The sequence below is a fragment of the Coregonus clupeaformis genome, chromosome 26 (genome assembly GCF_020615455.1).
Source record: "Coregonus clupeaformis isolate EN_2021a chromosome 26, ASM2061545v1, whole genome shotgun sequence".
Classification (NCBI taxonomy): Eukaryota; Metazoa; Chordata; class Actinopteri; order Salmoniformes; family Salmonidae; genus Coregonus; species Coregonus clupeaformis.
This window is the reverse complement of record NC_059217.1, coordinates 25,694,355-26,271,070: the sequence shown is the minus strand read 5'-3', so window position 1 is coordinate 26,271,070 and position 576,716 is coordinate 25,694,355. Positions and strand designations below refer to the sequence as shown.

At 43.0% G+C, this 576,716-nt stretch overlaps 1 protein-coding gene and 1 non-coding gene across 4 annotated transcripts; one reads left to right on the top strand and one right to left on the bottom strand.

Moving 5' to 3' along the window:
* Positions 1–198,870: 198,870 nt before the first annotated feature.
* Positions 198,871–524,718, bottom strand: LOC121540224 (neuroligin-1-like). Of its 3 annotated transcripts, none has more exons than XM_041848913.2 (7): positions 524,185–524,718; positions 445,912–446,770; positions 383,284–383,343; positions 379,474–379,626; positions 210,297–210,509; positions 204,687–205,476; positions 198,871–204,178 (listed from the first exon to the last, which is right to left on the bottom strand). In XM_041848913.2, exons 2-7 carry the CDS (start codon positions 446,417–446,419, stop codon positions 203,350–203,352), a joined length of 2,553 nt encoding a protein of 850 aa, XP_041704847.1. In that variant the 5' UTR covers positions 446,420–446,770; positions 524,185–524,718; the 3' UTR covers positions 198,871–203,349. The 3 variants fall into 3 exon arrangements, with proteins under 3 accessions (XP_041704847.1, XP_041704846.1, XP_041704848.1); XM_041848912.2 differs by lacking the exon at positions 524,185–524,718 and adding an exon at positions 467,038–467,446; XM_041848914.2 differs by lacking the exons at positions 383,284–383,343; positions 524,185–524,718 and adding an exon at positions 467,038–467,446.
* On the top strand, positions 426,449–426,503 carry LOC121540987. The gene has a single exon (XR_005995632.1). It is a non-coding gene; the product is annotated as a U7 small nuclear RNA (small nuclear RNA).
* Positions 524,719–576,716: the final 51,998 nt, after the last annotated feature.

The window sequence follows — 576,716 nt, the reverse complement described above, 5'->3', positions numbered from 1 at the left end:
AATTTAGCGCTATCCATATAGTCCAATTCCCACGAGTGTAAAGGCTTAAATAACTTGACTTATTCTGTGAAGTGAACATGAAGACTGACGACAATAGACTGTTAAGAACAGCAAAATAAACAAACTTAGATCAGAAAAATCTAATGTAGTACAATAAGTGAAGCTCTTAATATTTATTTTTCAAATTGTAGATGCAATCATGATAATATGAGGTTTGGCGGCTGCTCCACCTGTTAGAGAATTGACGTAATCATCTCAAAATGCTGCACTTACTCACTGTCGCGTCTCTGATTGGCACCCTACCAGTCAGGTTAATATGGCTCCAGCTGATGATTAATGGAAGATTGTGTATATAAATTCAATTTGGCACCAACCCAAAACAGACTACATTTGCACAGAGAAACAGTCTGGCTTCATCCACAGGTCTTCTCATTCTGTCTCCATGGGGAAAATAAGAAGAACTGACAATGTTATGAGCAATCGCGACGCAGCGAAGCACCGCCGCAATGCATAATATTTTACAGCGAAGGCTGCAGCAGAAGCAAACTCCTTTGTTGGCGACTCTTTCGTCCGCTCGCGCGCCCACGTGTGCACGATTCGCTGGGGAATAACACCTGTGCGCTGGTGGCTCTGTGGTGCAAGTCGTGAAGGCTCTCATATCTCTTCAACCTTGTAATAATATATAATTCATGTTCTTTCAATTTGCTCTATAGAATCTAATTATCAATATAATAAAACTAGGCATTTTATATTTATTGAATAGGCTAGATGTGAAGATTCTAAAAGCTTAATCATCTGAATACGAAACCCATCGACCCCTTATGGACCATCAGCGGGACAAAAGTCTTGCTGAGTTTATGAGATGGTGAGCTATTAATGGCAGCACAGCTTTATCAAATGTTCATATTGATATTTTATGCTATGCTGTAAAAACAGTTTTTATGGGCACACAAATCCAACATGATGTAGGCCCTATGCAATTGCAAAATCGAATGCTTCTAACCGAAAGAGACACCTACAGTGAGGGAAAAAAAGTATTTGATCCCCTGCTGATTTTGTACGTTTGCCCACTGACAAAGAAATGATCAGTCTATAATTGTAATGGTAGGTTTATTTGAACAGTGAGAGACAGAATAACAACAACAAAATCCAGAAAAAGCATGTCAAAAATGTAATAAATTGATTTGCATTTTAATGAGGGAAATAAGTATTTGACCCCCTCTCAATCAGAAAGATTTCTGGCTCCCAGGTGTCTTTTATACAGGTAACGAGCTGAGATTAGGAGTGCTCCTAATCTCAGTTTGTTACCTGTATAAAAGACACCTGTCCACAGAAGCAATCAATCAATCAGATTCTAAACTCTCCACCATGGCCAAGACCAAAGAGCTCTCCAAGGATGTCAGGGACAAGATTGTAGACCTACACAAGGCTGGAATGGGCTACAAGACCATCGCCAACCAGCTTGGTGAGAAGGTGACAACAGTTGGTGCGATTATTCGCAAATGGAAGAAACACAAAATAACTGTCAATCTCCCTTGGCCTGGGGCTCCATGCAAGATCTCACCTCGTGGAGTTGCAATGATCATGATAACGGTGAGGAATCAGCCCAGAACTACACGGGAGGATAATAATATCCACTGCAGGATCTTGTCAGTCACCAAGAAAACAATTGGTAACACACTACGCCGTGAAGGACTAAAATCCTGCAGCGCCCGCAAGGTCCCCCTGCTCAAGAAAGCACATATACAGGGCCGTCTGAAGTTTGCCAATGAACATCTGAATGATTCAGAGGAGAACTGGATGAAAGTGTTGTGGTCAGATGAGACCAAAATCGAGCTCTTTGGCATCAACTCAACTCGCCATGTTTGGAGGAGGAGGAATGCTGCCTATGACCCCAAGAACACCATCCCCACCGTCAAACATGGAGGTGGAAACATTATGCTTTGGGGGTGTTTTTCTGCTAAGAGGACAGGACAACTTCACCGCATCAAAGGGACGATGGACGGGGCCATGTACCGTCAAATCTTGGGTGAGAACCTCCTTCCCTCAGCCAGGGCATTGAAAATGGGTCGTGGGTGGGTATTCCAGCATTACAATGACCCAAAACACACGGCCAAGGCAACAAAGGAGTGGCTCAAGAAGAAGCACATTAAGGTCCTGGAGTGGCCTAGCCAGTCTCCAGACCTTAATCCAATAGGAAATCTGTGGAGGGAGCTGAAGGTTCGAGTTGCCAAACGTCAGCCTCGAAACCTTAATGACTTGGAGAAGATCTGCGAAGAGGAGTGGGACAAAATCCCTCCTGAGATGTGTGCAAACCTGGTGGCCAACTACAAGAAACGTCTGACCTCTTTGATTGCCAACAAGGGTTTTGCCACCAAGTACTAAGTCATGTTTTGCAGAGGGGTCAAATACTTATTTTCCTCATTAAAATGTAAATCAATTTATAACATTTTTGACATGTGTTTTTCTGGATTTTTTTGTTGTTATTCTGTCTCTCACTGTTCAAAATAAACCTACCATTAAAATTATAGACTGATCATGTCTTTGTCAGTGGGCAAACGTACAAAATCAGCAGGGGATCAAATACTTTTTTCCCTCACTGTAGGTGTAGAATTGCAGGAAATTAGCTTTAAAACAGCAACACTTTCTCTCATCCTCATAGCAAAATGTGTAGAATAGCATTAGATTAGCTATAAAACTGCACATTTTTCCTAATTCAGTTGCCGGAGAGGACGGAATCCTCTCAGGGATTTCACCATGAGGCCAATGGTGACATGAAAACAGATCGTTTAATGGCTGTGATAGGAGAAAATTGAGGATGGATCAACAAAATAGATGTTACTCCACAATACTAACCTAAATGAAAGAGTGAAAATAAATAAGCCTGAACAGAATACAAATATTCCAAAGCATGAATCCGGTTTTCAATAAGGCACTAAAGTAAAACTGCAAAAAACGTGGCAAAGAAATTTACTTTACTTTTCCTGAATACAAAGTGTTATGTTTGGGGCAAATCCAACACAACACATCACTGAGTACCACTCTTCATATTTTAAAGTATGGTGGTGGCTGCATCATGTTATGGGTATGCTTGTCATTGGCAAGGACTAGGGAGTTTTTTAGGATAAAAAGAAACGGAATAGAGCTAAGCACAGGCAAAATTCCAAAGGAAAACCTGGTTCAGTCTGATTTCCAACAGACACTGGGAGTCAAATTCACCTTTCAGCATGACAATAACCTAAAACACAAGGCCAAATATACACGAGTTGTTTACCAAGACTACATTGAATGTTCCTGACTGGCCTAGTAACAGTTTTGACTTAAATCTGCTTGAAAATCTAAGGCAAGACTTGAAAATGTCTGTCTAGCAATGATTAATAACCAACTTGACAGAGGTTGAAGAATTTTAATAATAATGTGCAAATATTGTACAATCTCTGTGTGCAAAGCTCTTAGAGTGCTTCTAACATGTATTAACTCATGAGTGTGAATACATATGTAAATGAGATATTTCTTTATTTCATTAGCAATACATTTGCAAAAAATTCTAAAAAAAAAATTCACTTTGTCATTATGGGGCATTTTGTGTAGATGGGTGAGAAAAAAATCTATTTAATCAATTTTGAAGTTTGGTGGACAGGGAATAATCGTCTAGGGCTGTTTTTCATGGTTCGGGCTAGGTCTCTAAGTTCCAGTTTGGGGGAGGCCCTTTCCTGTTTCAGCATGACAATGCCCCCGTGCACAAATAGAGTGTCACATTGTATAATGATTAGAAGACAGGCGCAGGAATACGTATTAGGTGTATTAGGGGTTTTAGTTACTCCACCCAACACAAACACGTATATACACTGCTCATAAAAATAAAGGGAACACTTAAACAACACAATGTAACTCCAAGACAATCACACTTCTGTGAAGTCAAACTGTCCACTTAGGAAGCAACACTGATTGACAATACATTTCACATGCTGTTGTGCAAATGGAATAGACAACAGGTGGAAATTATAGGCAATTAGCAAGACACCCCCAATAAAGGACTGGTTTTGCAGGTGGTGACCACAGACCACTTCTCAGTTCCTATGCTTCCAGGCTGATGTTTTGGTCACTTTTGAATGCTGGCGGTGCTTTCCCTCTAGTGGTAGCATGAGACGGAGTCTACAACCCACAGAAGTGGCTCAGGTAGTGCAGCTCATCCAGGATGGCACATCAATGCGAGCTGTGGCAAGAAGGTTTGCTGTGTCTGTCAGCATAGTGTCCAGAGCATGGAGGCGCTACCAGGAGACAGGCCAGTACATCAAGAGACGTGGAAGAGGTCGTAGGAGGGCAACAACCCAGCAGCAGGACTGCTACCTCCGCCTTTGTGCAAGGAGGAGCAGGAGGAGCACTGCCAGAGCCCTGCAAAATGACCTCCAGCAGGCCACAAATGTGCATGTGTCTGCTCAAACGGTCAGAAACAGACTCCATGAGGGCCCGACGTCCACAGGTGGGGGTTGTGCTTACAGCCCAACACCGTGCAGGGCGTTTGGCATTTGCCAGAGAACACCAAGATTGGCAAATTCGCCACTGGCGCCCTGTGCTCTTCACAGATGAAAGCAGGTTCACACTGAGCACATGTGACAGACGTGACAGAGTCTGGAGACACCGTGGAGAACGTTCTGCTGCCTGCAACATCCTCCAGCATGACCGGTTTGGCGGTGGGTCAGTCATGGTGTGGGGTGGCATTTCTTTGGGGGGCCGCACAGCCCTCCATGTGCTCGCCAGAGGTAACCTGACTGCCATTAGGTACCGAGATGAGATCCTCAGACCCCTTGTGAGACCATATGCTGGTGCGGTTGGCCCTGGGTTCCTCCTAATGCAAGACAATGCTGACCTCATGTGGCTGGAGTGTGTCAGTAGTTCCTGCAAGAGGAAGGCATTTATGCTATGGACTGGACCGCCCGTTCCCCAGACCTGAATCCAATTGAGCACATCTGGGACATCATGTCTCGCTCCATCCACCAACGCCACGTTGCACCACAGACTGTCCAGGAGTTGGCGGATGCTTTAGTTCAGGTCTGGGAGGAGATCCCTCAGGAGACCATCCGCCACCTCATCAGGAGCATGCCCAGGCGTTGTAGGGTGGTCATACAGGCACGTGGAGGCCACACACACAACTGAGCCTCATTTTGACTTGTTTTAAGGACATTACATCAAAGTTGGATCAGCCTGCAGTGTGGTTTTCCACTTTAATTTTGAGGGTGACTCCAAATCCAGACCTTCATGGGTTGATAAATTTGATTTCCATTGATAATTTTTGTGTGATTTTGTTGTCAGCACATTCAACTATGTAAAGAAAAAAGTATTTAATAAGATTATTTCATTCATTCAGATCTAGGATGTGTTATTTTAGTGTTCCCTTAATTTTTTTGAGCAGTGTATATACCAAAGGACTGTAACCCAAACAAAGAGCGAGGTGTAACCTCTACACAATACACGGGACGAGACCCGTAAACAACAAGATCACAATACACGGTACTCACGAGACCAACGGACATGGAACATCAATCGACCAGGACAATGGGGAACAGAGGGCACATATATACACATACTAATCAGGGGGAATGGGAACCAGATGTGCGTAATGAGACAAGACAGTCCGGGGTTGGTGGTAATGATCCATGTCAGTGACGCCTAGAAAGCGGGTGACGTAGACCTCCGGAACTGGTGAACGGAATGAGCAGCAGTACTGGGGGGATCCGTGACATCGAGGTCCATACAGAAATGGTTTGTCAAGATCGGTGTGAAAGAACTTGACTGGCCTGCACAGAGCCCTGACCTCAACCCCATCGAACACCTTTGGGACGAATGTCAAGGCTGAGGTGTATGTGGTGTGGGAGTCAGGCGCAGGACACCGAAGCTTAGTCCAACAAAGTTTACTTGTGAAACCACAAGGCAAAGATACAATGATCGGCCTCAAAACAAAACAGAGGCGAGCAATTACGCAACTATGCGTAAAACAATAAAACAACAAAACAGAGACAAACACGCAGCACTACGGACAGGCGAAAACAACACACAACCTAACAAATACAAAACAGGCAACTTATAGAACACGTAATCAGACACAAACGGACACAGGTGTAATAGACAGACAAAAGCAATCAAACATAGAAACATTCAACGGTGGGAACTAGTACTCCGGGGACGACGAACGCCGAAGCCTGCCCGAACTAGGAGGAGGAGCAGCCTCGGCAGAATCCGTGACAACGAATTGGAACGCCGACTGCAAGCCAGGCCTAAACTTCCAACATCAGTACCCGACCTCACTAATGCTCGTGGCTGAATGGAAGCAAGTCCCCTCAGCAATGTTCCAACATCTAGTGGAAAGTAATCCCAGAAGAGTGAAGGCTTTCATAGCAGCAAAGGGGGGACCAAAGGGGCGACCAACTACGATCCCTTATTGATGTAACTTGTTAAATCCACTTCAATCACTGTAGATGAAGGGGAGGAGACAGATCTATCCCTCTTTTCCTCCCATCCCGGAGGACCTGAGCCCTAGGAACATGCTTCAGGACTACCTGGCCTGATGACTCTTTGCTGTCCCCAGTCCACCTGGTCGTGCTGCTGCTCCACTCTTCTGCCTGTGGCTATGGAACCCTGACCTGTTCACCGGACGTACTACCTTGTCCCAGACCTGTTGTTTTCAACTCTCTCTCTACCGCACCTGCTATTTCAACATCTAAATGCCCGGCTATGAAAAGTCATGTGACATTTACTCCTGATGTACTGACCTGTTGCAACCTCTACAGCCACTGTGATTATTATTTGACCCTGCTGGTCATCTAAGAACGTTTGAACATCTTGGAGAAAAATCTGGCCTTAATGTACTGTTATAATCTCCACCCGGCACAGCAACCCCTCAGAGCCTGGTTCCTCTCTAGGTTTCTTCCTAGGTTTCAGCCCTTCTAGGGAGTTGTTCCTAGCCACCGTGCTTCTACATCTGCATTGCTTGCTGTTTGAGGTTTTAGGCTGGCTTTCTGTATAGCACTTTGTGACATCTGCTGATGTAAAAAGGGCTTTATAAATAACATTTGATTGATTGATTGGTTAAAGAAGGATCTTTAAGCCTTGAGACAAATTTGATATGGATTGTGTATGTATGCCATTCACAGGGTGAATGAGCAAGACAAAATATTTAAGTGCCTTTGAACGGGTATGGTAGTAGGTGCCAGGCGCACCGGTTTGTGTCAAGTACTGAAACACTGCTTGGTTTTTCAAGCTCAACATTTTCTCATGTGTATCAAGAATGGTCCACCACCCAAAGGACATCAAGCCAAATTGACAGAAATGTGGGAAGCATTGGAGTACCCATGGACCAGCATCCCTGTGTAACACTTTTGACACCTTGTGGAGTCCATGCCCTGATTAATTGAGGCTGTTCTGAGGGCAAAAACTAAATATTAGGAAGATGTTGTTAAAGTTTTGTACACTCAGACCTTGCAGGAGTGTGTTTGAATTAAAAGTAAACCCTTTAGGAATATACAGTGTGGTCCTCTGTAGCTCAATTGGTAGAGCATTGCGCTTGTAACGCCAGGGTAGTGGGTTTGATCCCCGGGACCACCCATACGTAAAAATGTATGCACACATGACCGTAAGTCGCTTTGGATAAAAGCATCTGCTAAATGGCATATTATATTATTATTCAGACCCATTTACTTTTTCCACATTTAGTAACGTTACAGCCTTATTCTAAAATTGAATTACATTGTTTTTTTTCTCTCATTAATCTACACACAATACCCCGTAATGACAAAGCAAAAACAGGTTTTTAGAAATGTTTGAAAATGTATTTAAAATATAAAACGGAAATATTACATTTACATAAGTATACAGACCCTTTACTCCGTACTTTGTTGAAGCACCTTTGGCAGCGATTACAGCCTCAAGTCTTCTTGGGTATGATGCTACAAGCTTGGCACACCTGTATTTGGGGAGTTTTCCCATTCTTCTCTGCAGATCCTCTCAAACTCTGTCAGGTTGGATGGAGAGCGTCGCTGCACAGCATTTTCAGGTCTCTCCAGAGATGTTCGATTGGGTTCAAGTCCGGGCTCTGGCTTGGCCACTCAAGGACTCAGAGACATGTCCCGAAGACACTCCTGCGTTGTCTTGCCTGTGTGCTTAGGGTTGTTGTCCTGTTGGAAGGTGAACCTTTGCCCCAGTCTGAAGTCCTGAGTGCTCTGGAGCAGGTTTTCATCAAGGATCTCCCTGTACTTTGCTCTGTTCATCTTTCCCTCTATCCTGACTAGTCTCCCAGTCCCTGCCGCTGAATAACAACCCCACAGCATGATGATGCCACCACCATGCTTCTCTGTTGGGATGGTGCCAGGTTTCCTCCAGACGTGACGTTTGGAATTCAGGCCAAAGAGTTCAATCTTGGTTTCATCAGACCAGATAATCTTGTTTCTCATTTACATTTACATTTACGTAATTTAGCAGACACTCTTATCCAGAGCGACTTACAAATTGGTGCATTCACCATATAGCCAGTGGGATAACCACTTAACAATGTTTTTTTTTTTTTTTTTTGGGGGTAAGGGGGTGGTAGAAGGATTACTTTATCCTATCCCAGGTATTCCTTAAAGAGGTGGGGTTTCAAATGTCTCCGGAAGGTGGTGAGTGACTCCGCTGTCCTGGCGTCGTGAGGGAGCTTGTTCCACCATTGGGGTGCCAGAGCAGCGAACAGTTTTGACTGGGCTGAGCGGGAACTGTGCTTCCGCAGTGGTAGGTGAGCCAGCAGGCCAGAGGTGGATGAACGCAATGCCCTCGTTTGGGTGTAGGGACTGATCAGAGCCTGAAGGTACGGAGGTGCCGTTCCCCTCACAGCTCCGTAGGCAAGCACCATGGTCTTGTAGCAGATGCGAGCTTCAACTGGAAGCCAGTAGAGTGTGCGGAGGAGCGGGGTGACGTGAGAGAACTTGGGAAGGTTAAAAACCAGACGGGCTGCGGCATTCTGGATGAGTTGTAGGAGTTTATTGGCACAGGCAGGGAGCCCAGCCAACAGCGAGTTGCAGTAATCCAGACGGGAGATGACAAGTGCCTGGATTAGGACCTGTGCCGCTTCCTGTGTAAGGCAGGGTCGTACTCTCCGAATGTTGTAGAGCATGAACCTACAGGATCGGGTCACTGCCTTGATGTTAGCGGAGAACGACAGGGTGTTGTCCAGGGTCACGCCAAGGCTCTTCGCACTCTGGGAGGAGGACACAACGGAGTTGTCAACCGTGATGGCGAGATCATGGAACGGGCAGTCCTTCCCGGGAGGAAGAGCAGCTCCGTCTTGCCAAGGTTCAGCTTGAGGTTGTGATCCGTCATCCATACTGATATGTCTGCCAGACATGCAGAGATGCGATTCGCCACCTGGTTATCAGAAGGGGGAAAGGAGAAGATTAGTTGTGTGTCGTCTGCGTAGCAATGATAGGAGAGGCCATGTGAGGATATGACAGAGCCAAGTGACTTGGTGTATAGCGAGAATAGGAGAGGGCCTAGAACTGAGCCCTGGGGGACACCAGTGGTGAGAGCACGTGGTGCGGAGACAGCTTCTCGCCACGCCACTTGGTAGGAGCGACCGGTCAGGTAGGACGCAATCCAAGAGTGAGCCGCGCCGGAGATGCCCAGCTCAGAGAGGGTGGAGAGGAGGATCTGATGGTTTACAGTATCAAAGGCAGCAGACAGGTCTAGAAGGACAAGAGCAGAGGAGAGAGAGTTAGCTTTAGCAGTGATAAGAGCAGTCTCAGTTGAATGACCAGTCTTGAAACCTGACTGGTTTGGATCAAGAAGGTCATTCTGAGAGAGATAGCAAGAGAGTTGGCTAAAGACGGCATGCTCAATAGTTTTGGAGAGAAAAGAAAGAAGGGATACTGGTCTGTAGTTGTTGACATCAGAGGGATCGAGTGTTGGTTTTTTGAGAAGGGGTGCAACTCTCGCTCTCTTGAAGACGGAAGGGACATAGCCAGCGGTCAAGGATGAGTTGATGAGCGAGGTGAGGTAAGGGAGAAAGTCTGGAGAAGAGAGGAGGGGATAGGGTCAAGCGGGCAGGTTGTTGGGCTGCCGGCCGTCACAAGTCGCAAGATTTTATCTGGAGAGAGAGGGGAGAAATAAGTCAAAGCATAGGGTAGGACAGTGTGAGCAGGACCAGCAGTGTCATTTGACTTAACAAACGAGGATCGGATGTCGTCAACCTTCTTTTCAAAATGGTTGACAAAGTCATCCACAGAGAGGGAGGAGGGGAGGAGGGGGAGGAGGATTTAGCAGGGAGGAGAAGGTGGCAAAGAGCTTCCTAGGGTTAGAGGCAGATGCTTGGAATTTAGAGTGGTAGAAAGTGGCCTTAGCAGCAGAAACAGATGAAGAAAATGTAGAGAGGAGGGAGTGAAAAGATGCCAGGTCCGCAGGGAGTCTAGTTTTCCTCCATTTCCGCTCGGCTGCCCGGAGCCCTGTTCTGTGAGCTCGCAATGAGTCGTCAAGCCACGGAGCTGGAGGGGAGGACCGAGCCGGCCGGGAGGATAGGGGACATAGAGAGTCAAAGGATGCAGAAAGGGAGGAGAGGAGGGTTGAGGAGGCAGAATCAGGAGATTGGAGGGAGAAGGATTGAGCAGAGGGAAGAGATGATAGGATGGAAGAGGAGAGAGTAGCGGGAGAGAGAGAGCGAAGGTTGCGACGGCGCATTACCATCTGAGTAGGGGCAGAGTGAGTAGTGTTGGAGGAGAGCGAGAGAGAAAAGGATACAAAGTAGTGGTCGGAGACATGGAGGGAGTTGCAGTGAGATTAGTAGAAGAACAGCATCTAGTAAAGATGAGGTCAAGCGTATTGCCTGCCTTGTGAGTAGGGGGGAGACGGTGAGAGGGTGAGGTCAAAAGAGGAGAGGAGTGGAAAGAACCCCAGAACTGTGAGGGGTGAGCCATCCTCAGGAAAGGAACTTATCAAGGCGTCAACCTCATTGATGAACTCTCCAAGGGAACCTGGAGGGCGATAAATGACAAGGATATTAAGCTTAAATGGGCTAGTGACTGTGACAGCATGAAATTCAAATGAGGAGATAGACAGATGGGTCAGGGGAAAATAGAGAATGTCCACTTGGGAGAGATGAGGATTCCTGTGCCACCACCCCGCTGACCAGATGCTGTCGGGGTATGCAAGAACACATGGTCAGATGAGGAGAGAGCAGTAGGAGTAGCAGTGTTTTCAGTGGTAATCCATGTTTCCGTCAGCGCCAAGAAGTCGAGGGACTGGAGGGTAGCATAGGCTGAGATGAACTCTGCCTTGTTGGCAGCAGAACGGCAGCTCCAGAGGCTGCCTGAGACCTGGAACTCGGCGTGGGTGGTGCGTGCAGGGACCACCAGGTTAGATAGGCAGCAGCCACGCGGTGTGAGGCGTTTGTATAGCCTGTGCATAGAGGAGAGAACAGGGATAGACAGAGGCATAGTTGACAGGCTGCAGAAAATGGCTACAATAATGCAAAGGAGATCGGAATGAAATGAACTAAACATCTGGGAAAGGAGAGAGCGGGGCCTCCCTCACCCCAACACCCAAATATGACTCTCCCAACTTCCACCTCAGAAACTATAATTGTTGTAAACTACAGCGGTTCAATGTTTTCTAGGAATAGACTAACTTAGTTCATACAGCTAGCTAACTTGGTACAGTATTCTTCCGTGAAAATCGTCCAGGGCACCTAGTCATAAGACGCCACAGCCAGCTAGCATGCCGGACCCCAACAACACGGTTTAGCACCAATACTCGGCCACAACAAACCACCAGTGTGTCAACACGCCAAGCAGATCGTTCGTGTCCATGTCTAACGTTGTGGGTTAGTCCCGACAGCTTGAGCGAGTCCGTCGTCAATTTATTCAGCCAGTTAGTTAGCTAGAATAGTTAGCATACTAGCTAGCCATTGCTTTCAGACAAAGAAGAAACCCCTCCTTTCACGGCACGAATACACAGAGAGAGCCAAGCTAACGTTAACTAGTCACCCATGTCCCGAATTCCTTGAACGACTCCGGCTAACAATATGTAAAAACAAAACACAAATGTAGGTTATGACTTACCCCTAGCAGCTACTGTTAGCTAGCCAAGTGCAAAGCTAGCCACTGAATTGACTCAGCCAGTTCGCGTCCGGTTCGCTAGGTCGTTCCAGCTATTGTTTACTAGTAGCTATCCAGGTAGCAACAAGCTAGCTAAATTTCAAGCACAGTAGCAACTTACTACCTAACGTTAACGGTTCAGACAATGCTCACCTGAGGTAGAGGATCTCATGATAAGATGTAGACCACACTATCTACCAAGAGAGTTTTCATCTATATTCTTCGTAGCTGTCTATTAACCACCACAAACCGATGCTGGCGCTAAGACCGCTCTCAATGAACAGGTATACGGCCATAAGCAAACAGGAAAATGCTCATCCAGAGGCGGCGCTCCTAGTGCCCGGGGAATTTAATGCAGGGAAACTTAAATCCGTTTTACCTAATTTCTACCAGCATGTTAAATGTGCAACCAGAGGGAAAATAACTCTAGACCACCTTTACTCCACACACAGAGACGTGTACAAAGCTCTCCCTCGCCCTCCATTTGGCAAATCTGACCATAATTATATCCTCCTGATTCCTGCTTACAAGCAAAAACTAAAGCAGGAAGCACCAGTGACACGGTCAATAAAAAGTGGTCAGATGAAGCAGATGCTAAGCTACCGGACTGTTTTGCTAGCACAGACTGGAAATGTTCCGGGATTCTTCCATTGGCATTGAGGAGTACACCACATCAGTCACTAGCTTTATCAATAAGTGCATTGATGACGTCGTCCCCACAGTGACTGTATGTACATACCCCAACCAGAAGCCATGGATTACAGGCAACATCCGCACTGAGCTAAAGGGTAGAGCTGCCACTCTCAAGGAGCGGGACTAACCCGGAAGCTTATAAGAAATCCCGCTATGCCCACCGACGAACCATCAAACATGCAAAGCATCAATACAGGACTAAGATCTAATCGTACTATACCGGCTCCGACGCTCTTCGGATGTGGCAGGGCTTGCAAACTATTACAGACTACAAAGGGAAGCACAGCCGCGAGCTATATTACTTCTATGCTCGCTTCGAGGCAAGTAACACTGAAACATGCATGAGAGCATCAGCTGTTCCGGACGACTGTGTGATCACGCTCTCCGTAGCCGATGTGAGTAAGACCTTTCAACAGGTCAACATTCACAAGGCCACAGGGCCAGACAGATTACCAGGACGTGTACTCCGATCATGCGCTGACCAACTGGCAAGTGTCTTCACTGACATTTTCAACCTCTCCCTGTCTGAGTCTGTAATACCAACATGTTTCAAGCAGACCACCATAATCCCTGTGCCCTAGAACACTAAGGTAACCTGCCTAAATGACTACCGACCCGTAGCACTCACGTCTGTAGCCATGAAGTGCTTTGGAAGGCTGGTCATGGCTCACATCAACACCATTATCCCAGAAACTCTAGACCCACTCCAATGATAGATGATGCAATCTCTATTGCGCTCCATACTGCCCCTGGACAAAAGGAACACCTATGTGAGAATGCTATTCATTGACTACACCTCAGTGTTCAACACCATAGTGCCCTCAAAGCTCATCACTAAGCTAAGGACCCTGGGACTAAACACCTCCCTCTGCAACTGGATCCTGGACTTCCTGATGGGCCGCCCCCAGGTGGTAAGGGTAGGTAACAACCCATCCGCCACACTGATCCTCAACACGGGGGCCCCTCAGGGGTGCGTGCTCAGTCCCCTCCTGTACTCCCTGTTCACTCATGACTGCATGGCCAGGCACGACTCCAACACCATCATTAAGTTTGCCGATGACACAACAGTGGTAGGCCTGATCAACGACAACGACCAGACATCCTATAGGGAGGAGGTCAGAGACCTGGCCGTGTGGTGCCAGGACAACAACCTCTCCCTCAATGTGATCAAGACAAAGGAGATGATTGTGGACTACAGGAAAAAGAAGAGGACCGAGCACACCCCCATTCTCATCGACGGGGCTGTAGTGAAAAAGGTTGAGAGCTACAAGTTCCTTGGTGTCCACATTACCAACAAACTAACATGGTCCAAGCACACCAAGACAGTCGTGAAGAGGGCACGACAAAACCTATTCCCCCTAAGGAGACTGAAAAGATTTGGCATGGGTCCTCAGATCCTCAAAAGGTTCTACAGCTGCACCATCGAGAGCATCCTGACTGGTTGCATCACTGCCTGGTATGGCAGCTGCTCGACCTCCGACCGCAAGGTACTACAGAGGGTAGTGCGTACGGCCCAGTACATCACTGGGGCCAAGCTTCCTGCCATCCAGGACCTCTATACCAGGCGGTGTCAGAGGAAGGCCCTAAAAATGGTCAAAGACTCCAGCCACCCTAGTCATAGACTGTTCTCTCTGCTACCGCATGGCAAGCGGTACCGGAGCGCCAAGTCTAGGTCCAAGAGTCTTCTGAACAGCTTCTACCCCCAAGCCATAAGACTGCTGAACATCTATTGAAATGGCTACCCAGACTATTTGCAAATAATTGAATCCATTTCAGAATAAGGCTGTAATGTAACAAAATATGGAAACAGGGAAGGGGTCTGAATACTTTCCGAATGCACTGTATATTACACATTTCATAAGGCATTTAGTTATGGTCTAGTTATCCTCAACATTGTGGTCTGAAAATCTTGGCTTATGGGCCTGTGGCGGTCATGACATTTTGTCAGATGGTTATTGTCATGCAAATTACTGCCGGTCGCACGGTAATTGACCTTTAATTAACATAAATACATTTAGTATCTCCAGGCCTCCAGGCCTCCACGCATACAAGCCGCTGATGCACGCTTTTGGAACATGTACATTTTAAAAGTCGAATAAATCCATTTAATATACACCATCAGTCATTATTTATTTTAGTCAGGTCTAAAGAAATATTATCATATGAAAAACATGTATTTCAGAAGAATAGAATATGAGTTGGTCTACATTATGTTATCTGGCTATGGGCCAGGCTAGTTACATTTGCAGACAAGATATGGTTATAAGTCCCATGCCAATATTTAATTTTATATGATTTTATAGTAATTCTTTTCCCATTCTGGAGCGAGTGCGCATATGAAGTGGCTATGTTGAGCATAAAAGGGATAATTTGAAACAGGTCCTATATGCTGGATTTAGTTATTTGGCAACTTTAGTTGTGAATGATACAAACCTTAGAATGTCTTAGAAATCAAAACATATATGGGCTGCATGATGCGACTATAGGATATTGATGATTGGAAAAAGTTGCTAAAAAACCTTGCACTCTGTTCCTTCCCTCAGGCTGCACATGCTGTTCTCTCATCAAGTGATTATATTTTCACCCATCAAACTATTCTCAATTTAATCTTGTCTTTACTAATATGTGAAATTATTTTTTATTTAGAATTGCCCAATATGAAATGGCCAGGAACAGGGGCAAAAATACATCTTTATGCACTCGAATAGTGAACGGAGGCCGCTTTCCTGGCAGTTTGTTTTTCAATCAGATTACTCTGGTTTTATTAAGCAGCTAAGAAATAAATATAGTAGCTGCTTTCACACGGGATTGCATACAGAAATGTCTGAGCTTATAAGAACACAGCCTATTTCACTCCACACATCAACCACTGATATTCAGCCGAAATTCTGTATGCAAGTGGCTCTCCAACCCTGTTCCTGTAACTACCCAGTGATTAATTTGGGAAACCAAGTGAAATCTGTTCGGGAACATCGATAGTAACATGTTTTCACAACAAAACTTATTTCCTTAAACTGTTGACAGCCCCTCTCTCTGCACGCCCAAGAAAGGAATGAAAGAGAGAGAGGAGATGGAAAAGCACGGTGGTGAGATATTTTGTAGCTAAAGGTAACGTGTCAGCCTATTAATTATGAAAATATAAAAAATGCCCTATTACTAGGCTATTCAAAATCAAATACAAATTCACTATAATTGTAGGCTAACTCTGTAAGCACGTCCTCTCCCAGACTCTATAGAAAATTTGGAGCATAGCATAAGGTAACCATTCCATCCAGTATGCATAATAATACAGTCCAAACTCAAAGGCGATTACTAGAATTTGTTTAGTTTTGGAGTATAGGCTAGACCAATTATGTTTTTTATATATGCATAAATCGGAGAGCACACATTACAACGGTTTTAAGGTCTCTGCACTGGCTGCCTGTGAGTTTTAGAATTCATTTTAAGATTCTTCTATTGGTTTTTAAATCAATCCATGATTGTGGACCCCAACACATGTCAGACATGCTTTTAAGTTAGGTACCCAGTAGGTCCCTCAGGTCCTCCAGCACTGGCATTTTAACTATCCCAAAGCCTAGGACCAAGAGGCATGGAGAGGCAGCCTTTAGTTATTATGCCCACAGCCTCTGGAATAGTCTGCCAGAGAATCTGAGGGGGGCCAAAACTGTGGACATATTTAAAAGAGATCTTAAAACACATATTTTTTGCCTTGCTTTTCCTTAGGGTGCTTTTTTGTTGTTCAGTTTGTGTTATTCTTTTGTTTTTATCGTATGTTTGTTGTGTAGTAAATATTTCAGCTTTTATTTTCATTGTTTTTAATTTGTTTTTTCCTGTAAATCACATTGCGTTGCATTCCATGTCTGAAATGTGCTGCATAAATAAAGCTTGATTTGATTTGACTAAAACAAACTATTCTAAAAATCAACCTGCAACAAAGCATTCTGGGAATAATGATGAGGCCACTCCCATGTCTTTTCACTCTGAGTTGAAATTAACTCAACCCAGTCGAGTAACAACAACACCACAACAACACCACACAGTTGATTCCACTGTGATACAAATAACACTTCATTTATTCACTGCATGTGGTGTCAGTTTCAATCCCACTGGTGTCAACCCCACTAGAAACAACACTCAGATATAACACTCACAACACTGAGATTTTACACTTCAAATTTGCTGTGAAACTTGGTTCTTCAATTGGCTATGCGTAGGCTAATAAAACTACTTGTTGGGTGCGCATTTGGTATCCAGCTGTTTAGTTAGGCCTAGTGATATTGCCAACCATCATCAGCTGATCCAGGAAATATTTTTCTGCATGACAGTGAAGTGACAAACAGCTGTTGTGACAGGCCTATAACATGCAATGCAGAAACAGCCAGTGTGGAAAAACTGTGTTCGGAAAGAATGTCCAGAATATTTTGATGTCTTGTTCGTTGCGCCAGTGAAGACAGTTGGATCCAATGCAATATCCCTACATTTATGTAATTATCTGCTATTGTCTGCTGGATTTACAACAGGGTCTAGAAGATTTAACAGAGTAAGCATGAAGGTAATGTGCTAATGTTTTCATATGTTTCTGTGTGTCAGATTTGACACTGAGTCTAGGCTACTTTGCGCGATTGTGTAGGATAGCCTAGGCGCCTCAAACTGATTGATAATTGATAATAAGAAGATGGTGGGAGCTGTACTGTTATATTTCAGTGCAACCTTTGATATTAATGACCATAACCTGTTGTTGAAAAAAACATACGCGTTATGGCTTTTCAACCTCTGCCATCCAGGCTCTGTCGTAGTCGGCCGCGACCGGGAGACCCATGGGGCGGCGCACAATTGGCCCAGCGTCGTCAAGGGTATGGGAGGGAATGGCCGGCAGGGATGTAGCTCAGTTGGTAGAGCATGGTGTTTGCAACGCCAGGGTTGTGGGTTCGATTCCCACGGGGGGTCAGTATGAAAAATAAAAAATAAAAATAATGTATGCACTCACTAACTGTAAGTCACTCTGGATAAGAGCGTCTGCTGAATGACTAAAATGTCAAATGTAAAATATTGAGGATTCAGAGCTATCTATCTAATAGATCTCAAAGGGTTTTCTTTAATGGAAGCTTCTCTAATGTCAAACATGTAAAGTGTGGTGTACCACAGGGCAGCTCTCTAGGCCCTCTACTCTTTTCTATTTTTACCAATGACCTGCCATTGGCATTAAACAAAGCATGTGTGCCCATGCATGTGTGCCCATCCATATACAGTGGGGAAAAAAAGTATTTAGTCAGCCACCAATTGTGCAAGTTCTAAAACTTAAAAAGATGAGAGAGGCCTGTAATTTTCATCATAGGTACACGTCAACTATGACAGACAAATTGAGTGAAAAAAATCCAGAAAATCACATTGTAGGATTTTTTATTAATTTATTTGCAAATTATGGTGGAAAATAAGTATTTGGTCACCTACAAACAAGCAAGATTTCTGGCTCTCACAGACCTGTAACTTCTTCTTTAAGAGGCTCCTCTGTCCTCCACTCGTTACATGTATTAATGGCACCTGTTTGAACTTGTTATCAGTATAAAAGACACCTGTCCACAACCTCAAACAGTCACACTCCAAATTCCACTATGGCCAAGACCAAAGAGCTGTCAAAGGACAACAGAAACAAAATTGTAGACCTGCACCAGGCTGGGAAGACTGAATCTGCAATAGGTAAGCAGCTTGGTTTGAATAAATCAACTGTGGGAGCAATTATTAGGAAATGGAAGACATACAAGACCACTGATAATCTCCCTCGATCTGGGGCTCCACGCAAGATCTCACCCCGTGGGGTCAAAATGATCACAAGAACGGTGAGCAAAAATCCCAGAACCACACGGGGGGACCTAGTGAATGACCTGCAGAGAGCTGGGACCAAAGTAACAAAGCCTACCATCAGTAACACACTACGCCGCCAGGGACTCAAAACCTGCAGTGCAGACGTGTCCCCCTGCTTAAGCCAATACATGTCCAGGCCCGTCTGAAGTTTGCTAGAGTGCATTTGGATGATCCAGAAGAGGATTGGGAGAATGTCATATGGTCAGATGAAACCAAAATAGAACTTTTTGGTAAAAACTCAACTCGTCGTGTTTGGAGGACAAAGAATGCTGAGTTGCACCCAAAGAACACCATACCTACTGTGACGCATGGGGGTGGAAACATCATGCTTTGGGGCTGTTTTTTCTGCAAAGGGACCAGGACGACTGATCCGTGTAAAGGAAAGAATGAATGGGGCCATGTATCGTGAGATTTTGAGTGAAAACCTTCTTCCATCAGCAAGGGCATTGAAGATGAAACATGGCTGGGTCTTTCAGCATGACAATGATCCCAAACACACCGCCCGGGCAACGAAGGAGTGGCTTCGTAAGAAGCATTTCAAGGTCCTGGAGTGGCCTAGCCAGTCTCCAGATCTCAACCCCATAGAAAATCTTTGGAGGGAGTTGAAAGTCCGTGTTGCCCAGCGACAGCCCCAAAACATCACTGCTCTAGAGGAGATCTGCATGGAGGAATGGGCCAAAATACCTTGTGAATTCTTACAGAAAACGTTTGACCTGCGTCATTGCCAACAAAGGGTATATAACAAATTTTTGAGAAACTTTTGTTATTGACCAAATACTTATTTTCCACCATAATTTGCAAATAAATTCATTAAAAATCCTACAATGTGATTTTCTGGATTTTTTTTCTCAATTTGTCTGTCATAGTTAACGTGTACCTATGATGAAAATTACAGGCCTCTCTCATCTTTTTAAGTGGGAGAACTTGCACAATTGGTGGCTGACTAAATACTTTTTTTCCCCACTGTACGCATCAGCAACCACAGCTAATGAAGTCACTGAAACCCTTAACAAAGAGTTGCAGTCTGTTTTGGAATGGGTGGCCACTAATAAACTGGTCCTGAACATCTCTAAAACTAAGAGCATTGTATTTGGTACAAATCATTCCATAAATTCTAGACCTCAGCTGAATCTGGTAATGAATGGTGTGGCTGTTGAACAAGTTGAGGAGACTAAATTCCTTGGCGTTACCTTAGATTGATGGTCAAAACATATATATTCAATGGTTGTAAAGATGGGGAGAGGTCTGTCCGTAATAAAGAGATGCTCTGCTTTTTTGACACCACACTCCAAAAAGCAAGTTCTGCAGGCTTTAGTTTTGTCTAATGCTGCAAGGAAAGACCTAGTTAAGATGCAGCTGGCCCAAAAGAGAGCAGCACGTCTTGCTCTTCATTGTAATCAGAGGGCTGATATAAATACTATGCATGCCAGTCTCTCTTGGCTAAGAGTTGAGGAGAGACTGACTGCATCACTTCTTCTTTTTATAAGAAACATGAATGTGTTGAAAATCCCAAATTGTTCGCATAGTCAACTTACACACAGCTCTGACACACACAATTACCCCACCAGACATGCCACCAGGGGTCTTTTCACAGTCCCCAAATCCAGAACAAGTTCAAAAAAGCGTACAGTATTATATAGAGCCATTATTTCATGGAACTCCGTTCCATCTCATATTGCTCAAATAAACAGCAAACCTGGTTTCAAGAAACAGATGAAGCAACACCTCACGGCACAACACCTCTCCCCTATTTCACCTAGATAGTTTGTGTGTATATATTGATATGTAGGCTACGTGTGCCTTTTAAAAAAATGTATGTAGTTCTGTCCTTGAGCTGTTCTTGTCTATTAATGTTCTGTATTATGTCATGTTTCATGTTTTGTGTGGACCCCAGGAAGAGTAGCTGCTGCTTTTGCAACAGCTAATGGGGATCCTAATAAAATACCAAATACCAAATCTCAATTTAGGACCTCGAAGCCAGTTCCACTGCATTTTGTGCTCTAATCAGGGAATGATTTAGACCTGGGACACCAGGTGGGTGTAATTAATTATCAGGTTGAACAGAAAACCAGGGTAAGAGTTGGGTGTTCACGCAATAGCCTAGGCCAGGGGTATTCAAGGTATTTTCCTTTCTATTATTCAGGACATTTAATGACAACACTAAGCCCACTAAGCCTAGTGGGCTTATAAACAAAATGATTTGGTGAATGATGTAAATAATGATAATGATGATGGTGAAAGCCCAGTAACAGATGGACTCCGATCCATTTAATCATAGAGGCTATTGTTACTTTGTGTCTCTAAAATTACAATGTTTCCATTTCTATTGTCATGTGACAGTCTTTTTAAAATTGAAATGACCAAATGTCGCTTTTACCAGATCCTGAAAATGTTCGCATTAACTGTTTATTTTCATAAATTCGGTAGCCTATACTACAAAATATAGTATTCTGCCAATATTAACAGATTTATTTTAGGCCATAGCCTAAAGAACAGCTACATACTGCATGTGTTTTGTGTATGGTGTCCACATTAGGATGCTTTCAGTCTCAGTAAGATTTTAGTAATTCTCACAAGGAGTTGAGTCATTCTCACAAGGATTTGAGTCAGTCTCAGTAAGAGTTGAGTCCACAGGAGTTGAGTCTGTCTCAGTAAGATTTGAATCATTCTCACAAGTAGTTGAGTCATTCTCACAAGGGGTTTAGTCATTCTAGCATGGAGTTGAGTCATTATCGCATGGAGTTAAGTCAGTCTCAATAAGAGTTGAGTCAGCAAGAGTTGAATCAATCTCACAAGGATTTGAGTCACTCACAAAGAGTTGAGTCATTCTCGCAAGGATTTGAGTATTTCTCACAAGGAGTTGAGTCAGTCTCAGTAAGAGTTGAGTCAGCAGGAGTTGAGTCAGTCGCACAAGGAGTTGAGTCAGTCTCAGTAGGAGTTTAGTCAGTCTCACAAGGAGTTGAGTCAGCCGGAGTTGAGTTAGTCTCACAAGGAGCTGAGTCAATCTCAGTCAGAATTGAGTCAGCCTAAGTAAGCACAAGCACCCCTTTCTTCTTCCTTATCCCTCTGGAGACATTACCCTTAATCTGATTTTGGGATTATTTATTTAAATTGGTGGGGATGAGAAATGCTCCCAATATGCTGGACTATATCAATTACTGGGAATAATAAGTGAGTGAGTGTCTCAGGGAGGTAAAGAATAGCATTAGAGTGGCACAAACAGAGGAAAAATACAATTTCTGCCCAAACATCAGTTTGACTATGATATACTGTAGTTCATAATAACACAAACAATTCACCCCTTTTGTTTATTAATTGCCAATCACCAAACACACAATACTGTACACTGACTAAATAAAGTTAATTGTAGCCTACTAGCATCATGCACAAATCCATTGCCACAAATAAGGTGGAAAGTGAGGAGCCATCCAAGCAGCACAGTAAGCCTATGCCGTTAGTTAATGTGGGAGATATACTGAGGATAAAACCATTTCATTTACCAGTTTTATTATCTTCATCTAAACATTCTGAGTTGCCATAATATCCCCTCTCCCCATAGAGCATCACTTCGTGAGAGAGATTGCAGGATTCCCTCTGTGCCCCAAAAGTAAATAATGCAATTATCTTGGAAAACAACATCCAAGGTATGAATACTGAGAAGTTTCAGTTGGTGGCTGAATGAATGATCATACTGTTACTTGAGGTTACAATATTGTGTCTTTTTCTCCAAGAGAATCTGAGCTCTGCTGTTGGCACTGCCGCCTGGAAAATAAATGTGACTAAATAAATAATAAATACACATAACCCCAAAACCTGTTTGAGAGTCAGATTGTCTCAGTTCAGTGGAAACTAAGTTATCTTTCTGACAAAAATATACATGTATTCCATGATCCTTGGCACCAAAACAATATCATGCCGCCAGAAGTTTGTCGGCATTTAATTTAACATTAATACCTGCTTGGGCCCTCTCCCTTGCCTGTCAGCTATACACAGCTGGGCTTGGAGTGAACAAGGCTGCTTGTCACTAGTGGGGATGCAGTGTGCTACAATGTTTGGCTGGAAGACTGTCTTTGCTAGAAGGATGCAGGTCCCTAAGGGGCTGTTCCAGGAAAGCCCACATCTGTTTCCTAAGAATGTCAAACTTCCACTCAGAGGAAGACTTTCCGAGGGGCCACAGGTTTTTTGGCTGAGCGATCGGCAGCAATCAATGTGCTCAAATTCACCCTTGCATGACCTGGGAGAGCCTCCTTCTCAGAGAAACTCTTCCAAATGAATGTCATTTTAATGCAAATCCCTGACTCTCACCACCTCGTCTACTTAGTGTTCTGCTGCTGCTGTGCATAATGCCTCTACACTAACAAGATGCATTACCTGTAATATTATACACTCTCTCTCTAAACGATTTGCAGGCATTGAGGCAAAACAGGGAGTAATGGGGTAATTGGTGTATGTGTGAGAGCCTGGATCTTCTTAGCCGTGATGTCCCTCAGCAGCTCCTCCAGGAGGTCTGTGTGCCTGGGGGGTTCAGGAGTGGGCTGGTCTGTGCTGTGGGTGTAGTGGCCTATCAGCAACCCCAGGATAAAGAGCCCTACACCAGCCAGCAGGTACCTGACCAGGCTGTAGCTGCTCCTCCGCTGGCCCTTGGGTGGAACCCTGGTGAAGTGGGAGATGTAGTTGGGGTCCTACTGCAGCCGCTCAAACCTTCCATGGGGTGACACTGACTCAGAGGGCTGGATGGGCTCCAGGTCCAGGTCTGGATTAGCACAGTTGGAGCTGTCCACGGTCCGATTCTCCACACACTCCAACTGGAAGCGATCCAAGCCTAGGCCAGAGTCCTGTAGCTCAGGGAAAACAACTAGCTCTCACAGTCTCACGTCAGAATAAGAAGTTCATCCATGTTTCTCAAACATCAAATTTCAAAGTTGTTGCAAACGTCAAATTTCAAAGTGTTTAAGGTAAAGATTTTGTCACTAACTCCAAATTTTTTTATTTTTGACTTTTATTATGGGTGACCTGGCTGTGGGAAACTCTGCTGTAGCTCCTTCTCCAGGTCCCACTCCAGGTCCAGGGCTGAGGCCTGCAGCGCCTCCCTCTCCAGAGACACTGCGTGGGCCGCACGCACCTTCCTGTATGCCATACCTTCACCTGGACACACACAGATTACACAGAGGTTTCAAGTCAAATCAAATTTGATAAACAATAGGTGAGGACTGACATCGAATTGCTTATTTGCACGTCCTTTTCAACATTTCAGAGTTAAAACATAAAGATACAAAATAAAGATAGAAATAGTGACACAAGGAATAAATACACAGTGAATAACAAGTAACAATAACAAATAAGAATCACATGGATATATAGGGAGTACCAGTACCGAGTCGATGTGCAGGAGTACGAGGTAATTGAGGTAGCTATGTACATAAACAGTGGGGGAAAAAAGTATTTAGTCAGCCACCAATTGTGCAAGTTCTCCCACTTAAAAAGATGAGAGAGGCCTGTAATTTTCATCATAGGTACACGTCAACTATGACAGACAAAATGAGAAAAAAAATCCAGAAAATCACATTGTGGGATTTTTAATTAATTTATTTGCAAATTATGGTGGAAAATAAGTATTTGGTCAATAACAAAAGTTTCTCAATACTTTGTTATATACCCTTTGTTGGCAATGACACAGGTCAAACGTTTTCTGTAAGTCTTCACAAGGTTTTCACACACTGTTGCTGGTATTTTGGCCCATTCCTCCATGCAGATCTCCTCTAGAGCAGTGATGTTTTGGGGCTGTCGCTGGGCAACACGGACTTTCAACTCCCCTCCCAAGATTTTCTATGGGGTTGAGATCTGGAGACTGGCTAGGCCACTCCAGGACCTTGAAATGCTTCTTACGAAAGCCACTCCTTCGTTGCCCAGGCGGTGTGTTTGGGATCATTGTCATGCTGAAAGACCCAGCCACGTTTCATCTTCAATGCCCTTGCTGATGGAAGGGAGGTTTTCACTCAAAATCTCACGATACATGGCCCCATTCATTCTTTCCTTTACACGGATCAGTCGTCCTGGTCCCTTTGCAGAAAAACAGCCCCAAAGCATGATGTTTCCACCCCCATGCTTCACAGTAGGTATGGTGTTCTTTGGGTGCAACTCAGCATTCTTTGTCCTCCAAACACGACGAGTTGAGTTTTTACCAAAAAGTTATATTTTGGTTTCATCTGACCATATGACATTCTCCTAATCCTCTTCTGGATCATCCAAATGCACTCTAGCAAACTTCAGACGGGCCTGGACATGTTCTGGCTTAAGCAGGGGGACACGTCTGTCACTGCAGGATTTGAGTCCCTGGCGGCATAGTGTGTTACTGATGGTAGGCTTTGTTACTTTGGTCCCAGCTCTCTGCAGGTCATTCACTAGGTCCCCCCTTGTGGTTCTGGGATTTTTGCTCACCGTTCTTGTGATCTTGTGGGAGAACTTGCACAATTGGTGGCTGACTAAATACTTTTTTCCCCCACTGTAGGTAGGAGTAAAGTGACTAGGCAACAGGATAGATAATAGTATAAGCAGCATATGTGGTGAGTGTGAAAGTGTGTGTGTGTGTGTATGTGTGCGTGTGTGTGTGTGGCGTCAGTATGCATGTGTGCGTGTGCTATGTGTGTGTGGGCGTATGTAGTGTGTGTGTGTTGGGGTGTCAGTGTAAGTATGTGTGAGTGTGTGGGTAGAGTCCAGTGTGTTTGCATAGAGTCAGTGCAAGAGAGTTAGTGCAAAAAAGGGTCAATGCAAGTAGTCCGTGTAGCCATTTGATCAGCAATTTAGCAGTCTTGTTTAAGAGTCTTATGTCTTGGGGGTAGAAGCTGTTCAGGGTCCTGTGTGTTCCAGACTTGCTGCACTGGTACTGCTTGCCATGCGATAGCAGAGAGAACAGTCTATGGCTTGGGTGGCTGGACTCTTTGACAATTTTTGGGGCCTTCCTCTGACACCGTCCGGTATAGAGGTCCTGGATGGCAGGGAGCTTGGCCCCAGTCCTACCACCGTTGTGTCATCAGCAAGTCTTGCGCAGTGTTGGAGTTGTGCGTGGCCACGCAGTCGTGGGTGAACAGGGAGTACAGGAGGGGACTAAGCACACACACCTGAGAGGCCCCCCGTGTCGTCAGCATGGTGGATGATTTGTTGCCTATCCTCACCGCCTTAGAGGGCGACCCATCAGGAAGTCCAGGATCCAGTTGCAGAGGGAAGTGTTCAGTCCCAGGGTCCAGAGCTTGGAGGGGACTATGGTGTTGAATGCTGAGCTGTAGTCAATGAACAGCATTCTTACATAGGTATTCCTTTTGTCCAGGTGGGTGAGGGCAGTGTGGAGTGCAATAGTGATTACGTCATCTGATGGTGTTAATGTGAGACATGACCAGCCTTTCAAAGCATTTCATGGCTATAGATGTGAGTACTACGGCGTGATAGTCATTTAGATAGTATTGGCTCCTGAGTGGCGCAGCGGTCTAAGGCACTGCATCTCAGTGCTTGAGGTGTCACTACAGACTCCCTGGTTTGATTCCAGGCTGTATCACAACTGGCCGTGATTGGGAGTCCCATAGGGCGGTGCACAATTGGCCCAGTGTCGTCCGGGTTTGGCCGATGTAGGCCATCATTGTAAATAAGAATTTGTTCTTAAATGACTTGCCTAGTTAAATAAAGGTCAAATAAAATAAATAAATAAATAAAATAAATTACAGACCAGGAATAGTTTGAAAATGTCAGTGAAGACACTTGCCAGCTGGTCAGCGCATGATCTGAGTATGCGTCATGGTATTCTGTCCGGCCCCACGGCCTTTGCGAATGTTAACCTGTTTAAAGCTCTTACCCACATCGGCAATGCAGAGCGAGATCACACAGTCAACCAGGAGAGCTGGTGTGCTCATGCATGGTTCAGTTTTGCTTGCCTCGAAGTGAGCATGGACGGCATTTAGCTTGTCTGGTTGGCTCGCGTCGCTGGGCAGCTCACGGCTGGGTTTCCCTTTGTAATCCATGATAGTTTGCAAGCCCTGCCACATCCGTCAAGTGCCAGAGCTGGCACAGTAGGATTCGATCTTAGTCCTTTATTGACACTTTGCCTCTTTGATGGCTCGTCGGAGGTCGTATCGGGATTTCTTATAAGCATCCGGATCAGTATTCCGCTCTTTGAAAGCGGCAGCTCTACCCTTTAGCTCAGTGCGGATGTTGCATGTAATCTATGGCTTCTGGGTGAGGTATGTACAGTTGAAGTCGGATGTTTACATACACCTTAGCCAAATACATTTAAACTCAGTTTTTCACAATTCCTGACATTTAATCCTAGTAAAAATGCCCTGTCTTAGGTCAGTTAGGATCACCACTTTAATTTAAGAATGTGAAACGTCAGAATATCAGTAGAGAAAATGATTTATTTCAGCTTTTATTACTTTCATCACATTCCCAGTGGGTCAGAAGTTTACATACACTCAATTAGTATTTGATAGCATTGCCATTCATTTTTTTAACTTGGGTCAAACAAATTGGGTAGCCTTCCACAAGCTTCCCATAAAAAGTTGGGTGAATTTTGGCCAATTCCTCCCGACAGAGCTGGTGTAACTGAGTCAGGTTTGTAGGCCTCCTTGCTCGCACACGCTTTTTCAGTTCTGCCCACAAATGTTCTATAGGATTGAGGTCAGGGCTTTGTGATGGCCACCCCAATACCTTGACTGTCCTTAAGCCATTTTGCCACAACTTTGGAAGTATGCTTGGGGTCATTGTCCATTTGGAAGACCCATTCGCGACCAAGCTTTAACTTCCTGACTGATGTCTTGAGATGTTGCTTCAATATATCCACATAATTTCCTTCCTTATGATGCCATCTATTTTGTGAAGTGCACCAGTCCCTCCTGCAGCAAAGCACCCCCATAGCATGATGCTGCCACCCCGTGCTTCATGGTTGGGATGGTGTTCTTCGGCTTGCAAGTGTCCCCCTTTTTCCTCCAAACATAACGATGTTCATTATGGCCAAACAGTTCTATTTTTGGTTCATCAGGCCAGAGGACATTTCTCCAAAAAGTACGATCTTTGTCCCAATGTGCAGTTGCAAACCGTAGTCTGGCTTTTTTATGGCGGTTTTGGAGCAGTGGCTTCTTCCTTGCTGAGCGGCCTTTCAGGTTATGTCGATATAGGACTCGTTTTACTGTGGATATAGATACTTTTGTACCTGTTTCCTCCAGCATCTTCACAAGGTCCTTTGCTGTTGTTCTGGGATTGATTTGCACTTTTCGCACCAATGTACGTTCATCTCTAGGAGACAGAACGCGTCTCCTTCCATGGTGTTTATACTTGCGTATTATTGTTTGTACAGATGAACGTGGTACGTTCAGGCGTTTGGAAATTGCTTCCAAGGATGAACCAGACTTGTAGAGGTCTACAATCTTTTTTTCTGAGGTCTTGGCTGATTTCTTTTGATTTTCCCATGATATCAAGCAAAGAGGCATTGAGTTTGAAGGTAGGCATTGAAATACATCCACAGGTACATCTCCAATTGACTTAAATGATGTAAATTAGCCTATCAGAAGCTTCTAAAGCAATTACATCATTTTCTGGAATTTTCCAAGCTTTTTAAAGGCAGTCAACTTAGTGTATGCAAACTTCTGACCCACTGGAATTGTGATACAGTGAATCATAAGTGAAATAATCTGTCTGTAAACAACTGTTGGAAAAATTACTTGTGTCATGCACAAAGTAGATGTCGTAACCGACTTGCCAAAACTATAGTTTGTTAACAAGACATTTGTGGAGTGGTTGAAAAACAAGTTTTAATGACTCCAACCTAAGTGTATGTAAACTTCTGACTTCAACTGTACGTACGGTCTCCTTGGGGAAGACTTTGTCAATGCACTTATTAATGAAGCCGGTGACTGATGTGGTAATCTCCTAAATGTTACTGGATGAATCCCGGAACATATTCCAGTCTGTGCTAGTGCAACAGTCCTGTAGCTTAGAATCCGCTTCATCGGATAACTTCCGTATTGAGCTGGTACTTCCTGTTTGAGGTTTTGCTTGTAAGCAGAAGGATATAGTTATGGTCTGATTTGCCAGAGGGAGGGTGAGGGAAGACCTTGTATACATTTCTGTGTGATCTAGAGTTGTGTCGCCTCTGGTTGCACAGGTGACATGCTGGTAAAAATGAGGTAAAACAGATTTCAGTTTCGCTGCATTAAGGCCAGACAGTTTATCATATCACAATCAACTTTTACCAGTTTAATGTAGACAAAAATATCAGACTTTTTTTGTCAAAAAATATATAAACAATCTGAAATATGTTATTAAAATATGCAAATGAGGCGATATCTCATTAAATGTGTGCATATTTGCATACCATGCAAATACATTTTACTGGACATTGGATGAAGTCAGCCTAAATATTTTTGTTTTATTTTATTAAGACACTCTAGAACCGGACTTTGTGGATGAATAAATGTTTAATCTTTCTATTTGTAAAATATTAAAGCGATTTTTTTTGTCCAAATAAAATGTTATCTTGAATAAGAAATTGACAACATATCAACAATTCCCTCTGGTCAAGTCTGGAGAATATATCTAAAGATAACCACACACAATTTGATGAATGTAGATGCTTCTGAAGCTGAGATTTTTTTTTTTTTGCCGTGTGGGAAGAGTCTGACTTTCGGGAAATGACAGTTAAAGACAAATACACTGAATAAGACTATTAAACGCCAAAAGCCTATTTAGACCCTATCACCTTCTCTTCAAAGTAAGTTACCTTCTCTTCAAAGTAAGTTCATTCTCTATGAAATGGGTCTTGAAATTGTGTAATTCAGTGTAGTGAAATAACAAAGTGAAAATAAGTTTTTATAATTTTGGGGAAATGTATTACAAATAAAAAACAGAAATACCTTATTTACATAAGTATTCAGACCCTTTGCTATGAGACTCGAAATTGAGCTCAAATACATCCTGTTTCCATTGATCATCCTTGAGATGTTTCTTCAACTTCATCAAATTAAATCAAATCAAATTTTATTGGCCACATGCGCCGAATACAACAGGTGCAGACATTACAGTGAAATGCATACTTACAGCCCTTAACCAACAGTGCATTTATTTTTTAATAAAAAGTAAAATAAAACAATAACAAAAAAGTGTTGAGAAAAAAAGAGCAGAAGTAAAATAAAATAACAGTAGGGATGCTATATATACAGGGGGGTACCGGTGCAGAGTCAATGTGCGGGGGCACCGGCTAGTTGAGGTAGTTCAAGTAATATGTACATGTGGGTAGAGTTAAAGTGACTATGCATAAATAATTAACAGAGTAGCAGCAGCGTAAAAAGATGGGGTGGGGGGGCAGTGAAAATAGTCTGGGTAGCCATGATTAGCTGTTCAGGAGTCTTATGGCTTTGGGGTAGAAGCTGTTGAGAAGTCTTTTGGCACTCTGACTTGGCACTCCGGTACCGTTTGCCGTGCGGTAGCAGAGAGAACAGTCTATGACTAGGGTGGCTGGAGTCTTTGACAATTTTGAGGGCCTTCCTCTGACACTGCCTGGTATAGAGGTCCTGGATGGCAAGAAGATTGGGGACGACTTCATTGGAGTCAACCTGTGGTAAATTCAACTGATTGGACAAGATTTGGAAAGGCACACACCTATCTATATAAGGTCCCACAGTTCACAGTGCATGTCAGAGCAAAAACCAAGCCATGGGGTCGACGGAATTGTCCTTAGAGCTCCGAGACAGGATTGTGTCGAGGCACAGATCTGGGGAAGGACACCAAAACATTTCTGCAGCATTGAAGGTCCCCAAGAACACAGTGGCCTCCATCATTCTTAAATGGAAGAAGTTTGGAACCACCAAGACGCTTCCTAGAGCTGGCCGCCCTGCCAAACTGAGTAATCGGGGGAGAAGAGCCTTGGTCAGGGAGGTGACCAAGAACCCAAAGGTCACTCTGACAGAGCTCCAGAATTCTTCTGTGGACATGGAAGAATCTTCCAGAAAGACAACCATTTCTGCAGCACTCCAACAATCAGGCCTTTATGGTAGAGTGGCTAGACGGAAGCCACTCCTCTGTAAAAGGCACATGACAGCCCGCTTGGAGTTTGCCAAAAGGCACCTAAAGACTCTCAGACAATGAGAAACAAGATTCTCTGGTCTGATGAAACCAAGATTGAACTCTTTGGCCTGAATGCCAAGCGTAACGTCTGGAGGAAACCTGGCACCATCCCTACGGTGAAGCATGGTGGTGGCAGCCTCATGCTGTGGGGATGTTTTTCAGTGGCAGGGACTGGGAGACTAGTCAGGATCGAGGGAAAGATGAACGGAAAAAAGTACATAGAGATCCTTGATGAAAACCTACTCCAGAGCGCTCAGGACCTCAGACTGGCGTGAAGGTTCACCTTCCAACAGGACAACGACCCTAAGCAACACAGCCAAGACAACGCAGGAGTGGCTTCGGGACAAGTCTGTGAATGTCCTTGAGTGGCCCAGCCAGATCCCGCACTTGAACCCGATCGAACATCTCTGGAGAGACCTGATCCAACCTGACAGAGCTTGAGAGGATCTGCAGAGAAGAATGGGAGAAACTTCCGAAATACAGGTGTGCCAAGCGTGTAGCGTCATACCCAAGAAGACTCAAGGCTGTAATCGCTGTCAAAGGCGCTCCAACAAAGTACTGAGTAAATTTGCAAAATATTCTAAAAATCTGTTTTTGCTTTGTCATTATGGGGTATTGTGTGTAGATTGATGAGGGGAAAAAACGATTTATTCAATTTTAGAATATGGCAAGTAAAGTAACAAAATGTGGAAAAAGTCAAGGGTTCTGAATACTTTCCGAATGCACGGTATGTCCATTTTAAAGTGCTTACAATTCATAAAAAAATGTATGACGGTAGCATGATAAACTAAAGAAAATATACATAATACCGATAACTCCCTTGTACAGTACTTCCAATCAGTTAATTTTTTATTTTTCAAGACCTGGGATACTTTTTCAGTCACATTCCTGAAGCCCAAGAAACAAACACTTAGCTTCCTAGTGCATATGGAAATTAAAAAGGTTTATGAATGAATTACTTTTTGGAGGGTTACTGTCAAAATGAATGATTACATTTTTTTTAAAATTGACAGGTACGAAAAACATCGATGAAAACTCTCTTGGTAAATAGTATGGTCTGCAGCTTATCATGAGGTATTCTAACTCAGGGGAGCAAAACTCAAGACTTCCTTAACATTAGCGATCGTGCAGCAGCTGTTGTTAACAAAGAGACCCAACCCTCCTCCCTTCATCTTACCCGAGTCTTCCGTCTGGTCTTGACGATGCATAGAAAGACCAGCGAGGTGTATATTACCAATGTCCTTATTCAGCCTTGACTCTGAGAAACATAGGATATTACATATTTTTAGGTCCCGTTGATAGGATAGTCTCGAACTGAGATCATACAGTTTTTTCTCCAGTGACTGCACATTCGTCAATAGAACAGAGGGCAATAGCTGTCTATTTGCTTGCTGTCTCTGTTATTATCCCAGGTTAACAAGAGACCTGAATAAGGGGTTGGCTAAAAGCTAATCAACCAAATTGATTAACTAAACCTTTCAGTAGGCCTATATCATATATAATGAAAATAACTTTGCAGTTGAACCAATGCAATGCATTACCACTGACGCATACACACACTGGGCTTTCATCGCCATAACAATTAAAAGGCAGTGTATCTATGTTGCTGCTAACCCAGGGGTTGAACTCCAGTACCCTAACTAAATAGTAAAGAGCATTCTAAGTTCACTGCAGCTGCTAAAGCAGATCAATAAGGGAGATGGCTAGGTTGGGATCAAATTCATAAAATGGAGCCCAGTGTCTTAGTATACCATCACATTTAACTGTCCCTTTTACTGACACTGCTATCAAACTCAAAACAGCAGCCCAATCGATTACAAAAATTCAAAACTGGACTGAAACTCAAAGACATTGCTTTAAAGACTTTGTTTAAATATCACACATTAGCGTGAAATCTGTTGCTATGAAAGCTTATACTGCACCACCCTGAGCAGCAAGGGAGCATTACTTTCTGAACAACACTTTTCTTCAGAGAAAGGTTTATTTAAAAGAGAAAATAATATCTCACTTCAAATAATAAAATGACTGGGAGTTGTAAATCCATTAGTTCTAATAGTACTCTGTCTCTCTTCACACACACCAAAACACACACTCACACAAGCAGCAAATGTATTTCATTTGAATATGGTACCTTTCATGTTGAATAGTGTAGTCAGAATGGTCATTTTGCTTTGTGTGGCTGTTTCTGGGAGAGGAGGAAGAAAAAACTAATTTATTGCTTAAAATGAACATGCCTAGATCAGACATCATGTGGTAGGAATGAAGGGTAACGATTTACTTTGGCTACATATCCATAACGCATTTATTACACATCTATAAGCATTTCATGAACATGTTTTAACAGGTCCCAACCGCATTATTGAAGGTTAATGAAATATATCCATAGCATATCTATACCGTATTCATGTCATGCTCTGCAAGAGCTCATATTTAAGTATATTAATAGATGCATCATTACAATGCCAGCATAGTGTAATGATTATGGCTGTTCTCAAAAGTGTGCTTCTGCCATATAGTGAATATGCCAAAAGGCCAATCCACGTTTTCAAAATTATGCTAATATCCTGTACAGCCGGTATCAGCCCCATTTCCCCCATCGTCCTGTACAGGCCCGTGACTTTCTACTTCCTCTTCTCACTGAGGTCAGTGGTGCATGAAATCCCTACAGGGTTGAATCCTTAGGGTACATTTTACGGATCAAATCGTGTAGTTGAAGGTCATACCCAGTGGTGTAAAGTACTTAAGTAAAAATAATTTAAACTACTACTTAAGTAGCTTTCTGGGGTATCTGTACTTTACTTTACTATTTATTTTTTTGACTACTTTTACTTTTACTTCACTACATTCCTAAAGAAAATATTGTACTTTTTACTCCATACATTTTCCCTGACAACCAAAATGACTCGTTACATTTTGAATGCTTAGCAGGACAGGAAAATAGTCAAATTCACGCACTTATCAAGAGAACACGTGGTCATCAATCAGGGTATCTATACTTTTACTGAAGTATGACAATTGGGTACTTTTTCCACCACTTGTCATAACATAACTATTTTGTAACTCATCAACAGCCCTCCTCCACATCACAATTATGTTGATCATACTGTTCCATAACGCACATATGAAGTGTGTATGTATGAATTATATGCAGTCAAAGTAAAGTCAAATCAATTTTCCCATTCAGAAAGCATTTATAGCTGAGCACTTCATGGTAATTAACTGTGCAGTTTGCTACTCTGATCTATAACAGCAACATTAAATGTCTATGTATGAATTGTATGCAGTCAATGTACTGGCATTTTTATTTTCACATGCATAATGCATTTTTAAAGCTTTTATAAACATGCCTCACTTATCAAAAATAACACAGACACAATACAGAATGTTAAAGGAAATATGATCATTTTATTTCCATTTTCCAGATGTAACGTTAGCTAGCTAGTTAGCACAGAAAACAATTGCTGAGGGCATCGCCAAAGAATCCTACTACTGATATTTTTCAGTTGTACTTTTCTTGAATAGATTTAACAAAGACTCATATTCAAAGTTTCTTGAAAATATTTAAAGGGACACTTCAGCATTTTGGCAATGAAGCCATTATTCTACTTCCCCAAAGTCAGATGAACTTTTATGTCTGCGTGCAGTTTGAAGGAAGTTGCCAACGGGTGTTACCGCAATAGGCCTATTTGGTCGTCATTTTCTCAGGTTAAGCCTAACATTTCATAAAGCTATACACTTTAGACTGCTGGCTGGTAGCAATAATGTAATTACTTTTTCACTAATTCAAGTTGGAAATTCAAACATGGCATGTTGTCAAATACATTTTCGATACAACAGAATACGAATCAGCTACCAATAGATTTTTTTGAATATACAGCTGTCCTGTATAGGCTACCTGAACCTGCATGATATGAGCCATCCTAGCACTCTCTCCCAGCTTGGATAGAAAGTTGTTGTGCATAAAACCAGTCTATTAATGCCAGATAATACAGTCAGTTTACCCTAAAAAAAACTAGCTTATTAGGGATTGTTTCATTGAGCAGTGTACTACCTATAGCTATATACCATCTGTAGCTGCAATTTAGGCGCTATTTATAAACTTTTAAATAAAAATTACACATAAAATAGCCTAACAATGAAGAAAAAAGTAGTCTACTTGAGGATAAATTTAACCACTATTTATTTTTGAACTCAGCATGTTTTGTCTGGCTAATAGCCTACACAAATGGGCTGCAATATTCAAGGTCAATTAAATTAGGCCTAAATCAAATTAAATCCAACTTGAGAGACTCCCCTGGTCTCCTGAAGTCCTCCTTTTTTGTGTGCAAATGTTTTCACCACGGCCTGTAGGTCCAGGTTGCGGCCCGACTGTTTTCTATAGTGAGTATTGCCAACCCAGACAGTCTTTCATGAGACATTGTGCATTATATGTCCATTGCATCGCAAACCGCTTTTTTGTTCAAGCCCTCAAGGACTATTGTCCGCTAAATATGAAAGTCTGTTTGCATCTGACAATTTATTGGCTGTCCAGTATCCAGACGACCTGTCCAGAGCTTCCTATACAGTTAATCTCTTTCCGTAATGTGTTGAGGCCAGCAATTAAGGAGAATGAGAGGCTCAATTAAAGATGTTGCAGAACTGCTGTATTTGAAGCACTCCTCTCTTCAGCCTGTAATCAAGCTGTTTTTAACATCCCTGTAACTGTCACTTCTGCGGAGAGAGTCTTTTCTAAACTAAAACTCATAAAGAACTACATAAGAAGCATTAGGCTCTCGGTCTGATACAAGCTTTTTAACACCTGAGTAAGCTCCACTCATTGCAATGGCGCCGTCATAGTGTTGACCGATATCTCCCTTGTACAGTACTTCCAATCAGTTTATTTTTTATTTTTCAAGACCTGGGGCACTTTTTCAGTCACATTCCTGAAGCCCAAGAAACAAACACTTAGCTTCCTAGTGCATATGGAAATTAAAAAGGTTTATGAATGAATGACTTTTTGGAGGGTTACTGTCAAAATGAATGATTACATTAAACAAAATAGACATCGATGACAGGAGCTTTGCGGGGGCTGCGGGAGTGTCCAGTACGCCAGTGTACCTTTCATGTAAACTGTGTAGCTCAGTTGGTAGAGAATGGCGCTTGCAACATCAGGGTTGTGGGTTCGATTCCCACAGGGGGCCAGTATGAAAAAATATATATATGCACTCACTAACTGTAAGTCGCTAAATGACTAAAATGTAAAATGTGTGCGTTATAGAACAGTATGACCAACTTAATTGTGATGTGGAGGAGGGCTGTTAATGAGTTACAAAATACTTATGATATGACCCTGAACTACATGATTTGATCAATTTGCCATGAGGATTCAACCCTGCGGGGATGTTCATGCACCATTGATGTCAGTGAGAAGAAGAAGCAGAAGATAAGTCAATGCGGCTGGTACAGGCTATATATCAGCATAATTTCTAAAACGTGGTTTGGCCTTTTGCCGTATTCACTAACATTGGTATGGCTGAAGCACACTTTTGACAATAGCCATAATGATGACACTACTACGTCATTGTAATAATGTATCTATTAAGATACAATACTAAATATGAGCTCTTGCATAGCATGACATGAATGCGCTAGAGATATGCTATGGATTAATTTACCTTTAATAATGCGGTTGGGACCTGTTTTAAGACGTTCATAAAATGCTTATAGATGTTTAATAAATGTGTTATGGATCTGTAGTCAAAGTAAATCGTTACCGAATGGAGCATAGACATCGCCTGAGAGGTTCCCCAGATCAATCTTGAATGCTCCACAAAACTTCCATTATTTCTGCACGGATGCAGATAAAAGATTCCCACTCTACCAACGGACAAAGTTCATTTTAATACTGACCCTCATTTCCCAGTAGTTCAGAGCACACGTGCGCACGCACGCAAACACACACACACACACACACACACACACACACACACACACACACACACACACACACACACACACACACTCTCTCTCTCTCTCTCTCTCTCCTTACCCCATGTGGACTGGCATAGCCTCCTGTAGGTGGTGAAGGGAACCAGCATCTCTCCCATGCAGAGTGACAGCTGACATTTAATCACAGAAACACCCACGATTTAACGCCTTTCAACTCTCAGGCAAAGCCATCCATTCTAATACTGTCTTGACTTTTCCATGACGGATGCCAGACTGACACCTCACATTGTAAGGGTCCCTATACGAATGAATGTTTAGCATTTAATATAGTATCAGTCAAAAAAATAAAGCCACATTCTTCATCATGAATATTTTATTCACCGTTTTGGTGCCATAGTAAGAATTTCTGGTTCTTGTTTGAATGTCAAGACACCGACATTACCTACATAAATCCACTTAATGCTGCCAAGCAAGTTGGTGTTGCTATTTTCCATTCATATGTATGAGCTATGCATTGCAGTCGTTAGTCATTTTGATTTAAATCAAATGAGACAACCGCTATGGTGAATGTAGCTGTCAACACGTGATCACCTGATTGCCCAAGGCAGGCATGAAGACAGCATATCAAGGACACCACAACTAACTTTGTCTGTCAGTCTTCTGCCAACACTTTCCAATGGCATCACACTGGCCTTACCATGTCATTTCTAGCATTAATCATTATCATAATTCCTGCAGAAGTTACACAACAAGGAACAAATCTAAGAGCATACAGAATATACACTGCATGTACAAAACATTCGTAATATTGAGCTGCACCCCCTTTTGCCCTCAGAACAGCCTCAATTTGTTGGGGCATGGACTCTACAAGGTGTTGAAGGTGTTCCACAGGAATGCTGGCCCATGTTGACTCCAATGCTTCCCACAGCTGTGTCAAGTTGGCTGGATGTTCTTTGGGTGGTGGACCATTCTTGATACACATGGAAACCATTGAGCATGAAAAACCCAGCAGCGTTGCAGTTCTTGACACACTCAAACTGGTGCACCTGGCACCTACTACCATACCCTGTTCAAAGGCACTTCAATATGTTGTCTTGCCCATTCACCCTCTGAATGACACACATACACAATCCATGTCTCAGTTGTCTCAAGGCTTAAAAGTCCTTATTTAACCTGTCTCCTCCCCTTAATTGAAGTGAATTTAACAAGTGACATCAATAAGGGATCATAGCTTTCACCTGGATTCACCTGGTCAGTCTAGGTCATGGAAAAAGCAGGTGTTCCTAATGTTTTGTACACTCGGTGTACAGTATATGTGTAGTAGCCTTAGCATTTAAGTTCTTATATTGCATAAGGCCCCGATAGCACTCTATGGTTGACGTTCATGGCACACCATAGAATAAAAATCGATTTGTCTGTCAGTGTTTGAGAGGGAAGAATAACATTGGGATGCTGAGAGTAACACTCTTCTTCAGCTTTTTTTTCTGACATCAAACGCCCCCCCAAGGAACTTAGATGCCAGTGACAGAGATGGAAAGAAAAGCCCATGTTCTTTCTTCTGCAGCCTTCGTCATTCAATAGACAACTGAAGTGTGTGAGTGCGTGTGTGCGTGTGTGCGGTAGGGCGTTGTGTTTAGGCGTGTAACGCGGGTGAGAGAGGGAGGTATAGAGAGAGAGAGGACAAAAAGAGAAAAGAGATAAATATTTCCCAGCACAGTCCTGCCTACCCATCATCTCATCTGACACAACCTTGTCAGATGCCGTAGTTACAGAACATGAAGCCAGCTGTCAATCAGTTCAGCTGTTGCACGTTTCACAGAAGGGCAAAGAAACTGGAAAATGTGAGGAGGAACACATTAGCAAATTATTCCCATTGAGCACCTACAACTCTCTGCACAGCATGGTAAGCAATTAGCACTGCCAATGCTGTTGCAAATACATTGTAAAACGGTGGTAGACAAATAAAACAGTAGCATGCTATATTTCATTGACAGACACAAATGCCAATTGTAAGTATAGTAAGTATATGTTTGGTCATGAACTACCGTGGGCCAACAGTGGATGGAACTAACCCTGCACCAGCCTGGAGGAATGGCTGGAAGCATGGCTGCTGTGCTGTGTTGCTAGAACCAGCATCTGGCCTAGCTCTAAGAATATGTTACTGGCCCCGGGTTTATCAGCGCAAACCTTTATTTTGATAGTGCTCATGAATAAAATATGCCATCCCCAGGGTGTTAAGGAATGAATTCTGCTTTATGGATCTCTCCTGAATTAAATCTCAATGTACATGGGGCCATGTCCAGACAAGGAAACAACAACAGGCACCTTGCCCATTTCCTCTCTCTCACATCTGGGTACGTTTTTCTGCTCTAAACTCAGGAGCCTATTTAAAACACGTTACCTTCAAATCAACAGGTCACACCCCTCTCATTGGTTGGTCTTTCTCTTATGGGTATCGAGCATTTCATTTGATTTCTAACGAGCCTAGAGCAGTTTCTTGTACACACTGAATACATGCATAGAGAAATACCATCATGATATGATTATAGAAAATGATTAGATGTTATGTGCATTATTTTTGCATTCACAGAGACATGGAGGTTTGTAATGAAGGTAAAAATAATGATATTATCAACGAGGTATAGCCTGCAGGAATGAGTTGCCTTGAAAAGTACATTTCACTCAATAGGAGTGGGAGGCATTTCTTGCCCATAGGAAGGCCTAATGCTAAGTCCATTCAAGATCCCATTCTATTTGTATTGTATTTATTATGGATCCCCATTAGCTGCTGCCAAGGCAGCAGCCACCCCTCCTTGGGGTCCAGCAAAATTAAGGCAGTTATACATTTTAAAAACATTACAATACATTCATAACAGATTTCACATATTAAGTGTGTGCCCTCAGGCCTCTACTCTACTACCACATATCTATAACATAAAATCCATGTATAACATATAACATAAAATTACATGTGTGTATAGTGCGTATGTTATCGTGTGTTTGTATGCATGTGTCTATGTTTGTGTTGCTTCACAGTTCTATGATTCTACTGTACCTCAATATGGCAGTGGTTTGTTGAGCGTTTTACTCCTCATTGCAGAATGGATACAGGCTGCTGTGTGTGCTTTGTGCATCAAGGCTCCTACAATGAGCGATGCTTCATTTGTGTATCCGGATCAATAAACAGAGGTGGAAGTGATGCTATAGCTCAGAGATATACATATGATCAGCGAGATAAATACTGTGTTTCTGAGAACAACAGCAGCAGCAGCATTACATGGAAATCAGATCAATGAATCGCCTCCATTACATTCTGATTGGAGAGAGAACAACTTTGAGTCAACAGAAACATCCGTTTGAGCTGTCCTAATGTGAGGTAAGGGTTATTAAGTCCATCTATCAGGCTGCAAACCACAATAACCGTTATTGTGCACATTTGTATATCGAGTCAATTCTGGGATGAGACGTGTCTGTTATAAAAGCAGGAAGCACAATTGAGCCTGGCTTTTACCATCCACAACAAATTACCATTGGCACTCAGATCATTTAGACCTGAATTAGACTAACAAGCTTTCATAACATATCTATAACATCACGTGATGAGGGGGAGTGTTTCTTTCCAATAATTTTGTGACTAATGGCTGTAAGTGTAAAACAAGACTGTGTTGTAAGATTGATTAAGACCTCTAACACTTGCTTTTCATGTCGCTATTTGAATTTAACACACCAACCACATCCATTTGCATTAGCATATTTTACATTGTGAGCAGCATGCACAAATCATTTTCCCTGTGTAGTAGCGTTATTTTTCTGGTAGGCTGTTATGATTAAGTCAAATAACTATATGAAGCTACTGACAGTGAACCTCCCCCTCAGTTCAGTCAGTCCTCTATGTAAGAGGAAATGGGCTTTACTGTATATCAAACTGCACCTGGAACTGGTACGCTTAGGGTTGCAAAGGGAGGGTATATTACTGGTAACATTCTAAGTTTACCAGTAAACTACCAGAACATTCTAAGTTTACCAGTAAACTACCAGAATTTTGGTAACTTTCAAGGTTTTGGGAAATGTATCACAAGACAACTAGTGGCCTTTTTGGGTACTTCAGATTATCACAGGTGTCTGTAATTATCTCTGGCATTCTGTGTGGCCTTATCACATGTAAAATATATCAAATAATTCAAGAAGATAAACCATCAAATTAGTGAATACCATTGGTGTTTAATATAAGGGTTTCAGCATGAAATATTATTTATTTATTTTACTATGTCAATATGTCTTTGTTGTCAATAGTTGAAAGAGTTGCAGTTAATTTAAAATAATGCCATTGTTGATTAGATGCTTTTTTAATCAAATTGGGCTATTTTCTGTTGAACCATATCGTCTATCCGCTATAAACTCATGGACAATATGGACACAGATATCAAAAAATGAATAGTATATATGCATTTTTTTTTTTTTATTCAAGTATAAATTACCAAAGTTACAATAGATTGCCACATGTTAATGACCAAAATTACTGAATGTTCCGGTAACTTTTCGGTAGCTTTACAACCCTATGTATGCTGCTGTCTATACTGTTCATCTTTTACAAACCTACATTTTACACACTGAATGCTCCTTTAATGGGCTAAGGTGACATGAGAGGAAGATAAAATAATGTAACATTAAATAGATATAGCCTAACTCGTGATGAGTGACCTTTCCTATGACCTGAGGACTTGCACAACAACAAGCTTTCGTTCCTTGTTCCACAGGCTTTTTCATTTAGCCGGCATTTAGCCCCCTCTACTCCACACCGAGGCTCTCTGGCTGACATTGTGACACATGCAATACATCCTCCACCACAACCTCCCTCTCCACCCCATCCGTTCACCTGACACAAGCTCCATGCCTGGCCAGGGGATCTATCCATGCAGGAACATGTGACACGCAGCATCCCTCTTTCAAATCGTCACACTGCCTGTCAAAAAAGTATCTCTAAAAGCACAAGGAAATAATGAAGGTTATGTTTGATGCTACAGGTGTGCCCTTCTCTTTTCACTTTCTTTTCACAGGTAACTGCCAAAATAAAGGAAACCCCATCATAAAGTGTCTTAATAGGGCGTTGGGCTACCACGAGCAACCAGAACAGATTCAATGCGCCATGGCATAGATTCTAAAAGTGTCCAGAACTCTATTGGAGGGATGCAACACCATTCTTCCACGAGAAATTGCATAATTTGATGTTTTGTTGATGGTGGTGGAAAATGCTGTATCAGGCGCCACTCCAGAATCTCCCATAAGTGTTCAATTGGGTTGAGATCTGGTGACTGAGACACACACACACCATTTAAACCCCCTATGCTCCTTTGAGACCCCTCTTTCAAAGTCACTGAGATCTCTTCTTCTAGCCATGGTAGCCAAAATAATTGGCAAATGGGCATTTTTATACATGACCCTAAGCATGATGGGATGTTAATTGTTTAATTCACTCAGGAACCAAACCTGTGTGGAAGCACCTGTGTTCAATATACTTTGTATCCCTCATTTACTCACATGTTTCCTTTATTTTGGCAGTTACTTGTATATTCCTTTGATTTCCTTAGTGGACATGAGGACCTGAGCTGTGTGTGTGGGGTTGACGTGTAAACTAGATATGTAATTGGTCATCACCTGTAGTGTCTCAGACGTGGAGGTGACATGAGTCCTTGTGGTGTTATACAGACCAAAGGTCAGCTCATTTTGAGTGCATCACAGCTCCCTGAAGTCACATACATCAGACACTGTTCTATGTCTGCACTGGTCCCATCAGCTGGATGTCACTCATTATAACCTAGGCTACACTGAACAGCCTGCATGCCCTTCATGTTAGATGTCACACATACTGTATGTATGATGCACTGTGAAAGGTAGATATCATAATGCTTTGAATGTTATTACTTTTATTATATTCATATGAAGACCAAATAAACTACTCCAATTCTTTCTAAGAAGCATGTTTCACTTATTACAATGGCTTATCCAAATGTCCAATTACTTGCTATTTCAATTATGCATCATATAAACAAACTTGCATACAGTATAATTATTGCAAGCCAAGAGAGCGCTATAACATATGCCTCACAATAAGTCTGCGGTATAGTTCATCACAGTTAGTATGAGAGCAAGTTCTCAAGCTGCCCCTTCATTAAGTTGATGCTGAGAGTAATTATATTTAGTCCTGGTACTCTTAAATATGCCTGGGCCCATTAGGCTGTGTGAAGAGGCTGGTGTAGCTGACCATCTGGCAGTACCACCTCTCTCCCATCCCTCCATCCACTCAACCCAGTGCTACATACCTCCAGATTGCAATGCACTCCAACACGTGAGCTACCTGGCACAGGCCTCAGTCTGACTTGGCTAACAGATGGCTCTGCAGCAGGTAATAATGACCAAAGACAAACTCTTCAATTGATTATGCGTTCGCGAGGGCATACATACAAAGTATCAGGCACGTGCAAAAATAGGAGTAAACCTGTGCCCAGCACATGCCCCTTTGCCCTACCACTCACGAAGTGCCCTTTTAGGTGGTGGTATAATTAGTTTTTTGTTCTGAAGCCATTGCCTGCAAGTCGTCATCAAGTATGTCACCCCCCACCCCCACCCTGTCCATTGGTTGCGCCTGTTGGTCTACCCTGTACAGAACTTTTACTAGTCTGCCCTACACTCCCAGTATCCAAATATGCATGGCTTGAGATGCAGCCACCAGTCAAATGGGTAGCTAGCTACCTAGTTTAAATATCAACAGCACTGCCACAGCAGCATAACATTTGATTAACACTTGATAACACTTGATTTATATCATCATCAATATTCGCTCTGGTTGGCTGATACACACAGCAGAGAAAAGCCGAAAGACAGAGCGGAGCGGCTGCATCAACGACCCTAGCTCCGACCCAACTCCATCCCTTCCTCAGTCGGTAGCAGCATCACAGCTAACCACTATATACTAAAATATCCACACAAGCCACTAGCCAGCCAGCCATATATCTTGAGTTAGAAGATTATGAATATGATATTATGAAGTTATTATTTAAGAGCATTGAAGATAAATCACAATCAGTAAAAACAAATCAAGCTAGATAACTAGTAGATTTACATCAATCATCAATATGGTCAGCTGATAGCCCACCCTCTTTTCCTGATGTCAGTCATGTCTTTAGGAGGCACTGTAACTAGCTTGTTTACAATTTGTGATGAGTGAGTGTGTTGTTGCAGAAATAAATAGGCCTATGCTCAAACATTTTAAAAATGTAGCTACAGAAGCAGTTGGTATGTTATCAATTTTGAGATATGAATTATGAAAGTATTTTTGTTTTCTATCGGGGGGCACTTTTTTCAGTTTGAGCTCCTGCCCCCTGAAATGTCTGTGCACGACCCTGCAAAGTATCACCGCTACAGTGGGGGGAGATCACAATCCACTGAACCCTGAGGCAATGGCCAATTCAGAAATGAAAACACACACATATGCACACATATACGTACGCACACACAAACACACATAACACACTAAGACTAATATGTCAGATAATCTGCATTCAGAGTGAAAGTGAGCACACTGCGGTGTTATTCCACCGTAGAGTATAATTAGAGATATTCACACACTGTTTTTGATTTACATTTCTAAAAAAGTCTCAAATTGCATCTGATGGCAGATTATGTTTATTGGGCCAGTGGAGTATCCAGGCAGGCTGCTCAACCTGCAGGGCCAATTACCTCTGGCCTCATATTCCACATAATGCATATTGCAACCCTACAGCTATCTGGAGCAGCCATTTTCATGCATCCACACTGAGATGGCTCATTTCTGCCACAGAGTGAGCTGGGTAGTCAGTCAACAAGGGATCATGGTCCTGCTACAGTACAGCTGACGTGGTGGATGAATTCCCTTTGGTTTGCTCATAGGGAGCATCCATAATGGTCTGAATATGCATTACAACTGTACATCAGCCACCTGCAAGACATAAAGTACCAGTAGATGATCCTATGGGGACATGCACCTGCTGTCTCTTTCCTCTTCCTCACTGTCCTGGTCTCCCGCTGACACCTTTCCAGAGCATCGTGAAAGCCTGTGTGATACCCAAGGCAGCCATATTTTACCCATTAAAATGGGGCTTTAATCTTTGGTGTGAGTCTTTGGGCTTGCTGGGCCATAATTCAAGACCCCCGTGTCAGCAGCAGCAAGGGTTGACAGCTCCCCTTGGAGTAAGAGGTCTGGATCATTTAGAAAAATCTATATTCTCCAGCCATTAGTTTTGTTGGAGGAATGAGGCGCTTCCCGTCACTCATTCATTTTAGAGCGGGAGTGTAAAAACATTGGGAAGAGCAGTAAGGTGGGCTTTTTTTCTACTCCTTTGTATTCCTATAGGAACTACTCAGGAAGTTGGTGTATGTCAGCTGATCCTCTTCATGCAGAGAGAGATAAATAAATAATCTCAGAATCATGTCCTTGGAAGAGATGGAAATAATCTGAGGACCTCCGAATTGGAAAACATGAAAAAGCATTGATTATAAAGCTCTATGGCAGTTGGCTGAATTTCCCTGTTGGAGGATTTGTTGTGTATTCATCATGCGAGGGTTACGCAGGGTGAAAGTCTGTCTGAACCTGGCCATTTCTCAACCACTCGCCTATTCTTCCACCAAAACAACTTCCTTCCACCTCGCTGAAGCAGTCACATTAACACTACACACAAAGAAAAAAACACTCTCTAACCGCGCCATTATTTATTCTATTAATTAATAGTGACACAAAGTGAATCGATATTTTCCAGTGAATTCCCAGAGGGGCCAGATGATATGATGGGGAAGCAGCAGCAACGCTGCATAGTGGAAAATTCAAAGCGACAGTGGGGATAAACAGTGAAGCGGTGGCTGCAATGACCAAGCCTTTATTTAGTGGTTCATAATGAAATAATCACCTCTCTATGTGTGATAGTTTTTAGCTGCGCTGGGCAATTAATCATCCACTTTGTAACCAAAGAAATTCAATTATGATTGGAGAAAAGTTCACTTCCGCTTCAACCGCTAGTGATAACAAAGCATTAGCATAGTTAAAACCGGTGTAAATCCATTTGAATTGATTAACAAATCATGAAATGAGCAAACGGTGGTGTTTCATTTCATGTAGGAACATGGTTGTTCTGTAATTAGTGTCTAGACATTAATTAATGAGGGAACGATAAACAATGAGCCACTTACATTATCCTTATATCCAATTATGATGTAATTACAGCCAACGGCTCTTAGTGTAATGCATTGTCACAAACGACTGAGTTATGAAAACCTGTCAAACCTATCTCTGACCTTTTGTTACTGTGTTCCTTCCTTACAGTAACTGGAATCCTATGTATAGCTTTAAAGGGAGGTAATACCCTACAGATAGTTCAAATTTTTACCTAAATTTTAATTCTACAATACATTTCCTACAGTTACATATCTACAGGTAACTGCCAAAATAAAGGAAACATTGAGTAAATGAGGGATACAAAGTATATTGAAAGCAGGTGCTTCCAAACAGGTGTGGTTCCTTACTTAATTAACCTTACTTTGAAAGAGGGGCCTCAAAGGAGCATGTGTGTGTGTGTGTGTGTATGTATGTGTGTGTGTGTGTGTGTGTGTGTGTGTGTGTGTGTGTGTGTGTGTGTGTGTGTGTGTGTGTGTGTGTGTATGTGTGCATGTGTATATGTGTGTGTGTGTGTCAGTCACCAGTTCTCAACCCAATTGAATACTTATGGGAGATTCTGGAGCAGCGCCTGAGACAGCATTTTCCACCACCATCAACAAAACACCAAATGATGGATTTTCTCATGGAAGAATGGTGTCGCATCCCTCCAATAGAGTTCCAGACACTTGTAGAATCTATGCCAAGGTGCACTGTTCTGGCGGCTTGTGGTGGCCTACCGCCCTATTAAGACACTTCATGTTAGTGTTTCCTTTATTTTAGCAGTTACCTGTATATCCCAAGAGTGTTTTTGGTATTTTATTAGGATCCACATTAGCTGTTGCGACAGCAGCAGCTACTCTTCCTATTTCTGTTCTATAACAATAGCTAAATACTGTCACTATACAGTATTCACTTTCTATTCACCCTCATAGGCCAGCACCCAACATATTGCTTACAGGGATTTGTCAATACAAATGAAAGATGGAAGAATAAATAGCCTAATGACTGTTCATAACTCCTGAATACCAAAAGCCTGTAAAATAGCAATGAAACAGAGCTTCTGTAATGATTGGGATGAATATGAGCATAAAAAGTTTGCCTAATCACATTAGGTAATCAAAACAACTGGAATGTTGACTTGAATTGTATGTTGTTAAGTGCTATTTTTCCCACAATGCATCCCCCCTGATTACTCAAAGCCAGTGTGTGTGTGTGGGTGTGTGTGTGTGTGTGTGTGTGTGTGTGTGTGTGTGTGTGTGTGTGTGTGTGTTTTGCGTTTGTGTGTGTGTTTCTCTATTTCTCCAATCCTATTTGTTATCTCAGACTGAAACCCTGGCATTGTTATTACACTGCTACTGTAAAGTATAACCCTGAGGGGGCACTTCTGGCAGTGAACAAGAGGATCAAACAGGTCATGACCCAACCATGGAGACCATTAATACAGTTTAATACAGTTCACATGAAGAGTGGACTATTTCTACTGGAAAGGGAGCCTGCCTCCTCTTTCGAGTCCCGGGGATTAGGGCCTTGTCCGGAGTAAGCAGAACGCCCAAAGCTGCCAACTCGTTGAAGTAGAAATATTCATCCAAATCGAGGTTAGTGATCGCTGTTCTGATATCCAGAAGCTGTTTTTCGGTCATAGGAAATGATGGCGGAAACATTATATACAAAAAAAGTTAAAAAGCATAAACAAACACAAAATAGCAGACTTGGTCAGAAGCCCATAAGACGACTGCTATCCACTGCGGCGCCATCTTGTTAGTAATGATTCATCATGTTACTAATGGAGGTGAGTACGGCCCAGTTCATCACTGAGGCCGAGCTCCCTGCCACGCAGGACCTCTATGTGTCAGAGGAAGGCCCAAGAGGAAGGACCAAAGGGAATGCGAAAGGTCCCAAAAATTGTCAACGACTCCAGCCACCCTAGCCATAGACTACCGCATGGCAAGTGGTACCAGTGCACCAAGTCTAGAATGAACAGGACCCTGAACAGCTTCTACCCCCAAGCCATAACACTGCTAAACAAGACTGCTAAATAGCTAATCAAATGACTACCTGTATTGACCCTTTTTTGCACTAACTCTCTTGCACTGACTCTATGCACACACACTGGACTCCACCCACACACTCACACATACAGTACCAGTCAAAAGTTTGGACACACCTACTCATTCAAGGGTTTTTCTTTATTTTTACTATTTTCTACATTGTAGAATAATAGTGAAGACATCAAAACTGGAATGTCACCTGGAATGCATTTCAATTAACAGGTGGGCCTTGTTAAAAGTTAATTTGCGGAATTTCTTTCCTTCTTAATGCGTTTGAGCCAATCAGTTGTGTTGTGACAAGGTATAGGTGGTAAAAGACCAAGTCCATATTATGTCAAGAACAGCTCAAATAAGCAAAGAGAAATGACAGTCCATCATTACTTTAAGACATGAAGGTCAGTCAATACGGAACATTTCAAGAACTTTGAAAGTTTCTTCAAGTGCAGTCGCAAAAACCATCAAGCGCTATGATGAAACTGGCTCTCATAAGGACCGCCACAGGAAAGGAAGACCCAGAGTTACCCCTGCTGCAGAGGATAAAATCATTACAGTTAACCGCACCGCAGCCCAAATAAATGCTTCATAGAGTTCAAGTAACAGACACATCTCAACATCAACTGTTCAGAGAAAACTGCGTGAATCAGGACTTCATGGTCGAATTGCTGCAAAGAAACCACTACTAAAGGACACCAATAAGAAGAATAGACTTGCATGGGCCAAGAAACACGAGCAATGGACATTAGACCGGTGGAAATTTGTCCTTTGGTCTGATGAGTCCAAATTTGAGATTTTTGGTTCCAATCGGTGTGACTTTGTGAGACGCAGAGTAGGTGAACGGATGATCTCTGCATGTGTGGTTCCCACCGTGAAGCATGGAGGAGGAGGTGTGATGGTGTGGGGGGTGCTTTGCTGGTGACACTGTCTGTTATTTATTTAGAATTCAATGCACACTTAGCCAGCATGGCTACCACAGCATTCTGCAGCGATACGCCATCCCATATGGTTTGAGCTTAGTGGGACTATCATTTGTTTTTCAACAGGACAATGACCCAAAACATACCTCCAGGCTGTGTAAGGGCTATTTGATGGAGTGCTGCATCAGATGACCTGGCCTCTACAATCACCCGACCTCAACCCAATTGAGATGGTTTGGGATGAGTTGGACCGCAAAGTGAAGGAAAAGTGCCCAGCATATGTGGGAACTCCTTCAAGACTGTTGGAAAAGCATTCCTCATGAAGCTGGTTGAGAGAATGCCAAGAGTGTGCAAAGCTGTCATCAAGGCAAAGGGTGGCTACTTTGAAGAATCTAAAATCTAAAAAGTCAAAAAGTGCAGCCAGAATAACAGCAAAGTAGGTGCATTTGCATTTGTTTAAGCTGTTTTCTACTGACATTTATTTGGATACATCCAGAACAATGAGCTAATGAGGCGCAATTTCGCCTGGCATAGAAAATGTGCTCACTTGTCAAGACCATTTTGTTCAGAGGAGCTAGCCAACAACACAACTAACACAATCACACAAACTAGCTGCATTTCGTTTTGTTTGACATTTTTTCAACTGACATTTCTTTGTACAGTTGAAGTCGGAGGTTTACATACACTTAGGTTGGATTAAAACTCATTTTGCAACCACTCCACAAATGTCTTGTTAACAAACTATAGTTTTGGCTATTGTTATTTTTCTAACAATTGTTTACAGACAGATTATTTCACTTATAATTCACTGTATCACAATTCCAGTGGGTCAGAAGTTTACATGCACTAAATTGACTGTGCCTTTAAACAGCTTGGAAAGTTCCAGAAAATGATGTCATGGCTTTAGAAGCTTCTGATAGGCTAATTGACATAATTTGAGTCTATTGGAGGTGTACCTGTGGATGTATTTCAAGGCCTACCTTCAACCTCAGTGCCTATTTGCTTGACATCATGGGGAAATGAAAAGATATCAGCCAAGACCTCAGAAAAAAAATTGTAGACCTCCACAAGTCTGGTTCATCCAAATGCCTGAAGGTACCACGTTCATCTGTACAAACAATAGTATGCAAGTATAAACACCATGGGACCACGCAGCCGTCATACCACTCAGGAGGGAGACGCGTTCTGTCTCCTAGAGATGAACGTACTTTGGTGCGAAAAGTGCAAATCAATCCCAGAACAACAGCAAAGGACCTTGTGAAGATGCTGGAGGAAACAGCTACAAAAGTATCTATATCCACAGTAAAACAAGTCCTATATCGACATAACCTGAAAGGCCACACAGCAAGGAAGAAGCCACTGCTCCAAGACCGCCATAAAAAAGCCAGACTATGGTTTGCAACTGCACATGGGGACAAAGATCGTACCTTTTGAAGAAATGACCTCTGGTCTGATGAAACAAAAATAGAACTGTTTGGCCATAATGTCCATTGTTATGTTTGGAGGAAAAAGGGGGACTCTTGCAGGCCGAAAAACACCATCCCAACCGTGAAGCACGGGGGTGGCAGCATCATGCTATGGGGGTACTTTGCTGCAGGAAGGACTGGTGCACTTCACAAAATAGATGGCATCATGAGGAAGGAAAATGATGTGGATATATTGAAGCAACATCTCAAGACATCAGTCAGGAAGTTAAAGCTTGGTCACAGATTGGTCTTCCAAATGGACAATGACCCCAAGCATACTTCCAAAGTTGTGGCAAAATGGCTTAAGGACAACAAAGTCAAGGAATTGGAGTGGCCATCACAAATCTCTGACGTCAATCCTATAGAACATTTGTGGGCAGAACTGAAAAAGCGTGTGCAAGCAAGGAGGCCTACAAACCTGACTCAGCTACACCAGCTCTGTCAGGAGGAATGGGCCAAAATTCACCCAACTTATTGTGGAAAGCTTGTGGAAGGCTACCCAAAAAGTTTGACCGAAGTTAAACAATTTAAAGGCAATGTTACCAAATACTAATCAAGTGTATGTAAACTTCTGACCCACTGGGAATGTGATGAATGAAATAAAAGCTGAAATAAATCATTCTCTCAACTATTATTCTGACATTTCACATTCTTAAAATAAAGTGGTGATCCTAACTGACCCAAGACAGGAATGTCAGGAATTGTGAAAAACTGAGTTTAAATGTATTTGGCTAAGGTGTATGTAAACTTCTGACTTCAGCTGTATACTGATATCATGTGACACTTAGATTGCACACAGGTGGACTTTAGTTAACTAATTATGTGACTTCTGAAGGTAATTGGTTGCACCAGATCTTATTTAGGGGCTTCATAGCAAAGGGGGTGAATACATATGCACGCACCACTTTTCCGTTATTTATTTTTTTGAATTTTTTGAAACAAGGTATTTTTTTCATTCCACTTCACCAATTTGGACTATTTTGTGTATGTCCATTACATGAAATCCAAATAAAAATCCATTGAAATTACAGGTTGTAATGCAACAAAATAGGAAAAATGCCAAGGGGGATGAATACTTTTGCAAGGCACTGAATAATCCAATAAACAGTTTGAGGTTGTCATGACATGGTCAATAGTTAAAATCTCAGAGTACTACAACTTAATCTGCCCCCAACTGTATTATCGTGATTCTGATAACATTTTCTTATAACAATGAATGTGAGAGGGCTGTATCCGTACTTGAGATCCAGGGTTCTACCCAAAGAATGTAAAAGAGACGCTTCGCCACCTTGTGGAAAGGCTGTGCAACTATGTAAAAAAAAGTATTAAAAAAGTATTATTTTTTAAAGTTTTTTTTTTTTTTTTACTTAATTTGTTATCATAAAAGGCATTTTTTGCTCTAGATGACAGGAAATGGCAGTTACAGGTGTTAAAAACAAAAACATCTCTGAGTCTAAAGTGGGGTGCTGCCCCCTCCATGCCTCCCCCCGGCCATAATCAGAAGCAGCACCTTGTTAAAAAATCCTGGGGAGAACCCTGGGATCCATGTATGTACTTCACATTTGGCAAAAATCCATATTACACATGCATACAGTAGCTCAAGGTAGGATTCTGCCCACAAGTTAGAGATTCTCAGGAAATAGACAGGGAATGTCTATTCTATATCCAGTGTGTAATAGTGATCACAGCATGGAGCTTATTCCAATGACTGTATATATGAATGGACAAAGCCATCAATCACATGACACCATTCATTTCTATGTGAAGAATCAATAGTGCATTGAAGCCAAATCAAGTCAGTTAAGATGGCATCTCATGGAGACATAACATGTGCAGTTTGTGCTACTCCAGGAAGTGACATTGCAGACCAGCTCAGTGCTGCCCACTATTATTGAGTAACTCAAGTTGAAGGCCGACTGGAGTACTACATTAGCAAGAGATTGACCACAAAAATTGTAATTTGTCCATTCACTATAATTGGGGGATTCTGTTTTCCTCTAACAATGCCTGCAGTATCGTGGTCGGCCTTCAACTTCCATGGCTTCAATGAGAGGGGGCAGTTGTTCTCGCCTGAGCATATTCCCTCCAGCCAGGAAAGTGCTCTGGGGTATTTGCATTATGTTCTAATTAACCTTTTGCAATGATGAGTGCCGGGGCCCCTACTGAGTGCTCTGTGGTAAATGCAGGGAGCAGGCTCAAAACTGAGCCTTCAATCTCATGTGGCCTCTGACAGCTGCCCTGAGAGACTGCCTCAGGGCATTATCTCTGGTCAGCTACCCTGATACACCAGAGACCCCCCACATGCAGCTGCCTGCCCCCAGTGGTAACATATTTCATACACTACTCGTTCATATGGGAAATCTTTATTACTCCTCTTCTTTTCACAGCACTAGGGACTTGACCTTGATTGAGACTGTTTAATAGTGTGCAGTTATTTTCTAACACCCTGGAATCCATTTGTTAATTTCACGGAATGTAATTATTGCAGAATCTTGTGAAAATCAATTATCTTCACCACTAGGCTACCAAACCTCAATGTGCTGATGGGGAAAGTTCTCGGAATTGTGCTATGGGCAATTGTGCTAAGGGCGATGGTTGTCAAGGTTAACTAAATAAATGCAGAAATACAGATTCATACATTTTTCCTAGCTTTTTCCTACACCCACACACTGCCAAATAACCCATGATTTACAGATTTATATTTACTGACTAGAGTAAAAAATTTAATAATAAACATTTTATTTGTGATTCATGCAGTGCATTTTGATTCTTCACAAAACAATTTCACGAGACAAGTAGATGATATGTTGAATTGATCAAAGCCCACTGGGCAAATACTGGTTGAATCAATGTTGTTTCCACATCATTTCAATAAAAAAAAAATCTATGTGATGACGTTGAATCAACGTGGAAAACTGATTGGATTTGCAAAAACGTTTAACCTAAATCAAACTTGTTGGATGCATTTGCAGTTCGTTTTGGTTGTATTTTATATTATTTTGTGCCCACTAGAAAGGAATGGTAAATAATGTATTGTGTCATTTTGGAGTCACTTTTAATGTAAATAAGAATATAATATGTTTCTAAACATTTCTACATTAAATGTGGATGCTACCATGATTATAATCCTGAATGAATCGTGGATAATGATGAGTGAGAAAGAGGGTCAAAGATCATCCCCCAAGACATGTCAACCTCCCCCGTTATTGGTAATGGTGAGAGGTTAGCATGTCTGGGGGGTATGATGCATCCAACAAGTTTGTAGACTCACAAGCTTGATGTAGTCATTGCGTGCTAGGAATATGGGACAAAATACAAAACTTTTTACTACATTATTTATAAGAATCGTTAGGGGTGTCAAACATTATGACCCCTACATTTTTTGAGAAAAAAAGTATTACTTCTAATCAATTGTATTAGTATAAAATAATATAATTTACAAACATTTTTGACCATACAATATAGTTCAGTATTTTAATTGTTTATTTTATATAGTCATTATTGCTTATCTTTATCAAGGGTGACAATAATTTCAGACCTCAATGTACAGTGCCTTGCAAAAGTATTCATCCCCCTTAGCGTTTTTCCTATTTTGTTGCTTTACAACCTGTAATTTAAATTGATTTTTTGGGAGGATTTCATTTAATGGACATACACAAAATAGTCCACATTTGTGAAGTGAAATTAAAAAAATAACTTGTTTCAAAAAATTCTATGAAATAAATAACGGAAAAGTGGTGCGTGCATATGTATTCACCCCCTTTGCTATGAAGCCCCTAAATAAGATCTGGTGCAATGAATTCCCTTCAGAAGTCAAATAATTAGTTAAATAAAGTCCACCTGTGTGCAATCTAAGTGTCACATGATCTCAGTATATATATTCACCTGTTCTGAAAGGTCCCAGAGTCTGCAACACCACTAAGCAAGGGGCACCACCAAGCAAGCGGCACCATGAAGACCAAGGAGCTCTCCAAACAGGTCAGGGACAAAGTTGCGAGAAGTACAGATCAGGGTTGGGTTATAAAAAAATATCCAAAACTTTGAACATCCTAAGGAGCACCATTAAATCCATTATTAAAAAATGGAAAGAATATGGCACCACAACAAACCTGCCAAGAGAGGGCCGCCCACCAAAACTCACGGACCAGGCAAGGAGGGCATTAATCAGAGAGGCAACAAAGAGACCAAAGATAACCCTGAAGGAGCTCCACAGCGGAGATTGGAGTATCTGTCCATAGGACCACTTTAAGCCGTACACTCCACAGAGCTGGGCTTTACGGAAGAGTGGCCAGAAAAAAGCCATTGCTTAAAGTAAAAAATAAGCCAACACATTTGGTGATCGCCAAAAGCCATGTTGGAGACTCCCCAAACATATGGACGAAGGTACTCTGGTCAGATGAGACTAAAATTGAGCTTTTTGGCCATCAAGGAAAACGCTATGTCTGGCGCAAACGCAACACCTCTCATCACCACGAGAACACCATCCCCACAGTGAAGCATGGTGGTGGCAGCATCATGATGTGGGGATGTTTTTCATCGGCAGGGACTGGGAAACTGTTCAGAATTGAAGGAATGATGGATGGCACTAAATACAGGGAAATTCTTGAGGGAAACCTGTTTCAGTATTCCAGAGATTTGAGACTGGGGCGAAGGTTCACCTTCCAGCAGGACAATGACCCTAAGCATACTGCAAAAGCAACACTCGAGTGTTTTAAGGGGAAACATTTAAATGTCTTGGAATGGCCTAGTCAAAGCCCAGACCTCAATCCAATTGAGAATCTGTGGTATGACTTAAAGATTGGTGTACACCAGCAGAACCCATCCAACTTGAAGGAGCTGGAGCAGTTTTGCCATGAAGAATGGGCAAAAATCCCAGTGACTAGATGTGCCAAGCTTGTAGAGACATACCCCAAGAGACTTGCAGCTGTAATTGCTGCAAAAGGTGGCTCTACAAAGTATTGACTTTGGGGGGGGGTGAATAGTTATGCACGCTCAAGTCTTCAGTTTTTTTTGTCTTATTTCTTGTTTGTATCATAAGAAAAAATATTTTGCATCTTCAAAGTGGTAGGCATGTTGTGTAAAGGAAATTATACAACCCCCCCCCAAATTCCATTTTAATTCCAGCTTGTAAGGCAACAAAATTTGGGGATGAATGCTTTTGCAAGCCACTGTACACAATCCATGTCTCAATTGTCTCAATTGTCTTAACAGGTGACATCAATAAGGGGTCATAGCTTTCACCTGGTCAGTCTATGTCATGGAAAAAGCAGGTGTTCCTAATGTTTTGTACAGTGTAGAATCAATACATTGTGTTGATTCTGTTAAAAAACATTAATTAAACACTACACAAGGAAGTGATGAATTATGTTAGGCTGACCACACACAAAGTGAATACAAAGCTGGGTTGGTTTACACAGCGATTCAGAATACATTTTCATCTAAACTGTGCTCCCTCATCCTGTCGTTGCATCCCACATCTCACTCCCCGTCTTGTATGTGTGTATCTTCAATTGTATCAGTCATTATAATTCCATTGTGAAATGTGACAGCCTCATTTTCTGATTGACATTCAAAAGCAAGTGCAAGCACATATTGCTTATAATGTTATTATTAACATTATGGCCATATCTAATTAAGAACATTTAGTTATTTTTTCAGTTTCAATATTAGTGTGGCATGTTGGCATTATGTACATTATATACTGTGCCTTCAGAAAATATTTACACCCCTTGACTTTTTCCACATTTTGTTGTGTTACAGTCTGAATTTCAAATTGATTAAATTGAGATTTTTTGTCACTGGCCTACACACAATACCCCATAATGTCAAAGTGGAATTATATTTTTAGAAAATTGTACAATTTAATTAAAAATGAAAAGCTGAAATGTCTTGAGTCAATAAGTATTCAACCCCTTTGTTATAGCAAGGCTACACAAGTTCAGGAGTAAACATTTGCTAAACAAGTCGCATAATAAGTTGCATGGAATCACTCTGTGTGCAATAATAGTGTTTAACATGATTTTTTAATGGCTACCTCATCAATGCTGCAGACATTTTTTGGTACTCTTCCCCAGATCTATGCCTCGACACAATACTGTCTCGGAGCTCTACGGACAATTCCTTCGACCTCATGGCTTGGTTTTTGCTCTGACATGCACTGTGGGACCATATATAGACAGGTGTGTGCCTTTTGAAATGATGTCCAATCAATTGAATTTACCACAGGTGGACTCCAATCAAGTTGTAGAAACATCTCAAGGATGATCAATGGAAACAGGATGTACCTGAGCTCAATTTCGAGTCTCATAGCAATGGGTCTGAATAGTTATGTAAATGTAATACAGTGGCTGCATCATGTTATGGGTATGCTTGTAATCATTAAGGACTGGGGAGTTTTTCCACGATATAAAAGTAATGGAATGGAGCTAAGCACAGGCATAATACTAGAGGAAAACCTGGTTCGGTCTGCTTTCCACCAGACACTGGGAGATAAGGCCAAATCTACACTGGAATTGCTTACTAAGAAGACAGTGAATGTTCAATTTCACAGAGCTTGAAGAATTTTGAAAATAATAATGGGAAAATGTTGCACTTTCCAGGTGTCTCACAGCTGTAATAGCTGCCAAAGGTGATTCTACAAAGTATTGACTCAGGGGTGTGAATACTTATGTAAATGAAATGCTGCATTTCTGTATTTCATTCTCAATACATTAGCAAACATTTCTAAAAACATGTTTTCACTTTGTCATTATGGGGTATTGTGTGTAGATAGGTAAGAAACAATATATTTAATCCATTTTGAATTCAGGTTGTAACACAACAAAATATGTAATAAGTCAAGGTGTATGATTACTTTCTGAAGGCACTGTTTCAATGAAAACATTGCTCAGAGTGATTTTTTTTGGCTCCAAAACACTATCACTATTATCATTGTCTTTTGTGCTTAATCAACAGGATACATAACAAGTAATATAGTATATGCATGTAAAGTGTATTGATAGTAAATTACACAGACCACCCGTTCCTGAGTCTTACACTATGCCCATAAAAGCATTGCTATTGTTAAACCTTCTGTGCAGTACATTGCCGGTAAAGAGAATTAAACAATCTACATAAATGTGGATTAATTAGTGGAATAACTGTTTGAAGAACACCAAACCATTAATATGCTAATTTGATCGTGCCAAGAATATGGGCTAAATCTTCATAGAGCACCTCTCTTCAGCTAAAAACCCAATTATGTGTTATATGCCATGTCTGTCTATCCAAAGATATTTTAATAAACTCTGATCTAGTTGAGGGCATGTCTTTGAAATGACTACTAGATTCAAACGAATTATGATACAGTCAATGTGTCAATGGTGTAGTGACAGTCATGACAGTATTTCACTAGTGCACAGTATGTTGCATTTTGATTTTGAGGGATTCACATACTATACTGATATACTCTGATATACTCTGATGTTTGTCACATTGGTAAATGTATGCTCTCTGTGTCAAACACTTAACGAAATAAGCTTCTGTAAAAACAAAGAGCTAATCCCAACATCAACGTAAGAGTGGCATGATGTAGACCTACAGGTAATATATTCATATTAAAGTATATACTTGTATACCTAATGAGATAATACAGTTGAAGTCAGATGTTTACATACACCTTAGCCAAATACATTTAAACTCAGTTTTTCACAATTCCTGACATTTAATCCTAGTAAAAATGTCCTGTCTTAGGTCAGTTAGGATCACCACTTTATTTTAAGAATGTGAAATGTCAGGATAATAGTAGAGAGAATGACTGATTTCAGCTTTTATTTCTTTCATCACATTCCCAGTGGGTCAGAAGTTTACATACACTCAATTAGTATTTGGTAGCATTGCCTTTAAATTGTTTAACTTGGGTCAAACATTTCGGGTAGCCTTCCACAAGCTTCCCACAATAAATTGGGTGAATTTTGGTCCATTCCTTCTGACAGAGCTGATATAACTGAGTCAGATTTGTAGGCCTCCTTGCTTGCACACACATTTTCAGTTCTGCCCACAAATCTTTTATAGGATTGAGGTCAGGGCTTTGTGATGGCCACTCCAATACCTTGACTTTGTTGTCCTTAAGCCATTTTGCCACAACATTGGAAGTATGCTTGGGGTCATTGTCCATTTGGAAGACCCATTTGCGACCAAGCTTTAACTTCCTGACTGATGTCTTGAGATGTTGCTTCGATATATCCACATAATTTTCCTTCCTCATGATGCCCTCTATTTTGTGAAGTGCACCAGTCCCTCCTGTAGCAAAGCACCTCCACAGCATGATGCTGCCACCCTCGTGCTTCACGCTTGGGATGGTGTTCTTCGGCTTGCAAGCCACCCCCTTTTCCTCCAAACATAACGATGGTCATTATGGCCAAACAGTTCTATTTTTGTTTCATCAGACCAGAGGACATTTCTCCAAAAAGTAGATGAGGATGTGTTCCTGAGTTAAATCCCTTATTATCCAGCCTCCCATATGGTACTACCTCAGGTTAAGATTCTGCCGTACTGGATAGGCGCCATTTTGCGAGCGCCGACCCAGCTTATTTTTACTTTACTTCATGAAATGTATCCGCTATCATTCTTATAACCGACGATAACTTTTGAACATCAGATCAGCAGTTACTTACCCAAATTCCGGATTCAACTTGGACTTCGACTCATCTGCCCTGGTCTCTTTCTGTAATTCCTACCCAATTTTCGAGGTACCGAAGAGGAAATGCTGGAGTTACAGAGGCAAGAGAGGGGGAATCGTGACGAGATTAAGGCGAAGGGAAAACCGGCCACGTCTTCCCTCAATTCTATTGGCCAGTCACTTGATAATAAGATTGACGACCTCCGATCGTGGATTTTCTACGAACGGGACTCTCGTAACTGCAATATTCTCAGCATTTCTGAAACATGGCTTTTGGACAAGATACCCCCCTGGCTATCCAACTCAATGACTTTTCCATTCACCGAGCGGACAGGACAGTAGTCAGGGATATCGAGAGAGGGAGGGGTGTGCCTCTTCATCAACAATACAAATGGTGTTCTGACTCGAGCACAGTGGTAGTCTTGACCCATTGTTCACCTGCCTTGGAATACCTGATGGTCAAATACTGACCCTTCTACCACCCGAGGGAGTTTTCAGCTGTTGTAGTGACTGTTGTATACGTTCCACCTCAGGACAAGAAATATAACAAGCTGACACTTAACGAACTGTACGAGGCTAAAAACAAGCAGGAAAACTTACATCCGGAGGCTGCCTTCCTTGTCGCTGGGGATTTTAATTCAGAGTCATTAAGACACGTGATGCCCAACTTCCGTCGACACGTCTCCTTCGCCACTAGGGGCGATAGAGTCCTAGACCACTGTTACTCTACCCACAATCAAGCATATAAGGCCTTCCCTTGTCTGTCATTCGGCAAATCAGATCATGACTCCGTACTCTGTTTCCTGTTTACAAGCAGAAGCTGAAACAGGAAGTACCCGTGATTCGCGCCATTGAGAAATGGTAATCAGAATCAGAGATTATGCTACAAGACTGCTTTGCTTGCACTGATTGGAATATGTTCGAGACTCTGGCGATTACTTCAATGAGCTAACAACTTCTTTCACCGGTTCATAAGGAAATGCATTGGCACCGTTGTCCCCACAGTCAAATCCCCTGGATTAACACAGAGGTTGGCGCTAAACTAAAGGACAAGTCTACCACACACAGGGCCATCGCAGACAACCCTGAGGCTTCGGCTGTGGACAGGAACAAGTACAAGAAGTCCAGCTACGACTTCCGCAGAGTCATCAAACAAGCAAAAGGACAATATAGGAATAAAGTGGAATCATATTACACAGGCTCCAATGCCCATCGCATGTGGCAGGGGCTACAGTCTATTGCGGATTACAAAGGAAGACCCAGCCATGATCTGCCCAACGATGCCTCTCTAACAGACGAACTCAATGCATTTTATGCACGCTTCGACAATAACAACACCATACCATGCATGTGGGCCCCTACCGAACCAGAGGACTGGGTGATCTCTCGCTCAGAGGCCAACGTGTGTAAGGTCTTTAATCAGGTCAACAATTTCAAGGCCATGGGGTCGGATGGTATTCCAGGGCGCTTTCACAGAGCATGCACAGATCAGCTGGCAGGCATATTCATGGTAATTTTCAACCTCTCCTTGTCCCAGTCTGTAAGCTCCACATATTTTAAGATGACTACCATCATTCCTGTTCCCAAGAACTCTAAGGCATTATGCCACAATGACTACCGCCCTGTAGCACTCACATCTGTAATCATGAAGTGCTTTGAAAGGCTGGTTATGGCACAAATCAACTCCATCATCCCAGACACCCTAGACCCACTCCAATTTGCATACCGCCCCAACAGATCCATAGACAACGCAATCTCAATTGCAGTCCACAATGCCCTCGCCCACCTAGAAAGAGGATTACCTACGTGAGAATGCTGTTCATTGACTACAGTTCAGCGTTCAACACCATTGTCCCCTCTAAGCTCGTCACCAAGTTTAGGACCCAAGGACTGAACACCTCCCTCTGAACTGGATCCTGGACTTCCTGATATTCCGACCCCAGGTAGTGAGGGTAGGCAACATCACAGCCACACTGACTCTCAACAAGGGGGCCCCACAGGGGTGTGTGCTTAGTCCCTTCCTGTATGCTCTGTTCACTCCCGTCTGTAACTTTTTCACTCATCATTATTCATGATTCCTTCAGGATTATCCATAATCGTGGTAAACATCCTGACCGGTTGCATCACCGCCTGGTATGGCAACCAGTCAGCATCTGACCGTAAGGCGCTACAGAGGGTACTGCGTACGGCCCAGTACATCACTGGGGCCAAGCTTCCTGACATCCAGGACCTCTATACTAGGCGGTGTCAGAGGAAGGCCCAAACAATTGTCAAAGACTCCAGTCACCCAAGTCATAAGACTGCTATTTACATTGACCCCCCACCCCACCTTTGTTTTTACATTGCTGCTACTCGCTGCTTATTATCTATGCATAGTCACTTTAAAAATTACCTCGACTAACCTGTACCCCTGCACATTGACTCTGTACCGGTACCCCCTGTATATAGCCTCGTTATTGTTATGTAATTTTCTTGTGTTAATTTAGGATTATTTATATATTTTTTATTTATTTTTTATTTAGTAAATATTTTCTTAACTCTATTTATTGAACTGCATTGTTGGTTAAGGGCTTGTAAGTAAGCATTTCACGGTAAGGTCTACACCTGTTGTATTCGACAAATACAATTTGATACACATTAATGTAGAAGTGTTTATAAACATGTTCTATTCTTATTTACAATTAAAGTGACTCCAAAATGACTTAATACATTATTTACTCTTCATTTTTATCGGGCACAAAATAATCTGAAACACAACCAAAACAAACAGCAAATGCATCCAACCAATTTGTAAAGTCACAAGTTGTCACGCCCTGACTCAGGGGACTCGTATATGTTGAGTCAGGGTGTGTATGTTCTGTGTGTGTATATTCTATGGTTGTCATTCTAGTATGTATAGTTCTATGTTGGCCGGTGTGGTTCCCAATCAGAGGCAGCTGTCGCTCGTTGTCTCTGATTGGGGATCATACTTAGGCAGCCTATTGGCACTGTTGTGTTGTGGGATCTTGTTCCGGTTAAGGTTATTTGTGTGTCTACCTTAGGACTTCACGTTTCGTTTCGTTTCTTGTTTTGTCATGTGTTTATTAAGTTGAATAAACATGTACGCATATCACGCTGCGCCTTGGTCTGACCCGTCATTGAACGAACGTGACACAAGTTTGATGTAGTCATTGTGTACTATGAATATTCTGACCATCTGAGTACACTGTCTCTATGCACATTCACAGGACTCCACACACTCGCACACACCGACACTCCAACACACACATACATGCACACACATTTATACTGACACTACACGCACACACACACACACTCAAATACAATGTTCATTTTTACGCTGCTTCTACTGTCACGGTTCAGACAGACGACAAGAGGACCACAATTGCGCCACACCAGAAAGTTTATTTAAACTTAAGGGGAAAGGGATGTAGGGAGTGAGTGAAGGCTCCAGGGGTTATCCCGTCCGATGTGCTGGGTCTGTGCCTCCCCCAGTGGCAGCGATGCGTCCGATGACGCCGGTGGTTGGTGGTCCAGAAGTCCTGGGGGGAGGAAACACAGACACAACGGGGCGGAATGAAACCAGGCAGCAGTACAGTTCAAGGGAAATCCAAAATACGTAGTAGCAAGGCAGAAGGCTGGTCAGAGTTACCGGGATTGAAGAGTAGTCAGGAGTCGTAATGGCAGAAGCAGGTCTGGATCTCCTGAGGCAGAAGAGTATCCAAAAACAGGCAGGTCCGGGGTCACAAAACCAGGGTGAGCCAGAAGCGCGAGCAAACAGGTTCCGGGTGTGAGCTTTGCAGACGATCTGACACCGGAGAGCTGAAAGACAGGGCCTTAAATACTGGGAGAGGTTAGTGGGTAATGCAGCGCAGCTGGCAGAGTAATTAGAGCCGAGCAGAGCAGGGACAGGTGGAGCTAGTTAGGCTGAGTAGAGAGAGGGAGGTGAGCAGAGTGGAAGATAGTGGAAACAAATTAAGGTGGTAACCCGGGTGGAGTGAGAGGGCTCATGACAGAACCCCCCCAAGGGACGGCCCCAGAAGTCCCAAGAGCAACACCACGCCGGGCGGGAGGAGGGGAGCCGGAGGAGGGCTAGAACTCCTCCGAACGGTCCGAGTGAACGTCCTCATCCTCGGAGGAAGCCGGAGGGCCGTGGTCGGGAGATGGGACAGGTCCCGAGACAGGATCAGGCACAGGACAGGAAGCCGAGCGGGCCGGACGGTTAGGGACCCCTCTGGGGCGGCCCCCTACGGATTGCAGGTTGATCAGGATGCCGTTGGTGGAAAGCGGTGATGAGAGTCCTATCCACAATCCGACTAGCTGGCACCCAGGTCCTTTCCTCAGGTCCATAGCCCTCCCAGTCAATGAGGTACTGGAGACCCCTACCCCTCCGTCTGGACCGAAGCAGGCGGCGGACGGTGTAAACCAGACCACCATCGACGAGCCGTGGAGGAGGAGGACAAGGCGCAGCAGGGACCAGCGGACTCCTGGGCACAGGCAGGGGCTGCAGCAATCCGGCTGGGGGCTGGCAGGACGACTTGTGTTGGTTGCAGATGGGGCAGGCTTGGACGAATTCCCGTACATCCTTCCTCAGAGAGGGCCACCAGAACCTCTGGGCGAGCAGGTTGTAAGTGCGGGTGGAGCCAGGGTGACAAGCTAGGCGGGAGTCATGTCCCCACTGAACGACCTGGGACCTCAGGTCTTCGGGGACAAAAAGGCGGTCAGCTGGGCAAGTGCTGGGACCTGGCTGGTTACGGAGAGCCTCCAGCACCTGTTCCTCAACAGCCCAGGTCAGAGCTGCAACGATGCAGGGACTTGGCAGAATCGACACAGGGTCCTTGGAGGGGTCAGGAGCGGAGTTAGTAGGTACTGGCCGAGGGGGCAGTGCGGCGGCAAGCAGGCAGGTTCGGTGGCAGTCCTCTCCCCACTCCCTGATCACCCGGGTCACCCAGTCGAGCTGAGGGTTGTGCCGGGCGGAGCCATGGGTAACCCAGGATGAGGGGTTGGCCTGGAGAGGGGAGCAGGTGAAACTGGATAGTTTCTTGATGGTTTCGGACAGACCCATCGAGACCGGGGCCGTGACATGAGTGACCGATCCGAGTAAGTGTCCGTCCAGTGCCCGGGCAGGAATAGGAGGTGTCAAACGGAGGTTCTCCAGTCCCAGTTGGCGTGCCAGCTTGATGTCCATTATGTTGGCTTCGGCGCCAGAATCCACCAGAGCAGCCAGGGTGTGAGTTGAGTCAGGGAGGCGGAGGTGAACTTGCAGCAGGGGTTTGCGGTCGGAGGACTGGATGGTCATTGAACTCAACCGGACTCCCCCTATGCCCGGTGAGCTTCGGCCCTTTAAAGGGCAGGTTACCACACGATGTCCATCACCTCCACAATAGAGGCAGAGGTTTGAGGTGAAGCGTCGCTGGCGCTCTGCAGGAGTGAGAGAGGCTCGCCCAATCTCCATAGGCTCAGACTGATCAAGCTGAACTGGGTGAGTGGCAGTAGATGACAGGAGCCCAGTCGGATCTCTCCGAATGCCGGTAGTAGGTGGACCTTGGCGCCCCCTCTCACGACGACGGGTCTGTATCCCTCTGTCGATCCTGACAGTCAGTGCGATGGCTTCATCAAGAGTGGAAGGCAGTTCATGGGAGACCAACTCGTTCCTGATATAGTCAGCCAAACTATGGAAGAACGCGTCCACCAACGATGGTGTGTTCCAAGAACTTCGTCTAGCCAGGGTTCGGAAGTCGATGGAATGGTCTGCGACTGTACGTCTGCCTTGTCGAATACTGAACAGTTCACGAGACGCCTCTGCGGTTGGTGAATCCAGGTCAAACACCTTCAGCATCTCCTCGGCAAACCGGTCGAAGGTTGCACATGCGGGGGTTTGACGTTCGAACTCTGCTGTTCCCCAGAGTCGAGCTCGGCCCGTCAGGTGAGTGATGGCATACCCAACTTTAGCCCCCTCCGTGGCGAAGGTCCTTGGCTGCAAGGAGAACTGAAGTCGGCAGCTAGTCAGGAATGGCCGGACCTGGGTTGAATCGCCGTTGAACCGCTCGGGGTTTCCAATCTTGGGTTCGGAGCAGCGGCTGCAATGACCGGGGCAGGTAACTCGGGGGCAGGGCTGGTGGGCAGACTGGCTGGGGTCAGGTTGGTGAGGAGTTGAATGATCATGGTGAGTTGTTGTTGCTGCTGCTGGGACTGCTGCTGGTGCTGCTGGAACTGCTGATGCTGTTGGTGGCCGACCTGAAGCAGAGAGGTGATGTCGCCGCTCATGCGGCCTAGCTCTCTCTCAGTGTGTTCCAGGCGTAGCATGGCGGTGGGTTGCTCAGGTTCTTCGGTTTCCATGTCGGGGGAAGTGTGCGCTGAGTCCATGATGGTCAGATCGTACTGTCACGGTTCAGACAGACGACAAGAGGACCACAATTGCGTCACACCAGAAAGTTTATTTAAACTTAAGGGGAAAGGGATGTAGGGAGTGAGTGAAGGCTCCAGGGGTTATCCCGTCCGATGTGCTGGGTCTGTGCCTCCCCCAGTGGCAGCGATGCGTCCGATGACGCCGGTGGTTGGTGGTCCAGAAGTCCTGGGGGGAGGAAACACAGACACAACGGGGCGGAATGAAACCAGGCAGCAGTACAGTTCAAGGGAAATCCAAAATACGTAGTAGCAAGGCAGAAGGCTGGTCAGAGTTACCGGGATTGAAGAGTAGTCAGGAGTCGTAATGGCAGAAGCAGGTCTGGATCTCCTGAGGCAGAAGAGTATCCAAAAAACAGGCAGGTCCGGGGTCACAAAACCAGGGTGAGCCAGAAGCGCGAGCAAACAGGTTCCGGGGTGTGAGCTTTGCAGACGATCTGACACCGGAGAGCTGAAAGACAGGGCCTTAAATACTGGGAGAGGTTAGTGGGTAATGCAGCGCAGCTGGCAGAGTAATTAGAGCCGAGCAGAGCAGGGACAGGTGGAGCTAGTTAGGCTGAGTAGAGAGAGGGAGGTGAGCAGAGTGGAAGATAGTGGAAACAAATTAAGGTGGTAACCCGGTGGAGTGAGAGGGCTCATGACATCTACTCTGTTTATCATACATCCTGATGCCCAGTCACCTTACCCCTATACTGTACATATCTCTATAACTCCAGTATCCCTGCACATTGTAAATATGGTATTGGAACTGACCCTGTATAAGCTTCTTACTTTCTTGCGTTCTTCTTAGTTCTTATTTTTTGTTCGACCTTATGTTATTTTTAGTACTACATTGATATTGATCCCTGCATTGTTGGGTTTAGAGCTTGCAAAAAATGGCATTTCACTGTACTTGTGCACTTAACTTGAAAACTTGAAACTTGAAAACTTGAATTCAGGGTTGGATGACATGCAGCTCTTGCCCCTTAAGGCTGTCTTTCTTGATCAGGCCCTTCTTAAGCCAGAGGATTCTCTGATTAATGTTTTTGACTGCCAGAAGTAAAGTAGATGTTGTGTTTGTCGATCTGTTTCCCCCTAGGATGCAAAAGCAAAGCTCATTTAGCAAGATGATGGCGTGTAATTAAGACAAACTCGGGGATAGCATTACTGTGTTTCATTTTTTGGTCCATTTTCTAATGGTACTATCTTAATGACTCAATTAGTCTCCTATGAGGGACATGGATAAGTATATGCCAGATGTTCCTTGACACATAACTAAGCAACATCTGCTGTGCTTTAATAGGCAATTCTGCAACTTTTTAACCTCATATTCATTATCTCCAGCACCAAACCAGTGCCTACATATGTGAAAAAAGCACATTTCTATGATCTGTGGTTAAAAAGATAAGAAGAAAGGTCCTAAAACGTGCTTCTAAATAGCTAGGTAGGTTTCCATCCAATTGGCGACAGATTTTCATACAAATATTCTAAAATCTGCATAATGAAAGAAGCACATTTTCCACCAAACAGACTTGTTGCAGATAATAAGTCAGTATAAAAGTGAATGCGTGATGATGTAGTGCACACAAAATGTACTTGTTCGCTCAAGTTTTCATGTACTGAATAAAAATATTTTAAAAAATCTAAAGTTCAATGTGTTTCCATCACATTTTCACAAAAACTGTTGCGTTAAATAGCAAATGTACCTACTCTGGTCTTGGCACATGCACTCTAACCAACAGCTTACAGATACAGTGCAGGTAGGCTAGTCTACATGATGAGATTATTATGGATAAGAGCAAGAATATTTTGTATTTGTCAAATGGCAGTCAAGTATCGATCATTATCTCACTAGAATAAGACCCTCAATATTTATTGGAAAGGAGCTTCAAGATCACTGTGCACTTTCACCACCCTGTGAAGTTCATCATAGCTTATTTCATCTGCATAGTTTCCAGAGTGTCACGTCTCCTCCCGTTGCTCCCCTCCGGCGCTCTGATTCGCCGGTCTACTGAGCCACCGGTCTGAGCGCACCACCTCTGCAACACCGGAATGGAAACCCAACGCACCCTAATCACCTCCAGTGCACCTGCACCTCATCATCTCATCACCACCCCTATTTAGCCCTGGACTGTTCTGGATGATGTTGTGTGTGATTGTTAAACTTCGTGTCGTTTACTCTATCTTTGTTATTTCTCTTTCTCATTGTTTAGTAAACCTTGACCTTGTTAATTCCTGCGTCTGCATCCTGCCTCTTCGTGTACTCAGTACTCGTCACACCGCGTCATAGTGGGAGGACCACACACCATATCATCGCATGACTCCAAGTTTACTTCGATATTATGGTTATTATATGAATATTTGTGCATAAAGGCATTTCCACCACCATTTCTTGCGTAATTAATTTTACTGACACAAAAAGATCCCATCATGTCGAAAGAACAAATTATTTGTCAGCATTTATTTTAAAAAAAAATTATACGGTATGATTTTGCTCGCTTAAAAACTGTGGCTGGAAACGTGATTTGTGACATCACAGGGTAGGATTAAAAGTACAAAAAATTTAAATGATTTTCAAACAAGTTTCTAGCCAAAGGGAGGGTCTACATGCTCCCATGTAACCGCGAATCTCATAGTGTTTGAAAATCACTGTTTTCAATTAAAATGTTTTAACTTTTGATTATGCCATCGGGTATGTTTTTCCACAAAGTGTAGAAATGTGCAGTTTTCACATATGTACACACTGGTATTGTGCTGGATATAATGAAAAAGAGGTTGAAAAGTAGTGAAATTGCCCTTTAAGCCTATGGATTTCAGGGCAGAAGCTGGAATGGTTTAAACAGACCCCTGAACTCAGATGGCAGATTGAAACAAGACATGCCAAAAGGCTTCTCAATTCTGCAATATAGAGGGAAAACAAACCATGAAGCAAAGCATCACAAATACAGTGAGGGAAATAAGTATTTGATCCCCTGCTGATTTTGTATGTTTGCCCACTGACAAAGACATGATCAGTCTATAATTGTAATGGTAGGTTTATTTGAACAGTGAGAGACAGAATAACAACAACAAAAATCCAGAAAAAAGCATATCAAAAATGTTATAAATTGATTTGCATTTTAATGAGGGAAATAAGTATTTGACCCCCTCTCAATCAGAAAGATTTCTGGCTCCCAGGTGTCTTTTATACCTGTAACGAGCTGAGATTAGGAGCACACTATTAAAGGGAGTGCTCCTAATCTCAGCTTGTTACCTGTATAAAAGACACCTGTCCACAGAAGCAATCAATCAATCAGATACCAAACTCTCCACCATGGCCAAGACCAAAGAGTTCTCCAAGGATGTCAGGGACAAGATTGTAGACCTACACGAGGCTGGAATGGGCTACAAGACCATCGCCAAGCAGCTTGGTGAGAAGGTGAAAACAGTTGGTGCGATTATTCGCAAATGGAAGAAACACAAAATAACTGTCAATCTCCCTCGGCCTGGGGCTCTATGCAAGATCTCACCTCGTGGAGTTGCAATGATCATGAGAACGGTGAGGAATCAGCCCAGAACTACACGGGAGGATCTTGTCAATGATCTCAAGGCAGCTGGGACCATAGCCACCAAGAAAACAATTGGTAACACACTACACCGTGAAGGACTGAAATCCTGCAGCGCCCGCAAGGTCCCCCTGCTCAAGAAAGCACATATACAGGCCCGTCTGAAGTTTGCCAATGAACATCTGAATGATTCAGAGGAGAACTGGGTGAAAGTGTTGTGGTCAGATGAGACCAAAATCGAGCTCTTTGGCATCAACTCAACTCGCCGTGTTTGGAGGAGGAGGAATGCTGCCTATGACCCCAGGAACACCATCCCCACCATCAAACATGGAGGTGGAAACGTTATGCTTTGGGGGTGTTTTTCTGCTAAGGGGACAGGACAACGTCACAGCATCAAAGGAATGATGGATGGGGCCATGTACCGTCAAATCTTGGGTGAGAACCTCCTTCCCTCAGCCAGGGCATTGAAAATGGGTCGTGGATGGGTATTCCAGCATGACAATGACCCAAAACACATGGCCAAGGCAACAAAGGAGTGGCTCAAGAAGAAGCACATTAAGGTCCTGGAGTGGCCTAGCCAGTCTCCAGACCTTAATCCCATAGAAAATCTGTGGAGGGAGCTGAAGGTTTGAGTTGCCAAACGTCAGGCTCAAAACCTTAATGACTTGGAGAAGATCTGCAAAGAGGAGTGGGACAAAATCCCTCCTGAGATGTGTGCAAACCTGTTGGCCAACTACAAGAAACGTCTTTGTCAGTGGGCAAACGTACAAAATCAGCAGGGGATCAAATACTTTTTTCCCTCACTGTATGTGAGCTACTAGAATTCATCAAAACTAAAAAGTAAAAAAATATACACCATTTATAAATAAATAGGCTACCAACAACTTTCCCCCACGATTTCCCTAAGACAGTTAAGAGTGCCATCACATTTCCATCGCAGCCAGCTGTCCAGAGACACATGTTCCTCAAATGTGATATAAAAGCTGTTGCGTGTTATGGGAATTACACTACATTGTATACTGTTCACACACTTGTTGTCCCCATTGTTGTGATGTGCATTGATATCTGAAAAGCCTCTCCCATTATTCAAAGCCATCCAACACTCAATTAACACCCCATTTGTATTATGGCACCACGTTTCTCCTGGCACTTGATTAAAATGGCTTTTCCTTCTGTGCCAGTCAATCATAAATCATCCTCTCATCTGCAACATGGCAGAGTGATCCCCACTGGGAGAGGGAGCTGAGTTACTTCCTACAACAGCGTCCTTGTAAAACCACCTTCAGACTGGGAATGACTCAACTGTCTCATCAACCTCGACTACGCCACAACAACACACAATGGATATGTGCTGCAAAGATGAACAATGGAGAGTTTTCAGAGGGAACAATATGAGCTCAATTATCTAGTTTTCCGATGTATGTTCATCTGTATCTTTATGTACACTACCAGTCAAAAGTTGGGACACACCTACTCATTCAAGGGTTTTTCCTTATTTTTACTATTTTCTAAATTGTAGCATAATAGTGAAGACATCAAAACTATGAAATAACACATATGGAATCATGTAGTAACCAACATTTCTTTAAACAAATCAAAATATATTTCATATTTGAGATTCTTCAAAGTAGTCACCCTTTGCCTTGATGACAGCTTTGCACACTCTTGGAATTATCTCAACCAGCTTCATGAGTGAGTCACCTGGAATGCATATCAATTAACAGGTGTTCCTTCTTAAAACAATCCCCCGACCTCAACCAAATTGAGATGGTTTGGGATGAGTCGGACAGCAGAGTGATGTAAAAGCAGCCAACTAGTGCTCAGCATATGTGGGAACTCCTTCAAGACTGTTGGAAAAGCATTCCAGGTGAAGCTGGTTGAGAGAATGCCAACAGTGTGCACCGCTGTCATCAAGGGTGAAGTAGGCAAGGATCTTCTTTATTTAAATTTTTCCAGAGTGATCTGTTCTTGAAATTTCGAGTCTATGACATTTCAGATTAAGATATTATAATTTACTTATTTACTTATTACAAAGTAGTTTGGATGTAGTGAACTGCTTTTTCAAAGTGGTCCTCTGTAGCTCAGCTGGTAGAGCACGGCGCTTGTAACGCCAAGGTAGTGGGTTCGATCCCCGGGACCACCCATACACAAAAATGTATGCACGCATGACTGTAAGTCGCTTTGGATAAAAGCGTCTGCTAAATGGCATATTAAAGTAACTTCAGTTGAGTAAAGTATAGCTTCACTGTAGCTAAAATTCTTCCAGTGTAAAGTAATTGGTAGCTTGGTAAACTATATTTTCATAGTAGCTTCCCCAACACTGCCAGTTAGTTGGCAAGAGAACCAAATAAGTTTAACATAGACAACATTAGTCGAGACAAGCTCTTGCCCGTGTTAAATTAAACAAAAAATGTGGTCTCCAAAATGGTTAAGGTGTAGCTTAGTGCTTATGGGAAACGTTCTTGACAATTAACTAATGAAAGTGTCCCAGGCTTATTTCTCCATCTTTGAATTTCATAAATGGTTGGCTGCCCATATTAACATACAACACTTATTTTATTTTTTCTCTAAGCTCACTCACATATTTGCTTAAGAGCAGATAAAACCCTTTTAAAACATAAATATTATTTTCTATATCTTGACATAATGTGCCTCTGACACCGTGAAGCATGGGGTAATGGGTTAATAGAGGCCATGAAAACTACGTCTGTTGTAGTCTGAAAAACAAGTCCATGGTAAAGGGAGAAATACTCAGAGATAGACATCTAAGTCCAGTGAAATCCCTGGTTATTTAAACCTGTACATTTACTGCATTTGCTGGGTCACAAAAACCTCCACCAGATGACAAACATTAGCCTGTATGCATTCAGGTGAAAACCACCAAAGATCCTAAAACAACTGTGATTGTCTGAGACAATGGCTTCCCCCAACCCAACCATGGATGTGCTATAGAAAAATCTCTGTTTCAAATACAGGCGGCCCAAGACAGAAAGAGCAGAGCATGTCATTAAATTAAAAACCACATCACTACATACCATGTGTCTGCATAGAAAGCTGCCCTTGATCCGCTCTGTCCTTAAGAGCTTCCTCAAAAAGCCTTAAGCGCTTCCTCAAAAAGTGCCTCAGTATGGTTAATGGATTTATATAGCATATAGCCGGCTATAGCTTCCCTGAGAGCCTTCAGAATGTAACATTTTTATCAGCTCAAAAACCCATGTCTGCAGGTCTGTTAATTGCTTTGAGCACTTGGCCCGCCGACTATTCCACTTGTTGGAAATTTCCAATTTAGAGCTATTTCTTGTCGCACAGTGAGGCAGTTTGTTCATGCCACAGGCAAATTACTAGCATTAATCATTTGGAATCATTATCAGGTTTTTAGAGGTGAAATTAAAACAAATGTTTACTTCGATACGACCAATTTAAAACGGAATGTTTTCTACAAATTGCTGCTGAGATGCATTTGTATAAACGATACACACATGCATTTAGTGATATTATGAATCTATTTCTCATTTCAAAGTTAGTAATTGTACTAGTAAAATATTACAGAAATTAAGGATGTACCCACAACAAACAAATAAATCTCACATTTCCACAGTAAAAATGGCAAATGGCAGAAGCAGACCAAACTTGACACGGTCAACAGATAGTAAGCTATGGTATATGAACCCCATCCTCCTCCCTTTTGGTTGTGGTCTGTAACAGTTTGTTGAACATTTCCTAAACATTGAACTACTAATGTACCAATCTACGAAAACATTTTGCAGGCCTCTCTGTCTCCATTTGTGGACACAGTCCAGACGCCAACGTAGAGTGGAATTGATTCTGTGCTACTGTGAGCCACACAGAGTGGAACTGACAATGATTGCAACTGAGTGGGATCGTGCCACCAACCCGCTATTGACTCCCTGAAATAGCTTAACAGGCTAACATGTTAAACGTTAATCCTGGTTGTACATATCTTTCCATGAAAATTGCTATGTCAGGAACACCGTTATGCAGCTAAATCTATACAAATGTTTCTAAACAGATGACATTTCTATCCAACGGTCAAACATGGCAGCTATTACTCTCTCTTACCACTTGCTAGAGTCTAATGTGAAGTTTCAGGAACCAAACATGTCTGGGACATCAGAACATCAATTTCTTCCATTGCACCATTTTTGGTTACACTTTATTTTAACGGTCTGTAATAAACCATAATTATACAAACAGAGTATCTTTTAAAGTCAAATAATTCCAAGTTGTCAAATTGCTTCCTTCCTGCTCCTGTCTTGCCTGTGCTGCATATAATTACATCACTGATGCCACTCCATTTCAGGCATCTCTTACCAGCACACGCAAGGGGTGGCTTCAGTCTAGTGCTTGTGGGGAAATAGTTGTGGGGTTATGGCGCCACATGCTTCAAACACTTGTCTGCTGTCAACACTGAAGAAGGCACTACAGCAATGGGACAGGATTAGGGATAAGCCCGCCAGAAGTTGTAAGACTGATGTAGTTTTATGTAGCGCCATAACATGTAGGCTTAGAGCGGAGCAGAGGAAAAGAGTTTGGGAGGGGTAGTGGAGGGATCAATCCAGCGACAAGAATCCATGACCAACTGAAGCCTTGACGAAGAGGCTGCACAGATATCAGCTTCTGTGTTGAAATTGAATCTGTCATCCTGGTATGGGTGTAATTGTAGAAAAACCATACAGCCCAACAACTAAACAGGAGAAAATGCTCCTCTCAACAAAAACACCTGCCCTCTGTCTGTTTCAGGGTGCGGAAGCAGAGTATATCCTTTACAGCATACTTTATTAAGTGTAGCCAACACTTAAGGGCATCTGTAATAATTTCATATTTTTTACAAGGAGTAAGCATATTCCTCATGCTCCACCAGCCCCTTGGTTTAGCATATCTCCTTGCACAAAGCGACCTCAGATGACATGGAAGAAACACACTGATCACTGATGGTTGGTGTGTTCTATATGTAATGTGGTGGGGGAATCAACACAACTCTTCCCCCCTTCATATCCTAACTCACCACAGAGACATACAGACACTTTGCCAGGGTAGGTGGAGTAAAAAACTACTAAAAGTAGAGATGCATAGTGTATTCTTTGCAGTTAAATAAAATCAACATGACATGTTTTTCTTCCACAAATGTTTTAATTTGAATATCTTCCTCAAGTCAAAATGAGATGCAAATCTTAACTGTAAGGCCTGTTTTTAGAGTACCACGAGAGAGTCAAGCTGAAGAGCTAAGGGGGGACCAACTACATATTAATGACCATGATTTTGGAATGAGATGTTCGACGAGCAGGTGTCCACATACTTTTGGTAATGTAGACTAAATAATGTACTCAGCAGAGGTCACAGGCAGGTCCCCCAATATCGATAATATCAACATGATGACCACATCAACATGATGACCACATCACATTTGTGTTTTTTAATTAGAAATGATTGCTTATTGGTACCATAATGTGTGTGTAAAATATTACTGTTCTCAACATTTTAATTCATAGATTTTAGATGTGTATGAAAATGTTTTGTTTTTTCCAAAACACTATATATATCCATTGTTTAGCTGGAATGGAATGCTCATATCCTGTATATTTGACTGTGATACACTATATACAGTGAGGGAAAAAAGTATTTGATCCCCTGCTGATTTTGTACGTTTGCCAGCTGACAAAGACATGATCAGTCTGTAATTTTAATGGTAGGTTTATTTGAACAGTGAGAGACAGAATAACAACAAAAAAATCCAGAAAAACGCATGTCAAAAATGTTGATTTTGATTTGCATTTTAATGAGGGAAATAAATATTTGACACCTCTGCAAAACATGACTTAGTACTTGGTGGCAAAACCCTTATTGGCAATCACAGAGGTCAGATGTCTCTTGTAGTTGGCCACCAGGTTTGCACACATCTCAGGAGGGATTTTGTCCCACTCCTCTTTGCAGATCTTCTCCAAGTCAATAAGGTTTCGAGGCTGACGTTTGGCAACTCGAACCTTCAGCTCTCTCCACAGATATTCTATGGGATTAAGGTCTGGAGACTGGCTAGGCCACTCCAGGACCTTAATGTGCTTCTTCTTGAGCCACTCCTTTGTTGACTTGGCCGTGTGTTTTGGGTCATTGTCATGCTGGAATACCCATCCACGACCCATTTTCAATGCCCTGGCTGAGGGAAGGAGGTTCTCACCCAAGATTTGACGGTACATGGCCCCGTCCATCGTCCCTTTGATGCAGTGAAGTTGTCCTGTCCCCTTAGCAGAAAAACACCCCCAAAGCATAATGTTTCCACCTCCATGTTTGACGGTGGGTATGGTGTTCTTGGGGTCATAGGCAGCATTCCTCCTCCTCCAAACATGGCGAGTTGAGTTGATGCCAAAGAGCTCGATTTTGGTCTCATCTGACCACAACACTTTCACCCAGTTCTCCTCTGAATCATTCAGATGTTCATTGGCAAACTTCAGACAGGCCTGTATATGTGCTTTCTTGAGCAGGGGGACCTTGCGGGCGCTGCTGGATTTCAGTCCTTCACGTCGTAGTGTGTTACCAATTGTTTTCTTGGTGACTATGGTCCCAGCTGCCTTGAGATCATTGACAAGATCCTCCCGTGTAGTTCTGGGCTGATTCCTCACCGTTCACATGATCATTGCAACTCCACGAGGTGAGCTCTTGCATGGAGCACCAGGCCGAGGGAGATTGACAGTTATTTTGTGTTTCTTCCATTTGCGAATAAACGCACCAACTGTTGTCACCTTCTCACCAAGCTGCTTGGCGATAGTCTTGTAGCCCATTCCAGCCTTGTGTAGGTCTACAATCTTGACCCTGACATCCTTGGAGAGCTCTTTGGTCTTGGCCATGGTGGAGAGTTTGGAATCTGATTGAGTGTGCTCCTTATCTCAGCTCGTTACCTGTATAAAAGACACCTGGGAACCAGAAATCTTTCTGATTGAGAGGGGGTCAAATACTTATTTCCCTCATTAAAATGCATATCAATTTATAACATTTTCAACATGCGTTTTTCTGGATTTTATAATAATATAATATGCCATTTAGCAGACGCTTTTATCCAAAGCGACTTACATTCATGCGTGCATACATTTTTACGTATGGGTGGTCCCGGGGATCGAACCCACTACCCTTGCATTACAATCTCCATGCTCTACCAATTGAGCTACAGAGGACCATGTTGTTATTGTTATTCTGTCTCTCACTGTTCAAATAAACCTACCATTAAAATTATAGACTGATCATTTCTTTGTCAGTGGGCAAACATACAAAATCAGCAGGGGATCAAATACTTTTTTCCCTCACTGTACAAAAAAGTATGTGGACACCCCTTCAAATTTGTGGATTTGGCTATTTCAGCCACACCCGTTGCTGACAGGTGTATAACATCAAGCACACAGCCATGCAATCTCCATAGACAAATATTGGCAGTAGAATGGCCTTATTGAAGAGCTCAGTGACTTTCAACGTGGCGCCATCATAGGATGCCACCTTTCCAACAAGTCACTTCGTCAAATTTCTGCCCTGCTAGAGGTCAACTGTAAGTGGTGTTATTGTGAAGTGGAAACGTCTAGGCGCAACAAAGGCTCTGCCATGAAGTGGTAGGCCACACAAGCTCACAGAATGGGACCACCGAGTGCTGAAGCGCGTAGCGCATACAAATCGTCTGTCCTTGATTGCAACACTCACTGCCGAGTTCCAAACTGCCTCTGGAAGCAATGTCAGCACAATAACTGTTCATCGGGAGCTTCATGAAATGGGTTTCCATGGCCGAGCAGCCGCACACAAGCCTAAGATCACCATGCGCAATGCCAAACGTCGGCTAGAGTGGTGTAAAGCTAGCCGCTATTGGACTCCGGAGCAGTGGAAACGTTCTCTGGAGTGATGAATCACGCTTCACCATCTGGCAGTCCGACGGATGAATCTGGGTTTGGCGGATGCCAGGAGAACGCTACTTGCCCCAATGCATAGTGCCAACTGTTAAGTTTGGTGGAGGAGGAATAATGGTCTGGGGCTGTTTTTCATGGTTCGGGCTAGGCCCCTTAGTTCCAGTGAAGGGAAATCTTAACGCTACAGCATACAATGACATTCTAGACGATTCTGTTCTTCCAACTTTGTGGCAACAGCTTGGGGAAGGCCCTTTCCTGTTTCAGCATGACAATGCCCCCATGCACAAAGTGAGGTCCATACAGAAATGGTTGGTCGAGATCGGTGTGGAAGAACTTGTCTGGCCTGCACAGAGCCCTGACCTAAACCCCATCAAATACCTTTGGGATGAATTGGATTGCCGACTGCGAGACAGGCCTAATTGGCTAACATCGGTGCCCGACCTCACTAATGCTCTTGTGGCTGAATGGAAGCAAGTCCCCGCAGCAATGTTCCAACATATAGTGGAAAGCCTTCCCAGAAGAGTGGAGGCTGTTATAGCAGCAAAGGGGGGACCAACTCCATATTAATGACCATGATTTTGGAATGAGATGTTCGACGAGCAGGTGTCCACATACTTTTGGTCATGTAGTGTATGTGGTTGTCTAACCTAGCTATCTTAAGATGAATGCATTGACTGTAAGTAGCTTTGGATACAAGCATCTGCTAAACAAGATATGAAGCTTGTGGCAGAAGTATACTTTTTGTAATTAAATATTGATGTCACAAATGTATCATTTGTACATTTCTATATTAAAAATGTAGTTATTTGTTACTTGTTACTACTTATTTCTCACAAAGTAAGACGGATATATAGCATTTAGCAAAAAAACATGATTATTTGTATCTCTAAAATGAAACCATCAAGTGATAGATTTGAAACAAATACAAGTCTGTCATTGAACCACCTCGTGCAGTGATTAGATAATGTTAAAACACACCAATCTATTTCATAATTTTTAGAATGAAACTCTTCAATTACAGCCCACTCAAGTCAGGGTGATTAGGTGATCACACTTGGCAAGGGGCTGAAAAGATCACAGATACAGTGGGGGAAAAAGTATTTAGTCAGCCACCAATTGTGCAAGTTCTCCCACTTAAAAAGATGAGAGAGGCCTGTAATTTTCATCATACGTACACGTCAACTATGACAGACAAAATGAGAATTTTCTTTCCAGAAAATCACATTGTAGGATTTTTAATGAATTTATTTGCAAATTATGGTGGAAAATAAGTATTTGGTCAATAACAAAAGTTTCTCAATACTTTGTTATATACCCTTTGTTGGCAATGACACAGGTCAAACGTTTTCTGTAAGTCTTCACAAGGTTTTCACACACTGTTGCTGGTATTTTGGCCCATTCCTCCATGCAGATCTCCTCTAGAGCAGTGATGTTTTGGGGCTGTCGCTGGGCAACATGGACTTTCAAATCCCTCCAAAGATTTTCTATGGGGTTGAGATCTGGAGACTGGCTAGGCCACTCCAGGACCTTGAAATGCTTCTTACGAAGCCACTCCTTCGTTGCCCGGGCGGTGTGTTTGGGATCATTGTCATGCTGAAAGACCTAGCCACGTTTCATCTTCAATGCCCTTGCTGATGGAAGGAGGTTTTCACTCAAAATCTCACGATACATGGCCCCATTCATTCTTTCCTTTACACGGATCAGTCGTCCTGGTCCCTTTGCAGAAAAACAGCCCCAAAGCATGATGTTTCCACCCCCATGCTTCACAGTAGGTATGGTGTTCTTTGGATGCAACTCAGCATTCTTTGTCCTCCAAACACGACAAGTTGAGTTTTGACCAAAAAGTTCCATTTTGGTTTCATCTGACCATATGACATTCTCCCAATCCTCTTCTAGATCATCCAAATGCACTCTAGCAAACTTCATACAGGCCTGGACATGTACTGGCTTAAGCAGGGGGACACGTCTGGCACTGCAGGATTTGAGTCCCTGGCGGCGTAGTGTGTTACTGATGGTAGGCTTTGTGACTTTGGTCCCAGCTCTCTGCAGGTCATTCACTAGGTCCCCCCGTGTGGTTCTGGGATTTTTGCTCACCGTTCTTGTGATCATTTTGACCCCACGGGGTGAGATCTTGCGTGGAGCCCCAGATCGAGGGAGATTAACAGTGGTCTTGTATGTCTTCCATTTCCTAATAATTGCTCCCACAGTTGATTTCTTCAAACCAAGCTGCTTACCTATTGCAGATTCAGTCTTCCCAGCCTGGTGCAGGTCTACAATTTTGTTTCTGGTGTCCTTTGACAGCTCTTTGGTCTTGGCCATAGTGGAGTTTGGAGTGTGACTGTTTGAGGTTGTGGACAGGTGTCTTTTATACTGATAACAAGTTCAAACAGGTGCCATTAATACAGGTAACGAGTGGAGGACAGAGGAGCCTCTTAAAGAAGAAGTTACAGGTCTGTGAGAGCCAGAAATCTTGCTTGTTTGTAGGTGACCAAATACTTATTTTCCACCATAATTTGCAAATAAATTCATTAAAAATCATACAATGTGATTTTCTGGATTTTTTTTCTCAATTTGTCTGTCATAGTTGACGTGTACCTATGATGAAAATTACAGGCCTCTCTCATCTTTTTAAGTGGTAGAACTTGCACAATTGGTGGCTGACTAAATACTTTTTTTCCCCACTGTAAGTCATTCCACTCACTCTATTTTTCCTAGTGTCAGACTGAACTCTCACTGCCAATGAAGCAGGCTGAAGTTCAAGGCAATAGAGCGCATCGGTAATGACGTCTTTTTTTAGGCACTAACTCCGCCATGGTTCGTTTGGCAAAGCCTATGGGCAAATTAATGGAGTTTCGTAGGGTTTTTGGATAAACGCCGAAAATAAGGTTTGTAATAAACACAGGCTTAGGAGATCTTATATGTTTTGTTCTATGAGATAATCTTCATCAGCTAACGTCACTTGTTTTTGTGTGTGTTTTTTTTGCCTTTATGTAATAAAAAAAGCACAGAAAGCACATAAAAGTCTTCATAAACCATAAAGGTCATGCTAACTGACTGATATTATCTCATAGAACAAAAAATATAAGATCTCCTAAGCCTGTGCTAACCTCAGACCTTATTTTTGGTGTTTATCCCGAAACCCTATTCTTTCCCCATTAATTTTCCCCATAGGAATGGCTGAACGAACCAGCGGTAACTAATTTCTGTTTTTTAGGACTACAAGCTGGCTAGCTCTATAATGTCAGATGGAGTGTTTTCACTGACTCCAGGCTTAAAGCAATTAAACAACCTGCCTCCAAATAAGAATAGACTAATATCTGTTAACAAAGCACTTTTGATTTATTTGGAGTTTAATCCTCAATATTGTCAACAGTGTGTACTTACTATAATTATGCATAGCCTAGGTAGACTACATTTCCCAGTATTATGACTACAAGTCTTTAGAGATCTTATGTTCAACATTTTCTTTAGATCACTTCACTTTTAAGAGTAAAGATCAAGTACATTGGCTCTTCAAATTTGCATGGCTCCATACATACATTTGACTTAGACAATCATTAGTGAAGGTGATATCACCTCAAGTAAGAGGCTACAAGATAAAAAAAGAAATGCTTCAAGTGAAAATTGTTTAATAGCTTCCTGTTCATACTTCAGTGATGATGACAAAAGCTGTATTCAAAACTACACTACAATTAATCTAACACTGAATTATTTCATTTAGGGAGAGAACGTTATTAATAAAATAAGGGTTACATGGAGAAAATCGGATCTCTCTGAAATGGAAATGGATGGCCCTCCCTTCAGCAAAATATATTTGACCTAAACCCTCCATGAGCGAAAACCCTCCCCTATACCCAAAATAATAACTAAAACAAAGTAGATAGCAGAGAACATGTCTACCGTTTATCCTCACTTCTTAGACAGACTAGAGCCTTTAGATTTTGCACAGGGCTGCGGGCCATAAGATGGTGGGTTCGCAGACTACTGTGGACAACAGTAGGGGTGGAAAGATCTCCTTTATAGTAAAAGCATTGCATGTATCAATCATCGTATTTGCAGATCTGAGAAAAAGTGGCCTTTTATAAACATTTCATGCAATTCTACATAATTTTACATATTAGCTGAATCATTTTATAATACCACAAAAATTACCGAAATTACAGGCTAAGAATGGACAGAGAGATAGGCCTATGTGTTCATTTTATCATATTTCTCCAATGCCAAATCAGTGTGTCTTGTTTGCAATGAAACTGTCCCTGTTTGCAAATAATTACATCTGATCCGACCCTTACAAACGCAGATAACTCAAGTATTCGGAGAGTACGACCCTGCCTTACACAGGAAGCGGCACAGGTCCCAATCCAGGCACTTGTCATCTCCCGTCTGGATTACTGCAACTCGCTGTTGGCTGGGCTCCCTGCCGCAGCCCGTCTGGTGTTCAACCTTCCCAAGTTCTCTCACGTCACCCCGCTCCTCCGCACACTCCACTGGCTTCCAGTTGAAGCTCGCATCTGCTACAAGACCATGGTGCTTGCCTACGGAGCTGTGAGGGGAACGGCACCTCCGTACCTTCAGGCTCTGATCAGTCCCTACACCCAAACGAGGGCACTGCGTTCATCCACCTCTGGCCTGCTGGCTCCCCTATCTCTGCGGAAGCATAGTTCCCGCTCAGCCCAGTAAAAACTGTTCGCTGCTCTGGCACCCCAATGGTGGAACAAGCTCCCTCACGACGCCAGGACAGCGGAGTCACTCACCACCTTCCGGAGACATTTGAAACCCCACCTCTTTAAGGAATACCTGGGATAGGATAAAGTAATCCTTCTACCCCCCCTTTACTCCAACCCCGCCCCCCCAAAAAAAAATAACATTGTAAAGTGGTTATCCCACCGGCTATAAGGTGAATGCACCTATTTGTAAGTCGCTCTGGATAAGAGCGTCTGCTAAATGACGTAAATGTAAATGTAAGTAAAACCTGCTCACCTCAGCTCTTGACACACTTCTCTTGCTATACATTTACATTTATGTCATTTAGCAGACGCTCTTATCCAGAACGACTTACAAATTGGATACTATTCCAAGAATCTGGCAATGGCCATCCAAAGCACAATTTGTCTTAGATGCTTCTAGTTCCTTTTGCAGGAGCAGGAGCCAAGCTATTGTATAAATGTGCATAATCAAAATATTGCAAATGTCATGGCAATACCTGCTTTTACTTTTCAGAGTTCAAGACAGAATATCATAGCCTATGAATGGATGGAGCTCATGAACACATGATACACACCACACATACACAAATATATGTGAGAGGCGAACGCTTCTAATAAGCAAACCACTACCAATCAAATTATCCACCTAACAACTAGGGGAAACACTGCAATGTAAGGGATAAGGCAACACAAAATAATGCAAATATGGTTTACAAAGCTCTCTCATCCATTCATGTTCTCTCTGGCTGTGTCCGAAATTTGTCTAGCCTACTACTTACTAAAACTGCATACTGTGTACTAATCGTACTACATACTATTTAGAACATACTGTTTAGTAAAATCTAATGCAGTAAGCAACAAATATCAACATACTAGGCTTATCCATTCTGAGAATGTGTTATCTAATGCGCAATTGCGTTGGTTCCCGCCATTCGTTGATTTTGGAACAGCGCGCCACCATATCTGACTATCAGCTGTTGTCAAACATGTGTGGGTCTGGAAAAACCATTATCTTCCTCAATATTGTGCAGCGATTTCTACTAGATAAAAAGCTGAAATTAGGATGACAACCTGGCATTCAAAGCATACTGAGTTTTTGAAAAGTAACATACTACCAAATTTTTTATTTTCGCATTCCCAAAATGTCTAATATTAAGTATGGGTATAAAGACACGGCCTCTCTCTCTGATTGAGCACTAGGTCAACATTTTAACCAATTGACCATTGTTTTATATGAAAACATGGCATATATTGTTCTCAAAGTTGCTATTTTATGTCCTGACATAAAGTAACAACTTAAAGTGGCTTGCGAAAGTATTCACCCCCCTTGGCATTTTTCCTATTTTGTTTCCTTACAACCTGGAATTAAAATGGATTTTTGGGGGGGTTGTATCATTTGATTTGGGTGAAACAAACAAGAAATAAGACAAAAAAACAGAAAACTTGAGCATGCATAACTATTCACCCCCCCCCCCCAAAGTCAATACTTTGTAGAGCCACCTTTTGCAGCAAATACAGCTGCAAGTCTCTTGGGGTATGTCTCTATAAGCTTGGCACATCTAGCCACTGGGATTTTTGCCCATTCTTCAAGGCAAAACTGCTCCAGCTCCTACAAGTTGGATGGGTTCCACTGGTGTACAGCAATCTTTAAGTCATACCACATATTCTCAATTGGATTGAGGTCTGGGCTTTGACTAGGCCATTCCAAGACATTTCAATGTTTCCCCTTAAACGACTCGAGTGTTGCTTTAGCAGTATGCTAAGGGTCATTGTCCTGCTGGAAGGTGAAGCTCCATCCCAGTCTCAAATCTCTGGAAGACTGAAACAGGTTTGCCTCAAGAATTTCCCTGTATTTAGCACCATCCATCATTCCTTCAATTCTGACCAGTTTCCCAGTCCCTGCCGATGAAAAATATCCCCACAGCATGATGCTGCCACCGCCATGTTTCACTGGTGTTCTCGGGGTGATGAGAGGTGTTGGGTTTACGCCAGACATAGCGTTTTCCTTGATGGCCAAAAAGCTCAATTTTAGTCTCATCTGACCAGAGTACCTTCTTCCATATGTTTGGGGAGTCTCCCACATGCCTTTTGGCGAACACCAAACATGTTTGCTTATATTTTTCTTTAAGCAATGGCTTTTTTCTGGTCACTCTTCCGTAAAGCCCAGCTCTGTGTAGTGTACGGCTTAAAGTGGTCCTATGGACAGATACCCCAATCTCCGCTCTGGAGCTTTGCAGCTCCTTCAGGGTTATCTTTGGTCTCTTTGTTGCCTCTCTGATTAATGCCCTCCTTGCCTGGAACGTGAGTTTTGGTGCGTAGCCTTCTCTTGGGCTACGCACTAATTATGTGACTTCTGAAGGTAATTGGTTGCACCAGATCTTATTTAGGGGCTTCATAGTAAAGGCGGTGAATACATATGCACGCACCACTTTCCGTCATTTATTTTTTAGAATTTTCTGAAACAAGTTATTTGTTTCATTTCACTTCACCAATTTGGACTATTTTGTGTATGTCCATTACATGAAATCCAAATAAATATCCATTTAAATTACAGGTTGTACTGCTACAAAATAGGAAAAACACCAACGGGGATGAATAGTTTTGCAAGGCACTGTAGTTTATTGGCAAACAAAAGTCAGTGGAGCGAGGCGGAGCATTAGAATTGTTCTGTGCTGCACAGAGGTCTTATTAAACACTAGTTTCAATTAAAGGATGGCAAAGTCCTTACCGAGCATGATTTTACTGCCTGCCACAGAGCCCCCACCTGACGCAGTGAATCGATTAGCAAGAAAATCGGTAGCACTTTATAAATACTCCACATAATAAAGCACTTATAATGGATTAGTAAATCGTTTACTCATCATTTCGAGAGCTTGGGACTAGAAGGTTCTATCTGCAAAAATATGATTCTGAAATAATTGGCTTTAAAGTTCCAAACCCTCATTGGTTTAAATGGTGTCAGCAATTTTTATCTTGTATTCTTTTGAACTTAACAACATGAATTGGGGTACTATACAGGTAGAGAAAATAGAACAGAACAAGGCTATGTCAATAACTACATTTGGAAAAAAAATGCAGATAGAGCGTTATAGTCCCAAGCTCTCGATTTATTAATCATTTTTCCCACATTTGTAAATGTTAGTAACCTAGTTATTCACACATACAACTTTTAAAGTATTTAAAGGCCCAGTGCAGTCAAAATTCTGACTCAATATGGATTTTAAATGAAAATATCTCTGCTATTTTTTATGTCATGTCCCCATCCGTCCTTGAATTTTCCTAAATAAGTCTATTTAACACACATATTGTTGTAAGAATAGAATTTGTCTTATAAGCAGTTTTAATAGGACATGTCATTCTTTCCCCCGGAGCACCAAAAAGTTACTTTTTTAAATCCTCCGAAAGAGTCACATGCAGACGTTTTGATCTCTATTTAGTACCAGAAAGAGCAGATTCTGACATTTCCAAAACCCTTACCATTGCCAAATTACCATTGCCTCCTAACTCTCAAAACATTTTACAAGAACAGCCACTGCTAGATAGCCTACAGTCACATAAACTCATGAAAATGCAATTGTATTCTTTGAAATATTATTTTCTTCATATTCTGACATTACCAAAGAGCTTCATAAACACAACCTAATTATTATTTTCCCAATATCATATACACTATCGGTCAAAGGTTTAAGAACACCTACTCATTCAAGGGTTTTTCTTTCTTTTTACTATTATCTACATTGTTGAATAATAGTGAAGACATCAAAACTATGAAATAACACATATGGAATCATGTAGTAACCAAAGAAGTGTTAAACAAATCAAAATATATTTTATATTTGAGATTCTTGTTGACAGTTTTGCACACTCTTGGCATTCTCTCAACTAGCTTCACCTGGAATGCTTTTCCAACAGTCTTGAAGGAGTTCCCACATATGCTGAGCACTGGCTGCTTTTCCTTCACTCTGCGGTCCGACTCATCCCAAACCATCTCAATTTGGTTGAGGTCGGGGGATTGTGGAGGCCAGGTCATCTGATGCAGCATTCCATCACTCCTTCTTGGTAAAATAGCCCTTACACAGCCTGGAGGTGTGTTGGGTCATTGTCCTGTTGAAAAACACTCTTATTTATTAGACTGTTAGAATGTTTGAATCCAAATTACTGCTCATTGGCTCAAAAGGGGTCCCTCGAGGCCCTGCTTTTCTAGTGTTAAAATCTCAAAATGGCCCCTGGAAGATATCAATGCTTAAACAATAAGATGTTGAGGAAAATATATTGAAAATGTTATTCCAAAACAGTCACATAGTTGTAATAGTGTGATGTGCAAATTCAGACACACTCAATGCTGAGAAAAGTAACGTTTTAAGTCTGAAAATGCTAACATAAGTGTTTCTGCCAAAGCCTATGTGTGGATTACAGTCACTCCTTAGAACAGAGAACTAAAATCTTCCATAATTTGGTCGGCTGTAGGATTGAAGTTCTGGGTCCATATGTGTTAGAAATTGGGAGTTCTGGTTTGCGAAGTCTCCTCCCTAGCAAAAGGAAACTCTCAGCCAAAAATCCACTTGAGAAAAACTGGTCGGTCTGGCCAGCTGTTGTGTGTAGGCTACATCTCCCTGTTTTATGATTAGTTTGCATTTGCAGGTTTGACAACATTAGCAAAACATTCACATTAAAACTCTTCCTCAAGTCCTTGCAACAGTTTTTGTAAATAAAATGTTCAATATATTTCCTTTAACATCCTGTGTTGTGTTCTTAATCTTTTACCATTGATTTGTTCTAGGCTATTTTGAGACCTTAAGGAGCATCAGGTAATGCTGGAATGTCTACCAATGGCGTGTCCATCTTCTTTTATAAATTACACTGGTCACTCAAAACATTTATAAAGTATAAATAGCCCACGCAAAAATACTTAACTAATGATTTGTAAATGGTTTATAAGGACCTATATTAAAAATCGTATGAATGGAGTAATGATTAATAAATGAGCAATAAACGATTTACTAATCCAATAAAAATGCTTTATTATGTGGAGCTATTATAAAGTGCTACCAGAAAGTCCTCATAGGAGAGAGCGCATAAACAAAGAGACGCCAAGCGGTGTCCATGTAAGGTGTTGACACTTCCTAATGAAGAAACCTAAATGCAAGGCCCAGCTTTGTAATCTTGGTGAGCTTTGCATCTGGGCCGAGGCTGTTATTGACTGTAAAGGGGGCCATAAATCATGGGAGCAGCACAGTGTGAACAGCCCGCTGCCTCAGTTGATGTGTGCACTTGCAATCTGCTTTCAGGTCACCAGTGCAGTGGAGCACACTGACTCAGATGCAACAGTAACCACAACATACCGGTTCCCACTTCCTCAGGTGGTGAATTAGCACCAATTGAATTAGGCCTATGTAATATTAGTGCACATAAAGATAAAGGCAACTTCATCTATATTGAAAAATTTGAGCCCTATTTTGACTGAAAAATATAACAATAATAGCCTAATTGTCAACCCAAAATTCATGACAATCACTGGATTAGGTTGCATATCAACGTACTGTATCTCGAATCGTGCAGTCCTGTTTGGAAATGTTAGATGTAGTAACTTATTTATTGAATACCATCTCTATTACACTTCTTAATAAAGCATTGTGAATGACTTTATAAGATGATTACTCATTTTCATTAACACTGTATTTGGATAGTCCATCTGTAGATGCTCTACAGATTATCTACAGACTATCAGTAACATTTCATCTAACTACAGTATCTACTAACCCTAACCCTAGCCATAGCCCTAACCTTAACCCTTATCCTAACCCTAAACTTAACCTTTACCCTAGCCCTAACCCTAACCCCTAACCCTTATTCTATCCCTAACCGTAACCTTAGCAAGCAGTTGCTTATCAACAGATAGTTTTTTGATAGTATGACCATCCGTAGAGCATCTACAGATGGACTATCCGGACTATCCAAATGAAGTGTGACGTTAGTCTGGAGCCATCTATACACTTGTGAGGGACATAGCACACAGGAAGGCATGCACACACACTCTTCATCCACAAACACACATTCACTCTCTCTCCCCACTCCCTACATACTCATTTAACCACTCTGTCCATCACAGTTCACTTGGAGGTGGACTGAAGGTGCCGTTTACTGGCAGGCATTGACATTTCATCACGTGTGGCCACAACAGAAAATGAGGGGTTTAAATACTTTACCCATAATGCAACAGCCAATGAGAAGCAGACAGGTCATACAATAATCAATTAACCTTAACAATGCATGAATTCAGTCAACACATCTTTAGATGATAACCATACATTAATTCCTACAAGCACACATATCAATAAAGATCCTACACATGTTTAGGCATAAATAGAACTTAGGCTTCAAACATGAACTTCCCCCCGGGAATTAGCCGGAGACTTTTTCCATACTGCTCAAATCACCAGGCGCTCTCGAACGCACCCTCATTTGCTTGTCAAAACTCTGACCAGGACATGGAAAGACAACCCTCTACAATAAACGAGGATAACGAGGATAACATTTGACCCTTAACCTTCACATTTCAATTGTTTAACTTGATCACATTTTAGTTGTACATTTTGATCAGTGTATACATGATTAGAACGAGCATTATACTGGGTGCCGCACAACAAGAGGTTTTGTGCGCACAAACCAGTTACGACCATAAACTGTAACATGTTCCTTTCCTTTCACAGATGATCAACCATCGAGACAACGAAATAACATCACTAGCCAAACATACATACAATTAATACATGTGTTTTTCTTAATAAACGGTGTTCATACATAATGTCGTCCTTCATTGAAAGGCATGGCTTTAGATCAAGTGACGGAAGACAGAGGATGATCGTCACAGGGTGCGACCAAATAATGGGCTGGTGCCACCAGCTAAAAAAGTGGAAAACATTAGTCTGGAGCCATGCATATACTTGAGGGACATATCACACATGAAGGCATACACTTCATGCGCAAACACACATTCACTCTCTCTCTCCAGTCCCTGCACACTCATTTAACCACTCTGTCCATCACGGTCCTACTGAATGGAGTTCACTTGGAGGTGGACTGAAGGTGCCATTTACTGGCAGGCATTGACATTCCATCACATGTGCTGGCATTGCAATCAAATGGAGCACTCAACCAAATTCATTGGTTCGACATCAGCGCAGTTTGCCCCCCCGCTCCACTAGGAAACAAGCAGTGTCGACATTTTATACATCCAACTCCTCTCTGTTAATTTGGCTCTGCAGAATGTGCTAATCTACTGCATTTAGGGGCTTTACACCATCTCCTGCCATTACATTGAGGTTAAAGGATTGGTAGGAGACATACATGAACAGCATCTGTCTGAGGTCACTGATGATGATGACCGAGTTCCTGTCGGGTAACATCACTGTCTCAGTCACTGCTCCAATATGCCCTGATTAAAAAACTGACCACAAGTACCTGTCTTTATAAGAGGGCAGTGCATCACCTCTCCACAGATCAACTCTTCATCCTAACAACCCCCCCCAAAAAAAGATAGGCCTACATACATTTCAAAATGCTCAACAATACATACATATATTCTCAAAGTTCAATATTTGATCAAAGTCTAATCATTTTAGTACAAAATACTGATAAATACTGCTAATGATCACGCAGTCTGTTCATATTGCGATGGGAACTGTTCATCATAGACAGGCTCCAGAAGTTGTGATCAATTTTCAAGTTCCCACAGAAAAAGGACAGATTTGAGAGAGAATTGAGGAGACTTCTATTATCATACCATCTGAACTGGACTCTCAAGTGGCTTGAAAAGCGAGTTAAATGGGAGAAAGTATCTTTTAAATCTCTCGCTATATCCCCCAATGCATGCTAGGCTAGCTTTGTGTCACAGCCGGTAATAGTCGACTCACATTCTTCTAAAAAACGAAGATAATTCTTTGAGATAGAGTTCGGAGAAATGAACTAATATCTGTGTCAGCTGCAGTCTGATGTGAAAATAGGATGTTTTGGTTGTTTTAGATTAGACTGTGTTTGGAAACTATTGACTCCTCAGTATTCTCAGGCAGTCTCTCACCTGAATGAACTGTAAAAGTACAGGACAACCTGTTAGACACAACTTAGAGAAAGTTTCAGGCACTGGTACAGTCTTTGGCCGGCCCCACAGGAGAACCCTTTGAATAACAATTTTTGGTTCTAGGTAGAACACTTTTCGGTTCCATGTACTCCCGAGTGGCGCAGTGGTCTAAGGCACTGCATCGCAGTGCTAGCTGTGCCACTAGAGATCCTGGTTCGAATCCAGGCTCTGTCGTAGCCGGCCGCGACCGGGAGACCAATCGGGCGGCACAAAATTGGCCCAGCGTCGTCCAGGGTAGGGGAGGGAATGGCCGGCAGGGTTGTAGCTCAGTTGGTAGAGCATGGCATTTGCAACGCCAGGGTTGTGGGTTCGATTCCCACGGGGGGCCAGTATTATTAATAATGTATGCACTCACTAACTGTAAGTTGCTCTGGATAAGAGTGTCTGCTAAATGACTAAAATCTAAATGTAGAAACCTTTCCACAGAGGGTTCTACATGGAACCCAAAAGGATTCTATATGTAACCAAAAAGCCAATCAGAGTATCAGTTGATAATGTTATCATGTAGGCTGGCTCTGGCCCAACCTGAGACCAATCAGAATGTCAGAATGTGGAGTGATGTGGATGAGTAGCAAGACAAATCCTCTACCTGGGAGAGTACATGTTTCTGTCTATAGCTACAGTAGCTATGTCCATAACTGTGTGATGGATTGCTTCCCTCTCTCTGGCAAAAAACACACACAGCTCTGTCTGAGAGTATGGTTAAACTCCAGAGACATAAAATTGATCTATTAAACAAAAATAAGCATTTGCTATCCTCTAAGCAAGCAAACCTGTTAGGCTATGGTTCAACCCAGCACTCAGAGAAACAAACACGACAAAGGGAGTGGAAGAAACAAAAATATTTAATAAAAGTAAAAATGGTCTTAGTCCAAAAACAACTGAAGTAAAGGAACAGAGTGGGCTAGTCGGCTCCGGAGGAAGGAGAGGCTGAGGCAGGCAGGCAGGCAGGCAGACCGACAGGCAGGAAGGCAGGCAGGTTGGGAGGTATGTCCGAAACTAAAGACAAAACAAACGACAGGTTAAGGAGAGTGGAGAGCCAGGCTGAAGACAAAGACAAAATAACTTTACTGGTGAGCCAAGTTACCGCTCTGGTAAGAACAACGATCTGGCGCCGGTGGAGAGCCATGCCCCGGAATAAGTAGTGCAGGTTGATTAGAGAATAGGATGCAGCTGCGTAGGCAGGAATCACTGGAAACAACCCGCAGCTGCACAGGAGAGGCAGATCCTGAGCACGCCCCCTGATCCACTCCAGACACACCCACATAAAGGGGACAAATACAACAGACACAGAGGGGACAAAACAAGGAGGAAGGGACACAGAAAAGGGAGAGACAAGCTGCCCACATAACAGTACCCCCCCCTCAATGGTCGCCACCTGGCGACCCACCAGGCCTGTCAGGGTTGTCGTGATGGAAGTCCGTGATCAACTGAGGATCCAACACAAAACGCTTCGGGACCCAAGACCTCTCCTCTGGTCCATAACCTTCCCAATCGACTAGGTATTGGAGACCCCTACCCCGCCTCCGAGAGTCCAGTAGCCTACTGACGGTGTAGGCCGGATGGTCGTCAATGAGACGAACAGGTGGAGGTGGAACAGCCGGCGGACACAAAAGGCTGGAGGACACAGGTTTCAGTTGGGAGACGTGGAAAGTAGGGTGTATCTTCATGGCTGAAGGCAACTTCAAACGAACCGCAGCGGGGTTAATGATGGACTCCACCACAAACGGACCCAGGTACCGAGGAGACAGCTTGCGTGATTTGGTACGAAGAGGTACGTTCTTAGACGACAGCCAAACCTCTTGACCAGGATGAAACACAGGTGCGGGAGTCCTGCTCCTATCCGCTGTCATCTTGTTCCTGTCAGTGGTCCGAAGCAACGCTTCCCGAGCGTCGCGCCACACTCTCTGGCAGCGGCGGAGGTTCTCCTGAACCGAAGGAACAGCCAATTCCTTCTCCTGAGCAGGAAACAGAGGGGGTTGATAACCCATGGTAACCTCGAAGGGTGAAAGACCAGTGGCAGAGGTGGTGAGGGAGTTGTGGGCGTACTCTATCCAAGGCAGATGTTTGGCCCAGGATGATGGATGTTGAGCAGCCACACAACGAAGGGTTGCTTCGAGGTCTTGATTGGCTCTTTCTGTTTGACCGTTGGTCTGGGGATGAAACCCTGAGGACAGACTAACGGAAGCACCCAAAGCAGAACAGAAAACCTTCCAAACACGGGAAGTAAACTGTGGGCCTCTATCAGATACGATGTCCACAGGTATTCCATGGGGACGGAATACATGTTGGACTAGGAGGTCCGCTGTCTCACTGGCAGACGGTAATTTTGGTAATGCTATATAGTGAACAGATTTAGAGAATCTGTCCACAATGGTAAGTATAGTATCATTACCTTCAGACTTGGGTAGGCCGGTGACAAAATCCAAGGCTATGTGGGACCAGGGACGGCTGGGAACTGGGAGGGGTAGCAGCAGCCCCGAAGGGGACTGATGGGAGGCTTTGCCCCGAGCACAGGTTGAACAGGCTGCCACAAAAGCCCGAACGTCAGTTTCCATTGAAGGCCACCAAAAATGTCTCCTAAGCAGCGTCAACGTGCGTCTCATCCCAGGGTGACCAGCAAAACGGGAGGTGTGAATCCACTGCAACACCTGAGACCGGACCGTCTCGGGAACAAAGAGTAGGTTGGGAGGTCCATCACCCGGTCCCGGGTCCGTGGCAAGTGCAGTCTTCACAAGAGACTCGATCTCCCACTGAACAGCCGCCACGACGCATGAGGAAGGCAGGACTGCCTCAGGCTCGCTGGTCTCCGAAGGGTCAGCAAACTGGCGGGACAAAGCATCTGGTTTAACATTTCTTGACCCCGGTCTGTATGTAAGAATAAAGTTAAACCTACTAAAAACAGGGCCCATCTGGCTTGGCGTGAGTTGAGTCTCTTAGTGGCTTGGATGTAAGCCAAGTTCTTGTGGTCAGTCCAGACCACAAACGGCAGTTCAGCTCCATCCAGCCAGTGCCGCCATTCTTCCAGTGCTAGCTTGACCGCCAGCAGCTCTCGGTTTCCAACGTCGTAATTCCGTTCTGTGGGTGACAATTTTTTGGAGAAAAAAGCACAGGGGTGAAGCTTTTGGTCAGTGGGGGGAGCGCTGGGAGAGGACGGCTCCCACACCTGAGTCCGACGCGTCCACCTCCACAACAAACTGCAGAGAGGTATTGGGGTGTATCAACACAGGGGAGGTGGAAAACAGTTCCTTCAAAACCCCCTACCGCCTGCTCCGCCTCAGGGGACCACAGAAAAGGGACCTTTGGGGATGTGAGTCTAGTAAGGGGTGCCACCACTTTACTAAAACCCTTAATGAACCTACGGTAGAAGTTAGCAAAGCCCAAAAATCGTTGAAGTTGCTTACGGGTGGTGGGTATGGACCATTCCGTCACTGCCCGGATCTTCTCGGGGTCCGCCTTCACCTGCCCGCTCTCAATGATGAACCCCAGGAACGATGTAGACTGTTTGTGGAACTCACACTTCTCTGCTTTGACGTACAGCTTGTTTTCCAAGAGCCGTTGAAGGACTTGACGGACGTGTGACTCATGCTCCTCGGGTGACTTGGAAAAAACAAGAATATCATCCAGGTATACAAAGACAAAACGGTTCAAAAAATCCCTAAGAACATCGTTCACCATGGCTTGGAAAACAGCAGGGGCGTTTGAGAGCCCAAAGGGCATGACCAAATACTCAAAATGTCCCAGTGGAGTGTTGAAAGCGGTTTTCCACTCATCTCCCTTACGGATCCGGACAAGGTGATAAGCGTTCCTGAGGTCGAGCTTGAGAAAACCGTGGCGCCATGCAGAGGTTCAAAAGCAGAGTTGATGAGTGGAAGGGGATACTTGTTTTTAACAGTTATGTTGTTTAAACCCCTGAAATCGATACAGGGGCGTAACGACTTGTCCTTCTTTTCCACGAAAAAGAAACCTGCACCCAAAGGAGACGACGAGGGACGGATTATGCCCGAGACCAGAGAATCACCAATGTACTGCTCCATTGCCTCTCTTTCCGGTCGGGACAGATTGTATAAGCGACTAGAGGGCAAGGGAGCACCAGGAAGCAGTTCAATAGGGCAATCATAAGGCCTATGTGGTGGTAGAGACAGAGCCTTGTCCTTACTGAAAACCTCCGCTAAGTCATGGTATTCTTTGGGGACAGATGACAGATCAAGAGGAGCTGAGGGATGAGTTGGGTTACACTTAGTGGGGGGTACCGCTGACCTAAGGCACTCTGAATGGCAGTTAGTGCTCCAACTGAGAATGGTGTGACGTGTCCAATCAATTTGTGGGTTGTGAAGAGCCAACCAGGGGAAGCCAAGGATTAGTGAGGTAGCTGAGCCAGACATAACTCTTAGCTGAATGCTTTCACAATGATTGCCAGAAATCACTAGGGAAACGGGGGTGGTTTGATGAGTTATCTCCGCGAGGAGGCGCCCATCAAGGGCTGTGACCCGAATGGGGGTAGGTAGTGGCTCCATGGGGATACGAGCTTGTGTAACGAACTGGTGGCTAATAAAGTTATCTTCTGCACCTGAGTCTATGAGAGCTGAGAGTGGCAGGGAATGACTCTGGAAACGTAAGGTTACAGGTACTTGTAATCGGGGAATGATGGGTTCAGGATCTAACTCTGGGCTCGCAAGTAGACCCACCGTTACGAGCGAGCCTTGTCTTTGGCCGCTTAGGGCATGTAGCCAGAATGTGTGTGGCGTCTCCACAGTACAGGCACTCACCCGCCTGGAGGCGCCGTTGCCGCTCTGCTGGAGGTAGTCGAGCTCGACCCACTTGCATAGGTTCCTCCTCTGTGCTCGGGATGGAATCAGGAACAAGAAGCTGCCGGCTCCGGGGAGGCGAGACTCGAGTGGTTGACGGCTGGGGAACTCGTCCTCCTAGATGCGGCCGACCGCCTCTCTCCCGACGCCTCTCCCGCAACCGGTTGTCTAGCTTAATGGACAGGGAAACGAGAGAATGTAAATCATGTGGCTCGTCACGAGCAGCCAGTTCATCCTTAATGGCTTCATTCAAACCGTTTAGAAATGCTCCTTGAAGTGCCACATTGTTCCACTTGGAGTCCGCTGCCAAAGTCCAGAACTCAATAGAGTACTCAGCCACACTGTTAGAACCCTGTCTCAAATTAAAAAGTATCTTGGAGGAATTACCCACATGGTCAGGATGGTCAAAAACAGTCTTCAATTTAGCAGAAAAATCAGCAAAAGTCAATCCAGTCAAAGTTTGATCTGAGCACACAGCCTCAGCCCAAACCAGAGCTCTCCCCTCTTAACAGCCCCAGAACATAATGTACCTTAGAGGAATCAGTAGAAAACGACAGTGGTCTCTGCCGAAAAATCAAGTCACACTGAAGCAAAAATCCCCGGCACTTTTCCAATTCTCCATTGAACGGTTCAGGCGACGTGACAGGGGGTTCCCGACGGAACGACGCCTGCATAATGTCAGAGGAAACAACTTGGGGTGCATCAAACTGGGGGTCAGAGAGAGATGGAGAACTGATAACAGACAATTTAGAGACTTGTGTAGTTAACTGAGTCACCTGGTTCAGCAATTGATGATTATCTTCCACAAGAGTCCGAATCAATTGGTCATGCTGTCCTAGCAACGTTCCTTGAGCCTGGATAGCTTGTTGGAAGCTGTCTTCGTTTGCCCCGTGCTGTTTCTCTGTTGGGTCCATGGCCAGATCGTTCTGTTAGGCTATGGTTCAACCCAGCACTCAGAGAAACAAACACGACAAAGGGAGTGGAAGAAACAAAAATATTTAATAAAAGTTAAAATTGTCTTAGTCCAAAAAACAACTGAAGTAAAGGAACAGAGTGGGCTAGTCGGCTCCGGAGGAAGGAGAGGCTGAGGCAGGCAGGCAGGCAGGCAGGCAGGCAGACCGACCGACAGGCAGGAAGGCAGGCAGGTTGGGAGGTATGTCCGAAACTAAAGACAAAACAAACGACAGGTTAAGGAGAGTGGAGAGCCAGGCTGAAGACAAAGACAAAATAACTTTACTGGTGAGCCAAGTTACCGCTCTGGTAAGAACAACGATCTGGCGCCGGTGGAGAGCCATGCCCCGGAATAAGTAGTGCAGGTTGATTAGAGAATAGGATGCAGCTGCGTAGGCAGGAATCACTGGAAACAACCCGCAGCTGCACAGGAGAGGCAGATCCTGAGCACGCCCCTGATCCACTCCAGACACACCCACATAAAGGGGACAAATACAACAGACACAGAGGGGACAAAACAAGGAGGAAGGGACACAGAAAAGGGAGAGACAAGCTGCCCACATAACAAAACCACATTGTTCACTAAAAGAGCATTGTTCTTACATACTGTATATCCTGTATGTTCTTACATACTGGAGAGAAGCAACCATTTAGAAATAAGGGATTGTTATTTATTGAACATAAAAGAAAAAAATAACATGGTCAACTGCACTGCGATTCTTCTTTAAGTGTGGGTTGATATCCTTGAAGTACAGAAGCCCTGAAACCCAAGCCCCGTTCGAACGAGATACTAAGTTGTTTGAATGACTTATTATCTTGTTCAAACGACTCAATAGTTATTTTGCCTAATTAGGCCTAATTTGTTATGCAGTGCCAGTTGTGCTTGTCAGACCATTGCTGCAGCCAAATTTATTCACTGATTCCATCCATTACATTTACATTTACATTTTAGTCATTTAGCAGACGCTCTTATCCAGAGCGACTTACAGGAGCAATTAGGGTTAAGTGCCTTGCTCAAGGGCACATTTACGTCATTTAGCAGACGCTCTAGTCCAGAGCGACTCGCAAATTGATGCATTCACCCTATAGCCAGTGGGATAACCACTTTACAATTATTGGGGGGGTAGAAGGATTACTTTATCCTATCCCAGGTATTCCTTAAAGAGGTGGGGTTTCAAATGTCTCCGGAAGGTGGTGAGTGACTCCGCTGTGGGGGGGGTAGAAGGATTACTTTATCCTATCCCTAGGTCACTCACCACCTTCCGAAGGGATTACTTTATCCTATCCCAGGTATTCCTTAAAGAGGTGGGGTTTCAAATGTCTCCGGAAGGTGGTGAGCGACTCCGCTGTGTGTGGGGGGGTGGTAGAAGGATTACTTTATCTCTTTCAAATGTCTCCGGAAGGTGGTGAGTGACTCCGCTGTGGGGGGGGGGTAGAAGGATTACTTTATCCTATCCCAGGTCACTCACCACCTTCCGAAGGATTACTTTATCCTATCCCAGGTATTCCTTAAAGAGGTGGGGTTTCAAATGTCTCCGGAAGGTGGTGAGCGACTCCGCTGTGTGTGTGGGGGGGTTGAAGGATTACTTTATCCTATCCCAGATATTCCTTAAAGAGGTGGGGTTTCAAATGTCTCCGGAAGGTGGTGAGCGACTCCGCTGTGTGTGTGGGGGGGGTAGAAGGATTGCTTTATCCTATCCCAGGTATTCCTTAAAGAGGTGGGGTTTCAAATGTCTCCGGAAGGTGGTGAGTGACTCCGCTGTGGGGGGGTAGAAGGATTACTTTATCCTATCCCAGGTCACTCACCACCTTCCGAAGGATTACTTTATCCTATCCCAGGTATTCCTTAAAGAGGTGGGGTTTCAAATGTCTCCGGAAGGTGGTGAGTGACTCCGCTGTGGGGGGGGTAGAAGGATTACTTTATCCTATCCCAGGTATTCCTTAAAGAGGTGGGGTTTCAAATGTCTCCGGAAGGTGGTGAGTGACTCCGCTGTGGGGGGGTAGAAGGATTACTTTATCCTATCCCAGGTCACTCACCACCTTCTGAAGGATTACTTTATCCTATCCCAGGTATTCCTTAAAGAGGTGGGGTTTCAAATGTCTCCGGAAGGTGGTGAGTGACTCCGCTGTGGGGGGGTAGAAGGATTACTTTATCCTATCCCAGGTATTCCTTAAAGAGGTGGGGTTTCAAATGTCTCCGGAAGGTGGTGAGCGACTCCGCTGTGTGTGTGGGGGGGTAGAAGGATTGCTTTATCCTATCCCAGGTATTCCTTAAAGAGGTGGGGTTTCAAATGTCTCCGGAAGGTGGTGAGTGACTCCGCTGTGGGGGGGGTAGAAGGATTGCTTTATCCTATCCCAGGTATTCCTTAAAGAGGTGGGGTTTCAAATGTCTCCGGAAGGTGGTGAGTGACTCCGCTGTGGGGGGTAGAAGGATTACTTTATCCTATCCCAGGTCACTCACCACCTTCCGAAGGATTACTTTATCCTATCCCAGGTATTCCTTAAAGAGGTGGGGTTTCAAATGTCTCCGGAAGGTGGTGAGTGACTCCGCTGTGGGGGGGGTAGAAGGATTACTTTATCCTATCCCAGGTATTCCTTAAAGAGGTGGGGTTTCAAATGTCTCCGGAAGGTGGTGAGTGACTCCGCTGTGGGGGGGGGTAGAAGGATTACTTTATCCTATCCCAGGTCACTCACCACCTTCCGAAGGATTACTTTATCCTATCCCAGGTATTCCTTAAAGAGGTGGGGTTTCAAATGTCTCCGGAAGGTGGTGAGCGACTCCGCTGTGTGTGTGGGGGGTAGAAGGATTGCTTTATCCTATCCCAGGTATTCCTTAAAGAGGTGGGGTTTCAAATGTCTCCGGAAGGTGGTGAGTGACTCCGCTGTGGGGGGGGTAGAAGGATTACTTTATCCTATCCCAGGTCACTCACCACCTTCCGAAGGATTACTTTATCCTATCCCAGGTATTCCTTAAAGAGGTGGGGTTTCAAATGTCTCCGGAAGGTGGTGAGTGACTCCGCTGTGGGGGGGTAGAAGGATTGCTTTATCCTATCCCAGGTATTCCTTAAAGAGGTGGGGTTTCAAATGTCTCCGGAAGGTGGTGAGTGACTCCGCTGTGGGGGGGGTAGAAGGATTACTTTATCCTATCCCAGGTATTCCTTAAAGAGGTGGGGTTTCAAATGTCTCCGGAAGGTGGTGAGTGACTCCGCTGTGGGGGGGGTAGAAGGATTACTTTATCCTATCCCAGGTCACTCACCACCTTCCGAAGGATTACTTTATCCTATCCCAGGTATTCCTTAAAGAGGTGGGGTTTCAAATGTCTCCGGAAGGTGGTGAGTGACTCCGCTGTGGGGGGGGTAGAAGGATTACTTTATCCTATCCCAGGTATTCCTTAAAGAGGTGGGGTTTCAAATGTCTCCGGAAGGTGGTGAGCGACTCCGCTGTGTGTGTGGGGGGTAGAAGGATTGCTTTATCCTATCCCAGGTATTCCTTAAAGAGGTGGGGTTTCAAATGTCTCCGGAAGGTGGTGAGTGACTCCGCTGTGGGGGGGGTAGAAGGATTACTTTATCCTATCCCAGGTCACTCACCACCTTCCGAAGGATTACTTTATCCTATCCCAGGTATTCCTTAAAGAGGTGGGGTTTCAAATGTCTCCGGAAGGTGGTGAGTGACTCCGCTGTGGGGGGGTAGAAGGATTACTTTATCCTATCCCAGGTATTCCTTAAAGAGGTGGGGTTTCAAATGTCTCCGGAAGGTGGTGAGTGACTCCGCTGTGGGGGGTAGAAGGATTACTTTATCCTATCCCAGGTCACTCACCACCTTCCGAAGGATTACTTTATCCTATCCCAGGTATTCCTTAAAGAGGTGGGGTTTCAAATGTCTCCGGAAGGTGGTGAGTGACTCCGCTGTGGGGGGGTAGAAGGATTACTTTATCCTATCCCAGGTATTCCTTAAAGAGGTGGGGTTTCAAATGTCTCCGGAAGGTGGTGAGCGACTCCGCTGTGTGTGTGGGGGGTAGAAGGATTGCTTTATCCTATCCCAGGTATTCCTTAAAGAGGTGGGGTTTCAAATGTCTCCGGAAGGTGGTGAGTGACTCCGCTGTCCTGGCGTCGTGAGGGAGCTTGTTCCACCATTGGGGTGCCAGAGCAGCGAACAGTTTTGACTGGGCTGAGCGGGAACTATGCTTCCGCAGAGGAAGGGGAGCCAGCAGGCCAGAGGTGGATGAACGCAATGCCCTCGTTTGGGTGTAGGGACTGATCAGAGCCCGAAGGTACAGAGGTGCCGTTCCCCTCGCTGCTCCAAAGGCAAGCACCATGGTCTTGTAACGGATGCGAGCTTCAACTGGAAGCCAGTGGAGTGTGCGGAGGAGGGGGGTGACGTGAGAGAACTTGGGAAGGTTGAACACCAGACGGGCTGCGGCATTCTGGATGAGTTGTAGGGGTTTAATGGCACATGCAGGGAGGCCAGCCAACAGCGAGTTGCAGTAATCCAGACGGGAGATGACAAGTGCCTGGATTAGGACCTGTGCCGCTTCCTGTGTAAGGCAGGGTCGTACTCTCCGAATGTTGTAGAGCATGAACCTGCAGGAGCGGGTCACCGCCTTGATGTTAGCGGAGAACGACAGGGTGTTGTCCAGGGTCACGCCAAGGCTCTTCGCACTCTGGGAGGAGGACACAACGGAGTTGTCAACCGTGATGGCGAGATCATGGAACGGGCAGTCCTTCCCCGGGAGGAAGAGCAGCTCCGTCTTGCCAGGGTTCAGCTTGAGGTGGTGATCCGTCATCCATACTGATATGTCTGCCAGACATGCAGAGATGCGATTCGCCACCTGGTTATCAGAAGGGGGAAAGGAGAAGATTAGTTGTGTATCGTCAGCGTAGCAATGATAGGAGAGGCCGTGTGAGGATATGACAGAGCCAAGTGACTTGGTGTATAGGGAGAAAAGGAGAGGGCCTAGAACTGAGCCCTGGGGACACCAGTGGTGAGAGCACGTGGTGCGGAGACAGCTTCTCGCCACGCCACTTGGTAGGAGCGACCGGTCAGGTAGGACGCAATCCAGGAGTGAGCCGCGCCGGAGATGCCCAGCTCGGAGAGGGTGGAGAGGAGGATCTGATGGTTCACAGTATCAAAGGCAGCAGACAGGTCTAGAAGGACAAGAGCAGAGGAGAGAGAGTTAGCTTTAGCAGTGCGGAGAGCCTCCGTGACACAGAGAAGAGCAGTCTCAGTTGAATGACCAGTCCTGGAACCTGATTGGTTTGGATCAAGAAGGTCATTCTGAGAGAGATAGCAAGAGAGTTGGCTAAAGACGGCACGCTCAATAGTTTTGGAAAGAAAAGAAAGAAGGGATACTGGTCTCTCGCTCTCTTGAAGACGGAAGGGACATGGCCAGCGGTCAAGGATGAGTTGATCAGCGAGGTGAGGTAGGGGAGAAGGTCACCGGAGATGGTCTGGAGAAGAGAGGAGGGGATGGGGTCAAGCGGGCAGGTTGTTGGGTGGCCTGCAGTCACAAGTCGCAGGATTTTATCTGGAGAGAGAGGGGAGAAAGAAGTCAAAGCATAGGGTAGGGCAGTGTGAGCAGGACCAGCAGTGTCATTAGACTTAACAAACGAGGATCGGATGTCGTCAACCTTCTTTTCAAAGTGGTTGACGAAGTCATCCACAGAGAGAGAGGAGGGGGGATTCAGGAGGGAGGAAAATGTGGCAAAGAGCTTCCTAGGGTTAGAGGCAGATGCTTGGAATTTAGAGTGGTAGAAGGAGGCCTTAGCAGCAGAAACAGATGAAGAAAATGTAGAGAGGAGGGAGTGAAAAGATGCCAGGTCGGCAGGGAGTTTAGTTTTCTTCCATTTCCGCTCCGCTGCCCGGAGCTCTGTTCTGTGAGCTCGCAATGAGTCATCAAGCCACGGAGCTGGAGGGGAGGACCGAGCCGGCCGGGAGGATAGGGGACACAGAGAGTCAAAGGATGCAGAAAGGGAGGAGAGGAGGGTTGAGGAGGCAGAATCAGGAGATTGGAGGGAGAAGGATTGAGCAGAGGGAAGAGATGATAGGATGGAAGAGGAGAGAGTAGTGGGAGAGAGAGAGCGAAGGTTGCGGCGGCGCATTACCATCTGTGTAGGGGCAGAGTGAGTAGTGTGGGAGGAGAGCGAGAGAGAAAAGGAAACAAAGTAGTGGTCGGAGACATGGAGGGGAGTTGCAGTGAGATTAGTAGAGGAGCAGCATCTAGTGAAGATGAGGTCAAGCGTATTGCCTGCCTTGTGAGTAGGGGGGACGGTGAGAGGGTGAGGTCAAAAGAGGAGAGGAGTGGAAAGAAGGAGGCAGAGAGAAATGAGTCGAATGTGGACATAGGGAGGTTGAAATCCCCCAAAACTGTGAGGGGTGAGCCATCCTCAGGAAAGGAACTTATCAAGGCGTCAAGCTCATTGATGAACTCTCCAAGGGAACCTGGAGGGCGATAGATGACAAGGATATTAAGCTTAAATGGGCTAGTGACTGTGACAGCATGGAATTCAAATGAGGAGATAGACAGATGGGTTAGGGGAAAAATTGAGAATGTCCACTTGGGAGAGATGAGGATTCCTGTACCACCACCCCTCTGACCAGATGCTCTCGGGGTATGCGAGAACACATGGTCAGACGAGGAGAGAGCAGTAGGAGTAGCAGTGTTCTCAGTGGTAATCCATGTTTCCGTCAGCGCCAGGAAGTCGAGGGACTGGAGGTTGGCATAGGCTGGGATGAAGTCAGCTTTGTTGGCAGCAGAACGGCAGTTCCAGAGGCTGCCTGAGACCTGGAACTCCAGGTGTGGGGTGCGTGCAGGGACCACCAGGTTAGAGAGGCAGCAGCCACGCGGTGTGGTGCGTTTGTGTAGCCTGTGCAGAGAGGAGAGAACAGGGATAGGCAGAGGCATAGTTGACAGGCTGTAGCAAATGGCTACAAAAATGCAGAGGAGATCGGAATGAAATGAGCTAAGCATCTGGGAGAGGAGAGAGCAGGGCCTCCCTCACCAAAAACTTCTACCTCAGAAACTAAAATTGTTTCACTGAACCACCCGAACAAAAACTCTCCCAACTTCCACCTTTAGAAATCAGAATTGTTGTGAACCACAGCGGTTCAATGTTTAAAGGAATAGACTCAACCCACTTTATTCAGCTAGCTAACTTGATAAGGAGTTAGCTAACTTGAATAGTATCCATTGATACTATTATTAATTGACAGTTCTTTGATAGGGATTCTTTTGAATGCAAGAGCAACAAGATCTCACGGTTTTACGAATTTGACTTAAATTAAGGGTTAAGGATGGGTTAAAACTAAAACAACTACACTGTTAAGTTTAGGCATTCACTCCGAATGGTTAAGGTAAGGGTTAAGGTTTGGGATAGGGCTAAAGCAAAAAAATAAAAAGCAACCCTCTTCCAAATGTTATGTTTGGAGCAATTTCGAATTTTGACATTTGGAGAAACGTGGATAATGTATATATATATATATATATATATATATATATATATATATATATATATATATATATATATATTATTATTATTATTATTTTTGTCATTTTAGCAGCCGCTCTTATCCAGAGTGCATAAAAAAAATTTTGTTCATACTTTTTTGTATTGAAAAATCTGTCGATGTGTCCTTGAGCAAGGCACTTAACCCTAATTGCTCCTGTTAGTCGCTCTGGATAAGAGCATCTGCTAAATGACTAAAATGTAAATGTAAAAATGTAATGTATTGAAGCCTTACTTCAGAAAACCTTTTTGCTTAGAGTTCTAACACAAGGGTCTCCTTAACCAAGTCTCCAATGACGAGAAAGATGCAAGAGAAAGAAAGGGCCCAAAAAATCTAGGCTTAGAATAACTTGCTTCTTTGATGTGAAATATATGCCTGTCCCCATGTCGGTTTGCCATGTCAGTTTTGCTAAATTAAATGGGAGAGAATGGTAATGTCCTTACCATTTCTTTATTAAAAAATAATAACAGCATGTGCAGTTTAAACCCAGACTTTCCATTGAAATGCAGAATCAGCTAGGAGTTTTGTGGGAGTGTGTTGGAGAATCTAATCTGTCTCCCTACAGGCCATTGTACACCAGTAATGGCACAGACCATCACAAAATTCGAGCATTATAATTATGCAAGGGGTAAAATAAATTGACAGAAAAATATATCATTATAGCAGACAAAGAGCTCTCTTAATGCTTTCAAGTCAGAGATGAGACGATGTACCAAATGAAGCCGTCTGTGGTGGCATAACCTGTGTCTAGCTTTTTCTATGGCAGTCTGTTCTTGTATTAGTTCTAACTCTTAAACTCTCGACATTTCAGTAATAACTTTATTTCAAAGCTTCCAGAAATACATTTCAAAGTGTCTGGGAGAAGAGAGGAGGAAATAATTGATTTTGCACTGATCAAGCGATGTAGCTCCAGAAAGTGGTAACACACAGTCATCTTTTTTAAAAGAACATGGAAAGAGATGATTCATACAGGAGGAAAGGTGACCAGTCGGAGCTCAGAAATGACACGTTTGATCATGTCAGACAAGCATATGAGGAGAATAACTCGTAGTTTCTTTGGAGAGTAATAGCTTACTCTAATAATGTACAGTATACGGACATCACCATTTCTGGAATACAACTTCTGAAACTTCAATGTGTTATTCAAGTTCAGATGGGAGGGAGACAACCAGTAATTATGCGGTAGGCCCATAGTACAGTACAATCACTTGCAGTTCAGAACTCTGCAGGGTTTTAAACTGTACCATATCCTGGGCACTTAAGCCTATTTGTGGCACCTCTTACATTCAGCCAATTAATACAGCTTGCTTTATGCTGCAGACATAAAGGTATTCTAGTGCATATTGTACCATTACAATTTCACTGTTGAAGCAAAAACAGAACATTGATATTTACACTGAGCCTTTTGAAAACTTTATTGAATTTAAATTACTGGGTGTTCTTGAACTCACCTTACATGTTTACTTTGATTATATAAATTACACTGAACAGAGAAAGGTGATGGAGATGGTAGGAGAAAGGCCTAAATGTGGGTAAATTGCGCATGGGTTGGAAATTACTTTTGTTAAAAACACCTGAGTGAAACACTAAAACTATCCAATAATCAGTAACACTGGCCCCTTATCACCTTACCTTAATTTACCTAATTCTACCTTGCTGTGTACCTTGCTTGCTTGATACAGTTTGTACATAACGTAAAACAATCAAACAATGCTAACATAAAATTACTCTTGAACCAATGCTTGCAACATTGGAGGGGACATTTTTTTCCTCCAGTTTTACAAGCCTTGGTCCCACTTGTAAATGTTAAATCAAAGCAACAACCCCAGTGTTTTGTTTTCAGAACATAAATTACTACCAAGAATCTCCTTCTTAATCAACCTAAACACACACTATTAATAAAACATGATAGTATTGCAGTAAAGCAAGCCTGGAGAGCACTTTGCATGTCATATAAAATGTCATACTGTGGTGAAATAAATATATAACTCAGCCAATAAAGTCATTCATTCACTCACAATGGAACACAGTGTGCCCTATAACACCACTGGATTGATGTTCCAATAATTTCCCAGCCCAAATATATGGCACAGTAAGCATAAAGATTAAAACAGCATCTCCCTCTACCTGTCTGATGGACTAACAGCACACAAACCTGTGCCCAAGCAAATACATATGCACATTTAACATACTGTACCTATACACTGCATACACACAGTCCCATAAAACATTAATATACAGAGTCAGCCAAATATTGCCTGTTAGAAGTGTCAGGGAGAGGAGGCAGTTGGATTTTCGGATTTTCTCCTAGCCTGTCACCACAGCTTTCCCCAGGCCCAGTTTGATGGGTCTTTGAAAGCAGCTTTGCCGGCCCCTTGAGTTCCCTAAAAAGTAAGTGACCTAAGCCAAGCAGCAGTAATTACCTCCACCGTTCACCAGAGACGTCTAATTTCCGTAGCACCTGACTATTCCTGGAGTCGCCAAGACTCTGTGATTGATGGTTTCTAAAACCTTTTTTACAGTTCTGACATTTGTGTGAAACAAGCAGGTCTGAACTTTCCATCTGGTGTACCTGCCACCTTGGCCCCCCTCCCCAAAGTCCTCCACCATTCTTGAGCTGTGGTGCGTTGCTTTGATCATGGCTCTTTAGGGAAAGGGCAGGAACCTGAAAGATTAATGCTTTCTCAGGGCACATCACAGGCAACTCCTCGCCGCTTTAATCACTATCAACAGCACATTGTAAATGCAGAGAGCATACCAAGCTGCTTACAAGCACAACTGTCACCAATGTCATATCTACCCACTGTGCTTCCTGCAAGGGTACTTAGTCCCTTCTCTGGGTGAGGCATAGAGCAGTGCTACTTTCAAATAGCTCTCACAGCTCTCACAGTTTTCTCATAACGTCAAATTTCTAAGTTGTTGCAAACATCAAATTTAGAAGTGATTAATGGTAAGCATTACCTCTACATTTTAGGTTAGGGTTAAGTTCATGTATTATCTCCGAAATCTTAATGTTACATTTTAGTAGACACTCTTATCCAGAGTGACTTACAGTAGTGAGTGCATACATTTTCATACTGGTCACCAGTGGGAATTGAACCTACAACCCAGGCATTGCAAGCACCATGCTCTACCAACTGAGATACAAGGGACCTTAGGTTAGGCATTAACTCTGAATGGTTAAGGTAAGGATTAAGGTTTTGGATAGGCTTAAAACAAAATCTAAAAAAACAACTTTCGATTGGTGGATTTGAACTTGCAACTTTTGGAATCAGAGGCAGATGCCTATCTGCCATCCCCGTCCACAACATCTTAGAAAAGCTCAAACCTACTTGAAGGTAACAGCGCTCACTTTTGCCCCTATTGGCTGATTTACACATCATTTCCCGACGTCCTCAGACAAGGATGGACATCGAATACTGACTTGTATCACAGTTGACCTGGCTGGCTACTTTACCTCTGATGAAAGAGGGAGGAAGATGCTAAATATGTATCTCTTTATCAGAACGCTTGTTGTGGATGTTTCCTTTTAAGAAAATAAAGCAAAGGTCAGGGCTTTTCACCTTGAACACAAATTAATTGATTGTTGTGTTTACACCAAGATATAGGGTGACAATCTCAGCTAGTGTTTAGTATCACACTGATAAAGACAGCACATTATTGATTTGTCCAGTAAACTGTGCAAAACACACTATGTGAAAATAAACACTGGTTTAGCCTACACTTTCCTATGTATGATGGTTATTTTGCATACAACCTTCCCACAATGTTCTGGGAATGGTGCAAGATAGTTGCTTGGCTTTGGAACATTCTCAGCATATTTAAGGAACTTGTTATTGTTATGTTATTTACTTTGTATTTCAATACTTTAACAAAACGTTTGCTAAAAGTTTAAACATGGTTACATTTAATTTCAATTTTAGTAATTTTCTCGGAACATTCTCCAACTGGTTTGACATTGGGAATGTTCAGAGAATTTTAAGAAACAACGTTCTTCTGTGGGAATTTCACTACCTCCGCATAACGTTTCCTACAGGTTTCCTCATGGATCTATTTAAAGTCATGTTCTCAAACTGTTCTGAGATAGTTAAGAAAACTTTCCATAAAAATGTGGTCCTCTGTAGCTCAATTGGTAGAGCATGGCGCTTGTAACGCCAGGGTAGTGGGTTTGATCCCCGGGACCACCCATACGTAAAAATTTATGCGCACATGACTGTAAGTATCTTTGGATAAAAGCATCTGCTAAATGGCATATTATTATTATTACCACAATAAACTTTAGTAACGTTCAGATAACGTTCTAAGAATGTTATTTAAAAACATACATTCTGTTCTCAGAACATGAAAAAACCTTTTCATAAAAACACAAGAAAACTTTTGTAACATTCAGAGAATGTTCTAAGAATGTTATATAAAAACATATACATTCTGTTCTCAGCATCAATAAAACATCTCTCTATCCTCTACCTTGTTAAGTTTGTTCAGGTGTGTTGACCACGCCCATTAATTGGCCCCACCTGTTCTTAATGAGTGCTTGTTTCCTTTGAAATGGAGTCTGTTATAATAGACAAAAATGAACAGCTTTGTATGCGTAAGAAAACATAGAACGCTAGCTCCATCTTGGTGGTGCAGTTGACTAATGCCATGCAACAGCTGATTATACAGTGAGGGAAAAAAGTATTTGATCCCCTGCTGATTTTGTAGGTTTGCCCACTGACAAAGACATGATCAGTCTATAATTTTAATGGTAGGTTTATTTGAACAGTGAGAGACAGAATAACAACAACAAAATTCCAGAAAAACGCATGTCAAAAATGTTATAAATTGATTTGCATTTTAATGAGGGAAATAAGTATTTGACCCCTCTGCAAAACATGACTTAGTACTTGGTGGCAAAACCCTTAACACACAACAGCTTTTATATCACATTTGTGGAACATGTGTCTCTGGACAGCTGGCTGCGATGGAAATGTGATGGCACTCTTAACTGTCTTAGGGAAATCGTGTGGGAAAGTTGTTGGTAGCCTATTTATTTATAAATGGTGTATATTTTTTTACTTTTTAGTTTTGATGAATTCTAGTAGCTCACATACAGACAAAGACGTTTCTTGTAGTTGGCCACCAGGTTTGCACACATCTCAGGAGGGATTTTGTCCCACTCCTCTTTGCAGATCTTCTCCAAGTCATTAAGGTTTCGAGCCTTACGTTTGGCAACTCGAACCTTCAGCTCCCTCCACAGATTTTCTATGGGATTAAGGTCTGGAGACTGGCTAGGCCACTCCAGGACCTTAATGTGCTTCTTCTTGAGCCACTCCTTTGTTGCCTTGGCCGTGTGTTTTGGGTCATTGTAATGATGGAATACCCATCCACGACCTATTTTTAATGCCCTGGCTGAGGGAAGGAGGTTCTCACCCAAGATTTGACGGTACATGGCCCAGTCCATCATCCCTTTGATGCTGTGAAGTTGTCTTGTCCCCTTAGCAGAAAAACACCCCCAAAGCATAACGTTTCCACCTCCATGTTTGATGGTGGGGATGGTGTTCTTGGGGTCATAGGCTGGCAGCATTCCTCCTCCTCCAAACACGGCGAGTTGAGTTGATGCCAAAGAGCTCGATTTTGGTCTCATCTGACCACAACTTTTTCACCCAGTGCTCCGATGAATCATTCAGATGTTCATTGGCAAACTTCAGACGGCCCTGTATATGTGCTTTCTTGAGCAGGGGGACCTTGCGGGCGCTGCAGGATTTTAGTCCTTCACGGCGTAGTGTGTTACCAATTGTTTTCTTGGTGACTATGGTCCCAGCTGCCTTAAGATCAATGACAAGATTCCTCACCGTTCTCATGATCATTGCAACTCCACGAGGTGAGATCTTGCATGGAGCCCCAGACCGAGGGAGATTGACAGTTATTTTGTGTTTCTTCCATTTGCGAATAATCGCACCAACTGTTGTCACCTTCTCACCAAGCTGCTTGGCGATGGTCTTGTAGCCCATTCCAGCCTTGTGTAGGTCTACAATCTTGTCCCTGACATCCTTGGAGAGCTCTTTGGTCTTGGCCATGGTGGAGAGTTTGGAATCTGATTGATTGATTGCTTCTGTGGACAGGTGTCTTTTATACAGGTAACAAGCTGAGATTAGGAGCACTCCCTTTAAGAGTGTGCTCCTAATCTCAGCTCGTTACCTGTATAAAAGACACCTGGGAGCCAGAAATCTTTCTGATTGAGAAGGGGTCAAATATTTATTTCCCTCATTAAAATGCAAATCAATTTATAATATTTTTGACATGCGTTTTTCTGGATTTTGTTGTTTTTATTCTGTATCTCACTGTTCAAATAAACCTACCATTAAAATTATAGACTGATCATTTCTTTGTCAGTGGGCAAACGTACAAAATCAGCAGGGGATCAAGTACTTTTTCCCTCACTGTATCAATCAACACGTAATTACTGTAGCTCTGATTGCATATCAGTTTCTTTCACTGTAAATTCAGCCACATGAAAGACATTTAAATAAATAAATAAAAACATCCTGTAATGATGACCCATCCAAAACCCACCTCTTGTAATTCCATTTCACCATCATCATTAGCCAGGTGCAGAGAGAGTGGTATTTGGTCTAAACCACCATGATAGAAAGCAGCAGGGCTGTTTAGCTTTCAGTGCACCTCCCAAGTTTCCTTGGAAACCTGGGAGTCGAGCAGAACACAAATGTATATGTCACTGTCATGCATCTGCCACCACGGTTGTAAATTCAGGATTAGAGCTATCCGTATTCAAAAGAAGAGCAACATATCATATATCACGCCACGTAATTGCATGTAGGGCTATGGAGAGGTCACTGGGTTCAACACAAACAGAGAGTTCTGGAGAGGATGAAGAAGAAGGCCTACTTACACACTCCCTCCCTTACAGAAAAAACACATTCTTTCACAAAATGTTATTATTTGGAAAACATCACATGTGATCACATGTTTTCACATGTGTAGTTTCATGTTATCACATGTTGATTTACATGTTGTCACATTCACTTCACATAAGATCCCATGTGATCACATGAAAATATGTTTTGGAACACTTCACATGTGATCACATATGACATTGTTGTGGGTTTTCCATAAGAGCTGAGATGTAATCAAGAGAAAGTATAAACAAAGCAAAAGAAACAACAGCAAAAGCAGTCAAGGAGAACACCATCTGTGTTGTCTCAAGAGCACTTTATATGTAGCCTTAGACCAACTAGAGTGCATACCAATAATGTTGGATCTGTGACATCCACTTGTATTGATCCTATCTTCACTATTGCTGCAGAGCTTTGCTCTAAAGCAATATCAGCTCCCATTGGCTGTAGTGACCATGACATTGTGGCAATAACAAGGAAAGACAAAGTTTGGGCCTAAAATAATTTATAAGAGATCATACAAAATGTTTTTTCAGGACTTTTTTGTTGAAGAAAAATTTATGTGGATCTGATGCAGCACTGAAAGTATTTGTAAAATTATTCATGTCAACTGTTGACAAGCATGGACCTGTTCAGAAATTAACTGTGAGAACTGAACTTTTTGTGACTAAACTTAACAATACAAGATAAATTACATAAAACACAATGAAAACCTGATTCATCTCCATCGTTCATTGATGGGTCATTTATAACAAAACCTTTCGATAATGGCAATAATTTCAATGACAATTTCACTAGTAAAGTAGAAAAACATTGAACCGTGTACATTTTTGTTTAAAAGATCTAATAATGAAAGAGAAGGATTGCCATTTTGAATTTGGTCAAGTACGTGTGGGAGAGGTGGACTAACTATTGTTATCCATCAATAATGATAAGCCACTGGTTATAAACAACCTTTATGGGAAAATATTGTTATCCATCAATAATGATAAGCCACTGGTTAAAGACGACCTTTATGGGAAACTATTGCGAATGGTAGCATTGCCATCCCTATTTGCCATGTCTTTAACCAAAGCCAAAAGGAGTGTGTGTGTGTGTGTGTGTGTGTGTGTGTGTGTGTGTGTGTGTGTGTGTGTGTGTGTGTGTGTGTGTGTGTGTGTGTGTGTGTGTGTGTGTGTGTGTGTGTGTGCAGGCGTGGAAGGAACCTAAAGTTATTCCACTGCCTAAAAATAATAAAGCCCCTTTGCTGGCTCTAATAGCCAGCAAAGGGGCTGCCTGTTCTTAGTAAACTGATTGAGATAATTGTATTTGGGAAAATACAAATCTATTTTTCAGAGAGCAAGTTAATTACTGACTTTCAGCATGCATATAGAGAAGGGCACTCAACTTGTATTGCACTGACTCAGATGATATATGATTGGTTAAAATAAATGAATAATAAGAGGATAGTTGGAGCAGTATTGTTAGATTTCAGTGCAGCCTTTGATGTTATTGATCATACATTGTTATTGAAGAAACTCACTTGCTATGGCTTTATATCACCTGCCATCACCTGTTTGGAGAGTTATTTATCCAATAGAACTCACAGTGTTCAATGGAAGCTGCTCTAACATCAGATATGTACACTGTGGTATCCCTCAGGGCAGTTGCCTTAGGCCGTTACGCTTCTCTATTTTTACAAATGACTTGCCACTGGTCTTAAACGAAGCTAGAATGACTATGTATGTGGATGATTCCACACTCTACATTTTCAGCACCCAAAACCAGTGAGCTCACTGAAATTCTAAATAAGGAGTTACAGTCAGTATCAGAATGGGTGATTAATAATCAATTGGTCTTACATACATCTAAAACTAAAAGCAATGTATTTGGTTCAAAACATTCTCTAAGACCTAAACCTCAATTGGAGTTGTGTATAAAGGGTGTGACCACTATGCAAGTTGAGGAAGCTAAACTCCTAGGTATAACATTGGATGGTCAATTATCATGGTCATATTGACAAAGTTGTTGTGAAGATGGGGAGGGGTATGTCTGTTATTAAAAGATGTTATGCGTTTTTGACACAAATCAACTGTACTAGTTGTTCAGGCTCTGGTCTAGTCCCATCTTGATTACTGTCCGACAATATGGTCAAGTGCAGCAAAGAAAGACCTAGCGAAGCTGCTGTGGGCTCAAAACAGAGCAGCACACCTTGCCCTTAACTGCACATACAGAACTAACATCAACCACATGCATGCCAGTCTTTCCTGGTTGAGTGTTGACGAGAGATTAACTGCTTCTCTTCTAGTTTTTATGAGAAGTATTACAGTAAAACAAATTCTAGATTGTCTGCATAATCAAATAACATTCAGCTCAGACACCCATACATACCCCACAAGACATGCCACCAGGGGTTCCCAAGTCCAAAACGGATTCACGGCAACGCACAGTATTATACAGAGCCATGATCACTTGGAACTCCTTTCCATCTCCAATTACACAAGCAAACTGCAAAATGACCTTTAGAAAAAGATTCAACAACATCTCATGGAACAGCAGGGACTATGAGGACACACAAACACACTCCAACACACACATCATTTTGTTGTTGTATTGTTTGTATTATTATTATACATTTTTTAGTTGTATTGTTTGTATATCGTTGTATTTAACATTTGTATGACTGTCCTTGTCTATCAGTGTATCAGTGTTTTGTTACTTGTCATGTTTTGTGTTTTTTGTGCAAAAGCTAATGGGGATCCAAATAAATAAATAAGCAGGTGATACGCTGACAAAGGTGAATATTTACATCGCAGATAAATAATCGCAGATTGCCAAGAGTTGCCAAGAGTTGTTAATTTCATACAAAGTCCCATAAATACACCATCTTGCCATTATCGTCAACTGGATTTTATTCTATTGTTCCATCAAGCATTTTAAGAGTGGGAATCTGGATGTGTTTTCAACCCGTTGTAAGCTACAGTAGTTACATCCATTATACCTGCAAAAAAAACACACAAGGCAACCCCATAAGACAGGGAAATAGCTTGCATGTCTGACAATCACCTGGCTAGCCATGTGTCTGCTTTGAATCCTGGAGACCCAGGATTTGACATGGTGCCTATCATTTTGATGACAGAGGAAGAGAGGGAGAGAGAGGGAGGGATGGAGAGAAAGCGAGAGAGAGATAGACGATAACAACGGTGAAGACTTGTCTCTTCTTTCCCCCACTGTAAACTCTCTGGCGATAAAGTGAATTAAATTTAGATTATCCCTCACGCTTGACCTGGCCGCTTTGAAAAGCCACAAAAACAGATTGTGGCTGATTGATAAGGGATGGGCTGCAGTGACAGATTGCAGATGAGGGATGGGGAGCCTGAGAGGCAGATAGGAAGAGGAAGAGGCGGCTGAGTTGAGCTGCACTCTTTCCACAGGTTGACTCCTGGGACTCATATTATCCTATTGCCAGGGTGGCAGAGGTGCCAGGCAGAGACAGGAGGCCGGGCCTTCAATTCTGTCACACTGGAGAACACATAGATTTGTTTGCTTTCCGCTCAGCTGGGTCAGACTCTATGTAATCTTCCTGCCTGTGCCCGAACTGGGTTTGGGGCACAAACATACACACTCTCACACACACACACAGAGACACATCCCAACAGCAAGTGAGAGAAAGACAGACGTGGAAGTGCTAATACTGCAGGCTGTGAACACAGCCAAGTGACTGTCAGATGTTTGCACTGTTACACAAAGATCACACTTCCCTCCTCAAAAACATTTTGATTCTGGCTATATTTGCATTTCGGGTCCCCACGATTACAATTGTGCACTGAAAGGAAAGACAACCAGACACTGAGAGAGAGGGGATCTAGGCTATAGGCCTAGTTATAGGATCAGTATTCAGTAATGCTACTGTCCTTCTCACTCTCATAAATAGAGAGATAATAACTGGACATTTTACAGACAGCTTTAAAAAGATACATCCAGTTACATTTTCCTAAATGTATAATGTACAAGGAACGCTCATAAAATATCACCTAAGACAACTTGTTAATGGTAAACAATTAGCATTCATAATAACCATGTAATGGTCCCTAAACATGCGTTCCATATGGATGTTTCTTGTCTGATCATAAGGGGTTTTGGCAGGGCTCCTAAATAGCGATGATGTCTTGGTCCTTTGGGGCAGGGAGATACTTCATTGAGTGTCAGAGTGGTTTGTACTGGTGGAACATTTTAAACCAAACCCCATAGCCTGGCTAATTGTTTCTCAAATAATCACTTTTCTTTAGATTATGAACATTTGTCTGTGAGTGTTGCAGTTTTTGACACATAAACCGGTGTGCCTGTCACCTACTACCATACCCCGTTCACAGGCACTTAAATATTTTGTCTTGCCCATTCATCCTCTCTGAATGGCACACATACACAATCCATGTCTCAATTGTCTCGAGGCTTAAAAATCCTTCTTTAACCTGTCCCCTCCCCTTCATCTACACTGATTGAAGTGGATTTAACAAGTGACATCAATAAGGGATCATAGCTTTCACCTGGTCAGTCTTTGTCATGGAAAGAGGTGTTCCTACTGTTTTGTACACTCAGTGTATTTATGCGTCGTAAACCCTTGAATGCCACAGTAGGGCATGCACAGGTGTTTGGGGAGGATAAGACCCCCTGTCCCACTTTTTTAAAGGGGTTCCAGCTTTAAAAAAGGTTAAACATATTCCTCAGTGCTAGGATGCCAAACATTTCCATTTCACATAGACCCATAGACTCAAGGCTTGCCTCATCTGGGAGAGGTGCTTGTCACTTCAGAGTCAGTAAAAGAGACGAGACAGACAGATGCTCCTGACAGACAGCAACCTGAGGATTAAATCTAAAGCTTCTAAAACTCACTGGGGATAGTACAACATCAGCCTATAAATGCATGGATGTCACCCAACCGATGAATGTATGGGTAAGCCTATTTTTGGGTTTCTTTGTGTACTCTCTCATGGTAATGTTAAAAGAGCAATTCGTTATTTGTGGCAATGATATATTCATTGAGTTTGAAGTGAAGTGAATATGATCTACTTCCCTCTCTGCCCATTGGAAAAATGACTGAGTTTTAAATTAAAAGAACTGGAGAAGACACAGTGACAGTCTGTCCATTGGGTTAAATGCTGCAGTTACAGTTAGTGCTGGTTACAACCATTCTTCAGAAGAACACTTGTAAATCAGAAAAGCTGTCACAAATAATTAATAATAGTAGAGCATGGCGCTTGCAACGCCAGGGTTGTGGGTTCGATTCCCACGGGGGGCCAGTATGAAAATGTATGCACTCACTATCTGTAAGTCGTTCTGGATAAGAGCGTCTGCTAAATGACTAAAATGTCAATGTAAATGATAGTGCATCCCGCAGGAAGTTTACTTTTTGTCCGATACTTCGCTAAACAGTTGCAAAAGCATAAATTAGTGCAGCTTCCATGGAGAATGCTTAAACCGTCAACATGCTGCACATTGCAACAAAAATCTTACTGCGTTTCCATGCAATGGGATGCAGATAACGCAGCTGGCCTAGGCGCAGAATAGTGCTCCATACAGTACCTTGTGACAAAGCAGTAGTGACCTGCTATAATGGAGGACAGGCGCATGCCAAAGAGATGAGTTTCACAACACACCATGATGATATGCTTGAGAAACAAACTGCATCAGAGTCAAAACAATCATAACTGTGATAAAAAAATATATACAGTGAGGGAAAAAAGTATTTGATCCCCTGCTGATTTTGTACGTTTGCCCACTGACAAAGACATGATAAGTCTATAATTTTAATGGTAGGTTTATTTGAACAGTGAGAGACAGAATAACAACAAAAAAATCCAGAAAAACGCATGTAAAAATTTTTATAAATTGATTTGCATTTTAATGAGGGAAATAAGTATTTGACCCCTCTGCAAAACATGACTTAGTACTTGGTGGCAAAACCCTTGTTGGCAATCACAGAGGTCAGACGTTTCTTGTAGTTGGCCACCAGGTTTGCACACATCTCAGGAGGGATTTTGTTCCACTCCTCTTTGCAGATCTTCTCCAAGTCATTAAGGTTTCGAGGCTGATGTTTGGCAACTCGAACATTCAGCTCCCTCCACAGATTTTCTATGGGATTAAGGTCTGGAGACTGGCTAGGCCACTCCAGGACCTTAATGTGCTTCTTCTTGAGCTACTCATTTGTTGCCTTGGTCGTTTGTTTTGGGTCATTGTCATGCTGGAATACCCATCCACGACCTATTTTCAATTCCCTGGCTGAGGGAAGGAGGTTCTCACCCAAGATTTGACAGTATATGGCCCCGTCCATCGTCCCTTTGATGCGGTGAAGTTGTCCTGTCCCCTTAGCAGAAAAATACCCCCTTAGCATAATGTTTCCACCTCCATGTTTGATGGTGGGGATGGTGTTCTTGGGGTCATAGGCAGCATTCCTCCTCCTCCAAACACGGCGAGTTGAGTTGATGCCAAAGAGCTCGATTTTGGTCTCATCTGACCACAACACTTTGACCCAGTTCTCCTCTGAATTATTCAGATGTTCATTGGCAAACTTCAGACGGCCCTGTATATGTGCTTTCTTGAGCAGGGGGACCTTGCGGGCGCTGCAGGATTTCAGTCCTTCACGGTGCAGTGTGTTACCAATTGTTTTCTTGGTGACTATGGTCCCAGCTGCCTTGAGATCATTGACAAGATCCTCTCATATATTTCTGGACTGATTCCTCACCGTTCTCATGGTCATTGCAACTCCACGAGGTGAGATCTTGCATGGAGCCCCAGGCCGAGGGAGATTGACAGTTCTTTTGTGTTTCTTCCATTTGCGAATAGTCGCACCAAATGTTGTCACCTTCTCACCAAGCTGCTTGGCGATGGTCTTGTAGCCCATTCCAGCCTTGTGTAGGTCTACAATCTTGTCCCTGACATCCTTGGAGAGCACTTTGGTCTTGGCCATGGTGGAGAATTTGGAATCTGATTGATTGATTGCTTCTGTGGACAGGTGTCTTTTATACAGGTAACAAGCTGAGATTAGGAGAACTCCCTTTAAGAGTGTGCTCCTAATCTCAGCTCGTTACCTGTAGAAAAGACACCTGGGAGCCAGAAATCTTTCTGATTGAGAGGGGGTCAAATACTTATTTCCCTCATTAAAATGAAAATAAATGTTATAACATTTTTGACATGCGTTTTTCTTGATTTTTTTGTTGTTATTCTGCCTCTCACTGTTCAAATAAACCTACCATTAAAATTATAGACTGATCATTTCTTTGTCAGTGGGCAAACGTACAAAATCAGCAGGGGATCAAATACTTTTTTCCCTCACTGTAAATAATTGTAATCTGAGCATGTACTTTTGTGTCACAGGCTTAAAGGTATTGTGGTGTAGCTAAAACATTCTATACAGAAGATCCCAAATCTCATTGTGGCCTATATAGATTGACACAGAATACGCATTGTGTGCTGTCTAGGAATCTCCTGACATTGAGGTGAGCTTGTTAAACAATGTGGTCAGAATACCACACAGACACATGTCGAACCATAATATACAGTAAATCACCAAACAAAATGAATTCCAAAAAAACACGAAAGTACAGCAGGTGTCACTTGCTAAAAAGAGCAAGCATGTCAGTCACTGCTCCATCCTCTAATAACGAGCAAGAGGACAGTACAGAAGCAGCAGCCTCTGCTACAGGGCTTTCTCCTCCTGTTTCTATGAGACAGAGGGAGCCTGGGTGGTCCTACACTCCCCCCTCACTCTCTCTCCCTCTCTCTCAAAAGGCACAGCCACTGAAGACAGAGGAAATGAACAGCCTATTCTGGAACATACTGTATGACATATCTGTGCAGCATATCCCCATGTCCTTCAAGAGTGATGGGGGAAATGTGTCACAGTAGGAATCGGTCAGATACCAGAGGAAATTGAGTGAAATGACCCAGGTTCCCATTAAATAGGGTGATTTACAAGTGAATGAGAAATATCTCTCAAACAGTCACCTTCATCTACTGATGCCGTTCTACTGTTCTCCTCTACATTTAAATCACTGCTCTGTTTCGTGTTGGCACACTGTGACTCTAAAGTATAAAGGGTTTGGGTGTGAAGGTATTGTTCACTCAAGCAAAAAGCTTCCTGCCACAACTGAAGTCCACAAGCAGTAAATAATTCATATTAGCTCTTAATATCAGTTTGCCAGTGGAGAAGCACACGTTTGAAAGCATTGTGTTGCATTTCTCAGAAAAGCACACGAACAAACATACTTTAACCTTCTCTCTCTGAATAGCAGATGAAGTGTCAATAACACATTGCTTTTTTGTTGTTTAATCCCTTGTTGATACAGAACTACTCACAGGGAGCAAAAGCACTAACCTACACGAACGTTGGCCACTTTTTAATGCCGGGGCTCATAAAAAAAAAAAAATGTTACATGTTTGAAAGGAAATACATGAGATGAAAATGTGTTTTCTCTTGACCGATTTGCCAACAAATGCTAATTAATAACTACAATCACCTGAAGCCGTGTTATTTCTTTCAATTATATGTGTTAGGGTTGTTACATCCAGAATCAGTGGTTCAAAACACCAGGTCCACATTCCAAATGCACATGTAATTATGGAGGTGGTGATAACAGCAGACAGGGGAGGTAATTAAACAGAGAGATAAAGACCCAACTCAGAGGCCTTGATCAGCACATACACTCAGTGTCTGACATGTTGCCCTTCAAGTTAATTCTATCCCCATTAAATTCACCAGGCAAAGAATGGTCACTTCTATAGATGATGAGGGCCCTGCAGATCACGACAAAATCTCTAACTTGAACTACAAGTAAATAGGCCTAAAAGCGATATGGGTTGTCTGAGTAATTTGTGAGTTTAAGTGCAAGATGCTTCAGACTCATGGGCCCATGCCTTAGCCTTAGTGGTGGTTCCAGTCCCATTAGATCACCCAGTACTTAGGATGACTGAGAAAGGGCTTTGACCCTCAAGTAATCTGGGCCCTACTGTGTGTATGGCTGCGTTAAAACCAGTGGAATGGCGCCGGAGGAGATGGCTGCCGTTTTACGGGCTCCTAACCAATTGTGCTATTGTGTGTGTTTTTTCACGTTATTTGTAACTTATTTTGTACATAATGTTTCTGCCACCGTCTCTTATGACCAAAAATACCTTCTGGATATCAGGACAGCGATTATTCACCTCGTACTGGACGAACTTTAACAAGTCGGACGCGAAGGATTTATTTCAGACACCGACAAGGCCCAAATCCCCGTCATTCGCATGAAGAAGAGACGGAGATATCAGGGACGTATCGGGGTGCCTTGTAAGGATCCGACGGCGAGTGGGTAACCTGCCTCTACCATCAGTCCTATTAGCCAATGTACAATCATTGGATAATAAAATGGATGCGCGCCGATCAAAAATATCCTACCAAGGGGACATTAAAAACTGTAATATCTTATCTTTCATCAAGTCATGGCTGAACGACGACATGCAGCTGGCGGGGTTTTTGGTGCATCGGCAAGATAGAACAGCTGCCTCCGGTAAGACAAGGGTTGGCGGTCTGTGTATATTTGTAAATAACAGCTGGTGCACAAAATCTAATATTAAGGAAGTATCGAGGTTTTGCTCGCCTGAGGTAGAGTATCTCAGCTGTAGATCACACTATTTACCAAGAAAGTTTTCATCTATATTTTTTTGTAGCTGTCTATTTACCACCACAAACTGTAAGGTACCTGTTGTATTCGGCGCATGTGGCAAAAACAATTTGATTTGATTTGATGTACATATTACCTCAATTACCTCCACTAACCTGTGCCCCCGCACATTGACTCTGTACCGGTACCCCCTGTATATAGCCTCGCTACTGTTATTTTACTGCTGCTCTTTAATTATTTGTAATTGTTCTATTTTTCTTCTTTTTTTATTTTTACTTATCTATTTTTTACTTAACACTTATTTTTCTTAAAACTGTATTGTTGGTTAAGAGCTTGTAAGTAAGCATTTCACTGTAAGGTCTACTGTTGTATTCGGCGTATGTGACAAATACAATTTGATTTGATTTGATTTGTGTCCTGCTGTATTATGCAGGCATTGGCTGAAAAACATTCCATATCTGCATGTTTGTACCTCAAACAATAAAGGATATGAGGCACATAACCCTTTGGCATTTTTCTGAAATGCATCATTCATTGTTTTGCATGGTGTTTAACTAGGCTCTCTCCACAGAATGATGGAGAATGGTGTTAAGAAACACTGTAGCGCAGAGGGAGTTGGGTGGGGGGGTTTCTACATATTTAGACACTGTTGCTTTCTTCTTTTGTCATTTGATCATAGGAGGTAATCAATTAGCCAACATCTTGTAGTGCCTGCTTAATTAGAGAGCCTGAGCATGGGACTTCAGTTGTTTGCATAATTAAAATCTCAAAGTCGTTGTGCGCCATGTGTTAAGGGGGAGCTGTCATAATTAGGGATGAACAGCTAATTGATTAATCGAATATCCAAACGGACGTTAGTATTCGATTACTTTATTGTATTAATTTTGGGAGAAAATAATTTGTAGGCCTATTTTAACAATGAAAAAGCTTTATCTAAATTCAATTTAAATTATCCTTGTGACATAGTTACCTACAAGGATATACCATGACATTTGAAATTCTTAATTTAATAAAACAACAAACTTTTGAATGCAGTTTTTATAATGGCGCATTCAGCTACTGCTGGCAATTTAGCCCTCCAGTCTGCCCTGACATCGGTATGCTATTTCCCCCACTTCAAATAACAATTACAGGTGCGCACCTAACGGAGTTTCCACAAGACCTGACACAGATCAATGCAAAATACTCACCAGAGAACCGTTTTGTATCAGAATCAGTTCTATCATGGAGAAAATAAGACTTCTCTTTCACTGTTGCTGTTAGCCAAAACTAGCGAAGACAAACAGTTTGTCCGCTGTTTACTTCTGCCATGTGCATTTGTATCATTTTGATTGGTCAAGAGAGTCAAGATAATTTTTTTGGGCATTTCGAATATCCAGATATCTGAAATTATTTGAATAGTAAAATCATTTCAAATGCCCATCCCTAGTCATTATGGAGATACTGTATGTGTGCTCAAGTGATAATCAATGTTGTTCACTGTTGGGCCTTTTTAACAATGTAGTTGACAAAATCAGATAGGTTGTTCTTGTTCTTTCTTTGGGAGATTTCTCTTGTACTCAGTGAAGCTCTCATTTGAGGCTTGCCAGGGTATGAAAATTTCATAACATGAAAATATTGTGTTTTGTTTTGTTTCCAGTTGTAAATTATTTGTAAAGCATAGCTCAATCCAACCAACCCTGTACCACATAAACAGTAAGTGACAGAGGAGAACAGATGTAACCAAATGTGATTAAGTAAAGTAATATCTTAATTGTTATGTAAAATTCTGTCATCAACACGCATCCCTCTCATCTCTACCCAAGGGTATTCTGACTAGGCTGACTAGTGCTACGCCACTGCATTTGGTTTTCTAACTCGCTAGCTAAGTGGATTTGCAAGATCAAACTTCTTGGTTGCAGCAGAGACAATCAATCCCCTCCTTGATCAAGATCCCTGCTGCTTAAATTTGTTTTGTGTAAGAAAGGTTTGGAAAGAAATAGCACCCCTTGTGCGGTAATACCGTATACCCCAGTATGGTACAGGAACGGTATGAAGATATGACAATCTGGATACCGCCCAACCCAAATTCTGTCACAACAATCTACATTCTTATGGAGGATGAGGTCAACTCTTATAATTTTTTTGTCATTTTAGCAGACGCTCTTATCCAGAGCGACTTACAGTTAGTGAGTGCATACATTTTTCATACTATATAAACACATACAGTGCGTTTCAACCAAAAAACGTAAACGTACACCCTTTTTGTGGAAATGCCAACAATATTCTTTCTATAGCTTACTCTGCTACAAAAGTTAGTTATGAATGAATAGTACAGCATAAAGTCTATAAACATGATGACAAGAGCCGGTAAGCTCATGTACTGTAAATACAGCGCATTTCCATAGCCACACATTAAGCATGTTCCTCCTCTAGCAGCAGTCCTGATGTGTGAGTGGCTGAGTGCCAGTTAAGCCAAAATTCCTGACCCCTTGACCTCAGCTCTGGCTGGGGGCTGGATGGCTCCTTCCACCTGTCCAGCAGCAATGAGCCATGTCAAAGTGGGCACCGCTGACCCTGTCCACACACCAATAAATCTGCCTGAGGAGGACTGTACTGCAGGAAAACCAAGAAAAACCAGGAGAAACCAGGGTGTGGCAGGCTACATCACATTAACAACTGACAGAAATTACACTGACAAAATACATGAATAAAGAAGCAGACATCTGTCTATGTCATCCGTCAATCCTGTGTTCTATATCTTGACTGTGCTGAGAGATATGGTCTTAGAACAGCGGCTGCTGTGTTTGAAAAGACTCAGTAGTCTGCCGTGACATTTAAGCGGTGCATTGGTGATGCATGTGACCATCCGATTGGTTTGACTGAGAGCCAAGGTCATGTTTACAGACACTGGGTTAACCAGGTCACGTAAGGCCAGGGAGGATTTGGAAATTAAATAAACTAAAGCAGATGTACACCTCTCTCTTGTAGAGAGAAAATTGCTACCCTTAACATACTTTGGCACTGTGGAGTAGAGAAAACGCAAACGAGGGCAAAATGTACTGTCGTCTCAATAAAATAATCTTCACTTTACTTTTCTTTAGCTGACAAATTGAGAAGGGCCAGATCAGTCTTTCCCCCTCACCATTTGAGTGAACACAGGCAGCAGAATATATGTGTTTTAACATCTTGGAGCAACTCCACACATCCAGTCAGCCAATGACCTTTCTCATTGAGCATGAAAACATTCTCAGTGATTAGTGTGTACGGATGAGTCAGATTAGGCTTCAATATGAACATGCTCTGAGTTGAAGGAACTAGGCCCATTGGAAGGGCCTGGGAGATGAAACACATTAGGAACTCCTGCACAGCTTTATCTGTTTAAATTGACATATTTAAATACTCGCTGCTGAGGGGGATAAAGAAGAGACAGACTAAAAGAGGCTTAGCACTTATTTTATGGACCGGGAAAGGAAGGACAGGGCCTAACATACACATGTTGTTCAAATATCCATTCCATGTTTCTGAGCAACTTTTATTTTCCTGGTTCAGGCTCCACTACAAACTTGACAATTCCATTATAGCCTGTGGATTTTCTCCTTCAAAGAGTAGATACATTATATTTCCTCCTGTCTGCTGGGGGATATCATAAATAAACCAGGTGTTCAAACTGACGGTCGTAAAGAGCAGAAATACTACCACTTCTTTTGCACATAACTGAGATTAGCAGTAATACAATGCCAGAATTGACTACACCACCATCTACTATTAAACAAATAGGCCGCATCACATCCAGCTACTTGTTTCTTCCTGCCTCGGTATATCTAGCCTTAAATGGCACTTCTCTACCACGTTTGATCCTTGGCGGCACGGTGGCTCAGGAAATGCGAGGTGACACGTTGTGAATTGAGTCTTGGTGTTTCATGCAGGTCTGCCTCAGTGCTCTGGTGCACTGCATTATGACATCAAAATATGATCTGAGATGAGGAGTGGCATCTGGTGAGGTGCAGAGCACTGGAGTTACGTATACCCATCTCCAAGAAAATTGCAGGAAAGATGGTGAAATTTTTTTTGCAGCCATTTACAATTCATTTTCTCTCGCATTTAAAAAGTAATTCCTTGCAATATTTAGTTTTGCGATCAATGTTTTGGGGTTTATGTTTTGCTTTCAATATCATTCTTTTTGTTTGCAATGTTAAGAATGTTGTTCTCGACTTCAGAAGTTTTGCTTCATATTAATGCCACAAACGTAACTCGCACTAGAGGATTGCAAGATATAATAACACTATTACTCTATTAAAGGTGTTTAAAGCAGCAATCCTCAATTGAAACATTAACAAAGTGTTTCCCTGCCATAGTTTCATAAAAAGCTGAGGGATGGGGCTGGAGAAATGCAACCACTCTCAAATCCATAGACTACGCTATGGATGCAAGACTGACCATACATGATATCAAAATTATAGTTTTAACCATGTTTTTATGCTATATAGTCTTTGTTTACATTTATTTTGTTTACCAACATTGGAGTAAATTTGGAGTTTCCTTACATGTGAAACTGCAAATTAGATTTTCACTTTCACATGTGGACTTGCAAGTTCACATGTGAAAACCAATCACAAAAACTGAACATTTAGATTTTTACACGACTGTTTTTCACATGTGAACTTGCAAGTCCACATGTGAAAGTGAGATTTTCACATGTGGAGCTTTTTTTTACATGTGAAACAGCAAATGTGATTTTTACATCTGAATGTTTTTCACATATGAAAATGCAATTCTACATGTGAAAGTGAGATTTTCACGTGAAAGTTTTTGACATGTGAAACCGAAAATTTCACATGTGAAACTGCAATTCACATGTGAGGTGAAAACATGTGAACTCAAAATGTGATACATGTGAAAATATGGTTTCACGTGAAATTTAGCCTCAACATGTGAAAACAGCTATTTCACATGTGAAACTACAAAATGTACATATTTTTTTTTGTACGGGTAAATAAGGGAGTGGCAAGGTAGAAAATAAAGAACAGCCTGGCTCCTGATTCTCTTTAGCTGCAGATATGGATGGCGCTGTCCTTCTGATCTCTGTCAGGAGTTTTTGACAAGCCCAAATGTAGGTACCAAAGAGACATGTAGCTCAGAGCGGACACACGGTGAGGCCTGTCCTTATCAATGTCTGATGATAATAAAGAGTGTTCTCTCTGCTGGGCAGATAACAAAGAGGTGTCCCAAGCTGGCTAAGATACCAGGCTGTAGAATAGCTAGCCTCCCTGCTCCATTGTTTCTGAAAAGACACATCTGATTACATTTCAAAAGAAAAGGTGAACACCAGTGAGCTGTATGATACTGTATGAGCTCTCTGGAAAGTTGACAAAAAATCATGCCAAAGATAAGACTAAACTTCCAACCCAGTGCTACTTCTAATGCATGGGGCAGAGTGTGTGAAACGTATAATTGAGTCCTATCACATTGATATTATACAAACACAATACCATACCGAACAACCAGCTACAAATTGGAGCATTCTGCCAGGGGAGTATAATAACACTATTCTTTCATTGTAATGTGACCCTCGTCCGCAACCTTTATTTCACAAGCACACACACCATACCTACTACAACCCAAACTGAAATTTACCTCACAGCTCCCAGCCTTCATGTGAAATATTATAAGTGGTTTAGTTATGATAGAGGAAAGTGAATTTGCAGTCGGAATCTAATCAAGTATCCACCTTTGACCCCGGTGGTCGAGGAGAAAATAGCACAATGTGTTTTGTCAATCTAACATGTGTAGACAAGGTGACCTGTGTTCTAAATAGAAACCCAGTGAGACGTGCTCTCCTCTCCCCTCAGCCTCACCACTGACTGTCTACCTAGGTGATTAAACTAGCTGAATTAATGAGCTACCTGGGTGGAAATCCAATGCTGGCAAAGAGGCTGAAGTACAGCTTACTGTACTGGGACCTCCACATAACGAAATTATGACAGACAGGACATCAGCCACTATCAGGAAATAGACTTACAATAGATTACAAATCACACAATTACAGGACAGCTATATTATGCAACATGGTAGGTAAAACATTGACTAGAAAAAGGATGGAACAAGTGCAGAAAAACAATGGGTCCTTCATAGACAAGTGTGCCTATTGACAAGATCACAGAATTTAATGTATACTGTAAATGAAACTGTGAGTCAAGCATCCTGAACCACTCAGGACATCTCCAAGATAAGAGGAAATATAGTGACAGAAAGAGAAGCTCAGTTTGCTGAGTATGATTAATAAAAACAGCAAGAATAACAAGGCCAACTCATAGAGGTTTATTCAGACAGGTCGTACTGTTACTAAAACATGCACCCTTAAAAAATGTTTAAAAAAAATAGGTACACTTCATATGTGAAATAGCTGTTTTTACATGTTGAGCTTAAATTTCACATGTTAAACCATATTTTCAAAAGTATTACAATTGAGTTCACATGTTAACAACACCTTTTCACATGTGAGAAGAATAACATGGTTTCACCTCACATGTGAATTGCAGTTTCACATGGAAAATGTGCTGTTTCACTTGTTAGACACTTTCACATTTACCGTTCCACATTTGAAAAACAAGTAGTAAAAATCTAATTTGCAGTTTCATGTGATTGATTTTCACATGTGATCTTGCAATTCCACATGTGAAAGTGAAAATCTAATTTGTAGTTTCACATGTAAGAAAACTCAACATTTACTCAAGTGTTTGTAAACAAAGTAAATGTAAACAAAGACTGTATAGCCTAAAAACATTGTAAAAACTATCATGTTGATATCATGGAAGGTCAGTCCATGCATCTTTAGAGTTGTCTAAGAATTTGAGAGTGGTTGCATTTCTCCAGCCCCATCCCTCAGCTTTTTACCAAAACTATGGCGGGGAATACACTTTGTTAATCTTTCAATTAAGGATTGCCTATTTAAACACCTTTAATAGAGTAACAGTGTTATTATGTGGTGCAATCCTCTAATGAGTGGCATTAATAACAAGCAAAACTTCTGAAGTCAAGAACAACATTATTAGTATTGCAAACACAAATAATGATATTGAAAGCAAAACATGAACCCAAAAGTATTGATAGCAAAACAAAATATTGCAAGGAAATTGTTTTTAAATGCGAGAGCAAATACATTTTAAATGGATCCCTATCTTTGGTTATGCTACCCTGGCCTTTACTTTCGCTGCCTTTTTTCCAATTGGAAGTTTTGACACATTCATTCCAGCAACATAGCACCCTGCATCCCACTGCTGGTTTATCTCTGAAGCTTAGAAGGGTCGGTCCCTGGATGGGAGACCAGATGTAGCTGAAAATGTCACATGTGCGGAAAAATTTACATGTGAAACTTCACATGTGTCTTACTCGTGAAAATTTCACATGTAATTTTTTTTTTTATGCTAATTTGTTCACACGTGTTTACTATGTAGCCTAATTTCAAAGTAAATACAAGTTAAATAAATAACGGATTGTAAAATGTATCTTCACCGCTGTATAATTTAATTGTCTCAAACTATTTCAAATGACTGGTGCTCAGATTGGTTCAAGACCAGGCTCTGGCTGGGCCACTCAAGGACATTCCCGAAGCCACTCCTGCGTTGTCTTGGCTGTGTGCTTAGGGTCATTGTCCTGTTGGAAGGTGAACCTTCGCCCCAGTCTGAGGTCCTGAGCACTCTGGAGCAGGTTTTCATCAAGGATCTCTCTGTACTTTGTTCCATTAATCTTTCCCTCGATCCTGACTAGTCTCCCAGTCCCTGCCGCTGAAAAACATCCCCACAGCATGATGCTACCACCACCATGCTTCACCTTAGGGATGGTGCCAGGTTTCCTCCAGACGTGAGGCCAAAGAGTTCAATCTTGGTTTCGTCAGACCAGAGAATGTTGTTTCTCGTGGTCTGAGAGTCCTTTAGGTGCCTTTTGGCAAACTCCAAGCGGACTGTCATGTGCATTTTACTGAGGAGTGGCTTCCGTCTGGCCACTCTACCATAAAGGCCTGATTGGTGGAGTGCTGCAGAGATTGTTGTCCTTCTGGAAGGTTCTCCCATCTCCACAGAGGAACGCAGGAGCTCTGTCAGAGTGACCATTGGGTTCTTGGTCTCCTCCCTGACCAAGGCCCTTGTCCCCCGATTGCTCAGTTTGGCTGGGTTGCCAGCTCCAGGAAGTGTCTTGGTGTTCCAAACTTCTTCCATTTCAGAATGATGGAGGCCGCTGTGTTCTTGGGGACCTTCAGTGCTGCAGACCTTTTTTGGGACCCTTCCCCAGATCTGTGCCTCGACACAATCCGGTCTCGGAGCTCTATGGACAATTCCTTCGACCTCATGCACTGTCAACTGTGGGACCTTATATAGACAGGTGTGTGCCTTTCGAAATCATGTCCAATCAATTGAATTTACCACAGGTGGACTCCAATCAAGTTGTAGAAACTTCTCAAGGATGATCAATGGAAACAGGATGTACCTGAGCTCAATTTCCAGTCTCATAGCAAAGGGTCTGAATACTTATAAATATATACTAAATAATGTATTGAAGTTTTTTTATTTTTTTAAATACATTTGAATAAAAATTAAAAAAGACTTTTCGCTTTGTTATTATGGGGTATTGTGTGTTCAGTTTACTTGTGTGGCCTGCGCATTCCCCAGACCTCAACCCAATAGAGCATCTTCCAATCTGCAGCAACTGCGTGATGCCATCGCGTCAGCATGGACCAATATCCCAGTGGAATGTTTCCGACATCTTGTAGAATGCCCCCCCAAATTCTGGGTGTTCTGGAGGAAAATGGGGGTCTGACCCAGTACCAGATGGGTGTACTTAATAAACTGGCCAGTGACTGTATATTTCCACGCTATGAGGTTGGAATAATACTGTGAAATTGTGAAAATTATGATAATGCCCTTTTAGTGTAAGAGCTATTTGAAAAGACCGCCTGAAATTTCAGCCTGTTGTGGTGGGATGGAGTTTTGGCCTTCCATGGTGACATCACCATGCAGTAAATTAGTTCAAAGACAAATAAGAAAGAGAGTTCCAAACCTCTCTGCCAATAACAGTCCTGGCAAAATTCTTGCATGAGAAATTGCCCTTTGCTAACAAGCTATTTGTTATTGAAAACAATCATTAATATTTACCCAGAAATAATTTGATATTGAGATAAAAATGGTGCATTGGACCTTAAATGAAATATGTATAATGGAATAGCAAACCTTATACCTTGTTGCAGCCAGCCAACCAGCAGCTGCACCTGTTCTTTCTATCCTACTGCCATCCTGTGGGTTGCTTCTCCCCTCCAGCAGAGATTGCCAGCAAGAGGGGATACAAAATAACACTAGCGCTCTGCTCGTCTTTTTCATACCTCCTACCTATCTCTAATGGAAGTTATTAAGCACAAAAAGGAGCTATTTTCTCCTCAAAGCCAGCCAGCCAGTCACAAACATCTTTGCATTCAGCTGGCTGACAAACAGACCCAGGCAATAGAGGAGCCGCTGTTGCTCCAGCAAACTTCCCCTATTCAGGGAAGTGGTACACAAATGAGGGCACTGCATTCAATGCATCAAACAGAATCGTGGAACAAACAGTGTGAAAATATAAACATTTACCTTGCAGGGCTGGGCTATTGTGTGTGTGTGTGTGTGTGTGTGTGTGTGTGTGTGTGTGTGTGTGTGTCGCGTGTCCAGGGACAGTGAAATGCTGTAACACTAAAATACTTTCTCATGTACAGACATTGGTTTACAGTGCCTTCAGAAAATATGCATAACCCTTGACTTATTCCACATTTTGTTGTGTTACAGCCTGAATTCTAAATTGATTTTGAATTTTTTTTCTCTCACCCATCTACACACAATACCGCATAATGACTAAGAGAAAACACGTTATTAGAAACATTTTCTTATTTCTTGAAAATGAAATACAGAAATATCTAATTCACGTAAGTACTCATACCTTTGGGTCAAAACTTTGTAGAAGCACCTTTTTAAGTCTCTAAGAGATTTCCACCCCTGGATTGTGCAACATTTGCCCATTATTCTTTTCAAAATTCTTCAAGCTCTGTCAAATTGGTTGTTAATTGCTAGACAACCATTTTCATGTAAATTTAAGTAAAAAATGTGACTCGGCCACTCATGAACATTCACTGTCTTCTTGGTAAGCAACTCCAGTGTAGATTTGGCCTTGTGTTTTAGGTTATTATCCTGCTGAAAGGTGAATTCATCTCCCAGTGTGTGATGCGTGTGATAGAAGGAGTCAGGCGCAGGAGAGTAATATGCATCCAAAGAGTTTATTCCGTCGATAAACAGTTGCGCAAGCATGCGGCAACAAAACTCAGGCACAGGGGGAAAATACTACCCTGCAACAACAAGGTAAGGGTAGCTCAACCGAGCTACACACAGCTCACTACAAACAATCACCCACACAGACAAGGAAGCAGAGGGAACACTTATACAATGACTAATTGGGGATAAGGACCAGGTGTGTGTGATTAATTAGACAAGACAAGTGAAGTGATGATAAATGGATCGGCAGCAGCTAGTAAGCCGGTGACGACGAACGCCGAAACCTGCCCGAACAAGGAAGGGAGGCAGCCTCGGCGGAAGTCGTGACAGTACCCCCACTTGACGCACGGCACCAGCAGCGCGCCGACCCCGGCCTCGGGGACGGCCAGGAGGACGCGGAGCAGGGCGAGCCGGATGGCAACAGTGGAAATCCTGTAACATGGAGGGATCGAGGATATCCCTCACCGGGACCCAGCACCGTTCCTCCGGACCGTACCCCTCCCACTCCACGAAGTACTGAAGGCCCCCCACCCAACGACTCGAATCCAGAGATTACAGTTGGGTCTGTTAATGTAGGAATCCATTGAGAGAAGTACGTAAAGAGACAATTTCTGTAGTGCTAAGAGTTGGCAGGGGAGCTCACAAGCCTCTACATATGGTAATAATATTGTCAACAAAGCTCTTTGGTTCAATAATTGTCACTTAATATGCATTTAATTAGCAACTGATCAATACCCACAGGGTGAAGAGCATTGACTATAGTGGCTCAGCCAAAATGGTGGTAATGAATAGAAAAGATGAGACAAAGTAACATTTCCACCCCATCTTTTTACGCTGCTGCTACTCTGTTAATTATTTATGCATAGTCTCTTTAACTCTACCCACATGTACGTATTACCTCAACTACCTCAACTAGCCAGTGCCCCCGCACATTGACTCTGCACTGGTACCCCCCCGTATATAGCCTCCCTACTGTTATTTTATTTTACTTCTGCTCTTTTTTTTCAACACTTTTTTGTTGTTGTTGTTTTATTTTACTTTTTTAGTAAGAAATAAATGCATTGTTGGTTAAGGGCTGTAAGTAAGCATTTCACAGTAATGTCTACACCTGTTGTATTCGGCGCATGTGGCAAATAAAATTTGATTTGATTTGTCATACTCTGGGCTAACTTTGTGGATCAACGAGAGATCAGTGACACTGTGTGGGCATGTGTTTGAAGGCCATATATTATTGGCGGCTGTTAAAATCCCCTTATTCAATCCAGGAGTCTAAGGCATGCCAATTGTGGTCCATTACACTGGTAGACTTTCCATTTACCACACACAGGCCTTAAATGTTAAACCTGCTGAGCAAACATTTAAGTCGAACAAGATTTAAAGTCCAACAAAATAAAGAGAAAAAAGCAAGCCACAATGCAGACATCTATGGACATATGCTTTGCTGCTTTACCATTATAGACATCAACTGCTATCTGATTAAATTGAATGAACATAATCCCACAATTCAAACCAAAATGCAATATTCTCAGCTATGGTTATGGTAGGCTATATGTCTAAGGTGGTCTACTGTTTATTTTGTAGTTTATTCTAATACCCATGAACCCATATGCGCCTTCATGTCTTCATGACTTGGTGCCATACAGTGTATACAGTATATAAGACTACAAGCATTTCGCTACACCAGCAATAATATCTGCTAAATATGTGTATGTGTATGTGACCAATACACTTTGATTTGATTTGATTTGATTTGAAGATGTGACTGGCTAGCAGGAATTTAACAGGATCTCTAAACACTGTAATATTTGTTGTTCTCTGAGTGGATTACATTTGCTCCAGGAGTTTATGTAGATCGTTTTTTTGTATGGAATGGGTATAGCTGATTAGGCCAGCATAATCCACAGATAATGAGAGAAGAATTTCACCTTTACAACTCAACTGTACTAATAGGAGACTAGACTCTTCTCTGAATGCAATATATATTTCTTCTGATATGGGGTATGGAACTGCCACACAAATAAACAGCCATTCATGGATGGATTTAACAAGCAAGCCTTGAGATCTGTCAATTAATGTGCATGTCATGAATGCAGTCTGCCTCTCTCTTCCTCAATTACCTCCAATCTTTCATTAATTCTCTACCCTCTTCCCCTCTCTCACTTCTATGTGAGGACAACTGTATGGGAAAAAGAGGTGCCATTGTACTTTGATAAGCACCCAGTGAATTTCTGAAGGCTAGATGTGGCAAATCCTAAACTCTTATTCTCCCTGAATATGTCTCTAATAGGCAACAAACAGAATAATCTGACAGCTCAATGACAAGGGCAACCTCATCTTTGCGGCTCAGAATCATCATTAGCATTAGTTTATCAAAACTGAAAAGCACTGGAAAATGTAAACAACAATGGTGAATTATGATACAACTTTTTGATATATATATTTTTTAACTTAAACTGCTGTTTTTAAACAATGACATCTGAGTGTGAGAGGACACGCTGTATGCAATTCAACTTAATTGGATATTCTATTTTTCATGTCATGTTACAGTAAGAGTCATCTGCTAAAATAATGTGTCATATTTGGCAACAGCACAATAAACAGTCACTAGGTGTATGAAGGAGGGGGCCCAAGGAGCCAAGGCCTTTGTTCAAATCCCCTGATGGGATTCTTGAGGGAAGGTGAATGGGGATGCTACTGTCTTCTACTGTGGTCTCTGGTGACTGCCAATGGTTTCTAAGTGACAGGGTCTTGGCACCGGCTCATTGGCTGTTTCTTAATATTGAGATCCACCTGATAACAGTGTCGTCCCCCCCCCTCTTTATCCACAGGCCCGCACTGTGTAATATGCATTAATTTGAGGCAAATCAATAGTAGCTAACAGCCTAAGACTGAGTTCACTGACAGTACTTGTACTACAGTAAAAGAGGGCACACAAGCAAACTCACCAGAGCATGTTTATCACCATTAACTGCTTACATTAGAAAATACATTAGCAAGAAGAGAAAATGGCAGGTTTTGTGTTATATCATTTTGGGAGGATAAAAGTTTAAATAGGCTGGCTGTTTGAACAGTGGCCTTTCTGGCAGGGCAGAGACAACAGAGCTAGCAAATACTGAGGGAGACAGACATCTACTGAAGGCCTCTAATTTTTTATCAGTTCATTCTAAACAGTTGTTCTTTGTCAAACTTTCTCTGTTTTGTTTTGAACTTTAAACTTTATTCCAACAGTCTTTATTGGCAATTCTGTCCAAAGCAAAAGAGCCTTGGAAACGGAACTCACCAATCGACATCAATAAGGTTCTATAACTCTACCATACGACAATATACTGTAGCTCATTTGAAGGATTACTTTATCCTATCCCAGGTGTTCCTTAAAGAGGTGGGGTTTCAAATGTCTCCAGAAGGTGGTGAGTGACTCCGCTGTCCTGGCGTCGTGAGGGAGCTTGTTCCACCATTGGGGTGCCAGAGCAGCGAACAGTTTTGACTGGGCTGAGCGGGAACTGTGCTTCAGCAGAGGTAGGGGAGCCAGCAGGCCAGAGGTGGATGAACGCAATGCCCTCGTTTGGGTGTAGGGACTGATCAGAGCCTGAAGGTACAGAGGTGCCGTTCACCTCACAGCTCCGTAGGCAAGCACCATGGTCTTGTAGCAGATGCGAGCTTCAACTGGAAGCCAGTGTAGTGTACGGAGGAGCGGGGTGACATGAGAGAACTTGGGAAGGTTGAACACCAGACGGGCTGCGGCATTCTGGATGAGTTGTAGGGGTTTAATGGCACAGGCAGGGAGCCCAGCCAACAGTGAGTTGCAGTAATCCAGACGGGAGATGACAAGTGCCTGGATTAGGACCTGTGCCACTTCCTGTGTAAGGCAGAGTCGTACTCTCCGAATGTTGTAGAGCATGAACCTACAGGATCGGGTCACCGCCTTGATGTTAGCGGAGAACGACAGGGTGTTGTCCAGGGTCACGCCAAGGCTCTTCGCACTCTGGGAGGAGGACACAACGGAGTTGTCAACCGTGATGGCGAGATCATGGAACGGGCAGTCCTTCCCCGGGAGGAAGAGCAGCTCCGTCTTGCCAAGGTTCAGCTTGAGGTGGTGATCCGTCATCCATACTGATATGTCTGCCAGACATGCAGAGATGCGATTCACCACCTGGTTATCAGAAGGGGGAGAGGAGAAGATTAGTTGTGTGTCGTCTGCGTAGCAATGATAGGAGTGGCCATGTGAGGATATGACAGAGCCAAGTGACTTGGTGTATAGCGAGAATAGGAGAGGGCCTAGAACTGAGCCCTGGGGGACACCAGTGGTGAGAGCACGTGGTGCGGAGACAGCTTCTCGCCATGCCACCGAGTGTTGCTTTTTTGAGAAGGGGTGCAACTCTCGCTCTCTTGAAGAAGGAAGGGACATAGCCAGCGGTCAAGGATGAGTTGATCAGCGAGGTGAGGTAAGAGAGAAGGTCACCGGAGATGGTCTGGAGAAGAGAGGAGGGGATAGGTTCAAGCGGGCAGGTTGTTGGGCGTCCGGCTGTCACAAGTCGCAGGATTTTATCTGGAGAGAGAGGGGAGAAAGAAGTCAAAGCATAGGGTAGGGCAGTGTGAGCAGGACCAGCAGTGTCATTTGACGTAACAAACGAGGATCGGATGTCGTCAACCTTCTTTTCAAAATGGTTAACGAAGTCATCCACAGAGAGGGAGGAGGGGGGGAGGAGGATTCAGCAGGGAGGAGAAGGTGGCAAAGAGCTTCCTAGAGTTAGAGTGGTAGAAAGTGGCCTTAGCAGCAGAAACAGATGAAGAAAATGTAGAGAGGGGGGAGTGAAAAGATGCCAGGTCCACAGGGAGTCTAGTTTTCCTCCATTTCCACTCGGCTGCCCGGAGCCCTGTTCTGTGAGCTCGCAATGAGTCATCAAGCCACGGAGCTGGAGGGGAGGACCGAGCCTGCCGGGAGGATAGGGGACATAGAGAGTCAAAGGATGCAGAAAGGGAGGAGAGGAGGGTTGAGGAGGCAGAATCAGGAGAATGGAGGGAGAAGGATTGAGCAGAGGGAAGAGATGATAGGATGGAAGAGGAGAGAGTAGCGGGAGAGAGAGAGCGAAGGTTGCGACGGCGCATTACCATCTGAGTAGGGGCAGAGTGAGTAGTGTTGGAGGAGAGCGAGAGAGAAAAGGATACAAAGTAGTGGTCAGAGGGTGAGGTCAAAAGAGGAGAGGAGTGGAAAGATGGAGGCAGAGAGAAATGAGTCAAAGGTAGACGTAGGGAGGTTGAAGTCCCCCAGAACTGTGAGGGGTGAGCCATCCTCAGGAAAGGAAATTATCAAGGCATCAAGCTCATTGATGAACTCTCCAAGGGAACCTGGAGGGCGATAGATGACAAGGATATTAAGCTTAAATGGGCTAGTGACTGTGACAGCATGGAATTCAAATGAGGATATAGACAGATGGGTCAGGGGAAAAATAGAGAATGTCCACTTGGGAGAGATGAGGATTCCTGTGCCACCACCCCGCTGACCAGATGCTCTCAGGGTATGCGAGAACACATGGTCAGACGAGGAGAGAGCAGTAGGAGTAGCAGTGTTTTCAGTGGTAATCCATGTTTCCGTCAGCGCCAAGAAGTCGAGGGACTGGAGGGTAGCATAGGCTGAGATGAACTCTGCCTTGTTGGCAGCAGAACGGCAGTTCCAGAGGCTGCCTGAGACCTGGAACTCCACGTGGGTGGTGCGTGCAGGGACCACCAGGTTAGAGAGGCAGCAGCCATGCGGTGTGAGGCATTTGTATAGCCTGTGCGGAGAGGATAGAACAGGGATAGACAGAGGCATAGTTGACAGGCTAAATGGCTACAATAATGCAAAGGAGATCGGAATGAAATGAACTAAACATCTGGGAAAGGAGAGAGCGGGGCCTCCCTCACCACAACACCCAAATATAAATCTCCCAACTTCCACCTCAGAAACTATAATTGTTGTAAACTACAGCGGTTCAATGTTTTCTAGGAATAGACTAATTTAGTTTATTCAGCTAGCTAACTAGGTACAGTATTCTTCCGTGAAAATCGTCCAGGGCACCTAGTCATAAGAGGCCACAGCCAGCTAGCATGGCGGACTCCAACAACACGGTTTAGCACCAATACTCGGCCACAACAAACCACCAGTATGTCAACACGCCAAGCAGATCGTTCGTATCCGTGTCTATTGTTGTGGGTTAGTCCCGACAGCTTGAGCGAGTCCGTCGTCAACTTATTCAGCCAGTTAGTTAGCTAGAATAGTTAGCATACTAGCTAGCCATTGCTTTCAGACAAAGAAGAAACCCCTCCTTTCACGGCACGAACACACAGAGAGAGCCAAACTAACGTTAACTAGTCACCCATGTCCCGAATTCCTTGAACGACTCTGGCTACCAATATGTAAAAAATAAAACACAAATGTAGGTTATGACTTACCCCTAGCAGCTACTGTTAGCTAGCCAAGTGCAAAGCTAGCCACTGAATTGACTCAGCCAGTTCGCGTCTGTTTGCTAGGTCGTTCTAGCTATTGTTTACTAGTTGCTATCCAGGTAGCAACAAGCTAGCTAAATTTCAAGCACAGTAGCCACTTACTACCTAACGTTAACGGTTCAGACAATGAGGTTAGAAAACGACCAGCTAAGACCGTCTGAGCACAGGTATTATTCAGAGAATGGTATAGCACCTGCTGTGACTACTAGGCTGTAATGGATTTGATAATAGTGAGTCCAGGGTGTGATAGATCTTTATAAGATCTCAAAAGTGTGTATGTGCACCTCTTCTAACTGAACTGAGCCTCTGTCCTACATTATATGGCGGTACCTGTACACGATGGGGACGGAGAAGTTCTGTGGAAGTATATAAAGTGTGTCATTTACATTCAGGCCAGCTCACTGATAACAGTGTGAGGTGTTGGTGTTCGAGACTGATAGGAAATGCGTAGGAAATGAAAACAGAGCATTATTCAAAAAAGTCAAACATTCACAGTTTACATCAAAATAGATCTGCAGTGGAAGTCGAACTCAAATAAATCTTTATTTCCAGGGTGCATAAAAAAAAAAAAAACTTTAGTCTAAACCAACTAAATGTTGGCTAAGTGGTGAAAAAGAAACACAAGAGATAAAAGTAAACTGATTAGGTTTGCCAATGAACAGCAGCCCTGGTATGAGTTACAATGTTTTCATGAATAATTACCTTAAATTACCTCAAAACAATCATTTAACTGACATCCTTTACCATTCATTATCCTTTGTTCAAACTTTTCTATTGTCTCCTAACAGATGAGCTTATTATAGAAGTGTCAGCACTATACTACAACAAATCTTTGATTCATTTCTGGTGTAGCCGCTTATTCTGTCCTCATTTGCATTGTAAAGAAGCATCCTGCTTTGACAAGAGACGGCTAATGCAGAGACGCTTGTTGGAGGAGGAGATGAAAGTTCCAGACTGGAGTTTCAATACTGAAAACAGCATAACAGGTTCTCCTCCGCTCTCCTGAGCTTCCCCACAGCACATCTATTCAAAGTATTTTTGTTTCAATGATTACCTTAGAAAGCAGACAGCACAAACCGTCATTCTGTTACCAAAACCTTTCATCTGCACTGTTCTTCAATTAAATGTGTTTTTGTACAATTTTCAGTGGAAATTGAGTTGTATGGTTTGTTTAACTTTACAATCATTGTTTTTTGTTTGACATATATTTTAAAGTGAAAAATCTGAGTCTGTGTCACTCTGTTATTGTGGAATTGCCCCTATAGCTCGCATGTTGTCAGATTCACTGCTTGCAGCAAGTAGTGTACTGTAACTGTATCCTGTGGTGCTCTCCAATTAAGCTGATGATATCCTATGATATGATGGCCTACATAAACGCCTCAGAGGGTTTTCACAGTGAGATAACACGTTCATATCCCCTTTCATATTTGTACAGAGGCCAAAAAATGTCTCACGATAAGGTGAAAAACCAGCCTCAAAGACTAGACGTAACATAGTAAATGTAAATCTCTGACACTCAAATTAGTAAGATATGTTACGTTTGGTATGGTTACATAAGACAGAAGGTTACTTAAGTCAAAAATGAAAGGAGGGAGGTTTGTGGGGGAGGATGGATGGCTGGATGGCTGGATGGGTGGGCGTTTAACGCAAACGTCTAGCAACCCAAAGGTTGTATGAATTTTGTATTTATTATAGATCCCCATTAGCTCCTGCCAAGGCAGCAGCTACTCTTCCTGGGGTTCAGCAAAATTAAGGCAGTTCATACAATTTGAAAAACATGACAATACATTCACAGATTTCACAACACACTGTGTGCCCTCAGGCCCCTACTCCACCACTACCACATATCTACAGTAATAAATCCATGTGACGTGTGTGTATAGTGCGTAAGTTATCGTGTGTGTGTGTATGCATGTGTCTGTGCCTATGTTTGTGTTGCTTCACATTCCCCGCTGTTCCATAAGGTGTTTTCTTATCTGTTTTTTAAATCTAATTTTACTACTTGCATCAGTTACTTGATGTGGAATAGAGTTCCATGTAGTCATGGCTCTATGTAGTACTGTGTGCCTCACATAGTCTGTTCTGGACTTGGGGACTGTGAAGAGACCTCTGGTGGCATGTCTTGTGGGGTATGCATCGGTGTCCGAGCTGTCCGCCAGTAGTTCAAACAGACAGCTCGGTACATTCAACAAGTCAAAACCTCTCATAAATACAACTAGTGATGAAGTCAATCTCTCCTCCACTTTGAGCCAGGAGAGATTGACATGCATATTATTAATATTAGCTCTCTGTGTACATCCAAGGGCCAACCGTGCTGCCTTGTTCTGAGCCAATTGCAATTTTCCTAAGTCCTTTTTTGAGGCATCTGACCACACGACTGAACAGTAGTCCAGGTGTGACAAAACTAGGGCCTGTAGGACCTGCCTTGTTGATAGTGCTGTTAAGAAGGTAGAGGAGCGCTTTATTATGGACATACTTCTCCCCATCTTAGCTACTGTTGTATCAATATGTTTTGACCATGACAGTTTACAATCCAGGGTTACTCCAAGCAGTTTAGTCACCTCAACTTGCTCAATTTCAACATGATTTATTAAAAGATTTAGTTGAGGTTTAGGGTTTAGTGAATGATTTGTCCCAAATACAATGCTTTTAATTTTAGAAATATTTAGGACTAACTTATTCCTTGCCACCCACTCTGAAACTAACTGCAACTCTTTGTTACGTGTTGCAGTCATTTCAGTTGCTGTAGTAGCTGACATGTATAGTGTTGAGTCATCCGCATACATAGACACTCAGGCTTTACTCAAAGCCAGTGGCATGTCATTAGTAAATATTGAAAAAAGTAATGGGCCTAGACAGCTGCCCTGGGGAATTCCTGATTCTACCTGGAATATGTTGGAGAGGCTTCCATTTAAGAACACCCTCTGTGTTCTGTTAGACAGGTAACTCTGTATCCACAATATAGCAGGTGGAGTAAAGCCATAACAAATTTTTCCAGCAGCAGACTATGATCGATAATGTCAAAAGCCGCACTGAAGTCTAACAAAACAGCCCCCACAATCTTTTTATCATCAATTTCTCTCAACCAATCATCAGTCATCTGTGTAAGTGCTGTGCTTGTTGAATGTCCTTCTCTATTATCATGCTAAAAGTTTGCTGTCAATTTGTTTACTGTAAAATTGCATTGTATCCGGTCAAACACCATTTTTTCCAATAGTTTTCTAACACACTTTTCCAATAGTGTGTCCAAATCACATCACGGACAAATTTAGCATTCACGGACAAATCTAGCATTTTAGCTAATTAGCAACTACTTATTATGTTAGCTAACCCTTCCCTTAACCCTAACCTTAACCCCTAACCCTAACTCCTAACCCTAACCTTAACCCCCCCTAACCTTAACCCTAACATTAACCCCAAACCCCTAGCCTAGCTAACGTTAGCCACAAGAAATTGGAATTGGTAACATATCATACGTATTGCAAATTCGTAACATATTGGACGAATTGCAATTCGTAACATATCATACTAATTGTACTTCAGAACATATAATCCGAAAATGATTATTGACATCCACAAATTAACATATCAGACTAATTTCACTGTCACTGTTTATGGTGTTATGTCTACCCCTGAGTCCAGGTTGGAAAACAAGGACATGTAGGCTTTATGACACCATATACATTAGAATGATTAGATAGTATCTGGGGACGCTTGTAGAGCTAGGCCTTATATGCAAGTCTGTGGATAGCCTCAGGCCCTGCTACTGTAGATGCAAATACTTTCCTCATATTGAAATTGTAAAGTTACTGTACCTGGCAGGTTTAGGAAATATGCATGAAGTTCCAAAGTTCAAGAGTATACCGTATTGTTTCTCATAAAATGGAGAATAATGTCTTGAATGTGATATGTCACATGCCTGAAACAATGACTCTCCTCCTCTCACTGACATTGTGTCTCTTGCTATCACTATGCCACGGCCAATTCCCTCTACTTAAACAGTACATGGCCCAGTCAGAGCCAGGTTTCCATGGGTTCTGTCATACAGAACAGTGGCTGCCTGGCGCCCGCTGATCAGATTCACAACAGCAGGTTTGAGTGTGTTAAAAGCAGCAGCCACTGCATTAATAATGGAGGGACTGGGCAGACAGGTGAGGGCGGCTGGGGGCTTGTCTGAATGTCAGCGCTGGTGAGCTGAAATGGTCGCCTCTGGCATGGTTTACTGCGTAATCCTTGCTAGAGAGCCGCAAAGCCACTCAGAGGAGGAGACAGGGCAAGGACTCAAGACTCGGTTTGCATCGTATCATGTGTTGTGCTGTCATACATAGCTAAGAACACAGCAAGACGGAATTCAGAATATCAGTGAGGCAACAACCTCAATGTGTATTCTAAAGTCAAACTGTTCAAATTTCATGATACAGTTGGGGTCTGCATAAATGTGGAATCAAGGATTGTCCTGGAGATCTTCAAAAGCGTGGACAAAAAGACACATTGGTTAAGTATTCATCTATTCAAGGTCATCAAAAAAATCCAGAACCTTATGTGGAAGTGTGAGAGGTGAATAAAGAAAATGAAAAGATATAGTTCCATTGTACATCAAAGAAGATAATCCAACTGAATGGTCTGGGTATCAAATTGTCTAGAATACAATGCACGGGGCTCTTCAATATCTTCAAAAGCAATGAATTCAAACAACGGCCCCATCTGCATCCTCTGGGTACTATTTGCAGCACCAAATGACAAATACTATTTTTCATCAGATGGTAGCCCTCTCTCACCCCCGTCCCTCTCCTGGCTGTTCCCTCAGGACCCCTGGCGTATAGCATGCTTCTATTTGAGGCAATGGACCTAATTTTTCTAGTATCTTAGATGCACATTTAAAACGAAGATAATTTTTCAAGAAATAATTTAAAAGCTGAGCAGAAATTGTCTCAGAGAAGTTAGAAATTCTACTAGGTCCTCTGAGAACAAAGGTCATGGTCATGTTGGGCCCCCAAATACATTCAATCTTAATATCCATTTTATCATTAATTTTACATACTGTACATGTGGTAGGGAACATACTGCACCTCTCTATAGTGGTTCTTTAGAGATCCAACAATTTAAACATGAATGTGAGGCAGTGGAAGATGGCACACACACACACACACACACACACACACAAATATGAGTTTGATAAGGGAGGAACTAAGGCAGGAAACAGAAAAGCATAAATATGCAGCGCTATCGACTTTCTTTGTAGTTCAGCTTTGACTCTGGCAACAAGGCAAAAAGCAGCCTGTCCTGTCACCTCTCAGACCCCTTTCTCTCAGTCTTCAGCTCACAACCTTTCATTTTACCCACCAACAGGCCGCCTGCCAGTCTCTGGTGCATCAAAACCAATATTTTAAAAACTGTAGAATTAATTACTTCCCTGAGACTTGGCTTTATAATGAGTCTCTGAGGGAATTGAGGGATTAAAAGTGAAACGGTATCAGGTCTTCAATGCAACTGACAGCAATTTTCTTCAGCCATGCTCCTTCACATGAAAAGTCAAGGGTAAAACTGAGAAGCTATCATCTGTGAACTTTCTTAAAATATTGTGATTTATCATGCAATGGGACCTCTGATATAGGCCTATTGATTTAAATATGACAATATCATATGATATGAAAAATCAAACCCACATGTGTGGTTATTAATTAAAGACCCACGGCAGCGATTCTTTAACTTTTCCCGTTGAAAAAACTATATTCCAAGTATACATACAGTAGAGTGCAGAAAAAATAGTGTAAGCAATTCAAGGAGTTGGTCTGTTGGGTGCACTCTGATGTCATCGGCCTCCCCCCTTGCTTGCGGGAACAATAGAGGAGCAGTAGAGAACAAAATAGTAATCATCTCTGGACAGTGACGTATAAGCAACACTATCCATCATGAGGAAACAGCTTGTGATTCATAGTTATGTGTTTCCATTTAAAAGCTCCAGGGGGACATCTGAGCAGGAGTCCTTCAGCATCAAATCCCCCATAATCAATAAATGCAGCTCAATGTGTATAAAAAATAACAAGGCATCTTGCTTCAAGAATCCATTGAGATCCAACTGTCTACATAAATATACACTGTAATGTATAAGACAGCATAGATAAATCAACTCAATTCAAAGGTGATAAATAAATGTGTTAACAAGTGCCTCCAACATGTTTGGAACAATATAGAATTAAAGATATCAGGCATACTGGTGTATGCATTTATGAAAATCACATTTGTTTATGAAATCATGGCGGAGAAAATTAATTAATGCCAAGCTGAAAGACATGTGAGCAAAGAGCTTCAATTGAATGTCAACATGTTTTCACATCACACTTATCTATATAGGTCTGTCGAGCGGCTGATGTGGATGTGGTGTAGGAATCAAGCGCAGGACACAGAAGCTTCGTCCAACAGACTTTACTAGACGACAAAAATAACGAAATGGGCCTCAACAAACCCGGAGGCGAACGATTACGCAGCAGTGCGTAAAACACCAAAATACTAACAGCGCACGAAAACAGTGCGACGGTCCTAAACATACAATAGGCAAAAGGGCAGCACCAAAAGACAGGCGGAACAATTACACACAACTCACGACTAACAAAACGAGAAACTTATAGGAGACATAATTAACACTAAAAGGAAACAGGTGTACAAGGAAGACAAAACCAAACAAACATCGATAACATACAACGGTGGCAGCTAGTACTCCGGGGACGACGAACGCCGAAGCCTGCCCGAGCAAGGAGGAGGAGCAGCCTCGGCCGAAACCGTGACAGTACCCCCCCCTTGACGCGCGGCTCCAGCCGTGCGCCGACCCCGGCCTCGGGGACGACCAGGAGGACGCGGAGCAGGGCGCGTGGGATGACCACGGTGGAACTCAGTCAGGAGAGACGGGTCTAAGATGTCCCTCCTCGGCACCCAGCACCGTTCCTCCGGGCCGTACCCCTCCCACTCCACGAGATATTGGAGACCCCCCATCCGACGTCTCGAATCCAAGATGGACCGAACTGTGTACGCCGGAGCCCCCTCGATGTCCAGTGGGGGCGGAGGAGTCTCTCCTATCTCACAGTCCTGGACCAGCTACCACCGGCCTGAGAAGAGACACATGGAACGAGGGGTTAACGTGATAATCAATAGGCAGTTGTAACCTGTAACACACCTCGTTCAGTCTCCTCAGGACTTTAAAAGGCCCCACAAACCGCCGACCCAGCTTCCGGCAGGGCAGGCGGAGGGGCAGGTTTCGAGTCGAGAGCCAGACTCGATCTCCAGGTGCGTACACCGGACCCTCACTGCGGTGGAGATCGGCGCTCGCCTTTTGTCGACAGATGGCCCGCTGCAGATGGACGTGTGCAGCGTTCCACGTCTCCTCCGAGCGCCGCACTCACTCATCCACCGCAGGAGCCTCGATCTGGCTCTGATGCCATGGTGCCAGAACCGGCTGGTACCCTAACACACATTGGAAAGGGGTTAGGTTGGTGGAGGAGTGGTGGAGAGAGTTCTGTGCCATCTCTGCCCAGGGGATATACCTCGCCCACTCCTCCGGCCGGCCCTGGCAATACGATCTCAGAAACCTACCCACATCCTGGTTCACTCTTTCTACCTGCCCATTGCTCTCCGGGTGGTACCCCGAGGTAAAGCTCACCGAGACCCCCAAGCGCTCCATGAACGCCCTCCAGACTCTGGAGGTGAACTGGGGACCTCGATCAGACACTATATCCTCAGGTACCCCGTAGTGCCGAAAGACGTGGGTGAATAGTGCCTCAGCGGTCTGTAGGGCAGTAGGGAGACCCGGCATTGGGAGGAGACGACAGGCCTTAGAGAACCGATCCACAACGACCAGTATAGTGGTATTACCCTGAGAGGGGGGAAGGTCTGTAACGAAATCCACCGAGAGGTGAGACCAGGGTCGTTGTGGAACGGGCAGGGGTTGTAACTTCCCCCTGGGCAGGTGTCTAGGCGCCTTACACTGGGCGCACACCGAGCAGGAGGAGACATAAACCCTCACATCCCTGGCTAACGTTGGCCACCAGTACCTAGCGCTAAGGCAGTGCACTGTCCGGCCAATACCTGGATGTCCAGAGGAGGGGGACGTGTGATCCCAATAAATCAGTCGATCCCGAACCTCGAGCGGAACGTACGTCCGACCCACAGGACACTGTGGGGGACTAGGGTCGGTACGCAACGCCCGCTCGATTTCCGCATCGACCACCCACACTACCGGTGCCACCAGACAAGACTCCGGCAGTATGGGAGTGGGCTCAATGGACCTCTCCTCTGTGTCATACCACCGGGACAGGGCGTCTGCCTTACTGTTCTGGGACCCAGGGATGTACGTGATTTTAAATACGAACCGGGCTAGAAACATGTTCCACCGGGCCTGACGAGGGTTCAATTTCCTAGCTGCCCGGATGTACTCCAGGTTACGGTGGTCAGTCAAAATGAGAAAAGGGTGTTGAGCCCCCTCAAGCCAAAGCCTCCACACCTTTAGGGCCTGTACCACGGCTAACAGCTCCCTGTCCCCTACGTCATAATTTCGCTCCGCTGGGCTGAGCTTCTTGGAGTAAAAAGCACAGGGGCGGAGTTTAGGTGGCGTGCCGGACCGTTACGATAGTACGGCCCCAATACCGGCCTCTGACGCGTCCACCTCTACCTGAAATGGTAAAGCGGGGTCCGGATGCGCCAGCACCGGAGCCGAAGTAAACAGGGCCTTCAGTCTCCCAAATGCCCTGTCCGCCTCAGCTGACCACTGCAAACGCACCGGGCCCCCCTTCAGAAGGGACGTTATGGCAGCTGCCACCTGTCCAAAACCCCGGATAAACCTCCGGTAGTAATTTGCAAAACCCAAGAACTGCTGCACCTCTTTAACCGTGGTTGGGATTTGCCAATTACGCACGGCTGACACACGGTCAACCTCCATCTTCACCCCTGACGCGGACAACCGATAACCCAAAAAGGAGACAGACTCCTGGAAAAACAGACATTTCTCTGCCTTGACATACAAGTCGTGCTCCAACAGCCTCCTCAACACTCGGCGCACCAGGGCTACATGCTCGGCTCGGGTAGAAGAGTACACTAGAATGTCGTCAATGTACACGACCACACCTTGCCCCTGCATGTCCCGGAAGATCTCGTCCACAAAGGATTGGAAGACTGAAGGAGCATTCATCAACCCGTATGGCATGACGAGATACTCGTAATGACCCGAGGTGGTACTAAATGCTGTCTTCCATTCATCACCCTCCCTAATGCGCACCAAGTTGTAGGCGCTCCTGAGATCCAGTTTTGTGAAGAAACGCGCTCCGTGTAATGATTCCGTCATAGTCGCAATCAGAGGGAGTGGATAACTGTATTTCACAGTGATCTGATTGAGACTACGGTAATCAATACACGGGCGCAACCCTCCATCCTTCTTCTTCACAAAAAAGAAGCTCGAGGACGCAGGGGAAGTGGAGGGCCGTATGTATCCTTGTCTCAGAGACTCGGCTATGTATGTCTCCATAGCCCCCTTCTCCTCTTGAGACAGAGGATACACATGGCTCCGCGGAAGCGCTGCTCCTGCCTGGAGGTCTATCGCACAATCCCCCTGTCTATGAGGAGGCAACCGCATCGCTCTCGTCTTGCTAAACACGAGTGCTACCTCCTCATACTCAGGGGGAATGTGCATTGCGGGCACCTGGTTCGGACTCTCCACCGAGGTCGCCCCCACGGAAACACCTAGACATCGCCCCACACACTGGGCAGACCACTCCTTGAGAGCCCTCTGTTGCCACGAAATGGAGGGATTATGGGTAATCAACCAGGGAAGCCCCAGCACCACTGGATACGCAGGAGAGTCGATCAGATATAACTAAATAGTTTCCTCATGACCCCCCTGCATACTCATCCTAAGTGGTGCTGTGACCTCTCTAATCAACCCCGATCCCAACGGGCGGCTGTCTAGTGCATGGACAGGGAAGGGAGCATCAACAGGAAGGAGGGGAATCCCTAACTCTACACAAAAATTCCAATCAACAAAATTCCCAGCTGCGCCTGAATCTACTAGCGCCTTATGCTGGGAATGAGGTGCAACCTGTGGAAATCTTACAGGTATACATAAGTGCACAACAGAGAGCTCTGGGTAAGTGGGGCGCCTACTCACCTGGAAGGACTCCCCAGTGCGTGGCCTGTTGTCCCGTCCCCCTGGAGACCCTCCCCAGCACCTAGCCGCAGTGTGCCCTCCACGGCCACAGTTGGTGCAGGGGACGGCCCCCCTCGGGCTCCTTCTCCTCCTCTCTCTAGCGCCAGCACCCCCGAGCTCCATAGGGCTCGGCTCGGAGGTGCTGGAGGATCGAATGGACGGCCCCCACTCGGGACGTCCGCGGGTGGCCAGCAGGGTGTCGAGACGGATGGACATGTCCACCAACTGGTCGAACGAGAGGTTGGTGTCCCTGCAGGCCAGCTCTCGGCGAACGTCCTCCCGTAGACTGCATCGATAGTGGTCGATGAGGGCCCGCTCATTCCACCCTGCATCCGCCGCTAGAGTCCGGAATTCCAGGGCGAACTCCTGTGCGCTCCTCTTCCCCTGTCGGAGGTGGAATAGACGCTCCCCCGCCGCTTTCCCCTCAGGTGGATGGTCGAACACTGCCCTGAAGCGGCGGGAGAACTCCGCGTAGGTGATGGTGGTGGCGTCTATTCCCCTCCATTCGGCGTTGGCCCACTCCAACGCCTTGCCGGTGAGACAGGAGATGAGGGCGGAAACGCTCTCGTGTCCCGAGGGCGCCGGGTGTACGGTGGCCAGGTAGAGTTCCACCTGCAGGAGGAACCCCTGACACCCGGCAGCGGTGCCATCATACGCCCTCGGGAGCGAGAGCCGAATCCCACTGGATTCCGGAGCTTGGATGGGAGGACTGACCGATGGTGGTGGTAAGGTAGGTGGAGGTGTGGGTACCCCTCTGGTCTCCCATCGGTGCAGAGTATTGATCACGTCCTGCAGGGCGGTCCCGAGTTGTAGGATCCTGTCGTCCTGCCCGCGGACGCGCTCCTCCAATGACTCAGGTGCTGCTGCTGCTCCTGCTGACTCCATTAGTTGGTGTGTAATTCTGCCGAGCGTCTGATGTGGATGTGGTGTAGGAATCAAGCGCAGGACACAGAAGCTTCGTCCAACAGACTTTACTAGACGACAAAAATAACTAAATGGGCCTCAACAAACCCGGAGGCGAACGATTATGCAGCAGTGCGTAAAACACCAAAATACTAACAGCGCACGAAAACAGTGCGATGGTCCTAAACATACAATAGGCAAAAGGGCAGCACCAAAAGACAGGCGGAACAATTACACACAACTCACGACTAACAAAACGAGAAACTTATAGGAGACATAATTAACACTAAAAGGAAACAGGTGTACAAGGAAGACAAAACCAAACAAACATCGATAACATACAACGGTGGCAGCTAGTACTCCGGGGACGACGAACGCCGAAGCCTGCCAAGACCCCCAGCTCCACTAAACCATTGACAACTACGTGCCGTTTTCAAGGAATTGTTAAATAAATGTTATAACTATTTGGATTAATATAATCACCTCTTGAAGAGCATAGTCAGAACTATACATTTCCGATTATTCCACATTTAGCTCTATCGTCAGAGTTATACAGCAAGTAACTGCATGCTTTTCATGATCAGTAAATGTATCAATTCATCATGTAATTTCAGATAGCTAGCGAAGCAAACAGCATCTGTCATTTAGCTTGCTTCATCAGAGATTAAGGTGTCAGCATGCTTCGGTTCGGCTGGCTAGGGGATCCGAATGCGTGTGCTCGCATAACCTTAAAAGACATTCGCTTAAAAAAATTGAAAAAGCGGCCATATTACTATTTGTCCATCTTGAGACTGCCACTAAATAGTCAGAATTAATCTTAGATAACTCAAGAAATCTGTCATTAAGTTCTTGCAGAGGAGATCATAGTCGCGCAATTTAACATAAGATGTTTGGTGCAGTATTTCTCAAGTGACAAAATTTGCATTCAAACAATTTGCCTCTCATTGAATGACAACAAAAATGTAATTGTAGAATCCCTACTGTTGACTAATCACTGACGAGGTACAGCCGAAAAAAACCTGGCCAAAGACCAAAATTAACAAAAACGTCCCAAAATGTTGTCATAATAAATGTACAAACTGTTCCAAACTTTTTTGGATAGAAAACATGCGGACGCCTTTAGGCTTTTGGAAAGAGCTTGACATCGGCAAATCTTCGTCCTGGTAAAGTTGTCATCGGACTACTGTCATCACCACTATATATGGCAAGCAAATCAAACAATATTTGGATATAGCCATCAAGTTAATCCCCTGAAAGCTAGCTTTTTAACTAGCCATATTGACGTGATCTGTTGTTAGCTAGCTAGCCAATTTGACATGGTCCATCAATCAATGTAGCCTATCATGTCTGTAAACATAATCAGCTAACAGTACATCGGCAAATGTGCCCTTCTGCTGCTTGACAGTCAGAGCCCACAAAGGATGTGAAATTAACCTAAACCACACATACTTGTCAGGTACAGTTGAAGCCGGAAGTTTACATACACCTTAGCCAAATACATTTAAACTCAGTTTTTCACAATTCCTGACATTTAATCCTAGTAAAAATTCCTGTCTTAGATCAGTTAGCATCACCACTTTCTTTTAAGAATCTGAAATGTCAGAATAATAGTAGAGAGAATAATTTATTTCAGCTTTTATTTCTTTCATCACATTCCCAGTGGGTCAGAAGTTTACATACACTCAATTAGTATTTGATAGCATTGCCTTTAAATTGTTTAACTTGGGTCAAACGTTTCGGGTAGCCTTCCACAAGCTTCCCACAATAAATTGGGTGAATTTTGGCCCATTCCTCCTGACAGAGCTGGTGTAACTGAGTCAGGTTTCTAGGCCTCCTTGCTCGCACACACTTTTTCAGTTCTGCCCTCAAATGTTCTATAGGATTGAGGTCAGGGCTTTGTGATGGCCACTCCAATACCTTGACTTTGTTGTCCTTAAGCCATTTTGCCACAACTTTGGAAGTATGCTTGGGGTCATTGTTCATTTGTAAGACCCATTTGCGACCAAGCATTAACTTCCTGACTGATGTCTTGAGATGTTGCTCCAACATATCCTCATTGTTTTCCTTCCTCATGATGCCATCTATTTTGTGAAGTGCACCAGTCCCTCCTGCAGCAAAGCACCCCCACAGCATGATGCTGCCACCCCCGTGCTTCACAGTTGGGATGTTGTTCTTCGGCTTGCAAGCCGTCCCCCCTTTTCCTCCAAACATAACGATGGTCATAATGGCCAAACAGTTCTATTTTTGTTTCATCAGACCAGAGGACATTTCTCCAAAAAGTATGATCTTTGTCCCCATGTGCAGTTGCAAACCGTAGTCTGTCTTTTTTATGTCGGTTTTGGAGCAGTGACTTCTTCCTTGCTGAGCGGCCTTTCAGTTATGTCGATATAGAACTTGTTTTACTGTGGATATAGATACTTTTGTATCCGTTTCCTCCAGCATCTTCACAAGGTCCTTTGCTGTCGTTCTGGGATTGATTTGCACTTTTCGCACCAAAGTTTGTTCATCTCTAGGAGACAGAACGCGTCTCCTTCCTGAGCGGTACGACGGCTGCGTGGTCCCATGGTGTTTATACTTGCGTACTATTGTTTGTACAGATTAACGTGGTACCTTCAGGCATTTGGAAATTGCTCCCAAGGATGAACCAGACTTGTGGAGGTCTACAAAATATTTTCTGAGGTCTTGGCTGAATTCTTTTGATTTTCCCATGATGTCAAGCAAAGAGGCACTGAGTTTGACGGTAGGCCTTGAAATACATCCACAGGTACACCTCCAATTGACTCAAATGATGTCAATTAGCCTATCAGAAGATTCTAAAGCCATGACATCATTTTCTGGAATTTTCAAGCTGTTTAAAGGCACAGTCAACTTAGTGTATGTAAACTTCTGACCAACAGGAATTGTGATACAGTGAATTATACGTGAAATAATCTGTCTGTAAAAATGACTTGTGACATGCACAAAGTAGATGTCCTAACCGACTTTCCAAAACTATAGTTTGTTAACAAGAAATTTGTGGAGAGGTTGAAAAACGAGTTTTAATGATTCCAACCTAAGTTTATGTAAACTTCCGACTTCAACTGTATAGTTCACTTTTATTTTATATCACTCAAATATCCAATTAGTGGTGGCCAATATTGAGCGATATTGTGAGGCTACCCTCACGTATCTGAAATTACATGATAAATTGATGTTTACTGATCATGAAAAGCATGCAGTTACTTGCTGTATAACTCTGATTACAGAGCTAAATGTGTGCGATTGTTTTGCATGGAATAATCTGACATTTGTAGTTCTGGCTATGCTCTTCAAGAGGTGATGATATTACAACCAAAGTGTTAACATTTATTTAACAATCCCTTGAAAACAGCACAGTTGTCAATGGGTTTAGCGGAGCTAGGGGTCTACTTGCACTCCAGCAGGCAAATCAAACACTCTGCACCTTATTGTGACGTATTATTGATAACGACCTATGGACACAGATCATATTCCAGATATTGTGTGATGTGCATGTTTCCAAGTAAGATCCTTCACGGTAATATCAGTGTCCCTGTATCAATGGTAATGTTTACTTCAACAAGAGCCCACTAGTGTAATAACACTTTTGTCAAGGATTTAATATGCATATTGAGAGTATTGTTCTATTCTATATGTAAATGCATGCGGAAGGCAGGTCAGAAATGTTCTAATTGGAGGGAAACTGTTAGAACAAATGTCCTGTCTTGACTCACACTCAGTCCTTCAGGGAACTCAACATTTCCTCAATGCAAAAACAAGCTTCGATACTGTGATCATTTTTATATGGAAAACTCCTCTTCCCTAAAAATGGCACTCTAACGATCCTTTTGTTCCTGTCAGAGATGTCAAGTCTGCTATTTGAACCACACACAACACCCGTAAAGCTGTAAAGTAGGGGGATGTTTCCGTTCTTGATTGACATTCAAGTGGGTTTAAACAAGTGTCACTGCCACGGATAAGTAACAATAATGCATCCTGACAGGAGAAAAGCAGCACAAATCTAGGGCACTCCTAAGAATTAGCTATCCATTACATATTCCCATTTCCCATTAAACTGAAGAAAGACAAACCAGTGTGTCAAAGAATGATACGTGCACAAATGAGACTGGGACGGATTTCATTTGAGACCCATTCTTTGATAATGGCCTCCAGACATGTTGAGCATGGTGATTGAGTGATACTAACCTTATCATTTATAGAAAAGCCCTTTTTGTGAGAATGGTCTCATGTCCTTGATGTAAACATGTCATATTGTGATGCTGTGTACAAACGGAGCCAAGTAATTCTCTAGCTTTGTGCACAGGTCATTATGAAAGTATCAGATTTAAAAACATAGACCTATTAATGTGTTCCCAAAAGTCATTTCTAAATGTTGTTCAATCTATGCAGTCATGCATTTCATAATCAAACCTTCACTCCACCTACAGATAATTGTATATCTGGTTGCAGGAAAGTACATTACAGAACAAATTCTGATCAACTATCATCAGATTGTGTTGACTTCTTGCACTCAGACAATTAAAGTCTAATTCCACAGCAACTGCAATTAAAAGCAATCTGATTGAGACAGGCAGTGTCCAATCATTCAAGTCATTTTAGGGCAAATGTCTCATTAATTCTGCACAGTCTCTATGGAAGCTCTAGTCTAGAGCACCAGGTTAAATTGTGTTTAGGAGCATTTTTTAACTCTCTCCATGATCAAAGTAGTAAGTAATATATGTAATTGTTGTAAAGTGTGCTTCATTGTTGAGTGTGTTTCATTTACCATCATCCTAAATCGAAATATTGAATTAATTTGATATAATATTACGCTAATTTCCCTATGGTGGACAGAACGTGTTACTACATTACTCAGACTAACGTTTTCACCACACAATATTTACAGGAAATACACATCCTTTTTACCTCAGATTGGTGATGATAGTATAAAAGTTTATAGTCATCACGATTACACAAAATCGATTGCTTAAAAGAGATCAATATCTTTGTTTTTGTCATATGCAGGACTACTGTCGGTGCCAGGACTACTGTCATTTTTGCTCTTTAAAAATCGATGTGAGAATATGATTAGCTGAAGTTAACTAGTAGAAAACTGTTGTATTTCCTTCAGTAAGACATTTTCTACTAGTTAACTTCAGCGAATCATATTCTCACATCGATTTTTAAAGATCGAAAATGACAGTACTATTACTAAATAGCGACAGGGGTTAGCTTTTAGTTGAGTGATAATTTGACCCTCAAATCCGTGTGTGTTATTGAGGTCAGAGACATTTGTTCTTGTCAGTTCCATTGATTTCAATACAAATATCGATGTGAGTGATTAATTTGCTAGCGCAATGGATTACAGTAGAACTATCTAATATATTCCAGTCTAGAGTGACTGCTTGGTAAATACTGCTGTGTGAGCAGTTTATAAGGTACTAATCTAGCAAAATACAAGTTATCTGAACACAAGTGTGACACGTGTCTGTAGGGAGTAATATTTGTCTTGGTCTTATATCACGTTTTATTCAGCATATTGATTATGCATTTGGACATTTAAAACCTGTGTTTTGACACTCGGCTATCAATAAAGCATGTATGACAACAGGAAGCAGCGACAGTATCATATTCAACTTATGTTTAAGGAATATGAATGGTACTGTTAACATTGTTTTTCAAAAGGATTCTACTTAATCAGGTTAAAACTACTGAATGTGCCCCACCCAAAAAAAAGTGCTATAATGTATTGATTTTGATGCTAAGTGATATTGTCCTGCCTAATTTACGACAAAGACAAATGGCAGAGGGAGTATATATACAGTGATAGAGTGGGGATTGGAACCAGGTGTGTGTAATGAAAAAAAGTATTTAGTCAGCCACCAATTGTGCAAGTTCTCCCACTTAAAAAGATGAGAGAGGCCTGTAATTTTCATCATAGGTACAAGTCAACTATGACAGACAAATTGAGAGAAAAAAATTCCAGAAAATCACATTGTAGGATTTTTTATGAATTTATTTGCAAATTATTGTGGAAAATAAGTATTTGGTCAATAACAAAAGTTTCTCAATACTTTGTTATATACCCTTTGTAGGCAATGACACAGGTCAAACGTTTTCTGTAAGTCTTCACAAGGTTTTCACACACTGTTGCTGGTATTTTGGCCCATTCCTCCATGCAGATCTCCTCTAGAGCAGTGATGTTTTGGGGCTGTCGCTGGGCAACACAGACTTTCAACTCCCTCCAAAGATTTTCTATGGGGTTGAGATCTGGAGACTGGCTAGGCCACTCCAGGACCTTGAAATGCTTCTTACAAAGCCACTCCTTCGTTGCCCGGGCGGTGTGTTTGGGATCATTGTCATGCTGAAAGACCCAGCCACGTTTCATCTTCAATGCCCTTGCTGATGGAAGGAGGTTTTCACTCAAAATCTCACGATACATGGCCCCATTCATTCTTTCCTTTACACGGATCAGTCGTCCTGGTCACTTTGCAGAAAAACAGCCCCAAAGCATGATGTTTCCACCCCTATGCTTCACAGTAGGTATGGTGTTCTTTGTATGCAACTCAGCATTCTTTGTCCTCCGAACACGACGAGTTGAGTTTTTACCAAAAAGTTATATTTTGGTTTCATCTGACCATATGACATTCTCCCAATCCTCTTCTGGATCATCCAAATGCACTCTAGCAAACTTCAGACGGGCCTGGACATGTACTGGCTTAAGCAGGGGGACACGTCTGGCACTGCAGGATTTGAGTCCCTGGCGGCGTAGTGTGTTACTGATGGTAGGCTTTGTTACTTTGGTCCAAGCTCTCTGCAGGTCATTCACTAGGTCCCCCCGTGTGGTTCTGGGATTTTTGCTCACCGTTCTTGTGATCATTTTGACCCCACGGGGTGAGATCTTGCGTGGAGCCCCAGATCGAGGGAGATTAACAGTGGTCTTGTATGTCTTCCATTTCCTAATAATTGCTCCCACAGTTGATTTCTTCAAACCAAGCTGCTTACCTATTGCAGATTCAGTCTTCCCAGCCTGGTGCAGGTCTACAATTTTGTTTCTGGTGTCCTTTGACAGCTCTTTGGTCTTGGCCATAGTGGAGTTTGGAGTGTGACTGTTTGAGGTTGTGGACAGGTGTCTTTTATACTGATAACAAGTTCAAACAGGTGCCATTAATACAGGTAACGAGTGGAGGACAGAGGAGCCTCTTAAAGAAGAAGTTACAGGTCTGTGAGAGCCAGAAATCTTGCTTGTTTGTAGGTGACCAAATACTTATTTTCCACCATAATTTGCAAATAAATTCATTAATAATCCTACAATGTGATTTTCTGGAAAAAAAAATCTCAATTTGTCTGTCATAGTTGACGTGTACCTATGATGAAAAGTACAGGCCTCTCTCATCTTTTTAAGTGGGAGAACTTGCACAATTGGTGGCTGACTAAATACTTTTTTCCCCCACTGTAAGTCTGGGGTTGATGAGTGAATGGCATTTGCCAGCAGTAGGTTCGGCAGCAGCTAGAAGGCCAGCGACGCCGAACGCCTGAGCTGGACAGGAGAGGGAGCCAAAGCGAAGAATGGTGTGACATCTTTGGCAGCGATTACAGCCTTGAGTCTTCTTTGGTATGAGGCTAAAACTTGGCACACCTGTATTTGGAGAGTTTCTCCCATTCTTCTTTGCAGATCCTCTCAAGCTCTGTCAGGTTGGATGGGGAACACCACTGCACAGCTATTTTCAGGTCTCTCCAGAGATGTTCGATCGGGTTCAAGTCCGGGCTCTGGCTGGGCCACTCAAGGACATTCAGAGACTTGTCCCGAAGCCACTCCTGCGTTGTCTTCACTTTGTGCTTAGGGTCGTTGTCCTGTTTGAAGGTGAACCTTTGCCCCAGTCTGAGGTCCTGATCGCTCTGGAGCAGGTTTTCATCAAGGATCTCTCTGTACTTTGCTCCGTTCATCTTTCCCTCGATCCTGACTATTTTCACAGTCCCTGCCGCTGAAAGACATCACCACAGCATGATGCTGTGCACCGTTGGGATGGTGCCAGGTTTCCTCCAGACGTGACGCTTGGCATTCAGGCCAACGAGTTCAATCTTGGTTTCATCAGACCAGAGAATCTTGTTTCTCATTGTCTGAGAGTCTTTAGGTGCCTTTTGGCAGACTCCAAGGGGGCTTTCATGTGCCTTTTACTCAGGAGTGGCTTCCGTCTGGCCACTCCACCATAAAGGCCTGATTGGTGGAGTGCTGCAGAGATGGTTGTCCTTCTGGAAGATTCTCCCATCTCCACACAGGAACGACCTCATGGCTTGGTTTTTGCTCTGACATGCACTGTCAACTGTGGGACCTTATATCGACAGGTTCCTTTCCAAATCATGTCCAGTCTATTGAATTTACCACAGGTGGACTCCAATCAAGTTGTAGAAACATCTCAAGGATGATCAATGGAAACAGGATGCACCTGAGCTCAATTTCGAGTCTCAATTCAAAGGGTATGAATACTTATGTAAATAAGATATTTATGTTTTTTAAATTTGCTAACATTTCTAAAAACCTGTTTTCTCTTTGTCATTATGGGGTATTGTGTGTAGATTAAAAATATGTTATCTATTTTAGAATAAGGCTGTAACGTAACAAAATGTGGAAAAAGTCAAGGGGTCTGAATACTTTCCGAATGCACTGTATCACTGGCATTGCGGAGAAACAATAAACCAGACAGTCCAACATTCATCAAAATAGTCCATAAGCCTTTTAATCTGAGACCAGCCTTTCTCTTCTTTAAATGTTTGTCGACATCACTTAACAATATGTGTCACACTATTGTTGGACATCTCCAGGATCTACCAGGCACTTCCTAAGGGGGGTAAAAGCAAAGATGACCCGTAGAGTGTACTGATGCTATCAGTGTTGTGACGCTCGAACAACTGCCCCTGGTGTAACAAAAAGAATGCACTTTTATTATTAAAGAACACATAACCAAGAGATAACCACAAAGTACTGCAGGGCAGGAACAAGCAGCTTAGCCTTTCTCTGGAGAATTATATGTGGTTACATACATAGCAGTGTTTAAAATAACTGTTAATCTGTCTAAGGTGTATTGAAAGGAAACCAGGGTAGCCAGAGCAAAGACTTGTCCTATATTATAGTACTCCTGGCCAGCAAATCCTTTGAGCATCTAATAATCCCATTCATTCCAAAAGTAGGATCAGGCAGTTGCCATTATGGCACAGAATGGTTCAGTCTACTAGACTGCTCTTGAGTCCGAGCACAAGCCGTCTTCTGAATCGATGACAAATGCACATCTAAATTGAAGTTCTTAGAATCACAGCTTGAACAAGTAGACAACTAACAGTATGAGCAACATCATCTATACCATTCCATCAACATGTTTCTAAGTAAGTGAGTTGCCATAAGGTTTCTGGGTAGGATGCTTTCCTAACCCTAACCACCCACCTCTTCTATCCTCAACCCCAGTCACATCCTATCACATGGCTATGGGGCATTCCATTCACACATGGACCATGTGACACATGGAGCTTAGGCAGAGCTCGCATTGGTTCCCTTCCATTGGTTGCCTATCATTGGTTCCCTTCCAGTGGTTGCCTATCATTGGTTCCCTTCCATTGGTCCCCTAAGCTCCCATTGATCCCCTCCCAGTTGTCCTCCACGCCCCACCGCTGCCACCGTCAGCCATAACAGCAAGTCGTTAGACAGTTCATTTTACACAAACTTAATGGAGCAGATGCCCCTTGCTGTTTAATACGAGCACTGTCAGGGTATCTAAGCAAAAAGTCTCAGCTGTCAGGTGCAGCTGAATTATTTGTCATGCTAGGTGTGATAAGGGCCTGGTGGAATGACGTCTAGTGATTCCACCTGTAGACTCAGCACTACCTGCTCTTCAACTGAAATGTCACATGAATTATAATGCAAAGCTAACCTTTGTTACAAAGGTTATTGTGCCGATATTTTGGCTTGTCATACAGTTCAAAATATGTTTTCCTGACAACCTTTCCTCTTAAACACAAAATTGCTTACAAATGTCTGCAACCAGGAGTTTCCCAGGTAATCCAGTAACGAGGCACACAGTGCAGTTACTAGTGTGTCTAGTATGTGTTCCAATGACATATAACTTGGTAAGACTGGGGACTTTTAACAGTTCATGCCATCCCCTGAGAAATTGTGAGGCAAAAATGTGTGAATGATACAGTCGTGATGGAGACATTTCATTTTTCATACTAGCCACTTTCAAAAGTCAGCAGAATCTTTCCACACACTTCCATCTTTCAGAGGGACCCATAGGATGTCATTAAACTGCCAGTTTAAGCAAGTGGAGCATGGAAAACATGTCCTTCTCATCAAAACATCAAAGGATAATACTTGCTGGTCTCTCTATCAAAGTATATCGTGATGGCACAGCAATACTCCCCTAGGGAGACTTAACTCCTTTTATTATTCATAACGTGTTCAGAAGAAAAATACCTGTACAAAAATGATGAAAATAGCTTGGTTAAAAAGCCAAACAAGGCAAGTTTCTGAATATGAAAGAAGCACATAACTAGAAGTTGTAATACACTATTTATGTTTAAAGGCAAATGCATTCCAGAATAAATAACCTCTGCTGTCCCCGAAAAGGTAACAACTAATTCATACTGTATATAGGGGACAATGGCATGTTGCTTTCTTCTCATTTTGAGGCAGTTAAGTGATTTCCATGGAAACAGCACCACGAAAGATCTAATGTACTACATTTGATTGATTGATTTAAATAAAGGTGTGAAAAATGTATGTAATTACAGCCTATGTTAAAAGGGCTTATATCGCCTTATTGCAGAGAAATACTTCTCAGCTCGAGCTTTTCGCAAAACTTGAATTCCGGCCAGTTTGCTAAAACTCACACCCACAAAAGGTGGACAATGTCATCTGTACATTAATGGAGCACTCCAGCTTTTGAGTGCATAACTTTGGAGATTGGCTGCTTACGAATAAAAAATGCATGGTTCTGTGGTCCTCTGTAGCTCAGCTGGTAGAGCACGGCGATTGTAACGCCAAGGTAGTGGGTTCGATCCCCGGGACCACCCATACACAAAAATGTATGCACGCACGACTGTAAGTCGCTTTGGATAAAAGTGTCTGCTAAATGGCATATTATTATTATTATTATTTTTACACACAAATATATAATCTTTCCAGTATTTGTCTGCTGCATGGCCCCAATGTTGCTGTTTGAAGTGCCTGGAGTTACAGTCAGCACAAAGTCACATGAAATCTCCTCATCCTCCATGGTAATATGTGGTGACAATGGAGTTAAACTCGATCTGTGCTAAGGCCTGAAAAACGTCCAATGTTATTTACAGTAGTGATTTAAATCTAGACACACTTATCTGACAATGAATCAGTTATTCAGGATTGCTGTGTCTTTGAAGAACATTAGCAATTATGTCCCTTTGATAAGATATGACTGGTGGCTATGGTGATCCTACAGTAACTGGTCAGTAACAACAACCACCAACCAAATAGATATGGAAATGGAGGATAAATCAGAGCTTTGTAACTACTGGATCAGTAGAGAAGTAGCATTACAGGGAAAATGTCTATGCAAATCAGTTCACATTTGATAGTCTGACCTCTGAATAACCTCAGTGTTATTGAATAAATCTGAAAGCATTAAAGGAAAAGGAAAGTTAGAGAGCAACATGTCTTTCCATACAGCTGTTAACCTTCGACCTTTAATTACACATTTCATATATTAAAATAGTCCTCCTGACTAACCTGCTTGCTTGTTAGCGCTGACGAAAATGACTACCCGAGTGGCACACAGCTTACCGCTGTGGGTGGAAATGAATGTCACATTAACGCTGGACGGTCAGACTCTTAACAATTACAAGCATACCCATAACATGATGCAGCCACCACTATGCTCAAAAATATGGTGAGTGGTACACAGTAATGTGTTGTATTGGATTTGCCCCAAACGTAACACTTTGTATTCAGGACAAAAAGTTCATTGCTTTGCCACACATACCACACATTTTTTGCAGTATTACTTTAGTGCCTTGTTGCAAACAGGATGCATCATTTGGAATATTTCTAGTCAGCAGGCTTCCTTCTTTTCCCTCTGTCAATTAGGTTAGCACTGTGGAGTAACTACAATGTTGTTGATCCATCCTCAGTTTTCTCCTATCACAGCCATTAAACTCTGTAACTGTTTTAAAGTCACCAATGGACTCATCTACCAATAGGTGCCCTTCTTTGTGAGGCATTGAAAAACCTCCCTGGTCTTTGTGGTTGAATCTGTGTTTGAAATTCACTACTCGACTGAGGGACCTTACAGATAATTGTATGTGTGGGGTACAGTGATGAGGTAGTAATTCAAAAATCATGTTAAACTCTATTATTGCACATAGAGTGAGTCCATGCAACTTATTATGTGAGTTGTTAAGCAGATTTTTACTCCTGAACTTATTTAGGCTTGCAATAAAAAGGGGTTGAATACTTAATGACTCAAAACATTTCAGCTTTTTATTTGTAATTAATTAATAACAATTTTGAAAAACGTAATTCCACTTTGGCATTATGGGGTATTGAGTGTAGGCCAGTGACAAAAAAGTCTCAATTTAATACATTTTAAATTCAGGCTGTAACAATGCAAAGTGTGGAGAAAGTCAAGAGGTGTGAATACTTTCTGAAGGTATACAGTGCATTCGGAAAGTATTCAGACCCCTTGACTTTTTCCACATTTTGTTACGTTGCAGCCTTATTCTAAAATGGATTAAATAATTTTCCCCCCTCATCAATCTACACACAATACCCCATAATGACAAGGCAAAAATAAGTATAAATAAAAATTGAAATATCACATTTACATAAGTATTCAGACCCTTTACTCAGTACTTTGTTGAAGCACCGTTGGCAGCGATTACAGCATTGAGTCTTCTTGGGTATGACGCTACAAGCTTGGCACACCTGTATTTGGACAGTTTCTCCCATTCTTCTCTGCAGATCCTCTCAAGCTATGTCAGGTTGAATGGGGAGAGTTGCTGCACAGCTATCTTCAGGTCTCTCAAGAGATGTTCGATCAGGTTCAAGTCCGGGCTCTGGCTGGGACACTCAAGGACATTCAGAGACTTGTCCCAAAGCCACTCCTGCATTGTCTTGGCTGTGTGCTTAGGGTCGTTGTCCTGTTGGAAGGTAAACCTTCGCCCCAGTCTGAGGTCCCGAGCGCTCTGGAGAAGGTTTTCATCAAGGACCTCTCTGTACTTTGCTCAGTTCATCTTTGCCTCGATTCTGACTAGTCTCCCAATCCCTGCCACTGAAAAACATCCCCACAGCATGATGCTGCCACCACCATGCTTCACCACAAGAATGGTACCAGGTTTCCTCCATACGTGACGCTAGGCATTCCGGCCAAAGAGTTCAATATTGGTTTCATCAGACCAGAGAATCGTGTTTATCATGGTCTAAGAGTCCTTTAGGTGCCTTTGGCAAACTCCAAGTGGCTGTCATGTGCCTTTTACTGAGGAGTGGCTTCCGTCTGGCCACTCTAACATAAAGGCCTGATTGGTGGAGTGCTGCAGAGAAGGTTGTCCTTCTGGAAGATTCTCCCATCTCCAAAGAGGAACTCAGGAGCTCTGTCAGAGTGACCATCGGGTTCATGGTCACCTCCCTAACCAAGGCCTTTCTCCCACAATTGCTCAGTGTGGCTTGGCGGCCAGCTCTAGGAAGTGTCTTGGTGGTTCCAAACTTATTCCATTTAAGAATGATGGAGGCCACTGTGTTCTTGGGGACCTTCAATGCTGCAGACATTTTTTGGTACCCTTCCCCAGATCTGTGCCTCGACACAATCCTGTCTCGGAGCGCTACGGACAATTTCTTCGACCTCATGGCTTGGTTTTTGCTCTGACATGCACTGTCAACTGTGGGACCTTATATAGACAGGTGCCTTTCCAAATCATGTCCAGTCTATTGAATTTACCACAGGTGGACTCCAATCAAGTTGTAGAAACATCTCAAGGATGATCAATGGAAACAGGATGCACCTGAGCTCTATTTCGAGTCTCATAGCAAAGGGTCTGAATACTTATGTAAATAAGGTATTTCTGTTTTTTATTTTTAATACAATTGCAAAAATGTCTAAAAACCTGTTTTTGCTTTGCCATTATGCGGTATTGTGTGTAGATTGATGAGGATTTTGTTTTGTTTAATCCATTTTAGAATAAGGCTGTAATGTAACAAAATGTGGAAAAAGTCAAGGGGTCTGAATACTTTCTGAATGCAAAATACTTCCATTCATTTTTTTAACTGGTCCCGGTCTACATTAATATGAGTCTTGTACGCTTGTGAGCGTCCTAGAGCAAAACAACTGACATGTACGTGTTCGTGAGAGTCTCACCCTTCCACAGGGGTCATATTAGTGTGTAGCCCAAACTGTTCAGATGCTACAGACAGAAGTTGGCAGATTGGAGATACTGACTTCAGACGAGTCCCGTGACGCTTGTGGGGGTTGTTCAGACACTACATATGTTTTAGTGAAAATTCTCCTGGTCAGAAAAACACCTCTTTAGCTCTGCCCTTTTCCACCACAGATGCATAAGGCTGACGTCGGGAGATGCAAAAGACCACATACAGTGGGGGAAAAAAGTATTTAGTCAGCCACCAATTGTGCAAGTTCTCCCACTTAAAAAGATGAGAGAGGCCTGTAATTTTCATCATAGGTACACGTCAACTATGACGGACAAATTGAGGAAAAAAAATAAGGAAAATCACATTGTAGGATTTTTTATGAATTTATTTGCAAATTATGGTGGAAAATAAGTATTTGGTCACCTACAAACAAGCAAGATTTCTGGCTCTCACAGACCTGTAACTTCTTCTTTAAGAGGCTCCTCTGTCCTCCACTCGTTACCTGTATTAATGGCACCTGTTTGAACTTGTTATCAGTATAAAAGACACCTGTCCACAACCTCAAACAGTCACACTCCAAACTCCACTATGGCCAAGACCAAAGAGCTGTCAAAGGAAACCAGAAACAAAATTGTAGACCTGCACCAGGCTGGGAAGACTGAATCTGCAATAGGTAAGCAGCTTGGTTTGAATAAATCAACTGTGGGAGCAATTATTAGGAAATGGAAGACACTGATAATCTCCCTCGATCTGGGGCTCCACGCAAGATCTCACCCCGTGGGGTCACAAGAACGGTGAGCAAAAATCCCAGAACCACACAGGGGGACCTAGTGTATGACCTGCAGAGACTGGGACCAAAGTAACAAAGCCTACCATCAGTAACACACTACGCTGCCAGGGACTCAAATCCTGCAGTGCCAGACGTGTCCCCCTGCTTAAGCCAGTACATGTCCAGGCCCATCTGAAGTTTGCTAGAGTGCATTTGGATGATCCAGAAGAGGATTGGGAGAATGTCATATGGTCAAATGAAACCAAAATATAACTTTTTGGTAAAAACTCAACTCGTCGTGTTTGGAGGACAAAGAATGATGAGTTGCATCCAAAGAACACAATACCTACTGTGAAGCATGGGGGTGGAAACATCATGCTTTGGGGCTGTTTTTCAGCAAAGGGACCAGGACGACTGATCCGTGTAAAAGAAAGAATGAATGGGGCATGTATCGTGAGATTTTGAGTCAAAACCTCCTTCCATCAGCAAGGGCATTGAAGATGAAACGTGGCTGGGTCTTTCAGCATGACAATGATCCCAAACACATCGCCCGGGCAACGAAGGAGTGGCTTCGTAAGAAGCATTTCAAGGTCCTGGAGTGGCCTAGCCAGTCTACAGATCTCAACCCCATAGAAAATCTTTGGAGGGAGTTGAAAGTCCGTATTGCCCAGCGACAGCCCCAAAACATCACTGCTCTAGAGGAGATCTGCATGGAGGAATGGGCCAAAATACCAGCAACAGTGTGTGAAAACCTTGTGAAGACTTACAGAAAACGTTTGACCTGTGTCATTGCTAACAAAGGGTATATAACAAAGTATTGAGAAACTTTTATTATTGACCAAATACTTATTTTCCACCATAATTTGCAAATAAATTCATAAAAAATCCTACAATGTGATTTTCTGGAAAAAAAAATATCATTTTGTCTGTCATAGTTGACGTGTACCTATGATTAAAATTACAGGCCTCTCTCATCTTTTTAAGTGGGAGAACTTGCACAATTGGTGGCTGACTAAATACTTTTTTCCCCCACTGTATCTCTAGCTTAAGATTTTTTTAATTATGGTAATTCGATTTCTGTGGGGTCACGGACATCAAATCTAGGGGTTTTTAAGTAATGTCTGACATCTCAGAAGTGACCTTGAATAAATAAAGCTAATCTGTCACACACCTCACATATCGCTTCTCTACAGGTGGCCGAGATGCTTGGCGACACCAAATTCTTGTACACCTGACTGGGCTTGTCTTTACTTGCGAGCTGTACTGACTGGCCTTGTTTGAGAGAATTCTTCAATGCTTATCTCAACATGGGGTTCCTGAGATGTGTGATCCATGTGACAGGCATAGGAGCAGTCAGTTGCATATGTACAGCAAGAAAAGCAGCGCCTTCTTTCTGTTTTCTCAACAATGTCTGGAGTCAGAAAAGCTAGTTCAGAAGGCTCCATTCAGCCTTCAGCCATCTGCCCATCAGACAGGAGTGGTCTCAAAAGGTGTCCCACACTCTCCCTATCAGGAGCACTTGGCTCACATCCATGGTTTCCTTAGAGAAGGCTATACATCAATTCCACACTTTAAATGTAGAAACATCCAAGAGGCTGAATCTTCAAACCATGTCCATTTCCCAGACATATCTCCCACACTGCAGATTGTAAACCTATTCTCTTCGGTCAGAGACTTTGTTTTGTGTCCTTTTTAAAAGGTTACCAGAGACTTACAGTCCATACAAAGACCTGTATAGAGCAAACTGGTTGGAGTAGTAAACATTTTAAAGTGATTCTTGTATCCTGTTGGAAATATACTAGCTACGACAAGTTTCATTTACTTTTTTCTTCATTTACCAGTAGCTTTTGGAGGAAGATCATAATTTGCTGCATGCATTACCATGACTATATATAATCTCAAAGAAAAACTTCAAAGACATTGTTGTCCATTAGTTTACTCCAATTAGGGGAGGGATGGTAGGGTTAGGGGAAAATAATAAATACAAATATATTTAAAAAATATATATAGAATTTATATATTTACAAAAATAATATGGGTATTGGAAATGATGCAGACAATTACATTGATGGAGGCCACGTTCTATCTGCAATATTAAAGCTGATCTACCCCCCCCCCCCCCCCCCCCCCCCAAAAAAAAATGTTTTGTAGCTTAGACTCTGTGTTTGTGTTGTGCCTGGAATCAGTTGAGACAAAGCACGCGTTAAATACAGGGTGGATGTCATGTTTTGGCTGATAAATGTATTAAAATAGAAATGTAAACTTTCAAATGGTACCACAGAGATGTTTGGAGGCCCACACATCAGAGAATGTTGACTTACATTTACATTTGAGTCATTTAGCAGACGCTCTTATCCAGAGCGACTAGGGTTAAGTGCCTTGCTTAAGAGCACATCAACAGATTTTTCACATAGTTGGCTCGGGGATTAGAACCAGCGACCTTTCGGTTACTGGCACAATGCTCTTACCCACTAAGCTACCTGCTGAAGGGAGTATCAGTTGTTTTAAATTACACTGTAAATCTTCCATAGGAAATGTATTGAAATCGTAAAAATATATGTATAGATAATAGAATAGACATTCCCATTTAAGTTGACATTCAATGGTGGGTGGACCGGCGGCCATCTTTGTGGTAGTAATAGGAAGTTAAAATGTCAATTCAATTTAAAATTCAATGGCGTACCAGCTAAATTGCAGTGGTCTGAAGGAATAGGTCCATTCTATGAATTATATTTCTATGATTGAAATTATACCCAGCCTGTATTCAAGAGTTTGCTGTGTCTAAACGGATGGGGGGCAGAACACATACACCTCAGATGATGTAAATTAGGGTTTAAGCTACAACAATTGCAAAAGAAATCAACAAAATTGGAGTTTACATATTTTAGGTAATTGACGTTAAAGGTTAAAAGATTTGATAATTTTTTACTAAAAAATATATTTTTAAATAAATTATTAAAGTGTTTGACAACGCTGTTTGTAAGCTTTTAAATGATATCAAACTCAACCGTTAATCTTTTCCAATGAAAAGACATGGATGTCTGCAAAGTTGGTCAACTTGGAGCATCTCTATCACCTGAATGTTTTGGCATTCAGGTTCAAAAAGGTTTTTCAAACCACTTCTACCATGGGCAAATATGTATGGAAAGTTTAGTTCAAAATGAAAAGGGGTGCAGTCAAAAAGTGATTGAAATCAAATAGAACAAGCCTACAGTATATGTAAAATTCACATTTCAACCGGATGCAAATGTTGCACTATATAAAGTACTACGGTGGCAGATACAGAGAATATAATTGCAAAATGTATGAACTATTGACTAAAATTGTATACTTGAAGTGTAGAATGGCCATGGTAAGGCAAACAAACTGGTAGACATACAGTGCCTTGCAAAAGTATTCATCCCCCTTGGCGTTTCTCCTATTTTGTTGCATTACAACCTGTAATTTAAATTTATTTTTATTTTTATTTCTTGTAATGGACATGAAAAAAAGTGAAATTAAAAAAATAACTTGTTTCAAAAAATTACACTCCACAGAGCTGGGCTTTACGGAAGAGTGGCCAGAAAAAAGCCATTGCTTAAAGAAAAAAATAAGCAAACACGTTTGGTGTTCGCCAAAAGGCATGTGGGAGACTCCCCAAAAATATGGAAGAAGGTACTCTGGTCAGATTAAAATTGAGCTTTTTGTCCATCAAGCAAAACGCTATGTCTGGCACCAACCCAACACCTCTCATCACCACGAGAACACCATCCCCACAGCGAAGCATGATGGTGGCAGCATCATGCTGTGGGGATGTTTTTATTGGCAGGGACTGGGAAACTGGTCAGAATTTAAGGAATGATGGATGGAGCTAAACAAAGGGAAATTCTTGAGGGAAACCTGTTTCAGTCTTCCAGAGATTTGAGACTGGGACGGATGTTCACCTTCCGGCAGGACAATGACCCTAAGCATACTGCTAAAGCAACACGCAAGTGGTTTAACGGGAAACATTTAAATGTCTTGGAATGGCCTAGTCAAAGCCCAGACCTCAATCCAATTGAGAATCTGTGGTATGACTTAAAGATTGCTGTACACCAGCGGAACCTATCCAACTTGAAGGAGATGGAGCAGTTTTGCCTTGAAGAATGGGCAAAAATCCCAGTGGCTAGATGTGCCAAGCTTATAGAGACATACCCCAAGAGACTTGCAGCTGTAATTGCTGCAAAAGGTGGCTCAATTTGTTTGCTTATTTTTTCCTTTAAGCAATGGCTTTTTTCTGGCCACTCTTCCGTAAAGCCCAGCTCTGTGGAGTGTACGGCTTAAAGTGGTCCTATTGACAGATACTCCAATCTCCGCTGTGGAGCTTTGCAGCTCCTTCAGGGTTATCTTTGGTCTCTTTGTTGCCTCTCTGATTAATGCCCTCCTTGTCTGGTCCATGAGTTTTGGTGGGCGGCCCTCTCTTGGCAGGTTTGTTGTGGTGCCATATTCTTTACATTTTGTAATAATGGATTTAATGGTGCTCCGTGGGATGTTCAAAGTTTCTGATATTTTTTTATAACCCAAACCTGATCTGTACTTCTCCACAACTTGGTCCCTGACCTGTTTGGAGAGCTCCTTGGTCTTCATGGTGCCGCTTGCTTGGTGGTGCCTCTTGCTTAGTGGTGTTGCAGACTCTGGGGCCTTTCAGAACAGGTGTATATATACTGAGATCATGTGACACTTAGATTGCACACAGGTGGACTTTATTTAACTAATTATGTGACTTCTGAAGGTAATTGGTTGCACCAGATCTTATTTAGGGGCTTCATAGCAAAGGGGGTGAATACATATGTACGCACCATTTTTCCGTTATTTATTTTTTAGAATTTTTTGAAACAAGTAATTTTTTTCATTTCACTTCACCAATTTGGACTATTTTTTGTATGTCCATTACATGAAATCCAAATAAAAATCTATTTAAGTTACAGGTTGTAATGCAACAAAATAGGAAAAACACCAAGGGGGATGAATACTTTTGCAAGGCACTGTAACTGCGAAATCTCAAACATTAATGTTAAGCAATATATTTTAAAGGTATCATATTGGGCAAAATCAGCCTACATTGATATAATATTTTGAGGAATGGAAAAAGCGATATGCTTAGAAATCAGAACGCAACCTGCTAACATGTGCCAAGTAGATACCGATATAGCCATTCAAAAGGTTTTGTCATCGGAACTATGACAGCAATGCACCAAGTTCCATTGTGTCATCAAAATCACAACTCTCTTCGATCCTTTGTAAACCAACAAGAAAAAGGAGCGATGTTTCTTAAATGTTCTGTCTTTGTTGCCAGCTGTGCATCTCAGGCAAACGACAAGACAAGGGTCAACAACTATACCATGCTCTCTCTACTATCAGCATGCCACGCCATTTTACCAGCGCTTTATTTTCCTGCCTAGCTTTTTTACCTTCACCAGCAGCTTTTTTACCCTCACCAGCAGCAACTTCCTGTTTGCTAGAAAAGGCATTCGCAGAGAGTTAAAGAAACAGAGAAAAACGTTACAACAACATTAATGAAAGGTCATTGTCTGGGGGCTTAACCTGGGTGAAACGGAAAGGGCCCTGAACCCATCAAAAACTATCGACCACATCCGGGAGCAGGACCTGCAAGAAAGGAGAACAACAAAGACAGTTTGTGACAAAGCTGAGATGCTGCAGTCTTGGAGGAGTGAAATCAACTGTGACATTTTTCATTTATTTGTAAATGCCTCTTTGGCGGCACACTCACTCGAAAAGACAGTTTAGCTCTTACGGAATAAGCGAGGCAATGGTAAAATAAAACAATCCTGACAGTTGCTTTAATGAGAGGCTGCATTAGGGCCGCTCTCTTACACTTTACCCTCTCCCAGAAGCACGCCCTTCACTTTCAATCTCACACCCAAGTCATTTGGAAATTGTTAACCCTGTAAAATATTACACTAATCCTCTTTTATACCACATCCCTAAGACATTCTTTGGGGGTTTATATTGTCAGAATTACATTTGGTCATTCAAAGTTGGTTTATATGATAATGTTTTTCCAACCTGAATACAAATTGCGTTATACTGTCTCTCCAAATAATGTTTTCAATTCCTTTTTCCAGGTGTGATGGCCAGTTGCATTGTAGGTGACTCATGTTTGTGTGGTATTACCTTGTTTTACATTATCCAAGGGTTGCCCTCACTACTTATCTATGATTAAATGGCAGTGTCCTTCTCTAGTGCAAACTAAGACAATCCAGTTAGACAAGGTAATGAACTGGAAACAAACTTAAAGTAATGAAGTGAAGGACATTATGTTTTCATGTTATCAAGATTCAGGGATTTCCATACTTGGTGCTTATAGTTATTGATTATCACTTATTATAAACCGGGTAGTTTGGGTTCTGGATGCTGATTAGCTGAAGCAGCATTTCAGCCGCGTGTATATGAGACAATATACCACGGGTATGATGCAAAACTTCTTGTTAACTGTTCTATTTATTTTGGTAACCAGTTTATAGTAGCAATAAGGCACCTTGGGGGTTTGTGGTATATGGCCAATATACCATGGCTAAGGGCTGAATCCCGGCACTCTGCTTTGCGCTGTGCCTAAGAACAGCCCTTAGTCGTGGTATATTGGCCAATATAGCACACCGCCTTGAGCCTTATTGCTTAATTATAAACTGGGTGGTTCGAGCCCTGAATGCTGCTTGGCTGACAGCCATCGTACATCAGACCGTATATATCACGAGTATAACAAAAAATATTGTGGTATATGGCCAATATACCAAGGCTAAGGGCTGTGGTAAATATATGTTTTAATTAAGTGTAGTTTAAGGGAAGTTTATTATAGAGAGCAAACATAAAATGAAAATCTAAAGCTGTGTGTAGCAGTTAATCTATACTGTTTTACTTGACAAAACCAACATTTTTGTCAAAACTTGACGATTGTTTTTATTTATTTAAAAATACATATTTGAATACAATTTCAAATCAGCAATTCTCCTGTCAACATTTGTGAGTCTAGAGTTTGGAGACATGCCCTAATAGGGTAAGGCAAGTATGATATTCTATCTCCTTCACTCGCTGATTCACTGGCTGTTGATAAGACATGTTTTGACATTAATGTTATCAATATTTCAAATCATTTCTGGTATAAGAGAATAGAGGAGAAGAAAATAAGAGAATATATAATTGTGATCAATGTTTTGAAGTGATTTGATTTGTAGGATCTTTCAATTTGTAATCATTCAAAATAGGTCAGACAAGCTACAGGAATTGTAATATCACCTTGTGTATGGTGCCCTCTATACTATCAAAAAAAACGCACACTCTAAATATGCTCCCAATAACTTCATGGATACACCTAACCAGCATTTCGGCATGCAGTGCCTTCTTCATGGTTTAATAATGAATCTATACTATCCTCTTAGATTGATAGACTGCACTATATAGTAGGCAGTACATGAGCAATGAGTTATGTGCTTGATTAAGCCAAAGTAATTTCCCTCCCAGATATCATGTCTCTTTCAAGCGCTCTATAATCGACCATACCCAGCCATAATCTATATTTAGCTCTAAGGAGTAGAGTACTAGAGATGTTCATACAAATCTAGGTAGAGGTGTTATTCTCTGGCACTAGAGCACAGATTACATTTCTCTTTAATATGTTTGATTTAAAAAAACTTTGTAATCTGTGATTAGTAATTAACTTCATTAAAATCAGTGTGAAACTTCAACAATCAAACTTTTGGTGGTAACACGAAGGCAACTTAAAATCCCTCCGCATTAAATTGGTGTTCCTCATTCATGTCTCAATTACTTAGCACTGATTAATATCTCATTGCTGTCTGGTACTAGACTTACATATCATAACTTCCCATGAGTTGGAAAGCTAGCATTCTGGGCATCGTTTCACAGCCTTCAAATCAAATCAAATCAAATGGTATTGGTCACATACACATGTTTAGCAGATGTTATTGCGGGTGTAGTGAAATGCTTGTGTTTCTAGTGCAGTAATATCTAACAAGTCATATCTAACAATTTCACAACATATACCCAATACACACAAATCTAAGTAAAGCAATGGAATTAAGAATATATAAATAAATATATGGATGAGCAATGTCAGAGTGGCATAGACTAAGATACAGTAGAATAGTGCTGGTGAGTTACCGCCGCTCTGATATCCAATAGTTCTTCCCGGCTGTATGTAATAACACAAACAATTTTCTGGGCTATTACCGTAAGAAATAATACATTAAAAAAACTAAATACTGCAAAGTTTCCTAAGAGCTAGAAGGAAGGCAGCCCTCTCTGTCGGCCTTCGTAGCATTACTATGTACTTTAGAGACCATGTATGGTGCATTGTTAATAATAAATGTTGAAATAAAACCCAAATGACTAACATTTATGTTATAAGCTTCATATACAGTATTAATGAGTACTCCAGACTGCTCACAGAGCAACAAGGTGTATCATTGGGCACATTTTGTCCTCTGAATCAAAGAAAAAAAGAGTAATAATCACAATTTTTTTTGTATTTTAGGAACAATGAACTATTTACATAGACTAAAGTAAAGTACTGTAGTACAGCATTATATTTAGAGTTAAGATGGTTATCCTGAGAGCCTAATTACTCAAGATTACACCCAAGTAATGTGATTGACAAATCAGGCTGTAGTTTCAGGCAACATGCTAATTAAGATGTTAAGGTCTGATGAACTGAACATATTTCCACACAACACAGCATCAGTGGGAAGCCCTTCAATGTGGTAAGTAGTAACAGTATCCATTATCCATCTAAATATGTTTTGATCACACCAAGTCAAGCGACATATGCTTTACAAATGCAAGAGAAACTGCACCGTACTACATCCATGTTAATCTGGTCAGAACTTGTATGATGCACTGGCTAAGAAGCGTTACCCAGATCTGAGGCTCCATAATTATCAGTGAACATAACCAGGTATTCCATCCACCTACTGTACAGCCACCTTGACTTGTGGTATCTTAGTAAAAAAAAGTTTAATTTGCACATAGCAGAAAACATCAGTCAGAAGGAGTGACCTTGGCTGCAGCAGTATTAAATGGGCAGACAATTATTATTTTTGCTATTGTGTGTGCGATATTGCTGTTATTAGACCATCATTTTCCCACTTCTCTTTGTCATTGATGCTTGGCAGGCTATCATTTTAATTATCTCACTTGGATGATGTTCAGTCAAGTAAAGATTATTGAGGATAGTGGTTAAGATTTTTTTAACTGCCCTCTTCACTCTTTCAAATCTTTATAATGTGCAGGCATAAATAAAAACAGATGCCTTTTACAAACCAGCTAAGTAGTGAAGCTGAAAGATGTTGTGCTTCAGTGCCCTCACATTTATTACAGTCTCCATCAAATACGCATTTCTATTTCCTAGTCAAAGTCACTAGAGTTGTCAATGTGATCAATGTGATATTGTGTTACCGTTTATGTTTCAGGGACCTCTGAACTTTCTACAGGTCTTCATCGCAACAACATCTACTCTAAGTCTGTATTTAGAGCATAAATCACTAAATGTGGAGTCACACAATGTTGGAAATAACCTCTATATTAAAATCTATATGAAAGAGTCAAGATGTCAACACATACAGTAAGGACAGAGTTTGAAGGGTCTCGCTGAGCCCTTGGCGTGAGTTAAGTAAAGGACTTGAATCATCTGCTTGTCTCCTTGAAGATTCGGGTCCTGGATTCTGAGGCCACAGGGGCGCTCTCACTCATTTCCCTCAGGCAAGGTCAGGGCAGCCTCACCCCCAGCTGTTTGACCACCTCTCAGCTTAATGGTATGTTCAAGACAACTCTGAACTCAGAATAATGAACTCTCCGACCTCCGACTTCAGTGCGTTCAAGACAACTGGGAACAAAAAAGAGCTCCGACTAGGATATACAGCATATATATATTTTTAAGTCATCCAACTCGGAAACTCTGGCATCATCCTTGAGCTCTGACTTTTCCGACCTGAAGCTCACTGACGTCACGATTTTTCCCAGTCGGAGTTCATTTTTTTCCAGAGTTCCCAATTGTCTTGCCTTTGCCTGCTATTCACTGTGCCAACATAATGGCAGTATCCAATTAAATGTCCCACAGAAGAACCTTTAAGGCCCTGTACACACTTACAGTATGTAGGCCTTATCATCCACATGTAGTTCCTGTGCAGATGTTATGCTTATAATGCTAAGATGACTTAACAAAGGGCAGATCTAATGGAGAAGGAGGTGCATATTGTCAGACCCGGCGCCAGGATAAATTAACTAAGGGGGCAGTTTAAATTGTATAAGGAGCACCTTTTTGGGGGGGTTCTTGCATTGAAATTATATTGAATTCTGCTTATATCACGCTTTACCACAATAAAAATAAAGTTAAAATGCCGAAACCCCAAGACCATTGATTGAGTGCTTTTGAAGTGACAGGTTGGCGCGTTAATCTGTAGCCTATATCCACTGCGCTGTATCAGCACAATGGACAACGCCGTACACACTAAAGTGAGGCCGTTTTGGTAATGAATATACAGTTCCTTCAGAAAGTATTCAAACCCCTTGACTTAATCCACATTTATTTTGTTACAGCCTGAATTCAAGACATTTCAGCTTTTCATTTTTTATTAATTTGTAAAAAATTCTAAAAACATAATTAAACTTTGACATTATGGGGTATTGTGTGTACGCCAGTGACAAAAATCTAAATGTAATCCATTTTAAATTCAGGCTGTAACACAACAAAATGTGGAAAAAAATCAAGAGGTGTGAATACTTTCTGAAGGGTCTCGCTGAGCCCTTGGCGTGAGTTAAGTAAAGGACTTGAATCATCTGCTTGTCTCCTTGAAGATTCGGGTCCTGGATTCTGAGGCCACAGGGGCACTCTCACTAATTTCCCTCAGGCAAGGTCAGGGCAGCCTCACCCCCAGCTGTTATGACCACCTCTCAGCTTAATGCAAGATAGATAGGTTAATTCAAAGTTTTGCATCAAATGATGCATTTTGCATCATCATCATCATGATGTGGCAAGGACACTTTGCTTCTTGAAAGTTCAATATTTTGAAAGCCTGACTGCTGCCATGCTGCCATGAAATATGTATATATACAGTTGAAGTTGGAAGTTTACATACACTTAGGTTGGAGTCATTAAAACTCGTTTTTCAACCACTCCACACATTTCTTGTTAACAAACTATAGTTTTGGCATGTCGGTTAGGACATCTACTTTGTGCATGACACAAGTAATTCTTCCAACAATTGTTTACAGACAGATTATAATTCACTGCAACACAATTCCAGTGGATCAGCAGTTTACATACATTAAGCTGACTGTGTCTTTAAACCGCTTGGAAAATTCCAGAAAATGATGTCATGGCTTTAGAAGCTTCTGATAGGCTAATTGACATCATTTGAGTCAATTGGAGGTGTACCTGTGGATGTATTTCAAGGCCTACCTTCAAACTCAGTGCCTCTTTGCTTGACATCATGGGAAAATCAAAAGAAATCAGCCAAGACCTCAGAAAAAAAATGTGTAGACCTCCACAAGTCTAGTTCATCCTTGGGAGCAATTTCCAAACGCCTGAAGGTACCACGTTCATCTATGCAAACAATAGTACGCAAGTATAAACACCATGGGACCATGCAGCCGTCATACCGCTCAGGAAGGAGACGCGTTCTGTCTCCTAGAAATGAACGTACTTTGGTGCGAAAAGTGCAAATCAATCCCAGAACAACAGCAAAGGACCTTGTGAAGATGCTGGAGGAAACAGGTACAAAAGTATCTATATACACAGTAAAAGGAGTCCTATATCGACATAACCTGAAAGGCCGCTCAGCAAGGAAGAAGCCACTGCTCCAAAACCACCATAAAAAAGCCAGACTATGGTTTGCAACTGCACATGGGACAAAGATCGTACTTTTTTGAGAAATGTCCTCTGGTCTGATGAAACAAAAATATAACTGTTTGGCCATAATGACCATCGTTATGTTTGGAGGAAAAAGGGGAATGCTTGCAAGCCGAAGAACACCATCCCAACCGTGACGCACGGGGGGTGGCAGCATCATGCTGTGCAGGTGCTTTGCTGCAGGAGGGACTGGTGCACTTCACAAAATAGATGGCATCATTATGAAGGAAAATTATGTGGATATATTGAAGCAACATCTCAAGACATCAGTCAGGAAGTTAAAGCTTGGTCGCCAGGGTTGTGGGTTTGTTTCCCACGGGGGGCCAGTATGAAAAATGTATGCACTCTAAATGTAAGTCGCTCTGGATAAGAGCGTCTGCTAAATGACTAAAATGTAAAAATGTAAATGTAAATGGGTCTTCCAAATGGACAGTGACCCCAAGCATACTTCCAAAGTTGTGTCAAAATGGCTTAAGGACAACAAAGTCAAAGTATTGGAGTGGCCATCACAAAGCCCTGACCTCAAGCCTATAGAAAATGTGTGGGCAGAACTGAAAAAGCGTGTGCGAGCAAGGAGGCCAAGAAACCTGACTCAGTTACACCAGCTCTGTCAGGAGGAATGGGCCAAAATTCACCCAACTCACTGTGGGAAGCTTGTGGAAGGCTACCCGAAACGTTTGACCCAAGTTAAACAATTTAAAGGCAATGCTAGCAAATACTAATTGAGTGTATGTACATTTCTGACCCACTGGGAATGTGATGAAAGAAATAAAAGCTGAAATAAATCATTCTCTCTACTATTATTCTGACATTTCACAATCTTAAACTAAAGTGGTGATCCTAACTGACCTAAGACAGGGACTTTTTACTAGGATGATTAAATGTCAGGAATTGTGAAAAACTGAGTTTAAATGTATTTGGCTAAGGTGTATGTAAACCTCCGACTTCAACTGTAGTTTTTGAGTGGATATTTCCTTTAAGGATGTTATTGCTGATGGGCTTGTTGCACTCAATACACATTGCATATTGATCGAAACGGTATCATTGAAATGGCCAAGCAAGATAACATCAGAAAGTATTCAACCCCTTGACTTTTTACACATTTTGTTGCGTTACAGCCTGCATTTAAAAAATTATTAAATGTCGATTTTTTTTGTCACTGGCCTACATACAATACCCATATTGTGCCACTAATCTACACACAATATCCCATAATGTCAAAGTAGAATTTAGTTTTTAGAAATGTTTACAAATTAATTAAAAATGAAAAGCTGAAATGTATTCAACCCCTTTGTTATGACAAGCTTAAACAGGAGTAAAAAAATCGCTTTACAAATCACCTAATAAGTGTTCTCACTGTGTGCAATAATAGTGGTTAACATGATTTTTGAATGACTACCACATCTCTGTACCCCACACATACAATTATCTGTAAGGTCCTTCAGTAAAGTAGTGAATTTCAAGCACTTATTCAAACAGAAGGACCAGGGAGCTTTTCCAATGCCTCGCAAAGAAGGTCACCGGTTGGTAGATGGGTAAAAATAAAAAAAAGCAGACACTTAATATCCCTTTGATCATGGTGAAGTTATTAATTAGGCTTTGGATGGTGTATCCATACACCGAGTTACTACAAAGATACAGGCGTCCTTCCTAACTCAGTTGCCGGAGAGGAAGGGAACCAGTCAGGAATTTCACCATGAAGCCAATATTAATTTTAAAACAGTCAGAGTTTAATGGCTGTGATAGGAGAAAATGGAGGATGGATCGACAACATTGTAGTTACTCCACAATAATAACATAAATTATAGAGTGAAAAGAAGGAAGCCTGTACATTATACAAATATTCCAAAACATGCATCCTGTTTGCAACAAGGCACTAAAGTAATACTGCAAAGAATGTGGCAAATACATTCATTTTTTGCCCTGAATATAAAGCATACAGTGTATTTGATCCCCTGCTGATTTTGTACGTTTGCCCACTGACAAAGAAATGATCAGTCTATAATTTTAATGGTAGGTTTATTTGAACAGTGAGAGACAGAATAACAACAAAAAAATCCAGAAAAACGCATGTAAAAAATGTTATAAATTGATTTGCATTTTAATGAGGGAAATAAGTATTTGACCCCTCTGCAAAACAGGGAGCTGAAGGTTCGAGTTGCCAAACGTCAGCCTCGAAACCTTAATTACTTGGAGAAGATCTGCAAAGAGGTGTGGCAAAACCCTTGTTGGCAATCACAGAGGTCAGACGTTTCTTGTAGTTGGCCACCAGGTTTGCACACATCTCAGGAGGGATTTTGTCCCACACCTCTTTGCAGATCTTCTCCAAGTCATTAAGGTTTCGAGGCTGACGTTTGGCAACTCGAACCTTCAGCTCCCTCCACAGATTTTCTATGGGATTAAGGTCTGGAGACTGGCTAGGCCACTCCAGGACCTTAATGTGCTCTTCTTGAGCCACTCCATTGTTGCCTTGGCCGTGTGTTTTGGGTCATTGTCATGCTGGAATACCTATCCACGACCCATTTTCAATGCCCTGGCTGAGGGAAGGAGGTTCTCACTCAAGATTTGACGGTACATGGCCCCGTCCATCGTCCCTTTGATGCGGTGAAGTTGTCCTGTCCCCTTAGCAGAAAAACACCCCCAAAGCATAATGTTTCCACCTCCATGTTTGAAGGTGGGGATGGTGTTCTTGGGGTCATAGGCAGCATTCCTCCTCCTCCAAACACGGCGAGTTGAGTTGATGCCAAAGAGCTCCATTTTGGTCTTATCTGACCACAATACTTTCACCCAGTTCTCCTCTGAATCATTCAGATGTTCATTAGCAAACTTCAGACGGGCCTGTGTATGTGCTTTCTTGAGCAGGGGGACCTTGTGGGCACTGCAGGATTTCAGTCCTTCACGGCGTAGTGTGTTACCAATTGTTTTCTTGGTGACTATGGTCCCAGCTGCCTTGAGATCATTGACAAGATCCTCCCGTGTAGTTCTGGGCTGATTCCTCACCGTTCTCATGATCATTGCAACTCCACAAGGTGAGATCTTGCATGGAGCCCCAGGCCGAGGGAGATTGACAGTTATTTTGTGTTTCTTCCATTTGCAAATAATCGCACCAACTGTTGTCACCTTATCACAGAGCTGCTTGGCGATGGTCTTGTAGCCCATTCCAGCCTTGTGTAGGTCTACAATCGTGTCCCTGACATCCTTGGAGAGCTCTTTGGTCTTGGCCATGGTGGAGAGTTTGGAATCTGATTGATTGATTGCTTCTGTGGACAGGTGTCTTTTATACAGGTAACATGCTGAGATTAGGAGTACTCCCTTTAAGAGTGTGCTCCTAATCTCAGCTCGTTACCTGTATAAAAGACACCTGGGAGCCAGAAATCTTTCTGATTGAGAGGGGGTCAAATACTTATTTCCCTCATTAAAATGCAAATCAATTTATAACATTTTTTACATGTGTTTTTCTGGATTTTTTGTTGTTACTCTGTCTCGCACTGTTCAAATAAACCTACCGTTGAAATTATAGACTGATCATTTCTTTGTCAGTGGGCAAATGTACAAAATCAGCAGGGGATCAAATACTTTTTTCCCTCACTGTATATCACAAGTACCACTCTTCATATTTTCAAGCATGGTGATGGCTGCATCATGTTATGGGTATGCTTGTTATCGGCAAGTCTAGGGAGTTTTTTGGGGGATGAAAAGAAACGGGATAGAGCTAAGCACAGGCAAAATCCTAGAGGAAAATCTGGTTCTGTGTGCTTTCCAACAGACACTGGAAGACGAATTCACCTTTTAGCAGGACAAGGACATAAAAAACAAGGCCAAATCTACAATGGAATTGCTTACCTTGACGACATTGAATGTTCCTGAGTGGCCTAGTTCCAGTTTTGACTTAAAGTGGCTTAAAAATCTATGGCAGGGGTATCCAACATACAACTCGCAGGTCCAATCCGACCCTGAGTGGTTTGAGTAAAAAAGATACTGGCACCCTTGCACTTTTCATAATAATTCACTAATTCTTCTCAAATAAGCTGAACTGAAGGGGGGGAAAAATGTCTCCATGCCTTGTTATTGAATTTTGAACATTGCAGAACCAATGTTATTTTTGTAAACTTAAGTTTACAATTTTCCTTGAGATAATAAAGACAAATGATATGGACAAATGTATTGGCACCCGGAGCTAATACTTGGTTGCATGAGATAACTGCAGACAAGATGGCGAAGATAGCTGCAGACAAACACTTTGTATGCTCGGCCCTAATTTATGTGTTCTCTGACACCTGGAGCTGCATGGCAAATGGTCCAGGAACAAAGGACAATGCCCAAGGACTAGACAGCCCATCCCCCTCTGAGGGGCCAAAATGTAAATCTCTCTGTTACAGTATCCAGAGGACTGACTAGTGTGAAAGAATAATGCTATAGTACCCATGTTTGGTATCTATCTGAAACTTCTTCATGGAGGATAACACTGATGCTATATATATGGATGTATTATTTACATTTACATTTACGTCATTTAGCAGACGCTCTTATCCAGAGCGACTTACAAATAGGTGCATTCACCCTATATCCAGTGGGATAACCACTTTACAATATATATATTATTATTTTTTTAGGGGGGTAGAAGGATTACTTTATCCTATCCCAGGTATTCCTTAAAGAGGTGGGGTTTCAAATGTCTCCGGAAGGTGGTGAGTGACTCCGCTGTCCTGGCGTCGTGAGGGAGCTTGTTCCACCATTGGGGTGCCAGAGCAGCAAACAGTTTTGACTGGGCTGAGCGGGAACTATGCTTCCGCAGAGGAAGGGGAGCCAGCAGGCCAGAGGTGGATGAACGCAATGCCCTCGTTTGGATGTAGGGACTGATCAGAGCCTGAAGGTACAGAGGTGCCGATCCCCTCACAGCTCCATAGGCAAGCACCATGGTCTTGTAACAGATGCGAGCTTCAACTGGAAGCCAGTGGAGTGTGCGGAGGAGCGGGGTGACGTGAGAGAACTTGGGAAGGTTGAACACCAGACGGGCTGCGGCATTCTGGATGAGTTGTAGGGGTTTAATGGCACAGGCAGGGAGCCCAGCCAACAGCGAGTTGCAGTAATCCAGACGGGAGATGACAAGTGCCTGGATTAGGACCTGTGCCGCTTCCTGTGTAAGGCAGGGTCGTACTCTCCGAATGTTGTAGAGCATGAACCTGCAGGATCGGGTCACCGCCTTGATGTTAGCGGAGAACGACAGGGTGTTGTCCAGGGTCACACCAAGGCTCTTCGCACTCTGGGAGGAGGACACAATGGAGTTGTCAACCGTGATGGCGAGATCATGGAACGGGCAATCCTTCCCCGGGAGGAAGAGCAGCTCCGTCTTGCCAAGGTTCAGCTTGAGGTGGTGATCCGTCATCCATACTGATATGTCTGCCAGACATGCAGAGATGCGATTCGCCACCTGGTTATCAGAAGGGGGAAAGGAGAAGATTAGTTGTGTATCGTCAGCGTAGCAATGATAGGAGAGGCCATGTGAGGATATGACAGAGCCAAGTGACTTGGTGTATAAGGAGAGGGCCTAGAACTGAGCCCTGGGGGACACCAGTGGTGAGAGCACGTGGTGCGGAGACAGCTTCTCGCCACGCCACTTGGTAGGAGCGACCGGTCAGGTAGGACGCGATCCAGGAGTGAGCCGCGCCGGAGATGCCCAGCTTGGAGAGGGTGGAGAGGAGGATCTGATGGTTCACAGTATCAAAGGCAGCAGACAGGTCTAGAAGGACAAGAGCAGAGGAGAGAGAGTTAGCTTTAGCAGTGCGGTTACCATTATCTCTGTGGTAACAGTACCATTATCTCTGTGGTAACTTGTATCTGTACAGGGTGAACTCTGAATTATTATATGCAAGTGGGTTTTATGGTCCTCCCTGACTGAGTCTGTAATACCAACATGTTTCAAGCAGACCACCATAGTCCCTGTGCCCAAGAACACTAAGATAACCTGCCTAAATGACTACCAACCCGTAGCACTCACCTCTGTAGCCATGAAGTGCTTTGAAAGGCTGGTCATGGCTCACATCAACACCATTATCTCAAAAACCCTAGACCCACTCCAATTTGCATACTGCCCGAACAGATCCACAGATTATGCAATCTCTATTGCACTCCACACTGCCCTTTCCCACCTGGACAAGAGGAACACCTACGTGAGAATGCTATTCATTGACTATAGCTCAGCATTGAACACCATAATGCCCTCAAAGCTCATCACTAAGCTAAGGACCCTGGGACGAAACACCTCCCTCTGCAACTGGATCCTGGACTTCCTGACGGGCCGCCCCCAGGTGGTAAGGGCCTCCTGTAGCTCAGTTGGTAGAGCATGGCGCTTGCAACGCCAGGGTTGTGGGTTCGATTCCCACGGGGGACCAGTATGAAAAATGTATGCACTCACTAATTGTAAGTCGCTCTAGATAAGTGCGTCTGCTAAATGACTAAAATGTAACAACACATCTGCCACGCTGATCCTCAACACGGGGGCCCCTCAGGGGTGCGTGCTCAGTCCCCTTCCGTACTCCCTGTTCACCCTTGACTGCATGGCCAAGCACGACTCCAACACCATCATTAAGTTTGCCGACGACACAACAGTGGTAGGCCTGATCACCGACAATGATAAGACAGCCTATAGGGAGGAGGTCAGAGACCTGGCCGTGTGGTGCCAGGATAACAACCTCTCCCTCAACGTGATCAAGACAAAGGAGATGATTGTGGACTACAGACTGAGCACGCCCCCATTCTCATCGATGGGGATGTAGTGGAACAGGTTGAGAGCTTCAAGTTCCTTGGTGTCCACATCACCAACAAACTATCATGGTCCAAACACACCAAGACAGTCGTGAAGAGGGCACGACAAAGCCTATTCCCCCTCAGGAGACTGAAAATATTTGGAATGACACCGCCTATACCGGTATAGGCAGTGTCAGAGGAAGGCCCTAAAAATTATCAAAGACTACTGCACCCTAGTCATAGACTGTTCTCTCTGATACCGCATGGCAAGCGGTATCGGAGCGCCAAGTCTAGGTCCAAAAGGCTTCTTAACAGCTTCTACCACCAAGCCATAAGACTCCTGAACAGCTAATCATGGCTACCCCACCCCATCCCCCTCTTGTACGCTGCTGCTACTCTGTTTTTTATTTATGCATAGTCACTTTAACTCTACCCACATTTACATTTTTAGTCATTTAGCAGACACTCTTATCCAGAGCAACCTACAGTTTTAGTGAGTGCATACATTTTTCATACTGGCCCCTGGTGGGAATCGAACCCACAACCCTGACGTTGCAAGCACCATGCTCTACCAACTGAGCTACAGGAGGCCAACTGAGCTACAGGACACATGTACATATTACCTCAACAAACCGGTGCCCCCGCACATTGACTCTGTACCGGTACCCCCTGTATAGCCTCCCTACTGTTATCTTATTTTACTGCTGCTCTTTAATTAATTGCTATTTTTTATTTTTAACTTATCTTTTTTAACTTATTTTTTAAAACTGCATTGTTGGTTAAGGGCTATCAGTAAGCATTTCACTGTAATGTCTACACCTGTTGTATTCGGCACAAGTGGCAAATACAATTTGATTTGATTTGATTTGAATTATGTCTCATTTAAATTGGTCTCATCCCCCACACAAGCATTTAAATGCTGTGACAACCTGTGGAGATTGGGCCTGGGTGGTCAGGTTACTCTGTAAACTTGGTATCGTTTGATTGGTCAATCAATGGTGGTTGGTTTTGGGTTGAAAGAGTTACACCTTCAGATGTTATAAATTGAATTAAATGCCTTTGTTCTCTCTCTTATCCTGTATCCAGTCCATGAGGAAAGTTGTATGATACATTCTTATTTCTTAGGATTCTAGGCCTCCGGCCTAGTAAGAATCTCTTTGTTCATGCTTTGTCCTGTAACTTAACCTTAGTATATATATGCTTGGAATAATGCTTTGTAATGCTTGTAAATGCTTCTAACTTAAGCATTATGCCCTGTATGTGAATCCATTCATTGTACAATGTTAATTAAATATCTGCCCTTGATATAGACAATTATCAGACCAATTCTTACAAGTCAACGTCAACTCATTGCCTAATGCAACTCATTGCCTAATGCCTGCGTGTATATTTTAATTATCTTTATGGAGCAAGATAAGCATTTTAATAGGCTAATTGCTTAGTCTTATTAAAAGTCACATAAGGTATTTATAATATCATACACAGTACATTCGGAAAGTATTCAGACCCCTTGACTTTTTCCATATTTTGTTATGTTACAGCCTTATTCTATCACGATCGTTGATTGAAGGCTTGGACCAAGGTGCAGCATGGTAGGCGAACATATTAATTTATTAAATGAAACACAGACAAAATAACAAAATACACACAAATGTAAAGTTCTGCAGGCTACAAAGCAACCATACAAAAACAAGATCCGACAAACTAAGATGGGAAAAAGGCTGCCTAAGTATGATCCCCAATCAGAGACAACGATAGACAGCTGCCTCTGATTGGGAACCATACCCGGCCAACAAAGAAATAGAAAAACTAGAATGCCCACCCAAATCACACCCTGACATAACCAAATAGAGAATAAAAGGGATATCTAAGGTCAGGGCGTGACATATTCTAAAATAGATTAAATTAAAAATGTTCCTCATCAATCTACACACGAAACACCATAATGACAAAGTGAAAACAGGTTTTTAGAAATGTTTGCAAATGTATTACAAATAAAAAACAGATACCTTATTTACATAGGTATTCAAACCCTTTGCTATGAGACTCAAAATTGAGCTCAGGTGCATCCTGTTTCCATTGATCATCCTTGAGATGTATCTACAACTTGATTGGAGTCCACCTGTGGTAAATTCAATTGATTGGACCTGATTTGGAAAGGCACACACCTGTCTACATAAGGTCCCACAGTTGATAATGCATTTCAGAGCAAAAACCAAGCCATGAGGTCGAAGGAATTGTCCGTAGAGCTCCGGGATAGGATTGTGTCGAGGCACAGATCTGGGGAAAGGTACCAAAACGTTTATGCAGCATTGAAGGTCCCCAAGAACACAGTGGCCTCCATCATTCTTAAATGGAAGAAGTTTGGAACCACCAAGACTCTTCCTAGAGCTGGCCACCAACTCTGACAGAGCTCCAGAGTTCCTCTGTGGAGATGGGAGAAACTTCCAGAAGAACAACCATCTCTGTAGCACTCCACCAATCAGTCCTTTATGGTAGAGTGGCCAGACGAAAGCCACTCCTCAGTAAAAGGCACACGGCAGCCTGCTTGGAGTTTGACAAAAGGCACCTAAAGACTCTCAGATGATGAGAAACAAGATTCTCTTGTCTGATGAAACCAAGATTGAACTCTTTGGCCTGAATGCCAAGCGTCACGTCTGGAGGAAACCTGGCACCATCCCTACGGTGAAGCATGGTGGTGGCAGCATCATGCTGTGGGAATGTTTTGTCAGCGGCAGGGACTGGGAGACTAGTCAGGATCGAGGGAAAGATGAACGGAGCAAAGTACAGAGAGATCCTTGATGAAAACCAGCTCCAGAGCACTCAGGACCTCAGACTGGGGCGAAGGTTCACCTTCCAACAGGACAACAACCCTAAGCACACAGCCAAGGCAACACAGGAGTATCAGAACTCAGATGCAGACAGTTCGAATCACAGATGTTTATTAACAGAACAGGGGGCAGGCAGACGACAGGTCAAGGGCAGGCAGAGGTCGGTTATCCAGGGCAAAGTCAGTAAGGTACCGAACGGCAGGCAGGCTGAGGGTCAGGGCAGGCAGAATGGTCAAAACCGGAAAAACTAGAAAAACAGGGGATAGGGTGAAACAGGGGTACTGGAAAAACACGCTAGTAGGCTTGACGAGACAAGACGAACTGGCAACAGACAAACAGAAAAAACAGGAATAAATGCACAGGGGATAATGAGGAAAATGGGCAACACCTAGAGGGGGGTGGAGACAAGCACAAGACAGGTGAAACAGATAAGGGTGTGACAAGGAGTGGCTTCAGGACAAGTCTCTGAATGTCCTTGAGTGGCCCAGCCAGAGCCCGGACTTGAACCCGATCGAACATCTCTGGAGAGACCTGAAAATAGCTGTGAAGCGACGCTCCCCATCCAACCTGACAAAGCTTGAGAGGATCTGCAGAGAAGAATGGGAGAAACTCCGCAAATACAGGTGTGCCAAGCTTGTAGCGTCATGCCCAAGAAGACTTGAGGCTGTAATCGCTGCCAAAGTTGCTTCAAGAAAGTACTGAGTAAAGGGTCTGAATACTTATGTAAATGTGATATTTCCATCTAAAAACCTGTTTTTGCTTTGTCATTATGATGTATTGTGTGTAGATTGATGAGGGGAAAAAACTATTTAATCCATTTAAAAATAAGGCTATACTGTAAAACAAAGTTGAAAAAGTAAAGGGATTTGAATACTTTCTGAATGCACTGTACATGCTATGTTGTAATACTTCAACGGAATAGGACATGCTATACATTGTTGGAAAGGTCAACGGCTGTAGAAACCGAATGTGCATAGGTGCTGCCCAGAATATTTGTCAATTTTTCCCAGAAATCGATTTACACGTAGCCAAAATTTCAATACATTAGCATTAGCCATTTTGGACTTTGAATGGATTAATTACATAAAAACCAAAGCTTCAATAAAAGGTAAGTCATTATGTTTTTGAACCAATGGCTTATTGGTAGTTTATTGGAAAATGTGTTGTTGTGATCAAACCGGATGTGCATGGTTTTTGATGGCTGACATGTGAGAAGGGAAAATATATAGTATGTTTTTTTTTGTATTCCACTTTTAAAGTTGTCAATTTTGTTTTTGTATTGGAAAAGGAGTTCTCAGAGTTGAGTTTATCAGTTTTGGTGAGCTTTTGAAATGTAGGTGTCAGGGAGACTGGGGAGTAGTGGGCAGCTGGTGATTTATGGCCCTGCTGACAGCTGGTGATTTATGACCTTGTGTTAGAGGGGAGAGAGGCTGATAAAGATCTCAACTGGTAATTTGGCTGGCTGAGGGCCATTTCAAATCAAATCAAATCAAATTTTATTTGCCACATGCGCAGAATACAACAGGTGTAGACATTACAGTGAAATGCTTACTTACAAGCCCTTAACCAACAATGCAATTGTTAAAGAATTTTTTTTGTGTGTTAACAACAAACAACTAAAGAGCAGCAGTAAAATAACAGTAGTGAGGCTATATACAGGGGGGTACCGGTGCACAGTCAATGTGCGGGGGCACAGGCTAGTCGAGGTAATTTTGGTAATATGTACATGTGGGTAGAGTTAAAGTGACTATGCATAAATAATAGACAGAGTAGCAGCAGCGTAAAAGAGGGGGTTGGGGGTGGGGGGGCAGTGCAAATAGTCCAGGTAGCAATGATTAGCTGTTCAGGAGTCTTATGGCTTGGGGGTAGAAGCTGTTGAGAAGCCTTTTGGACCTAGACTTGGTGCTCCGGTACCGCTTGCCGTGCGGTAGCAGAGAGAACAGTCTATGACTATGGTGGCTGGAGTCTTTGACAATTTTGAGGGCCTTCCTCTGACACCGCCTGGTATAGTGGTCCTGGATGGCAGGAAGCTTGGCCCCAGTGATGTACTGGGCCGTACGCACTACCCTCTGTAGTGCCTTGCGGTCGGAGGCTGAGCAGTTGCCATACCAGGCGGTGACGCAACCAGTCAGGATACTCTCGATGGTGCAGCTGTATAACTTTTTAAAGATCTGAGGACCCATACCAAATCTTTTCAGTCTCCTGAGGGGGAATAGGTTTTGTCGTGCCCTCTTCATGACTGTCTGTGTTTGGATCATGATAGCTTGTTGGTGATGTGGACACCAAGGAACTTGAAGCTCTCAACCTGTTCCACTTCAGCCCCATCGATGAGAATGGGGGCGTGCTCAGTCCTCTTTTTTTTCCTGTAGTCCACAATCATCTCCTTTGTCTTGATCACATTGAGGGAGAGATTGTTATCCTGGCACCACACGGCCAGGTCTCGGACCTCCTCCCTATAGGCTGTCTCATCATTGTTGGTGATCAGGCCTACCACTGTTGTGTCGTCAGCAAACTTAATGATGGTGTTGGAGTCGTGCCTGGCCATGCAGTCATGGGTGAACAGGGAGTACAGGAGGGGACTGAGCATGCACCCCTGAGGGGCCCCCGTGTTGAGGATCAGCGTGGCAGATGTGTTTTTACCTACCCTTACCACCTGGGGGTGGCCCGTCAGGAAGTCCAGGATCCAGTTGCAGAGGGAGGTGTTTAGTCCCAGGATCCTTAGCTTAGTGATGAGCTTTGAGGGCACTATGGTGTTCAACGCTGAGCTGTAGCCAATGAACAGCATTCTCACATAGGTGTTCCTCTTGTCCAGGTGGGAAAGGGCAGTGTGGAGTGCAATAGAGATTGCATCATCTGTGGATCTGTTTGGGGTGGTATGCAAATTGGAGTGGGTCTAGGATTTCTGGGATAATGGTGTTGATGTGAGCCATGACCAGCCTTTCAAAGCACTTCATGGCTACAGATGTGAGCGCTACGGGTTGGTAGTCATTTAGGCAGGTTATCTTAGTGTCCTTGGGCACAGGGACTATGGTGGTCTGCTTGAAACATGTTGGTATTACAGACTCAGTCTGGGACATGTTGAAAATGTCAGTGAAGACACTTGCCAGTTGGTCAGCACATGCTCGGAGTACACGTCCTGGTAATCCGTCTGGCCCTGCGGCCTTGTAAATGTTGGCCTACTTAAAAGTCTTGCTCACATCGGCTACAGAGAGCGTGATCACATAGTCATCCGGAACAGCTGGTACTCTCATGCATGTTTCAGTGTTGCTTGCCTCGAAGCGAGCATAGAAGTGATTTAGCTCGTCTGGTAGGCTTGTGTCACTGGGCAGCTCGCAGCTGTGCTTCCTTTTGTAGTCTGTAATAGTTTTCAAGCCCTGCCACATCCGACGAGTGTCTGAGCCGGTGTAGTATGATTCAATCTTAGTCCGGTATTGACTCTTTGCCTGTTTGATGGTTCGTTGGAGGGCATAGCGGGATTTCTTATAAGCGTCCGGGTTAGAGTCCCGCTCTTTGAAAGCGGAAGCTCTACCCTTTAGCTCAGTGCGGATGTTGTCTGTAATCCATGGCTTCTGGTTGGGGTATGTACGTACGGTCACTGTGGGGACGACGTCATCGATGCACTTATTGATGAAGCCAGTAACTGATGTGGTGTACTCCTCAATGCTATCTGAAGAATGCCGGAACATATTCCAGTCTGTGCTAGCAAAACAGTCCTGTAGCTTAGCATCTGCATCATCTGACCACTTTTTTATTAACTGAGTCACTGGTGCTTCCTGCTTTAGTTTTTGCTTATAAGCAGGAATCAGGAGGATAGAGTTATGGTTATATTTGCCAAATGGAGGGTGAGGGAGAGCTTTGTATGCGTCTCTCTGTGTGGAGTAAAGGTGGTCTAGAGTTTTTTTCCCCTCTGGTTGCACATTTAACATGCTGGTAGAAATTAGGTAGAACGGATTTAAGTTTCCCTGCGTTAAAGTCCCCGGCCACTAGTTTTCCTGTTTGCTTATGGCCTTATACAGCTCATTGAGTGCAATCTTAATGCCAGCATCGGTTTGTGGTGGTAGATAGACAGCTACGAAAAATATAGATGAAAAGTTTATTGGTAAATAGTGTGGTCTACAGCTTATCATGAGATTCTCTACCTCAGGCGAGCAAAACCTCGAGACTTCCTTAGTATTAGATTTTGTGCACCAACTGTTGTTTACAAATATACACAGACCGCCACCCCTTGTCTTAACGGAGTCAGCCGTTCTATCCTGCCGATGTAGCGTATATCCCATCAGCTGTATGTTGTCCATGTCGTCGTTCAGCCACGACTAGTTGAAACATAAGATATTACAGTTTTTTATGTCCCGTTGGTAGGATAACCGTAATCTTATGTCGTCCAATTTGTTCTCAAATGATTGAACATTGGCTAATAGGATTGATGGAAGAGGCACTTTACTCGCTCGATCTACGTCCACGATATCTCCGTCTCTTTCTCATGCGAATGACAGGGATTTGGGCCTTGTCGGGTGTCTGTAGGATATCCTTCGCGTCTGGCTCGTTGAAGAAAAAATCTTTGTCCAATACGAGGTGAGTAATCGCTGTCCTGATATCCAGAAGCTCTTTTTGGCCATAAGAGACGGTGGCAGAAACATTATGTACAGAATAAATTACAAATAACGCGAAAAAACACACATAATAGTACAATTGGTTAGAGGGCTGTAAAACAGCAGCCATCTTCTCCGGCGACACTTAATCTAGCCTCACATAGAAACACTGGATTTTTGGCAGATTTTTTGAAATAATGTTTATTAACCCTCTAGAATCTAAGCCCTGTCTAAGCTGGCGGGAAGGAGGGATCATTTAGCTATTTGATTTGGAATATTAAGACCCCTTAAGGTATCAAAAAAATAAATGCACAAATTATTTGGGGGCCTCCTAGAGCAAAACAACCGACATGTACGTGTTTGTGAGAGACTCACCTTTCCACATAGGGGTCATATTAGTGTGTAGCCCAAACTGTGCAGACGCTACAGACAGAAGTTATCAGAAGAGGCTTTACCGACTTCAGACGAGTCCTGTGATGCTTGTGGGGGTCCTTCAGGCAAGTCTTGTGAGGCTTTTGGGTGTCCTTTCCACAGAGGGGTCATAATAGTTTGTAGACCAAACCATTCGGATGCTACAGACTATATCTGGCTATATCAATAAATATTAGTGTTTATTTTTCATTCATATTTTATTTAAAAATAAATAAAATCCACTTTGATATTACACAGTATTTTGTGTAGATCGTTGACAAAAAATAACAATTTAATCCATTTGAATCCCAATTGTAACACAACAAAACATGTCAAGGGGGTTGAATACTTTGTGAAGGAGCTGTATTTAGAACTATTACATGTTTACATGCATTATTTGAAACATTTCACAGTAATCATATATCATTCATACTAATGTCCTTCCCATTCTTTTTTCTTTCTCAGGTTTCATCAGATCTCCTTGAGCTAGCAACACACCTTCCCCTGAATGACAGCCTATGGCCCATCAGGCAGCCTGGGCCCCCCTGCCATTTTCTATCCATCTCCCAAGGAATCACTTTCATGACCCTCTTCCCCCCACACCAATAACCTTACTTTCATAACTGAGAGTTCCATCTTTGCACTGTCTCAGCAAGGAAAACTGTGACACCAATGCTGGCGGATTATTCATTTCCAGCAGCACCTGAAGAGAGTCCCCATATCTCACCGATGGAGATAGGCTACGCCCACAACACCGACTCCTCCATTCCGGTCTCCATAGTCTGACTGGACACTGTGACCATGTCCTGGCAGGAAAATGTCATATCTAAATGGATGACTGGACCCTTTCACCATTCAAAGCTCGTTCAATGGTTGCAGTTACCCACCTATCACTCCACTATGTCTCTGGGGACCTGGCCAACAGACCATAGCCTACTCTAGTAAAAGCCACTGGAAATGTTGCTGAGAAATCTCAACTCTTCACGTACAAGTACACAGTGGTGGAAAAAGTACCCAATTGTCATACTTGAGTAAAAGTAAAGATACGTTAATAGAAAATGACTCAAGTAAAAGTGAAAGTCACCCAGTAAAATACTACTTCAGTAAAAGTCTAAAAGTATTTGGTTTTAAATACACTTAAGTATCAAAAGTAAAAGCTCAGTTGGTAGAGCATGGCGCTTGCAATGCCAGGGTTGTGGGTTCGATTCCCACGGGGGGCCAGTATGAAAAATGTATGCACTCACTAACTGTAAGTCGCTCTGGATAAGAGCGTCTGCTAACAAAAATAATAATAATAAAATAATAATAATAATCATTTCAAATTCCTTATCAGACGGCACAATTTAATTTTTTATTTTTTATTTACGGATAGCCAGGGGCACACTCCAACACTCAGACATAAGAAGCATTTGTGTTTAGTGAATCCGCCAGATCAGGCAGTAGGGATGACCAGGGATGTTCTCTTGATAAGTGTCTGAATTGGACCATTTTCCTGTCCTGCTAAGCATTCAAAATGTAACAAGTACTTTTGGGGGGTCAGAGAAAATGTATGGAGCAAAAAGTACATAATTATCTTTAGGAATGTAGTGAAGTAAAAGTAAAAGTTGTCAAAAATAAAAATAGTAAAGTAAAGTACAGATACCCCCAAAAAATACTTAAGTAGTACTTTTAAGTATTTTTACTTAAGTACTTTACACCACTGAAGTACAAGGGAGTTGAGTGGTGACGAGTGTATAAATAAAATATGCACATTTTCCCACCAGTGGTGTGTTTCCACCAAACTGGCTTGTTGCGGATAAAAATCAGTGTGTGATGACATATTGCACTCAAAATGGACTTTCGCTTAAGTTTTCATATACCTAAAAAATATATATAAAAAAACTTAAATAGCAAATATGCCTACTCTGGTTTTGGCACATGCGTTCTACCCAACAGCTCACAGATACAGTGCGGGTAGGCTAGTTTACATGATGAGATTATTATGGATAAGAGCGAGAATATTTGTTTTTGTCAAACGGCAGTCAAGCATCGATCATCATGTCACCAGAATAAGACCCTTGATATTTATTGGAAAGTAGCATCAAGCTCATCAACGTGCACTTTCTCCAGCCTATGAAGTTCATCATAACTTATTTAATCTGTAGACTAATAAACTGCATGGTTTCCATAGTGTCATAGTGGGAGGACCACACACCATATCATCGCTTGACTCCAAGTTTGCTTCAATATGATGGTTATTTTATCAATATTTGCACATAAAGGCATTTCCACCGCCATTTCTCGCAAAATTAATTTAACTGACACAAAAAGATCCCACCATGTCAAACGAACAATGATCTGTCACCATTTATACCATTTTACAGAAACTTTCCATCATAGCTGTTGTAATTTTATTTTATACAGTATGACTTTACTCACATACAAACTATGGATGGAAACATGGTTAGTGATGTAATTTATATTGTGATGGTGAGTAACTTTTGATTTCATGTCATTTTAAAATTCTGTCATAAAGAGCACATGTTCAACTTCTGAAAAAACAAGGTTTGCCATCTCAAGATATTTTTGTTTTTACTATAGTAAGTGTCTCTCTTCAGCTTAATTAATTAATGAAAAAAATCTAGTGCCCGAGATCGGGCATTAGCTGTTTTTATCATTTTTTTTATTTTTAATATCGATTTAAACGATTAAAACTGTACATCGTACAACGCTCCACAATATATCAAAGTGTAGGTCTAGGTCTTGTGCTTCCAATAAGTGGTATTATGCGGCTCTACAATACAATGTATGGTTAGTGGTGTTATGCTGCATTTGTAACCAAGTGGGAAGTGGGAATTTACCACATCTGGGAAAAATCCACTTGAACGGCCCTCTAGCTGGTAATTACTAATATTCACAAAAATTGTTAAATTGTTAAAACATTTCTAGCCTGTCTATCTATGGGTAACAGGGTTGACGTATTATGCTTGACCCGTTCAGTTTTTTACCACTAAACACCAGAAAATTGCTAAACATAGTAAAACCAGCTCACATGTTTTTACACTAGGATTTGACTATTAGATGTTCAGTGTTGCTTTTCAAATAAATATTTAAAAGCTCACTAGGATTTGACTATTAGATGTTCAGTGTTACTTTTGAAATAAATATTTAAAAGCTAACATATGGAATTGTTTTTTTACCAAGGATCATTTAGCTATTTGATTTTGAAATGTAAGACCCCTTCAGGTATCAAAAAAATATACACAAAAATGATTTGTTGTAACATTGAATTTGGCATTACTGCTATTAGCCAATAGAAACACATTGAATAATCAAAATGAGGTTTGTTCTGAATAGTCTATGTCCAATATCTGAGAGAAATAAGAAAGATCAGGAAAAAAGTGTTAAACAAATGAAAATGAACATCCTTATGGAAGACCTACCTGTAGCAACTGGCTGTTGTTTGATGGGCAGAGGATGGGAAATTATGCAATTACAATTCCAGGGATATGCAGTGGTCAAGTTCAAACCATGACCGTCTGTGACAGATGATAGGTTGTCTTTCATTTTTTCAGAGAACAGCGCCGGAGAAGATGGCTGCCGTTTTACAGCCCTCTAACCAATTTTACTATTATGTGTGTTTTTCCGCGTTATTTGTAATTTATTTTGTACATAATGTTTCTGCCATCGTCTCTTATGGCCAAAAAGAGCTTCTGGATATCAGGACAGCGATTACTCACCTCGTATTGGACGAAGATTTTTTCTTCAACGAGGCGGCCGCGAAGGATATCCTACAGACACCCGACAAGGCCCAAATCCCCGTAATTCGCATGAGGAAGAGACGGAGATATCGTGGACGTAGGTCGGGGTGCCTTGTAAGGATCCGACGGCGAGCGAGTAAACTGCCGCTCCCATCAATCCTATTAGCCAATCTTCAATCATTGGAGAACAAATTGGATGACCTAAGATTACGGTTATCCTACCAACGGGACATTAAAAACTGTAATATCTTATGTTTCACGAGTCGTGGCTGAACGACGACATGGACAACATACAGCTAGCGGGCTATACGCTACATCGGCAGGATAGAACGACTGACTCCGGTAAGACAAGGGGTGGCGGTCTGTGTAAATTTGTGAACAACAGCTGGTGCACAAAATCAAATACTAAGGAAGTCTCGAGGTTTTGCTCGCCTGAGGTAGAGTATCTTATGATAAGCTGTAGACCACACTATTTACCAAGAGAGTTTTCATCTATATTTTTCATAGCTGTCTATTTACCACCACAAACCAATGCTGGCATTAAGATTGCACTGAATGAGCTGTATAAGGCCATAAATCAACAGGAAAACGCTCATCCAGATGCAGCGCTGCTAGTGGCCGGGGACTTTAATGCAGGGAAACTTAAATCCGTTCTACCTAATTTCTACCAGCATGTTAAATGTGCAACCAGAGGAAAAAAAACTCTAGACCATCTTTACTCCACACACAGAGAGACGCATACAAAGCTCTCCCTCGCCCTCCATTTGGAAAATCTGACCATAACTCTATCCTCCTGATTCCTGCTTATAAGCAAAAACTAAAGCAGGAAGCACCAGTGACTCGGTTAATAAAAAAGTGGTCAGATGACACAGATGCTAAGCTACAGGACTGTTTTGCTAGCACAGACTGGAACATGTTCCGGGATTCTTCAGATAGCATTGAGGAGTACACCACATCAGTCACTGGCTTCATCAATAAGTGCATCGATGATGTCGTCTCCACAGTGACCGTACGTACATACCCCAACCAGAAGCCATGGATTACAGGAAACATCCGCACTGAGCTAAAGGGTAGAGCTGCCGCTTTCAAGGAGCGGGACTCTAACCCGGACGCTTATAAGAAATCCCGCTATGCCCTCCGACGAACCATCAAACAGGCAAATAGTCAGTACAGGACTAAGATTGAATCGTACTACACTGGCTCTGACGCTCGTCGGATGTGGCAGGGCTTGAAAACTATTACAGACTACAAAGGGAAGCACAGCCGCGAGCTGCCCAGTGACACAAGACTTCCAGACGAGCTAAACCACTTCTATGCTCGCTTCGAGGCAAGCAACACTGAAGCATGCATGAGAGCACCAGCTGTTCCGGATGACTATGTGATCACGCTCTCCGTAGCCGATGTGAATAAGACTTTTAAGCAGGTCAACATTCACAAGGCCGCAGGGCCAGACGGATTACCAGGACGTGTACTCCGAGCATGTGCTGACCAACTGGCAAGTGTCTTCACTGACATTTTCAACATGTCCCTGACTGAGTCTGTAATACCAACATGTTTCAAGCAGACCACCATAGTCCCCGTGCCCAAGGACTCTAAGATAACCTGCCTAAATGACTACCGACCCGTAGCACTGACGTCTGTAGCCATGAAGTGCTTTGAAAGGCTGGTCATGGCTCACATCAACAGCATTATCCCAGAAACCCTAGACCCACTCCAATTTGCATACCGCCCCAACAGATCCACAGATGATGCAATCTCTATTGCACTCCACACTGCCCTTTCCCACCTGGACAAGAGGAACACCTATGTGAGAATGCTATTCATTGACTACAGCTCAGCATTCAACACCATAGTGTCCTCAAAGCTCATCACTAAGCTAAGGATCCTGGGACTAAACACCTCCCTCTGCAACTGGATCCTGGACTTCCTGACGGGCCGCCCCCAAGTGGTAAGGGTAGGTAACAACACATCTGCCACACTGATCCTCAACACGGGGGCCCCTCAGGGGTGCGTGCTCAGTCCCCTCCTGTACTCCCTGTTCACCCATGACTGCATGGCCAGGCACGACTCCAACACCATCATTAAGTTTGCCGACGACACAACAGTGGTAGGCCTGATCACCGACAACGATGAGACAGCCTATAGGGAGGAGGTCAGAGACCTGCCCGTGTGGTGCCAGGACAACAACCTCTCCCTCAACGTGACCAAGACAAAGGAGATGATTGTGGACTACAGGAAAAAAAAAGAGGACTGAGCACGCCCCCATTCTCATCGATGGGGCTGTAGTGGAACAGGTTGAGAGCTTCAAGTTCCTTGGTGTCCACATCACCAACGAACTATCATGGTCCAAACACACCAAGACAGTCGTGAAGAGGGCACGACAAAGCCTATTCCACCTCAGGAGACTGAAAAGATTTGGCAGGGGTCCTCAGATACTCAAAAAATTATACAGCTGCACCATCGAGAGCATCCTGACTGGTTGCATCACCGCCTGGTATGGCAACTGCTTGGCCTCCGATCGCAAGGCACTACAGAGGGTAGTGCGTACGGCCCAGTACATCACTGGGGCCAAGCTTCCTGCCATCCAGGACCTCTATACCAGGCGGTGTCAGAGGAAAACCCTCAAAATTGTCAAAGACTCCAGCCACCCTAGTCATAGACTGTTCTCTCTGCTACCGCACGGCAAGCGGTACCGGAGTGCCAAGTCTAGGTCCAAAATACTTCTCAACAGCTTCTACCCCCAAGCCATAAGACTCCTGAACAGCTAATCATGGCCCTGTGTATATAGCCTCCTTACTGTTATTTTATTTTACTTCTGCTCATTTTTTCTCAACACTTTTTTTGTTGTTGTTTTATTGTTACTTTTTTGTTAAAAATAAATGCACTGTTGATTAAGGGCTGTAAGTAAGCATTTCACTGTAATGTCTGCACCTGTTGTATTCGGCGCATGTGGCCAATAAAATTTGATTTGATTTGATTTGATTACAAACAAGCAAAGTGGACTAACTATTAAAATAAATGTCCATTCTAAATATATGTAGGCCATCTGTGATGTTTAATTTGATATACGGTGCTTTGCTTGTTGAGGGGGAGGATGTGGGATAAGGACGCGGGAACTAGAGTAGTCTATAGCTAAAAGTAAAACAAAAAGGTAACATTTATTTACAGTGAAGAGGCGACTCCGGGATGTTGACCTTCTAGGCAGAGTTGCAAAGAAAAAGCCATATCTCAGACTGCCCATCTTTAATCTTTTCTTTTTATTGGCCAGTCTGAGATATGGCTTTTTCTTTGCAACTCTGCCTAGAAGGTCAGCATCCCGGAGTCGCCTCTTCACTCTGGACATTGAGACTGGTGTTTTGCAGGTACTATTTAATGAAGCTGCCAGTTGAGGACCTGTGAGGCGTCTGTTTCTCAAACTAGACACTCTAATGTATTTGTCCTCTTGCTCAGTTGTGCACCGGGGCCTCCCACTTCTCTTTCTATTCTGGTTAGAGCCAGTTTGCACTGTTCTGTGAAGGGAGTAGTACACAGCGTTGTACAAGATCTTCAGTTTCTTGGCAATTTCTCGCATGGAATAGCCTTCATTTATCAGAACAAGAATAGACTGACGAGTATCAGAAGAAAGTTATTTGTTTCTGGCCAATTTGAACCTGTAATCGAACCCACAATTGCTGATGCTCCAGATACTCAACTATTCTCAAGAAGGCCAGTTTTATTGCTTCTTTAATCAGCACAACATTCAGCTGTGCTAACATAATTGCAAAAGGTTTTTCTAATGATCAATTAGCCTTTTAAATTGATAAACTTGGATTAGCAAACACAACGTGCCATTGGAACACAGGACCGATGGTTGCTGATAATGGGCCTCTGTAAGCCTATGTAGATATTCCATTACAAATCAGCCGTTTCCAGCTACAATAGCCAATTACAACATTAACAATGTCTACACTGTATTTCTGATCAATTTAATGTTATTTTAATGGACAAAAAAATTGCTTTTCTTTTCTAAAACAAGGACATTTCTAAGTGACCCGAACGGTTGTGTATATATTTCCATCCTAGGGTCAAGCACTACTCATAACACATATTTAGAACTTAAAATATCGTCATACTGCCAAAAATGAGAAAAATGTTCTGATATGATAATTTGGCCATATCGCCCAGCCCTAGTAATATTTGACCTCAACTTTTTCTGTGTAAGGTTACCCAAGTTAAAAATAGAAGGACTCTTCAGCACAAGTCAGAGTTGCTGTGTTGGAATAATGAACAGTGGCTTGTGAAAGTATTCACCCCCCTTTTTCCTATTTTGTTGCCTTAAAATTGATGTTTTGGGGATTTGTATCATTTTACATTTACATTTTCGTCATTTAGCAGACACTCTTATCCAGAGCGACTTACAAATTGGTGCATTCACCTTATGATAGCCAGTGGGACAACCACTTTACTTATTTTTTTTTGGGGGGGGGGGGGAAGAGGGGGTAGAAGGATCACTTTATCCTATCCCAGGTATTCATTAAAGACGTGGGGTTTCAAGTGTCTCCGGAAGGTGGTGAGTGACTCCGCTGTCCTGGCGTCGTGAGGGAGCTTGTTCCACCATTGGGGTGCCAGAGCAGCGAACAGTTCTGACTGGGCTGAGCGGGAACTGTGCTTCCGCAGAGGTAGGGGGGCCAGCAGGCCAGAGGTGGATGAACGCAATGCCCTCGTTTGGGTGTAGGGACTGATCAGAGCCTGAAGGTACGGAGGTGCCGTTCCCCTCACAGCTCCGTAGGCAAGCACCATGGTCTTGTAGCAGATGCGAGCTTCAACTGGAAGCCAGTGGAGTGTGCGGAAGAGCGGGGTGACGTGAGAGAACTTTGGAAGGTTGAACACCAGACGGGCTGCGGCGTTCTGGATGAGTTGTAGGGGTTTAATGGCACAGGCAGGGAGCCCAGCCAACAGCGAGTTGCAGTAATTCAGACGGGAGATGTCAAGTGTCTGGATTAGGACCTGTGCCGCTTCCTATCATTTGATTTACACAATATGCCTACCTCTTTGAAAATGCAAAATATATTTTTTATTGTGAAACAAACAAGAAATAAGACAATAAAAAAGGAAACTTGAGCGTGCATAACTATTCATAATTTCCCTGTATTTAACGCCATCCATCATTCCTTCAATTCTGACCAGTTTCCCAGTCCCTGCTGATGAAAAACATCCCCACAGCATGATGCTGCCACCACCATGCTTCACTGTGGGGATGGTGTTCTCGGGGTGATGAGAGGTGTTGGGTTTGCGTCAGACATAGCGTTTTCCTTGATGGCCAAAAGCTCAATTTTAGTCTCATCTGACCAGAGCACCTTCTTCCATATGTTTGGGGAGTCTCCCACATGCCTTTTGGCGAACACCAAACGTGTTTGCTTATTTATTTCTTTAAGCAATGGCTTTCTTCTGGCCACTCTTCCGTAAAGCCCAGCTCTGTGGAGTGTACGGCTTAAAGTGGTCCTATGGACCAATACTCCAATCTCCGCTGTGGAGCTTCGCAGGTCCCTCAGGGTTATCTTTGGTCTCTTTGTTGCCTCTGATTAATGCCCTCCTTGCCTGGTCCGTGAGTTTTGGTGGGCAGCCCTCTCTTGGCAGGGTTGTTGTGGTGCCATATTATTTCAATTTTTTTTATAATGGATTTAATGGTGCTCCGTGGGATGTTGAAAGTTTCTGATATTTTTTTATAACCCAACCCTGATCTGTCCTTCTCCACAACTTTGTCCCTGACCTGTTTGGAGAGCTCCTTGGTCTTACATGGTGCCGCTTGCTTGGTGGTATCCCTTGCTTAGTGGTGTTGCAGACTCTGGTGCTTTGAGAACAAGTGTATATATACTGAGATCATGTGACACTTAGATTGCACACAGGTGGACTTTATTTAACTAATTATGTGACTTCTGAAGGTAATTGGTTGCACCAGATCTTATTTAGGGGCTTCATAGTAAAGGGGGTGTATACATATGCACGCACCACATTTCCGTTCTTTATTTAAAAAACATTTTTTAAACAAGTTATTTTTTCATTTCACTTCACCAATTTGGACTATTTTGTGTATGTCCATTACATGAAATCCAAATAAAAAATCAATTTAAATTACAGGTTGTAATGCAACAAAATAGGAAAAACGCCAAGGGGGATGAATACTTTTGCAAGGCACTGTATAAGGTGGTTACATCAGAACACAGGAGGACAATAGTCTGAGCAAGTTAAAAAATAAGATAATATTTATTAATGATATTGAAAATGCTCATGAAAGCCATGGATGTCCACACACAAACTTAAGTCACTGAAGGCAAACAGAAGCCTTACCGTTACAGATAAAATGGGTTGGGTTGGAGGAGGCTATTAACTTTATTTTGAAGGTTCCAAAGAAATCAAACCACAAATAATGCAAAGTACATTGTCTATTTGCAGAGTCAGTTGCACAGGCTCACATAGAAGTGTATGTTTATTTGTAGTGACTCCCTTGTACTCGAAAAAGGGGGGTGACATGATCGAGGTGTAGCTGATTTGCTGTTGAACATCCATTTGTAACCAACAATTCAAACTTAAATATGATGCTAGTTAGCCCCCCACAGTCATTCAAATCTGGATTAGTATAGGTCAACTCTTCTGTCTTGTTTTGCCAACTCTCAGAGCATATTGCTTTGCACTTTTGACAGGATATTCAATCTATTTCACAAAATATGCTGCTAGGTAGAACAAAGTTATGCAACGGTTTTATAAAACATTGCTTAAGTACATAGCAATTATCTAATGTTATAAAAGGCTTGCAAGAAATGGCCCAGGGATAAGAAAGTAGATAGATCAAACAGTGCATGTAAATGAAAGACTGGTTATCAGAGGAAAAAGTGTTTGATGTTGTGAAATACTCCATAATGGGAAATTGCGAACCCTTATCAAACAGGATTTCAGCTGCTCTTTGGTCAAAACCACGCACGGTAAACAGCTCTATGCTTATTCCCCTCAGTCTCAAGGCCGAATCTCTTGCCTGCTCTCAAATGTCGAAGTCAGGCGGTGACATAATTGGTTTTTAATCGTTGCCAACAAGTAGAAATGTCACCAAGTCTAGATTGATTTCTGATTAGCATGAAAGGAAATGCCAAATATGCTTGCGATTTTTACAGATAAGAGGAAATATATACCATTGACACCTCCATGACACACAGCCCCAACAGACCACAGAAAGCACAGCAGTAAAAATCCATTAAATTACTTATCTTTCATCTCTGTCACTTAAAAACAACAACTGAAACGGTCAAAACCTGCGAGTCAAATTTCTGAAATTCTGTTTTAAGTCTAGGACACATCAACACAAAGTCCTATATAGCCCTAGCAAAGGAACCCAACAGTGTGTGACAGACCACCTGACAAGTGAGTGAGTACAGGGTTGCTTGAAGTTCAGTTCAGTCAAGCATTCTTTAACTGTGTGTCTACTCTACAAGTTCATCAAATCAGACTATTGACCAAACATAACGGGTAAATAAAGAGTTGCAGCAATGCTAATTAATCTTATTAAAATAATGTATTGTGCTCCAGAAAAGTAATGACTATTTAACCAGAAAGAAAGACAAGTGACAAATCTACAATATAACTGCCATACCCACTCACATAGCGCCCTTTTCACAGACATTTTGAAAGAGCGATCACCCTTTTACAGATCTTAAAGATCTTCATAGATCTCAAAGATGTTGTGTAGCATTTTTTTTTGAGGAAATGGCACTCTTTGCATTACATTCATTCACAATGCTTGACCCTCCTCTGTCGAGGCCTGGGTAACACAGGTCAGGCCTGAGCCACATCGTCACATTATAGTTTCAGGTATACCTTTTCTTTCTCTCGCCTTCTGAAAGTCCTGCATGCAAATCTGGAGGGAGAGCCCTTAAAGCTCTCCTTCACCACTGGCTCATAAAATTTTAAAGGTCCAATGCAGCCATTTTTATCTCAAAATCAAATAATTTATGGGTAACAATTAAGTACCTTACTGTGATTGTTTTCAATTAAAATGGACAAAAAAAACAAAAATAGCTTCTTAGCAAAGAGCAATTTCATCCAGCATGGGATGGGAACATCCTGTTGAGGACTGGCTCTGTGTCAGAGGTTTTCTGTTATTCAGAAGCAGAACACAGTTCTCTCCCTGCACCTCTTAATCCCCAATCATTCACCACTGGCTATAGGGTGAATGCACCAATTTGTAAGTCGCTCTGGATAAGAGCGTCTGCTAAATGACTTAAATGTATGTAAATGTAAATCATGCGTGCTAGAGTAAGTGCTTCTTTAGCATTCGCCTCTCCTGCCAACTCTCCAATGTTGTTCTCCAATTCCTTGATCATTTGTCCGTAGTGCAATTACATGTTTAATTCGCTGGGCGGTTTTCTCCCACTGTGTCATTTCTCCAGTGAGGAGCCTTGTTTAGAGGTCACACCACTGCAATACAGGCTGGTGAAATTGCTTGCGTTTTAGTTTTGGGCCATGTGGACTTTAATTTTCCTTCACCTCCCCCAGAAAAGCTATACCTTGTCTACATCCCATTGTTTGGCAGGGTATGTTCTTACTTTGAATGACTGTAGAGCAACTGTCTCCTCTCAGCAGACACATTATGTCCAGGCTTTATTGACAGGAAATTGGGAGGACAAATGTTTTTCTTACTACTTTATGTCTTACTTATGTGTCGTCTCTTACTACTGTATGTGTCGTCTTCACTCTCTGCTTGAGTACAGTTGGCCTTTTGACTGTTTAGAGAACTATTTTCCCCATCAGCGGCTTCCTCCTTTAAGCTATTCACTCTGGTATGTATTTGTATGACACATTGTTACTCTCCTGGCCTGCGCTAGCTGGCAGAGTGAAGTTGCACTCTGGCATTGTGAGGGCAGGAACATTCACTATGGGCTGCCTAGGGGTTAGCGGGACAGTCATGGTAACACGCTGACAGGCTTGTACAATGTGACACCAAGGCGTGTGTTCATGAATAAACCATGCTACGGAACAACAACAACTAAAAGTCCAGAAAATCTGAGACAATACAGTACAGCATCTTCAGTAGAAAATAAAAAAAGAACAGAACAGAAGCAAATGGAAATTACTCTGTGAGAGACAAGGGTGCTGGCTAGACGGTTCTAAGCGGTTCTATTGCAGTGAATCTGCCTGATCACCGTTTCCTCCCTGGGAGAGGTGTACCATGGGAGTTCCTGGAGCCCCTGCTCTCTCTCTCTCTCTCCACCCCGCCTTTCCTCCAAATGCTGTTGGGTTGCAGGCACATCCAACATGTCAGCGGAGGGCCTCCTCGCTTCAATTACAAATTTATACGCATTAATCTTTAAACAGCGCTACGGAACATACTCTATGAAAGGATAATAGAAGGAAAGAAAATGTATGCAGCCAAAAGGTTCTACTATTCCCTAGCCTTCACTTTCCCTTCTTCATAGCCCTGGGCCCTCTTTGTGTTTAGGAATCATTCATACGGAAAACAAAAACAATAAACAGTGCAGGTAATTACTTTTCTACGTTAAAGTTTCCTTGAACTAGTCAAGAGCAGTGATAAGAAACCCAATATGTAATAGCAAATAACATTGATCAAAAGGGTACAATGAAACGTCCCTCCATTGGGATCCCAAACAGCGAGTGATTCACCACTATCAAAAAGTTGTACCAACACACATTGTACAAAACTAGTCCTTATACCCATGTTCACTCAAGCTATTGTGTATGTACTGTAGTTACCATAAGCCCACCCTCCCCTGCTGTCCCCAATTATGACCCATGACCTTAACCCATGAGGGTTTGTGGGTTTGTAAGCCAACCGGAAGTGTTCCTTCAAACTAATCCAACGGGGCTGACATTTTTTCTTAATTATGACTTAATCAGCAGAACAGCCATCAAGCAGATAAATTGTCATGCGCTTCGTGCTAAAAATCTCCAGTGTTCTTTGTCCTCCAGCTCTCGGTATAGACAGCACTTGTGTGATGAAGCTGTATCTGCCAGAAAGCCAGTGGATCCCTCCGTTTTTGTTCTGCTGGCAGATTTGCGGTATTGACGCCCAAGAACGACTTAAACAGCATTGGTGCTTTGTGTACATATCTAGATATGTAAAAAGGTTCTATACAATAAAACTGTTCCCCAAAAATAAATTGCTGAAAAGAATTCAAGACATTTTGAAAATGTCTACATTGTGCATAATCTTTAAGAGTTTTTCCCCTCTCTAGATTGTTTTTATCATATCTTACATTGCCTCTACTTGTAGAGTAACACATGCCTAAATTGGTTGAGCGGCATCTCCCCTTGACTCCAGAAAGAGTACTCTACAGTTTGATGCCTCAGGAAAACAATGTGTTTTCTTTAATTTACAAAGCGGTCCGCTACTCCTTTGAGACTCCACTGAGGTTTTTTCTCTTTTCCAAGATAACAGGATCAAGCAATCGTTTATAAAATTCCAAAGTTGATATCTGTAGCTGGAGAAGTTTACCTTGTTCTGTTTCAATACCAGAAATACAATTATCCTCGTTTATTTTTTCATTTCAAATATTTTTTTACTTTCTTCTCATTTCTTCTTTTATATAAAATGAAATTATTCTCCCGTCCCAGCAAAATCCCAATTTCCTTCATATATTCACAGGAGTAGAGGTTATTCCACATGGGTGTGAGCTCTGGCATGTGCTGTGTGTGTCAGCGTCCGTCCTTCCGGCTATACCCTGGTGGTGGAGTGTGAGTGTGGGTGGGGCAGGGTGTGAGGCAGGGTGTTGTTCTGTCCACTACTGGGGAAGGTGTTGAAGTTGTGCAAGGATTGGAGGCCCTGCATGGTGTTGGGGATCATGGTGATGGTATTGGGGGTCATGAGGGGGATGTCGTCGGGGGAGCGGCGCATGGCTAGCGTGTAGTCTGGCGGGCAGGCAGTTCTCAGAACTACCTCGTGTGGGTGCATGGCGTCGCACTCATGGTCCAGGTCTGTGTGCTTCATCTGCAGGGACATGATCTCCTCCTCCTGTGTGTGCGCCAGGTCGTTGGTCGTGTTGCGCTGGGGGCTGCAACGCCGGTGGACGTCGTGCCGCCGCTTGTCCTTCTTGTAGTAGAGGGCGGCGAAGGCCAGGATGTTGAGGAAGAGCAGCGAGGCACCCACAGCAATGGTGACGCTTAGTTCAGTGGAGTAGTCCCTCTGGTCCACCAGGAAGGGCTGATTCTGACTGTCCTGAGACTCGGTGGGGAATGGCGTAGGGTTAGGCCTCTTGGTGTTGACAGGGATCTTCTTTGGTGTCCTGGGAGTGACCTCCGGTGGGGGGACCTTGGTGGTGGTGGAGATGATCTGGGTGACCTCGTTCAGGCTGTGGAGGTGGGGTACCAGCTCCAGCCACAGGTTGACCTTGTTGGCCCGGTAGTGCTCCTTGATGCGGGGTTTCAGGCCGATGTGGAGGTACAGCTGGTCTTTCTGATTGTAGCGCGTCCACGCCACCTCCTCGAAACGGTTAGGCTTGGTGTGGATGAACTTGGTATCCTGGGGGACCGGCTGGTTGGGGTCACTGCAAGGGAAAGAGGGAACTTAGTATGAGCAAAGCACCACTACACAGCATGAGGAATGGAGGCTCATTCCAGCAGAACGAGCACCATTGTCTGGGAATGGCATATGGAGCTGGCTTAACCATGCAAAGTGGAGGCATAAATCTCATAGGTGCCCTGTTTTATATGTCAATTTACTGTTATATATGTAGATCATTAGTATCCCGATGGTCCCTTTGGGCTCTTTGGCTGCAGAGGGAAAAAGCCATTGTCCCCCATTATGCTCCAAAAAACAATTACTTCCATGACTACATGCTTAAAGGCAAATCAAAAAAGAAATTTCATTTTTTTTCCTATGCTGTCCAATCTTTAAAAACTTTTTTTTTAAATACAAAATGGTATTCAATTATTTAACTAGACAAAAATGTAACACACACACACACACAAGCTTGCTCGCACACACACACACACACACATGCACGCATGCATAAACACATTACAGCTTAAAATAGGTCTCAGTACTGCACTTACCCAGTTTTGGCAAAATTTGTCCAGTAGGTCATCACCACAGCGCTGAGCATGACGTCGTTCTTGGAGAAGTTACAGGGGAACAGTTCTGTGGGACCGATCATGGGCAGGCCAAACACATAGGGGATCTCATCACCGTGGGCTGCGTCTGCCCAGGGGGGCACCTGCTCTGTCTGGCAGTGGTGGTAGAAGGCGTAGAAGTACGTTGGCGACCCAAAGCTGGAGTGGAGGTCTGCTGTGGCCACTGCTGGAGCCACCCACTGGTGATCAGTGAACAGGGCTAGTAGGGTCTTCCTCCTGGTCTCTGGGTTGTGTTTATCAGCCCAGTCCGTGTACATGAACTTTATGGTCTCCCGCAGAATGTCCTTTCCCTCCGGGTAACCGTACAGGTCGTCCACGAAGCTGGACACGGCGTAGTCAAAATCATTGGCCTGGACGCCGTTGTCATTGTCTACGATGAGCTCCACGAACTTCAGGCCCTCGCCCTGGTTGACGCCCAGCATGATGTCATAGTTGAGGAACTCGCCCTGCTCCATGAGGATCTGGGGGTCATCTGGGATCACATCTCCGTCTATGACAGGCCCGAAGGCGATGTGGTACCTGGCTGGCTGGATGTCCTGGTCCACCAGCTCCTTGTAGTGCTTCTTCTGCAGACACTCCACCAGGTCCACTGTGTCTTTCAGGTTACAGCCCACCTTCTTGGCCAACATGCGAGCGTACTTAGCAGGCTGGAAGCTGACGGCCCAGCTGGACAACGCAGTGCCACTCTGTGCTATAGCTCTCTGGAAAAGTCCTGCCGAGAGACAAGATACAAGCCAACCAGAGTCAGACAACGCCTCATAGAATCACAATGCATCACACTCACTCACATTGGAAAATGTTGTTGCCTGTTTCCCCCCAGAGTATGATAGAAAACTATGGTTGGTGCATGTGCCTTTATGTGTCTTAATATGTTTGTTTTTTCTTTTTATCATGTGTTGGTCATTGTTGCGTGTCCTGTCATTGTAGGTCATTGATGATGCATGCTGTGATAAAACAATTTCCCAAGTTGGGATTAATAAAGTAATACTCTACTCTCTACTCTCTCTCTACATGACCTGCCTCTCAGGAGGAAATACCACTGAAACTATGTCATTACTAAACATATCCAAACACAGCGTGATGTGTACTCACACTAAAATCTAAATGTGCACTTGTAGAGTTATGTGCACTTGAAGAGCGATTACATATGCTGGCAATAGACGTAACTCTTCTCACAACCTTGAAAATGTAAAAGTCCATTTGTCTAGCTTAGTTTATTGTGCAATTCCTGGAAGAGCAGAGGGATACATTGTCTCTTGTCTTGACAGACATCTGCATTGTTAACAGAGATTAGTGCTTTACAAACTGACAGACTGCTATTTCAGGGTTTGTTTGCCAAGGTTTGTAGACAAACATGTTACACAATATCATAGGAATTATCATGATATTACATACTATTATATACTATAGAGTATAATACTGCTTTTATGATTAACTACCCATGTCACTACACATGACACACACTACACCTCACACATGCCAGGTAGGAAGACACCATGTATTGCAGAAAGATCAGCAATGGGATGGAGAAAGAGAGGGAGGTAAAGAGAGATAAATAGTCTGTGTTACCATGACAACCCATGGGCTCAATATTGAGGAAACTGCAATAGGTGCAATGCTTTTTATTAATTCTGATGAAGTTTTATAAACAAGAAATCACGTCTTTTAATGTACATGTATTTTTATCTTTCTAACAACAAAGAAAACTTGGTTTAATTATCAAATTTTCAAACATGTTGATATGAAATCTTTCTTTCGATCCAACCCACACATTGAGAAAAAGATGGAAATGACAAAGTTGTAGGAGCAGGATTTATCGTACTGTGTCTGAATAGCGTTTCATGCTGTAGTATGAATATTAATAATTTTGCATTTAATTAATCTCTGAAGACAATAAGATTAGAGGGAGCAATACACTGACATGATAACATTTATTGGGGCTCCCCTAAGAATGTGGATTAGGTGGTGAGAGAGTGATGCACTCCAAATAAAGTGGATCTGGGTGTGGTATTCTGGTATGGAATACCATCAGAGCCTATATATGGTCAGTGCTTTAGTCAACTTTAACCTTCTCCCTGGGTTAGTAATCCTTCAAGAGTTTTACACAATATAAGGTCCTAGAAAAACAGGGCAAAAAACAAATGCCAACTGAGCCTGGTATCACAGTATACAGTTGAAGTCGGAGGTTTACATACACATTAGCCAAATTCATTTAAACTCAGTTTTTCACAATTCCTGACATTTAATCCTAGTAAAAATTCCCTGTTTTAGGTCAGTTAGGATCACTACTTTATTTTAAGAATGTGAAATGTCAGAATAAAAGTAGAGAGAATTATTTATTTCAGCTTTTATTTATTTCATCACATTCCCAGTGGGTCAGAAGTTTACATACACTCAATTAGTATTTGGTAGCATTATCTTTAAATTGTTTAACTTGGGTCAAACGTTTCGGGTAGCCTTCCACAGGCTTCCCACAATAAGTTGGGTGAATGTTGGCCCTTTCCTCCTGACAGAGATGGTGTAACTGAGTCAGGTTTGTAGGCTTCCTTGCTCGCACACGCTTTTTCAGTTCTGCCCACAAACGTTCTATAGGATTGAGGTCAGGGCATTGTGATGGCCACTCCAATACCTTGACTTTGTTGTCCTTAAGCCATTTTGCCACAACTTTGGAAGTATGCTTGGGGTCATTGTCCATTTGGAAGACCCATTTGCGACCAAGCTTTAACTTCCTGACTGATGTCTTGAGATGTTGCTTCAATATATCCACATAATTTTCCTTCCTCATGATGCTATCTATTTTGTGAAGTGCACCAGTCCCTCCTGCAGCAAAGTACCCCCACAGCATGATGCTGCCACCCCCGTGCTTCACGCTTGGGATGGTGTTCTTCAGCTTGCAAGCAACCCCATTTTTCCTCCAAACATAACGATGGTCATTATGGCCAAACAGTTCTATTTTTGTTTCATCAGACCAGAGGACATTGCTCCAAAAAGTATGATATTTGTCCCCATGTGCAGTTGCAAACCGTAGTCTGGCTTTTTTATGGTGGTTTTGGAGCAGTGGCTTCTTCCTTGCTGAGCGGCCTTTCAGGTTATGTCGATATAGGACTTGTTCTACTGTGGATATAGATACTTTTGTACCTGTTTCCTCCAGCATCTTCACAAGGTCCTTTGCTGTTGTTCTGGGATTCATTTGCACTTTTCGCACCAAAGTACGTTAATCTCTAGGAGACAGAACGCGTCTCCTTCCTGAGCGGTATGATGGCTGCGTGGTCCCATGGTGTTTATACTTGTGAACTATTGTTTGTACAGATGAACGTGGTACCTTCAGGTGTTTGGAATTGGTCCCAAGGATGAACCAGACTTGTGGAGTTCTACAAAAAAAAAATCTGAGGTCTTGGCTGATTTCTTTTGATTTTCCCATGATGTCAAGCAAAGAGGCACTGAGTTTGAAGGTAGGCCTTGAAATACATCCACAGCTACACCTCCAATTGACTCAAATTTTGAATTTTCAATTGAAACTCATTTTCTGGAAATTTCCAAGCTGTTTAAAGGCACAGTCAACTTAGTGTATGTAAACTTCTGACCCACTGGAATTGTGATACAGTGAATTATAAGTGAAATAATCTGTCTGTAAACAATTGTTGGAAAACTTACTTGTGTCATGCACAAAGTAGATGTCCTAACCGACTTGCCAAAACTATAGTTTGTTAACAAGAAATTTGTGGAGTGGTTGAAAAACAAGTTTTAATGACTCCAACCTAAGTGTATGTAAACTTCCTACTTCAACTGTATATCCATCCAGCCGCTAGGAAGGAAGGGAAAAGTAAGGTAGCAGCAGCATCCATAGTTCTTCGTGGTTGTGAGGCAGAGGCATATGAAAGGTGTGGACTATGGCAACTAAAATGTATGCATTTGAGAGAGAGAGAGAGAGAGAGTGAGAGAGAGAGAGAGAGAGAGAGAGAGAGAGAGAGAATAAAAAGCACCTTATACAGCAATAGCCATGGGAAGATGTTTGTGGGTGGGGGTGCTGCGATTCTTTCGCCGACGGGGGGGTGCAGATGGCTATATCGGTCCACTAATACAGGACTAGTAAAGGCCCAGTGCACTACTTTTATAAAAAATATATACAGTACCAGTCAAAAGTTTGGACACACCTACTCACTCAAGGGTTTTTCTTTATTTTTACTATTTCTACATTGGAGAATAATAGTGAAGACATCAAAACTATGAAAAAACACATATGGAATCATGTAGTAACCATAAAACTGTTAAACAAATATATTTTATATTTTATATTCTTAAAAGTAGCCACCCTTTGCCTTGATGACAGCTTTGCACACTCTTGTCATTCTCTCAACCAGCTTCACCTGGAATGCTTTTCCAACAGTCTTGAAGGAGTACCCACATATGCTGAGCACTTGTTGGCTGCTTTTCCTTCACTCTGAGGTCCAACTCATCCCAAACCATCTCAATTGGGTTGAGGTCAGGTGATTGTGGAGGCCAGGTCATCTGATGCAGCACTCCATCATTCTCCTTCTTGGTCAAATAGCACTTACACAGCCTGGAGGTGTGTTGGGTCATTGTCCTGTTGAAAAACAAATGATAGTCCCACTAAGCGCAAACCAGATGGGATGGCATATCGCTGCAGAATGTTGTTATAGCCATGCTGTTTAAGTGTGCCTTGAATTCTAAATAAATCACAGACAGTGTCACCAGCAAAGCACTCCCCACACCATCACACCTCCTCCTCCATGCTTCACGGTGGGAACCACACATGCAGAGATCATCTGTTCACCTACTATGCGTCTCACAAAGACACAGCGGTTGGAACCAAAAATCTAAAATTTTGACTCATCAGACCAAAGGACAGATTTCCAACGGTCTAATGTCCATTTTTTCTTGGCCCAAGCAAGTCTCTTCTTGTCTTGGTGTCCTTTAGTAGAGGTTTCTTTGCAGCAATTTGACCACGAATGCCTGATTCACGCAGACTCCTCTGAACAGTTGATGTTGAGATGTGTCTGTTACTTGAACTCTGTGAAGCATTTGTTTGGGCTACAATTTCTGAGGCTAACTCTAATGAACTTATCCTCTGGTGCAGAGGTAACTCTGGGTCTTCCTTTCCTGTGGCGGTCCTCATGAGAGCCAGTTTCATCACAGCACTTGATGGTTTTTGCGACTGCACTGGAAGAAACTTAAAAGTTCTTGAAATGTTCCGTATTGACTGACCTTCATGTCTTAAAGTAATGATGGACTGTCATTTCTCTTTGCTTATTTGAGCTGTTCTTGCCATAATATGGACTTGGTCCATATTTGGACTGGTAGTGTATATATATATATATATATATATATATTTTTTAAAATTATTATTATTTTTATTATTATGTTTCAAGGGGTGCTGCAGCACCCTCAGCACTCCTACTTCCCGCGGCTATGTATACAGCCATTCCAGAACAAAATACTCTCATAAACTCAAATCACACAGGTGGCATGCGACACCTAAAATTGTAAAAAGTTGCAACCTCTGCATTATACCTTTGGTTGAATTGCTCCAACGGTTACCTTCAGAATAATGGGACAGGGTCAGGAGGTTGACACAGGAGGCGCCAGCCCCTGATCCAAAAACTGTTATTCGTAAAGGGTCACCACCAAAGAAAGCAATATTCTCGCTAGTCCAGCGCAGGGCTTGGATCAGATCAAGGAGTCCGTAGTTTCCCTTGGAAGCTTGGTCCCCTGTGCTTAAGAAACCTGGAAGACAGAGAGTACAAAACAGAGAACAGATGAATAACCTGGGTTGTCAATAAGGTATGAACACAGAGCTATTGTACATTTATATTTGAGTCATTTAGCAGACGCTCTTATCCAGAACAACTTACAGTTAGTGAGTGCATACATTTTTCATACTGGCCACCCGTGGGAATCGAACCCACAACCCTGGCATTGCAAGCGCCACGCTCTACCAATTGAGCTACAGGAGGCTATGGTACATTCATATGCAAACATTGATTCTATCTCTGCAGATTTACTCTGATTGTAAATACCCTATTTTACAGAAGTTTAGAATGTAGTTAAAACTTTGCAAGAAAATCCATGTGAAGTTCATGAGAGAGTAAGATCCATTTGATTTGTATTTTTCAGGTATTTTATAGTGTTTGATGATTAAACATCTTCTTGAGTCTACCTGGAAATGACTCACAGCACTCACAGCAGACTATTTAGGCACAGCAGAGTTTTACATGCAAAACCAACAAGCTTGTGCATTTAATACTTTTAGCAATAAAACAGGAGTTATTACTCCAAAGAGTAAATTTAGGGAAGCTACGGTAAATATAATTCTGAAAATCCAATTTTGCGGCAGACAGATTTAAATCCATACAACATGAAAAATGCTCTTGGGATAAAGATAATAAAATGAAGTCATGTATAGATAACATAATATGCAGGCTGTCTCAGCTGCAGACCTGCAAAGGGATATTCTTTAAGAATGCATCATTTTGGAGTCAGAACATGTCATATAGGCCTACATCATTTATAGCTAGGTTGATAACAAGATATCTAGCCAATTAGCCTAGTCAACAAAAACAAAGTATGCACCGTATATACCATAGAAACATATCAAAGTTGTAGATAATCATCAAAGTGTTGCAGAAAATATTGTGTATTATATTTCTGAAGAAATAGTTAAATAAAGTATAATGTATGATGCTTTAGCTTATTAAAGAATTCAGCCAATTGCTTGCTGTTACATCAAGATCCTAAACTATTACCCCTACACTGTTAAATTACTTAATAACCTATTCAAGGTGTTATATATGCTATATGAATGCAAGATATGGTTCTGGGTGCCGAGATTGCAGTAGTATTGAAATAAACACAGAAGCTTATTACCAGTTTAGTAACTTCTTTCAACATTATCAGAGGCATTGTTGGCGAATAGTTATGTTGTATCACTTCAACAAGTCCTCTGAGTGTTGTGCAAGCAGCAAGGCCCGGTTCAATTAAAGGGAGAATCATCATTCTTCTCTGCTGTTTCATTCTGGGCCTATCCCACATAGTTCTGTCCAATTAGGGTTTTGTAACACTGCAGATTAATGTGTACCCATATATAAAAGATGGCATCTGTGAAATATAACTGATTAAGTCCATGCATCCCAAAGGAACAACAGTGAAGCCGTTTAATGGCAGTCCCTATTCCCCATCTCTCTGATTTTCATGCTAAAAGGTCCATTACCTGGGAAATCACCTTGGGAGCGCTTTCCCCTATAGCCCTGAGACATACTATATTTCCTCTTATGGCTCCTTTTCAATTTGCTACTTTCTCTTTGTTACAGCGCTTTATGTTGCTCACCATCTCCTATAGAACTATGCAGATATACAGAGTCAATCTAGGTTGTTATGAGAAAATAGACCAATTCAGCAGACACATAAAATGGATGCGCGCATCACTGTAAGTCGCTTTGAATAAAAGTGTCTGCTAAATGGCACATATTATTATATTACACAACGTATCAAAATACGATCTCTAGCTCAGAACCTTTCTGTCCTGCAAAATGCACATCCAAACATTGAGACCTGCAGTCTGACAGTCTTTTAATTGACTTTTTCCATTCCATTCAAAGTTTTTTATTTTTTTATTTTTGTTTCTACATCAAGGCTATCTCCTGGAAGCAACAGCAATCTACAAGACATTTAGCTGGGCTGGGCTGGGCTGGGATGGGGTGAGAATCAAAAAGACTAGGCTTGAAAATTGTTCAGTATTTGTATATATTTTATACAGTCTTTTTTGCTAATCTTTATCAAGGCTGCCAATAATGATGGACCTTACCATATATGCATCTACATTGCCTTCAGAAAGTATTTTGTTGCGTTACAAAGTTGGATTAAAATGGATTTAATTTGTCTTTTTTTTTCAACGATCTATACAAAATACTCTGTAATGTCAAAGTGGAAGAAAAATCAGAACATTTGTAAAAATAAATATATCTATAAAAATATATATATAAAAAAATATCTTGATTAGATAAGTATTCAGCCCCCTGAGTCAATACATGTTAGAATCACCTTTGGCAGCGATTACAGCTGTGAGTCTTTCTGGGTAAGTCTCTAAGAGCTTTCCACACATGGATTGTGCAACATTTGCCCAATTTTCTTTTAAAAATTCTTCAAGCTTTTTCAAATTGGTTGTTGAAACTGTAATTCGGCCACTCAGGAGCATTCACTGTCTTCTTGGTAATCAACTCAAGTCTAGATTTGGCCTTATGTTTTAGGTTATTGGTGGAAAGCAGACTGAACCAGGTTTTCCTCTAGGATTCTGCCTATGCTTAGCTCCATTCTGGGTTTATTTTTATCCTGAAAAACTCCCCAGTCCTTAACGATTACAAGCAAACCGATAATATGATGCAGCCACCATTATGCTTGAAAATATGGAGAGTGGTACTCAGTAATGTGTTGAATTGGATTTGCCCCAAACATACCCCTTGCTTTGCCACATTCTTTGCAGTATTACTTTAGTGACTTGTTGCAAACAGGATGCATGTTTTGAAATATTGTTATTCTGTACAGGCTTCCTTCTTTTCATGCTGTCATTAGGTTAGTAGAGTACAATGTTGTTGATCCATCCTTAGTTTTCTCCTATCACAGCCATTAAACTCTGTAATTGTTTTAAAGACACCATTGGCCCCATAGTGAAATCCCTGAGCGGTTTCTTTCCTTTCTGGCAACTGAGTTAGGATAGACGCCTGTATCATTGTAGTGACTGGGTGTATTGAAACACCATCCAAAGTGTAATTAATAACTTCACCATGCTAAAAGGGATATTCAATGTCTGCCCTTCTTTACAAGGCATTGGAAAACCTCCCTGGTCTTTGTGGTTGAACCTGTGTTTGAAATTCACTGCTCGACTGAGGGACCTTACAGATAATTGTATGTGTGGGGTACAGAGATGAGGTAGTCATTCAAAAATAATGTTAAACACTATTATTGCACATAGAGTTAGTCCATGCAAGTTATTATGTGACTTGTTAAGCACATTCTTACTCCTGAACTTATTTAGGCTTGCCATAACAAAGGGGTTGAATACTTATTGACTCAAGACATTTCAGCTTTTCATTATTCATTAATTTGGAAAACTTTTGAAAAACATAATTCCACTTTGACATTATGGGTTATTGTGTGTAGGCCAGTGACACAAATCTCAATGTAATTAATGTTAAATTCAGGCTGTAACACAACAAAAAGTGGAAAAAGTAAAGGGGTGTGAATACTTTCTGTACATGCTCACTGTGAAGAGGGAACCCAACACAGTCAATGAAAAAGAGAGTGGTCCCCAGTTAAGTGAACAGTACAGACTGGTGTATGAAGATGTCCAACATCAGCTCACTCCAGACATATGGTGTACATACTGTTGTCTAAGATCAAGGAACAAGCTGTATCTAGGGGCACTTATTGGGGTAGAAACATACAGTGACAGTGCAGATAAAGCAAATCACTGCTCAGATAAGATAGTGGGCTAAAGCAGCAATAACATATCCTCTCAGAGGTGAAATCATGAAGAAAGCATGTGTCATGGAACATTTTTCAAGGTGAGGCGAACACAAGTACTCACTAATCTTGCGGCTATGGTACAATGATGGATATCTGAAGGCTCAAGGAGTGATACAGATGGTTTGCGTGTCCACCTTGTGTTTATGTTGCTCTCTGGTCTAACATTAGGTTAGAACTGTGCTTTGTGAACGAATAAGCTAAGGTAAACAGATCAGAGAGAGAGGCAGTCTCAATTGAATGATCCATGTTTGAATCACTAACTAGGTTTCCATCTAATTGGCGACAGATCTTCATACGAATATTCAAAAATCAGCATAAAGAAAATATGCAAATGTTTTCAGCAGTGGTGTGTTTCCACCAAAATGATTTGTTGCGGATAAAAGTCACTGGGTGATGATGTAGTGCACACAAAATTTACTTTTTCGCTTACGTTTTCCTGTACTGAATATAAATCAAAGGTTAAATGTGTTACCATAGCATTTTCAACTCTACCGATAGTTTTGTCACAAAAACTGTTGCCTTAAATAGAAAATGTGCCTACTCTGGTCTTGGCACGTGCACTCTAGCCAACAGCTCGCAGATACAGTGCGGGTAGGGTGGTCTACATGATGAAATTATTATGGATAAGAGTGAGATTAATTTTATTTGTCAAACGGCAGTCAAGCATCAATAATCATGTCACCAGAATAATACACTCAATATTTATTGAAAAGGAGCATCAAGATCAAAATGCACTTTCACCACCCTGTGAAGTTCATCATAATTTATTTAATCTGTAGCCTAATAAACTGTATGGTTTCCTGTGTCATAGTGGGAGGACCAAATAAAATAAAATAAAATAATATTTTATTGGCCACATGCACCGAATACAACAAGTGCAGACATTACAGTGAAATGCTTACTTACAGCCTGTTACGTTCCCCAGTTTCTGTGTTGTAGGTTGTGTATTTTCATGTATGTATTTCAGGAAATGGGTTCCTGAAATTCCCCAACAAGCAGCTGATTGGTCAAAACATTGATGATTGGAGAGCTGACCCTGCGCCCTCGTCAGGACGCAGCTGTCTCCAATTACCAACTCCTTCTGAAGCTATATAAGCCCCAGTTCTGTTGCTCAGAAGAAGAGAAAGGGGAACCAGAATTGCTGAGAGTTACAGCATGTTGGTTGTATGCTAAGAGTTTTGGTATGTACTGTGTTGTTGTTGCTCTGATAACCAATTGTAATGTTTTGTGTTAGTTTGTGGCTCAGAGTTTCTTTAATGTCCTGAGTTAGTTTTTCTCAGGTTTTTGTTGTGAACCACAAACAAAAAACCAAGGTTTTTGTTTGTGCTATTTTTGTTTCATTTGTTCCCAAGGGGGGAAGGGGAAGGCACCTAGGGAGTGCTTAGGCAAGAGGCCCGCGGGCATACATTACCCGTAGAAGTGGACTGTCTATGCACACTAGGACAGACCTGGGCGGACCATCCCTTGTATTTTGGTTAGTGCACCAGGTGGTGCTAGTTCAGTAAGTAGTGGGTAGGCAGGTAAGGTAGGAGAGGGGGCTTTGATATTTACTTTCTTTGCTTTGGTTCCGTCCAGCCCCTTTTCCCCAAACTTACCGTGCGAAGGAATAAATTCCCTGTTAACGGTATTCTTTGCCTTTTGTCATCCTTACTCACACCTACAGTCCCATACCTCTTTCACACCACGGAGAGTTGAGTTGTAGCAGGGTGTTGCGTTCCCTCTTCCGAGGCGTGCGTAACACAGCCCTTAACCAACAGTGCATTATTTTTAAAAATAAAACAACAGTAGGGAGGCTATATATACAGGGGGGTACCGGCTAGTTGAGGTAGTTGAAGTAATATGTACATGTGGGTAGAGTTAAAGTGACTATGCATAAATAATTAACAGAGTAGCAGCAGCGTAAAAGGATGGGGTGGTGGGGTAGTGCAAATAGTCCGGGTAGCCATGATTAGCTGTTCAGGATTCTTATGGCTTGCGAGTAGAAGCTGTTGAGAAGTATTTTGGACCTAGACTTGGCACTCCGGTACCGCTTGCCGTGCGGTAGCAGAGAGAACAGTCTATGACCAGGGTGGCAGGAGTCTTTGACAATTTTGAGGGCCTTCCTCTGACACCGCCTGGTATAGAGGTCCTGGATGGCAGGAAGCTTGGCCCCAGTGATGTACTGGGCCGTACGCACTACCCTCTGTGCCTTGCGGTCGGAGGCCAAGCAGTTGCCATACCAGGCGGTGATGCAACCAGTCAGGATGCTCTCGATGGTGCATCTGTAGAATTTTGAGGATCTGAGGACCCATGCCAAATCTTTTCAGTCTCCTGAGGGGGAATAGGCTTTGTCGTGCCCTCTTCACGACTGTCTTGGTGTGTTTGGTCCATGATAGTTCGTTGGTGATGTGGACACCAAGGAACTTGAAGCACAGCATATCATCGCGTGACTCCAAGTTTAATACGATATGATGGTTATTATATTAATAGTTGCGCATAAAGGCATTTCCACCACTATTTCTCGCATAATTAATATTACCGAAACAAAAAGATCCCACCATGTTGAACAAACAAGTTTTCTTTTGGCATATATACAATTGTACCGAAACTACCTGTTTCCATTACAGCTGTCGAGGTTTTATTTTTATACGGTATGACTTTACTCGCCTAAAATGGACTGTTGAATGGTGTGTTTGTCATTTTACTGTACGATATATATTTTTACAAACATGGAGTATAGGATTCAGTGTCATCCTTTTTGTTCCCTATATGGTGTGTTTTCCTTTGCTAGATGGGATACAGTGAGGGAATTAAGTATTTGATCCCCTGCTGATTTTGTATGTTTGCCCACTGACAAAGACATGATCAGTCTATAATTTTAATGGTAGGTTTATTTGAAAAGTGAGAGACAGAATAACAACAAAATAATCCAGAAAAACGCATGTCAAAAATGTTATTAATTGATTTGCATTTTAATGAGGGAAATAAGTATTTGACCCCTCTGCAAAACATGACTTAGTACTTAGTGGCAAAACCCTTGTTGGCAATCACAGAGGTCAGACGTTTCTTGTAGTTGGCCACCAGGTTTGCACACATCTCAGGAGGGATTTTGTCCCACTCCTCTTTGCAGATCTTCTCCAAGTCATTAAGGTTTTGAGGCTGACGTTTGGCAACTCGAACCTTCAGCTCCCTCCACAGATTTTCTATGGGATTAAGGTCTGGAGACTGGCTAGGCCACTAAAGGACCTTAAGGTGCTTCTTCTTGAGCCACTCCTTTGTTGCCTTGGCCATGTGTTTTGGGTCATTGTCATGCTGGAATACCCATCCACAACCCATTTTCAATGCCCTGGCTGAGGGAAGGAGGCTCTCACCCAAGATTTGACAGTACATGGCCCTGTCCATCGTCCCTTTGATGCGGTGAAGTTGTCCTGTCCCCTTAGCAGAAAAACACCCCCAAAGCATAATGTTTCCACCTCCATGTTTGACGGTGGTGATGGTGTTCTCAGGGTCATAGGCAGCATTCCTCCTCCTCCAAACACGGCGAGTTGAGTTGATGCCAAAGAGCTCGATTTTGGTCTCATCTGACCACAACACTTTCATCCAGTTCTCCTCTGAATCATTCAGATTTTCATTGGCAAACTTCAGACGGGCCTGTATATGTGCTTTCTTGAGCAGGGGGACCTTGCGGGCGCTGCAGGATTTCAGTCCTTCACGCCGTAGTGTGTTACCAATTGTTTTCTTGGTGACTATGGTCCCAGCTGCCTTGAGATCATTGACAAGATCCTCCCGTGTAGTTCTGGGCTGATTCCTCACCGTTCTCATGATCATTCCAACTCCACGAGGTCAGATCTTGCATGGAGCCCCAGGCCCAGGGAGATTGACAGTTATTTTGTGTTTCTTCCATTTGCGAATAATCACACCAACTGTTGTCACCTTCTCACCAAGCTGCTTGGCGATGGTCTTGTAGCCCATTCCAGCCTTGTGTAGGTCTACAATCTTGTCCCTGACATCCTTGGAGAGCTCTTTGGTCTTGGCCATGGTGGAGTGTTTGGAATCTGATTGATTGATTGCTTCTGTGGACAGGTGTCTTTAATACAGGTAAACAAGCTGAGATTAGGAGCACTCCCTTTAAGAGTGTGCTCCTAATCTCAGCTTGTTACCTGTATAAAAGACACCTGGGAGCCAGAAATCTTTCTGATTGAGAGGGGTTCAAATCCTTATTTCCCTCATTAAAATGCAAATCAATTTATAAAAAAATTTACATGCGTTTTTCTGGATTTCTGGTTGTTATTCTGTCTCTCACTGTTCAAATAAACCTACCATTAAAATGATAGACTGATCATTTCTTTGTCAGTGGGCAAACATACAAAATCAGCAGGGGATCAAATACTTTTTTCCCACACTGCATGTCACAGTGTGTCTGGGGTCGGCTTAAATCATATAATCGCAACCGAACCAAGAGAAAAGGCAGATGGAAAAATGGTTTACTTGAAATTCAGCTTTCTGCACAGTCTTGCTGTGTAGCCTCTAATCCTCTTCCACTGTCTTATGACTGCCAAACGAGAAAAATAAATCAGTCCATCTGTGTCACACAAAAGACCACTTAACATGTATTACATTCACAGCCCATGGCAGAGAGTACCAAAAACCGCCGGGAAAGGGCCATTACCTGAAGGAAAAAAAATAGAGTTCACAGGTCCATCTCTTGGCAAGGAGTGTCTGCAGTCCCTCTAATTGCCATTTCTGGAGTTTGTGTAAAATACTAGAGGCTTTTATTATGAAACCTGCAGAGTTTTGACAAAGCCACATCAGGCCAAGCAAAATCCTGATTGAGGGAAGATACCTCTATCCATCTAATAAAACATTGCACACCTCAATAAAAGATCCACAGAAAGGCATACTTTAATAATTTCCTCTAAAGGTAAAGACGTTGAATTCATCTCCATTTTGGCTTGAGAGTCATAGGGAAATAGAGAGGGAAGAAAAGGCGTAGAAGAGAAAGAGGGAGTAAAGCAAAATAGGATTCCCGATGCGATGAAAAAATTGTCTGAGACATTATTCCCAAGTCCTTTCAAGGTGAGGAGACAGAGTAAGGCAACCATGCTTGGCAGGAGCTTGGAATTATTCACTACATGACCAAAAGTATGTGCACACCTGCTCGTCGATCATCTCATTCCAAAATCATGGGCATTAATATGGAGTTGGTCCTCCCTTTGCTGCTATAACAGCCTCCACTCTTCATTCAGCCACAAGAGCATTAGTGAGGTCGGGCACTGATGTTGGGCAATTAGGCCTCGCTCGCAGTCGGCGTTCCAATTCATCCCAAAGGTGTTCGATGGGGTTGAGGTCATGGCTCTGTGCAGGCCAGTCAAGTTCTTCCACACCGATCTCGACAAACCATTTCTATATGGACCTCACTTTGTGAATTATTTTTTGGGGACGAACTGACTTGTTGGAAAGGTGGCATCCTATGACGGTGCCACATTGAAAGTCACTGAGCTTTTCAGTAAGGCCATTCTACTGCCAATGTTTGTCTATGGAGATTGCATGGCTGTGTGCTTGATTTTATACACCTGTCAGCAACGGGTGTGGCTGAAATAGCCAAATCCACTAATTTGAAGGGGTGTCGACATACTTTTGTATATATAGTGTATATTCGGATGTTTGTCACCCTTGGCATTACGAAAAGAAACATTGCCCAAATGTGTTGGTGCTCTTTTTCACACAATGCATGGACAAATAAACCTCTATGAAAAATTTGCTACAAAATATGTACAGTGCTAGAACAGCAACACATTCATACCTGCACTCTCCATACGCTAGTACTGGCATGGAGGTAACAATGGAGCATACTAATAAAACACAATGCATTCTTTAATTTAAAGATGCACACAGGGGTTGGAATTCTGTAGGTGAATTCTCCACCACATTGGTTACTTTTCCATGATTATGTTTTTTTATGACCAGTAATTTATTCAAATGCCACAGTATGCTGATGCTCCTCCTTAGGTGTTCATAAAAACTAACCTAACGTAGCAGGCGTAAAATAAACGCCTGAGTGAAGTCCCCACATCTGTTTTTCAGGGGAAACGGAAGCTAGGTTGAAGATACTGTATCCCTGAAAACTGCGATGTTAGTGGTTTCTGCCGACCCTGCATAGTCTACATAAAAACAGTCGCTAATCTTGAAGGAGATTCTCAACTTTTGAAGACAGATGAGATCATAGTGCTTCATTTGGATGGTGGTTGAACTACGCTGAGATATCCCCAGTATCTAGCCCAAGGAATCCCCCGCTTCCCTCCCTCAGTCCTCTCTATCTCCCCAGGTACCTGGCCAGTCTGACTGCTGGCTATTGAACAGGTTATCAAAAGCAATCCTTCTCATTATCCTGCCGAGATGTGACTTGACAGTCCTATTTATGACTTGAAATTAATAAATGTAAGACTGAAACTGCTGCTCTATGCGAAATACACACACACGCTATAATTCCCATCTCCTCAATGCACCTTAAAGAAGAGAAAACAACAACATTTCAAAACAATTGTGAGAAAATATTTGATCTTCTTATTATACAAAAATAATATTCTGTCTGAATGCCTGTTGGGAAGATATTGGGGCTCGTGTGAGAAAGGGGTTGATTTTCACAGGCAAAATGGATGCACATTCAGTATGTGGATATAGCATAATAACATATGCAAAGCCATTCCAAATGAAATCCAAACACAGGGAGCAGCGGAATTATCCTTCTAAGGTAAATGAGAGAGATGAAAGTTAAATGTACATTTCACTAAAGGGGAAGATAACAATCCTCCTACAGTCAGGATGCTGCATTATTCTGCAAACATTAGCCATTTCAGATTTGTATCATCCTAATGTCCCTGTCATATCCCATTTCAGTAGACAGTGAAATTAACTTGGGCGAAGCCACTGTTTGCTAATGTGAATGAACACATCACATAAGTCCATGCTGAGACTCTGCTGTATCGTTCTAAAAGCTCCATATTTCAACAAATGGGTCTGGAAAAAAACCTTCTAGAAAGGTTCAGATGTTTGAAGAAAAATGTGTTCCACATAGTATCTGAGTTCTATTCTCCCAGCTAGTAATTGTGTGTGTGTGTGTGTGTGTGGTTGCTGTTGGTGGGGTTTCGGTGGATCAGAGATACTTTAATATATTCAGTTCCAGTTGAGGTGCACAGGGGAGGCTAATGAAAGCTAACACAAACACTTGCACTTATTCCACTTGGCTAACTTTGCTTAATGGATGCACAGGATCCACCTGAACAGAAAATTGAAAACAGAGGCGCTTGGGTAATCCTGCATAGACTTTAGTTGTACAGAATCCATGTGTTCTTCTACCTTAGAAAATGATCAACTGAGGGACTAATGGACTAACACAACAAAGGATCAATATTTCACTCTATCAGTCTAGTTTTTCAGCACTAACAGAATCATCAATGGATTGGTATTTTATACTGCATTCTGGGCTTTGTGAAAATGTGTACAGAAAGCCCAGTTACTGTAACACATTGCAGCATGACATAATGTACCTCTACTCAGCGCAAAATATTTTTCAATTACTGTAAATATTTTACGGTAAATGCTGTATGTTTGTCCTGCGAGAGAGAACATATTTCAAATGCAAATATTCTATCTGACATCCATTTACAGTGTACCTTCAGCTAAAGGATAGAAAACACCCATGCTGTACTAACATGGCAATTTATCTCTTCCCGTGTTAGTCGCTAGTGCAATCAAATTACTCTGTCAAAATCACATGAAATAATGTACAAATGTCTTGCTATGCATACACATGTTTTAATTTGTGTTCAGCCCCCTCCCATCCATAAACAAATCCCTCACCAAGGCCATCAACTCAGTCTTGTTACTGGGTGTTTCGAGCTGCTGAACTGAATCCATGGGATGGTAAGTAGTGCAGTGTGTTAGCCAGCTAGGGCCCAGCACAGCAGAGTTGATGGGAGATGTAATTACAGCTTTGAACAGTGTGTGACTAAGCTGTTTCACAGGCCACAGAGGCATTGTTTATTTTCCTTATAATAAGTAGGTCTAGACTCGATTCTAATTCATGACTAGAGAGTGGAAATAAAATATGCCCCACTTTATAGGGCCTAAAGAGGAAGTTATCATTTCAAAACTGTTCCTATTTCTGTTGTATTGTTATAGCTCCTGTGTCACGACCTCCTACGAAGCTGCCTCCTCTCCTTGTTCAGGCAGGCTTCGGCATTCTTCATCACCGGCCTTCTAGCCACTGCCGCTCCTCTTTTCATCATTCCATTTGTTTTGTCTTATTTTTCACACACACCTGGTTTATATTCCCTCATCAGTCGCTATATAAGTATTCACTCTGCTCCCCATGTCTTTGTGTGTTATTTTTTCCATGTGGAGGTGTCGCTAGCTCGGTTGAGCATTATGTACCTTTGTCGCCGGGATATTCACCTGTGTGTTTTTGTTTTCCCAGTACCCACATTAGGCGCACTGTATTTGATTTACGCATTGTGATTCACACCTCCTGCGCCTGACTCCGTCTGAATCATCCGCTACAGAATAACACACCCAACAGCATGGAGTCAGCAGGAGTGAGGAATATGACTGGAGTCTTTGAGCAGGTCCGGGAGCATTCCAACATGCTGTCTCTCAGGGAAAGCCCTGGAGTGGGCCAATGTGGTCTTGAGTGAAGGAGGAGACGCGTTGGACAACTACGGAGAGTTCGCTCGCCTCTTCCGGGCAGTCTTTGATCATCCCCCCCAAGGAAGAGAGCGGGCGAGCGTCTGTTCCATCTGAGGCAGGGGACGAGGACCGCGCAATACTTTGCCGTGGAGTTCAGAACCCTAGCAGCTGTGTCCGGGTGGAACGAGCGGTGCCTCATTGACCAATTCCGATGCAGCCTGCGTGAGGACATCCGAAGGGAGCTAGCCTGCCGGGATACCACGCTGACCTTCGACCAACTGGTCCTCGTCCCCTGCCTCAGATGGAACAGACGCTCGCCCGCTCTCTTCCTTGGGGGGGAGTGTTAGCCAGCTAGGGCCCAGCACAGCAGAGTTGATAGGAGATGTAATTACAGCTTTGAACAGTGTGTGACTGTTCCGATGGAACTGGGTGGTGCAGCGGTCCAGAAGAACTGAGAATGTCAGATCCAGTGTCACTCTTGTGGCAGAAGAGGACATTCTGCTGCACGCTGTCGTCAGAGTTCTTCTGGTTCTGGAGGCGGCAGGCAGGAAACTCTCGCGTCACCCCAGGGAGCGCAAATCCACACTCGTTCAGAGCCCTCTGCTGCGCATTTAACCATCCATGTCCACATCCCTGATTACATGGTATTTCCACAGTGTAAGGCGCTGGTAGATTCAGGCGCAGCTGGGAACTTTATGGACAGGTCTTTAGCTCTTAGTCTACGTATTACATTGGTTCCCCTGTCCATTCCATTGCCCATCAAACACTTGACACTCGGTTTTGTTAGGGAGGTTACAGCACCAGTCTACATCGATGACATCCTGGTGTATTCCGCTACACGCGCCGAGCATGTGTCCCTGGTTCGCAGAGTGCTTGGCCGACTGTTGGTGCATGACCTGTATGCCAAGACTGAAAAATGTCTGTTCTTCCAACAATCCGTCTCCTTCCTCGGATACCACATCACCACCTTAGGTGTGGAAATGGAGGGAGACCGCATTTCAGCCGTGCGTAAAGGAGGTGCAGCGCTTCATTGGCTTTGCCAATTACTATCAGAGGTTTATCCGGGGCTTTGGCAAGGTCGCAGCCCCCATCACCTCTCTGTTGAAGGGTGGGCCGTCACGGCTGTACGACACAGAGGAGAGGCCCATTGACAACACCCCCATACTCCCGGCCTCCTGCATTGTGGCGCCGGTGGTGTGGGCGGTGGACGTGGACATAGAGCGGGCGTTACGCAAAGAGCCATTTCCACCTCAGTGCACCGCTGGGCTTCGGTACGTGCCGTCTAGTGTCCGTGATTGTCTTATCTATTGGGCACACACGTTCCCCTCCTCTGGTCACCCAGGCATCGGCCGTACAGTGCGCTGCCTGACCGGGAAGTACTGGTGGCCTACCTTGGCTAAGGACGTGATGGTGTTTGTCTCCTCCTGCTCGGTGTGCGCCCAGAGTAAGGCAACTAGGCACCTTCCAGCAGGTAAGTTACATCCCTTACCAGTTCCACAACGGCCATGGTACCACTTATCCATTGATTTCCTAACTGATCTTCCCCTCTCTCAGGGTAACACCACCATCCTGGTCGTTGTGGACCGCTTCTCTAAAGCCTGCTGCCTCCTTCCTCTGCCCGGTCTCCCCACGGCCCTGCAAACTGCGGAAGCCCTGTTTATTCACGTCTTCCGGCACTACGGGGTGCCAGAGGACATAGTGTCTGACTGGGGTCCCCAGTTTACATCCAGGGTCTGGAAGGCGTTCATGGAACGTCTAGGGGTCTCGGTCAGCCTGACCTCTGGGTTTCACCCCAAATCTAATGGGCAGGTGGAACGGGTGAATCAGGATGTGGGTAGGTTCCTTCGGTCCTACTGCCAGGCCCGGCCGGGGGAGTGGTCGGTGTTCTTGCCATGGGCCGAATATACCTAGAACTCTCTCCGCCACTCCTCTACTAACATGTCACCACCTGGAACCTGCCCCTCCACCTGCCCTGCCGGAAGCTGAGCCCGCGGTTTGTGGGGCCGTTCAAAGTCCTGAGGAGAGTAAACGAGGTTACGTATAGGTTGCTACTCCCTCCTGATTACCGTATTAACCCCTCGTTTCACATGCCTCTCCTCAGGCCGGTGGTGGCTGGTCCGCTCCAGTAGTCTGGGGTGTGGGAGGTCCCTCCGCCCCCTATTTATCAGTCATTGTATGATACAAATGAAATGGAATACATACTTGAATTTTCAAACTTCAAACTGTATCGACACACAGTAAGACTCAATATTAGGAAGGTGTTCAAAACATAGCACTGTCAAGGAGACGGTTCCTGAAAATGACATTAATTTGAAGCCCAGAGAGAAACTAGAAACATGTCGTATGATGGTCTGCAGATTCCTTTCCCATCTCAATGGTGTGCTGCATATTTGTGGAAGCACTAGTGTACAACATGTACAACAAGCACTAGTGTACTGTACAACATGCATGCTTCCCCCCAGACTGGATCCCTGCTTTCTTTGAAATGTGCCTCTCAACAGAGCCACGGATTCTGAGGCTGATCAGATTTGTTAACCAGCTCCCTTTCTTAGGAGAAGAATATTTGCATACAGATAACAGGTCTCTGCAGACTAACACACAGAGAGGAAGAAGAGGAAGGAGGGAGGAGGGAGAGACAGAGGGAGGGCGAATCGGTGAAGAAGGGGAAAGAGAGTGAGAGATGACAATGAGAGAAACAAAAATAGTGGGAGGCAGTTGGAAGCAAGAAGTGAGAGAGAGAGAGAGAGAGAGAGAGAGAGAGAGAGAGAGAGAGAGAGAGAGAGAGAGAGAGAGAGAGAGAGAGAGAGAGAGAGAGCGAGAGCGGAGAAAACAGAAAACTGCATAGTAAGTGAACTTCGCATTAGCATACAGTACATTTTCCTGGGTCCACACTGAAACATATTCCAAGGTCTGGGTAAAATGTAAGTAGACCAGTTGTGGTTAAGATGGTGGTTGACTCATGACAACTGGGAAGGGAAGATAATGGATGCTGACCTGGAAACAGATCTTAAGTCAACAGAGCACAGACTGATATTAGAGACTTCACATGGGTAATGATCCCAGGGCTGTCTGGGCATCACAGACATCACAGTGTCCGTCCCTAAGGAGTGCACAGAGCCACTCAAAAACCCTGAGACTGCATGGTAGGAACCTGCAAGGTCTTCCTAATGAGCCAAGGCAGAGCAGGAAATGACGTCGCAGCACCTGCTCCCTCCAGTCATAAACAGCATGGCTGAAAATGTCACCAGGACTCTACATTCTTAGAAAAAAGGGTTCCAAACGAGTTCTGTGGCTGTCCACATAGGATAATTCTTTTTGGTTCCATGTAGAACCTTTTTTGGTTCCATGTAGAAACCTCTGTGGACAGGGTTCTACATGGAACCTAAACGTTTTTTTACCTGGAACCAAAAGGGTTCTAGGTGGAACCAAATGGGTTCTTCAAAGGGTAATCCTATGATTACAGCTAAAGAACAGTTTTAGGTTCTATATAGATAGCACTTATTTTCTAAGAGCACTGAGAGGCTTTGGAGTCAAACTATGGTGAGGTTGGTGGGTTGGACTATTAAGACATTTCAGAGATCTGTTTGAAAGGATTTACATACAATGATTTCTTCCTTTCTAAACAGACTTTTCACTTGGAAGTAAAATCTGGGATTATTAATGCCATATGTCATTTTGTTTGGTCTCCTGCACTGTTGATTTACATGGTCACTTGAGGTATTACCCACAATGCCCTTTTCTGGCAAGAGACTTATTGCTGTGACTAAAGTGTCTGTGACATGTTTATCATGTTGGAATACCAGATACTGTCATGTGTAGATCATGGACGCCATATTTCCTGACAAGTGGCCAAATAGCAGGGAGGAGATGGGTCTCTGCCAAATAAGGAATTATCTCTGCAACAGAGTCTGAGGAAGAATTAGGGGAAAACCAGCAACAATAATGGATTGTTTGTACAATACAAGTGGTACAAATGTCTTCTTCGGAATAATACAAACAGATTTGTTTTGTATTTAAAAAGCTCACATTTCTATCTGAAATCAAATACTATGAAAGGAAACGTTTGTTGCATCAGCCATGTAAACTATACAACACAACATAACTGCCGAACAGGGATGGTAGCAGTCTCGTTACAGTAATAATATCACTTTTTCCGGTAATGAGTAATATAACGGAGTACGGTTCCAATTTGTGTAATAGTATTACAGTTCTGATCAAAGATAAGTCGTTGTTACTTTTGTTATCATTTCCTTCCTATTACAGTTATACAAATAAATATTTGTGATGATTATTATTCCCTCTCTGTTGGTGCAATATAAAAAAATCCCCCCGCCCCAGATTCTAACTGTTTTCGTCCTGAGTCTGACATCCTCCACCAAGTTCCTGTTTACGCATGGACGTACTACTACTAACTGCTTTAGTGAGGGAGATGAAAAATGGCTAAAACATTGGGCTTTCCCATTGCAGAGTTGAGCGCACTCTGCACTCAACTGGGGGTAAAATGCATGACTGACCGGGAGTATCAATTCCTGAGGGAATATTGCACGGTCATGAAGCCACCCACTGTGGCATTGGACATCTTGCGAGGGGAGGATAACTGTTTCTATTGCACTCTACTACCAACCCTGGGAATGACCAAGACACTGGCACTGAAGGACGGTGTCTCTTGGATGACAGCTGGTCCAGGTAGGCCTAGACAGTGTTTATATCCTTGCCCTCAATGCCCTGTGATTTGATATCTGCAGGCTTAATGCACATGGGCTACTGTAAAAAAAAACTTGTGTTGGTCTATAGGCCTACGTAACGTAGACATTGTTTACATTGAGTGAGGATGTGCAACGCTTTGGGGTGTAACGCAAAAGTAATATAACGAGTAGTTTAACTAACTACTTTCTCCAGGGAGTAATAAGTCAAGTAAAATGACCCCAACACTGGATGGTAGTGAATTTCAACAAAAGAAAATTCACATGACAACAGACTTGAAATGTGTGCCTTCTGCAATTCCCTGAGCGACATCTGAAAATATCCTATTGTGCTATAGCCTAGTGCTCCATGTCATTTCCCCAAGACCGGAGATGACTAACAATGGAGGCTCAAAAAAAGGATGTATCCCACTTGGCATGACTGAGACCATCTCTGCAGTTAGCCACCCCCTCATATTAGTGGAAAGATGCCAAAACAGAACCAGCTTTCAACTGTTTGTCAGCACAGAGAGCCTACATGACCCTGCTGTCTGCAACAAAACTATGGAGCTTATCATCACAACTTCTACCACTGCTGGACTCACATGCAAGAGAAAACTTTAATAAATAGTTATTCTTGTCTGTCTGGCAGAAAAGTTATTGGACCAAGCAGAGAGAGAGAGAGCGAAGAGAGAGAGAGAGAGAGAGAGAGAGAGAGAGAGAGAGAGAGAGAGAGAGAGAGAGAGAGAGAGAGAGAGAGAGAGAGAGAGAGAGAGAGAGAGAGAGAGAGAGAGAGAGAGAGAGAGAGAGAGAGAGAGAGAGAGAGAGAGAGAGAGAGAGAGAGAGAGGGGGCACTTCTTGTACGTTTGTCTCCAAGTTAGCTAAAGGAGCTGCTAAACTTCAAATAAATGTCAGACTCTAACATCAGCAATCTTACTCAGACACACCAAATGCAGTTTATTGTATTCTGAAGTCAGAGGACTAGTCATTGCGTAGCTACCGTTTCCTGCAGTCAAATGACCTAGTGGCCTCATGGGTGTAATGTTATTAATATTTTTCATAATTTAATATTTAATTTAAAAAAAATCCAAAGACCCAATGAAAATCTGGTGTTTCTCTGTCAAACTGTTTTGTTATATCTCAGTTTTATGTGATGTATACAAACTGTAATATTGGGATGCAAACTCTTTTTGTTAAGCCCATAACCATGTGTGTGAGGTGTATACTTTTGTGTGACCCTGATTTAGCCCACTGCAGTAAAAGCTTAACACCTTTGGTGTAACAGTATGTCATTTACAGTATGTGTTTCATAGCTTCATTTGTCTTCGTCAATGCTATTAGCTGTGGTCAACAGAAAGGGTCACACTTTATTTGGATAGTCTGAATAGATGCTCTACAGATGGTCATACTATCAACAAACTATCTGTTGATAAGCAACTGCTTTCTAAGGTTATGGTTAGGGTTAGAGTTAGGATTAGGGTTATAATAAGGGTTAAGTTTAGGGTTAGGATAGGTTAGGGTTAAAGTTAGGGTTAGGGTTAAGGTTGGTAGATAGTTAGTTGAAATGTTATTGATAGTCTGTAGAGCGACTATCCAAGTAAAGTGTTACCACAGAAAGTTTTCTGTCTGCCTGCCTGCCTGCCTGCCTGCCTGCCTGCCTGCCTGTCTGTCTGTCTGTCTGTCTGTCTGTCTGTCTGTCTGTCTGTCTGTCTGTCTGTCTGTCTGTCTGTCTGTCTGTCTGTCTGTCTGTCTGTTTGTTTGTGTGAGATGGCAGAAGTCTGTTGTGGAGAAAATGAGAGAAGGAGAAATAAGATGTCAGAGAGAGGGCAACAAGAAGGAAGGGAGGTGAGCTAACAGTATTGAATAGGCTGTCAAGGATCTGTGTTTGACCGCTGTGACGACTGCGGCCTACACCTGATATGGCACCTCCTATAGGAAGGGAAACTGCAGTCTGTAATGTAGCAAGCCGCATGAATCACGGAAGCACCACCAAATACCCTTTGGTGTATTCAGTAAACTCACCTTCTCACTCCCCTTTACCCCCTCCCCCCCTCTCTCACCCCCCTCCCACCAAGATGAAATGTCACTGCTTCACATTACTTGTTTTCTCCGATTTGCACACAAAGACAGACGTATTCATCAATCTGTTCCCCCACCACGAAAGGAAACTAATAATGCTCTTCATTATTCAACACTCTTGCTAAGCCCCTGGCTTCTGCTGCCTTACTGGCTCCCACTGCCTGTCCTACCCAGGATGCACTACTTTCAACTTGTTTATTTTGTCACCAGAGGCACTAATGAACACAAGTGTTAAAAGATACAGCTATTTCCAGCTTTGTCTGCTATGCTTGATCAAGCATTTATCACATCCCTCAGAAAGGAAAGTTATTGCATATTAAGCAACAAAATGCATTAATTAAGCACGCTCCACATAGCTTCTGTTTTAAGTTTGCATCATTAATTAATTTACTTATGGTGCTCGTGAAACATACATGAATTAAACTGAGCGGATGACTTTATTAGTAGAGTGCAGCTGCGGTCGATCCTCATGGCCATGGATCTACCCTCAAAGACGAGGGGGCTCATTGTAGAATTCCTAAATATTGCAGCCTATTAAAGATTTAAACTAAGAGTGAGCCTCTCTTTGGAGACTGGCTGTCAAACCTGTCTTGGTATGTGAGATGCACTGCAGTAGCACATGGTGAATGAAGGCTCACAAACCCACATGAATAGCAGGTCTCTGCTTTACGATTTCTCTTCAAGTATTCACAAACAGTGAGTGCCTAAAAAATAACTAATTCCGGTAAAACATGTCCTTATCCACTGTTAAGGGCAGACATCACCTGCATCATCCAGGTATCATTATGTACAATAAAATACAAGATGTGAAATAGCTTTCAGTAGGAAATTATTGCTGAGAAGAGTCAAATACCTATAGCTGTCATCACAGAGATTTTTTTTCTTCCGAAACTGATGCAGTGCCTGGCTGTTTCTGTGTAGCAGCTGCAGTAAGTCATAATGGCATACTCCCTGCTGTGTGCTTGCTTAGAGACCTGGGTGGAGGTTGTTAATAACTTCCCCCTAGCCTGCTCTAGTATTGTTACCCTCGTCCATGGCTGTTAATGCAGACGTTAACCTGAGAAGATTCCTTAGACAAAATGTCTCAATAGTAGCCTTGATCCCAAAGGATCCACATATGTGTACGATCTGGGTGAGCCTAGGGGACAGCAGAATGATATTATGAAAAATGACTTTCAATTGATCTCTTCAAAAGTCAGATATCAATAATCATCAGGGCTAGGCAGCTAGGGGGTTACTGCTAGACAGACAGACAGAGTCAATATTCAACCACAACCACAAACTCTATGAACTTCTAGGGACAGAGAAATAGCATTGAGTTTCCACTGGGTGTATGTAAATCCTCCTCCAAAGGACTGTCTTTAAACGGTTTAACCTTCACCAGCTCTGAATCAATTACACTGAAAAGATACATAATAATACCACAATAAGATGCCCCATAAAGTTTCCCCCCTTATCCAATGGCTCTGTGAGTAAAACCAGTGGAGTCGACAAAGACAACATGGAATGGGTAGAGAAGGGCAGGCCTGTGGCAGCTAATATTACCGGGGAGGGTCGTAAGAGAGCCATTGGCCTAGCTGTTAGATTCAGCTCATGGTTTTCATTGAGTGTGACAGGATCTTTGTTTGGATCAGAATGCTGACAGCCAGACAGCTGCCCAACCAAGCTGCTGTGTGGCTACAGGCCTAGCTGGTGTAAAACTTATTTTTTTCAATCATAAAGCTTTGTACCATGTATCAATGATGCAATTGCTTTAAGGGCCCACTGGGGACTCTTAATCAAACCACAACTGCTGAGTGTGGACTGTGTGTGTGTGTGTGTGTGTGTGTGTGTGTGTGTGTGTGTGTGTGTGTGTGTGTGTGTGTGTGTGTGTGTGTGTGTGTGCATATGTCTTTGGATTGATGCGGCTGGATTGGGGTTGGGTGGGGTGGGTTGGACTGGGCTGGACTGTGGATGGGCTGGGCTGGGCTGTGGATGGACTTGGTGTGGGGTTGCCAGGATGCCGAGTTTTAGGAAGTCTATTGGTTGAGCTCTTCCTCCCACTCTCTCTCAGTTGTTTCTTACCCTCTCTTTGCCTTATATATCATCTCTATTTTTCTTCTCTTTGTCTTTCTCAGTCTTCTCCCCTCCCACACTCCCCTCTCTCTTCTCCCCTATAGATGAACTCTCACATCCCCCATGAGTCAGTGAAAGGCATCCTGGGAAAAATGCAATGGAATATGTGCTTCTGGGTGTACCCAGTTTAATTGGCCCCCAAAATGTCTTGGTGAATTTACATTATTACCTGAGGATGTGTATGACTGGTAGCTAAGACGAATTCGTCCAGTGTTTGATTCTCATGGAAGTAGGGCCATTACAGTCTAATGTCCACACACAGTGAGTAAACACCTGGCGCTGTATCTAGCCAAACATCCCTAACCAGCTCCTAGAAACGATGCAACATGGCACATGGCAGATATACGGCCGTCAAGCCCAGCCTCTGAATAAGGCACGAACCAGGCCATATTTCTCACAGTTACAAAGAACTGGCTTTAACTGAGTCTCTCCCCGAGCCCATTCCCCCATCCCCATTCGAGGGTGGGAGGAATATTGTGACACTTTCTGGGCGAGGCTGAGAGGGTGCTGATGGGTAATGATGTGTTTCAGAAGATCAACCCTGGGGTCCAGTGCCAGGTCTGCAATGTGGCACAGGGTGGCAGGACACACCTCACACAGGGTCAAAAAAACACTTGGCAGATCCCATTCCTGGGTGCCCTCGTCTAAACCCTCCACTAATTATCACTGTGATTTAAGAGACAAAGAAAGGCAGGACTTCACAGTTTTAACTCACTTCCCTGGTTAAGCCCTCTAGGATCCCATCTCTGCGTGTATGGAGAATTAAGCAGAAATAAAAGCACACATCTGCACCGTAATGGGTGAATAGGCTTTTGGATAGTTTACATTCGTATTCATATGAAATAGGACTGGGAATGACGACTCCCTATTCCCCTTCACAACAAGACCATTTTCGTTTAGTACAAGAATAAGACACATCAAGAGAACGTCCCAATTGCATTATCTGTTGGATCATTAAGAGAAAATGGCATTTTCTCTATTGGCCTTTGAAAAGAGGGAAGCGTACACCTGTCTAATAAACTGAAGAATTAATCAGTTGAATCCAAGGGTTTTTTCACTAATCTGCTCCGGTAATATCATTCCTGGTTGCGTCCTGTGCTTGGAGGAGCTGAAACTATTTAATTAATGGTAGGAAACAATGGGATGGGTAGAAAGGAAAAAATTAAAATGTTATGATTTGTGCAAGGTCAGGTTAATGACAACATCTGTAGAGGTAGGGCTGTGCTCCTTCTGTCTGTATTGCCCCGTGTAGCTCAGTTGGTAGAGCATGGCGTTTGCAACACCAGGGTTGTGGGTTCGATTCCCATGGGGGGCCAGTATGAAAAATGTATGAACTCACTAACTGTAAGAGCGTCTGCTAAATGACAAAAATGTATTGGTGCATTAAAGCTAAGATCCGTGATAGGCTAAACAGGTGCATTTGTTTTTGTTTTGAGGAAATGAGCATCCAGCATCCTGGTAAAATAGAAAATTGTAGTACATACTCTGCTATTCTACATGCGTGCAAAAGGTCAAGTTAAGCCTGATACAGTGGCTATTTCTTTTGGGCTATTTCCTGTGTATATTTGGTAAATCTACTTTTATATTTTGCATGATATTACCCTTTCACCATTGGATCACCAAGACCTGTAAATAAATCTACACTCTGAGCACGTCAACTTGCCTTGCCTTCTGCTGATTTCATGCCCTTATAACTGCTACAAGGTCCCTATTTTACATAGGCTAATCAAAATATGTTGTAGAAAAAATAATAAAATGGGCTGTCTGGTAGCCTCAATAAATAGACAAAGATTTGTAGCTGAACAAGTATACATTTTTATTTACTTGACTTGAGACTTGACTTGAAAACTTGTGACTCGGTTCGACTTGACTTGCTCTTAGAATGCACGACTTGGACTTGCCTCGAGTCTTGACACGTTCTACTTGGGACTCGACTTGAGACTCGGACCTTGTGACTTGAGACTTGCTTGTGACTCGATTAATAGTGACTTGGTCCTACCTCTGGTACCTTGTTCATTTCTTGCTGCCTGTTTGTACTTTCTGTATGCTCCATTGTTGCTTCATCTCACTAGGTTATTACAGTGATATATTTTGCTCTGCTCTAATACACTTTGCATCACTCCTAATCAGGGTTGGGTAGGTTGCTTTCTAAATGTAATCCGTTACAGTTACTAGTTACCTGTCCACATTTTTTATCAGTAACGTAACTTTTGGATTACCCAAACTCAGTAACGTAGTCTGATTACTTTTGGATTACTTTCCCCTTAAGAGGCATTACAAGAAGACAAAATGGATCCATCAAACGCATTTGGTGCGCGTCATCATAGTGGTCTCTGACTTGTGGTCAGCCTCGCTCAGGTGGAACAGTCTTAAATTCGCGCCTTTTTTCAATGCTGAATTGAATGTCATTGAGAAAACAGAAAGGTGTCATAAGATATTTTTTCACAAACATCCTTTCTGAATTGAAAAGTAATTCAATAAGTAATCATCTAGTTTTTAAAAGGTCTCAGTAATCGGATTAAAATATTGTAGCTGGTAACGTAACTGATTACAGTTCGTTTTTTTGTAATCAGTTACTCCCCAATCCTGCTCCAGGGCAGATATAGATAATATAATCCTCTCCATTAGGAGCAACTCCTATTGGTTTTACTGTTGGTATGGTTACCAGTCAGACCATGTGCTATTGTTCAATTCAAGAAATGCCGCTTGAAAACATGTGCCTCTCAAACATGTGCCTCTGCAAATGTGTCCTGTCTGTATGCCACCTTAATAACCCTGTACCCCACACAGATGAAAGGTTTTATTCTACATCGGACAGTGTTTTCTCCATCAAAAGCTTTTAGAATGCAACAAAAGGGCCAATGGCTCCTGCAAATTCAGATAAAAGGCCAGAAATGGCTAAATGGAAACAAAATTGTGATTTAAAACAGGCTGTTGCTCAGTGGCATAGACCGCTGTTTCAGGAAACATGATAATTCACAGAGTATTAATTTTCTTGTTCATTCTACAGACTGAGCATGCACACACACACACACTAAAATAAATATATTTTCAATCCAAATGAAGTGAAAACCAGATAATGGAGTCTAGTTGGCAAGGACATTTTCCTGATCTGAAATTCTGTGACGCAAAAGCTGTCTCTAATCTCCTTTTCGGGGTTAGGCATAAAAAAGGAAAGGGAGGCAAAGAGGCATAATACTATTTGACAGGTTTGAGCTTTAAAGGCACTGATTTGTCATGGTGAAAGCGGAAAAAAATTGCATACCCTTCGTGGGCGTGCTTAAATGTGAACATTGCTTTCTAAAGAGTTAACTCCCCCTCACCCCCTCCCTAAAATCAAAAACTTATTTGGACTTTTTCCCTCATATGGCATCTCAATTCCTTTAAGACATTTAAAAGGACAGATTTGCCATTAGATGTGCAGTTGAAAAGGCCTCCATCTGAGCAGCTGTATCGTGTAAGAAGCCCAGTGCCATGCAGGTAATCGTGACTACTCCTTCCCTGGAGATGCCTTTCCCTCCCATCCCGTAATGCAATTAAATCTCCCCAAAGTGGCTTCACACTGTCTGTTTGTGATGAGGCTGACATGCTAGTAATCTAATCACAGCCCAAACATCTGGAGAGAACAGACATGCACAGTGCACCTAGAGGATGACAGCTTTCTGACAGATGCCTTCAGTTATGCCACACATATACATACAACCAGTGCCGCCTCTGCCTATACGCAGACTACGCGGGCTGCGCGTAAGGCCCCGTAGCCGCTAGGGGGCCCCAGACGAAATGTGGTTGTGTATCAGCAGTTTTCCACTTGTTATGTCAGTCACTGACAGTCACTCAATTAGCCAATGTCAGCTAAACATTTTTAGATGGCTAGGTATGGTAGTCTAGCCAGCTATCTATACCTTGTAGTGATCATCACCAAATTACCGACCGGGCACATAAGACATGAGGCCAGGGGCCCAAACCAAATCTTGTTTAGGGCCCCCAAAAGGCTAGAGGAGCCACTGCATACACACTCATGTACGTGCTCATGCATGCTCACTCACACACTCACACACACACACACACACACACATGCACACATGGACATAGACATGTCACCCTGTGTAGACATTCTAAGGCACAAGTACAGACAAACAAACAATTCAGTTAAATAGAGACACCCTCAAGCAGGCAGGCACACAAATACACCAAGACCAACTCTCGTAGGTGTGCTTGGTCGAGTGTTGACATTTTAAATGCCCCTCCTTTCCTCCCACATCCATTTCACTAGAAAATATGACCAGATCTTCCCTGACAGCTTAATGTCATTGTTGAAATTTGCTCAATTTTACATCTCCACCATAATATGCAGCTTTCCAGTTCTGGTCCCTGACCTTTTGTCCCTGTTTGTGCTGTGAATGTCCTTGTAGTACACACAAACTGTCCTCTTAGTACACAAACGTTTACAGTCTGTAACACTGTCCTCTATCTGACAGGGGTGTCAAAACACATTGTCCCACACAATTCTCTAGCAACACTACCCTTGAGTGAAAAACTGGTTTCAAATCCTCTCAGGACCAGCCAGATAGGCTAGAGGACATAGAAAGCAACAACACAGGCTCACCATGCGACAGCACCACTGAAATAATCACTGAGATAATATACTATGTAGGTCTATTGAACTGCTCTACATTACAGTAAAGGGTTGTTCCATTTGATTTCAATCACTTTTTGACCGCACCCCTTTTGATTTAACCAAAACAACTCATTCAGTGAGGGAAAAAAGTATTTGATCCCCTGCTGATTTTGTACGTTTGCCCACTGACAAAGAAATGATCAGTCTATAATTTTAATGGTAGGTTTATTTGAACAGTGAGAGACAATATAACAACAAAAAAATCCAGAAAAACAAATGTCAAAAAAGTTATAAATTGATTTGCATTTTAATGAGGGAAATAAGTATTTGACCCCCTCTCAATCAGAAAGATTTCTGGCTCCCAGGTGTCTTTTATACAGGTAACGAGCTGAGATTAGGAGCACACTCTTAAAGGGAGTGCTCCTAATCTCAGTTTGTTACCTGTATAAAATACACCTGTCCACAGAAGCAATCAATCAATCAGATTCCAAACACTCCAGCATGGCCAAGACCAAAGAGCTCTCCAAGGATGTCAGGGACAAGATTGTAGACCTACACAAGGCTGGAATGGGCTACAAGACCATCGCCAAGCAGCTTGGTGAGAAGGTGACAACAGTTGGTGCGATTATTTGCAAATGGAAGAAACACAAAAGAACTGTCAATCTCCCTGGGCCTGGGGCTCCATGCAAGATCTCACCTCGTGGAGTTGCAATGATCATGAGAACGGTGAGGAATCAGCCCAGAACTACACGGGAGGATCTTGTCAATGATCTCAAGGCAGCTGGGACCATAGTCACCAAGAAAACAATTGGTAACACACTACGCCGTGAAGGACTGAAATCCTGTAGCGCCCGCAAGGTCCCCCTGCTAAAAAAAGCACATATACATGCCCGTCTGAAGTTTGCCAATGAACATCTGAATGATTCAGATGAGAACTGGGTGTTGTGATCAGATGAGACCAAAATTGAGCTCTTTGGCATCAACTCAACTCGCCGTGTTTGGAGGAGGAGGAATGCTGCCTATGACCCCAAGAACACCATCCCCACCGTCAAACATGGAGGTGGAAACATTATGCTTTGGGGGTGTTTTTCTGCTAAGGGGACAGGACAACTTCACCGCATCAAAGGGACGATGGACGGGGCCATGTACCGTCAAATCTCGGGTGAGGACCTCCTTCCCTCAGCCAGGGCATTGAAAATGTGTCGTGGATGGGTATTCCAGCATGACAATGACCCAAAACAGACGGCCAAGGCAACAAAGGAGTGGCTCAAGAAGAAGCACATTAAGGTCCTGGAGTGGCCTAGCCAGTCTCCAGACCTTAATCCCATAGAAAATCTGTGGAGGGAGCTGAAGTTTCGAGTTGCCAAACGTCAGCCTCGAAACCTTAATGACTTGAAGAAGATCTGCAAAGGAGAGTGGGACAAAATCCCTCCTGAGATGTGTGCAAATCTGGTGGCCAACTACAAGAAACTTCTGACCTCTGTGATTGCCAACAAGGGTTTTGTCACCAAGTACTAAGTCATGTTTTGCAGAGGGGTCAAATACTTATTTCCCTCAATAAAATACAAATCAATTTATAACATTTTTGACATTTTCTTGTTGTTATTCTGTCTCTCACTGTTCAAATAAACCTACCATTAAAATTATAGACTGATCATGTCTTTGTCAGTGGGCAAACTTACAAAATCAGCAGGGGATCAAATACTTTTCTCGCTCACTGTACATATTTGCCCATGGTAAAAGTGGTCAGAAAGTTACTTTTTGGACCTGATTGCCAAAACATTCAGGAGATAAAGGTGCTCAAAGTTGACCCATTTTGCATACCCCACCTTACCATGAGACATCCATGTCTTCATCACTAGAAAAGATTAACGGTTGAGTTTGCTATAATTTAAAAGCTTAGAAACAGGGTTGTCAAACTATTTAATAACTTCTAATAAAATTGACATTTTTTAACCTTTAACGTCAATTAAACGCGTAAACTCACATAACTCACGCATATGTTGTAGCTTAAACCCTAATTTACATCATCGGAGGTGTATGTGTAGTGGCTGTCATCGGTTGAGACACAGCATACTCTTGAATACAGGACACACTCTTTTCACGGTGGGCGTAGATTTCAGCTCGCATACAGGTGCACACAGTGTAGAGAATGAGCCAAGCACTCGCTCAAGTCTGTATCATGGAATCTATCCAACACACCGCTAAGCCATGGAGTACAGGTTGGCTATAAGCCTTACTACAGTAATGGATGTTACTGTTTCACAAGGGCCCCACAAGATGAAGTAAACAAATGCAATCTCTGAATTCATGTTATTTTAGCTATTTCATGCAGCCACAGAATACAAAAAAGCTAAACAAATGATTTTGTATTCGAATTTCGCATAGTTTAAATTTGAGAGATAGATAGGCTATCATTAACACAAAGTAATGTAAAGCATGTACTTAGACATGATTATTGATCATATTGATCTGAAGTATTTTTTGTTGTTGTTCACATCACAGTCACTGAAAAGGGAGGGGGAAAGTGCAGGAAAGTGCAGGCTAGGCTAAGTTAATCTGATCTTGTTAATCTAAACGCAAATAATTAATTGACAGTATACAGGTTTACAGGTATTATTGCATGTTGACTAACCAATCGCAGTGAAATTAGATTCAATCTAGTCATGATCAGTTTCATATATTTTATTCAGGAAAGCTTAGTAGATTGGCTTGATATCGGCATTGACGTTGTTGGTTGGCTAGAAACTTGACCTTACACATCGTTCACTTTTGGGGAAACTGGTCCAGCCACCTAGTAGCTAGCTATCGTTAGTTCAATTAAAGCAAAAGTATAAACCCACCATAGTGATGTCTGTAATGAGGTTATGAATGAGGTACCAGGCAGAGGGTTCTCGGTTGAACGTGGACACGCATCGGACAGTCCTTGCACTTTGAAACCCATGCCCACAGTGATGTATAGCACCGCCCACCGGGTGAAATGGCTGAAAAGAGTGTGTCCCCTTGAATACAAGATGGTTGTCATTTCAATCATAGAAATATAATTCATAAAACTGACCTATTCCTTCAGACCGCTGCAATTTAGCTGGTACACCATCAAAATTGGAATTTAATTGAAATTTTAACTTCCAATTACTACCACAAAGATGGCCGCCAGTCCACCCACCGTCAAATGTCAACTTAAATGGGAATGTCTATTCTAGTATCTATATTTCTATGATTTCAATAGGTTTCCTATGGCATACTGACAGTGTAATTTAAAACAACTGATATTCTCATTCAAGTCAACATTCTCTGATGTGTGGACCTCCAATCATCATTGTGGTACAATTTGAAAGTTGACATTTCTATTTTATTTCCATTTTAGTACATTTATCAGCCAAAATATGACACCCACCCTGCGTCGCAACCGATTACAGGCACAACACAAGCACCTCAGATTATGTAAAATAGGGTCTAAACTACAACATAGGCAAAAAAAATCAAAAGGGGTGCGGTCAAAAAGTGATTGTAATCAAATGGAACGACCCCAAAGGCTTTCAAGTCACATTCAGTATAACACTGGCTGAGAGAGAAGATCTGACCCTCACAGTGACCCTCCATCTTGTGAAATATGGGAAGTCAGAAAAGGATAGATGACAACATCAGTACAGTATGCTTAATCACACAATCACAGCAATTGATCATAGCAAGATAGAGCCATTCAAGACTTGTCTGATGTCGGTACCGCAGATCTGCCAACTTCTGTAGCGTCCGAACAGTTTGGGTTACACACTAATTTGACCCCTTTATGGAAAGGTGAGACTCTAACGAACACGTAAATGTCAGTTTTGGTCTAGGTCGCCCACAAGCCTCACAAGACTTGTCTGAAGGTAGCCTGGTCCCAGTTAAAATCATTAATGGAAGTATATATAGAAGCAGTTTAGTGCCCAGAAAAGGGGTTAAATACAGTATGTATAAAACATGAAATAAAATATATTCCTGCGAGCTAATACATTTTGTCTGTAAGTTAGCAAATAATTGTTGAAATTTGCTCAAATCAACAGCATGCTGAGTAAGGGAGATGCTACAATTATATATGCAAGGGTGCCAATTATATATTAGCAACCTTGCACTGTTCCTGAATAATTCCATATTTCTTCTTAAATAAGTTGAAATTGAAAAAAATACAAATAATGTTTGTTCTCCACACCTTGTTGGATTTTCAACATTGCAGAACCAATTGTATTTTTGAAAGAAAAGACAAATGACACTGACAAAATGATTGTCACCGTGGAGCTAGTACTTGGTTGCTGTCACGATCGTTATAGGAACCGGACCAAGGCGCAGCGTGATAGGCGTACATCTTTTAATGAGTACTTTACACAAACAACAAAACAACAAAACGATACGTGAAGTCTAAAGGTTCACCAACACAAACCTATACAGAACAAGATCCCACAATACTAAAGTGCCAAAAGGCTGTCTAAGTATGGTCCCCAATCAGAGACAACGAGCTACAGCTGTCTCTGATTGGGAACCACCCTGGCCAACATAGATATGAACGATCTAGAACAGACCCAATGAAAACTAAACATAACAAGTCCACACCCTGGCTCAACATTTAAGAGTCCCCAGAGCCAGGGCGTGACAGTTGCACAGCCTTTGGCCAAGATAACTGCCATAAATGAGCTTGCTGCACCTTTCTACTGGCAATTTGTCCCACTCTTCAGCAGCAAACTGCTCTAATCCATAAATGCTCTCACCATAGGTTATGGATGTGATTCAGGTCTGGACTATTCGCTGGCCACTCCAGACGAGTTCAGCATTTCTTCTTGAACCATTCCAGGGTGAAAGTGCAAGGGTGTCAATATATTTGGCCGTAAATGTATGTCTCATTGACTCACTGCAATACTGGAGTTGGGGTTAAGATAGAAGAACAGTGATTATGTCTTTGGACAAGGGAAATTGTTTACCCTTGTTGGAATGGGGTCTCACAACTTGATCTGTGTTGGCTTTGATAAAGGTTCTCAACGGCACACATCTGAATATAATATTAACCAATAATTACTTCAATTGAGCCAAGCAAAAACAACAGAGACCTGGAGTGCAGCAAAGTGACCTGTGAGTGAGAGCCTAAAACCCATCCAACCTCTCCAACCTAACCAGGTCAACGAGTTCCACTGCAGTGAAGACTATCATAACTCACTGTACTCCCCCTCTGTACAAAACACAGGAGATTAGAAAAAGTGCATGTCATTATCATGTGTTATGAGAGCTTTTCATTTGGGCTGTGTGTGCAGGAGTTTGAAACCATGTCTGGCCATACAGGGGCGTCCAAGGGTCTCAACATGCCTCCTGTTCACTGTAGGCTTAGCCTCATCCATCACAACCACACAGAGCAGAATCAGAGGCACCAAGGGAAATGGAGCCATAGGACCTTAGCACATCCCCTTTAAGGTAATGGTATCTAGAATGTTATTTACAATTTACGTGCTGATAATTCTATGCTATCATACAGTATGTCACATAAATAGCACTGTAGCCACTGAAAAAAGAGTGGACCAGCAGTGACATGACTGGACCGTTAATAAAACATCCCCACAGCCCAGCAGAATCACTGAACATTACTGCTAGGCATGATGTGGATCACCAGCCCACACTAGCTCAAACAGGAACAAATCCCTAATGGTGATGATGGGATTCTTTCATGTTTTATTAAAACCCCAGAAGTGTTTGCTCATTTCTGGGTATATTTATGGTCAATTGGGCTCCAAAATAACCCCTCATAGGCTCTTGCAGTGAAAAATGTACACAAACAAAGATATCAAGACTATACATTTTAGTCGACTGATATAGATTACTGTTATTCCTTCCCCCAACCTAAATGATGGTGTAGGTTCAGAGAGAAAAGGCTTGGAACTGTAGATTATGTGGCGCCTACAGCACTTTGACCCAAGCATATGAAAAGATACTTTGCCACTGATTCATTATAAATTGTCTTGGCAGAGAACAGAAACAAATGAATAGATCATTGTTGGCTGTGTCTAGCGCATTTGCAGGGCTTCCTCTACAGAAAGGTTAATTGGGTGGGATACAGTCAGCTCTGAGTCACACAAGATGGGTGATTTCTAATGGCTGTGACATTCGCTGCCTGTTCCTCGGGAGCCGTATGTGTGCCTACGACGTCAGCGCAGTGAGGGGGAGGCAGGGAGGGAGGGATGGGGGGGAAAGAGGTGGAGGAGAGAGAGATGGTAGAACACAAGGAGGGAGAATAGAGAGAGGGAATGGAGTGGTAGAGGATGTGAGAGGGAGGCAGAGAGAGATATGGAGCAAAGCATAATTTCCCAAGGAGAGACGTGAGATGAGTTGTAGGGAGGGAGGAGGAGGTTTGGTGAGGGAGGGTGGCAAGCAAAGGCAGCCAGCAGTTGCTACAGAGTCAGTCCAAATCAAATCAAATCCAATTTTTTTTGTCACACACACGTGTTTAGCAGATGTTATTGCGGGTGTAGCGAAATGCTTGTACGTCTAGCTCCGACAGTATAGTAATATCTAACAAGTAATATCTAACAATTTCATAACAAGAACCCAATACACACAAATCTAAGTAAGGAATGGAATTAAGAATATACAGTTGAAATCGGAAGTTTACATACACTTAGGTTGGAGTCATTAAAACTCGTTTTCAACCACTCCACAAATGTCTTGTTAACAAACTATAGTTTTGGCAAGTCGGTTAGGACATCTACTTTGTGCATGACACAAGTAATTTTTCCAACAATTGTTTACAGACAGATTATTTCACTTAAAATTCACTGTATCACAATTCCAGTGGGTCAGAAGTTTACATACACTAAGTTGACAGTGCCTTTAAACAGCTTGGAAAATTACAGAAAATGATGTCATGGCTTTAGAAGTTTCTGATAGGCTAATTGACATCATTTGAGTCAATTGGAGGTGTACCTGTGGATGTATTTCAAGGCCTACCTTCAAACTCAGTGCCTCTTTGCTTGACATCATGGGAAAATCAAAAGAAATCAGCCAAGACCTCAGAAAAAAAACTGTAGACCTCCACAAGTCTGGTTCATCCTTGGGAGCAATTTCCAAACGCCTGAAGGTACCACGTTAATCTGTACAAACAATAGTACACAAGTATAAACACCATGGGACCACGCAGCCGTCATACCGCTCATGAAGGAGACGCGTTCTGTCTCCTAGAGAGGAACATACTTTGGTGCGAAAAGTGCAAATCAATCCCAGAACAACAGCAAAGGACCTTGTGAAGATGCTGGAGGAAACAGGTACAAAAGTATCTATATCCACAGTAAAACGAGTCCTATATCGACATAACCTGAAAAGCCGCTCAGCAAGGAAGAAGCCACTGCTCCAAAACCGCCATAGAAAAGCCAGACTACGGTTTGCAACTGCACATGGGGACAAAGATCGTACTTTTTGGAGAAATGTCCTCTGGTCTGATGAAACAAAAATAGAACTGTTTGGCCATAATGACCATTGTTATGTTTGGAGGAAAAAGGTGGTACCTTGCAAGCCGAAGAACACCATCCCAACCGTGAAGCACGGGGGTGGCAGCATCATGCTGTGGGGGTGCTTTGCTGATGGCATCAAGAGGAAGGAAAATGATGTGGATATATTGAAGCAACATCTCATGACATCAGTCAGGAAGTTAAAGCTTGGTCGCAAATGGGTCTTCCAAATGGACAATGACCCCAAGCATACTTCCAAAGTTGTGGCAAAATGGCTTAAGGACAACAAAGTCAAGGTATTGGAGTGGCCATCACAAAGCCCTGACATCAATCCTATAGAAAATATGTGGGCAGAACTGGAAATGCGTGTGCGAGCAAGGAGGCCTACAAACCTGACTCTGTTACACCAGCTCTGTCAGGAGGAATGGGCCAAAATTCACTCAACTTATTGTGGGAAGCTTGTGGAAGGCTACCCGAAATGTTTGACCCAAGTTAAACAATTTAAAGGCAATGCTACCAAATACTAATTGAGTGTATGTAAACTTCTGACCCACTGGGAATATGATGAAAGAAATAAAAGCTGAAATAAATCATTTCTCTACTATTATTCTGACATTTCAAATTCTTAAAATAAAGTGGTGATCCTAACTGACCTAAGACAGGGACTTTTTACTAGGATTAAATGTCAGGAATTGTGAAAAACTGAGTTTAAATGTATTTGGCTAAGGTGTATGTAAACTTCCGACTTCAACTGTATATGGACGAGCAATGACAGAGCGGCATGGACTAAGATCCAGAGTCCAGTCTGGGGTTGAGGTTAACATGATCGAAATACTATCCAGCCAGGACCCAGTCCATCAAACCGCTAGCTCAGCGATGTGGAATCAAAATGACACAAGCTGGGAGGGATAGGGTTGACATCCTGCAACCAAAGCTATTGGATCACACTGTGACAATGTTATGGAACGTTACGGTTACCTTCACATGTTCCAGGATTCTATAACATTATATTGACGTACTATAATACAGTGGGGGAAAAAAGTATTTAGTCAGCCACCAATTGTGCAAGTTCTCCCACTTAAAAATATGAGAGAGGCCTGTAATTTTCATCATAGGTACACGTCAACTATGACAGACAAAATGAGAAAAAAAAATCCAGAAAATCACATTGTATGATTTTTAATGAATTTATTTGCAAATTATGGTGGAAAATAAGTATTTGTCAATAACAAAAGTTTCTCAATACTTTGTTATATACCCTTTGTTGGCAATGACACAGGTCAAACGTTTTCTGTAAGTCTTCACAAGGTTTTCACACACTGTTGCTGGTATTTTGGCCCATTCCTCCATGCAGATCTCCTCTAGAGCAGTGATGTTTTGGGGCTGTCGCTGGGCAACACAGACTTTCAACTCCCTCCAAAGATTTTCTATGGGGTTGAGATCTGGAGACTGGCTAGGCCACTCCAGGACCTTGAAATGCTTCTTACGAAGCCACTCCTTCGTTGCCCGGGCGGTGTGTTTGGGATCATTGTCATGCTGAAAGACCCAGCCACGTTTCATCTTCAATGCCCTTGCTGATGGAAGGAGGTTTTCACTTAAAATCTCACGATACATGGCCCCATTCATTCTTTCCTTTACACGGATCAGTCGTCCTGGTCCCTTTGCAGAAAAACAGCCCCAAAGCATGATGTTTCCACCCCCATGCTTCACAGTAGGTATGGTGTTCTTTGGATGCAACTCAGCATTCTTTGTCCTCCAAACACGACGAGTTGAGTTTTTACCAAAAAGTTATATTTTGGTTTCATCTGACCATATGACATTCTCCCAATCCTCTTCTGAATCATCCAAATGCACTCTAGCAAACTTCAGACGGGCCTGGACATGTACTGGCTTAAGCAGGGGGGACACGTCTGGCACTGCAGGATTTGAGTCCCTGGCGGCGTAGTGTGTTACTGATGGTAGGCTTTGTTACTTTGGTCCCAGCTCTCTGCAGGTCATTCACTAGGTCCCCCCGTGTGGTTCTGGGATTTTTGCTCACCGTTCTTGTGATCATTTTGACCCCCACGGGGTGAGATCTTGCGTGGAGCCCCAGATCGAGGGAGATTATCAGTGGTCTTGTATGTCTTCCATTTCCTAATAATTGCTCCCACAGTTGATTTCTTCAAACCAAGCTGCTTACCTATTGCAGATTCAGTCTTCCCAGCCTGGTGCAGGTCTACAATTTTGTTTCTGGTGTCCTTTGACAGCTCTTTGGTCTTGGCCATAGTGGAGTTTGGAGTGTGACTGTTTGAGGTTGTGGACAGGTGTCTTTTATACTGATAACAAGTTCAAACAGGTGCCATTAATGCAGGTAATGAGTGGCGGACAGAGGAGCCTCTTAAAGAAGAAGTTACAGGTCTGTGAGAGCCAGAAATCTTGCTTGTTTGTAGGTGACCAAATACTTATTTTCCACCATAATTTGCAAATAAATTCATAAAAAATCCTACAATGTGATTTTCTGGAGAAAAAAAATCTCAATTTGTCTGTCATAGTTGACGTACCTATGATGAAAATTACAGGCCTCTCTCATCTTTTTAAGTGGGAGAACTTGCACAATTGGTGGCTGACTAAATACTTTTTTCCCCCACTGTATATGGGAGGGAATTTCTGGCTAATTTTAAAGGTAGAGGCAGCGAAATGACGTTGCACGAGCAGCACCGCAGATATTACAATGAGCAAGATGTAAGACTTCACTCTCACACAGTCACACACAATATCTGCGGATGTGCATGGGTTCGCATCACACTCTTACAACGTGTTAGCCACGGGACCAAAACAGTGGAGAAGTTTGCACGTACGCGCCAGCGCTCTTAGTGTTGCTGAAATTGACCCATTATGCTGTTTACTTTGTTAATCGACGTCATATCGCTGACTCTACCTTTAAGAGAGACAGTACTCTGCACAAGTGACCATCTGTCTGTGAGTGTTTAGCCAATTGCTGAGGCTTTTAACTTTCCAAAGAAAGAGCTGTCTCAAGAGTTGTCCTGTTTGACGTTAAACAAATTGTCAGGAAACACACCCTCCCACTGTTAAAGCCCAGTGCACACCCACACCTCCCAAATAATACCACCACCTTTATTTGAGAAGGTCAAGTGCACTCTCCACAGTCACACACATATACAGGCGGAGTCATAAATTACAGCCATGGAGAGAGCTCCACAATCAGCCAATTAACTCAGCCTCCAGAAAGGCCAATACAATTTCATCTCTGCAGTGCTGCACTGGCAGCGGCCGCAGAGTCATTACTGCAGCGCCTGCCTGCCTTCTCTTCCCAGGCTGCCTCTAGTCTGCACACACACACACACACACACACACACGCACACGCACACGCACACATACATAGCTCCGACAGAGCAGCGAGTACAGTGTGTCTCTTAATGCCCACGCCATTTCTATTTCTCTCTCTCTCTCTCCCTCCCTGTTTAATTCCTCTCTCTTCGCTCTCTCTCCCTCCCTGTTTAATACCTCTCTCTCCCTCTCTGTTTAATACCTCTCTCTCCCTCCCTGTTTAATACCTCTCTCTCCCTCCCTGTTTATTACCTCTCTCTCTTCGCTCTCTCTCCCTCCCTGATTAATACCTCTCTCTCCCTCCCTGTTTAATACCTCTCTCTCCCTCCCTGTTTAATACCTCTCTCTCCCTCCCTGTTTAATACCTCTCTCTCCCTCCCTGTTTAATACCTCTCTCTCTTCGCTCTCTCTCCCTCCCTGTTTAATACCTCTCTCTTCGCTCTCTCTCCCTCCCTGTTTAATACCTCTATCTCCCTCCCTGTTTAATACCTCTCTCTCCCTCCCTGTTTAATACCTCTCTCTCCCTCCCTGTTTAATACCTCTCTCTCTTCGCTCTCTCTCCCTCCCTGTTTAATACCTCTCTCTTCGCTCTCTCTCCCTCCCTGTTTAATACCTCTCTCTCCCTCCCTGTTTAATACCTCTCCCTCCCTGTTTAATACCTCTCTCTTTGCTCTCTCTCCCTCCCTGTTTAATACCTCTCTCCCTCCCTCCCTGTTTAATACCTCTCTCCCTCCCTGTTTAATACCTCTCTCTCCCTCCCTGTTTAATACCTCTCTCTCCCTCCCTGTTTAATACCTCTCTCTTCCTCTAATCATACTGAGTATGGGCTTAAAGAAGAAGAGAAGGAGAAGACTGGGATCATTTGTGAGAAGGAGGCAGTGAGACTTTAAAGAAAGTATCACTGCCTCCTTCTCACAAATGATCCAAAAAATATAAAAATTAAATAAAGTTGGTTCAACACAGTGGCGGGTCATTTTGACCCTAGGACAACGGGAGGGTTAAATACAGTAGAAGAAGAAATTGAAGACTATACACAAGGCTTTCTATGTTCGCAGAGCCTCTCTTCCACTTTTTCCTCCTAATTGCCATTTCTATTGTGTAAGTGTACCTACCATAACCGCATAAGGAACAGCAAATGCAGACGTTCCATTCTGAGAGAATTGTCAAATTAGAGTGCAGAAAATGAAAGGGAATTAAGTTGTAGCTGGGTCATCTTTGTCTAGAACCTTGTCATCATTTTCCAATAGTCATTCTACATTCTAGACTACAGAATGTACTATTTTCAAGCTAGGTTGGTGGGAATATTTTTTGTTTTTCACTTTCAAGGTGCTCAATCCCACATTTACCGCATTGGGAAAAAAAATGCAAAGGATGATGATTACTTAATTATACATACAGTGGGGAGAACAAGTATTTGATACACTGCCGATTTTGCAGGTTTTCCTACTTACAAAGCATGTAGAGGTCTGTAATTTTTATCATAGGTACACTTCAACTGTGAGAGACGGAATCTAAAACAAAAATCCAGAAAATCACATTGTATGATTTTTAAGTAATTAATTTGCATTTTATTGCATGACATAAGTATTTGATCCATCAGAAAAGCAGAACTTAATATTTGGTACAGAAACCTTTGTTTGCAATTACAGAGATCATACGTTTCCTGTAGGTCTTGACCAGGTTTGCACACACTGCAGCAGGGATTTTGGCCCACTCCTCCTTACAGACCTTCTCCAGATCCTTCAGGTTTCCGGGCTGTTGCTGGACAATACGGACTTTCAGCTCCCTCCAAAGATTTTCTATTGGGTTCAGGTCTGGAGACTGGCTAGGCCAATCCAGGACCTTGAGATGCTTCTTACGGAGCCACTCCTTAGTTGCCCTGGCTGTGTGTTTCGGGTCGTTGTCATGCTGGAAGACCCAGCCACGACCCATCTTCAATGCTCTTACTGAGGGAAGGAGGTTGTTGGCCAAGATCTCGCGATACATGGCCCCATCCATCCTCCCCTCAATACGGTGCAGTCGTCCTGTCCCCTTTGCAGAAAAGCATCCCCAAAGAATGATGTTTCCATTTCCATGCTTCACGGTTGGGATGGTGTTCTTGGGGTCGTACTCATCCTTCTTCTTCCTCCAAACACGGCGAGTGGAGTTTAGACCAAAAAGCTCTATTTTTGTCTCATCAGACCACATGACCTTCTCCCATTCCTTCTCTGGATCATCCAGATGGTCATTGGCAAACTTCAGACGGGCCTGGACATGCGCTGGCTAGAGCAGGGGGACCTTGCGTGCGCTGCAGGATTTTAATCCATGACGGCGTAGTGTGTTACTAATGGTTTTCTTTGAGACTGTGGTCCCAGCTCTCTTCAGGTCATTGACCAGGTCCTGCCGTGTAGTTCTGGGCTGATCCCTCACCTTCCTCATGATCACTGATGCCCCACGAGGTGAGATCTTGCATGGAGCCCCAGACTGAGGGTGATTGACCGTCATCTTGAACTTCTTCCATTTTCTAATAATTGTGCCAAAAGTTGTTGCCTTCTCACCAAGCTACTTGCCTATGGTCCTGTAGCCCATCCCAGCCTTGTGCAGGTCTACAATTTATATCCCTGATGTCCTTACACAGCTCTCTGGTCTTGGCCATTGTGGAGAGGTTGGAGTCTGTTTGATTGAGTGTGTGGACAGGTGTCTTTTATACAGGTAACGAGTTCAAACAGGTGCAGTTAATACAGGTAATGAGTGGAAAACAGGAGGGCTTCTTAAAGAAAAACTAACAGGTCTGTGAGAGCCGGAATTCTTACTGGTTGGTAGGTGATCAAATACTTATGTCATGCAATAAAATGCCAATTAATTACTTAAAAATCATACAATGTGATTTTCTGGATTTTTGTTTTAGATTCCGTCTCTCACAGTTGAAGTGTACCTATGATAAAAATTACAGACCTCTACATGCTTTGTAAGTAGGAAAACCTGCAAAATCGGCAGTGTATCAAATACTTGTTCTCCCCACTGTAGATAATGCAGATGAATGCAAGAGATTACAAGAAAGATGTAGTAGACTGACATGCAAGTATATTAGACAAATCTTCCTTTGGACTGCTTGATTACGGGGATTACATTCAATAAGCAATGTGTCTGTTCTCTTGCACAGTTGTCCCTCAGCATTGAGGAACCAACTTTTGTGCTCCACAAATCATTCCATCCTAAGCGTGTGTGGAGAAATCCTTTCCATTGACTGGTGTCACTATGGATGAGACCTCTTGACCCTGGATACGTTCCCAGTGTATCATGGTGCATTTAGTCTTCTGTCTATAATTGTATTTCAATACATCAAATGCGACTGTGAATAACTAACACACTGTTGTTCACTTATCCTCCTTTTCCAAAGCTCGTGTGCTTTCTGAAAACTCACCACAAGTCATATGATTTCCACTTGGTTGTTACATCCTGACACTTCTAGGAAGGCAGTGTGGCTCAGAAAGACATGTCAACATTTTTACATTTGCATTTTATCCAGAGCGACTTACAGGAGAAGTTGACAGATTTTGACAGATGTTTCACCTAGTCTGCTCAGGAATTCGACCCAGCAACCTTACAGTTACTGGCCCAACGCTCTTAACCGCTAAAGCTACCTGCCACCCTACACAATGGAGAACAAAGAAACCAATGGCTTTTGAAGATTTTATCAAACCCTCGAGCTCAAGGTTAACCTTACATAAAGCACACACAGTTGAAGTCGGAAGTTTACATACACCTTAGCCAAATACATTTAAACTCAGTTTTTCATAATTCCTGATATTTAATCCTAGTAAAAATGTCCTGTCTTAGATCAGTTAGGATCACCACTTTATTTTAAGAATGTGAAATGTCAGAATAATAGTAGAGAGAATGATTTATTTCAGCTTTTATTTCTTTCATCACATTCCCAGTGTGTCAGAAGTTTTAATACACTCAATTAGTATTTGGTAGCATTGCCGTTAAATTGTTTAACTTGGGTCAAACGTTTTGGGTAGCCTTCCACAAGCTTCCCACAATAAGTTGGGTGAATTTTGGCCCATTCCTCCTGACAGAGCTGGTGTAACTGAGTCAGGTTTGTAGGCCTCCTTGCTCGCACACACTTTTTCAGTTCTGCCCACACACTTAGCGGCCTTTCAGGTTATGTCGATATAGGACTCGTTTTACTGTGGATATAGATACTTTTGTATCTGTTTCCTCCAGCATCTTCACAAGGTCCTTTGCTGTTGTTCTGGGATTGATTTACACTTTTCGCACCAAAGTACATTCATCTCTAGGAGACAGAACGCGTCTCCTTCCTGAGCAGTATGACGGCTGCATGGTCCCATGGTGTTTATACTTGCGTACTATTGTTTGTAGAGATGAACATGGTACCTTCAGGTGTTTGGAAATTGCTCCCAAGGATGAACCAGACTTGTGGAGGTCTACAATTATTTTTCGGAGGTCTTGGCTGATTTCTTTTGATTTTCCCATGATGTCAAGCAAACCGGCACTGAGTTTGAAGGTAGGCCTTGAAATACATCCACAGCTACACCTCCAATTGACTCAAATGATGTCAATTAGCCTACCAGAAGCTTCTAAAGCCATGACATCATTTTCTGGAAATTTCCAAGCTGTTTAAAGGCACATTCAACTTAGTGTATGTAAACTTCTGACACACTGGAATTGTGATACAGTGAATTATAAGTGAAATATTCTGTCTCTAAACAATTGTTGGAAAAATTACTTGTGTCATGCACAAAGTAGATGTCCTAACCGACTTGCCAAAACTATAGTTTGATAACAACAAATATGTGGAGTGGTTGAAAAACAAGTTTTAATGACTCCAACCTAAGTGTATGTAAACTTCTGACTTCAACTGTACATACTGTATTACAATGTACAGAAGGCGGTATTGACTTCTACATGGAAAAAGATAGATAAACTACACACACAGCTCCCTTCTCACAGAGAACTAGAAAAATGGTACACAATCTAAAAACAGGTAAGCTTCAATAGCTGAGATGCTTTTTGCTGTGTCAAGGATTCCTTATGAAAGTGAAAGATATTACTAATCAACACTAGAAAGTGTTTTGCCAGCCCCTGCCAGTTTGTATCTCTCATCTCCATGTACACTACAGTACATCCATTAGGCTGGATAGTTCATTGTTTCAAATCTCCTCATGCACCTCTGGTGGAGCAGCCCAGCGTACTGTATGTTTGGGCTGTATTTACTCTTCAGCACTGCCCGCATCTGGCCATCAATAATTCAGTAAAAAGCCTCTACGAGAGGGCCTCTCATTCTCCTGTTTTATTTCCTTTTAGTCTCTGGTTGGTTTCTCTGTACGAGACTCATGTTAGATTAATTACCCGTGTGACATTTCTTTAAAGGCAGCATGACCACACTGGTAGTTTTTGGGGGGGTAAGTTGTATCATGAATCAAACATTAAGGCATTGCTCACAAAGCTGAAAATTAATATCATCGTATTTGACGGGTCAGAGAAGAAATTGACTTTTTCAAAATAATTTCATGTTATTCTACAGCATTTTACACGATTGGAGACATTAGGAGAAGAATATGTGTTAATACCACACAAATGACTGAAATGACAGGTTACTCTGACACTGACATACTGACTTCAAAATAATGAACAACCCTGTCTTAAATGCAACCAATAGCATAGGCCAATGAAATGAGTGGAGACACAGATTGTACAATATGAGGAGGAAATTATAGTCCACCAACCTTCCAGTGGCACTGACTCATTCCCGTTGTATTTAGAAAGTCCTTTTAGCTGCTGCCTGATAACAACTCAACAGTCAGCTGTTTGTATTTGATACACCTGCTACCCAATTGCGGGCTTCCCGACTGTAGGCGTACATGTGCTCGTGATGTGATAAAACACAATCCACAGCAATTTTTTAAAATAAGCTATTGATCCTCTGTGGCTAAACTATGCTCGCTCTCTGGTGTAGTATTTTTATGATTTAATTAATTTCTGTACAGACAGGAGTAATTAAATATAATTTTGCAAATGTATTGGAATGTATCTGTAGCACCTCCAGCAACCCCTCAAGCACCCCCTCCTATGTTTTCTTCCATGCCCTGTGCTCTCCCCAGTGCTCTCCCCAATTCCATGCCCTGTGCTCTCCTCCTCCTTGCTCGGGCAGGCTTCGGCGTTCGTCGTCCCCGGAGTACTAGCTACTGCCGTTCGATGTTATCGGTGTTTGTTTAGTTTTGTCTGTATTGTTTACACCTGTTCGTCATTATGTTAATTGTTTCCCTTATAATTACCCCTGTCTCTCATCTGTACTTTGTGTGTGATTGTTTTCCCCTTCACGGTTGTCTATTTTGTGAGTGGGTTATTTCCTCCCTGCGTGGAGTTATTTTCTGTGTCCTTTTGGATCCTTTTCGTATTAAAAGTACGTATCCGAGAGTTCTGTGTCCTGCGCCTGACTTCGTTTACCGCATCTCACAGACAGTCGTGACAAATCAACACTTATTCATAATAACTCAATGGATTGTGGTCAGTAACCCCATATGAGGTTATTGCGTAGGTAGGCCAACTGTTACAATAATATCTAAAATAATCTATCAGCAAGTAGCCTACGAGTTAATAAAGTCAGTATAGTAAGTCAATGAAAAAGTGTTTATATCTAATCACTTATTTTCCCTGTTTAGTGGATTTCGCTATATTGTTATAGAAAATATGTAAGCCTAATGGCCTTTTCAACCATTGTAGCACAGAAATTGCACCAAGTTTCTATGTTCATAAGGCTAATAAGAAAATAACACTTTTAAATGAGTAAAACATTTAAACGTGTTAACCCTCGCAAGGCTGCCGGCCCAGACGGCATCCCTAGCCGCGTCCTCAGACCATGCGCAGACCAGCTGGCTGGTGTGTTTACGGACATATTAAATCTCTCCCTATCCCAGTCTGCTGTTCCCACATGCTTCAATATGGCCACTATTGTTCCTGTACCCAAGAAAGCAAAGGTAAATTAACTAAACGACTATCGCCCTGTAGCACTCACCTCTGTCATCATGAAGTGCTTTGAGAGACTAGTCAAGGATCATATCACCTCTACCTTACCTGCCACCCTAGACCCACTTCAATTTGCTTACCGCCCCAATAGATCCACAGACGATGCAATCGCCATCACTGCACACTGCCCTATCCCATCTGGACAAGAGGAATACCTATGTAAGAATGCTGTTCATTGACTATAGCTCAGCCTTCAACACCATAGTACCCTCCAAGCCCTGGGTCTGAACCCCACCCTGTGCAACTGGGTCCTGGACTTCTTGACGGGCCGACCCCAGGTGGTGAAGGTAGAAAACAACACCTCCACTTCGCTGATCCTCAACGCTGGGGCCCCACAAGGGTGCGTGCTCAGCCCACTCCTGTACTCCCTATTCACCCATGACGGCGTGGCCAAGCACCTCTCCAACTCAATCATCAAGTTTGCAGACGACACAACAGTAATAGGCTTGATTACCAACAATAACGAGACAGCCTACAGGGAGCAGGTGAGGGCTCTGGGAGTGTGGTGCCAGGAAAATAACCTCTCACTCAACGTCAACAAAACAAAGGAGATGATCGTGGACTTCAGGAAACAGCAGAGGGTGCCTCCCCCTATCCACATTGACGGGACAGCAGTGGAGAAGGTGGAAAGCTTCAAGTTCCTTGGCGTACACATCACTGACAAACTGAAATGGACCTCCCACACAGACAGTGTGGTGAAGAAGACGCAACAGAGTCTCTTCAACCTCAGCAGGCTAAATTTTTTTGGCTTGGCACCTAAAACCCTCACAAACTTTTACAGATGCACAAATGAGAGCATCCTGTCAGGCTGTATCACCGCCTGGTACGGCAACTGCACCTCCCGCAACCGTAAGGCTCTCCAGAGGGTGGTGTGGTCTGCCGAACGCATTACCGGGGGCAAACAACACGCCCTCCAGGACACCTACAGTACCCGATGTCACAGGAAGGCCAAAAAGATAATCAAGGACATCAACCACCCGAGCCACTGCCTGTTCACCACGCTATCATCCAGAAGGCGAGGTCAGTACAGGTGCATCAAAGCTGGGGCCGAGAGACTGAAAAACTGCTTCTATCTCAAGGCCATCAGACTGTTAAACAGCCATCACTAGCCCATTAGAGGCTGCTGCCTATAGACATAGACTAGAAATCCCTGGCCACTTTAAGAAATTGAACACTAGCCACTTTAATAATGTTTACGTATCTTTCATTACTCATCTCATATGTATATACTGTATTCTATACTATTCTACGGTATCTTAGTCACTTTAATAATGTTTACACATTATTACGCTGTTGGCTGGGCTCCCTGCCTGTGCCATTAAACCCCTACAACTCATCCAGAATGGCGCACCCCATCTGGTGTTCAACCTTCCCAAGTTCTCTCACGTCACCCCGCTCCTCCGCACACTCCACTGGCTTCCAGTTGAAGCTCGCATCTGCTACAAGACCATGGTGCTTGCCTACGGAGCTGTGAGGGGAACGGCACCTCCGTACCTTCAGGCTCTGATCAGTCCCTACACCCAAACAAGGGCATTGCGTTCATCCACCTCTGGCCTGCTGGCCCCCCTACCTCTGCGGAAGCACAGTTCCCGCTCAGCCCAGTCAAAACTGTTCGCTGCTCTGGCACCCCAATGGTGGAACAAGCTCCCTCATGACACCAGGACAGCGGAGTCACTCACCACCTTCCGGAGACACTTGAAACCCCACCTCTTTAAGGAATACCTGGGATAGGATAAAGTAATCCTTCTACACCCCCTTACCCCACCCCACCCAAAAAAACAAAAACAAAAAAAACATATTGTAAAGTGGTTATCCCACTGGCTATAAGGTGAATGCACCAATTTGTAAGTCACTCTGGATAAGAGCGTCTGCTAAATGACGTAAATGTAAATGTAAATGTACATATCTGCATTACTCATCTCATATGTATATACTGTATTCTATACTATTCTACGGTATCTTAGTCCATGCCTCTCTGACATCGCTCGTCAATATATGTAAATATTCTTAATTCATTCCTTACTTAGATTTGTGTGTATTGGGTATATGTTGTGAAATGGTTAGATATTACTTGTTAGATATTCCTGCACTGTCAGAGCTAGAAGCAAAAGCATTTCGCTACACCCGCAATAACATCTGCTAAACACGTGTATGTGACCAATAACATTTGATTTGATTTGATTTGATTAGCCTATGGGAAAGGTGTAAACAATTGTGTTTTGCATCAGAACATTATTGGAAAGTACAGGAAAACATCAGAGAAACTCATCAGGTAATAGGCCTAATTGTGTGTGTGTAGAAAATATCTACTTGTGGTTTTGTCACAGTCCCTTTCTAACGTCTCCTATGCGGCTGGTGAGCATTGTAGAGGGAAACAGAAAACCCTTATGTGTTCATGAGAAAATACCTTTCAGGAATGGGGTCATGGCTCCTACGGGAGTGAAGAGCAAAATAATCTACCACTACTAGGCTACACATAACATGCTAGCAACATTTTCTGTTCAGTCCTGCTAATAGATGATCAAACTAGACTAATGATGATGAACAATCCTTAGCTAACATTTCCACAGCCGAATTGTAACCAAATATCCAAACGCAGATTCAGTGAAAACAAAAATCTGAGTCCCCACACTCTTAGAAAAAAAAGGTGCTATCTAGAACCTAAAAGGGTTCTTCCCCATAGGAGAAACCTTTGAAGAAACCTTTTTGGTTCGACGTAGAGCCCTTTTGGTTCCAGGTAGAACCCTATTGGGTTCCATGTATAACCCTATGGGGAAAGGTCCTAGTGAGGTCCCTGGTTCTCATTAGCCACAGTTGTTGGAGGAGAGGGGGTTTTCTGTAGTTCAACACAATCTGTCACCACACATGTCCAACAGCTCCTCTCCTCTCTCTCTCCCCAACATGACATCGCTCTTCACAGTTGGATGATCATTATACTGTACAGTATGATCTACTACAGAAACCACAGTCATGGAATCATTGATCGTTCTCTGTATGTTTTTCAAACAGGGAATATCCCTCCGTACAAGACTCCTAACGGATGATGCAAAGCTGCTACAGAAGCTGTAAACCCCACATGAACCTGCTCCTCCAGCTCCTCATACTGAGCTTGAAGTAAGACAAGAGGGAGTGCTGCATCCTCGTAGTTCTGGCTGGCTAAGACATTAAGCACACTGCTCATGTGGATGTAGAGAGGGTTGTGGCCAATTGGGTGTGTTGTGATAGTGGGAAAGCTCTTTAAGGCCACTGAGCAATATCCCATGCTGGGAAAGGTGGCTCCAGGGAACAACACTGTGAAGGAAGAGGATTATGGTGCTGAAAAGCAGTTGTAACAGAGAGAAATTCACCGTAAATAGAGCGGCCAGCGTTTGGCTGGAAGCAACCAACTACACTGCAGATTTCTCCATTAAAGCAGCATTTTCTCATGGCCGGAGGTGAAACAGAAGTGTGTAATAGGGGGGTGGTAAACAGTGTATTGAGCTTTGGTTGTATTATACAATAAATTACTCCGATTTCCCTTCAGAGTCTAAACAACTTGAAACATGCTGTATCTGTTCGGCTGGCTGGCAAATAAACAGAAGCTTCCCTGTGGTGTCTTACAGCTTGATGCATAATTCTTAATTTCATGTGCATTCTCCGACTCCTATAAACTTTACACACACATGTTTAGAATGCATGATTACATAATCAACCGAAGCTGCAGTGCATGGAATTGGGAGATTAAAGTAACTGCACAGTGAAAATCTCACTTTTAAAAGTTCATATTCTGTTAACTCATATCCAAATAATGCTGTTGACTCGTCTTATACTCGTATTTGTGGCCAAAACATACTATGGAGAAACACTTCAAAAGCCCCACCTCAAACTTGTATCTCAAACAAAATGCTTGCTATTTCCTCATACTGTAGGACATGATGTCATCTCCCTAAGGAGAATGAGCTGGCCAATCAGCAGTCTAGAGGTGGATGAGATGGCCAGTCATTAATACATTTAATGACACTATTCTGTTGTTGGGGTACGCCCCACCATTCCAACACAGAAAGCTGCTTTTTACCATACTTAATTACCATTTTCTGGAAGGAAAACTATTTAACTCATCTTGTAAGTAATTATAGGTCATATTTCATTGAAATCTGGGCAGTTACTTTAAGTTATGTTGACAATTTTGAAGTTAGTAAGAAAACCTTCAAAAGTGCTCTCAAGTTAACTTTTCTTCAAAGAAATTCCTGATGTTTGAGTTTGCAGAAATGAAAGAGAGTCATAGGCTGAATAGTCATGATTACCATAATATTCCTGATGGAGCCATGAAAACAGAGAATCCATAATGCTGTATGAAATTGTCAGAAGGTTAACAAAGTAACAAAAGTAATAGAAAAAGTAAATAGTACATAGTGTATTACTGAAGTGATTTGCATCAATATGTAATTGGGTATCAATTAGTATTGAATTTCCGTGCCGGTAGGCCTATTGAGAATAGTTGTGTGCCATTGGAGTTTCTAACTTCAAAACATCATATATCTATCTGCTGATGTCTCTAAGCTAACAGAGGGCAGAACACACTGAAAACTGACACGACTCTGAGGGCATTTAATGGGTAAAATAATGACATTAGCACCTGTGAGAGTGCTCCAAAAAAAGATTCAGAAAGTGGCCGATGAAAAGCACAGGTGTTGGCAGCGCAGCCATCAGAATTTGACTGGAGCACGGCCAGAAATATCCATTGAAAGTGCATTGGCACAAAGTGTAGCAGTTAAAGACAAGCAAAAAGTCCTCGCAGGCCTGGCCTGTGCTCATTTAATAATGATGCTCAATGGAAAACACTGGTGATATAAGATTTTACTCCATCTATTAATCATGCATAAGAGTAGCAGCAGCCACACCACTGCTGCCTGAGCCACAGCCACAGCCACATACACATGCATTCCCCCTCTAGCAGAAATGTCACCTCATGCAGCTTTTGGTATTTGGGGTGAATTAAGCATTCTCAGGGGAAGGAAATGCATTCATATTGTAAATATCAGCATTTCTTTAGATGTGTAGGAGCTGCTGAGCCTTGTAACCAAATACAGAAGTCCAATCTCACCATGGAAATATGATTTTTTTTTTCTCTCTCTCTCTCTCTCTCTGAGTTGTACACTGCCTTGCCCTATGCCTTGCCCAATATGCTTAACTTGAGAGAGCAAGAGAAAACTTCAAAAGAAAGGCCTATTCTATTCTAGAAGGCTACAGGGATTACTCTTAGTCATAGAAGAGTAGGGATTCATCTTGTTTTAAAAAGTCCTGCAGTATATCCTGTAGTGTTTCTTACACCAACTGACTCAACCTGGACTCAGGAGTAGACGTAGCATAGTAAATGTAAATCCGGGATGGTATGTATTACATTTGTGGATGTCCATCATCCATTTCATATGATATGTTACGAATTGCAATTCATACAATATGTTAACAATTCCTATTTGTCCAATATGTTACGAATTTGTAAAACTTACAATATGTTACGAATTCCAATTTGTTACGAATTCCAATTTCTTGTGCTAACGTTAGCTAGGTGGCTAATGCTAACGTTAGCTAGGTGGCTAACGTTAGCTAGGTTAGGGGTTAAAATTAGGGTTAAGGTTAGAAGTTAGGTTAAAGTTTTAAGGTTAGGGTTAGGGGAAAAGTTAGCTAACATGCTAAGTTGTTTCAAAGTAGCTAAAAGGTAATAAGTAGTTGCAAAGTTGCTGAAGTTGTCGATGATGAGATTCGAACACGCAATTTTTGGGTTGCTAGACGTTTGCGTTATAAGCATACCCATCCACCACGACCAACCACTCTAGTTTCATTTTTGCCTTAAGTAACCTTCTGTCTTATGTAACCATACCAAACGTAACATATCATACTAATTTGAGCGTCCCGGATTTACATTTACTATGTTATGTCTAGTAACATGACCCCACACCAAACAGCGAAATGACTCAATATGAGCATTAATTAATTATCTAAAACAATCTATAAAAAAAAAACTGTAAAACCCCACCGTAATTGCATGACTAACACCAAATAAATAATGAATAGTGGAATATAGTGATCACAACATAAAGCGTCATGTACGTTAGGTTTGATCAGATATTTCACCACGCTATGTTTATTTTTTCTGAGGTTAAACTAGGTCTGGCCGTGTTATATAACAGTAGTATGAGTCCTCAGGTTGTTGCACACTCACCAATCCCACACAGCATTTGTGGTCCCTTCCCTTCCCTGCCAGGCTCATGCTCTGTGGCTCCGTGGAGGAGTGAGCGCCATGTGGAGACATTTCCAGGTCAATACCTCCCTTCCCTGGAACAAACTCCCATCCCCCCACCAAGCTTCTGTCTATATACTGTATTTCCTCTTTTCCTTTTGTGTGTAAAATCAGCACAGAGTCTCACGAGGTGAGGGATCACGTTGCCCGGGGGACGGATCATGCTGATACACCAAAGCCGTTGTGACACCACATGCCACAGCCACAGCAAGGCAAAGCAGTCCCCATGATGTAGTGAGCGGCAATAGGTGGCTCTTTGTAATGTCCTCTGCCTCGCCAATGGGACCTCATTTCATCCCCACATGTGAGATGTGTGTACAAGTGGCTGAGACGATGAGGGTATGTTAGCCAGTGAGGAGGACATTTTTTTCATTTTTATTTCAGTTTTTGTCTCACTAGTTTATCAGTGTTCAGAAGTGGTCCTCTTGGGAGGTCTGGGAGCTACTCTATGAGAAACAGACAGTCACAAATGCACCATCCCCTGTCGTGTCACTCCTAACCTTATCTGAACTTAATGCCCTCCCCCTCTACCTGTCATGAGAAAACTGACAGAACTAAAGTCTGACAGATGCCTGACAGAAAAGTGAGAAAAGTGAAGGAGCTTAAGTGACTTCAAGCTCCCACACATATGGCTTCAAACTGCATCACATGCCAGGCACACCAGCCAAGGAGGCAGGCAGGCCGTCGTCTCAGACCAGATGTTTATTCTCAATATGGAGGCTATATTTGTCTTGACAAACTCCCCCCCTGGATACCCTTCAAGAGGAGTGGAGCGACATCTTCAGAATCATGGAAGTGGACTAGGGGCAGTGAACCTCCAGCTAGTAGCAGATGTCCGTGCCAAGACGCTGCCAGGGTGCTCAGAGTTGCGCGCCTGTCTTGGAATAGTTGTTTTGTATTCATCTGAGGGGAAAGAGGGCCGCATTGATAAAGAGGTTTAATTGTCTGTCAGCATACCTTATGGTGTAGCAGCTTCATCCACTGCTGGCCCTCTCTGGCTTCTCATTACCATTTAAATCCTGTGGTCCTCGCCGGCCCGGGTCTGGCGGCGCAGCACGGCGGCGCATTCATTAGCGGTTAGCGGGGCTGACTGGCAGAGTGTGAGGCTGAGGCCTGGGCTAGGGAAGCAGCGATACGCTAGGCTTCCTCTTCCCCTCTCCTCTCCACTGTGTCCCCTGCCCTGTCGACTCTAATAGACTATTGATTTTCCATCCACCGACGGATCAGACTCCACTTTTACCATTCACTCATGATATTAGCTGTCCATTAACTCCAGCTCCAAGGCCTAACAGCTTGTCAGCACATCCCCCTTCCCCATCCTTCCACACCACATTTTCCATACTCTAATCAACTGATTACTGTAGGACTCAAGACCCCCGAAAGCATTAGGCCCCCACCGCATCCTTAAAGCCTTCATTAAAAAAATAAGACAGAAGGCCATAGCCTCACCCACAATGAATGGCATTACTTTTTTAAAGGGGGTAAAACCGAAGAGAAAGAAAATCAGCCTGCTAGAGGCAAATAGGAATATTTGAGAAAAAAGGCTATCAAAATGGCAATACCTCTCAGTAGTTAAGAGTTCATTACATTGTATTTAGAAGATCAAAATCTGACAACTATTGTGCCTTCTTCCTCTGCTTCCCTTGGCAATGACTCAGAGAACAATAGAGGGAAAATCCTCCGTACTGGTTCATAGAACTGCAGTTCAAGCTCTTTACCATTTAATTAAAGATTGAGCATTTAACTGTATTCCTGTATATTCCTATTGTCATAATATCATATCCGCAGGAACTAGGGGTGCTGAGGGTGCTGCAGCACCCCCTGAAAAATCGGAATTAAAAAACAATATTTATATACAGTAAAAAAATAACAAAATAAAAATCCACAAAAGTAGTGCACTGAACTAGTCCTTTATTAGCGGACCGATATAGCCGTCTGTAGGGCGGGCAAACGATTTGTGTGTCAGGGCATTCAATTACCAAGAAACCCACATCAGCCATCGCCACTGCCGCCCAGTGCCTGGCTAACACTAGGAAGTGTCTCTAGGCTTTATTGATTACTAACGCCGCCATAATTAAACCAGGGCCCATTTTGCCAACTCCAGCATCCAACATCCCTCATAGCCCTCTACAGTATGATCACTTATTAGCACTGGGATTCACAATTGTTTATCTCTTCTACTGTTAGAGCTCTGAAGATAATCCATTTTGAGAAATGATATACTGTAGACAGAACACAGGCTACAGATGACTGTATATGCCAGTGCAGAGAGGGAAAAAGCGGAGAGCTGCTGAAAGGATTTTCTGCCTGATGCCACCTTGCTAACACAAGGGAGCTGTCATGTCTGTGCAACGTCTCTAATGTGTTGTTGATAACACCTCAGCACAACACTCTCTGCTCCCAATCCAGAATAGAGTATGGAATAAGTGCTTGAAATAGGTGCTTTTAGCTGGAGTGACTTAGAATTCAGCCACTTCAGTCCAGCTTTAGGAAATGCTCACATCTGACTCACATCCGATGGTTGTAATCATGCAGTTTTAGGATGGGTGGATCTGGAAATGTACTAGCGGTCAGGAGGCACTTAGTGTGAATACTCATGCTCGGAAATTACTAGCAGTGATCATTATACCTGGTTGAGTCTCACTTATTTCATCCATAAGTTCTCACACTTGGTGTAAGTAATAATGTTCTTTGGCAAGACTAAAATAAAGAGGCGTCTAATTGTATGCATGCGACATTTCCACTTGATCTTAACTTGAATGTGAAGTCGGAACTGATTTCCCTTCAGATAAGACACTGCACCACCACACTAGGGGAGACAGGGATTGGTTGTCTCAGTGCTTATTATTCCCAATTGATAGGGTGCTGCATAATAATGTTATTATTAAAATGTGTGAAATCTTTGAAAGAACTCATCTTGGACAATTCATGTCAGCATGACAAAACATAGGTGTTTTCTTGATAAATGTTTGAATTATGGGAGTATACATGAAAAAGTTGGGATTGTTGTCACATGGAATGTAGGATTGGTTGTCCCTATCAACTCCCCTATTAACAGAATGCCTAGCCGACATATAAACAATGTAGAACTGTATAATTTAGAATGTAGGTATTCTAAATACATCTGTGAGTAATCTTTGCAAACGATGTCTAAACTGCATCATGTATATACTGAGTGTACAAAACATTAAGAACACCTGCTCTTTCCATGACATAGACTGACCAGGTGAATCCAATTAAAAGCTATGTTCCCTTATTGATGTCACTCGTTAAATGCACTTCAAAACAGTGTAGATGAAGGGGAGGAGACAGGTTAAAGAATGATTTTTAAGCCTTGAGACAATTGAGACATGGATTGTGTACACTACTGGTCAAAAGTTTTAGAACACCTACTCATTCAAAGGTAAAATTTTTTACATTGTAGAATAATAGTGAAGACATCAAAATTATGAAATAATACATATGGAATCATATAGTAACCAAAAAAGTGTTAAACAAATCAAAATATATTTTATATTTGAGATTCTTCAAATAGCCACCCTTTGCTTTGATGACAGCTTTGCACACTCTTGGCATTCTCTCAACCAGCTTTATGAGGTAGTCACCTGGAATGCATTTCAATTAACGGGTGTGCCTTCTTTAAAGTTAAATTGTGAAATGTCTTTCCTTGTTAATGCGTTTGAGCCAATCAGTTGTGTTGTGACAAGGTAAGGGGGGTATACAGAAGATCGCCCTATTTGGTAAAAGACCAAGTCCATATTATGGCAAGAACAGCTCAAATAAGCAAAGAGAAACGACAGTCCATAATTACTTAAAGACATGAAGGTCAGTCAATATGGACAATTTCAAGAACTTTGAAAGTTTCTTGAAGTGCAGTTGCAAAAACCATCAACCGCTATGATGAAACTGGCTCTCAAGAGGATCGCCACAGGAATGGAAGACCCAGAGTTACCTCTGCTGCAGAGGATAAGTTCATTAGAGTTACCAGCCTCAGAAATTGCAGCCCAAATAAATGCTTCACATAGTTCAAGTAACAGACACATCTCAACAACAACTGTTCAGAGGAGACTGTGTGAATCAGGCCTTCATGGTCGAATTGCTGCAAAGAAACCACTACTAAAGGACACCAATAAGAAGAAGAGACTTGCTTGGGCCAAGAAACACGAGCAATGGACATTAGACCGATGGAAATGTGTCCTTTGGTCTGGAGTCCAAATTTTAGATTTCTGGTTACAACCGCTGTGTCTTTGTGAGACGTGGCGTGGGTGAACGGATGATCTCAGCATTTGCATTTCCCACCATAAAGCATGGAGGAGGAGGTGTTATGGTGTGGGGGTGCTTTGCTGGTGACACTGTATGTGATTTATTTAGAATTCAAGGCACACTTAACCAGCATGGCTACCACAGCATTCTGCGGCGATATGCCATCCCATCTGGTTTGGGCTTAGTAGGACTATCATTTGTATTTCAACAGGACAATGACCCAACACACCTCCAGGCTGTGTAAGGGCTATTTTACCAAGAAGGAGAGTGATGGAGTGCTGCATCAGATGACCTGGCCTCCACAATCCCCCAACCTCAACAAAATTGAGATGGTTTGGGATGAGTCGGACTGCAGAGTGAAGGAAAAGCAGCCAACAAGTGCTCAGCATTTGTGGGAACTCCTTCAAGACTGTTGGAAAAGCATTCCAGGTGAAGCTGGTTGAGAGAATGCCAAGAGTGTGCAAAGCTGTCAACAAGGAAAAGGGTGGCTATTTGTTTAACACTTTTTTGGCCTATAGTGTATGTGCGCCATTTAGAGGGTGAATTGGCAAGACAAAAGATTTAAGTGCCTTTAAAAAGGGTGTGGTAATAGGTGCCAGCTGCACCGGTTTGTGTCAACAACTGCAACGCTGCTGGGTTTTTCATGCTTAAGAGTTTCCCGTGTGTATCAAGAATGGTCCACCACCTAAAGGACATCCAGCCAACTTGACACAACTGCGGGAAGCATTGGAGTCAACATGGGCCAGCATCCCTCTGGAACACTTTTGAGTCCATGCCCCAACGAATTGAGGCTGTTCTTAATGTTTTATACACTCAGTGTACATCGTTTGGGCAGAGGTATCTGTGCTATCTGGGTTTGTTGCCTCTCTCTCACACACATATGTTTTCTGTCACACACCCACACATGTACACAACAAACACGCATACACAATGTGCAAACACGCATACACACACACATTTACTCTAAATGTCATATGTTGTTCTCAAGGTATAAAATGCTGGGGGAAAAATGCTGAATATCTTTCGATCAAAGAAAGGCTTGGCTGTTTCTAAGGCTGTATGCTATATTGCTTCATTTCCTGTTACAAAAGGAATAAGCAATCATTGTGACAACCAACTCCATACGGTGTGACAACCAACCCTGCGATGGGGCTGGTTGTCACAAGTGGACAGAGTGTGTTTGATGACTTTTAACTCCATGTTGGAATATGATAGGAGGATAAAAAGGGTCCCTATTTCCACCCAATACTTTGGTCTTGCTATTAGTGTAGAAAATTGTCTTGTAAGATATACTGGTGCTGAGAAACACACACGAGAGTAAAAAGTGTCTCCCCTAGCAATGAAACTCAACAATACCAGGAGCTACTAAAAATCTGTCTTTTTTTTATCTGAGAGAGCAATTGATGTCACTCTTGCTTTTCAGAGAGGTATCTCAGTCAGACCTGCAGCTGTTGTGTACAAGGCTGAGGAGCGTTATCGATTTCTCTAGGTGCCTTTCAGGGCCCAGACTTATCCTGACCACAGCTGTCACATAGAATGACCCCAATCCAACTGCACTTTTTGGCACAGCTTAACCTCATCCAATAGCATGACAGCGACGTAGAGCATCTCCTGTGTTTGTCTGTGGCAGGCATAAAAACGCATAATGTGCAACAGCTCCATACACCTGTGTAATATGGGCAATTAAATAAATATGTTTGAAAACAACAAACAGCAGGCAACAACTATGGATCTGTCACAGAGTAGAATCTGCCAGGAGAATATGTTTTGTTTAATCATCTTGATCAAACGACACATCAAAACAATTTAGTTTGGATCTATTTGGATGAACAAACAACATAATGTCTAGAGGCTGTTGTTAGTTGCATTCTGGTGCATGCACTATAACTGGTGTCCTAAAGTGGGCCACCTACAGGTATGGACAAAGAAAGGACCATGCAGCACACCAACACAACGCCATGCTATGGTAGACACACACACAGCAGACCTCTGTCTTTGTCAAGCTATTACAGCCCTACAGGACTGAAAGCTTAGTTAACCAAGACATCAGCTAACAGATGTATCCTCAACATTCTATCCATGATTAGTAGTAATCCATTTAAGACTATAATATCATACTAGCTGTAATGTGAAGTTAACCAATCCAAAGATCCCACTGATATTGTGCTAGCTGTCCATGTTATTTGGCATACAAGCCTGAGTGAATTGACCATTTGGGCATAATTTCAGAACACACTTGCTCTGTTGCGAACGATTACAACTGTGATCCTTAATTCATCTAAGCAGTTTATAGGCTACTGTACCATGCAGGTACAAGCTGCAATAATAACTGTGGTTCAATGTTCATGTCAAATAACTATCTACCTATTGATTCTTGAAGAACATAATTTATAGATATCTCATTGGATTAGTACCACTATATTACCCCATCATAACCAATTACATATTTACTCAAATGTCATTTGAGACTTTGTAAAACAATGTATAGCTTCAAAATATGTTTAAAACTATCACATTGACCTCATGGAGAATGTGTTGGAGTGAGTGACTCTGCCTCCTTCTCACCCTCCTTCCTACCTACTCCCCAAACACACTAGGGAACAGCTGGCATCATGTTTAGAACAAAAGTCTGTTATAGGAGTTTCTCCTCCAGAATGGGACCAGACTCCAGAATTAACTAACCCCCCCCCCGATACCCAGACCAGGGATGTCCACTCTGCACCACACTCCTAATAATCCACAGCTTTACTGACCCAGTCCTGCCAATCCATAAACAAATACAAAGTACTTCATACATCAGCCGGCCACATTGTTGGGACAAGAACAGAAGCAAACAATGGCCTTTTTTTTTTTTAAACCTCAATCACTAAAGGTAGTAGGAGGAAGAGAAGGAGGAGGAGGAAGAGGAGGAGGAGGAGAGTAAAATGTGTTCTCAGTGGAGTCCAGAACTGGATGGCTTTGGATCATTATGGTACAGTAGGATCCTCTCTCTGCAGCCTGGCTCTGCTCCTCTCTCTGTGACTATTGGCAATTACAGGCCATGTTGTCACTTCATTATTAGGACCTTGAAAGGAGCGGAGGAGTCAGGAGATGGGGCACTGCACAGGATGGCGAAGTCTCACGCCAAGCCTAATTAGCTCCAACTTCAGAGGGCCAACGTGGGAGGAAGGGACAGCCGGAGAGGGTGCGTGCCGGGGGTGGGGGGTGGGGGGGGATAAATGGAGAGAGGCAGTCAGCCCGGGAGTGGGCCAGCCAGGCAGACTCTCAACACACAGACACATGCCAAGGCTATTACACTCCTCCACACACAACCTGGGGAAGCAGAAGGTGACTGAAAGGTTGGTGGAATTAGTGAGCTAAAAGGAAAAGGGAGGACAAACCGTAATTGGCAGACTAACTGCCTTCCCTTGCCTAAAAATGCAATCAAAACTAACAGTGTAAGAGACACCACCCCACTCTCCTCATCCCATCCATATGCTATACTAGACCCTGCCGAGACATCCAACTAACAAGAAGAAGACCATGGACCATGTGGGTAAAAAAAAATACATTGGTATGCCACCTTCGCCTGGGTGTGATGCAACTGTTTACTGGATCAAGTTCCCCCATACAAACTATGAGGTTGAATCAATGAAAAAGCCAATCCTCTACTAATAAGACATTGCAGAGTGATCCATATTATCCTCCCTACCCCTAACAATTATCTCTGGAGAAACTGGATCGTAAAGCGTGGAATATATAACGCTTCTACAGTATGTTTAGGTCTCATCTCATCCCATAGGGCCATGGGTTTCCCATCGTAGCATGTAATGTGTTCCTCTTTTTCATCTCATTTCCTGATAACATAAATCCACCCTTTCAACCCTGTGAGCATGCACACACATGCACACAGACTCACGACACAAAGTAAATGGATAAGGAGACTAATTCTAGCTGAATGTTTCTGGTACAACTGTGCCTCCTTTCGCCCTGATGCTGTGTGAGGCTGGGAATTGTGGGTGGCCAAGTAACAAAAACAGGAGCCTCCGTATTTCCCCCGCTCTTCTCCCGAGCTTTTTCATAGTGAAAAAAATGCAATTTATGGAAGGAATCAGAAATTTTGCAGCTCAGCACTCTACCTGGAGAAATGGGGTTATCACCTCTATCTAGACGCTAAGGGGGGATGCAATGAAATCATACCACAGCAACAGGACCCAGGCAATCAGATTTGCAGGACAGTTGTAAATGTTCAATAGCTTTTTTCCCGAAGCAAGGGCACTCTGGCATTTAAAGCCACTTCCCTCCAGCTCCGAATGGAAGTGTTATAAACTGAATATAAACGCAACATGTAATAATTTGATAAATTTACTGAGTTACAGATCATATAAGGAAATCAGTCAATTGAAATTAATTCATTAGGCCTTAATCTATGGATTTCACATGACTGGCAATACAGATATGCATCTGTTGGTCAAATATACCTTTAAAAACAGGTAGGGGCGTGGATCAGAAAACCAGTCAGCATTTGGTGTGACCACCATTTGCCTTATGCAGCCCGACATATCTCCTTCGCATAGAGTTGATCAGGCTGTTGAATGTGGCCTGTGGAATGTTGTCCCACTCCTCTTCAATGGCTGTGCGAAGTTGCTGGATATTGGCGTGAACTGGAACACGCTGTCGTACACGTCGATCCAGAGCATCACAAGCATGCTCAATTGGTGACATGTCTGGTGAGTATGCAGGCAATGGAAGAAATGGGACATTTTCAGCTTCCAGGAACTGTGTACAGATCCTTGCGACAGGGGCTGTGCATTATCATGCAGAAACATGAGGTGATGTCGGCGGATGAATAGCACGACAATTGACCTCAGGATCTCGTCACGGTATCTCTGTGCATTCAAATTGCCATCAATAAAATGCAATTGTGCTCATTTTCCGTAGCTTATGCCTTCCCATACCATAACCCCACGGCTATCATGGGGAATTCTGTTCACAATGTTGACATCAGCAAACCGCTCGCCCACAAAACACCATACACGCTGTCTGCCATCTGCCTGGTACAGTTGAAACCGGGATTCATCCGTGAAGAGCACACTTCTCTAGTGAGGACGTACTGCCAAATTCTCTAAAACGATATTGGAGGCGGCTTATGATAGAGAAATGAACATTACATTCTCTGGATACAGCTCTGGTGGACATTCCTGCAGTTAGCATGCCAATTGCACGCACCTTCAAAACTTGAGACATCTGTGACATTGTGTTGTGTGACAAAACTGCACATTTTAGACCTGCCTTTTATTGTCCCCAGCACAAGGTGCACATGTGTAATGATCAAGCTGTTTAATCAGGTTCTTGATATGCCACACCTGTCAGGTGGATGGATTATCGTGGCAAAGGAGAAACATACACTAGCAGGGATGTAAACAAATTTGTGCACAAAATTAGAGAGAAATAAGCTTTTTGTGCGTATGAAACATTTCTGGGATCTTTTATTTCAGCTCATGAAACATGGGACCAACACTTTACATGTTGCGTTTATATTTTTGCTCAGTATACAGTTGAAGTCGGAAGTTTACATACAGTGGGGAAAAAAAGTATTTAGTCAGCCACCAATTGTGCAAGTTCTCCCACTTAAAAATATGAGAGAGGCCTGTAATTTTCATCATAGGTACACGTCAACTATGACATACAAATTGAGGAAAAAAAATCCAGAAAATCACATTGTAGGATTTTTTATGAATTAATTTGCAAATTATGGTGGAAAATAAGTATTTGGTCACCTACAAACAAGCAAGATTTCTGGCTCTCACAGACCTGTAACTTCTTCTTTAAGAGGCTCCTCTGTCCTCCACTCGTTACCTGTATTAATGGCACCTGTTTGAACTTGTTATCAGTATAAAAGACACCTGTCCACAACCTCAAACAGTCACACTCCAAACTCCACTATGGCCAAGACCAAAGAGCTGTCAAAGGACACCAGAAACAAAATTGTAGACCTGCACCAGGCTGGGAAGACTGAATCTGCAATAGGTAAGCAGCTTGATTTGAAGAAATCAACTGTGGGAGCAATTATTAGGAAATGGAAGACATACAAGACCACTGATAATCTACCTCGATCTGGGGCTCCACGCAAGATCTCACCCGTGGGGTCAAAATGATCACAAGAACGGTGAGCAAAAATCCCAGAACCACACGGGGGGACCTAGTGAATGACCTGTAGAGAGCTGGGACCAAAGTAACAAAGCCTACCATCAGTAACACACTACGCCGCCAGGAACTCAAATCCTGCAGTGCCAGACGTGTCCCCCTGCTTAAGCCAGTACATGTCCAGGCCCGTCTGAAGTTTGCTAGAGTGCATTTGGATGATCCAGAAGAGGATTGGGAGAATGTCATATGGTCAGATGAAACCAAAATAGAACTTTTTGGTAAAAACTCAACTCGTCGTGTTTGGAGGACAAAGAATGCTGAGTTGCATCCAAAGAACACCATACCTACTGTGAAGCATGGGGGTGGAAACATCATGCTTTGGGGCTGTTTTTTCTGCAAAGGGACCAGGACGACTGATCCGTATAAAGGAAAGAATGAATGGGGCCATGTATCGTGAGATTTTGAGTGAAAACCTCCTTCCATCAGCAAGGGCATTGAAGATGAAACGTGGCTGGGTCTTTCAGCATGACAATGATCCCATACACACCGCCCGGGCAACGAAGGAGTGGCTTCGTAAGAAGCATTTCAAGGTCCTGGAGTGGCCTAGCCAGTCTCCAGATCTCAACCCCATAGAAAATCTTTGGAGGGGAGTTGAAAGTCCGTGTTGCCCAGCGACAGCCCCAAAACATCACTGCTCTAGAGGAGATCTGCATGGAGGAATGGGCCAAAATACCAGCAACAGTGTGTGAAAACCTTGTGAAGACTTACAGAAAACGTTTGACCTGTATCATTGCCAACAAAGGGTATATAACAAAGTATTGAGAAACTTTTGTTATTGACCAAATACTTATTTTCCACCATAATTTGCAAATAAATTCATTAAAAATCCTACAATGTGATTTTCTGGATTTTTTTTCTCATTTTGTCTGTCATAGTTGACGTGTACCTATGATGAAAATTACAGGCCTCTCTCATCTTTTTAAGTGGGAGAACTTGCACAATTGGTGGCTGACTAAATTCTTTTTTTCCCCACTGTACACCTTAGCCAAATACATTTAAACTCAGTTTTTCACAATTCCTGACATTTAATCCTAGTAAAACTTCCCTGTCTTAGGTCAGTTAGGATCACCACTTTATTTTAAGAATGTGAAATGTCAGAATAATAGTAGAGAGAATTATTTATTTCAGCTTTTATTTCTTTCATCACATTCCCAGTGGGTCAGAAGTTTACATACACTCAATTAGTATTTGGTAGCATTGCCTTTAAATTGTTTAACTTGGGTCAAACACTTCGGGTAGCCTTCCACAAGCTTCCCACAATAAGTTGGGTGAATTTCGGCCCATTCCTCCTGACAGAGCTGGTGTAACTGAGTCAGGTTTGTAGGCCTTCTTGCTCGCACACGCTTTTTCAGTTCTGCCCACAAATGTTCTATAGGATTGAGGTCAGGGCTTTGTGATGGCCACTCAAATACCTTGACTTTGTTGTCCTTAAGCCATTTTGCCACAACTTTGGAAGTATGCTTGGGGTCATTGTCCATTTGGACATAGTTCTGCTCACACACTTAGCGGCCTTTCAGGTTATGTCGATATAGGACTCGTTTTACTGTGGATATAGATACTTTTGTATCTGTTTCCTCCAGCATCTTCACAAGGTCATTTGCTGTTGTTCTGGGATTGATTTGCACTTTTCGCACCAAAGTACGTTCATCTCTATGAGACAGAACGCGTCGCCTTCCTGAGCGGTATGACGGCTGCGTGGTCCTATGGTGTTTATACTTGCATACTATTGTCTGTACAGATGAACGTGGTACCTTCAGACGCTTGGAAATTGCTTCCAAGGATGAACCAGATTTGTAGAGGTCTACAAAAAATGTTCTGAGGTCTTGGCTGATTTCTTTTGATTTTCCCATGATGTCAAGCAAAGAGGCACTGCGTTTGAAGGTAGGCCTTCAAATACATCCACAGGTACACCTCCAATTGACTCAAATTATGTCAATTAGCCTATCAGAAGCTTCTAAAGCCATGACATCATTTTCTGGAATTTTCCAAGCTGTTTAAAGGCACAGTCAACTTAGTGTATGTAAACTTCTGACCCACTGGAATTGTGATACAGTGAATTATAAGTGAAATAATCTGTCTGTAAACAAATGTTGGAAAAATTACTTGTGTCATGCACAAAGTAGATGTCCTAACCGACTTGCCAAAACTATAGTTTGTTAACAAGAAATTTGTGGAGTGGTTGAAAAACGAGTTTTAATGACTCCAACCTAAGTGTATGTAAACTTCAGACTTCAACTGTATATGCAGTCGGTGTTTTGGAATGCTGCTTTTCACACAAAAGCAATCACACAGCACTGATACAACCAAAACCCACATCAAATCGCCAGCTATTATTTATAGCATTAATGTTAACGTCTAATTCATTAGGCCAACTGTATAATGTATTGTGCAGCTGTAAATAAACATTGATCAGACTGACACAGTGTTGGAATACTACAGTGTATTTATCAGCATATCTGCATAAATTGGGTGTAAAAGGCTTACAACTTCCAGCAGACAGGGCAGAGCCGAGCAGAGCTCACACCTTGACACAGTGAGTGGAACACAGAGAGCCAGAGCGCTGAGCCAAACATGGCCATTAAGTGAATTTAGCCCATTGGTGTGTCCAACTGATTTAGATCACAGCAGATCAGCCCAGGGAATGTCAGCTGGCTGGACCAGGGCTCAGGCTGGAATAATCACAAACAACAGCACATTCCCAAATAAAAAAAAAGGGATTCACAGTGGATTTATATGAGTAGTGGTGATTCAGAGTCTAAGACTGGATCTTGATAATATTGGGCAAACACCCTGATATGTTTTGTGTCAATGTGCATAGTATTTGTAACACATTACTCAGTCCCCTTCAGGATTCAGAGATTCTGGGATAAAAAAAGTTTTGTGCTAAATCAACAATTCCCCACATATTATGCAAGGGCTGGCAAATTTGACCAATCACTACACTTCTTCCATATAAAACAACAAAATCATTGCAATATTAGCGCATAAAACTGACCCTTCACTGCAGTACAAAAAGAGGGCTCCTAATTTCAACCAATCACCGCACATTTACCGCATAATATGGTTCAATCAAGCCACAAGTCAACAAACTTTTCCCTCATCAGCGCATTTTCACAACAAATTGGACGAAATCATTGCATATTGCCATGGCAAAATGTCAGAATAGATGCAGCAAAATCAAGCATTTTTAGCGGCAAATATCACAAAAAAATCCTTGAGAAATCCTGGAGGGACTGATTTCTGAGTTGAGACACAATACAATGGAAGCTGGCACCACTGATCCATAAACCAACACATCTGGCCACTATTACAACCCCCCTCCATATGTCACCTTTTTCAACACAGGACCAAGGCTAGCAGCATAGACCCTCTATTTGGGTGTTGTGATACGCTGGAGAGGTAAAGTGCTCAAAGATCAGAATCTAACAGCCCAGCAAAGGGATTGCGCTACATGTGCTGTATGTAAATGTGGTATTTTATTTTATTTTACACATTTACACAATTTTCACAATTTTCAGAAAACCTGTTTTTGCTTTGTCATTATGGGGTATTGTGTGTAAATTGATGGAAAAAAATTAAATAATCAATTTTTCCACAAAATGTGGAAAAAGTCAAGGGGTCTGAATACCTTCCGAATGCCCTGTATCTGTCATAGATGCCGACTAGGTCCTGTGCATCATTCCTTGTAAGAAGCAGACTTAATCTCAATAAAAGGGCTGCTGTGCTGGTGCTTTTGAAAGAGAATGAATATGGAAATCCATTTGGAAAATACGTTATTTTTTATCGGGTTTCCAGGATGGCACAAACGGTATCAGTATCCCCCTATCTTAGCGTAATGAATCAGGGATGAAGAACGTAGCACTGCATCTTAGAAAATGCCAAGCATAAATAATGCATGGGATCAAACCTTCTCATTCTACTATGGATCTACATAATATACTTGGCACAAAATGGATGGTGTTGTATCATAACAAGGTCGCACAGTCATAAAAAGCTTTCAGACAAAATGGCATTCTGTCCTTTATAATAAATGATGTGATCCCAGAAAGAATGCAGAGTGGGGCAACATAAATAGTCAAATGTATAGATGAACTGTGGCCTCTTCCTTGCAAGCCAATCCTACAATCAATAATAACAATAACGCATTGTCCCCAGTCCAAAGTTAACATAAATGATTTCCCAATTATACCTTTTTTTGTTTCTACATCCGCCCATGGCACACGCCCCTCTGAGAAGGAGTGATACGCTGAGCGTTTTCTTATTCAGCCAAAAGTGATGATTTCCCTCTGATTAATGGATCTCTCGCTCAATCTTACAGGCAGGGGAGCTAGTGGACTACAGAGTAAAGCAGGGGGAGCAATTTCCCTCTCTCTTCATCTCTCCCTATATTCTTTCTCAATCTCTGCCTCTCTCTTTTTGGCCATCTCTCATATCCCTTCCCTTTCCATTTCTTCTCCTTGTATCCATATCTCTCTTCCTCTATCTGGTCTGACACTTGTAAGGACAGATAGACAAACAGCCAGACAGACAGCCAGCTGCCTATGATGCCTGGCTGTTCACTGTGGGGTGCACTGCAAATACCTGCCTCGCTCTTTCTCCTTTCTTTCTGTTTCATCCTCTCTTTCTTCCTCTCGTTTATTCTCTCTCCATCTTTCTCTGTCTCTCCATCTATGCGTAGCAGCAAGGAATATTGTAAATACCTTGAGTCCTTAGCAGCCAGCCCACTATAGCATCATGTGTGGTAGAGAGAAAAAGGAGAGTATGTGGAGGAAAAACAAATGACATGATGTGATTCAGAGTGTTCAAGTATGTCTTTTGCCGGATCTTTTCTAATAATATACCCAGGATGAGGAGATAAATACACTAGTCACAGTGCAGTAGTGTACTGTTTACCTCACCTCAACAGTACTTACGATATTCAAGCTGATGATGTCCAGGCTAACTAGGGCTGGGGAGCACAGAAGGAAGAGAGACTTGACCAGCAGGGTGGATAGAGAGCAATACATATCCTGCCTCTAATCCCTACAGTCCAGCATTTACACAACCACAACCTTCCACACAATTGCTTGGCCTTCACAAAATAAGATCCCACAGGAGAGGTTTCTCTTGATCGGTTTCATACTGTAAACCACATGGCCTTCCACTGTACTGTAGGCGATGAATGCTGTTAAAGTTGATTTTTGCAGTGTATTATTAATGCAATAAGCCAGGGTCATTTCCAATGTTCCCTCCATTTTTTTCATCACTGAGCAAATTTCAGGTCTGCTGAGCGCAAACTTCAATGTTGTGAAAATTCTGTGCAACTTCCGGTGCACGTTTACTGTTAACACTGAGGCTGTACCCGTTTTAAGTAAGTTTTAACAGTGGCCAAGTAGGCTACTGTGGCTATTTGATCATAATGTAGGCCTACCAGAGTGGCCTACCATCAAAAGAATGGAGAAAATGCATTCCATAACATTTTAACATGGAAATAGCTGTTCTATCATTCAGCCTACAGTGGCAGCCAATGTGTGGTGTTCAATGTAGGCCTACTTTCCATGAGACTTAAAAAACAAACATGCATGGCTGGACATTAACCTATTTATCCACTTGTCCTTCAGACAAGGATGTGACTGAATGCTGTTGTGTTGTTTGATGCAAGAAACCACTTTACAAATTAAAATGCATCATTATTCCCATAGCATTATTACAGAGAATCAGGGAAATTATGCTACCCTCTGCCTATTGGCTACTGAGCTTATTCAAGCCTGTCTCAAAATACAACACTGGCCCTTTAAGACAAACAAAAGCTCTTTACCTGACTCACTTTTCTTGTAGGAAGCAATCACTCCCCCATTGCTGACTACAAATGATATACAACTGGGCTAATAACTCACTAACTAGCAAAGGATATGAACAAATGTACAAATGTGCACACGTCCCTACATGTAGCTTTCGCTTTGATCTCAAAACAAGCGCATCTACTCAAGACAGCTGATGCTGTAGAAACAGTCCAGTTCAAAGTGAATGGCACTGATCCATACAGTGGGGAAAAAAAGTATTTAGTCGGCCACCAATTGTGCAAGTTCTCCCACTTAAAAAGATGAGAGAGGCCTGTAATTTTCATCATAGGTACACGTCAACTATGACAGACAAATTGAGAAAAAAAATCCAGAAAATCCCATTGTAGGATTTTTAATGAATTTATTTGCAAATTATGGTGGAAAATAAGTATTTGGTCACCTACAAACAAGTAAGATTTCTGGCTCTCACAGACCTGTAACTTCTTCTTTAAGAGGCTCCTCTGTCCTCCACTCGTTACCTGTATTAATGGCACCTGTTTGAACTTGTTATCAGTATAAAAGACACCTGTCCACAACCTCAAACAGTCACACTCCAAACTCCACTATGGCCAAGACCAAAGAGCTGTCAAAGGACACCAGAAACAAAATTGTAGACCTGCACCAGGCTGGGAAGACTGCATCTGCAATAGGTAAGCAGCTTGGTTTGAAGAAATCAACTGTGGGAGCAATTATTAGGAAATGGAAGACATACAAGACCACTGATAATCTCCCTCGATCTGGGGCTCCACGCAAGATCTCACCCCGTGGGGTCAAAATGATCACAAGAATGGTGAGCAAAAATCCCAGAACCACACGGGGGACCTAGTGAATGACCTGCAGAGAGCTGGGACCAAAGTAACAAAGCATACCATCAGTAACACACTACGCCGCCAGGGACTCAAATCCTGCAGTGCAAGACGTGTCCCCTGCTTAAGCCAGTACATGTCCAGGCCCGTCTGAAGTGCATTTGGATGATCCAGAAGAGGATTGGGAGAATGTCATACGGTCAGATGAAACCAAAATAGAACTTTTTGGTAAAAACTCAACTCGTCATGTTTGGAGGACAAAGAATACTGAGTTGCATCCAAAGAACACCATACCTACTGTGAAGCATGGGGGTGGAAACATCATGCTTTGGGGCTGTTTTTCTGCAAAGGGACCAGGACGACTAATCTGTGTAAAGGAAAGGATGAATGGGGCCATGTATCGTGAGATTTTGAGTGAAATCCTCCTTCCATCAGCAAGGGCATTGAAGATGAAACGTGGCTGGGTCTTTCAGCATGACAATGATCCCAAACACACCGCCTGGGAAACGAAGGAGTGGCTTCGTAAGAAGCATTTCAAGGTCCTGGAGTGGCCTAGCCAGTCTCCAGATCTCAACCCCATAGAAAATCTTTGGAGGGAGTTGAAAGTCCGTGTTGCCCAGCGACAGCCCCAAAACATCACTGCTCTAGAGGAGATCTGCATGGAGGAATGGGCCAAAATACCAGCAACAGTGTGTGAAAACCTTGTGAAGACTTACAGAAAACGTTTGACCTGTGTCATTGCCAACAAAGGGTATATAACAAAGTATTGAGAAACTTTTGTTATTGACCAAATACTTATTTTCCACCATAATTTGCAAATAAATTCATTAAAAATCCTACAATGTGATTTTCTGGATTTTTTTTTCTCATTTTGTCTGTCATAGGTGACGTGTACCTATGATGAAAATTACAGGCCTCTCTCATCTTTTTAAGTGGGAGAACTTGCACAATTGGTGGCTGACTAAATACTTTTTTTCCCCACTGTATATGTCCATATATATTTGTATATAGGCCTACTGCAGCTCTGATTGGTTATGGCGCACCGATCTGTGTAGAGTACGGGCCTGAGTCGTGCCTGTCAATGCAATAGAATCCTACTTCAATGCGTTCTGCCTACAACAAAATCTCTTGTATAGTTAGTTTTGCATACTAAGTCTTGTATAGTTCATTTTGTTTCGGTATGTTGCATTGAAAGTGGCTAATATTGCGTTGATTCGATCACAATTCCCACAGTAAAGGGAAACGTTGATAGTGTTAACTAACGGGGAAAACTCTAGAAAGTTGAGTGAAGTTAATTCTCGTGCTTCTCTGCTTGAGGGAACATTGGTCATTACACTAATTATCATGCAGGACCTTTATGATTATTGAAACCATTGTGTACTACTACGTGTGACCGCATAAGTTCCATATCCAATAGTCACAATTGAAAGTCCACCTTTTAGGCAGGCCTGCTGATGTTCCTTTTCTTGGTATCTATTGTATTGTGTTTGGCAGCTCTGCATGGTCATTATAGTACAATGGTGGTGATGATGAACACATCCAACACTGGTATTAACTATTGTTAGGATAGTATATTTAAGCCTCAGTGATGAATGAATGTATTTAAGCCTGTATGATTTAGAAAACATATTGAGGCGACACAGAGGATTTGATGAATGTCATGACATAATGTCTTTACATGTAGGAATGATTCAATAGTGGACATAATGTACTGTATTGCTTCAGTCTAAAAACATTATCCTGATGGAAAGAGACACCTTTTAATAGGATGTTGTTTTTGTATTACTCTAATGAGGAAGAAAAAGCTTAAAACTACAGAATGCTGTTGACACATCACTTAATGGAATGTGTGGAGACAGAGGTTTAATTTTCATCAGGCAATTTATTACAGAGAATTTGTCAACACATATGAGTGTAAAACCCTCAGTGTGATTTGTTTCTAGTAGGAAAGTGCTTGCTTAGCTCCCCGCTCCCACTCTGAGTCCATTGTTTCTCTCGACCACCAGCCTCAGACGGATTAGAGGAAAAGCCTGGTCTCAGCCAATTAAACAAACGGGAGTGGGACTGAGGGGTGAAACACATCACAGAATGGATCCGGCACATGCGCAAAAAGCACAAACCGTTTCCAAACGGCCCTCTGGGTGCAAAGACAAAGAGAAGGGCAAGTGTGATCAGCACAGCTCTGGGTATGTCAACAGCCTTGGGCCTAGCTCCTGAGGCCTTGCCTTTACAACACAGAGCCCAGTAGATCACCAGCACAGGCCACCAGACCTGAATAATCTAACTATACAGCTGCAGTCCAGGCAAGCTCAGCGGCTGGCCGCTCCTGTCATTAGGATTCAGAGCAAGTTGCTGCAGGAAACCTATTGTTTTTCCTGCTGTTTCATTCAAGCATTCAGTTTTTCAGGTTTTATGGGCATACCTTTCAGACATCATGCTAACTTTTCTACTTGACAGGAGGGTAAGAGGCCACATACCAAGCACACAGCAATTCAAACTATCATGAGCGAGACCATTTGCCTGCATTTTCCACAATCAAAAGCATATGAGTCTGCCTTACACTACATGTCAAGATCCCAGATGATGTAGGTGGGTGAAATCCCGGCCAACCTGGTAATTATTCTGGTGTGGTTGATAGAAATAACAGCTCTCTAGACACATCTCTAATTAATATATCAACCCTCATGGCAGGCTCAGACCTCCCTCCCAACCTCCATGGCCCCCAGCTCTCTGCTTGACCTTTCCCTAAGAGTGCCCTGCACAACTTCATTAAACCCACTTAATGATGTATCATGCACCTCAGGAGAAAATATTTTTAAAAAGAGGGGTGAAAAAAGAAGAGAAAATAAATAGATACCTAAATTAAGAAGAGCAAGGTCGTGACAGAGCCACCAACCTCAACACACACTGTCACGATCGTCGAACACAGAGGACCAAGGCGCAGCGTGGAATGCGAACATACTTATTTTATTCCAGAACAAAACAACAAACGATACGAAACATGCAGTCCTACGGTTACACAAACCAAACGGAACAAGATCCCACAACACACTGTGGAAAACAGGCTGCCTAAGTATGGTTCCCAATCAGAGACAACAAGCAACAGCTGATTCACGTTGCCTCCGATTGAGAACCACACCGGCCAACATAGAAACAAACGAACTAGAATATCACCCTAGCACACAAAACACAAAGAAACAACACACCCTGGCTCAACATAACAGAGTCCCAGAGCCAGGGCGTGACAGTACCCCCCCCCCAAAGGCGCGGACTGCGACCGCGCCAAACATAAACCGAACAGGGGAGGGCCGGGTGGGCATTCCTCCTCGGAGGCGGTTCCGGCTCCGGGCATGACCCCCACTCCCTCTCTAACCCCCCAAAGCACCCCTGGTCCGGTCTGGCCCTGCTGGCCGGAGCTGGACTGAACACTGGTGGAGCGGATTGCTCTAGCTCCGGAGTGGAGCAGCTGACCGGTGCCGGACCAGGCACCGGTGGAACAGGCACGGGCTGTGCCGGACTGACGACGCGCACCACAGGCTTGGTGCGGGGAGCAGGGACGGGCCGGACCGGGCTGACGACGCGCACCATTGGCTTGGTGCGGGGAGCAGGAACAGGCCGGACCGGGCTGACGACGCGCACCATTGTCTTGGTGCGGGGAGCAGGGACGGGCCGAACCGGGCTGACGAAGCGCACTACTGGCTTGGTGCGGGGAGCAGGGACGGGCCGAACCGGGCTGACGAAGCGCACCACTGGTTTGGTGCGAGGGGCAGGAACATGCCGGACCGGGCTGGCGACGCGCACCACAGGCTCGGTGCGAGGGACAGGAACAAGCCGGACCGTACTGGGGACACACACCACTGGCCCTACGCGGGGATCAGGAACGGGCCGGACCGGACTGGCAACACACCCCAGTACCTCTCGCCGTGCCTCTACATCCTCCTTCCCCCTGGTGACCAGTGACTCCCGTAACCTGGCGGCCTCCTGCTGCCCCGTCGTCCACGGCGTGAGCCCCCCCCCTAAAAAATTTCTGGCCGTCTCTCCTCCCCGTGGGCCAGGCCTCCATGGCTCTCGCCAGACTCTTGCTCCTCTGCTCCCAAGTCCAGCCTCTCTCCTCCTCCCGCGGCTTGACCCAGTCGAGGTTGATGTTCGTTAGAGTCCTCTCTGGCGTTGGCTCCTGGACACGCTGCTTGGTCCAGTTAAGGTGGGATCTTCTGTCACGATCGTCGAACACAGAGGACCAAGGCGCAGCGTGGAATGCGAACATACTTATTTTATTCCAGAACAAAACAACAAACGATACGAAACATGCAGTCCTACGGTTACACAAACCAAACGGAACAAGATCCCACAACACACTGTGGAAAACAGGCTGCCTAAGTATGGTTCCCAATCAGAGACAACAAGCAACAGCTGATTCACGTTGCCTCTGATTGAGAACCACACCGGCCAACATAGAAACAAACGAACTAGAATATCACCCTAGCACACAAAACACAAAGAAACAACACACCCTGGCTCAACATAACAGAGTCCCAGAGCCAGGGCGTGACACACACACACATACTGACATACACAAGTAGAAGCACCTCATACAGCTTAACCACAGCTGGCTAGAGTTTAGAAACAAATATTTGACAAATCCTTAGTGGGGAGAAATAACGGTGTGAAAGAGACAAACTCCCATTTTGTAGCCAGATTTGTATTATCCTGGGCATGCAGGCTAAGTGTTTCCTATAAAATATGGCTGTATTTTTCCATGAAGGCTGGTATGTAGATGTTGACATGCCGGCCAGGAAGCAAGGGCAAAGGGACAGGGGCTGGAGTTGGGCTGATAATTCTGTTAGTGTGGACACAGGCCTCTTTGCATTCAACCTGGTGCCATTCAATTATCCTTCCGTGCTGGCCAAGACCTTGAAGAGCAAAAGGCCCTTTGGTGGGGAGGCTGATATAAAAAACAATACATAGAGGCAATGGCTGCTAGAAGAAAGCCTTCTCTGTTTCACCATTCTGCTCATAATAATAGAAAGGCATTTCACTGTACTTGTGCACGTGACATTAAAACTTGAAACTTGATGTCTCCTCTCATTTATAGACTGAATATCTTTAACAATAAACTCTAGCCAGACTGGACAGTTTACTACTGCAGTAACCTTGGTTCCCACTTGAAGGTCAGCCAGAGTGTCTAAGGACTAGAAAGGGAATCTTTAGAGTGTGAAATTCCTTAGTGTGGATTACATTTAGTTCCAGTTAGAGTTTCTATTTGCCACTATTCTTTTTGGGCTTTGAACATTCATTTTCGGTTCTGGAGTGGACCATTATCACTGTCATGGGCCTACCTGAAAAAGGACTGAAACATATCACTCTAAAACTTTACATGAAATCACGATGTTGTTACAGAACAGGCAGAAAAAGATAACTGAAGACAATGAAAAATGTGTCATATTCTAATGGCTCGATACAAATTTGATAGCCACAGCAGCCTCAGAAGGCTAGCAATATTACCACTCCTCTGCCCATTAATACCAGTTAGAATACTCCTGTAATATTGATAAGCAATAATCAACCCTTTCTAACAGAATCACAACTGCTGTCATTGTGGCCATTTAGTCTCTGGAATGTTGAGAATAGAATCTCAGAGCAACCATCAAGAGTGACAATGAAATCAAATGGCAAGAAGGGGGAGCCATCCGTCAGAAACATCAATATTATTTCATCATGTTGTCAGTGATGACATAAAAGACTCTCAAAGACTCCGCCAACCAGTCAACACAAATTGTTAGTGTTTGATGGTATGTTTGGCAGTGCTGTGTACTGGACACACTATGGTGAGAAGCAAAATACCACAGAGACTTTGGACTCCTTTGATGTGCACATCTTCATATCGTTTGATGACTTTTGATATCCAGATAGGAGCCTTCAAGAAGTAAACAACGTCTGTTCTGTATACAGTGTGTGTTCCAAGACAGGCTATTGTGGAACTGGCACACACCAGAATTTAAAAGAAGGAAAGAGTTTGAGCTTGTTAGGAGAGTTTCTCTTACAGACAAACAAAGCAATGAGGCATTTTTCATCATGCATGAACGATTGAGTTCATTAACTCTATATTCCATTGGAACCAAGACCCAGTCTGAATGGTATCTGATGGAGCATTTCATGTCTGGCTACAACCCCTTCATATTCCACCTTCACCTTCCAGAGACCTTTCCAGGGTAGAGGAGAGTGGACACCATGGTCTGTGTGTGTCATGGATGGCAAAGTCTCTGATAGAGGAGGATGGAGAGATCACAGTGATGGTTTTAATTAGGGACCGTTAGACAATGACAGAGGGGGGGGTTCAACTTGAGGCGTCAAAAAAAAAAGGCATCCCCCACCCCAACATTACAAATATTTGTAGGAGAGGGGGTGACCTTGACAATTTATTGTTAAAACGAGAGGCTGCCTGGATCTTTCATTTAAAGACCTTTGCTCCCTTCGGTCTCTGTCACGACTTCGGCCGAGGCTGCCTCCCCTCCTTGTTCGGGCAGGCTTCGGCGTTCGTCGTCACCGGCTTACTAACCACTGCGCCCCAATCATCATCACATTTGTCTTGTCTTGTTAATCACACACACCTGGTTCTTATCCCCTCATTAGTCTGTGTATAAGTGTTCCCTCTGCCCCCTTGTCCTTGTGGGTGATTGTTTGAATGTGAGAGTAGTATAGCTCGGTGGAGCTACTCGTACATTTTGTTGCCAGGGTAGATTTTGTGTTTGCTAATCCAATTTTAAAATGCTAATTGATCATTAGAAAACTATTTTGCAATTATGTTAGCACAGATAAAACTGTCCTTCTTGAGTCTAGTTGACTATCTGGATCATCAGCAGTTGTGGGTTCGATTACAGGATCAAAATGGCCAGAAACAAATAACTTTCTTCTGAAACTCGTCAGTCTATACTTGTTCTGAGAAATGAAGGCTATTCCATGCGAGAAATTGCCAAGAAACGGAAGATCTTGTACAACGCTGTGTACTACTCCCTTCACAGAACAGCGCAAACTGTCTCTAACCAGAATAGAAAGAGGAGTGGGAGGCCCCGGTGCACAACTGAGCAAGAGGACAAATACATTAGAGTGTCTAGTTTGAGAAACAGATGAAGACCAAATGAAAAGATGCTGGAGGAGTGCTTGATGCCATCTGTCAAGCATGGTGGAGGCAATGTGATGGTCTGGGGGTGCTTTGGTGGTGGTAAAGTGGGAGATTTGTACAGGGTAAAAGGGATCTAGAAGGAGGAAGGCTATCACTCCATTTTGCAACGCCATGCCGTACCCTGTGGATGGCGCTTGATTGGAACCAATTTACTCCTACAACAGGACAATGACCCAAAGCACAGCTCCAAACTATGCAATAACTATTTAGGAAAGAAGCAGTCAGTTGGTATTCTATCTATAATGGAGTGGCCAGCACAGTCACCGGATCTCAACCCTATTGAGCTGTTGTGGGAGCAGCTTGACCATAAAAAGTGCCCATCAAGCCAATTTGTGGGAGGTGCTTCAGGAAGCATGGGGTGAAATCTCTTCAGATTACCTCAACAAATTGACAACTAGAATGCTAAAGGTCTGCAAGGCAAAGTTTGAAGGACACAATTATTATTTATATATGACTATATGACTACATTTTCATGGAAAACAAGGACATTTTTAAGTGACCCCAAACTTTTGAACGGTAGTGTATATCTGTACATTAACCCAAAATATCAAGCCACACCCGGCCGTGATTAGAGACACCTGTGTGTGTCCTTTGACACTATATAAACTAGTGACCCGCAGTGTTTATCATTATACCCTGACGAAGACAGCCTCTGTCGAAACGTTGGTTATTAGGTTTTTAAATTATTGCATCTGAGCTCCTAGAGTGTGAGGCTCTCCTTTTCTTTTTCAAGTGTTCTACGCCGCTAGCTTGCACGTCGCCTAAACAGGTGTGTGTTTCTTTCGCCTCCAGATTGAGCTCGGACCCAGAACAAGCACATCTATTGGTATTTCTGCTGATTTCTTAGGCAAGCAAACATCACTTGGGAGAATACTAAAACCATTTCAACTTACCATCCTTGGATCCCTGGGAGCTAAGCATGATAGTAGCTAGCTAAATAAACATTGTTATCCTAGTTATTTGAACATAGGCTACTTAGGCTACTCGCCTCACTTCTGTTCAAACTTCTCATGTAAATCCTGGTTAGTCAATGTGCTAGAATGGCTATTATGCAATGACTCGTGTCACATTCATGTTTTTTGAAATTGTCAGTGGTGTAAAGAACTTAAGTAAAAATACTTTAAAGTACTATTTAAGTAGTTTTTTGGGGGAACTGTACTCTACTTTACTATTTATATTTTTGACTACTTTTACTTTTACTTCACTACATTCCTAAATAATATTATGTACTTTTTACTCCATACATTTTCCCTGACACCCAAAAGTACTCGTTACATTTTGAATGCTTAGCAGGACAGAAAAATTGTCAAATACACACACTTAACAAGAGAACATCACTGTTAATCCCTATTGCCTCTGATCTGGCGGACTCACTAAACACAAATGCTTAATTTGCTAATGATGTCTGAGTGTTGTCGTGTGCCCCTGGCTATCTGTAAATATAAAAACAAGAAAATGGTGCCGTCTGGTTTGCTTAAAATAATTAATTTAAAATAATTCATACTTTTACTTTTGAAACTTAAGTATATTTAAAACCAAATACCTTTAGACTTTTACTCAAGTAGGATTGTACTGGGGGACATTCACTTTTACTTGAGTAATTTTTACTTTCACTCAAGTATGAAAATTGCGTACTTTTTCCACCACTGGAAATTGTATATCATGTCCATGCATGCCTGCCACTACAAAGTTTAGTAGGCTACTGTCAGAATTTTACAGACAAGATGCATATCCAGTCTATCCAATCAGCTCGTGTTGTGGGTGTGACTTTTTTTCACAAAGATGCTTCAGGCAGTCAAATGCGCGACTGGCTCGTAGACTGGCCTGCGCTGAGTTAATTGACAATATATTTTATACCAAGGCCCGGCAGTCAGGTAGTAAACCGGGGGAAAACGCACTACCCTCCCCTGTGCCCAATGAAAAACCATGGCCTATGGCAGTGAAACATTCAGCTCCCCAAAAAATATTGTAAGCATATTTCATCATTGACATCATTGACTGCAGCTCAGCGTTCAACACCATAGTGCCCTCAAAGCTCATCACTAAGCTAAGGACCCTGGAACTAAACACCTCCCTCTGCAACTGGATCCAGGACTTCCTGACGGGCCGTCCCCAGGTGGTAAGGGTAGGTAACGACACATCTGCCACGCTGATCCTCAACACGGGGGCCCCTCAGGGGTGCGTGCTCAGTCCCCTCCTGTACTCCCTGTTCACCCATGACTGCATGGCCAGGCAAGACTCCAACACCATCATTAAGTTTGCCGACGACACAACAGTGGTAGGCCTGTTCACCGACAACGATGAGACAGCCTATAGGGAGGTGGTCAGAGACCTGGCCGTGTGGTGCCAGGACAACAACTTCTCCCTTAACGTGATCAAGACAAAGGAGATGATTGTGGACTGAGCACGCCCCCATTCTCATCGACGGGGCTGTAGTGGAACAGGTTGAGAGCTTCAAGTTCCTTGGTGTCCACATCACCAACAAACATGGTCCAAACACACCAAGACAGTCGTGAAGAGTGCACGACAAAGCCTATTCCCCCTCAGGAGACTGAAAAGATTTGGCATGGGTCCTCAGATCCTCAAAAAGTTATACAGCTGCACCATCGAGAGCATCCTGACTGGTTCCATCACCGCCTGGTATGGCAACTGCTCGGCCTCCGACCGCAGGGCACTACAGTGGGTAGTGCATACGGCCCAGTACATCACTGGGGCCAAACTTCCTGCCATCCAGGACCTCTATACCAGGCAGTGTCAGAGGAAGGCCCTAAAAATTGTCAAAGACTCTAGCCACCCTAGTCATAGACTGTTCTCTCTGCTACCGCACGGCAAGCGGTACCGGAGCGCCAAGTCTAGGTCCAAAAGGCTTCTTAACAGCTTCTACCCCCAAGCCATAAGACTTGTGAACAGCTAATCATGGCTACCCGGACTATTTGCATTGTCCCCCCTCCCCCACACCCTCTTTTACGCTGCTGCTACTCTGTTTATTATCTATGCATAGTCACTTTACCTCTACCCACATGTATATATTACCTCAATTACCTCGACAAACCGGTGGCCCAGCACATTGACTCTGTACCGGTACCCCCTGTATATAGCCTCCCTACTGTTATTTTATTTTACTGCTGCTCTTTAATTATTTTTTACTTATCTATTTTTTACTTTAACACTTATTTTTCTTAAAACTGCATTGTTGGTTAAGGGCTTGCAAGTAAGCATTTCACTGTAAGGTCTACACCTGTTGTATTTGGCGCATGTGGCAAATAAAATTAGATTTTGATTTAGTGTAGTGTGAATTAACAAAAGAAAGTGAAAACACATCAGTCAACCCACACACATAGGCTTCACATTTTCCAGTACATATTTGTCCTAAGCATACAGTGAGTGTTAAAAAAAAGTGTACTGGAGAAAATACTGTAGCTCTTCATATGCATATTTCCCACAGTCTATGTTTTCATATGTAATGTTATTTGACACACAACATAGGTTATTTGTAAGGGGGCCGTGTCCTAGTCCGCCTCATCCTCCTCTCCCAACATAGCAGAACGTCTGTCTAACAATTTGTGCAGGTGTAAAAGAGGGCTCTCTGGTTAAAGTGTTAATTACACTTGTGTTTCAGAAGTTGAGAGGGTGACTTGAGTTTCTGTTCCAGAGAAAATCACATTATTCAACTAATTAATAACTTAATTAAAGCTCCTCACATGTCAGGCCTGGTTGATTACATAATTATTAAAAGTAATTGGAGAGTTATTTAATGGCACCTTGAGCGAAGATAGAGGTGAGCAACACTGTGATTCACAGACACTGATTGCTCATCTGATGCATGCCTTGTCTTTATTCCTGTTCTATTCTGTCTGCTCTGGGCTTTGCTTTGTACCACACTACAGAGAGAGAGAGCGAGAGAGCGAGAGAGCGAGAGCGCGAGAGAGAGAGAGAGAGAGAGAGAGAGAGAGAGAGAGAGAGAGAGAGAGAGAGTGTGTGAGAGAGAGACTGAAAGAGAAAGAAAGAGTGGGAGAGAGCGAGAGAGAGAGCGAGAGAGAGAGAGACTGAAAGAGAAAGAAAGAGTGGGAGAGAGCGAGAGAGAGAGCGAGAGAGAGAGACTGAAAGAGAAAGACAGTGTGAGAGAGAGACTGGAAGAGAGAGAGAGAGACTGAAAAAGAAAGAAAGTGTGTGAGAGAGAGACTGAAAGAGAAAGAAAGCGTGTGAGAGAGAGAATGAAAGAGAAAGAAAAATATATAGTGAGAGAGAGCGAGAGAGAGAATGAAAGAGAAAGAAAGAGTGTGAGAGAGAGACTGAAAGAGAAAGAAAGAGTGGGAGAGAGCGAGAGAGAGAGAGAGAGACTGAAAGAGAAAGACAGTGTGAGAGAGAGACTGGAAGAGAGAGAGAGAGACTGAAAAAGAAAGAAAGTGTGTGAGAGAGAGACTGAAAGACAAAGAAAGCGTGTGAGAGAGAGAATGAAAGAGAAAGAAAAATATATAGTGAGAGAGAGCGAGAGAGAGAATGAAAGAGAAAGAAAGAGTGTGAGAGAGAGACTGAAAGAGAAAGAAAAATATATAGTGAGAGAGAGCGAGAGAGAGAATGAAAGAGAAAGAAAGAGTGTGAGAGAGAGACTGAAAGAGAGAGAGAGACTGAAAAAGAAAGAAAGTGTGTGAGAGAGAGACTGAAAGAGAAAGAAAGTGTGTGAGAGAGAGACTGAAAGAGAAAGAAAGAGTGGGAGAGAGAGACTGAAAGAGAAAGAAAGAGTGGGAGAGAGCGAGAGAGAGCGAGAGAGAGCGAGAGAGAGAGAGAGAGAGAGAGAGAGAGAGAGAGAGACAGTGTGAGAGAGAGAGACTGAAAGAGAAAGAAAGAGTGGGAGAGAGCGAGAGCGAGAGAGAGAGACTGAAAGAGAAAGACAGTGTGAGAGAGAGACTGGAAGAGAGAGAGAGAGAGACTGAAAAAGAAAGAAAGTGTGTGAGAGAGAGACTGAAAGAGAAAGAAAGCGTGTGAGAGAGAGAATGAAAGAGAAAGAAAAATATATAGTGAGAGAGAGCGAGAGAGAGAATGAAAGAGAAAGAAAGAGTGTGAGAGAGAGACTGAAAGAGAAAGAAAGAGCGAGAGAGAGAGAGAGAGAGAGAGAGAGAGAGAGAGAGAGAGAGAGAGAGGTGTACTAGGCTTTACAGATGCGATCCTATTTTATTTTGGCAGATTTGGGAATGTAATCACAATGTGCCATGTGTATGGGGAAGTGCGAGTGGCGCACATTCAACTCTATTTGCTTTAATAGCTGTAAATCATTCTAGAGTTCACAGTTATCCTACCAGTATGGCCTTTAAAGCACAACCATTGGGTACCTGGCTGTCCGTAATTCCTGCTCCAGATTATTATAGGATGAGTTGTGCAGTGCTTCATCTGTCCTGGGAATGATTATCTGCCGATAATGTTAATGAAATTAGCCAGACAAGTCGTTAAATTCTCTTTGGGCCTATTAAACTCTCTGCCGTTTCTCAATTCACTACATTTCTTTCAATTGATTTTTCTGGGTAATTTCCAACACATCCTGCGACTAAATTGAACCAAGTTGAAAAGAGGGAAACGCTCACATTGGCCACGGCCATTATAAATCATGTGTACAGTCGTCTTTTGTTTTTCATTTGAAGTGTGGCCGATTGTGCTCGCAGGCCCAGTGAAATATGGTTACAGCAGTCGGATGGCAGAGTGTGATTGTGATTAGGGTGAGAGCCATTGTACCAGAACACATTCACAGACATTTTAAAGTAGCTCAAGCGTTAAAATTAGCATTCGTGTGGGCGCATGCAGTTCTGGCTACTAATGCAAAATTAATCCTTTACAAATGTATATGGTTTCTCCAGACACAGAGACTGTAATATTATTTTTTATACGACTTCATTCTATAGATTGTTTCTAAAATTTGATGTATAGGTTTGAATAAATTAGCACAGATTGCTTCTGTGAGAAATTGCTCAAGGAGTGTGAGGATAGGAAGATGGAGGATGCTATACCAAACATGCCTCATCTTGGATAATTGAAAAATAACGCAATTTAAATTAATACAACTATTGAGATGGTGGTTTTGAGAAACAAATGCTCAAGGATATTACATTGCTGTTTATAGTCTCACAACTCAGTGAAAATCTTGGTTAAAACTTTTGAATGACAAATCATATGTACACATTTTTGGTCTGACTATAACAAAGTGGAAATAGCTACCAAACCTATCTGAGCAAAATAAAGTGGCATTGAATTAAAATTGTATATAAAAGTCCACTAGAAAATAGTAAAATTGGATGAAATGAAAGGAAACAGAGAGATAACCTTGCCTTAAATACAAAATGTATTTCTGAGGCCTCCATCATTGTTCAAAGATTTGTTCATTTTACACAGTAAACAGCATGGGCTAAAGTATCCAGATATAATGCGTGAGGCAAAACTCATCAATCAATTTGAAATAATGTATTGCTAAAGTATGTGTAATTACCAGCGGCTTTGCTTTCCCTGGGCCTCACACAGTGTGGGTCACAACTTACAACACACAGTTAGGTTAGCATGGATACCATCAGCTAATAATATGGCTTCAAGGGAAACAACATATTTCTTTCAAAGAGAAAAGAGATAGAGTAGGAATACTAGGGCTACTTTTCTCAAAGGGACTGCCCAACAACTACATAGCCTCCTAAAACCAGTCATAGATTTCTATTAAGTCGATGCTTCAACCATCTGGATAGCATGCACATTGTTTTTAACTCCTACAGACCGAGCTCTAAGAGGTCACTCCACTCATCAAAACATTGCAGTGGAAATACAAGCGCTAATCAATAATAGGATGGTTCACTTGTGCCGCGTCAGCCAAAGCCCAACCACCTACCAACCCACTTACAGTATTTATCAACATAATATTGCCAGCTCATCGCCCACTCTCCCCCACACTCCAGCATCCTCAGAGAGGCTCTATTTTCCTCAGATAATGGTCCAATAAGCAACACGGCCAGTAGATTAATATAGAGTGGCAAAAGAAGGCGCTACCACTGGCCATCCACCCACTCGCTGCTCCTGCTGCTTCCTCGTAATCTAAACGCAGGACCATTCATTAACTTGACACATGTAGAGAGCTATTAGGATCACATTCTAAAGTAGCTAAAGCAAATGTAACATGTCTGACTGGGGGGTTTCAATCAGGCCTGTGAGAGATCTTAATGGAATAGGACACGTCTCCATCAGACGATGTGAAGGACCAGAGATGATTGTATCTACAGGGATGTGTCATGCCCTGCTTTTTCATGTCAGAATGGCAATGATCATCATTCAAAGCACATCTAGAAAGATCTGGGTATGGTCCGGGAGCCATCACTTATATTTTAAAGATCTGGGTATGGTCCAGGAGCCATCACTTATATTTTAAAGATCTGGGTATGGTCCGGGAGCCATCACTTATATTTTAAAGGACCTGGCAGCACAATAACCACATCATACGCATTAATCTTTCCTGTAGGTGCAAAGATAGACCGTCTGTGGCGTGAGCGAGAGAGTGGGAGAAAAGAAAAACGGTGTAAACTTGTAACCTTAGAAACTGTTCCCTTGGAAACAAGAGGGGAATTTAGAACTGCAAGTTGTGTAAGTAGAGAATAGATGAGGAGCAGAGGATAATTAAGTTAACTTTGATGACAGGGGATTTAAATGTATGTGGAGTTGTAGTAGACAAATAGTCAAAATAATGACTGAAACCAAAATGAATGCTAAAATGATCCAGTGTACCAATGCTATAATCATATTCGTATTGTCTCATCAGATTTGAAAGTGAGAATGGTCTAAGCAGGTGCAAGCACAGATATCCACACAAACATGAAAAACAAGCAGCGACTCTCAAATGAGGTGAACTACTGAACTAGTGAATAATGACTAGGAATATGTCATAAGTGTTATTATAATAATTACTGTCAAACAACGGAAATTACATATTTTCTTTCCAACACACAATCTACAATGACAGAGATGTGAATATGTATTGCTCTCGACATAAACTATAACAGGCTAATACCTTGTTGAGAAGTTGATTAATATCTGCAGCCAGTGCTGTGTCATGTTGATGAACATCCTCTCCTAACAATTCCCGGGTTCACCCATATGTACAATGTCTATGTATGCATGAATGTAAGTCGCTTTGGATAAAAGGTATTATTATTACTACTATTATTATTATTTATTTATTATATATTATATGATTACATATTATATTATTATTAATATTATATTATTATATTACTTTTATTATGAACATTATTATTATTATATTATTATTATATTAACAAGGCTATTTTTAACATGGCATGTGTAAACATTGCAGTGCCAGCCTACCCCCTGGCACCCATCCATCCACAGCTCTGTTAGTGAATGAGGGGCAACTTTCAGGAAGAGACACATTTAATCAGGTTCATTACACACGTGGAACAGCACCAGTTCATGTATAGTACCTTGCGTGCGTGTGTGTGTGTGTGTGTGTGTGTGTGTGTGTGTGTGTGTGTGTGTGTAATGAGAGAGAGAGAGAGAGAAAGAGAGAGAGAGAGAGAGGTTGGGTTCTGGACTTTAAAATGAAAGAAAATATGCTTTTTTTGGCACCAAATTTAGTTGATTTTATTGCTGCAATAAATTTATGCAAGATGCAAATGTGCATGAATAAGTAACTAGATAAACCCATTTCACAGTATAACAGCTGGGAGTTGTTTCTCTCATTTCAATTTTAAATCAAAATGACATGAGTGCACATATGTGTTAAGCGCCATTTTACAGAAGGATTAATCAAATAACGCGATACGTAATAACTGCCTACCCTCTCACAAAACATAGCTATCACGTCGATGGAGGGTTGCCTCAAGAGGCATACAATGGATGTGACCATCAGAAATTGGATTTAGAGATTGGGAACCTTACATATTGGTTGTAAGGATCAGATCATCAAGAGATCATCTTCTACTGGTTCTTACAACCCTGGGATAAAAACACGCACAGTTCATTACGGCAACAGATAATCAAGCATGCAGAAAGCTGGATGGATGACTGTGCCTTGTGGACTCTCAGCATTGCTTAGTGTGTAATCTCAGTTTTTATCCACCTTGTCTTGTCAGTCCACTGGCTTGGCCGAATCAAGCACCCATTTTCCTTGGTGTTCCAGTAGGTCTCCTGTCAGAGCCTCTCTGTATTGACAGTGACCCAGAGAGAGGCAGCCGGTGATTGCAGTCTAGCACCACACACCGCCATGCACTCCCTGTCTCTCTGACAGTAACATAGCCCTGATACATCTCTAAAGAGACCCCAGAAACTATGCTCTCTCTCCCGCTCCCTCTCGCTCTTCACCTCCCTGAATGCACAAGCAAAGGTGTCACTCATCTTTCTCCATCGCTCTCTCTCACGCTTCTCTCTCTTGTTTTCTCTAGCTCTAGCCCTTTCTCTCTGGGGGGACCATCTCGCCTCTCTGTGTTGTTGTTTCAGAAAGGCACTCATTCTCCTTCTGTTCTATTGTGGCAAACAGTATGGTGGAGTGTATTGTGAGGTGGCCATGGCCTACATTTCACAGCTCATTTAAAAAGACAAGATGCATAAAATATTGAGTCACATTCCATGGATACATTATTGTAAACCTCAACGCCTCCCTCCCCACACACAAAGAGCACAAAACTGATTTACACTGACAAGCATGTAGCAATGTCAAACACAAATAACACACTAAACACACTAAACCTGATTTCTGCCTCTTTCTGTGCTCTGGTAATTACTGTAATATATTCTCAAATAGATCCCTCCCTCGAAGACAGCGTAAATGTGTTCATCCACCCCTCATTTCATTCAAGGTGGCCTTCCACTTCACCTCTGCTAATGGCTAATGGCTAAGTCAACTGCTGTCTATCCTCTTCACCCCTCTCCCTCTCTCGTTCCCTCTCTCTTTCGTTCTTCCTGTGCAGTTGACCAATAAAGTGATCTTAATCTTAATCTTATTTTATCTCAAACCAACCCAAACCACCACCACACCTCTATCTCCTTCTCCAGCTTCCCCCTCCGCTTCTGTAGATTGTTAAATATTATTTAGCACATGGTTTTACTATAATATTAAATGCCAGATAGTCAGATAGTCAGGTTTATTCAATGTAGATTGTTCAATATTATTTAGCACTACACTTCCATCCACACAAAGACACATCAGGGATGAGTAAACTTAACGTTTTTATGTGACTCATTTGATTTGGAGACAAGTGAGAACAGTTCTCAAGAGGAGGGTGGAAGGGACTGATTTTTTGCTAACATATTCCTCTGAACCTGTCATTAGTTTCTTAGCAACTGATTCCTCCTCAGGCCCACAACTAGACAGAATATACTGAATCTAACCTCAAACTATTTTCACAGTACTATAATCAGTATGTGAATTAGGAGTGGGGGGGTGGGGGCTTTCTCCTATTTGTTTAAAATGCTATTTTCTACTGATACAGTAGTAAATATGAAAATAAAAGCTAATTCCAAATGAAACAAACAACCCAACTCTATCATGGTTTAAACCAGTGAAATTTAGTGCAGGTTCTTTCAATCACATTCATCTCTCTACTCTGTCTGTCTGCCTCTCTCTCTGTCTGTCTGTCTTGAGCTTTCGCTTGCAAACTTGTAACATTGTATCAACTGGGTTCAGCCCGCTAGCGAACTTGCAACATTGTTTCAACTGGGCCCTCACAGTTTCCAGCACCGATGAGCTCGGGACAGACACAGCTGTATTTGCGTCCTGTATTTCAGCCCATTTTTAGGTGTCCCAACTTTTCTTTTTACTAAAAAGTTCAATTTGTCAGCAAGATGCATCAATTAATTCAGGCTACAAGCACAGGAGGCTGCTGAGGGGAGAACAGCTCATGGAATAGCATCAAATACCTGGAAAGCATGTGTTTGATGTATTTGATACCGTTCCACTAATTCCGCTCCAGTAATTACCACGAGCCTGTCCTCCCCAATGAAGGTGCCACCAACCTCCTGTGGCTATAAAAGTGTAGGCCTAATGACAATCTTCAAATGTCATTGCACTTTTTGGTGTTTTGTAACATGTGTCTCTTTCCATTCATCCAATGGCTGGTGCACAGTGCATTGTTTGGATGCTGGAATCAATTGGCCGAATGTGTGCTGGTAGCCTACTTTATGAAGTGTTTTGTTTACAATCAGATTATTGCAAACAGGAAGTCCTGTGAAAAACACAGTATAATTTGCACTTTGACTATAGTACATATTGAATGAATTTGATATCACACATTAATGAAAAAACACACACTTCGGTTATAACATATACATTTCCTAAGGGCTTCAATATCGTGTAACAAAAAAAAAAGAATGACCCCAGATTTTCTGGCCTCTGTAAATGTAGTTATTTTTTAGCAAACTTCTTTCAACTCGAGGAAAGGCTGAAATACTTCTCACAATGTCATTACAAATGATTTTTGTCCATCTTACCTGAGGGCCAAACAATTATCTATGTATTTTTATGGCCAATGGAATCAACATCCAGATGGAGATGCTATGCCAGTACTGTTAGCTATGATTCTGATAACATGATTGACACATGAACAAGGTCATGGATCAATGCAATTTGAAAGGCAAATTACTATGGATTGAGTTATCATAAACATTGTAAAGTGATTACTGAAGCCATAGTGGACAGAGCTGAGTAATTTGTCTTGTAAGTATGGCAGATAAGAATATCCCCAATGTGCCTCCAACGCCTCATTCTTATTCCTCTGTTAGGTGTCTGTTGCTGTGAAGGAAGTGTTCACTGTGTAAACCATTACACCCAACCAGCACATATATCCACATATTTGATCAAATAGAGATTAGTTTGGCCTCATTGCTTCCAACGAATTGTGTTATATCACGAGGGATTTTATTAGGCTGCTTACACGCCAAGCATCAGGAAAAAAGTGGGAAATTGAAACACCACTTGAAACACTTTCATAATTCTACTGGGAAAACTCTCCACCATCTGCATCTCCCTGCACCATGGGTTTGTATCGAAATTACTCCAAGAAAATGAAATGTTGCAGGGTTACGTAAGAGGAATGAAAATATTTACTTTTCAGAGATTTAAAGGCAAGTCGTGATGGAGGAGATGGTATGACCCATATAGCTGGTTCCTCTTCACCTATTAATTAAGCATTGATTAGAGCAAACAACAATGCTTTATTTCCAACAGTGAATCATTTTCTTGTTTGGCATGAGATTTAATCCTAATACGACAGCAAAAACATTTTACTGGACTAAAACCTTAGCCGTGGTTAGCATGCTAAAACACTGAGGTAGTAGACGAGATAGTACTGTGCTTATTATTATCGACTTTACCTTAGATCCTACCAGACCAATCATATCACTCTGTGTAAGACCAGACACATTACAGTCACTTGATCTGTCCCTAGACAATCTGATGGCCAAGACCAACCAACCAACCAACCAAGTTTCCTTGTCTCTAACTGTAAAGTTGCCATAAAAAGAAAACTGAGTAGTGATGTGGATTCACCATTAGTTGGCAGGCTTTTTAGATTAAAGTTGGCACCATACTGGAGATATACTGCCAGTTGCTTCTCTCTTCCACGTCATCCATTTCAATAAAATAGTAATATTGAACTGGGCCTATTCGAGACACCACTTACTAAAGATAGCACAGCAGCATTACAGGGAAGAGCCTACAGATTTTTCAGAGATCTAATGTATGATCTGAGAGATATTCAAGGCCTGGAATAAGAGCAGAGCATAAATTAGGGAGGATTTTCCCCTCTCCTAGTTTCCTCTCTCCTCCAGAAACAGCAGCACATGGTGCCATCGTGAAGGGCAACCATAAATAATACATTCAATTCATTGTTGTAATAACTTCACAACTCTTTTCCTCCCCATCGGTCGCTCCTTTCCGTTCCCTTTCCTCTATCTCTCCCCTCTCTCTCTTCTCAATCGCTCTTTACTGAAGTGCAAAAACAAACGCCATATGGTCCTAAAACAAGGTCATTGAAACGAACACTCATGACAGAACATAAGCTACATTTCACACATTACGCTCCGCTCCACACCTCTGCTCATATTGGTTTAGTATGTTCTACATTTTGTTTAGAATAACTCACATATGAATCATACATTAAAACCTCATTAGGTGCTGCTGAAACAGTTGCCGTATCTATAGCTCCTAATGTCAGCATAACCTAGGCTACCCTCCTATCTTTCACACTTTCAGATGACACCCAAATGTGTGTGTGTGTGTGTGCGTGGCGGTGTGTCGTGTGTGTGCTTCTGGGATCTCAGCTGGACCCTACTCCCTCTTCTGGCCTAAAAAACTCACTGCAAGACCTCAGAACAAAACACACAGACACACAATACTCCCAGCCACTGTTTACTGAGCCAAGGGATGGTTGGTGTTGTGTTTTCTATTAAGTCTAATCAGGCGAAAAGGTGCTGAATCGCAGTTTTTGAAAAGAAAGTGTTTCTTCTCTCCCGTGAATTACTGCAACAGCAGCTGACTGGAGTGTTCTTATGTTTTCTCTATGGAGCCTTGGCAGGAAGGATGTCCTTGTGCCGTATTAGTTTAAGCAGAGTAACCCTAAACAGCCCATCACAATTCCAGGGCCGTTCACCATAATGAAGGACAGAGACAACAGCTCTTTAAATGTTTTGACATTTAAGCTGCGACACTCTTCCTTGGCGGGAGGTGAGGACGATCATTGGCGTATTGGAAGTGCTGGCTAATTTGCATAGTCTGGGATGGGCAAGGGCCCTTCTAATGGGGGCCATGCAGATGCCAGCCATTACACTTCAGGACCTACCACGAAGCAAACGAGACAAACAGAGTCTCATTCTCCCTCCACAACTCAGTGGCACCAGCTGCCACCAACATAGACGCTCTATTTAAAGTGACACACACACACAGGAAGCTTGGGCTTACACATTCATGAAGGACTTTATTGCACAAACATACTTACACATGCTCTATGTCTATGATATAAAATATATAGTATATATATATATACAGTGAGGGAAAAAAGTATTTGATCCCCTGCTGATTTTGTACGTTTGCCCACTGACAAAGATATGATCAGTCTATCATTTTAATGGTAGGTTTATTTGAACAGTGAGAGACAGAATAACAACAACAAAAATCCAGAAAAATGCATGTCAAAAATGTTATAAATTGATTTGCATTTTAATGAGGGAAATAAGTATTTGACCCCTCTGCAAAACATGACTTAGTACTTGGTGGCAAAACGTTTGTTGGCAATCACAGAGGTCAGACGTTTCTTGTAGTTGGCCACCAGGTTTGCACACATCTCAGGAGGGATTTTGTCCCACTCCTCTTTGCAGATCTTCTCCAAGTCATTAAGGTTTCGAGGCTGACGTTTGGCAACTCGAACCTTCAGCTCCCTCCACAGATTTTCTATGGGATTAAGGTCTGGAGACTGGCTAGGCCACTCCAGGACCTTAATGTGCTTCTTCTTGAGCCACTCCTTTGTTGCCTTGGCCGTGTGTTTTGGGTCATTGTCATGCTGGAATCCCCATCCATGACCCATTTTCCACCTCCATGTTTGACGGTGGGGATGGTGTTCTTGGGGTCATAGGCAGCATTCCTCCTCCTCCAAACACGGCGAGTTGAGTTGATGCCAAAGAGCTCGATTTTGGTCTCATCTGACCACAACACTTTCACCCAGTTCTCCTCTGAATCATTCAGATGTTCATTGGCAAACTTCAGATGGCCCTGTATATGTGCTTTCTTGAGCAGGGGGACCTTGCGGGCGCTGCAGGATTGCAGTCCTTCACGGCGTAGTGTGTTACCAATTGTTTTCTTGGTGACTATGGTCCCAGCTGCCTTGAGATCATTGACAAGATCCTCCTGTGTAGTTCTGGGCTGATTCCTCACCGTTCTCATGATCATTGCAACTCCACGAGGTGAGATCTTGCATGGAGCCCTAGGCCGAGGGAGATTGACAGTTCTTTTGTGTTTCTTCTTTTTGCGAACAATTGCACCAACTGGTGTCACCTTCTCACCAAGCTGCTTGGCGATGGTCTTGTAGTCCATTCCAGCCTTGTGTAGGTCTACAATCTTGTCCCTGACATCCTTGGAGAGCTATTTGGTCTTGGCCATGGTGGAGAGTTTGGAATCTGATTGATTGATTGCTTCTGTGGACAGGTGTCTTTTATACAGGTAACAAGCTGAGATTAGGAGCACTCCCTTTAAGAGAGTGCTCCTAATCTCAGCTCGTTACCTGTATGAAAGACACCTGGGAGCCAGAAATCTTTCTGATTGAGAGGGGGTCAAATAGTTATTTCCCTCATTAAAATGCAAATCAATTTATAACATTTTGACATGCGTTTTTCTAGATTTTGTTGTTGTTATTCTGTCTCTCACTGTTCAAATAAACCTACCATTAAAATTATAGACTGATCATTTCTTTGTCAGTGGGCAAACGTACAAAATCAGCAGGGGATAAAATACTTTTTTCCCTCACTGTATATATATATATATATATATATATATATATATATATATATATATATATATATATATATATATATATATATATATATATATATATATATATATATAACTGTAGCTCAGTTGGTAGAGCATGGCGCTTGCAACACCAGGGTTGTGGGTTCGTTTCACATGGGGGGCTAGAATGAAAATGTATGCACTCACTAACTGTAAGTCGCTTTGGATAAGAGCGTCTGCTAAATGACTGAAATGTAAGAAAATATATAGATATAGACAGTGAGCTCCAAAGGTATTGGGACAGTGACAATTTTGTTGTTGTTTTGGCTCCGTACTCCAGCACTTTGGATTTGAAATGATACAATGACTATGAGGTTAAAGTACAGACTGTCAGCTTTAATTTCAGGGTATTTTCATCCATATCGGGTGAACCATTTAGAAATTACAGTATTCTTTGTACATATAGTCCTCCCATTTTAGAGGACCAAAAGTATTGGGACAAATTCACTTATGTGTATTAAAGTAGTCAAAAGTTAAATATTTGGTCCCATATTCATAGCACATAATGACTATATCAAGCTTGTGACTCTTTTTGCATTTGCTGTTTGTTTTGGTTGTGTTTCAGATTATTTTGTGTCCAATAGAAATGAATGATAAATAATGTATTGTGTCATTTTGCAGTCACTTTTATTGTAAATAAGAATATAATATGTTTCTGAACACTTCTACATTAATGTGGATGCTACCATGATTACGGATAATCCTGAATGAATCGTGAATAATGATGAGTGAGAAAGTTACAGACGCACAAACGACAGTCTGCAGTTTAACCTCATAGTCATTGTATCATTTAAAATCCAAAGTTCGGGAGTAGAGAGCCAAAACAAATAAACAAAAATGTCACTTGTCCCAATACTTTTGGAGCTCACTGTATCAACTGTACATAAAGCCTATAGCACATGGCAACTAGCCTACATAATATAGGATATCTCAAGCACTACGATAGAAACAGGATGCAGGAAACACATGGGAAGTTCACACACTGAGAACTGAAGAAGGATCTGGCTTACCCCTTGCCCCGTCAGCCAGACACAGAGTATGTAAGGTCAGTGTGTGTGTGTGTTTCTTAATGAGAGAGCCTGATTCACCCCTGCTCCCTGGCTGGCCTGGGACCTCAGCCGTTGATGCTGCTCAGCCAACCCCTCAGGGCTCAGTCCCTGGGCTCCAGCCCAGAGACACATGCTCATACAAGGTCAACACTCACTGTCTCTGAACTTCGCGCTCACCCCCACGCCACCCTGACTGGACCTTATGTGTCAGACTCCATGTCTGCCCTACAATACACATTCCAACAAAGTCCTTCAGTACATTGCCGATTACAGTTCATTGACTTTATCAACCAGGATTATTTGAATAAGTTGTGGTATAGTAGTAGTACAGTAGTAGTAGTAGTAGTAGTAGTAGAGGTATTAGTTTTATAAGTGCCGGTGGTAGAAGAGGTAGCTAGTAGTTTTGGGTATACATTTTCTGTGGGATTTATGTCTTAGATTTGTGCCTCTCCAGGCCATAAACAATTTTAGAGGAGCATGTGCAAAATGGTATATCTAAGCTATCACAGAGGGCAGGTGGAACTGATTGAAAATAAATTATGAAACTGGAGAAACACCATCTGCAGTGCCTCAGTCAAGACATTGTCCAAAAGATTGAATACAGGTTATCAAATCTGGACAAAAATAAATAACTTTCATCAATCTTTCATCGCCCATCCGGGACACAAAGATAATTAAATTATGCTTTTAAATTAACCTCGGTTCAGCACAACCATGTTTCTCTCCCCCTCCCTCCCCTGTCGGAAGTCACGATGTCATGTTGTTGTGGTGGAGGTGCTGGCCAGTAAACACCAGGTCTGATCAGGCCTTACCAGGCCTCATGATGAGATACCCAGCAGGCAAACACAATTAGGCCTCACTTTCTCTCTCTCTCTGAAGGAGCAGGGACGGTAATTGTTGGATCCGTTTGACAGCCATCTTAACGAGATAACGAGAGACGGCGAGCAAATTAAAGCACCAGCCGTGATAGGAAGGGACAGACAGGGGAACGAACACAGAGCAAGCTGCTGTGCATGTTTACCTCTGAAGGTTGACCAGAGGCTCTGGGCTCTCTTCTCTAAAGACTGTTGAGGAAAAGACTGGGCCAGAGGGCAGCAGTTTCTAAAAGAGGCTACTGTAGATTGAGCAGAGATGAAAATAAGAGGAGTCTCTCACTCACGCTGTTATTAGCCTATTATGTTTTTTTTCTCCCATTTCATTTTGCCCTAAAACTCTAAGTGATGTAAAGGGGTGACGTGGTGAAATGGTCCTGGAGTGAACTAGAACCCATTCACACTAAAATACAATGGTGTTCTTTGACCAACAGCTATCAAAAGCAGGTCAGGTGTTTAGGTTTTAGTTTGTGTATTATCACCATCGCAATATCATTTTGGCATTTTAAGTTGGCATTTTAATTAATCCAGTTCAGTCCAAGACATTTGTATCATGAAGGCTTGAAAAGCATGACAGTCTTCAGTCTTGCTAAAGAGTATAAATCAGCCTCAACAGTGACATGGTGCCAATGAGTCCCCTAGGAATGTCCTTTTTCCTGCACTAACCAACATGGGAATGACTAGACAGGGAATTAAGAAATCTGTCGAGGGAAAAAAATATATTCCTTGCATATTACTCTATCCACCCAGAGATGAGACATACTATTATGACAATGTGTAAGGCGGAGTCAGATATTTTTTTTCTCAGGTACAAAACACAGATGATGCTTAAAGCAGAATAAATTATTATACATCCCCTAAACTGTGCCTATATGTCTTTCCTCAAGAGTAGAGCCGATGGCCTTCCTAATACAGAGACACATTCTGTCAGCCATTTTGTCATCTCTTTCCCCTGCTTTGCTAATGTCCACACACACAGCACAGACCAACAGTACCGCAATACTTATTTGATGGCTCGACCAGGGCAGCAAATTCCTCATTTCAAATTTCATCCTTGAACAGAAGCGAGATGGTGTATTACTTTAATCATAAAAATGCATATTCCGATAATTCAAAGAGGTTTCCATAGCCTGACCCTGCTTTTCCCCGGTGAGGAATAATGATGCTATTCGATCCTAGTATCCCCTGGAGCAGAGGATTCTGTCAATACCACCAACCAGCCCACACATTTACGGACACCAGCGAGAACTTAATATCATTAGCATATCTGTAGGATTGCCGCTGATGCATTGTGTCCAATATTGCTGAATAGAGTCCCTGTCAGTCCAGTTCTGATCATAGCACTGATAATGATTTATTATGGCCACGATATTCTTCATGGAGATGGATACAGCACTCCTTGTATTTTAATTTATCATTCTCTTCTGTGGCTGACCCACATATTAATAACCACCAGAGATAAACAGAGGAACGGGGGAAAGGATGGAAGTAAATATATGGAGGGAGAGAGAGAAGAGAGGAAGCATGGTTAAAGAAAAGAGAAGGAATCTTTTATAATCGCTCACCGTTTCCACTGACAATGGGAAGTGGTGTGATAAAAATTAAACAATGACTTTGTTCCTTATTCCTATTTATTCATTTATATGTGCATTTTTCACTCCTATATCGATCTCCCAGGTGTACTTTTCACCCTCTTTGCTCAAATGACAAAACAAACAGTGTATCAGTACTGTTGTGTTTTCGATAAGTGCTTTATTTTCTACCCTGAACAGAGATTGGATCTCATTGTTCATCATCAGGTGTTTTTACTGGTATTCCAATCTGCAGTTTCAACAGGCAGGTCTAGGTTACAAATCAGTACAGTAAACAATTACGATACAATACAAGAGGTCTACAGCCTCCCAGAGTCAAACTTCACTAATGGAAAAATAAACGGCCTTGACAATTTGAAGGGAAAATACATCATGTGCTTTTAAAAAAAAAAATGGAACACTAAGGCAGGGTGTTTCGGGAGGAAATATAAAACAGTGGGTGACATCTGAAGTCGCTAGAATTAGATATCAGTAACTACAGTTGAAGTCGGAAGTTTACATACACTTAGGTTGGAGTCATTAAAACTTGTTTTTCAACAACTCCACAAATTTCTTGTTAACAAACTATAGTTTTGTTAAGTCGGTTAGGACATCTACTTTGTGGATGACACAAGTAATTTTCCCAACAATTGTTTACAGACAGATTATTTCACTTATAATTCACTGTATCACAATCCCAGTGGGTCAGAAGTGTACATACACTAAGTTGACTGTGCCTTTAAACAGCTTGGAAAATTCCAGAAAATGATGTCATGGCTTTAGAAGCTTCTGATAGGCTAATTGAAATCATTTGAGTCAATTGGAGGTGTACCTGTGGATGTATTTCAAGGCCTACCTTCAAACTCAGTGCCTCTTCACTTGACATCATGGGAAAATCAAAAGAAATCAGCCAAAACCTCCGAAAAAAATGTAGACCTCCACAAGTCTGGTTCATCCTTGGGAGCAATTTCCACATGCCTGAAGGTACCACGTTCATCTGTACAAACAATAGTACACAAGTATAAACACCATGGGGCCACGCAGCCGTCATACCGCTCAGGAAGGAGACGCATTCTGTCTCCTAGAGATGAACGTACTTTAGTGCGAAAAGTGCAACTCAATCCCAGAACAACAGCAAAGGACCTTGTGAAGATGCTGGAGGAAACAGGTACAAAAGTATCTATATCCACAGTAAAACAAGTCCTATATCGACATAACCTGAAAGGCCGCTCAGCAAGGAAGAAGCCACTGCTCCAAAACCGCCATACAAAAGCCAGACTATGGTTTGCAACTGCACATAGGGACAAAGATCGTACTTTTTGGATAAATGTCCTCTGGTCTGATGAAACAAAAATATAACTGTTTGGCCATAATGACCATCGTTATGTTTGGAGGAAAAAGGGGGTTGCTTGCAAGCCGAAGAACACCATCCCAACCGTGAAGCACAGGGATGGCAGCATCATGCTGTGGGGGTGCTTTGCTGCAGGAGGGACTGGTGCACTTCACAAAATAGTTGGCATCATGAGGAAAGAAAATTATGTGGATATATCAAGACATCAGTCAGGAAGTTAAAGCTTGGTCGCAAATGGGCCTCCAAATGGACAATGACCTCAAGCATACTTCCAAAGTTGTGGCAAAATGGCTTAAGGACAACAAAGTCAAGGTATTGGAGTGGCCATCACAAAGCCCTGACCTCAATCCTATAGAAAATGTGTGGGCAGAACTGAAAAAGCGTGTGCGAGCAAGGAGGCCTACAAACCTGACTCAGTTACACCAGCTCTGTCAGGAGGAATGGGCCAAAATTCACCAAACGTATTGTGGGAAGCTTGTGGAAGGCTACCTGAAACGTTTGACCTAAGTTAAACAATTTAAAGGCAATGCTACCAAATACTAATTGAGTGTATGTAAACTTCTGACCCACTGGGAATGTGATGAAAGAAATAAAAGCTGAAATAAATTACTATTATTCTGACATTTCACATTCTTAAAATAAAGTGGTGATCCTAACTGACCTCATAATTTTTACTAGGATTAAATGTCAGGAATTGTGAAAAACTGAGTTTAAATGTATTTTGCTAGGGTGTATGTACATTTCCGACTTCAACTGTTTGTCTGATTTCTGATACTACAGTGCATTCAGAAAGTATTCAAACCCCTTGACCTTTTCCACATTTTGTGACGTTACAGCCTTATTCTAAAATGGATAAAAAAATTAAATAATCTACACACAATACCCCATAATGACAAAGCAAAAACGGTTTTTTAGATTTTTTTGCATATTTATTAATAATAAAAAACTGAAATATCACATTTAGACAAGTATTCAGGCCCTTTACTTTGTTGAAGCACCTTTGGCAGCAATTACAGCCTCAAGTCTTCTTGGGTATGATGCTAAAATCTTGGCACCCCTGTATTTGGGGAATTTCTCCCATTCTTCACTGCAGATCCTCTCAAGCTCTGTCAGGTTGGATGGGGAGTGTTGCTGCACAGCTATTTTAAAGACTCTCCAGAGATTTTCGATTGGGTTCAACTCCGGGCTCTGGCTGGGCCACTCAAGGACATTCAGAGACTTGTCCCGAAGCCACTCCTGCGTTGTCTTGGCTGTGTGCTTAGGGTCGTTGTCTTGTTGGAAGGTGAATCTTCGCCCCAGTCTGAGGTCCTGAGGGCTCTGGAGCAGGTTTCCATCAAGGATCTCTCTGTACTTTGCTCTGTTCATCTTTACCTTGATCCTGACTAGTCTCCCAGTCCCGGCCGTTGCTACCACCACCATGCTTCCCCGTAGGGATGGTGCCAGGTTTCCTCCATACGTGACGCTTGGCAATCAGGCCAAAGAGTTCAATCTTACTTTAATCAGACCAGATAATCTTGTTTCTCATGGTCTGAGAGTCTTTAGGTGCCTTTTGGCAAACTCCAAGCGGGCTGTCATGTGCCTTTTACTGAGGAGTGGCTTCCGTCTGGCCACTCTACCATAAAGGCCTGATTGGTGGAGTGCTGCAGAGATGGTTGTCCTTCTGGAAGGTTCTCCCATCTCCACAGAGGAACTCCAGAGCTCTGTCAGAGTGACCATCGGGTTCTTGGTCACCTCCCTGACAAAGGCCCTTCTCCTCCAATTGCTCAGTTTGGCTGGGCGGCCAGCTCTAGGAAGAGTCTTGGTGGTTACAAACATCTTCCATTTAAGAATGATGGAGGCCACTGTGTTCTTGGGGACCTTCAATGCTGCAGAAATGTTTTGGTACCCTTCTCCAGATATTTGCCTCGACACAATCCTGTCTCAGAGCTCTACACACAATTCCTTTGACCTCATGGCTTGGTTTCTGCTTTGACATGCACTGTCAACTGTGGGACCTTATATAGACAGGTGTGTGCCTTTCCAAATAATGTCCAATCAATTGAATTTACCACAGGTGGACTCCAATGAAGTTGTAGACACATCTCAATGATTATCAATGGAAACAGGATGCACCTGAACTCAATTTCGAGTCTCATAGCAGAGGGTCTGAATACTTATGTAAATAAGGTATTCCTGTTTTTTAGTTTTAATACATTTGCAAAAATGTCTAAAAACCTGTTTTCGCTTTGTCAGTATGGGGTATTGGGCGTAGATTGCTGCGATTTTTATTTATTTAATCCATTTTAGAATAAGGCTGTAATGTAACAAAATGTGGAAAAAGTCAAGGGGTCTGAATACTTTCTGAAGGCACGGTATACTATAAAAATGTATTGAATCCAGTTGGCTTAATTATGCATATTTAACTCAGCCCCTCTTGCTGGCCAGTAACCATGTCATACAATTGAAAATACCAGTACAAATAGGTTATCCAAACCAGACTGGACAGTCAGTCATCTACTAAGACTATAAGAGAGCTAAACCGATGGGAATTGCCAAGTTTAAATACTGGTACTCCTTTACATGGGAATTCCACAAAATGTGAGACACATGTTTTCAAGGACACAGATTAATGAGCTATTTCACAGCTAGTTTCTTAGCCCATTTTAACATTCTGGGGATAAAACAAAATCATCAAAAAGATGATGTCCAATATTCTTTGACAGTAGGGGTTCTTAATTTATGAGCCACTTCTCTGGACCGCCTCCCAGGTTGAGTAATTGACATGCCATTTGGAGAAAGGATCTTAATGTCAGCACAGAGACTGGGATCAACCTCATTATGGCTGCGTTTACACTAATTTTCCACTAATTGGTCTTTTGACCAATCACATCAGATCTTTTCACGTCAGATCTTTTTCAGAGCTGATATGATTGGTCAAAAGACCAATTAGTGAAAAAAATATCAGAATCTGAGAAAAGCAAAGGACACTCCATTATTGTCCCCCTGCAGTGGAAAAGATGAAAAGTATCAATGAAATCCTAATTTACACAGATAACGCACACAATTGACTAAAAATACCAGCAGCAGTTAATTCAAGATGTAACTGGTAACAGTTATATTTGACTGGTAACAGAATGTTTCCATTTTAAAATCTGTGTTTATGTTTGAGAGGGGTGGCTGAGTTGCTTTATCATTTGGATACCGGTAGGCTATATTCCATAAAATGGTATCATTCTGATAAGGACACTGAATTAATGAATTAATTAATACATTTTTATTAACGTGTCAAATCGGGAGTTGGCGACCCATCCCTTACAGAATGAATCGACACATATTAAACAAACATTACAATGAGTCTTCTGGTGTTCTGCACACCACATGTACACTGAGTATACAAAACATTAAGAACACCTGCTGTTTCCATGATATGGACTGACCAGATGAATCCAGGTGAAAGCTATGATCCCTTATTGATGTCACTTGTTAAATCCCCTTCAATCAGTGTTGATGAAAGGGAGGAGACAAGTTAATAAGGATTTTTAAGCCTTGAGACATGGATTGTGTATGTGTGCCATTCAGATGTTGAATGGGCAAGACAAAATAAGTTTAAGTGCCTTTGGTATGGTACGGTAGTAGGTGCCAGGCGCACCGGTTTGTGTCAAGAACTGCAATGCTGCTGGGTTTTTCACGCTCAACAGTTTCCCATGTGTATCAAGAATGGTCCATCACCCAAAGGACATCCAGCCAACTTGACACAACTTTGGGAAGCATTGGAGTCAACACGGGAACGCTTCTCAACATAATAATAGATAAAGTGAACCAAACAATAACCATAACCCTCAAGCAGAAAAAAATAAACAATGAATAAATACAGATAAATAAATACTATAAAAGCTATCCATCTTTTTGTCAAAGATGCCTGCTAAGCAACTCTGTGAATGAAGATTGTCTAATTGTTTTGTCAGAGGGATACTATCACTGATACAGTTGAGAGTATTCCATAGAGCTTAATGTACATCAATGCTCTTACAGAAACACACCTTGGCTAGGTAGCAATTACAATGATCCTCTCCAATCAGCTATGATAGGAAGGCTGCTGTTGTCAATGGCAGCTTCCCCATCATATCCAAGACCACAATTCCCACAGCAAATGGCTCCCCACCTTAGAATACACTGCTTAATGAAAAAGAAAATTGCTTCAGCTCATCCATTATTGAATGGCTTCGTCTTCGAGTCTATGGAGGTGGGAGTCATATGTCTGTTAGCTATTTTGCGTTACACAACTTATTACCCCAAGTAATGTTGCTGTGGCTCACGCCTGTGTTCAGGGATAAACACTTGGTTAAGCATGCTGTTTCCCCCTGGTCCTAGAAAGACACTGAACCCCACAACCTCTCGGATTTCATGGCTTTGCTCTTGAGTGAAAATCTTAATGGGCATATCCAGAGATAATTAAGGGTTACCCAAAGCTATTTGTGTTCTACAAAATTGGAGAAGGTGCATGTCAGCCTTCATCTTGTTGTTCATCTATTTGGAGACACTGCTTCACCTTACAGCGCTGGCATCCTTTACCTTAAATTAACTGCTGTGTGAAGGGCACTGCTACTGGGGATGGCAGACAACAAATTATTGAAACTCCAGCTCACTGTAAGAAGCTCCATTTGTGATTTCATTTCAGCAAAACCATGGTTCCTCCTCTCCCCGTCCCCCACCCCAGCCCCTTATCTTCAATATGTTTGGGGACAGCTTGTCTGGTAGCATTTAGCATGCTGATTTTGCATGGCGATATCAAGGAAACCTTTTATTGTGACCCACCATCCAGCTTCCTGGACTTCATTTCCATTGAATATGATTAGGGCTTCTGTCACGCAGAGCCACATAAAGATGTCAGTGAGCCAATGTAGGCCTATGTTTCTTTGCAGACAAAGGCATTTGTCTCTTTGATATGGGTCTCTGTGCTAAACAGCTCTGACATTAATTCTGAATTTCTTCTGTGTGTTTTTTCCCTGTTTGAGGGAAATGTCACATGGTGTGGTGGAGTACACAGACATACACCACAACCCTCCACCTCCTAATTGAACAGGGTCCCTGACAGTTTGACAAATAAAAACCCTTGATTTTCCTTTTGTTGTACTTCTAATGATAAGCAAAAGTAGCTAGACAAAGGTCATCACAAATCAATTCAGCAAGTGAAAAATAAAATACCTATTTCAAGACAAAGGGCAATTCTAAACAGCTGGTGTAGAAGCTACAGTGTGGTGTCTCCCACAGTGTAGCTTAAAGAAAGGAAGTCCTCTTTGAATTAATTTAGATCTCTAAAAGGGGACTCACAATAAAATCTTCACAGAAAAAAAAAACTAAATAAAAGCACCTAAATAAAATCACCAAATTAATTAAGGAATTAACAATGTTACCAAGGTCAACAAATGTCACGTTTTATTAGTAGTATGTACAGGATACACATGGGACAGAGACAGGTTGAAGATGTCCGTGAAGATGCCCATTAGCTGGGGAGCAAATACTCTGAGGACGCAGCCAGGGATGCCATCTGGGCCGGCAGCTTTGTGAATATTCACTCTTTTGAGAGTTTTCCTCAGCCTTGAAGAGCGAAAGCACCTGGTCGTCCGGAGCAGTGAGACCTTTTCTGGATGGCTCAGTATTGTCTGCCTCGAAGTGAGCATAGAATGTGTTAAGCTCCTCTGGGGCACCACACAGCTGGATGTGCCTTTGTATTCCGTGACAGCCTGTAGTCCTTGTCACATGCGTCCCGAGTCTGAGTTGTTGAACATCGATTCAAGTTTGAGTTTGTTTTTTTGCATCCCTAATGGATTTGAGGAACTCATACCTGCTTGTCTTGTACGCGTTGTGCGCCACCGAGTCGTCGGGGTTCGTTCTGCTGACATTGAATGATGCAGTATGGGCTCTCTAAACAGGATTACTCATTACATTTTGAACACATAGCAGGACAGGAAAATGGTCCAATTCACACACTTACTGTATCAATAGAACATCCCTGGTCATCCCTACTGCCTCTGATCTGGCAGACTCACTAAACACACATGCTTCTTTTGTAAATGACGTCTGAGTGTTGGAGTGTGCCCCTGGCTATCCATAAATTAAAAAAGGAAAAGAAAATGGTGCAGTCTGGTTTGATTAATATAAGGAATTTGAAATGATTTATACTTTTACTTTTGATACTTCAGTAGAGTAATTAAATGTTTACTGTTTCTACATTGTGAAATAATAATGAAGACATCAACATATCAAATAACACATATGGAATCATGTAGTAAACAAAAAAGTGTTAAATAAATCAAAATATATTTTATATTTGAGATTATTCAAATAGCCATCTTTTGCCTTGATGACAGCTTTGCACACTCTTGGCATTCTCTCAACCAGCTTCACCTGGAATGCTTTTCCAACAGTCTTGAAGGAGTTCCCACATATGCTGAGCACTTGTTGGCTGCTTTTCCTTCACTCTGCGGTCCGACTCATCCCAAACCATCTCAATTGGGTTGAGGTCGGGGGATTGTGGAGGCCAGGTCATCTGATGCAGCACTCCATCACTCTACTTCTTGGTAAAACTGCCCTTCACACAGCCTGGAGGTGTGTTGGGTCACTGTCCTGTTGAAAAACAAATGATAGTCCGACTAAGCACCAACCAGATGGGATGGCGTATCGCTGGCAGAATGCTGTTGTAGCCATGCTGGTTAAGTGTGCCTTGAATTCTAAATAAATCACAGACAGTGAAAGCAGTAAAGCACCCCCACCTCCATGCTTTACGGTGGGAACTACACATGCAGAGATCATCCGTTCACCCACACCGCGTCTCACAAAGACACGGCAGTTGGAACCAAAAATCTCAAATTTGGACTCCAGACCAAAAGACAACTTTTCACCGGTCTAATGTCAATTTCTCGTGTTTCTTGGCCCAAGCAGGTCTCTTCTTCTTATTGGTGTCCTTTAGTAGTGGTTTATTTGCAGCAATTTTACCATGAAGGCCTGATTCACACAGTCCCCTCTGAACAGTTGATGTTGAGATGTGTCTGTGACTTGAACTCTGTGAAGCATTTATTTGGGCTACAATTTCAGAGGCTGGTAACTCTAATGAACTTATTCTCTGCAGCAGAGGTAACTCTGGGTCTTCTATTCCTGTGGTGGTCCTCATGAGAGCCAGTTTCATCATAGCGCTTGATGGTTTTTGCGACTGCACTTGAAGAAACGTTCAAAGTTCTTGACATTTTCCGTATTGACTGACCTTTATGTCTTAAAGTAATGATGGACTGTCATTTTTCTTTGCTTATTTGAGCTGTTCTTGCCATAATATGGACTTGGTCTTTTACCAAATAGGGCTATCTTCTGTAATTCCCTCATTAGTCATGGTATAAGTGTTCCCTCTGTTTCCTTGTCTGTGTGGGTGATTGTTTATTGTGGAGGTTTGTGAAGCTCGGTGGAGCTCGTGTATTGTGTATCGACGGGACTATTTTCCCGTGTGCCTTGTATTTTCCAGTGCGCCTGTTTTGTGCCCTGGAGAGTGTTTGACACATTTCTGCGTAAACCTGAATTTTGCGGATTAAAGCCTATTATTCTGTGATGTACCCTCCTGCGCCTGACTTCTTCAACACCACCTCATCACAATATAAAATATATTTTGATTTGTTTAACACTTTTTTGGTTACTACATGATTCCATATGTGTTATTTCATAGTTTTGATGTCATCACTAGTATTCTACAATGTAGAAAATAGTAAAAAATAAAGCAAAACCCTTGAATGAGTAGGTGTGTCCAAACGTTTGACTGGTACTATATATTTAAAATGAAATACTTTTAGACTTTTACTCAAGTTGTATTTTACTGGGTGACTTTCACTTTTACTTGAATCATTTTATATTATGGCATCTTTACTTTTACTCAAGTATGACAATTGGGTACTTTTTCTACCACTGAAGTCTCCCAGCTACCCAGAGCTACCCAGGTCCTAGCAGCCACGGTGCTCCACAGGGCTTCACTGTGTTAGGTTGGCAGTGCTGAGCAGAGCAGGCATTTTCTGAATGGACATGCAAAACTGACTAATGCTGGGCCAGTGTAAACCCAGATTACAGTTCCAGTTTAGGGTGCCTGTCACACAGCCTAACCCAATTAGCATCGTATTACATCCAGCATCCAGAGCACTACACAGGCCTCTGGGAGAAGGATGTTGCTCTCCTCTCCTCCACAAAGGCTAACTGCATTACCCTCAACATGAAAAAGCAGACAGGGATACGTCACAGTGGTCATAAATTCAAGGATAACAGTGTTATCCCTAAACCCTGAAATGTATACTCTCTATTCTCAGGATGGGTGTTTGTTTTGATATCAAAGGGTGAAAGATGTCTAAATATTTATAGTGTGATTATCTGACCCAAGGGTATGTTGTGCCTTAAAAGAGGATACATCATGGAATAATATACAGTCATGAGTGAGAGAGAGTGTGGTCTGTAGTCAACCACAATCAATTAAGCATGTACAATTGTGGCCTCTCAGTGAACCATGGAAAGTATCGTGCTACATGGGTGTTCTAGTTTCTCAAGTGTCTGACTTTCAGCGGTAAGGAAAATGAGTTTTAAACAGCTGACCTACTTTCCGTTAAATAACTTGAACCTTTTAAATAACTTGGATCTTCAATTGCTATTTTTCTCAAATGTGCTGTATGACTCTATGACTGGAAGGATAAATGTAGGCTAAGGAATGGATCGAAATGTACAGAATGGTTACCTGGAGGAAAATGGGGGAGGGTCATGCTTTTTCAATTTCAGTCAAGGGGAGGGTTTAGTATTTTTCAAATCTAGTCCAGGGGAGGGTCATGTAATTTGTAATTGATGAAATATCAATATATCTCAGTGTTTTAGAATTAGTTGCTTATTAGGCTATATATCGATGTGTGCCCGATGCCTCCCCTCATCTCTGATTCTCCGCTGGGCAGCAATTTCAAGTGCGCCTATAGGCTATTTAGTGTGGTCTCAATCAAATGATCAGAGAAGTACAGAGCATGCACTTCTAAGATAACTGCTGGGATGGTGTAAATAAAACTAGGCTGCATTACACACTGCAATGGATGTTCCAACCCTGAGTGCTGCCTAACCATTGGCTGTGCTGTGTAGGCCTACGGTGGCAGTTCAGGAGGAGAGTCAAAGGCTTCTTCTGATTTTTTTATTTATTAGGCCTAGTCCAAAAAATGCACTATCTTGTAGTAGACTAGCCTATAGCCTATGTTCTGTTCAGTTTGAGAAGGAGAGTGTGAAGATGAGAAGATGAGGAGGACCGGAGGTCAACTTTGATAGCTTGCTACTATTATCATTTATTTGATTAAAAACAATATGTTTCTTGCCCATTATATTTTTATTAGAGTTATTGACCTCACAATAAGCCAGACTCGAGTAATTTACATTGTGGTGCTGAAACTTGAAGCCGCAGCACAATCAATCAGATACGGACAGCTCATGGTGCTGAAAGTAGGCACATTTGAGTAGGCATAATAGAGGCCCCGCTACTGTTATTTTATTTTACTGCTGCTCTTTAATTATTTGCATTTTTACATTTTTTACTTATCTATTTTTTTACTTAACACTTTTTTTTTTTTTACTGCATTGTTGGTTAAGGGCTTGTAAATAAGCATTTCACTGTAAGGTCTACACCTGTTGTATTTGGCGCATGTGGCAAATAAGATTTGATTTGATTTGATTTGATTTCAACCGTCATAATTTTAATTACACTTTACTAATAACAAGAGGGCTTTGTGTTGGAGACAGTTTCTTCCTATTTAAGAAATAAGAGGTAGGCCTACCTGTTTGACAGACAACATTAGGCTATAGGCTGCTTTATCCATAGATTTGTCAGTCAATTCCTCCACCCACCATGCACTCTTTAAATAGCCTACCTCCGTGTAAGCGAAGGGCTGTTTATTTAAAACCAAGACTTGAATTGAGGGGGTATGAGAAAATGGCAAAAAGCACAGGCCTACCCCTTGTTAGCTTAAGATTGTTAAGAAAATAAAACGGATATGATTAAAGTGATCTATAAAGTGATCTATAACAGCGCTTTGGTCCACGATGCTTTATGCTAGAAACAACCTGTAAAATACCCGGGAAAGACGTGACTCCGATTCATATGGGGATATCATTGTTTCGTTTATTTGACATTCATAGGCTGAGCTACAACCTTCTATAAAAAAAAATGGAGACTTTGCTTGGGAAGCAATTTAATTCTGTCACTATCAATTGATTAAGCTATTCACTTTCTGTACAATAGAAGATGTTTAAACCTAGACAGGTTTTAGGGAAACACTTGTGACCTTCTCTCGTTGGGTTAAGCCACGGAAGAAGAGTAGCCAGCAGTGAAAGCTTAAATTTTTCTGCGTAAGTAGGCCTACTCTGTCTGGGGTGGAAAGGTAGGCCTAACTTTTCAAAGTACCATGCTCAGATTCTTAATGACATCTCAAATCAAATCAAATCAAATTGTATTTGTCACATGCGCCGAATACAACAGGTGTAGACCTTACCGTGAAATGCTTACTTACAAGCCCTTAACCAACAATGCAGTTCAAGAAATAGAGCTAAGAAAATATTTACTAAATAAACTAAAGAAAAACATTTAATTTAATTAAACACAATACAATAACAATACCGAGGCTATATACAGGGGGTACTGGTACCGAGTCAATGTGCGGGGCTACAGGTTAGTCGAGGTAATTTGTACATGTAGGTAGGGGTAAAGTGACTCTGCATAGATAATAAACAGCGAGTAGCAGCAGAGTAAAAACAAGGGGGTTGGGGGTAGGGGGGCATTTGATTAATTGTTCAGCAGTCTTATGGCTTGAAGCTGTTAAGGAGCCTTTTGGACCTAGACTTTTGGACCGCTTGCCGTGCGGTAGCAGAGAGAACAGTCTATGACTTGGTGACTGGAGTCTTTGACAATTTTTGGGCCCTTCTTCTGACACCGCCAAGTATATAGGTCCTAGATGTCAGTGATGTACTGGGCCGTACGCACTACCCTCTGTAGCGCCTTACGGTCGGATGCCGAGCAGTTGCCATACCAGGCGGTGATGCAACCGGTCAGATTGCTCTCGATGGCTCCTTTTCCTGTAGTCCATGATCATCTCCTTTGTCTTGCTCACGTTGAGGGAGATACCATTCCATTCACTCCATTCCGGCCATTATTATGAGTCGTCCTCCCTTCAGCAGCCTCCACTGGTGAAAACACCTTATAGCTTGAGGGTAGAAGCTGTCTCGGAGCCTTTGGTCAGTCATGTTTGGCTTTAGGTTAAAATGAGTTCTGAACTCATTACCTGGCACCAAGACAGAGATTGAAGTGAAAGTCTGAGTACACACCTGTACTCAGGAGGATGTGTATTTGCTCTTGACATGCGCTCTAGGATGTGTTAATAAAAGAGGAAAATGTAGACCTAGTGGTACATTACTGTATGCATCTCTGTACCATTGGAGGCTGCTGAGGGGAGGACGGCTCATAATAATGGGCAGAATGGAGTTAATGGAATGGTATCAAACACGTTTTGGGGGGTTTTCATGTGTTTGATATCATTCCATTCAATCCATTTCAACCAGTATTACCCAAAAGGAGAGTTAACGCTTCTCACAAACACAACCCTACACCACACAGTGAATGTGCACAGCAGCAGGAAGAGGAAGGCAAAAAGCAGACACTAGACAAATATTAGCAAGCAGTGACACTTCTCCCACCACCACGTCCCGACGCAAATGCCCGCATGCAGTGATGGAGCCATCCTGTTATATAAGCCAGACAAACTCAAAGCAAATGAGCTGAGACAATTGCACAAAGGCTGTCTGCTGTGTTCCAGAGATCCTGCAGCAAAAATCTGCTGGAATTCAGGCTGTTGCCCCTGTTTTAAAGAGCAGCTGCCCCTAAAAACCAACTTCTCATTTAGAAAACATCCTATGTGGCATCGATATGAGTCAGAAACATATATTATACTGTCAAAATTGACAACAAAGTGTAAATAGAATAATCTTGGTCATAAAGTCAGTCTCGTCCAAAACAGAGCTTTGTGAGACTTGTGGTCGGGACTGCATCACAACGTAACTTAAGGTTGGGTTTGTTTCAATCCTGCCCACAGCTGGCAGCACACAAGTAATCATCAATTCAAAGTGCAGTAGCATGCGACCTAATGGATATCCTTATGGGGCTAGTTAGGGACCATCGGTAAATCACACAATGTACATGGGATAATATGTAAATTCAATAGCTCCAAATTTCAATGACTTAAATCTCAAACCAACTATAAATTGTAGAAATTCATATACAAATATTGAAAGCATTTAATGAGAAAACTAAAAAGTGTGCAACATGAAAATATTGTCTCATTTACATTGTGTAATTTATTGACGGTCCCTAACTAGCCCCGGAGCTAGGCTATCCAAAGTCAAACCAATTTTGCCACAGTCGCACACCAGTCGGCTGAATACTTTGGCTAACTCTTCCCACCTGCAAACACACAAACACACACACACGAGACACCCACATCAAACCACACCCTGAAACCAACTCAGGTTTGAATTCAGTCATGGCCGCTACCATTTCTTAATGAACCAAATCTAAAACGAGGCCAAATCAGGAAGTACAGTCACACTTTAAACTAACCCAAGGATAGAGAGACATGGAGCCCTGTTACAGGCTTTTGTTTTTGGTTCTAGTTAGGTGTGGACGGGCACTGATGGGTCAGGATGTGTTGCACCTGTCGCCTCGTTAGTTGCCTATGCTGGCACAGGTGATATATAACTGCTATTAAGCTCTCCCTCTAAGTCTGTGAATACAAAGCCTTTTATTTTGCCTCCCTGTTTGGTTTGCTCCACGTTTATTTTCACTCTCTAAGTTGGTGTGGGTTTTCTTTAAGTTTGTCTGTTATCAGGCAAATCTAGTGGTCGTCCATGGTGGGTGTGTGCTAAGACCCTACTCGAGTTTGCTTGGCCAGCACGTAACAGTTCCTAAGCATATGAGGGGCAATGAGCCAGAACTGATTTAAATTAATCTGCCACTGACACACACACACACACACGAGAGACTCCATAAACACATCCTTTTGAAATGTTCAATTGAGGAGATGTATGGCCGTTTTCCACAGTAAGCAAAACAAATCTAAATTCAAAGTTGTGACTTTTTTATTGCAACTGGCTCCACTTTTTCGTGTTTGGAAAAATGTCAGTCTTCCGTCCTTTTCCCCTCCTTGCTGGCGGAAACACAGGAGCCTAGAACTAGTCAACAGAAACTGCCCGGGATCACATGATTATATGATTACTATGAACTATGATAAATTAGTCTGTCGGCGCTATGCATTCTGCTCACATAGCTGTCCTGCTTGAAGCTTTTTTCCTTTTTTAACTTTAATTTTGAGCTAATTTCTTCATCCAATTTATTTGTTCAGATCTGTGATACCTAACATTGTAGAGAGGAAATATTATTTCCCGTCTAAAGTGAAAAACTCACCACAAGCAGGCAGAGGAAGTAGAGCGAGGCGGGTTGAAAGGACGGGACAGGCAGAGCAGTGACTGTATGCTAGCAGCGTAGTCCATAACTCCAATGATCTTTTCTGATAGCGATGTTGTTTCCGTAAGTGGATGCATTGGTCTAATTTAGCATGTATGGTAAAAACCTCAACCCTTAGCTACCTCTTCCAATTCAAAAGATATCGAAAAAAAGTGAATAATGACAACATTTGTATTGTGTGACTACAGCGGCAGCAATAAAACACAGAAATAGCGACACATTTTAATTGAGTGAGGTGTCAAAGTGGACAGCCCGACCGGCTTCGGTTGGGTTATTATAATTCAAAACAATGCATACTATATAAAATAAATCACACACAACTAGCAGGCTCGCCTTTGGTGAGTTTAGGCCATAAGAGCATTTCTGCGCCGTGGGATTTTTTATTAAGGATTTTCTACTTGTGTGCAGGCATTCGTAATTAGAGCAACACATTTGCCATTGACCAAAAGAGGAGTTGGGCTCTTATTGTTATCACTATAAGGCTCACCTGTCATTTGCTAAGAGGTGTGTGTGTGTGTTCAGCCTTTGACATAGAGAGGTGCCGAACACTGTGAAAACAGAGCTAATACTCTCCTTCCGGTTTGTCCTCTCAGCATGGCTAACTTCCATTCCCCCTTTTTGTCAAATGATCTGGAGAGAAAAAACAAATATTGGTGCTGGGGTCGCAAGTCAGATGGCCAGCTTATAAACAAGTCAGGTCACTTGGTGCAACTGTGCTGATGCAGGTGGATGTTATAAGTCATATCTCTCTTATAGCTATATTTAAGACAATATACTGCACACAGAAATACGCAGCACTGAAGATGGAAATGGAGAAGTGAAAGCTTTGATTGAAAATACAATAACTTAGCTAAACTGAATATGTACAGAATGTCATGTAATTGTCATATTGCACCCACATAATATACCATTGTTGGTACAACAATATTCAATGACAGAAAGGCAAATGATGGGGTAATATCTTATAATATCAGACATGTTGCAGAAAATGTCAACTATGACAAGGCTACACGACAAGCTCGGTAAGTCTTGGTGACATTTGAATGCTTACTGACTGCTGTGTTTCTTTACTTTCACTAAATTCACTTTTACCCAAATTCCTCTAATTTCAGGGTGTCATGCTAATAAGAAAATCAGGTGTAAAATCTTGCTGTGTGTGTTAACCACATAAGGTGAAACGCCAATAGAAAAAATTATCCATGTGCAAATATCAGAGGCTACTACTACTGATTAGAGCTCTTGATATTCCAGGCACGTTCCACAGATGAGGTTCGGTCCATTAAATGCTAGGCCTTGTGTTTTCATATTTCATTGGAGTTCAGCAATAGCTCATCAGAGATAAAACATTTTTATATACATGCAACTGAGACTCCAACTAAAACTTATTCTCTACAGACCAGTATCCTTGTATCATGCAATGCACTTTTTTAAAGAGTTAATCAACTTTTGTCAAGTGGTATGACTGCACTGTTAAAATGCTCAGAGCACAGCAAGTGCATAACCTCAACCACGTGAGCCTCTCTGGTTCTCTCTGTCCAGAGCCCCCCCCCCCACCAGCACAAATCTCAGGTCTAACTGGGATCTATTTAAAAACGAAAGGCAACCACATAAAGCCTCTCTCTCCAACCTCCCATTCCTCCTATCGATTACTAGGTGTTTATAACCCGAGTGTGGAAACGAAGCAACGACTGGGGGCCTGCTTTTAATAAACAATGAGACGAGGCAAAGTCCTGCCTTATTAATTCCTGGAGCATTGAGTGCAGTGAAGCCAGGCGGGGCTCTAAATCTCAACCGGGCCCTGGGCTACTGAGCCCCTTAAACTCTCCTATCTGTCTGTGGAAGAGATAGCGCTGCAGCGGATAGCTGCCATCTTACAGGCTCCAATTCTACCAATTTGTGTGTTTTTTTTAAGCTGACCTTAACTTTTTTTGTACATAACGTTTCCGCCATTTCCTATGACCTGAAAACAGCTTCTGGATATCAGAACAGCGATTTGGATGAACATTTCTACTTCAACGAGTCGGCAGCTCTGGACATCATGCTTACCCCGGACCAGGCCCTTATCTCCGGTAATCGAAAAAGGAAGCAGAGGCAAAAGAGAGGCAAAGAGGCGGCGTCATGATAAGACTACGTTGGCGAGCATCTAGACCGCCATTGCCCTCTGATTTGTTGGCGAATGTACAATCACTAAAGAACAAACTGGACCAGCTCCAGTCAACAACATCCCATCAATGGGACCTGAAGAACTATAATATCCTATGTTTCTCCGAGTCGTGGCTGAACAAGGACATGGATAATATACACCTGGCTGGCTTTTCCATCGTCAAGACCGGACGGCAACCATGGGTAAGATGAAAGGGGGAGGGGTGTGTCTCTTTGAAAACAACAGCTGGTGTCGGAATCTCTAATGTTAAGGAAGTATCCAGTTTTTGCTCGCCTGACTTAGAATAAGCTGCAGACCATATTATTTACCAAGAGAGTTTATCTTTATTTTTCATAGCTGTCTATTTACCACAACAAACCGCTGCTGGTACTAAGACCAGTGCTTCTCATGGCCGGTGATTTTAATGCAGGGAAACTGATATCCGTTTTATGTCATTTTTACCAGCATGTCACCTGTGCAACTAGAGACAACACAACTCTAGATCACACACACAGAAACGCATACAAGGCTCTCCCTTGCCCTCCATTTGGCAAATCTGACCAAAACTCTCTCCTCCTGATTCCTGTTTATAAGCAAAAACGCAAACATGAATTACTAGTGACGCGCTCAATACGGAAGTGGTCCGATGAAGTGGATGCTAAGCTACAGGACTGTTTTGCTACCACAGACTGGAATATGTTCTGGGATTCATCCGACAACATTGAGGAGTTTACCACATCAGTCACCGACATTAATTCTTTAGTGTCTAAGACGTTGGGGGGGTGGTGCTAAGCTGACATATGGAATTGTTTTAAGATGGTCAAACCATGGATCATCTAGCTATTTGATTTGGAATTTTAGGACCCCTGTAGGTATAGAAAATCTTTTTTTTATTTTTTTATAAAATATTACATTTGGCCTTTACTGCTATTCATAGGTTGCACCTCGTCACTCAGTCGCATCATGCCATTGTTAGGAACGGCCGCAACATACTGTTTAGTCTAAATTACACTATAGCGCTTGGAAATACGATGACATTGCTAAAGTAGTCAAATATGTAGTAGGAAACAACTTTGCCAGCATTATCATGTCGTCAAATGTACTAGAAAGATGGCAATGTTGTCATTAGCTAGCAAAGTTCGTCAAAAATAGCTAGCAATGCTAACATTAGCTAGCTAAAATCCGGTGACCTCCCCTTAACCTTAGCTAGCTAGCTAACGTTATACTGCATCTAAAGACAATCTGGTGACATCAAAATGATGACAAAAGGTTTTCCTACTAATTATTTGCCTCCTTTTGAATGTCATTGTATTTCCAAGCCACTGTAATGCACTTTGGATGAAATCTTCATCAGCGCTCATTGATAATGCATTGAGTAGAATGCTCAGTCGGGCATCAGTCCAAAACGAACGTTCAAAACAATATTGTGACGAAACATGCAATCCATGAATAGCCCATAGAAACGCATTCATACAGTAAATGCATCAATTCACATTCATAAAAGCAAAACAGACTGTCAAAAAATAAATCATAAGGAAAAAGGTTTTGAAGTGTCTGTCCTATATCTAGGAGATATAAGAAAGCTCAGGAAATAATGTACATTGTATATTTTTCCACACATATTTAACTATGCAAAAAAACGGATATCTCTAGCTTAAACTGACAGGTTTGGATTGGGATGTTTTATTATGTTACTTAGATTGATGCACAGGTGCATCAATAGACTCTTAAGGATTGATTAATAAGTGCATCAACGCATCATCCCCACAGTGACCGTAAGTACCAGTGTAGGCTGCTGAGGGGAGAACGGCTCATAATAATGGCTGGAACGGAGTGAATGGAATGGCATTAAACCATGTATTTTATGTATTTGATACCATTCCGCCATCACCACGAGCCCATCCTCCCCAATTAATGTGCGACCAACCTCCTGTGGTAAGTACATATTCCAACCAAAAGTCATGGATTACAGGCAACATCCGCACTGAGCTAAAGGCTAGAGCTGCTGCTTTCAAGGAGAAGGACACTAATCCGGACGCTTATAAGAAATCCCACTATGACCTCAGAGACATCAAACAGGCAAAGCATCAATAAAGGACTAAGATAGAATCCTACTACGCCGGCTCTGACGCTCGTCGGATGTGGCATGGCTTGCAAACCATCACGGATTACAAAGGGAAACCCAGCCGCGAGCCTACCAGATGAGCTAAATGCCTTATATGCTCGCTTCGAGGCAAGCAACACTGAACGATGCATGAGAGCAACAGCAGTTCCGGACGACTGTGTGGTCTCGCTCTCTGTAGCCGATGTGAATAAGACCTTTAAACAGGTTAACATTCACAAGGCTGCGGGGCCAGACGGATTACCAGGACGCATACTCAGAGCATGCGCTGACCAGCTGGCAAGTGTCTTCACTGACATTTTCAACCTCTCCCTGACCCAGTCAAATAAGATTTTATTTGTCACATGCTTCGTAAACAACATGTGTAGACTTACAATGAAATATTTACGTCTGTAAACCTACATGTTTCAAGCAGACCACCATAGTCCCTGTGCCCAAAAACGACTATCGCCCCGTAGCACTCACCTCTATAGCCATGAAATGTACTTTGAAAGGCAGGTCATGGCTCACATCAACACCATCCTCCCAGACACCCTGGACCCACTCCAATTTGCAAAATCCCAATCAAAGAGCCACAGATGACGCAATCTCTATTGCACTCCACACTGCCCTCTCCCACCTTGACAAGAGGAACACATTTTTACATTGACATTTTAGCAATTTAGCAGACACTCTTATCCAGAGCAACAAAAAGTTAGTGCATTCATTTTAAGATAGCTAGGTGGGACAACCACATCACAGGCATAGAAAGTACATTTTTCCTCAATAAAGTATCTATCATTAAAGTCTGAGCTAGAAAGCTTTTTTGGGGGGGGGCGGTCGAGTTGAGGATGAGGATTATTTAAGATACTGTTTGAAGAGGTAGGGTTTCAGATGTTTTCGGAAGATGGGCAGGGACTCCTAGCTTCAGGGGGAAGCTGGTTCCACCATTGGTGTGCCAGGACAGAGAAGAGCTTGGACTGGGCTGAGTGGGAGCTGCCCTCCCATAGGGGTGGGAGGTCCAAGAGACCTCTGGTGGCAGAACGAGTGCTCGGGTTGGGGTGTAGGGTTTGAGAATAGCCTGAAGGTAGTGAGGGGCAGTTCCTCTTGCTGTTCAGTAGGTAAGCACCATGGTCTTGTGGTGGATGCGAGCTTCGACTGGAAGCCAGTGGAGTGTGCGGAGTGACATGAGAGAACTTGGGAAGCTTGAAAAGCAGGCGGGCTGCACCGTTCTGGATAAGTTGCAGGGGTTTGATTCCACAAGCAGGAGGTCCAGCCAACACCGAGTTGCACAGCCAACAGCGAGTTGCAGGAGTCCAGACAGGAGAGGACAAGTTCCTGGATAATGACCTGCGCCGCTTCCTGTGTGAGGTAGGGTTGTACTCTACAGATGTTGTAAAGCATGAACCTGCAGGAGCGAGTCACTGCTTTGATGTTTGCAGAGAACGACAGGGTGTTGTCCAAGGTCACGCCAAGGTTCTTTGCACTCTGGGAGGGCGACACTGTAGAGTTGTCAACCGTGATTGAGAGGTCTTTCAGTGGGCAGCGTCTTGTTGAGGTTGACCTTAATGTGGTGGGCCAACATCCAAGTTGAGATATCTGCCAGGCACACAGAGATGCGTGTCGCCACTTGGGTGTCAGGAAGAGGGAAGGAGAAAAGTAGTTGAGTGTCATCCGCATAGCAATGATAGGAGAGACCATGTGAGGATATGACGGAGCCAAGTGACTTGGTGTATAGAGAGAAGAGGAGAGGGCCTAGAACTGAACCCTGGGGGACACCAGTAGTGAGAGTACGTGGTGCAGACACAGATCCTCTCCACGTCACCTGGTAGGAGCGACCTGCCAGGTAGGATGCAATCCAAGAGTGTGCAGAACCTGAGTCGCCCAGCCCTGAGAGGGTGGAGAGGAGGATCTGATGGTTCACAGTGTCGAAGGCAGCGGATAGCTCTAGGAGGATGAGAACAGAGAGTCAGCTTTGGTAGTGTGGAGAGCCTCCATGACACAGAGAAGAGCAGTCTTGGTTGAGTGATCCGTCTTGAAGCCTGACTGGTTAGGGTCAATAAGATCGTGCTGATGGAGATAACGAGAAACTTGATCAGAGACAGCACGCATGACACCTATATGAAAATGCTGTTCATTGACTACAGCTCAGCGTTCAACACAAGGTCATCACTAAGCTCAGAACCCTGGGACTTAACACCTCCCCTGGGTGCGGGTAGGCAACAACACATCTGCCATGCTGACCCTCAACACGCGGGCCCCTCAAGGTTGCGTGTTTAGTCCCGTCCTGTACTCCCTGTTCACCCACGACTTCGTGGCCACTCATGACTCCAACAACATCATTAAGTTTGGTGATGACACAACGGTGATAGGCTTGATCACTGATGACGATGAGACCGCCGATAGAGAGCAGCTGATCGTGGATTACAGGAAACGGAGGGCCGAGCACGCCCCAATCCACATCGAAGGGGCTGTAGTGGAGCGGGTTGAGAGCTTCAAGTTCCTCGGTGTCGACATCAATAAGGAATTAACATGGTCCACACACACCAACACAGTGTTGAAGAAGGCATGACAATGCCTCTTCTCCTCCTCAGGAGGCTGTTAAGATGTGTCATTGGCCCTCAGACCCTCAAAAAGTTCTACAGCTGCATCATTGAGAGCATCTTCAATGGCTGCATCACCGCTTGGTATGGCAACTGCTTGGGATCCCACTGCAAGGCACTACAGAGGGTACTGCGTATGGCCCAGTACAGTACTGGGTCAAGCTCCCTGCCATCCAGCCCTCTATACCAGACGGTATCAGAGGAAGACCCTAACAAATGTCCGACTCCAGCCACCCAAGTCATAGACTGTTCTCTCTGCTACCACATGGCAAGCGGTACCGATGCACCAAGTCTGAAACCAACAGGACCCTGAACAGCTTCTACCCCCAAACCATAAGACTAAATAATTAACCAAATAGCTACCCGGACTATCTGCATTGACCCTTTTGCACTAACTCTTGACTCATTACATACGCTGCTGCTACTGTTTATTATCTATCCTGTTGCCTAGTCACTTTACCCCAACCTATATGTACATATCTACCTCAATTACCTCGTACCCCTGCACATGGACTCGGTACTGGTACCCCGTACATATAGCCAAGTTATCGTTAGTCATTGTGCATTTATTCCTCGTTATTATTTTCTAGATTTTTCTCTCTGCATTGTTGGGAAGGGCCTGTAAGAAAGTGTTTCACTGTTAGTTTTCACCTGTTGTTTACAAAGCATGTGACAAATAAAATGTGATTTGAGTTGTGTCCCTTCAGCTGCCAACTTAGGTTCAGACTGCACCTATGAACCACATGGACCCTCTTTAAACACCTCTAAATGCATTTCAAGGATCAGCTTGGATGGACTGGAGCTGCAGGTGAATATTCTCCCAGGGAAGTTGAAGGGGGTGGGGGGGAGAATGTCACTTATTTCAAATGGAAACACAACTCATTGGTGGTTATGGGATCAGGTTTTATGGACGTCCTGAATAGTAATTTCAATTCTGTCAATATAATACAATTTAATTTGTTATGTGATTTAATAGGAGGCAGCAGAGCGGTATTGGATCAGCTGGTAGCCTGTGTAATTGATCTTAAAGGGAAATGACACAAATGCTACATGATTATGCTAGGTCATGTTTTTGACCCTCAGCTCTCACTCATTCCCATGGCCTTGGAGAGCTCAGGCGTGTGTGCACATGGCTACTAATCCATGGAGAAGGGTCACAGGACAAGTATGGCTGCTAGGCTAGGGGAAGGACCTGACCGATTCAAATGCTTCCCTTATCCACAAACCTGTGAATGCACACAACCACACATACACACACCCTCACGGATGGGGTGGACAGGCCCATTACGTCCCACCCTCCCTGCTCTTCCCCTTGGCCTAGTTGTAGCCTATAGTGGTAACTAATGACACGCAGGGAGGGAGGGAAACAATGGCTGTGACCAGAGACTCTCTCTCTACCTCACTGGTGGCTATCTATCGCTTTCTTTCTTCTCCCTTTGTCTTCCTCTCTCATCCTTTCTATCGCTCTCACACAGCAAAGTGGAGAGATGAGTGATGAACCATAGCCCTCTGTTCTCCCAGCAATGCTTTGCTAATTCATCACTAATCATGGCGACACATGCCAACACTGCTGATCTTCAGCCTGTGCCCACCAAGGGCCCGGACGCCAAGGCCCCAGCAACCACCCTGCGTTTGACAGAGGGAATTACACAATCAGATACGTGACATGCCAAGTTCACACAGAGCCACTGTGGCCAGGGGCGGATTGGCCATCTGGCAATTCTGGCAAATGCCAGATGGTCTGGACAATTTTTTTGTTGGGTGGGCTGGTTGAAATAACGGCGCAATTTAATGACTATAATGAGCCTTTGGCTGATCAGTGGGCAATGGCCGGCCCCTGGTTATCTGATAGGCTGAGCTGAGGTCACGCAAACTCACATTCAAAGTCAAACGCGGCATCTGCAAAGACACCTGCTCTGACTCTGTCATCATTTAGACAGCCAAGATCATGGATCGTAAAAAAAAGCAAAGAGTGCCTATAAAAGTATAATGAGCACATTCTACATTTTCACCTCAATTGTAACTTCCTCTTTTTGGGGCGGCTAAAACCATTATTTGGTCAAACACTAAAGTGCATTATCCTCATAATTCCTGTAATGAAAGTGTCTGTCCTGCGGCTGTGCCCGTTTCGCTGGGGCCTGCTGCATCACATGCACTGGAGAGTAAAATACACTCTGATCATGTAACATTTCAAAATGTAATTGCAAGAAAAACACAGCTTTAGAAGCTTTGTCCCCTTGTCCCTGTTGAATCGAGGAGGATCTCAGCATTCTGTAGGTATTATTTTTATTTTTCAACTCTCAATATTCAGCTCAATAGCAACTATTTTACAACCAAGATATTTGATATGGCTTTGAGATATGGAGCGCATGAAATGTGCACCGGCCATTGCGAGGGCATATGCATATAGAGGTCTCATGGATAGTGGTCTACAACTGCACGTTGCTTTAGGGCATTACATTTACTGTTGGATGAATACATGGCTACTAGCAGTTATTATACTTAGAGTTAGCAATCTAGTTAATGTGTTTGAGTTCCCACTTCCTCAGGTGTTGAACCCAAAATAAATTAGCCTATGATATTAGTTAGTGCACATAAAGATTGTTATTAATCTCTATTGAACAAAAAAAATCTGGATATTCTGGAGTCATATTTTGACAGTATAATATAGCAACTATAGTCTAGTTGTCAACCCAAAATGTATGACAATCATTGGATTAGGTTGCACATCAAAATATCTTGAATCATGCTTTCCTGGACGTGTTAGCTGAAACAATTTATTTATTGAATACCAGTAGTCTATTTATTATGCTATTTAATAAAGCACTATGAATGACTTTATATGATGATTATGCATGATTTGGGTCTGGGCTGGTGCCACCAACTGTTAAAGTTAGTGGCACCAGTGGGAATGGCCAGCCCCCTGTAATGGCCTAGTAATTCATACTTAGGGTAGGTGTTGATTCAGGGAAACGCATATGACAGTATAGCCTAAGTCTTTACCTTGGCATTTATAACGTACATGGCTGAAGCAGACCGACAGACAGAGAACTAGAAGAAGCACAGAGTGACAGCAGAGAAGATGCTGAGACAGACACACAGCACAACAGGGAGGAAAACAAAATGGCTAGAGCAGAGGCACAGTTATAGTGGTGAGTTGTATCTCCGGTGGTGTTTTTACATATTGTATTTGTTTTAATCATGAGGTGCATAAAAAAACAGGAGGAAGACCATGTGTCGCCAGTCACTGGTACAGAAATGGTTGAGAAATCTGCCCAATGTTATGTTTCAGCACTAGGGGAGAACTGGGACAGAAGTAACACTTTTTGTTTCTTTCCTATTTACTCAGCGATTGACAGAGCTACCATATTTTATGACAAACAATGTATATACATTGACAGTACAAAACTTTAATACCACCTTAAGAACACCTTCCCCCCAATGTGTTGGGGCATCGACACTACAAGGTGTTGAAAGCATTCTACAGAGATGCTGGCTCATGTTAACTCCAATGCTTCCCACAGTTGTCAAGTTGGCTGGATGTCCTTTGGGTGGTGGACCATTCTTGATACACACAGGAAACTGTTGAGGGTGAAAAACCCAGCAGTGGTGCAGTTCTTGACACAAACCAGTGCGCCTGGCACCTACTACCACCTACTACTGGGAAACTCTGTACTATTAGACAGACCCTTGTGCTAATACACCCACAGCTCATACGCCATCATTACCTCTGGAATTCTAACAAAGAACACATTTGTCCTGTATATGGCCAGCGTTCCAACAGGCATTTCCAACGTAGTTTGGGAAACTCTGTAATAGTACATTAATGGCCGGGTAGTTGTGCAGGAAGGACAACTATAATAGCTGCTCTGTGGCTTCGCAGTGGGCCAGGCCATACCTGTGGGGATAGGTCTTATTCAGAGCTGCTTATACCATTCACTCTTCTAGGAGTACAATTAATTCCCAAAATAGCAATTTCCCAATGGAAGTGACTGTGATGCATTTTGGAAGGGTGCGTTTTTATGAAAGAGGGGGGGCTCTTATTCTCTCAGACTGACCAGAATTTTAATGGAGGTTATAGGGTGGTGCCACAGGGTTGTATTGTCTTTATCCTTCAGAAGGCCTGAGAAGCCATGAGGAGTGACTGTGCAGATGACATATTGAACACTTTGAACGCTAATTACATTCAAATCACTAGTGATTGAGGCTGAATGCTTAACATATTCAGACTGCAAATGCACCCCACCAGTCCTCCACCTTTGTCGCACAAATGTTCTTATAATCCAATGACGCCACCAATTTCAGTGATTACTCATATTTTAACAGTGCGTTTGAACCAATTGTCCCTGTTGGATTGTTTTTGGGCACATTTTTCTAAACCCAGCTTAATACACAGAAAAATGGTATCCATCCAAAATGTGTACCATTTGCAACATTATATACAGTAAGAGCATGAAATAAAATTGTGGGTATGAATAAAAGTACCATGACATCGAAACTGTGGGGGTATAAAAAGAAAAGCTATGATAAAACAGGATGTCAGTGTGGGTTAAAAACAAAAGTGTGACTTAATAAAGATGGATACTGCTGCTTCCCTGTGGCTGAAGGCACTTCCATTAGCATCTTGGCTTTAACACTCTGCACCTCCCCACAGGGATAGGACCGAGTCTGGGTAGAAAACTCACACCAACACTCGTGCTATCTATGGGTCTATCTGAGATCATCCGGATAATAGCCCCTTAAGGCGATACTCAAGGATATGTTTAGAAAGAGCTGATTTAATGCATATCTGGCACTAGCTACTGTACATTGCATGTAGCTACAGAGCAGCAAACATACCTCTTCACTGCAGTACCACCACATTAATACCATTGTTCATGTGGACATAATCAAGAAGTTATTAAGCACACAGATAGAGTTACATTACAAAATGTAACCACATTCAACTGCTAGCATGACAATTAAATAAATAGGAACAGAAGCCACCATGGAGGAAAGCAGGATGTGGTTTCATGAAAACAACATCAACTGCAGGAGGCAAATTGATTTCCATTGCAGCTAAAAACAGCCTTGAAGATCTGTTTATTTTCATGTGACACCATGCTGATGTACACGGCTGCATCGTACTGTGTGTGTGTACACGTGTCTCACTAAACCCCAAACATACAGTATACTGTGCTAATGAAAACTGTATCCTCCTAGTTTCTCCTCTTTATTGTCTGTCTTAGGCCCTGGAGAGCTTAACTCTATCTCTTCACAGCCGTCCAGGGGAAATCAATAATTCAAGATGAAATAATTATTTCGATTAAGTCAAATATTAGAAAAGGAAATTACTTTTCAGTATAGTTCCAAAAGAAGAACTGACACTTTCACCCGACAGACAGGCAGCCCACTCCGCTTCGCAGCTCTCTCCTCAGTCCTCAACTCTATCCCTTTGCTTTTGTCGGCTGACATCCAGGCGTTGATTATTAAAGGAGTGTTATCTCCACACTGATAGGGTAATCTAACTACAATCATAATGCCCAAGCTTTGTCTTTCAGCAATTCATTCCAGGTGGATGGAGGGAGCCAGGCCTGAGAGGGCCATCGGCAATGATTTCAGTGAAGAGCGATGAGCCCCAGCTGACTCGGTGGAAATTGAAAGTCCTTCATTATTTTGAGTAGATCAATCTGCAAGTAAATCCAATCCACGTAAACGATACTGTGTACCACACAAGGGAACTGGGAGTGATGTGAAGGGATTCTCTGTGACGGGTAACATAGGAGAGAAAATAAATGTTCTCATGCAGCCATGTTGCTGTGAATAAACTGCTTTACCACAACATTGGACTTGGAGATTGTTATCGCTATATTGGACTCATTTTACACAAAAAAACGTTTGTCTCTTTTTATCACACAACGGGTCACATTTACAAAGCTCTTCTACAAGGGCAAATGTTCAGCTGGAGCTAGCCTATTCGACGCAACTATTCAGGGCCAATAAATCAAATAAGAAATTGATTTTATTCGCTAATTATTATTGATTTGATATCAAGTGTTGTACTAATGGTTCAGTGTTACACTGTGCTGATAACAGCCTGCTAAACCACTTTAGAAGTTATTAGGATGATTTTACAAAGCGTGCCAATATGAATAAATTAAACAACATGACCAAAAATTTAATTGTTAGTTCTGTTTCAAATGCAGTGTCACAAGTTGCAATGATTGTCTGCCAATAAATTGGCATGCAGCTTATTATAGTAATAACACCAAATAGACTAAAACCACTGCAAACAACACTTACAGCAAACCAATGACAGGAAATAAATAAAGTGCTGTACTTTCATGGTCAAGTCTAAAACCTGGACTAAAAGGTTTGAATATGTGTTGCCTAATAAAAACTAAAGAACACTGTTCCTTCACTTCAGAAATTCAAGGGCATTATGCATGATGTTTTTCAAAAGGTTTTCCAACAAGGCCCATTTCAGACTACAGATCTGCTATAAATGTAAAATAAAATGCTGCCAAAAATTTTAGTAAATCACAATGAAGGAGAACGGCAACAATCTCAACATATGAAATGGTTATATCTGATTTTGCACACCATTATCATCTGGAACAGGCCTAAATTCCCACTACTGAGGCTGGACATCATCTCCCAAAACCACTCACTCAGGCTCTTGAGGACTGAGTACTCCAGCAAACAGGATTGGGACTTCCAACTAGGGCTTTCAGTTATGCACATCTGTGTTGTAGTGTTGCCAGTTGCACATTTCCAATGCAATTTGCTCACACTATGGACAATCAGAGCATTGAGCTCCCTCTCTCTCTCTGATGTTTGGGTGGCAGAAGCACAACAAAGGGAGCAAGAGCTTCATGTCGTGTCAGGCTTTTTTTGTACTATACTCGACTTGAGTGGGTTGAGTCACTGACGTGATCTTACTGTCCGGTCTTGTGCCCCCTCGGGCTCGTGCGGTGGAGGAGATCTTTGTGGGCTATACTCGGCCTTGTCTCAGGGTAGTAAGTTGGTGGTCTGTTGTTATCCCTCTAGTGTTGTGGTGGCTGTGCTTTGGAAAAATGGGTGGGGTTATATCCTGCCTGATTGGCCCTGTCCAGGGGTTTTTTGTCGAACGGGGCCACAGTGTCCCCCGACCCCGCCTTTCTCTGCCTCCAGTATCTAGGCTGCAATAGTCTATGTGCCGTGGGGTTAGGGTCAATCTTTTATATCTGGTGTAATTCTCCTGTCTTATCTGGTGTCCTGTGTGAATTTAAGTATGCTCCCTCTCTCTCCGTTTCTCCCTCCCCTCCCTGAGGACCTGAACCCTAGGACCATGCCTCAGGACTACCTGACCTGATGATTCCTGGCTGTCCCCAGTCCACCTGGTCGTGCTGCTGCTCCAGTTTCAACTGTTCTGCCTGCGGCTATGGAACACTGACCTGTTCACCGGACGTGCTACCTTGTCCCGAACCTGCTGTTTTCGTCTCACTCTCTCCAACTGACATTTACTCCTGAGGTGCAGACCTGTTGCACCCTCTACAACCACTGTGATTATTATTTGACCCTGCTGGTCATCTTTGAACGTTTGAACATCTTGAAGAACAATCTGGCCTTAATTGCCATGTACAGTGCTTTCGGAAAGTATTCAGACCCTTTGACTTCATCCACATTTTGTAACGTTACAGCCTTATTCTAAAATTGATTAAACTGTTTTTTCCCCTCATTAATATACACACAATACCCCATAATGACAAAGCAAAAACAGGTTTTTAGAATTTTTGCAAATGTATAAAAAAAAAAAAAACGGAAATATCACATTTACATAAGTATTTAGACCCTTTACTCAATACTTTGTTGAAGCACCTTTGGCAAAGAGTACAGCCTCGAGTCTTCTGGGGTATAACACTACAAGCTTGGCACACCTGTATTTGGGGAGTTTCTCCCATTATTCTCTGCAGATCCTCTCAAGCTCTGTCAGGTTGGATGGGGAGCGTCGCTGCACAGCTATTTTCAGGTCTCTCCAGAGATGTTAGATCGGGTTCAAGTCCAGGCTCTGGCTGGGCCACTCAACGACATTCAGAGACTTGTCCTGAAGCCACTCCTGTGTTGTCTTGGCTGTGTGCTTAGGGTTGTTGTCCTGTTGGAAGGTGAACCTTCGCCCCAGTCTGAGGTCCTGAGTGCTCTGGAGCAGGTTTTCATCAAGGATATCTCTGCATTTTGCTCCGTTCATCTTTCCCTCAATCCTGACTAGTCTCCCAGTCCCTGCCGCTGGAAAACATCCACCACCATGCTTCAAATCAAATCAAATTAAATGTTATTTGTCACATACACCTGTTTAGCAGATGTTATAGTGGGTGTAGCGAAATGCTTGTGCTTCTAGCTCCGACAGTGCAGTAATATCTAACAATTTCACAACATATACACACAAAAAAGTAAGGAATGGGATTTAAGAATATATACATATACGGACAAGCAATGACAGAGCGGCATGGACTAAGATACAGAATAATATTATAGAATAGAATGCAGTATATACATATGAGATGAGTAGTGCAAGATATGTAAACATTATTAAAGTGACTAGTGTTCCATTTCTTAAAGTGGCCAGTGATTTCAATAGGCAGCAGCAGCCTCTAATGTGCTAGTGATGGCTATTTAACAGTCTGATGGCCTTGAGATAGAAGCTGTTTTTCATTCTCTCATTCTCTCGGTCCCAGCTTTGATGCACCTGTACTGACCTCGCCTTCTGGATGATAGCGGGGTGAACAGGCAGTGGCTTGGGTGGTTGATGTCCTTGATTATCTTTTTGGCCTTCCTGTGACATCGGGTGCTGTATGTGTCTTGGAGGGCGGGTAGTTTGCCCCCGGTAATGCGTTCGGCAGACCGCACCACCCTCTGGAGAGCCCTGTGGTTGTGGGCGGTGCAGTTGCCGTACCAGGCGGTGATACAGCCCGACAGGATGCTCTCAATTGTGCATCTGTAAAAGTTAGTGAGGGTTTTAGGTGATAAGCCGAATTTCTTCAGCCTCCTGAGGTTGAAGAGGCTATGTTGCGCCTTCTTCACCACACTGTCTGCGTGGGTGGACCATTTCAGTTTGTCGGTGATGTGTACGCAAAGGAACTTGAAGCTTTCCACCTTCTCCACTGCGGTCCCGTCGATGTGGATAGGGGGGTGCACCCTCTGCTGTTTCCTGAAGTCCACGATCATCTCCTTTGTTTGTTGATGTTGAGTGAGAGGTTATTTTCCTGGCACCACACTCCCAGAGCCCTCACCTGCTCCCTGTAGGCGGTCTCGTCATTGTTGGTAATTAAGCATACTACTGTTGTGTCGTCTGCAAACTTGATGAAACAGTTGGAGGCGTGCTTGGCCACGCAGTCATGGGTGAACAGGGAGTACAGGAGGGGGCTGAGCACGCACCCTTGTGGGGCCCCAGTGTTGAGGATCAGCGAATTGGAGATGTTGTTTCCTACCTTCACCACCTGGGGGCGGCCCGTCAGAAAGTCCAGGACCCAGTTGCACAGGGCGGGGTTCAGACCCAGGGCCTCAAGCTTAATGATGAGCTTGGAGGGTACTATGGTGTTGAATGCTGAGCTATAGTCAATGAACAGCATTCTTACATAAGTATTCCTCTTGTCCAGATGGGATAGGGCAGTGTGCAGTGTGATGGCAATTGCATCGTCTGTGGATCTATTGGGGCGGTAAGCAAATTGAAGTGGGTCTAGGGTGACAGGTAAGGTAGAGGTGATATGATCCTTGACTAGTCTCTCAAAGCACTTCATGACAGAGGTGAGTGCTACAGGGCGATAGTCATTTAGTTCAGTTACCTTTGCTTCCTTGGGTACAGGAGCAATGGTGGCCCTCTTGAAGCATGTGGGAACAGCAGACTGGGAAAGGGAGAGATTGAATATGTCCATGAACACACCAGCCAGCTGGACTGTGCATGCTCTGAGGACGCGGCTAGGAATGCCGTCTGGGCCGGCAGCCTTGCTGGGGTTAACATGCTTAAATGTCTTAATCATGTCGGCCATGGAGAAGGAGAGGCCACAGTCCTTTGTAGTGGGCCTCGTCAGTGGCACTGTGTTATCCTCAAAGCGGGCGAAGAAGGTGTTTAGCTTGTCTGGAAGCGAGACGTCGTGTCGGCGACGTGGCTGGTTTTCTTTTTGTAGTCCATGATTGTCTGTAGACCCTGCCACATACGTCTCGTGTCTGAGCCATTGAATTGCGACTCCACTTTGTCTCTATACTGATGTTTTGACAGTTTAATTGCCTTGTGGAGTGAGTAGCTACACTGTTTGTATTCTGCCATATTCCCAGTCACCTTGCCATGGTTGAATGCGGTGGTTCATGCTTTCAGATTTGCGCGAATGCTGCCGTCTATCCACGGTTTCTGGTTAGGGTAGGTTTTAATAGTCACAGTGGGCACAACATCACCTATACACTTCCTGATAAACTCAGTCATTGTTTCAGTGTATATGTCTAAATTATTTTCGGAAGCTACCCGGAACATATCCCAGTCCGCGTGATCAAAACAATCTTGAAGCGTGGATTCCGATTGGTCAGACCAGCGTTGAATAGTCCTTAGCATGGGTACTTCCTGTTTGAGTTTCTGCCTATAGGAAGGGAGAAGCAAAATGGAGTCGTGGTCAGATTTGCCGAAAGGAGGGCCTTATAACCATCCCGGAAGTTTGAATAGCAATGGTCGAGGATTTTAGCAGCGCGAGTACAACAGTCGATATGTTGATAGAACTTCGGCAGCCTAGTCCTCAAATTTGATTAGTTAAAATCCCCGGCTACAATAAATGCAGCCTCAAGATATGTGGTTTCCAGTTTAAGATATAAGGTCCAGTGAAGTTCTTTGAGGGCCGTCGTGGTATTGGCTTGAGGGGGGATATACACTGCCGTGACTATAACCACCATGCTTCACCGTAGGGATGGTGCCAGGTTTCCTCCACACGTGACACTTGGCATTCGGGCCAAAGAGTTCAATCTTGGTTTCATCAGACCAGAGAATCTTGTTTCTCATTCCCTGAGTCCTTTAGTTGCCTTTTGGCAAACTTCAAGTGGGCTGTCATGTGCCTTTTACTGAGGAGTGGTCTCCGTCTGGCCACTACCATAAAGGCCTGATTGATGGAGTGCTGCAGAGAGGGTTGTCATTCTGGAAGGTTCTCCCATCTCCACAGATGAACTCTGGAGCTCTGTCAGAGTGACCATGGGGTTATTGGTCACCTCCCTGACCAAGGCCCTTCTCCCCCGATTGTTCAGTTTGGCCGGGCAGCCAGCTCTAGGAAGATTATTGGTGGTTCCAAACTTACTCCATTTAAGAATGATGGAGGCCATTGTGTTCTTGGGGACCTTCAATGCTGCAGACATTTTTTGGTACCCTTCCCCAGATCTGTGTCTCGACACAATCTTGTCTTGGAGCTCTACGGACAATTCCTTCGACCTCATTGCTTGGTTTTTGCTCTGACATGCACTGTCAACTGTGGGACCTTATATAGACAGGTATTTGCCTTTCCAAATCATGTCGAATCAATTGAATTTACCACAGGTGGACTCCAATCAAGTTGTAGAAACATCTCAAGGATGATCAATGGAAACAGGATGCACATGAGCTCAATTTCGAGTCTCATAGCAAAGGGTCTGAATACTTATGTAAATAAGGTAAAAACCTGTTTTCACTTTGTCATTATGGGGTATTGTGTGTAGATTGATGAGGAAAACAATTATTTAATAAATTTTAGTATAAAGCTGTTACGTAACAAAATGTGGAAAAAGTTGAATACTTTCCGAATGCACTGTACTCTTATAATCTCCAACCGGCAGAGCCAGAAGAGGATAGGCCATCCGTCAGAGCCTGGTTCCTATCTAGGTTTCTTCCTAGGTTCCTGCCTTTCTAGGGAGTTTTTCCTAGCCACCGTGCTTCTACATCTGCATTGCTTGGTGTTTGGGGTTTTAAGTTGGGTTCCTGTATAAGCACTTTGTGACATCTGCTGATGTAAAAAGGGCTTTATAAATACATTTGATTGATTACTTGATTGATTGATTGATGAAGAGCTAATTTGACCCATACCAACTCTACTATAGTAGATGACTGTGTGGAATCTGGGGCAGTTCCCTGTGAAGGATTCCAGACAGCAGCAATCCCCCAGTCAGGATTAACAAGCATAACGTTTTGTTAACCCAAAAAATAAAGTACTAACGCTGTGGCTTCTTTTTTATTCTACATGATAACAACTTGCCTTCAGAATGATAGCCTAATCTGTTCAAGACAATAATTCCACCGCTATTCACACAACACAAAAAGGGGATTTGTCAACGTCTGCAGCCACAGTCTGATAGTGTCTGGGGGAAGAGGGGGAGAGAGAGGTTCCCGCTCCTGGTCTTAGCTATTAGAGCTTAGTGAGCACTAGCACCATCTCCCAGGTGACTCCACAGGGACTATTAGAGCCTATTACCCAGAAGTCTCTACCTGGGCATAAGCGGCACAGGGATCTAGCATGAGGGCCATTTGTCGTGTGTCATAGCCCAGCTAGCGCCATATGTTTCTTAGAGCTTGGTGAGAGTGTGGTTGTCCTATGGTTATTTTGCATACAACCTTCCCTCAACTTTCTGGGAATGGTGCAGGATAGTTTCTTGGCTTTGGAACATTCTCAGCACATTTTCTTGGTATTTCATTACTTTAACAGAAAGTTTCCTAAAAGTTCAAACATGGTTACTGTCATGAGCACTCTCTCTCCCTGGTAGCAACATTAATTGCATTCAATTATCTTCCACTCTGCTCACCTCCCTCTCTCTACTCAGCCTAACTAGCTCCACCTGCCCTGCTCTGCTCTTGTTACCTGGCCAGCTGCACTGCATTTCCCACTCACCATCCTCACCTTGCCTCACTCTGTTCTAATTACTCTGCCAGCTGAACTGCATTTCCCACACTACCTCTCCCAGTATATCAAGCCCTGGTTTTCAGCCAAGCCCTGTCAGATCGTCTTCAAACCCGCAGTGACCAGCTGCCTGTCTGCGCGCTCTGACTCCTGTTTGTGATACCGATCCTTTCTTGACTGCCTCCCTTGTTCTACTGCCCCGTCTATCCCAACCTGCCTTCTGGACCTCGACTACTCTCCATCTTCAGCCCCTCCGGTAACTCGTTTCTGCCTTCTGTCTCTCACCACGATATTTGCCCAGCCCTGATCTGTACTTCTGCCTGCCATTCATATTGCTGTTGTGTGTGTGTGTTCCCCCAGGTCTCCGACCACCAGATGAGCGTGCCCAGACGTTTCACCACCCTCAGCCCGATACGCCGCTCCATCACTGGGGAACACACACACTAAGCACTGGACTGGACACCCCGGACATTTGGTGACCCCGGAGCACAGGTACCCACAGGAGGACCCTGAAAGACCCCTGACACCCCTGGGACTCCTCTTCCCGCCTGTAACCTTGAATAAAGAACTCTGAATTTGAACTTGCGCTCTTGGGTCCTCTTCTGTTCGTGACAGAACGATCTGACCATCATGGACCCAGCGCACTCCTGACCACGATGGAGGAAGAGCCAGAGGACTGCCCTAAGGACGGAACGCTCTGAGGGAGACATAAATCGGATGGCTGGCTGCTTCCCTTCTCCAGCTATTCAACCAGCAGCAACAACAGTTCCAACAGCAACAACAGCTAGGCCCAAGCCCTGCAACTACTCTCAAGCCCGGCTACTCCACCTGCACCCCCCTGGTCCTTTTGTTCCTGTACCACCGATACTCCTTCATCCCTCCGCTGGAGGTCCCAATGCTGCAGGCCCGGCAGTGCCGCCACCAGATCCCTCACGCTCCTGAACCAAGGATTGGGAACCCGAACGTTTTGATGGCAACCAGAAGCAAGTAAGACCATTCTTGAGCAGCTGCCGAATCCAGTTTGCACTACAGCCCAGGACTTTCTCAACAGAGGGAGCCAAGGTGGGGTATGTCATCACACATCTCTCCGGTCGAGCTCGGTTGTGGGGGCGGGCGGAATTCGACCGGCAAACCCCAGCCTGTGCCTCCTTCAGTGCCTTTGAGGAGGAGATGTTAAAGGTCTTTGACCTAGGCTCGCCAACAGCCGAAGCGTCACAAGCTCTGCTCACCATCCGTCAGGCGGCAATCGGACAGTGGCAGACTTCTCCATTGACTTTCGTGCCCTGGCCAGTCAAAGCTCGTTTAACCCAGAGGCACTGGTGCAAGCCTTCCTCCATAGCCTGGCGGACTATATCAGGACGAGCTTGTTTCCCATGACCCGCCCTCAACGCTTGATCCCGCCATTGACCTTGCCGTTCGCATTGACCGCCGTATACAGACCCGGGAGGAGGGAGAAGGGCCGTCTCCAGTCAACCTGCCATCCGTACTCGGGTCGATACCGCTTCTGTCCAGCCCCCTGCCTGTCAAGTCCCATAGCCAACTCAATCAGCCTGAGCCCATGGAGATTGGCCGTGCCTCTCTGACTCCCGAGGAGCGTCGGCGCCGTCTAAGCTCCAACCTTTGCCTCTACTGTGGTGGCGAGAATCACCGTGTCGCTACTTGTCCGGCAAAAGCCGCAGCTCACCAGGTGTAGGGGAGATCCGGGTGAGCTCAACAAGCCTTCAGTCTCCCTCCATCCGAAAGACCCTGCCATCTCCGCCTTCAGCTTTCTGACAAGACTCATACATTGGCCGCCCTTGTGGATTCCGGGCCGAAGCAAACATCATGGACCCTGAGCTTGCACAGCAACTCGGCGTGAACCATCATCAACTGACACAACCCATTCCTGCACGAGCCCTGGATGGGCATCATCTTGGCACTGTCACTCATATCTCCGCCCCTGTGACAATCCTGCTGTCAGGAAACCACCAGGAGTCCATCCAGTTTCACCTCCTACACTCACCTGGCCAACCACTCATTCTTGGATACCCGTGGCTCCGTCAGCACAACCTCCCACATCGACTGGGAGACAGGAACAGTCCGTGAGTGGGGAAGGAGTTGTCACCAGACCTGTTTAAGGGGCCATACCCTGCCCGTTCACCGGGAAGGATCTAGCGCTACCTCCCGACATATCCAATGTTCCGGCCTGTTACCACAGCCTGAAAGAGGTGTTCAACAAATCCAAGCGACATCTCTACCCCCACACAGACCCTATGACTGCGCGATTGATCTCCTGCCTGGCACAGCACCTCCCAAGGGTCGTCTGTATTCACTGTCAGCCCCGGAAAGAAAGGCCATGGAGGACTACATTAATGACTCTCTTGCCTCCGGATAATTAGACCGTGTCTTCCCCTGAGCGGGATTCTTCTTTGTCGGCAAGAAGGACGGTTCTCTTCGTCCCATGCATAGATTACCGGGTCTGCAACGACATCACGGTTAAGAATCGCTACCCACTGCCCTTACTTTCGTCTGCCTTCGAACTGCCTGCAGGAGCCACTGTATTCACTAAGCTGGACCTTCGCAATGCCTACCATCTGGTGCGGATGAGGGAGGGAGACGAATGGAAGACAGCGTTCAACACACCAACCGGCCACTATGAATATCTCGTCATGCCCTTCGCCTCACCAATGCCCCAGCAGTTTTTCGAGCCCTAGTGAATGATATCCTCAGGGACATGCTAAATACGTTCGTATTTGTGTACTTGCCACGATATTTTAATATTCTCAAAGACTCTGTCAGAACGCACCCGTCCGGTTGGTCCTGCGCCGCCTGCTGGAGAACTCTCTTTTCGTGAAGGCAGAGAAGTGCGAGTTCCATGCCAAGACCGTTTCATTCCTGGGGTATGTGGTGACCGAGGGCAGCATTCAGATGGATCTCACGAAAGTGTCGGCTGTCACTTCCTGGCCAGTTCCTGAGTCTCGGAAGAAGTTGCAAGAGTTCCTGGGCTTTGCCAACTTTTATAGGGATTCATCAGAAACTATAGCACAGTGGCGACTCCCCCTCACGCGCTAACCAGCACTAAACAACCGTACCAATGGACATCAGCTGCTGATAAGGCCTTCAATATCCTCCAGACATGTTTCACTTCTGCTCCCATCCTCCAGATGCCAGATGCAGCAAGGCAGTTTTTGGTGGAGGTAGATGCTTCGGACGTGGGAGTGGGTGCAGTGCTTTTCTCAAAGAGCAGCTGAGGATGGCAAGATGCACCCCTGTGCCTTCTACTCCCGTCGGCTAACCCCTGCCGAATGCAACTACGACATTGGGAACCGCGAGCTGTTGGCTGTCAAGCTCGCCCTTGAAGAATGGCGGCACTGGTTAGAGGGGTCAAAGGAACCATTCGTAGTGTGGACAGACCACAAGAACCTGGAGTATATCCAAACAGCCAGGAGGCTGAACCCGTCAACAGCGGTGGTCTCTGTTCTTTCGCGCTTCAATTTCACGCTCTCCTACCGCCCGGGATCTACATCAAACCTGATGCTCTTTCCCGGATGTTTCAGAAGGGGCGAGACCACCGCCATGACAGCTCCCATTCTTCCCAGCCACTTGGTCGTAGCGGCCCCACCCTGGGAGATCGAGAAGCAGGTCATGGAGGCTCTTCGGACCAGCCAGGTCCAAGCACCAGCGCCCCCAACCGTCTGTTTGTTCCAGCAAATCTCAGGTCACCCTGTGATTCAGTGGGGCCGAATCCCGTCTGGCCTGTCATCCCGGCATCACTCGCACCCATCTGGTCCGTAGCGGTTCTGGTGGCGGGGGATGAGACGGGGATGTCCGAGAATTCATCCGAGCTTGTCCCACTTGTAACAAACAAGACTCCCAACCAGCCTCCTGCTGGGTTGCTGCAACCCCTACTCATACCAAGAGGCCCTGGTCCCACGTTTCACTGGACTTTGTTACGGGCCTTCCGCCCTCTGACGGACACACAGTCATCCTTACCATTGTTGACCGCTTTAGTAAGATGACCCACTTCGTGCCCCTTCCCAAACTACCCTCTGCTAAAGAGACCTCCCAGGTGGTCCTGGAACATGTGTTTCGTATCCATGGCCTACCCCAGGATATAGTGTCAGACCGGCCCGCAATTCTCAGCAACCTTTTGGAAGGAGTTCTGTCATCTCCTTGGGGCCACCGCCTGCCTATCGTCTGAATTCCACCCGCATGAGTCAAGCGGCCAGACTGAGCGCATGAACCAGGAGCTGGAGAAGGCACTGAGGTGTGTGGCTTCCCAAAATCCCCGGGCCTGGGCTCAACACCTGCTCTGGGTGGAATATGCCCATAATTCACTCACCAGTTCCTCCACCGGGCTCTCCCCCTTTCAGTGTGTCTCCGGGTATCAACCTCCACTGTTTGCCAGCCAGGAGGCGGATGCCACCTGTCCGTCTGCTCTTGCGTATGCCCGCCGCTGCCGCCGCATGGGCCCAGGCTCGCACTGTGCTCCTGAAGTCTGGAACCAGCTACGCCGTCGGTGCCAACCAGGACCTCGCTACTTACCGGGTTGGTCAGAAGGTCTGGCTGTCTGCCCGGATCTGCGCTGCGGGTTGTATCCGAAAGCTGGCCCCTCGCTTCATTGGTCCTTTTCCTGTGCAGAAAGTCATCAGTCCCACGGCGGCTCCGACTTCAGTTCGCCGCTTCCATGCGAGTCCACCCCCACCTTCCACGTCTCCAAGGTCAAGCCGGTCCATGAAAGTCCCCTGGTCCCTGCAGCTCCGGGCGCCACCTCCTCCGCGCCTCGTAGATGGCGGTCCTGTCTTCACCGTCCGGCTGCTCCGCTCTAGGCGAAGGGGTAGGGGTCTCCAGTACCTCGTTGATTGGGAGGGATATGGTCCAGAGGGAGAGGACCTGGATCCCGGCCAGGAGGATAGTGGACCGGACCCTTATCACTGACTTCCACCGACTACATCCTGATCAGCCTGCAATCCGTAGGGGCCGTCCAAAAGGGTTCCTAACCGTCCGGCCCGCCCTGCTCCTGTCTCAGTGCCTGTCCTGTCTCCCCGACCGTGACCCTCCAGCTCCTTCTGAGGATGAGGAGATTCACTCGGACCCTTCGGAGAGTTCTGACCCGCCGCCTGCTCCCTCCACCCTCCCGGCATGATGTTGTTCTTGGGACTTCTGGGGCCGTCCCTTGGAGGGGGGGGTCCTGTCATGAGCACTCTCTCTCCCTGGTAGCAACATTAATTGCATTCAATTATCTTCCACTCTGCTCACCTCCCTCTCTCTACTCAGCCTAACTAGCTCCACCTGCCCTGCTCTGCTCTTGTTACCTGGCCAGCTGCACTGCATTTCCCACTCACCATCCTCACCTTGCCTCACTCTGTTCTAATTACTCTGCCAGCTGAACTGCATTTCCCACTACCTCTCCCAGTATATCAAGCCCTGGTTTTCAGCCAAGCCCTGTCAGATCGTCTTCAAACCCGGACCAGTAACCCTGCCTGTCTGCGCTCTGACTCCTGTTTGTGATACCGATCCTTTCTTTGACTGCCTCCTTGTTCTACTGCCCCGTCTATCCCAACCTGCCTTCTGGACCTCGACTACTCTCCGATCTTCAGCCCCTCCGGTAACTCGTTTCTGCCTTCTGTCTCTCACCACGATATTTGCCCAGCCCTGATCTGTACTTCTGCCTGCCATTCATATTGCTGTTTTGTGTGTGTGTTCCCCCAGGTCTCCGACCACCAGATGAGAGCGTGCCCAGACGTTTCACCACCCTCAGCCCGATACGCCGCTCCATCACTGGGGAACACACAAAGCACTTAGACACTGGACACCCCCGGACATTTGGTGACCCCGGAGCACAGGTACCCACAGGAGGACCCTGAAAGACCCCTGACACCCCTGGGACTCCTCTTCCCGCCTGTAACCTTGAATAAAGAACTCTGAATTTGAACTTGCGCTCTTGGGTCCTCTTCTGTTCGTGACAGGTTACATTTAATTTAAATGTTGATAATGTTCTAGGAACGTTCTCCAACTGGTTTGACATTGGGAATATCAGAGAACGTTAAGAAACAACGTTCTTCTGTGGGAATTTCAGTACTTCAGCATAACATTTCCTACAGGTTTTCTCATGGTTCTATTTAAAGTCATGTTCTCAATTTGTTCCGAGAATGTTAAGAAAACTTTCTATAAAAACCACAAGAAAACAGTCTTAGAACATTCTCTTAACGTTACTAAAGTGATAGAATAATTTAGTAATGACTAATTATTACACTCCACTTCATGAAATGTGTTAGAATCATAAGACTACTACCTAGTAATGTGTGAGCGTAGGGCAAGTAAAGATTATGACATTGTGTTACTATTTAGCAATGTGAGTAGGAGTTAGGCCAGACAACAAAGAAGAAGGAGAACTGTTAGGCTTGGAAGAGAGTATGAAACATGTTGCAGGATATCGTGCGTGCATACACAAAAATGTATGCACGCACGACTGTAAGTCGCTTTGGATAAAAGCGTCTGCTAAATGGCATATTATTATATTATATTATTATTGTGAGGACGGCGATAACTAAAGAATGCAGCCTGCCCGAGCAAGGAGTAGACTATGATAAGAACATGTGTGTACGTGTGTGTGTGTGTGTGTGTGTGTGTGTGTGTGTGTGTGTGTGTGTGTGTGTGTGTGTGTGTGTGTGTGTGTGTGTGTGTGTGTGTGTGTGTGTGTGTGTGTGTGTGTGTGTGTGTGTGTGTGTGTGTGTGTGTGTGTGTGTGTGTGTGTGTGTGTGTGTGTGTGTGTGTGTGTGTGTGTGTGTGTGTGTATATGTGACCTGATGGTCAGGAGAGCAGAGGAAAATCACATGAGCTAAACCCAGGTGTGAGCTTACAAGATGTGTACAGTGGAAAAATACAGCCCGCCTAAAGCGGGGTGGGATTTTTGTATGACGTGTGTGTATAAAAGATGGACTCTGAAATTGTGATCACAGAATTCTCTGAATAAAGACGACCTGGCTATTGCAGACGGGAGCTCTGTCCGTTTCTTGATCCAAAAGCCTTACAACCTTTTGGGAGACGCACAGAGACACTGAAATAGTTAGTTAATAAATTCTCATAACATAAAGTTATTTAAAAACATATACATTTAGTTCTCAGCGTCAACAAAACTCTCTCTATCCTCTATCTTAAGTGTGTTCAGGTGTGTTGGCCACGCCCCCTAATTGGCCACACCTGATCTTAATGAGTGCTTGTTTCCTTTGAAATGGGGTGTGTTTGAATAAATTAACAGCTTTGTATGCGCTCTGTGCTCTGTTTCGCATACTTTGATTTGGACTCATACTCAGACTGATGCATGCTCCAATTAGCGTGCTCGGAGCACGGTAGTACGCGTATTGAGAAACACCCACTGTCTGGTTTAGTGAATAGCATGGAGCTTGCTTCATGAAGGGAGATCTGAGCACTGGTCTTAAAATGGGGATGGTTTCCCTGAGAGAGGCAGCTATATCAGAGACTGTAAAGAAAGTGAGACATCGCTCAGAGACCAAAGCCAGCTGTTCCCTCTCTCACGTGAGCATGCTACAGATTATGGAGGAACCATAAGCTAATGCGGGAAAGCATGTTCACGCGAGAGGGGGAACGCCTACTTACACAGACAGGAACCTCTCCATTGCAGTCGAATTAGGATAAGCGGTCACACCACAGGCCAATGAGGAATATAGGCAGTGCACACACACACACACACACACACACCATGCATGCAAGCCCATATCTACACATACATGCACACAAAGTCACACACACATTCACTCACCCACCTAGGCGGCTCCTAGACAGCCAGCCCAAGGGGTCTGAGCAGAGACTGCCATGACTTTGCCAAAAGCGAGAGCAGGAGAGAACAGAGGAGGAGGTGGTGGTGGGGGGTGTAAAGGGGGGCTTAGCGGATGAGATTAATGAGCTGAAACTTCCGCCCTCGCCCTCCCTCTCCCTCTCTCTCACTCTGAGCAGCACTAGCTCCAAATTATGCACCAGAGCGCTTTATCTCTAAAGGATGAGCTCGTTTACAGTTAAGAGGGTATTTCCACCCATGCCTCTCACCGGGGTGGAGGTGATTTGGTCAGATCAGGTGTGCACATCCCCTGAAAGCGCTGCTGGCGCTAAGCAGGGTGGCACAGAAAGCCCACCGCTTACCAATGCCTCCTGTAGAGGGACTGATACAAACCCTCTATGACAAACCTCTAACATCCCTAATGGGCAGATAATGTCAACCTGAAGCCTCGTTGAGAGGGAAGGATTAGTACAGTGCATGGCATGGCTCTCAGGCTGCATGATGTTAAGCACATAGAGAGTATAAAGAATCAGATGAATAGCTCAGATTTAGCCGTCAATACAACTGTTATTTGTCACTAGAAACATAATCTAGCTATTTGTGAAACAGATAGGTTCCATATCTTTAATTGCCTCAACATCCACAGAATACAGATAGACAGTAACCTGTGACATTTCAGACCTTGATGTTTTCAAACGACATATGAATACATTGGAGACACCACTTTGTCATAAAAAAAGAGCATGGCACTTGACACTTCTGGCTGCAGAACAGAGAGGGTGACGCTGTGATTTTGGCATTTGGAAATATCAGGGGGATATGTTTTCATGATTTGGTTGAGTGAAAACAAGAGTGGTGACTGTGCAATGGGAAGAGGGGATGTGAGGGACGAGATGGCGGGATGAGATCCATCTCCATAAAGGCTCAATCTTCTTCCACTGCAATATGCTCCAAATGTACTGATTGACATGGGGGTCAGGTGACCTCTGGTAACCCAGGCAACCATTAAACATATGACCTCTCTGCATCTTCTAGACTCACAAGGAGCATTTGCCAGGAATGTACTGCTTGCTTGCTAATACAATGGGTTATTAAAAAAAACAATATCCTCTGTGCCCCTTAAAGCTGGAATCCTTAATGGTGAAACAGCCACGTCCGTTTGTGATATTACAACAACAAAGAAGTTACTGCAAACAACAAACATTGTTTTTCCCCCTCTGACATCATTGCACGCGTGATAGAAGACTGCTTTTTTTTTTTACCGTGCTGCGGGATGCTCCTCAGCTCGCCAACAAAAACAATAACGGTGGTGGGGTGGCCAGTGGCTCTTTTTCAACATACTGCAGAATCCATCTTTAAGGAATGTGTGAACGCCACTCAGTTATAAGGAGAAAAATATCAGGGGTTATACATATGCAATAAGGCCCGAGGGTATGTGGTATATGGCCAATATACCACGGCTAAGGGCTGTTCTTATGCACGACGCAGCCCTTAGCTGTCGTATATTGGCCATATACCACAAACCCCTGAGGTGCCTTATTGCTATTATCAACTGGTTACCAAAGTAATTAGAGCAGTATACAGAAATATTTTGTCATACCCGTGGTATATGGTCTGATATACCACGACTGTCAGCCAATCACCATTCAGGCCTTGAACCACCCAGTTTATAATTCAAATTAAACCAAAGATTAAAAATGTAGGATGCGGTGGGAAAAGTGGGCGGCTGGCTAGCAGAACATTACAAAAAGCGGCACTCAATCTGATGTGAAAAAAACAACAACTAGCCCACCAACATACTAGCCTATACTTCCAGGCTTGTGTTTTTATAGATTGTTATAAATATGGTCCTGCCATGTGAACTTCGATTGACCTCCAGGTTCAATCCAGTCAATATTCCCCAGTGTGGAATCATGGGAGCTGTTAAAACAGGACCAATCTCTGTCCCCTCTCCTTTCTCCTATCACGTTAATCATTCCACAGGCATATACTACACAAAGGAGATGGAGGTAATGTTTTGGAGACGGTGGGCGCTTTGAGAGAGGGAGGGATTGTAGAGGGTCTGACGATGGCCAAAAAATAGGACTCTGAGTTGACGAGAGGACTAAAGAAGGAGTAGAGAGGAAAGTGCTTGGTGGTGTTTGCTTTATTGTATTCACACAACGGTAGGGAACAAACACTGGAGTCTTAATCAAAGTGAGTGCCCGTCATGGACGTGCTCTCCCATGCTCAGTCCAGGGTGATAAATAGCACATCTGACATCCTTCTCCAGAGAATGGAGTGATTGTCACACCTCCAACGCCCACTCCCCACCATCTCCTTCCATGTGGCAGAGTCTGTGATACTGCAGAGACAGGTAGGTACTAGGAACCACCTCCAATCACTAACGGATGGGGCCACTAGCCATGCATCTCAACATCCTGCTGTGTATACCAGTGAGGCATTAAATGCATACTGTATGCTCAATGATGCTACTGAAGAAGAGCTCTTGTGGATGATTATTTTATCACTAACAGTAGTTTACAGTGGATATAGACACACATAAAAACACACAAGCACACACACCCAGGGGTGTAGTGCTGCCGGAGCGCACCGGAGCGTTGCTCCGCCACTTCTCACAATGGTGCTCATTTACTAAAGTTTGATCAAAACTGAATTAATGTCTGCAAAGTCACATTTTATTATTATTCTACATAACAGAACCGAATAGCATAGTATAACGTTACTGTTAGACCAAAAACACAACCTAATTTTGAATGAATTTTTGTGGCCAAAACTCAACAGTGTGTGTGCCACGTCACCACTAGGCAAAATATGTGCTTTGATTGAAACAAAATACAGGTAGGCCTATGCTATTTGTTACCACCATCTGCTCTAATTCGCTCATGAAACCATAGTTAGGCCTACACTGTAGGCCTACATAATTCAAGAAGATCTAAATGTATATTCCCATGCAACTGGATTGAGATATATATATATATATTTTACCTTTATTTAACCAGAGGAAACCCATTGAGACCAGGGTCTCATTTTCAAGGGTGCCCTGGGAACAATAAATCAACATGATCAGTCTCAATACAACACTATCAATTTACAATTAAACATTACAACAATTCAAATTCAAAAGCGACAGATACAATTACACATCAATCAAAACAAGTCCAGTTCTTCTTCACCACATTCCTCATCAAAGTCCCGAACTGACCCTTCGAGACCAAAGAGTCATGCCTCAAAGTGGCCTGCAGGTCATTCCATGCACTAGGGGCACAATAACTAAAAGCAGTCTTCCCGGACTCTGTGGAGACCCACGGAGCCTCTAGGGCCAGCTAGCCTTGAGAATGATCCTGATGGTGGCTGGATTCCCAATTAAGAGGTGAGGTAGTATGGGAGCTTCTGGAAAACTGCTTTACAGTATACACTGAGTGTACAAAGCATTATGAACACCTGCTCTTTCCATGACAGACTGACCAGGTCAATCCGGGTGAAAGCTACAGTATGATCCCTTATTGATGTCACTTGTTAAATCCACTTCGATCAGTGTAGATGAAGGGGAGGAGACAGGTTAAAGAAGGATTTTTAAGTCTTGAGACAATTGAGACATGGATTGTGTATGTGTGTCATTCAGAGGGTGAATGGGCAAGACAAAAGATTTAAGTGCCTTTGAACGGGGTATGGTAGTAGGTGCCAGGCGCACCGGTTTGTGTCAAGAACTGCAACGCTGAAGGGTTTTTCACGCTCAACAGTTTCACGTGTTTATCAAGAATAGTCCACCACCCAAAGGACATCCAGCCAACTTGACACAACTGTGGGAAGCATTGAAGTCAACATGGTTTAGTATCCCTGTGGAACGCCTTCGACACCTTGTAGAGACCATGCAACTTGTAGTTGTCTCAATATTAGGAAGGTGTTCTTAATGTTTTGTACACTCAGTGTATACAAATAGCAGCCAATGTTGGGCCCTTCTGGTAGTCAGAGACTCCCAGCCAACATAACTAAATAAAAGGCAATGATATGTACAGACATTTTTTCCAGTGTTTAAATGCAGGGCTGAGTGATAAAGGTTGAATCTAAAGGTTTTAAAACAGAGGCTGCTGCATGCATGTAGATTATATCACCATAGTCAAGTACTGGGACGAGCGATGCTTGAACAATCTTCCTCCTGGTTTCAAAAGTAAGGCAGGATTTATTTCTATAAAGGAAATCGATCTTAATTCTCAGCTTCTTTGTTCGTTTTTCAATGTGTGTTTTAAAAGACAGGTTATCATCAATCCAAATACCTAAATACTTATGAGGGACTCAATTTGGGCACAGTTCAAGGTGCAGATACGCAGATGTTTAGGGTCAATTTTATGAGAACTGGAGAACAACAAACTTGGTTTTATCAACATTTAGCACTAATTTAAGATCGGTGAGCGATTCTTGAATTGAATCAAAGCCAAGCTAAAGGTCGTTAATGGCCTGCTGCACTGAGGGGGCATGGGAATAAATAACTGTCATCCGCATAGAGATGTAAGCCCCAGTTATTATTATTCAGGGTCAAACCAACCAATGTTTATGTCTCTGTGTTCATTATAAAGGAAGTTATAGGTAGTTTCGTGAGCCAATGCTAACTAGAGTGCTAGTAGATAACCATAGACTTTCAGTCATTGTGCTAACACTAGTTAGCATTGGCTCGCAAAACTACCTCTAACTTTCTTCATACTGGATACAGAGACATAAAAATTGTATCCACAAGTTCATCTGACTCTGGGGAAGTAGATAAGGGGCCTCATTGCCAAAATCCCAAAGTATCCTTTTAAATATGTTTTTCACATAAAAAGCTACACGTTATAATCATGAAGTACAATGGAATTATCATCAACATAGCTTTTCAACTATGTTTCAGAGCACACTAAAATGGCAGGATTTGTGTCCCGGATCCAAATGTCCAACATGTCCATCTTAGAGATAATACTTTGTACATTAATGTGCATTAGACTAAGCCTGACCCTCGTTTTAAAGTTGGTGGCACCTTAATTGGGGAGGACGGGCTTGTGGTAATGGCTGGAGCAGAAGGAGTGGAATGGTATCAAATACATGGCTTCCATGTGTTTGATGCGATTCAATTCAATCCTGCAGAAAAGTACCCCCACAGCATGATGCTGCCACCCCCGTGCTTCACGCTTGGGATGGTGTTCTTCGGCTTGCAAGCAACCCCCTTTTTCCTCCAAACATAACGATGGTCATTATGGCCAAACAGTTCTATTTTTGTTTCATCAGACCAGAGGACATTTCTCCAAAAAGTACGATCTTTGTCCCCATGTGCAGTTGCAAACCGTAGTCTGGCTTTTTTATGGCGGTTATGGAGCAGTGGCTTCTTCCTTGCTGAGCGGCCTTTCAGGTTATGTCGATATAGGACTCGTTTTACTGTGGATATAAATACTTTTGTACCTGTTTCCTTCAGCATCTTCACAAGGTCCTTTGCTGTTGTTCTGGGATTGATTTGCACTTTTCACACCAAAGTATGTTCATCTCTAGGAGACAGAACGCGTCTCCTTCCTGAGTGGTATGACGGCTGCATGGTCCCATGGTGTTTATACTTGCATACTATTGTTTGTACAGATGAACGTGGTACCTTCAGGTGTTTGGAAATTGCTCCCAAGGATGAATCAAACTTGTGGAGGTCTCCAATTTTTTTTCTGAGGTCTTGGCTGATTTCTTTTGATTTTCCCATGATGTCAACCAAAGAGGCACTGAGTTTGAAGGTAGGCCTTGAAATACATCCACAGGTACACCTCCAATTGACTCAAATGATGTCAATTAGCCTATCAGAAGCTTCTAAAGGCATAACATAATTTTCTGGAATTTTCCAAGCTGTTTAAAGGCACAGTCAACTTAGTGTATGTAAACTTCTGACCCACTGCAATTGTGATACAGTGAATTATAAGTGAAATAATCTGTCTGTAAACAATTGTTTGAAAAATTACTTGTGTCATGCACAAAGTAGATGTCCTAACCAACTTGCCAAAACTATAATTTGTTAACAAGAAATGTGTGGAGTGGTTGAAAAACAAGTTTTAATGACTCCAACCTAAGTGTATGTAAACTTCCGACTTCAACTGTATGCCACTGGGTGAGAGAAGTTTTCTAATTGTTGGTAAAATGAGAATAATTATTATTTGCGATTTACAGATGACCTATTTAAAAAAAATAGGTATGCCTATTTTGGTATTTGAGGGTATTAAAAATAGAAACATTTATTTAGACAATATGTGTGGGCGTAGGCATTTGGAGGATGCATTTGATGCAGATTCTAAATGTATATTCAATAGGCTAAATCTGTCGGTCCAAACTTGGATTAAGAAATTATGACGTAATTTACATTTTTGTGCTCCGGTACTTAAGAAAAAGCACTGCACACACCAAACACACACTTAGAAGTTAATTGAAGAGCAACTCTTTGAGAGGGTGGACAGCACTACCGCAGCTGTGGTCTTGAGGCCTTGTTGTGATGCCTCCTGGGAGCCAGGCAGTTCAAAGACCCCTGGCTGGATCTGACAGGCAGGTACTGGAGGTGTACACATACAGGTGCTGCTCTCAACACCAGCACAATGGCAATCAGCATGGGTTTGGATCCATGTCATTCACTTTGACGCCCAAAGCCTTTAAATCCACCTGTCTGACCAAAGCACTCACAGAGAATACTGTTATGTTACTGTATCATCTGTATCAACTGTACTGAATTGTGTGCTTGAGAAACAAACAACTATTTCCCGACCCTGCAGCAAGCATCTAAACCAGTAGGGAACATAATATTTCCAAAATGCTTTTTTGTTCTGGTTTTGTGTTTTCCACATTGCAATGATTATTCTATGGAAAAACAACCCATCATAATGTGGCTGCCCCAGTGTACAACATTACACAGTGAATTCTAGTGAAGAACTGTGGAGCCTTTTCTCTTCAATCCATACACAACCAGATTCCCTCTCACACAGAGAGGGCCGCTGTGAATGCTAAACAGACAGACAATTAAGGGGTATGTGCTTGTTTGCTGCTGAGGGGGTCTGGATCAGGATAAACAGAGGGGTCCTCCCTACCCATTTAATGAGCAATCCTAGCCTGCCGTCTCCTCCATCTCCACTCCACTCTCCCTCATGTAACACTCTTCATTTGCAGGCCAGAGAGATGAATGCTATCTGTTGCTTGTTTCTTCTTGATTGGCTTATTCTTGTCATCTCCGAAATACTAATAAATCTGCAATCCTTTTTCTTTGGTTCACAAATTATTTTATTTACCTCAGGGTTGTTAATATTCAGGGCCACAGGAGGCCGTATAATGGTCCAGCGGTGTGTAATGCTATTTTACAAGATGTCACAAAATGAGGCAGTTTCTATGATTTGCAGAGTAAATCCAATATTTAAAGAAACAACATGTGAAGTGAGGAAACATATGAACTGGAATCATAAACCAGGGATGCTGGAATAGAATGCAATAAACCTCAATCCAGCCCACTCTAATCACTGGGTCCTGGGATCCATGGAGGAGCCAGGAGCAGCCAGGGGCTTCCTTCAGCAGAACAGTGATTGGGTTAGAGGGCACAGCCAAGAGACTGTTACTACATTAACGGCAGTGTGCGGGCACGTTTCAAGCAATGTAATGCACCCTGGTCCATCCATGACGTCTGCTGAATCAGGGCTCCTGCTGGAAATCATATATCAGCCTGTTCAGAATTCAGCAGGCATCCCCTCGTTTTCTGTTAACATCACTGATGACGATGAGCTAGAGCAGAAAAAGCAGGATTCATCCCATTACGATTACAGTGTCTGTATTCTTTAACCCAGATGTATGGAGTGCCTTAAAAGGCATCGGTCACTTTGTGTGATGCCATCTGGGCCGTGGCAGTACTAGGGAAGAATCATGGTAGAGTACATAGCATAACAACACAACTGGATTTACCAGCAGCTATGGCTAGGAACCTCTGAGCCTTGTGCAAACTGTGTGATCCATCAATTATGTCTGGAAGAGAGGGCCATGCAGGCAATATCTCCACTACCCAAACTCCCCCAGCCCCAGTCGCCTTCCCAGGGCCCTGTCACACTATAACAGGATTCACCAAGCCACAATGAGAAAACTCAGTGACTACGAGAGAGAGTGGGAGTGAGAGGGGAGAGAGAGGGGGTGGGAGGGAGAGAGTGAAAGAAAGAGGAAAAGGGAGACAGAGAGAGAGAGAGAGAGAGAGAGAGAGAGAGAGAGAGAGAGAGAGAGAGAGAGAGAGAGAGAGAGAGAGAGAGAGAGAGAGAGAGAGAGAGAGAGAGAGAGAGAGAGAGAGGTGCCATCTGAGACAGGGTTATTCTATCCCCGGGCACATTAAGTATGGATTCTATAGGTAACTTTGGATAGAAAAATACATATATTTATATATATACTGAACAGAAATATAAACACAACATGCAACAATTTCAAGATTTTACTGAGTTATAGTTCATATAAGGAAATCAGTCAATTTAAATAAATTCAATAGGCTCTAATCTCCGGATTTCACTTGACTGGGCAGGGGCGCAGACATGGGTGGGCCTGGGAGGGCATAGGCCCATCCACTTGGGAGCCAGGCCCACCCACTGGGGAGCCAGGCCCAGCAAATCAGAATATTTTTTCCCCCACAAAATAGCTTTATTACAGACAGAAATACTCCTCAGTTTCATCAGCTGTCCGGGTGGCTGGTCTCAGACAGGCAAAGAAGCCGGATGTGGAGGTCCTGGGCTGGCGTGGTTACACGTGGTCTGCGGTTTTTAGTCTGGTTGGACGTACTGCCAAATTCTCTAAAACGATGTTGGAGGTGGCTTATGGTAGAGAAATTAACATTCAATTCTCTGGCAACAGCTCTGGTGGACATTCCTGCAGTCAGCATGCCAATTGCATGCTCACTCAAAACTTGAGACATCTCTGGCATTGTGTGGTGACAAAAATTTACATTTTAGAGTGGCCTTTTATTGTCCCCGCCTGTGTAATGACCATGCTGTTTAATCAGCTTCTTGATACGCCACACCTGTCAGGTGGATTATCTTGGCAAAGGAGAAATGCTCACTAACAGGGATGTAAACACATTTGTGCACAACATTTGAGAGAAATAAGATTTGTGTGCATATGGAACATTTCTGGGATCTTTCATTTCAGCTCATGAAACATAGGATCAACACTTTACATGTTGCGTTTACATTTTTGTTCAGTATATATACATCTACATTTTAGTCATTTAGCAGACGCTCTTATCCAGAGCGACTTACAGTTAGTGAGTGCATACATTATCTTTCATACCCCCCGTGGGAATCGAACCCACAACCCTGGCGTTGCAAACTAATTGTGCGCCACCCCATGGGTCTCCCGATTCAAACCAGGATCTCTAGTGGCACAGCTAGCACTGCGATGCAGTGCCTTAGACCACTGCGCCACTCGGGAGTACTATATATACACTACAATATACACTACTGTTCAAAAGTTTGGGGTCACTTAGAAATGTCCTTGTTTTCGAAAGAAAACGCCTCACTGGTCCTCAATTGGCAGCTTCATTAAATAGTACCCGCAAAACACCAGTCTCAACGTCAACAGTGAAGAGGTGACTCTGGGATGTGGACCTTCTAGGCAGAGTTGCAAAGAAAAATCCATATCTCAGACTGGCCAATAAAAATAAAAGATTAAGATGGACAAAAGAACACAGACAATGGACTTTTTCTTTGCAACTCTGCCTAGGTCAGCATCCCAGAGTTGCCTCTTCACTGTTGACGTTGAGACTGGTGTTTTGCGGGTACTATTTAATGAAGCTGCCAGGTGAGGACCTGTGAGGCATCTGTTTCTCAAACTAGACACTCTAATGTATTTGTCCTCTTGCTCAGTTGTGCATTGGGGCCTCCCACTCCTCTTTCTATTCTGGTTAGAGCCAGTTTGCGCTGTTCTGAGAAGGGAGTAGGACACAGCGTTGTACAAGTTCTTCAGTTTCTTGGCAATTTCTCGCATGGAATAGCCTTCATTTCTCAGAATAAGAATAGACTGACGAGTTTCAAAAGAAAATTATTTGTTTAAGCCCAGTTTGAGCTTGTAATCGAACCCACAATTGCAGATGCTCCAGATACTCAACTAGTCTCAATAAGGCCAGTTTTATTGCTTCTTTAATCAGCACAACAGTTTTTAGCTGTGATAATTGCAAAAGGGTTTTCTAATGATCAATTAGCCTTTTTAAATGATAAACTTGGATTAGCAAACACAATGTACCATTGGAACACAGGACTGATGGTTGCTGATAATGGGCCTCTGTACGCCTATGTAGATATTCCATTAAAAATCAGCAGTTTCCAGCTACAATAGCCATTTACAACATTAACAATGTCTACACTGTATTTCTGATCAATTTGATGTTATTTAAATGGTCAAAAAAATTGCTTTTCTTTCGATAACAAGGACATTTCTAAGTGACCCCAAACTTTTGAACGTAGTGTATATATATATATATATATATATATATATATATATATACACATACACACATATATACAGTGCATTTGGAAAGTATTCAGACCCCTTGACCTTTTCCACATTTTGTTACATTACAGCCTTATTCTAAAATTGATTAAATAATTTTTTTCCCTCATCAATCTACCCACAATACCCCATAATGACAACGTGAAAACCGGTTTTTAGAAATTTGTGCACATTTATTAAACATAAAAACCAAAAATACCTTACTTATATAAGTATTCAGGCCGTTTGCTATGAGACTCGAAATTGACCTCAGGTGCATCCTGTTTCCATTGATCATCTTTGAGATGTTTCTACAACATCATTGGAGTCCACCTTTGGTAAATTCAATTGATTGGACATGATTTGGAAAGGCACACACCTGTCTATTTAAGGTCCCACAGTTGACAGTGCATGTAATAGCAAAAACCAAGCCATGAGGTCGAAGGAATTGTCCGTAGAGCTCCAAGACAAGATTGTGTCGAGGCACAGATCTGGGGAAGGGTACCAAAACATTTCTGCAGCATTGAAGGTCGCCAAGAACAAAGTGGCCTCCATCACTCTTAAATGGAAGAAGTTTGGAACCACCAAGACTCTTCCTAGAGCTGGCCACCTGGCCAAACTGAACATTCAGGGGAGAAGGGCCTTGGTCAGGGAGGTGATCAACAACCCGATGGTCACTCTGACAGAGTTCCAGTGTTCCTCTGTGGAGATGGGAGAACCTTCCAGAAGGACAACAATCTCTGCAGCACTCCACCAATCAGGCCTTTATGGTAGAGTGGCCAGACGGAAGCCACTCCTCAGTAAAAGGCACATGACAGCCTGCTTCGTGTTTGCAAAAAGGCACCTAAAGGACTCTCAGACCATGAGAAACAAGATTCTCTGGTCTGATGAAACCGAGATTGAACTCTTTGGCCTGAATGCCAAGTGTCACGTCTGGAGGAAACCTGGCAACATCATGCTGTGGGGATGTTTTTCAGCAACACGAACTGGTCAGAATTGAGGAAAAGATGAACGGAGCAAAGTACAGAGAGATCCTTGATGAAAACCTGCTCCAGAGCACTCAGGACCTCAGACTGGGGCAAAAGTTCACCTTCAAACAGGATAACGACCCTAAGCACACAGTCAAGACAATGTAGGAGTGGCTTCGAAACAAGTCTCTGAATGTCCTTGAGTGGCCCAGCCAGAACCCGGACTTGAACCCGATCGAACATCTCTTGAGAGACCTGAAAATAGCTGTGCAGCGACGCTGTCCATCCAACCTGACAGCGCTTGAGAGGATCTGCAGTGAAGAATGGGAGAAACTCCCCAAATACAGGTGTGCCAAGCTTGTAGCGTCATACTCAAGTAGACTCGAGGCTGTAATCGCTGCTAAAAGGGGATTCAACAAAGTACTGAGTAAAGGGTCTGAATACTTATGTAAATGTCATATTTTCATTTTTTTCAAACTGGATTTTTTCTGTCATTATGGGGTATTGTGTGTAGATTGATGAGAAAAAAAACGATTGAACCAATTTTAGAATAAGGCTGTAACGTAACAACATTATTAAAAAAAGTCAAGAGGTATGAATACTTTCCGAATGCACTGTATATATACAGTATATATATATATAAGTATATATATATAAGTGGCAGAACACTGTGTAAAGGGAAAATAATTAGAACACAATTACGCTAAGTAATGGAAAATGGACAGCGCTAAGCTCCAATGGTGGTGGTGGGAGATGGAGAGGAATATTGGTTTACAGCACAGACACTGAGCATGCATATTAAGATAGAGAATCTATATTCATTTGGAGGACAGGTTGGAGAAGCTTATCTTGACTCTGATTTGGCACCATGTCCTCACCACATGTTGACGGTCTGCTCTTAGACAGGAGTAATATTTACCATCCGTTGGGCTGGAGTCAGATATGACCATAAAGGTGATGATTACAATTTTAGTTCCATTACAAAAAACAAACCATCAGCTTTCACAGCAGTGACAGGGACTGAGTAAAAGAAAGAGGCCCTCACTCATTTAGAAGGAACCTCTATAACCAGAAAGCACTGAGGAGAGTCCAGCCCAGCTAATGGTGTGCTATCAAAAGAAGAAGGCTCAGCAACTGCCACACCACTTTCACATTCAGTAAATCCACGGCTTATAAAAACAGAGTAGAAAGTGAACTAGGTCCCGTTTTATGTGAGTCTCCATGCCATTTGGTTCCCAATAAACAATTTCATTACAAATTGGAAATATATGATCTCTCATAAGGGTAGTGGGCGTTTTACCTACTGTATTTTAAGTGGTGGATCTACTACAAATAACTGTACACGCCTGTTCATCAGAGAGAGAGAGAGAGCGAGAGAGAGAGAGCGAGAGAGAGAGAGAGAGAGAGAGAGAGAGAGAGAGAGAGAGAGAGAGAGAGAGAGAGAGAGAGAGAGGAGTCATCACTCAAGTGGTGTCAAGCAATCTAGGATTGTTACATTTGTATTGATTTACTCAGGTAAAATGTCCTCAAATAATTGCAAGAACAATCTCTTCAAGTCAAGAGGACAAATTGAGTGTCCTCCCTCCCTTTCCCCCCACTCGGCGCACTACAGCCAACTTGGGAGACATTAATGGGCGTGCTGGCGTCGAGGGCACAGAGGCAGCACCATAAAGACTGTAGAGCAGAACTACAGCCCTTGCAACATTACAGAAACCAAATGAATTTAAGGTACTGGAGGAAAAGCTATACATATCAGTGTCTGGCCCTGTGCAATACTAACCCCCTCGATGTACGCACTAATCAAATGAGTGGATGTGATTTCACCATAAATAAGTCCAGCTCATTCACCCAAATCAGATCAGTATAGTTTTAGATGGGGGAAGGCCATTGACAGTCTGGCTGGCTGATGGTGCCAGTGAGAGGGTAAGACATCTCCCAACCCCCTGCTCCAGCCAGAGGTCCGATCGGCCGGTCGAACGGTGAGCCCAGCAGTTACTGGGGAGAGGAGAGAGAAAGAGTCTGCTCTGCTGGGCCCTGCCTGCCAGTGAATATAATGATCCACTCCCTGAAACCAGACAGCTTGCCCACTTCTGCAAAAACTAAATTAAAAGCGTGGCGGAGGCTGCACTGGCGGGAGATTATGGAGCACAGGGGGCGGCGGTCTCTGCCTCCACCGCTCATCCGCTCCAGCCCCTCTAATGCAGCACGCTGTTTACCCAGGCTTTGGAGATATTCCCCCGGAATTAAGCTCCGCCACTCACCTGTCACTCATGCCCCCCCCCACACTCCCCCCACTCCCGCGCCACCACTTCCAACTCAGGCCCTAAACTATGTGATGCGATGCGTCTGCCTCTGGAATGACACAGCCACTACTCAGATAGATAGAGAGCCTGTGAGCTCTCACTCCCACCCCACTCCTATCATCCCCTTGTGTAGGACAAGAGACCCTCCTTCAGGGTTCAGGATGGGTTTAATGTTCCCGTACAGCCCCTCCCCCTCCACCCAGCCCAATCTCATCCTGACGCGGATCCATATGATGGATGTGTGTAGCCCAAACTGAGGAGTGAATTGACTGGCTGTTAATAATAGACATGACAGGACTAGACTGGTCTATCAGCCCAGTGCCCACAGCTTACAGTACATCTCCCCCAAACTTAGCATCCAACATATACATTTCTTGTATTTTTCTCATTGGTACATGCCTTCTGCTAGTGTTCCAGCTAGCACATTTGGTTCCTTGGAAGTCTGGGAACGTATGTTTTTGGTTTCCCATTGGTCCTGGGAACGAAGCAATACATTTCCTGAAAGTTTTTTTAAACGTTCTGGGAACAGAAGTTAAAATGTCGCCTCTTCTGGGAACGTTAATTTTTAAGTTACAGGGAGGTTCTGAGAACGTTTTAATATGGTTCCCTGAAAGTTTTCCTGGGAGGTTTTATTAACGTTCTGAGAACGGATATTATAGGTTATTTGAAGGTAATTAAATAACGTTCTGAGAACATGTTTCAATAACACTTTTAATAACACTGCTTGCTTAGTTTGGGTTAACCGTTTTGAACTCCAAGCACAGATACGACACATGGAAATTAATTTGCTTAGGCATTAATCATGTAAACACATTTCTTTTTTTGTGAGATTCAAATCTATGATCTTCTGTTCTCCATCCATGGAATTAGTCCACTGTGCCACCAGGATGGAGCTCCAGTAGCATGCCGGGTTTTTTAAAACTATACAAAGCTGTTCATTTTAGTCTATCCAAACAGACCCCATTTCAGAGGAAACAAGCACATATTAAGATCAGGTATGGCCAATTAATGGGCGCAAACAACACACCTGAACACCCATAACAAAATAGAGGATAGAGTTTTGTTGATGCTGAGAACAGAATGTATGTTTTTAAATAACATTCTTAAAACTTTCTCTGAACGTTACTAAAGTTTTCTTGTGTTTTTTATGGAACATTTTCTTAACGTTCTCGGAAACAATTTGAGAACATTAATTTAAAAAGAACCATGAGGAAACCTGTAGAAAACTTTATGCTAAAGTACTAAAATTCCCACAGAAGAACATTGTTTCTTAATGTTCTCTTAACTATTTGAGAACATGCCCAATGTCAAACCAGTTGGGGAATGTTCTGTTAAAGTAATGAAATACCAAGAAAATTATGTTTTTTTGTTAAGCTCCTTAAATGAGCTGAGAATGTTCTAAAGCCAAGCAAATACCCTGGGCCCGGTTTCCCAAAAGCATCTTAAGGCTAAGTTCATCGAAACTGGGTCCTGCACCATTCCCAGAAAGCTGTGGGAAGGTTGTTTGCAAAATAACCATAGAACAACCACGCTCTCACCAAGCTCTAAGAAACATATGGTTCTCAGAACGTTATGTGCTAGCTGGGGTGTGCTCGTTATGTTCGTGCTAGTCACCCAGTATGGGGTGATTAATGGCCACTTGGGCTGGCATTGCCTTCAAATGGTGGGAAGTATGAAAATTGGATGTACCTTAATATTGGTTATGACTAATGATCTCTGGTGTTAGTCACGCACACAGCGGGCTCTAATGAGGGTGACGTCTATGTATTAATGAAGCAACACAATGTTGATCATGCCCCCTGTTCCCAGAAAATGATGAGTGTGAAATTCGATCTATTTGAGAATAATTGCAGCACATCTTACCTTAGATCACCTTCTCAAGACGGAGCATGCTGCGAGCACCAGGCAGCGCAGAAAATTGTGCTGAACAGATTATGCTGTAACATGACAGTGAAGGCCATGATTTCAATTAGCCATGCACTCATGATGCATTTACCCCTGCTCAACATCCATATATTAGGTGGAACACCAAAACGAGAGATTCAAGAGGTTTTACGAATGTCTTTCAGACCTCAGATGTTCAATATCAAAGCCTTCTGACACAATTCTGTGAGTTTATTTTCTCTGTGTTATGACATTTTGTGCAATTTCTTGGAAAAAGGAAACAGCCAGCCTGCTCTCTTCCCACAAACTGTCTGTTTTAATCCGTCCAAATACCCTTTTCTGTGCCATCCTAATCCTTCAGACTGACCATGAGAACCACAGCCCGACAGTCATCTCATCAGAAATATGCCTGCTCATCGACTAATCCTGTTTATTGCTCACAGTGAATACATTCTGGAACTGTGTCTGATGCTATGCCATGATGCCATGGAAGTGTGTACTTTACTTTAACTGGTGCATACATTCTCCAGGAGTGTTTCTTCAAAAATGAAATGTTAAAAGCCTGGGAGGAGTCTCCATGCCACTGTTCCTGGTTAAGAGGCTAATAAATAGTGTTAATACCGCTGATGAGACAGACGCTTGAATTACATCTCTGACTAATATGCATTAGCTGTGGAAAAACATGCTTCGCACTCTTTTGGTCCTTTTGTGACAGGCCGGCAGTAAAGCATGGCACATCTGTGACAGGGAGATGAAATTGAAAGCCAGTTATCTATTTAAATATCCATGTTATTGTTTTCAATACCAACTGACAATATTTTACTGTTAAATTTGAATAGGCAAAATTGCATTTTAAAAAACTAACTAAGAGAGTCTGACTGATGTGAGAGGTGCAAGTGAGAGGAGAGGAAAGGAAGATAGGGTTGAGGGAGACTGCTTGATGCCTCCCTCTGCCATGTTATTATTGCAATGCTACTGAAGTCCTGGAAAGTCCCAGACTGGAATACATTTTCTGCTCATTGAAAAGCAATTTACCATGTTGTGGTATATGTATGTGGTTCTGTCTTGTCTGTCTTAGTTTTAATTATGCAAATAAATAAGAGAATGCATTGTCCTTCCACATCAGGAATAATCTGTTAGCTCTGACCCCATCCTAATTGTTGTTCTCTTATTTTTCTATTGATTATGCATATTCTCACCAATGCGTCCCAAGACAGAATTTATTTAACACACCTGCTCACACATTAAACAACACACAATGGAATCTCGACAACAATGGTGTCAAGTTTCAGAATCCTATTGCAAGCAACCATCCAGTGTAACAGTCTCTTTTGTACCATGGTGTAACAATTCCACTCCAAAACCAGATGTAAGTGTAAAATCAATCGTTGCCTGGTCCTGGCACTTCACAGGCACAGCAGTAGGTCACTCCTTAGTTCCTTAACTGTATCCGTGGCAACGTCATAAGAACTATCCTAGCTGCCATTATGGCCTTTCCATTGAGTCTGTCCATAAGTCTGTCCGTCTGTCCCCTGCATGGTGGCTACAGGGAACTGATAGAGCAGCGGATGCGAGGGGCAGCAGGAGAGCAGGACAGCAGGACCAGAGGTTAAAAGGCAGTTTATCATGGAGTACTATAGAGACCTGTGATGTAGCTAAACTCTCTGCAGCCACACCACAGGTGAGAGGTGGTGATGTTTTGTCTAGGAAGCTGTGAATGACACCCACTGTGTAAAGTGGTTGAAAACAAGTCAGCACCATCTTACCCACTGGGAGTTCTTTTAGGAAGAACTGGGAGATTTATTAGGAGTTGTTATGGTTCTATTTCTAATTCTCAACATCTGATTTACATTGGTAGAGAAGTTAGAAAACATGTGGACACCAGTGGAGGCTGCTGAGGGGAGGACGGCTCATATTAATGGCCGGAATGGAGTAAATGGAATGGAATTGTATCAAACATATTTTGTTTTGCTTTTCATGTGTTTGATACCATTCCATTCACTCCATTCCAGCCATTCCACTCCATTTCAGTCATTATTATGAGCCATCCTCCCCTCAGCAGCCTCCACTGGTGGACACAACCGTGCATTCAGCAGTAGCTAGTGAAAGCAGCGACGGCGAAAGAGCAGAGTAAATCTGGTGACTAAAACCTCCTGATTTAGGTGAACAGAAGACTTATGAGCCTTCTGAGGATAAAAGCCAATTAACTTGCCAGCGGCGGGTGGATTTGCCTCATGACATTAAACACAGAGACATATGGTAAAGTTACAGGTAATTGGTTTAGTGTGATTAATACAACTCATCATTTGTAACGTGTTAAAGAGTATGAATCACTGTGATAAACATCTCACTCAGTACTGTCTGTTAGACTATGGGACCAACCGTGGTAGCTGCTAGTAACTGTCACCTACATGCACAGCCACAGACACAGACACAGACACACAGTCTGCCTCTGAGAATGTATTTTTGCAGTAGCACTCCTACATCCTACAAACTGAGCTCATTGGTGTGACAGAACATCAGAGCAGTGACATTGGTGGAAACAAACTATAATCACCTATTTTCTCAAATGTTGTTTCAAACAGCAACAAAATAACTTTTACATCAAATCTCCCGGGTGTCTGACATGAGTCAGAGAGAGTGCAGAGCCATTGGCAGTGCTGCAGGAGATATAGCTATTCAATGACAGGATAAATCCAAACCAGTACCTTACCTACAGATGGTCAACCTGAAATGTTAATGCTCATTCCATCACACCGATGAATTAAACTAGTTTGCATTCATAAAGAAAATAAAACATCTAATTTTCAGCCCCTACGTGAATATGTATGGTTTAGAAAACCTCGCAGCAACCTGTGAAAACAATCTCCGCCAACAAACCAGCCGGCATGAGTATAGTTTCCAGTTAAATGTGAGATTCTTCTTTTTGCCAGCGTTGAGCGACGTTGTTGGCCGGGAGCGTTGTGCTTTCTCCCTGTGCTAGGAAGTGGCCTGGAGAGGGCTTCTAGAGACCACTCAACATCTGTCCCTCCTCCAGGCCACTGGCACACACACACAAATGTACATACGCAGACACACTCTCTCACACACACTGAAACACATGTCGTATACCCACATACTGACAGATACACAAACACCAGAAACCACTGCTACTGAGTAGAGTGTAGGTATACAGTATGTAGGGCTCCCACTGGAAATGTCCCTAGCAGCCTGATGTGTGTCTATGTCCGTCTAGCCCATCGCCATCTCCACAATGTCTGGAGCGGAGCCGGTTATCAGTCTATGGGACAGGGAACTCATTACAGCTTGCCTGCTCAAATACTGTGTGCCACCGCCTCACTACACACACTCCCTGCTCCTTAAAAAAAAAAAAAACACACTGCACAAACAGTCTGCACACACCACAGGCAATCTTCCTCCACTAGTAATCTATGGTGCTTTGGTAAAGGAAAATAAGTACATGGTGTGTACTGCACAGTTGAAGTCAGAAGTTTACATACACTTAGGTTGGAGTCATTAAAACTCGTTTTTCAACCACTCCACACATTTCTTGTTAACAAACTATAGTTTTGGCAAGTCTGTTAGGACATCTACTTTGTGCATGACACAAGTCTTTTTTCAAACAATTGTTTACAGACAGATTATTTCACTTATAATTCACTGTATCACAATTCCAGTGGGTCAGAAGTTTACATACACTAAGTTGACTGTGCCTTTAAACAGCTTGGAAAGTTCCAGAAAAGTATGTCATGGCTTTAGAAGCTTCTGATAGGCTAATTGACATCATTTGAGTCAATTGGAGGTGTACCTGTGGATGTATTTCAAGGCCTACCTTCAAACTCAGTGCCTCTTTGCTTGACATCATGGGAAAATCTAAAGAAATCAGCCAAGTCCTCAGAAAAAAAATGGTAGACCTCCACAAGTCTGGTTCATCCTTCGGAGCAATTTCCAAACGCCTGAAGGTACCACGTTCATCTGTACAAACAATTGTACGCAAGTATAAACACCATGGGACCACGCAGCCGTCATACCGCTCAGGAGGGAGACGCGTTCTGTCTCCTAGAGATGAACGTACTTTGGTGCGAAAAGTGCAAATCAATCCCAGAACAACAGCAAAGAACCTTGTGAAGATGCTGGAGGAAACAGGTACAAAAGTATCTACAGTGGGGAGAACAAGCATTTGATACACTGCCGATTTTGCAGGTTTTCCTACTTACAAAGCATGTAGAGGTCTGTAATTTTTATCATAGGTACACTTCAACTGTGAGAGACGGAATCTAAAACAAAAATCCAGAAAATCATTGTATGATTTTTAAGTAATTAGCGAGTGGAGTTTAGACCAAAAAGCTATATTTTTGTCTCATCAGACCACATGACCTTCTCCCTTTCCTCCTCTGGATCATCCAGATGGTCATTGGCAAACTTCAGACGGGCCTGGACATGCACTGGCTTGAGCAGGAGGACCTTGCGTGCGCTGCAGGATTTTAATCCATGACGGCGTAATGTGTTACTAATGGTTTTCTTTGAGACTGTGGTCCCAGCTCTCTTCAGGTCATTGACCAGGTCCTGCCATGTAGTTCTGGGCTGATCCCTCACCTTCCTCATGATCATTGATGCCCCACGAGGTGAGATCTTGCATGGAGCCCCAGACCGAGGGTGATTGACCGTCATCTTGAACTTCTTCAATTTTCTAATAATTGCGCCAACAGTTGTTGCCTTCTCACCAAGCTGCTTGCCTATTGTCCTGTAGCCCATCCCAGCCTTGTGCAGGTCTACAATTTTATCCCTGATGTCCTTACACAGCTCTCTGGTCTTGGCCATTGTGGAGAGGTTGGAGTCTGTTTGATCGAGTGTGTGGACAGGTGTCTTTTATACAGGTAACAAGTTCAAACAGGTGCAGTTAATACAGGTAATGAGTGGAGAACAGGAGGGCTTCTTAAAGAAAAACTAACAGGTCTGTGAGAGCCGGAATTCTTACTGGTTGGTAGGTGATCAAATACTTATGTCATGCAATAAAATGCAAATGAATTACTTAAAAATCATACAATGTGATTTTCTGGATTTTTGTTTTAGATTCCGTCTCTCACAGTTGAAGTGTACCTATGATAAAAATTACAGACCTCTACATGCTTTGTAAGTAGGAAAACCTGCAAAATCGGCAGTGTATCAAATACTTGTTCTCCCCACTGTATATCCACAGTAAAATGAGTCCTATATCGACATAACCTGAAAGGTCGCTCAGCAAGGAAAAAGCCACTGCTCCAAAACCGCCATAAAAAAGCCAGACTACGGTTTGCAACTGCACATGGGGACAAAGATCGTACTTTTTGGAGAAATGTCTGTTTGGCCATTATGACCATTGTTATGTTTGGAGGAAAAGGGGGGTGCTTGCAAGCTGAAGAACACCATCCCAAACATGAAGCATCATGCTGTGGGGGAGCTTTGCTGCAGGAGGGACTGATGCACTACACAAAATAGATGGCATCATGAGGAAGGAAAATTATGTGGATATATTGAAGCAACATCTCAAGACATCAGTCGCAAATGGGTCTTCCAAATGGACAATGACCCCAAGCATACTTCCAAAGTTGTGGCAAAATGGCTTAAGGACAACAAAGTCAAGGTATTGGAGTGGTCATCACAAAGCCCTGACCTCAATCCTATAGAATATTTGTGGGCAGAACTGAAAAAGCGTGTGTGAGCAAGGAGGCCTACAAACAAGACTCAGTTAAACCAGCTCTGTCAGGAGGAATGGGCCAAAATTCACCCAACTTATTGTGGGAAGCCTGTGGAAGGCTACTCGAAACGTTTGACCCAAGTTAAACAATTTAAAGGCAATGCTACCAAATACTAATTGAGTGTATGTAAACTTCTGACCCACTGGGAATGTGATGAAATAAATAAAAGCTGAAATAAATCATTCTCTCTACTATTATTCTGACATTTCATATTCTTAAAATAAAGTGGTGATCCTAACTGACCTAAAACAGGGAATTTTTACTAGGATTAAATGTCAGGAATTGTGAAAAAGTGAGTTTAAATGTATTTGGCTAAGGTATATGTAAACTTCCGACTTCAACTGTAGGTAAACTAGAAATATCTTCCCAGTTTATGAATGCATCACTATGGGGAAGAAATCTTATTGGAGTGAGCAGTATTGGCCCAGACGGGAAAGCCATCTCCTATGTCAGAAGCCGTTATAGAGGGGTGTTAGTAAACATATGATAGTACACATCTCTGGAAAACTGTAAAGCACCCTCTCGGTTTTCAAATCTTCATCCCGACTCCCCCGAACCGGAACCACGGCCACCTCACAGGTCCCTGGGGACATGTTATGAATCTGCTAGGACAGCGCTTATAAATCCACCTGCCCCCTCTTCATCACAACCCTGGGGCTGCAGCATGGCACAATGGGCAGGCACTCCATAACCCCACCCCAACATCCCTTCCTCACCATCCAGCCCTGTCTGCAGTAAAGACAGATCCCTCTGTGCACATGCATGCAGGGCCAGGCATAGAGATGAGGACGCTGTCTGTTCTGTCGATGGCAGCCACAGAGAACACACATATTGGAGAACAGCAGACAGAGCGTGCTAAATCTATGTCTTCTGCTTGGGATGGGCCGTACGAGAGGGTACCCTATCGATGACTGCCCCCCGCCATGTCTGAGTTTAACCACAGCCACATGGGCTCTCACATACACAGACAGACTGTGTTACAACCAATCTCCCTCATGCTCATCCGTCAATCCTAAACTATGGCAGTGAGAGGGATGTGTAGTGTATAGAAAATGAGAATGTGGAATGTTTATGCCGCCCCCACGATATTGGAACAGACAGACAGATAGGGAGGGAGAGAGAAAAACCCACACCACACACACGGTATATTCATACAAAAAAATTGCCCCAAATGCTCCCTCCAAGGGTACCATGTTCCAGAGAGGGGTAGAAAAGGCAAAGACAAATGGATGGAGAGAGACAAAGCAAGAGCGAAAGAGAGAGAGAGAGAGAGAGAGAGAGAGAGAGAGAGAGAGAGAGAGAGAGAGAGAGAGAGAGAGAGAGAGAGAGAGAGAAAATAAACAACAATAAAGAGAGACATATAACCAAGGTAATGAAGACCGATGTTGATACAGATGTAGGATCTTAATTTGATCACTCTTTTGTAGCTGAGAATTATTTGTAGGAAATGCAAACTTGTAGTGTATTCAAGGTTTAAAAAGGCTTCTAAAGTTTGTAATTTCCACTTTAAAATGTCAGACTTAATTTGCCATAATGAAAAATGTATCAACCCCTACAAAAAAATGTCCATTATTTATAATCCACATAATAATTCACATTTACTGTTGCTGCAGGATTATTTTCCTGCTATAGCAAACTGTTAAACTGTATGCATGCACCACTGTGATGTTTCCTAGTTGTGTTTGAGAGAGACAAAATTAATACTAATTACCGAGATTAATATCAATGATTCAATGTTCCTATTAATGATTATTCCAATAATTAGAATCAGCAGGATGAAATAACCTGCGGTTTAAAATTGTACATGCAAATCAAGCTGCTTCTATGTTCTCACCTCTGAAATGAGATATACAGCCTGTAGTCTACCCAGGCACCCTGGTTTACACCATTTGGCATGAGGAGAGAACTTGGCATGTCTCACTCTTCACGCGATGTGGTTAGAGAGCTGGATCCCTACTCCTTTAATCCTCCATATTGTTTTTAATAATAAAAAAACTCCATGTCTCAGGGAAAAGGATGACTGACCTTCAAGGGGATTAGGAGACTTGCAATGGCATTAGACTAGTCAGAAAGACAATGGCAGATGTATTTACTCAAATACCATATTACTAAAAGACTGCAGTCAAAATATGGTTGTAGGAAATGACTGTAAATGAAGATAAAAGTAAGAACAATGGCATTGTAAACCCCAGTGAATAGACACTGGACGTCTGTTGTCTGCTAGTGACAACTAGTCAAGTCTCATCATCATCATCATTGATATCGCCATAAACTAGGATGTCATCTCTCTAAGAAAGTCTCATGTTGAGATCAACAACCATATTTCTATCACCTTGAGCTCCTGTCCTTAGGAAAGTGTGGGCTAATGTGGAGGACATGACATAGTATTTTGTCCACAGTGGCTGAAGCATAGCAGGTTAAACCAACCCACAGTAAGCTGCTACGCTAGCTCCAGCCCCAGCCTCAGGCTTGTGATCGAAGAGATACATCTTCTGGGACGCTGTTTCAGCTCTAACTAACCGCATTTGTGGACAATTTACAGTGTTGGTTGTCTGCTAAAACCCACCAATAAATGAATCTAGGGGGTGTGGGGCTGGGTGCCTGCAGGTTGCCAGGCCCAAGATAAATTGCTGCGAGTTTCTGCACTGTCTGGCAATCTTAATCCTCAATAATAGGCCAGCAGAGTCAAGGCAAAGAGTTAGAGCACAGACACGTCGAGCCTGGGGCTAAAGAAAAATCCTCCAACCAGTATTTCTCCAGCTCTGTGAGCTTACTCGAGTCTCATTTCTAAGTCTCTGTTTATGAACTCAGGGTATAGCCGAGATGAGACTAAGGACTGGTTACAAGCACAGAATCTCACCTGCCTTTTCAAGGATCTTTACGCCCAAACGTTAAAAAGTACCTCAGTTATCAACAGGTTAGGTAATGTATAAGATCCATAAGACTGACACAAGCCGGAGGGAATGTGACGTGACCTGCACTCATGAGATTACAAACAAACTGTTAGATGCCAGCCTGCCTAAGCCTCCCCTGAGCATCTTCTCAGATAAGTGTCCATTTCATTTGAGCAGGGGGAGAGCATCATGGCATGATTACAACACGGCAAATGTCAGATATTCTTCATCCCCACTTACCATCTGCTGTGAGGGTCGGATGGAAAACGCTGACCCTCATCAGTAGCAGCACTCTCTCTTGTCACCAGAAAGACAGAAATTCTCTGACCTCTAAAAATATAGCACAAGTTACAGCACCCAGCCAACCAATCAGCATCCAGGGCCATGGCAGCGGGGGCAGACAGACACTTCTCCTCGAGCCAAGAGTTGACAGGAGTGTGGTTTATTTAAGCAAGGCAGAATAAAATAATAGATTTGCTATGACAAAGAGAAAGACACCACTGTGCTGTGTCAAATTACTGCAGGAGATATGAATTATTCATCTACAAAATACACTTGATCAAATGTTGAGGAGGGATTAAGGTTAGTGTCCATAAAACCCCCTGACATGGGCACGTGAGCAGCAAGGTTTCACCCGCTTTGATCCTCCAACATGCCTCGTTTCCAAGGTGTTAAACTTGTCTATCTGTTTTCCCAGGGCACAGACAGCAGCCCCACACCGTGCTGCCCCTGCCCAACCTAGCAAGCACCTTCTTCATCGGCACTGGCAGTTGGTTTCCACAGAAATGCCCAGGAGCCAGGCAAGCTAATCCCTCCGCTGTGGCAAAGATGGATGTGTCAATCCGCATCCATCCATCTGTTGGTGCACAGTATCTCCTATCTGCGAGCAAAATGAATGCCACGGTGGGGCCAGATGAGGGTGGTCAGCTTGACAGAAACCCCCGCGATCAACGCCCAGATAACTCCAGGGGCTTTGGCGATAAATTGCAGAAGCTTCAAATGAGATGGAGCCACAATGCAATTTTCCCCAGCAGTCCAGATACAGTATATAAAGCTGTGAGGGGGGCAGGACAGTTAGCTGGGTGCTTTCAGTCAAATAACCTCCCAGTGAAATCAGACTAATACTAACATCAGGCCCGGTGAGATCCAGAGAGGATTACAGCAGTGGAGTGTACAAGAGGAACAAAGCCACACTCATTCCTGTGTGTCATCCCTGTTTATGAGGAAGAATCACATCCTGAGTGGACTAAAGCCTCCATCTTGGTTCTGACTATGTCTCCCTGAGGCAGACCTTGAGGCCTCAGCCCCCGCAGCCCTGCTGGTGGCACATGCCAACGTCCTTCAACCACAGCCTTTCTCTTTCTCCACGAAAGCATCAAGTCACCTGGGGACAATTCCCAGACCACAACTGAATATAGGGATGACCTTTTGTGACCAGATCAGATGGGTAGGTTATTTATCTACTGTGCTCTCTGTTGACTCTGTTGAATAAAAGCGCCATTGTACATGCTATATAATATTATAAACTGGGTGGTTTGAGCCCTGAATGCTGATTGGCTGACAGCCATGGTATATCAGACCATATACCACGGGTATGACAACATATTTATTTTTACTGCTCTAAATACGTTGGTAACCAGTTTATAATAGCAATAAGGCACCTTAGGGGTTTGTGGTATATGGCCAATATACCACGGCTAAGGGCTGTATCCAGGCACTCCTCGATCCTTATTGCTTAAGTATACAATAGCCACGTATTGAACGCTGCTCAAGATACGAGACACTGTATACAGTACAAGTAGTATTTGTAAAGAGATGACAATCCTGAAGAACCGCTAAACGTTTGGTAAGAAATTAATAAACATACTAAAAGTAAGCATGTCCCAAGATGCATTGCTCATAGAATGGGGTCAGACACTTTCCATGTTCCTCTTTAAGATCCTTAGCAAGCCAAGGGTCAGAGACTGGGGCCAGCAGCTAACACAAGAGCCGAACGTGAACGGGTGGGCGAGCGTGTAGCAACAGACAGGAAAGAAACACAGACTAATGAAACAGACTATCTGGGGTATTTATTTCAAGGAGAAGAAATTAATAAGCATGAAAAATAATAATCCTCAACACATTGCATGCCAAATGTAATGATTAAAGAAAAAACTGCCGACCCAATTATTTCAGGCAGAACAAAAGGCAACGGTAAAGATTGTTGAAAGAGTAAACAATGGGGAGAGCGTGGCTGCGAGCAAACACCTCAGACACAATTAAACCCACGCTGGCTGCATCTGCTCCCAGAGCCCTGCCTGGTGCACTATCACGCTGACACAGCGTGCTGCACACTTAGCATGGGAGGAGAAGTGGAACCTGGGCTGTTTACTTGGCTAATGCCCAGACAGCAGTGGCCGATCACTTTCTTCTATTGCTCTACCTACTGCTGGGAGATCAGCAGATGCTTTCAAGGCCAGATGAGTCACAAAGCACAATAAAAACAACCATGATGTTATTAACTCCTTTATTACCAAGTCCCTCCAGGATTCTGCGCAAATTTTTTGTGTAAAGTGAACAATTCCCCGCATATCATGCGAGGGCTTGCAAATTTGACCAACCACTGCACTATTTCCCGCATAAAACAGTCAAATCATAGCAATGTTATCGCTTAAAACTGACCCATCGCCGCAGTACAAAAAGAGGGCTCCTAATTTCAACCAATCACCCACATTTACCGCATAATGTGGTTCAATCAAGCCACATGTCAACAAACTTTTTCCCTCGTCAGCGCATTTTCACAACAATTTGGCCAAAATGCTTTTATTAGCATTGGCTTAAACTACTAAAGGTCATATTTGCGAGCTTCTACAATCACATGTTCTGTTGTATCGAGGGGATTCAAAGGATGATGGAACAGTGTTTCTCAACCCTTTGTTCTCAAGTACCCCAAACAGTACACAGTTTTGTTGTAGCCCTTGACAAAGACACACCCTCATTAAACTCATTGAGGGCTTGATGATTAGTTGACAAGTTGAATCAGGTGTGCTTGTCCAGGGTTACAATAAAAATGTGCACTGTTGGGGGAACTCGAGGACCAGGGTTAGGAAACACTGTGCTAGAAGATTAATTGGACCAGAGAATGTGTTTAATCAAGGTTCATGCCAACACTACAGTGTGCAGGGCTGTGTTTTAAATAGGCGTTATGTGATATGAAGCACAGCCAGACTTTGGTTTTTACAGGAGGCCATGATAAGTATGACTCGGCCCATAAATTTAGAACAATTCTGATAATGACGCGCTGACAGCAGAGTGCGTTACATTCTATTACGGTGTCCTACAAAGCCTGACACATCTGCACACACACACACAGGCAGGCAGACGAGCAGAGAGAAAACCCCTGGCCAAATCCATCCCGTGCTACGCCTAAACCGATAAATAAAGCTCACGTCAGCCGCTCTGCATATTTAGGTCTCCTAACGGCTCCGTGTACCTCGCCTGGCAAAGAAAAACGAATCATCATGTGGCAAATGTGTCATAACGCCGACCAGGCACCCAACAGGTGCAATGATTTAAAACACAGCCCTGCACACTGTAGTGTTGGCATGTACCTTGAATAAACACATTCTCTGGTCCAATTCATCTTCTAGCACAGTGTTTCCTAACCCTGGTCCAGTATGAAAATGTATGCACTCACTAACTGTAAGTCGCTCTGGATAAGAGCGTCTGCTAAATGACTAAAATAAAATTTAAAAAAATATGTTGGCTAGATCATTAATGGGGGAGAAAAGCACCACTAGCATTCTCTCTCTTTCTCTCTCTGTCTTTCTCTCGCTCTTTCTTTCTATATTTTGTCTCTCTCCCTTTCTCTCGTTCTCTCTAAGTCCTCTTTTCTGCTCTCCTCTAATTTTCTGGTTTATTAGGAGGAGTAAGTTAAATAGCCTCTCCTCATCTCCTACACACACAGCCATAAGATGAAGGGGCCACAATGACAGGGCCTCTCTGTTACTTCCTATAGTAGATTTATACACAGTCCTCACTACAAAAGGGCTACAGAGGCCAAGGCACTTCTGGGCCTTGTTAGACAGGCCCTTGATTGGCTGGTCAGACAAACTGAGAGCAGGCTCTTGTCACACATGAGAGCATCTGCTTAGTCCTGTAACATTACTCTGCTCTCATCTCATTCAGTAGAGCTGAGTGGTTTGATCCGCTTACCCCACCGCCACAGGGGTAAATATAAACACTGAGGAAAATGTCAACAAGACTCTTTATGATGCTAAAAAGATACATCTGATTAAATATGCTCCCAATTTACCTCTAGCACCAAGCCACAGCTTGACAGAAGAAACAGCCATAATGAAAACACAGACACGCCACTTACCTGATCATCGCCAAAACTGGTGGCTTTTAGAACTTCACATGAACACTCCCAATATGAAACCAGTCCAGAGGAATCAGTTAGGCCTAATGTTTTTAAATTCCCAAGCATCATCGTTGCTAGTTCAGGAGTCGTTCAAGTTGTTGCCAAATTGTTCACAATAAAACAATTCTGACATACCACGTTTTCTAATATTCAGAATTTGCACAAATAAAGACAATTTATAGAGAAAAATCAATTTGGAAATAGTTGTTTGATGGGGACAAAAGCTGGGGCTCATGCTGGGGGCTGGTCATAAAGTATTAATGGTTACAATTATCCTCCATATTTACTATAATCTTCAATCTTCTGCCTTCAAGCGAGGTTTCCTTTGACACATTGCTGCTAGTGTGAATGAAAGGAGGATTTGCCACAATTGTATGCTCATAAGCCTTGATGCTATTTAGGAAGGGTTCAGTGCCTTCAGAAAGTATTCATACCCCTTGACTTTTTCCACATTTTGTTGTGTTACAGCCTGAAATCAAAATGTATTACATTTATGTTTTTTCTCACCCATCTACACACAATACCCCATAATGACAAAGTGAAAACATGTTTTTAGAAATGCTTGCAAATTTATTGAAAATGAAATACAGAAATATCTAATTTACATAAGTATTCACACACTGAGTCAATACATGTTAGAATCACCTTTGGCAGCTATTACAGCTGTTAGTCTTTCTGGGTAAGTCTCTAAGAGCTTTCCACACCTGGATTGCACAATATTTCCACATTATTCTTTAAGAAATTCTTCAAGCTCTGTCAAATTGGATGTTGATCATTGCTAAATAGCCATTTTCAAGTCTTGCCATAGATTTTTAATCCAATTTAAGTCAAAACTGTAACTAGGCCACTCAGAAACATTCAATGTTGTCTTGGTAAGCAACTCCAGTGTATATTTGGCCTTGTGTTTTAGGTTATTGTCCTGCTGAAAGGTCAATTTGTGTCCCAGTGTCTGTTGAAAAGTAGACTGTACCAGGTTTTCTTCTAAGTTTATTTTTATCCCAAAACAAAACTACTCCTTGCCGATGATAAGCATACCCATAACATGGTGCAGCCACCACCATGCTTGAAAATATGAAGTGTGGTACTCAGTAATGTCTTGTGTTTGCCCCAAACAAAACACTTTGTATTCAGGACATTTTTAGCAGTTTTACTTTAGTGCCTTATTGCAAACAGGATGCATGTTTTGGAATCTTTTTTATTCTGTACAGGCTTCCTTCTCTTCACGCTGTCATTTAGGTTAGTATTGTGGAGTAACTACAATGTTGTTGATCCATCCTCACTTTTCTTCTATCACAGCCATTAAACTCTGTAACTGATTTAAAGTCACCATTGGCTTCATGGTGAAATCCCTGAGCTGTTTCCTTCCTCTCCGGCAACTGTATTAGGAAGGACGCCTGTATCTTTGTAGTGACTGGGAGTATTGATACACCATCCAAAGTGTAATTAATAACTTCTCCATGCTCAAAGGGATATTCAAAGTCTGCTTTTTAAATTTCTACCCATCTGTGTTTGAAATTCACTGCTCGACTGAGGGACCTTACATCTGTGTGGGGTACAGAGATGAGGTAGTCATTCAAAAATCATGTTAAACACTATTATTGGACCCAGAGTGAGTCCATGCAACTTATTATGCGACTTCTAAGCAAAGTTTTACTCCTAAACTTATTTAGGCTTGCCATAACAAAGGGGTTGAATACTTATTGACTCAAGACATTTCAGCTTTTCATTTTTAATTAATTTGTAAACATTTCTAAAAACATAATTCCACTTTGACATTATGGGGTACTGTGTGTAGGCCAGTGACACAAAATCTCAAGAGTCTATTGACGCACCTGTGCATCAATCCACAGTGCCTTGCAAAAGTATTTATGCCCCTTGGTGTTTTTCCTATTTTGTTGCATTACAACCTGTAATTTAAATGGATTTTTATTTGGATTTCATGAAATGGACATACACAAAATAGTCCAAATTGGTGAAGTGAAATGAAAAAAATTACTTGTTTCAAAAAATTATACAAAATAAATAACGGAAAAGTGGTACGTGCATATGTATTCACCCCCTTTGCTATGAAGCCCCTAAATAAGATCTGGTGCAACCAATTACCTTTGGAAGTCACATAATTAGTTAAATAAAGTCCACCTGTGTGCTTTCTAAGTGTCACATGATCTGTCACATGATGTCAGTATATATACACCTGTTCTGAAAGGCCCCAGAGTCTGCAACACCACTTAGCAAGGGGCACCACCAAGCAAGCGGCACCATGAAGACCAAGGAGCTCTCCAAACAGGTCAGGGACAAAGTTGTGGAGAAGTACAGATCAGGGTTGGGTTATAAAAAAATATCAGAAACTTTGAACATCCCACGGAGCACTATTAAATCCAATATAAAAAAATTTAAAGAATATGGCACCACAACAAACCTGCCAAGAGAGGACCGCCCACCAAAACTCATGGACCAGGCAAGGATGGCATTAATCAGAGAGGCAACAAAGAGACCAAAGATAACCCTGAAGGAGCTGCAAAGCTCCACCGCGGAGATTGGAGTATCTGTCCATAGGACCACTTTAAGCCGTACAGTCCACAGAGCTGGGCTTTACAGAAGAGTGGCCAGAAAAAAGCCATTGCTGAAAGAAAAAAATAAGCAAACACATTTGGTGCTCGCCAAAAGGAATGTGGGAGACTCCCCAAACATATGGAAGAAGGTACTCTGGTCAGATGAGACTAAAATTGAGATTTTTGGTCATCAAGGAAAACACTATGTCTGGCGCAAACCCAACACCTCTCATCATCCCGAGAACACCATCCACACAGTAAAGTATGGTGGTGGCAGCATCATGCTGTGGCGATGTTTTTCATCGGCAGGGACTGGAAAACTGGTCAGAATTGAAGGAATGATGGATGGTGCTAAATACAGGGAAATTCTTGAGGGAAACCTGTTTCAGTCTTCCAGAGATTTGAGACTGGGACGGAGGTTCACCTTCCAGCAGGACAATGACCCTAAGCATACTGCTAAAGCAACACTCGAGTGGTTTAAGGGGAAACATTTAAATGTCTTGGAATGGCCTAGTCAAACCCCAGATCTCAATCCAATTGAGAATCTGTGGTATGACTTAAAGATTGGTGTACACAAGCGGAACCCATCCAACTTGAAGGAGCTGGAGCAGTTTTGCCTTGAAGAATGGGCAAAAATCCCAGTGGCTAGATGTGCCAAGCTTATAGAGACATACCCCAAGAGACTTGCAGCTGTAATTGCTACAAAAGGTGGCTCTACAAAGTATTGACTTTGGGGGGGGTGAATAGTTATGCACGCTCAAGTTTTCTGTTTTTTTGTCTTATTTCTTGTTTGTTTCACAACAAAAAATATTTTGCATCTTCAAAGTGGTAGGCATGTTGTGTCAATCAAATGATACAAACCCCCCAAAAATCCATTTGAATTCCAGGTTGTAAGGCAACAAAATAGGAAAAATGCCAAGGGGGGTGAATACTTTCGCAAGCCACTGTAAGTAACATAATAAAAAAATCCCCATCAAAATCCATCAGTTTAAGCTAGAGATTTGCATGGGCTGCGTCTCAATCCACTGTATCCGCCATATGTCGGCCTGCCGCATCTGCGGCGGAACGTGGCCAAGCTACATAGGTGTTTGTCAGAACATGAGACATCCCGGAAATCTGTCTTCTTTGAAAAAATACGTAGCGTCCAAACAGTTTGGTGTTCAACTATTATGACCAGTCTAAGGGGAGACTCTCATGAACACGATGGTGTTTTCCGTTTTGCTCTACGACCCCCACAAGTGTCACGGGACTCGTCTGAAGGTAACCCATACAAACAAATGGAAGTATGGAGGTAGTTTTGTGTCAAAAAATAAATTAATAATCCTGAGCTTTCTTATCTCAAAACCTTATATCTTATGATATTTTTTTTTACTGTCTTTCTGCCATTTATGAATGTGTTATTCAACGCGTTTCAATGGGCTATAGTAGTAAAGGCCAAATTCAATATTTTATCACCCCCCCCCCACCCACCCCCCCACCCCCCAACGGCTTAGACTTCTAGAGGTGTTTTAATCCATTTCAAATTCAGGGTGTAACACAAGAAAATGTGGAAAAAGTATTTCTGAAGGCACTGGGCTCCCGAGTGGCGCAGCGGTCTAAGACACTGCATTTCAGTGCTTGAGGCGTCACTACAGACACCCTGGTTCGATTCCAGGCTGTATCACAACCGGCCGTGATTGGGAGTCCCATTGGGCGGCGCATAATTGGCCCAGCGTCGTCCGGGTTTGGCCGGTGTAGGCTGTCATTGTAAATAAGAATTTGTTCTTAACTGACTTGCCTAGTTAAATAAAGGTTAAAAAAATACTTTTAAATATATAAATCACCATTGAAGGGACAATAAGGATATTCATTAAAACAAATGACAGCATAATCTAATTGAGGGTGAAACCATGGCACCTTTGTTTCACTCTGTGTCCCCAAGGCAAAGAAATATAGCATTGATTGGCGCCTACTGTACTGTTTGTGTATAGGTAGCTAGTATTGAAGGATTAGTGATAAGGATAAAAGCTGAGAAACCTTACCTAATACGCCAAGCCGGTAGTTCACTGTGATGACGATAACGTTGCCGTAACTTGCCAAGATGCTGCCGTCAAACATATTCCCAGTGCCCTCCATGTAGGATCCCCCATGGATAAATACCATCACTGGCTTGGGGCTGCCGCTTTCACGGATGTCTGCAAGAAGGGGAAGGAAATTATTAAAGGACAAATTAAAGCCGACAGCTGGAGATGCAATCTAAATTGTGGACGCTTTGCTTTTCTCATAATTTGTGGCACATTGACTTTGCTTTGAGACAATTTCTGCTTTGCACGTCAGACAGTTCATTTTCTACGTGACAAGTATGACATGTTCCTGGTGATTGAAAATAGAAAATTAATCATATTTTTTAGTTTCAGGAAATTTTAGGGGCTGTTTTAAATTTTTGGGGACCCAATAAACTCAGCATTAAAGAAGAGCAGAGATTCAAACTGACATTTCAATTTATGTGGCACAGGTAGCTAGTTTTAATCTAATAAAACAGATTGAACCTAAATGTTTTCACAAACATTCTTTAAGAAAGGTTTTTAATTACATTTCAGACATCCAACATTTCCCTTTAACAATGTGTTATGCTTACTGAACTTCGCATAATGATTTCAGCTCAATTGATGCTGTGCAGAGTATTTACAAGGGAGGACATCTAGTTTGAGCGCTGGGTTTGAATTAAATGGGGATAGGGATACAAAAAATAGGCTTCCGATTACTTTCATCTTTCACAAAGGAGAAAGGCTTTTCATCTTGAGTGCAAAATGTCCACATACATGTTCAATATCTCATTGATGTTTGGTGTTCGGGGACTCACTTGCAAGAGGTCTCAGTGCTGAGGAAAGTAATTAAATAGTAACAAACTAAAATAATAGGATAGCATTTTCCAAAAAGCCTTCTCTTACGGCTAAAAATGTGGCCGTATTTGCAGAATCCAGGCCCTCTCTCTGTTCTTTTAGTTGATTTTCTTCCTCCCACTCTCTCTTTCTTGTTCTCTCTCTCTCTCTCTCTCTCTCTCTCTCTCTTTCTTGTTCTCTCTCTCTCTATCTTTCTCTCTCTCTCTCTCTCTCGCTCTTTCTCTCTCTCTCTTACATTTCCAGTGAAAGTGGAGGCTCCTAGAGAGGGAAGGAAAGGCCAGGGCAACTCTCATCTTCTCTTCCTCAGTAGGCAATGCATCATAACTCCTATATTATTGATTAGGACTGAGCAGCTGCAGTGTGTGTGTGTGTGTGTATGTGCCTGTGTGCAAAAACATAAGTTAGTGGGGAAAAAGAGAGGGAGACAAAGAGAGAGAGAAAGAGAGAGGGAGGGAGATCGAGTGATCCGGAGGAAAAATCTTGATTATTTTCTGAAATTTCACATCAGAATCCTAACATCTTCCATTCACTTTGATGAATTAATTGTCGCAGAATAGCAGCTGTATTCACGCAAGTGTGTAAACTAGCGCTGCATTGAGACAGGAGATACCTGATCTCTCTAGATAGTTACAAACATAACAGCAAGGTAAATTACTAAACCTGTCAAATAAAACTAGGAATGAAGACTAACTGGAAAGATTGTGTGTCTGTCTGTGTAAGTGCATGCGTGACATTCATGACTGTAAGTCACTGGATAAAAGCGTCTGCTAAATGGCATATTATTATTATTATACGTGTGTGCGTGAGAGAGATTCATACAGTACATGTGTCGCCCCTCTCTGTCTCTTGTGCGGGTGCCAGCAGCAGATTAAAGTGACACACATCTGGCCACAGAGGGTTATGGCTGTGGTGTGTAGAGTACTGTCTGTCAGGATGTCCATTACATCATTCATGTCATTCACTGTCCTTTATGCTGTATGTTCTTGTGCTCACTTCAGCTTTGTGAGTGGCAAAACAGCAAGTGCACATTCATATTTCTTTGGATGGATTCCAGGCTTCTCTGACTAAGGTCAAAAAATGGTAAACCTCCATAAATGAGGAATTTAAGCCAGGGAATTATGTGCGCTGGTGTAACGGAGTTAAGAACGTACTATAAGCTCACTCCACAGCTAGCTTGAAATGTCGCAGATGGAGCTATCCAATTAGATATTTTTCAATAGCTCAAACGGTTGGCACGTTGTCAAGGAGGGTGGTCACGTGTGTCTGCGAGCAGAGGATCACTGGTTCAGTGGAAGAAACTATACTGTTAGCAGCACACTGACGTCCGTTTCACTGGTGCCGTGAAGACACGGCTCCACAGTTGGGCTCAGCTCAACGGCCGGGGTCGCTCGCTGTGGGGCGAGTTTAGAAGGGGTTGGGGAAGCTATACTGTTAGCAGCACACTGGCATCCGTTATACTGGCTTTTGAGAATAAATGGCAATTTGGTCTAAACTGGGCCTACTAATCACAGGCTTCTGTCATGCATCCTACGTGGACACCATGGTGTGCTAGACTCATCCTAGCTGGAGGTAAATGGAGGCAAGGTACAGCATAAGTGAGGACAGGTGCATTCCTATAAAGGTGCTCACATCACAGAAGACTAGCTGTAGAAGCACTGCACTGCAATGCCTTCCACAAAATATCTGTATGACCTTGCAGACAAGCTATAAAGAGAATGTCCCTGTCATAATCCTCCAGAGGACAAAAGCTTCCAGCCATTACAAATCCACAGGTGTATTGGTAGCTACAAAGAACTGTACATCTTACATTCCATGACATAGAGAGGTTCCATGGCCGGTGTTGTTGTTGTTTGACTCCATATCTCTGTTGTGTCTATAGGTTAAACGTCGAAAGAGCACTATCAGTGAGACAGCAAGCCGACTGGTCCTTGGAACACTTCATTCCCAGATCTCAGTGCGTTGGTTTTCACAACATATTGTCTTCCGTCTTAAAGAGGATTATTCATCTGCCCTGGATTCTTTATCAAGTGAATAGGCTACTTGAGAGGCATGCTGGGATGTCACTGTATATTTGTGCCTCTCTAATCTTTTGAAGTTTGTACTCAGGAAATCGCAAGTTGCTGCAGATCAAAGATAGCTTCTGCATTTCTCGTTTAGTTTTCTGTAATTGGTGCTTATTTCACCAGATGATACAGGAGATGTGCATTATTAAGAGTGTGTTCTGTCATTAAGTAGGAAGATCACTTTCTTACACCCTCACTTTCTCTTTGAATAACTTAAATTGTGGTTATTAGAGTACTTTCTTCAGTCTATTACTTTTCAGTGAGGAGCCCATTTTATATTTGTTAATTTGAAATTGTGGCCTTGATCCCTAGGTTTACATCACTGTGCCATTATGTACTTCAATTAGTCTAAAATAGTGATGAAGAGGCCTCATTAGGAAGGAACTTTGTGATCAATATGTTGCAAGTCATTGCCCATAACGATCAAGGAACATCCATACATGTTGCATAGGAAACTTTCTTGTTTTTTTTATAACACAACTGAAGGTGACTTGTGTTAGTATTGATCGGGGTATCCAATTCCCCAGGGTTGGAATGGTATCTTTTATTTTGGAAAAAAGAGGAGAGCTTTGAAAAATCATGCAAAAATGTTTTAAGATTTGATTGAAGGGTTAATAGTTACTGTCTCTTTTAGGTGGGATGCAACATGTAAAAAAAAAAAAATTCAATAAAAAGAATTCAAGCAAAAACCTACGTTAGATTATTAATGATTAAGTACTCTGGAATGACGGGAGACATTAAACATACTCTTAAAACATCAAGCAAAAAAGACAAAACACATCCAGCAAAAATTAAGAAGAAAAAAAATCTTCAATAAAAAAAGAAAAAAAGGACAAAAATGTTGAGTGTTCCTTGTCATGCAAATCAGTTTGGCATCAAAAAATACCTTCATCCTCCACCCCGTCATTATCACCTAAATCATCATTGTGTTTCTTTGTAATGGGACCTAGGATCAAGAATGGAGAAGATGGAGGAAACAGAGAATTCAAGAACACACAAACCTTATAAACGCTCTAAAGAAAAATACATCTTAAGTGATTTTCCCTGTGAAAAATCAGACTGAAAGAGAAAGAATGTAAACAATATGATACACATTTGTTTGTGGCTATGATGTAGTATGACTTTTGTTACAAAGTACTGTAACAGAACAAGAAAGGTTTTCAAAATAGGACTGTTTCTTTCAAAAAGATTCAAGAATGTAAGATAAGTCCTTCTCAGTAAAACAGAAAAGGTGTTTTCAGAACAAAGCTTTACCTCATGTCATTCTCACCCCTCTTTCACAATTTTTCAAGTAAATAGACAATCATATAATTAACTGTATATGATTACTCATAAGAAGCCAATGACCATATCCTCTGCATCATTTTGACTCAACATGTAAGGACATTTTGGGGGGTGTCTTGTAACATTATGTTCCAATAAGTAGCCCACGTCCGCGAATGTTAACGGAGATTGAATGTGCTAAAAGAGAATACCCAAGATTGAATCATGAGTGGACTCAAGATATATAAAACAATCTCAGCCTTTTGAAGGAGGGAGGAAATATGCTAAATAGAACCTAAATTAAGTCATTTCATTGCAGGATCACAGTGCCAAATGGATGAAGTGACTCTAAACACACAGAGAGGTTAATTTGCTTCATTGTCTCTCATTGGTTCAATAATATAGCAGGGAATAGGTCAGAGACTGCAGCAGAGTAAACCAAGACAGTATTCATTTAGTGAGAAACAGCACATAGTCCACAGTAATGGACTGTAATACAAACACGACACAGATGGACAAACAGACAGACAGACACACAGAGAGACAGAAGGGCACACATGCGCACACGCACACACACACACACACACACACACACACACACACACACACACACACACTACAAGGTTGACAAAGCTGTAGTCTAGACACATGCAAGCCTACATTAGGGTCAAGCATGTGTAAGCAGAGAGCAGCACATGCAAGAGTGAGAGACAGTATGGCTAATGAAAGAAGCCTTTACACACACCACTCAAATGCATTCTGCCTATGATCATGCTCCAACATGACCATACAGCACAGCAGATCAAAAAAAGGGAAGGAATGAGAGGCAGGGATGAGAGGGGGAAATCGAAATGCTCTGTTTTCTGTTCATTCTATAAAAATAGTCCAGACATGTATTTTCCTCATGTCTTGTAGCCAAAACAGAACTGGAGAGCAATAGGCAATGGCATGAACACCCTTTAATTTCTAGCAGCATTCTGGAGAAGAAAGCAGTGTTCATTCAACACCGGAGAGAACATTTGACGTTAACATCACGTTTCAACCCAGCAGGGTTGATGAGATTGATTTTGTGAAATACATGGCAAAAAAGGAAACAGTTACCGTAAGGGACACTGTAGCCTACCTTACCGGAACACATCATTAAACCATCATATTGTCACAGGCTAAAATAAAGCCTGTATGGTAACTTAATTGAGATGCTGGAGCAGTGTACTGCAGTGCCCTGTGACATGACTGTGCGTGACTGTGACATGTCCCCTAACTGAGGGGATGGTTGGATTATATCAGTCAGGACAGCACTTTCAATACATTTCCTGTATTTCCAGAAATCCTGGTTGAACGATTCCTGATTTTTGACTTATTCTCCAACCGGGATTTCGGGAAAAAATTATTTATTGAAAGTTCCCAGAATGTTGCAACCCTAAGCATGACAGCATGCTGTCAGTGATTAGGGAGGCTCTCTGTTTTTCTGTCTTTCCCAGTCTTTATTGTCACTCTCTCCCTTTACCTCTGTCTACTTCTCTCTCCCTTTACCTCTGTCTACTTCTCTCTCCCTTTACCTCTGTCTACTTCTCTCTCCCTTTACCTCTGTCTACTTCTCTCTCCCTTTACCTCTGTCTACTTCTCTCTCCCTTTACCTCTGTCTACTTCTCTCTCCCTTTCTTTACTCTGCCTCTCCATTTGTCTGTCTGGTAACCTGTCTGCCTGTGCCACTGTCTCTGTCTCGCCCCAACTCTCTGCCTGTCTTACCAGTGATGCTGTTTCCCAGTCAGATGATAGATTGATTTATTACTGTAGCCTAGCTCTTACACACCATTTCCAAATTAATTTCCATATCCCTCTTTCTGACGATATTGATTTGTGTTCATCTCTGAATGATAAAGTGCAACTTCACGCTTGAGCAGAATGTAATGCAGAAAACAGGTGGGCCAGTGCAGCGTGCAGAAGGCAGCAGACTCCAGGGACCCTAGCGCCCTTAACACTTTAATACACTATGAACCCTGAGGCTCCAACCAGATTAGGTAATTAATGCTTAGAGCTCAATCTATCTCACATTGTGCACATTACGACACATTCGTCAAGGATCTTAGACCTATCCAAATGGAAACAAACCAACTCAACCAATTATAGATTTGACCATTAAAACAATGGGCTCTCAATCTATAACATACAAAAGTCAAAAAATCTGGGGATTAAGCATTGACATCCGATAGAGTACTGGTTATAAAATGTATTTTTGCATGTATAAATATTTTCCATCCCTTGATAAATGAACGAATGTGTCTATGGTGAAATATATATGGTGAAATCTTTCATTCAATGCAGTTAGTGCCATAACATTTTGATCAAGAACAGAATACACAATAACCTATGTTTCTCATGTAGTCCAACAGCACAATAACATATATTTCATATGTAGTCCAACAGCACAAGAACATCTCTTTCATATGTAGTCCAACAGCACAAGAACCTATCTTTCAAATGTAGTCCAACAGCACAATAACCTATCTTTCATATGTAGTCCAAAAGCACAACTTGACCGTGGGATACATGTAGCGCAGTGTGTATGGCTATACAGCCAATTACAGGGCTCACAGCTCTGTAGATCTCTTTGATGAATGACTCAGAACCAGGTGGTGCTCAGGAACAGGACACTACAGACTACATCCACCCATGTAATGTGCAGAGAGAGGCTGGCTCTCTGACTGACTGACTGACTGACTGCACCATTCACGCTCTCAAAGCAGAAACAATAACACAGCTGCCAGACAAATGCTCTCTTGTACGGCTGGGGAGGATTTGACTGCATTAACTTTCTAAAACCGTATAATAACCTCAACCTTCACTCATCGTTAAGCCAGCTACTAAGCCAGGTATGTAGCTCTCGAGTGCTCCGTATGCAAACTATAGGCTTACAGACAGGCAGGGTAGACCATGTGACTACCATGTGCTCTGCAGAAGAAAAACATCCTCTGGCTAACACTTTGTGATGTGTCGCAGAATATACATCCAGTACAACAGATGACCCTCTCAACTGCCTGCCTGCCTGTGACAAGGCTTCTCACACATTTAGGCTAACACATCGAGCCCAAGGCAACCAACCACAGCATATGGAGCTAAAAGTCTCGGCAACCACCCTGATTTTCCCTCAGTTTCAACCCAGCACCATGGCTGTCCTACTATCTTACTACGCATCCTACTACTGGTCACGCCTGACAGGGAGAGAGAGAGCATCCTCTACCCTCGTAGAAGGGAGACATACTATATTAAAATGTGTGACCTCTAAAGCACAATATGAGTGGTAGAGGACGAAGCTTTTGTGCTTTCTCCTTTGTTGACAGGACCAATTGTCACAGAATTGACCAAGATGCATCTAGACCACACTCCCTGGGGAGTTGGGGCTTATTTTCCATCCCGCCCTGTCATATACAGTACAAAGCAGTTGTATCAGGAATCAACAGGAATCAACAGGAATCACTCTTTTGCACTAACACATGCATCCCCATCTTTTCTGTTTGCTCTCTTCCATGCAGCTGCTAGTGAGATAATCCAAGTAGGATACTGTATAGGCACAGTGTTAGACCTGCCATCACACATCATTTATTTCTTCAAAAATTATTTGTAACCTTGCAAGCATGAATATTTCATGATGTTATATGAACGTGCTTCTGTATTTTCTCCCCTAATGAATCAAGACTCATACGTATACTTTTATATAGTTAAATATTCTCTACACGTACTGAACACTGTGTAATACTGTGTAACATCAGTCACAAATAGTAACAACAGGAGTCTCATAAATATTTGATTCCCGTAACACGGCTGACATTCTAATGACTGTCAACAAGGGTCTCTGGACCCAGCGAAAAAGGTTATGATGCTGGGTTTCAAATATCAGTAGTGAATGCCAGCAAAAAGATGGGTTATTTTCTTGGAAACCCCCCCTGGGGAGAGCAGAGAGGACCTGGGGACCCAAATGTCACAGCGCCTTTGGATTGTGAAGGTGCTGGTGCTCATTAGAGCCAGCCACTGACAGGATCTAAAGGCAGGTAACATCAGTGTGTTAAGGAAGGGGGGGGGGGGATTTCATTAGGAGCTGTCAAAATGATAACAGGGACATAGAAGATGACACACCTGGTAATGAGCACCCTTCCTGTTGAGGGGAAGTTGACAGGGGAGAGGGTCAGAGGGTCAGAACCCCCCCTGCAAGGAGCACATAGAAATATAAATCATTTGATGGATCAAGTACTGTAGCAGCTCTGTTATTGGCCAGCCTGGTCTTGGCAGAACCTTTCAGGACCTGATAATTTGATCATGAAGAGTGGCATCTCCATTCGTAAGCACAAGGACAAGATAGAGTGTGACCAATTACCCAGCAGAGCAAAATATTGATCCAATTAAAAGTGCAGATACAGGTGGTGCTAATTGTACTGGAATCACAAGATGTAGTATTGGAAATATTAGAATTATGATTTCTTATCGATGCTTCACATGTTCCTATTCTCATTCATTGTTATGTCCCACTCTGCAGAAATAGTTATTTCTTATCATATTACTGTATATGTTCTCTCGTTCATAACCCAGTCTACATACACAGTCCTGTCAATGCCTTTCTGTACCAGGCCTACTAAGGCTAGTACATTTTCTGCAAATACAGACATATTTATATGATACGGTAGCAAGTCAGGCCACGTCTTTTTGGTGCAGATTTTATGCATCCCCTCACTATGAATGTATGCTTAATTATTATCCCAAATCACTTTGATAGATCAAAAGGACTTGAGAAAATCAAGCGTGGAGATGGCTGTGGTTGAGTTAGATGTCGCCCTAAGGTTTAGCATGTGAAATCTGCCGTGGATACAAAGACCAAACAAGGAATCAACCAAATACTGAGCTAATACCCCTCAATCATAAAACAACCCTCATGAGTAAAATAATTTATTAAACATAAATATTACTTTCTGTATGATCTGCTTATGCATTCTGTCGTTGCCAGGGATGCAGCCTGCTGCAAATTGGTTTGGTTCCTTTACTCTCAACTGGACCTTTCATGTCACAGCTAAAAGGAGATTCTGAGGCATTCAACTGAACAGTTGAACAGTTACTTTGACAGTTTGCATTGCTTCCCCTCTCCCCCTCTGTGTCTAGGTCTTTATGGGAGCTTAACATCGACGGGGCTGCAGCGGAGCGGGTTGAGAGTTTCAAGTTCCTTGGTGTCCACATCGCCAACAAACTGTAATTGTCCAAACACACCAAGACAGTCGTGAAGAAGGCACGACAACGCCTATATAGCCTCATTATTCTTATTTTTTTGTGTTACTTTTTATCTTATTTCTGACTTTATTTTATTTAGTAAATATTTTCTTAACTCTATTTCTTGAACTGCATTGTTGGTTAAGGGCTTGTAAGTAAGCATTTCACAGTAAGGTCTACACCTGTTGTATTCGGCGCATGTAACAAATACAATTTGATTTGTCTCTCTGTCTGTCTGCTTATCTCTCTCTGTTTCTCTCACTTTCTCATTCCAGTTTCAGTTGACGCTGAGAGTGATTCAGGAGTCTCTCGTCTTCAAACAGCTCCAATCTACCTACATCCTGACACCTGTAAACTTCCCCACTCACCAGCCCCACCACATGGCCCTGACCAAAGGCCAAACCCAACCTGCAGCTGAACAATGCACCTGCTCCTAAACAACCCGTTATGATGTTATGCTAGCTGGATGCTCTCAGTCTCTAGACTCCAGATGAGTTGTACTCTGACAGGAGAGGGACAGCCAGGGTTCATCAGGGTTATAGCCCAGGACCCCAACATGACACGGAGCACGGAGCGTGCCTCTGAGACCAGGCCTCAGCGAGGCAAGGCGGGATGATGGGGAAAGGGGGATGTTCAAAGAGGCCCTGGTACCAGCGGGACAGCAAACGGGCTAATTTGCCACCATATTCTATTTTCAAATCATTTCAATTTCAAAGCGCTGTAATATAATGCGGCGGGGATGAAAGAGAGGACCGCAGTGCATTGCTCAGCTCTGCCATCAACATCCCTCAACCCCAGCCCTCCTCTCAAATAGTACGTCAGCAGAATTAGGCATCATTTCCCAGCTCCAAAATTAATTCAAACATGTTCTCTTTCTCTCTTTTTGTAGTGCGTGCCTTTGATATGGACCTACAAGTTACAAATGTAGCTTTTAATCAATATTTCATCTCTCCCATCCGAGGAACCTGTATACATCCCACTCTAACTCACAAAATGGAGTTTGGATATAAAAAATCACAAAAGCTATGCAAGGTTGTTGTTTTTATGTTTTTAACATAAGTTATAGGTTATGTAATAATGCTAATCACTATCATCATCATAATTCAAACCAGACTTCTGTCAATGGACACAAGTACAAGCTGTAAGCATAACAGTGTTGCAGACTAGGGTTGAATATTATCCCGGTATTTTAAAAATGTCCCATCCCAATAATAAATCAATTTTCTCCAGGGTAACACAGTATTTCCCGCCAAAACCGGAAGTGTCATTCAAAAAACCGGAAGAAAATTCAAGCAGGATGCTAGCTGAGCCTGATGAGCCATACATTAAATACATTTTATGAGCCCTACATTAGACATTTCATTATTGTGCCGTTATTACAGTGCATTGCAAAAGTATTCATCCCCCTTGGCATTTTTCCTATTTTGTTGCATTACAACCTGTAATTTAAATGGATTTTTATTTGGATTTCATGTAATGGACATACAGAAAATTGTCCAAATTGGTGAAGTGAAATGAAAAAAAACATGAATAACGGAAAGGTGGTGTGTGCATATGTATTCACCCCCTTTGCTATGAAGCCCCTAAATAATATCTGGTGCAACCAATTACCTTCAGAAGTCACATAATTAGTTAAATAAAGTCCACCTGTGTGCAATCTAAGTGTCACATGATCTGTCACATGATCTCAGTATATATACACACCTGTTCTGAAAGGCCCCAGAGTCTGCAACACCACTTAGCAAGGGGCACCACCAAGCAAGCGGCACCATGAAGACCAAGGAGCTCTCCAAACAGGTCAGGGACAAAGTTGTGGAGAAGTACAGATCAGGGTTGGCTTATTAAAAAAAACAAAAAACACTTTGAACATCACACGGAGCACCATTAAATCCATTATTAAAAAATTTAAAGAATATGGCACCACAACAAACCTGCCAAGAGAGGGTCACCCACCAAAACTCACGGACGAGGCAAGGAGGGCATTAATCAGAGAGGCAACAAAGAGACCAAAGATAACCCTGAAGGTGCTGCGAAGCTCCAAAGCGGAGATTGGAGTATCTGTCCATAGGACCACTTTAAGCCATATACTCCAAACATATGGAAGAAGGTACTCTGGTCAGATGAGACTAAAATTGAGCTTTTTGGCCATCAAGGAAAACGCTATGTCTGGCGCAAACCCAACACCTCTCATCACTCCGAGAACACCATCCCCACAGCGAAGCATGGTGGTGGCAGCATCATGCTGTAGGGATGTTTTTCATCGGCAGGGACTGGGAAACTGTTCAGAATTGAAGGAATGATAGATGGCGCTAAATACAGGGAAATTCTTGAGGGAAACCTGTTTCAGTCTTCCAGAGATTTGAGACTGGGACGGAGGTACAGCTTCCAGCAGGACAATGACCCTAAGCATACTGCTAAAGCAACACTCGAGTGGTTTAAGGGGAAACATTTAAATGTCTTGGAATGGCCTAGTCAAAGCCCAGACCTCAATCCAATTGAGAATCTGTGGTATGACCTAAAGATTGCTGTACACCAGTGGAACCCACCAACTTGAAGGAGCTGGAGCAGTTTTACCTTGAAGAATGGGCAAAAATCCCAGTGGCTAGATGTGCCAAGTTTATAGAGACATACCCCAAGAGACTTGCAGCTGTAATTGCTGCAAAAGGTGGCTCTACAAAGTATTGACTTTGGGGGGGTGAATAGTTATGCACGCTCAAGTTTTCCGTTTTTTTGTCTTATTTCTTCTTTGTTTCAGAATAAAAAATATGTTGCATCTTCAAAGTGGTAGGCATGTTGTGTAAATCAAATGATACAAACCCCCCCAAAATTAATTTTAATTCCAGGTTGTAAGGCAACAAAATAGGAAAAATGCCAAGGGGGGTGAATACTTTCACAAGCCACTGTAAATACATATATTATATAGGCTACTGCACATTACGCCCAACAGAAAAACACATATACTGTATACCTTTCATAATATTTCCCCTGATGTTATTAGCCTACTTCCTCTTTCTCTCTCTATTGTTGCTTCATTCCTTCCACGCTTTCAACCGTTAAATGAAATAAGTTTTGTTGTCCTTATCTTCATCATTCTAATGACATTCTTGAAATATACAGGACTAGAATTAGATGCAGAAGGCTTTCAGTTCTCTTCACGAAGATTGAATGGTTATGGTTATGCATAAATAACTGCTATAGCCTACCGCCATTGTGTGTTTGCTCTTCTTTCAAACTACCCGTGAGTTATATTGGCTGCTGTATTTAACATTCAGCAAACAAAAGCTTGTGTCCCTCTTTGAATAGTCTATTGGTATAGGAAATGCAAAATAAATGGTGTCCAGCAAGCTATTCTAGTCTACCTTTTCCTGCATGGGACTCCAAGAGCTAAGGAGTGCTTTTTAAGGAGAGAGGCCAGTAGAGCACAGGTGTGTGCGTATTGCGCAAGAGGCTATAAGTTAGAAGCTTAGTATTTAGAATGGGAGAAACTCCACAAATACAGGTGTGCCAAGCTTGTAGCGTCATACCCAAGAAGACTCAAGTCTGTAATCGCTGCCAAAGGTGATTCAACAAAGTACTTAGTAAAGGGTCTGAATACTTATGTAAATGTGATATACGTTTTTTATTTGTAATACATTTGAAAATAATTATAAAAAACTGTTTTTGCTTTGTCATTATGGGGTATTGTGTGTAGATTGATGGGGGGGGGGACAATTTAATCAATTTTAGAATAAGGCTGTAACGCAACAAAATGTGGAAGAAGTGAAGGGGTCTGAATACTTTCTGAATGCACTATATAGGGCTATACTGTATATCAATCTAGAACAGGATTATCTATTTTGGATTAAATTTGAATGGAGTTGATGGAGAGAGAGAAAGACTCCGAGAGTGCTCGCGCGTGCACTGATTTAAAGCAATGGTATTCGAGTGATAGGATGTTTTAAAACTCTGCAGCTGCAATAAATAAATACAAATCTTTACAATTAAAAAATAAGGTGTCTTTACATTTCTGTAGCATAGACTATGGTGTAGCAAATGTAGGCCTACCTGTCACAAGAAAAAAAGTTACCATGATGAGATGATAGGTCTATATGCATTGGGAACTGCGCTATATGCATTGGGTCTATATGCATTGGGAACTGCATTGGGAACTGGGCTGTCTGTCCCCACCCGGAGCGTTGTTGATTCATCATGAAGAGGCCGTAGAGAAGCCAGATTTAGACATTGCATATAATTTAACAGTTCAATTTCACGCCATGCTGTTCATATAAATAATTAATTATAATTTACCGGTTTCTCACAGTTATTTATCCCGGGAAAAGGGAGTGGTTTTGCCTTTCCGGGTTCCTGCCTTTCTACCCTATTGCAGACAGTAACTCACTGATATGAACCAAAGCTGTGCCCATTACCTGTTGAGAGCAAGGCTTAAAATCAGGCAACACAATGGCAGTGAGAAGAACAGATCCACAACATGCAAGGCTGGCTACCTTTGATAGTAATGTGAGGCTGAATAATGGATGGCTCCAACTCCCCTTAATGTTCTCCAGGAGAAAGAGGTTTTGTATCTATCATCCCAAGCACCAAGTTCATCAAAGCTAAATTCAAACCCCGTCACCCACTTAAAAAGAATGGCAATTTTCAGGGAAGAAGAAAAACAGTGGCACGAAGGTTAAAAGTGAACGTTGCATCTTGCCAGGGAGACAAGAGCATTTGTAAACCAAAGCAACAACACCCCAAGGTACATTTTATATCAATATCTCTTGCTCGTTTATAAAACACAAAAAAAGATAAAGAAATAAAAAGGAGAAATTAGAAATAGAGTAGCGATATCTAAAGAGTGATAAGATGAAGAGATTTTCCTTTTGAGAAAACAAGAATCATGTTGATTTTGGATTTCCTCCAATGTTCTTCTTATCTCCTCTCTCTGCTACTGTTTCTGTTTATCAGTGAAATGTAGTAGAAAAACACAACAACAACGATCCCCTGATGGTCTACTGTTCAACATAAGATGGGCACAGAGGAGAAGCTTTCACTGTCAGAGCTTACAAGCAAAGAATGAAACACAATTGAAAAATATAGCAGTATGCTAATTAATCATCAAAGCATTGTTTTCCAGCAGTTTTACCCTCACAAGGAGGACAGCGATTTCCATTACCAATCCCCTATCTAGTAACTAATCTATGTGTCTATCTATTAAACCACGTATTTACTCTTTCATCAAATCAAGACCAAGGTAATTCAGTTAAGAAAAGTTTAAAAAGTGGGAAGGAATCTTTGCCAAACTCTACCACTGTTGCAACTAGGCCTAAGCCTATTTCTCTGTATCCCCTAGTGTAGACAGACCTATGGTAAGGTATCAAAAGTATGTTACTGCACTTCAAGAATCTTTGCCAACTACCACTGTCACAACTATCTCTGTGTATCCACTGGTGTCCACCTATGGTCAGAATGCTAGTGCATAGCATAATGCTGAATCAATGTCATCCATTTGCAGACCACTCAATTACATCAGCAGCACCCAAGCCTGGCTAATTGATCTCCTCCTTCCCTGTTTTCAAGTTAATGAGCACATCTCAGCAGCATTGCATCCAGTCTGAACAACATGGCCTCTCATTTGGCCAGCCTGGTACAGTATTGGCTGGCTCCACTGATCGGCTGAATGGAGAAACATTGCAAAAACAATTATTTATCGTCGATTTCTAATTAAATCTACAAAAAGGGAAAAGTCTGATTACAGTGGGGGGAAAAAGTATTTAGTCAGCCACCAATTGTGCAAGTTCTCCCACTTAAAAAGATGAGAGAGGCCTGTAATTTTCATCATAGGTACACGTCAACTATGACAGACAAATTGAGGAAAAAATATCGAGAAAATCACATTGTAGGATTTTTAATGAATTTATTTGCAAATTATGGTGGAAAATAAGTATTTGGTCACCTACAAACAAGCAAGATTTCTGGCTCTCACAGAACTGTAACTTCTTCTTTAAGAGGCTCCTCTGTCCTCCACTCGTTACCTGTATTAATGGCACCTGTTTGAACTTGTTATCAGTATAAAAGACACCTGTCCACAACCTCAAACAGTCACACTCCAAACTCCACTATGGCCAAGACCAAAGAGCTGTCAAAGGACACCAGAAATAAAATTGTAGACCTGCACCAGGCTGGGAAGACTGAATCTGCAATAGGTAAGCAGCTTGGTTTGAAGAAATCAACTGCGGGAGCAATTATTAGGAAATGGAAGACATACAAGACCACTGATAATCTCCCTCGATCTGGGGCTCCACGCAAGATCTCACCCCGTGGGGTCAAAATGATCACAAGAACGGTGAGCAAAAATCCCAGAACCACACGGGGGGACCTAGTGAATGACCTGCAGAGAGCTGGGACCTAAGTAACAAAGCCTACCATCAGTAACACACTACGCCGCCAGGGACTCAAATCCTGCAGTGCCAGACGTGTCCCCCTGCTTAAGCCAGTACATGTCCAGGCCCGTCTGAAGTTTGCTAGAGTGCATTTGGATGATCCAGAAGAGGATTGGGAGAATGTCATATGGTCAGATGAAACCAAAATATAACTTTTTGGTAAAAACTCAACTCGTCGTGTTTGGAGGACAAAGAATGCTGAGTTGCATCCAAAGAACACCATACCTACTGTGAAGCATGGGGGTGGAAACATCATGCTTTGGGGCTGTTTTTCTGCAAAGGGACCAGGACGACTGATCCGTGTAAAGGAAAGAATGAATGGGGCCATGTATCGTGAGATTTTGAGTGAGCAAGGGCATTGAAGATGAAACGTGGCTGGGTCTTTCAGCATGACAATGATCCCAAACACACCGCCCGGGCAACGAAGGAGTGGCTTCGTAAGAAGCATTTCAAGGTCCTGGAGTGGCCTAGCCAGTCTCCAGATCTCAACCCCATAGAAAATCTTTGGAGGGAGTTGAAAGTCCGTGTTGCCCAGCGACAGCCCCAAAACATCACTGCTCTAGAGGAGATCTGCATGGAGGAATGGGCCAAAATACCAGCAACAGTGTGTGAAAACCTTGTGAAGACTTACAGAAAACGTTTGACCTGTGTCATTGCCAACAAAGGGTATATAACAAAGTATTGAGAAACTTTTGTTATTGACCAAATACTTATTTTCCACCATAATTTGCAAATAAATTCATTAAAAAATCCTACAATGTGATTTTCTGGATTTTTTTTCTCATTTTGTCTGTCATAGTTGACGTGTACCTATGATGAAAATTACAGGCCTCTCTCATCTTTTTAAGTGGGAGAACTTGCACAATTGGTGGCTGACTAAATACTTTTTTTCCCCACTGTATATAGGGGCAACATGTTTGAGCAAACAACACTGCAAAGTAGCATCAGGTTACTTTGATATAGCATAGAAGATATAATGTAAATTATTTGAAATCATCTCCTAGATTGGGCCATGGTTGTATTGACAGTTTTGGCAGATCACCTGAGTAACATGCGTCTAACTGACAGCTCAAAGTGACTTCATAAACAGTTGACAATCCTATAACACTACAACGATCATGTCTGGCTCCTGAAACATTCAAAATCATCCAACAATTTGTCACTATTGATTTATAATTTAAATGTAAAACATGCATCAAAGTGCATTCATTATACATCAGTGGAGGCTCCTCAGAGGAGGAAACTTTTTTAAAAAAGTTTGCCTTTTTAGATAAAACTATACTAAATATAATCACGTCACCAAATAATTGATTAAAACACAGTATTTTGCTAAGGTCTACAGTAGCCTCAACAGCACTCTGTAGGGTAGCACTATGGTGTAGCCGGAGGACAGCTAGCTTCCGTCCTCCTCTGAGTACATTGACTTCAAATTATTATTATTATTATTTTTATTTATTTTTTCACCTTTATTTAACCAGGTAAACCAGTTGAGAACAAGTTCTCATTTACAACTGCGACCTGGCCAAGATAAAGCAAAGCAGTGCGATTTAAAAACAACAACACAGAGTTACATATGGGGTAAAACAAAACAAAGTCAAAAATACAACAGAAATACATATAATATACAGTGTGCAAATTTAGCAAGTTATGGAGGTAAGGCAATAAAATAGGCTATAGTGCAAAATAATTACAATTTAGTATTAACACTGGAATGATGTGCAAGAGATGATGTGCAAATAGAGATACTGGGGTACAAATGAGCAAAATAAATAACAATATAGGGATGAGGTAGTTGGGCGGGCTAATTTCAGATGGGCTGTGTACAGGTGCAGTGATCGGTAAGGTGCTCTGACAACTGATGCTTAAAGTTAGTGAGGGGAGATAAGTGTCTCCAGCTTCAGAGATTTTTGCAATTTGTTCCAGTCATTGGCAACAGAGAACTGGAAGGAATTGCGGCCAAAGGAGGTGTTGGCTTTGGGGATGACCAGTGAGATATACCCGCTGGAGCGCAGACTACGGGTGGGTGTTGCTATGGTGACCAATGAGCTAAGATAAGGTGGGGATTTGCCTAGCAGTGATTTATAGATGGCCTGGAGCCAGTGGGTTTGGCGACGAATATGTAGTGAGGACCAGCCAACAAGAGCGTACAGGTCACAGTGGTGGGTATTATATGGGGCTTTGGAGACAAAACGGATGGCACTGTGATAGACAACATCCAATTTGCTGAGTAGAGTATTGGAGGCTATTTTGTAAATGACATCGCCGAAGTCAAGGATCGGTAGGATAGTCAGTTTTACGAGGGCATGTTTGGCAGCATGAGTGAAGGAGGCTTTGTTGCGAAATAGGAAACCGATTCTAGATTTAACTTTGGATTGGAGATTCTTAATGTGAGTCTGGAAGGAGAGTTTACAGTCTAACCAGACACCTAGATATTTGTAGCTGTCCACATACTCTAGGTCAGACCCGTCTAGAGTAGTGATTCTAGTCGGGTGGGCGGGTGCAAGCAGCGTTCGGTTGAAGAGCATGCATTTAGTTTTACTAGTGTTTAAGAGCAGTTGGAGGCTACTGAAGGAGTGTTGTATGGAATTGAAGCTCGTTTGGAGGTTTGTTAACAGTGTCCAATGAAGGGCCAGATGTATACAAAATGGTGTCGTCTGCGTAGAGGTGGATCTGAGAGTCACCAGCAGCAAGAGCGACGTCATTGATATACACAGAGAAAAGAGTTGGCCCAAGAATTGAACCCTGTGGCACCCCCCATAGAGACTGCCATAGGTCCAGACAACAGGCCCTCCGATTTGACACATTGAACTCTATCTGAGAAGTAGTTGGTGAACCAGGCGAGGCAGTCATTTGAGAAACCAAGGCTATTTAGTCTGCCAATAAGAATGCGGTGGTTGACAGAGTCGAAAGCCTTGGCCAGGTCAATGAAAACGGCTGCACAGTACTGTCTATTATCGATCGCGGTTATAATATCGTTTAGGACCTTGAGCGTGGCTGAAGTGCACCCATGACCAGCTCGGAAACCGGATTGCATAGCGGAGAAGGTACGGTGGGATTCGAAATGGTCGGTGATCTGTTTGTTGACTTGGCTTTCAAAAACTTTTTGAAAGGTAGGGCAGGATGGATATGGGTCTGTAACAGTTTGGATCTAGAGTGTCACCCCCTTTGAAGAGGGGGATGACCGCGGCAGCTTTCCAATCTCTGGGGATCTCAGACGTTACGAAAGAGAGGTTGAACAGGCTAGTAATAGGGGTTGCGACAATTTCGGCGGCTAGTTTTAGAGAGAAAGGGTCCAGATTGTCTAGCCCAGATGATTTGTAGGGGTCCAGATTTTGCAGCTCTTTTAGAACATCAGCTGTCTGGATTTGTGTGAAGGAGAAGCGGGGGGGCATGGGCAAGTTGCAGCGGAGGGTGCAGAGCTGGTGGCCGGGGTAGTGGTAGCCAGGTGGAAAGCATGGCCAGCCGTAGCAAAATGCTTGTTGAAATTCTCGATTATTGTAGATTTATCGGTGGTGATAGTGTTTCCTAGCCTCAGTGCAGTGGGCAGCTGGGAGGAAGTGCTCTTATTTTCCATGGACTTTACAGTGTCCCAAAACTTTTTGGAGTTAGTGCTACAGGATGCAAATTTCTGTTTGAAAAAGTTAGCCTTTGCTTTCCTAACTGCTTGTGTATATTGGTTCCTAACTTCCCTGAAAAGTTGCATATCGCGGGGGCTATTTGATGCTAATGCAGTACGCCACAGGATGTTTTTGTGCTGGTCAAGGGCAGTCAAGTCTGAGGAGAACCAGGGGCTATATCTGTTCTTAGTTCTGTATTTTTGAATGGGGCATGTCTATTTAAGATTGAGAGGAAATTACTTTTAAAGAACAACCAGGCATCCTCTACTGACGGAATGAGATCTATATCCATCCAGGATACCTGGGCCAGGTCAATTAGGAAGGCCTGCTCGCTGAAGTGTTTTTGGGAGCGTTTGACAGTGATGAGGGGTGGTCGTTTGACCGCGGACCCGTTACGGACGCAGGCAATAAGGCAGTGATCGCTGAGATCCTGGTTGAAGACAGCGGAGGTGTATTTAGAGGGTAAGTTAGTCAGGATGATATCTATGAGGGTACCCATGTTTACGGATTTAGGGTTGTACCTGGTAGGTTCGTTGATAATTTGTGTGAGATTGAGGGCATCTAGTTTAGATTGTAGGATGGCCGGGGTGTTAAGCATATCCCAATTTAGGTCACCAAGCAGTACGAACTCTGAGGATAGATGGGGGGCAATCAATTCACATATGGTGTCCAGGGCACAGCTGGGGGCTGAGGGGGGTCTGTAGCAAGCGGCAACAGTGAGAGATTTATTTCTGGAAAGGTGGATTTTTAGAAGTAGAAGCTCAAACTGTTTGGGCACAGACCTGGATAGTATGATGGAGCTCTGCAGGCTATCTCTACAGTAGATTGCAACTCCACCCCCTTTGGCAGTTCTATCTAGACGGAAAATGTTATAGTTGGGGATGGAAATTTCAGAATTTTTGGTGGCCTTCCTAAGCCAGGATTCAGACACTGCTAGAACATCAGGGTTGGCGGAGTGTGCTAACGCAGTGAATAACTCAAACTTAGGAAGGAGGCTTCTGATATTTATGTGCAGAAAACCAAGACTTTTACGGTTACAGAAGTCAACAAATGATAGCTCCTGGGGAGTAGGAGTGATACTGGGGGCTGCAGGGCCTGGGTTAGCCTCTACATCACGAGAGGAACAGAGGAGGACTAGAATAAAGATACGACTAAAGGCTTTAAGAACTGGTCTTCTAGTGCGTTGGGTACATAGAATAAAGGGGGCAGTTCTCCGGGCGTTGTAGAAAAGATTCAGGGCATTATGTACAGAAAAGGATATGGAAGGATATGAGTACAGTTCAGGTAACCCTAAGCGTTGGGTAACAATGAAAGAGATAGCGTCATTGGAGGCATCGATTGAGCCGGTCTCGGCGTGTATGGGGGGAGGAACAAAGGAACTATATGAGGCAGTTTGAGAGGGACTAGGGTTCTACATTGAAATTGTATAATAAGAACTAACCCAAACAGCAATAGGCAAGGCATAATTGACATGGGAGAGAGGCATAAAGCAGTCACATGTGTTATTAGAGAGAGCTAAGACACAACTGGAAATAGCGATAACGTTTGGGCTAAGACTAAACAGAATAAACAGGACAGGGTACCGTGTAAAGGAACAGTCCAGCAGGCATCAGCTGTGCAGCTGAGTGATCATAAGGTCCAGTGAACAGCAATATGTGAGTCCAAGAGCAGTTCAAATTGGTGCTTCAGCACAGCTAGCAGGGAGCACAGTTGTAGTTTGCGTGTGCTAGCGGGCCGGGGCTGGCAGATGGATCTTTGTGGTCGTCGCAACGGGAAGCCTGTTGAAACCACATCAGACTATTTCGTCGGCAAACCAGTCGTGTTGGATCGGCGGGGCTCAGTGTCAACACTAGGAGGTCCCGTCCGGTTGACAGAGAGGTAGATAGCCGGGAGATGGGCCTGAGGCTAGCTCAAGGCTAACTGGTGCTTGCTATAGGGCAATGGTAATGGTAATCAGCCAACAACAGGTTGCAGCTAGCTAGCTGGTTGTGATGATCCGGCGCTAGGGTCCAGTGATTCCGGCAGAAAGTCCAATAAGCTCTGGGTCGATAGCACGCTGGGTCGATAGCACGCTGTGCAGACTGGCCGACGAATTGTCCAGGCTAGAGCTAGAGCTGGCTGGTGGATAGTGTAGGCCACGGACAATGGTGAAGACGCTAACGGTGACTAATAACAGGTAGCCACTATTTTCAGCTTACGGTTCTTGATGAAAGTTATAAAGAAATAATAGAATCCTTTCCACGTTGGGTGAGGCGGGTTGCAGGAAAGTATATTTAGTTAAAGAATGGAAGTAAAAAAAAATACAAAACCTAGGAGGCTCATGGTTCTCACCCCCTTCCATAGACTTACACAGTAATTATGACAACTTCCGGAGTACATCCTCCAACCTATCAGAGCTCTTGCAGCATGAACTGACATGTTGTCCACCCAATCAAAGGATCAGATAATTTATCTAGTACTGAAAGCATAAGCTAAAGCTAGCTAGCACTGCAGTGCATAAAATGTGGTGAGTAGTTGACTCAAAGAGAGAGAAAGAAAATAGCTGAATAGTTTTTAACAAATTAATTTCTTCCTAAATGAAGGAGAAGCAAGAGAGAAATAGAGAGAGATTGTCTTTTTTTTTTCACTTTCAGTTTCACTTACTTAGTTAACAAATGCAGCTAGCTAGTTTACCCTACTGAAACACCCTGCTCAAACAGAGGGATGCTATGTTAGCTAGCTGGCTATGACTATCCAACACAACACTAGAACACAAGGTAAGCTTTTGGTTTTACTAATTTATTGTCACCGGGGCCTGACGGTGTAACTGCTTACTGACTGTACACTGTAATGTTACTGCATGATTGTAGCGGGTTTACTAACGCGTTAGTTCTATTAGCTATTATGTTAATTTAGCTAATATGGTGACAATGATGTAGGCTGTGTGTAGCGGTTTGGCTTGGAAATGATTTTTCACCTGGTCACATACAGCTGATGTGTTGTGCATAGAAGTCCACAAGCGAGGGGAAGAGGTGAAACGAGGAGAGCTCATAATGTAGATACGAGAAGGAATACAACGTGGCTGCTATGAAACTGTGAACTGTGTTTATGCGTGATCAGGGGTGTGTTCATTCTGCCGATTCTGTTGAAAAACATTTCCTAAACAGAAGCAAACTGATTACACCCACTATCAGCTAGATGCAGGCAAGAGTGTGCAAGGCGGTATTGAATGTCACTGTCTGTCCATGTGTCACTGTCTGTCACATCAAATTTGTCTCTCGACCTGTGTGCACCTACGTTGTAAACTTTCATAGGCTAGGTTGTAGCAACCTCATGATTGGTATAGGGAACATTTGAGTATCATGTAGTAGCCTAAACCTATCGCTGTTCCTTTTAACTGGGTAAATGGAATATGAATGACAGTCATCCAATATGTTGTAATAGAAATAAGGCAATGCTCATGAAAAAAAAAAAAGGTCCTCCCTCATCTGAAACTGCATTGACCGCCACTGGTATACATGTATTTAGGAAACTAAAGCCTGGATTAATATAATAAGTTATCCCCATAGTGAGTCTTTTCAGCAGTTAGGGACTATATTTTACTAGGGATTAATGGATGTCGTTGTACAGTGCTACATGCAAGCATTGACATTAGGGCTGGGAATTGCCAGGGACCTTACGATATGATATTATCACGATACTTAGGTGCCGATACGATATGTATTACGATTCTCACAATTCTATATGTATTGCGATTCAATACTGCGATTAATTGCGATTTGATGTTTCAAACTAATTGCTCACTATATGTCTGCTGCAGAGAGATGAGAGAGCATGAGAAAATTAGTTTTGATCAGTCAAGGAATTAAAAGTGCTGAAAACTATTTAAAAAGAAGATGGAGAACATGCTAGAGGCGTCACTACAGACCCAGGTTCGTTCCCAGGCTCTGTCACAACCGGCTGTGATCGCGAGTCCCATAGTGCGGCGCACAATTGGCCCAGCGTTGTCCGGGTTAGGGGAGGGTTGGCCGGGGGGGCTTTACTAGGCTCATTGCGCTCTAGCGACTCCTTGTGGTGTGCCGGGCGCCTGCAGGCTGACCTCGGTCGTCAGTTGAATGGTGTTTCCTCCGACACACTGGTGCGGGCGGGTGTTAAGAAGTTAGGTTTGGCGGGTCATGTTTCAGAGGACTCATGACTCGACCTTCGCCTCCCGAGCCCGTTGGGGAGTTGCAGTGATGAGACAAGATCAAAAAACGGGGTAAAAAAAAAAAAAAATAGACACATTTTGGTGTAGGGACAGTCGACAACGCCAGCTAAAGCTACCTAGCTAAAGCTAATTAGCTAAAAAAATTGACAACATTAATTTTTATTTTATTTTTTACAAATCAATATTTGGAGTCAAAGTATCGATATAATATGTAGCTGTATCAATTTCTCCCCCATCACTAATTGGCATCTAGGCCTATTGCAAAGTGAGTCAAGAACACGTCAGCTGCAGGAAGAGCATGTTATTCTTATCAGATCTCCAAATGGAGGGCACACCGGTAAAAATAGCTATGACAATGAGCTGCTTCCCAGCACCAAATCCATTTGGTGTTTGCCTTCAAACTGTATAAATATGTACAAGGGCATTTCCTGCACAGACAAGCCCTACTCTGTGGAGAGTGATAAAGTAGTTGGCATGAAAACATATGATGGAGGGGGTGAAAGAGATACAGGAACACAGAGCGAGGGATAGAAAGAGAGGGAGGGAGAGGCAGAGACACAGAGATAGTGGATCAAAGTGGGAGAAAGAGAAAGATAGACAGAGGCAGAGGAGTGGTGAAAAGGTGGTTCCTAGCATAAATGCTATTTTAAATGCTGAGAACCATGTGCACTCTGGAGGATTATCAGGGCAAACGCCCACATATCATCACTTCAGGGAGGGGTAATGAACTAGTAAATTAGTCTCAAAGCTTTAATTAGTATCAAAGTATGAAGCCGACCCATTAATCTGCTATCCCCTCTCTCCCTTTCTGATGACTTGAAAAGCACAGGCCAATAAAAGACAAAAGGAAAATGGATATGGATTTTCTCACGCAAGTGACCAACCGAGATGATTAAGTAGTTCATCACACAAAAATATAGAATTCTTCCCACGGAGGCATCGACCTGTCCTATAGATACATTAACAGGCTGGCAGGAAATCGATGAGCATACGGTTGTCTATGGATCGCACAGAAGACGGTGGCCGATTTGATCATCTCTCTGTGTGCGTTGCAATGTGCTGGAGAACCACCCAGTCCAGAACAAGTGTGGGTTAGGAGAGAATAACAACATTGCAGTGACATAAACCAACTGCAAATATTACCTATCTAACCTAAAACCTATATTTCACAATAAAGCAGGAAGCAGGGCTGTAGTTTAGCTATTTAAAACTGTATTTGCAGTTTTAAATAGCTTGATGAGCAGGGGTTTATTCAGGTCTCCCCACAGAGTAGAATCAAACTGACTACATACTCTCCCTACATACATGCCCATAGAGAAGACAAGGGTTGACAGAACAGTCCTCTGAAGAACTACAAAGACAGTCTAAAGGAAGAAAATGTGTTATTTGTAGGTTCTTCTAATCAACAGGGAAACAATAAAGCTAAGAGGAGATCTTACAATATGTAGACCCAGTTTAACCTTAACAGTCTGTGCCATTTTAAATTGGCTGCCCAGCCTAGGAGAGGAAGAGAGACTGAGGGAGGAGGCGACAGGCAGAGAGAGGACAGCATATGTTACATTGACTCCGAGAGATTTGGCTAATACATATAGTATATATCCAGTAGCATAGACACAGGAAGTAGAGTGCTGCGGGTGCTGGAGCATTACCTTAAAAAAAAGGAATACAAAAAGTATATATATATATATATATATATATATATATATATATATATATACAGTACCAGTCAAAAGTTTGGACACACCTACTCATTCATGGGTTTTTCTTTATTTATTCTATTTTCTAAATTGTAGAATAATAGTGAAGACATCAAAACTATGAAATAACACATATGGAATCATGTAGTAATCAAAAAAAGTGTTAAACAAATCAAAATATATTTTATATTTGAGATTCTTTAAATAGCCACCCTTTGCCTTGATGACAGCTTTGCACACTCTTGGCATTCTCTCAACCAGCTTCACCTGGAATGCTTTTCCAACAGTCTTGAAGGAGTTCCCACATATGCTGAGCACTTGTTGGCTGCTTTTCCTTCACTCTGCCATCCGACTCATCCTAAACCATCTCAATTGGGTTGAGGTCGGGGGATTTAGGAGGGCAGATCATCTGATGCAGCACTCCATCATTCTACTTCTTGGTCAAATAGCCCTTACACAGCCTGGAGGTGTGTTGGGTCATTGTCCTGTTGAAAAACGAACGATAGTCCCACTAAGCCGAAATCAGATGAGATTGCGTATCGCTGCAGAATGTTGTGGTAGACATGCTGGTTAAGTGTGCCTTGAATTCTAAATAAATCACAGACAGTGTCACCAGCAAAGCACCCCCACACCATAACACCTCCTCCTCCATGCTTTACAGTGGGAACTACACATGTGGAGATCATCCGTTCACCCACACCGTGTCTCACAAAGACACGGCGGTTTGAACCAAAAATCTCACATTTGGACTCCAGACCAAAGGACAAATTTCCACCGGTCTAATGTCCATTGCCCGTGTTTCTTGGCCCAAGCAGGTCTCTTCTTCTTATTGGTGTCCTTTAGTAGTGGTTTCTTTGCAGCAATTCGACCATGAAGGCCTGATTCACACAGTCTCCTCTGAACAGTTGATGTTGAGCTGTGTCTGTTACTTGAACTCTGTGAAGGATTTAATTGGGCTGCAATTTCTGAGGCTGGTAACTCTAATGAACTTATCCTCTGCAGCAGAGGTAACTGGGTCTTCCATTCCTGTGGCGGTCCTCATGAGAGCTAGGTTCATCATAGCGCTTGATGATTTTTTGCGACTGCACTTGAAGAAACTTTCAAAGTTCTTGATATTTTCCGTATTGACTGACCTTCATGTCTTAAAGTAATGATGGACTGTCGTTTCTCTTTGCTTATTTGAGCTGTTTTTGCCATAATATGGACTTGGTATTTTACCAAATAGGGCTACCTTCTGTATACCCCCTCTACCTTGTCACAACACAACTGATTGGCTGAAACGCATTAAGACGGAAATAAATTCCACAAATTAACTTTTAAAAAGGCACACCTGTTAATTGAAATGCATTCCCGGTGACTACCTCATAAAGCTGGTTGAGAGAATGCAAAGAGTGTGCAAAGCTGTCATCAAGGCAAAGGGTTTTGATTCGTTTAACACTTTTTTGGTTACTACGTGATTCCATATGTGTTATTTCATAGTTTTGATGTCTTCACTATTATTCTACAATGTAGAAAATAGTAAAAATAAAGAAAAACCCTTAAATTAGTAGGTGTCTCCAAACTTTTGACTGGTAGTGTATATATACAGTTCATTCAGAAAGTATTCAGACCGCTTTACTTTTTCCACATTTTGTTACGTTACAGCCTTATTCTAAAATGGATTCAATAGTTTTTTTCCTCATCAATCTACACACAATACCCCATAATGATAAAGCAAAAACAGTTTTTTTGAAAAACATAAATATGACATTTACATAAGTATTGAAACCCTTTACTAAGTACTTTGTTGAAGCACCTTTGGCAGCAATTACAGCCTCGAGCCTTCTTGGGTATGACGCTACAAGCTTGGCACACCTGTATTTGGGGAGTTTCCCGATTCTTCTCTGCAGATCCTCTCAAGCTCTGTCAGGTTGGATGGGGAGCGTCGCTGCACAGCTATTTTCAGGTCTCTCCAGAGATGTTCAATCGGGTACTAGTCCGGGCTCTGGCTGGACCTCTCAGGGACATTGAGAGACTAGTCCCGAAGCCACTCCTGTGTTGTCTTTGCTGTTTGCTAAGGGTCGTTGTCCTGTTGGAAGGTGAACCTTTACCCCAGTCTGAGGTCCTGAGTGCTCTGGGGCAGGTTTTCATCAAGGATCTCTCTGTACTTTGCTCCGTTCATCTTTCCCTCAAGCCTGACAGTCCCTGCCGCTGAAAAACACCCCACAGCATGATGCTGCCACCACCATGCTTCACTGTAGGGATGGTGGCAGGTTTCCTTTAGTTGTGACGCTTGGCATTCAGACCAAGGAGTTCAATCTTGGTTTCATCAGACCAGAGAATCTTGTTTCTCATGGTCTTAGAGTCCTTTAGGTGCCTTTTGGCAAACTCCAAGCGGGCTGTCATGTGCCTTTTACATCTGGTCACTCAACCATAAAGGCCTGATTGGTGGAGTGCTGCTGAGATGGTTGTCCTTCTGGAAGGTTCTCCCATCTCCACAGAGGAACTCTGGAGCTCTATCAGAGTGACCATGGGGTTCTTGGTTCTTCCCCGATTGCTCAGTTTGGCCGGGCGGCCAGCTCTAGAAAGAGTCTTGGTAGTTCCAAACTTCTTCTATTTAAGAATGATGGAGGCCACTGTGTTCTTGGGGACCTTCAATGCTGCAGAAATGTTTTGGTACTCTTCCCCAGATCTGTGCCTCGACACAATCCTGTCTCGGAGCTCTATGAACAATTCCTTCGTTCTCATGGCTTGTGGGACCTTATATAGACAAGTGTGTGCCTTTCAAAATCATGTCCAATCAATTGAATTTACCACAGGTGGACTCCAATCAAGTTGGAGAAACATCCCAAGGATGATCAATGGAAACAGGATGCGCCTGAGCTCAATTTCGAGTCTCATAGCAAAGGGTCTGAATACTTACACTACCGGTCAAAAGTTTGGTAAAATAAAGTAAAAATAAAGAAAAACCCTTGAATGAGTAGGCGTGTCCAAACTTTTGACTGGTACTGTATGTAAATAAGGTATTTCTGTTTCCCCATAATATCAGGAAACTTGTGGCGTGGCTGGTGTACATATCTTATCCACCTACTCAGTGCTACAGATAAGCTCTGAGTTGTCATGGCAGCATCCTGCTTCAGCCCCCACATTATGTGTTTCATTATGTTTTCTGCACCAGGTCAGAGAAGAACTGACAGATAGACACCGCTTTCACTAGTGGCGGTGCGTGGTTAAAATCACTGGGGAATCCAGAAAAAAAAGCAATGTTACATCCTGTGTTGTGATTATTGCGTTGTTTGCTCTATAACCTGTTAGTTCATATGCCTTGCGACTGTGATATGTATAAGCCTAAAGCCGAGACAATAAGAAGACTCAGTGACAGAATAAATTCAACCACACCTTTGTTTCATCACAAAACCGGAGAGCAACCTCTGTCCGGTTAAGTCCACAAAGCATATTGCATGTAACAAACAGTTACATGACCTACAGCCCTCAAACTCAACTCAAGACCTCGAAGTAAGTTCCACTGCATTTTTTCATTGTTCCACTCTAATCAAAGATTGATGTACACCTTTTTTGGGGAAGCCTGGCTTCCCTTGGCAACCATGAATACATGCAACTGGCTTTCACTTACACTTACACTAAGCTCCTAGTCACCCGTTACTCTGTTGTGTCTGTGTGCATTTCTGTGTGTGGTTTTGGGGAGGGGGTGGGGGGGTATATGTGTGTACCTGTCCATGTCAGTTTTTATCATACTTTGAGGATGTAGTCTACAGTATGTTTGATTTAAAGAGAAAGCTGATAAAAAGAGAGATCATGACAGAGAGATGGAAAAGAGGAGATAAATTAGAGGAAGTGGAGTCTGAAGGTAACAGGGAGGGACATAAGGAATTAAGGAATAAGGAGAAGAAAGGGAAGAGAGGGAGAAAGAGTCATTTCTTGGAGGTTTGAGCTGCAGCCTCTGGGGATATGAGCTGTAGCCTCTTCTCTCCAGCCAACTCACATGTCTACTATGCCTGCCTGCCTGGCATCAAGCAAACCAATGCTGACAGCCTACAATCCCTTTACATCCACAAACAGGTTGGCAATGCAGCCACAACCCAAAACAATAGGGCTGCGAATTGCCAGGGACCTCAAAATACAATATTATCACGATACATAGGTGCCGATACCATTTGTATTGCGATTCTCACGATTCTCACAATTCGATATATATTGCGATTCGATACTGTGATTTTATTGCAATTTGATGTTCCAAACTTATTGCTCACTATATGTCTGCTGCTGAGAGACTAGAGAGAGCATGATAACATTTGTTTTGATCATTCATGAAAATAAAAGTGCTGAAGAAAAGTTGGCTCACTATTTAGAAAGAAGATGGAGAACAAGCTAGGTAGCCTGATGAAGAAAAAAAACACACACATATACATACACATATACTGTATATACAGTGGGGAGAACAAGTATTTGATACACTGCCGATTTTGCAGGTTTTCCTACTTACAAAGCATGTAGAGGTCTGTAATTCATAGGTACATTTCAACTGTGAGAGACGGAATCTAAAACAAAAATCCAGAAAATCACATTGTATGATTTTTAAGTAATTCATTTGCATTTTATTGCATGACATAAGTAGTTGATCACCTACCAACCAGTAAGAATTCCGGCTCTCACAGACCTGTTAGTTTTTCTTTAAGAAGCCCTCCTGTTCTCCACTCATTACCTGTATTAATTGCACCTGTTTGAACTTGTTACCTGTATAAAAGACACCTGTCCACACACTCGATCAAACAGACTCTAACCTCTCCACAATGGCCAAGACCAGAGAGCTGTGTAAGGACATCAGGGATAAAATTGTAGACCTGCACAGGGCTGGGATGGGCTACAGGACAATAGGCAAGCAGCTTGGTGAGAAGGCAACCACTGTTGGCGCAATTATTAGAAAATGGAAGAAGTTCAAGATGACGGTCAATCACCCTCGGTCTGGGGCTCCATGTAAGATCTCACCTCGTGGGGCATCAATGATCATGAGGAAGGTGAGGGATCAGCCCAGAACTACACGGCAGGACCTGGTCAATGACCTGAAGAGAGCTGGGACCACAGTCTCAAAGAAAACCATTAGTAACACACTACGCCGTCATGGATTAAAATCCTGCAGCGCACGCAAGGTCCCCCTGCTCAAGCCAGCGCATGTCCAGGCCCATCTGAAGTTTGCCAATGACCATCTGGATGATCCAGAGGAGGAATGGGAGAAGGTCATGTGGTCTGATGAGACAAAAATAGAGCTTTTTGGTCTAAACTCCACTCGCCGTGTTTGGAGGAAGAAGAAGGATGAGTACAACCCCAAGAACACCATCCCAACCGTGAAGCATGGAGGTGGAAACATCATTCTTTGGGGATGCTTTTCTGCAAAGGGGACAGGACGACTGCACCCTCAGTAAGAGCATTGAAGATGGGTCATGGGAGGTGATCAAATACTTATGTCATGCAATAAAATGCAAATTAATTACTTTAAAATCATTAGATTTTTTAGATTCCGTCTCTCACAGTTGAAGTGTACCTATGATAAAAATTACAGAACTCTACATGCTTTGTAAGTAGGAAAACCTGCAAAATCGGCAGTGTATCAAATACTTGTTCTCCCCACTGTATATATTGGGTTTTTTCTTAAAGGGGGTGCTCCTAATCTCAGCTTGTTACCTGTATAAAAGACACCTGTCCACAGAAGCAATCAATCAATCAGATTCCAAACTCTCCACCATGGCCAAGACCAAAGAGCTCTCCAAGGATGTCAGGGACAAGATTGTAGACCTACACAAGGCTGGAATGGGCTACAAGACCATCGCCAAGCAGCTTGGTGAGAAGGTGACAACAGTTGGTGTGATTATTCGCAAATGGAAGAAACACAAAATAACTGTCAATCTCCCTCGGCCTGGGGCTCCATGCAAGATCTCACCTCATGGAGTTGCAATGATCATGAGAACGGTGAGGAATCAGCCCAGAACTACACGGGAGGATCTTGTCAATGATCTCAAGGCAGCTGGGACCATAGTCACCAAGAAAACAATTGGTAACACACTACGACTGAAATCCTGCAGCGCCCGCAAGGTCCCCATGCTCAAGAAAGCACATATACAGGCCCATCTGAAGTTTGCCAATGAACATCTGAATGATTCAGAGGAGAACTGGGTGAAAGTGTTGTGGTCAGATGAGACCAATATCGAGCTCTTTGGCATTACATTTACATTTACATTTTAGTCATTTAGCAGACGCTCTTATCCAGAGCGACTTACAGTTAGTGAATACATATATATATATATATTTTTTTTTTATACTGGCCCCCCGTGGGAATCGAACCCACAACCCTGGCGTTGCAAACGCCATGCTCTATCAACTGAGCTACATCCCTGCCGGCCATTCCCTCCCCTACCCTGGACGACGCTGGGCCAATTGTGCGCCGCCCATGAGTCTCCCTGTCGCGGCCGGCTGCGACAGAGCCTGGATTCGAACCAGGATCTCTAGTGGCACAGTTAGCACTGCGATGCAGTGCCTTAGACCACTGCGCCACTCAGGAGTGGCATCAACTCAACTCGCCGTGTTTGGAGGAGGAGGAATGCTGCCTATGACCCCAAGGACACCATCCCCACCGTCAAACATGGAGGTGGAAACATTATGCTTTGGGGGGTTTTTTCTAATAAAGGGACAGGACAACTTCACCGCATCAAAGGGACGATGGACGGGGCCATGTACCGTCAAATCTTGGGTGAGAACCTCCTTCCCTCAGCCAGGGTATTGAAAATGGGTCGTGGATGGGTATTCCAGCATGACAATGACCCAAAACACACGGCCAAGGCAACAAAGGAGTGGCTCAAGAAGAAGCACATTAAGGTCCTGGAGTGGCCTAGCCAGTCTCCAGACCTTAATCCCATAGAAAATCTGTGGAGGGAGCTGAAGGTTCGAGTTGCCAAACGTCAGCCTTGAAACGTTAATGACTTGGAGAAGGTCTGCAAAGAGGAGTGGAACAAAATCCCTCCTGAGATGTGTGCAAACTACAAGAAACGTCTGAACTCTGTGATTGCCAACAAGGGTTTTGCCACCAAGTACTAAGTCATGTTTTGCAGAGGGGTCAAATACTTATTTCCCTCATTAAAATGCAAATCAATTAATAACATTTTTGACATGCGTTTTTCTGGATTTTTTTGTTGTTATTCTGTCTCTCACTGTTCATATAAACCTACCATTAAAGTTATAGACTGATCATGTCTTTGTCAGTGGGCAAACGTACAAAATCAGCAGGGGATCAAATACTTTTTTCCCCCACTGTATACTGATCTGTTTATCACAGTAATTTGTTAAACATCAATGAACCAAGGCTAACAAGGCATTATTTTCTTTCTGACAGACAATTCTGACTTAAATTCCCAATTTCAGTCGTGGCCAAAAATATTGGCACCCTTGCACTTTTTCAAGTAACTCACAATTTTCCCTCATAATAAGTTGAAATTGACCAAAGTATTTGGTCTCCACAATTCTTTATTTCACTGTTAATATTACAGAACCTTTGTTTTTGATTCATAACTTAATATATCAATTTAAATCAGAAAATAAACAGAAATGGCATTGACAAAATTATTGACACCCAAGACTTAATATTTGGTAGCACAGCCTTTGGTCAAAATAACTGCAATCAAGAGCTTCCTATAGCCATCGATGAGCTTCCTGCACCTCTGTACTGGCAGTTTGGGTCCAACATTGCGCTCCAAAATGCCTTGGTATTCTCCTTATTTCATGATGCCATGCACACGTTCAAAGCACCCAGTGCCAGAGGCAGCAAAGCAACCCCCAAAGATCACTGAACCTCCTCCATGTTTGACTGTCGGGAAGGTGATATTTTCATTGAAGGCTTCATTTTGTTTTCTGTAAACATAGAGATGGTGTGCAATACCAAAACGCTCTAATTTGGTCTCATCTGTCCACAGGACATTCTCCCAGAAGGATTTTGGCATGTTCAGGTGTCTTTTGGCAAATTGCAGTCTGGCTTTCGTATGTCTCTCTCTTAGCAGTGGGGTCCTCATGGGTTTCCTACCATATAACCACCTTTCATTGAGTTGGTGATGGATGGTGCGAGTTGAAACTGTTGTACTTTGTGTGTGAAGGTCAACGTGAATCTAATGGTGCTTTCTCCACCATTCGAACAATCCTTCGCTGCAATCTTCCATCAAGTTTTCTCTTGCGGCAACGTCCAGGGAGGTTGGCTACAGTGGCATGGGCCTTAAACTTCTTCATAACATTACGTACGGTGGAAACTTCCAGGTCTCTGGTGATGGACTTGTAGCCTTGAGATTGTACATGTTTGGCTGCAATCGTGTGTCTGATCTCCTAAGATTATTCTCTGGTTTTCTTAATTTTTTCCATGTTCATTGCGGTTCACACAGTGACAGAAAACATGAGAATGAGTCCTTTTCTCTATTCAAACTGGTTGAATTAGTAATTTTTATATTGCACCTACAACTCACCACAGGTGAGTTCAATTCCAAAGTAAAGGATAATCACCTGCTTGAAATCTAATTATTTCTAACTACTTCTAGAAGGTGCCAATAATATTATCCGGGCCATTTTATGATTTATTTGTGGAATAAGCTAACATTTAGTAAATTATTCCGATTTTTTTGTTTTGTACAACTGTAAACGAAAGACATACATATGTGGATACCAAAATATGTTTTAATTTCAACAGTTTTCTGGAAGAAATTGTGCATTATTTGAAAAAAGTGCAAGGGTGCCAATATTTCTGGCCACAAATGTATCTCAGAGAGGAAGGAGGTCTCCTATGAGTGGGCTTTGTATTGTATTCATGTGGAGTCTTGCTTTTACATCCTATTTCCATTCCCCCTCTGTAGGCAGAATAAAAAGCAGCTACAGTCAAATTCAGACACATCGGTAGGATTGTCAACCGTTTGCCTGCCGACAGTACTTAGCACCTCTGAACAGAGTGTCAGCAGTCAATCGGTTTTGTGTTTACATTTACATTTACATAATTTAGCAGACGCTCTTATCCAGAGTGACTTACAAATTGGTGCATTCACCTTATAGCCAGTGGGATAACCACTTTACAATATGTTTTTTTTCTTCTTTTTTTTCTTTCTTTGGGGTGGGGTAAGGGGGGTAGAAGGATTACTTTATCCTATCCCAGGTATTCCTTAAAGAGGTGGGGTTTCAAGTGTCTCCGGAAGGTGGTCAGTGACTCCGCTGTCCTGGCGTCGTGAGGGAGCTTGTTCCACCATTGGGGTGCCAGAGCAGCGAACAGTTTTGACTGGGCTGAGCGGGAACTGTGCTTCCGCAGAGGTAGGGGGGCCAGCAGGCCAGAGGTGGATGAACGCAATGCCCTCGTTTGGGTGTAGGGACTGACCAGAGCCTGAAGGTACGGAGGTGCCGTTCCCCTCACAGCTCCGTAGGCAAGCACCATGGTCTTGTAGCAGATGCGAGCTTCAACTGGAAGCCAGTGGAGTGTGCGGAGGAGCAGGGTGAAGACCTTGAAGTCCTTGACCTTGACCTTCACACAGCAAAGACCTTGAAGTCTTCAGCAACTCAGCTTTGTTAAAATACTCCAAACCAGAAGGTGGCAGCAGTGTTGTTTTGCAATGCATGTCCATGTATTGCTTAGTTTATGGTCTAGATTCCAATGTTAGCCAGCTAGCTGCACTAATGTTGCTATTTTGTAGAAAGCCCTTGTTGATACTAGCCAGATGGCCACAGCTAGATAACTACCTAGCAAGATGACGAAGAAAGGTTTTAATTCACTCTCCATGATCACATAATGCCAGTGCCAGCCCATAGCCAAATGTTTAGTTAGCTAGCGAATGTTAGCATATTCGCTAGCTAGCACAACATAGCTAGCTAGCTAGCTATGGACACTGTAATAACTTGGCAGCTAACACAGGCAGCTGTTTCATAGAAACTAATCCATTGTGATTTAATGATAATGTCAATACTAGTTACAGTGGTTGGTTAGCTAGCTTGGAGGAAGTATTTAGTGTTGTGTGCATTGTGTCTGTGCACTTGTTAGCTACCATTCCATAGCTTACATTGCATATGAAGTGTGACTGGCTCATGACATTTAACTGTGGATGTACGGAGAAAATGCCCTATTCTTCCTTTTTGTTTCACTCCTGTTGGCTCCCCCACATGGGGGTTTGTGCTCTCTGATTTGCTCAAAGTCAAGTTGTTGACCACTGATGAGCATTGCGGTTCTACAAGTAGAAATGGCAGGTTTGTCGCTACCAGAACGGCATGCAACTGGTACCGCTTTTGTTCTAGAAAGAGAAGGAACGGCCTCCCATTGTGATAAGTACCTATCGGCAGTCTATCAGCAGTGAGATTCTCGGTGTGTTTCATGCATTATGCTGCCCCTGCTACACAACTACAGTACAGGCGGAAGATGAAGAGGGTTGTTTTCTTGTTGCATAATATTGATGAAATAACACTGGAAAAAATGTTATTTTCTTACCTAAAAAATCTGCAATACTTTTAGTCCCTGTTATATAAATGACACATTGAGTGACCAACAAAAACAGGAAATCACCCAACCTAATCAAATTGCATAGTGCATTGTCCTCATGCTTTGTGACGGGTCCCTGCCACATCTGGCTTCCCATTGAGATAGATGTCATGTAGAACATGTAGTCCCCTCAACACTCTTTAGAGTCAGCCCAGACAGACAGACAGACAGGACTGTGTGTGCAACACTGAAAAGCATCCCCCTTCTTAATTTATGAAGATCTGATATGCACAGGATGAATAGAGAAGAGAGGGAGCTGTCCGTCCGTTCCCTGCATACAAATCTTTAGATTGTGTGCTCATACATTCAGTATAAAATATAAATGGTTTCAAAAAGTTCTATACAAGCAACCTATTCCAGACCTGTCTGCACATTTTAAAGTTTGAATGATGTTTCTAGCTTAAACGGTTGAAGACTAGTTATGGTGGAAATGTTTACCATTCAAGTCTATGGCCATTGAAATCCATTGGGATTTATGCAAATATGCTTGTAGTGTGAAAAGTATAAGTAGTATTTAAAAAAAAGCACACTGCGGACGGTCAGTCTGCATGTTTAAAAGTTGGTTTCGTGTTGATAGTTTTTACGGTTTTGGCCCTACAGGTGGCAGCGAAAGGCGAATAATAATAACTAGATGTTAATTTTACCATTCTATTAATGAAGATCTGATATGCACAGGAGGAATAGAGAAGAGAGGGAGCTGTCCGTTCCCTGCATACAAATCTTCAGATTGTGTGCTCAAACATCCATTACGGATGAGCTCAGCCTTGATTAATCCAATCCCCTCACGAACAAGACCAAAGACAAGAGATATCAACTCAAAATGAGCCTCAGATTCCCATTAAACTCTATAATCTCCCAGCCCCCATCCTTTCCTTTTCAGCACAGCTCACAGCAACTTCTCAAAGACTCCCTCCTCAAATTATAATACATCGCAGCCCACTCCAGCAGTAATTCTAAGTTTAATAAGAAGTATATTAAGGCTTCATCCACACTATTAAGCATTCTAAGTAAGTGCCTAATGTTATTCAGCTTTCAAATTTCAAGTCCACCGCTAAAATTGGAAGTATCTGATAAAACAAATTATGCAAAATTATAATCAAGTAGAAAAGGACATTTACTGAAGCAAATGTGGTGTAGCCTCCTGTAGCTCAGCTGGTAGAGCATGGCGCTTGCAACGCCAGGGTTGTGGGTTCGATTCCCACGGGGGGCGAGTATGAAAATGTATGCACTAACTGTAAGTCGCTCTGGGTAAGAGTGTCTGCTAAATGACTAAAATGTAGTTGCTAGTCTTGCAGTATTTATGGATGTGGTAGTAATAGGGTTTTCATAGGCTGTGTTTGTTATAGTGACCCATTTTGGGGTGGTTTGTATTGTAGTTGTGGAGTTATTATAGTGGGCTAGTATAGTAGGCTGGAGTGAGTACTATATCATCATAAGCCATATAATGTTTCAGTTTGAAAATGTTTTAGTTTGAACATTCTGAAAGTTTTGTGGCAGTGATTTCAGTTTAGAATGTTGAAGCCTGCATTCCGCCATTGAAATTAATGGGGATACAACAAGCTTTGTAGTTTATGAAGTAGGAATGGAAGCAAAAAGCTGTGTTGAAGCCAAGTTGAGTCAGTCTCCACATGTCAACGTTGGTTTGGTGTTTGTAGCTTTAACGGTTCAAGAGCAGTGGCGAATCCAAATACTTCCAATTCAAGCCTATGGAGCTTTTATGCACATTTAAAACGGTTATGATTTAGTTGAAAAAGTATAAATGGTTTCAAAAAACGGTATACAACCATCCTATTCCAGACCAGTCTGAACTTTTTAAAGTTTGAATGGCGTTTCTATGGCCATTGAAATGCATTGGGATTTATGCAAATATGGTTGTAGTGTAAAAGTATAAGTAGTATCAAAAAGTTTTTTTCAAGCACACTGCAGACGGTCAGTCTGCACGTTTTAAAGTTGGTTTTGTGTTCATAGCTTTTATGGTTCTGGCCCTACAGGTGTCTGCGGATGAGGAATAATATTAATAACTATATGGTAACTATACAGTTGAAGTCGGAAGTTTACATACACCTTAGCTAAATACATTTAAACTCTGTTTTTTACAATTCCTGACATTTAATCCTAGTAAAAATCCCCTGTTTTAGGTCAGTTAGGATCACCACTTTATTTTAAGAATGTGAAATGTCAGAATAATATTAGAGAGAATGATTTATTTCAGCTTTTATTTCTTTCATCACATTCCCAGTGGGTCAGAAGTTTATATACACTCAATTAGTATTTGGTAGCATTGCCTTTAAATTGTTTAACTTGGGTCAAACGTTTTGGGTAGCCTTCCACAAGCTTCCCACAGTGAGTTGGGTGAATTTTGGCCCATTCCTCCTGACAGAGCTGGTGTAACTGAGTCAGGTTTGTAGGCCTCCTTGCTCGCACACACTTTTTCAGTTCTGCCCACACATTTTCTATAGGATTTTGTGATGGCCACTCCAATACCTTGACTTTGTTGTCCTTAAGCCATTTTGCCACAACTTTGGAAGTATGGTTGGGGTTATTGTCCATTTGGAAGATCCATTTGCGACCAAGCTTTAACTTCCTGACTGATGTCTTGAGATGTTGCTTCAATATATCCACATAATTTTCCTTCCTAATGATGCCATCTATTTTGTGAAGTGCACCAGTCCCTCCTGCAGCAAAGCACCTGCACAGCATGATGCTGGCACCCCCGTACTTCACAGTTGGGATGGTGTTCTTCAGCTTGCAAGCGTCCCCCTTTTCCTCCAAACATAACGATGGTCATTATGGCCAAACAGTTCTATTTTTGTTTCATCAGACCAGAGGACATTTCTCCAAAAAGTACGATATTTGTCCCCATGTGCAGTTGCAAACCGTAGTCTGACTTTTTTATGGTGGTTTTGGAGCAGTGGCTTCTTCCTTGCTGAGCGGCCTTTCAGGTTATGTCGATATAGGACTCGTTTTACTGTGGATATAGATACTTTTGTACCTGTTTCCTCCAGCATCTTCACAAGATCCTTTGCTGTTGTTCTGGGATTGATTTGCACTTTTTGCACCAAAGTACGTTCATTTCTAGGAGACAGAACGCGTCTCCTTCCTGAGCAGTATGACGGCTGCGTGGTCCCATGGTGTTTATACTTGCGTACTATTGTTTGTACAGGTGAACGTGGTACCTTCAGGTGTTTGGAAATTGCTCCCAAGGATGAACCAGACTTGTGGAGGTCTACACATTTTTTTCTGAGGTCTTGGCTGATTACTTTTCATTTTCCCATGATGTCAAGCAAAGAGGCACTGAGTTTGAAGGTAGGCCTTGAAATACATCCACAGGTACACCTCCAATTAACTCAAATGATGTCAATTAGCCTATCAGAAGCTTCTAAAGCCATGACATCATTTTCTGGAATTTTCCAAGCTGTTTATAGGCACAGTCAACTTAGTGTATGTAAACTTCTGACACACTGGAATTGTGATACAGTGAATTATAAGTGAAATAATCTGTCTGTAAACAATTGTTGGAAAAATGACTTGTGTCATGCAAGCGGTACCGGAGTGCCAAGTCTAGGTCCAAAAGACTTCTCAACAGCTTCTACCCCCAAGCCATAAGACTCCTGAACAGCTAATCATGGCTACCCGGACTATTTGCACTGCCCCCCCACCCCCTCCTTTTTACGCTGCTGCTACTCTGTTAAGTATTTATGCATAGTCACTTTAACTCTACCCACATGTACATATTACCTCAACTACCTCAACTAGCCGGTGCCCCCGCACATTGACTATGCAACGGTACGGTACCCCCCTGTATATATAGCCTCCCTACTGTCACTTTATTTTACTGTATATATAGCCTCCCTACTGTCACTTTATTTTACTTCTGCTCTTTTTTTCTCAACACTTTTTTGTTGTTGTTTTATTCTTACTTTTTTGTTTAAAATAAATGCACTGTTGGTTAAGGGCTGTAAGTAAGCATTTCACTGTAATGTCTGCACCTGTTGTATTCGGCGCATGTGACCAATAAAATTTGATTTGATTTGAGATGTCCTAACTGACTTGCCAAAATTATAGTTTGTTAACAAGACATTTGTGGAGTGGTTGAAAAATGAGTTTTAATGACTCCGACCTAAGTGTATGTAAACATCCAACTTCAACTGTACATTGTACATGTAGTAAAATTGTGGGACTTGCTTTACCTGTTTAAAAGTATTTTTGTGGTAGTTGAAGAAGTTTCAAAAGTTTTACTTAAAAAAGCAGTTAAATATAGTCAAAAGTTAAATGTAGTAGAATAATTGGTCTGATTACTTTGATATACTACTATATCAACCTCATTACTTTGGATTGTGGGGCAGTTAATCACAAATTTGATCAGAAAGGTAACTGAACATAGCATACGTGGTCCTCTGTAGCTCAATTGGTAGAGCATGGTGCTTGTAACGCCAGGGTAGTGGGTTCGATCCCCGGGACCACCCATACGTAAAAATGTATGCACACATGACTGTAAGTCGCTTTGGATAAAAGGGTATTCTAAATGGCATATTAATTATTAATTGAATATATTAATTAATAAAATCCATTACATTTCTTGCCTGATTCCATTTAGTTTTTTCCCAAATTCCATTTTCTCCATTCTGTTTATCGCACACGCAAAACAGAAAATGTAAGTACAAACAATTTTGAAAGTTGTGCTTTGCTTTCAGCAAGCACATTTAACGAAATGCAATTTCAGCAACAAGCCACAAGACAATAGTCCTTTGCATAGCCGCACGAAAAAGGCCTGGAAAAATATCCCCACTGCTTCAGGTATGAATGATTACAAGCCCAGTGTCGAGCATTGCATCTTCTCAGGGAACAATTAGCCCCCTGCAGAAAAAGTATATAAAGGGCAAGATGTAAAATCTTTAAAAAGTTATATGTCACTCCGGGAGGACATCCATATGGTGAAAACCACATAATAAGGGCCCCAGCCAGACCCTTCGACTCAGTCGTCACGGCAACAGAGAGGTGGGTAAATCGGTGTGGCGATCGCCCCAGGACGTGCCGTGCATGGGAATGTAGGGATCTGCTGCGGCTGCCACCATCTGTAGAGGGCTGGCTTAATGGAGAGGCTGGGGCACAGGCACACACACACACAGATACCCAGAGAGCAGGGGCTGAGAGGGGACTAGGAGACTAACTCCTCCTGGATAACCATGGCCTGCTGGCCCTGAGGACTTAAATAAGTCCTTCAGAACCCCAAAGACTGTCTAACCACTTCTTGGGCTGGGACATGACCTCTAACGGGGGGAGATCTTCCCTCGGAGATGAGGCCATTCCCCAAACTATTAAAAAATATATATTTCTGGAATACTACAGATTTGTCATTAGCTACATAACTCAGTGGGCAGGCTACAATACCACAATGCCTTTATTTGAGCCTAGACCCATTCACGCTACTTTCAGTAATTCACCTTGCAGTCATCCCTGCAAACCAAAATTAGTTCTGTGAAAGTTACCAGAACATTAGTTAGGTCGCAGCAAAAAACGGTCCAGTCGTGGTGATGATTATAGAATGTTTGTATAAAACATTCACTTGGTGTTGCAAGAACGTTCCTAGACACTGCATCGCAGTGCTTGAGGCATCACTACAGACCCGGGTTTGATCCCGGGCTGTGTCACAGCCGGACGTGACCGGGAGACCATGAGGCGGCACACAATTGGCCCAGCGTCGTCCGGGTTAGGGGAGGGTTTGGCCGGCCGGGATTACCTTGTCCCATCGCGCTCTAGTGACTCCTTGTGACGGGCCGGGCGCCTGCAAGCTGACTCGGGCGCCTGCAAGCTGACTTCGGTCGCCAGCTGGACGGTGTTTCCTCCGACACCTTGGTGCGGCTGGCTTCCGGGTTAAGCGAGCAGTGTGTGGGGACATCAGAAAAAAATATGTTCCCAAAACACAAAAATGCCAAGAGTGTGCAAAGCTGTCATCGAGGCAAAGGGTGGCTATTTCAACAATCTCAAATATAAAATATATTTTGATTTGTTTAACACTTTTTCGGTTACTACATGATTTCATATGTGTTATTTCATAGTTTTGATATCTTCACTATTATTCTACAATGTAGAAAATAATAAAATAAGAAAAATCCTTGAATGAGTAGGTGTTCTAAAACTTTTGACCGGTAGTGTATGTTAGTATCTGTTGCAACTGCAGCAAACCCATATTCCACCTGCAGCTTCCCAAGAACTTGACACAAGGCTTTTTTACCAGCTCTCCAATATGAAAGCAAACCTGTAATTGTAGCTTCAGGGTAATCAAACCACCAAACCGATTGGGAGCCACAAGCTCAAAGTAAAGTCTACATAATTGATCCATGACTACCAAATACCAGTGATTCACATTGCTCACATCACCATGATGTCTCTCTTTGTATCTGTATCACTCAGCAGAGACAATAAATCTGATATGGCGTGATCTGTATTAGCTGGGGCAGGGCACCTCCATGTTAACACCTAGGAGTTCTCAGATTTTGCCACTAGATGGGTGTGAGCGAATGAGGCAAAGGTCATCCTCTTTCATCCAATTACACCATACTACTGTACTGGCAGAAAGATCCTTATTGCACGTGACTGCCTTTCATGTCTCTCTCTCATACTGTAGGATGGGAGGATGAAGGCAATGTGCATACTCTGCAAAAACGAGAGAAGAGGTGGGGAAAAAAAGAAGTTGCCCCTCCCTTGGGTTTATGGTGGTCTTTTGTTCTCCCACCCAATAGATCTACGGTGGGGTCCGAAATTATTGACACATTTGATAAAGATGAGAAAAAATGACTGTATAAAGTAAAAAATGGTATGCTCCAAAAAATAGGGGAATTATTGTACAAATTTTTTTTTTCATAAAGGTAGTGGTCAAAATGATTGACACCCCTGTTTTCAATACCTTTTAATACCTCACCTTGTGAGGATTACGGCACTGAGCCTTTTTCTAAAATGTTTTATGAGTTGGAGAACACATTGGGAGGGACCTTAGACCATTCCTCCATATAGAATCCTTCCAGATCCTTGATATCCTCCGTCTGCACTTATAGACTGCCTCTTCCATACAAACCAAAGGTGAGATCGCCAAACTGTTGATTTTGTGGCCAATTAACCATTTCTTTAAGGATTTTGATGTGTGCTTTTTAGTTATTAGTTAACAGAATATAATTTCCCAATTTCTTTGCGCATACAATATCTCTCAGTATTTATTTTATACAGTCATTTTTGCTAATCTTTATCAAGGGTGTCAATAATTTCAAACCCTAGTGTATATCTCGGCCCTGCTTTGAGATGGAGGAGCATGACTTGGTTTTAAAGTCAATAAATATTTTCTCTGAAAGTAATATTCATATTTGCAAAGGACCCCTTTGCAGAGAAGTGCTTGAGCCTTGAAAACATATAGGCCTATTCATAGATTACACACTTCCCCAAGTCCTTGAGATCGCTCAGAGCACACAGTCAGTGTAGTAAGTTAGGAAAATATAACAGAAGTCCAATTTCAAGCTAAATCAACACTTAATCGTAAAACAGTAATTAATATGTACAATGTACACTTGGACCAACCTAAAAGGGCCATTTCATAGACATCTGACGGAGCATATCATTAATCAGTGCTTTCCCTTTACAGTAAACTGCTTCTGAGTGGAACTTGTTTTCCCTGTCACATCTCATTAAAAGTCTGCTTATTCAGGTTGGTTGGGATGAATTAATTATAGCAGAAAAAACATTAGTTTCATACAAACTTCTTGTAAAGTATAAACAATAATTCTCATGATTGCTTCATTAGCTGACTAAAATGTCAGATTATTTCAAAGTTAAAACCATCAGGCAAGTGAATCCATCAATAAGCAAATTAATTACATCAATTAATGGAGCCGACATGTGAAAAACGATGACAAATAGAGACAATCTTCTGAGAATGGCTCAAGGCTCACAATCAATTTTGTTTAAGCAATATAGTGTAACCTAATGTGTCCAGACCAGCTGAATCCACAAAGTCACTGACCTCTGAGTTAAAGAGTCCTTGCGAACTCTCACACAGTAAATAAAGACAGGCTTAGCACCTATTTGCTCATAATAGGGTGTTCAACTAAAGAAGCCCGAGCTGCAGCCTAATCAAATCCACTGCAGGCTTGCTCATAATCAAACTTCAAAAGAAAATTGTGTTACAATTTCTAACGGATATGCATTATCGTTTATACCTGTTCCCTTCAGCCATCCGTGTGAATCTTTCACCTACAATACCTTTAACTTCTCTGACTGACGTCAAAACCACAAACAACATTTTGATAGTTGATAAATATTTGATAAATCAAACCACTGATTGCATCAACATCTATGCATCAACATCTACGTACATCTACCTACATCGTTCCACCACCTTCAAAAACATTTTTAAAAGTCCACAGAATTCCCAGCTTCTATAAACAAGAAAATTGGGCAATTTGGGTTCAGATGGTAGTACGGTAGTGTGGTAGGGACATGAAAGGCTGCTCTGATGTGTAACCGATAAGCCCTTTGGAGATCCGCTAAATGGGCTGTGGATGGAGATGAAAACACTGTGTGCTAAGCCTCCCACTTACATGGTCTAAAGGGCTCAGCTCAAGTCACCCAGCTCCAGCTCTCTGCCTGGGCTAGGATGACTCCGTCATTACAGAGGAGACCTGGGCCCAGGGTGGGGGGACTCACACTATCACCCACACAATCCAGCAGGTGAATTTAACAAAGGGAGAAATGACAAGGCGTTTGGTGTCATTTGACTGAACACAATCCACTGGTATTTGCACTGAGTTCGGGCTGTAGATTAAATGGTGTGGTTAGACTAATTGCTTAGCTGGGGATCAATATATCAGCTAACTGGTGCGATGCAAAAGCCTGCAGCCCATAGACATGAACGGAACAACAACTCTCCTATTGTGGAGCAACGGGAGAGACTAAATATGGTTTCCATACTGGGAGACACTATGGATAATCTCCAAGATTCCCTCTTAATTGCTTTTTTCTCAGTAGTCGCTTCGCTTGACAGGATTAGAGTGAAAACACATTTCTGGGAGTGAGACTGTCTATGTGGAGACACAATGAAGAAGAAGAATAGTTTGTTTTCGTTTGGTTTGTTAAATATCCTTTCCAATTTTGGCAATGGCTCAAACACAACACAGAAGTTGGTGTAGGCCTACATCTAATGGGCTAGACCAGAGTTGTAGTGAAATATAGGAGCAGGCAAAACATACAGAGTCATTGAGAAATCCATGAAAAGTGTTAAATTATTAGAGAGCAACACCAAATTACAAATGAGGAGGAATCCCATCTCCTAATCCCTGGCATTACATACTTCAATGACATCAGTCCTTACATTTGGTTATGATATATACATATATTTTGTTTTGAACCAATACTCTCTAAAAATCAGCAAGGCCACCCTTAAGATACATTCCTGGAAAATTGCTTGTCTTACAGCAGGTTGAGAACAAGAGCATAACAGTGCTTCTAACAGTGATAATAATATGTTGGTTTGAGCAGAAAGAGACAGAGGAACTACAAATGCTGTAGTAAAACTAATTGCTCTCTAGAATAGTGGCTGATAAAACCGTGTGGACTGTCTGCCAACACAAAAAGGTGTGGTTTGAGTAACACTATAAAACCTAGGTATGCCTCACAAAAGCAGCATGCTCCATTTGGAATAAAAAAGAGAACCCAGTGCAATAACGGCAGTGCCATTAACAATTAGTCTCTACCGCAGCTAATTAGACAGACAGGATACAAAAAAACGGTTCTAAATTAAAACAGAGGGCCCCATATATTCTCTACAGCGGAATATCCACAGCTAATAACATCTAAAGACCCCCAGCATCAAAGGACAATACTGCTGAACACAAAGGGAGAACATTTCAGGGATTTTGTTTCCCTTCCCTTAATGACAATAAACCCCTGAACGTAGACAAACTGTAAGGTTAAACAATGGATAGCTCTCCTGAGACTGAATGCTCCAGAGTGGTGAATTATTCTGCTGGGATTCAGATGCAGAGCAGCAGGGTAAACTCAAAGCCCCATAGATCTGGCATGGGATTCTGCCTGGATAGCCTACTAGATGTTATGTTCTACTCCTGGGCACTTTCACTAGGCTGTTGTTCACCATTATCAGCATTTGATTGAGAACAGAAAAGCTATTTCCGAAACATTAGTTAAAAAACATTTCAGGGGAACATGAAAATTGGCCTGTTGACAGCACCTCCTCTAGTGTAGTCCTTCTCTCTGCAGATATGGATGATGACCAAATGTAAAGTGCATCAGTCACCATGGTATTACAGTAATCAAACCAATAACAAAACAGCCAACAAAGGTGAGAGAGGAGAGCTCTCCATGGTGTCACTTAATCAATAATGAGCAAATACCCATAAAGCCTCTCGCCAACAATCCACCCTGCTAAGCAAATACTAAAACCCAAACCCTGCAGTACTTGTAAAGGCCAACAAATAAGACAGAGAGCCTTACACCTTATTCCAATCAAAATACATAGCGCAATAAATGTTGGAGTGTTTGGTAAACACAGTCTAATCAGAGGCTGTCATCAGCTATAAAGCAGGACTGCTCCTCACTAGCTCTCACACCTCACTCACCTTCTATCTTAGCTGAGAAATTCTCAACTCTCCATGTACCCACATAAAAAAGACTACAGTTTACTATAGAATACTACAGTACTTACTTTAGAATTCTGTAGTAAACTGTAGTATACTGTAAAATACTATACTACACACTGTAGTATGCCTCGATCATGTGTAGTACTTAGTATACAATTTTGTAGTATACTGTAGAATACTAGGAAATACTACAGTATTATCCACAAAAAAATGAAAAACACTACAGTCCGCAAAAATACTACAGTTTTGTTAATATATTAAATACTATATGCCCATTCCCCTCCCCCATATCCCAATTTGTGCTACCTGTAAGTGAGAAACCTACATGCCAAGTATAGACCATATATTGTGTTCCCAACAGGTTATAGAAAAGAGCAGAAGTGATGAACTTGCCGTTCAGAACCTAGTCCTACCTCCCTCCCTCCCTATGGGTATGGAAAATTTGCTCTTTAAGTATTTCTCCAGTAGGTTTCCTTAAGGAGAAAGCCCCCCACTTCTATGTCAAAGATAATAAAACAAAAACACTTTAGTAAATACTACAGTAATGTCCCAAAAAACACTACAGTAAATACTACAGTATCCTACAATCCGCAAAAACACTTTAGTAATTACTACTACAATCTACTGTACTATACTACGCAAAAACAATTCTAAGATGGCAACTCTGTACAAATGCGCATGTGCCAATTGAATCTCAGATTACGTAGGGTAATCTACATCTTAGAGCCATTTTAGTGCAACAGAAATGAGGAAACGGTCAGTGGTTGTATTTGAAGAAAGTTTTCATAAAAAGTATGGATTTCAGCAAACAAAGACAGGACAAACATAGGTACACGGTAAGGTTTAAGATTACAAGTATCGACTGACAGCAACTCGATGTAGTCTGCCCACACTCGTCGCCACTCAACTCTCTTGTACCTGTATGTGGAGAGTTGAGGTTTTCTCAGCTACTTCTACTGTATCTACGCCTCTGCTTGGCAGTGGTTCTGGTGGCCAGATTGTTTCCTCTAACACTGTAGCTCCCATCCAACTCCTCCAGATTGTTTTCACCTAATTTATTGCAGAGGGCACAGGGTAGGCCTATTGCATCAGCTTCTGGCAATAAAGCATGTGCTGATGCAATTGTTTTATGTAGGGAGTGACGATGTGAATGTGAACTCCTCAAGTCAGACATTTCTCTCAATTTCTCCCACACGTGAATGGACTAATTGTTTGCTACAAACATTGCTTGCTAGCTAACCTATGCTAACGCTGGTCCCATCAAACATTGTGTTCCAAATCAAAAACAAAATGTATTTGTCAGATGTGCCGAATACAACTGATGTAGACTTTACCGTGAAATGCTTACTTATGAGCCCTTCACAACGATGAAGAGTTTAAACATAATAATACAAATAAAATAGTAACACAGGAGGAATAAAATAAAATACAAAAGAATGGAGCTACACTATATACATATACAGGGAGTACCAGTACCAGAACAATGTGCAGAAGTACGAGGTATTTGAGGTAGATATGTACACGAAGGCAGGGTGAAGTGACTAGGCATCAGGATAGATAATGATAAGAGTAAAATATAGAACAAAGTAGTAGCCGCAAATTATTAGCGTAAAAGTGTGTGAGTGTGTGTGTGTGTATAATGTGTATGTCTATTTTGTGTCAGTTTGTGTGTGTTATGTAGTGTATGTGAATGTGTGTGGGTTTTGTGTGGGACTATAAATGTAGTGTGTGTGAGTGAGTGTGTGAGTGTATGTAGGGTCAATGCAAGATAGAGTCAGTGCAGATAGTTTGGGTACCATTAATTGACTATTTAGCAGTTTGGCTATTTAGCAGTCTTATGGCTTGGGGGTAGAAGCTGTCTCGGAGCCTGTTGGTCCGAGAGTCGATGCTCCGGTACCGTTTGCTGGACGGTAGCATAGTGAACACTCAGTCTATTGTTTGGGCGGCTGGAGTCTTTGGCAATTTTTCGGGCCTTCCTCTGATACCGTTTTGCATTATGAAAGAACAAACGCCAGAATCTGGTAATCGTAACAATTATACAAATGTTTAAATTGTCTTTATGTTGTTTGCCTTTCTGTAATTGGTTTATTTTTTTTAAATCTTTTTTTTTTCTCAAGTCATTTTTGCCATTTTGTATTATACTTTTTTGTAAAAACAACTCTGGATCCAGTGACCTCCATGACCTGCACTGTAAAATAAATACCACCTATTTTTGCACCTGATCTACAGCCTCCGTCTCAAATGTTACTGCTCCACGCCAACTAAATAGGCTGCTCGTCCTCTCAGGGACCCAAAATAAATATCTGGAGTACTTCTTCAAGCCCCTCTTTCTCTGCTCTATTCCAAATTCCCCTCCCTTATCTGCATCCATGTGTGTTGGTGATGGTACTGCAGGACAGATTATTCTTCACTTTTGACAGTATTATTCAGCACGCAGCTAACTAGGGCATAGCTAATGTGTGAACATGCTATGAGTGGAGTGGATTAGGCACAAAGGCAAATATCAAATGGTGATCTTTCAAGAAGTCATGTTAGCTTACAGGATACAGGGGTGATATCATAGTAGGAATGTGGGGAAAATACTTTTTTAAAGAACACACATATCAACCAAAAATATGTATTTTCAGTGTCTTTTCAACATCTTTTGCTCATAGGGACACACTTCATGAAAAAATGACAATCAAGCTTGAATTAGGCCAATTCCTTTCAAATACCTCTATACAGTACATGGGTGAATAGGTGTAATGGTTCTACTCAAAAGCCTATATGAGGACCTGATCACTAAAACCCTCATACAGAATGAAAATTGTAAGGGCTCTTTGCCACGGATGCGTCACTAGATAACACTTTGAGGGTGACATTCCGTAGACGGAGAAATAGTCCCAGCAGGACGTGTGGTAATGAAGGGCAATGAGGTCTGAAGATCCTCATTACCCACACCTAGGCACGGCCAACTAAGAATGGCAGGACAGGAGGAGGCATAGATAAGGCCAGTGAAAGGAACAAATGGCTCCCAGAATAGAATAGCACCAGAGGATAGAGGGTGTTCAGTCAGCCTGTACAGTATGTCAAGTATCTTAAATTCTTCATTGTTTGGGGCTACGGCTGGCATGTCAGAAAATGTACCCTGGTGTCTGGGTGTCTCTGTAGAGCGTTCCTGACAGACTGAGGTAATTAATAACTGTCAACAACACCTCCCTATCTCTGGATCCTTTGTCACGTTAACAAAAAACCTTACTAATTGACTTGACTGAGATGATCGCCAGAGATCAGCTAATTACATTTTAATATATTCACATTCCAAAGTCATTAAAAGTGTTTTGACTTAGTGACAAGGACCTAGAGACTGGGATCTCGGGTTTAAGGATCACAAAACCCTTAATTACAGGCACCTAGTCTGGACTTCATGGAAATCCAGGAAGAAAAATGCAACCTGGTGTCAAATGGTATGATACATATATCACACAGAATTAATTTGTTGGTACTCGAAACATAAACAACATTAAGAGTGCTAATTAAAAGGGTATATACTATCACCTGTTTATGTTCAATATTTATAATTAAAACTGACATTACGTTCTCAATGTCCGTTATTGATCATTGATTGATTCCATGTTCTTTTTATGAACACACAGTAGATAGTATGGAGCACAAAGCCATGTAGCTTTACCCTCGCTGAACGCATTATGTCAGAAGGATAGAACAGTGAGTCTGCATGGCAAAAGATTACCACAGGCATGCTAATGCCGTCAGATTAGCATAAGAAAGAGATCAATCCTGCTCAGAAAGTCTAACTTATGATTCAATTAATATCCCCTCCATTTGGTTTATTTTAGGCTTTTTAATTCCTTACAAACAGGCACGGTAGGGCTTAATAACGTGGCCTCCTACATCACTGAATTCAATTATGCTCCTTTCATCACACAATTATAGTTTTTGTGAATCCACAGCTGTTGCGAACGCTGCTGCTGCTTTCACCAGGCCATCACAAACAATATGGTAAAGCGTCCCTCTGTCTGAAGCACCTTTTGGGGATGTTTTTAATATTCTATACAGAATTGAAATCTCCAAAGGTGAGATTTCCAACTGATAAATCTCTGTGGGAATATAAAAAGAACGCATTTGAATATATATCAAAGCTTACCAAAATCTTTCCTCTAAGAAATATCTGAATAGAAAAAAAAGGACTATAGAACCCAGGCATGCATGCTGTAAAAGAAGCTGAGGCTCCTTGCATTCTCCCACTTCTCCCTGCCCTCTGACTCAGAGCCAAGCTGGAGAAAATGAAAGATGAAACAGGAATATAATAGATAATTTGGCCAGTACATTGCAGGTATTATGGGAACCATCTCCACTCAGAGGAATATGATTTAGAAAGACACTAAGGTAATAGCTTTGCAAATTTCCTCTGCCATTTGACAACGGCTCACCACACTGAAATGTGGGGGAAAAGGTCATAAGTCAATGACTATCCATCACAACATCAATCTCCCTTTATTCTCCTCTCAAATCTTAAATACCAAACATCGGTGGAAATCGCTGTTTCATTTCCCCTCCCCAGAAGCTCCAATCTGGCAGGTCAGGCTGCAGGGCCCGATGAGTCAGACGTCGCCCCGGAGTTCACACATTCCTTCAAGCTTGTTTGCTCTCAACAAAAGGGAAGTGCTTCCCTGGTGGTCTCTTGTGTGTGTCTCCAACCCAGGGGAGGGGAGGGGAGGGAAGGAGAATGGGAAGGAAGGGGCTGTCAGAGGGGCTTTCTGGCAGACTCAGCCTGCCCCTAGAGTCTGCTGCATTGCCATTTTGGCACAGTGGAAAATGAATGCTGAATACAGTTCTGAAAACGTAATCTGTCCTATGAATCAATTCTACACATGAATCATTATAGGTTCTATCTAACTTGACCATCCAACACCTGAACCAGCCCTTGGGTAGTTAGTGCTCTGTCTCTGCTTTAAGACGGACCCTCACAGCAGGTGTGATGCTATGCTAAACAGCAGGCATGGCCCAGAGCTAAGGGGGGCGAGGGAGGAAGTCATCTTTTTGACACCCCATTGCTTGTCTCCTCTCATCTCTCCTGCTGGGCTGGCAGACTGTCTGTCTGTCCTTCAAAAGGTCCAGGCTCACATTAATCACCAGCTACTCTTCTCCCCTGGGATAATTAGAGACCACAGTGATTTATCGGCCCTCCTTTTATTGTGTCAAAAACATATTTCCGCTAAATGCTAAAAGGCCACTGCCTGTTCGTTATTAAGTCTGTCAAATCATCATTAGGCGTCAAAAAGGGCCCCTTTCTGCCAAGTGCAGAAGTAGAAGGAGGGGGGACACAAGGGCATATTACAGAGGGTCCAGCCATGGCTCTGGTGACGCATCCTCATAAACCACATGATCCAAACAAATTGGCTTCTGTCAAAGGGACCGAGAACAAGGGCTGATCAATGACTAGCTGAAGGAAGATGACAGTGGCAGATATCAGAGAGCAGGACGGGAGGGATGGGGGGTGGGGGGGCCACTGGGATGTGGTGAGCCTCATTTTCATCGCCTAAGAACTGCAGGCGACAAGCAGGCCACCATAAATTCTGAGGGTTTAAGAGGAACGCCAGAAACACAATGATTTGAAAAGAAACAGCATTTCACTCTATTTCTTTGGCGCTTTTTATCTCCCTGACAAACTTTGAAATGCCTTTGGAAGTAAAACGCAAGGCATCTGCCAGGTGCAAATTTCCTTTGATATATGGGAACGTTTGGCAAACACAATTTGTAAATTGTTAAGGTTTCCCTTTTTCCCACTATTGAGAGTGCACTGAGACAGGTGTCACGAAAGCAGATGATGACAAGTCGTCGCTGTTCCTACATCCTGTGTTATACAGTACAGTGGGAACTGTTGCTCCATGTTGCCTCAGTGAAACTATTACTGCTCTGCTACAGCAGTGGCTTGAGAGGCATTGAGCAATAAGTGGCCAGAGACGTCAAACTCAGTTTGAGCTGTTGAAGGTCCTTCCTATCAGCAGAAACAACAATTAACCTGACTTCCTGGCATAATGGCACTCCAGAATCCCAAGCAAACATCCCTGAATACAATTAAACACAGGCCTCTGTGTCCGCAGCCAGATAGAACATTTAAACAGCGGAACAAAGAGGGCCAAGTCACAGTGGACTGCCATCAAGCACATTAAGAGGCAAAGCCAGGCTGACTCCCTGAGATTATTCAAACATCAGGGACCAGCAGAAGACCAGTGTGAGTTACAATCATGCTATTTCAAATCCAGGGACTGCTGTGGCTCTGCCGTCTCGAGAGGATTACCTGATTTTCAGCCTGGTTTTTCTTGGCTCGTCATATGGCTTCCTAAATGCCACTACACTGGTCAATCAGAACCAACAGTTAGAAGTCCTGACAGATTTAGAGGCTAAATTGCTGCTAGCTATATATAAAGTAATAAATAGTCCTGAAATAAAAATTCAAAATATGCTCCTTACATGTGTTATAATCTCCAACAAAAATTATTTGGCACCTACAAGATTTGGCCCCTAATCTTTCAGTAGTCTAAAAGTTTTTGCTGTTTTTCTCTGTGGTTCTGGTTTGTGTTGGCCTTTGGTCTGAGTGCTAAGGCTTCCGATTGCGCTCTTTATGGAGTAGTACTGGAGGGAGATGGCAAACGTGACCCTGACCATTGCCTGTCCAATATTATTGGAATTCTTACCTGTGACCCTGACTAGAACAGAATTTACTGCTCCCACAAAATGAACCCTGAAGCCATGCCTGCAGTGCCTGGGTCCTGTGCTGCCTGCAACAGACAGACAGATTATTCAAGCTGAATTCATAGAGAAGATCCTGCTGTTTTAAAGGTTATGCTACAATTACTGTAGCTAGAGGGTCGCAGAAAGCAGCATATAGGACAGGTATACCACATGCAAGAGCATACAAATGTACAATTTACTAACACTGAAGGGTTGAATCATAGACGGTATATATAAATGGACAAAGCAATCGACGACGTCACACCATTCATTCCTATGTGGAGTCTCAATGGCGCATTTGAAGATCAGGAAGTCGGTTTTAGTTTGCTAAGATGACGTCTAATCGGGGGGATTCTCAAGACATAACATGAGCAGTTTGAGCTACTCCAGGAAGTGACGTTACAGGCTGATATCAGTGCCGAATGACTGCCCCCTCTCATTGAGTATCTCAAGTTGAAGGCTGACCGGGGTACTGCAGGCTGCAGGTAGCAACTAAATTATCCTAATAACTTATTCTGTGTTTGTTTTTATAATACTTGGTTCAAGGACATACTGTACATCTGGTTTAATAGAAGCAATTATTGATACCATGATTTTCTTCTAAAAAATATATATATTTACACGAATATTGACCACTAAGACTGACATTTTCCCATTGACTATAATGGGGTATCCTGCTTTCTGAATACAACAACCTGCAGTACCCCGGTCAGCCTTGAACCTCAGAGCTTCAATGAGAGGGGGCAGTTTTTCTCCCCTGGGTTGAACAGACAAATTCCTATATCATAAGAAAATAATGTAACTACTGTATATGCTAGGGGTCTTCAACCTTTTCTTGGCCAGGGACCCCCCGCCCAGGCAAACCGGCATGTCTAACATGAACTTATTTGGGCTTAGATCTCTTACACAGAGACACTGATACACTCAGCTTCAGCAATCACCCACAAACATAAAAGAGACAACAAAGCACGACATCCTAGCTCAGTGTGCGATTTAAGTTGGATGGTCCGAAGTTAGTCACACAAGAAAAAGAGCGAAACTCACACTTTAAATGGTGCTCCATTTATATAGAGTTGATTACTGACTCAATAAAGTGAGGCATGTGATTGGCGCAGCGGGGCACATGCTTTAAAACCTATGGGGTGTATGCTAAGGCAGTGGGCTTCAACCTTTTTCTTGCCCGGGGACCGCTGCCCAGGCAAACCAGCGACCCAGGGACCCCCATCATATTTTAGAAAAAAGAAAAAAATCATCATCAGGTGAATGATAACAGCAAGGAGAAGTAGGCCTAATCAACATTTTTAAATGAATAGATTTGGTAGATATTTGTACATTTGTTTGACCTCCCCACATTATAATTGGAATAGGTTAAAGTCAAGAAAGCTTACCAGCAGCAAGTGGCACATGCCACGGCTGGTACTCGCGGGTGCTTTAACAAAGCCCATGTCATATACTCCAGTAAGTGTAATTAGCTCCAATGAGTGTAATTGCTCAATATTAGGAGTGGAGAAAGAAGATATTATCTTCTTTCCTACTGTATGTATGTAATTTAAATGTATTCTGTTGTTGCTAGCGATATTCATATTTATAAAAAGTAAAATTAATAACATTTGTCCACTTTTGCTGACCTTCTAGGCAGAGTTGCAAAGAAAAAGTAACATCTCAGACTGGCCAATAAAAAGAAAAGATTAAGATGGGCGGTCTGAGATATGGCTTTTTCTTTGCAACTCTGCCTAGAAGGTCAACATCCCGGAGTCGCCTCTTCACAGTTCACTTTGAGACTGGTGTTTTGCAGGTACTATTTAATGAAGCTGCCAGTTGAGGACCTGTGAGGCGTCTGTTTCTCAAACTAGACACTCTAATGTATTTGTCCTCTTGCTTAGTTGTGCCCCGGGGCCTCCCACTCCTCTTTCTATTCTGGTTATAGCCAGTTTGTGCTGTTCTGTGAAGGGAGTAGTACACAGCGTTGTACGAGATCTTCAGTTTCTTGGCAATTTCTCGCATGGAATAGCCTTCATTTCTCAGAACAAGAATAGACTGACGAGTTTCAGAAGAAAGTTATTTGTTTCTGGCCATTTTGAGCCTGTAATCGAACCCACAATTGCTGATGCTCCAGATACTCAACTAGTCTCAAGAAGGCCAGTTGTATTGCTTCTTTAATCAGCACAACAGTTTTCAGCTGTGCTAACATAATTGCAAAGGGGTTTTCTAATGATCAATTAGCCTTTTAAAATGATAAACTTGAATTAGCAAACACAACGTGCCATTGGAACACAGGACTGATGGTTGCTGATAATGGGCCTCTGTACACCTTTGTAGATATTCCATAAAAAATCTGCCGTTTCCAGCTACAATACCCATTTACAACATTAACAATGTCTACACTGTATTTCTGATCAATTTGATGTTATTTTAATGGACAAAAAAAATGCTTTTCTTTCGAAAACAATGACATTTCTAAGTGACGCCAAACTTTTGAACGGTAGTGTATATACAGTGGGGAAAAAAAGTATTTAGTCAGCCACCAATTGTGCAAGTTCTCCCACTTAAAAAGATGAGAGAGGCCTGTAATTTTCATCATAGGTACATGTCAACTATGACAGACAAATTGAGAAAAAAAAATCAAGAAAATCACATTGTAGGATTTTTAATGAATTTATTTGCAAATTATGGTGGAAAATAAGTATTTGGTCACCTACAAACAAGCAAGATTTCTGGCTCTCACAGACCTGTAACTTCTTCTTTAAGAGGCTCCTCTGTCCTCCACTCGTTACCTGTATTAATGGCACCTGTTTGAACTTGTTATCAGTATAAAAGACACCTGTCCACAACCTCAAACAGTCACACTCCAAACTCCACTATGGCCAATACCAAATAGCTGTCAAAGGACACCAGAAACAAAATTGTAGACCTGCACCAGGCTGGGAAGACTGAATCTGCAATAGGTAAGCAGCTTGGTTTGAAGAAATCAACTGTGGGAGCAATTATTAGGAAATGGAAGACATACAAGACCACTGATAATCTCCCTCGATCTGGGGCTCCACGCAAGATCTCACCCCGTGGGGTCAAAATGATCACAAGAACGGTGAGCAAAAATCCCAGAACCACACGGGGGGACCTAGTGAATGACCTGCAGAGAGCTGGGACCAAAGTAACTGTCACGGTTTACTAAGCCAGAACCCAGAAGCAGACCAGGACAAGGTAAGTGGTGTCAAAGGTGAGTGTTTATTTAACTGATCCACGAGTGCAGCTGAATAATCCAGGGAACAGAGCGGGCGGCGTGGATGAGTTGTTGAGGGTGCAGTAGTTGGTCCAATGATGGCTCGGCAGCCGCCGACCATCAGGCAGAGGTTGGGTGAAGGTTCCGGACGAGTGACTGCAGGGAGAACAAAACGGAGGTAAGCATACAACAAGCAAACAAGGTGCAAAACAACAAAACTAATGCTCTAAGCTCTAAGACTAGATCCGCTGATAAACATACTGTTCATGGCTAACGATCCGGCAGGGAATGGATGCTAGGCCAGAGCCTAAGAAGGGTGATGATCAGGACCAGGTGTGCAGATTGCTGATGGGATGCAGGTGCGGAAATCAAGAGAGCTCCCGCCTAGCAACGTTGCCCGGCAACCAGGCAGGGAGCGTTCCAGAACCCTCGGGAAACTGGAGATCACGAGCAGAAAGACTAGTACACAGACAGGACCCGACTCAGACTGCCGGGATCGTTACAGTAACAAAGCCTACCATCACGTAACACACTACGCCGCCAGGGACTCAAATCCTGCAGTGCCAGACGTGTCCCCCTGCTTAAGCCAGTACATGTCCAGGCCCGTCTGAAGTTTGCTAGAGTGCATTTGAATGATCCAGAAGAGGATTGGGAGAATGTCATATGGTCAGATGAAACCAAAATAGAACTTTTTGTTAAAAACTCAACTCGTCGTGTTTGGAGGACAAAGAATGCTGAGTTGCATCCAAAGAACACCATACCTACTGTGAAGCATGGGGGTGGAAACATCATGCTTTGGGGCTGTTTTTCTGCAAAGTGACCAGGACGACTGATCCGTGTAAAGGAAAGAATTAATGGGGCCATGTATCGTGAGATTTTGAGTGAAAACCTCCTTCCATCAGCAAGGGCATTGAAGATGAAACGTGGCTGGGTCTTTCAGCATGACAATGATCCCAAACACACCGCCCGGGCAACGAAGGAGTGGCTTTGTAAGAAGCAAAAAAAATTCTCATTTTGTCTGTCATAGTTGACGTGTACCTATGATTAAAATTACAGGCCTCTCTCATCTTTTTAAGTGGGAGAACATGCACAATTGGTGGCTGACTAAATAAAAAAATTCCCCACTTTATATATATATATTTTTTATAGATCTGTAGTTGTTTTGGTTTCATGCATTGTAATGTACTAATTATTGGTTATTTTGAGTTGCCAAACTCTGTAAAACAATACACATTTCTATTTTTTTCCACTCTGCCCCTTTCTCATAAGATTGTCTACTTGTTGAATGAATATTAATGGAGATACCATTTCTTTGCCAGTGGGTCCAGCAGCTCCCATCTATCAAGAACTCTCTCTGGTGACTTCAAATGCCTGCTTTCATCATGGGTGAATCTCTTTGGGTCCTTTATTAACACACATATAGGCTGGAAGGCAGAAAGGTATATCTAATGTTTGAGTATGACGCCATTCCTTTTGTTTAATTTTAAAACAGAAGATGGAGGGGATTTGGCTTGTACGGAGTCCTCATTGAATATCTCTCTAATGAAAAGCAATGGATACAAATACTCTGCCCTGGATTTACTTTAGTTTACTTATAAGACATCTTGTTATTTCTTGTCTAGGTGCAGTTGAATGGAAATTATTTTGCTTTAAATTGTCTATCGTGTCCACATACGATTCTGCTGTAAGCAGACAGCACAGTTGACACAGAATAATCACAGCGATCTGATACTGAAGCTCCCCCTACCTCCCTCTCTCCCTCTCTGCCACTGCCTGGCTGCCACAGGGATTGATGGCTCTGCCATTATTATTCAAGGTGAACTCCTCATAGTTTCAACTGCTTGTGTAACCTGCTCGGCACAGCCGGACCTCAAGGCTTTGGCTGATTTCTCCAAGTCTGCCTGTTTACTGATCGTCTCTTAATGTACTCCTCCACCCCTCCGTTATTCATCACCTTTGCATTTACCTGTCAGACCTGCAAGATGAGTGGAGAGGCCACCCGCCAGAGTACATGTTACATTTCCACCTGCATGCACACATTATGAACTCTCTGTTATTAAATGACCCCTGGTATAACAACGATGCGCACTGTCACCGACAGGGGACGGACGATGTGGCAAGTCGCTGAACCAGTGAAAATAAACTGACTGCGGCCCATTTCCTGGTTGCCAATATGCTTAATGATGGGAGTGATGAGTTATTGACAGCTCTCATCTAATTAGAAGCATTGAGTTGTCTATTGCAGCCTCAGCAGTGACAGCAGATAAAGAGGACCATTGATTTTGCTGTGGTGGACTATATCTGGACACTTCACGGTGTGTGTGTGTACTGTATATGAGTGTGTAAGAGATGGCGGGGCAGGGGAGAAAGTGATCTGCTATCCCTTTGACTGGCAGAAGCCTTCAATTCCAATAAGCCACACTTCCGCGGATTGGTGAAACTAATTACTGGCTTTAACTCCAGGTCAATGAAGAAATGTTTGGTGGAGAGTGGGAGCATGGGAGACCTGGGAGCTGGGTAATTTGTGGCTTGGTCTCAGATGCATTCAAGTCCCCCTGTACCATTCTCGACCAGTCCTGACTTTGGTTTGAAATTAAACATTAAAACAGGTGGACACAGGGTGAAAGTACTTAATGATTTCTAATCCCCATGGACTTCTTTTTAATAGGCATCTCAAATCTGCCTCAACAACTGCTGGGGTTAAACATTTATTAATGACACCCTCTGGTATGGAGCACCTCAGTAGAACGTGGCTCCTTGCTAATGATTTATGGATGACTGTATGTGCAAATGACATCTTATTACTTTTTATTCCAGCACTAACCTCTCTGTCATTTAAACATAATTGTTAGGGGGGCCATAAATATTACAAATGTCTTCATGGGAATGAGAGTGTGCTAATGACATTTCCCCTGCTCATATGTGACTACAGTAAACAGGAAGACTGTAGGATGAGTTGAATACTAGATGTACAGTGAGGGAAAAAAGTATTTGATCCCCTGCTGATTTTGTACGTTTTCCCACTGACAAAGAAATGATCAGTCTATAATTTTAATGGTAGATTTATTTGAACTGTGAGAGACAGAATAACAACAAAAAAATCCAGAAAAACGCATGTCAAAAAATTTATAAATTGATTTGCATTTTAATGAGGGAAATAAGTATTTGACCCCCTCTCAATCAGAAAGATTTCTGGCTCCCAGGTGTCTTTTATACAGGTAACGAGCTGAGATTAGGAGCACACTCTTAAAGGGAGTGCTCCTAATCTCAGCTTGTTACCTGTATAAAAGACACCTGTCCACAGAAGCAATCAATCAATCAGATTCCAAACTCTCCACCATGGCCAAGACCAAAGAGCTCTCCAAGGATGTCAGGGACAACATTGTAGACCTACACAAGGCTGGAATGGGCTACAAGACCATCGCCAAGCAAGAAGGTGACAACAGTTGGTGCGATTATTCGCAAATGGAAGAAACACAAAAGACCTGTCAATCTCCCTCGGCCTGGGGCTCCATGCAAGATCTCACCTCGTGGTGTTGCAATGATCATGAGAACGGTGAGGAATCAGCCCAGAACTACACGGGAGGATCTTGTCAATGATCTCAAGGCAGCTGGGACCATAGTCACCAAGAAAACAATTGGTAACACACTATGCCGTGAAGGACTGAAATCCTGCAGCGCCCACAAGGTCCCCCTGCTCAAGAAAGCACATATACAGGGCCGTCTGAAGTTTGCCAATGAACATCTGAATGATTCAGAGGAGAACTGGGTGAAAGTGTTGTGGTCAGATGTGACCAAAATCGAGCTCTTTAGCATCAACTCAACTCGCCGTGTTTGGAGGAGGAGGAATGCTGCCTATGACCCCAAGAACACCATCCCCACCATCAAACATGGAGGTGGAAACATTATGCTTTGGGGGTGTTTTTCTGCTAAGGGGACTGGACAACTTCACCGCATCAAAGGGACGATGGACGGGGCCATGTACCGTCAAATCTTGGGTGAGAACCTCCTTCCCTCAGCCAGGGCATTGAAAATGGGTCGTGGATGGGTATTCCAGCATGACAATGACCCAAAACACACGGCCAAGGCAACAATATTTTTGACATGCGTTTTTCTGGATTTTTTTGTTGTTATTATGTCTCTCACTGTTCAAATAAACCTACCAATAACATTATAGACTGAACATTTCTTTGTCAGTGGGCAAACGTACAAAATCAGCAGGGGATCACATTTTTTCCCCTCACTGTAGCAGCTGGGAGGTAAAATTAGAGCCCAGTGATTAACACACTCTGGGTCAGATGCTCTGTTCCAATTGTCAAGTGAAGGTGAAACCTGCATTTACTTACATTCTCCTGCACGGTGGCCATCTGCAACAACTTGTCACTCAACCCCCCCCCCCGTCCCCCCTCCCCCCGTCCCCCCGTCCCCCGTCCCCGTCCCCGCCCCCGTCATTAAGTGACTTGGCAGTCGGCTTAAAACAAATGTCATACTCCCTGATCACAAGAATGGGTGTGCAGTTGGTAGCCAGAAAAAACCCTGATACTGTGGACTTATGTAAATGCCCATCCTGACAGCTATTACATGTGTTCAAACGGATGTACAACTGTCAATAGCAATCGGTTAATGTATATTGACACATTTCTGGGCTATGGTGCAAATAGAAAAAAACACATCTCCTCTGTCAGGTACAGTACAAGGTATCCTTAGTATACAATCCCAGGTATCCATAATATAACGCCTGTTTAAAGCCTATTAATTAAGTAAAAGGTTCTCTGTGGGGTTTCATCAGTCACAGAACCAACAAACAAGCCGCTTTTCCTGAAATCAAGGTGAAAAGGTTTCATCATAGGTTGCCATTGGCATTGCCATTCTGCTTGAGTGACACCCAGTCTTCTGACACATAGCGAACATGTCCTTTAGTGGATTGTAAGTCAAGGAAGATGATGTTAACAGCTTCCCACTGTAGTTAAATAAAGGGTCAAATAAGGCACACTCCAGCTCTGAACTAAAGGTTGGCCTGGCCCTTTAAAATGGCCCACAGTGAATTGGCGTTTCAGAATTTATCACAGCTGCCACCGACCAAGCCGGTCCAAACATTATATATATCTCTCTCTCTCTCTCTCTCTCTCTCTCTCTCTCTCTCTCTCTCTCTCTCTCTCTCTCTCTCTCTCTCTCTCTCTCTCTCTCTCTCTCTCTCTCTCTCTCTCTCTCTCTCTCTCTCTCTCTCTCTCTCTCTCTCTCTCTCTCTCTCTCTCTCTCTCTCTCTCTCAACGTGCAAGGGTTTGCATACAGTGCTTTTGTGTCTGTGCATCAACACTATTGACACTGCTTGCTAGAAGGAAAACAAATATTTCCCTCTCTACTCACTGCAATGTCATTGTTGAATGTTCTCCATCATCATTGTAGGTAGCGAATGGCCTCAATCATTACATAGTGTAAGGACATTTTTGGAAAGGCCCATAAAGAATGTCTGCAAATATGAAATTGAAACTATGGTAAAAAGCTGTTACTTCTCGGCAGCAATATCTGTTGTTCCAACAGCGTATTTGAAATGCATGAGAGCTTGCAATGCATTTCATACAGCAGCAAAAGATCATTTCTGAGAAATGAACAGTACAGAAAGCAATATTAGGTCTGTTGTTTTCCATTGTTTCCCTACTACATGAGGAGCTGTATAAGGAATGCCATGTCTAGCCTATTTACTCCCGTTTAATGCCCTTAATTAAAGATTCAAAAAATAAGATACTCATTTACATTTATCATAATACAGTTGTAATTCATATTTAACTGTAGCTATCAACACTGGCACCTTCGAATACCATTTGTACCTTCACAGAAAGCTCTCAGCCTTACAATAATAGTACATGTTCAGCCATCATTCTTCCTGCTGCAGCATAAAAGATCAGGGGAGAATTTCCAATCAACATTTTCATACCTCAGTTGATAGAAACTCAAAACCAAGTGAGATATTACTTTTTCAGATTGAAAAGTGCCTCTCAGTATTGAAATCACGATCGCTCAATTGAAAATTAACGGATTCGATTTCCCACAAAGATTGTCTGCAGGCACCTTGTTAAATCTACAGAGCAGTCCCACAACTCACATACTTATTACACACCACAGCGGATAAAACCCTGTGTATGTGCACACACATCATACCCTGCAGTCCTCCAAGAGACTCCAATCCACCATGAATAACATATAGGGTCTTTCCACACTCTACCAAGCTATAATACCTTCACTCACAGCCTGATTTCTATTCTGCATGCTGCATTTCAAAATGCTGAGACCACCATTGTAAACTTCTGTTAAAATGTAATACACTTAGCACAAACTACGGGTGATTTTCACAATCGCCACTGGAATAATTCCTCTCTGATTTCCTAAGAGAGAGCAAGGCAGTTTGTAAGTGTACATAAAAGTCTACACATGCACACCCACGTCCTGCACAAACACATACACACAAGTCTGCCACTTTCTCTCTCTCTTACAGAGAAAGACTGAAACGCATGGTAACACCAGTATGTCCAGCCACACACACACACACTCACACACAAACATACAATCATACACACATTCACCCACCCACACATACTATAGTGCTTCAGCCCACATGAACAAAGTTACAGCACACCTCTAAAACAGACCGATATTTTGCCCAGGTTTTACAGACAGCTTCTCTCCGGGGACACAGTGGGGAGAAGGCTGGAAACGTATTGAAGCTGTAAAAATCTATTCCTGCCTCCGTGTGAGGCCCTGCACCTCCCCCAGGAGCCCCCTTCAACCATTACAAAACTGGGACGAGGCCTCATAAATGGAAAGAGGAGTGAGGAGGGGGGGGTTCTGTGTCAACTGTGCAGTACCAAATAGTGCTAAGGGCAACTATGTACCCCGCTGGAGCGACCAATCTGCCATCATCATAACACTACTAACTACACTGGGTTATTTGGAGTACTGTAGACCTACTACACATGTAGGATCTTAATTTGAGCCAGTTTGCTACAGCAGGAAAATAATCCTGCAGCAACAGGAAATGTGAATTTTTATGTGGCTTATAATGAATGGACATTTTTGTAGGGGTTGATACATTTTTCATTAGGGCAAATCAAGTCTGAAATTTCAATGTGGAAATTACAAACTTTAGAAGACCTTTTAAAACTCAAATACACCACAAGTTTACATTTCCTGCTTTGCAGGAAAATTCTCAGCAACAAAAGATCCTATATCTGTATAAAGGATTATTTCCAAGGACTGCTGTGTGTTATTGTAACAACTGAACAGCAGCTCATAGAAACCATGCCCAAACCGATTATAGAGCTGGCAGAAAGAGCTTCATTTAAGCTTCACCAACATTCCCCAACCACACAGATTCATTCCAAATCAGCTCTGCAGCACACTCTTCGAAAAAAGGGTTCCAAAAGGGTTTGTCGGCTGTCCCCATAGGATAACCCTTTTTGGTTCCAGGTAGAACCCTTTTGGATTCCATGTAGAACCCTCTGTGGAAAGGGTTCTATATGGAACCTAAAATGGGTTCTTCAAAGGGTTCTCCTATGGGGACAGCCAAATAACTCTTTTAGGTTCTATATAGCACCTTTTCTTTCTAAGAGCGTACCCTCAATGTTGATGCAAATTCCGAGAACAACCTAACTAATATCTTACTGGATGGGGAGTACGTGTTCATGTCTTATTCTGACAGATGAGAGCTGGTAAATCATAATAGTGCATAATACTATGTTAAGTCAAAATGCTGCTGCAAATTACTACCGCATCAAAGATATTCGTGCAGAGTGGCATATCTTCTATGTTTGAATATCAATGGATCAAAAGATGCACTCATGTAGAAGGACCACATTATCACAGTTTAACCTGAATTACCACCAAACACTCAGCTTCAAATGTGCCCAAAGGAACAGAATATTGAATGAATACCAACCATAACTGAAAAGATCTGCAGTATTACAGAGGATGTAGAGGATGAACTAGCTCTCCTCTGTAACAATCAATGTGACTGAGAAATTCTCATCTGTAAAGTTGAAATCCTATTAACAATGTGGGCTGGAATTATGATAAATAGCCTACTAACAAACATATAAAAGAGAGGCACAAAACATGACTCTTTACTGCATTACTGATGTCACTGAGGTCTATTGAGGTCTAAATGTATTTGTAGGCAATAAGAACACTTGGAGATAGACAATGTGGCAAAACACAGTAACATATTAATTGCAATTTTTACATCATAAAGTGAACATTAAAAATAGAAAATATTAAAAGGTGTTATCAGCCACTTCATGGCCTGCACTTGCTGTATCATATGGGGGGGGGGTCATGTGACATCTGTCATACTGTCATTTATGTGTTAAGTGGGAGGGGGACAACATGGTGGCTCTGACTGGCAGGAAGGGAGGTCAAATGATAAGGCAAGGAGGAACAGGCAGAGAGGGGGCATGTTATGACAGGATTAGTTAGTAAAGGTAAATTGGGTATATACACCCCTTAAAGAGATTGGAGCTATATGTTTACAAAATACTATATGTGTGACTACCTTTGGGTATATCTGTTTAAGGGACTAGCGGACTGCTAGTGGGGTGGAATATCTGAGATGATATGGGAATATGTTGGCAATGCTTTAACAGTGTTGGAGCCTGATATGCCAGAACCCAGATCTACGGAGGGGAGGGGAGGATGGTTGGAGAGGGATTGCCCTGCCCTGTGTTTGGAGAGAGGACACAGAGAGAGGATGTTTAATGAGCGCTCCCCGTGCCTCCTGCCTGCCAGAGTGGCTGCATTAACACCACACGCCTTATCAAGGGCACTGTCACCGGCCCTGAGAGGCACACTGAACTGCCACTCTGCCAGCCAGCAAGCAGAAGAGATGGAAAGAAGGAAGGAGAAAGAGAGGGAGGGTGGGAGGGTGGGAGGGGGGAGCCTAGAGGACATTATCTTGATGAAGCCATGATCGATACAGCCAGAGCAAGCCAATGGAACAGAGATACCATCCCTTTTAATTGAGATTAGACTCTGCAAGTTCACCGTGTGCCCATCTAATTTAAGAGTGGCCGTCGTCTCCCCACAGTTAACTCCTCACACATGTCATCAATTACAGGAGACTCTCTGACCTAGGACCTGGCAGCCAATCAGAGTGCCCCATCTCCTCTCCTCTCGGTGGAGCACTGCCTGGGGAGGGGAGACTCCTCTCTCTGGGGCCCCATGCAGCTGGCTCTTTTGGGGCCCTTCTCTGTTTTCGGTGTTATTTATTCCAGTATACATACCTCCTTGTCTACATATTTTCTTGCCCGGTTTCCTGGCACATTCCTTCGATATTCTTTTTACTGTAAAATGAATAGAAGACTAAAAAATAACATGGAGCCCCGTTAAGTACAGTTGGAGCATGCAACACCACTATCTGAGTGTTGAGGAAGGAGAAAATGAGTTAACAAAGAGAGTTGCTCTTACTGGCTTAGTTCATGAATCAATCAGTCAGTGAATCAATCAATAATCATTATTTACATGAGCTTCCTCCTTGATGAGCCCTATTCATTGTGCCTACACACAATGGACAGATGATGTCAGTCAGGAGTGAGGAGGAAGAGGAGGAGGAGGAAGAGGAAGAGGAGGAAGAGGAGGAAGAAGGGAAAAGAGGAACCAGTCTCACCTGAATGGACGTGCTGTGGTGGACAGGACGATGTGCGTGTGGGAGGAGGGATCAGGAGACTGATGAACAGCCGCACACTTACTCACAAACTCACACACACACACATACAGAGGCGCACACAGAGGCACACACACATACACACTCACACACATAAAAGCAGTGTGATGCACGTAAACATGCAGAGGTCATGCTTTTCACTCTATTGTCAGCACAAAACAGACAGGAATATATTTAAAAAGAGGTTGTTGGTTTAGGTCTGTTTTCCCTTTTGGTCCGGCTGTTAACTCACCATCCTCAGTGGGAACATATATGTTTAAGAAAAGGCAGTCCTCGCTCTGGTCCTGTACGTAAGAAGACACTATCTCCAGGTTGTTAGTAAACCACACAGGCAGCATGACGTCCGGCAGACGCCCCTCCACGATGGTCTGGGGGCAGACCGGGGCGAACTGCGTAGCATTGCGGACCTCCGGCCAAGAGATGGGCAGCTCCGGGGGCTGGAAGCGCCTCTCGCCCGTGGGGGGTGCGGCATAAGGCACCCCCAGGAACTGGATGACGGGTCCCAGGATCTCATTGTTGAGCTCCTTCTTGACGCCCCTCAGTTTGCCATAGACGGTGGTGACCACGGGGTCCGTCTCGTCCAGTTTCTGAGAGGCCGTGACCAGGGCCTGCTGTGCTAGGCTCAGTATCCACAGCAGGAAGGTGAGATCCAGGCCCAGACCCAGGCCTACGCCCAGCCGGGGCTGCATGGCCCTCCCCGCAGGGTACAGCTTCAGACAGCCAGGCCTCTGCAGGGGCATGCTCCCTCTGCCACACCAGTAGACACACACACACACACTAAAGAGGCTAATGACACCACAGCGCTAGCAGCAACAATCCACTTTAGATCCACTCACAGGAAGGGTTACAATCAAAGGCAAGGTATCAGGCCTCCCAAACGTGCGGCTGTCAAAAAGTTCAAAGGCTCTTCGCATAGCAAGTACTCCCCATTGATTTCACACTGGCGGAGGCGACATCTTCACTTGCCGATATTTTTCAGGCCGCATCCTATTGACAATCCTGTTTTCCATCCTGGCAACGCAGGCAGGGCAGCCATTTGCAGCAGGTCTTCCACAGATAAATCAACTCCAGTCAGGGCGTGGGTCTATATCCTGCAGGAAATAAAAAATAATTAATTAGTGCTAAGGTGAAGGGAAGAAATATGAACAGAGAAGGACCTTATTGGCTGTTACAATCTGGCTGTGTTCCCAACAAGCAGAGCACAGGGGAATCACAGTCTGCCTAGTGACACTTCATCAATCATGTGCAAACAGACTGACTGAGTGACTAGGTACTAGTTACGGGATCCCTCCTCCTCCTCCAGACCTGGGAGGGACAAAAATACTCTATCCCAGTTATGACAGTATTTCTCTGGAAAAAAACATGAAAACATCATCTTAGAGCATCCGCATTCGTATGACGAGAGCACACTTTAAACATGTTTACTCAACAAGGAGAGTGATGTTAATGAAGGAAATATGCTCAGATGAATAACAAATAAAGTTGAAAACCGAGCCTTGAGGGAATGCGACATGCTGACTTGCTTCTCCTCGCATATTAAAGCGACAATTAGCAGTTGAAACAATAACACAGTGTTATTTGGGTTATTTTGAAACTGTTTCAATAAAAAGCTAAGGGGTGGTGCTGGAGAAATGTAACCATTCTCAAAGACAGAGCTATGGATGCAAGGAGTGACTATACATGATATCAAAATTATAGTTTTAACCAGGGGCGCAACTTTTCACTCGAGACGGGGGGGACATTCTGAAATTGCATTTTTGTTCCCCCCAGTTTTATCATTGGAATGTGATACAAAACAAGGCAAAGGTGTGCTTTAGGACGATGCGGACGCCTCCGGGTGGTCGGGTAGGCTGTTTGGAGTGTGTATCCGACTGGATAAAAAATATATATATGCATAAAATAATAAGTTATGTCCCACTTCTAAAACCAATGTTTTGAAACTATACAGCAGGGTTCCCCAACTGGTGGCCCAGGGTTCCCCAACTGGTGGCCCAGGGTTCCCCAACTGGTGGCCCAGGGTTCCCCAACTGGTGGAGTGATTTTATTCGGTTCTGAGCAAAAACAAATATATGGAAAAAAATATCCAAACATTCTGTTAGCGCATCCACATTTGTATGACTAGAGCACACTTTAAACATGTTTACTCAACAAGGAGAGTGATGTTAATGAAGGAAATACGCTTACGTGAATAACATAATAAAGTGGCAAACCGAGCCTTGAGGTAAAATGTATATCTGTTGTTGTTGTTGTTGTTGTTGGACATAAGACTGTAAAAACATCAGCAAATCAGCTCCGTGATTTTAATTTTGGAAATATGTTTCAAAGTATTCCCACGCATAACGGAGAGTTATATGTGATTGTATACAAATGTAAGCAATGTTTGAAATTATTATGTTTTAGTCAAATATTATATCTGTTTGGGCTTCTTGTGGTCAATTTGCAGTCTACAAATTATTTGTAATTATGTTCTGGGTCCCTGACCATCCGCTCAAGCATGATTTCAAGCATACTTCCTAAGTTGTGGCAAAATGACTTAAGGACAACAAAGTCAAGGTATTGGAGTGGCCATCACAAAGCCCTGACCTCAATCCTATAGAAAATGTGTGGGCAGAACTGAAAAAGCGTGTGCGAGCAAGGAGGCCTACAAACCTGACTCAGTTACACCAGCTCTGTCAGGAGGAATGGGCCAGAATTCACCCAACTTATTGTTTGGAAGCCTGTGGAAGGCTACCCGAAATGTTTGAGCCAAGTTAAACAATTTAAAGGCAATGCTACCAAATACTAATTGAGTGTATGTAAACTTCTGACCCACTGGGAATGTGATGAAATAAATAAAAGCTGAAATAAATCATTCTCTCTACTATTATTCTGACATTTCACATTCTTAAAATAAAGTGGTGATCCTAACTGACCTAAAACAGGGAATTTTTACTAGGATTAAATGTTAGGAATTGTGAAAAACTGAGTTTAAATGTATTTGGCTAATGTGTATGTAAACCTCTGACTTAAACTGTATCATTAAAGTCCACAAATTGATGTAGCAACTGCAGATTGCCCCTTTAACTGACTACTTCCAAATTGATTGAGGAGAGACTTTTCAACCATACAGTACGGTACGTAAAACATATATTTCAAAGCTATATTTGTATCATCCTCTATAGAAAACAAGTGTTAATGAGGAATGGGAGATTGGTTTTTAACTGGAGGAGACTCTCTCTCTCTCTCTCTCTCTCTCTCTCTCTCTCTCTCTCTCTCTCTCTCTCTCTCTCTCTCTCTCTCTCTCTCTCTCTCTCTCTCTCTCTCTCTCTCTCTCTCTCTCCCCCCCCCCCCTTCTCTCTCTCTCTCTCTCTCTCTCTCTCTCTCTCTCTCTCTCTCTCTCTCTCTCTCTCTCTCTCTCTCTCTCTCTCTCTCTCTCTCTCTCTCTCTCTCTCTCTCTCTCTCTCTCTCTCTCTCTCTCTCTCTCTCTCTCTCTCTCTCTCTCTCTCTCTCTCTCTCTCTCTCTCTCTCTCTCAGTGAAGACAGTGTCAGGCGGATTCAGATCAGCCATTCATTTAGTCCAGCACATGAACCCAGCGACAGATCTCCCAGCGCAACACAAAGCAGGTTTATGTCCTCCCACAATGGGACTCTTGTCCTCAATATTACTGTACCGGGTCCGCCAAACACAGACCCACAGACACAGATTCACAGAGTCACAGACAGAAGCAGAACAGGCACATCATTCAGAGACAGTGTGTGTGTGTGTGTGTGTGTGTGTGTGTGTGTGTGTGTGTGTGTGTGTGTGTGTGTGTGTGTGTGTGTGTGTGTGTGTGTGTGTGTGTGTGTGTGTGTGTGTGTGTGTGAATATACAAGAATACTGGGTTGGAATAGAGCTATATATATCCCATACTAAATATAAATAAAAGGCTCTGCGTTGGAGGAGTTTGGCAGTCCTCTGAGTTTCAAACCATCCCAGTCACGGCAGATTAGATGTCCTTGTGTGCCCAATGGTAATATTTGCAGTCATTTCTATTTTGTCTATAGCCAAACATATTAATTACTGGCATCACTCTCATTTCAACCCTCGCAACAAAACCATCTTTCAAAACAAATCGCATCTATTGACAGAGGCATACAAATGATATGCATCCAAACAAATGCAAAGCACTCTGCGCCCTGGAATAATTAGGCAAACAGATAAACAGAGGAATAAAATGAAAAACCTCCAGCATTGATTGTGTACTGTATTGTTAATGAGGCTATAAAACAACTGTGAGGTTTTTACAATGGGGCGGCTAAGAAAAACTGCACATGGGCCTCGCTGCAAGCCTTGTCATTTCTGACACACAGCCAAATATTTAGATTGCAGACAAATAAAAACCAAGGCTCTAATCTGAACTCTTTATTTTTTCAGTCCAGGAGGGGCTAGGTTTGGTTGGAGCGATGATTGCTGGCTGGTCAGAGCAAAACAGGATTTGGTAACATTATTGTGCTGCACAGTGTGAGCGGTGTGAGGGAGATTAAGTGAATGAGTGTGCACAGAGGATGAGATTTGATTGTGTACTTTAATCTCTACAACAATCTAACTCAAACAGGCCTATGCTGAGAGGAGTTTAGTGAGGTCTCTCCCAAAGCTAAATCTCTCTGGGGTGGTAATGTACCGTACACATACCACTAGGGCAAAAACCTACGGTAGCTACCTTAACACCCTGTAATATTTTTCTCATACCTACAGCATAACAGAAGTGTCACCCTGATGCAATTTCAATCAAGTGAAACAGAAATACAATCCAATACTATCCTGTATTTCCATGTTTTCCTTCGAGACAATTCATTCTCAATCCACTGTCCTACCTTTTCCTAAAAATGGGGACAGAAAATGGTTGCAATTTTGCCTCCAATGTCCATGCTTTCTGTGTGTGATTAAACTCTTCCAGGTGTTGAGAACAAATTTCACACGTGGCCAGGATATCCATTTAACAAATCCTTTGAAAATCCCCTGCTTAAGGACCCTACCATAATAAGCTCAGCGGATCAAGCATAAAGAGGTGATCTATGAAATCAACCTTGCCATTTATTTTGCATGTGGAGTCATTCATTTATCATCCTGTTTTTCCAACTAAGTTTTTTTCATGTTTATTTCTTGTTTCTTTCCCAGAGTTCATGGTGAGGCATCCGTCATGCAGATCCCCCGCAGGGACTTGTCCCAGTGTGAGTCAAATCACTAACCCACTCAGGGACCCTGCAGCCAAGTTTCAATGCTGAAATAGGAAGCATTGAAATGGGAAGCAATGTTATGACTTCATACTATGTAGAACTATGTTATTTTTCTTCAGTTTTAGACAATATATACATGATGCATCACAATACGTCATCACCACATTATTTATTACACTATTAATATACTGATGGGTCTAAGGGTGGCAAAATACCACAGATAAGGCATGGATATACATAGACTGAGAGACGATGGTAGAGGAAGAGCGTTTAATGAGGTTCAGCACATTTCCCAAATAGGAGCCATTGGAAGGTACCCGATTATATAGAGGTGTACTCTGGAAAACAAACGGCCTATTATTGGAGCCCAAGCTGTCAAAAGTAGAGAACATACAGGCACAAAGCAGAGTTATGGAGGCAGTCAGTCAACAGACTAAACCTTCCATCACTGTGTGGTTTACTTCAATGCGAGCTACCGCTGACATTAATGATCTCATTTCACCTCCAGTAAGGCTTTTGGGGAATTTGTAGTCGGCTGCTTATGACTATTTCAGTGGATATGATTAGCCAGCAGGTCCGCCGTGGCCAGAGTGTGATTTGGGGACTTTGTGGTGTTACAGTGGGACGTCGCTGTGATTTAAGAACACAAGTCGGAAATCTCCTTGGCGCTCGTAAAAAATGTTGCGCCGTTTGTTACAATGCCCTTTGTATCACCACCCTTTAGTAAAACGTGTCAGTCACGTTGTGAGGAAGCAAGTAACTAGAGTCTCCAAGCTGGGGGAAATCCCAAGGCTGGGGTTATTAAAGACTGATGAATAAGTCCAGTATTCACGCATGAATAAGAAGAAATCTACAATCTAAATGCAGAAGGAAATTATGATGAAGAAACAATTATGATCATATTACAAATTACCGGCACCAATATGTTTACTACTAATAAAAAATTATAGAATGCTTACACCAATGTTATCATCCATTACAAATGGTAGCAGTAGTACCGTAATAGTACTAGTATCCACCATTTAGGTTTTCAACCATTGCTACCATCTAAATTATGGCTAATGACAGTTAACAAATTCCAATTTACTGCTTAAGTCCCTCTGACTCTATCAGGTTCTTGTGTGCTGTCATGTCACATCAACTCTCAGTGCTCTGGAGCACTGAGAACATGGAGGAGTTAAACTGTAACGGCAAGCCATGAGCGCTTCACACTGCACACACACACAGACACACACACATATGACGTGCAGTGCCCAGCACACGCCTGCAGCCCGTGGCGGAGCACTGAGGTGCATGACGTGGCTGTGCATTATTCATCCTGCTCTACTCCCAGCGTCTGCAGCGGCCCCAGCCAAGTCCTGCATCACACTGCACACTACAGCCTACATACACTAGCCCCTACACTACCCCCTTACCCTTCATTGGCCCCCTCAAGGAAGCCTCCTCCTCTGGTCTCACATCCCCACATTACACTATTTACCAGGATGCTGAAGAGCATCATAACTGGACAGCTCCATGCGTGCTTCTACTTAGCTAATCAGGTCAATTCTCTCAAATCAAATCAAGTGCATTTCATGTGGGTGTCAACACTGGACAAAATATTGCAAGAACAGCCAAACAAAACAATGCAAGAAAAGGGAATACAAGTTGAATAAACATTGATAACACAATCAATTGAGAAAGACAGGGGCAGGAAGCGAGTAGGGGTGGTAGTGGCAGGGGCTGTGATCAGCATTGTGATGTTGATCATAGCCCTTGTTAGAGCCTGACTGTATTTCGTTTTCATAATTTCACCACATTTATGCAGCATGGCTGGATGGTTGTGTGGGAGGGCATCTGTTTTTCCCCTCCACTTGGTTCACCTGGCTGCCATCTTTGTGCCTTCTTGCCAGGGGTCACAGCTGAAGCAGCAGTTTGGCGTGAAAAAATAAGAAATGGAAAAGCTTCCTGGCTGCTCTCCGAGAGTCCCTATGCTCAGTGAGAAACACTACCTCCCACTCTCTCACTTCAGGGCATTGAGACCAGGGCTGATCAGGAGGATGTGTGGGAAAGTCATTATCATACATTTTGAAAAATGATAAACTCCACTATTAGATCATATTTTCCAGTAATGTAAATGGAGCGGGCTCTCCCAGCCCTGCTCTCCCGGGGCAGACAGATCTTACGGCTCCACTTTAGCCCACCCCTAGGTTCCAGGGGTCCTCCTCAAATTGGTTTACATCAAAAGCAATAATTAGTTACTTACTGCAGAGCTCATAGGGGACTTGGATGCCCTCAAGGGCCAAGCCTGTGAGCAGGGGAGAGCCTGCACTCTACCAGTTTCCCCTGGTGGGAATCAAACTTGGGTTTGGTTTCTTAATGTGCAAAAATAGAGGGCAAAACTTTCTTTAAGAGATATAAATGAGGCAAAACTTCAGTCAAATCATATCAAATCAGAATGTATTAGCCACATGCTTCGTAAACAACAGGTGTGGACTAACAGTGAAATGCTTACTTAAGGGTCCTTCCCAACAATGCAGAGAGAAAGAAAATAGAGAAATTATTTAAAACACGTAATAATAGATACACAATGAGTAACGATAACTTGGCTATATACAAGGGGTACCAGTACCGAATCGATGTGCAGGGGTACAAGGTACTTGAGGTAGATACAGTGAGCTCCAAAACTATTGGGACAGTGAATTTTGTTGTTGGTGGTCCTGGATACCAGGGAGCTCAGCCCAAGTGATGTACTGGGCCACACACAATACCCTCTGCCATAAATATGTCACTGTCCCAATACTTTTGGAGCTCACTGTATGTACACTAACAGTCAAAAGTTTGGACACACCTACTCATTCAAGGGTTTTTCTTTATTTTTACTATTTTTTACATTTTAGAATAATAGTGAAGACAACAAAACCATAAAATAACACATATGGAATCATGTAGTAAACAAAAAGGTGTTACACAAATATATTTAATATTTGAGATTCTTCAAATAGCCACCCTTTGCCTTGATGACAGCTTTGCACACTCTTGGCATTCTCTCAACCAGCTTCACCTGGAATGCTTTTCCAACAGTCTTGAAGGAGTTCCCACATATGCTGAGCACCTGTTGGCTGCTTTTCCTTCACTCTGCCATCCGACTCATCCCAAACCATCTCAATTTGGTTGAGGTCGGGGGATTGTGGAGGCCAGGTAATCTGATGCAGCACTCCATCACTTTCCTTCTTGGTAAAATAGCCCTTACACAGCCTGGAGGTGTGTTGGGTCATTGTCCTGTTGAAAAACAAATGATAGTCCCACTAAGCCTAAACCAGATAGGATGGCGTATTGCTGTAGAATGCTGTGGTAGCCATGGTTAAGTGTGCCTTCAATTCTAAATAAATCACTGACAGTGTCACCAGCAAAACACCCCCACAACATAACACCTCCTCCTCCATGCTTTACAGTGGGAAATACATATGCAGAGATCATCCGTTCACCCACACCACGTTTCACAAAGTCTCAACGGTTGGAACCAAAAATCTCAAATTTGGACTCCAGACCAAAGGACACATTTCCACCAGTCTAATGTACATTGCACTTGTTTCTTGGCAGTTATCTTCTTATTATTGGTGTCCTTTAGTAGTGGTTTCTTTGCAGCAATTCGACCATGAAGGCCTGATTCACACAGTCCCCTCTGAACAGTTGATGTTGAGATGTGTCTGTTACTTGAACTCAATGAAGCATTTATTTGGGCTGCAATTTCTGAGGCTGGTAACTCTAATGAACTTATCCTCTGCAGCAGAGGTAACTCTGGGTCTTCCATTCCTGTGGCGGTCCTCATGAGAGCCAGTTTCATCATAGTGATTGATGGTTTTTGCAACTGCACTTGAAGAAACTTTCAAAGTTCTTGAAATTTTCCGGATTGACTGACCTTCATGTCTTAAAGTAATGATGGACTGTCATTTCTTTTTGCTTTTCTTGTCACAACACAACTGATTGGCTCAAACGCATTAAGAAGGAAAGAAATTTCACAAATTAGCTTTTAAGAAGGCACACCTGTTAATTGAAATGCATTCCAGGTGACTACCTCATGAAGCTGGTTGAGATAATGCCAAGAATGTGCAAAGCTGTCATCAAGGCAAAGGGTGGCTATTTGAAGAATCTCAAATATAAAATAGATTTTGTTTAACACATTTTTGGTTACTACATGATTCCATATGTGCTATTTCATAGTTTTGATGTCTTCACTATTATTCTACAATGTAGAAAATAGTAAAAATAAAGAAAAACCCTGGAATGAGTAGGTGTGTCCAAACTTTTGACTGATACTGTACATATAACTAGGATTAAAGTGACAGATAATAAACAGTAGCAGCAGCATACGTGATGAATCAAAAAAGTTCATGCAAAAAGGGTCAATGCAGACATTCCGGGTAGCTATTTGGTTAACTATTTAACTAACTACACTACATAACCAAAAGTATGTGGACCTGCTCGTCTAACATCTCATTCCAAAATCATGAGGATTAATATGGAGTTGGTCCCCCTTTTGCTGCTATAACAGCCTCCACTCTTCTGGGAAGGCTTTCCACTAGATGTTGGAACGTTGCTGTAGAGTCTTGTTTCCATTCAGCCACAAGAGCATTAGTGAGGTCGGGCACGGATGTTGGGCGATTAGGCCTGGCTCGCAGTCGGAGTTCCAATTAATCCCAAAGGTGTTTGATAGGGTTGAGGTCAGGGCTCTGTGAAGGCCAGTCAAGTTCTTCCACACCGATCTCAACAAACCATTTCTGTATGGACCTCGCTTTGTGCACGGGGACATTGTCATGCTGAAACAGGAAAGGGCCTTCCCCAAACTGTTGCCACAAAATTGGAAGCACAGAGTCGTCTAGAATGTCATTATATGCTGTAGCGTTAAGATTTCCCTTCACTGGAACTAAGGGGCCTAGCCCGAACCATGAAAAACAGCCTCAAACCATTATTCCTCCTTTACAGTTGGCACTTTGCATTCAGGCAGGTAGCGTTCTCCTGGCATCACTCCAGATAGCGCGTTTCACTGCTCCACATTGAAAGTCACTGAGCTCTTCAGTAAGGCCATTCTACTGCCAATGTTTGTCTATGGAGATTGCATGGCTCTGTGCTCGACTTTATACACCTGTCAGCAACGGGTGTTGCTGAAATAGCCGAATCCACTAATTTGAAGCGGTATCCACATACTTTTGCATATATAGTGTATTTAGCAGTCTTATGGCTTGGGGGTAGAAGCTCTTCAGGGTTCTGTTGGTTCCAGACTTGGTGCATCGGTACCGCTTGCCGTGCAGTAGCAGAGAGAACAGTCTGACTTGGGTGGCTGGAGTCTTTGACAACTTGTATGGCCTTCCTCTGACACCGCCTGGTATAGTGGTCCTGGATGGCAGGGAGCTCGGCCCCAGTGATTTACTACCCTCTGCCATATAGTTGCCATAAAAAAGCGGTGATGCAGTCAGTCAAGATTCTCTCAATTGTGCAGCTGTACAACTTTTTGAGGATCTGAGGGCCCATGACAAATCTTTTCAGCCTCCTGAGTGGGAAGAGGCATTGTCATGCCCTCTTCATGACTGTGTTGGTGTGTTAGGACCATGATATATCCTTAGTGATGTGGACACAGAGGAACTAGACGGTCTCGACCCACTCCATTACAGCCCCATCGATGTGAATGGGAGCGTGCTCGGCCCTCCGTTTCCTGTAGTCCACGATCAGCTCCTTTGTCTTGCTGACATTGAGGGAGAGGATGTTGTCCTGGCACCACACTGCCAGGTATCTGACCTCCTCTCTATAGGCTCATCATCGTCTATGATCAGGCCTATCACCGTTGTGTCGTCTGCAAACTTAATGATGGTGTTGGAGTCGTGCATGGTCGTGGGTGAACAGGGAATACAGGATAATCCTGAATGAATCGTAAATAATGATATTTATGAGTCTGTAACTTTCTCACTCATCATTATTCACAATTCATTCAGGATTATCCGTAATCATGGTAGCATCCACATTAATGTAGAAGTCTTTAGAAACATATTCTACTCTTATTTACAATAAAGGTGACTCCAAAATGACACAATACATTATTTACCATTCATCTCTATAGGGCACAAAATAATCTGAAACACAACCAAAACAAACAGCAAATGCATCCAACAAATTAATATTAGAGATCGCGCATCAGCTGTTATTAACAAAGAGACACACACCACCCCCCTTGAGCTTACCCGACGCTCCCATTCTGTCCTGCCAATGCATAGAAAAACCAGCTAGAATATTATCCATGTCCTTGTTCTGCCAAGTTTCAGAGAAACATAGGATATTACAGTTCTTCAGGTCCCATTGATAGGACAGTCTCGAACGGAAGTCATCCAGTTTGTTCTCCAGTGATTGTACATTCGCCAATAGAACAGAGGGTAGAGGCGGTTTATTTCCTCACCGCTGTAGTTTCATCAGGGTGCCCCACGTCGGCCTCTATATCGGCTCTTTCTCTTCCGAGTTTGCAGGATTAGGGCCTGGGGTGAGCAGTATGTCCTGCGCCGCTGACTCATTGAAGTAAACATTTTCATCCAAATCGAGGTTAGTGATCGCTGTTCTGATGTCCGAAAGCTATTTTCGGTCATAGGAAATGATGGCGGAAACATTATGTACAAAGAAAGTTAAGATCAGTGCAAGAAAACACACAAAATAACAGAATTGGTCAAGGAGCCCGTAAAACGGCCGCTATACATTCCAGCGCCATTCTATTCAGTGGGGCGTTTGTGCTGTTTATTCTCTATATGAATCCAGTATTTTTTCACTTTGCTCTGGCTTTCTGCTTTAAAAGCCACCCCCCTGACAGAAAGGACAGGTGTCTATGTGCAAACACAGAGCCTAAGTGGGCTGAATTGGGAGGTGTGAGCGCTGCTGTGGCCCAGCTCTCTCTCACCTTTAGAGCTGCAGGACTCTGATCGATTGACTTGAGAGGTCCTTTCACTCCAGCAGATGTGGAGAGGTGGGAAGTGGAGTCCTGACTGCGGCACTGCCACAGGACCCCAAACGAGAGGGGGCGAGCAGCAAGCATAAACTGCACTCCTCACAGGGAAAAGTCCATTACGGCTGTTTAGCTTTGTCTTGCTTTTTCTGGCATGTACTGTGCTCCACTTTTCATGTGTTTTGTTTTTGTTTCCCCAGGAAATGGACAGAAAAAGTGTGAAAGGACTGGGTGCCCTCTGAGGTGAGAACCTGAGTCATCAGACCAGAGGGTTGGTCAGGTGCCACAAGAGTGCTCTGTGACTCTGTACACTCATTAGATGGGGTGCTCCAACGTCCCTCCACTGGGTACATGCATGCACGCACACACACACACTTCAGACCTGATTAATGCCCCATTTCAGGGCTGAGGCTGTCGTTGCACCCCATTTCCCACCTCAGATCAGTCAAGACACAATGAACTGACTGAAAACACAGCAAATGGCCACTAAAGCTCTCATGTTGACAAGAGGAGTGCATCAGTCCACTTGAGCTTAAGAAACACTGTGGGGGATAAATAACCAGCAAATGGCCTGAAATGACTGGTTACATGAAAAACCAACTTCCGTGGCAAATCCCTAACACCTTCCATGCCACAGGCCACTCACAAAGCCCTCTTCAGATGGGCCATTTGGAGCCCATGCTAGAAAATATGCAAAATATGCAGGCAGTTCCGAAATGGCCCCAAATTAAACAATACTGTCTGCCATGTTAGAACTTGATACAGAAACCTTCACAGCAATCATCTCATGAGGAAAGGGTAGCAGATATCTGCCATAGTCTCCATCCCATAGCAAAAGATACACTGTAAAAAAATAAACGGTTGTCTTTACATTAATTTACTGTCAGCAACGTTGGTTTAACAGTAGATGACTGTATGTACTGTTAAACCAAAGTTTGTTTGTAATATATGGTAATATACTGTACTTTTTTTTACAGTAACTTACAGGTAACTGGCTGCAAGTAAGTTACTGTAAAAACAACAGGATTCTTTTTTACAGTGTAGTATTGCTGTATACTGTACTCACAAACTATCCCTTCATTTCTTCACAGAATTCCCCTCTAGATCCCTATAGGGTTGTAGTATGGTAATACACAATCCCTTTACAGGTGTGCCTCCTACATGCCTATTAGCTTGTGGAATTATTATTTCAAATTAAAAGTCACACTGTCTGACTGTGATTATGTGCAAATATTGTCTGGGCAAGCTGTAAAGGGAAATATTTCCCTCATAAAATAAACAATCAATCTAAAATAGTAGTATAAAAAGAAAATCTGATAAAGGTTCGCATTGCTTTATAAATGACCAGACAGAAAATATATTCTGTACAAAGACATACAACAGTTGGAAGCTCTCTGCCAATAATTGTAAACAAAATAGTATTATTCCAATTACAGTTTGCCTATCTGACTTTTTTTGTGACAACAAGAGAATTGAGCTAAATAATGCATGAGACCTGAAGTCAACATTCTGTACTTGAACAGGGGAATGGGTTGGGGGTTATCTTTGTATGCATTTCTTTGATTGTTTTGTTTGTACCTGTAACTCCCCCACCTCGAAAAAAAAAAAAGTATCACGACAAAATTAAATAAAAAGTTGGTTAGAAAAAAAAAACATACCTGACACAACAGGAACACAAAAAGAGTCAACACTTCCATTATTTATGAACTAGCTCCCTCCCATGTACAGAGTGGGTAGCTGAGTTGGAGGCTGCCAGGAACTAAAGGACAGTAGACAGCCTATCGTAAGGAGCTCTAACCTTTCAGGCTACTGGTGTGACACTACATCAATGGTCTAACAAAATTGTTGTATGAACTACTGCACTTTTAGATGCTGCACATGTAAAAATATATATATTCACAGTAGCCTAGGCAATATTCAACATCCTATCCCTTTGTTTCATTTACATTTGGCTATGAGGCACAGGCTACGCCTACTATACAACCCTCAATTTAAGTGAGTTGAGTGAGTCATGATCATATCTTTACCCAGTGGGCATATGACGTGATAAATACCTATTTTTCAGGTTGAAATCTGGTTGGGACGTCTTATAACCAGATCACAACCAGATTAAGTCGTATTTTTCATGATATAAGTCTTACTTTGGTTGATATCTGATTTTTGGTTGAAATCTGATTGAACTGCTGACCAGTTACCGAAATGCTACTCAATTAATAGACACCAATCTTTATAAACGTCCATAGTGTTTGTGGGCCATGCACCCATTGGATATAAGACACTAGAACAAATACAATTATTACAATTGGAGTAATGTTCTTTTTCAGCAGGGTTTGCATGATACAGCTTAGCACAGTAGACAAACAACAGCTGGCAGAGCGCAGCAAAGCGGGTTAGGGTCTCGTGGCATACTGTACCCAGTCAACAAGCTGAGCTCGGGCCTATTGCATTTGCGACTCGGGGGACTCAGCATGGACTCGGGCTTCATGTCGGCCGAGCTCTTCCTGAGTCCGGCAGAAACATATTACTCTGGCATCCAGCTAATGGTAATCGGGCCGAGTCCACTTCAGCTTATCCGGCCCGATTAACTTTTTCAGGAGTAGGGCCATTTTAGCTTTTTATTTGGCAGGTGATGAAATACCAATTTAAAAAAACATAGAAATGTGATATATTTCCTTCAAGTCATCAAATTTGCTAGGTCATTAAAAGTAAAAATGTGTGACAGTCTCTGCGGTCCTCTAGCTATCAGAGATGGTCCCTAATTTAGAGAATCTCCGATGCTTTTACTACAGGCTATGGCAGTGGTTTTCGTAGTTGCAGTCCACCCAATTGAAAAGTAAACATTCACTACCATAACATTTGTTCTAGGCTACCAACATGTAAGATAAACATGCAAAATAATACAGGACACCCTTACAAAAATCCACTACCGTTAAAATGAAGTTAAACTGCAGTACAATGACATAATGCTTGTTTAATTAACGATGCTGTGTGTGATAGCTTGCTGTGTGTGTTGGGTTCTAATGTTAACCTTTTATCTGTGTTAGCGAACTACACTGTTTATTTCACTTCACATTTTCTTCTGTTCCACTGAATGTTGTTTTGATGTTTAACACATAACACATAGGCCTACGGTATGTATTTTATTTCAATATCCTGCTACAATCCACCAGGATTTACAAAACCCTATTTTTATGGCATTTATTCCATTCAATAATTAGTCAACAATTATAGCTCCTGAATTTGACCCTGACAATATGACTATTATATTTTCCCTTAAAGCTTTTAAGCAATTAACATAATGCATGCAGTAATTGTATTTACATTTCAGTAGCTAAATAAGGAGGTAGGCATATCAGTTCCAGCTAAAACTTGAATTGGAATCTGTGCCTCCCTTGCAGTAATAGATCTCTGCGCACAGGCAGCCTGTTTGCTCGGGTGCATCGGTCTACATTCCATAGGGCCGTTGGGACAGAGCGCCCAGTAGGCTACACAACAACACAGCTAGAAAACAACAACAGTTTCTTGCAATTTACACAAAACAATTTCAAAAAGTTTTCACTGCTAAGTGGTTGTCCCTGTTCTCATGCATTCTTGTTTTAATTTTTGCAAATAAAGCAGTGGTTTGTTTGGGAGAAGAATGTCAAGGAAAGATTTGCTATCTAGCTAATGTTAGAAAACTTTTTCAGCTGGGTAATTTTAGCTCGCTAACGTTAGCTCTCTGGCTAATCCTCCATGGACATGGTACGTTTTCAGTTTTACCTGTTGTAACGTTTTGACATCTTGATACAGTTGAAGTCGGACATATACTTTGTGCATGACAAAAGTAATTTTCCCAACAATTGTTCACAGACAGATTATTTCACTTATAATTCACTGTATCACAATTCCAGTAGGTCAGAAGTTTACATACACTAAGTTGACTGTGCCTTTAAAAAGCTTGGAAAATTTCAGAAAATGATGTTATGTCTTTAGAAGCTTCTGACAGGCTAATTTACATAATTTGAGTCTATTGGAGGTGTACCTGTGGATGTATTTCAAGGCCTACCTTCAAACTCAGTGCCTGTTTGCTTGACATTATGGGAAAATCAAAAGAAATCAGCCAAGACCTCAGAAAAAAGATAGTAGACCTCCACGAGTCTGGTTCAGCCTTGGGAGCAATTTCCAAACGCCTGAAGGTACCACGTACCACAGCCATAATACCGCTCAGGAAGGAGACGCGTTCTGTCTCCTAGAGATGAACGTACTTTGGTGTGAAAAGTGCAAATCAATACCAGAACAACAGCAAAGGACCTTGTGAAGATGTTGGACGAAACAGGTACAAAAGTATCTATATCCACAGTAAAATGAGTCCTATATCGACATAACCTGAAAGGCCACTCAGCAAGGGAGAAGCCACTGCTCCAAAACCGCCATAAAAAAGCCAGACTACGGTTTGCAACTGCACATGGGGACAAAGATCATACTTTTTGGAGAAATGTCCTCTGGTCTGATGAAACAAAAATAGAACTGTTTGGCCATAATGACCATCGCTATGTTTGGAGAAAAAAGGGGGAGCTTGCAAGCCGAAGAACACCATCACAACCGTGAAGCACGGTGGTGGCAGCATCATGCTGTGGGGGTGCTTTGCTGCAGGAGGGACTGGTGCACTTCACAAAATAGATGGCATCATGAGGAAGGAAAATTATGTGGATATATTGAAGCAACATCTCAAGACATCAGTCAGGAAGTTAAAGCTTGGTCGCAAATGGTCTTCCAAATGGACAATGACCCCCAAGCATACTTCCAAGTTGTGGCAAAATGGCTTAAGGACAACAAAGTCAAGGTATTGGAGTGGCCATCACAAAGCCCTGACCTCAATCCTATAGAAAATGTGTGGGCAGAACTGAAAAAGTGTGTGCGAGCAAGGAGGCCTACAAACCTGACTCTGTTACACCAGCTCTGTCAGGAGGAATGGGCCAAAATTCCCCCAACTTATTGTGCGAAGCTTGTGGATGGCTTTAAACAATTTAAAGGCAATGCTACCAAATACTAATTGAGTGTATGTAAACTTCTGACCCACTGGGAATGTGATTAAATAAATAAAAGCTGAAATAAATCATTCTCTCTACTATTATTCTGACATTTCACATTCTTAAAATAAAGTGGTGATCCTAACTGTCCTAAGACAGGGAATCTTTACTAGGATTAAATGTCAGGAATTGTGAAAAACTGAGTTTAAATGTATTTCGCTAAGGTGTATGTACACTTCCGACTTCAACTGTATCTGTGTAGTTAATGACAGTGTGTGTGTGTTTGTTTGTGTGTATGTGTGTGTGTGTGTGTGTGTGTGTGTGTGTGTGTGTGTGTGTGCGTGACGCGTGTGCGTGTGTGTGTGTGAGAGAGAGAGAGAGAGAGAGAGAGAGAGAGAGAGAGAGAGATGATTATGATGATGATCACAATAACTTATAGAAAATATTATGATGTCAACATTGTGTCATGCTAGCTGTGTGTGTGTGTGTGTGTGTGTGTGTGTGTGAGAGAGAGAGTGAGATGGTTGATGAATACACATATAGGGAACATCTATTGCGTGTGTGAGACATTGTAAGCTAGTCAAATTTTTGGGGGGAATTGCAGGACATTAACTTTAAAAACGTTTATTTATTTATTCGCTGCTAAAATGTTTTGCTCGCATGGTGGGTCCGCTGCGGCCCCTCATGATGAGTTGCGTTTTTTTATGGCCCCCACCCCATCAATTTGATGTCTTCACTATTATTCTACAATGTAGAAAATAGTTAAAATAAAGAAAAACCCTTGAATGAGTAGGTGGGTCCAAACTTTTGACTGGTACTGTATGCTGATGATCACTAACGTTTTTTCTCTGCATCAGGTCTCACTGAAACTGGATTCCCCAAGAGACATGCTATTCATGCTATTTTATTTTTAGGGGGTAGATCATCTTTAATATTGCAGATAGATTGTAACTTCCATCAATGTAATTGTCTGCATCACTTCCAATCCCCCATATGTTGTTTTTTTCTCGCAAATATATATATATATATATATATGCTTGCCTGATCTTAGTGTTAGTACATCCAATTGAAATAGCACCACTTTGATTAATATAAGTTTGTAAAGCAAATAAAATCCTATTTTAACTCTGCTTTTTTTTTTTTGGGTGCAAAACCTTTGTGTCCTGATTCAACAGACACCTCCCTTGGTGAGTCATGTAAAGTTTCTCCCATTTCTCTCTTGCGCGTTCTCCCTGTCGCTCACTCAAACTCACACACGTGCGCAGTTGCAGAGAAGAGGAAGAGATTGGCCAATTACACCCATTTCTAACAATGTTTGTTGCAGGAATGATATGAAAGACACATAACTTTTGTAAAATATAATATTGTATTGTCTCTTTATTCTTTTATTTTATACTTTAATTGTTGCATTTACCTTTCTTTTTTTAAGACTGCCAAGCTGTCCTCAATTGGGGGAACCTCTGTCTGGGACAATGTCTTCAGGATTATGGAGCGGTGTGTTTATAAAAAGTTGTTTGAATATTACAACATGTATTAAGATTCAGCAAACCTTTACCATTTAGAGATGAGTTCAAAATTGTCATCATCCAAATACTGTGTAATTTTCATATCTTCTTTCTTAAAATGTTTCAGATTGACAGAGGAGCAAACATGCCTTTGCTACCACTCGTGTGTGCTCCATTGTAGTTGGTAAGTAAATGTGAGCAGTTGAGAAATTTGACAGACACAATTAGATTTTTTTTGTAGATTCTGACTGTTAAAGATATTTTACTGTGTGTTATTGTTCTGTCGTGTCCTGCATGCCAACATTATGCCAATCGTTAATTTATTTTCTTCTCTTTTTATGCTTACAGTAAGTTTCATGAAAAGCCATAAAACTCAGGAGGTTGATGTGTTGCAGGCCCTCTGAAAAGTTCTAAAATATGCCCCTAACCGCAATGGTGATGGAGGAGACAAAGTATATATATGAGCAAGTTGCTCTTTTTGGAAGACATCTCTAAGCTATACTGCCACAAACCTTTTCAACTAGTACCATGGAAGTCCATAAAGTTTCTTCAGGAATGTCCTTTTCTAGTTCTCTTCAAATATGAAATGTATAAAGTTGTATTGCGCTGATTCTCTTCATTGCAGATCTGACCCATCACACCACTCGTCAAGAGAGCCACTACACTCCAGATAGCATTCTATGCTCAGAAGTCCTTGATGAGTATCTACCCCATCACACCACTCTTATTAATCATTAATAAAATAAAACAATGGACCTATATACACTGTGTCCCAGTCTTTATAGGCATGTAATGTATGTGGGTGAATTATGAAACAATAACTGTATGCACATGTGCAAAAAATGGTGATGTAGATTTGTTTTTGCCATTGCTTGATCTATTTTAAATGTAAGAAGGTTGCAGATTTAAACTTTAATTGGTGCCTATGGAAACAAATAGAAATGTAATGAACAATGTTTTCAATATCCAACTTTGTCCTCTGCAATACTGTAGTGCTGTAGTCAGGTGGTCATTGCCAGGTTATGATGAGGTCTTAACTATGACCAGTACATAATATAGCATATAATATAAAGGCATTCAACTGAAATGTGTCTTCCGCATTTAACCCGACCCCTCTGAATCAGTAGTGGTCAGAATTATGACCAGCTGGTCAGATAGGTCACAATTATGACCAACTGGTCATATGGTGGCCAGAAACATACATAATATTATGGTCAGTAAAAACTTGTTAAAATTTTTTTTTATATATATATATATATTTTTAACAGTTTGCGACCAGAATAAGACGTCATACTGACGTCTTTTCAACCAGGTTTTGCCTTCTGGGATAGTTGCGGTCAGAGAGATGTCACAAATTAATATGCATAATATATGCTTTTTTGTCCCTGTGTTACAATAGAGGACAATCATATGTCTCTCTATCTCAAATCACATTCAATTTTGTCCTTGACTCTAATATTTTGTAAGATTTTATTGGGTACCCCATTTTATGAGCTTTTACAGGAGTAATACGGCTATAACGACACAACATGCAGTGTTCACGTCTATAAAAACTGTAATTAACCGGACCACAACAGAGCGCACTGTATAGAGCCTATAGGGAAAATGGCCACGTATGCATATAGCAATGGACGTCAATGACTAATAGCTCGAAGATCACATAATGATAACTGGTGAGTTTATCCCCCATATCAAACATGCATAAAACATCCATATTGTTGATAATATCATTAACGACTAATAAACTAATCCAGTCAGCTTTTTACTGCCATTACTATTTCTGTCTTTGGGCTATAAATTGAGCACACACAAATAGGACCTACTGCATTTATCCAGTTTGCTGGTGCCCTGTACCTATAGCCAATAGTGTTTAACTTTCCCATCAAACGTCGTGTACTCGATTTACCATATCATTCAGTTCTTCATAGCATACAATGTTTATCCACCATCTGAGGGTCTATTCAGTCGTTTCCGAACATAGTCATTGAAATTAATGAATGAATGAAGGCTAAGACATTCCCGACTCAGCGTTAGGTATTTAGCCTTATGGGTCAATTAATATCAATTAACATTTCTATTGAATTAAGGCGGGTGGAAATTGAATTTCCTTCATCAGTGATGATGATGTTCTATTACAATTCGCAGAGAAAATAATTACTGGTTCTTTATTGCACTGAATAAATAGGGTTAGGTCTCTTCACAGGGCTGCAGGTGATATTAAAATGGATGATGATTTGGACCTAAGCACCTGGGCAACTGGCATCAGCACAACTGACCATTATGAAAGTAGATTAATCACATTTTCAAATTAAACATGAAAGCACGTGAGTGTGTGAGCTTCCAACAGACAGACTTCACCAGAGAGCTGGACAGGAGCATATGTGCCAAACATAGCTAAATATGCTCTATCGTTGAATGTAGCAGCCATGCTAGCATCCCAATTTGAAATTCATCATAACTCTAGGATAATTATATAGGCTAAATATACTATAATATACACATTATGCATGAAAATAAATACATGTAGGCTAGGTAGTCTAGAACTCGTTTTTTCCCTCCTTCCCACTATCTTACAATTGACCTCGACTCAAAGGCTTGCATTTAAAATCGCCATTTGATAAAAGTAGACATGAGCTGTGACCGAATAGCATGTTTGAACAGTCATAGTTCAATGTATGTATATTTACCGTAAGGCTTGATCTCCACCACTCGTCACCTCAGACAATTTTCCTCAGTGCCATGTCTCGTTATTTCAGAGTGCATTGCTCTTTAGAATCATCTCCCAAAAAATCCGAGGCACAAGCTTTGGTAAAAAAAAAAAAAAGACTTCACTTCAAAGGTTATAAACTCGCCTTTTCATACTTCGTCATAATTCGGTCCAACAATTTTGCAGAAGAGAAAAACTAAAGGATCCCCCTCTGCCGGAATAAAGTGTATTTAATCCAAAAATGGTTTCCTTCATCAGAGACGACCATTTGCTCCGGCTTTTGCACACCCCTCTTTATCTTAACGACATAAAAATAAAAATAAACTGAAATATATTTATTCGCTCCCTCACGATTCAGGGTGCACTTGCTTGATAAAATGACGAGGTCTCCTCTCGTCCCTGTTGGCGAGAGGATGCGCTGATCGAGAAATGGAGCAGAGATACACCTAGTGGCCCTGGAAGGAACTTCAATAAAGCTGCTTAATATTTTTAAAGAGACAAGAAATATTCCTTTCCCCTAACAGTTACTTGTTGACTACATTTTATTTGCATGACTGTTTTTCTAGGACAGTATGAGTACCTCTCAGTGGATATGAGCATATCACCCCCAGAGAGCGATATTTATTTCAACCATGAATTGGACTTAGGCTCCATATGGAGCTATTGTTCTGCAAGCACTTTACCATTGATACTTGAGGCACATGTATATTTTGACCAATATACTCCTCTAAGAAAACCAATGGTCTAAACCTCATGTCTCTATCATAATCCGTTCAAAAGTTATTGGAGTTTTTACCCTTGTAGGATGGCCAAAATTAGGGTGACTAAATCAATGGCCAGAGAAAAAAAAGTGGTCAAAAATCAGGAAAATTGGATTCTGTGCAAGAATTAAGGCTAACTGACAGGCTCACCGTTGAATTTCTAATCTTTCTTCTCGAATCCAGAGGACATAAAACACTATTGAGGTAAGATAGATATTGATTTTGAGACATGACATGAAGTATTTTAATAGTTTAGTATGCACTTTTCATATGAATGTTAAATTCCTGTTCTTTTTTAAAGGTTTATCACAAAAACAAGTGTATCTCTGCGAAATGTCAACAGAGCACTGAGTGTACCGCAAACATTTTATTTTCAAAGCCTTTTATATTTAATTCAGCTCCTGTCATGTTAATTTTGCTTTTTGTGACCCTCGGAAACAACTTTGCAGATGACCACCACGACCACCACAATCCAAAAAAATCGCTGCGAGAAAGCTGTGCCGCTCTGTCAATAGAGCTCGGTGCTTATTATCGGATGTATTAGGTCATGAAATCCGACATTTTCTGGATATACAGTGCCGTGAAAAAGTATTTGCCCGCTTTCTGATTTTCTCTATTTTGGCATATTTTTGATACTGAATGTTATTAGATCTTCAACCAAAACCTAATATTAGTTAAAGGGAACCTGAGTTTACAAACATAAAAAAAAAGTATACTTATTTATTTATTTCATCAACAAAGTTATGCAACACCCAATTCCCATTTGTGAAAAAGTAATTACCCCATTACACTCTATAACTGGTTGTGCCACCTTTAGCTGCAATGACTGCAACCAAATGCTTCCTGTACTTGTTGATCTGTCTCTCACATTGCTGTGGGGGAATTTTGGCCCACTCTTGCATGCAGAACTGCTTTAACTCAGCGACATTTGTGGGTTTTCAAGCATGAACTGCTCGTTTCAAGTGCTACCACAACATCTCAGTTAGGATTAGGTCTGGACTTTGACTAGGCCATTCCAATACCTAAAATTTGTTGCTTTTTAACCCATCTCGTCCAAAAAGTTGACTCAAGTTTGTCGAAAAGCACCTGGAAGCACCTTTTGGATGGCATGGGTCCCATTATGCCTGGCGAAAACCAAACACTGCATTCCACAGTAAGAACCGTATACCAACTCGGACTCCCGAGTGGTGCAGTGGTCTAAGGCACTGCATCGCAGTGCTAGCTGTGCCACTAGAGATCCTGGTTCGAGATCCTGGTTCGACCGGGAGACCCATGGGGCGGCGCACAATTGGCCCAGGGTAGGGGAGGGAATGGCCGGCAGGGATGTAGCTCAGTTGGTAGAGCATGGCGTTTGCAACGCCAGGGTTGTGGGTTTGATTCCCACGGGGGGCCAGTATGAAAAATAAAAAGATAATCTAAGTTGCTCTTGATAAGAGCGTCTGCTAAATGACTAAAAATGTAAAACGGTCAAGCATTGTGGTGTGATGGTTTGGGGATGCTTTGCTACCTCAGGACCTGGATGACTTGCCTTAATAGAAGGAACCATGAATTCTGCTCTGTATCAGAGAATTCTACAGGAGAATGTCAGGCCATCCGTCTGTGAGCTGAAGCTGATCCAAAACACACATGAAAAAGGCAAAAATGTTCATGCTTGAAAACCCACAAATGTTGCTGAGTTAAAGCAGTTCTGCATGGAAGAGTGGGACAAAATTCCTCCACAACGATGTGAGAGACTGATCAACAACTACAGGAAGCACAAGGGGGCAATTACTTTTTCACACAGGGGCATTGGGTGTTGCATAACTTTGTTTATGAAATAAATTAAATAAGTATGTAAATGTTGTGTTATTTGTTCACTCAGGTTACTTTTATCTAATATTAGGTTTTGGTTGAAGATCTGATAACATTCAGTATAAAAAAAATATGCAAAAGTAGAGAAAATTAGAAAGGGGCAAATAATTTTTCACAGTACTGTAATGTTTATGATATGTTAGAGAAAGTCCCCACTGAATGATTCAGAACATGAAGAATCATATTTGTCTTGTTAAAATGTATTTATGACATAAGGAAGTGGAATTTGGATTAGATTAGAGAGTTTAATTGTCAATTACAGGGTACAGTGAAATTATTGAGCTTCGGGCTCAAACAATGCAGGACAAAGTGAAATAAAACAATGCACAGGGGGAGCAGGTAGCTGACTAGTGGTGGCTATTCAGCAGCCTGATGGTCTGGGGGTAGACGCTATTGGCCAATTTTTGCCATGATGCTCCTGTACTGCCCACGTCTGAGTGATGGAAACGGGGAGAACAGGCCGTGGTTCGGTTCTTCTTGGCCTTCCTGCGACACCTGGTTTTGTCCTGGAGGGCAGGCAGGGTGCACCCAATGGTTTGTCAGCTGAGCGTACCACACTCTGCTTGCAGTCCGAGGCGGTGGAGTTGCTGTACCAGGCTGTGATGAAGTCCACAATCAGCTCCTTTGTTTTGCTGACGTTGAGGGAGAGGTTGTTTACCTGGCACCACACCGTCAGAGTGCGTACCTCCGCCCTGTAGGCTGTCTTGTCGTTGTTGGTAATCAGGCCTACTACTGTAATGTCGTCTACAAACTTGATGGTGTGAGGCCACGCAGTCGTGGGTATACAGAGAGTACAGCAGGGGGCTGAGGACGGACTCTTGTGGGGCCCCGTGTTGAGAAACAGTGTCGAGGAGGTAATGTTGCCTACCTTCACAACCTGGGGGCGCCCCGTCAGGAAGTCCAGGACCAAGTTGCATAGGGAGGAGTTCAGTCCCAGGGCCATGAGCTTTGTGGTGAGGTTAGAGGGCACTATGGTATTGTAGGCCGAGCTATACTGGGCAGAGTGGGTGGACACCCTACACATGGAGAATACTACAAGTATTGCTCTGTTTGCTACAAGAATTGTGGGACTACCACTACATATAATTTCACCTAAAGGATATTTTCAGCACCACAGACAGGACATCCATGTTAGAGGCCAAGTGCAGTCAAAATGTGTTTTCTCCCCCTGTGTTTTATGTCATATTGTACAACAGCTGATGAAACTAAAACATGTATCAGTCTTATTTCCTGATAGTTGCTGGTTGAAAATACAATCTACACAGGACCTTTTAATCAGCAGGTTTGCATGGGCAGGAGATTTTGGCTTTCCATGGTGACATCACCATGTGGTAAATTGGTTAATAGACCAATAACAAAGAGAGTTCCAAACCTCTCTTTAAAATAACAGCTAGTTTTCCATTTTCCCCTCCCTATTCAGACCACTCCCAGACAATCCTAGCAAAATTCTTGCTAGAGAAATTGTTTTTTGCTAAAAAGCCACTTTTCCCATTTTAATGGAAATCTATTAAAGTAAGGTACTTAAGAATTAATTGTTACCCAGAAATTATTTGATATTGATATAAAAACGGCTGCATTGGGCTTTTAAGAAAGAGGGGGAAAACAACCATTGCAGTTTAACCCTATTTATAATATTAAAAGCATGTGGGCCAATCACAGGGCAGAGAAGGCTAGGTCTAATAGATTTCTACACTACAAAGGGATTTTCAGTGGTGATTCTATTGTGTAGACATATAGTCACAAAATAAGAATCTCAATTTACATTGAGTTGCTCTTAAACGTGTAGAAATGCTGTAATAACACTAATAACAACATTGTATTAAAGGTAGCCTTTGGACACGAAAAACTCCTCCCCTTTCTCAATTTTCAAACAGAAATGGGGTGTGCCTTTGGTGGTTCGTCAATGTGTCATTCTGGTCATGCACGCAGCGACCGACTAGTTCATTAGCTAAGCTAGCCACTTTAGCTAACCAGCAACCCCTCTAGTGTGTGTTGACGTCATTTCACAGGATTTGTTTTGGGACAGAAGCTGTAGAGATCGATAAGAAATGGCACTTCTGTAGCCAAATATCTTATTCATCCATTTTCTTTTTCTTTACATTAAATGCCCTGATATGATGGTGCATTGATCAGTTATACAGTTTAAATACGTTATTTTTGTGTTTTTGGCCAAAGTTGACCTTTAACATGTGGTAACACAGAGCATAGTACAATGTTGTGGCTGTAGTAATTTCAGTATTACTTCAGAGGTACAGTAATAGAGCAAAATAATGTCTGGGATATCTTGAAGCGGTGCTGTCCTTTTGTTGACAGTCATCAGATTACTGGGGAACCAGAGACTGATGTTCAACCGAACGTCTCCTCAATAAGCATTTGAACAGAACTTTTGATTGTGATAACTGCACTGACAGATAGCAAGCAACTCAGCTGCTACAGCTGATATGGCAACCGGGAAAACTGAAGTGCTTTCTAAGAATAAGGGGAAACTTAGCAACCATGCTCTCTTTGTCCTCTTTTGCCAAAGAGGTAGCTGTATTAAAAATCCTCTGTGATATGGGTGCTGTTTGGCACAAGAGGGCATAGATGTCCTTGAAGACTGGTGTGGGGTCACAAAAGGTCACTACTGGGCTAGCTACCCACATGCTGTGGCTGCTTGTTGCTGTCACTGAATGAAAGGAAATGCACTGGATAACAGCCTGTTTCCCATTTGAGTGAGCTGAAGCATAAAAAAATAAAATAAAAGCCTCCAGCTAACTGGGTCTTCCTTGTTCAGTATCATTGCGTCTTATATAATTTCATTAATATTGCATATTTTAATTGACATTCTTAATTTGTATCACAGACAACCGGATAAACCATTGAACGTTTTTGTCACGTCTCCTCCCGTTGCTCCCCTCCGGCGCTCTGATTCGCCGGTCTACTGAGCCACCGGTCTGAGCGCACCACCTCGGCAACACCGGAATGGAAACCCAACGCACCCTAATCACCTCCAGCGCACCTGCACCTCATCATCTCATCACCACCCCTATTTAGCCCTGGACTGTTCTGGATGATGTTGTGTGTGATTGTTAAACTTCGTGTCGTGTACTCTAGCGTTGTTATTTATCTTTCTCATTGTTAAGTAAACCTTGACCTTGTTAATTCCTGCGTCTGCATCCTGCCTCTTCGTGTACTCAGTACGCATCACAGTTTTACTGCACTTTTCACATTAATGCACTTCGGCCACTAGCAGTGAAACGCTGCCCTGACTTCAGCCATGATTCATTCCACCCATAGAATCTAAAAGCTGCTTTTTGCTAGTGGATACTCTGATTAAAGCTCTGCATTCAGCGCAGACCGTGGATTCTAATATCTGTAAAGAACCACAAACAATGTCAATTACGCCAACCCACTTCTCCTCTGTGGATCCATGTTCGCTCTTCAATGCCTGAGTGAAGTACGTCCCCTTCATACGACTCATGCTCAGTACTACAACAGCATCTATCCTGTCTATAATCTATGTAATGGGCAACAACATGATCTCCCAGATGGAGTTGCTATTGGGAGACACTTGAAATTGACTCATGTTAGTCATTCACCCTGCCATTCTCTCCCCCCATGTACATAGTGCCAAGCTGGAGAGGTCCTCTCTAGAACCGTATGAAGCACCGCCGGCTTTTCCATATGTCAGCCTGGGCCATCATTCTGAGGTGCCCGCCATCATGCAGATACCTATAGGTCGTTTTCTATGCACAATGTGGGACAAGCGTGTGGACAGATGTTAGGGGAGACAGAAAAAGGCAGGGGAGAGGCAGTGGAGGAGAGGCTGGGTACAGCACCACATGGCTCCATCGCCCCAAGTGGAGAGAGGAGAGCATGGTGCCAAGCAGACGCTGGTGTAATAACCAGGCCCCCCCTCAGGCAGACTCTGAGGATCGGCCTGCCTACGCCTGGCTACGAGGAGCTGCCTGTCTCTGTGGCAAACCCCCATTTCCTCTGACCCACTCTCCTCCTCCTCTAGCTCCTCCTCCTCCTACTTCTCTTCCCACCTCCTCCTCCTCCTCCTCCTCTATCTCCTCCTCCTTCTCCTCCTCCTCCTCTATCTCCTCCTCATACTTCTCCTCCCACCTCCTTCTCCTCTACCTACTTCTCCTCCTCCTCCTCTATCTCCCCCTCCTCCTCCTCACCCACTGATTTCCCTTCCAGCAAGAGATAAAACATCAGAAAAGAGCACCAATCTAAAAATAACCCATGCCACACCATCATCACATACTGTATATACCGCTGCTCATCTGCCTGCCAATCCTCTGTGCACTATGTGGTTGCAAAGGATAGCAAAGTAGGTATCTTTATCTCTAAGTATTGTGATTGATTTAAAGCCCAACCCACCCACCCACCACCTGCCTTCAGGTGGTCCCGGATACAGAGCAGGGATGATAGTCTAATGGTGTAATCTGTCTAACAACCAGGACCCCAGCACAGGCGCTGACAAAACCATGCCACCGCCACGATTAGTAAATGGGTCAGGTTTTAATCCATAACTAAATTAATGGAAATGAAAATGCTTCCATTTGTGATTGCTTTTCCCGTGTGTCAGCCACGATCAGTTCCACAGGTATTCTGTAATGACAGTGTGGCTTGTGTCCTCACTGGCTGCTATAATAGTGCTTCTCATTCTTTGTAATACAAAGTAAATCACTTTACATGATTGTTTTAAAATGAAATTACAACTGCCATGTTGTATGTTGTAAACCAATAATGTCTTTAGCAATGTTTAAATAAGAAAACCATAGTATGAGAGGATCTGCAACATTTACCACTGAGCTTCATATGGAAGGCTACTGTAACAAAACTCTTTAGGCAATGATGAGTTCTGCTGTGCCATATATCAATAGATTGTCAGCTACACAACATTCTAATCAAGGCATGCTAATTTAAAAGAGTAGTGATAACAATATGCAGACTGCTCCACTGTACAGTATATATGTAAACCCAAAAGATTTTGGTACCAGAACGTTTTGTAACAGAATCCCATTCACACTGATTTGGCATTCAATTCATACTGTTGAATTTCTTTCTCCCTTCATGTCTAGTAAGATATGGTTAGAGGCAGACATGTTCTGGCAAAGTGACTCATTGATGTCTGAGTGAAAAGTCCGTCAAATTTAGATCTCATGCCAGGGGGACCAGCAGCCTATTGTTCTAGGAGTGAGAGCAATCATCTGATATCATCAAACTGTAATGAATCTGTAAGGGGGGGAGAGGCGAGAGTGAAATTAAATGCGTCTTACAGAGCCATTTCGACTCCAAAACACAGTAATCCTCTCTCATTGGCCCTGTCAATAGAGAAAGACAACAAGAAAACAACAATGGTCCTTGTTGGACAAATATGATGCAGAAAATATTCAACCAGAAATCTTTACAATGCAGAGTTTAACTCCCATCAAAGCTATCCACTATGATTTCACAATCACATATAAGGAGTTTGTCCCCTCATTGTGTCATAAGGGAGTTTGTCTGTGCCTAACAACATCAGGTAGAGTAAAATGGGATTCATTGGTCGTGCAGGATCTCTCCTTTTGTCACTGAGTGAGAAGCTGGGAGGGTGTGGATCCACCGTATCTGAGAGCCCTTTCCAATTACATCAGGCCGAGGAAGGGGCTGTAGCTGTTTGGCACATATTGACTGCCCACTAAATCTTGTTTATACTGTGCCACGGGGTCAGTGTGACTGCTACGGTCCACTACTGGCAAAACAGATTGCCACAGGATGGGACAGGAAGCCACTAGGCTCCAGCCATCCTCAGACCATGGCCCAGTTTCCCAAAAGCATCTTAAGACTAAGTTCAACATTATACCCTTCGTAGGAGCATCGTTAAATCTCCTAGATGTTTCCCAAAACAGTCATTATTAACGTTGCACTTGAAAGCGCTCGTAATCTAATGCCTGCCTCAGACCAGTAGTAGAACAGCTAAGTGCATCGTTAGATCCTTTTTTGCCCTCCCGCATCACTTTATACACAGAAGATCTCCGTTAAACATAGAATCTCATGGTTTATCTGTCTCTCTGTGACTGCCGATAACTTCAGAACAAAGTTGACTACAAATACAAAGTTGCCAATGTCTTTACAATTGATACAAACAAGTGACATATAAAAATATGCTTCAAATGAAAACCGAGATGACTGCATTAAAATATAAATACAGTAAGCTATAGGCCTATTTCAATCAAATTGAAATATACAGTATTTAATTTTCACTACTTTGCTACTTGTAGGCTACTGTCTGTAATTTGTCTCAATATATTTCATGATTTGTAGCCTAACATGAGTGCAATGATGTGCCAAATCTGTGATTTTGTGCATTATTATTGGGTAAGCGTTAGAATAAGCCGCCTCAATATGTGCAGCCGTAGGTGGAGCTGATCCGTCGTCAGTATTGTGAAATAATTATAATGTTAAAGATAAGATTTGAATTGAGAAAGCTGATCTGAGAGCAGTGCTGCCTTTCTTTCGATCCTATCAGTATCGACACATGCTCCAATGACGCACTTAGCGACTGTAATCTCTGTGTGGTGTTTTGGGAAACGCATGTTACTGTCACGTTCGTTGTATAAAGGTTTGGACCAAGGTGCAGCATGGTATGCGTACATGTTTCATTATTATAATAAACACTTGACAAATTAACAAAAGCAACTGAACATGAAGTTCTAAAGGCTAACAGCAACAAGCCTAAACAAAACAGAAACAGAAACAAGATCCCACAACATAGGTAGGCAAAATGGCTGCCTAAGTATGATCCCCAATCAGAGACAACGATAGACAGCTGCCTCTGATTGGGGACCACACCCGGCCAAGATAGAAATAGAATAAACTAGATTCTATCCAAATCACACCCTGACCTAACCAAACAGAGAATACAGGTGATCTGTGCGGACTCCGGCCGCAAAACCCTGACTCATTAGGGGAGGGTCCGGGTGGGCTTCCAGCCTCGGTGGTGGCTCCGGCTCCGGCTCCGGCTTCGGACGTGACGTAGGCAGTAAACTCCTCTCCTTTCCTGCCTCCCCGTAGCACACCTGGTCTGGACACTGGCCAGCTCCCTCTCAGTCCTCCCACGATGCACCAAGCCCTGTCTGGACCCTGGTGTGGGAGCCCTCGACCCTGGAGAGGCGTTGACGTCTGGTTTCGGCTCGGACCCCGGTGGAGCAGATGGCTCCGGCATGGAGGAAGAGTAGACGACCGGACCCGGACTGGGCACCGGTGAAGTGGACTGCCCCGGTTCTGGTAGGGAGCAGATAACCGGAGCAGGACTAGGCACCGGTGGATCGGACTGCTCTGGCACTGGACTGGAGCAACTGACCGGAGCTGGACTAGGCACCGGTGGAGCGGACTGCTCTGGCACTGGAGTGGAGCAGCTGACCGGAGCTGGACTGGGCACTGGTGGAGCGGACTGCTCTGGCACTGGAGTGGAGCAGCAGACCGGAGCTGGACTTGGCACCGGTGGAGCGGATTGCTCTGGCACTGGAGTGGAGCAGCTGACCGGAGCTGGTCTCTTCGGGCCATGAATCATCACTGGTGGCTTCGTGCCAGTGCGGGGCGCTGGCACAGGACGCACTGGGCTGTGGACACGCACCACTGGTTTGGTGCGAGGAGCAGGCACGAGCCGTACCGGACTGGAAACACGCACCACTGGTTTGGTGCGAGGAGCAGGTACGGGGCGCACCGGGCTGGCGACACGCACCACTGGTTTAGTGCGAGGAGCAGGTACGGGCCGTACAGGACTGGAGACATGCACCACAGGTTTGGTGCGAGGAACAGGTACGGGGCGCACCGGGCTGGCGACACGCACCACTGGTTTGGTGCGAGCAGCAGGTACGGGGCGCACCGGGCTGGCGACACGCACCACTGGTTTAGTGCGAGGAGCAGGCACGGGCCTTACCAGGCTAGGGACACGCACCACTGGTTTGGTGCGAAGAGCAGGTACGGGCCGTACCGGACTGGAGACAAGCACCACTGGTTTGGTGCGAGGAGCAGGTACGGGCCATACAGGACTGGAGACACGCACCACTGGTTTGGTGCGAGGAGCAGGGACAGGCCGTACCGGACTGGAGACAAGCACCACTGGTTTGGTGCGAGGAGCAGGCACAACCCGTCCTGGCTGAACGCTCATTTTAGCCCGGCAAGAGCGGGGCGCGGGCACCAAGCGCACCGGGCTGTGAATGCGCACTGGAGATACAGTGCATATCACAGCATAACAGGGTGCCTGTATGGTCCCACGCTCCTTAACGCTAGTGCGGGGAGTTGGCTCTACTCTGAAACCTGGCTCCGCCAGCCTCTGCTCTAAGGACTGCGTTCTCTTTTGCTGTAGGGTTAACTCCTCTCTCAGCTCCTCCTGTTGTCTGACCAGCTCCTCTCTCCGTGCATCCACTGACTCCTTCTCCCTGTGGGCCTCCTGCAGCGCCTCACTCTGAAGGGAGCTCTCCTGCTCTCTCTTAGCTAACAGCCCCCTTAAGGTAGTTATCTCCTCTCTCAGAGTGCTGAGCTGCATGTCTTGGAGGGCCTCTATAATAGCGGCCTCCTCTTCCTCCACAGTCAGCCCTTTCAGGGCCTCCTTCTGCTCCGTGTGCCCCCCCTCCAACATTTTCTTGGGGCTGCCTCTCGGGCTTCCTTAGTGATCGGGACTTTTTGAGTTGCCGTTTCTTCTCCCTCGCTGTCTCCGTCTACTCCCAAGGAAGGCGATCCATACCTGCCTGGATCTCCTCCCACGTCCATGATCCTTTTACGTCTAATATCTCCTCCCATGTCCATGATGTCTGCTCCTCCTGTTCACGCTGCTTGGTCCGTTGGTGGTGGGATCATCTGTCACATTCGTTGTATAAAGGTTTGGACCAAGGTGCAGCGTGGTATGCGTACATGTTTCATTATTATAATAAACACTTGACAAAATAACAAAAGCAACTGAACATGAAGTTCTAAAGGCTAACAGCAACAAGCCTAATCAAAACAGAAACAGAAACAAGATCCCACAACATAGGTAGGCAAAATGGCTGCCTAAGTATGATCCCCAATCAGAGACAACAATAGACAGCTGCCTCTGATTGGGGACCACACCCGGCCAAGATAGAAATAGAATAAACTAGATTCTATCCAAATCACACCCTGACCTAACCAAACAGAGAATACAGGTGATCTCTAAGGTCAGGGTGTGACAGTTACATGTTCGGCCATTGTAGGAAAGATGCATTGTTAAAACACTCGTAAGCCTAAATTCCATCGGTATCGGGAAACTGGGCCCTACTCTGTCTTGAGCTGTCCATGGTGCTGAACCAGCCAGCCAGCTCTTCTACTATGTGTGATGTCCTAACTGACAGAGGCATGGTCTTAGAGATACTCACTCACATAATGTGCCTGGGAGTATTTCTGTGCCCACTAGAAATGACAGAAGTGTCTGTGAAGCAAGGGGCAAGGGCAAACCTCTATCTATCTATCAGATAAATAAATGTGAGGTTCATTGTAGGGAAATTATTATGATATACAGAAGCCTGGTTTAGTGGTGATCTCATCCCTCGGATCAAAAGAGTCCCAGAAAGTGTCTGGAATAAGTAAATAAAGGAAATTAATTTAGAAAGATTTTTATCTGAGACCATTTTATTTTATCTGGGACAATCGAGGACATATTAGCTTCTTGTCCTCCCATTTCCACTTACCAATGAGTCTAGTGGGGAGTTTGGTCTGGCCATTAAGATGGGCTCACTGTGCTGCTAAACTTAGCAGGATGGGTCTGCATTGTGGATCTGATGATACACCAGCGTGCTAGTAGAGAGCTTTAACTTTCCTACATTTATAAATAAAGTAGTGGCTAAAATGCGTGGGGAAGCAAGGCACGACTGCTGTTTCTCATTGGATGCAAGGTCAAGCAGATATGGCTGTTTCAGAATTCTGCACAACCTCCTCCCCCCAAAAATTGTCTGACATTGAGATCACAGTCAGCGTCTTTGCGGGGCAGAGGTAAACTGTTTTTGCTCGGCGCCTTTTGCTAATTTGTATTCCAAAACACACAGGACACCAGCTTGATCAGGCTGCGTTATGAAGCCTGGGCTTTCCATCTTCTTTGATGTAAAACATTTATCTCTAACTTAGTTTTTGACAACAGAGGAAAAAGTTATCAGCCAAGAACTCTCAGTTCCCCCTCCTCTTCCCACTCATCCTCCCTGTCTGCCTTAGTCTTCCTTAGCAAATAAAGGGAAAACCTTGGGAAAGGCACTGCTGAATTTGTCAACCCCAAAGAACTCTGAGTTCCTCCAAGCAGCATAATGTGTTTAAACTGGGTGTAAAAAATAACACCAGAGAGATAGAATAACCTGAAAGTGTGAAATGGGCCTAAATTGATTTTTGCCCTGAGAATAGTGCCTTTTAGGCTAAAATTCCGGTATGTGTTGTGAAATGTGATAGATACCTTACATATTCCACTCTTCATCATTTCAAGAATAAAGGGAAGTCTGTCAAGTTCTTCATTGATGTAAGTGGTCGTGGCATGGGAAGAATGTGAAGCCTCTCAAAACTGTAAAAAGCTTTAACAACACACTGTTGTATCATTTACAGGTATCTATGTCAGTAATGTAGCTTTATCTTGTTTGATTCCATCATAATGGAGAATAAACACTACATTAAGAATTACGTCACAAGGATTACTGACTGCTCAAAAAAGTTCATCCTTGAGATACTGCTGGAGAATAGTATGAAATTGTGTTTTTTTCCCATTAGGTCTCACTGTTCCCACACCCAATAAGGTTTTATAGCCTTGAGGTAGTAGTTAATATAAAGAGGGGGGCCTCATATAATAACTGTGCTTTAATGATATTTGACTACTATATACAGTGTTCATACACACATATCTCCAGTCTTCATTGACCGAGCAGTGTCATATTATGCTGTAGTAATTTGAAAATGATAGGTGACGGTTGACAAAGAAATATGACACCTCAGGATTCAAGAGGTAAAAGTGGGGGGATGGAGAAAGAGGTGGGTGAAGGAAAGGGGGATCTGAATTGTCACACCTTTATGAAGAACTGACTGCTGTCTGCCGTCACCATGGATACGCCATGGTCTTTAAATGTTGAAAATGCTGCTGGATCAGAGAATTACCCCTAATCCAGGAGTCAGGTGAAAACAGTGGAAAAGTCGATAACCGATGGCCAAGCTCACCGTTAAGCAGAGTAGTCCAGGGCTATGGTGTAGAGTGTGGAGAAAAAAAGTACATGACTAGCAGATAGAGGGTTTTTTCCTGTAAACGCTGTCTAAGAGAATGGAGACCTGTGATGGAACAGCTGTCTCTGAAGGACACAGCTGTGTGTGTGTGTGTGTGTGTGTGTGTGTGTGTGTGTGTGTGTGTGTTTGTTTGTCCGTTCATGCTAGCGTTCGTGTGCCAGTACTGTATTTGTGATCATTAATTCATCATTCCATTACAGTTCAGGGAGAGCCTGCTATGCTTCCATTGGCAGCCACGGTGGAGCAATACGGCAGCTGACAGGCAGCTCTATGCGCTGTAACCATAGGCCCTGTTTGAGCTGCACTGTAAAATAAAGCCCATTGTGAAAAGACACAATTACTTACAGAAATTAAAAAGCCATAATGAATGTAGAAATGGCCTCATAGTGGTTCTCAGAGAAAGCCTTCTTTTTCAACACTCCCCCCTTCTCCTCTCTCCCTCCTCCTCTCTCCCTCCTCCTCTCTCCTTCCTGCTCGTTCTCTGTAAAACTCAGCCAGTCCTTCCAGAGCCTGATTAAATCTGAAATGGGAGAGTGAAGAGCTGAATACCCTCCATTCTAAAGGTAATTAATATGGACTCCCTTCCTATCTCGGGCCGACCTTCACTAAAGACCTGAAAGAGACACGTTTGTTGATTACCTACACTGCCCTCATCTACTGCAGATACAGGTCATAAACCAAGGTGAGAAACACAATATTGTAGAATACTGAAGTATTAAACTGAGCTGGATCATCGTGAATTCAGGTAGTGTGTGTGTGTGTGCTTGCGTGTCTCACTGATACGTATGTTCTGTCAGGGGAATGGACCTTACAAAGCACAATGTGGCAACAGCGGTACCACTACACATATGCTGTGTGTTTATCTTACTTGCATAGCTTGGGCAAGACAATTTCATTTATCATCCCTGCATTATTTATTATGTCACTGTAACTCCACAAGGTATTTTACACATTGAATACATTGAGGATGAAAAATGCTGATCTGATACATGAATATGAATATTCCTCCACTTTAATAAGCATATTGCAGCTCCTTTTAGAATAATTATCTGAGCACCAATTTCCAAATAACTATGATAAGAGTCAATAATCTGCTCTTAAATCATGATGAATAATTCATGCTGACAGCTATGTTTGCATTACTGCAGCATAGAGAACCAGTATGCACAATATGAGGCTGTTCTTGGCCAAAACATTATTACAGTATGCAAGGTGGCATCTGTGTGGATGAAATATGTGAGGGATAATCAACGAGGAGTTATGCATTCTGTGGAAAATAATGAACGACTGTCGGACGGACCAAGGCGCAGCGTGTTAAGCATACATGTTTATTAACCGAATAAACACACGACAAAAACAACAAACGAAACGTGAAGTCCAAGGTAGCACACAAACATACCATAACACGGAACAAGATCCCACAACTAACAGGTGCCAAAAGGCTGCCTACGTATGGTCCCCAATCAGAGACAACGAGCAACAGCTACCTCTGATTGGGAACCACTCAGGCCAACATAGATCTATACATACTAGATCTAACCATAGACAATAAACATAGCACAACACGACCCAGAAAATACACACCCTGACTCAACAAATACGAGTCCTAGAGTCAGGGCGTGACAACGATGTGGAAGGTGTGAACTGACCTTCCACTGAGTTGCATTATTTTCCAGACAACGCATAGAGACTCAAGTTAATTATCCCTTATATACCATGGCTATAATTTAACACATTTGCCACTGAAAATGTGTTCATTTGCCGGTAGAAATGTGTTCAACATCCACTGAAGTAGCTAGCAAGTTTACTAGATAGCTACAGTAGTTACCGTGGTAACCAAACAACCAAACCATCAGTCCTAGCTTGCCTTTATGAAAATTGAATTCAACAATGCCAATAATGTTTTTAATTAGATGTTTGCTTTCAAAAGCAGCTCAAACATAGAACATGTAAGAATGAACTATAGCCACTGAATTCTACCGTGCATATGCCGTGCGTTATAGGGAATTATACAAGGGGGGGGTCTAATCCTGAATGCTGATTGGTTAAAACCGCATTCCAGCCGGTGTCTATTCCACAAATTACCACCGGCTAAATCTATGACGTTAAAATTGCTTTTTACTCTGTTCCATCTGACTGCTTAATCCACTGTCTCATCAGCCAAGCCAGGCAATTTATAAACTTGATCTCCACTATAAAAAGCATCTAGACATTATCTCACATTTCTTTTAGACTAACATTTAGTTTTCAACAGCGGAGATTTGTATGAACCTTACTGTCTGTCTCTCCGACATTTGCAACATCGTTTCAATATTGAAATTCGATCTCCTGCTGTCCCATAGTAATGAATGTGTCGGGAGTCGGGACGAGACAAACAGGCAGGCAGCGTTTCTCAGCCAGTCGAAATCATGAATCAGCTGGCATCATTTTTATGGATATATACAAAAAAAATTCAATTGAAAAAAGGTACAATGAAACGCAGCTAATTTGCAGTCTTTCCAGCTTCAGTTTGAAGTGATTGTGTTACTGTAGCTGTGTTGTTGGCTAGCTCCTCTGAACAACAGTGTCCTGACGCGTGAGCACATTTTCTATGCCAGGCAAAATAAGCGCCTCATTAACTCATTGTTATGGATGTATCCAAATAAATGTCACTAGAAAACAGCTTAAACAAATGCAAATGCAGCTACTTTGCTGTTATTCTGTCTGCAGTTTTTGACGTGACTGTAAGTTAGCAGTACTTGGCTAGCTAGCAAGCAAGGGATAAGAACGTTGCCAGCCAGTACGGCAATAGAACATTTAGAACGAACGACTGGGTCGCGTCCATAGATACAGAACAAAAAGACTGAACAACTGGGTCGCGTCCATAGATACAGAACAAAAAGACTGAACGACTGGGTCATGTCTCTAGCAACCCTAGATTTGTGTCGGGACTATATATTGTGGAAGGATGAAATAGTATGAATAAATTATTCAAAATAACGTTGTTAATGAAAATATGTCAATCATGATTTGAATATGTTGGTAACCCGTTGTATAAAAGTGATAATGCCCTCGAAGCCGGTGTTTGGAGGTTATATTGGCACATTTTGCCGGCCCTCGACTTCATCTCGCGCCTAACAACACCCGTGCCAATATATCCTCCAAACACCGGCTTCGAGGGCATTATCACTTAATTATACAGGGTGGTTTGGAATTCCCATTGTTAGAGCCTCTCCTGCCCATGATATATGAGACAACATACCCATGGCTAAGTTCATATAAAGTGCCATTGTTTACGTCGTTACCTACGTAGCAACGCACTACCACTACTACTTTTACAACTACGAGTATTAGCACCTGTAACTCGTCATGGATAATTTTAAAGTTACTTTTTATTTGTTTTATCCACTACAGTTTAATGAATGGTGCCTACAAGAAGAGGAGGAGGAGGATATTAAAGAAATGAAACAAGAAGAAGAGCAAGCGGACCAGCAACCTGAGCCTAACGTTAGACATGCAGAAATCAGTAACGTTAGACGCTGCTATAGACGACATAGAAAAGGAGAGAAATTAAGAAGCTAGCTACATCAAGACAAACCAACTGGGCAGTGAAGTGCTTTCTGGAATGACTTCTGGAATGGCTGTCAGAAAAGGGGTTACACATCGCTCTGGCAACTGTTTCAAAACAGGAGAAGGGTAATATTCTCCAGAGTTTCTACGCCACCTACTGAATAGGTTGTGGTTTGATTTGCAGTTGCAAACTGAAGCCAAACTCATTAATGATAAAAGAAGACAAAAATGAAGAAACCATGAACCACAAAAATCCAATAGAAAGAGACAGAGAGAATCGTTATGGCTGCATGTATGAGAACCTAGGGGAACGAGCTCTGCCCCGTGGAAATGTGCATTCAGTATCATAAATAAATAGCTGTCGATGCTGTGACCATCCGAAAACAATTGTCATTGTGGTTTCTATTCTGATCTGCTGTCTCAATGTCTTTGCTACAATGTTTCAGCGCTGTTTTCAGATCCATGGACAGCGCCCCTATACAATGTTTTGATCTGACATTCAATTTTCCTATGCATAGACCAGACGTGCGCTGTTTTCAGAACCATGGACAACGTCCCTAGAAACCAAGGTTCTGGAACTATAAACCAGCGCTTGGGTAGTTTTGCTTTACATGGCAGTCAATACGAAAATAACTAACGACCAGAGAATGCCTAAAATGTCACTTGACAACCAGTGTTAGTGAATGTAGTATCACGTTTTGTTGAAAAATGGATGGTTTGGGAAATAATCTAGATTTGTAATGCTGGTAACCCGTTGGTAACCCGTTGTAACCTGTTGTATAAAAGCAATAATATACTCGAGTCCATGTGTTATGCCATAACACATGGCCTCTCATGTATTATTGCTTAAATATTCGGTCTTCCAAGATCTTCACTTACCGGAAATGAATAATTATCTCTAAATATAGGAGACTATAGAGACTAGAATGCAAAGTTAAAGTTCCGGGTATCTTTTATAATATGACCCATGACCTCAGACTTTTAAAGTTCCAATACAGCCGTTTTTATGTCAATATCAAATAATTTCTGGGTAACAATTAAGTACCTTACTGTGATTGTTTTCAATTAAAATGGTCAAAAAGAAACAAGAAAAAGCTTCTTAACAATATAGCAATTTCTCAAGCAAAGATTTAGCTAGGACTGTCTGGGAGTGGTCTGAGTGGGGAGGGGAAAACTGAAAACTAGCTGTTATTGGTAAAGAGGTTTGGAACTCTTACTAATTTACCGCCTGGTGATGTCACCAGGCAGGCCAAAACTCCATCCCACAAAAACAGGCTGAAATGTAAGGTGCTCTTTTCAAACAGCTCTTACACTAAAAGGGCATTTTCATAATATTCACAATTTCACAGTATTATTCCAACCTCATAGTATGGAAGAAAACACAGGAAAATCACTTGTTTGACTGCACATGGCCTTTAAGGTCACCATTTGTAGACATAATGCCAAATTGAAAAAGGAAAAGTAATGGTTTTAAACCGTCAGAGGCTTATAGAAATAATATAATGTATTGTTGAACTTTTCTTAATCAAATTACTATTCTGTATGTTCAAAAGGTGTCTGGCTTATGAGGTCAATATAAAAGAAAAGGAGCTTATATAAGGCCTCTATTCCTGGAACTCGAATGTGATGAGCAGTCAGCAGCAGTAATTTCAGAATGTTAGTGTGACAATTCTATTTCACTTCCCCTCTTCTTAACAAAACAATCACATATAGCCTTATATCTCAATGTTCTCATGACTTTTTCCACTTAGAGTGTCGTACTTGACGGTCACAAATGACAGGCTATGTCATGTCAGCAGTTAAACCTTAACAGAGCCTCGTTTAATGGCCTTCCTCCACTAAATAATGCAAAAGCTAAAATCCCACGGTGAATGGGATTAGAATTCAGATGTATCTGCGAGTCAGAGGACGTGTCTTTCTGCCCTATTTACATATGATGTGTGGCTGGCCTAATTCTCAGGGTGAGACGAAGCCACGGTATGCGCGACAACGAGATACAGTAATTCCCACCAGCCATCTCTGCTCTGCGCAGCCTGTAAACAACGGATTTGCACCGGGGATGAAGGTGCAGGATGCCTGAACTGTTATGGCACTCGAAAAAGATCGGGCCATGTTACATAAGGCAGCTGTCGAACGTATGTGCATTTGTATGTTCAGATACAAGGAAGAAGCTCTCTGTCTATCTGTCTGGCCAAGCACTAGCCTCTCCAGAGATGTTAGATTGGGTTCAAGTCCGGGCTCTGGCTGGGCCACTCAAGGACATTCAGAGAGTTGAACCGAAGCCACTCCTGCGTTGTCTTGGCTGTGTGCTTAGGGTCGTTGTCCTGTTGGAAGGTAAACCTTCGCCCCAGTCTGAGATCCTGAACAATGGAGCAGGTTTTCATCAAGGATCTCTCTGTACTTTGCTCCGTTCTTCTTTCCCTCGATCCTGACTAGTCTCTCAGTCCCTGCCGCTGAAAAACATTCCCACAGCATGATGCTGCCTCTACCATGCGTCACTGTAGGGATGGTGCCATGTTTCCTCCAGACGTGACGCTTGCTCAGTTTGGCCGGGCGGCCAGCTCTAGGAAGAGTCTTGGTGGGTCCAAACTTCTTCCATTTAAGGCCACTGTGTTCTTGGGGACCTTCAATCCTGCAGAAATGTTTTGGTACCCTTCCCCAGATCTGTGCCTCGACACAATCCTGTCTCGGAGCTCCACGGACAATTCCTTCGACCTCATGCCTTGGTTTTTGCTCTGACATTCATTTTCAACTGTGGGATCTTACATAGACAGGTGTGTGCATTCCAAATCATGTCCAATCAATTGAATTTACAACAGGTGGACTCCAATCAAGTTGTAGAAACATCTCTAGGATGATCAATGGAAACAAGATGCACCTGAGCTCAATTTCGAGTCTCATAGTAAAGGATCTGATTACTTACGTAAATAACGTATTTCTGTTTTTTATTTTTAGTACGTTTGCAAAAATTTCTAAAAACCTGTTTTTGCTTTGTCATTATGGGGTATTGTGTGTAGATTGATAATTTAATTAATTTTAGAATAAGGCTGTAAAGTAACAAAATGTGGAAAAAGTCAAAGGGTCTGAATACTTTCTGAATGCACTATAATATATTATTGGAGAAAAATATAAACATACAATAATTTGCACGATCACATTGCTCCTTTCTTTTTCCCCCTAATCCTTCGGAATATTCCCTATTGATCCCCTACCCCCCTCTGTTTCCCACCCCTACCCTTCTCAACGACTCCCACTCCCCCCCCACCCCTACAATCACAGAGTATCAAATAATACAAGTAAAAATATTTTAGAAATTACAAAGACAAATATTAATAAAAATAGTAAAAATGTAATAATGTAATAATAAAATCTGCCTAAATTGTCCATGAGAGTTTAGAAACACCTTTTACAAGTACCTAGCAGTTAGTACACAAACCTAATTGGATAATATCAATGAATGCCTTAAGAATCCATTTCAGTTTAAAGAAAATGTATTGCACAGTTGTATAATAACAATATATACAGTACCAGTCAAAAGTTTGGACACACCTACTCATTCAAGGTTTGTTCCTTATTTTTACTATTTTCTACATTGGAGTTAATAGTGAAGACAAAAAAAATATGAAATAACACATATGGAATCATGTAGTTCCCAGAAAAGTGTTAAACAAATCAAATATATTTTATATTTGAGATTCTTCAAAGTAGCCACCCTTTGCCTTGATGACAGCTTTGCACACTCTTGGCATTCTCTCAACCAGCTTCACCTGCAATGCTTTTCCAACAGTCTTGAAGGAGTTCCCACATATGCTTAGCACTTGTTGGCTGCTTTTCCTTCACTCTGCTGTCCGACTCATCCCAAACCATCTCATTTGGGTTGAGGTCGGCGGATTGTGGAGGCCAGGTCATCTGATGCAGCACTCCATCACTCTACTTCTTGGTAAAATTCCCCTTACACAGCCTGGAGCTGTTGGGTCATTGTCCTGTTGAAAAACAAATGATAGTCCCACTAAGCCCAAACCAGATGGGATGGCGTATTGCTGCAGAATGCTGTGGTAGCCATGCTGGTTAAGTGTGCCTTGAATTCTAAATAAATCACAGACAGTGTCACCTGCAAAGCACCCCCACACCATAACTCCTCCTCCTCCATGCTTCACGGTGGGAACTACACATGCGGAGATCATCCGTTCACCTACACCGCGTCTCACAAACACACGGCAGTTGGAACCAGAATCTCAAATTTGGACATTTCCACTGGTCTAATGTCCATTGATCGTGTTTCTTGGCAGGTATCTTCTTGTTATTGGTGTCCTTTACTAGAGGTTTCTTTGCAGCAATTCGACCACGAAGGCCTGATTAACACAGTCCCCTCTGAACAGTTGATGCTGAGATGTGTCTGTGACTTGAACTCTGTGAAGCATTTATTTGGGCTGCAATTTCTGAGGCTGGTAATTCTACTGAATTTATCCTCTGCAGCAGAGGTAACTCTGGGTCTTCCATTCCTGTGGTGGTCCTCATGAGAGCCAGTTTCATCATAGAGCTTGATTGTTTTTGCGACTGCACTTGAAGAAACTTTCAAAGTTCTTCTTCTGTATACCACCCCTACCTTGTCACAACACAACTGATTGGCTCAAACATATTAAGAAGGAAATAAATTCCACAAATTAACTTTTAACAAGGCACACCTGTTAATTGAAATGTAATCCAGGTGACTACCTCATGAAGCTGGTTGAGAGAATGCCTAGAGTGTGCAAAGCTGTCATCAAGAGTGTGCATGTGGTCCTCTGTAGCTCAGCTGGTAGAGCACGGCGCTTGTAACGCCAAGGTAGTGGGTTTGATCCCCGGGACCACCCATACACAAAAAAATAAAATAAATGTATGCATACATGACTGTAAGTCGCTTTGGATAAAAGTGTCTGCTAAATGGCATATTATTATTTATTATTATTATCAAGGCAAAGGGTGGCTATTTGAAGAATCTCAAATATAAAATATATTTTGATTTATTTAACACTTTTTTGGTTACTACATGATTCCATATGTGTTATTTCATAGTTTTGATGTCTTCACTATTATTCTCCAATGTAAAAATTGTAAAAATTAAGAAAAACCCTTGAAAAGTAGGTGTGTCCAAACTTTTGACTGGTAGTGTATGTAGAATAAAAATTAAAAGGATGCCATGATAGATAGAGGAAGGTGTTAAGATTACACAATGACCAACAAACAACAGCCTACTATGATGGACCGGTGCTAGTCAGTCGGGGGGAAGAGTGTGCAGCCTATCAAAATAAGAAATACATGTTTGTTTTTTGTTTGTTTTAGTTTTTTGGGGGGTAGATCAGCTTTAAAATTGCAACTTCCATCAATGTAAATCTCTGTGTCATTTCCAATCCCCCATATGTTTTTTTTCTCGCAAATATATATACATACATTTTAGTCATTTAGCAGACGCTCTTATCCAGAGCGACTTACAGTTAGTGAGTGCTTACATTTTCATACTTTTTTCATACTGGCCCCCCATGGGAAACGAACCCACAACCCTGGCGTTGCAAGCACCATGCTCTACCAACTGAGCTACACAGGGCCCACATACATATACAGTTGAAGTCGGAAGTTTACATACACCTTAGCCAAATACATTTAAACTCAGTTTTTCACAATTCCTGACATTTAATCCTAGTCTTAGGTCAGTTAGGATCACCACTTTATTTTAAGAATTTGAAATGTCAGAATAATAGTAGAGAGAATGATTTATTTCAGCTTTTATTTCTTTCATCACATTCCCAGTGGGTCAGAAGTTTACATACACTCAATTAGTATTTGGTAGCATTGCCTTTAAATTGTTTAACTTGGGTCAAACATTTCGGGTAGCCTTCCACAAGCTTCCCACAATAAGTTGAGTGAATTTTGGCCCATTCCTCCTGACAGAGCTGGTGTAACAGAGTCAGGTTTGTAGGCATCCTTGCTCGCACACGCTTTTTCAGTTCTGCCCACATATTTTCTATAGGATTGAGGTCAGGGATTTGTGATGGCCACTCCAATATCTTGACTTTGTTGTCCTTAAGCCATTTAGCCACAACTTTGGAAGTATGCTTGGGGTCAATAGTCCACTGTAGCTCAGTTAGTAGAGCATGGTGCTTGCGACGCCAGGGTTGTGGGTTTGTTTCCCACGGGGGGCCAGTATGAAAATGTATGCACTCACTAACTGTACGTCACTCTGGATAAGAGCGTCTGCTAAATGACTAAAATATAGATGTCATTGTCCATTTGGAAGACCCATTTGCGACCAAGCTTTAACATCCTGACTGATGTCTTGAGATGTTGCTTCAATATATCCACATAATTTTCCTTCCTCATGATGCCATTTATTTTGTGAAGTGCACCAGTCCCTCCTGCAGCAAAGCACCCCCACAGCATGATGCTGCCACCCCCGTGCTTCACAGTTGGGATGGTGTTCTTCGGCTTGCAAGACCCCCTTTTTCCTCCAAACATAACGATGGTCATTATGGCCAAACAGTTATATTTTTGTTTCATCAGACCAGAGGACATTTCTCAAAAAAGTACGATCTTTGTCCCCATGTGCAGTTGCAACCCGTAGTCTGGCTTTTTTATGCCGGTTTTGGAGCAGTGGCTTCTTCCTTGCTGAGCTGCCTTTCAGGTTCTGTCGATATAGGACTCGTTTTACTGTGGATATAGATACTTTTGTACCTGTTTCCTCCAGCATCTTCACAAGGTCCTTTGCTGTTGTTCTGGGATTGATTTGCACTTTTCGCACCAAAGTACGTTCATCTCTAGGAGACAGAACGCGTCTCCTTCCTGAGCGGTATGATGGCTGCATGGTCCCATGGTGTTTATACTTGCATACTATTGTTTGTACAGATGAACGTGGTACCTTCAGGTGTTTGGAAATTGCTCCCAAGGCCTACTATCTTTTTTCTGAGGTCTTGGCTGATTTCTTTGGATTTTCCCATGATGTCAAGCAAAGAGGCACTGAGTTTGAAGGTAGGCCTTGAAATACATCCACAGGTACACCTCCAATTGACTCAAATGATGTCAATTAGCCTATCAGAAGCTTCTAAAGCCATGACATCATTTTCTGGAATTTTCCAAGCTGTTTAAAGGCACAGTCAACTTAGTGTATGTAAACTTCTGACCACCTGGAATTGTGATACAGTGAATTATAAGTGAAATAATCTGTCTGTAAACAATTGTTGGAAAAATTACTTGTGTCATGCACAAAGTAGATGTCTTAACCAACTTGCCAGAACTATAGTTTGTTAACAAGAAATTTGTTGAGTGGTTGAAAAACTAGTTTTAATGACTCCAACCTAAGTGTATGTAAACTTCCGACTTCAACTGTACATATCCTTTTTTGAAATATATTTCCCTTTATTACTTTCCATCCCCACCACCCCTTCCCTAATTGGAGTAAACTAGTGAACAACAATGCTTAGGCCTCTACTTCCAGCGTATACATACTATATACATTTTATGGACACAGTCAATTTTACAATAATTATATTTTGTTTGTTTTTACTCCTGAACTTCTTATACCCTCAACCTCTCCAATCATTTTCATGATGTCCATCCGGTTTGCTTCTATATGCCATATCTTTCTAACTGTTCTCTTTCACAAAAGCTCTCATCCTATAACCTATATACTTATTATGGACACAGTATGCTTTACATTAGTTATCTTGTTGTTGTTAGTTGTTGTTATTTGTTGTTAGTCCCATCCTTCAACTCCATTCAACACCTCCCATCTATCTCTTAACACCATCCATATTAGATTTATATTTGCCATATATTTTTCAACTGTGCTGTGATGTTTTACAAAAGTTCTGAACCCTTCTATTCTCATTGTTTCTACAGATTGTAAATTGAAAATAACATTTTTGCTTAAAGTATTAATATATTATTGATCGATTGACTATGACATTTCAGATCACCCAGTAGTGCTATCTGCAGGGTTAGCTCCAGGTAAATATTGTAATCCTTTAGCCATTCCTGGACATGTGTCCAAAAACAAGCTACAAATGGACAGTACCAAAACAAATGAGCTAATGATTCTGTCTCTTCGCAGCAACATCTGCAGAGCTGGGAAGATTGTATCCCCCATATAAATAACATTATATTGGTAGCAAGAATTTTGTATAATAATTTAAATTGAAAAATTGTACGTTTTGAATACGGCGTCGTTTTGCGTAACATTTCATTAACACTATGCCATGGAATCGGTACGTCAAAAATCTCTTCCCAACTATTTCTATATGGGACGAAAGAAATGGTTGCCAATTTGAAAAAAAAGATCTACAGACCCCTTTAAAAAGCATAACATTCCGTATCCAAGACGTGGCAGATGGAAATAACTTATTTTTGCCAGAAAAACTATTCATGTTTTGGTAAAAGCAGCATGAATTAATGGAATAGAGTGCAGCAAAGTGCCACGACACCCTTTCAGAGGCGATGGTAGTCGTGTTGATAAGCTCAATACATGCATTATTATGGTTACCCACGCACTACCGCAGCTGACTCAAATGGCTGATCAACATGGACTTCCTGTACAGCAGAGGCGTGGATTGGAACTGCGAAGAAGTCCTTGAGAGGCTCTAAACTACAGTACATACATAAATAATTGCAGTTGAAGTGCTGTTGCTCTACATTAGGCTACAAGGTTGTTAATCTCAAGTTTCAAGTTTTAATGTCACATGCACAAGTACAGTGAAATGCCTTTCTTGTAAGCTCTAACCTCATCAATGCAGTAATCAATAACAACATAATACCAAAAATAACAAGGTAGAACAAAAACACATGAGATATAAAAAGAAGAAGAACACGATAAAGTAAGTAAGCATACTATATACAGGGTCAGTTCCAGTACCATATTTACAATGTGCAGGGATACTGGATCGTTAGAGGTAGATATGTATAGGGGTAAGGTGACTACGCATCAGGATATATGATAAACAGAGTAGCAGCAGCGCATATGGCTTTCAAACATTGGAACTTTATGTTGGTGTGTGTTTAACCACACACCAACATAAAGTTCCAATGTTTGAAAGCCATATGCGCTGCTGCTTCAAAACATTATCTGAAATCGGATCATTTGTAAAAGCTTGTTTAAGTTCATTCCTCCACCCCTCTCTCTGATGTGTTATTATGGGGATGAAACACTTACAGGAAACAATGTTTTATTTGTGAAATCCAGTCCTTTTCATCAGACTAACAAAATGAATGTTTGTATGGGAAAACCTTGCACAAGGCAGCTAAAGAGATATCTGCCAATTTTCTCTTTGTGTCCACTCCAGCCATGCTTAGATGGCATTATGCACATGTTGGGAAAAAACCTGCCCCAAATCTTAGAGGGATCGTGTTCTGTGTTCAGCAGCCTTTTCATTCTTCAGTCTTTAAATGAATCACTGACAATAACAATGACAAAACCCAGACCTCATTCATGAAAAAAAAAAAAAAAAAAAAGATTAATGATCATTACCCCTGTCTCCAGTAACACTGTAATTGTGTAAATCAAGCTTGTAAAAATGTCCCAATGTGTAGTGTGAGTTACATTTAATTTAAATTAGATTTTTTTGTGTGTGTCTGCATGTGTGTGTGTGTGTGTGTGTGTGTGTGTGTGTGTGTGTGTGTGTGTGTGTGTGTGTGCGCATGCGTGCGTGCATGTGTGAATCAGCCGTTAATAACATGAAACATGGAAGAGCCAGGAGGGATATTCCTCCCTACAGTATCATATACAAATGGTTCAAAATGAATCGAACTTCACATTCTTCTTAGCCGTCATTGTCTGTGTTGCACTAATAGTCAGCAAAGGGGCTCCCAGTTCCATTAGGAGAGTCAGTAGGAACTGGTAGGACCGCGAACTGGTAGGACCGCTCACACTGCTCGCACCATGCATAAATGATTCAGGTCCTGGTTTATTTAAGCATTGGGTAAAATAACACATCGCCAACGAGTGGTTCTGTCAATTACTGTCAGAGTGGGAATAAATAAGCGATGGGATCATTGCCATTTACGCCTTCTAAGCCAATACGTTGAGGTGGGAAGACATTAATTCATCAGCAATAGCAGCAGATCTGCTTTAAAGGAGGCCTCCCGCGGCTGTCTGTCTTAGCCATACTCCTGTTCCGTTCTCTCGGTGAGAGCGTTCATCCCATAAGAGGGCCATACTCAACAGCATGCATTTTTATCAGGGGTCTGCGTAGCATGATGCATAGATGCATGATTTATGCCCCCCATTTCCTGGCTGGGTGTTTCCTCTTGAGGCCTGAGTGGTGCAGCTCCATTAGCGACAAACAGACCTGGCTGCAGCCAAGGAGAGGAGGGGCCGGGGCAAGCACGGTGGGAGGAGTCCTGGCAAACGTCATATGACCAGAGCATCATATCGCAAATAGGGAAGGGAATGAGGAGTACTCTGCCATGATTACACACAAGCCCACTTTCACTCTGTGGTGATGACTGGTACCTCACTTAGCTTCCATCTCAGCAAGAGGACAGCAATCAGTGTGTGGGGACCCAGGTTGAAGCTGTATCCAATACACCATCATTTAATTTTGGATGGTGCAATGTTCCACTAGCACCAGGGGGATTGGACTCACCAGCAGCTCCAGTGGTTACTTAGGCTGCCTGGTACCTCAACCACCACAGCTCCCTGGGCCTTCCTCTTCCTGCATGTCCCTTCATGCCTCTCATCTGTTCGTCTCAGATTGAGATTCAGCTGGACCCAGATTATTTTTACCTGCAGTGGGAGAATTAAGGAGACCATCCTGACCCCTCCTAGGACCCCTCCGTATGGTGTCAGTTTCCATGAAGTCAGAGCACCTCCTACTGTTCAAACAGGCATGGACGCATCCATCACCCCTCCTATGGTACACATCCAATCGCACAGTTTCATATCAGTGGTAGAAGCATCACTCCACCTCACCCCACGAAGTCGTTATTTTTCTGCCACTTTTCCACTCCTAGAAAGAGAATGTGCTAGTCAGACTATCATGTCTAACCTCTCTTTCTACAAACACACATACTCATGCTCTGTCAGCCTCACTCTATACAAATACAGCCAAATACATACAGTCACATTCATTGGCCCTAGACTATAGAGCAAACACAACGGAAAGGTATTAGGGTTTATTCATTTCTCTGTATGGAGTCCTGCTCCCTCAGCCCCCCTATTATCTTTTGAGTGCATTCAGAGGTGCACCTCATGTGCATCGCCCTATGCCCACTCTGGCATCCCTCTTCCTCTGGCTTCATCTCACTGCCCCGCTCTGACAACAAATAATGAAGTGGGATTAAAGTGGGATTCGGGGAGCTGTGGAGGTCCCTCCAGCAAAATATGGATTTCAACAGTTCGGGCCTCATTTCAGATGTCAGGCTGAGACTTCTCACTTGGTGATCTAATACACTTCGCCTCAGTATGGAAACCAATCTCTTTGTCCTTGACAACGACTTTTCTTCTGTTTTTGTCGCCTTCCTGGGGATAAAACCTGTTTTGGAATATTAATGGTGCACCTATTCCTTGTTCAATGGAGCTTTGGCTGTTCCCTCTCATGGTTTAGTAGAGGAGGACATTGGTCTACTGTACTGACCATGTTTGGAAGATTGAATTCTAAGAGGGCCATTTTGTTAATGATTGAACAACAACATTGTCCTATTTGGTACAGTATATTAATGACAGGCTGTATGAATAAATGCAATCAATAAGTGGATCTTTAATAACATGAGAAAAACATGTATTTTGTTTTTGACTGTAGGCAGATTAAAATGCATTGAACGAAGGTTACACATGTGAACCCCAAGGCAAATCTTCATATCCTATGCAATTACTGTATTTCAAGTAGAGACAGAATGCAGCTACAGGATATGCCTGGAGGACATTTAAGATTGGACAATATCAACTCTGACTTTTACACACAGAGGTGGCACCACAGGTTCAAAAGTGCTGTGGCAAAATGTGTACGTGTCTTTTCTGGGGCCTTTAGTTCTTTCTGATCTCATGACCTGGTCAGGTAAAACTCTAGGTCCTGTTCGTATCCTATCGCTATGACAACATATTATTATAATAGATAGCTTCCCTTTTCATCTGTGCTATGACTATAGGGCTGGGAGTTTTCTTGTCGGGTCATGTGAATTGGTAACACTCCTGGCCTTATGTGGATCAAACCCTTTCAAACTACCACAAACCTTGTTATTATTCATTCTGAATCTAATATTAAAAGAACCAGAGACAACAACTTCAATGGACAACATACTCTGTAGTTTAGTGAACTACTATAGCAGGGCTGAGCATTATGCAAAGAATGGTTACAATGTCTTTAAACATTAATTTCACTCTATACACACTCAATGTTAAGCAGTGGACTCTATTATTTGTTCATCTGATTAGTGCTCTTCTGCAATTATTCATTCTGTAAGCTTTATGTAAGGCAGTGTTACATTTAACAGGATACACAGTAGACTTTGTAACAAGGCAGGGTTAAATTTAACACTATACACAGTAGACTTTGTAACAACGTTTTTTTAAATGTGTAAGTCATAAAACCGCTAACCTTGTGTTGTTATCCTGGTCTCCATCTGGCCCACCAGAGGCTGGTTCCCTGGCACTAAACCAACTAAAGACAACCGGCTTCTCAAGGCCAGGGCGTGACAATACTGAAGTTCGGTTAGGTTAGTCAGCCAGTTTGTTAGTCCAGTAATGTTGGCATATTATTTTATTTCCACTGCTGGTGATTATTCACAAATGTTTATGGTGCAAATTATCTTAAAAGTAAAAAACCTACAAATTCCGCCACAGAGCAGTCTACACAGACAATATGAACATTTTCCAACCATAACAGATGGATGGATAATGCAGAAAGAGAGAATTGATGGATTCTAGCACCACCATAACTTTCACAAATACAGAGACTGGCAGCCATCATGGCTTCAGTCTTTTTCGACTAGCTAGTGCATAGTGACACCTACTAATATGAACTGGTAATGCAGGTTTGGTTAGAATAGACTGCAATAGAATGAGTGACATTCAATAAAATCTACTTCATGTAAAGGGGGATATTATTTTCTATGAAAATGTTGAAAGTAGTTGATTTAATGATTTAATATATGGATTTGAAAGGCAATCAGTTCCTACAGTAGGGCCTAATGAATTTATTTCAATTGACTGATTTCCTTATAGAAATTGTTACTCTGTAAAATCGTTGAAATTGTTGCATGTCACGTTTATATTATTTAGACAGAAATGTTCCTCTCAGTCTGCTGATGCTGTTTCTTGATTAGTATGCAACTATGCTAAGTGTCCAACTCCTGTCCTCCGGTGCACAATGCCAGAAGTAAGGTCACGCCAGCGCCCACCTTGTAACAAAGGTCAGAGAAGTCAGAAGTATTCCAGTTCTCCTGGGTGTTTGAGTGAGAAATAGAGAGAGAGAGATTGAGAGAGACAGAGGATTGTTAGGAGCCCTGAGACGGGAGGAGTTTAAAGCCACGTTAGCACACACTGTCTCTCTCAGCTTAAATCAGATTACCTCGATAGAGGACGAGACAGTTAAAAAAACTCCTCTTCTGAGGAACTCACGGATCTCTGGCTCTCACTTCAAAGAGCCTCATTATGCTACAGATCCTCTGTCACTGCCTTTACAGGAAATGGGTATTTCTTGCATTAATCTGAGAAAATCAGTCATTAGCAGTCGGCCAGCGTTTGATATCGTTGACTGAAGTTTTGGGGGGATTTGAAACCAGTCCAGCACAATGTGAATAGATTATAACCCTCTGCCAGTTTTGTGACAAGCCATAGTCCTACATACCGTAATTCTAAATTCATGACACATCATATATGTAAACAGAGCTGCCAGAAAACATGTGGCGAGACAGCATTTGCCCCAACATTTTCCACACCACTTTCAAAGCAGCAGCACCGAACACGTTTACCAGACATATTGATTAGTTCACATCATAGAAAAATTACGAAAAAACGTTTTGCAATGGAAAAGAAAGCAGGTATTTCTTATTGGACAAGTTGACATAGTACCTCCCCCAATTTCAGCACATTTGCCTCCGTTTTGTCTAGTGAATACAACCCTGTCCCTGGGATTTCACGCGGTAACCCCCACGCTCGCTGCGACAGGTGGATTCACTTGTCAGTCACAGTGGTCTCCTAGCTACAGTCTACAGAGCCTCATCAACCACGCCTCTCAACAACTATGTTTGGTTGCACCAGAACCTTGTTGTTTGACTCTGCACTTGGTTTCTTTCTTCGTTCACACTCCTCTCCTGCCTGCCTGGTTGCCTGCCTCATGAGAGAGCAAGCACACATTTTCATGGAAAACAAGGTATGTGTTAATAAAAGCAGTTAATAAAAGCAGTTTAGTTGTCCTCTAAAACAAGCTATAATGATCCCATCTATAGCTAGCTATCAAAACTACTAACGTTAGATTTAGTAGCCTAGCTAGATAGCGTTAGCTAGCTAGAGTAATGCAATCATGCAGCCATCAGCTAACGTTAATAATTTAGACTCACTGAATAAATGTGTTTGGCACAGGATAAAGAAGATTAAATTATCTGCTGCTGCTACCAAGTGCCAAGGGATACTTGTCATGGTCGTTGAGAGACGGGTCAGACCAAGGTACAGCGTGGTACGCGTACATTTTTATTAGAACAAACAAAAAAGAATTCAACGATTTTACAGAGTAACAATTTCTATAAGGAAATCAGTCAATTGAAATAAATAAATTAGGCCCTAATCTATTGATTTCACATGACTGGGCAGGGGCGCAGCCATGTTGTGTGACAAAACTGCCCATTTTAGGGTGGCCTTTTATTGTCGTCCCCCCCCCCAATTCTCATGCTTTTAATCAGGTTCTTGATATGCCACACCTGTCAGGTGGATGGATTATCTTGGCAAAGGAGAAATGCTCACTAACAGGGATGTAAACAAATTTCTGCAAGAAAATTGAGAGAAATAAGCATTTTGTGTGTATGGAACATTTCTTGGATCTTTTATTTCAGCTCATGAAACATGGGACAAACACTTTACATGTTGTGTTTATATTTTTGTTCAGTTTAAATGGAAGTACAGCAATATTGTTAGCTGCTAAATTTAGCCTAGTGGTCCCACTGTTGGGAGCCTGACTCTAAAGCTCCTACAGTACAGTCATGGTCAAACGTTTTGAGAATGACACAAGTGTTGGTCTTCACAGAGTTCGCTGCTTCAGTGTTATGAGATATTTTTGTCAGATGTTACTATGGTATACTTAAGTATAATTACAAGCATTCCATAAGTGTCAAAGGCTTTTATTGACAATTACATTAAGTTTATGCAAAGAGTCAATATTTGCAGTGTTGACCCTTCTTTTTCCAAGACCTCTGCAATCCGCCCTGGCATGCTGTCAATTAAAACTTCTGGGCCACATCCTGACTGATGGCAGCCCATTCTTGCATAATCAATGCTTGGAGTTTGTCAGAATTTGTGGGGTTTTGTTTGTCCACCCGCCTCTTGAGGATTGACCACATATTATTATATTATAAATTCTCAATGGGATTAAGGTCTGGGGAGTTTCCTGGCCAAGGACCCAAAATGTTGATGTTTTGTTCCCCGAGCCACTTAGTTCCCCGAACCACTCCCTTGGCTGAGAATCAACCCCACACATGAATGGTCTCAGCATGCTTTACTGTTGTTTAATGACACAGGACTGATGGTAGCGCTCACCTTGTCTTCTCCAGACAAGCTTTTTTCCGGATGCCCCAAACAATCGGAAAGGGGATTAATCAGAGAAAATGACTTTACCCCAGTCCTCAGCAGTCCAATCCCTGTACCTTTTGCAGAATATCTGTCTGTCCCTGATGTTTTTCCTGGAGAGAAGTGGCTTCCTCGCTGCCCTTCTTGACACCAGGCCATCCTCCAAAGGTCTTCGCCTCACTGTGCGTGCAGATGCACTCACACCTGCCTGCTGCCATTCCTGAGCAAGCTCTGCACGAGTGGTGCCCCAATCCCGCAGCTGAATCAACTTTAGGAGACGGTCCTGGCACTTGCTGGACTTTCTTGGGCGCCCTGAAGCCTTCTTCACAACAATTGAACCTCTCTCCTTGAAGTTCCGATAAATGGTTGATTTAGGTGCAATCTTACTAGCAGCAATATCCTTGCCTGTGAAGCCCTTTTTGTGCAAAGCAAGGATGACGGCACGTGTTTCCTTGCAGGTAACCATGGTTAACAGAGGAAGAACAATGATTTCAAGCACCACCCTCCTTTTAAAGCTTCCAGTCTGTTATTCTAACTCAATCAGCATGACAGAGTGATCTCCAGCCTTGTCCTCGTCAACACTCTCACCTGTGTTAACGAGAGAATCACTGACATGATGTCAGCTGGTCCTTTTGTGGCAGGGCTAAAATGCAGTGGAAATGTTTTTTGGGGATTCATTTCATTTTCATGGCAAAGAGGGACTTTGCAATTCATCTGATCACTCTTCATAACATTCTGGAGTATATGCAAATTGCCATCATAAAAACTGAGGCAGCAGACTTTGTAAAAATTAATATTTGTGTCATTCTCAAAACTTTTGACCATGACTGTATGTTGCACAAGGTAGGTTTTTAGGAGAAGCTGTGAAATCAGTGAACCTGCCCTCTCTCCCATGATTAGTCATAACTCAGAAGCAGCTGGGATTGTCTGTTTGCTTGTGGCTCCGCCTGCATCTGGGTGTTAGTTCTCAAGCCTTCAAGGTAGTCATGCTCCGTGCTTTGACCCTTCAACATTTGTGAAGGTCCACAAACTCCTCTCATTGCAATTGAACAACAACACAAATGTGATGTACATTTACATTTTTTACGTCATTTAGCAGACGCTCTTATCCAGAGCGACTTACAAATACACCTTATAGCCAGTGGGATAACCACTTTACAATGTTTTATTTGATTTGATTTTTGAAATTTTTTTTTTTTTTGGGGGGAGTAAAGGGGGGGTAGAAGGATTACTTTATCCTATCCCAGGTATTCCTTAAAGAGGTGGGGTTTCAAATGTCTCCGGAAGGTGGTGAGTGACTCCGCTGTCCTGGCGTCGTGAGGGAGCTTGTTCCACCATTGGGGTGCCAGAGCAGTGAACAGTTTTGTCTGGGCTGAGCGGGAACTATGCTTCCGCAGAGGTAGGGAGCCAGCAGGCCAGAGGTGGATGAACGCAGTGCCCTCGTTTGGGTGTAGGGACTGATCAGAGCCTGAAGGTACGGAGGTGCCGTTCCCCTCACAGCTCCGTAGGCAAGCACCATGGTCTTGTAGCAGATGCGAGCTTCAACTGGAAGCCAGTGGAGTGTGCGGAGGAGCGGGGTGACGTGAGAGAACTTGGGAAGGTTGAACACCAGACGGGCTGCGGCATTCTGGATGAGTTGTAGGGGTTTAATGGCACAGGCAGGGAGCCCAGCCAACAGCGAGTTGCAGTAATCCAGACAGGAGATGACAAGTGCCTGGATTAGGACCTGTGCCGCTTCCTGTGTAAGGCAGGGTCGTACTCTCCGAATGTTGTAGAGCATGAACCTACAGGATCGGGTCACCGCCTTGATGTTAGCGGAGAACAACAGGGTGTTGTCCAGGGTCACGCCAAGGCTCTTCGCACTCTGGGAGGAGGACACAACGGAGTTGTCAACCGTGATGGCGAGATCATGGAACGGGCAGTCCTTCCCCGGGAGGAAGAGCAGCTCCGTCTTGCCGAGGTTCAGCTTGAGATGGTGATCCGTCATCCATACTGATATGTCTGCCAGACATGCAGAGATGCGATTCGCCACCTGGTTATCAGAAGGGGGAAAGGAGAAGATTAGTTGTGTGTCGTCAGCGTAGCAATGATAGGAGAGGCCATGTGAGGATATGACAGTGCCAAGTGACTTGGTGTATAGCGAGAATAGGAGAGGGCCTAGAACTGAGCCCTGGGGGACGCCAGTGGTGAGAGCATGTGGTGCGGAGACAGCTTCTCGCCACGCCACTTGGTAGGAGCGACCGGTCAGGTAGGACGCAATCCAAGAGTGAGCCGCGCCGGAGATGCCCAGCTCGGAGAGGGTGGAGAGGAGGATCTGATGGTTCACAGTATCAAAGGCAGCAGACAGGTCTAGAAGGACAAGAGCAGAGGAGAGAGAGAGTTAGCTTTAGCAGTGCGGAGAGCCTCCGTGACACAGAGAAGAGCAGTCTCAGTTGAATGACCAGTCTTGAAACCTGACTGGTTTGGATCAAGAAGGTCATTCTGAGAGAGATAGCAAGAGAGTTGGCTAAAGACGGCACGCTCAATAGTTTTGGAGAGAAAAGAAAGAAGGGATACTGGTCTGTAGTTGTTGACATCAGAGGGATCGAGTGTTGTTTTTTTGAGAAGGGGTGCAAATGTCGCTCTCTTGAAGACGGAAGGGACATAGCCAGCGGTCAAGGATGAGTTGATCAGCGAGGTGAGGTAAGGGAGAAGGTCACCGAAGATGGTCTGGAGAAGAGAGGAGGGGATAGGGTCAAGCGGGCAGGTTGTTGGGCGGCCTGCCGTCACAAGTCGCAAGATTTTATCTGGAGAGAGAGGGGAGAAAGAAGTCAAAGCATAGGGTAGGGCAGTGTGAGCAGGACCAGCAGTGTCATTTGACTTAACAAACGAGGATCGGATGTCGTCAACCTTCTTTTCAAAATGGTTGACGAAGTCATCCACAGAGAGGGAGGAGGGGGTGGGGGGATTCAGCAGGGAGGAGAATGTGGCAAAGAGCTTCCTAGGGTTAGAGGCGGATGCTTGGAATTTAGAGTGGTAGACAGTGGCCTTAGTAGCAGAAACAGATGAAGAGAATGTAGAGAGGAGGGAGTGAAAAGATGCCAGGTCCGCAGGGAGTCTAGTTTTCTTCCATTTCTGCTCGGCTGCCCGGAGCCCTGTTCTGTGAGCTCGCAATGAGTCATCAAGCCACGGAGCTGGAGGGGAGGACCGAGCCGGCCGGGAGGATAGGGGACATAGAGAGTCAAAGGATGCAGAAAGGGAGGAGAGGAGGGTTGAGGAGGCAGAATCAGGAGATTGGAGGGAGAAGGATTGAGCAGAGGGAAGAGATGATAGGATGGAAGAGGAGAGAGTAGCGGGAGAGAGAGAGCGAAGGTTGCGACTGCGCATTACCATCTGTGTAGGGGCAGAGTGAGTAGTGTTGGAGGAGAGGGAGAGAGAAAAGGATACAAAGTAGTGGTCGGAGACTTGGAGGGGAGTTGCAGTGAGATTAGTAAGCAGCCATTTCACTAATAACAGTCTGATCTACATCGTCTCAGTTGAAGATGGCAATTCATGCTAACCATTTTGTCCTCTTGTCCTTGAAGAAATCTGCCAGCTCTGCTATTATTCCCCATCTCACCGACAAAGACACTTGATGTCACCACTTTATGTTCAGCATTCAATGTGGGAAGTTTGAACAAATGCCATGATCAACCATTCAATGTCTGAAAATACACATATGTTGCACTGAATATGCCTCCAAATGTCCCCCTTATTTCTATTCCAAGCTGAGCCTTGGCTGCGTGAGAATGTGGATGACCTGCCAAGAACTACCTTTAAAAATGTAAATCCCCTGCTACTATCATCTGGGAACACACTTGCGCACAAAAAAGTGAGCCACTTCCTAAACCGTACAATGGGTCTGAACTAGGAGTGATATGGGGAATGTGTACGAGCAAGAGCAAATCATCTCATTATTGTCTGAGCACTTCCTGGTTCCTTACTGGCGTACCTGTCATTTATCACACGCTTTGATGAAGGGAGGAAAAAACACAAACAAACCAACTTGTCTCCATTTGGAATGCTCCAGTGATATTTCTTAAAGCCCTCATTAGAAATTCATAACTTGACACCTGACAGAAAAACTAGAGGCAGCCCGAATGCAATTTATATGCCTTCATTAATAAGATTATGTTTCGTTCTGCATTTGCCGAAGCAAACACAGAGTAGTGCACACTGATTTGAACTAATGACACAGTGTATGGCAGCCCTGCTTTTCTTCTGCTAACAAGGCCAGGTACCTTAATCATGGTGTTGGCTGCTGGCTCTCCTCCAGGACTCCTGGATCACCAGGAGCAGACATCTCTGTGCCCTGTCTGTCTGTCTGTTTGCTCCTTCATAGTCACCAGCAGGCCAGGCATTAGTATTCAGCAGGCTGCTGCTAGAGATGTGAGAAGTCTGGACACAGCAAAACCTTTATTGAATCATTGTTTACCCTGAGGGGGCTGGCAGAGCTCTGCCTACCCGTGGCCTGTGTTATCACTGGAGCACGGCCATTTACATTACATACAGTACTGTAGGCCTCCATCTGACTGGAGAACTATAGAGGACTATAGAGGGCTAGGGAGCGTAGGACGCAGTTATTGCTAAATGTTTTCAATATCTTCTATCAAATCTACCCACAACCTACATCTACACCACCACACAATCACAAATTCATCAGCAATCCACCATAACCAAGCATAAGTTTAAATGTGAAGCCAAATCTGCTCTTCTTCAATAATTAAGTTTAATAATGAAGTCGAACACAACAAGCCTCAGCCAGCTCAGGTTGCTGCAACTCACCCTAATCCCCTCCAAAGGTAGACGGTACATTGTTTTCGCTCTCCAATGCAAGCTCCAAATATTGTTCATAGCTTTCATCCTTTTTGTCCTTCATAAACCCATTCAGGATTGTTCTCTGTCTCTTTTTCCAATTTTCGTGCCTATATTCTATTGATTGGTTGCATTTGTTTATGACAAAGTTGACCCTAGAGAAAATGTTGTTGGCAACAGCCGATAGTCTCTTGAGAGTTAGAACTGGCTGCCCTGACCTTGACCAGCAACCTAATAGATTCTGTGGTTGGCTGCTTCTAGAAGGGAGCCAAAGTAGCCTAGCATACGATGCAAAGCTTGGCTGTAGCACACAAATCAATAGCAAAAGAGTTTTCTCTTCACACATGGTAGTTTCCATGAGCTATGTTGTAGAGGGCAGCTTGAAAGTGGTTTATAGTGTGTAGAGTTTAGCCTCCAGTGAGCAATGTGTCAGTGGTGTGTACAATAGCAATAGTGCCTATCTGAGATACACAGGCATTTTTGGCAAGCATACAGTACACACACTCACACACACAACAAGCTCAACCACTGATGCACAGAACAACTGTATGCGTGTTCAAACAGAATCAAAATACACCCACCACCCCCTCACATGCACATACACGCACATACTGTTCTGCCGTCTACACACACACACACACACACACACACACACACACACACACACACACACACACACACAAACACACATACACGCACACACACACACACACACACACACACACACACACACACACACAATAAAAAAAGAGCATCCAAGCTCCATGCACAGCATATACAGTACTTTAATGTGACACCAATGACCCAGTCTCTTTGAGTCTGTCTCCCTCAGGCACTGTGTGGGTGGCCAGTGGACATTAATCAAAGTCCATTCTGAGAGCCAGGACAGCGGAGAGTGAAGTCCTTTTACTGGGTTCATCTCTCTGACTGCTACCAGCCATTGAGATACAGTACTGTAGTACTCACTACTTCAACTCAAAATAATGACTAGGTCAACTACAGATCCTAATTCTGATTCTACACCCTGGAGTTATTTAGGTTTGTATATTAAACATGCACAGTACTTATATATATTCAAGAAAAAGCAACATGGATTGTTTAACATGGATTTTTGCATACTCTATGGGGCGATTCCATGACAGCAGGAGCAGAAAATATTTTTGGTATCTCAGATTGTTCTGGCAATTCTCACATACTGTAGATACATAATTGAGAGGAAGGATGTTTAACATGCATTTTACATTTGTATCACAAACAATTTTTTTAGAAAATCATGAGGAAAGGGGCCATTTTAGACCCTTTTTAGACCTATACATGCCTTGTGTAAGACCTATAATCTGTGAACCGTACATGATACAGACAACATCTTGATTTACGCCTGCCTGATCCTTGGCCACAATTAGTGATGGGGGAAAAATGTATACAGTGGAATATCGCAAAATCATTTTTGACAATAGTATATCGATTGTATGACTCAAAGTATCGATTCAAGCTTTTTCAAGCAATCTTTTTTTGCTAGGTGCTTAAAGTGATGCTCCAATACTTTTGTATAATTTCAACCAGCAGTTTTGAAAGTGGTGCTCACGAGCCAAAACTGGTCCCCCAATTGTGTACTACATCATCCACTTCGTATAGGGGTGAAAGTAAGGCTGTACAGTCCGGTACGGCGTCCCGGCAAAATAAATAGTGGGGGTACACTTTATCAGTAAAATGTGATTAATTAATTAATACAACATTCCCAAAAAAATATAGGCTATTACACCATTATTTAACATGAATGCATGTCAAAACTAGCGAATTGACTGGAAACCGGGTGGTATACGCTCCAAATTCTGTTGTGGTTTGACGAGAACACTTACATTTTGTCTAGATGGGATGAGTGGCCGAGACGCATGCGGACAAGGCGGAGAAGAGTGGCCAAGACCAAGGCGCGTGGACAACAGTGGATGCATCAATTCAGGCTACAAGTGTAGGCCTAATGACAATCGGAGAATGTCATTACAATACATGTAGGTGTTTTGTAACAGATGTCTCTTTCCATTCATCAAATTGCGGGTGCACAGTGCACTGTTGGGGTTTGGATGCTGAAAAAAAAAGGCTGTGGATTGTTTTAAATTACATAGCCTACAGTCAGAAGGGTCCGCAATTTGGGCAGCGTGCAAGGCAAATACCAAATAGGCCTAGATGATTGTTGAGTTGCGACTGTCAGTGAAAAGCAGAGAGACCCAGCCAGGCATATCGCAATATTTTAAAACACAATCGCGGAAAAACAGTTTGGAAAGCAAATGGCTATTGCTGTAAAGAGATGACAATGAAAAGACACCAATATGTCTTTAAGTTATCAAAATGCTCAACTTGATTTGAGCGAACAGTAGCCTAGTATCTTATTGGCACCAGTGGAGAACATCGGCCATATCCCCGGTGAGTGTGCATATTCACTGTCTTTATCATTGGGTCAGTCACACTTTTGTTTGTCTTTGGACAACAATTCCTTCCTCCTGGTTAAATGGACGTCATATTGTATTTGTGTCTCCCCTTTTCGTAGGCCGATTATATGGATCAGACAACAACGTTTTTATTGATCTGTTTATCAGTGTCAGCAGAGTAGGCTACCCTGTAATTTTTGTAGTATTAAAAAAGATTCTGATAATGTCTCCAGTCATATAAAGTGTAGTAGAACTGCATGAAATGTGTTTATAAAAGGCCAACAAGAAATGTATCTGATAGTCCTATAACCTATGCCACAATGCGCTGCATTGAACAGTCTTTTTTGCGAACGATGATTGAGTTATATTATTAGCCTAAATGATCTCTATCCAATCTAATCCTCACATTAGTAATAGTAGGCTATCTTACATAAGTATGCAAATGCTAGAATGCATGGAATGCTTTATTATAAGGGTGCATATTTATGGTGAAAATTAGCTTTGTGCCATATATGTTAAAAGGTATTGCATGTTAAAAATGATATGACAGATTTTACTAGGCCTAAACAAGTAATAAGACAAAAAAACAGAAAACTTGAGCATGCATAACTATTCACCCCCCCCAAAGTCAATACTTTGTAGAGCCACCTTTTCAGCAATTACAGCTGCAAGTCTCTTGGGGTATGTCTCTATAAGCTTGGCACATCTAGCCACTGGGATTTTTGCCCATTCTTCAAGGCAAAACTACTCCAGCTCCTTCAAGTTGGATGGGTTCCGCTGGTGTACAGCAATCTTTAAGTCACACTACAGATTCTCAATTGGATTGAGGTCTGGGCTTTGACTAGGCCATTCCAAGACATTTAAATGTTTCCCCTTAAACCACTCGAGTGTTGCTTTAGCAGTATGCTTAGGGTCATTGTACTGCTGGAAGGTGAACCTCCGTCCCAGTCTCAAATCTCTGTAAGACTGAAACAGGTTTCCCTCAAGAATTTCCCTGTATTTAGCGCCATCCATCATTCCTTCAATTCTGACCAGTTTCCCAGTCCCTGCCAATGAAAAATTGTGTTCTCGGGGTGATTTACATTTACATTTACATTTACGTCATTTAGCAGACGCTCTTATCCAGAGCGACTTACATATTGGTGCATTCACCTTATGATAGCCAGTGGAACAACCAATTTACAATGTATTTTTTAGAGTATATTTTTAATTTTCATTTGTTTTATATATCTATATATATATATATATTTATTTATTTTTTATTTTGTGGGGGTGAGGTAGGGGGGGTAGAAGGATTACTTTTATACTATGATGATGAGAGGTGTTGGGTTTGCGCCAGACATAGTGTTTTCCTTGATGGCCAAAAAGCTAAATTTTTGTCTCATCTGACCAGAGTACCTTCTTCCATATGTTTGGGGAGTCTCCCACATGCCTTTTGGCGAACACCAAGCGTGTTTGCTTATTCTTTTCTTTAAGCAATGACTTGTTTCTGGCCACTCTTCCGTAAAGCCCAGCTCTGTGGAGTGTACGGCTTAAAGTATGGACAGATACTCCAATCTCCGCTGTGGAGCTTTGCAGCGCCTTCAGGGTTATCTTTGGTCTCTTTGTTGCCTCTCTGATTAATGCCCTCCTTGCCTGGTCCATGAGTTTTGGTGGGCGGCCCTATCTTGGCAGGTTTGTTGTGGTGCCATATTCTTTCAATTTTTTAATAATAGATTTAATGGTGCTCCGTGGGATGTTCAAAGTTTCTGATATTTTTTTATAACCCAAACCTGATCTGTACTTCTCCACAACTTTGTCCCTGACCTGTTTGGAGAGCTCCATGGTCTTCATGGTGCCGCTTGCTTGGTGGTGCTCCTTGCTCAGTGGTGTTGCGGACCCTGGGGCTTTTCAGAACAGGTGTATACAGTGGGGGAAAAAAGTATTTAGTCAGCCACCAATTGTGCGTGTTCTCCCACTTAAAAAGATGAGAGAGGCGTGTAATTTTCATTATTTGCAAATTATGGTGGAAAATAAGTATTAGGTCAATAACAAAAGTTTCTCAATACTTTGTTATATACCCTTTGTTGGCAATGACACAGGTCAAACGTTTTCTGTAAGTCTTCACAAGGTTTTCACACACTGTTGCTGGTATTTTGGCCCATTCCTCCATGCAGATCTCCTCTAGAGCAGTGATGTTTGGGGGCTGTCGCTGGGCAACACAGACTTTCAACTCCCTCCAAAGATTTTCTATGGGGTTGAGATCTGGAGACTGGCTAGGCCACTCCAGGACCTTGAAATGCTTCTTACGAAGCCACTCCTTCGTTGCCCGGGCGGTGTGTTTGGGATCATTGTCATGCTGAAAGACCCAGCCACGTTTCATCTTCAATGCCCTTGCTGATGGAAGGAGGTTTTCACTCAAAAACTCACGATACATGGCCCCATTCATTCTTTCCTTTACACGGATCAGTCGTCCTGGTCCCTTTGCAGAAAAAACAGCCCCAAAGCATGATGTTTCCACCCCCATGCTTCACAGTAGGTATGGTGTTCTTTGGATGCAACTCAGCATTCTTTGTCCTCCAAACACGACGAGTTGAGTTTTGACCAAAAAGTTCTATTTTGGTTTCATCTGACCATATGACATTCTCCCAATCCTCTTCTGGATCATCCAAATGCACTCTAGCAAACTTCAGACGGGCCTGGACATGTACTGGCTTAAGCAGGGGGACACGTCTGGCACTGCACGATTTGAGTCCCTGGCGGCGTAGTATGTTACTGATGGTAGGCTTTGTTACTTTGGTCCCAGCTCTCTGCAGGTCATTCACTAGGTCCCCCCGTGTGGTTCTGGGATTTTTGCTCACCATTCTTGTGATCATTTTGACCCCACGGGGTGAGATCTTGCGTGGAGCCCCAGATCGAGGGAGATTATCAGTGGTCTTGTATGTCTTCCATTTCCTAATAATTGCTCCCACAGTTGATTTCTTCAAACCAAGCTGCTTACCTATTGCAGATTCAGTCTTCCCGTGACCAGCCTGGTGCAGGTCTACAATTTTGTTTCTGGTGTCCTTTGACAGCTCTTTGGTCTTGGCCATAGTGGAGTTTGGAGTGTGACTGTTTGAGGTTGTGGACAGGTGTCTTTTATACTGATAACAAGTTCAAACAGGTGCCATTAATACAGGTAATGAGTGGAGGACAGAGGAGCCTCTTAAAGAAGAAGTTACAGGTCTGTCAGAGCCAGAAATCTTGCTTGTTTGTAGGTGACCAAATACTTATTTTCCACCATAATTTGCAAATAAAATCATAAAAAATCCTACAATGTGATTTTTTTGAGAAAAAAAATCTCAATTTGTCTGTCATAGTTGACGTGTACCCATGATGAAAATTACAGGCCTCTCTCATCTTTTTAAGTGGGAGAACTTGCACAATTGGTGGCTGACTAAATACTTTTTTTCTCCACTGTATGCACGCACCACTTTTCCAGTAATTGTTTTCATTCCACTTCACCAATTTGGGCTATTTTGTGTATGTCCATTTCATGAAATCCAAATAAAAATCCATTTAAATTACAGGTTGTAATGCAACAAAATAGGAAAAACGCCAAGGGGGATGAATACTTTTACAAGGCACTGTAGTCGATAAAAAAAAATGTGTGCACGCACTTGGGTGTGCCGTACCGGTAAGAAATTCTATCTACTTTCACCCCTGATATCGTATGATAATTTACATCCTGCATGATATGTTACGACCTTCTTTTTTTTATTTATTTTTTATTCGTATGATATGTTACGAATCCAATTTGTACAATATGGTACGAATTTTTTATGTTTAAGATCCCGGACTAGTGCATCTTTAACGTTAGCTAGTGCTAGTTGGCTGTACCTTTACGCCAAAACTCCAGTATTATTAAATGGTGAGCCAACATGTTTTCAGCACTTTTATTTCCATAAATGATCAAAACTCATTTTCTCATCGGTCTCTCGTGCCTCTGCAGCAGATATGGCGAGCAATATATTTAGAACATCGAATCGCAATAAAACCGCAGTATTGAATCGCAACACATAGGCCTATAGAATCATGAAAATCGTGAGAATCGCAATACATATCATATCGGCACCTAACTATCGTAATAATATCGACTTTTATAGCATCCAAATCTGTCTCACAATCACTACCAGTTCATACATAGTGTCTGTTCAGTGTTGTTCAATGCCAACCTGCTGGGTTAGAGAATCAACCACTGTAGTCTTGTTTAGCTACCTGCCTAAGGTCTGTGCCGGCTCCTCTGCCATGGGACAACGCTACCTGTAGGACAGGACATTATTGCTTCCCTTAATCAAATAGTCGCCGGAGCTCATTGTTTAAGAATACTTGTCATCAAATTTGAACGTTGTTCTTAGGCTCTGCTCCGAGGCGCAAGTTGGCTGTAAGTAAACTATGGGGTGACATTCGACGGAGAGCACTACAAATGATATCATCACAAGCAGGGACATGACTGTGGCCCGGCATACTAATGCTGCCTCCATCGAATCAGCCGTGTCTGATACGACCTGTCTGGCTCCTACAGCGTTTCTGAAGCCATTTTACATTCACCTCGGCTATCATGCTACTGATTTTAAAGCAGGACAATCCACCTGCAACCTCTCTGAAATCCAGATTATACACTGCCTCAGTGTTTCGTCGGCTCTACACAATGCAAGGACCTATTGTAGATGACCTGGGCCTGGGTTTCCGGATAGCGATGGAACTTAGGCTTACGAGTGTTTTAACTCTGCATCTTTCCTACAACGGCCGAAGATGTAACATACGTTTCCCAAAACACCACTTAGAGCTAAGTGCGTTGTTGGAGCATGCATTAAAGGGAGCGCTGCTCTCGGATTAGCTTTCTCCATTAAAATCGTACCTTAAAATTTGATTTATTTCACAATACTGATGACGGATCAGCTCCTAGAGATATATTACCACCTACGGCTGCAAATATTGAGGCGGCTTATTCTATTGCTTACCCAATAAAAATGCAATAAATCACAGATTTGGCACATCATTGAGCAGATGTTAGGCTACACATCATGAAATGTATTGAGACAAATGATAGATAGTAGCCTACAAGTAGCAAAATGGAACTCAATTGATTTAACATGACATATATTTCAACATGATTTAAATAGGCCTATAACATACTATTTCTATTTTTAATGCAGTCATCTCGGTTTTCATTTGAAGCATATTTTTATACGTCGCTTGTTTGTATCACTTTGGCAACTTTGCATTTGTAGTCAACTTTTAAAGTTATCAGCGGTCACAGAGAGACAGATAAATCATCTGATTCTATGTTTAGCGAAGATCTTCTGTGTATAAAGTGGCTCAGGAGGGGGGGAAAGCATTTAATGACGCACTTAGCTGTTCTACGAGTGACCTGAGGCAGGTGTTAGATTACGAGCGTATTCAAGTGCAACGTTAATAACGATGGTTTTGGGAAACAGCTCCGAGATTTAATGATGCTCCTACTAAGTTTCTAACGATGAACTTAGCCTTAAGATGCTTTTGGGAAACCGGGCTTAGGTTGTTTGCAGGTTGACATTTATTGTCATGAATCTTGCCCTGGATGCAGAACTGAGCGACTTCCGCTAGATGGGCCAGCTGCAAAGTTAAAATTGACTATACTGTAAAATTTCATGGGAACTAAAATGTGCTTTTTGGTCTTAATTTAAGGTTAGGGATAGGCATTAGTGTTAGCAGTGTGGTTAAGGTTAGGGTTAAGGTTAGGTTTAAAATCTGATTTTCTGACTTTGTGGCTGTGCCAGCTAGTGACCACTCTGCAGAGCTGCCTCCAGAACAAGATTCATGACGAAAAACACTAACCTGCAGGTTGTTTGGGGTTTACTGTAGTTATAGTTTAGGCCAGGGATCATCAACTAGATATAGCTGCGGGACGATGGTCAGGAGGTCGGAACATAATTGCAAATAATTTTAGATTGCAAATTGACCGCAAGATACCCAAACAGATATAATATATGAGTAAAACATGATCATTTCAAACCTTGCTGACATTGTATACGATCACATATATCTCTCTATTATGTGTGGGAATCTCCGAAATTAAAATCACTTGGAGCTGATATGCTGGTGTTTTTACAGTCCTTTATGTCCCCAAAAAAGAAATATATATACAGTACCAGTCAAATGTTTGGACACACCTACTCATTCAAGGGTTTTTCTTTATTTTTACTATTTTCTACATTGTAGAATAATAGTGAAGACATCAAAACTATGAAATAACACATATGGAATCATGTAGTAACCCAAAAAGTGTTAAACAAATCAAAATATATTTGAGATTTGAGATTCTTCAAAGTAGCCACCCTTTGCCTTGATGACAGCTTGGCATTCTCTCAACCAGCTTCATGAGGTAATCACCTGGAATGCTTTTCCAACAGTCTTGAATGAGTTCCCACATATGCTTAGCACTTGTTGGCTGATTTTCCTTCACTTTCCTTCACTCTGCGGTCCATCTCTCCCAAACCATCTCAATTGGGTTGAGGTCGGGTGTTTGTGGAGGCCAGGTCATCTGATGTAGCACTCCATCACTCTCCTTCTTGGTCAAATACCCTTACACAGCCTGGAGGTGTGTTTTGGGTCATTGTCCTGTTGAAAAACAAATAATAGTCCCACTAAGCGCAAACCAGATGGGATGGCGTATCGCTGCAGAATGCTGTGGTAGCCATGCTGGTTAAGTGTGCCTTGAATTCTAAATAAATCACTGACAGTGTCACCAGCAAAGCACCCCCACACCATCACACCTCCTCCTCCATGCTTCACGGTGGGAACCACACATGCAGCGATCATCCGTTCACTTACTCTGCGTCTCAGAAAGACACGGCGGTTGGAACCAAAAATCTCAAATTTGGACTCATCAAACCAAAGGACAGATTTCCACCGGTCTAATTGATGTTGAGATGTGTCTGTTACTTGAACTCTGTAAAGCATTTATTTGGGCTGCAATCTAAGGTGCAGTTAACTCTAATGAACTTATCCTCTGCAGCAGAGGTAACTCTGGGTCTTCTTTTCCTGTGGCGGTCCTCATGAGACCCAGTTTCATCATGGCGCTTGATGGTTTTTGCGACTGCACTTGAAGAAATGTTCCGGATTGACTGACCTTCATGTCTTAAAGTAATGATGGACTGTCGTGTCTCTTTGCTTATTTGAGCTGTTCTTGCCATAATATGGACTTGGTCTTTTACCAAATAGGGATATCTTCTGTATACCACCACTACCTTGTCACAACACAACTGATTGGCTCAAACACATTAAGAAGGAAATAAATTCCACAAATTAACTTTTAACAAGGCACACCTGTTAATTGAAATGCATTCCAGGTGACTACCTCATGAAGCTGGTTGAGAGAATGCCAAGAGTGTGCAAAGCTGTCATCAAGGCAACGGGTGGCTATTTTTAAGAATCTCAAATATAAAATATATTTTGATTTGTTTAACACTTTTGTGGTTACTACATGATTCAATATGTGTTATTTCATTGTTCTGATATCTTCACTATTATTCTACAATGTAGAAAAAAGTAAAAATAAAGAAAAACCCTTGAATGAGTAGGTGTGTCCAAACTTTTGACTGGTACTGTATATATATTTATTTTGCTCAGAAAACATGGGGGACAATCGCCTGCGGGCCAAATTCAGCCAGTGGGCCGCCAGTTGGGGAACCCTGGTTTAGGCCATCACAAGAGGCTGTTTTTGCTGGTAAGCACAGTTGCACTATTAAATGACATTAGACATTTTTACCACACCTCAGAAAAAAGGAAATAGATGAATAAAACCAACATGGAACTGGTAATAACCAGCAGTAAAGGTTCAGCTCTGGCCATCAAAATGCAATCTTGCTCCCTCTTTTACACGCAGGCACGCCTTTTTATCGTTCACACGGACGACGTGGTAATTCTGTCTGTAAAAGCCATGTGAGAGGGCCGAGCAGTTTAACAGGGGCACGCTAAAACCCAAAAGCCAACATAAAGCAGTCCTTTGGTAACATATACTCTGTAATTAACTATATGGTGAAATCTACATCCCCTCCATCTCCACGGTTTGTGTTTTATTTAATGCGATAGTGCATTGATTTCAAACCCTTAAGTAAGTTGGTAATAAGAGCTTTAGAGGGCTCTGTGAGGGTTGAGAGTGAAAATCGCATATTAATGATCAGGGCCACTCACCCCATTGCTGATTCAGTCTAATGCCAGGCTGAATGGAGGTCCACACACACAGAGAAAGGCTGATTTCACTGGCCCTGCCTCTTTATCCTATCAAACATACAGCCAGACAGATATAGACTGCAGAATGCATCAAATGGCGTACCAAGGTCACAATCTTCACCTGCAAGTCAAAACGGAAGCATTTTACTATTAAAAAATGGAAATGAAAAGTGAAACGGAATAAAAATTGCTGTTCATGCATTTATTTTATGGGGATGGGGCTTGAGAACAGAAGTATATGCAAAGGATTCAGCATCAGCCAAAGTGTGCTCTAGCTGGCAGGAATTATTTGATTGTCTTATCAACCTTCATTCCCAGTATTTCACTTCCATATTCATATCAGCTCTCCCCAGAGATAACCTTGGAGAACCGTCTTACAGAAGACGTGGTGGACAGGCAGCAGTAGCTCTACCCAAGGTGCTCATTTGAGTTCAAAGTAAGGCAGTAAGTGGATCACACAGCTAAGTGACAGAGGTCTCATTCCGACCCATATCCCAGCACTTCTCCTATAGCCAGTGGCTATTCCACCTCCTGCTGTCTGCTCTGCACAGTGAGTACACCTCCCTCCCTCCACTGCTCTGCTCTCCCCCCCACAACTGACCCATAAAGCCATGGGAGTACATGATCATCATGTCTAACAGGCCTCTGGCCTACTTCTCCTGGCAGGAGGGGTCATGATCTGTCCAACAAGGTTCACACAACATTTTCAGGTCTTGAACGTTTGCAACAAAAACACAACACCAGACGAACGAACGAGGGGGAGACAGGAGAGAGTGTGGCACATTTTCAAGTGTTTCTGACCTTAAAAAAGAAGAGGTAGCCCTATCAATGTACAAACTCAGACCTCTCTCTCCGGTTGTCCCACAGAGGACAAGGCATCCCTAAAACACAGGGAAGTACTGATTTGTTTAATTATTCACAGAGCGTAGCTCAATAAAATGTTAAACTGCTGCTTACTTTGCCAGGGAGAGTGGCGTGCCGCAGGAGCATTGGGCTGAGACCAGAGTCAAACATCTACTTATGTAAATGTAAATGGAGAAAGGAGAAGGTAAGGTACAATGGCTTCTGTACAGGAGATTCAGATTAATATGCAGGCCATTTGCTAAGGATGGAGAGAGAATAAACTATTAGAATAATTACAATTCCAACTCTGCTTAATGCTAGTGAGAAGGAGCCCTGAGCTTCTGGGGTAAGCTTGTTAGTGGCATCTTCAGCAAAGAAAAGTATAACTAGATTCACTTAACAGAATTTCATTACCTATAAAGGGCAGCCTAAATAGAATAAAGTACTAGCCTGTATAGTGAATGGAATTAGGAAAGACATTCCCTATGCCATTTAAAACTAGTACTGTTTACACTTGTGTGCACTGTAGATAGCTAGCAGGTGCTATGCTAGCTATCTCAGGAGGACGTTCTGGCTCAGCCAGTGGCTGTGTTTTAGCCATGAGCACCTGCCTGTAGTGCAGGATGTTGGCATCTGTAACCTTGGCAGTGGCCCTGTGAGAAAGATCTCCAGCCAATAGATAGGTGCACCAAATAGTGTATTACTGCGCTGGTCAGGCGTTTAATCTGGTGGAGTGGGCAGTGCTGCTGTTAGGAGCAGGGAGGATGGACACCTTGTATGGGTCAAGGCGGATAGGTCACAGTTCTCATCATCTCACTGAACACAATGTGACAATGTACCAAACACGTGGTGGGTGGCGGGGACATGTAGCGTCCCGTACGGACGGCTGAGCTGCCACTGCCTTGGCTCCTGCCATGCTAAGGCGTCAACGTCAGCTGAGCAGCACAACATAAATCATACAGACAATATGGAGCCTTTTGCTCTGAATAACACTCAACCAACCACCCATCTACCCCCACCGTTCCATTACTCACACATAGGGACACACACACAAGTGCACGCACGTGCACAAACACACACACACACACACACACTGGTGTTATAGTCAGTCATGCCTCTGCAATAGTTGTGGAGAGCCACAGTAGGAGTCCAGGTGAACTGTGACCAGGAAATCTCAATAACATCTTCACATTGCCATTCAATTAATCAAACTGAAGCCAACCCCAATTGATTGTCTGCAACCAACAGTTGACCTCCCCATCTCTCCCACAAGACCAGGCCGATTACACTTAAGTACTGTACAGGCAGAGGCCCCCTGCTCTTAATGAAGCAGCCATTTTCATTAGTGAGTCAAAGGGATGGCTATCTTCTCCAGTGTGAGAGGATCTGAGCTCCTGTGCTCCATTGGCTGTAATAATTCAGATAGACTGCAGTTGTACAAACCTTTTGCTGATAATTGACTCCAGAGCCTTCTGTATTCCCCAGGGTTTTGAGTTTGATGACCACTGTGGGGAACATTTGCCATTCGTTTCATGATTCCTTTCCCTCAGATCTTATTTCATTGTCCTCAGAGTGTGCAAACAATGCTGCGAGTCAAAACCACTGACTAAAATGAATAACTACACCCCATGAATTAGTAGGAAGCGCAATTTAATAAATAAACATCTAAATCTTGCCTTGAGCTCCGCATTCAATATTTGAATGCTTTGTCGCTCGTAATTTTCCAAGCCACATTTAGAATCACATTATGGCGTCATTGCTCGAGCCAGATCCTGGAAATGTTGCATAATGGTACAACTCTGTGAAGTATTTGAGTCCTGGTGAGGATTCAAATTGTAAAGATAAAGTTTAAAGTTTCATAAACCAGACCTTGAGAACACTCTTCTTAAAGATCATAGGAAAGTAATGGAAAGTAATGATGTCAACACTGGGGGCATGAAATAGATCAATATGTCTGTTAGAGTGTCTGATCCCCACTAATGACTAGGAAGGTTATATCAGTCATTGGTTTACCAATACAAAAACAATGTACTGTGGTAAAGAAGATATCAGCAAACTCAGTCCTATTTCACCCAAATGCATACAGAACTCTTGGCTCAACTCATCAGTGTCATACTCACCAAAGACACACTATTACGTAATTCCCCATTTTCACTTAATGTGTGACTTTCCTAATGGGGAATATTCAACCTGAACTAATGTTGTCTTATCAATTTGTTCACTGAACCCAATGTGTCTGAGTCTGACCGTCACCACAGCTGTATTACGTAACATGGCTTTGCCCTCCGCCATCCGTCAGCTCTGTGACTCTGGATGCATCCCAAATTGCACCCTATTCCCTACATTGCACCAGAGCCCTATGGGCCTGGTAGAAAAGTAGTGCACTATATAGGGAATAAAGTGCATTTTGGGACACAACCAAGTGCATGTCTCATCCCCCTGTTCACCCCTTAACATAAGCCATGACCGCGTGGCTAATTGCTGTGTTTCACGCCTGTGTCAGGTAGAGGAGCTGTGCTAAACAAGGAGATAGCCACAGTACACCACCAGGGCCATCAGGGTCAAACACATTGTAGCTATATCCCAATTTAATGAGATGAGCCGAGCACTGCAGAACAGAATATCATAAATTAACTATTTAAAAAAATGAGATCCATATTTTCTGTTGACAAAGGCTGGTAACGGAGATGATTAAGACAATGAGCATGAGCTACAAAAATGCTGAAAGACTGGGGAACACATCAGTCTGACTAACTCAATGGAGAAAACAGAAAACTTGTAAGGCACACTGTGTAGAGTGAATTCACTAACAATGGACATACAGCTCAGTTGGTAGAGCGTGGCGCTTGCTATGCCAGGATAGTGGGTTGGATTCCCGGTACCACCCATACTTAAAATGTAAATTGTTTTGGATGTAAGTTGTTTTGGATAAAAGCGTCTGCTAAATGGCATATATTATTATTGTTATGTATGTCAAGGAGACAACATTCAGGTTTGAAGTGTTGAAAAAAAGGACACTCCAGTGATCAAGTGACCCTGAAAGACGCCAGAAATAGAGCAGTGTCTTAATTAACACGCTGTGTTCCTGTGCTTGTTACATGATTTGTTGTTGACGTGAGACAGAGTGAGGCAGTGACCCTTCATAGAGAAAACATGCTGTTATTTAGATTAGCTACATTACCCTCCTATGCCTTGGGCAACCAGTAAACGGTCAGGACAAACCAACAGCATAACTCAGGTTACAGCACAACATGAAGCATAACATGGCAGTTCAACAGAAAGTATTTAAAAGTGATACATTACCTTCGGCCCATTAGCCAATCAGGCTCTCATGTACAACCTAAAATACATGTTTGTAACAGCAACCCACTTCTATCAACCCTCACCATCTCCTTCAACCAAAGAAAGGAAAATAACTCCTTATTCAATATCGGTTCATCTAAAAGCCCTTGTTTGCGTAAATAACAGGACCATTCAACCTTCTCAATGCCACCCAACACTTGATTTGACAATGAAAACTTGAGTATGAATTTCAGCCTGTCAAGTAAACTCATAGCTCTGTAGCTTTTCAGTGGCAAATGTTTGTTCACCACACTCTTTCAGTTCTTCCACTTCTTCCACTATAATTTGCAACAGGATGTTGAGAACTCTCGTTCACTCTCTCTATTTCTCCAAATATTTTTTTTTATTGTTGTCTATCTACCTTTCTCCTTATTTAAATGCTGCTCCATGCTCTGCATCTCTAAGCAGACAAACAGTAGACATTCAAACTGAATCAACTCATCTCTATTGGCAGTCTACAGTATGTAATCCTTAATTCAATGATAATTTTCAATGGCGCATCAACGGTAGCCAGACAGCATGACCCATGGAATGATTGTTTAAAATACAAATTAAAAGTGTAGTATGGAAGCACAGCTGTTCACTTTCTAAATATTCATATGATGGACATAGAGCCGGCCAGCAGAAAAATACAAAGAGAATTGTATTGTGGTTGTTGTCAAAGCTTTCTGGCTTTCATCTCTACAAAGAGGAACACGGTGTCACCAACAGGCCAGGCCACCAAACCATGATGCCTGTGACACCCAATGAGCCTGTGCATTGCTTACTGAATACAGATACAGAAAATATCACTTTTGCATAGTGAGCTTAGTTCTCACTGAATCAGTATTGACCATATTATTACAGATGTCGGTTCTAATTTGACCTCTTTCGTCGCAGTAGGAAAATAATCTTGCAGCAGGAGGAATTGAATATCCAGGTGGCAATTGGAAGTGTTGTTTGTATACAATGCACACCATACCTACATTGTAGCTTATTTAGGCTACATGCAGGCTACAGCACGTCTCATGTGAATTCTTATGTGGATTATAATACATTTACATATTTGTAGGGGGTAGATGTATTTTTCGTTGGGGAAATCAGTTTTTTTAGATCAATTGTTTTATTATATGTTGAAGGCAAGCAATAAGCAGAATCAATTATTTGTTTCCTCAGTGCCTGTGTGGTCCAGTGGTTACAGCCACTGATCCTGGCACACATACGCAGACTTGACATGGGTTCAAATCTGGCCCACTGCCTTTAACTCATGGATCAACATCTATTTTTGATGCATTCATTCTGCGTGGTTACAGGATTAATTCCGCGTGGTTACAGAGTTAAGACAGAAACAACTCAAAGGTTAACAGTTTAGGCATTAATTCCGAATGGTTAAGGTAAAGACTATGGTTTGGGGAAGGCTTAAAACAAAATAATAAAAAATGATGCGCCAATGTATTATGAGTATTCTTAGTGTTTGCTAAAGTGAACTGCCGTAGCACAGTGGTCTAAGCAGCGCACTTCGGCTCAAAGCTTCATGAGTTTGCGCCCAGTGCTGGGCAATAGAGTGACCTGCCTGAGCCTACAATAGGCCCACAAGTTAATTGCAATTATTTAAATGTTTTCAAGAAGTAAAACAAATAGTCTGATAATTTACACATCAAAGAAAAATGTCTCAGCTCAACGAAATCGTCTTTGGATGGGCTCAAATGCATAAACATCTTGACAGCGTTACTAAATATTAAAACCACACAATACAAGCTTTCAATCCACACAAGACCAGAACTATATTGACAAATTATACATAGCCTGCCTAACTATAAAACGTGGACGAGCATGCATACTGGAGGTAAGTGGATCGTTCTACAGTAGGCCTACAGTCCAGGGATATTTTACCCCCGATCTTGATAAGAAATTACCATGCCAACTGATGGCCCAAATCAGCTAACCAACTCAGCCAAGGAAACATAGTAGTTTATTAACGGTTTTCACACCTTTCATTATGTGACAATGGATAGGCGAACATTCCATACAATAGAAATCAAGTATTTAATCGTTTACCACGGCAAATCTACTGTGGCAATTTACCCAATACTTTGCATTAATGGGAACTAATGTTGGTGTACCCTACTGTTATTATTTTACATGTTTCCTATTTTTGTTATCCAAAAGTGTCTGGCATGGTAATTTCTTATCAAGATCAGGGGTAAACTATCCCTTGACTGTCTATATTTGAAATGTGTAACTTAATCAATCAGTGGGGGATAAGTCAATCATGGGGATTGAGTTATTTGTGCCAGAAGGGCATGAGCTTGTATAGAACCCACGCCGACACAGTAGGCCTGTATGTGCGCACTGAAGGCAGCTGCCCTAACCGCTAGACCAACCCAGGCCACGACTAAACTCAATTTTGACCTTAGGATACACTTGAATGTCGTAGTCTAGTGGAGACCAATATCTATATTGTGTTATTAAGCTATATAAAACAACAGTTGTTGATGTGTATGGCTGCAATTCAGATACATTTTTGTATATTTGAATGTTGCAGTAATAGGACCTAGGCCTAGCGTTTGAGCGAGCGAGAGAGAAAATTATTTTGATAACAAGCCCTGATCCCAATGACTCGACTGCCCCCGCATGGAGCAAAAGAGAACTGACGAGGCTCATTTGAATTTCCTGATACAGCAGGAATATTCTCTGCGACAAAAGAGTGATCAAGTTAAGATCCAACATCTGTATATCACTTCTGACGCCTAAGGTGAGCAGGCCTTCATAAAATATATCCAGGTCTGCTACATGAAATGAATAAAAGAGTCTAATGCACAACTGTGTAACCCACTGAATTTAGATGGCCTAGTATGCACATTACTGTATACACCGCACATTGTCTTTAGATTTACTGAAGTCAGTGTTTTACATCACCATCCATCCAAACATGCATATTTATGTTGAAGATACATTAGGCCATCACCATGCCACAATAAATCATTCACCAATATCTTGCTATGATACCCAATTACACTGGACCTGACAATGTCCTATCAAGATTAATGGTGTTGTGTGTAAATTAATATCTGACCTATACTGCCATCTACAGGCAAACAGTCCAGAGGGTAACAACCACTGAGTTTGGCAGTGGCACTAATTGAGTGAACTTAAAAACGCTACCTCAAGCTATCCTTTATGATCACAATCACTGTATCAGGAGATAAGCACGCAATTTGAGGGCCTCAGGCAGGCCTACATAGTGTTATCACTACTATCCACTATACAGAGAGGGAACCTTTTTTCAGATATGAACGTACTGTCGTTGCAGGAGGCAGCAAATATGCACTGAATATGAATATTGAATATTGATACATATTAAATGCATTGAATACGAACGTGTCATACATCTAATGTTGTGAGTATCCAACCAGTGCCTCGACTCTGACCGAGTGTGTGAGGACTGTTGATGGTGCTGGTTGTGGCACTGATTTACTGTGTAAAATTGTACTCAACCTAGCGTTTCATTCAGAGAGAGAGATGAGGCAAATGATGCGATACTGCCTTGTGGCTGATGCCTCCGCGCGCAGTGCTGATGATTTCAACTGAAAAGCCAGGCTCCACCATTGCCTCTGCTCTGCAAACTGTCAGCACCATGGACAGCGACGCAGTGCTTTCTAATGGGGTGACTAGAGCTTGCCGGGCTCAATTGTTGAATAATAGCCAATGTGAGCGAAATCGTCAAACACTGGGGAAGTTGGCAAAACTGCATACTTCTTATTTTATCAATTGTTAATTAAATGAAAATGAACAACACATTACAACATATCTGATACCACCAAATTTCGCTGAAAATGTCGCTATGGAGATCAACTAGGCCTAGTGTTATTTTCAGATGTATTCGTTTATTTGTAAATGACATTCCCTGTCTTAAGAGCTAGTTTATTCATTCAATTACAATGCTGTGGAGGGGAAATTATACTTTTTCTAAATAAGAAATGATAATCATATATCATCAGTTTGTTCATCTAGTTAAATTTGATCTCACTTGGAATTATCGACCTCCATGTAATATAATACACACACACACTCAGTTACTCATTAGCACTCTCTCTCTCGCTCGCTCGCTCGCACGCACGCACATTCACACACAAGAATCAATCAGAAACGGCAACTTTGTTTCCCCTTTATAGTTTTCCTCCTTAAGCGTGAATCTACTTTTCATTATGCAAAAGGATAAAATGAATGAAGAATGGCCTTATAAAAATAATAGATCACATGAGCGAACATAAATCCTGAAAGGATGTAAATAACTATACTGGTAGCTTATAAAAACATACCTGAGTTATGGAAGAATCTTTATATTGCTCGTCGACTCAGAACAATCCTTGGAGTTTTTGAGTTATTTTGAACCAGACATCAGGCATGTCCAATTAATACAGTCAATGATGATTGAATCTTGACTGAGACAACGGGAGTGGCAAAGGTTTTTCAACCGCACCCGGTTTCTGCCGTCAATACTTCCAAATAGCTTTATCGACGGTCAGTTTACTTTTTTTCTCAGAATGTCTTGGTCAGGCTACATTTGGTGCAACCGTTATCCCTTCACAAAGTTTGAAGGTAAAATAGCCGACTCCCGCTCCTCCTATAGTTGCTGTGTTTTTGACAGTGAACGGAATATAAAGCAGAATAGAGTCCGGTGAAGAAACCAAGTCAGGTCTGACGTTCCTAGGAGAGCGCCGCTGACGTGGTTTAAAACTGTATTTTGATAGATAAAGTCCAGACAAATTACCCAACTCTAATAATCACCGATGTTGATATCAAACGATTGGCAGTTAACCTCACAAATCCTACAGGAGGCGGACTGCGGTGCATCTCTGCTGCGGTAACAAAACTGATGTGTGATTCTACAGAAAGCAGCGCGAACGTGCGAATGACGCAGATGATGTTTAATCAGGCAAGAGCAGCTCTGGGCCAGTGTTAACACAGGTTAAATCTCAAACTTACAGGGAAACTGTTGCGTTTATTTTACCTGAATACATTCATAGAGATTACCAATGTGCACCCATTAATTTTGACCATTGTCTTTGAATGGTATCTCTACAATATTCTGTGTAAAATAATAATATAATTATAAATGGGTTTAGCACATAATGTTCGAAGCTTTAGAACCCAGTTTTAGAGCCACTGAATGACTGTTTCACAATGGATAGTGGATGGTTGCTTTGAGATTCAGTTAAAGAATCAAAACTTGTTTTCACATAGGAGTAGGATTTCCCTGGGTATTTCCCCATAAGGGTTTGAAGTTCCTAAGTGTAGGATCAATCATATTCTGTTCAAAACCTAAGGAAAAGACCAGCCCCATTGAGGAAATACAATTACCAATCTCTATCTCAATCTCAAGATTTGAACTCATACCTGTGTAATAGAGGAACTGTTTTGCACCTGAGTATGCAACCTATTTTAGCTGGTGTTTTGTTGCTTAAGTCCATTTCCAAAAAGTAATTAGCCAATGATTTAGGACACCCAATACTGTACATTGCAGATACTGTTACCAGCAGAGATATATCTTTATCATCATTATGTGTTTCCTTCTAAAGCAAAGTTGTCTTTATTATAAACAGTAGAGAGTGAGAGTGAGAATGTGCCTCAGAACATTGGCTAAATTACTTTGTAATTAGTTGAGTGTGAACAAATGAGGAGCTGCGTGTCAAAATGAAATCAAGTACACATCTTCATGACTACTGAATAGAGGCCGCATGTTTCTGAAATATTAACTGAAACAAACTCCAGGGTTTGGTTACAATCAGAGTGATTTAGTTAATTTGCCAACCTCTATTTCTGAGTGGAAAATTAGTCTTTCTGGGTTTTTTTTATTTCATGAATAGAAAATAGACAAATGGGTTGTAGTCTATCAATACTTAGTCTTGATGAGGTACACCAGCTGATATTGATGGCAAATTACAGAAGGCATTGATTTCTGTTTCAACTAACATTCATTTTATTTCAGAAGTGTTGTGTTGCTAAAGAAGGGTTGTGTGGCTAAATAACTGTACTTGACATGATCTAAAGAGCTCACCTTCTAGGGCAGACATAGTCTAGATCATGGTTTAAGCGCTTCAGGTTATGGGAACAAAATCATGCCAGCATCCTTTATGACCCAGAGCCATGTATTTATCTAAATATATGGCTATGTTATGACCCAGATAAGATCCTGAATGTTTTCACAGGATCATCATGGTGACCATGGTACTGGGTATAGCTTTCAGACAAATCAATCAGCCATATGTAGGCTAGAGCCAACATTTATCACAACCACATCTACAACATTGTCAAAAGCTGTATACATTCAAATTCACAAGTAGCCTCTAATTGAAAAAAGCAAATAACTTAGTAAAATACAACACTTCATTGACTTTAACACATAGGGCTGGTATAATTGTGCAATAACTGATCGACAAGCACCACCAGAATCAGATAAACATAAGCATAACCCACAGGATAAGTCCAATATTTGTTATGAACTACCAGAGGCAGGAGCTGCATTGATATTTTCTACAACATAAATAAAACAATATTTATCAATAAAGACATTCTTTACATTTCATCAAAAATGAAACATTCAATATTAAAAGGTTCCCCTCCCTACCTAAAGAATCTCTCCTTTAGAGAGGAGCTCCCTGGTAGTGAGTCTGGGCCGTGAGCTAATTGAACATCATAGTAATGTCACTCTCTGGGGGTCTGGTTGAGAGCTGCTGCTCCATAACACTGACAGAATCCTCTATGCTGCCAGACCCACTGTGGCAAACACTGAAATCTACAGAGAAGGTGATGTATGCACTCTTTCTCTGACATATTATAACAATCTTTACCATGCTTTCATTTTTTCCCTCTGATTCAATTGCTGTTGTCTGATCGCCTTCCGCCCGCTCACTTTCTTATCCTACATTAGCTTTTGGACCCAAATTCTATTTTTGTTTTGGCAAACAAGTAGTGGTGTGCAGGTTTTAGGCATCTCTCTTGATGAGAACTTACTGTATGTCCAAACATGGTGTCACTTAAAAGCGGATTGTTGTAGGCAGAGTGGTGGTATAGTACACAGAACACAATTATATCGCAATGTAACCTTTAGAATATGCATGTGATGGTAAAACAAAAGTACACAGCTGAGCTTACTGTCCTTGATCCAAGACATCAGAGATCTCAACTGACAGTGAAAATGGCAAACATGGATATGAATGTGTTAAAACAGCTTCACTGAACATGGTATTGACCATGCCATTCCCTGAAACATGTTCATATACTGCATATATTTATACACTACAGAAAAAAAGGTGCTACAGTGGGGAGAACAAGTATTTGATACACTGCCGATTTTGCAGGTTTTCCTACTTACAAAGCATGTAGAGGTCTGTAATTTTTATCATAGGTACACTTCAACTGTGAGAGATGGAATCTAAAACAAAAATCCAGAAAATCACAATGTATGATTTTTAAGTAATTAATTTGCATTTTATTGCATGACATAAGTATTTGATCACCTACCAACCAGCAAGAATTCCGGCTCTCACAGACCTGTTAGTTTTTCTTTAAGAAGTCCTCCTGTTCTCCACTCATTACCTGTATTAACTGCACCTGTTTGAACTCGTTACCTGTATAAAAGACACCTGTCCACGCACTCAATCAAACAGACTCCAACCTCTCCACAATGGCCAAGACCAGAGAGCTGTGTAAGGACATCAGGGATACAATTGTAGACCTGCACAAGGCTGGGATGGGCTACAGGACAATAGGCAAGCAGCTTGGTGAGAAGGCAACAACTGTTGGCGCAATTATTAGAAAATGGAAGAAGTTCAAGATGACGGTCAATCACCCTCGGTCTGGGGCTCCATGCAAGATCTCACCTCGTGGGGCATCAATGATCATGAGGAAGGTGAGGGATCAGCCCAGAACTACACGGCAGGACCTGTTCAATGACCTGAAGAGAGCTGGGACCATAGTCTCAAATAAAACCATTAGTAACACACTACACCGTCATGGATTAAAATCCTGCAGCGCACGCAAGGTCCCCCTGCTCAAGCCAGCGCATGTCCAGGCCCATCTGAAGTTTGCCAATGACCATCTGGATGATCCAGAGGAGGAATGGGAGAAGGTCATGTGGTCTGATGAGACAAAAATATCGCTTTTTGGTCTAAACTCAACTCGCCGTGTTTGGAGGAAGAAGAAGGATGAGTACAACCCCAAGAACACCATCCCAACCGTGAAGCATGGAGGTGGAAACATCATTCTTTGGGGATGCTTTTCTGCAAAGGGGACAGGACGACTGCACCGTATTGAGGGGAGGATGGATGGGGCCATGTATCGCGAGATCTTGGCCAACAACCTCCTTCCCTCAGTAAGAGTATTGAAGATGGGTCGTGGCTGGGTCTTCCAGCATGACAACGACCCGAAACACACAGCCAGGGCAACTAAGGAGTGGCTCCGTAAGAAGCATCTCAAGGTCCTGGAGTGGCCTAGCCAGTCTCCAGACCTGAACCCAATAGAAAATCTTTGGAGGGAGCTGAAAGTCCGTATTGCCCAGCGACAGCCCTGAAACCTGAAGGATCTGGAGAAGGTCTGTATGGAGGAGTGGGCCAAAATCCCTGCTGCAGTGTGTGCAAACCTGGTCAAGACCTACAGGAAACATATGATCTCTGTAATTGCAAACAAAGGTTTCTGTACCAAATATTAAGTTCTGCTTTTCTGATGTATCAAATACTTATGTCATGCAATAAAATGCAAATTAATTACTTAAAAATCATACAATGTGATTTTCTGGATTTTCTGAAATTACAGAAATGTACATGCTTTGTAAGTAGGAAAACCTACAAAATCGGCAGTGTATCAAATACTTGTTCTCCCCACTGTATCTAGAACCTAAAATGATTATTCGGCTGTCCCCATAGGAGAACCCTTTGAAGAACCCTTTTTGGTTCCAGGTAGAACCCTTTTGGGTTCCATGAAGAACCCTTTTCACAGAGGGTTCTACTTGGAATCCAAAACGATTCTACCTGAAACCAAAAAGGGTTCTACCGGGATCCAAAAAGGGTTCTCCTATGGGGATAGCCGAAGAACCCTTTTGGAATCCTTTTTTCTAAGAGTGTACATAGGCTGCTCAATATGGGGTCAATTCTACCTAACCTGTTGCTTATGAATTATACTAAGCAATCTGCCTACCTTAGTTTCTGCTGTGTTTATTCATTTCCCTGTCCAAAAGCTGAGCCATCTGCATGACATCTTTAATGTCCATCTGTTTCTCCAAGACTGTTTACAAGTGCATTTTCCCAGAACCACCCATGATATTAAATCAGTAATGTTGTGGGTGGCAATCCTGGATCATGTCTACTACCAACACCCTCAAAAGTAATCCCAGTACGAATAAAGAACACTTCCCACCCAAGCAGGCCGCTGTCATAGCAAGGCAGACTTCAACCTCATTACTAGAGGGACACATAGAAAATGTGCAGTATATCCAGCAGGTTTTTTTTCCTGTTTAATTTGAAGTGTAACGGCATCGTTTCAGATGACAATGTACGGTGGGGAAGATTGTAGGTCTCTTGATATGGCCCTAAAGCATTTTCTCATCCACTTTTATTCCCCACTGTGGTCTATTAATCTAAGAACCAGATACTTATCCTCATGGTGATTTGACCCCATATAAATCTGATGACATATGGATAGGATTAAGCATTGGCAGAGTTATGGGTTTATAGTAAAGGTTTAGTCAATGGTCAGTGCTGGAATTGGTTAAACGCTCTCTTAACTCAGTGGAATCTAGGATTACAAAGTTTGCCACTAGCAATTTTTTTTGTAATAACAAAAAACATGGAACTACCATTTCACTGTGATTCTGTTATGTTAATCATTTAGAAGAAGGAGTCAGAGTCTCTTCTGAACCAATTTGTGTGTACTGTTAATCAGTTACGGACTGATGATTTTAATTAATATGATTCGTTGTATGTCTAAATGAATTTTACATTAGCACCCACCCTTCCCCATCCTCCTCCTCCTCCTTCTCCTCTACCAGAACCACAACCCTAGCACTGGTACTAACTTTGACTCCCAATGAGTACTAGCCTTGTCCCCTATGCTGTTGGCTGCTAAACTGTAGCTACAGCCAGTTTACACAATTTATGTAATCCGCCTTGTCAGCCTTTGTGAGCAAACTGGCTCTTATATGGCTCTACTTTCTTTGTTAGATACACTCAATATATTATATTTCCTTTGTCCCCCCTCCCACCACCCACTCAAATCCTTCCACATCACAGCAGCCTCTTCATCCGGTGACGTTAACACCTTTTATGTCATTACTTTTATGGCTCCCCAGGCTTGACTACTGAATATACAAGAACAAGTGTTCCACTGTAGCATGTCATCTGTATTATATTTTCCAAGGTCTATGTATATATTGGGTTGCAGTTACAATTATGAGAAGGAACAAATGAAGCAGGACAAATCAGAAGGGTGTCTGTGAGCTGGCTTCTTATTTCATTGAAAATAGTGTGCTTGACTGGTATTAGACTAAGATAGGTCAGAAGACTCAGCACAAACATACTCCCAAGGTTCTCTTCGGTAATGGAGATGCATATGGATGAGCTGCTATCTCATTATTAGTAAAGAGATGGAGAGAAAAACATAAAAGCTGTGTCCAGAAGCACTTCTTTAAGGTGAAATATATGGCATACTATAACAGGCCTCTTCTTACTTATCCAGGAAATGGTAGAGCTGCTAACAGCTCTCTAGACAAATACGGACGCAAAGAAACTGCTCTGTGATAAAAGTATTTCACACAGATGTACTCTGCACTAGTCATATAGCAGCCATTTACAGCGCCATAAGATTGGCTCTAATGGACTCCTAATAATTCAGAGCTTTTATACATTTCACTTTGCCAGGCCGTGTGGACTGTGGCATCAAACCCAGACACAGAAAAGAGTGGTAAGCAAAATGTGGAATAATCAGCTATTTATATGCATTAAAGGGAAACAATAGGCAACAGAGAAATAGCTGTGTCTGCTGTTCTGCGTCGATTTTACAGGTCCACTCTGCTGTGCAAAGTGTGCCAGTACCATGGTCCTGTCACTCAGACTACTGATAAGGAACAACAGAGGCATTTTGCCACTGGAGAGAACCCTCGACAACACCTATCTTATTGTTGAAAATGAAGACGACAGTCTTACCGTATAACTCTATTAACCAATAGAGTCTACTGAAAATATGACCTGCTGAAACTGCACTCTGACCCTCAAGCCAATAGGAGATTAAATGTGTATTTGTATTTATTAAGGATCCCCATTAGCTGGTGCCAAGGCAGCAGCTACTCTTCCTGCGGTCCAGCAAAAATTAAGGCAGTTATATACAATTTAAAATATTACATGAGATTACATTTCATAATAATTTACACAATAGATTAAGTGTGTTCCCTCAGGCCACTACTCTACTATCACATATCTACAATACAAAATCCATGTGTATGTGTGTGTAGAGTGCTTGTCTTATCATAGTGTCTGTGCCTGTGTGTGTGTCTCTTCACAGTCCCCGCTGTTCCATGAGGTGTATTTGTATCTGTTTTTAAAATCTGATTCTACTGCTTGCATCAGTTATGGCTCTACACACTCGTATCATACTCATAGTCATTGTCTAGTGTATCATTCACTCTGAACCATTAAGAGCCCTATAGCACAGCGCAGGGCATAGGTCAAATGCCACAGACAGGTTGGTGTAGTCCTAGCAGAGCTGAATGTGACACCGTACTTGAGCACCCTCCAGCCCTGTTGTCATTTCTAAAGAACTGTTGCATGATACATCTTCACAATGGCAAATGAGTCTCATACAATACCAAGCTTTTAGCGTTCTTTTAGTTTCACATTCTAAACCAGCGGATGAAGAGACAAAAAAGACTTGGGGCCATCTGATGGCATTGACACATTTTCTTTTTAATTGGGTCTGTCAGTTTTAAGTGCCATATTGATGCAGCAGACTAAAAATGGCATAATTACAATGTCTAAGAGATTGGGATGGGATGGAGGTTCAGCCATTTTACTCATTTACTCCATACACTATACCCCCCATCTGCATTTGACAAGGGTGATCCGTTTCAGGAAGCTAGGTATATGTCGCACGTCACTACTTCACAGGAGAGGCATTTTAACGTCTTTTAATTTTTTTTTATCAAAATGCGTTGTTTGCCAGAAATGCCTTCTGGAACACGTGAACTTTCATGTGCCTTGATAACAAACTTGTATTCCATCTGTAAATATGAATACAATTGTTAAATTACGAGCCTAGTTGGTTTAGCTGCAGAAAAAGACAGGAACCTTCCCGCTAGCCATGATTGGCTGAGATAATCGATGGGCTCGACATGCCGGGAGATGTGTTTGGATTGGTCTGCCATGTAGCATGCTTCTGCCTATAGCGTGAGCTGCTCAGTATGTGTTGATAATCCTTTCTATCGCAGCTTTTTTTTTTTTATATAACATTAGCCATCGAGAACTACAAAAGTTTTGCTACTTTTCTCAACAACATTGATGCTCTGAATTTAGCAGGCGCTATTGACAGATTAGTTGGAAAAATTTGTGATGGGCTAATTTCTGCACACGCCACGGTCAGTGTGAACCAGAGTGACTTGACACAATGCTGGTCAAACAAGATGTAGCTACAAACAAAGCGGAGTTAAATGGTTCCAGTCTGCCATGAAGCGTTCATCCATGTATACGGGTAACATGCTGACTAGACTGGGCACGCGTGCGCGACCTTGTGCGCCATTGCACGCATGTTGATTTTGTCCATGCACACCAGACGCGATCAGGACACGCATGTTGAAATATCAAAACGAACTCTGAACCAACTATATTAATTCGGGGAGAGGTCGAAACACATGAAACATTCATGGACATTTAGCTAGCTAGCTTGCTGTTGCTAGCTAATTTCTCCTGGGATATAGACATTGGGTTGTTATTTTACCTGATATGCACAAGGTCCATTTTTCCTGGATCTTTGCAGAATTTGACCCATTTTGAGTGACACAGAATCATGTGTTCTCTACTCTGACAATTAATCCACGAATAAAAGGGGAAACCTAGTTAGATTCTAGTAATCTCTCCTCCTTCATTCTTCTTCTTCTTCTGTGGACTATATATGGCGGTTGACAACCAACTTTAAGGTGCATTACTGCTACCAACTGGACTGGAGTGTGGACCTCATCTTTCAATCAACCACGTGGGTATAGTTTAGTATTAGTATAGTATAGTATTCCCACGGGGGGGCCAGTATAAAAAATTATGTATGCACTCACTAACTGTAAGTCGCTCTGGATAAGAGCGTCTGCTAAATTATTAAAATGTAAAAATGTAAAATGTATATGCTCCTAAAATACAATGAGGAGATGAGAGAGGCGGGACTTGCAGCGCTTTCAAGCGTCAAAAATGTAACCAAGTTCTATTTTACCGCCTGGCTACGCAGACGCCCGTGAGACAGCCTACAGGGAGGAGGTGAGGGCCCTGGCGGAGTGGTGCCAGGAAAATAACCTCTCCCTCAACGTCAACAAATTAAAGGAGCTGATCGTGGACTTCAGAAGACAGCAGAGTAAGCACGCCCCAATCCACATTGATGGGACCACAGTGGAGAAGGTGAAAAGCTTCAAGTTCCTCAGCGTACACATCACTGACAATCTGAAATGGTCCACCCACACAGACAGTGTGGTGAAGAAGGCGCAACAGCGCCTCTTCAATCTCAGGAGGCTGAAGAAATTCTGCTTGGCCTCTAAGACGCTCACAAACTTTCATAGATACACCATTGAGAGAATCCTGTCGAGCTGTATCACCACCTGGTACGGCAACTGCAGGGCTCTCCAGAAGGTGGTGCATTCTGCCCAACGCATTACTTGGGGCACAATGCCTGCCCTCCAGGACACCTACAGCACCCGATGTCACAGGAAGGCCAATAAGATCATCAAGGACATCAACCACCCAAGCCACAGCCTGTTCACCCCGCTATCATCCAGAAGGAGTGGTGAGTACAGGTGCATCAAAGCTGGCACCAAGAAACAGCTTCTATCTCAAGGCAATCGACTGTTAAATAGCCATCACTAGCCAGCTACCACCCGGTTACTCAACCCTGAACCTTAGAGGCTGCTGCCCTACGTACATAGACATGGAATCACTGGTCACTTTAATAATGGAACACTGGTCACTTTAATCATGTTTACATACTGTTTTAATCATTTTATATGTATATACTGTATTCTACTGTGTTCTAGTCAATGCCACTCCGACATTGCTCCTCCTAATATTTACAGTTGAAGTCGGAAGTTTACATACACCTTAGCCAAATACATTTAAACTCAGTTTTTCACAATTCCTGACATTTAATCCAAGTAAAAATGTACATACACTCAATTAGTATTTGGGAGCATTGCCTTTAAATTGTTTAACTTGGGTCAAACGTTTCAGGTAGCCTTCCACAAGCTTCCCACAATAAGTTGGGTGAATTTTGGCCCATTCCTCCTGACAGAGCTGGTGTAACTGAGTCAGGTTTGTAGGCCTCCTTGCTCGCACACGCTTTTTCAGTTCTGCCCACAAATGTTCTATAAGATTGAGTTCAGGTCTTTGTGATGGCCACTCCAATACCTTGACTTTGTTGTCCTTAAGCGATTTTGCCACAACTTTGGAAGTATGCTTGGGGTCATTGTCCATTTGGAAGACCCATTTGCGACCAAGCTTTAACTTCCTGACTGATGTCTTGAGATGTTGCTTCAATATATCCACATAATTTTCCTTCCTCATGATGCCATCTATTTTGTGAAGTGCACCAGTCCCTCCTGCAGCAAAGCACCCCCACAGCATGATGCTGCCACCCTGTGCTTCACGGTTGGGATGGTGTTCTTCGGCTTGCAAGCATCCCTCTTTTTCCTCCAAACATAACGATGGTCATTATGGCCAAACAGTTCTATTTTTGATTCATCAGACCAGAGGACATTTCTCCAAAAAGTACGATCTTTGTCCCCATGTGCAGTTGCAAACCGTAGTCTGTCTTTTTTATGGCGGTTTTGGAGCAGTGGCTTCTTCCTTGCTGAGCGGCCTTTCAGGTTATGTCGATATAGGACTTGTTTTACTGTGGATATAGATACTTTTGTACCTGTTTCGTCCAGCATCTTCACAAGGTCCTTTGCTGTTGTTCTGGGATTGATTTGCACTTTTCGCACCAAAGTACGTTCATCTCTAGGACACAGAACGTGTCTCCTTCCTGAGCGGTATGACAGCTGCGTGGTCCCATGGTGTTTATACTTGCGTACTATTTTTTGTACAGATGAACGTGGTACCTTCAGGCGTTTGGAAATTGCTCCCAAGGATGAACCAGACTTGTGGAGGTCTACATTTTTTTTTCTGAGGTCTTGGCTGATTTCTTTAGATTTTCCCATGATGTCAAGCAAGAGGCACTGAGTTTGAAGGTAGGCCTTGAAATACATCCACAGGTACACCTCCAATTGACTCAAATTATGTCAATTAGCCTATCAGAAGCTTCTAAAGCCATGACATCCTTTTCTGGAATTTTCCAAACTGTTTAAAGGCACAGTCAACTTAGTGTATGTAAACTTCTGACCCACTGGAATTGTGATACAGTGAATTATAAGTGAAATAATCTGTCTGTAAACAATTGTTGGAAAAATTGCTTGTGTCATGCACAAAGTAGATGTCCTAACCGACTTGCCAAAACTATAGTTTGTTAACAAGAAATTTGTGGAATGTTTGAAAAACGAGTTTTAATGACTCCAACCTAAGTGTATGTAAACTTCCGACTTCAAATGTATATATTTCTTAATTCCATTATTTTACGTTTAGATTTGTGTGTTGTCACGGTTTCGGCCGAGGCTGCCTCTCTCCCTTGTTCGGGCAGGTTTCGGCGTTCGTCGTCTCCGGAATTCTAGCTGCCACCGTTGCATGTTCTATGTTTCCTGTTTGATTAGTTTTGTCTGTTAGCCACACCTGTCTTGTGTTATGTCTCATTAAGCACCCTATTTAGTTTCCTTGTTGTTAGTGTAGTGTTGTGTGTAATTGTTTCGTGTCAGGTGTTTGTGCGTTACCAGTGTTTCGGTACGCCAGTTACGATTTACTTCCTCCTCGGTTGAGGAGAGTTTTTGCGCCCGGTGTTTGTGCGCTCGTTTTGACGCCTGTGTGCGTCTGTTGGCCTCTGGCCGTTTTTGGATTTTTGCACTCGCTAGTAAAGTCTTGTTGGACTGTACATCTGCTTCTGCGCCTGATTCCACACCTCACCATTTCTAACACCGTGACAGAATTACACACCCTCGACATGGAATCAGCAGGAGCCGAAGCAGCCCCGACGAGACTGGAGGTCCAGGTTCGGGAACAACAGGACCAGATACAGCAGATGGGGACCGCCCTGCAGGAGGTGATCACCACGCTCCGAGGCTGGGGAGCGCCTCCACCACCTCCCTCCCTGCCAGCACCATCGGCCAGTCCGCCCATTCCAGCGCCAGAACCCCGAGGAATCCGACTCTCTCTCCCGAGGGCCTACGACGGAACCGCGGCTGGGTGTCAGGGATTCCTCCTCCAGGTGGAGCTGTACCTGGCCACCGTACACCCGGCACCCTCGGGGCATGAGAGCGTGTCCGCCCTGATCTCCTGCCTGTCCGGGAAGGCGTTGGAGTGGGCCAACGCGGAGTGGAGGAAGATCGACGCCGAGACTATCACCTACAACGAGTTCTCCCGCCGCTTCAAGGCGGTGTTTGACCATCCCCCTGAGGGGAAAGCGGCGGGGGAGCGTCTGGTCTTCCTCCGGCAGGGGAGGAGGCGTGCCCAAGAATTCGCTCTCGAATTCCGTACTCTAGCGGCAGATGCAGGGTGGAATGAGCGGGCCCTCGTCGATCTATACAGATGTAGCCTACGAGAGGACGTCCGTCGGGAGCTGGCTTGTAGGGACACCAGTCTCTCTTTCGACCAGCTGGTCGACATGTCCATCAGGCTGGATAACCTATTGGCCACCCGCGGACGTCCTGAGGGGGGTCCGTCCATTTCACCCTCCAGCGCCTCCGAGCCGTGTCCTATGGAGCTCGGGGGGCGCTGGCGCTAGAGAGAGGAGGAGTCGGTTGGTTAGGGGGTCCATCCACTGCACCAACTGTGGTCGGGGAGGACACACCGCGGCTAGGTGCTGGGGATGGCCTCCTAGGGAGGATGACGACAGGTCCCGCACTGGGGATTCCCTCCAGGTGAGTAGGCGCCCCACTCACCCAGAGCTCACTGTTGCCCATTTTTGGATGCCTATGCGTTTTCCACAGGTAGCACCTCATTCCCAGCATAAGGCGCTGGTAGATTCAGGCGCGGCTGGGAATTTTATTGATAAAAAGTTTTGTTTAGCGTTAGGGATTCCCCTTGTTTCTGTTGATGTTCCTTTCCCCGTTCATGCCCTAGATAGTCGTCCGTTGGGTACGGGCTTAATCAGGAGGTCACGGCGCCACTTAGGATGTGTGCGCAGGGGGATCATCAGGAGATGATTCAGCTGTTCCTGATTGATTCTCCTGCGTATCCGGTGGTGCTGGGCATGCCCTGGTTGAGTACCCATAACCCAGCTATTTCGTGGCAGGAGAGGGCTCTGATGGAGTGGTCTGCTCAGTGTGTGGGTAGATGTTTGGGCGTTTCCGTAGGGGGCTACCTCGGTGGAGAGTCCAAACCAGGTGCCCGCATTGCACGTTCCCCCCTGAGTATGGGGATTTGGCTATTGCGTTTAGTAAGGCGAGGGCGCGCGGTTGCCACCCCATAGGCAGGGAGATTGTGCGATAGACCTCCAGGCAGGAGCTGCGCTCCCACAGAGCCATGTGTATCCTCTGTCTCAGGAGGAGAAGAAAGCTATGGAGATTTACATAGACGAATCTCTGAGACAAGGATACATACGGCCTTCCACTTCCCCTGCGTCCTCGAGTTTCTTTTTTGTGAAGAAAAAGGATGGTGGTTTGCGCCCGTGCATCGATTACCATGGTCTCAATCAGATTACGGTGAAGTACAGTTATCCACTCCCGCTGATTGCGACCATGACTGAGTCGTTGCATGGGGCGCGTTTCTTCACTAAATTAGATCTCAGGAGCGCGTACAACTTGGTGCGCATCAGGGAGGGTGATGAATGGAAGACAGCCTTTAGTACCACCTCGGGCCATTACGAGTATCTGGTCATGCCATACGGGTTGATGAACGCTCCGTCAGTTTTCCAATCATTCGTGGATGAGATCTTCAGGGACATGCAGGGGCAGGGGGTGGTTGTGTACATTGATGACATTCTCGTGTACTCGCCTACCCGGGTCGAGCATGTGGCCCTGGTGCGTAGAGTGTTGCGGAGGCTGGTGGAGCACGACCTGTATGTGAAGGCAGAGAAGTGTCTGTTTTTCCAGGAGTCGGTCTCCTTTTTGGGTTATCAGTTGTCTGCGTCAGGGGTGAAGATGGAGGTAGACCGGGTGTCGGCCGTGCGTAATTGGCAAACACCAACCACTGTGAAGGAGGTGCAGCAGTTTTTGGGGTTTGCAAATTACTACAGGAGGTTTATCCGGGGGTTTTGGACAGGTGGCAGCTCCCATCACGTCTCTTTTGAAGGGGGGGTCCGGTGCGTCTGCAGTGGTCGGCCGAGGCGGACAGGGCGTTTGGGAGGCTGAAGGACCTGTTTACCTCGGCCCCGGTGCTGGCGCATCCGGATCCCTCTTTGCCGTTCCAGGTAGAGGTGGACGCGTCAGAGGCCGGTTTAGGAGCCGTGCTTTCACAACGGTCTGGCGCGCCACCTAAACTCCGCCCCTGTGCTTTTTATTCTAAGAAGCTCAGTCCGGCGGAGCGGAACTATGACGTAGGGGACAGGGAGCTGTTAGCCGTGGTACAGGCTCTAAAGGTGTGGAGGCACTGGCTTGAGGGGGCTCAACACCCTATCCTCATTTTGACGGACCACCGTAACCTGGAGTACATCCGGGCGGCGAGGAGGCTGAACCCTCGCCAGGCAAGATGGAGTATGTTCTTGACCAGGTTCACTTTTAAGATCACGTACATCCCTGGGTCACAGAATGGTAAGGCAGATGCGCTGTCTCGGCGGTATGACACGGAGGAGAGGTCCGTGGAGCCCACTCCCATACTGCCTGAGTCGTGTCTGGTGGCACCGGTAGTGTGGGAGGTCGATGCTGAACTCGAGCGGGCGTTACGCACCGACCCTAGTCCACCACAGTGCCCGGAGGGTCGGAAGTACGTTCCGCTCGAGGTTCGGGATCGATTGATCTATTGGGCTCACACGTCACCCTCCTCTGGACATCCGGGTATCGGCCGGACAGTGCACTGTCTTAGTGCCAAGTACTGGTGGCCCACGTTGGCAAGGGATGTGAGGGTTTATGTTTCCTCCTGCTCGGTGTGCGCCCAGTGTAAGGCGCCTAGACATCTGCCTAGGGGTAAGTTGCTACCCCTGCCCGTTCCACAACGACCATGGTCCCACCTCTCTGTGGACTTTATAACAGACCTTCCCCTCTCCCAAGGTAATACTACCATCCTGGTCGTTGTGGACCGGTTCTCTAAGGCCTGTCGTTTGCTCCCCATGCCGGGTCTTCCTACTGCCCTACAAACTGCCGAGGCACTGTTCACCCATGTGTTCCGGCACTACGGGGTACCCGAGGACATTGTGGCTGATCGGGGTCCCCAATTCACCTCCAGAGTCTGGAGAGCGTTTATGGAGCGGTTGGGGGTCTCGGTGAGCCTCACCTCGGGGTACCACCCGGAGAGTAATGGGCAGGTGGAACGCGTAAACCAGGATGTGGGTAGGTTTCTCAGAACATACTGCCGGGACCGGCCGGAGGAGTGGTCAAGGTACATTCCCTGGGCCGAGATGGCCCAGAATTCCCTACGCCATTCCTCCACTAACCTGACTCCATTTCAATGTGTGTTAGGTTACCAGCCGGTTCTGGCACCCTGGCAGCAGAGCCAGATCGAGGCTCCTGCGGTGGATGAGTGGGCGCGGCGCTCGGAGGAGACTTGGAACGCTGCACACGTCCACCTGCAGCGGGCCCTCCGACGTCAGAAGGCGAGCGCTGATCTCCACCGCAGTGAGGGACCGGTGTACGCACCTGGTGATCGAGTCTGGCTCTCTACCAGAAACCTGCCCCTCCGCCTGCCCTGTCGGAAACTGGGTCGGCGGTTTGTAGGGCCATTTAAAGTCCTGAGAAGGTTGAACGAGGTATGTTATAGATTACAGCTACCTGTGGAGTATAAGTGTATTAACCCCTCGTTCCATGTGTCCCTTCTCAGGCCGGTGGTAGCGGGCCCGCTCCAAGAAAATGAGATAGGGGAGACTCCCCCGCCCCCATTGGACATCGAGGGGCACCGGCGTACTCCGTGAGGTCCATCTTGGATTCGAGACGTCGGATGGGGGTCTTCAGTATCTAGTGGAGTGGGAGGGTACGGTCCGGAGGAGCGGTGCTGGGTGCCGAGGAGAGACATTTTGGACCCGTCGCTCCTGACGGAATTCCATCGGGGGTATCCGACGCGCCCTGCTCCACGTCCTCCGGGTCGTCCCCCAAGGCCGGAGTCGGCGCACGTCTGGAGCCGCGCGTCAAGGGGGGGGTACTGTCACGGTTTCGGCCGAGGCTGCCTCTCTCCCTTGTTCGGGCAGGTTTCGGCGTTCGTCGTCTCCGGAATTCTAGCTGCCACCGTTGCATGTTCTATGTTTCCTGTTTGATTAGTTTTGTCTGTTAGCCACACCTGTCTTGTGTTATATCTCATTAAGCACCCTATTTAGTTTCCTTGTTGTTAGTGTAGTGTTGTGTGTAATTGTTTCGTGTCAGGTGTTTGTGCATTACCAGTGTTTCGGTACGCCAGTTACGATTTACTTCCTCCTCGGTTGAGGAGAGTTTTTGCGCCCGGTGTTTGTGCGCTCGTTTTGACGCCTGTGTGCGTCTGTTGGCCTCTGGCCGTTTTTGGATTTTTGCACTCGCTAGTAAAGTCTTGTTGGACTGTACATCTGCTTCTGCGCCTGATTCCACACCTCACCATTTCTAACACCGTGACATGTGTATTGTTGTGAATTGCTAGATACTACTGCACTGTTGGAGCTAGGAACACAATCATTTCGCTACACCCTCAATAAGATCTGCTAAATATTTGTATGTGACCAATACAATTTTATTTGATTTTATTTGAATTTGGATGAAATGATTGAATAGCATGTGTGTGTACATTTATACGTTTCTAATTTTGTCAGAAATTCATTTTCATTGCAAGTTAAAGCATACTGTTAGCTAGCCAGCGAACGTTAGCTTGCTGGCTCGCTAGCTAACTTTATGTGTATGATCTGTTAGTAATATTATTTGAATCAGAAATCCATTTGCATTGCTAGTTATAGCCTAATGTTAGCTAGCTAGCTAACATTGAACCTAGTTGGTTAGCTTTAGCTACCTGCATATTCATACTACAGCTATGACAATCAGTTTGTATTGGTAGTAGTATGAGTTGAATTATGCCGGTTCATTGTTTAGCTAGCTAGCTACATGTCTAAACAAAAGACTCCACTTCACCAGATGATTACATGACCCATAAAGTTAGCCAGGTGTGTCTGGGGGTGATTACGGCCATGAACATGTGAACATGTCTAGACAATAGTGACCCATCCACTTAGCTAGATGTGGCTGGGGGGTGGTTATAGCATTTCTTTCACATGACCCACCAATTTAGACAAGTGTGTCTGGGTAAGAATCATCTAATAATTATCTGGAAACTTTCTGTTTTTGATATTGCTACTATGCAAATATGCAAGTAACCATTTCACTGTACCATTTACACCTTCTGTATCCTGTGCATGTGACAAATACACTTAGATTGTATTTAATATAATGTGTGTTTACCAGAGACAATGTGAAGAACAACATGACCTGCACCAAAGACAGATTAGGATATAGGCCAGGGACTAGAGAAAGTGCATGTTTTCCTTATTGTAGGCTACTACTTTGGTTGTTTACTACACTACTCACTCTGTTTAGCATATGGCCTCATGTGAATCCTTAAAGAGATGGGTAGGGCTAAGCTTAAGAGGGTATGAATGATGCTGAATGGGTGTAGACAAAGAAGAGCTCTCCAGTAGGTATAACAAAACATTCAAGGGCCATTTTCTCAAAAGTGTGGTTACAAGTTTATCATCTTTCAAAGCAGAATTACTTTCCCATTGTTCCTCAACTGCAGTGTATGATATACCATTTTCTAGCTCCGTCTCTACTTCAATCCAATGTAAAAAAAAAAATTTTGCTACGTAGGACCGAATCCAGGTGGTGGGTCCCTTGTGCTTATTGTCAAGGCAATTTTTAGAAACCCCTGAGTCCTAACCTTCTCGGGCACTACGAAAACCTGAAAAATTGCCTTGAAAATAAGCACAAGTTGTATTAGGAGTAACACATGTGAGACTGACATGTAGGATAATAGCAAAGTCAGACACAGATTAATGGATATAGGTATCAAATAGAAACGGATGTGTGCAGAACATTCATTAATCTTGAGAGGTTAGAATGTTAACTACCTCTGCTGGAGACAAATGACAGATTCGCTCTCCTTAGAGACAATATTATACATCTGTCACCAAGCTGTTGCTGTGGTGCAACGTCGCTGTGAGTTATGGGATGTCTATAAAAATAGCAAGCTGCTATCAAGCCAGCTGAGCATCTTCATTCTCACTGTTTATTATAGCTGTGCACCCAGATCCTTGTTACAACAATAGACTTTTCAAGTGCTTTCTACCCATATCAAGACCATATAAAAAGTACAAAAAATGTTTTATTTTCAGCATTTTTGGTTCAAAGTACTTCTCGTAGCCTATATTGTCAAGAGCTCATAATTCAACAAAAGTGAAATTTGTAGCCAGCTAACTAGGGTCCGCACTACTCAAGAACGCTGTGGACAGGGACATAAAAAGCTAAGTCACACCAACCTGTCTAGCACTTTTTACAGAATCTCTGTTTATACAAGGGCATATTAGGCCTACTGCCACTGACATAGCACAAACCCCCACAGCCCCCGCAAGGCTGGGGGGCCCCCAGGAGGTTGGGCCCTCTAGATAGCATATGAACATGTCGTCGGCCATGAAAATGTTTAGAATGACAGGAAATTAGCTTTAAAACTGATGTTTTTTCTCAGCATCATAAAAATAATAAGAGTCCTTTATTTGTTGCCTATAGCTCTTTTCATTAAAGAAAATGAAGCGCGTAGTGTGCAAAAATCGTCTGTCCTCGGTTGCAACACACTCCCGCGTTCCAAACTGCCTCTGGAAGCAATGTCAGCACAAGTACTGTTCGTCGGGAGCTTCATTAAATGGGCTTCCATGGCCAAGCAGCCGCACACAGGCCTAAGATCACCATGCGCAATGCCAAGCGTCGGCTGGGGTGGTGTAAAGCTTGCCACCATTGGACTCTGGAGCAGTGAAAACACGTTCTCTTGAGTGATGAATCACGCTTCACCATCTTGCAGACCAATGGACAAATCTGAGCTTGGTGGATGCCAGGAGAACACTACCTGCCCCAATGCATAGCGCCAACTGTAAAGTTTGGTGGAGGGGGAATAATGGTCTGGGGCTGTTTTTCATGGTTTAGGCTTGGCCCCTTAGTTCCAGTGAAGGGAAATCTCAATGCCACAGCATATAATGACATTCTAGACGATTCTGTGCTTCCAACTTTGTGGCAATAGTTTGGGGAAGGCCCTTTCCTGTTTCACCATGACAATGGCCCTGTGCACAAAGCGAGATCCATACAGAAATGGTTTGTCGAGATCAGTGTGGAAGAACTTGACTGGCCTGCACAGAGCCCTGACCTCAACCCCATCGAACACCTTTGGGATGAATTGGAACGCCGACTGCGAGCCAGGCCTAATCGCCCAACATCAGTGCCCGACCTCACTAATGCTCTTGTGGCTGAATGGAATCAAGTCCCCGCAGCAATGTTCTAACATCTAGTGGAAAGCCTTCCCAGAAGAGTAGAGGCTGTTATAGCAGCAAAGGGGGGACCAACTCCATATTAATCGTCTGACTACAACTTCTCCATAGCTGTTGACTTGGTCTTGTACGAGATGAGTTGTTAAGTTCCCACTCACTCAATGATGACAACACTTCGGAGGAATCCTCAGACTGAGCGATAAATTCCTCACTGCAAGGTTGCCATCCTTTGCAGTCCTCCTCTTGGGTCAGGAGACAACCAAAAAATAGGGTGGTGTATTCAAATCAAAATACACTAGCTTGCTAGCATTGTTAGGTAGCTATATTGAAAGAGCTGATTTGCCATCAAATTCACAGGCAGGAAACAAATAGATGTAACCCAGACTTAAGGTAAACTCCACCCAAAAACTATATTTTGGTATTTGTTTGATTAGTCCATTGTTTACATAGTCCCAAAATGTTTTGCTTGTCAGCAATCAGGTTTTCAAGATATGTAACTTTCAAAATACATAAATCATCCCTGTATGATGCATTTTGCATCATATGAGGCTGCATTTTGCATCATCTGATTCTGCGTTTTGCAACATATGATGCAAAATGCATAATACGGGGATGATTTCTGTATTTTGAAAGTTACATATCTTGAAAACTTGATTGCTGACAAGCAAAACCTTTTGGGACTATGTCAACAATGGACTAATAGTTTTTGGGTGGAATTTTCCGTTAAACTATAGGCTACTCATTTAGCTATTCAAAACCAAAAAGAAAAGACACATATTCAAACAAATAAGATTAAATATTTACAAAATGTACAGGAGCTCTCTGCCTAGGCAACCTCACGGTGCCATGGCAAAATGGCAAAATGTGTAGAATAGCAGGAAATTAGCTATAAAACTGCAAATTCTCCTCTGCCCCATGGCAGAGAAAAATGGTTGGGGGAGAGGTCGCACGGACCTTGTGAGCCCCCGTGAAACTGCGCTATGCCACTGCCTACTGGCCATGCACACATCTTATTTATTTATGAACTACCTGTGATTGTGACGCGATCTAGATGCCATTTTCACCGTAACCCTTTACTCAGTACTTTGTTGAAGCACCTTTGGCAGCGATTACAGCCTTGAGTCTTCTTGGGTATGGCGCTACAATCATGGCACACCTGTATTTGGGGAGTTTCTTCCATTCTTCTCTGCAGATCCTCTCAAGCTCTGTCAGGTTGGATGGGGAGTGTTGCTGCACAGCTATTTTCAGGTCTCTCCAAAGATGTTCGATCGGGTTCATGTCCGGGCTCTGGCTGGGCCATTCAAGGACATTCAGAGACTTGTACCGAAGCCACTCCTGCATTGTCTTGGCTGTGTGCTTAGGGTCATTGAACTGTTGGAAGGTGAACCTTCGCCCCAGTATGAGGTCCTGAGCGCTCTGGAGCATGTTTTCATCAAGGATCTCTCTGTACTTTGCTCCGTTCATCTTTGCCTCGATCCTGACTGTTCTCCCAGTCCCTGCCGCTGAAAAATATCCCCACAGCATGATGCTGCCACCACCATGCTTCACCGTAAGGATGGTGCCAGGTTTCCTCCAGACGTGACGCTTGGCATTCAGACCAAAGAGTTCAATCTTGGTTTCATCAGACCAGAGAATTTTGTTTCTCATGGTCTGAGAGTCTCTTTAGGTGCCTTTTGGCAAAGCAGGCTGTAATTTGCATTTTACTGAGGAGTGGCTTCCGTCTGGCCACTACCATAAAGGCCTGATTGGTGGAGTGCTGCAGAGATGGTTGTCCTTCTGTAAGGTTCTCCCATCTCCACTGATGAACTCTAGAGCTCTGTCAGAGTGACCATCGGGTTCTTGGTCACCTCACTGACCAAGGTTCTTCTCCACCGATTGCTCAATTTGACCGGACGGCTAGCTCTAGGAAGAGTCTTGGTGGTTCCAAACTTCTTCCATTTAAAAATGATGGAGGCCACTGTGTCCTTGGGGACCTTCAATGCTGCAGAAATGTTTTGGTACCCTTCCCCAGATCTGTGCCTCGACACAATCCTGTCTCTGAGCTCTACGGACAATTCCTTCAACCTCATGGCTTGGTTTTTGCTCTGACATGCACTGTCAACTGTGGAACCTTATATACAGTCTTAGTCAAAAGTTTTGAGAATGACACAAATATTAATTTTCACAAAGTCTGCTGCCTCAGTCTTTATGATGGCAATTTGCATATACTCCAGAATTTTATGAAAAGTGATCAGATGAATTGCAATTAATTGCAAAGTCCCTCTTTGCCATGAAAATGAACTTAATCACAAAAAACATTTCCACTGCATTTCAGCCCTGCACAAAAGGACCAGCTGACATCATGTCAGTGATTCTCTTGTTAACACAGGTGAGAGTGTTGACGAGGACAAGGCTGGAGATCACTCTGACATGCTGATTGAGTTAGAATAACAGACTGGAAGCTTTAAAAGGAGGGAGGTGCTTGAAATCGTTGTTCTTCCTCTGTTAACCATGGTTACCTGCAAGGAAACACGTGCCGTCATCATTGCTTTGCACAAAAAGGGCTTCACAGGCAAGGATATTGCTGCTAGTAAGATTGCACCTAAATCAACCATTTATCGGATCATCAAGAACTTCAAGGAGAGAGGTTCAATTGTTGTGAAGAAGGCTTCAGGGCGCCCAAGAAAGTCCAGCAAGCGCCAGGACCATCTCCTAAAGTTGATTCAGCTGCGGGATTGGGGCACCACCAGTGCAGAGCTTGCTCAGGAATGGCAGCAGGTAGGTGTGAGTGCATCTGCACGCACAGTGAGGCGAAGACTTTTGGAGGATGGCCTGGTGTCAAGAAGGGCAGCGAAGAAGCCACTTCTCTCCAGGAAAAACATCAGGGACAGACTGATATTCTGCAAAATGTACAGGGATTGGACTGCCGAGGACTGGGGTAAAGTCATTTTCTCTGATGAATCCCCTTTCCGATTGTTTGGGGCATCCGGAAAAAAAGCTTGTCTGGAGAAGACAAGGTGAGCGCTACCATCAGTCCTGTGTCATGCCAACAGTAAAGCATCCTGAGACCATTCATGTGTGGGGTTGCTTCTCAGCCAAGGGAGTCGGCTCACTCACAATTTTGCCTAAGAACACAGCCATGAATAAAGAACGGTACCAACACATCCTCCGAGAGCAACTTCTCCCAACCATCCAAGATCAGTTTGGTGACAAACAATGCCTTTTCCAGCATGATGGAGAACCTTGCAAAAGTGAGAACTAAGTGGCTCGGGGAACAAAACATCGACATTTTGGGTCCATGGCCAGGAAGCTCCCCAGACCTTAATCCCATTGAGAACTTGTCCAATCAATTGAATTTACCACAGGTGGACTCCAATCAAGGACGCTTAATGGAAACAGGATGCACCTGAGCTCAATTTCAAGTCTCTTAGCAAAGGGTCTGAATACTTATGTAAATAAGGTATTTCTGTTTTGTATTTTTAATACATTTGAAAAAAAAATCTAAAAACCTGTTTTCACTTTGTCATTATGGGGTATTGTGTGTAGATTGCTGAGGAAATGTTTGCATTTAATCCATTTTAGAATAAGGCTGTAACGTAACAGAATGTGGAAAAAGTCAAGGGGTCTGAATACTTTCCGAAGGCACTTTACATGCTGTTACATATAAAGTATTGCACATTGCACATTAAAAAGTAGTAGATCCACCAATTACTGTAGTTCACCAGACACTTCCACCTATGTGCAATTAGACTGGGGGCGAGGTTAGGCCTACCTGTATATGTAACCTATACCTTATGTTTGAGAAACGTCATATTTCCTACTTTGAAAAGTTCTGATGTAGACTAGGAATTTGGTTTATAATCTATAACAGATATTTTGCAGGAATTAGATATTTAAACCTTGTTTCTCTTCAAGGTATCTTCCCACACACTGTAAACAGTTACAAGGCCTAGGCCTACACAGTAACAAATATATTCCTGCCTCAGAACATTTCCAGCTTAATGCACTGCAGAAGGAGTATTTTGCCTCATGGGTCATTCTGTTCATACCCGTGATCATCTCCTAACAGTGCATCGTGGTTCAATCTGCAGGAGTTCGACAGCTTTCAGATCATTAGGCTCAGCCACTGAGACCCAGCTCGGCTACAGAGAGAGGAGGATCTGAGTCACAATACCCAGGCACGCATCACCAACACCCAAGGAAAGTGGCCCTAATAAGAGGAGGAAGGCAAGGGTGAGGGGAGACAGCACCAGGACCAAGAAGAGAAAGACGGGCAGCAGGGGTGTTAGAGATGGACCACCAGAGGAGAAGCAGGGGGTGTGTGATGAGGGAAGACCCTTGCCTCCACCCCTCCGCACCTCTTTAAAAAGCCTGTTGGAGGCTGAGATGAAGTTAGTGTACGTTGACGAGCAGCACAACATTACCCAGCAGCCCTCCAAGTCCCCAGCCACCTCCTCTGCTTCACAATTAATGTGTCAAGCCTCTGAAATAGTAGGCCCTCCAAGTGGACCTAATCTCGGCTTTCTGCCTCAAATTGACAAATGGCTGGATCTAGCCTTACAGGATGCCGACTCATACTACCGACAGAAGAAATATGGAACCGCAGCCAGTCGTTTTACCACAGCTCTGAAGGTACTTGATATTTAAATTATATCTGTCCGTAGTCCTCCCTTATTCATTTTTTTATTCACTTTCTAAACAAATAGATTACATTATTATTTATTGTATCCATCCCTCCCCAGTCTAGTAAAATGATTGCCAAACCTTTTTAAATCAAAGTGTTGAAAACTTGAAATGAAAACTGTCAGAACGTATGGCAGAAGCCAGCTTTCCCCCAGGGTGTATGACCTCCATTTTAACAAATGTAATGTGTTACAAATGTCATGGCCTTTAATGTAATACATCTTTAGATACAGTTCTGTACATCTATTTGGCTTGTAATAATGATGGCACAAAGTTGTATGGTTAAAATAAAACGTTTTGAGGGGGGTTCAAAGCAACTTATTATAAAGCTCATGTACTTTGAAAATCCCACAAAGAAGAAAACTCACCGTGGTATACTACAAAGCAGGATCAATTAGTTAGCCAGCAAACTTTGATAAGCAACCAGAAATAACTATTGATTTTCTGGTTCATTAAAAAAGCTAAACATATGTTTTTGTTTGTTGACCATGCCCATTTCAAGCTTATCATATTTAAAAAGGGATGAAATAAGATTCATTTTTTTACCAATCTACTCCACATTATAGAACATCTTTCAAATAAAATGTTTTATTTAAAAAAATCAAAATTATTAAAAAATAAAAAATGAAGATGTATTGATTGCGTATGTCTTCACACTACAGAGATAAAAATTGGAGGAAGCTCCTTTGGCAGCCAGTACATCTGTGAATCATTTTGAATACGATTCTACCAACTTCTACAACTCTTAGGGTAACATACTGTATCCATTGTTGATCCAGCTCAGTAGATTTGGTTGGGAATCATTGATGGACAGCAGTATTAAAACCTTGTCTCTGATTTTCTAGCAAATTTAAGTCAGGACTGAGACTGAACCATTTAGGAACACTGAACACCTCTTGGAAAGCCATTCTGGTGTGTCTTCGGCATTAAAATGTGTGTTATTGTCCCGCTGAAAAATAAAGCTCTATTCCAGGGTTAGGTTTTCAGAAGACTACAGTGGGATTTCCTCAAACTTTTTACCTGTGCTTTGCTACTTTCATATTTCTTTTGATCCTGACAAACACCCAAATCCTCACCAAGTATTAACTCTATATTTATCAGACACTCTCGTCGAGAGCAACTTACAGGAGCAATTGCTTTGCTCAAGGGCACATCGACAGATTTTTCACCTAGTCAGCTAAGAGATTCAAATCAGCTACCTCTCGGTTACTAGACCACCGCTCTTAACCACTAGGCTACCTGCCACCCTAACCAACTCTGTGGTGTGAACACATACGCAATACATTTTTATTAAATAGGGACATTTTCTATAATGTTCTTTCACTTTGAAAATGTGGAGTAGATTGTGTAGATCTGTAGAACAAATATTCTAATTTAATCCCTTTTTACATTTAATTTTAAGGCAGCAAAATGTGAAGACTTTGCTAGTGGTATGTAGACTTTCACTTGGCACTGTATTAGAATATTAAGGCAAGTTAGCTGGCTAACTCCTTGAACTTGCTTTGTAGTATACCCCTCTGGTCTAGTGTTCAAAATAAAACTTTCAAAACAATCTCAGTTGATTCTTTGCTGAATAAATGGTTTCATTACTGCACAGCCAGGTACATCTCTCAGTCTCTGATATGCAAATGAATCATTCATTAATCCTTTCCTGTACATTGTTGTGAGATGTCCTCTAATTAGCGCATGCTGCATAGTTCTGTCAGTGGCACTCAAGTGTTGTCTTAGTCATTTGATTAAGCTCCTCTGATAACTAATTTGTTACTGTGCACTTTTAGAAGAAAACGGTTCCAAAACGGTTCTTAGGCTGCCTTTCCCCATAGGACAACCCTTTTTGGTTCCAGGTAAAAAACTTTTTGTTTCCAGGTAGAACCATTTTGGGTTCCATGTAGAAACCTCTGTGGAAAGGGTTCTACATGGAACCCGAAACAGTTCTATTTGGAACTAAAAGGGTTCTCCTTGGAACCAACAAGGGTTCTTCAAAAGGGTTCTCCTATGGGGACAGCCAAATAACCTTTTTTTCTAAGAGTGTATGGTCACCCCAACTACACCTCAGACATGTTTTCCATGATCCCTAGAAAAAACAGAACTTGTTTGAAGTGTTTCTATGATAATTGGAAAGACAAAATGAGTATAAGCAGGCAAGAGAAGGATTTATTAGACTTGATGTCAAATGTGTTAACATTCTGCCTGCTGAGATATTACTAATTTCTGTCTATTTTGAAAAGCTTTGTGCTCTAATGTTGAAATACTCAGGTTATTATCGAGGAAAATAACAGTTTTGGCCTCCCGAGTGGCACAGTGGTCTAAGGCACTGCATCGCAGTGCTAGCTGTGCCACTAGAGATCCTAGTTCAAATCCAGGCTCTGTCGTAGCCGGCCGCGACCGGGAAACCCATGGGGCGGTGCATAATTGGCCCTGTGTCGTCCAGGGTAGGGGAGGGAATGGCCGGCAGGGATGTAGCTCAGTTGGTAGAGCATGGTGTTTGCAACGCCAGGGTTGAATTCCCACGGGGGGCCAGTATGAAAAATAAAATAATGTATGCACTCACTAACTGTAAGTCGCTCTGGATAAGAGTGTCTGCTAAATGATGTAAATGTAAAATGAAAAGACTGTACTGTAACTCAATTGTGAGATTTGGGTAATGAAAGCCTCTCTCGCTCTGTTTCTTTCTCTCTCAGCTGTGTTCAGTTGAAAAATCTTTGCAAACGGAGTTGAAGACATTTCTAAGGTTGCCAGTTTGAATGAGTCCAGACTTGTTGCCTGTTACCTGAGACTGAAGAGACCGGAGATAACCCTCAACCACTCCCACAGGTAAGGATGAGGACACTTGTAAGATTTATATTCACAAAAACAGCCAGCTAACGACTCTACAGTGAAAGTAAGTCATAATTACACTTAACAAGCCTGAAAACATCTCATATAGACATCCATTTTTGTGCAGAAGGATAACATAAATGTTACCCCCATCTTGTGTAGCCAAAAGCCGTCTGAAAGGTCTTCCTCGTTATACTGTTGATTCCATGCATATAATAGTGAGAGTGTGTTAATGGAGCTTTGAGATAAAAGCTAGTTATTTCTGAGCAGTGTCCATGTTGCCCGCCCGCCTGACCTCCCCTTGCCTCTCTCCCTCCGACCTGCCTGTTAGCCAGACCATTACACCTGTCCACCGCCCCCTCCATTAGGACCCAGACCTGGACCCCCATAACTCACACTGTCTTGGCCCCACTGTCTTCTTACCCTTGGAAGCACACAGTGCCTGGGAATTACAGTATATGTGAAACTTTTCCCTCATCTGAGCCTATCATCTATTGAGCTATGTAACGATGTAGATACTGTATATAGGTTTTAGTGCTGCTGTTGATGTAACTGTTGGGTTTTAACCTCTACTCCCACACCCCTACATGTCCATGGTCGTCATTCTTGATTGGAGATTTTGCCACCCATGGTTATGTCAACAAAATAATGTCCTGTTCTGCAGTTTTCGTCAAACTTGATGCCATCTTTTGTCGGTTGACATTTGCAACGTTCAATTCAATTCATTCCCTTGACAACTTTCCCTAGATTATAACTTTCTTTCACATTTCTCTTGGTATTATTTCCTTACAGGAGTTGGCAGTGTCAATGTTGATTAATCACATATCACAATCCTGCAATAAAGAAGGGAAGGGGTTCTGTCTCTAATGTGTCTGTGTTTCCGTGTTGTATTCTCAATTGAACATTCTAGTTGTAAGATCTCCAATCTGCTTTATTTGATTGTCACTCTCTCTCAGTATATCAGCTATGTGAATCCATTTTGCAGCTTATCATATGGCATGCATTGCCAATGCATGCCACATGTATGATGGCATTACTAGCCTTATGGGCATCTGTCATCTGAAGCAGAGAATAGCTAAACTCACACATTGTTTACATGTTGAGCTATATGTTCTCAATTTAAAATGATACCAGTAGACAATGTATATGAGGTAAACTATATACCATATTTTGTACATGCCTTTTAAGTGCTGACATATACAATTGTTTAGTGCAAATCCAACCCTTGTAATTTAGGTACAGTATGAAAATAACGAGATGACAATTAGGCTATAGGAGATGAGCATTACAAGCAACATTTTATGAGGTTAATGTCATTTCATTCATTTTATCAATGTTGCATTCAAAATGATTGCAGTTGTTCCCATAGATATGCAGTACATGGTTGGTCTATGTATCACTGACCCTAGATAAGCTAGCGACTGGGCTAACACAGGTAACCTTTTAGGTCAATAATATACTGTTTTTATTAACACTTTGTTGGCTTTATAATCGTGAGAGAAATTGAACTAGCTAGTAGCTAGCTAGTTAGTTATACCTATGTAGCTTACAAGGACAGGTTACTTTTCTCAAAACAAACCTCATTGTGGCTAGCTACTTCTTGTCCCTCATGCTATCCTTTACAGCCAAATATCACTTCAGAATAGCCTAAATTAAAAATATTGACATGGCCAGCATTGTAGACCAGTTCTCCCCTCTTGCTGAAGCTTTAGTTAATCTCGAAAGAACAGAGAAATGCTGTGAAAACCAGTGTGCTGCAAAATTTACATTTTAGTCATTTAGCAGAATGCAAAATGTTTGTTGTGTTGACATTTTTAGTTCTCACACACTGTTGCTCCTACGGCACTAATCTGGTGAGCACCTTTGGAGCTCCACCCAAGCAAGGCATTTCATTGGTTTGACGTGTTGGCGTCACTGATTTACACCGGGTTTCAACCCCTCTTCAGCTGATTTCTGCCATGGAACTTCCCCAGGCTTCCTGTTTTAGGGATCAGGATCAGGGTGACAGGTGTTTGAGAGCAGCTGTGTTGAACTGAATATAGGTTTTGGGAGTATGTAAAACCAGTCAAACATTGGAAAGGGATATTGACCAGAAAAGTTTGAAAAGGGCTGGTTTAATACTTCCACAAGAGCATGTTGGGTTGGCATAGCAGGACGTATACATAATTCTAATACAGTATGTAATATATTTGTCCTACCTTTGGAATCAAATTTGGCCTTGGCAGTCGAACCAGTGAACATTATTATTCAACAAATGGCAGCTGCCTTCATTTCTCTCTCAGGCTGCTGTGTTTTGAGGTTTTATGGAGTTGGTAACATTTTGAAAATGGATGGGTTCAAAGCTAGCGCACATGTTCACGGCTCCTGAAACCCCAAATAGATTACAGCTTCATTTTTTCCTTTTGTTTCCTTGTTTTGCATTTACCGGCTGTGTGTCATTAGTGTTTGGCAGAAAATACATTTCAATGTGGTGCATTCTGTATTTTCTGTTGCTTCATAGGAGCTGGCTTTGAGCAGGATGAGTGCAAAAACGAGATTCGATCAAAGACAGCCATGTCGATTCCCCCGTAAATGGATTTTGTTTCTTTCGAAGGAGGCTAGAACACGACAAAACAATACAGATAAAAATACCATAACGCAATCTTTGAACCCGCTGCGATGACAGTGTTTGCAGATTACTTTCTGTTCCAGCGCTGCGTCTGTCTCGTCTTCAGGTTGTAGATGCCATCTCTTTCCTATGCTGTTCTGTAAGCACACTGTCACATCGCACACTTTGAGTTTGTCATGTGCAGACAGTTATTTTGAGATCACACCATCTTCCTCAGACCGAAAAAAATGTCAAGGGAGAATTTAAGTCTTCCTCATGTCAAGGAAGAATTTAAGTCTTCCTCATGTCAAGGGAGAATTTAAGTCTCCCTCATATCAAGGGAGAATTTCAATCTCCCTCACGTTCATTGAACAATGGCTATTTACTTGTCATTTCTGTATGTAAAGTTTTAAATAGAACACTATAGCCATTTAGTTAAGGCAGCAGATTAATGGCTGTAATTATCTAGGAGGCTTTAAAGAGCCAAGCCCCACTCAGGTAATTGTTTCCATTTAGATTAAATAGGATGGCCATAAACAGTTTTAGGAAAGAATACTGAGCATTTGTGGGGGGGGTTCTGTGCAAGTTTAACAAAACTTTTACAAAGTGATAGACACTGACAAATTCATACTGCATTATTTCACTATCTAGCAGATTTTTCTCCTTAGCTGCAGGTACGTGCTTACAATACATGGAGAGTGGTGCTGAGATATCAGCCAGCCAGCCAATGTCAGGCCAGATTCAGACAAACAGGCCCCTAGACTTCAGAGGATAGTAGTGTTCTGCTTTTAAGGAGAGAACAGAACTAACTCTCCATGATTTCCTGATTAAGGAGATTATGATATTCTCTGGCCCTGTCAGAATAACAGAGCAATATGGCTTCATAAAAGGCAGTGAATATTCTCTGCTGTTTCTACAGCAGGTTATATTTGACGAATGCCAGCCAGGTCAAATGTCTGGTTTTGAATGAGAAGTTCATCTGAGAAAGATTGGCTGGCAGACCTGCTTTTGCATCCGTGTGTGAAGCTTTTGCCAAGGAAATGTTGGCATCATCCAAACATCCCTTCAGAGACCTTTGCTGTATTTGTTACATTCCAAAGCTCGGAGATGTTAAATAAGGAATAAGCAGTTGTTTTCTGCCCGAAATGCCACAGCTTGCTGTAGAAAATCTCTGATATGAATTCTATTGCCCTCATCAAGCTCATTTGGAGAGTGTGAGACACACACAATCTCTCTTTCTCTACCCCTTGTCTGGACACGAGGTTCATCCCATGCATAAGGAGTTGAGAAGACCCTCATCTTACTGTACATTACAGAGTGATGCAGAGGGGGAGTGGGGACGATGATGATGACAGTATTTGAGCCAGAAATCCATGTAATGTTAGGCCTGACAGTGAGCATAGTTCACAGAGGCATCAGCCAAGCAAAACAGAATGCTTTTATAGGTTAATAGGGCTTGTACTTAATAGCTGTAATGTTTTCAAACCGTTGAATTATTCAGTTAACACAGACAGCGTGGGATGGGGATGGGATGTGTTTGGGGCGGGCAAATGATATGTGGGGGAACAAAAGGCACGTAGGCGATGCGAATCTAGGAGAAAGAAAAGCCAAATATCTCACGCTAGCGCGGTCACATGTTGGATGCCTCAGTGTTTTTCTTCTGCTTAGTCAAAAGGCAGGTGTGTAAGGGACTCTTTAGGGTATTGAAGGCAGCAGAAACATGCTATTAATTAGCCCGGGTTTAGTAAGAGGTGCTCTGTGGACTGAGCTGTGTGCTACAGACACGCCTCATGTGTCTCACTACAGGATGACAGAGGAGAGGAACAGTAATGGGCCTTCAAAGGCAGCCATGATGGCTGGCAAGCTGTTGGACAAGTGCTTTATGGAGCGGCTTGAGTGGAGGTTGAAATTACGCAATCCACCTCCTTTTCCGTTTAATACAAATTATTGCAATTTCATTTGTTTATTTCATTTTGCTTTACAGTAGTTATCCTGATGATTAGTATGTTTTTAAGCTTAGACTTAAGGGTATGAGGTATGTAAAATGGCTAACCCATCAGAACAATAATTGTACCAAAAAAGTAATTTTACTTTTCACATTAAACCTATCAGGCCTAAATTATTTTCCCTCCTTGCACCACAGTTCCTTGCTCCCATTGAACATTTCATTTCTATGATTACCTCATAAATCTCCATAACTGATCTGCCGTAAAAGTATATTTCTTTGTCGGAAAAAGCTGCAGCCAGCATCACTCTGACTCTGCACAACGACTTTTAAGTGACCCAAAATAATGACAACTCAGCAATGTCATTTCAATTATTTTTTTAACCTGGCATCAAAGAAAAGCTGTTGTTGTTTTACACTTTCAGAGGACATTATGTTCAAGCAGATGCTCAGATGATAAAATTATAGTATTAAACCATTCTGAACCATTCTGAACTGTTCTCTCCTAGAGCCATCCAGCTAAACCCCATCTATTTCTGCCACCATCTGCGCAAGGCCATGGTGTATCGACTGCTGGGGAACCTGTGTGTGGCGCCGAGGTAAACCTGTGAGGGTGTGAGGAGTGGGTCCTCCACAGGAAATGAAGACAGATTATCTTTGGCTAAAGCTCCAAGTAATTTACAAAGGGAGGATGAACACATGTCCACTCAGCGGGTTGTCACGTTGGCTCGCCTACTGGTGGATCTGTCTTTTCCAGGAAAAATATGTTCATGGATACACATAAATACTAACTGCTCAATGTAGTATGAGTAGTGGGCAGTGGACAATTAGACACATAATTACATTCTCTGCTAACGCTGCCATAAACCAGATACTAGAAGCCATCACTTCCTACAGTTCCAGTGTTGTTAATGTTCCATTTGCATCCTAATGATATGATTATCAACTGTCTATGTGCCCACCAGTAGTCTCTTACATATGACAGTGCTTATTCTTTATTGAATGAGGAGGGAACAAATGGCAAAGGGCTCCAGAGCCACAGCCGACCGTTCGCTATTTATTTTGTTAGTGTCTCTTTCTGTTTTCATCATTATTGAACCACATCATTGGAATGGACTGGAGCAGAGAGCAGGTTAAGGTTGATCTGTCTCGCTCTTTTTCCCCTCCATCCCTCTTCTTTTGAATTGTCTGGGGGGCCAATTAAATCAAATTTAGTGACCTGCTTACTAATCAAAAAATTCAGAGCTTTATGTGTTTAGCAGTTTTCCGTGTGCATCAGGGCTTTGATAAACGGTCAGTGGGAAGGTCAGTTGCATTTGGTCGGCTCTCTGTGTTGGGGTTATGGCATTGAGGCTGAACTGACTGGCTACAGTACGGCCGCAAGGGATCCAGGGAAGAGAGGAGGGAAAGAGGAGGTGGGGATGAGGGGGAGGAGGAGGACACAGGCAGCGGACAGTGCTCTGTCTCTCCTCCGGACACATCTCAGACTCCTGTCCATTCCCCTCAGATCAGCCAATGCTGACATTGCTCCATCCTGGACACACAGAAACGACAAATCAGCATCTTTGCCTCGGCTCAAATCATCGTAGATTAGTGAACTGAGGGATGCATCTTGTCAAGGCATTGCATATGCAACCTGAGATAAATCTCTGTTTCTGTTATGAGAACGACAGTCGTACTCTAGGCCTGCTGAAAATAACTGATTCAATTTGTCTCCTGGATGATACATGGGTAAAAGTAGGGTGGCAGGTAGCCTAGCAGTTAAGAGCATTGGGCCAGTAACTGAAAGGTCACTGGCTCAAATCCCTGAGCCGTATAGGTGAAAAATCTGTCGATGTACCTTTGAGCAAGGCACTTAACCCTAATTGCTCCTGTAAATTGCTCTGGATAAGAGTGTCTGCTAAATGACCTAAAAAAAAAGATTGTTGTATGAGGTACAATGGAGTATTTTTCATTCAATAGACTAAAACCTATTTGGAATTGGAATTTCAAGAGATTTTGTGCTTAGCCTTGCTTTTAAGGCACCACATTTCTCATTGGAAATATATAAAGCCATAGTGCAATATCAAAGCTAATTACATGGATAAATGAATTCATTCCTTAAGCCGTTTCAGGTGGGCAGATAATTAACGAACATCAATCTCATTTAATATTTATTTAATGGTTCCATTTCTAATACTCGTTTTGATGTGTCACTATGGGATTTGCTCAGGGGCAAATCACTGGCTCGATGTATCCGATCACAGCGTCTGTTGGAGACAGGTCGAGTGGCGAATGAGGTGAGGTGGTCTCCTCCCTATAAGGAGCCACTCACTCACCCACTGGTCATTCTCGCCTCTCTTCCTTGCGGAAGAGACTACGTTCACTGAAGCTCTCCTCAGCATGACTAGATTCTTTTCGATTGTGAAGAGATACGCTTTGTTTGTTGAGAAACAAAGAAAGCACTTCTTTCTCCAGCTAGCTGTGTGCTAACTAGCTAGGCTATTATCTGTGAGGTGAACGGTAGTTAGCTCACACTTTGCTCAATGAATACTATTTCTCTGAGCCATGAAGCCTGCTACCCCTACTCAGGGAGAACCGAGCAGGGCTCCTGCCCCTGCCCCCACCCCAGCACCGGCACAGCTGTGTCCATGCTGGGCGATGATAGCAGGCAAGGATACACACCCCATGTGCATTGCCTGCTTGGGTTTTGACGCTACGGCATCACTTGCTAGCCCCGAGTTCTGCGTGCATTGTAGGGCACTGCCTGCAAATTCCCTCCATCAGCGACAACCTTGATATCGATGAGGAAGAAAAACTCCAAATCGATGAGGGAGGCCCACTTCCTCCCTCAGCGCAGCATCGGCACCCAATAAAATATTTGGCCAGACTCGTATCGACTGGCCCGCACTCGTCGGAGGGCAGCACCGAGAAGGACTGGTTCGACGGGCGGTAACTCCCTTCTCGCACCATCCCGGGGAAACAACGCTTCCCAGCGGTCCCAGCCTGCGTGGTTGAAGGCAAACGCAACTGGGACAAGCCCTTGTCCAGCCAGGTCCAAACCAGACACTGTTGGCATGGACATCCAGGGTATGGAGGAGATGGGCCTCGGGAAGCCGCCGGTGGTTGAGCCGTCTCCCTGGGAAGACCAAAGGTCTAAGTGTTTGCGGCAAGTTCAGTACGGGTGTTGAACGTAACGTCCTTACTGTTGGCTAACCAAGCCAATTTGCTACAAGAGATGAGGACTCTCTTAGGCATAGCCAACCAGAACCTATGGGACGATATCTGCATCATTGCAGATCTCAACCTCCGAGTCTCCAGAGGCACCATCCAGGGATGTGGGCGCACCATGAGCCTTGTGGTGTTGGGGGAGAGAGCCTTGTGGTGGTGGGGGAGACAGCCTTGTGGTGGTGGGGCAGAGAGCCTTGTGGTGGTGGGGGAGACAGCCTTGTGGCTCAATTTGTCTAGCCTCTCGGACAAAGAAAAGGCAGATTTCTTTGACACTCCTATCGCGCTGAAGGAACTGTTTGGGCCTTCTGTTGCTGCAATGCCACAGAAGCGCAAACTTCGCAAGAAGGAAGGTGAAGACTTCAACTTCTGCTTGCGACGTAGACCTGGGTACCATGGCAACCCGGTATCCCCCTCCACGAGCCAAGGCTTCGTAGCAGGGAGAGGGCAACTCGCTGGCACCAGGGTTTTCAGTAACGCAAGACCCCCAGTGACGCAGCAGGCTCCTAACAGAGGCCGACAGTGGGGGAAGCAGTCCTGCTTCTACCGCACCGGGTCCCGCCCACCTGATTCCCCTGGAGGAAAGAAGGGGCATCCGACCTAGGGGTACGTCCCCAGCGGCAGAGAGGGGCAGCCAACCGTTCACTTCGTGTCTTGACCTGCCTTCTCTCGGGTGGAGCACAGTGGCTGGCGATCATGACAGTTTGTGGTCCTCTGTAGCTCAGCTGGTAGAGCACGGCGCTTGTAACGCCAAGGTAGTGGGTTCGATCCCCGGGACCACCCATACACAAAAAAAAATTATGCACGCATGACTGTAAGTCGCTTTGGATAAAAGCGTCTGCTAAATGGCTTATTATTATTTTGTCAGCCAGTAACTGTCATGCAAATAATTTCTGGTTTAACGGTAATTGACCGTTAATTAACATAAACAGGTTTAGCATCTCCACGCATAGCCTACGAGCCACTGATGCGGATATTTAGAACATCTACATTTAAAAAACTCTAATAAATCCAGTTAATATAGCCTACACCATCACAATAAATCCATTATTCATTTTAGGCAGGTCTAAAGAAGCATTATGATATGAAGAAAATGTTACCTATTTCAGAAAAACAGAATAGCATATTCCGAGTCATCCTTATGTTAGGACCTGAGGCCTAATTCATAGACGTTGCGTACGCACAAAATATTCCCCAAAACATGCGTGTGCCAGTTCACGCAAAAGGAGTATTTTTTTCGCCACTCATACAAGAGTAATAAATGCCTAGTTCACAAATATTGTGGGGATTTGTATTTTTTTATCAGGGGGTGCTGCAGCACCCTCATCACTCCTACTTCCCGCGGCTATGCGTATTGGCATGAAAAACGTAATGGGCTAGGAAGGAAAATAGACAGAGCTTGTTTTACTGTTAGCTAAAGCTGATCAGGCTAACATATTGCATCTGAAACAGTTTTCAAAATTGGATTTTCTAGCGAAAAGGGGTGATAAGGGATGGAAGACCAACAGTAAGCTTAGGGACTTTCATCAAAGGAATGGACAGAATATAACACAATAATTTCAATCTGAGTGGTATATATGGAAAGACTGGCTCTGTGGCTGCGCTGCTATTAGCAGCTGACTCTACTGCTTCCCCTGCCTGCTGTTGTTCTCCACCAGCGACAGCGTGTTGAAAAGAGACGGTTACTGCGACATGAACAACTTGCCTATAGCACTCAACAAGCATGAGAAATCTGTCTCACATCAAAGCCAGATAGCTCTTAAGACATTTGGCAGCTCACAGATAGATCTGGCATTACATTTACGTTTTACATTTTAGTCATTTAGCAAACGCTCTTATCCAGAGCAACTTACAGTTCATTCATCTATAGATAGCTAGGTTGGACAACCACATATCACAAGTATTGTAAGCACACTTTTCCTCAATAAAGGAATCAGCTAAATCAGAGCTAGAAAGGGGGGTCAAGCGCAATTGTGTTTGTTCAGGAATTATTATTATTATTATTATTCTTTATTTTTGTGGGGGGGTTGAGTTGAAGAGGGGTATTATTTCAGATACTCTTTGAAGAGGTAGGGTTACAGGTGCTATCGGAAGATGGGCAGGGACTCTGTCCTAGCTTCAGGTGGAAGCTGATTCCACCATTGGGGTACCAGGACAGAGAAGAGCTTGGACTGGGCTGAGTGGGAGCTGCCCCCCCATTAGGGTGGTAGGACCAAGAGAGCAGAGGTGTCAGAATGGAGTGCTCGGGTTGGGGTGTAGGGTTTGAGCATAGCCTGAAGTTAGGGAGGGGCATTTCCTCTTGCTGCTCAGTAGGCAAGCACCATGGTCTTATAGTGGATGGGAGCTTCGACTGGAAGTCAGTGGAGTGTGCAGAGGAGCGGGGTGACATGGGCGAACTTGGGAAGGTTGAAAACCAGGCAGGGTACAGCGTTCTGGATAAGTTGCAGGGGTTTGATGGCACAAGCAGGGAGCCCAGCCAACAGCGAGTTGCAGTAGTCGAGACGGGAGATGAAAAGTGCCTGGATTAGGACCTGCGCCGCTTCCTGTGTGAGGTAGGATCGTTCTCTACAGATGTTGTAAAGTATGAACCTGCAGGGGCGAGTCACTGCTTTGACGTTTGCAGAGAACGACAGGGTGTTGTCCAGGGTCACGCCAAGGTTCTTTGCACTCTGGGAGTGCGACACTGTGGAGTTGTCAACCTTGATGGAGAGGTCTTTGGGCGAGCAGGCCTTCCCCGGGAGGAAGAGCAGCTCCATCTTCTCGAGGTTGAGCTTGAGGTGGTGGGCCGACATCCAAGCTGAGATATCTGCCAGGCACGCAGAGATGCGTGTTGCCACCTGGGTGTCAGAAGGGGGGAAGGAGAAAAGTAGTTGAGTGTCATCCGTATAGCAATGATAGGAGAGACCATGTGAGGATATGATCAGGCTGAGTAACTTGGTGTATAGAGAGAAGAGGAGAGGGCCAAGAACCGAGCCCTGGGGGACACCAGTAGTGAGAGTACGTGGTTCAGATATAGATCCTCTCCACGTCACCTGGTAGGAGCGGCCTGCCAGGTAGGATGCAATCCAAGAGTGTGCAGAGCCTGAGACGCCCAACCCTGAGAGGGTGGAGAGGAGAATCTGATGGTTCTCGGTGTTGTGGCGGCGGATAGATCTAGGAGGATGAGAACAGAGGAGAGAGAGTCAGCTTTGGCAGTGCGGAGAGCAGTGGCGGTCAGTGCCGTTTATGATGAGGGAGGACAATTTTTTTTTAATGAGCATGGCCTTATTTCTATTACAGCATGTTGGATGACTGTCATTCATATTCCATTCACCCAGTTCAATGTAACATCGATAGGTTTAGGCCACTACATGATATTCACATTTTCCCTATGCCCATCATGAGGTTGCTGCAACCTAGCCTATGAATGAAAGTTTAAAACATAGGTGCAAACAGGTCGAGATAAAAAATAAGACACGTTTTTCAACAGAATCGGCGGAATGAATACACCCCTGATAATAATATAATATTTAGCAGACGCTTTTATCCAAAGCATCTGTGTGCATACATTTTTACGTATGGGTGGTGCCGGGGATCGAACCCACTACCCTGGCGTTACAAGCGCCATGCTCTACCAATTGAGCTATGTTGTATTCATTCTAGCCTCTATGCACTCTCCTCCTCTAACCTTTTCCCTTCGTTTGTGGACTTCAAAGAACAACACATCAGCTGTATGTGACCAGGCGAAAAAACCTTTCCAAGCCAAACCATGTCATAACCGCTACACACAGCCTACATCGCTGTCCCCATATTAGCTAAAGTAACGTCCTAGTCAACATAGCTAATAGAACAAATGTGTTAGTAAACCCGCTACAATCATGCAGTAACATTACAGTTACACCGGCAGGCCCCGGTGGCAATAAATGAATACAACCAAAAGCTTACCTTGACTTGGAAGAGTTCCAGTGTTGTGTTGGATAGTCATAGTCAGCTAGCTAACATAGCATCCCTCTGTTTGAGTCAGGTGTTTGAGTAACTAAACTAGCCAGCTGCATTTGCTAGCTAAGTAAGTAAAACTGAAAGTGAAAAAAAAGAGAAATCTCTCTCTCTCTCTGTCATTTTTGAAGAAATTAATTTGTTGAAAACTGTTCAACTATTGTCTTTCTCTCTCTTTGAATCAACTACTCACCACATTTTATGCACCGCAGTGCTAGCTAGCTGTAGCTTATGCTTTTAGTACTAGATTCATTCTCTGATCCTTTGATTGGGTGGACAACATGTCAGTTCATGCTGCAAGAGCTCTTATAGGTTGGAGGACGTCCTACGGATGTTGTCATAATTACTGTGTAAGTCTCTGGAAGGGGGTGAGAACCAAGCGCCTCCTAGGTTTTGTATTGAAGTCAATGTACCAAGGGGAGGAATGAAGCTAGCTGTCCTCCGGCTACACCATGGTCCTACCCTACAGAGTGCTGTTGAGGCTACTGTATACCTTCATTGCAAAACAGTGTGTTTTAATCAATTATTTGGTGACGTGAATATATTTAGTATAGTTTTTCAATGTTTGACGATTTTTATTTTTATGAAATTCACTGAGGAAGATGGTCCTCTCCTTCCTCCTCTGAAGAGCCTCCACTGGCAGTTAGCCTCTGTGACACAGAGAAGAGCAGTCTCGGTTGAGTGACCCGTCTTGAAGCCTGACTGGTTAGGGTCAAGAAGATTGTTCTAAGAGAGATAACGAGAGAGTTGATGAGAGACAGAATGCTCAAGTGTTTTGGAAAGAAAAGAAGGGGATACAGGTCTGTAGTTTTTGACGTCAGATGAGTCGAGTGTTGGTTTCTTGAGGAGGGAAGGGACTCGGGCCATTTTGAAGTCAGAGGGGATGCAGCCAGTGGTCAGGGATGAGTTGATGAGGGAAGTGAGGGATGGGAGAAGGTCTCCAGGGATGGTCTGGAGAAGGGAGGAGGGGATGGGGTCGAGCAGGCAGGTTGTCGGGCGGCCAGACCTCAATAGTCGCAGGATTTCATCTGAATGAACAACGGAGATTGAACATCAGCAGCATGCACAATGTAAAGGTAAAAAGAGAACCGTGAGATTTTGAAAGACCTAGCTAACTAATGCTACATGCTACCTACAGTTGAAGTCGGAAGTTTACATACACCTTAGTCAAATACATTCACAATTCCTGCCATTTAATCCTAGTAAATATTCCCTGTCTTAGGTCAGTTTGGATCACCACTTTATTTTAAGAATGTGAAATGTCAGAATAATAGTAGAGAGAATGATCTATTTCAGCTTTTTATTTCTTTAATCACATTCCCAGTAAGTCAGAAGTTTACATACACTCAATTAGTATTTGGTAGCATTGCCTTTAAATTGTTTAACTTGGGTCAAACGTTTCAGGTAGCCTTCCACAAGTTTCCCACAATAATTTGGGTGAATTTTGGCCCGTTCCTCCTGACAGAGCTGGTGTAACTGAGTCAGGTTTGTAGGCCTCCTTGCTCACACACGCTTTTTCAGTTCTGCCCACAAATGTTCTATAGGATTGAGGTCAGGGCTTTGTGATTGCCACTCCAATACCTTGACTGTGTTGTCCTTAAGCCATTTTGCCACAACTTTGGAAGTATGCTTGGGGTCATTGTCCATTTGGAAGACCCATTTGCGACCAAGCTTTAACTTCCTGACTGATATCTTGAGATGTTGCTTCAATAAATCCACATAATTTTCCTTCCTCATGATGCCATCTATTTTGTGAAGTGCACCAGTCCCTCTTGCAGCAAAGCACCCCCACAGCATGATGCTGCCACCCCTGTGCTTCACGGTTGGGATGGTGTTCTTCGGCTTGCAAGCTCCCCCTTTTTCCTCCAAACATAACAATGGACATTATGGCCAAACAGTTCTATTTTTGTTTCATCAGACCAGAGGACATTTCTCCAAAAAGTACGATCTTTGTCCCCATGTGCAGTTGCAAACCGTAGTCTGGCTTTTTTATGGCGGTTTTGGAGCAGTGGCTTCTTCCTTGCTGAGCGGCCTTTCAGGTTATGTTGATATAGGACTTGTTTTACTCTGGATATAGATACTTTTGTACCTGTTTCCTCCAGCATCTTCACAAGGTCCTTTGCTGTTGTTCTGGGATTGATTTGCACTTTTCGCACAAAAGTACATTCATCTCTAGGAGACAGAACACGTCTCCTTCCTGAGCGGTATGACGGCTGCGTGGTCCTATGGTGTTTATACTTGCGTACTATTGTTTGTACAGATGAACGTGATACCTTCAGGCGTTTGGAAATTGCTCCCAAGGATGAACCAGACTTGTGGAGGTCTACAATTGTTTTTCTGAGGTCTTGGCTGATTTATTTAGATTTTCCCATGATGTCAAGCAAAGAGGCACTGAGTTTGAAGGTAGGCCTTGAAATACATCCACAGGTACACCTCCAATTAACTCGAATGATGTCAATTAGCCTATCAGAAGCTTCTAAAGCCATGACATCATTTTCTGGAATTTTACAAGCTGTTTATAGGCACAGTCAACTTAGTGTATGTAAACCTCAGACCCACTGGAATTGTGAAACTGTGAATTATAAGTGAAATAATCTGTCTGTAAACAATTGTTGGAAAAACTACTTGTGTCATGCACAAAGTAGATGTCCTAACCGACTTGCCAAAACTATAGTTTGTTAACAAGACATTTGTGGAGTGGTTGAAAAACAAGTTTTAATGACTCCAACCTAAGTGTATGTAAAATTCCGACTTCAACTGTAGGTAAATAGGAGTTGGCATTTCGTGGCAACGATGAGAGTGCCAGCTCATCAAACAGGCCCAGGGGAAACTATGTGGAATTATTAGTCTACATGCCTTTGCTGGAAAAAAGAAAACAGTTAGCAACCCATTTAGAGACCGCCACCTTGTTTGCTTTTTCCTCATGGCCTATGATGGAATGTTCAATTAAATTGACGCGCTCTTCCATGAACAAAGTGATGGATATGGGTTTCTGCCGTAACCGTATCAGCGACACAATGATAGCCCTGGAACGGCAGCGACAAGACTTTGATCATTTCTATGAGCAATTCGAGCAGAAATGCAATGAACTGGGCCTGGCAGAAAGCAAAACTCGTAGTAAACAGCCGATCAGAGTAGAGAGGGGGCAAATCTAAAACAAAATACCGGACAATATCAATGTTCAGATGAGAGCCAGGTTTGACCACTTTGATGAACTTCATTCCCTTGGTTTAGTAGACTGCAAAAAATGTGAAACAATGTCACAAAAGTTAGACACCAGCAAACGAGAGCCTGTCAGAACATGCAAAGTAGCCTATGCCTACTTTAATTTCATTAGACTTAAGGCTGATCTTGTCAGATTATACAGTTCACAAATGGTACGAGACAAATCACCTGGAGATCTTTTTGTTACAGCATGACCTGACACAGACTGTCCCAGAGGCAACAAAGTTAAGCCTACTGCAGCTGTTCCTCACTATACCAGCCACGACAGCATCCGTTGAGATGTCATTTTCTGCGCTGAAATGGATAAAGACATACAGTCTAAACCGGACCTTGCCATCATCTCCATCGAGACTTTTAAAACTGAGGGCCAACATGGAGGAGTTTTACAGTTCAGTGGTGTGGGGTGGCATTTCTTTGGGGGGCCGCACAGCCCTCCATGTGCTCGCCAGAGGTAGCCTGACTGCCATTAGGTACCGAGATGAGATCCTCAGACCCCTTGTGAGACCATATGCTGGTGCGGTTGGCCCTGGGTTCCTCCTAATGCAAGACAATGCTAGACCTCATGTGGCTGGAGTGTGTCAGCAGTTCCTGCAAGAGGAAGGCATTGATGCTATGGACTGGCCCGCCCGTTCCCCAGACCTGAATCCAATTGAGCACATCTGGGACATCATGTCTCGCTCCATCCACCAACGCCACGTTGCACCACAGACTGTCCAGGAGTTGGCGGATGCTTTAGTCCAGGTCTGGGAGGAGATCCCTCAGGAGACCATCCGCCACCTCATCAGGAGCATGCCCAGGCGTTGTAGAGAGGTCATACAGGCACGTGGAGGCCACACACACTACTGAGCCTCATATTGACTTGTTTTAAGGACATTACATCAAAGTTGGATCAGCCTGTAGTGTGGTTTTCCACTTTAATTTTGAGGGTGACTCCAAATCCAGACCTCCATGGGTTGATACATTTGATTTCCATTGATAATTTTTGTGTGATTTTGTTGTCAGCACATTCAACTATGTAAAGAAAAAAGTATTTAATAAGATTATTTCATTCATTCAGATCTAGGATGTGTTATTTTAGTGTTCCCTTTATTTTTTTGAGCAGTGTATTTTATATTTGAGATTCTTCAAAGTAGCCACTCTTTGCCTTGATGACAGCTTTGCACACTCTTGGCATTCTCTCAACCAGCTGCATGAGGTAGTCACCTGGAATGCATTTCAATTAACAGGTGTGCCTTCTTAAAAATGAATTTGTGGAATTTTTTCCTTCTTAATGCGTTTGAGCCAATCAGTTGTGTTGTGACAAGGTAGGGGTGGTATACAGAAGATAGCCCTATTTGGTAAAAGACCAAGTCCATATTATGTCAAGAACAGATCAAATAAGCAAAGAGAAACGACAGTCCATCATTACTTTAAGACATGAAGGTCAGTCAATACAGAACATTTCAAGAACTTTTAAAGTTTATTCAAGTGCAGTCGCAAAAACCATCAAGGGCTATGATGAAACTGACTCTCATGAGGACCACCACAGGAAAGGATGACCCAGTGTTACCTCTGCTGCAGAGGATAAGTTCCAGCCTCAGAAATTGCAGCCTAAATAAATGCTTCACAGAGTTCAAGTAACATTTAAATTTTTTACATTTACGTCATTTAGCAGACGCTCTTATCCAGAGCGACTTACAAATAGGTGCATTCACCTTATAGCCAGTGGGATCACCACTTTACAATGTTTTTTTTAGTTTTTTAGTTTTTGGGTTGGGGTTTGGGTTGGGGTAAGGGGGGGGTAGAAGGATTACTTTATCCTATCCCAGGTATTCCTTAAAGAGGTGGGGTTTCAAATGTCTCCGGAAGGTGGTGAGTGACTCTGCTGTCCTGGCGTCGTGAGGGAGCTTGTTCCACAATTGGGGTGCCAGAGCAGCGAACAGTTTTGACTGGGCTGAGCGGGAACTATGCTTCCGCAGAGGTAGGGGAGCCAGCAGGCCAGAGGTGGATGAACGCAATGCCCTCGTTTGGGTGTAGGGACTGATCAGAGCCTGAAGGTACGGAGGTGCCGTTCCCCTCACAGCTACGTAGGCAAGCACCATGGTCTTGTAGCAGATGCGAGCTTCAACTGGAAGCCAGTGGAGTGTGCGGAGGAGCGGGGTGACGTGAGAGAACTTGGGAAGGTTGAACACCAGACGGGCTGCGGCATTCTGGATGAGTTGTAGGGGTTTAATGGCACAGGCAGGGAGCCCAGCCAACAGCGAGTTGCAGTAATCCAGACGGGAGATGACAAGTGCCTGGATTAGGACCTGTGCCGCTTCCTGTGTAAGGCAGGGTCGTACTCTCCGAATGTTGTAGAGCATGAACCTACAGGATCGGGTCACCGCCTTGATGTTAGCGGAGAACGACAGGGTGTTGTCCAGGGTCACGCCAAGGCTCTTCGCACTCTAGGAGGGGGACACAACGGAGTTGTCAACCATGATGGCGAGATCATGGAACAGGCAGTCCTTCCCCGGGAGGAAGAGCAGCTCCGTCTTGCCAAGGTTCAGCTTGAGGTGGTGATCCGTCATCCATACTGATATGTCTGCCAGACATGCAGAGATGCGATTCGCCACCTGGTTATCAGAAGGGGGAAAGGAGAAGATGAGTTGTGTGTCGTCAGCGTAGCAATGATAGGAGAGGCCATGTGAGGATATGACAGAGCCAAGTGACTTGGTGTATAGGGAGAATAGGAGAGGGCATAGAACTGAGCCCTGGGGGACACCAGTGGTGAGAGCACGTGGTGCGGAGACAGCTTCTCGCCACGCCACTTGGTAGGAGCGACCGGTCAGGTAGGACGCAATCCAAGAGTGAGCCGCGCCGGAGATGCCCAGCTCGGAGAGGGGGGAGAGGAGGATCTGATGGTTCACAGTATCAAAGGCAGCAGACAGGTCTAGAAGGACAAGAGCAGAGGAGAGAGAGTTAGCTTTAGCAGTGCGGAGAGCCTCCGTGACACAGAGAAGAGCAGTCTCAGTTGAATGACCAGTCTTGAAACCTGACTGGTTTAGATCAAGAAGGTCATTCTGAGAGAGATAGCAAGAGAGTTGGCTAAAGACGGCATGCTCAATAGTTTTGGAGAGAAAAGAAAGAAGGGATACTGGTCTGTAGTTGTTGACATCAGAGGGATTGAGTGTTGGTTTTTTGAGAAGGGGTGCAACTCTCGCTCTCTTGAAGACGGAAGGGACATAGCCAGTGGTCAAGGATGAGTTGATCAGCGAGGTGAGGTAAGGGAGAAGGTCACCGGAGATGGTCTGGAGAAGAGAGGAGGGGATAGGGTCAAGCGGGCAGGTTGTTGGGCGGCCTACCGTCACAAGTCGCAAGATTTCATCTGGAGAGAGAGGGGAGAAAGAAGTCAAAGCATAGGGTAGGGCAGTGTGAGCAGGACCAGCAGTGTCATTTGACTTAACAAACGAGGATCAGATGTCGTCAACCTTCTTTTCAAAATGGTTGATGAAGTCATCCACAGAGAGGGAGGGGGGGATTCAGCAGGGAGGAGAATGTGGCAAAGAGCTTCCTAGGGTTAGAGGCAGATGCTTGGAATTTAGAGTGGTAGAAGTGGCCTTAGCAGCAGAAACAGATGAAGAAAATATAGAGAGGAGGGAGTGAAAAGATGCCAGGTCCGCAGGGAGTCTAGTTTTCTTCCATTTCCGCTCAGCTGCCCGGAGCTCTGTTCTGTGAGCTCACAATGAGTCATCAAGCCACGGAGCTGGAGGGGAGGACCGAGCCGGCCGGGAGGATAGGGGACATAGAGAGTCAAAGGATGCAGAAAGGGAGGAGAGGAGGGTTGAGGAGGCAGAATCAGGAGATTGGAGGGAGAAGGATTGAGCAGAGGGAAGAGATGATAGGATGGAAGAGGAGAGAGTAGCGGGAGAGAGAGAGCGAAGGTTGCGACGGCGCATTACCATCTGTGTAGGGGCAGAGTGAGTAGTGTTGGAGGAGAGCGAGAGAGAAAAGGATACAAAGTAGTGGTCGGAGACATGGAGGGGAGTTGCAGTGAGATTAGTAGAAGAACAGCATCTAGTAAAGATGAGGTCAAGCGTATTGCCTGCCTTGTGAGTAGGGGGGACGGTGACAGGGGTGAGGTCAAAAGAGGAGAGGAGTGGAAAGAAGGAGGCAGAGAGAAATGAGTCAAATGTAGACGTAGGGAGGTTGAAATCCCCCCAGAACTGTGAGGGGTGAGCCATCCTCAGGAAAGGAACTTATCAAGGCGTCAAGCTCATTGATGAACTCTCCAAGGGAACCTGGAGGGCGATAGATGACAAGGATATTAAGCTTAAATGGGCTAGTGACTGTGACAGCATGGAATTCAAATGAGGAGATAGACAGATGGGTCAGGGGAAAAATTGAGAATGTCCACTTGGGAGAGATGAGGATTCCTGTGCCACCACCCCGCTGACCAGATGCTGTCGGGGTATGCGAGAACACATGGTCAGACGAGGAGAGAGCAGTAGGAGTAGCAGTGTTTTCTGTGGTAATCCATGTTTCCGTCAGCGCCAAGAAGTCGAGGGACTGGAGGGTAGCATAGGCTGAGATGAACTCTGCCTTGTTGGCAGCAGAACGGCAGTTCCAGAGGCTGCCTGAGACCTGGAACTCCACGTGGGTGGTGCGTGCAGGGACCACCAGGTTAGAGAGGCAGCAGCCACGCGGTGTGAGGCGTTTCTGTAGCCTGTGCGGAGAGGAGAGAACAGGGATAGGCAGAGGCATAGTTGACAGGCTGCAGCAGATGGCTACAATAATGCAGAGGAGATCGGAATGAAATGAACTAAACATCTGGGAAAGGAGAGAGCGGGGCCTCCCTCACCACAACTCCCAAATATAACTCTCCCAACTTCCACCTCAGAAACTATAATTGTTGTAAACTACAGCGGTTCAATGTTTTCTAGGAATAGACTAACTTAGTTTATTCAGCTAGCTAACTAGTCCAGGCACTTAGTCATAAGACGCCATAGCCAGCTAGCATGCCGGACTCCAACAACACGGTTTAGCGCCAATACTCGGCCACAACAAACCACCAGTGTATCAACACGCAAGCAGATCGTTCGTGTCCGTGTCTAACGTTGTGGGTTAGTCCCGACAGCTTGAGCGAGTCCGTTGTCAATTTATTCAGCCAGTTAGTTAGCTAGAATAGTTAGCAAACTAGCTAGCCATTGCTTTCAGACAAAGAAGAACCCCTCCTTTCACGGCACGAACACACAGAGAGAGCCAAACTAACGTTAACTAGTCACCCATGTCCCGTATTCCTTGAACGACTCGGGCTATCAATATGTAAAAAACAAAACACAAATGTAGGTTATGACTTACCCCTAGCAGCTACTGTTAGCTAGCCAAGTGCAAAGCTAGCCACTGAATTGACTCAGCCAGTTCGCGTCTGTTCGCTCGGTCGTTCCAGCTATTGTTTACTAGTAGCTATCCAGGTAGCAACAAGCTAGCTAAATTTCAAGCACAGTAGCCACTTGCTACCTAATGTTAACAGTTCAGACAATGAGGTTAGAAAACAGCTGAATGGTAGGCAATTATTGTATGTAATTATTGTAGGCAGCCAGCTGGCGTAATTACAGGCACTCTCAGGCGTGAAACAACTATACCGTTGCTAATAGCTACTCGCCAGCTAGTCCAGGTGGTGGGTTAGCTAGCTAGCTTCGTGCTACACCGGGCACAGCCGAATACAATACTAACCTACAATAATTACATACAACAACCCACGATAAGTACCTACAATACCTAACTACAATCTAAATACATCGTTTAAGCCTTACTCGACAAAGCCCAAGCTATGTATAAAGCCAAGCTTACCCGACGCCAACATCAACTGTTCAGAGGAGACTGCGTGAATCAGGCCTTCATGGTCAAATTCCTGCAATGAAACCACTACTAAAGGACACCAATAAGAAGAAGAGACTAGCTTGGGCCAAGAAACACAAGCAATGGACATTAGACCGGTGGAAGTCTGTCCTTTAGTCTGATGAGTCCAAATTTGAGATTTTTGGTTCCAACCGCCGAGTCTTTGTGAGACGCAGTGTAGGTGAACGAATGATCTCCGCATGTGTGGTTCCCACCGTGAAGCATGGAGGAGGAGGTGTGATGGTGTGGGGGTGCTTTGCTGGTGACACTGTCAGTGATTTATTTAGAATTCAAGGCACACTTAACCAGCATGGCTACCACAACATTCTGCAGCGATACGCAATCTCATCTGATTTCGGCTTAGTGGGACTATCATTCGTTTTTCAACAGGACAATGACCCAACACACCTCCAGGCTGTGTAAGGGCTATTTGACCAAGAAGTAGAATGATGGAGTGCTGCATCAGATGACCTGGCCTCCTAAATCCCCCGACCTCAACCCAATTGAGATGGTTTAGGATGAGTCGGATGGCAGAGTGAAGGAAAAGCAGCCAACAAGTGCTCAGCATATGTGGGAACTCCTTCAAGACTGTTGGAAAAGCATTCCAGGTGAAGCTGGTTGAGAGAATGCCAAGAGTGTGCAAAGCTGTCATCAAGGCAAAGGGTGGCTATTTAAAGAATCTCAAATATAAAATATATTTAGATTTGTTTAACACTTTTTTTGGTTACTACATGATTCCAGATGTGTTATTTCATAGTTTTGATGTCTTCACTATTATTCTACAATTTAGAAAATAGAATAAATAAAGAAAAACCCATGAATGAGTAGGTGTGTCCAAACTTTTGACTGGTACTGTATATATAAAGATATATATGTATATTTTTTTACCCCTTTTTCTCCCCAATTTCATGATATCCAATTGGTAGTTACAGTCTTGTCGATTTCATTTGCATTTGTGTCAGAGTGATTAGAGGGACTATAGAGCGCTGAGTACCAGGCCATTAGCGATTGGCTGGTCGTTAGCAAGTTTGGCTACTAATGACCATCAGCGGCATCAGAGCGCAGTTTTGGAGAAGCCTAGTTACCATGACTCAGCGGTCATTTGGAATTTGACTGCAGTCATGACTCGTGACTGCCGGTGTGGCGGTAATACGGTCACCATAACAGCTGTACTCAGAACATGTCTCAGAGTACTGGGGTTGATGGCGACCACCATCTCAGTATTACCACTAGGGCTACTGAGAATGAGAGACTTCCAGTGTTGGGTATCTGCCCTTCGCCTGTGTCCACAACAGCACCTAAATGTTGACCACAGACTGTCTCTCAGCTCTCCGTCACTGGAGGAGCCCCTCGATCTTCGTTTCAGGCATTCCCCTAGGGGTATTGTAAGTAAGCATTTCACTGTAAGGTCTACACCTGTTGTATTCGGCGCATGTGGCAAATAACATTTGATTCGATTTGATTTGTCAATGAGGAAGGTAGTGACGACAGACACGTCACTCAAAGGGTGGGGCGCAGTTCACGAGGGAAGAACAATAAACAGATTGTGGTCGCCACAGCTCTGCCACACTCATATAAATAACCTTGAATTGCTGACAGTATTTCATGCATTGATTCAAAATTGTCACATCCTTGTCAGGACAGACAATGTGACTGTGGTAACATACATCAACTGCCAGGGTGGCACTCAATCTCTGCATCTACACAGACTAACTGTCGAGATTATTCTGTGAGGCACGGCACACCTACTTTCACTACGTAAATCCCAGGCGTACTTGTTGTCCAGAGGGAAACACCTATACAGGGATTGGAAAAATGGCAGAGAGTGAGACAGGGAAGCGACAGAAAATAAGTCCTGTATGGCAATACTTTGAGAAGTTAAATGAGAATGTGGTGACATGCAAACTTTGTGAAGTGGAATTGAGCTACAGTGGCAGTACAGGTGCAATGCTTAACCATCTGAAAGGGAGGCACCGTGAGACCCAAACTGTTGCTGGCAGCAGCCCCCCAAAAACAGACATTAGACAGGCTCTTCACATGAAAGAAGTGCAATAATGGAAAGAGTGAGAAAATCACAGCGCTGATTACAGAAAATGATTGCAATTGATATGCAGCCATTGTCAATGGTAGAGGATGTCGGATTCAATGCCCTGACGGCATGTCTAGAACCAGACTACAAGATGCAATGTCGAAAAACCGGATGGAGAAATTGATTGCCCTGCAATAAGAAACCACTAGCTCTCAAATACGCCATAAGTGAGGTTAAAAACAGATTGTTGGACGTCTATGAACACGCTGTCATACGTCACTGCAACGAGCGATCGCATTAATGGGAAATGGGACATGACATCCCATGTACTAACCACTGAGAACATGGAGCAGAGACACAGCAGACAACCTAAAAACAGAACCTAAACGATAAAAAAACAATGTAAAAAAATATTTTCAAAATGGCTGTTTAAACGTTAAGATTTAAAAAAACATTTGTCACATTCCTAGTCTCCACCATTTATTTCCAGTACCTGCTTTGCACATCTACTTGGACAGAATGAGAGCATGGCGTAAGAAAGAAGTTCATAATGACAACATTTGTATTGTTTTGTATGACTACAGCGCCTGCGATAAAATGCTCAAATAGAGACATGTTTTGATTGAGCGAGGCGTCAAAGCGGACAACCCGCCCACCCAGCTTTGGTTGGGTCATTATAATTCAAAACAATGCATTCTAAAATAAATCGCACACGCCTCGCACGCTTTCCTTTGGTGAGATTAGGCCATAAATTATGTTATTTCATATGCCAATGGTAGTGAGAATGTGATGGATTGTCCCCTTTGTTCCATGAAGAAATCCTGTGAATGTCTCTGCTAGCAGTAGGCTCTCACCATGCCTCCACTGAATTCTGCTTTGTAATCTTCCTGACATCTAGTGCACTTTTCATCATTAGATAGTCATCTGCAGACACTTACATTACAGGTTGCCACCTTGAAGATTGAATAGGAATGTTTATTTGAGCACAATGACAGTTCATATGTTAGAAAATGTCGCTCCTGCTTAGGCTTTCTTATCAGAAAAAAGGCTCTGTGAAGAATGTGATTTTAGACAACTAAATTAGTCCATTTAAGCAATTAAGGTTGCCACGATGTCTCTTGTCAAACTGCTTTGACACAGACATTTGAATATAGTGTCTCTGAAATATTGAATACCCATACAATGCTGTAGTGATACTCACAGCCTGCTGCCTCGTTCATACCAAATATGTTTTCCATGTTGTAGGAACATTTATCACTTGACAAATGTGGCCATTAGGTGCATCCCTTTATAAGGAACAAATATATATCAATAGACATGTGTATGCCATGATTATGGAAACTAGAGAAGGTAGGCTACTGAGTGCCTGGTGAATAGCTACACGGACTATCTGAGTTATCCTTATTGACCTTTTATTTTTGTCTCTATGCACACTCAAAGGGCCCTACACACTCACACACTCACTCCATCATCTGCTCAATCACACATAATATGCACATACATTTATACTGACTCTACATACGCACACCCTCTCACATACAATCTGCTGCTACTCTGTATATCTTATATCCTGTTGCCTAGTCACCTTACTCCTATACTGTACATACACTATATATACAGAAGTATGTGGACACCCCTTCAAATTAGTGGGATTGGCTATTTCAGCCACACCTGTTGCTGACAGGTGGATAAAATCGAGCACACAGCCATGCAGTCTCCATAGACAAACATTGGCAGTAGAATGGCCTTACAGAAGAGCTCAGTGACTTTCAACGTAGCACCGTCATAGGATGCCACCTTTCCAACAAGTCAGTTCGTCAAATTTCTGCCCTGCTAGCGCTGCCCCAGTCAACTCTAAGTGCTGTTATTGTGAAGTGGAAACGTCTAGGAGCAACAACGGCTCAGCCGCAAGCTCACAGAACGGGACTACCGAGTGTAAAAATCGTCTGTCCTCAGTTGCGACACTCACTACGGAGTTCCAAACTGCCTCTGGAAGCAACATCAGCACAATAACTATTTGTCGGGAGCTTCATGAAATGGGTTTCCATGGCCGAGCAGCCGCACACAAGCCTAAGATCACCATGCGCAATGCCAAGCGTCGGCTGGAGTGGTGTAAAGCTCGCCGCCATTGACTCTGGAGCAGTGGAAACGCGTTCTCTGGGGTGATGAATCACGCTTCACCATCTGGCAGTCCGACATACGAATCTAGGTGTGGCAGATGCCAGGAGAACGCTACCTGCCCCAATGCATAGTGCCAACAGTATGCATTAAAGTGCATAAAGGGAAATCTTAGCGCTATAGCATTCAATGATATTCTAGACGATTCTGTGCTTCCAACTTTGTGGCAACAGTTTGGGGAAGGCCCTTTCCTGTTTCAGCATGACAATGCCACCGTGCACAAAGTGAGGTCCATACAGAAATGGTTTGTCGAGATCGGTGTGTAAGAACTTGACTGGCCTGCACAGAGCCCTGACCTCAACCCCATCAAACTCCTTTGGGATTAATTGGAACGGCGACTGCGAGTCAGGCCTAATTACCCAACATCAGTGCCCGACCTCACGAATGCTCTTGTGGCTGAATGGAAGCAAGT

Coding starts and splice junctions, on each gene's coding strand:
- LOC121540224 (XM_041848913.2), bottom strand. CDS start 446,419: ATGCCCCTGCAGAGGCCTGGCTGTCTGAAGCTGTACCCTGCGGGGAGG. Junction 379,627..383,283: donor TGACGGGGTGGAGGATGAAG/GTATTTTTTGAT, acceptor CCCTTCTTGCAG/ACATCCGTGAAAGCGGCAGC. Junction 210,510..379,473: donor CTACCGGCTTGGCGTATTAG/GTAAGGTTTCTC, acceptor TCTGTCTTCCAG/GTTTCTTAAGCACAGGGGAC.